Genomic DNA, 576716 nt, shown 5'->3' with positions numbered 1-576716 from the left:
ACACCCAACACACACATGCACACATGCATAGAAAGTTAAATGTCATCAGTGGACTGCTGTACATATCCATCCACTGGTGTGACAAGGAAAACATGTCATTGTAGCCTGACTGCTCCAGGTTACATCTGCAGTGCGAGCAAGTAAAATAACACTTTTTGACATGTAAAAACTTCCCTTTTAATGTTAACTAATCACTCTGTTGAAAGCCTCATAGCCCACAGGGTAGGATGCATGCTATTTAAACGTGGTACATGTAGAAAATCAATGTTATCATGTTGTTTCAGTGCAAAGCCCTCAAAGCTATTTTCACTGTGGCAGCCCTAGCTGTCCTACTTAGAAAACCAGAGCACATAATAAAATAATAATACTATCTCAGGATTGGGCCAGCTAGACAAATAATTAAACCACTACTTTTTAATAGTCATTAAAAATCCAATTCAATGGTGAAGTTGTATTTTTGATAAAGATTATAAAAAATTAACTTTTAGAAAGTTACCCTTTACCTGCCTGAATTGTCAGTGGGCTAATTAGCAATAGCCTTTGTTAACATCCATCCTGTGCGCAGTCCAGTAGGAGGTGTGAGCAAGTGGTAACATTTGTCCCTGGAGCACACAAGAGGCTTACCTGAATGGGAACAGGCGGCTCCTCTAAGCTTAATAAAATAGGCATGGTAGAAGCTGTGACCCTCCTCTTGACGTAACAGTATCAAATCGTGCATGGCAGGTTTGTCTGAAACATATATAAAAGTTCTGTGCCCTTCAAAGGAAGCAAACAGGATCTCAGGACTGTTATTGTGTATCCCTTCAGTTTTGTAACACAGTCACCCAGAGCCCCCGTGGTGCAGGGGCCCTCCGGGCTCCAAGGGGCCCCCCTCAGCACAGTACTCTGGCCAGGGAGCTCCCAATTGAGTCCAGAGGGGCCCCTCCAAGTACCTAGCAGGGGGGCCCCCTCATGTTTTGTTACTCCAGTGTATCCTCTGTCTGATTGCTGAGGGACGCTGCTTTAGCCCTATCAGACATCTGTCTCTGGACTTGGTATGGGTACAATGCCCGCATCAAACTGTGCAAGAACAGTTAGATGTGGAAATACATTGGGATTACCATAGGACACTCTCTAGTCACTCCCCCAGCCTCAGAGCCCAAGTTTAGTGTAACCAAAGACCTTTGATCATTTTGCATGTGCCCTGACAGATTGCATTGAGGGCCTGTTTGCAGTAAAGCAAACAGAAACTACTGCAAAAGTAGGTAAGGACATGGGAAGCTTTATTCCATTGGTCCGAGAGGAACTGGAAGTGCCTTAAGGTGTGTCCCCCACCAACAGGCTGGTGAACCCTTCAAATCTGGATCCACACCCAGCCTTCCTCAGAACACTGATGGACTTGCAAAAGGTTAACAAGTAAACAGAACCTGCTGCACTTGAAATCTGGGGCCTGTGAGATATGCATTGGAATGTTGGACCCCCATTTCACTTGTAATCCAAGGACAGAGGGATCTCCAAGAATCATAAGACTGATCCCGTGGTGGCTGCATGAACATATAAAAGCTAAAGAGTACTTTCCTTTGAAGAATTCCAGCTGACCAGTGGCAACTGAACCTGGATTGGACTTTGCTGCTGCCCTCTGTCTGACACCATGAAAGACTCCCCCTGAGATTCTGGGAGCCTTCTGTGTTCTGTTCGGCACCAATCGATGTTTGGAACTTTTTCAAAACGTTTTTGCCGCAGAGCTTCAATGGAATTGTCCGTGAAAAGAATCTGATTAGCAGTTCTGCAGTATCAGATTGAATTTCAGGTTTCTTCTGCATAGAGTAGAGGTTTCTTCACTAAAACAACATAGACGCTTTTCAAATTGGGACTTAGAAACGTTTCTGAACTTCCCTGCTTCCAGGCCTTAGCTAGGCCAATCTACTTGGCGTATCCAACCAGCCTCAAATTGCACCTAGATCGCAGCCTAATACAAAAAAAATTCTAGAAATGTAAGAACTTGGATTTGCTTTGTACTGTGTCTATTCCTTAAAGCATGCATACAATTCAAGTTATTGGATCAGAAAGAAGAAGAACAAAATTACTGCTGTCGTTCAAAGTTATCCAGGTAAGAGCCTCGGTAACCTCCTGGCTTGGTCTTTTCATTACCATTGTTTAAATTGGTTTCGACATCTTTCTCAAGAAAAAGTATCTTCTTGGGAGTGCCCCGTGACTCAATCAGAAAATAGTAAGTGCCACTTTCGGCCTATAACAGAAGTCACATTCTTCAAACAACACGCTAGAACCTCTCTCAGCCATTGTTTTTTCTCTTAACCGAAAGCAGGGGAATCAAAGCATACCAGCTCATTTACAGATTCCCTACTGGACTCCTTCAAATCGCGAAGTCTATAATTCCCATAAAACAAGACCCAGAGATGTGCCAAATCACCTGGTCTGCTGACCAGAATCCCGAATAGTAGTTGCAGTACAAAGGGTGAGCTATTTTTATACCTTACTGCAACAAAGTGGCTGCCAATACTTGGTGCAACCCATATCTCATGAGCTTGCACAGCTAGGGTTCCAGACCTGTTATCGTTACAAGCCATATGGACAGTCTCTCTCTTCAGACAGCGCCACCTTCCTTCGTTTTCAATGCCCCAAAGCCAGTAGGCGCAATGCTTATATAGCAACATTATAAAATGAGCCTTCACGAAAAACTGCCCTATGCTGCATTTGCTCATCGAAACATCGCCATTACAACTCTGTGTGGACAACAGAAGGTCCAATCGTGTGCGTTTGTAGAATTCAGTCACCATCCATACCAATAGCTAGAATATCAAACGCAATTGAAATAATTGATAGGAATGTGAACCGTCCTTTCAAGTCCTGGTTTCTCTGTGTACAGTTGTTTGCACCATACAAATATCCCATTACCTAATCGCTCGATTCACATGTTTTTCAGTGTAATATAGGGTACACATGTTGCTTCTCTGCACCCAGAGAGCACCAAGAAGTGTGAAATCGAGGTGGCTCTAATATGCCAGCCCATCCCTATTTACACAAACGGCAGATGCAGAGAAATGTGGCCTCAGGTGTTTGTTTTTTTATTGTGGGAAGCTGGGCTCAGGTGTGTTAGAAAGTGAAAACCATACTGAATGTCCTTCTTGTGGACATGTGACACAGGCACACAACTCAGTCTACGCCCTACATCTTTGCCTGTTTCCGGGTGTTTGCACCACTCTATTCCCTACCCTCTGACCTCCATTACAAATTAAAACTTACAGCAATGACTTCTTTCCTTTTGTTAGGGGATAATTTGGGTAAGTCTCCATCACATTGGTACAGCTGTTGCTCCGTAGGGTCCGAGTGCATAGTACTATCAGTGGTTGAATTGGGGAGAAAAAAGTAGGGGAACTGTGGGCAGAGAATCAGAGGGCGGGAGTAACCCGAGGACTGGGGTCAGTGGGCAGAGTCAGAGCTGTGGCCAGAAAGAGCCAAACATTCCACATTTTAGTATTTGTTTAGCATTTAACTCAACCAATGGATACAAATGTTTATTTAAGGGTCAATCTGAGTTATTGACATTCAAATACATGGGATATGTTTCCAACCACAGAATGTCCCAACTACGGTTAAATGTGGAATCACAAGCCATCTTTCTCTGAACCAAGCAGTTTCTGTCATTAGCACTTCTCCGTTTTTCCACAAGAGTAGTTCAAACATAAATAGCAAAAATATTCTAGTTTGCAAATGTTTCCCACATAAATAGGACTTTGCCATATTTGCCACATAATACATCATCTGCTGCATATTATGACACTTTTAACAAAACAATTGTTTATAACTTAAATAGATCAAAATTTACTAAAAAATTTGACTTGTGTTGCTGCGAAGTGGAAGGCCTTTTGCAAAGGTAGACTGGTCACCTTTCCCACTGCTGCATTTGTATGTTACACTGGTACTAATGAGGCAAAATCTTTTCAGAGACTGTTAGTATGTCAGAAAATGTATTGCATTGCTCGCAGTCTTTATTTTGCTACAAAATATAGTCAACAACTCCGTTTCTGCATAATTCCAAAGGCCCCAAAGCAGGGAGCACATGTTAAAAGTGATTGTGCATGAAGCAGAGATACTCTGAAGTTTGCAAGCTTAGTTTGGTGTACCTGCAAATTCTGCATTGCCGATCCCTGATGAGTTCCACTACCACTGCTGAAACAAGGCCAATGGAGGTACCAATGGGTAAGGCGGACTGGCCTCAAGGGTCCTGTGACCTCAGTGACAGAGTCACTGTTGCTCTAGATTATGCTGCTGATCCAGCGGGTTACCAGCTAGAGATGCGCACAAACCACATACTCACCTGGGCCCATTAAACACACATTCACATGAGCTAGTAAAGTACCGCTGAGGTCAATTTGTTGTACTAATATCTATAATATGAATTTATCTTATCATTTCTTACTAAATCTTTCCAAGCGAATGCTCTTTCTTCTGGTCAATGGACCTTTTAGTTAACTGTTGTAGGCAAAAATTGACATAGAATAAAATCTTTTAAATAACCACAGACTCAGGAGTGTTTTAAATGTTTATCTAGTTAAATTCGTGTGAGCCAAGAACCCAAATACAATTCCTACACCGTTTCTTCAAGGAAGGAAATCATTAAACAATGTTATTACAATCACAGTACTTGAATAGGCCGAAACAGAGCGAGCAGTACAATGACACACTACACAGAATTATAGTTAACCTAGGACGGTGTGGAAACCAACCCCTTGGCCAAGGAGCTGGAAAGGGTCCCCTAGGACAGATCAGGTGACAAAGGTTCAGGACAGGATTCAGGGACAGGCTAAATGACCTCTTCTAGATACGATGCCAGCGTCGCACCCCTCTCTGACACTATCTTCCTCCTCGATACTTCCGCGATCTTCTTCTATTATGTGCCTCCTTGATTCTTCCGTTATCTTCTTCTAATTAATTGGCTCAAATTCTAAGTCTAGAAATCGATTTTTCTTCAGCATTTATTCAGTTCTCGGACAGCATCCCGGTCTCTCAGCATTTCGGCAATATGAGCATAACTAACTAACTAAACTACCTCAATTATACTTTTCTAGTGGTATGTACCACCCCTAAATGTTTCAAATGTATGAAACTGCTACTTCTAATTGGTCAGGAAAGGGGAGATGATCATCACACCATGCTAAGTTTTAATAATTTTCTTTAGTCTATTGTTCAGCGTTCCCGCCCTTTAATTTATTTTCCCAAACTTTATTTCCCACCCGCATTTCACATCTTTATCAATAAAAAGAATACAATTTAAAATCTAACGTCTAACCTATGACGGCTACGATGCAACATTGATAACATCGGGTCAGTAAGTACGACAGCTAAAAGATTTTTTACTCAAATAGTCAATCCCTCATGTAAAGCGTCGGAAAACTGGCAAAGCTTCAATATAAAAATTAGCGAGAAATTGATAAAAAACCCGCCACACCTGTTACGTCAGGGGAAGGGAGTCCCAAATAAAAATCTAGTAACCCTGGAAATGAAGACTCAAAAACGGCTAATAAATCAAACATTAAGGCTGCTGCGAAAGGATCAAACAAATTGCAGCTTGCGTACAGCCCTACAGACAGCAAAAAAACACCTAAAACGGATGAAATGGGAAAAAAGGAAGGAACAGAATGAAGAACTATGGGCAAAGCTCCATTACGAAGGACACTCCCACATACCAGAGGAGGTTTGGACAAAATATCTGTCAAGGCATTTTAGCAATGAGGACATCATAGAGGGCGCTGTAACACATAAACCTCGTGCAGGAATTATATGGCCTAAAACTCAAGGCAAAGAAACTAGTCGTACACCCATAAGGACCCAGGAAGAGCGTGAGAATGGGTCTACGATCTCACCTAAACATGATAAACTAGTACCAGCGGCAGAAGTTCCGACATGTGTCGAGCAATGGCAAAACTTAATTATCCAAGCCAACGTCAAATAACAAGAGGGCGACCTGCGGGAGCACCGGGCCCAAATGGCATTCCTCCCATGTTGTACAAGGAAGACGTGGAATTTTGGAGCAAATCATTGGCATCCTTATTCAATAGTCTAATTTTCACCCGGACACTTCCTGAGTCCTGGCACGGGTCAGTAATTAGCCCGATTTACAAGCACGGTAGCAAGAAGCATCCTAATAATTACCGGCGCATTGCATTGCTAGATGTAGAGGCTAAATATTTTGCAGGCATCATTTTGGAAGAGTTAACAACATGGGCAGCTGAAAAATCTATTACCCCGATTACTCAAACAGGATTCTGCAGAGGCCAAGGGACTACAACCAACATCATGGCATTGTCCCTGCTGATGGGACAAGCCAAAGAGACCAAGTCACCCTTATATCTCACGTTCATTGATTATACTGCCGCATTCGATCACATAGATCGCAACAAACTTTGGTAGAAATTAAGCCACTGGGAAATACCGAAACATCTCTTAGACGTTCTAATACTACTTCATTCCAACACTTGGATCAAAATCAAACTTGGAACAGGAACACACCTTTCGGAACCTATCAAGACAACGAAAGGACTGAAACAAGGGTGTGTACTAGCTCCCTTCTTATTCAATCTCTTTCTAGCTGACCTACCGGGGAACTTGACAAATGTTCCAACCACGCGCCCAAACAGGGTTCAATCACCATTTCCAACTTATTATATGCAGACGACTTAGTGTTAATAAGTCGAACCCTAATGGGCCTTCAACATCTTCTGAACGTTGTATACACCTTTTCCGAAAGAATCGCCCTTCAAATAAACTTTAAGAAGACCAAGGCTATGGCTGTGAACTATAGAAAAAAAAAGGAAATTCGTTGGTATCTGAACGGAGAGAAAATGGATTTGGTAACCACTTATAAATATCTGGGAGTAATCCTGGACGCAAAAAACATGTCGAAGCCACAACTCGAATCCCTACAAGGGAAGGCGATTATGATCCATCTGGCCAATAAATCACTAAAGGCAAAACTTCCCGACCCTACACTTAAACCTCTCCTTCAAATTCTACGTGCAAAATTACAGCCGACCCTCACATATGGGAGCTAATCCCTACATGGGAAGGACGCCGTCCTACTGGACATAGTTATGGCCAAATCATACAGGGCCGTTTTTAATCTCTCCAAATATGTCTCTCCTGCTCAGATTCGGCTGGAATTTGGCATAATTAAACAGACAATAGGAAGGCGGTGTGCGTATGTAGGGACCTGGCACAAGATTCGCTCTGCAGAGACTGGTACCTTAAGCTCCAACATATGGGGGGAGCTATTTCGACATCAAAAATCTTTGGCCAGAGACTACTTACTCGAATCACTTCAAGATTTGGGCCTGATCGATTTTTGGGAAACTCCAACAGACCACCTGTCCTTCAAAAAAATAGCAAAAAAATCAGCGCGCATCATCTCAGCAATTGAAAACAAGAATGATTTATCGAAAAGAGCGCATGGCTGGATAATGCTGGGTGATTACGGTCCAGTTCAACCACAAGCATACCTTAGTACTGGCATGAAAATAAAAATCAAAGAAAGGTTTCTGAAACTACGCTTTGGAGTAATCCCTATACTCCCACATTTGCCACCTTGGGAGAGGAATAACTTCTCAGAGCGGTGCCGACTGTGCAACACTGGCAAGGAGGACATTGTTCATGTGATCTGCATTTGCCCTAAACTAAATGACGTAAGGCATAACTTACTATATCCATCCTTTAAGCAGTATGGCACGCGGACTTGTAGACAAGCTGTAAAACTGTGTTTGAACCAGAAATATACCAAACTGAACTGCCAGGTTGTAAAGTTTTTTGATTTAACGCGAAAAAGACTTAAGAGTACTTGATGATAATGAAAAAACTTTTTTAATTGATCTTAAATAAATGTCCTTTTTTTTTTTTTAGGTATGTATTAATGAATTTTCAAATACTTTTTTTTTTCTTTCTTCTTTTTTTCGATGTTTTATGATATTTTGTAAAGATTTTAATTAATCATGTACAAATAAACAATTACAATTACAATTACATTTAGGCAAACCTGCACATTTCACTGCTGTTTTTGTAACCAATATAACCTGATGTGGTTTTTCCCACCTGGGTGCTAACCACGACTTTCGAGTATGATTCTTCACCAACACCCAGTCACCGGGATTCAGATCATGTGCTTGATCCGGCTGCCTGGCAACTGCGTCCTCTCCAACCTCGTGAGAGATAGAACGCACTAGGTCAGCCAGTTCTTTGCAATAGTCCAATACCAAATCATCAGATATATTCAACAGTTTATGTCCTGGTATACATGCTTGCATCATTGCTCTTCCCATGAGTATTTCATGGGGACTCAATCCTGTATTCTTGTCAGGAATGCTTCTGAATCCCATCAGAACAAGAGGTAAAGCATCAGGCCACTCCAGTGGGGTGGATGCACACACCTTTGCCAGTCTTGTTTTTATGGTGCCATTCATTTGTTCTACCACTCCAGATGCCTCTGGGCGATATGTACAGTGCAGTTTTTGTTCTCTCAACATTAGTTTGGCAACAGTTATACTGTCATTTCTTCTCATAGGGTATGCCTCCACCCACAGTGAGAATAAACAAACTATTACAAGTTTGTACTTTAAACCTCTGCAAGGTGATTACTGTATGAAATCTATTTGTAGCCTTATAAATGGACCTTCTGCTTTTCCAATTCTTCCCATACAGACCACTGTTTTTCTGCCTGGATTCATTTGTTGACAGATTAAGCATCTCTGGTATAGACTCTCTGCTACATTCCTGAATTTTGGATTAAACCAATTCTGCTTAAAGAGTCTGATCATAGCATCCCTACATATATGGGTGTCTCTGTGATACATCCTAGCCAATTGTGAAAGCATACAGTCTAGCATTACTGGTCTGCCATTTAGGTAAACCCACACATCATCTTCTGACCTCTTTTGGCACCCTACTTTTACCCATTCTTTTCTTTATTTCACTTCTACCCCATCTTGTAGTTGTCTTACTTCTTCCCATGTTTCCAACCCTGAGAGTAGAAACAGTTGCAAGCAGATTACACTTGTTTCAATTTTCTTGTTTACCACCAATTTATTTCTGGCATAGTATTGGGCAACCTGGTCAGCATACCTGTTACCATCTGTCACATAGTCATTTCCTGACTGATGTGCGGCACACTTGACAACTGCCACTTCTTTTAGCAATTGTATTGCTTCAAACTGTTCCATTATGAATTTTCCATTTTTGATTGGGGATCCTGAAGAAGTCACAAAATCCCTCTGCATCCAAAGCGGGCCAAAATCATGCACAACACCGTAACCATACTGGCTATCAGTAAAAATGGTTACTTTCCAATTTTTCCCAATTTTGCAAGCTTTAATCAAAGCAATAATTTTGGCTACTTGTGCAGATTTGACTCCTGGTATATAGGATGCTTCAATTATTCCAGCCAATGTACACACAGCGTAAGCAGAACTTAGTCCTTCCTCCTCATGGCGCATATACGAGCCGTCTACAAATAGCTCATGTTCAGCATTCTTCAAAAGTTCTTCATGTACGTCAGGATGGGTTTGGTGCATAGTTCAGTCACATCCAAACAGTTGTGCTCTACTTCATCTCTCACCTCTTCTCCATATACATCAGATAATAAGGTGGCAGAATTAAGTACAGTACACCTGACTATTGTCACGTTTTCAGCACCCAATATGATTCTTTCATACTTAGTCATCCAACAAGGAGTAAGATACTGGGTTCGAGGTCTTGTTAAAAGAATCTCAATTGAATGTGGAACATGCACCTTTACAGGATGTCCCATCACAATTGATTTGCTTTGTTCCAGACTCATACAGGTTGCAGCTACTGCTTTTAAACAAAACAACCAGGTAATGCTGAGGCTACAGGGTCCATAGTAGCAGAGAGGTATGCCACTGGAAGTCACATCAAACCATGTCTCTGTGTCAAAACTGAGAGTGCACAACTATTTCTTTCATAACAAAACAGTGCAAATTCTTTCGAGTAATCTGGCATACCTAAGGCAGGGGCTTCACACAAACACTTGTGTAATTTCACAAATGCTTCCACACTTTCATCATTCCATTCTATAGGATCCTTTGCTCGTTTCTTGGTCATTTGTATTAGGGGTTTGTGTAGTAGAGAAAACCGCACAATCCACTGCCTACAGTATCCCACAACCCCAAGGAACATTCTTATTTCTCTCTGGGTTTGCGGCAATTTCATTTGCCTTATTATTTCTATTCTTTCAGGGATCACTTTCCTTACTCCGTGTTCTATTTGGTGTCCTAGATATTTGACTCCAGGTTTGCAAAACTGCTATTTTTCTGGAGACACTTTATGTCCACCATCGGCCAAATGATTCAACAAGACAATTGAATCAGTAACATAGTCATCTCTTGTCTTAGACGCGACTAACAAGTCATCAATATACTGTACCAGTACTGATCTCCTGGGTAGCACTAAGGTTTCTAAGCACTTTTTCAATATTTCATTAAAAATGTAAGGACTTTCAGTATACCCTTGAGGATCGCGATTCCAGACTAAAATACGGTCCTCAAACTTAAATGAAAAGAGATGCTGGTTATCTGGGTGTAATGGAATGGAGAAAAAGGCATGGCATAGAGCAATTACAATAAACCGTCCTGCATTCCATGGTATCTGGTACAGAATCACTGCTGGGTTGGGTACTACAGGGCAACAAGGTATAATAATCTAGTTAATCTTTCTTAAATCTTGAACTATTCTATATTTACCAACTGGGTTTCTTAATACCAATTATAGGTGAATTACAGGGACTGCTCATTATTTCTTTTAGAATGCCTTGTTCAATTATTCGATCAATTTCTGTTGCAACACCAGCTTTAACTTTGGGGCTCATCTTGTATTGTTGAGTGTTTGGATAGACTGCACCTTCCTTCACAGTTACTTTCCCTGGGTCTACATTTGCCATTGACCCACCTGCCTTTCCTGTAAAATCCCACACATCGGGATTTACTGTTGTTTTGACCTCATCTGGTAAATGGTCTTTTGTCATCAAGGAATACATTTCATCTACCTCTGTGCCTTGTTTAGCTAACATGATGTTGTACACTCCGTCTTCATCTGGGGTTTGAGTTGCAACACCGTCCTGCGTGCAAAATATTGTGCAGTTCATTTTGCACAGTAGGTCTCTTCCTAATAAATTTACGGGACTGGAGTTACACACCACAAATTTGTGCATTTCCCTGAAGTTGCCAATGCATACCTCCATTGGCTCTGTAATAGGGGTTTTAATCTGTTTATTTGAAACACCCACTACTTGGATCGCTTCACCCGAGAGGGCTATGTTTGGGATGTCTGCTAATCTCACAGTAGAAAGGGTAGCACCAGTGTCCAACAAAAAGGTAATATCCCTTCTTTCTAATTTACCATCAATATATGGACCTGACGATCTACCGGTAAGGATGCGCCAAGTACGCACTCCTCTTACTTCCTCCTCGGGCACCGTCATTGGCCGCTGTCATCAAAATAATTATCCTGCAAAAGAAACTGTGATGTTACAGAATTTTTCTAACCACTTCTTCTTTGAAATCTGGTGTCGGCACTGTACTTGGCCTGGTTCACAAAATTGGCATAGGGGCAGGTGGCAACTGACTCTGTAGATTTACAACCTGATGCGGTTGACTCATTATCACCTCATTCTGAGTCTGTGGATTTAAATATTGATTTGGGGCATTATTATTCTGGAGATTTTTACAATCGTTTTTCCAATGCCCCAATTTTACACACCCATGACAGGGAAACTTTTTCTTTGCCTCCTCTCTACTCATTTGTCCTTTTTGTTTTCCCCCGTTATTTTCACTTTGGCGTTGCCCCTTCCCTTGATTTCCTTTCTGACTGTTTAATTTGAGTTCCTGCTGTTCTGCTAATTTTACTTGGGCCCACATCACCTTTTCTTCTAACTTCTTTCGTCTATTGTCAATTTTATCTGCACAATACTCTGCGTATTTAAGAATGTCATCTATTGGTCTTGCTTGCCAGCATAACATGTGTTGACGAATCATATCATCAATTTCTGGTTTTAATCCTGTCACAAATCGATACACAAAATGTTCTATATCTTTATCTTCAACGTTCTCAAATCCACTATACTGTTAAAATACCTGTAGCAGGCGTTCATAATAAGTATGTACAGACTCAATTCTATCCTGGGTCGTTCTATCTATCTTTACCCAATCTGTTTCTTTTGGAGGAATTTTCCCTTTCAGGAAAGTGATCACCTGGTGATATTTCTTCATTACCTCTTCTGAAGGGGCTCCTGTTTCTCATCTCTCGGGTATTCATCACTAGGCCAATTGACAGTAATTTTACATTCTGTCCATAAATCAGCAGGTACAACTATGTCAAATAAACCATCCCAATCTTTTAACAATACTTTGAAACCTTCACAAATCTTTCAACTTGCCGATACCATTCAACTGGCTTTTCTCTTAACTTTGGGAAATCATTTGTAAATGACAAAATATCCTGTCTGGTCCATGGAACATGCACATATCCTCCTCCCGGTACCTCTCTCATTGGACATAACCTTTCTACCTTTCCTGTTTCTTTCAACAACAATTCAGAGGTTGTTCGATTGGCATGTGCTTCTTCCTTTTTTCTCATCCATCTAAGCTTTCCATTTGTCTAGATCCCTCCATTTTTGTAAAATGGTCATTAATTCTTTAACCTGTAATTTTCTTCCGACACATTCATATTTTCCAAGTCATTATCACTGTATTCTGCTCTGTCTGGTTTCTGTAGTATCTTGGATTTCCCTATTTCAACTCCCATTGCAGAGGCTAGGTCTGTCAATTTCTCATGGAATATCTTTGTATTTCAAGTGATACTTCTACAACTGAACAGCAATTCTTCTTCATTGTATGTATTTAATCTATCTAACCCTACATTTTCAGCTATAATTTCTTCTGATTCGACTCTCAATTTATAAATATCTAAAAAATTTCAGTGGCTGTTTTGGCTTGTCTATTCCCTGTGCCCATCTTTCTATTTCTTCTGCTGGTACTATTGTGGCACTCTTGAATCCTGTTAAAGTCTCTATTTGTACTTCTTTTGAACAACTGGATGTAACTCTTTTCGGGTTTTCATTTATCTGTCCTCTTATCGTTAAATCCATTAATTATTTCAACAAATCGCATTCACTGCCTTAATCATCAATTATTATATTCTCTTTTCTGGGTTCAGTTGTAGGTGTGGACATTACTGGTGGTTTGTGACCGATTGTTTTATCTCCATATAATGGAACCACTGGACCTATAGTCACTGGTATAGTCAGTGCTTCAGGGCTAGTACACAATTGGGTTATTTTCTGTATTAATTCTTCTCTATTCTTATTTATTGCTTCTCTTTCCTTTTCCTGAAGTACCCTTTCATTCATTGGGTCATGTATAACTTGTAGAGAATCACTGCTGGGTTGGGTACTACAGGGCAACAAGGTATAATAATCTAGTTAATCTTTCTTAAATCTTGAACTATTCTATATTTACCAACTGGGTTTCTTAATACCAATTATAGGTGAATTACAGGGACTGCTCATTATTTCTTTTAGAATGCCTTGTTCAATTATTCGATCAATTTCTGTTGCAACACCAGATTTAACTTTGGGGCTCATCTTGTATTGTTGAGTGTTTGGATAGACTGCACCTTCCTTCACAGTTACTTTCCCTGGGTCTACATTTGCCATTGACCCACCTGCCTTTCCTGTAAAATCCCACACATCGGGATTTACTGTTGTTTTGACCTCATCTGGTAAATGGTCTTTTGTCATCGAGGAATACATTTCATCTACCTCTGTGCCTTGTTTAGCTAACATGATGTTGTACACTCCGTCTTCATCTGGGGTTTGAGTTGCAACACCGTCCTGCGTGCAAAATATTGTGCAGTTCATTTTGCACAGTAGGTCTCTTCCTAATAAATTTACGGGACTGGAGTTACACACCACAAATTTGTGCATTAGAACCAATGGTGTTCCCAAAACCGGGGCACTAGGAGTAGTTCTATTGGGTCCTTCTTGGTATGGCTGAGGGTTTTACATTAAAATGTCCTCCATAAAATCATCTTCTGATTCACCACTACCTGTCATTGTTAAATGTTTGGTTTTCTCTGTGCAGTTGCCTCCTGACTGTTCCTCAGCCATTAGTACAGGATATAATCCTTCAGCTACCATTGCTTGTCTCCATTGTTTCATCTGATTATCTTGTGAGCCGTGCGGTAGTCTAGGATAAAATCCTCTAAAAGTTTCCGCTACTTCTGGATCTATCGTGCTGAAATGTTTCAGTCTCCCATTCTTCTAAAACCTCTTATTGTGTTAATCTTGGTCCGGGCTCTAATTCATTCATCTTTAATCTCAGATTATGTAGAATTCTCCAATTAAACGTACCATGTTCTGGGAAAGCTAGCACTTCATCACTTTTTGTATATTCTATCCAATTTTCCAACCATACCAAATTATGATAGCTTCTTTCCATCATCTTGTATGATGCAGGCGTTTTCGGGGGCGGGATAAGAATTCCCTCTCTAGTCTTAATGGGTTTATCCTTTTTAAAATAATTTTTAATTTTCTGCATGAATTTCATCTTTCTTTTTTCTCCGTACATTTTGGTTGTCGAAACTTTTATATATTGTTCTCTTGCAAATCCGAAATACCTTCTGTCTGGGCGATTCCCTATTAATGTTGAATCGTATCTCCCCATGCGAAGCCCACTGTCAATTATTATTGCAACTTCTATTTTCTAACCAATCAAATTCTGTTTTACGCTATACGTTTAGCCAATACTAGTGCGGCTTTTCTGTGACGTCAGTTTCACTCCTTACTACTGACGCCTCCTTTACAATTTCGCATCAGTCACACGCCCGCTGTTCCAACCAATCCTAGCGCGGCCCTATGTGATGTCATTGCAGCACCCGCAACAGACCCCTCTTTTACAAAGTAACACGAATAACTTCTTTATCTTACAATTTACATACAAAATTCATTAAATGACATCATAGAAACATTCGCTACTCTGTTTGCTCCGCTAAATCAGAAAGTCGTTTACATTTACTACGAGTAAAACTATTCCGCTTGCTCTTCACACAATATGAGTAAAACCTGCTACTCTTTCGGTATTACCCTTTCTAGGTGATATAAGACCAAAGTTTCACGAGTGAACTCTTTGCTATCAATCACTCTCACTTTTACACAAATGAATCCCTAAATCAGCACTGCTAGCCTTGCATAGCCTTTCAGTGCTATCTTTACCAAACGTGTAACCTCACTGCAGTGTGGTTTCCATTTACCACCCGCTATTCAATATTCCCGGGAATTTCCAGACAACATAGAACAAGATACGGGTTTGTTAACCCTTTCGCTGAGGCGGGAATTCCGCCGCAGCGCTGGGGGGTGCAGGGGGGGGGGGCAGCGCGGTGGCGCTGTGCTCATGACGGAGCCGCTCCGTCATGAGCCACGGTTGAGCTGTGCTCATGACGGAACGGTTCCGTCATGACTCCGCCCATTTGCGTTGTCCCCCCGCACAGGCGGGGAAACAGCGCCGCGTAGGCGGAGCGGCCGCCAACGGCCGTGACATGACGGAACCGTTCCGTCCTGAGCACACGGCAACCGTGGCTCATGACGGAGCGGCTCCGCCATGAGCGGGGAAGGGGTTAATATATAATCAATAATTCAAAATTCAATATTTTCACCTCACTAGTTAATAAAAAAACATAGCTCTACTACCAGAAAAACCTATCCAGCTGGTTACCAGCTAGAGGTACTCACAAGCCACATACTCACCGGGGCCCATTAAACACACATTCAAATGAGCTAGTAAAGTACCGCTGGGGTCAATTTGTTGTACTAATATCTGTAGGATGAATTTATCTTATCATTTCCTACTAAATCTTTCCAACCGAATGCACTTTCTTCTGGTCAATGGACCTTTTAGTTAACTGTTGTAGGCAAAAATTGACATAGTATAAAATCTTTTCAATAGCCAAAGACTCTGGAGTGTTTTAAATGTTTATCTAGTTAAATTCATGTGAGCCAAGAACCCAAATACAATTCATACACCATTTCTCCAAGGAAGGAAATCAATTTTAAGTCAGAAAAATCATTAAACAATGTTATTACGATGACAGTACCTGAATAGGGAGAAACAGAGAGAGCAGTACAATGACATACTACACAGAATTATAGTTACCTAGGATGGTGTGGAAACCAACCCTTTGGCCAAGGAGGTGGAAAGGGTCCCCTTCATTAATCATCTATATTGATACTTCTGAATGTCTAGTTGCTGATGTGATGGCAAACAAATATATGTTCATGACAATGAAATGGTAAATTTGCACAGATTGCAATTTTTCAGAAACCTAGGACCAGGTTTAAGGGGCATTTTGCCCCGCCTTGCTTGGCTTTGTGAAAAAAAATGTAAAGCCATGCAGTAGCTTGCGCTGCTTTGCGTTACATTTCATTCTGGGAGGCTTTCCTTGGGTGGAACGTGGACATTCCCATGCATCCATCAATTGATTTCATGCAATCTGCAGCACACATAGAAGTAGGAAAATGCCTTGAGAGATTGTTTTTGTGCATGAAGGAATACCTCCCTGCACAAAAACAATTCTCCTTGTAACGTAGGCACATTTGCACCATGGTGCAAAGGTGCTGCTTTGGCGCTAGGCTACCTGATGTGCGGCATCGCTATGGGAGAGCAGAAGTGCGCCATATATTAGTATGTATAGTGCATTTCTACTCTCCCTCTTTCACGCAACAAAGCGCAGCACAGCAAGTTGCCTTGCTACACTGCATTGCGTGAAAGGTTAGTAAATCTGGCCCTTACTCAGGTTTTGTGTTGAGGATGCATCAATTGGCGTGGCCCTGATGAAAAATCTATTTGGGTATTTACAAAGCCATGCGGAGCCCCAATAGCAGTAGCGGCTGGCAGGGAATGAGAGAGGAGGGCGGGGGAGTGGGGTCACAGGGGGCTACAAAATTTGAAAAACACTTAGCATCTCGCCGAGTCTCGAGTCGTCCCTCCTCCGTGTCCCTCGTCGTGATGGTGGCTCTCTGCCCAAAGCACACAGGCTCCCTCCCCTAAGCCAATCACAATGCTGAAGTGCAGCATAATGAGTGGCCTGAGCACCGTGGCTCAGCACTCAGATGGGGACTGGGAGGCTGGGCATGTTCCCCACCAGGCTGTGTAACACAGCCTGGTGGGGAACATGCAAAGTGTGCAGGACAGCGTGGCTGGCCTTTTGGGGCCAGAAAAGCAGTCCTGCTCACTCTGGAGTGTAGCAACCACTCCTCCTCCTGGACATCACAGGAGTCCCACCCCCTCCCAACCTGGCCCAAAAAAAATGATAATAACGGAATTAACTTGTGTTATTATCATTTCTTTTTTACATTGCTCCGCAAGTAGTGGGGCGACACACCTCCACCTTAGCAGAGGAGCTGCCACTGCCCATTTGCATGACTTTGTGTGACTTTGCAAGAAAACGTCATGCAAGGTAGTGCATAACCTGCTTCAGTGAGGCTTAGCAGGAGTGGAGCACTGGCGCTCGGCAACAGCAACCTAAGTATTATGACTCAAACCCAGATGTACTAAAGCCTGTAAACCTGGGTTTGCAAAAAAATGGTGCATCTACCCGAGGCTGGGTTAACAAAGAGAAATATCTTTATTTTTCCTTGTTACTTCCTCTTTGCAGGTGTGCTTCATTCTGTACACTCATACAAAGAGGAATGCACTTCTAAGGATAGCATTTGTGCAGAAAGGTACTCCTTCTTGCACAAAACTATCCTTCCTACAATGCAGACACCCTTGCAACATGGCGCAAGGGCGCTTGCGTTAGCACTAGGCAGCCACAAGTGTGCCAGCACAGAGGCAGAGCTGAACAGAGACATATCTGTGTAAATATGGCACAGTTCAGCTCCCTCCCATTCATGCATCGCAGCGCAACAAGATACCTTGTTGCTATGCATCAACTTTTAGCAAATCTAGGCCCCGCTTTTTTCACCATGAATCCTAAATGACGGAATCTGCTTACTTACTGTCCCTATGAAAACTAGCGTCCATGTATGGTGTACTTGTTAGGTGTGGGTGGTCTCTTGACATTCATTGTTTCATGCCAGTGACATGCAAGGGAGCATTGATCTGTGCATACTTCCGCCACCCCCACCCACCATTAAACAAGCTCATCTCTTCTTCCACTACATCACTGTTAAGATGAGGAATGGCCCCGTTCTGTGCAGAAAATGGAAATATTTAACTCACTCAGAAAACGCTCTTCAAACTAACAAAGACCGTGAACGACACGTCTCCAGTCCTCCAGGTTGATCTGGCACAAGAAGAGAAAGCAAGAAACAATATTACATTGTATAATGGTTACTATTGTATAGCGCTCAAAGGCCGGGTAAGGCACTAAAATGGCTTTAGGAACAGCTGGCACACTTAATCGTGGACGTGCACGGATGGATAAGCGGGGCTGGAGGGGTCTATAGTGCAACCGCCTATGCAAAAAACGTTTAATGAGCCACACGTGAAGATTGAGTCACCACAGTTGTTACGTCGAGCCTAGCGGCAGCACGCGTGCGCAGCTCGCTCTGCGAGGCATGATGCATTAAGGTATGCATAAATGCTGGCTTCCAATTCATTACGAGGCTTGTTAGTCTGTCCTTAGCACCCCATTGTCTCCATTTGTTACCTCCCATAATGACTGGACCTTTTACATGGTACGTTTTCATTAGTCTGTAAAGCACTATTTTCTTTAATCAGTTTCGCCCAGTGAAAGCACGACATGCTTTCCTGACACACTTGAAGAAATAAACGGCGTAAGAATGCTTTCCATCACTACCGCAGGCTCTTCCCTCACAACCCTTACATAAGAGTGAACATTTCAGCTCTGCCTGTTTTGGAGTTTACAGAACAGCCGCAGCGCCAGGCCCAGCCCTGGGAAGGACCACTTTTGTTTTCTGAAACAGAATCTTTTAACCCCTTGTGTGCCCATGACGTGCTGGACACGTCATAGAGCACAGTCGCACTGTGCCCATGACGTGTCCAGCACGTCATGAGGCATTCCCTTTAATTAAAAATAGCCTCGGGAGCTGGGGAAGAGCTTCCCCAGCTCCCGAGGCCCCCCTCCCCTTTCAGTGTAATGACGATCGTCGCGCACGTCGCGGTGACGTCATTACCCTGAAAGTGAAACTGAAATGAGCCAAGAGGCTCATTTCAGTTTCACTTTGTACGTGCTCAGGGGGCTATCTCAGCCCCCTGAGCACGTAGACAGACGGGAGAGGTATCGTTGGAAAGGGGAAAACAGCCCACTAGACACCAGGGAATTTTCAAAAAAATAAAAATAGGGGTGGGGGCTGCCCAAAACGGGCAGGCCCATGCCCCCACCCCACCCCCCAATAATCACAGTCTTTCCAGATGGGGCATTGGCCCCTAATCTGCCCCTTCGGGGGGGCAGAAAGCCCACTATACACCAGGGATTTCATTTCAGTTTTTTTTAGGGTGCCAATGCCCCCACCCACCCACCACCATTACAGCCTTTCTGGGGGGCAGATGGGGCATTGGCAAAAGACCACTAGACACCAGGGAATTGTAAAAAAAAATGGAAAAAAAAATGGTGTGGGCTGCCCAAAACGGGCAAACACATGCCCCCACCCCACCCCCCCAATTATCACAGGGTAAGGAAACGTTGGGGGATCCACGCAAGCCATACCTCCCTGGAATCCCCCGGGTGTCTAGTTTTCAGAAATGTGTGGGTTTGGTAGGTTCCCCTAGGTGGCCGCCGAGCACCGGGCCAAAAACCCAGGTGACCCCCCTTGCAAAACCAGGTCGTTTTGAAGTAGGCAATTTTCATTTCGCCTCAATACGTTTTGGGCCCTTGCCTGTCGCGGGTACTTGGGCCTCCCACACAAGTGAGGCACCGTTTTTATCGGGAGACCCGGGGGAACGCTGGGTGGTAGGAAATTTGTGACAGCCCGGTGATGCCACAACTTTCCCACACAAAAATGTGTGAAAAAGGTGATTTTTTTTCAGCTAAATTTGAGGTTTGCAGGGCATTCTGGGTAAGGAAACGTTGGGGGATCCACGCAAGCCATACCCCCCTGTAATACCCCGGGTGTCTAGTTTTCAGAAATGTGTGGGTTTGGTAGGTTTCCCTAGGTGCCGGCAGAGCTAGGGTTCAAAAACTACAGCTAGGCACTTTGCCTAAAAAGGGTCATTTTTCGCTACAAAATTGAGGTGTGTCCACGTTACGTTTTGCACCGTTTCCTGTCGTGGGCACTAGGCTGACCCACACAAGTGAGGTACCATTTTTCTCGGAAGACTTTGGGGGACGCGGGGTGGGTGGAAATTTGTGGATCCACGCAGATTCCAGAACTTTCCACCAGAGAAATTTGGGGGAAATGCATTTATTTGGCAATTTTTTAGGTTTGCAAGGGATTCTAGGTAACAGAACCTGGTGGGAGGCAGTCAATTCACCCCATCCTGGATTCCCCTGTGTGTCTAGTTTTATAAAATGTATAGATTTGCTAGATTTCCCTAGGTGCCGGCAGAGCTAGGGTTAAAAAACTACAGCTAGGCACTTTGCTAAAAAAGGGTAATTTTTCATTGTGAAAATGTGGTGTGTTCACATTGGGTTTTGAGCCATTTCCTGTCGTGGGCACTATGCCTACCCCTACAAGTGAGGTACCATTTTTATCGGGAAACTTAGGGTAATTCAGATTTGTAAAGGACCTGTTACTACCTATTGACTTTCGATGCATTTCTGCCTTCCAAATGAAAGACATTGTGTAAAAAAGAAGTCATTCTAAAACATGACTGATAATTCTCATGCTAGTATGAGTATTCCCAAATTCGGAAATGTGCAAATATCTACTGTTTCTAAACTCTATATTTTGTTCCCATTTCAGAAATACATACGTTTCTTTCATACCGATTTTTCCATGTACACATTTTTACAGAATAATTACTATATACCTGGTACATAAGTTGCTTCTCAGTTTTTGGCTCTGGGTTCGTCGGGTTCTTTGTGAACCTACAAGTCCTATATATCCCCACAACCAGTAATGTACAGCGGATGTAACGGTACATTGCTTTCAAAGAGCTGTCATAATTAGAAGAAGTTACAGGTGAAAACGTTGACACAAATTTTATCCTATATTTAACTGTTAGTTTCTATAAAGAAACCTTGATGGATCTCCACATATGACCCCTTGCTGAATTCAGAATTTTGTCTAAAATGTATAGCTTTCCAGGATCCATTATTGCTTTTGTACCCATTTCTACCATTAACTGGAAGGAGGTCGAAAGCACAAAAAATAGCAAAAATAGGCTGTGTCCCAGAAAAATGCCAAAACTGTGTAAAAAATGTTGGGTTTCTGACAAAAGTCTGGTATCCCCTAAAAGCTGGGGAAATGGTGATTTCAGCCCCACAAACCCTTTGTTGATAACACTTGCAGGGAAAAACCCAGATACTTTCATTTGCAGCCCGTTTTTCCCATTTCCCCCCAAAAAAACTAAATTTTGCTGTATTTTGGCTCATTTCTGTGACCCCTCCAGGGGAATCCACAAACCCTGAGTACCTTCAGAATCCCCGTGATGTTGGAAGAAGAGGACGCAAATTTGGCGTGGATACCTTATGTGGTCAAAAAGTTACAGGGGCCTCAGCGCGCACTACCCCAAATAGCCAAAAAAGGGCGTGGCACAGGAGGGGGAAAAGGCCTGGCAGCGAAGGGGTTAAATTTGGGGTTAGTGGGTCTTGCGCGCTGTTTTTTCCCGCGTAGCACTGCAGTTAACTATCCGTAATATTACACCTTTTGTGACAGAAGGCATCTCTCTGTCCTCTACTTGGGATTTCCATGCGACGGAAAGACCGTGGAGAGGACAGTAGAAGAAGGAGGTTTTGGCCAGAAACCACTTGTCGTAATATGTGCGTTCTTAAATTGATTTATGCTGAGGTGAGCATCAATGCTTAATTTCTGCCGGTGGTTGCACTCCTTTTTGCAACTAAGAATTAATTTTACCATCGTATTTTGACCAAGAGAAAGACAAAAAAGAGCAAAGAAGGACAAAGAGAAACATTGGCAACATGGTACGGACGCTTAAAAAAAGCACGTGTGAGACTGAGATAAAAAATAAGAAGACATGAACAATATGTATGAAGAGCACATGAGCTTCTTTGTATTTTGGAACCCTGAATTTGGCAACACTGGCGAAAGGCTCCTACGAAAATCTTTGGGGCCATACCGTTTTACAAATTAAGCACACGATCTGTTCCAATGCAGAGCTATTATGTAACGTGAATGCTTCAGTAAAATAACCAATTCGTTTAAATGGAAAATTGAGTGTTTCATTTATATCCAGATACAGTATATCAATGTCTTTTAAAAAATAACTTTCCTTTTGAAATATTGCCTGCGTGGGGGGCAGTGATGCAAGCTTCTCTCACAGGCAAAGAAGCACATCCTGGGCAGTAGCATCACACATAAAAACACCTGGCACAGAACTACATATGCCATTTCAAGTGTCCCCTCAGCACGGCAGGTTCATACAATTGCTGAATTGTTACAAACATGCAAGCTCCCTTTACCCCCACGACATACAGAACTCAGAAATCAGTAGTGCAAGATTTCCGCATAGTTATTTAGCAAAGGGAGAATATGTAATTAGAAAGTAGCATCGAGTGAAGCATCTCTATCCACACTCATAAAACAGGCCATTCAGCAACTCTGGAAGCTAAACACAAACTAGCAATTAATGCATCAAAGTGTCTTTTTCACATATATTCAGAGGACCAATGTTGCCAGACCCCTTTCTGGGGGATAATGAAGGGGCACTCGGAAAATGGGAGCTAAGGGTGCCCAGTTGTTGAGACTGAGGTCCTTTTTAGTTCAAGCCTGGGCAGCGCATGCACTGCTCTGCAAGGCTCTCTGCACATATTTTTCATTGTCCTATGTCATTGTTATTTGGAAATGCTGCCTTCTGTTTTGTTAAAAGGCTTGTTAGTCCCTCCTAAGTACAGCCTTGTCTGCATTTGTTACCTCCTATGAAGACTGGCCCTTTTGCTTCTGTTGTTACATGGTACATCTTTAAGCACTATTTTCTTTAATGCGCTTCTCCTACTGCAGGCATGACCTGCTTTCCTGCAACATTCAGCGAGTCATGCACACTTTCACTTTCCATGCAGTGGAGACAATGGCGGCTGCTTCTTTGAAATGCAATAGGTCTTGCATGTACAAGAGTTGGAGCTATTGGCATCGTAAATGACAATACCTTTTATTTTTGTGTTAATTATCAAAACAGATAAATGAAAAGCATTGTCATTTTCAGAGTAAATAACTTAAACTCTCGCAAATGCGAGACCTATTGCATTGCAAATGCTTGTTTTGTTATTGTTGCTTTGTATCTCTCCCGTGGCGAGCACGAAGCAGAAGGAGTGAAAAGTAGATTGCATGCTGTGTGGCGAAAGGTGAGTCAAAGGAGGGTGGTCTGTGTGGAAAGTGTTTTAGTGCCGTGTGCATGGCAGCGGCTGCTCGTATTGTACTGCTGCTACTGCGTTTATACATTGAGTAGGGCGGCGGAGGGTGAAAGCTGCGTCTGAGCTTGTGCCTACCACCCTTGGGTGATTTGTTCTGCTGCGTCTGAGCTTGTGCCTACCACCCTTGGGTGATTTGTTCTGGTTTCTGTTGGATAGGAGACAGCGCGTTCTTTGCTGTCCATCCCTCCTAGTGATCAGGAGCTGTGGGATCAATGGTAGCCATTCGCAGCAGCCTGTGCCATAATATGTTTACACTCGTAATGAGCCCCTCTCTGGTCCTTTTTAGGTCGAGCCCAGCGCAGCACGCATTTGCTGCCCTAGGAGATGACCTCTTGTAATCACTCTGGACTTCGAGCAAGCTTGTGCGTGTTGTAGTGACATTTCATTGGCCTTTGCGTTTCCTTTGCGTGTGGCTTTCAAAAATGAAACCACGCAATTATCCAAAGGTGGCTTTTTGACCCACCTTTTCTTAAAATGTTGACGCCTACGGCATCCACCTTGCAGTTACGAGCAGCGGCGCGCAGTGTGCCATCTGTTGAATGTTATATTTCAAAGGTTGTTTTTGGTCTGCGGCCGCGCTTGCGAAAGCCTCCTCCCCTACCCCTTCCTTCTTTCCCCCGGCTCCTTTGTGCCTCTTCCAGGAGCCGGCTGAGACAGGAGGAGACGCGCTTGTTTTCTGCAGGATCTTCACACTTTCACTCGCTCTCCCCGCGCTAGTTTGATGCAGGTTCCGGTTATTGTGAGATATTTAGTTTTAAAACCTTAGAAGCCATTCAGAAAGGATACATTTCTGCGTGTGTTTCTAACAAACATTGTGATATTGTGCAAACTGCTTCTCCCTGTTGCATCTTCCCTTTCAACGCCTTCTCCTCTCGGAGCCTGCTCCTTCTCTCGGCCCCATGCCCCTTCACACTCTAACCTCCCATCTCTCCCTTTCTTGCAGCCTAAGCTGCCTCTTACTGCCCAGTTCTCGCCTTTCCGACCCGCTTTCTCCTTTAATTTTAACCAACGCCCCCAGGGTGGATGATGTCGAAGGAAGGAAAGCTGCGCACCAAACATAAACGCATTATGTAAAACGGTACCATTTAAAGGTCTGCTAAAAATGTAGCAAACAAAAGGCTTGTGATAGCAAAAACATTGTGGCAAAGCTGAATGTCATACACGTACGTACTTAGAATCCATTCAGAATGGACACATTTCTGCAAGTGTGTTACTCCTTTCTAACAAACATCGTGATATTGTGCAAACTGCTTTTCCCTGTTGCATCTTCCCTTCCAACGCTTTCTCCTCTTGGTGCCCGCTCCTTCTCTTAGCCCCATGCCCCCTTCACACTCTGTCGTCCCATCTCTCTCTTTCTTTCAGTCTACGCTGACTCCTACTGCCCCGTTCTCACCTTACCGACCGGCTTTCTCCTTTAATTTTGACCAACGCCCCCAGGGTGGATGGTGTTGAAGGAAGGAATGCTGCGCACCAAAAATAAAGACATTGTGTACAATGGTACCGTTTGAAGGTCTGCTAAAAATGTAGCAAACAAAAAGCGTGTGATAGCAAAAAAAATTGTGGCAAAGCTGAATGTCATACACGTATGTACTTAGAAACCATTCAGGATGGACACATTTCTGCAAGTCTGTTACTCCTTTCTACACCCATGGTGCTACCAGGATACACTTTCCAGGCCGGCATACACTTAACTTTCACCAGCTTAACACAGGGGCATAATGTAGGCCCCTCAAGTGGGCTTAATTTAAGCCGGTATCGGCCGGTACGCACATGGGCAAATTTAAAAAAACAAACTGATACTTTGTGGAAAATATATAAAAGCGCATTCTTAAAAAAACACAGTTCTCTTTACCTAGTACTGGCACTACATATCCAGCAATCTCCAACAATGTTTGATTATGTCTGTCATGGGTCTGAGACCTATTTTGACAACATTCACAGGATGGCCACATAAGGTAACAAAAATACTTATTACTTTATTATAAATTTTCAACATGCTGCACAGCAGGTACACTCCTCTACAACATAGCCTAAACACATTGGCAAAGCCAATAGGTCTGGCGAAATACTTATAAGGTCCCAAAGGCGAGACCTACTGACAATGCCAGTGCTTGTTTAGCTGTGGTCTCAAAGCACAGCTCTCTATTCTTTACCTCTCATTAGTTCTCTGCACCTCACGCTCTCTCTCAGTTTTGCTGTTCCAAGCTCTAACTAACGCTGCTGCCCTGTCCAAATTTAAGGGGGCTGTGTGCGTGGGTGCCCTCTTCTCGTTTCTAGATTCTGAAGGATTTTAGACTGCAAGGTTGCAGGTGTGCTGTGTGTATTTGGGAGACTTAAGTAGCCACCTGTTGAAACTATGCAGGACCCTGTGAGGCGCTCTCAACTGCACAATCCACATTGGGATGTTAAAATCCTCACTTTAACCCATGAATCCCCATAAAGCACCTGCAGGGGTGTGGGTTCCTAAGCAAGATGGGACGCACACCACACCGTCCGCCTAGTCTTTAATCCTTCTTGCCCATCTAGTTTGCAGGTTTCACAGATCTCTGCACCGTGCACACTAGGGGGCAGATTTATGACGACTGGCGCATCCCTGCATATCAGCAGGGATGCGCCAGTTATTATGCGCCACAGCTGCGCCACCATGGATGCGCCGCATTTATAATGCGGCGCACCATGGGGCAAAAACGGCACAGATGCGTGACGCATCTGTGCCGAAAAGTGGCGCATTGCTGGAGTTGCGTCGCAAGCGCGACGCAGCTCCAGCAATGATCTGGGGGGCCCTATCTGTACAATGCTGCGTCAATCCTTACGCCTGCTTCAAGCAGGCGCAGGGTTTTGACGCAGCATGGGCCTAAAAGTGACTGAGTGAAATCTTGTAGATTTCACTCAGCCACTTTTAGGAGGCGTTCCTGCGCCGGAACGCCCCCACCTGCCCTGGAACGCCTACATGTGGCGCAGGGCTTTACAACGTGACGCATCTGGGAGATGCGTCACGTTTGTAAATGCCCCGCACCATGGCGCAGGATTTGCACCGCTGCTGCGTCACAAAAGTGACGCAACGGCGGCGCAAAAGTGCCGCAAGTGCAACATAAATCTGCCCCTTAGTTTACAGTCGAACCTCTGGCCTGAAGGTTACACAGATCTGTGCACTTGACTTGGCACACTAGGGGGCAGATTTATGAGGCCCTTGCGCCACTTTTGCGTCACTTTTCCCATGTTAAAAGTGACGCAAAGTGGCGCAAGGGGCTCATAAATCTGCCCCCTAGGGGGCAGATTTATGACGACTGGCGCATCCCTGCATATCAGCAGGGATGCGCCAGTTATTATGCGCCACAGCTGCGCCACCATGGATGCGCCGCATTTATAATGCGGCGCACCATGGGGCAAAAACGGCACAGATGCGTGACGCATCTGTGCCGAAAAGTGGCGCATTGCTGGAGTTGCGTCGCAAGCGCGACGCAGCTCCAGCAATGATCTGGGGGGCCCTATCTGTACAATGCTGCGTCAATCCTTACGCCTGCTTCAAGCAGGCGCAGGGTTTTGACGCAGCATGGGCCTAAAAGTGACTGAGTGAAATCTTGTAGATTTCACTCAGCCACTTTTAGGAGGCGTTCCTGCGCCGGAACGCCCCCACCTGCCCTGGAACGCCTACATGTGGCGCAGGGCTTTACAACGTGACGTATCTGGGAGATGCGTCACGTTTGTAAATGCCCCGCACCATGGCGCAGGATTTGCACCGCTGCTGCGTCACAAAAGTGACGCAACGGCGGCGCAAAAGTGCCGCAAGTGCAACATAAATCTGCCCCTAGGTTTATAGTCGAAACTCTGGCCTGCAGGTTATACAGGTCTGTGCAACATGCACACTAGCCCCTCAATCTCTTCCCTGGCCTGCAGTTTATATAGATCTGTGAAAAATGTGTTCTAGGCCCAAATTCGAACCTCTGGTCTGAAAGTTACACAGATCACTAAAGCACGCACTTCAAGTCTATGATTAGGGCTAAATGTGCAGCAAACTTCCAACCATTATGAAGACTACCAAGTTTAATTTACAAGAACACATTTTGTTAGAATTTGTTTTAAGCGGAAAATATTTCACCTAAAACTTCCGTCCGGCTCAGCAGCACCGTTGCAAGCAAGCATTGGCAAACCTAGCATGTGTGCATTCACCCTTTAAAGGCGAGCCCTAATGCCTTTGCATATTTCATTTTACAGAGTTTTATATAGCGCGAACTTGACCCGAATCGGGTATCAGAGCGATTATATGAGAACACATTCATTTTTTTTTTGTTAGGCACGGGGAGATTAAGTGATTTGCCCAGAATCACAGGATGTTCAGCGTCATTGCCGAGACTCAAACCCATAGTATTGCCATTGGCACCCCTCAGTCCCCCCTCCAACCAAAATACATTACCCAATATTAGCACACACTCAGACTGTTTGATTGGTACAAAATGCTGCAGGTTTATTACATACACCGTTATGTAATAGGTGGGTTATCTTACGGGCGATCCAAGGGCAGGCAACCAACTGGGCCGCCTGCCCGCCTGATGAGCAGGGCAGCACTGGGGCGAACCCCGCCTGTGCTGCCGTCCAGGTGATTCTCTTCCAGGATCACGTGACCGTTGGTAACTTCTACTCACACCCCTTCCCGGGGCAGAGCGTAGCATAGCAAACCCCCGGTTGTTCAGGCCCACAACCGCCCAAAGGACTAGCGGGGCGCCGACACAGCTTCCGGGACCCTCCCATGAGGCTCCTCGGATTTGGCTGTGGCACCCCCTATGGTGCCGCACAGAAGTACCCTTGGTACCGGCCTGCTTCCAGATCGCCCTGTAACTCCGCCTGCAACAAAAAAAGGAAATATTACAAATTCTCACCCCCACCTACCAACCACGCCGGGTAAGCTGTAGGGAGGGATGAGGCATGCGGGGCGACAAGAGGTCGCCGGCATGGTGGGGGAGGGCTATATAGCCTCCCCCCACGCCCAGAGGAGCCCCGGAAGTGACGCCCATCGCGTCACTTCCGGACAGGAAAGAGGAGGGGGACACTGGCTGGAGTCCCTGCCCCCCCCAGGAGGGGGAGGCGGGGAGGGGTGACCGGTGCCCAGGCGACACTAGGGCGCCGACCGCTTTAGTGGCCCCCTGAGGGGGCCGCAGTCAGCGGCATAGTATCGCCATTGGCACCCCTCAGTCCCCCCTCCAACCAAAATACATAACCCAATAATAACACACACTCAGACTGTTTGATTGAGTACAAAATGCTGCAGGTTTATTACATACACCGTTATGTAATAGGTGGGTTATCTTATGGGCGATCCAAGGGCAGGCAACCAACTGGGCCGCCTGCCCGCCTGATGAGCCATGCAGCACTGGGGCGAACCCCGCCTGTGCTGCCGTCCAGGTGATTCTCTTCGAGGATCACGTGACCGTTGGTAACTTCTACTCACGCCCCTTTCCGGGGCGGAGCGTAGCATAGCAAACCCCCAGTTGTTCAGGCCCACAATCGCCCGAAGGACTAGCGGGGCGCCGACACGGCTTCCGGGACCCTCCCATGAGGTGCCTCAGATTTGGCTCTGGCACCCCCTATGGTGCCGCGCAGAAGTACCCTTGGTACCGGCCTGCTTCCAGATCGCCCTGTAACTCCGCCACAGCTCTGGAGGCGGCCACAGTCGCCGCCAGAGCCCCCCACCAAAGCAGTTATAGTCTTACCTGCCATCTCTCTTGTCTGGAGCTTCCTACAATCCAGATGGAAGAGAACTATCCCTGCTGTTTATAGGTGGCCCCATCTATATCCCAAGCCCTTGCCGCTATCCTGGGTCAGATACTCTGATGAAACAAAAGACCCATTAGGCCTGGGAAGTTGTGCCGAGAACTAATCACCCCCATGAGGGAAAGTTCCACTGCCTCAGTTGCTTCAGCTCCGAGCCCAGTCTGGGCGGGGGCGAAGCCGGCACCCAGGCTCACAAAGCCCCATCTATTTGCTGATCTCACCTGGCTGCCGTCCTACTAGCGCCGAGTGTGTCTGAACACCAGCGTGCCAATCTATGGGGCAGCAGCCCACTTGCTAGATGACTACTCCCCGCCTGCCTGCCTACTAAGGCTATTCTGGCAAGGGGGGGGGGAATAAATTCCTTTGAACCGCCCCTGTGCTTGCCAAATGAAGGCGCACAGAAATGTCCATGACTAAGCATACTGTGACAATGAGCAAGGCTGCCCTCCAGCACTTGCCCTGCAACCCTTATCCCTGCAGGGAATTTCGCCCGCTCGGCTCCCTCTGGGGAGTCCCCCCAGGCATACCCGCATGGAGAATCTGCCTGATTCAATGCAGGGCGCACTGTCTGTACTATGGTCCTAACATTTGACATCCCTATGATTGGACATCATAGGGAGCCCCGCATTTCCCCCCCAGCGTGCCTCTAACTGGGCCTGGCTCCCTCCAGCTGAAGTGCTCCTACCGTGCTGTGTAAATGCGGCCCAGGATGACCTCAATCATCATCTTGGTGTGCTACCACAAACTGTATTGGTCATGAGAACCATGAGAAGCACACCGTTTACACCTGTGCATACCCTGCGATGGGACCGCCTCCACCCCGCTGCAAGGCCCGAGAGACATATATATTCCCCCTATCTACCTGATTTTTGCCCCCTGGTGCCCGGCTGGTTGCTGCTCTGTGGCTGACACCGACCATCCGGTGTCCGTTACCCGCCTTGCTGTTACTTATCTATCGCCAACTGCCCTTGCTTGGATTGGAAGACTGCAAGGTGCTTTCTAAGGACTGTGGATTAAAAGCTCCAACCTAGTTTGACCCCCAAAACTTAGGGAAAACCAAAGTAGTAATCATGCACTTCCTGGTATATCTACCCCGGCGTTGACTATCCCCGTGTCAATGATACCGGTTACCGAAGGTGCCCCTTCCAATCTTCAGCCCCTAGCAGGAGGAACCAAGGGGGCAGGCAAGCCTGTAGGAGCCAGGCGGGGAACCTTCTGCGGGGCGTGCGGGGCGACAAGAGGTCGCCGGCATGGTGGGGGAGGGCTATATAGCCTGCCCCACGCCCAGAGGAGCCCCGGAAGTGATGCCCGTCGCGTCACTTCCGGACAGGAAAGAGGAGGGGGACACCGGCCGGAGTCCCTGCCCCCCCCCCAGGAGGGGGAGGCGGGGAGGGGTGACCGGTGCCCAGGTGACACTAGGGCGCCGACCGCTTTAGTGGTCCCCTGCAGGGGCCGCGGTCAGCGGCAAATCCCCAAATTCGAGGTCGATCGCCCTAGCTGTTAGGCCAACTCCTCTCCCCAAATGCTTGTTACTGGATAGTGTCACATATTTATTTGTTGCAGGTGATTGGTCACTTCTTCACAACTTGTGTATTGCTCACCAGGCTGCTCCATTCCACTTTACTACATCTTGCTTAGTGCCAGTCCTTCCTGGGGGTAGCTAATGCTTGGTGTCTTCCAGTCCTCCTTCTAACGTCTTATTTTCACTTAGTTCTCAATGAGATGTAACATTTACAATGCTGTGTTTACCACGATGGACGTTACAACGCAAGCCTTTACAGAGCTTGAGTTGTAATATTGGGGACCGTTTAAGTGTTTTATAGCGCAGGCCTTTTTTAACGCAGATAAGTATTTTATCTTTTAAACGACCATTTTTATGTCATGTAAAAAAGCAGGGTGTAAGAGTAAAGGGTTAAGGCATGGGGTGACTAGGGTATTAAGGGATCGGGGTGGGTAGAGGTAAAGGGGGTAAGGGTTTTATAGAGCTGAGGGCAGTTGTAGGTAATGGGTTTTTAGGGTTCAGTTGTGGGTAGATGTAAAGTAATGTAAGGGTTTTTCAGGCTTCTGGGAGGGTTAGAGGTGAAGGGAGGTAAGGGTTCTGAGGGTTGAGAGGTAGGCAGCGGTAAAGGGAGGTAAGGAGTTTTTAGGGTTTAGGTAAATATATAGGTAAAGGGAGGTAATAATGAAAAAAAGTCCCTGAAAAACCCAAAGGTGATATTCGTGTTATAGTTAGGTGTTTCAATGTGTTAAAAACTAATATTTATAACCAGTGAACCAACTTTAACCAGAACCCTTGCCATGCACTAGTTATGATCGAACATATTCCATCACTCATAACATGCTTAATCACAAAATGATGACATCACGGATGACATAACTAATGACATCATTCAAGCTACTGCTCTTCAAATTACTCTATAAACCTCAAGATCATTTGATAAAGCCAAGTAGGTAGTAAAGGGCCCACAAACATATACAGCACATATTGACTATATGTACATGTGTGCATATACAAAGTGGAGATAGTGTAGTACTTGAATAAGTATGATTCACTGTGGCAAAAGTTATATTGTGGGAAATGTAACTACCAGTACATTTTTAAGTGCAAACAGCACTCTATTTGAATAAGATAGTGACTAAGCGCAATTGGTGTTGAGTTGCAGTAAGAAATTGGAGTATTAGTTGAGGGGCGTGAGAATTCACCTTAAATATAAATCGCAATCCTACTAAGGATGAACCACTACATTCTCCAAATAAACCTGTGCTTAATCAGCTAGAAGTTTGGCACAAAGCAGTTACCTTGAGACAATATGTAAAGTATTCATACAGTGCTCATATGTTCACTAATAAAGTAAAAACATAACACAAGAAAAATCCCAAACCAATTTAGAAAAATTGAGAATATTCTAATAAATAAATTGACACAAATATTACAAACCTCCAAAAAGTAGAACTGAAGATATGAATCTGTAAAGTTTAAATTAAAAATACCTAATAAAAACAAAAAGCACCAACCACAGTTATCTGGTTTGCTCAAGACCGAGTGAAAGTAAAAATTTAAGGCTGACTGCGATGGAGCGCGGGTGCAGTACAAGGACCTTGTTTATCTCAGTGGAAAGTTTACATTCTGACTTAGAAACATTTTTTGAGAAAAAGTGGCCGCTGAGTTGTCAGCAAGCAAGCTGCACACGAGATTTGAAGCAGACCTCAACAACAGCAGACGGCTGAAGAGTAGGGTCTAGGTTTGGTCATCAACGAAGGCGGGGAAACTCAGAGTGGGAAAAGTCTGAAGTCCATGCCTGGGAAGTCCTCAATGTTGATCGGATGCTGGTCATTATTGGTACCGATGAAGCCCTCTACGTTCAGATTTAGGATCTTTCTGGGAGCCAGATCTCCTAGAGCGGAGACAACCTGCAAACAAACTGAGGCCAACCAGAAGTTTGACATTGGCGATTGTGCCTTCAGCAGTGATCCCTGTCTCCGCTGTACCAAAGTCTTTCCCATGGTGGTGCCTGGAAAACAGGCACTGCAATGAGAATGGCAAAAAAAGTTCCAGCACGGCATGGATGGTGACGTCCATGCCGTGCTGGAACGTTTGGGGAATATAGACAGGGAGCACATGTTGTGCCCCCTGAAAATACCCCTGTGGCAAGGGGCAATGGGGGCCCTGTAGAGCCCTCTTTGTTCTTGCACCACCAGCCATTTCATGGTGGAGTCCGCCATGAAAAGGCTGGCGATGCAAGAACTTGAAATATGCTGAGCGGGACTAGGCCAGTCCCTGCTCAGAATATTGCATAGTGGTGCAGCTGCGCCACCACCAAGGAATGACTTTTCCCTGGTGCAGCCAGCGGTCCACTGCTGGCATGACTTTGGAAGTTGTAATTGGCATGACGGTGGACCACCACTGCTGCGCCACTGATAGTCTGGTGGTCAAAATTCCGACAGACGCATAATCAGTCCCCATGAAAGTGCAGTTGCACATTAACGAGGACATTCGTCCTGTTGCCCAGAGACACAGCAGAACTGATTTCCTTTTACAAGAAGCTGTAGAGAAAGAGCTAAAAACATTGCTAAAACAAGGTATAATTGAATGCTCCACTGGCCCTACACTTTGGGTTTCGCCCATAGTCATTGTACCAAAAAAGGTCAATAACGGAGAGCTGCATATTTGTGTTGATATTTGGCAGGCAAACAAGACCATTGAGTGGGAGAGACACCCTGGCCCTCACATAGCACATATCATAAATTTGAAGAGGGCCAAGGTTTTTTACTATCGTGATTTGAATTAAGGATAGCATCAACTTGAGCTAGAAGAGAACTACAGGTACATTACTACTTTTCCAACTCATGTTAGTTTGTTCCAACACAGGAGAGTGAGTTTTGGCCTGTCTTTGGCTGCTTTTTCAGGATGTTATTCGCTGAGTGATTTCACCTGTCATGCATGCTTTCAATTACAGTTATGAGATACTGTTTTTTGGGAAAAACAGACATAAAATGATAAGGCCCTTACCCAAGTGTGCCAGCTACTTGCTGATGCAGGTATCAGTCTGAATGCAGCAAAGTGTAAATTTCACAAAAACCAAACCAAAGTTCTTTGGGCACATATTCTTTGATGGGGAATGACTATAGACCCGGACAAGGTGCAAACTGTGACATCCACCTGCCCTCCAAAGATGTTACGATGCTGCAATTATTTTTAGGCATCTTCAGTTATTGTTCAAGATACAGTTGCAATTTTGCATCTGTGAGTGCTCCTTTAAGAGACTTGACAAAGTTAAGTATCCCATTCCAGTGGTCCCATGAAGGCAACCAAAGTTTCAAAGACATAAAGCATACATTGAGAATGCAACTGTAATGGCCTATTTTGACCCCATGTTACATACTGAGATCATAGTAGATGCAAGCTTGGTGGGGCCGAGGGCTAGCCTTCCTCAACACAATGGTCCTCCAGATGCTCAGAGATACATTGTGGCTTATGCCAGTTGAACCCTGTCTGAAACAGAATGTGCCTATTCTCAGCCGGAGAAGGAAAGTCTGGCTGTAGTGTCATGTATTCCTCTATGGAAAATAATTTACTGTCATTACAGATCACCAAGCATTGCTTACTATTTTTGGAAATCCGAAAGCCAAGATGCCTCTGTCACATCGAGAGGTGGGGGTTAAGATTGCAAGAGTATGACTATGATATCATACACAAGCCGGGGAAAGATCAAAACCTTACTGACTACTTTTCATCGTCACAGCTCATCATCCTGGGTGCTGAAGAGTATCTCAATTTCTTTGTGAGGCCCAGTACTCAAGCAGCTGCCACTAATACAGACAAAGACATGCTGCCACCAATACAGACAAAAGGTTGCTACTGCCAATATAGACAAAGACATGCTTATCATCAAAGATCTCATTGCTGCTACCAATACAGACAAAGACATACTTTTCATCAAATACCTCATTACAACACAATCCTGGAGAATGAATCCTCAACCCCTCGAAAATGATGTTGAATTTCAAAAGTTCAAGAATGTGCAAGATGAGCTAGCAGCCACTCAAGAAGGCATAATATTGAGAGGCTTGAGAAGTGTCATGCCAGACAGCCTACAACAGCAAGTAATCACATTGGCCCATGAAGGACACTGTGGTTTTGTAGCCATCAAGAGAGCTCTAAGAGATCGAATGTGGTTCCCTGGGCTCAATGAATGAGTCGGGAAGGAGCTGAAAATGTGGCACATTTGTAACTGCTTGTCTCCCCAAGTGATACAGCACCCAGCTACAATGTCTGGCCTTCCTACTCATGCCTGGGAGAGAGTTGCAATCATTTTCTTTGGTCCTTTAGGTAAAGGACATCATCTCATGGTAGTCATTACTGAATATTTGTGTTTTCCTCTGGTGGAAGACCTATCTTCGACAACCCAGAATAAAGACACTTAACGGCTTGAGGATATCTTTGCAGCGGGGGGCATTCCCGAAGACCTCAAATCGGACAATGGCCTGCTGTTTGATAGCAAAAAGTACAAATAATTTCTTGGTCAACTCAATGTAAAACACCTAAGGAGTACACCCCTTTCGCCCCAAGCCAACTGTGTCATTGAGCGATTCATGGGCACCCTCAAGAGGTTGATTCAGCGAGCCTCGATGGAAGGAATCAGTCTGAACCAAGCCGTGTGTTAGGCACTACTGGCCAATTTATCAACTCTTCACCCCACGACTGGTGAGAGTCCAGCCACCTTGCAATTTGGGAGAGCCATCAGAAATCTACCTCAATGAACATCATATTGATCAAAGAATGCAGATAAGGTTCAGATCACCAACTTAATTCAGAAATGCAAAATGAATTCATATGCTCGCAAGTGCCAGCTCACACAGGAAACAGTCCTTGACAAAGGAGACTGGGTTCTGGTTAAACAGAGACAGAAATGGAAAACAAACACTCCATTTGATGCTGACCCATTGCGGGTTATAGCTTGCAGAGGACACATCGTGACAGTTCATCATCCCGGAAAGTACATCACACAGGACACATCACAGTTGAAACATCTACCTCAACAGTTGTCAACTCATGGAACTATGTGTGAGACGTCCCCGCTACAAGTCTCACTCAATCGTCTGAGCCTGTGCCACCATTACCCAATCAGAGTGGGCATTGTTCATCACAAGTCACTTGAGCTGACAGACAAGTGTGAGCGCCTTGCTCACTAATTGGCGAGATGTAATTTCTTAATGATGTCTGCTACTTTTAACAAAGGGAGAAATGTAGTGTATTGATAATGTACGTCTGGTAACAATTACCAGATTCAAGAAATCCAGGATGGGAGGCAGGGCCTTCGGCATAGCGGCCGCACACCTCTGGAACGACCTACCTCTGAGTATTAGACAAGCTGCTTCCTTGTTATGCTTCAGAAAGAGCCTGAAAACCTGGCTATTCACCAGGAATGAGAGTAAGGCTTACCACAGATAATCAGGCCTGTTGCCTGTTGATGTCATCTGCTAAGCTACAGCGCCAGGATACCCGCAGGGTGACAGTTTGCGTTATATAAGCATCACATACAATACAATACAATACAATACAATACAATTGATTATGTATGTGCTAGGTACCTTGAGGGTCTGGGCAGACTATGAACAGCAGCTACGTAATATGCTAGATGGTTTTAAAGTGTGGTTGGTGGAAGTATGACATTATCGTGCAAAGTGTGATTGTACGTGTGGCGTAGTTCATTTACATGCTCCGGTGTTGGGGAAAATGCTACTTATGCATGGTATCATTATTTTCTGTATACCATCTCCAGAAAAATCCTCCTAGTATAAAAGAGAAACAAAAAGAAAAATTATCCTTAGAACCTGGGAGAAAACTTCTGATCATAGGGTAATTATTATTTTTTTTGCTATTTTTCAATAACAAACTACTGTTTCAGGCATTTGCTTTTTTTAAAACAAAAACGTTTGTGCAGCCACCAGAAAGACTGCAGCTGTGCACCTAACTTGCAGAGCCTGAAGAGGAACTGCCATGACAGTGGTTCCTCTGAGTCCATAAAGATCACCACTGGCCTGGGGCGATCTCTAAATATGGCAGGCATCAGTCAGCGAGCGTGATTGAGGTCATGACTTCTGCCAACCTGTGAACGGGTGGCTGCACTCCTAACTCTTATTCTGCATCCAGTCTTTAAAAACCTTCGAAACTAGATGAAAAAGGTAATTCCAATTTTTGATAGCAGCTGTCAAAAAGCGCTTGTTGCAGAACGTAGCATTTTTGTTTATTTAACTATGTGAATTGCAAGATAACTTAGATCCCAACACATGAGGTGAGGTTTCATAAATGGCCTTGTGGACAAAAGCCTTGGATTTAATAGGTAATGTTTTGAGGTAAAGTTATAACTGCTGATTAAGCCAGGCAACAGTCTAGCAGCAACATCTTGCATTAGCTGCAAATGAGTTAGCAATTCTTCTGACGTGTCTAAGTAAAAATAGTTCCCCATAACCTAGGAGTGATATACGAGGGTCTTAACATCAAGATGTCTTGGAGGAGTTGTTTTACATAACGTAAAAAAATATTTTTAGAATACTACGCTGAAAAAACAAGTATTTGTCACTTTGGTAACATGGCTGGTTGGTTGGAGCCTTGTATCTAGATAGATACCCAGACCCCAAACCAATTTAGATAGACGCAAGAATGGTCAAAGATGGTTGGCCAAATACTGTTGTAGCCTATAGATGAAGGACAACATGTAGATGTTTTTGAATAAAAAAGGGAAGGGAACAACCATCTCTTAGTAATCTGGGGACATGGTGATCTCAATAAATCAATCAGAGGATCTTGTAGAGTACGGCTTGTCATCCCGAGGGATCTCCAGGCACTGAGGTTCCGTGAGCCTCAGTTGGAGGGCAGTGGTGTTCGAAGAGCCAGGTCTTGTGCTGTTTCCTGAAGTCCTTCAAAGATGGGGAAGTGTGTAGGTGTAGGTCGTTCCATCACTTTGCAGCAAGGTAGGAGAAGGGGCGGCCTCCACAGCGGCTGCAAAGCATATGAGGGATGTGGGCCAATGCAAGGGTGGAGGGTCAGAGCTCTCTGATCAGTTTGTGGAATGTCAGGAGGTCATTGATGTAGGCGGGTACGAAGGATTAACTCTCTTTGAAGCATGCATATTCCTTGACCATGGAGGAGTCCTCTGATTCCTGAAGGAATACCAAGCGTGTGTGGTAAGGTTCAGCAGGATTGCCAGGGTCTACCCATGGCTAGAATCTGTACACAAAGACAATCATGTGATTATATTTGTCAGCAGGGCAACTCCTTGAGAGTGTTGGGACAAAGCCAGGGTCAAGTCTTTCAAGCAACTCCTTGGAAAGTTAGCAAATAAGAAACATGCTGAATATAAAGAAACAAACTGTTATATGAACTGTAGTTTTCACTAAGGACTAGTTTTTACCATAATGCCATTATGGCCCCGATTGCGAGTCTGGTGGTCCAATGGCAGTCAGACCACCACAGCTGGTCAGTACCATCAACCAGATGCTCTGCTTCAGGATAATTGTTGGAAGTATGTCACCCTTAGGCACAACCATCTCTATGTTGCCTTTATAGATCTAAAGGCAGCCTTTGCCTGGTTTCGATGGAAAACATATGGAGGGTACTGAACTTATATGGTGTCTCAGGTGATCTCCTAAAGATCCTGAAAACCCTACACTCTGAAACTTACACTCAGTCTAGGTGGAACACAGGAGGGAATCTGACATCCAAGATAACAATAAATTGTGGAGTCAAGCAAGACTGGGGGCTTGCCCTCACACTCTTAAGCCTGTACATTAATGGAGTGGTAGAGTGGCTGAGAAATTGTAATCAAGATGCCCTCAAATCTCCAGGCATTCAAACCCCTCTTCTCATGTTTGTCAATGACACACTCCTAATATCCTAACCCCAAGTGGTCTCCAGTCACAGGTGGATTACTTTGCTTTGTTTTGTCTCGTCAGGGGTCTTGAGATAAATCCTGCTAGGTCGAAATTCATGGCACTGAATTCCCACCATTCCTTTAGAGGCAGGATGTGTATAGAGGGTCGCCTCTTGCACAAGTAAAATGTTTTGATTATCTAGTCATAAGGTTGGCTGATAACATGTCCTGGGCACTACAAGTGGGGAATAATAGAACTACCATGATTCAAAGGGTGTCGGCTATAGAAGGCCACCTCTAGTGGAGCAGTTAGGCCAGCCCTCAAAATATATAGAGACACAGCCATGCCAGGTGCTACATACGACGCTGAACTATGGAGATGTGCTGAGGTATCCACGGTTACCCTCACTAAATATCAATTTATCAGGACAATTCTTGAATTTGTCCGCAAGTACTTCCCTGTACCCCTACATCTTGATTTAACATTAAAGAGACTTAATCATGTGATGCTATTAAAACTTCTGATCTTATGGGTGCGACTATGGACGACACTTGAGCTGGAGCCTTATAGAAAATCTCTGGTGGAGTTAATCACTATGGACAAAGGAGTTTACACTCAATGTCTTAGGAAATTAAAAGTACTTTTTGAGCTTGTTACAGTGGAGGAAATATGGTATTCTCCTGCCTGAATGATGGCAGGCATCGTTAAAAAACAAAAGCAAGCCTAATGGGATTGTATGATGACAGGAACTTGGAAAGTTCAAATTTGGGGAGTATTACAGAGAAATTCCTTATTCCCAAATGTTTATTTAGCTTTAAACCCTAGCCGGATAGGATTCGAACCCCTCAGACAAAACATTTATATATACAGTTTAGGATCAGTATCCTGCTGCTAAAATCTTTCACATGTAAATGGAAATAAAGTTAATCTGTGTCTTCCCACTGTCCTTTCTGCCTGCAGTTGGAAGAGTCAGTGGATCACTTCCTTTTCGTCTGCCAAAACTATGCTCTGCCTCGTAAAAATGGATCATTCAAAAACGAGGATTACTGTAAGCCAGCATGATAGTTATTGCCATGTAGCTCCTACTAATCCATAGGATCTGCGCATTGTTTTGGACAACATAAACTAAGGCTTTGGTGCTTAGACTGATTCCAAACACCCCCGCAGAACATGTCAGCCTAGAGACCAGCTAGCTCACAGTGCCACTGCAAGGCCCCCCTAACTTACCAAGGAGCAAACAGTTTCTGGCAACCACTGAACATGACAACCCTGATTCCTCATGAATCATGGAAACAGTACAGAACCTTTCACTCAGTCACTCATGCTCACTTTTTCTCAGAATAATATGCACAGAATGCACAGTGGGACGTTTTTCAATAATATTTATTAAACCAAAGTTATTCTTGCATATAATACATGTGCTGCAATGTTTAGGAGACAGAAGCAAATGAAGGAGGTTACAAGCACCAAAAGAGTAAACAGTAGATACATTTCTACCATGGATCTGAGGCAATGGATATATGCAAGCATATATACAAACTGGAAATCTAACATACTCCTACGATGCAACCCTACTCTAAGTGTACCTAGAGTGTGTGTAGGTGTAGAACCAACCAAGATTCCCCCCTAGGGACGATCCAACCACATTACCTGATGGGAGAGAGTGAAGGACCCCATCTTTGTCTCGAGCTGGACACCCCCCACAGAATGTCAGACCGGTGCGTGTTGATTTCTCAGCAGGCAGGTCCTTCAGTGTCAGCAGAAGTGCTTCTTCTACCTATCTATCGAGATGACTATTATCTATAATAAAAAAGCAGCCTTCACGATGTATGTGCTGAATTAGTGGTGGTATGGATGTGTGGATAGCGCTGTCACCTCGTGGATGAAGATAGGACGACATTTGTACCTAGTACATGCTTTTCAGGGCACTGTGACAATGTTGTGCAAAGCTGGATGTGTAAACAAAGTAGTTTCAGAGAAACTAATCCAACATTGTCATGCATGCAAATGTGTGCAAAAGGTCACAGCTAAAACGTTATTTCTAGGACAATGTAAGGAATTAGCTGACTTGCTACATGGGCCTAACTCGGTAATATAACACTATAAGTGCAATTAAAATGGCACTGTTTAATGGAAGCATGTAGAGACTTTTTGTACGCAAATTCTGTGACCCAGAGAAATAACACTACTCAAATGTCAGGTGTGCAAGAAGTAGTACACTGTAAATATTGCTCAGGTGTCCAATTTAGGTGTTCGATAATAATTAGATGATACATTTTTTTTAAAATACTAAGGTCTGGATTTAGCAAGGGATTATGTTGACCTTGTGTCATCCAGGGTTTCTCAAGGCCAATGCAATCCTTAAGAAAAATTTAAAAAGCAACGTAAGGCCACCTTGCCTGGCCCGGCACTGCTTAGTAAATCTGGAGTAACCCAAGGTCACACAAGTAACTGCCTTGTGTTACTCTGCCATGGGAAGGAGCTTCATTGGTGGAGCGTGGGGGTTGTCAGCACAACAATGGTAATTCTGGGAATGCATCAAAATGCCATGCCTTCCCAGGGGAGGTGCAACAAGGAGAAATATTTTCATTTCACCTTGTTGTTTCCTCTTTCTAAGTTAGCTACATTCTTTAGCACATTTAGAAAGAAGAAACCCATCTGAGGATTGTTTTTAAGAAAGACGGTGTCCCTTCCTACATAAAAACAATCCTGCCTGTAATGCGGGCACCTTTGCACCATGCACAAGGGGGCATGCATTGAAGCAAGTCTGCACATTGTGCTCCAGTGCAAGAGAGAACAGGAATGTGGCGTATAATCTTTAATATTGTACAATTCTGCCCTCTCCCTTTCACACAGTGCAGCAAGGTTGCTTGTTGCATTGCTTGAAAGTTTGACAAATCTGGTCCCAAGTGTTTACCGTCCTGGGACCACATTTTGAAAACTAATTGTGACCCCGTTCAATAGAATACGTTTGGGAATTCAATGTAGTTTAACAATTGTTGCAAAAGTGTTTTCCTACAATTCACCCTTTTCGGTATCTTTTTCAATGTTATGAAGCATCTTAATTTGGTCAAAGGATTGACAACTAATAGAATAGGTTTGTGTCCTTTCTCATTAAGCAACTCAACAATGAAATCCATTCTAATAATATGGCATGTATAAAAATGAGTTTTTAATAAAAGACGTAACCATTGAGAGACAGAGCTATTTTTGTGTGTATGACAAGTTTTTAAAGGGGCACACAAGTTTGGACTTGTTTTTGTAATCCAGGCCACTAAAAATATCTTTTTAAAAGATCAATTGTCTTATTTTGCCGTTTTGTAGGACTTTGACACCAATGTAACACCTGCATTTCAGTCCAAGCATTTGCTAAGTATGATATATCACCTATGTAAGGCAAACCATCCTTGTATTTCCTATCTGATTCTTCATTGGCATACTTTTCCAGGGATTCAGAAGTAAAAAATCTTGTATCTCTTTTCTGTACTGAGGAATGGTTGTAACTCCTGTCAATCAGTTAAGTGGAACAATGTTTTGTGATGTGCCAATTTATGAAAGATTTCCAAAATGACACAATAATGCTCCTACTTCTATATTCTGAGTTCCAGGAATTTTTGTACTGATAAAATCATATTCTGAAAAATAGAACATTATCCCATTAGTCAAGAATACAAGACGTATACTCCCTTAACATACAGCAAATTCATTTGATCAGTGAGGACATTTATTACGTCTTGTCCTTCTGATAGAACACCAAACCTTGAAATCATGTTTAATGAAAGGTACTTGTTCTTAATGTTGGTACTGTGAAATGCTTAACACATATTCCTCTGAGTACGCCTGACTGCTCAAGCTACACTACCAGGACCAAGCTAAGGCTGCTAAGGCTGAACCTGAGGTTCACTTTTGTGTATTGTGTTAAAATTACATGTTAAGGTCTTCCTGGGATATTACATAATACTTCCACCTTGCAACCATGGCCATTTAGGAAATGCAATTGCCATCAATTCGAATCTGGTGGTAACTAGGTGCAAACTGAAAATAATCACCCAAAATGCATCTGGGTTATTCAGAATGGCGGCTCTGTATGTTTTGGGGAGAAGTATGAGGATTTTGGCTGATAGGCAGAGAAGGAGGTGGAGACAGTAGAGGATATTTAGGGTGAGCACCATTCTTTTTCAACAGACTTAGGATGAGATGTATGAGAAGTACAGACTTAGTAGTGAGGTGATTTTGGAATTAATTGCTAGGTTACAACCTCAGCTACAGACCCCAACAGTCAGAACAATGCAATCCCACCACATGTGCAGGTATAGTGCTGTCTACACTTTTTGGCCCCAGACAGTCACCAGCGAGTCAGTGGCAGGAGGAGTGTCACAAAATAAATTTTCTAGCTTTTGTCACAGGTTTCTGGACAGCATGATATAACGACTGTCTCAAGGTGACTTTGGCAATAGCATATTAACTGGTAAGAGAATCGCTGACTCAATCAATGCACATAGTGGCCAAACATGTTTGTGTAATGTGACCTAATGGTTTACCCTTCTTGTGCTCTTTAAGGAGACAGTGGATATGCCATGTGTCCTTGGAAACTGACACCATACTTGACTCCAAAAGCCAGAAGTGAAAGGCAGTCCAATACGTCACATAAAACAACACAGCCCATCATCGAACTTACCCATGGCATACTGAAGTAATTGTTCTGCTGCCACCACAAAACTGGAGGAGCACTTCTTTACAGGTCTGAGACCACCTAATTTGAATGGGCAGAGTAAGAGGTCAGTTTTCACTTCCCCTCACCACCAGCAAAACCCTGCTGGTAAGGGGCAGTGAAAACTGCTGAATTCTCCCCTAGCCATAGGAGAAGCTTGGCAGTCACTTCCAAATTTGGTGGGAGGAATAGTCTTGAGATTACTCCGTTCACCAGCAGTTAAATCGGCCCATTGGACTAGTTACTGGGATTAACCAATGAGAGGACATGGAGTAGGTGGTAGTTTCACATAAGCACCTTACGCAAACAGAAATCTACAACATATCCCTCTGTATAAAAGCATTTATTTGTACTATAGCTATGTAGCCATGTATGTGCATTTCTTTGTCTAAACATGTAGAATCCTTATGTTTTAAAAAAAAATATATACATTTTTAAGTCCAACACTAGAAAACCAGAGTTTATCTAATACATCTTTAATCTACATATACTTATTTACTTTATGCATCTATATACTTTCCATGTACTTGGATCTATATATTTATTAATTTATTCTAATTCAGCATATCCAATGCACTACCCTATTTCTCACCCTATACCTCTCTCAATATAACCTCTCCATCCACTCTCTCATTCATCCCAAACCCCATACCACTACTATGATCCCCAAAATAGCCCGTTCTAGACACTCCCCTACTCTACTCTTCCCTGCACCATCTGACACCTCTTTTACTATACTGATCCCCCAAAAAAGCCTGTCTAAACTTTTCCCTCTGACTCTTCCCCTCCACATCCCTGTTTACTCATCCCAAGTCTCCTATTGCAATGACCTCCGCCAAAATAATCCAAATCCTTCACTCTTCTATCCCTCCACTATCGTTTTCAATCAAAATAACAGAATAATATGTCCACTAATCCTTTATGGGTTCCTTAGTAGCATGCTACTCACCGAAAATAGCGCTTCAACACCTCATCAGGGGTAGAAAGCACTATATAAATGCAAATCTTTTTTCCCACTTCTATCCCTCCGCTACCCTTCTCTATCCCAATAACTGCATAACATATCCACCACTCAAATTACTATCATATTTCACTATACTAATTCACCACTAATCCTATATGGGTTCCGGAGTAGCGTGCTGCTCGCCCAAAAAGTGCTTCAACACCCCATCAGGGGTAACAAGTATTATATATATGCAAACCTTTTTCCCTCTTCTATCCCTCCACTACCCTTCTCAATCCAAATTTTTATTCGATGTTATGGATAAAATCACAAAAGACAGGTGATTTAAAAACAACACACAGAATACCAATGTCATAATCATCCCCATTTTAAAACTCCCACCCAAAAATGTAAAAGGGAGAAGCAGGTAAAAGGTGAATTCAACAACTGTAAAAAGAGTAAAGCTGGCCTGACTTGGTTAAAATTGAGTGGTGATAAAATTGGGCATATAAAAGTTTGTCGCAGGTAGCTATATTATGGGCAGAGCATAACCACATGTAATGTATCGTGGATCAAGGTTTTATAGCAGTTACAGGGGGGCAAATCTGAGTATCTAAAACAGCCACGGGTAAAAGGGACCAGTCTTGGGATGACTGAATTCAATACCTTGCAGGAGGACTTCCAAATGGGGGGGTAGACGGAGTATCTTAAATATCGGCAGTTAAGACATGCGCGCCACTGTCATCTGAAGGAAGGAGACTTGATACCGGAATACGAATACACACCACTCAACTCCTCCTAGATCCCATGATCGACAAAGCTATATCCCTCACATATAGAAAACTTGTGAATAACCCCCCAGATTGCAGACTGTGGTTCTGCCCCAAAATTCAAATGTACTGGGAGGGCGTGGCTTGAGTAATGGCAACAGTTGTGGGGGCGACAGTCCCGTCAGAGCTGAGGTGGCACATCCTGGGAGTAACGGTAGAGACCCTATGGCCACAATGGGCCAGGACATGGCTGGCCCTACCAGGGGAGATGGCCAAGAGAAACATTGCCCAGGCATGGGGGGCGGGGGAGTCCCCATCAGTGGAATCCTGGAAGGGAGACATGGATTGGTGCCATAGAGCGGAGCAATCGATTTACCAGAGTAGGGGAGGCCCACGCAAATGAGAGAAGAGATGGGGAGCAGGGGCAAAGTATAGAGGCCATTGGTCAGTCTCAGAAAGAGCGCCAAAAGACTCCTGAAGAAACTATGATGTTGATGGCTCCCTAGATCATACTGGTCACAGCAGTGGACCGCTGGGATCATTATACTATGCAATATATGGTACTTGTTATACATGTCAATCCACCAAATGTATGCTTTTGTATGATGTTGAACTGAAGCATTTTTTGCATGTTTAATAAAAAGATTTTCACCCAAAAAAAAGGAACCAGTCGGTGAAATAAATGTAATCTAAAATAAGTCAACAAACGGCGATGATGTCGAGGTATCTCCCAAGTCAGATAAGGTTCAATATTAGTAACTGTTTTCACCAGCAGCGCGTCCTGACCTGAGCTTGTCCATAAGTGCAGATTCAAACCAATTACCATCCGCGCAAGTTATACTTATGGTGTTACCAAACATATCCGGCCTCCTTATACCCCACAAGCTAAGTGCCACATATGCTAGCCATGGAATCTGTAAGAGCTTATCTAACTGTAAGCTGTCTTGGAGGATCAGTCTGCTAAAGCCCATCTTCTCCATATTCCAGATTGAGTTCCAGAGTTTTAATGGATTAAGGCAAAGACGATCAGTTAAATAATCCAAACCTAGTTCTTCATGAACAATTTTGTAAGGTGTACTTTGACAATCGCCCAAGAGACTCCTTAAAAACTTTTTTTCTGCAACTTGGAGTAGGGCCACCTGGCCATGTCCCCAGAATCTGCTGCCATAACACACAAAAAGAATACATTTAGCCCTATAAATCTCCAGAACCGATTGGATATGAGTGCCCCCCCAATCGCCAGGAAAAATCCCGGACCCCAAATATTGCCCTGCTAAAAAAGGAAACATTTTGATTAATCAGCGAGTGCCAATTAAACTCAGAATCCAGTTGTATCCCCAGGTACTTGAACTTATCCGCCTTTCTAATGTTCTGGCCATCTATTACATATTTCATTGTTCTCGTTGTTGCTCGGCCAAAACTCATAACATGTGATTTAGAAAAGTTGGTGGATAGGTCAAGGCTATTCATAAAATTAATAAAATAGCTTATTCAGGCTTTTAGCAGTACGGGCCATTAAAACTGTATCGTCCGCATACAGTAGAGCAAGAATTCGGCGGCCACCTACTCTGGGGAAAGCAACACCCGCAACAGTCAGGACCTGCTATAAACTGTTGATGTAAAATATAAATAAAAAAGGAGCTAAAATGCAACCCTGCCATACCCCACGCTGGAGTTTAAAGTGCTCAGTACATTCCCCATTGGGGCCAAACCTAATGCTGGCTGACAGGCCATTGTTCAAATCCCACAGGAAGTTAATTAAAACTATATCACATTCACCATTGCTCAGATCTAAGAGCGATTGACTCTATCAAAGGCCGAACTAAGGTACATGAAGGCCAGATGGATGGCCTCCTTCTTGACATTTAGAATGTATCACCTGGACTTTACAGTTATATTCTAATTTAATTAGAGTCGTAAGGCCACCACTAGCACGCCCACTAGAAGAGCAGCTAGCTAAACCTGAGTGGGAGGAATAACCTTCAAGAAACAAGCAACCCTTAGTGTCCCATCTTTCCTGTAGACAGATCAGACCAAAGTTCTTCAGCATGCCCAGCCAGTCACGATCAAACAGTTTGGTCTGGACAGCGGCTATATTCCAACAGATTACCTTAATAAAGTCTTAGGTCGCAATCACAGAATCCTTGGTTAGGGTGGCATGAGTCTAAAGGTCTGTGTTGGGAGAAGAGTCCGGTCAATCGGGGTCATCTAATTCACTCAATGGGAGGAAACTATTGCTCAGGTACAGGGGAGTGGTGTTAAATGTGGCCTGTGCATTTGCCGGGCGACCCAACAGCTTTCCCATTGGTAAAATCAAATGTCTCAAGCTCCTAACGTTGGGGTTCTTGGGGGGGAAACACAGTGGGAGAGCTGTAATACAGTCTAAAGTTGTGCCCATCGAGCCTAAGGCACGGAAAATTAAACCCACCTCCAGGGGGTTATTAAAATTCACTATGACGCAATCTCCCCTCTCCGTTTTCCGGGTTTGGCCTATCCAACCTACCCCATGGACCATTATAATTTTCTCTGCCAGCATCTGCGTGGGGTGTAGTTGCCAGCCAATGAACATTTTTAAAGTTGATTGGAGTTTTCCTCTGCCGCCCTCTACAAAAGTGGCTCTTCCTCCAGTACAATGAAGTAGGGAGTTGTCGCCGAGGGCAGCTGGATGGTGGTATTGGAGGGGCAGGATGTCGGTTGTGAGTTTTGAGATGTGGAAGGGGCAGACAAATCTGAGCTGCTCAGGCTTTCCTGCTGGGTCACCATGCCAAGTGCCTGCCACCCAGAGTTAGCCTTGGTGACCCTCGGAACATTGGGTAGGTTGGGAGTGAAAGATCGCAAAGGTGGTTGTGATAAACCTGTTGATGAGACCTGCGCCTGTGCTTGAGCCTGAGATATTGCTCCCCCCCTTCTGCTGGCAATAGTGTTGTGGTGGAGAGTACTCGGACCTGCATTTGGAATGGTATGTTGGAGATCGGAGCGCCGGCTACTTATACTCAAATATAGGGTATCCACTGATCCCTTAAAAAAAACAGTTTGCTCAAGTGCAGAGATCTGAGTGTCAAATGCATTTAGGGCTGAAATAATCTTACTTTCAAAGTCTTTGAAAAAAGCCAAAAGCCTGTCAACTGTGGTGTACTTCCTCGTAACTTCAGCATAGACTGCTGTAGGTGTAGATGGGGAATGCACACGCTCTGGGATAATCTTCCTGCTCGATTTGTTGACAACAGGCAACCCCGGGGTGGAATTTTTGCATCTGGTTCCCACCACATCCCTTTTTACTCATCCGAAGTCTCCTCCTACTGCTATGACCTCCATAAGAAAAAAAAAACATTTCTAAATCCTTCACTCTTCTATCCCTCCACTATCGTTTACAATCAAAATAACAGACTACCAAGTCCACTTCTCAAATGTCATATCTCACTATACTAATGCACCACTAATCCTTTATGGGTTCCAGAGTAGCGTGCTACTTGCCGAAAAAATCGCTTCAACACCTCATCAGGGGTAGCAAGCACTATATAAATGCAAACCTTTTTTCCCTCTTCTATCCCTCTGCTACCCTTCTCTATACAAATACTGAATAACATATCCACCACTCAAATTACTTTCATATTTCACTATACTAATTCACCACTAATCCTTTATGGGTTCCGGAGTAGCGTGCTACTTAGCAAAAAAGCACTTTGACGCCTCGTCAGGGGTAGTAAGCGCTATATAAATGCAATTACAATACAATACAATACAGTAGGTAATTTCTAACAACTACAGCTTTGAATGGGGGCGACTGGCAACGGATCCAATGTGAATCCTACCATAATGCATGATAAGACAAAGCATGCCTCATGTTTTGCCCTGGTTCTCCACATTATAGTGACACACTTTGTCAGCCACTGCATGTCTGTCCGTCAATATATCTCTTGCATGATACCCATAAAACATATTACAGGGGCACAGTGATGTTCCACACCAAAAAATAAAGCTGCCAAATATGATCACCTCTTTTGAACATTACACATGCTTAGCGACCTATACCTGTAATGCAGTAGTAAAATGTGGGGTATGGAGAAGACCTACATCACACTACCTAATGTAGCTGATGAGCAATATATACAGTGCTCTTTCCAATTGAGTACAAATATGGCTGTGTATGACAAAATACTGTGCCACTTACGCCCTAGGTATGAGGTTGGTGGATATATGTGCAGGGATACCATGTCACCGGCAATAACAATTCCCAACCAGTAGCCTTGTATATAAATCCGTCTATTATGATTATTCCCTCCAGAATGGAAAATAGCATGTGGGCCCAGAATTACCAGGTCCAAATACCAATGCAGTGTCCCTAGTTTGAGGAAAAATCAGCTTTGATTTACCACATAGTTTTAAATTGGAGTGGGGTTAAGGCAGTGAGGGTTCGAAGAAAAGCAGAGGCTATGTGCTGACAAAAGGGAGCATTCTGTGCTTGTCTCTTCCGTGGGAGGGTGTCATTTGGGTGACAGTGGTGAAAGCTTAGCTAGATTTACAACCCAAAAACGGATTTTCCAAATTTATGGCTTCTGATTAGGAAATCACAATTTTTGATTTCCTAAATTGCAATTTCCAATTTATGATTGCAAATCTGAAGAAATCACTGTTAGAGGAATACACTGTTTCATACATATCATTTTGTAATTCCATATTAGCGATTTCGACCGATTTGCTATTTGGAAATCGTAAAACCAAACATTTGTACATATGACCCAATATTTATACCCGGGGAACAGACGGATGCAATGTCCTCCAGACATCAACTAGGCTGTGTACCCTTGCTAGCTCCTTAATAGACTTCTGAGATTTAGTCATATGAGGAATACCAGATCTAGCATATCTAACAACTCCAGATAATCTTTATTGGGGACATAGGCAGCACTGATAGTATAGACTCGACTAGCTATCCCAATCTGGGAAATTGCCCACCAAACATATGGATAAGACGCAGTCCATAGAACCTTACACTCAAAAGAACTAAAGTTAAAAATGGCTACCCCACATATTGAGACCTGCTGAGTAGCACAAGCAATACTATTATGCCCTAATTGACAATGTTAGCAGCAACCAATAAAAAGCCCAGCAATATCCCACCACCAGCGTGGCCCTCACCCATATAGCACCTGGAGAAAAACCATCCCATACCTTGGCTGTCAGTAAGAAATACAGCCCCAGTGCACCCCTGCCAATTACCCTGCACAACCAATCAACACATAAAAGACAACATTGTCTAGATCATTATAACAAAGATAGTGTCATTTTGGCAAAAATTCACAATGCAGAATTAACACTAAAATAATCCCTCTATCCCAACTAGTTTTTATTTAACCACTCATGTTGCTTTGTTCTGCCCTACACACAGCAGATAAGCATATAGCACACATATATCCCTCTTACATAGCACTAAAACCCAATTCTTAATAAAGTAATCTGCTCATGTCAATCGCCACACTTTTTTTCTATCTTATATAGTCCGGAGTACAAATGCTTTTATTGCTACAGCTTCAGCAGACGTAGATGCATCCATGGGCAGATGTACGACCCTTTTTTGCGGCCACAAACCGGAGAACCTCCCGTTTGCGGGAGCAAAAATGGGTAATAGCATGTACAAATTCTATTTTGCGAGTCCCTGACTTGCAAAATAACATTTGCGACTCTCGGTTTTAGGAAGGGACGTCCCTTCCTAATAGCGAGTCAACATGCTATGTACTAGTGTTTTGCGACAGCATTTGCGGCCGCAAAACACTCGCAGTTTACCACCTACTTCAAGTAGGTGGTAAACCACTCGCAAAGGGGGAGGGGTCCCCTGGGGCCCCCTTCCCCTTTGTGAGTATGTTGGAATATAGTTTTTTAAGTGCAGGCATTGGTCCCAGAGACCACTGCCTGCCCTTAAAAAAATTCAACTGAAAAGTTTCATTTTTCTTTTTTAAATGCATCCTGTTTTCCTTTGAGAAAAATGGGCTGCATTTAAAAAAAAAAAAAAGCTGCTTTATTAAAAAGCAGTCCCAGACATGGTGGTCTGCTGAGCCCAGCAGGCCACCATCCCTGGGAGGGCTGCCATTCCCAATATCATATATAAATTGCAAAAGAGTTGCAATTTGCGATGCACTATTTTCTTGGTTGTACATCTGGCCCTATGTCCTTACAACACACACGGTTATGTTACCATGCTATATGTTGGTAGAAAACTATGTTTTATTTTTCTGCTTTTTTTACTTGTAAAATAGCATTTCAGATAATCTCTTGGATGTTATTATGCACTGTCAAATTGTTAAACTGTAACTTTAATTACCTGTAGCGGAACTAATACATATTTTTCCAATGGTTTACTCTCTCTATTTTCACGGAAATGTGGTTATCCTGCCACCAACCACATTCAATCACATCTACTTCAAATCTAAGAACTGTACCAGCGGATGGACTGTCTCAAACAACAGGCAGATGGTGGAGAATGGTAATGCTCTTGGCTAGAGATCTGTGTTTGGTTTAACCACATACCTCTATACATATTTGTTAGAATAGATATTACTCATGTTCATGCAACACAATAAGGACAACAATGTCTTTATTTGTTAGTAACAGGCAAAAGTGGTGGGGTGGGGGTGGTAGGGAATAATAATGAAAACAAAATGTACCTGACGAAGCTGGCCACCTCGGTGCTCCTCTGCTCCTGGGTGTCCATGGGCTACACAGCACACGCTCCCAGAGTCCCCACTCAATCAAGATGCTGCTCTCATACAATTACCAAGCATTAAATAAGTATTGGAATTGGCCTGAGTGGGCTGGTTTGACACTCGCTCAGGGACAGGGAACATGCCCTTTTTCTCCACCCGGGTGTGCAACACAGATGGGTTGGAGAATTATAAGTGTGCATGTCAGTTTAGCCAGCCTAACACAGATGGCCAAACTGACATGCACACTTACAAATGCCCACCACTCCTTCTTCCTGCAGCTGTCCAAGAGGTTAGCCTGACCTCACCCCTCCCTAGACTCATGGTGGCTGTAAGAGAAAAATAAATTGATAATAAAATTGTAGGAAAGTAAGATCTGTTTCTATGGTTACCCCCACTTTTTGCTTGATGTAATGCTTTTTCTGACTAGTCTGACTGGGATACTGCTAATCAAGACCCCAGTCTCTCTGCTTTCTCCCCTAAATTGTTATGATGGGATACTGGGGTACCCTTATAAGTCCCTAGTATATGATACGAAGCTACCCAGGGCACAGTTACCCTAGAGGTCCCCCATAGGCTGAAGCATGTAATTATGTCACCTATTGGAGACCATTCAACCTATCACTAGAGGCCTGCCATTGCAGCCTGCGTAAGCTGGTGGTAGCTCCACTTACAAAAGATAGAGGAGTCCCTGTATCTGGGGTCACTGCACTTAAAACCTATAAGTCACCCCTACAGCAGGCCTTTTCAATCCTGAAGGCAGGGTGCTTGGTTCTAAGTGTGAGTGTGCCTCTGCATGAGCAAGACATCCCTATAACCTTCAGGGTATTTTCTCCCAGGTTGTAAGTGAGAAAGCCATATAACATATAGAGAGGGCACCGCGTCATTACACAATGATCATCTCAAAACTGGCTATAATGAACCCTGTCATTTTTGCTATTAAACATGTTGGAATTACCATAAACGGTGTGGGAGGTATAATTCCAAGCACTGTAAAGGCCCTCTATTAGGCCCCCAATGCTCCCGGTACCAGTCTTCTAGACCCGGACAGCACAACATGGCTGCTGCTGACCAGAGACACAATTCTGCCATCCTGCCGAACCAACCTTGAGCAGGGGAAAGCAGAATAATAGGCATCCTGTCACAGGGAGGTGTGACCACCTCCCAGACAGGGTTTAGTGTATTTGGGCAGGGTAGGAGCGCTTGCATGCACCACATAGTCTGCATTCAGGGCACATTTGGTGCCCTCCATGCATAGTCCAGTTCAAACCAGTTCAGGGAGGCGTTGGCTCCCGCTTTGGCACAAAACTGGACATAGGACAGGCAAGTATCCTCCCACTTGTCTAGCCCCTCCTTAGGGAGGGACCACTGAATCGTCCCAACACTTTCCTTAGGGTACTTAAGGACTTACCTGAGGGTGGTTCCCTGGATTCGTCATGGGACACGATTCAATTCAGACACCATTTCAACTTCGACAATCTGGGCACTCTGGTCTTCTCTGGACTTCGCTCTGGGCATTAAGGCTACAGCCGGGAAGACTCCTTCTGCTCCTGATCTCTTCTCCCTGCTTGTCTGCCGCAGTGTACATGCCTGTGCTCAATACAGGAAACCTTCCAAGGCCTGTGGGCATCCAAGACACCTGAAAGAATCTCCCTTGAACTGAAGGAGTCACTTCCCTGCATTTGCAGGCACCGCAACTAAGCTGATCAGTCTGTTGAACCTGGGCTCCCACAGACTCCGAAAGGCTTAGCAACACAGGTGGTAATTCTTCACATCCCTCGATGCCTGCCCTGTCCTCTTACCAAGTTTGAGGCCAGTATCCCATGTCAGAACCGCAGGAACTGAACCCCTGTGCACCACATCGACTTGCAGTTGCAAAGGCTTGTTGGCTTCCTTTCACCAAGATCTTCAGGCTCCAAGTAGCCCCAGCCTCCAGCTTCTCCAGCTACCAAGATTTGCATCCTCACCACATCACTTGCACCATGGGACGGCATCTTTGGTGGGCTGCTCGAGGTCCTCTGCGAATCCAGCACCTCTGGCCTGTGGGTCCTCTTGAGGGTCACCTTTGAATTATTTTGGGATCCCCTGATTGCTCGGGGACTGCCCTGACTCTCCTGCTTGTGGTGAGTCTCCTGGACCTTGCTGGTCCCAACATTGCACCTTCTTCAACTTCCTCGTTGGTTGCAGTTACCAAGACTTGTTGGTGCTCCCGACAGACATCGACCCCTCAACTCTCGACATCCAACGTGGGACTGCTCGTGTATGAATGTATGATGATACAGTGCATACCATCACAACGTGGTATGTTACATCGCGGTCTTGACAACGCAAGTCATTACATCGACTTGCGTTGGAGGGCGCTGGATTTAGGAATAGTGTGAATTACTATTCCAACTCCAGTCTACGTACAGTAGGGAAAGTGTTGAAATAGTAATCCACACTATTCCTTAGTCTAGAGCGCCCTCCAGTGCAAGTCGACGTAATGACTTGCGTTGTGAAAACCATGATGTAACCATACCGCGTTGTAATGGTTGCGTGGTAAAGAATGTTTCCCCTCGTGTACAGCTCCTGGTCTTCCACAGCTGCAGTTTCAATGTCACCATCAGCACTCTTGCAGCTCCACATCAATGGGCATTCGTCTTCTGTGCCTCCTGGTCACTCCAGAGTGGCATAGACTCTGTCCCCTCTGCTTGCAGGTTCTTCACATCTTGGATCCCCCTTTGGGTTCCATCGGACACTTTCACATGCCCCAGCAGCGGTATCTTCCTGCAGTCCTCCATTGGGTTCGGCTGCAGTTTCTGACGCCACTTCACACCTATACACCCAGCTTCCCTGGTGCAGGTAACCTGGTTTATAAGGTATCCCCTTGTCTTCTACGGGGTTTCTTCAGGGTCCACTGGGGAGGGTCCTCTTACACTTCGATTTGTACTTCTATGTCCTCTGACTATTGTCTTTACTCGAGTCATGGTTTGCATACCACTATTTTAGTATATGGTTTGGTCCCCCTCTGGTTACCACTGTGTATTCTGTGCTACTTACCTGTTTCTATTGCAAAGTATTGTGTGCACTGTGTATATATCTGGCTAGGAGAAATCTGTATGTGTTAGTGAGTGTCTTATAATAACCCTGGGCAGACAACTAGGCTACCCTCGCGAAGTTTGCGTAGTTTGTGCTACTTCGCGCTATGCGAAATGCACGTAGCACAGTGCAAAATCGTGTAGCGTAGCGTAGTTGGCAATTTTTGCTCACTCGCCGTCCTCAACATCAAGTTGGCGACCGCCAGCGAGCAAAATTACATCCCGGCGAGACTTTTTCCTCATTCGCAATCAGCAACATCAAGTTGCCCATCGCGAGCGTGGAAAATAAACCTCCCGGCTAGATTATCAACGCGGGGAGGTCAGGTTTCTCATTGCGAGTGGTCGCATATGCTCGTGACCGCTCGCGATGATAAACTACCAGTCCGCGTTGAGAAAACTGTCGCTCGAGTAAAATCTACTCGAGCGGCAGAAAACTACAGTTCGCACTGTGCAAGATGCCGTTTTCAATGATTGCACAGTGCGGACAAGCATCCGGCACTGTGCAATCATCACGAACAGCGCACTACGCAGTTCGCGTAGTGCTATGCGTATCTCACAAAGTGCACTTCACGTAGCTACGTGTAGCGCTACTACGCAAACTACGCCCAGGGTTAATAATAAATACATATTTTTATAAATACACTGTGTGGTTCGTTTTCACTTAATCTATACCTATACGATTATGTTCTGGTAAAACAAGCTGCTTTACACTCCATCTGGACTAAGCCTGAAGGCTGCTCTCCACAGCTACCACTTAGAGAAATTTTTAAAGGTTGTCTAACACCACTAAAATAACCATTAGGCTTGCCTAGATCAGTGCAACATGTCCACTTACATAAGTATACATCATATACTCAGCCAGCCTCTCCCAAATATTGTTTTATTATCATGTTATTGATCATCTGCTGTCGTTGAGCAGGGTGGCGATGCTCCTCCGCCACTACGGAGGAGCCACCGCTGGTAACAGGTCTACTGGACAAACTAAAAGCCCACTTGTCTGTGTATTCATGTCAATCTATGCATTCATACTTCATGCATTCATACTTTTTCTAAATGTATGTGCAAAGATAAATGTATGTCTTCTGCCACACATCTGTATATACCCCGTCTTCGTTGTACTCAAACAATGAATGTGATATCCTGTCTCACTGTACTAACCCTGTGGCATGTCATTACAGTGAAAGCGCAATAATGTCATCTTAATTCCAATTAACATACCAGAAAAGAGATGTTGTTGTTGATGGTCTGTTTGCCTAACTTATGGACCTAGCCGTTCCTACAGGGTCACCCCCAAACGTGTTGCCTTCCGCCTCCTCCTCTTTATGCTGAATTGGTTTTAGTTGGCTTTAGGACCACTGTTCCCTCCAAGGTGCGCACTAGTGATCCTGTTCAAGCTGTAATTATTCTCTGTGCAAGGGGCGTTCAGGAGCTCGCATAACAAAGGGGTCCTTCTGCTGACCAGTACAAGAGTTTTTGGCGCAAAGCTGATGGCAGGCATTAAATACAAACAAAAGAACTGGCCAGCATAAACACAGAAAGCTAGCTTTTGTGTTTTTTTAACACGCTAGCCTCATATTGCTAGTATCTGGTTGCACACTCAAATGTTTTTCACTGTGGATCGCTTTACATTAGTAATCTGTTGCTGCACAGGGCAAGTGCTGTACTGCTGAAGTATGTTAATGGATATAAAAAATAATGCATACATTAAAATCTGCTCATCCACTTGGCATGAAAATAAAGCGTGCGGATACTCACAAGGAGTGTCCCGGCGCTGATCTCGAGACAGAAACTTCATGTAGACTCACCCCACCAGTAATTGTGGTTGGAACAGCCATGTTTTAAGTTGTTTCCTGAAAGACAGCAGGTCCTGAGCTTGCCTCAGATATAGAGGTAATTTATTCCACAAACGCGCCGCTTGAACCTAGAATGACCTTCCTCCAATCCGAGATTTTGTGATCTTAGGAATCACCATGAGTGATTGCTTAGAGGATCTAAGGACCCGTTGAGGCTGGTAACTATGGATCCTGTTCCTCAGGTATACTGCACCCGTATCATGGAAGGCCCGATAAGCAAGCACTAAGGCCTTAAACTGAACCCTCTTTCTCACCGGGAGCCAATGTAGAGCCTTCTGGTGTTTACCATAAGAATAGCTCTGGCCGCAGCGTTCTGCACAACCTGCAGCCGATTGAGCAAATACTCAAGCAGCCCCAGATACAAGATGTTCACGTAGTCCAGCCTAAATGTGATCAAGGCTTGCACAACTATCTTACAGGATTCCATCGGGAGGAGAGGAAGAAAATTCTTTACCATTCTTATCAAGCCAAAGCAGGTACCGGCGACATCTTGAATTTGGGCCTTCATCGCAAGACTCGAGTCCAGCTTGACTCCTAGATTTATAACCATAGTGACTGGGGCCGAAGGAGGGGACATATCGCTGGGCCACCATACATTCCACTCCACATTAGGGGAGCAGACGAAAAACATGATTTCGGATTTTTCTGAATTACATTTGAGCTGGTTCCGTCGCAGCCAAGCGAAGACCTCAGTTAGACATTCTTTCATCTCCCACCCACGAAAGCTCGGTCCTTTATCGCAAGTGATCAGGAGTTGCGTATCTTCGGCATAGGAAATAATCTTTGCTCCATGCCGCTCTGCCAAATGAGCAAGAGGGGCCATATATATATATATTGAAAAGGGTGGGGCTCAGAATGACCAGATTTCCTGTTGCCGCTCCGAAAGGAAGGAAGCAAACCAATTGTACACCGTGCCCCCAACACCACACTCTGCCAACCTATGCAGAAGCCGTTCATGGGCACGGTGTCAAAGGCCGTGGAAAGATCCAGCAATGTTAAGACAGCGCTACCCCCTTTGTCCATTTAAGCTTTTATAGTTTCAGAGACCTCCAATAGGACTGTTTCTGTACTAAGAGTGTCTCTGAAGCCCGACTGGCTGTCATGAAGCACATGGTTACCTTCTATAAAGTTTGTTAGCACAGAGTTGACGTACTTCTCCAAGACCTTCAAATAGAAAGGCAACAAGGAAATGGGCCTGTAGTTGGATGCGATCGCAGGATCTGCTAAGGGTTTGTTCAACAGAGGAATCATTTTGGCCCTTTTCCAACAACTGGGAACTGTTCCATGTCCAAAAGATGAATTAAGAACTGAATTGACTGCCGGGTTTAGAGGTTCCGCAATCTTCTTCATAATACATGCTGGGCAAGGGTCGGACGGAGAGCCCGACTTCAGGATGGTCATAATATCCAAAGATTTTTCTAGGGAGATGGGAGGAAATAGGGAGAGTGCATAGCTCGACCCCGGTGGCCGAACACCCAATGACGTATCCACTTCAGATGTACCCGTAGGGGCAAACGATTATTGGATCAGATAGATCTTGTCATGAAAAAAACATGCCATCTGATGGACCGAACTAAGGGTAGGAGTAAAAACCTTGCTTACAGCACTGGGAGATGTAAAATCTTCAACAATTTTAAATATTTATTTACTTTTATTCTCCGCCCCTTTTATTTTTATGGTAGATAATTTTTTTCTTTTCAACCCGTACATCGTTATAATAGGCTTTCAAAGCTTGCTTATAAATAGCTCTGTCCGTGGAATTATACTTGATACGCCAGACTCTCTCTAGGCATTTGCAGGCACTTCTGCTTTCCCTAAGTGTCACTGTAAACCACGGTGAGGAAGCACGGTTGCTTGTGGCTTTCCGTGTTTTATGAGGAGCCAATACCCTAACCTGATCTTCAAGCCATTGCTCTAGACCAGGAGCGTCAATTTCTGGATTTCCATTAACGCGAATCGGGTGCTTCCCCAGGGCACTCTCTAGACTGTCAGGCATAACCTGATTAAAAGGTCTAAAGATAGCAGGATGGAGCATCTCCCTGTGTTGAGCTTGAGCTGCAAGCTTCGGAAATTTAAAACTCAGGAGAAAGTGATTCAACCATACCAATGGTTGGGGAGCCTCTGTTTCCATACTCACGCTGGAGAATACTTGGTCTAATGTATGACCCTTTACATGAGTAGGACGGTGAATATATGGGGCCAGGACTAGGATCGCTAGAGATTCCCACAGCCGAATAGCCTCAGTGTCAGAGGGAACATCCATATGGACATTAAAGTCTCCTAACAGGAGACAGTGCCTGTATTTAACTGAGATGGTTGATGTGACTTGGGTGAGCGACTCAGTAAACGCGCCCACCAGACCAGGTGGCCTATACACCAAAATGCCCGCAATGGTTTGGTAATCCGAAATAGTAATCACAAAACTGAGGCTTTCCGCCTCGGCGATATCCTGAGCCGGAAGAATAGAGCAGGACATTGCCGATTTAAAAATGATACCAACTCCACCCCCTTTTCCTACAGGTCGATCCTTCCTCAAAAACTGGTAGCCTGATGGAATAGCCCCTGTTATTGTTGGATTAGAGCCGTCACTCAGCCATGTTTCGGTAACAAACATGACATCAGGGCTGAATTCAACTAATAGATCATGCAATTGAGCTTCGTGTTTTTTTAAAGAGCGGGTGTTAAGTAGAAGAAACTTTAGTGAGTTGCAGACACCGCCATCCATATTACTATGCCTGCGGTGGGATGCCTTTCCTTGGCGTAGACTCTGCCATGGAAAGGCATGCAGTGAACACTTTGGGGGCCCGTTGCGGGCCCCCGGGAGAGTGGGAGGGGTGGGGGCTGCACTTGAGGGGTACCTATGGTACCCCGCTACATTTGCATACACAAGGTGGCAGGCACCGCACGGTGCCTGTCACGTTGTGCATGCCAATGCACAACATGCATCTTTTGCATTGCTGCGGCTGCTGCTTACAGCACCGCAAGCCACAATGTAAAATATGCGGGATGCGACCGCCAGGGTGACAGTCACATCCTAATGGGCCTAGCGGGACCACCGCACCTCTGGCGGTTGGTCCCGTTTACCGGTATGGTGGCGGGCGGACGTTCGTAATAGGCCCCTTAGATGGATAGCATCATCCTCGGGTCTTGTCACTTGAGTGTCCCATTCTACAAGTGACATTAAAACCTCCACCAGGAGGGAGACTGCCTGGATGTTGACCTATCCTTTGGGTAATTCTTTATACGGGGAAAAGAGTAGGATAGGGGTAAGTCTAAAAACAAAAGCAGTGTTTAGTGGATAAGTCACTGGTCCACAAAACCTAGTGGTTGGGTCGACATGTTTTGGCCTGGAAGAGCCCCTATGGGTCTAAGTCTTCATCTGGTCCAAAAAATATATATGGAGGCCTTATACTTAAGGGATATCTGGATAGTGTGTTATTAGTGAGTGGAAGCACTCACCCATCTTCGTCAGTGAGCACACTCAAGTGACAAGACACAATGATGATTCTATCTACAGAACCACACTAAACGGAGATTGCATACACCGTAGTCTGTGAACGTTTGGTTTGAGGGTCTCGAGACAAAAAGTTCTGATACTCCGGTATTGAGACTGTTGTGCTTCATTCCCCCCCTCTCTGATAGATAACCACAGCTGTGGTGCCTGCTGTCATTTTGAAAGTCAGTCCTGCCTTGCAGGCTGCTTTTAAGCTTAAATTATATGCAAATTCGACTTTGGAATTGAAGGTACTTCCAAAGTATCCAACTACCTTATTTTCCATGTAAGTCACCCCTAAGATCTCCCCTAGGTGCCCCAGTGGTAGGGTGACTTGCACCTATAAGCAGGGACATTATAAAATAGGTTCTATACGCCCTGGTGAGGAAAAAACTGCCAATTAATTTTTCGCCATTGTAGCACAATGGCTCCATTGTCTAACATGGGAATTCTTTGTTAAAGTGTAACTATTGAAAGAAAGAAGCTGAAAATATACTTCAAAGTATCAAAATGATAAAATAAATCCAAAAACTTTCTACTGTTAGATTTATCATAACTATCACACAAAAGAAGAAATTACTTTCTTTTCTGTAGGCCAAATTTCAGCTGTCCAGCAGCCATGCTCTGAATGATCAGCCTCTGCCAGGCTGAACCAAGCTCTCTTTTTTTATTTATTTTTTATTGGAGTAGATGAAAGCATAATTACAATTCATAAGAATGCAGAAATGAAAGGAGCCAGCCTCTCTTTGGACAGAAGTGTCCTTAATAACAATCAATACATATATATATAAGAAAAATGCAATGGAGTGCTATGATTTCAACAGGGGTTCAAAATTATTTCATCAGGAAGAGCATAAAATAATCGTAATTTTCATAGATAGCAGTGTCTTATACGTACAGCACCATCTCCAACATCGAGTCAATTAACTTTTGCAATGTATAATAATTCTATAAATACCTTCCCATCCAAGAAGAGAACAAAGTGCATTGTGTAAAACAGTATAAACATTATCGCTGAAAGTGCAGCAAAAAAACATAATAAGCAAATCTATACATTATTATCAGAGAGTTTTTCCTCTTTCTCCGCCTTCCTTCCCTTTTTTCTCTTCTACATCGTGACATTTGACTTTGAAATAGAGAAATAAATTGGAATAGTTTACTTAACATTAGGCGTCAATACAATATTACTAAAAACTCTGACCAGAGTATAGCATATGCCTCTTCCCAAGTGTAGGTCCTAGCCTTTTTCTCATACCAATGGTGATTCGAAGGTATCTTATTGGATTTCCAAATCTGAAGAATTAGTTACCTACTATGGCAATTGAGAGAAAATATTGCTGGCATTTTGACAGATGGTAGACCTCCAATGAAGACCCAAATAAGACCTAACTTAGGAAAGGTATATTTTGTATGGATAGTGATTGATTGATAGCTTCAAAGACTTTGACCCAAAATCGTTGTAAATGATGGCAATAAAAGAAAACATGGTTCCAAGTCCTTATCTCTAGATCCTGACACCTAAAGCGGTGTTCTGGTGAAAGTGGAAACATCTTATGTAGCCTTTTCGGCATATGATAAGTCAGCCATCTTAAGAGAAAAGCCATCTTTTGCAACTGGCAGTCTGCCACTTTTTGCTACTGAGGCTACATCAAGTTTCTTTTTCTAGTTTAAGAAAAAATGTATTGATCTCTTTCTGCTCCTTCAACTGACGTAGCAAGGAATACCAGTTGCCGACTCCAATTAAACCATGGTCATTTAAGTGGAATAGAATCCTTAATGTCGAATTATTCCCCATCCCATAATTTGATTATAAAAAGCTGGTTATTTGATTAAAACTGAAAGATAGGGCTGAAATCCTGGAGCCTAACTGTTGAGCCAACGTATCCCAAGTAATCAAGTTTGATAAATTGTAGACATCCCCCAATCATTCAAACTGCCCCCCTCCTCCCATAAATCTAGGCTCCCCAGCGAAAACTGAAGACCGAATACCTGACAATCTGATAGTTTTATATATAGATGATAAATAGGAATTTTATCTGTTGTAAAAAATGATTGCATACATAACCTAAATCTAATATTGTCTTGAATCTTGATTTTGTTCTGCAATTTCGGAAAGCGAAGAAAAACAGGTAGTTTTGTTGCACTCTTGGCCAACATTGTATTTAACATAAACTTTTCAAATTTGTCTAATTGTAATATTGCTAATAAAGTTCTGGGCTGTTTATTTGCCCAAATGAATTTTCGCATCATTTCATCTAAATCCTGAAAATAAGATTTTGGTATTGTAATAGGGAGATTGATAAACAAAAATAGAAATAACTGTAAAATTGACATTTTAATCATTGATACACGACCAATTATTGTTAGAGAAAGGAGCGACCAGCTTTCCAAAAGCCTCTTTGCTTTATTAAGTGTACTTCCATAACTAAGCATAAATAATTGTTCATACTGATTGGTTACTAATATACTCAAATATCTAATAGGTCTGGATACTATCTGTTGGAGGGAAAATGGAAGACATACTGCCCGGGAATTAAACAACAAAGCCTCAGGCTTGGCCCATATCCTCATATCCGTGTAAAAGCTAATATTTCTTCAAATACATTTTGAATATTTAGCAAATCTGCTAATAAATAAAAAATAATATCATCCACAAATAGTTTGATTTTAGGCGTTTCATTTAAGGGTGATATTATCCACGGATTATTACGGATTTATATTGCCAGAGGTTCTATAAACAATGAAAATAGAAGAGGGAACAGCAGGTATCCCTGCCTAGTCCCGCATCTGATCTTTACGAGCCCTACCTCTTCTTAATTAATCACGCCTTTCACCTCTGATCCTATGCAAAGCTCTCTTAACATTTTAACCAACTGGGCAGGGGGACCTATTTTTTGTAGCAAAAAACACACAAAGCCTGCCAGTCAACAAGGTTGCATGCTTTTTCTGCATCAAGCATTAAAACCGCTGCCTCGGCCTTGTTGACCGACAGGTAATCAATTGCTTGTGTTAAAAATAAGTATTTGAGGCCATAGGTCTATGAGGTACAAAACCTGTTTGATCCGGGTGGACCACCTGTTGTTCAAATTGATCCAATGTTGCTGCCCATATTTTCAAAAATATTTTATAGTCTACATTTAATAGACGAATAGGGCGATATGCACCAGGGTCCTTAGCTTTCTTAAGAAAGCATACCACCATGGCTTCCTTGACGTTTTTTGATATGTGTTCACCATTTTTTTATCAGATTGAAAAATTTAGTAAGCAAGGGTAGGAGTAGAGGCTGCAGGTAATCCATCTTAGCCTGCAGCTTTCGTGTTGGCCATAGTTTTTAATATATTGCTAACTTCCACTTGTGAAATAGGCTTAACAGGAGAACCCCTCAACCTATTTGATTTAGAAGGTAAATATAGAGATTCAAAATATTGTATGAGTGATTCAAAATCTATATCTTACGCTCCCACATATATGTTTTGCTGCAGGAAAACCTTGGCAATTTTATCCTTTGAATCTTCTATTATACCCGTTTCGGGATCCCTGATCTGACCAATTCAATTTTTACTTCTTTGTACTTTAGTAGCCCAAGCCAGTTAGCGCCTTATATGTTGGCTTCCCTCATTAATTTTTCTGTTTATAAGCCTTGTTACCCTTGATTTCCTCCAAGTAAACAATTCCATCAATTTGTCTTTGACTGTCTCTAAATCTTGCAGACAAGCAGTTTTTTAGGATTCGACCTGGCCTTATTTACCTTATCCCTCGCTTTTTCAACAGCTGTCTGCAATGATAAAACTGCTTGTGCTCATTGCTTACTTGCCGCGGCCTCATAGCCTATTACCTGGCCTCCAAAAGCTGCTTTAAAAGCCTTCCAAACAAAAAATACAGAGCCAGAATTCTTATGAATTTCGAAGACTTTTTTTTATAAAAAGCTGCATTTCTTTAATCCAGTCCAAATCTTCAAGAAGAGATTTGTCAAAGTGCCAACGATTACTGCTTCTCAACCCAGACCTATCTAATTTAACTATTGTGGTGAGTGATCAGAAAAGGAGTTTGAGATAATCTCTGACTCCCCACTAGACAACCATTTGTTGATTAGGAAACAATCTTTTCGAGAGGCTGTCTTAAACCTGGAAGAGTAGCAAATATAGTGTGAATCACCTGGAGAACCTTGATGCCATGGATCGAGAAGGGCGAGTTCATGTTTCATCCAATTGATCAGCCTAGTTGTTTTAGGCTTTAATTGCTTCTTGCCCAATGAATCACTGACATAATATCGCAAGACACATTATCGACCTACATTTTTATTGGCACAAAATATCGTTAACAATAAGATCGATATTATATACTTACTCTAGAAAATACACTAGTATCAAAACCAGAATATCGTCATTCAAAATTATCGACATCAAAAATATCGTACACATTTTTATCAATATCTAAAATATCAAACATTGTTTAATTAAATACATGTCCAAAATATTGATAACAGAGATATCGACAGCAAACATATCATTATTTTATAATTATCGACAATACAAAAATAGAGAAAATACACAAAATAAAACACAATAAATATAAATAACTACATGAACATACATTGCATATAAAATAAAATAAAACACATTTATTTTCAAAGTATTAAAATATAAGTAAAAAACAAATTAATAAACACACCATAAACAACAAATATAACTATAAACTTACATCATATAAAGTCACTTTTTAACATTTCAAATATATTATAACACACAATACAATAAATCTAAACGTAAAGAGAATGGAAACAAAATAACAGACTCTTAATTAGCGTTTTCCATATAAGGAAACCAACTTCCAAAACAATTCAAACATTAAAAAGTTAACCAATAAAAACACAGAATATTAAAACCAACCAATAAAATTAAACAAACAATTAAATAAACCCTATATAAACCAACAAAGCTTACTCTTATTTTACACTTCAAACCAAAAAGAATAAAGAAGGCAAAACTCTGCTGGATTGCTAACAGAAGCATGAACTTTATCAAACCAAAACCTGTATCTATTTGCTGAAAGTAAGTAAATAAAAAATTGTAAAATGACTGATATTGGTAAAAGTATTAACTTTCGTACACAACTGACTAATTTATATATTTTTCTTATTTATATTTCCACTACAGATAAATGGAAATACAACAATAAAATAACAGAGAACATCCTAAAACCATTGACCTAATAAAGTATGTATTGTTCAAAATGCATTTAAGAAACCTGTAAACCAGCCATCCAAACCCAAAAACCATCCCAAACACCCAAGCCACCCCATGTACAAATTTTTTAAAATTCTTATTAATGTCTGTTTTAATTTTTTTTTAAAGGAAAACCAACAACTTCAAAAGCTTCAACAAAGAAGGAATTCAAGCCACCATTTATAAACATCTCAAGGCAAACTTTGTAAGTATTTTGTGAAAAAATGAATTTATGTAACCATTAACAAATATAATAATATTTTTAATAACTTTTATATGCGTTTGTTATAGATTTTACCACATCACAATGACAGAAGGCACACAATTCATAACATCTCAAAAAGGGAAAATGTTACTATGTTATATGGGGAATGTCTACTACACCCAGGAGAAAAAACTGGCCTAAAAGTCAATTGGAAATGTTCTAAGTATTACTCTAATAAAGTTTATGGTCGTGCAACTACCAAAGAAACAACTGTAATGTATACAAGGGAACATAATCATCCTCCTAATTTTACAGAAATCTAAGTTAGGGATGCACTTTATAACATTAAAGAGGCTAGCACAAGCTCACAATTACCTACCAGTGCAATTCTTAAAGGCCTGCTGCCTAGGGTACCCAAAGAAGCAACTGGACAAATGCCATCCATTGCTTCATTAAAAAGAACAATAGCTCACACTAAAAAGGCTACAACCCCTACCACACCTACTCCTAAAATGTTTGAAGAAGTGATAATTCCCCCAGAACTAGCTATTACTTACAATGAGGAACCCTTTATTCTCTATGATAATAAAAGCAAAGAAAAGAGAATAATTATGTTTGCAACTTCAAACAATTTAATAAAACTTCTACAAGCTCAAATATGGATGATGGATGGGACCTTCAAACTTTGTCCCAAACCATTCTTCCAACTATATACTATCCATGGCCTATATCACAATACTAACATTCCCTTTATTTACGCCTTGCTGCCCAATAAACAGAATTAAACATATATAGAAATAGTAAATAAAATAAAACAAGAGACAAATAATTATTTTCCTGAGAAAATAATTATTAATTTTGAACAAGCTATGATAAACGCTATACTCAAAACATACCCACATACATCAATCCAAGGATGTTACTACCATTTCAACCAGTGCCTATGGAGACATTTACAAAAATCTACACTAAGGGCCCCATTAGGATGGTGGGTGGACTTCAGCCCACCCGCCACCCTAGCGGTGCTCGGACCGGCTGGCAGGTGTGCGGCGGTCCTGCACCGCCAATTAGGATGCAACCGTCACCCTAGCAGTCGCATCCCGCATCTTTATCATTGCGGCGGGTGCTGCTGTAAGGATATCTTGAGGATATATAGGTCTCGTGTATGAAAGGAAATGGAAAACAGAAGGGAAAGGAAAGATAAACGGTCCCTCGGCAGAGCTGCCGTGCTAATACTTCATCAAAAAAGAGGGGAAGAAGGGGGGGGGGACCAAGGAGCCAGTTAATGGTCCAGTGTCCATGCTCCCAAAGGTTATATTACCACAAAAAAGGTTGGACACTGCTCCAAAGATCGGGTCCAGAGATTGACCCATATGTGTTATAAAAAAGGAAAAGGGGGAGTCCTAGGTTGGACGGACCCACCACAAGGGGGAAAGCACATGACTTGCCTCTTGTTGCCCTCACACACCCCGAGGGGTGTCATGCTTCACCATCGGGCTATGCTCCTCGTTGGGCCGGTGCTGCAATTCCCAACGGGCCCCCCGAAGGGTCACTTTCTCAGAGATCTTTTTAAGGCATGCCGGATGGTGTATGGGGGTGTGTGGGGTGTGGGTTCTTAATGAGAGTAGCAAGAATGTGTGCAAAGTGAACTGAAAATGACTGGGGGTTATATTGATTTAGTAACCCTCCTGCCACAATAAAAACTCTAATTTAGAGTATGGTCCCCAAGGACACATTGTGCCTCGGTGTCATAAAAACGGTCAACATGTTTCACGCCTCTGTCGCCGCTAGGATCGTTGGCGCTTCATCAGAACCAAAGATGTGCAAAAAGTAGCGAAATGTATGTGAGTGTGTACGTGAATATCAGATTAAAAAAATATAAATACCCACAATGTATGTCAGGGCGGGCCAATTGTACTGCTCCTGACCTTGACCTAGGACAAAGAAACAAAAGAAGATACAGTTAAAAAGGACGTGCATTAGACTAGCTTAATGCAACGTAGTGTGCCACAATCGTGTGCACAACATACCAATGTCATAAAAAGAAAAAGAAAAATGACGAGACCAAGTGAGGATACATAACTCTCTCATCTGTTTTTACTCAAGACATGGAGGATACCAAGGCAGATGTATTGTGGCGTATAAATTTTGCAAGGAAATCCTCTTGCATGACAAGCGGAGTATCTCCCTATTCATAGCAATATACGCTCCATTGTAAACGGGGCTTCTCCACTCATTGAGACCCCAAACAAGTTTAACTAGACATCCAAAACATCCTCCCTTGAGGTATTCTTACCTCTCAATGAGCAAAAATCACTTCAATGGCTGTTGGCCATTAGACACCTGCACCGTATCAGGTTGCTAAAACAAAGGCATGATAAAAGATAGGCACAAATGAACAAGGGGTGCAATCATCACATCCAAAGGCATAGTTTACGTGAACTAATCCCCAATCGTCATCGGGTACTCACTATAAGTAGCAGGTGCCTGCACTCTTACACCTACGCGTCCAACCGCCAAACCAGTAATGCATTAGAGGCAGCGGGACGGAAGTTTTAAACTCGTAGGTTCCTCGGTGAATCCTCCTACCGGGGCGTTCCATGCTATAAGTTGCAAACGCGCATGCGTGCAAATGAGCCCTTACTGTGCATGCGCAGACCGGGACTAGTGATCCCCTAAGCATGGGCGTCCTGAATAGAGGCTTATTATGACTGGCACTCTATAATTAAAATCAAACCACAGCCCATAAAACGTGTACCGGTCAACGCCGGGGTGAAGCGATTTTTTCATGATCGTGGTAGGTAAAATCCTACTAATGACAGCGTCTTCTAAACTCTAAATGTTGATCACAAAAGGCATACCCATAATGGCTAGTGGTGAAAAAACAAGGAGTATAGCCTATACCATGCATTTATCTGCGATAATAAAGTTACTACATCTCGTGTATTATTGCAAAAGAAATGGGTGGGTAGTAAACAGAGGCAAAAGGAAAGTACGGGGATGAAGGAAAACGGGGGGCCTCCACCACCGAAACCACATCACAAGGAGAAAGTATCTCTCGTGTGCATGCCTTGGAACCTCCCATCTTGAGGATATATAGGTCTCGTGTATGAAAGGAAATGGAAAGCAGAAGGGAAAGGAAAGATAAACGGTCCCTCTGCAGAGCTGCCATGCTAATAATACTCCATCAAAAAAGGGAGGGAAGAAGGGGAGCCAGTTAATGGTCCAGTGTCCATGCTCCCAAAGGTTATATTACCACAAAAAAGGTTGGACACTGTTCCAAAGATCGGGTCCAGAGATTGACCCATATGTCTTATAAAAAAGACAAAAGGAAAAGGGGGAGTCCTAGGTTGGACGGACCCACCACAAGAGGGAAAGCACATGTCTTGCCGCTTGTTGCCCTCACACACCCCGAGGGGTGTCATGCTTCATCATCGGGCTATGTTCCTCGTTGGGCCGGCGCTGCAATTCCCAACGGGCCCCCCGTGCAAAGTGAACTTAAAACGACTGGGGGTTATATTGATTTAGTAACCCTCCTGCCACAATAAAAACTCTAATTTAGAGTATGGTCCCCAAGGACACATTGTGCCTCGGTGTCATAAAAATGGTCAATATGTTTCACGCCTCTGTCGCCGCTAAAATCGTTGGCGCTTCATCAGGACCAAAGAGGTGCAAAAAGTAGTGAAATGCACTTGAGTGTGTATGTGAATATCAGATTAAAAAATATAAATACCCACAAGGTATGTCAGGGCGGGCCAATTTTACTGCACTTAACCTTAGCATTTATAACTACTTGCCAAGCCTTAAACTCCCTTTTTATTACACATAGGTCACCCCTAAGGTAGGTCCTAGATAGCCCTATGGGTAGGGTGCTGTGTAAGTAAAAGGTATGTGAAATCGTATAAATATTAAGTCCTTCTGTGATACCCTGACATCTAACATGCCTTCCTCAATGGAGAATCTGAATGAATTTGAGGAAGTTATATCAGACTGGCAAACGATGGCCAGCAATATACATGCCCCAATTCAAAGCACTAGGGGCCAGATGTACGACATGCAAAATAGCACCTCGCAAATTACGACTCAATTGCGAATTGAATTTGTGGAGGCTATTTGGCATGTACAACAGTGTTTTTAACACTGTTTGTGATTCCCAATGGGGTCGCAAATTGTGAGGCTCATGAATATTAATGAGTTTCTCGCAATTTGCGAGCCCATTAGGAATGACAGGCCCTCCCAGGGATGGTGGCCTGCTGGGCTCAGCAGACCACCTTGTCTGGGACTGCTTTTCAATAAAGCAGTTTTTTTTAAAAATGCAGCCCATTTTCCTTAAAGGAAAATGGGATGCATTTTTTTTTTTTTTAAATGAAACATTTTTGGTTAATTTTTTAAGGGCAGGCAGTGGCCCCTATGCGCTCATCCTCTTCCCACCCAGGCCCAACGAGGGTCTTTTCAGGGTAAAGTAATGGGCTTAGGCCCTTGATTGATTCTATTTCCCCTTCGAGAATATTTAGTTCTCAATGGTTTCTCACCTTTTTCCCATGTTTCAACCCTTCCCCCTCCCACCACCACTGTCCTGAGGAAGACCCCAGCGTAAGGGACTAACTAACCTACTATCCTCTAGGGGTCGAAACGTTGACATCTGATACATTAGCCAGTTGTAACAACAGCGATGAATCACTGTGTTTCTGAACTAGAATTGTGGATATTGTGTAAATAACTTGGCTTAATTGTGAACCTTCTTGCTGTGTAAATAATATATTGTGTGAATCGTACTTTCGTTCATTCACTCCCTCAACCTCACCTCAATCACAATACCCCCACCTTTCCTCTCCCCTCCTGGGGCACTGTTCTAACACTGTGTTAACAAATGTTATGAATCATCTTGAGTCCAGTGTGATTAAATAACACTGCACACTAAGTATAATACGTTTTATTCATCCTTTGTTGCAAATGTTGTCTCTCTTTATGTATATGCAATTTTTCACTGGGACCACTGTTCCTATGTACTTCTTTAAGCACAGTATCCTTAACTACTTCCATCACTAAGTCTTCCTCTGCGAAGGACAGGCAGTCTTGGCTGATGCGTGCTACAAAACATTCCTCTACCTCAGTCTCCCAGTCTTGCTCCTCTGAGTCAGAAATGGGGAGCCTAGATAAATAGTCTGCTCTGCTATTTTTTCTTCCTGGAATGTATTCTACACTGAATGTGTATTCTAAGAGTTTGGTAGACAACCTGGCTAAGCGAGCAGTAGTGCATTCTATGTTTTTTCCAGACAAGATTTCCACTAAGGGACAATGGTCGATCTTGAGAACAAAAGATCTACCCCACAAGTATGACTTGAACTTCTCGACACTCCAGACACAAGCCAGGAGCTCTTTTTCAATGATGGAGTACTTCCATTCAACAGGACGAAGAGTCCTGGAGGCAAAACCTACCGTGTGCTCTCTGCCCTCACCATACTGTGATAGAACAGCTCCCAGACCATATTCGCAAGCATCCACTGTAACAACAGTTTGCCTTCCCTCCACAAAAGCCTGCAAAGCGGGAGCTTTAACAATGTGTCCGTAATGAACTGAAAACCTTTCTCACAGTCATCTGACCATGTATAAGTTGCCCCTTTCTTCAGAAGGACTTTGAAACACTCTGTAGTTTTGGCAAAGTCCTTCATGAACTTGGCATAAAACTCATAAAGACCAAGGAAGGACATAAGCTGTTCCTTGTTTTGTGGAGCAGGCGCTTCCACAATGCTTTTGACCAAGCCCGGCCTGGGTTTTATGCCATTTTCCGAGATGATGTGACCTAAGTATTAAATTTATTTTTCTTTGAAGGTGCATTTACTTTTCTGTAAGGTAACTCCTCTGCTCTCTAGCTAAAAACTTGGTCAATGGCTAAATCATGTTTGGCCTCAGTTTTAGTGAAGATAATAATGTCGTCTTGAAACACCACAACATGGGGATTGTGATGAAACATTTCAGTCATGAGTCTTTGAAAGACGGCGGCCGCCATGGCCAGGCCAAAGGGTAGGCGGCAAAACTGGAAAACGCCATCAGGAGTGGCGAAGGCTGTGAGGTGTCGGGACTGAGGATGTAGCTCAACTTTATGGTAGGCAGCCTTGAGGTCCAGTTTGGTGTACCATGAGGAGTATCCTACTTTTGCGATAAGGTGTTCTATACACGGAAGGGGAAAACCATAGATCCAGATGGCTTCATTGAGGCTCCTCAAGTCGACACACATCCTCAAGTCCCCAGACCTCTTCTTAGCCAAAATGATACGTGAAAGCCAGAGGGTGGATTTGACCTTTTCAATCATGCCTTGGTCACAAAGAGCTTGTAGGTGTTTGGATAGATCACCCCTAATGTTAAAGGAACATTGCATAACCTGTGTGTTGATAGGGCTAACATTTTCTTTGACCTTAATAAAATGTTGGAAATTAGTGATTTTTCCAAGGCATTCCTTGAATACTTTGCTAAATGTGTTCCCATCCGTTCATCATCTGGGTAATAGACAGAGAGTTGATGTCTTTCATGAAAGTGATTTGATCTTGACCAGGTTGCTCATCAATGAAAACGGGGTTGGCCAGACCAGGTTTAATTGTCAAGCCAAATTCAGCCTGATACAGTAGACCGAGGACAGTAATCCCCTTTCTTGTTACGTACACCTTTCCTTTAATAACTTCCCATAGGACACTGATGGTAGCCCAGATATAGCCCAATAATTCAATTCAACCACCTTCAAAAGCCACAGCGAGTATGTCGGTTGGTAATAAGCTCTTTTTAACCCAAAACAAAAGATACTTTTCTTGAGATACGATTTTAATGCGTGCTCCAGTATCTACAAGAAGTTGAATGTGAATGGTTTCAAAGGTGACATCAACTTTGGGGTCAGGAATATGGAGCGTGTTCTCATTGCAGTCTTTCACCGCCATGACATATTCCTGACTCGTGACGTCGGCATCACAGCAATTGTCCGTTTCATTGAGAACACACCTTACATTTTTTCTTCTACCACCCATGCAAACCTTGACAAAATGACCCATTTTGCCACATTGACCACACTGTTGGTTGATAGCCGGATAATACTTAAAAGATGAGACGTGCAAAGATGAACCACACCTATAACAACTGATTTTCGAATTGGACGGTCTACTCTGAGTGAAATTTCTTCCACCTCTAAGCACAGCTGGCTTTCTGAAATTCTCGCTTGTGATAACAGGAGGTTTGGCGGAGACAGCAACTGAAATGGATGTGTTAGACAAGGCAGTTTCAAGTTGCTTGGCATCTTCCATAGAACTTTCAATACTTTTGGCAATGTCAACTGCTTTGTCTAAGGTGGGATCTTTGCAGATAAGTAGTTTCTCTTGTATTTTTTTTACAATAGCATCTGGCGACAAGTTGATATCTCACGAGTTGAGAGGTGAATTGGTCAAATTCACATTTTGAGGCTAAAACTTGTAATGCTGTGATGAAAGTATTTATGTATTCAGTAGATTTCTGCATCCTTGTGAAGAACTTGTATCTGTGCACTACAATGTTCTTAGCTTTGGTAAAGTACTTGTCCAATTGAGCTACCGCTACATCAAACTCGTACGGATCCTCATCTTCAGGTGGGTCATAAGAAGGTAAATGGTCAAATACATTTTGACCCACAACCCCTAAATGATAATAGGAAGGGGTGGGAGCACACTGCTGACCTCCCAGCACAGTTCGCCCCTTAGCATTATGGTAAATGCAGTTTGTAGTGCATGATTGCTTAGTATTTTGCTGGAGTGTTCCACCAAAGTTGGTGCAGGTTAGTGCTGTACATCTCTAGATACATGTGTTTCTGGATTTAATCCATCATCAGTAGAGATCAAAAAACGATTTTCATCTGGGGTGGCTGAGCAGGCTGCCATAATTCTTACAGGTCTAAGTACCTCTCACAGGCGCACAGGTGCATCTCCACAAGCTCGTCAGCTCAATGGCTCAAGGGAGCCTTTTCAAACAGGAAGGGGTGGGAGCACACTGCTGACCTCCCAGCACAGTTCGCCCCTTAGCATTATGGTAAATGTAGTTTGTAGTGCTTGCTTACTTGGTTTTTTGCTGGAGTGTTCCACCAAAGTTGGTGCAGGTTAGTGCTGTACATCTCTAGACACATGTGTTTCTGGATTTAATCCATCATCAGTAGAGATCAAAAAACGATTTTCATCTGGGCTGGCTGAGCCGGCTGCCACAATTCTTACAGGTCTAAGTACCTCTCACAGGCACACAGGTGCATCTCCACAAGCTCGTCAGCTCAATGGCTCAAGGGCACCTTTTCAGACAGGAAGGGGCGGGAGCACACTGCTGACCTCCCAGCTCAGTTTGCCCCTTAGCATTATGGTAAATCTAGTTTGAAGTGCATGCTTACTTGTTTTTTTGCTGGAGTGTCCCACCAAAGTTGGTGCAGGTTAATGCTGTACATCTCTAGACACATGTGTTTCTGGATTTTATCCGTCATCAGTAGAGATCAAAAAACGATTTTCATCTGGGGTGGCTGAGCAGGCTACCACAATTCTTACAGGTCTCAGTACCTCTCACAGGTCCACAGATGCATCTCCACAAGCTTGCCAGCTCAATGGGTCAAGGGAGCCTTTTCAAACAGGAAGGGGTGGGAGCACACTGCTGACCTCCCAGCACAATTCGCCCCTTAGCATTATGGTAAATGCAGATTGTAGTGCACGCTTACTTGGTATTTGGCTGGAGTGTTCCACCAAAGTTGGTGCAAGTTGATACTGTACATCTCTAGACACATGTGTTGCTGTATTTTATCCATCATCAGTAGAGATCGAAAAAGGATTTTCATCTGGGGTGGCTGAGCAGGCTGCCACAATTCTTACAGGTCTCAGTACCTCTAACAGGCGCACAGTTAAAAAGTAGAGAGAAAAGAAGAAAGAGAGAGAAAAAAGAAGAGAAATAAAATAGGACAACGAAAAAGAAGAAAAAATAAACCAACCAAAAAAACTAGTTGCTTGCAGTTCACGACTTTTACATATGAGTGACGAATGTGTGTACAAGATTTTGTCTTGCGTAGGGTAGGAAAACACTTCTTTCTCCTGTAGTAGTAAGTAGGAACAGAAAGAAAGTGTGTGTGTGTATCACAGGTGTGACACACAGGAGAATTTCCACGTTGAATGTGAAGCTTGTCCACTAGATAACAAAATGAAGCATAAAGTGAGGTTGAAGATTCCGCCCAGACAATCAGAAAGCAGCAGGAAGTAGAGGGCGGGACTTCCATGTGAAATGCTCGCTGTTGGACCTGGCCCTTTTGGCCGGATGGGCCCTAGACTTTTCGCCTTCCACCTGTACATTTTCTGACCTGTTGTTGGCTATTCTATGACTCTGGGCACTTTACCACTGCTGTTCAGTGCTAAAGTGCATATCCTCTCCCTATTTAAAATGTATATGTTGGTTGGATTCCATGATTGGCTTATTTGGTTTACTGTCAGACCCCAGTAAAGTGCACCAGGAGTGCCCAGGGCTTGTAAATACAAATGCTGCTGGTGGGCTTGCAGCACTGGTTGTGCCACCCACAGAAGCGGCCTGGTAAAATGTATCTAAGGTCTGCCATTGCAGAACCTGCGTGCAGTCTGGTACTGTCATGCTGACTGGGCAAGTGCACCCACTTTAAAATCCCTAAACCTTCCCTTAACTTCATATCAGTCACCCCTATGGTAGGCCCAAGGGCAGGGTGCATTATAAGCATACGGTAGGGCAAGCCCTGATGTGTGTGGCATGTCCTAATAGTGAATTACAGCCATTTTCATTTTTCACTATTGTAAGGCTACCTGTTCTCCATAGGCCAGAATGGGCTGCTAGAATTGTTACATTCTATGATCCTAACAGACCCAGGGAACATGGTAGAAATTCGAGTTTAGTATGCCTGAACTCAGAATAATAAAATACATCTTTTAGTAAAGTTTATTTTAATATTCTGTGTTTGCAAATACCACTTTTAGAAAGTTGGTATTTGCTTGCCTGACCATTTCCGCCCGCCTCTGCTATGATGTGTATCTGCCTGTCTGGTTGTGTGAGTGACAGGGCTGGGGAAACCCAGAGGGGCAGGGCTAGGTAGCCTGGTGATGAATAGGAAGATTGGCAGTCAGATGGGTGGGAGGAGTACACCTGGGCTCTGAATAGGGTTGTGCTCTGCTACCACAATGCTGGCTTCTCCTCCTGCGGAGCGGCTGATGCCTCTGCCCCTGCACCCTGAATAGAAAGGCAGAGTCATGTCAACAGAGTGCTCAAGAACTGGTTTGGACTGGGCAAAGGCCCCTCTACCCCAGAAGAACAAAGGAATTAGGGGTATAAGTATTGGGACCCTGCTCCCAAGAAATTAGATTCTGCTGAAACAAGAAGAACATCTGCCAGAGGAGAAGGAACTGGGAAAGCTGTAGGAGGAGTACTGTCCCTGACCTGGGGGATTGGCCTGCAGTGGTTGCCTTGCTGCTGAAGGAGAGGAGAAAGACTACTAAAGACTTTGCTTCAACTTGTGCTTTGAAAAGATCTCCAAGGGCTTGAGCTGAGCTTGCCCCCTGAACGAAGTCCCAGCACCAGTGGACTTCACCCCCAGCTCCCCAGAGTCTTTTGGAATTGCCTGCTGCTGTTGTTGGGCCTTCTGAGGGACTGCGTGTCGCAAGGAGCTGGAAGCGCGACGCAAGGAAGAGAAGCGTGCCGCCGTCGGAGCCGCTGTTGTCGCATCTCCGCAAAGGGTGTCGTCGCTGCAGCATCGCATCGAGCGGAAGCGTCTCACAACATTCCAGAAGTGTCTCGCAACGCCGAAGAAGCGTGTCGCCATCGCAGCCATCGTAGCTGTCGCATTGCACCGCATCGAGAGAAGAGTCTCACATCGAGGAGGAAGCGTGTCGCCATCACAGCCATTGTAATTGTCGCATTGCACCGCAACCAGAGAAGCGCCTCGCATCCACGGAGAAGTGTGCCGCCGTCGGAGCCGCTGTCGTCGCATCTCGCAGAAGGGGTGTCGCCGCTGCAGCATCGCATCGAGCGGAAGCGTCTCGCAACGTCGGAGAAGAGTGCCGCTGCCAAGGCCGCTGTCGTCGCATCTCGCCAAAGGTGACGCCGCTGTAGCTGACGCATCGAGTCGAGCCTTCTCGCAACATCGGAGAAGCGTATGTATCTGGAAGATCCCGTCTTTATTTCTTTTGAACCAAAAACTTCAACGCATCTGCATCGCTGCAACACTTTTGTTTCCCTGCGTGTCGCATCTAAGGTACATTGACTTAAAGTGTCGCATTTAAGAACTTAAGAGAAACTAAGCAATCTTCTACCAACTAAGCAACCATATTGTGTATTTTTAATCGTTTAATGGTCTTGTGATAATCCTATATAAAGAATCCTTATTTTTAATATAAATACCTGTTTGGTGTCCATTTGTAGTGTTGTCACTTGGTTACTGTATGTGTTCACAAATGCTTAACCTATAACGCTCTGAGATAGGCCTTGTCTGCTCGTGCCAAGCTACCTAGAGGGTGAGCAGGGGTTGTTTTAGTAGTGTAACCCCTTACCCTGACTAGAGGAAAGGTTCCCTGCTTGTCACAAGTACCTACCTGTGCCAACCAGAGAACCCGGATTCTAACATTGGTGGTCAGCGGTGAGGATTCTGGACTTGCATTTGTGACTCATGTACAGTGATTGGTGAACACTAATTAGTGAGTGCAGACCTTAAACGCAACCAATACTTGTTGGTAGATTTCTTTTTGGGACTTTCTATTTTTGAGTACTGCCAAACTTAACCATGGTGAAGAAGGCAGCATCCATAGTCTCTGTCAATACAGAATTGGAATGGGAAGAAGAGAACATAGACAGTTACACTGCCAAGCAGCTAAAGTCCTTCTGCAGGAAATTCAAGGTTTCTACTGCTGGATGTAAAAACAAGCCAGAATTCTACAAGGCACTGAGGGCCTCGGTAGAAGCAAGGAATGCCATTGATGATGATAACGCAGAGGAGCAGCTGGATGGGCCAGTGGGTCCAAGAGGAAGGAGGACCCCTTCCCCTGCTGGGAGCAGTGTTTCTGGTAAAAGTCTATCTCCAGAGGAGCTGGAAGATAGAAGAGAGTGTAGGATGCACGAAATAGAACTGACCAAGCTAAAGTTAAAAGGGCAGTTAGAATTGGAATGGCAAATTAGAAAGATAGCCCTAGAGGAAAAGAAAATAGAAATGGAGCATGAGTTGATTATGAGGAAGCTTGACTTAGAGCTCGAGAGGCTTGAGACCATGAGTGTCTCATCCCAGCAACAAGAAATGTGTGTAGCTCAGAGATTGAACTTTGCTGAGTGGGAGGAGGAATCCAGCTCAGATGGTGGCAGCAATATTGAATTTTCTAGTGCTGAGAGAGTAGTACACCCACCCAGAGATGTGGCACCTGACTTGAAGGAGGGGGTTGACATACACCAGGAGGTTCAAGGACATGAGGTAGCTCCAGTAGTGCGCAGTGTCCCTGAGAGGAATAGGGAAACTGGCGCAGGGGTTCATGGTCCTAGTGGTGGGAGGGACACACTACTGACTCTAGATGAGAGGTGCAGGGAGAGGGGTTCCTCCAAAATTGAAGTCCTGGTATGTGAGTGTGAAGACCGCCCAGATGAGTGTGGGTTGTGTGACAGAGACAGTCAGATACTGTCTTGCCATTCTCTGGAGAGTGGTGTGGAGTATGTGTGTGAGGCACTGGATGGTAAGGTGAAGGATAGTTTGGTTACCCCTGCTAGGGGGCTGTGTGATCCAATTGTGGGAGAGCATATTGTAAGTCCCTGTTTTCCAGAGCTATGCCAACACCTGTTGGAGAGTGAGTTCTCTGACCCCAGGGAACTCACATTGGAGGCAGACCTTTGGGTGGATTCCAGAGGATCTGAAGAGGCATTGGGGAGTGATCCCAAGATGAGTGGTTCAGGTATCTTCAAACCCAGTGTGGTGGAAGTGGCTCAGAGTAGCCCAACTAGGTCCTGTAGTAGTGAGAGGGGTTTAGGGCCTCACGTCCTGTCTTTAAGGGGAAGGAGTGAGAATGGGTTATGTCCGGAGAGTGACCAACCTCCGTCTCAGAGCCTGGATGGTTCTTTAAGGGAACACCAGGTGGGGAGCCTAGTCTGTCCTGAGGGGCTGCCCATTGTGCGGGATCCCCTAGTGTCTGGTGAACGGGGAGTGTCTGTAAGCAGGCCTCCATCAGTTCTGGTGTCTGGCAGTACCGCTCCAGTTGGGAGGGTGCAGAAGTCCAGAGTGAGGGGTGAGAGGGGGAAAGAGTCCCCACTGGAAGAACCAGTGGGTCAGGGGCCAGCCAGAAGGGCTGCGTCCCCCGTGAATGACCATGGTGACACCACTTCTGTCATGGGGGATCTTCGCGCACTGTCAGATGGACAGGGGTTGGGAGATCTGCTCCAGGCAGACTGTCACATGGCACAGGAGTTATGTGTCACCCTCAGGGGAGGCATGCGTGCTCCCCAGGAAGTCCTGGTGCGCCAGGCGAGCGTTCAACCGCATGGGTTGGTCCCAGGGTTGGGAAGCCAGGTTCAGGTGTTGTCTGACCTGGAGGGTGGGACAACTGTAATCAGTGTCCTGACCCGTGTTGCTTCTAGGGGTACCACTCCAGTTGGGAGTGTGCAGTACTCTGGAAGGGGGTGCAGAGGCAGGGAGTCCTCGCCTCTGACCCCGGTGCAGCCTGAGGGTTTAGACCCTAGGTTGGAGAGCCAGGTTCAGGTGTTGTCTGACCTGGAGGGAGGGACATCTGTAATCAGTGTCCCTACCAGTCTGTCTTCTTGGTGTACCACTCCAAGTGGGAGGGTACAGCCATCTGGAAGGGGGTGCAGAGGGAGGGAGTCCTCGCCTCTGACCCCCGCTCAACTGAAGGGTTTAGACCCTAGGTTGAAGTGCCAGGTTCAGGGTGTCCCCCCTGACCAGGACGCCCAGTTGCAGGATAGAACCCCTGAACTGGTGGGAGAATTGCGCAGGACACCTGCCACAGGTGCCCTGGCAATTCTGGAAGGGGGTACCACTCCAAGTGGGAGGGTACAGAGCCCCAAGGAGGAGGACTGGGTGTGGGAGAGGCCACCCCAGTCTTTGGTCCAGCCACCGGGTACAGGCCTGGGGCTGGTGGGTCAGTGCCAGGATGTCATACCCGACCTGACAGGAGGGAGCATGGAGAAAGGGTGCCAAGCACCTGGGGCTACTGCCCCCTGCTCCCTGGCGCCACAGAGGTTTGAGACCCCTGAGAGGCATATGGCCTGGGTCTCATCCCTGACTACCGTCAGTGGCCAAAGTAGCATTTTGCTGTCGGTCTGTTGGGACACACCTGTGAGCCAGTTACGGTTAGGTGCTGCACAGGTGGTGTCCCCGGGTGAGGAGAAGGGTTCCCCAGGGATTGGCTTGGTGGGCCCTGAGAGTATGGACAGAGGGATTCCAATAGCTTCAGATTGGCGTAGGACTGGAGTCTGCCCCTGCAGTTGCGGGCCAGGTCCTTGTTCTGCCGCCTGCAGCAGGGAAGCCCATCAAGGTAGTGATTGGTCTACCCTGCGTTTTGGCTGGAAGGGGGTTGTGTTGGACCTGGCCCTTTTGGCCGGATGGTCCCTAGACTTTTCGCCTTCCACCTGTACTTTTTCTGACCTGTTGTTGGCTATTCTATGACTCTGGGCACTTTACCACTGCTGTTCAGTGCTAAAGTGCACATGCTCTCCCTATTTAAAATGTATATGTTGGATGGATTCCATGATTGGCTTATTTGGTTTACTGTCAGACCCCAGTAAAGTGCACCAGGAGTGCCCAGGGCTTGTAAATTCAAATGCCGCTGGTGGGCTTGCAGCACTGGTTGTGCCACCCACAGAAGCGGCCTGGTAAAATGTATCTAAGGTCTGCCATTGCAGAACCTGCGTGCAGTCTGGTACTGTCATGCTGACTGGGCAAGTGCACCCACTTGCCAGTCCCTAAACCTTCCCTTAACTTCATATCAGTCACCCCTATGGTAGGCCCAAGGGCAGGGTGCATTGTAAGCCTAAGGTAGGACAAGCCCTGATGTGTGTGGCATGTCCTAATAGTGAATTACAGCCATTTTCGTTTTTCACTATTGTAAAGCTACCTGTTCTCCATAGGCCAGAATGGGCTGCTAGAATTGTTACATTCTATGATCCTAACAGACCCAGGGAACATGGTAGAAATTCGAGTTTAGTATGCCTGAACTCAGAATAATAAAATACATCTTTTAGTGAAGTTTATTTTAATATTCTGTGTTTGCAAATACCACTTTTAGAAAGTTGGTATTTGCTTGCCTGACCAGTTCAGCCCGCCTCTGCAATGATGTGTATCTGCCTGTCTGGTTGTGTGAGTGACAGGGCTGGGGAAACCCAGAGGGGCAGGGCTAGGTAGCCTGGTGGTGAATAGGAAGATTGGCAGTCAGATGGGTGGGAGGAGTAATCCTGGGCTCGGAATAGGGTTGTGCTCTGCTACCACAATGCTGGCTCCACCTCCTGCGGAGCGGCTGATGTCTCTGCCCTGCACCCTGAATAGAAAGACAGAGTCATGTCAACAGAGTGCTCAAGAACTGGTTTTGCTGGGCAAAGGCCCCTCTACCCCAGAGGAACAAAGGAATTAGGGGTATAAGTATTGGGACCCTGCTCCCAAGAAATTAGATCCTGATGAAACAAGAAGAACCTCTGCCAGAGGAGAAGGAACTGGGAAAGCTGTAGGAGGAGTACTGTCCCTGACCTGGGGGATTGGCCTGCAGTGGTTGCCTTGCTGCTGAAGGAGAGGAGAAAGACTACTAAAGACTTTGCTTCAACTTGTGCTTTGAAAAGATCTCCAAGGGCTTGAGCTGAGCTTGCCCCCTGAACGAATTCCCAGGACCAGTGAACTTCACCCCCAGCTCCCCAGAGTCTTTTATAAGTGCCTGCTGCTGTTGTTGGGCCCTCTGAGGGACTGCGTGTCGCAAGGAGCTGGAAGCGCGACGCAAGGAAGAGAAGCGTGCCGCTGTTGGAGCCGCTGTCGTCGCATCTCGCAAAGGGTGTCGTTGCTGCAGCATCGCATCGAGCGGAAGCGTCTCGCATCATTCTGGAAGTGTCTCGCAACGCCGAAGAAGCGTGTCGCCATCGCAGCCATCGTAGCTGTCGCATTGCACCGCATCGAGAGAAGAGTCTCGCATCGAGGAGAAAACGTGTCGCCATCGCAGCCATTGTAGTTGTCGCATTGCACCGCAACCAGAAAAGCGCCTCGCATCCACGGAGAAGTGTGCCGCCGTCGGAGCCGCTGTCGGAGCCGCTGTCGTCGCATCTCGCAGAAGGGGTGTCGCCGCTGCAGCATCGCATCGAGCGGAAGCGTCTCGCAACGTCAGAGAAGAGTGCCGCTGCCAAGGCCGCTGTCGTCGCATCTCGCCAAAGGTGACGCCGCTGTAGCTGACGCATCGAGTCGAGCCTTCTCGCAACATCGGAGAAGCATAACGCATCTGGAAGATCCCGTCTTTATTTCTTTTGCACCAAGAACTTCAACGCATCTGCATCGCTGCAACACTTTCGTTGCCCTGCGTGTCGCATCTAAGGTACATTGACTTAAAGTGTCGCATTTAAGAACTTAAGAGAAAATAAGCAATCTTCTACCAGCTAAGCAACCGTATTGTGTATTTTAATCGTTTAATGGTCTTGTGATAATCCTATATAAAGAATCCTTATTTTTAATATAAATACCTGTGTGGTGTCCATTTGTAGTGTTGTCACTTGGTTACTGTATGTGTTCACAAATGCTTAACCTATAATGCTCTGAGATAAGCCTTGTCTGCTTGCGCCAAGCTACCTAGAGGGTGAGCAGGGGTTGTTTTAGTAGTGTAACCCCTTACCCTGACTAGAGGAAAGGTTCCCTGCTTGTCACAAGTACCTACCTGTGCCAACCAGAGAACACGGATTCTAACACTCGCTGAGATCAAGAAGTTACCCTTTCTGTCTGCTCGATATGGATTCAATGACTACTGTAGGAGTAGGCACTGGACTAAGCAGTTGAAGAGTACGGAACTGTGCTGATACGCAAAAGTAAGTGCTGAGCGTATCAGCATGACACGGGGAGGCAGAACTGAAGGAAATCGCTGTGCGCATCAGTGTGTGTAAACAGAGCCTGGGGAGACGGGGCTCCGTGAGAGGAGTTGGAATGCTCATGGTGCGCGCTGGGGACTCGGAGGCACACGAGTCGGTGCACGAGTTGTTCATGCGCGAGAAGAGACAAAGACTATAACAGGAAGGCAGCACATGAGGGTGCACGTGCAAAAATCTTGTTGCCATTAGACCTGCGCAAGAATCTTTTAAACTCAGCTAAGTTCTCGGTGAGGCCAAATTGTCTATACTGCTTCTTGCACAAAGTACACAGAGTTCAAAGGCAGCGCAGGCAGGGCAGAGCAGTAAAGTAGCAGGGAGCCATCGCAGGTCTGAAGTAAAGCAAGCAAGAAGCAGAAAGCTGGAGCTGAGTGCAGGGCGAGTGCTTTGGAGAAAAAAAAAGGGCATGGCTCTCTGTACCTGTTCACGCAGGTGTGCCTTGGATGGGGTACTGGTAAAAAAAATACTCACAGTTAGGCTGCTGGATTATAGGCAAGGGGTACTTGAGACACAGCGCTCGCAGAACAGGAAGCGAAGGTGCCCGTGGGTAGACAGAGTGGCATCCCGTCTTCTGTCGTCACTGATAAGAAGTTGACTGGACGCAGTGGTAGGTTTTTCAGAAGTAGTATTTATTGTAGGGGTACAGAGAGCCATCCCAGCTGGCACAGCCAAGGCACAAGCAGTAACTGCCACTGAGAGAACACTCAGAGCAGGGTGCTTGCCAACACTCCAGGTGACATCACTAGGTTCTGGCTGAGCTCTGCCAGCATCACATCACCACACAAACACAGAAAGTGTAAATGCAGATTAAGAGAAAAGCATCAAACCGGACTTACCTATTAAAGAACAAGCAGCAAGTTCCAAGCTCTAGCACTCTGCAGCCACATAAGTCCCAAATAAAGGCCTACACCCAGTACTTAATTTGTAAAACATGAAGCGCCGGGGCTAAAAGCAAACTTTTAAAAATTCCCAAAAGCACTTAATCACCTTTATAGCGACACAAACACAATAAGTGTAAATTCAGCTGAAGAGTAAACTTCCCAAACCGGACCTGCTTATGCAAAATCAAACAAGCTGCAAGTTCCACACGTCAATACTCTGCAGCTATATAAGTCCCAAATAAAAGCCTACAATGCTTAATTTGCCAAATATAAAGTGCCAGGGCTGAAAGGAAAATACAGGTCAGAGACATATATTACTTCAGTTCTATCTAAACTTAATAAGAGACTAGTTTCAGCAATTCTCAAGTATCTCGCCAAGCTAGAACCCGAATAATTCAGGAAAAAATGTGTACGACTTTTGACACAAAGACCTACTACACCTACATATTAAACAATACACAATACCCTGAACTTAAGCAAATTATATAGTATTTTAGAATATAAGTAATAAAAGAAATACAGTGTTAAAATTACAAACTAAACTACATCATCTGTACCAGACGAAGCTATATTAAACAGAAAAGTATTCCGAATGTATGATGGAGGTTGACTTAATTAAACGGAGATGGCTGTAATATAAACCAGGTATGGGATCACATGGATAGAAATATTGCCTTTCAGCGGGAAAGTGTGTAGTCCAAAGCTTTGTTTTTAATATAAAATCAGGGCCCTCGGTGGTCATATCATGGGGTGCGCGTGGAAGACAATTTCAATGGATTGGAATCCAGAGAATACTAAATTTTTTCTAGTATTTAATTGACCTCGGCTGGTCGTTTTATATCAAGAAAGTTAGATAGAGGCAGTTGCCAGAAATTTTTTATAAAGAAAGTCCCTATGTAGAAAGCAATTCTGGTATTTTACTGACCTCTACTGGTCGTTTTCTATCAAGAGAGTTAAATAGAGGCAGTTGAACAAGCAGAAAGCAATTCTGGTATTTTACTGACCTCTACTAGTCGTTGTCTATCAAGACAGTTAAATAGAGGTAGTTGACCAGAAAAAAAGTCCCTAAAGCGGAAGCAGACAGGTCCTAGGGCTGATCTCCAGAGACCACAAAGTACATACACATATACATATATTCTAAAGTATATAAAAGTGGTCTTGTATGCTCGACCTAAAAAGTCCAACCACTGGATTCCATCATTTTGCCCAATAGAGATGGGATCTCCCTCTATATTTAAGAAAGCTGTAAAATGTTTGGCTATCCAAATTGATGAGAATCTAAACATGAAATCACAGATAGGAGTGGTACCATCCTCATGCTTCCTCCAACTCAGGAAAATTTGGAATTTCTTCTCTATGGAAGCAATTATCCAAATCATCATTGCAAAAGCCCTATCACGAATTGACCATGCAAACACTCTTTACCTGGGACTCCCAATAGGCCTCAGCAAAAGACTTCAAATGGTGCAAAATCAAGCAGCTAGACTGGTCTTTCAACAACCTAGGCACTGTCATATCAAACCACTGATGAATAAGCTACATTGGCTTCTGATGGCTCAACAGACTATTTTTAAAACAGGCTGCACCATTTTTAAATCACTCTATAATAAAAGCCCGAAGTTTGTCTTCAAGAATCCAGAGCTATACCACGAGGCGCAATCTCAGATCAGCCCAACCTTCTTGCGATTCTGAGATTTAAGCGGAAAAGGCCAGAAGAGCAAGATTTTCAGTGATAGACCCTATATCTGGAATTCACTCCCAACTGAAATTAGACTAGCAGCAAACTATATGAGCTTCAGGAAGTAATTCCTGATCTGCCTGCCATGTTTGGCATGTTTAGAGTGGTAGTGATAAATCCGGCTTACTGGTGTAGTTGAACTTCACATTACTATTTTTGAAATGGCACTTTTAGAAACTGAACATTTCTCTGTGCTCATGACTTTTTGTATTTTGCAATCTACATCTGGCCTGGGTGACAGCTACATTTGGTGCATACATTCCAGACAGCCACAATACAGGAAGGGCTGGATGTGACAGCGATTATATCTGCATTAATCTGCATACTGATAGTCTTCTTGGCCTGGAAAAAGGAGAGGGTGTTCACCCTTTCCATTTGAATAGGTTGTGTCCTGCCCTTATACAAAGGGTTGATTTACCCTCTGCTGATGTCTGGAGCAAGAGCAGGTTTGAAAAGGATTGGTGTGCACGTCTAAGGTTTCTTGTGAAGTCACCCCCTACACCAAAAACATTTAGGAGTATAAGTACAGGGGTCCTGACCAATTGATTTTAGACACTGCATGGACTTGTTACCAGACGCTGCTGGCTCTACATGCTAGACCAGAGGACTGCTGTGCTGCCACGAGGAACCACCATTAGGACTCTTTAGTACTTTGTTGTGCTGACCTGCTACCTGCTTTGCTGGGATGCTGGAGGGACTGCCACTCTGCTATGGACCATGATGTGCTGGACTGCCTGCCTGCCACTCCCTGTGTCCCCCAAGTGTTCTCCTGGGAGCTCAGCGCCTGGGGAGCACTGTGTACTGCTCCTGACTCTGCCTTGTGACTTGCGCTTCATTTGGCTCATGAATAGCGCTTCATTTGGCTTGTGAATTGCATTTCACTTTAGCTCAAAACCTGAAGTGTGGCACTCGTCCATAGGAAGAGCGAGGTGAGCACTTCTCAGTGCCTGATTCTGGAAATACATTTGGTGATTTTTCCCACCACGAATACACATGAGTTCTATCGTTCTCACAGTCTGGGTTATACAGTTCAACCGGTTCAATGTTAGCAGAACTAGCATGAGCAAGGTTTGTCCTTGACACAGTACATTCAGGAGACTTTCTCTTAGAACATTTTGGTGCTGACTTTATGCGAAACTAGCAATGTTTATTTAGGCAGCTGAGTCAACATTAATATCACCTGACATAGGATGATGTTTAAACAAAATGAATGACAATGTTAACCCAGCTCAATGTGAGCAATGTGTCAAATAAAACGCGTATTTTTATTATAGAAAATGTGCATTCACATGTGCACTATTGTCATAAAAAGGCTATTTTGCTATGCATCTTCATAAAGACACAGGAAATAAAATACATACCCAAACCCACACAAGAGAGGCTCTGCGGTAATAATTACACCATACAGTGGCATTATCATCTAGTAATATAGAATGTTTCAATTAAATTAGGTTATCGCTGATCTAATCATAACGGTTATCCCTCAGAACCATTGTTTCCTTTAATGTTGTGGAAAGTGGGCATTTATCCTAAATCTAATAGCCATTGTTAAGAAGCTGTAGCAGCTGCTCATGCATCTGGGTAACTGCCAGGGCAGTGTTGCTGAAAATTTGAAAAGATGTTCAAGGAAAAGTGGCAAAGAAATGCACTCTGCCAAATATTTAGACAGAGGAGAGGCATCAGCTGGACTGTGCTAAAAAATCAGTTTCTGCATTTGTAGCAGAAAGCAGGACAGTGAGCAGAAGCTGGCATTTCTGAAGGGCGCCAGAAGAAATTATGCCAGGAGAAACCGTGCCAGTAAAATACTGTCCCACTTGCACTCCACTGGTTCAGGTAAGTTTAGCAACATTTAAAAAAATATATCTTTTAAGCTATATTCAGAACCACCAAGGGTATACGGACAGTAAACAATAATTGGATGAAACTAAGATATCAGAATCGAGGATGCTGCCGGTTCAACCTATGAGGCTGCGTATATTAACTCATGTGACACTTGTGATTGAACTCAATGAAATGTCGTTGGATAACTTTCTGATTAATAATGAAATATTTTACTTCATATCGTGAGTCCTTTGAACTCCTTTCATCAGGAAGACACCAATTTTTTTGTGTGCAATTTCTTTATTTACTCCAACATGCCTGATATTTACTTTTAACTTTAAAAGTACAGTCATTCTACACAAGTATATCCCACACTTTTAAGGACTAGCTAGAGCAAAATGGCTGTTTTTAGAACATCAGTGCTAATTCAACTTTCCTGATACATTCACTCGTCTTGATATTGAGCTATCCCTTCGGATACGTTGAGAGACAGTACGCCAAACTGAAAGCAGACCGATGGGTTCACATTGCCCCATTCATGTACCCCTTTCAGCATGCTCACACTCTGCTTCGTCAAATTTTGCAAATTAATGTGATGTACTGCATACGGTATATTGATAATGTGTTTAGAATCTGACAAGGGCACATACTGATTTGAGAAGTTTCCAAAAGGAATTGAATAATGTAAATCCAGGAATATAGTTCACCTAAAACATAGGCTGACTTGATATGGTTGTTTGCACATGCGCAGTGGATATAGATGAATGCACAGTGCATGTTTCAAAAACATAGGAAAATCTATTACAAGCTGGCCACAATACTTATGCAGTGGCCAGTTTAGAATGCGTTGGCGTTCCCATTGCTCCTTATGCAATCCAACCGGCGCTGGCCAAGTCAGAACCATAAGCAGTGCTTATACTGGGCACTCCGTGGGCAGCAGCGGAGGGGGGCACGTCCTGCACTAGGGGGATGAGAGTGAGGGAGGGGGGCACAGATTAGTCATGGCGGGGGCAATAATGTGGGGGAGTTACCAGAGGAGCATTCCTAAAGCCCAATGTCACCTTCCAGGAAATGCCAGGGCTTTAAGTAGAGCCCTTCCATGCCAACAGTGTGGCTCAAATGAGATGATTAAAAATCCCACTCTTGATTCTCCATTTACGTATGTACATATCACGTTTGTATACTTGACTGTTAGCATATACATAGACCAGTAGCGGGACCTAGCCAGCCATTATCCAATATATAATTCATCACTAACAAACGCACTGGTCTATTCTAACTTAACCAGGCTCTATCCAGAATGACGCACCTCGTACAATACACAACGCCACCTAGTATAGTGTCAACAGACTACTTTAACTTCTGTCAACCAGTCCCCTATTACCGCGACATTCACCCAAATGATAAAAGTCCTTCAAGGAGTATACACATGTTAACAAGTGCTATAAAATAAAAGCAACATAAGAAAACATCACAAAACATGACTTTAATATAAAATAACATCTCATATTGTTTTCTGCTTCGCCCATGCTATGCTCTTTAAAATTTGCTGGGCGAGGGTGTTTATACAAATTATTAAAGACATAAATATGTAAATAAATATTTTCTTCGCAATTTCACTCCAAAAGGGGACCAGGACCGTACTGTACTGCACTTTATTATAATGTAATGGCAAAATCTGCAGTCCGTGTTCAAAGCAAACTCGAGGAGTTTCTTTTAAAAAATATGTATCCAAATGCTTTCCTTTTGTTGACTGCTGTTGAAAGCCACAAGATATCTCTGTGCCGGATCTCTTGTAATGGCATTCATCCTGTGATACTAAGTGACCTGCTGGGTATGTTTGTTGCATTGGAACGAGCAAGTCAATTTATTTCTGTCTCCCGAGTTTACAACTTGATTTCTTTTGAACTATGATTGATTACTTCCGTGTGATTGTGTTCCTGTTCATTTTATCTACAATAATCAGCCTACTTTATCTCCATCAGCACAAATGGCCGCTGTGCCTTCTAAAAATGCTATCATTTTAATCTGCTTCTTTTCAGTTACTTTACAGTTCTCCTTGATGTACTAATGTTGTACAGTAGATTTGCATTACCCAAAAAGGTTTAAAAAGTATAGCTTTTTCGTGAAATGTTCAGCGTGCTGGCAATGTTTACCCTAACTGCAAATTGCAGCAGTCTGAAATCTGAGAAGAGCCAGACGTGATGTATTGTTGCATCAAACTATAATTTTTAAATGTGACCTATTCTGTTCATTATTCTGTCAACTTAAATGTAGACAGTTTATAATGTTAATTACGTATACTGGTTAAAATGATTGTGCAATGATGTGCTCTTAAAAGTTATGTGAGATGCAAAGAAGACAATTTGTGCTGGAGCTGTGGGCTTCTACCAGGCGATTTTCAACATATGTTCCTTGATTGTTCCCTTCTCCAACCCTTCTGGGATTTAGTTCACAAACACCTCATGCTCATCTTTAACATCAAATTCCATCTGTCTTTTCCATTAATTCTTTTGGGTCCGTTGGCGGCCCCAGTCCCTTTGCCCTTAGATCCCATGGAGTTACAGTTGTTGGACCTCTTATTAACTATTGCAGTCAAAGTAATTCTCATGGAGTGGAAATCTTTTTCGTCCGTCTCTTACCATACTTGGTGGGCTTGGGTTTCCTTTCTACGAAGTGCTCATACGTCAGTGGACCATGCTCATCTTTCTCCTTCTATTTCCTCTGGTGTTTGGAAAGCCTTAGACTCGTACATGGAGTTGGCCTCTGAAGGGTTGGTGGAGCAATATCCCTTTGATTTGTCTGGTTAGTGTTGTCTTGTGTGTTGGGTGATTCCTCTGGAAATCCTCTCCTCTTCCTTTTCTTCTCTCTGTCTCTCTTTTTCTTTCCTCCTCTCTTTCCTACTCTTTCCGTCTTTTCTTTTTTCCTTTCTTCTCTTTCCTCTTCTCCCTAATTTGCCATCTGTGGGTGATACTTTTGATATATATCTTTGCCAGATATCATTTTGGGTCTTCCCTTCTTAAGTAATTTATTTATCTGATGTCTGCAGATTAATGAATGACAATGATTTGTTCTCCTATTAATTAATTCTACATTAATGTATCTATTACCTTATTGTCCGATATCAATTGTATCACTTTGGCTTGTATCTTATGTTTCATATTTGCGCTTTTAAAATAATAAAATTCTTTTGAAATAAAAAAAAAAGTTATGTGAGATGCTTTTATGTTACAGTGCACCTTTGTCAATATATTCTCGTTTTTGCCATTTGCCTGTTTTCTGGGACACGTTTAAGGGGTTAACCCTTGTATTCAAATAAGCTTGTTCGGCCTCCAGACTCTAGAAGCATGATCACTTCGGTTTAAACATTTAGGGCCTGATTACGAGTATGGTGGTCCTCGGACCACCAAACTAATGTTGGCATGGCAGTGGCGGTCTCCCGACGGCCTGATTATGACTCAGGCCATGTGACCACCATGAGACCACCGCCGCCACCAGGTGAATACTGCTCCCAGGAGGTGGTGCAGCGGTCTAGAGTTCCCAATATGCTTGGCGGGACCACTGCAGCATATTACGAGTTCCCTCTCCAACAGGGATTACATGGCGGTTCCTGCTCCATGAAAACCCTGGCAGAAAGTAAACAACAGGGGCCCTGCAGGACCTACTTGTGCCTCAGGCCGTGTGAATGCACACCCCTGTGTGCATGACACCAGTTCCTGCATGGCATACACTTCGAGTCCATGCCGTGCAGAACATGTTTTTGGCAGTCCCATTGCGGTGCCTATTTTTAAAGGCACTGCCATGGAAACGGCAAGAAAGCCCGCAGGACATGAGTTTAACTCATAATCTAGCAAGTGGCCCGACCACAGCTTTGTAAATATATTCCTAAGGGTCCAATTACGAGTTTACTGGTGCGACGGTGGGTCCGCCTCCTTGCTGCACCGGAAAACTCATAATTGGACCCTTCGGGGTATATTTACAAGGAAATGGTGGAGCGCAGCAGCTAATTTTGCAGCGCTGCATCACTTACAAAAATGCAGGGCTGTGCCATATTTACAAGAATATGGTGCACCCTTGTGTTTCTCTTTTATTAAAAATAGTTGCCTAACTCCAACACAGACACCCTTGTGGCACAGTGCAAGAGTGTCTGCATTGCAGGGATGAATTCCTGCAACACACAGACCCTTGCACCAAAGTGCAAGGGTGTCTGCATTGCAGGGATGATTTCCTGCAACACAGGCACCCTTGCCCCACATAGAGCAAGGGTGCCTGCACCGCAGGTAATGATTGTTAATGTGCTGGAAGGAACACCTTCCTGCACATAAACAATCTTTGAAGGCGATTTGCTCTTGCTATGTGTGTGCCGAAGGCAGCACACATAGAAAGAGCAAAAACGAGGAGAAATACATGAATTTCTCCTTGTTACACCAATCTAACACCTGCTTTTGCATGGAGTTAGTTTTTGCTGCTGCCTCAGATTTACAGATTCTTGTAAATCGGGGGCAGCATGAAAAAGAAATTGGTGTTATGGAAAAATGCCAACCGCAACACCCATTGCACGCCCCTTTCATGCAGATCTCTGTGTGAAAGAGTACCATATTTACAAAGTGATGTTAAGCCACGCAAAGTGGCTTAATGCCACTTTGTAAATATAGAGCAGGGCATTGTGCCACTGGAGCATTGGATAAAGTGACATTCCAGTTTCACAATCCCCTTGTAAATATTTACGAGTGGGTCCGTATAATTCCTTTATGTGTGATAACTCTGGTTACCTCACATAACGGAATTAAAAGTTGTGTGGATTTTATCACACCTGGTACATGCCAAGTGCAATAAAATCTGCATCCCCATGTAAGAAATCCAAGTTGGAGGTTCCAGGCCAAAGAGGGAATACAGGGTCCCCACTGTAAGAACTGGGTTGTTTACCAACAGTGAACAAAGTAGCCCTTTTTAACACTCCCCTCTCAGCATGGTGAGGCAGGGCAGCCCAATGCTTAATCAGGGAAGGTGTTTTGGGTTAGAGAATCAGGCCCTGATTCACAAAGAGCCTCTGCACATGGGACGGTGGCTTCTCAGTCATACCGGAATCTCAGTAGTTGTGGTGGGATCCCCGCACTACATTTTTTTCCATTGTGGAGATCCCGCCATAAGTGCCATGAGTGCAGAGCCTCCACCCCAAGTGCAGAAGTTGTTTGTTAATCAGGGCCTCAGAATACATTGATGCAGCAAAAAATGCTTAATAATTCATGGTTTAGTCATTGTTGTTTCTTATAAAAATAAAAACACAGTAGCACATTATTGCACACCATACACAAAAATTAAGAATTATAAACTGAAATGGAAATGCCTATGGTGATACCCTCTAAAAGCCTTCACTACAGACAGTGGGAGTACACTAAAGCAAGTTCCTACAGACCATGTAAACCCCTAAATTCACTTTGGGTCCCGTGCACTGGAAGCACCTCCAACATTCTGCATATCACAAAGCCCTGAACCCTAACACCGTCATCCCCCATTTGCATACTACAACATGGGAAGTGCATTATGAAACAAATCAGGACTACTGGCTATGCAAGAATGCTACGCCGATAATTAAAGTGAAAATATAGCATCAAACACAATGCAAATCAATATTCAAAACATTCCTGGGTGGTTCTACCTGTTTTGGACTTAAAACAGCATGTGCAGTTATTCAATATCAACATACACTTGTCAGTAAAGTGTTTAATATTCAACATCAATACAGTGTGAGAGCCTTTCTTCTACTTTTGACCTAACTACAAAGAAACAACAAAACCTAGTACCCAAAATCTATTATACCAAGAACATCTGAGCGAAAGTCTTAGCTCCAAGAGTACTTGAAAACATGGAAATTTGCTCTCTGGTCATGAATTCCATTCTAGGGGGTCAGGTTTGAAAGAAAAATAAATATGCGAACATCAAGGCAGACTCAGTGCCTTCTTGGGCACACTGTGCAGTCTGTGGCATTTCCTTTGCTATGCCATGGGGTTTTCTCCTTTCTGTATCGTGCCCTTAAATTGTACACACACACATGCTTTTTCCCTTTTTCCTATAAAGCTGAAGCTGGTTCCCCAAGTGTTGGACACCTGAGATTGTGAAGACCAAGAGTCATGCAGGAGCTCAAACCAGCATGGCCTAATTGTCTCATAGCCTGCTCTAGACACATGCGACCGATTTCTCTTTTCTTTTCTACCATCGAGTGGCAGTGCAAGTAAGAGGAACTGGCCAGTCCCATTCTTCTGCTCTCCAAAAACAAGTGCATGGGGAGCGAGGAGCCAACCATTGGTGTATTTGCTTCTCCACCTGAGAACTTGTCCACCCTGAGAGAAGCTTGGAATTCTAGTGGGCATGGTGTGATATGTTGGGTGTGCCTTGGCACCCTGGCCCTCCCCAGAGAAAATAAGCATGATGCAGTCTATTGTAGTCGGACATTCAGGGAACTGGGTCTCCCAAGGGATAAAACTAAAGCACAGGGAAACCCTACCTGCTACTTTGCAGATCACTCCCAAAGCACAGACTTTCCACATGGATAACTTTTCATGAATCTGCTAAAGTAGTATAGTTGTGCTCAGCTCAGTGGACTTACCACCAGTTAGCTTCCCCACGAGGGGGAGGGACAGAGACAATAGCTGATTTATCTGTCTCTATAGGACCTTTATAGATGAGGTTAATAGAGTTCTGCTCCTTATAGTGTACTCTAGACTCCTGAAATGTTGTCTTAGAGCATCATGGCCGATAAACGTTTCAGGATTTTTTTAAGGAACTGATTTGTAACCACTCTCCTTCTGATAAAGAAGAGCTGAGGAACACATTCATGCCCCTGTAGCTCCTGAGCATCTGCTTTTATGGTACAAGGCTAATTTTACAGCTCCAGATACCAGCTGCCCCCTTCCAAAGGAGGGGTGCTGTGAGGAGCCCAGAACCTGCTCTCCTTTCTTTGCTCTTGGTCATCTCTTTAGTGTGAGGTCTTCCCTCGCAGCAGTTAATGCCCTAAAGGTAGATTACTTTGCCTGCTTGAACTCTCCTGGCCACACAGGGTGCTGGTGTCACTTTCAGGATGTCTGTGTGACCAACAGGAACCTCGGATATTACCCTTCAGGAACACCTACCACAGGACCACTCCACAGATGTTCCAAGGGAACCCTCTGATCCAAAGTCTTTCTCAAGTCTACCCTCTACTGTTCTCCAGAAGAGAAGGGGAGGCATGTGCCATTGGTCATAGAAAAAAAGTCCAACACACTCTTTAGAAGCACAAGCCTGAAGTCATTTCCAGAAAGGGATTCATCAGCAGCATGGTCTGCATTTCTCTGCAGGTCCCAGTTTTCACAGAGCTCTCCCATTATTTAGGAGTTTAAAAGTAGAGATAGATAGTTCAAGGAAATGGTAGTTTGAGCCCAGTCTACTGATGCCACATTATCCCTTCAACCCTTGATTCAGTCCCCATACAGCATACTTTGATTTTTCACAGATCACAAATTCAATCTTTGGTTTGTCACAGCCCTCTCAGTAACCTGTAACTGTGCCCCCAAATACCATAGAAACCTGGTTCCCTTCTTCCTAAACATCAAAAGGGAGTCTCTCCCATGAGTGATGCCAGAGATCTGCTTGCTCCCTTTATCGCTGTCAGAAAGGGTATGCCCAGGTTTTTCAGTAAGTGTGAATTAATTAGCCAATCCAGTTTCCTCGTCCACCCTCTTCCTCTCCCTGAAGAAGGCTAGTACCGACAAATGGGCATATTGTCTGGGGAGACTGTGATCTGCCTGCAAGCCTGCAGATTAATTACCTTGGCCCAGAAGAGAAGTTCAAAGACTAAATTTCATCAAGGGCTGACACCGGCATATACTTCAAATACCAACGTATTTGAAGGAGTACAAGAAGGGCCCAGTTAATATTATATTTGCACTCTGGACCTTTTTGTACTTAGGAATAGATACTTTAATCTTTTCTCTAGTTTGAGCTAATACAAGGTTCATATTTTGGAATAGATTTAATCTACAGTGTGACTAGAGTAAAGCACTACAGACTTACAGTGAAGCACTATAGACTCACTGTAATGCAATATAGGTGGACATTATAGTAAAAAAGAAATGTAGATATTTCTTTTTGAATGGCCAATTAAATTATAAGGCCTGTACTCAGATTCAGTTGACCTACCTGATCTGAAGCCGTATTGTACCTCAGAAATTATGCTACCTTTGTCAGCCCACATCCTCATCCTATTTAAGATTACCCTCCCCAAGACCTTCATGGAAGAATCAATCAGGAAAATCAAGTCGAATTGGGGATTGTACTTGTCCTTCTTCTTGAACACTGGAACAATTACCACAGAGGACCACAAGGACAGGGTGCCTTCCCGGACTGCAAAATTAAGAACCATCGTCTGGGCCCTAGATTTCAATGTTATCCAGAAGCAAATCAGGCGGTATCATATCAGGTAATGTGTCCTTGTTAGGTGCTAGCCCCAAAATGTCCTTGGTGACTTCATCTAGAATAGAAATCACATTAGATCTGACCCCCATAATTCCCACTGGGGTATCAGAACGCCCTCTTGACCCATAGTAAAATTGTTCCACTGATGCTTATTTATATAGTGACATAGAGCAGGGCTGGTTACACTAGTAAAGCATTGCTGATTTATAACCAGACAAAACAATGTACTATCTTTGGTGGAACAAGCATGAGCTAGATCGTCCCAGGGTCTCTTTCTTAAAATGGATTTGCAATGTGCACGTGACAATTTATATCCCCTGCGACAGGCAGCAACCCACTTTTTATTTCTAGGTGCTGCTTAAGGGCAGCTTTCAACAATTGAAGGGCCTTAGAACAATTGCGTTCAAATTATTTTGGCTCCAGCAACCTGTTCTTTGTTACAAGGGCCTTGAGTAGTGTTGACACCTTGTGTGAGATGCCCACATATGCCCACAAGATGGCCTCACTTGAAGAGCATAAGTCCAAACTAGTGGAAATCTCTTGCCTGCACCCTGAGAAGATAGACTCTTTAGACTGCATGGGCTCCACCTAAGCCCATTTAAGTCTCCTGTCCTAGTCTATGAGGGAGATTGCACCCTGGGAGTCTGGCAAGATTATGCATCATCATTTAGCCCAAAGAAAATACAAGTTTATATGTACTTAAAATTGTGTTCAGCTTGAGTCCTTCCATCGTGTGAACCATGTGCAGCCCCTCTACCAATGCACATTCAGACCTGCTGTAAGATACATCCAGCAGGCAGTCACATAGGTGACACTTAAATCACCCACTATTAAAACCTTCTCCATCCCAGCCAGAATTTCAATAGCAGAGCTTGACATAATGAGGTTGGAGGACTCGGTGGGCCAGGCTTTTGTATTAAACAAATTGATTAATCCAAAAGATAGAAAAACTCTAACAGTTAACTTCAGAATTTGCATGAGATGAGAAACCCAGGCCAGTTCATTGACTCTTCCACACAATTCCAAAGAAACAAACGGAATCAATCCACCCTTAGCCCTTCCTGTGGCTGAAGCCATGGCCAGTGTTAATAATGTCTTATACCCATTGTTGGACCTTGCATCTTTTGGAATGCATCACCCTGTCTTTTTGCTTTCTGCCCTTCTAGTTTTGACTCTGTTTTTGCTGGTATAGTGTCTCTGTGCACTTTATCACTGCTGTTCAGTGTTAAAGTGCAAGTGCTCCTACTGTAAATTATGTTATGGATGGGTGCTTCCATGATTGACCTGTTTGATTTACTGGTAAGTCCCTTGGAGAGTGCACTGAGAGTGCCAGGACCTGCAAATCAAATATTGCTAGTGGGCCTCCAGCACTGATTGTGCCACCCACAGAAGTAGCCCTTTAGAGGTATCTCAAATCTGCCACTGCAGTGTCTGCGTGCAGTTTTTACTGCTATGTCGCTTTGGCAAGTGCCCCCACTTGCCAAACCCTTACCTCCCCTTTTAATACTTGTAAGCCATCCCTAAGGTAGGCCCAAGGTACCACTATGGGCAAGGGGCATTGTATGAGAAAAGTAGCACATGTACTGGTGTGTGTGACATGTCTTGATAATGAAATACACTACTTAATTTTTCACTATTGAAAGGCTATCAGTCCCATAGGACAGAATGGGAGATACTTTGTAACATTTTACAAGTATAACATCCCATCGGGACAAGATAGAGAAATGGAGTTTACTATGCCTGAACATAGAATGTAAGAATGCATCTTTTAGTAAAGACGCTTTTATGTTGTTTTTGAAAATACCACATTTAGAAAGTGGGTATTTTCTTTCTTAGCCATCCTATGTGCCTCTGCTAGATTGTGAATTGACTGTCTGGCTTTGAAGTTAAAGGGGCTGGGGATGTGCATTTTGTCTTCAGATAGTCACGGGGGATTAAAGTGTGTCCTGCCTCTCCTGAGCGAGTCAGGGCTGGGCTGAATAGACCTGGGCTGCATTTAGAGTAGTGGGAGGAGATTTCCTTGCACTTGAAAAGGCCTGCCTTGCCTTACACAATGCTTTCTAAAGGTTAGCACTTAGCACTTAGCACCTCAACCCTGGTCTCACTGACAACTGCCGCCGCCACCGAGACACTGCTTGCACCGAGAGCTTTGTGAACCGTATTACGCAACGCCTCGCTTCACTCCGCCACCCTGGTCCCACAGACAACGCCGTTGCCAGCTGACATAGCTGCCGTGGCCTGCACCGTGGTCCGGGGGTACCAATTATAGGCTACTTGAAGCACCGCCCAGTCCACACCACAGCCGCAGCCTACCGATGTCAGTCCCATCACCTGCCAATCTTTTACAGACGACGCTGCTTGCACCATGACAATCGGCAGCGTGTCAAGTACCACTCCACTTCGCACCGAAGCCTTGGTCTCACTGACACCACTGGATTACTGCCACTGAGCCGATGCCTGCAACGCTACTTGAGGGCACTGCACGCTGCAACGCTCTGCTTCATACCGCAGCCTTAATGACTGCCACTGCAGGTCCCCATGCCACAGTCTGCCAGAACAAAAGGTATTGTTTATAAGTCTTCTGACACCAACGCCGGTACACACCAGCACGGTCAACCAAAACTGTTGGATTTGGTTGTTTTCAGCACTGCAGTAGCACTGGATGGAGCTACCGAATGCAAGGAACTGCATTTCTAAGGTTGTTCTTGCAAAGTGCATATTCTTATTATTGTATGTTCAATTTGTATCGTTTGGTCTTGTTTTACACAGATAAATATTGGTTATTTTTCTAAAACTGATGTGGTGTCTTTCTGTAGTGTTTTAACTGTATTACTGTTGGTTATGCTTCACACACTGCCTCTGAGATAAGCCTGACTGCTCGTACCAAGATACCAAGGGGGTGAGCAGTGGTTATTTAAGTAGTGTGTGCCCCTTATCCTGACTAGTAAGAAGGGTTCCTACTTGGACAGGGTAACAACATGCCAACTAGAGACTCCAATTTCTAACACTCATCTAAAAAAAGAGATTTTGTTCTTCCTATGCTTCTTGTAGACAAATCACTGGGTATTTCCTGAGAAACTGTACCCAGTTACAATCATTAAACTTTGTTACCAAGCCTGCTGTATTCCATGACAACAGATACTGGCTGTGGTAACAACAGGAGAAGTTAAACAAGAGGGAACAGGTGGGGACAAGAATAGGGCAGGAGGGGTGAGTCAGTCGCATATCCCAAGATCGTACAAAGGATCAATTTTATTCATTTTCCATAAGACAGGGATTACTATGGGAACAGTAAGGGTCCACCCCTAGAAACCTGCTCCTGTGTGGCCTGTTTCGATTAGGCTGAACAAACCTTATATGTCTTATAGAAGATTAGATTCAAGGGGAAGTGCCTAAATACTTGGCGGTCTGTTTGATTTAAATAAGCCCAACGCAGTCAGGACATGAGCAGCAATAGTGGGTCCATTAAAATGTACTACAACACAATCCCCACCCCACCATGTTACATCAAATCCCACACCCAGCTCACCCTTTGTACCAGGTTAATAGAGGTATAGGTCTGCGTGCCCAAGTTGGAGTGCAAATCAACCCAATGCACCACCTTATCTTTCAACATGAAAGAAAGAACTCATAGATGTATTTGTCTTGTGTTGTCTCCCTGGTCAATGAGGTAAAAATGGGGTTTCTTAGGATTTTTAAAAGAACTCTCACATACTAGTTATACTAGTGGCATGCTTTATCATTGGGTTTCCACCCAGTATAACTAATGTATCTGGGTGTGCTTCAACACTTGAATTTTAGAGGAGCTAGATTGTAACCAAGGAATCAAATATTCTAAAAAACCAGTAGGTATCACTTATTTATTTGAATGTATTAGGTGGAAACTTTAGTAAGGTTAAAAACAGAAACTTGATGTGCCTGGAGTTATTATGAGCTCCCACATCAAAACGTGCGACTATATGTTTCAGCCATATCAAAATGCAACTTCAAGTCACATGGCTTTCTTCAGGACCAACGTTCTCTGAAGTTCCCTATCATATAGGTATGCATAGAAAGAACACAAATCGTGCGCCCGTGACACACATTAAACCGCATTATTTCACACTACTTTTATGCCTCACAGTTCTTTTTCTTTTTTCACAAGATCAATTCTTGTTAGAGAATATCTTTGTTTTGTCTCCCCTTAGAGTCCCAGAGTTGGGCAAACCCCAGTATCACACAATTTTCAAAGTGTCACACCCACGGAGGACCTTAAAAGTGTCCTACAAGCTCTGATTATTCTAAGCAACAAGCTATTCAGCATTGGCCAGTACACCACCACTGATACCTTATTAGGGTTTAATGATGATCCTTCAGCAATTGACATATAGCCCAAATACTAAGCAACAGATATAATGTATCCAGTAACAATTTCTCATTGTAAGTGAACAACCCACTAGGTTTAACAAAGCCTGCTACAGAGATCTAGAGAATCAGTGGGTTGTGATCTGATGATACACTGGGGATTTCACCTATCCTAGCCCCTGAGGCCATGTCTTTTGAAATGGAAAACAAAAATCCAAACATACTAATTTGTTGTGTGAGATAGAGTTATATGTGAAGGCAGGATCGAGGGCCATCTTTTTATTCCATGGATCTATTAGTCCATGATCTATCACCAACTGCTCGAGAGCTTTCAAAACTTTTGGTTTCCTTCCCCCGTAATCCTGTTCCCAAATTTGACTGCCCCCCCAAATTGATATTTAAATCACCACATAAAACTAAGGAAAGAGGCCATAGGGCTAATTCTGTATTTAGTACATCAAAAATGTTAGTTTAATCAATACAAGATCCATAATTTGTGCATTGAGTAAATCGGGCTGATCCAATTTTATATTCACTAATTATCCATCGGCCTAGCTTGTCTGCTAATCTGCGCTCGACAGAGCAATAGCTTTTTGCTAATACCACAACACCCCGTGACACGATCCATTGTTGTGTACAGGCCAAAAGATTTAAGCCTAGGTCATTTAGCATCTCCCGCTTCCCTCAGGGGATATGGGTTTCCTGCACACAGACAATGTCTGTCCAAAGTGCTCTTAAACTTAGGGCCATTCTATTTCTTTTCCTCTTGTCATAAAGGCCACAGATATTAATTGTACACAGACACACCTTATGCTCCATTCATATGTGTACCCTGGCATTTCCTAGCTGGACACATCATGATAACTTTATTTCTCTTATCTCTCTGTGTGTTCCTTCTAATCGATCATTAGATATTGTACAATGCGTTTCCAGTTTTCTTTCCTAAGTGCTTTATATATACATTACTGTAGATATTTCTGCCATCCGGCTTACAATCTCTGTTATTATCCACCACTCACTTCCTGTGCCCCCATTTGCATTACCCCTATTCCCTCACAGACCCCCCTTCCCCTCCCTCCTGTACATCCCACCCGCACCCTTCCTACTACAGAGGTTGAAGGACCTTTGGGGTCCATTTATGATTGTCTGCACTCCTCTCATGTTGGACCCTCGCCTTTTCTCCTGTTTATGTTCATGCATTCTCCCTCTCTCTCTTCTCCCCTGGCATTTCCATTTAAAAACTTCCTTTATAATATACTTTTTCGAAAAATTCCCTTGCCTTGATTTCTGACACAAAAAAATAAGTCTTATCCTTCACAATCAATTTCAAATTAGCCAGATTTAGTAAATAAACCTGTGCACCTTTAGACTGGAAAAGCAGACTAATCTGACATAACCGCCATCTCCTCTCAACTGTGATATGACAATAGTCTGGTCTGACAAAGAACTCCTGTCCTTTAGCACCCTGTTTCCGATGCAGGAGAGCACAGTCATAAAAGGCTTGGTGAAGCAAGACGTTCCCCAAGTAGATCAATACTGCTTTCGGTTTTGAGACTCCTTGCTCACCAGGGTTGCTTGAATGGAAATCGATACGCCCTCTGAAAATTAGAGTCCCAGTCCCAAGTGGAGAGTTCAGGAAAGGTTTCCTTCATAAGTTTGATAATAAACATGCGGACATCTCCCATTTCCACACCCTCCAATGTGTCTAATACTATTAAGAGTGACCCTTAACCCTGTTCTTCAGGCAGGTCGCCCCCCACGCCGCACAGCACCACCTGTGTGTCCGTGCCCCGGAGCCCGCTGCTGCCGCTTGCCAGAAAGTCGAAGGCTACCCCCTGTGCCTCGTCCCTGGTGACCAGTGGTATGCTGTAGGTTCTGTGCACTCGCTCTGCCCCCTTTTTACCTGTCTGCCTTGGTGTGACTTTGCTTTTGTCATTGTGTTGTTGTGAGAAGTTGGCCTGGCATATGCTGGTCACTAGTTATAGTGGCCACTTTGTACCAGTCCAATTCGACTCTTATGGTAGATAGGTTTAAGACAACCTTTTAAAGAAAGCTATCCTAGTGGTAGCTGTGGAGAGCAGCCTTCAGGCTAAGACTCAGAGGAATGTAAAGCAGCTTGTTTTACCTTATAATCTCTTGAATTACCAAATGAAAGGACACCACACAGGTATATATATCAAATATATATGTATTTATTTCTAGACACACTCTACTAATCTCTTTATGAGATTAGAAGCCAGGTACACATTCAAATATCAACGTTTCACAATAAGTTAAGCACAAATATGGCTGGGGCCCTAGGGGCGTTACAGACCATATACTAAAAAAGAGGTTTAGGAAAGTCGACTTGCAGAATGACAATGCCTGGGGCCTGTAGAATCGCTGGGGCTTCACTAATGCAGTAGAAGCAGGTAAGTAAAAGACCCATGGGAGACGCATGCAGTGTGAGAACACAGCCGCGGGTTCCCTATTGATTACAATGGAGCAAGTCGCTGTTTGATTTTTAAAGTTTTTGGGTACTTCGAGGAAGTCTACAAGCAAGCCACTTACAAAGTAAGTAATTCGAGGGCCAACACACATAGGGCACCAGAGTGCACGAGTTACCTCACCCAAGAAAGCCGGGTGCATAGGTGTCTTTTGGTGTCGGGTCGCGTCGCTGTTTTCTATGGAGACCAAAGAAGATTTGCTGCTTGCGAAGACTGAAGAAGTGTCCGGTGGAATCCAAAGCTGAATTCAAGATGCAGATGACCTGAAAATTGAAGGGACAGTGTTCACAGTCACTTGCCAGTGACCCGGGGCCAGGAAGATGGATGCCCACGGAAGTTGGGTGATTTCAGGTGATCAAGGGTAATTTGACTCTTCGCTCATGAAGTCCAGGAGAGATCAATGATGACCAGCAGCTGGATTCGGAGTGTACGACAACGTCTGCAGCTGACTGCGGTGTCAACAACCAGATTGGAGCTAACAAGCCTTGGCAACAGCAAGTCTCATGGAAAGTGAATTTAGTCAATGGTTCAGACCAGCAAGGTCTGAGGAACTCACCCAGCAAAGGTGAGTGAGGGCAGGGCTGGAGCAACTAGGGGAGCCCTTTGAGTTGATAAGAAAGTCTTCAGGGGACCCACAAGCTAACAGGCAAGGGATTGCAAAGATGCCTCTTGAGGAAATACTTCACCGGAGCCCACGGTCATTTGGGATGGGGTAGGCCTCTGATTTTCGCAGCAAAACTTGCTGGAGGCTTGGGCCACAAATGGTCCAATGCACAAGTCATGAAGGGGGTGCACTTGACAATAGTGCACGGTACCCGGGTATTGCTGTTCCTCGTCACTCGTGGGGTCCATTCACCTCTGCTGGGAACTCACAATGGCCATCGAGAAGTCAGGAAATCTACTTCTGGGGCTGCAGGGACTTCGGACTCCAGCGGGAGCGGGAAAGTTTGCGACCGTTGATTAGAGTTTTTGGTGCCTGCCAAGCAGGGGAGTCACTCCTTGACTCCAAGGGAGATTCTTCTGTCTTCCATAGGTAGTGGAATGTCAAAGGGCCAGGATTCTTCTTTGTACAGCATCGTCCAGGGTTATCTAATTTGCAATGGCAAGGTTTCCTATCTTATACTGAAGATAGGGGAGGGACTAGCTCTAGGACCACTCCTCTGGGAGGGTCAGGGTAGGGGGTGGTTACACCCACTTCCCTTTGTCCAGTTTCGTGCCAGAGCAGGGACAGGTAGCCCCCGAACCGGTTTGAGCTGGCATATGCACAGAGGAGCCTACTGCTCCCCCAGTACTTCAAAGCACTCTAGAAGTGCACCCACCCAGCCCCAATACACTAAATCCTGTCTGGAAGGTGGTGACACCTCCCCGTGACAGGATGCCTATTGTTGGGCCTCCTGCACTGCGAGTTTTAGTCAGCAGCAGGAGGGCAGCCCAGTGTCTGTGCTGGTGGCATCCATTGTGTGATGCCAGGGCTCTTTCAGATTTCTACCGTGTTACCACAGTAGGTACATGTCGTCCCCTCTAAAAGGGTGGGATCATGCTCCCACATCATGGACTGATGTGGGGGTATGATTCCAAGTTGTTTGACACCAAACACAACATGTTTTGATGCTGTCATTCCAAAGTTAGCATATATAATGCACTTAAGAGTATATGGTTTAACCACATCCACAAACAGCTACAGGGAATAGACCCTGCCAGCTGCAGAAGGGTCCTGCTCTTGCAGAGGCACCCCCTCACATTGTAAACCAAGCACCCTGCCCTCAGGATTGATTGGACCTGCCATAGAGGTGGCTGATAGGTTTATATGTGTGTGTATGGTGAGATATAGGAACCTATACCTCTGTGAGGAGTGCTAACACTACCTCACCCAGGCTGCAGTAGCAGGTCTGTGGTGTCAGATTGATTCTGATTCCCAGGGGTGGCATCATACATGCTTCGGCCCCTGGTAGGCCTGTGAAGTGCCTATGCCCTAGGTACCTAAGGTACCATATACTAGGGGCTCAAAAGGTACCACAGTATCCAATCACTAGTGCATCTAATATGCACACCAAGTCATTTAGAGAGAACAGAGAGACTGGGTCCCTGATTAGCAGGGACCGAGCCAGACTATAGCCAGAAACCAGTGTATACATCAGAAAAAAAGTGGGAGCAACAAAAGTGCAGATCCTACTCTCCTACACCCCTCCCCCCCAACGCAGGGACACTAAACTAACCTTGTCCAGTTGAGTCTTTGTGTTCTAAGTGGAAATACCTTGAGAGTCAATCTGCATTGGAATGTTGGGTCCCAGGTCTATGTTCCACTGTATAGCCCATCTCCTGTAGGGAAATGGACCACCTAAGCAGTTTAGGATTTGCACCTTTCATCTGTTTGAGCCATAGGAGGGGCTTGTGGTCAGTCTGAACTATGAAGTGAGTGCCAAACAAGTATGGCCTCAGCTTCTTCAGGGCCCACACCACAGCAAAGGCCTCCCTCTCTATAGCTGACTAAAGTTTCTCTCTAGGGGTCAGCCTTCTGCTTATGAAAGCTACTGGCTGGTCTTGACCTTCATCATTCAGTTGAGACAGTACAGCTCCCACACCCAGCTCAGAAGCATCTGTTTGGACAATGAACTCTTTGGTGTAGTCTGGACTCTGCAAGATGGGGGCAGTGCACATTGCCTGCTTTAGGTCATCAAATGCCTTTTGACAGCTAGCTGTCCACTGAACCTTTTTTGGCTTTTTCTTAGAGTTTATATCATTTAAGGGGGTCACTATAGATCCATATACCTTAACAAACCTCCTATAGTACCCAGTCAGGCATAAAAAGGCTCTAACCTGTGTCTGGGTTGTTAGAGCTACCCATTCTATTATGGTCTGGATTTTGCTCTGCAATGGTTGAACCTGACCTCCACCTACAAAGTGGCCCAAATACACAACCTGACTCTGCCCTATCTGGCACTTAGTGGCCTTGATACTGAGGCCTGCTTTTTGCAGGGCCTCCAAAATATTTCTGAGGTGGACCAGGTGATCCTGCCAGGTGGAACTAAAGACAGCAACATCATCTAGATAAGCTGAGCAATAAGTTTCCATACCAGTCATAACTTTATTCACCAACCTCTGAAAAGTGGCCGATGCATTCTTCAAACCAAAGGGCATCGCCACAAAGTGATAGTGCCCACCAGGGGTTAAAAATGCTGTTTTGGCCTTTGCATCATCAGCTAACTTGATTTGCCAGTAGCCAGCTGTTAGGTCAAATGTACTATGATACTTGTCTGAGGCCAAACTATCTATCAGTTCCTCTGCCCTGGGGATTGGATAGGCATCAATCCTGGTGACTGCATTGAGGCCTCTGTAGTCAACACAAAACCTCTTTTCTTTCTTACCACCCTGGGTATGAGGTTTAGGCAAAAGGACTACTGGACTAGCCCAAGGGCTATCTGAAGGCTCAATAACACCTAGTTCCAACATTTTCTGGACTTCAGTCCTGATATAGTCCCTGACATGGTGAGGTTGCCTGTAGATTTTACTCTTTACAGGCAGACTGTCTCCAGTGTCCACCTCATGGGTGCACCAGGAAGTCTGACTTGGGGTCAGGCTAAACATATGTCTGAACTGTTGCAGAACTTGTCTGCATCCAGTTTGCTGATGATCAGTGAGGCTGCTTGCCAAAGCAACACCATCAACTGACCCATCATCAGGGTTCTGTGAGAGCAGGTCAGGGAGAGGGTCACTCTCCTCCTCCTGGTCCTCATCAGTTGCCATGAGCAAGCCCATGTTAACCCTGTCCACATATGGCTTTAATCTGTTGACATGGAGCACCCTAAGGGGGCTCCTGGGAGTTCCAAGTTCCACCAAGTAGGTGACTTTTCCCTTTTTCTCAACAATTGTATGGGGCCGCTCCATTTGTCCTGGAGAGCTGTTGGGGCCACAGGCTCCAACACCCACACTTTTTGTCCTGGCTGATAAACAGTCAGGACAGCATTTTGGTCATGTCAAGCTTTTTGTAATTCTTGGCTAGCCTCAAGGTTTTTAGATGCCTTCTTCATGTACTCTGCCATCCGGGAGCGGAGACCAAGTACATAGTCCATCACATCCTGTTTGGGAGGTTTGAGAGGTAACTCCCAGCCCTCCTTCACCAAACATAATTTGCCTCTGACAGGGTGCCCAAACAGAAGTTCAAAAGGGCTGTTGCCAACCCCCTTCTGTGGAACCTCCCTGTATACAAACAGAAGGCAGGGAAGTAAAAGGTCCCATTTTCGCCTAAGCTTTTCCTGGGAGGCCTTTAATCATTCCCTTTAGGGTTTTGTTGAACCTTTCAACTAACCCATTGCATTGTGGGTGAAAGGGAGTAGTGAATTTGTAGTTGACATCACACTCCTTCCACATTGCTTTTAGATGCCCTGACATGAAGTGTGTACCTCTGTCGGATATAACCTCCTTAGGGAAACCCACTGTGGAGAAAACTCCAATGAGGGCTCTTGCCACCACAGGGGCTGTGGTGGTCCTGAGGGGAATTGCTTCTGGGTACCTGTTGGCATTATCCACTACCACCACGATAAACATGTGCCCAGATGCTGATGGAGGGTCAAGGGGACCAACAATGTCAATTCCTACCCTTTCAAAGGGAACCCCCACCACAGGTAGTGGTATCAGGGGGGCTTTTTTTGTGCCACCTGACTTGTCACTGGCTTGGCAAGTGTCACAGGAGCGACAAAACTCCTTGGTGTCCTCTGACATGTGTGGCCAATGAAAATGAGGGACAAGTCTGTCCCAGGTCTTGTTTTGGCCCAAGTGTCCTGCCAATGGGATATCATGTGCTAGGGTTAAGAGGAACCTCCTAAACTTCTGAGGTATTACCAACCTCCTGGTGGCTCCAGGGTAGGATCTCTAGCCTCAGAATATAGGAGTCCCTCATCCCAATAAACTTTATCGGACCCACTAGCACTCCCAGCAGCCTCAGCAGCAGCTTGCTGTTTCCGGGGGGGGGATTCAAGAGAGGGGCAGCACTGTTGCTCCTTACTCAGATCTTCCCTGGAAGGTCCCCCTGCCCCCAAGAACTCAACCTGACCAGGCTCAAGTTCCTCTGGGGCAGTTCCTTCTTCAGGCTCTGCTTCTCCTTCCTCAGGAAGGGAATCTGCGATCTGAGACAGAGGAGAAGGCACAGCCTTAACCCTACTGCTCCTCTTCTTGGGTAGCATCTGGTCCATAGTTTGAGGATCCAGAGCTGGTTCAGCTTTATGCATTTTTGCCTGTGACCTGGTCACAGCATATACCTCTGCAGGTATGCCCAACATCTCAGCATTAGTCCATAACTCCACTTCAGACCAGGCTGAAGTCTCCAGAGCATTGCCCAATAGACATTCAACAAGGAGGTCTGCACTGACTACTACCTTTTTGAGGCCAGTTACCCCTCCCCAGGAGAAGTTCACAACTGCCAGACTATGGTTGGTCCTGACATTGCTTGCATTGGTGACCTGGTACATTTCACCCAGGATGATCTGTGCAGGGTCCACTAGATCCTCTGCCACCATGGTGACACTAGCACCTATGTCCCTGAATGCCAAAGCCTGTTTGCCATTTATTATAGGCTGCTGTTTGTACTTGCCCAGATTACTGGGGCTCACTAGGAAGGACATATCAAGGTCTCCCTCACAGACTAGCAATGCCTCGGTTGGTACTCTGACTAAGCCAGAGTCCACATCAAAACCCAGGGTCAACCCTACTACACCGATGACTGCACTAGGGGGAACAGTTGCCTTAGGGGCAGGAGTGGTGGTGGTTTGGTCTTTGGACTTGGTACAATCAGAATTCCAGTGCCCTTTCTGTTTACAGAATTTGCACCAGGGCTTCTTTTGGCCTTTTCCCTTTGTAGACTGTGAATCCCCACCAGATGCAGATGTTTGGGGCCCTTGTGAAGACTTTTGGTCTTTTGCCTTATCCCCACCTTTATCTGAGCCTTTAGGATCCTGCTTCTTAGTGTCACCCCCTTGGTTCTGGGTTTTCTGCCTCAACCTGGTTCTGACTCATTTGCTTGCCTTCTTTCCCAATTCTTGGGGAGAGGTCAGATCCGAGTCCACCAAGAACTGATGCAACAACTGGTTTTGGCAATTATTAAGGATCTGTTCTCTTATGTTAAGATTATACAATCCCTTAAAATCAGTAACTCGACTACCAACCAGCCAACCTTCCAGAGCCTTGTTTGCACAATCAACAAAGTCAGTCCAATCCTGAGTCTGTGCTTTCTGGGTATCTCTGAACTTCAACCTGTACTGTTCAGTGGTTAAGCCAAACCCATCTATTAATGCACTCTTCAGGGCGTCATAGTCATTAGCATTCTCTTCTCTAACAGTGAGGAGATTGTCTCTACCTTTATCAGAAAAGGAGAGCCACAAGATTGCTGCCCACTGTTTCTGGGGACCTGTTGAACTTTACAGGCCCTCTCCATAGCAGTTATCCATTTGTGGATATCTTCCCCTCTGGTAGGGAGGAACAACCTTGGACAGGTTCCTATGGTCTGGAATGTAATCTCTGCCTCTAGGGACACTGTTGCTGCCACCAGGGGTTTCTAACCCCTCTTTTCTAGAAGCTCTCTGGAGCTCAAAGGCTTCTCTATCTAAGGCCAATTGCTTGGTTCTGAGGGCAAGCCTAGCTTCCTCATACTGGAGCATCTTGTACCTTCTTTCAGAGGAGTTCTCTCTATGAAAGTATGAGTTCCTCAGATGGACAGAATCTTTGTCAGAGTGATATGAGTGGTTGATTCCCTTGAAGGGGACCTAGGCCTCTCTTCCACTCTGTCAACTCTCTTAGGGAGAATTCCTCTGTCCTGTTCAGACCTTTCTGGGTCTGGCCCTTCAATCACAGACTCCAGGTCATCTTGATTTTCATCATCTGACCCAGAGACTATGGCTGACCCACCCCCTGATCCAGATCCACCAGCTCCTAGAGCCAGCCTAAAATCATCTGCTATAAGTAGATTGATCAGGTGTTGTGTGGAGGGACTCTGTCCTAATCCCAGGTGTCTTGCAACACACATTGCCTACAAGTTAAAGAAGGTCATGTCCTTATACTGGGGTTGGGTGGACCCACTGGCTCCATCCCTTGAGGACATTCTAGTGTTATGCAGTGTTGCACTACCTACACTAGTTTGTGGCCTACTGATCCTAGCTTGAGCTGTAGCAAGGTTGTGCTATCCCTTCACAAACAACTCTAAGTTCAGAAGAACTTATTGATACTAAGCTTGACTTTTATATGTACCTTGAGTACCTTTAGTGGTTTTCAGTTAGTAATTCAAATAGAGATTTTCTGGCAAGCTGGAATCCCACACGTTGCCCACCAATGTGGGAAGTTGTTCTGGCATATGCTGGTCACTAGTTATAGTGGCCACCTTGCACCAGTCCAATTCGACTCTTATGGTAGATAAGTTTAAGACAACCTTTTAAAGAAAGCTATCCTAGTGGTAGTTGTGGAGAGCAGCCTTCAGGCTAAGTCTCAGAGGAATGTAAAGCAGCTTGTTTTACCTTATAATCTCTTGAATTACCAAATGAAAGGACACCACACAGGTATATATATCAAATATATATGTATTTATTTCTAGACACACTCTACTAATCTCTTTATGCGATTAGAAGCCAGGAACACATTCAAATATCAACGTTTCACAATAAGTTAAGCACAAATATGGCTGGGGCCCTAGGGGCGTACCAGACAATATACTAAAAAAGAGGTTTAGGAAAGTCGACTTGCAGAATGACAATGCCTGGGGCTTGTAGAATCCCTGGGGCTTCACTAATGCAGTAAAAGCAGGTAAGTAACAGACCCACGGGAGATGCATGCAGTGTGAGAACACAGCCGCGGGTTCCCTATTGATGACAATGGAGCAAGTCGCGGTTTGAATTTTAAAGTTTTAGGGTACTTCGAGGAAGTCTACAAGCAAGCCCCTTACAAGGTAAGTAATTCGAGGGCCAACACACACTTGGGCACCGGAGTGCACGAGTTACCTCACCCAGGAAAGCCGGGTGCATAGGTGTCTTTTGGTGTCGGGTCGCGTCGCTGTTTTCTATGGAGACCAAAGAAGATTTGCTGCTTGCAAAGACTGAAGAAGTGTCCAGTGGAATACAAGGATGGATTCAAGATGCAGATGACCTGCAAATTGAAGGGACAGTGTTCACAGTCACTTGCCAGTGACCCAGGGCCAGGAAGATGGATGCCCTCGGAAGTCGGGTGATTTCAGGTGATCAAGGGTGTTTTGACTCTTCGCTTACGAGGTCCAGGATAGATCGACGATGACTATCAGCTGGATTCAGAGTGACTCACAACGTCTGCAGCTGACTGCCATGTCGGCAACCAGATTGGAGCCAACAAACCTTGGCAATAGCAAGTCTCATGGAAAGTGAATTTAGTCAATGGGTCAGACCTGCAAGGTCTGAGAGACTCACCCAGCAAGGGTGAGTGAGGGTAGGTCTGGAGCAACCAGGGGAGTCCTTTGAGTTGATAAGAAAGTCTTCGGGGAACCCACAAGCCAACGGGCAAGGGATCACAAATACGCCTCTTGCGGAAATGCTTCACAGGAGCCCACGGTCACTCGGGACGGGGTAGGCCTCTGATTTTCACTGCAAAACCTGCTGGAGGCTTGGGCCATAAATGGACCAATGCACAAGTTCGTAGAATGTCGTGAAGGGGTTGCACTTGACGATAGTGCAAGGAACCCAGATATTGCTGTTCCTTCTCACTCGTGGGGTCCACTCACCTCAGCTCTGTTGGGGACTCACAATGGATGTTGAGAAGTCAGGAAATCCACTTCCAGGGCTGCACGGACTTCGGACTCTGGCGGGAGCGGGAAAGTTTGCGAATGTTGATTAGTTTTTGGTGCCTGCCAAACAGGGGAGTCACTCCTTGACTCCAAGGGAGATTCTTCTGTCTTCCAAAGGTAGTGGAACGTCGAAGGGCCAGGATTCTTCTTTGTAGAGCGTCATTCAGGGTTATCTACTTTGCAATGGCAAGGTTTCCTATCTTATACTGAAGATATGGGAGGGACTAGCTCTAGGACCACTCCTCTAGGAGGGTCAGGGTAGGGGGTGCTTACACCCACTTCCCTTTGTCCAGTTTTGCGCCAGAGCAGGGACAGGTAGCCCCTGAACCGGTTTGAGCTGGCATATGCACAGAGGAGCCTACTGCTCCCTCAGTGCAGAACTTCAAAGTACTCTAGAAGTGCACCCACCCAGCCCCAATACACTAAATCCTGTCTGGAAGGTGGTGACACCTCCCTGTGACAGGATGCCTATTGTTGGGCCTCCTTCACTGCAAGTTTCAGTCAGCAGCAGGAGGGCAGCCCAGTGTCTGTGCTGGTGGCATCCATTTTGTGATGCCAGGGCTCTTTCAGATTTCTACCATGTTACCACAGTAGGTACATGTCGTCCCCTCTAGAAGGGTGGGATCATGCTCCCACATCATGGACTGATGTGGGAGTATGATTCCAAGTTGTTTGACACCAAACACGACATGTTTTGATGCAGTCATTCCAAAGTTAGGAATTATAATGCACTTAAGAGTATATGGTTTAACCGCATTCACAAACAGCCACAGGGAATAGATCCTGCCAGCTGCAGAGGGGTCCTGCTCATGCAGAGGCACCCCCTCACATTGTAAACCAAGCACCCTGCCCTCAGGATTGATAGGGCCTGCCATAGGGGTGGCTGCTAACACTACCTCACCCAGGCTGCAGTAGCAGGCCTGTGGTGTCAGATTGAGTCTGCTTCCCAGGGGTGGCATAATACATGCTTCAGCCCCTGGTAGGCCTGTGAAGTGCCTATGCCCTAGGTACCTAAGGTACCATATACTAGGGGCTCACAAGGTACCACAGTATCCATTCACTAGTGCATCTAATGTGCACACCAATTCGTTTAGAGAGAACAGAGAGACTGGGGCCCTGATTAGCAGGGACCCAGCCAGACTATAGCCAGAAACCAGTGTATACATCAGAAAAAAAGTGGGGGCAACATAAGTGCAGATCCTACTCTCCTACAGTTGTATTCTGTTTTGATTCTGTTATTGTGTTGTATTCTATTTTATTATGTTTTTTTCTCCCCCTTTATTCCTCTTGTATTGTACTGTGCCCTTCTGTTATTTCCGCCCGCTCTAACCTCCCATTTTTCCCGCTGCTGCGTCTCCTGCAGCCCCACCCCCTGCTCTCCCATTTACCGCCTTACTCCCGCCTCCCAGCTGCTCCTCCCTCCCACCTCCCCTTATATGGCGGCCGCTGTTGAGCCTAAGGCAAGCCCGTCTGTGCCTGTCCATGCCGGGACCGAGCCCAGCGCCAGACCCCTTGGCCCCCATGAACGCCACAACACCTGATGCCATTATGACGCCAACACCCTCCATGCACTCATCACCGTACGACCGCACACCTGCTTCCTGGCCTCCTCGAAGCACACCAAAGGACCCTTCTCCTGCTGGAGCTGCAGCTTCACCAGCCTCCGAGCCGCCAAACCGCCCACCGTGACAGGACGCAAAAACCTCAGATGCATACTACTGAACACCCGCTCCGCACGCAAACACACTGTCGAACTCTGTGACCTGCTCGACACATCATCCCCAGACGTCACCTTCTTACAGAGACCTGGATGAATGCCTCCTCGGCACCCGACATTGCCATGGCCATCCTGGACGGTTACAAGATCACCCGCAGGGACCGCCCCAATGGAGTCGGAGGTGGAATCACCATCATCCACAAGAACACCCTCAGGGTCTCGACCAGCACCGACAACACCCTCAGCACTGCCGAACACCTGCACTTCCATATCCACACTGATCCCAACACCACCCCCAGAGGAACTCTCGTCTACAGACCCCCTCGACCCTGGCCTCAGTTCAGCGACTCCATCGCCGACTTCATCAGCATGCTTGCCCTCGCCTCCACGGACTGCATCCTCCTCGGAGACCTGGGGCCCGATTCACGGAATTAACTTAAGACTAAATCCTAAACTTACTACTTTGTGGTATTCACAGAATGCACTTACTACTTTTGGTATTCACAGACTGCACTTACTACTTTTGGTATTCACAGAATGGATTTACGACTACTAACTTTACGTCCGCACTCGGGCCGGAAATTCCGGTCCGGAGGCGGAGCTTACGTCCGGGAGGCGGGGCTTCCGGGCCGGAGGCAGAGCTTCCGGGCCAGAGGCGGATCTTCCGGCCCGAAGGTGGAGATTTCGGCCATGGCTAAATCTCCGCCACCGGCCGGAATCCCCGCCTCCGGGCCGGAAGCTCCGCCTCCGGGCTGGAATTTCCGTCCCAAGTGCGGACGTAAAGTTAGTAGTCGTAAATCCATTCTGTGAATACCAAAAGTAGTAAGTGCAGTCTGTGAATACCAAAAGTAGTAAGTGCATTCTGTGAATACCACAAAGTAGTAAGTTTAGGATTTAGTCTTAAGTTAATTCTGTGAATCGGGCCTCTGAACTTCCACCTCGAGAACAACAACAACACCAACTCCACCACCCTGATTGACAACTTCACCAATCTCGGACTCAGAGAGCTCATCACAACGCCCACCCACTCTGCCGGCCACACGCTTGATCCCATATTCTCCGCAAGCGCCCACATCACCTTCAGCCACACCGCTGAACTCCACTGGACCGACCATTGCTGCATCCACTTCACCTTCCGGAAACCCACCATGCACCACCGCACACAATAGATCCCCCGCCGCAGCTGGAGCAAAATCACCGAAGACCAGCTAAACACCACCCTCGCCCGAAGCCCACCCGTCGACTCCACCGACGTCAATACCGCCACCCGCAACCTCAGACGTTGGATCGACAACTGCGCCAACACTCTCGCCCCGATCAATAAACCCTCCAACAGACACACTAACAAGAAAGCCAGCTGGTTCACCACAGACCTCCAGGCCTCCAAGTAAACCTGCCGTACAATAGAGAAGAAATGGCACCGCGAACAGACACCAGACAGCTACGCAGCCCACAAGAACGCCATCCGCAGACACCATCACCTCATCAGATCCACCAAAAGGGCCTCCTTCAAGGACCGACTCAACAACAACGCACACAACAGCAAAGAGCTCTTCAACATCGTGAAGGAACTCTCTAACCCCAGCTCCATCACCAACGACATTCCACCATCACAAGACCTGCGCGACTTCTTCGCCACCTTCTTCCATCACAAGATCGCAGACATTCACGACAGCTTCAACAACCTGACACCTCAGACTCCACGGCCACCACCCACATCGATCCCCTGCTCACCTGGACCAACATAAACGACAACGACACCATCAGAATCATGAACACCATCCACTCCGGCTCTCCGTCAGATCCATGCCCACACCACATCTTCAACAAGGCTAGCGCCACCATCGCACCCCATTCATCTCCACAAGGCCATCAACATCTCCTTCGACACCGCGACCTTACCGGAGAGCTGGAAGCATGCCGAGATCAATGCGTTAGTGAAGAAACCCAAGGCGGATCCTAAGGGACCTCGAGAACTTCCAGCCCATCTCCCTGCTCCCGTTCCTGGCAAAGGTCATCAAGAAGACCGTCAACAGACAGCTGACCCGCTACCTCGATGAGAACACCATCCTGGACCCGTCCCAGTCCAGGTTCTGCAGCAACCAGAGTACCGAGACTGCCATCATCGCCGCCACCGATGACATCAGGGCCCTGCTGGACAATGGGGAAACAGCGGCACTCATCCTCCTGCACCTATCAGCCGCCTTCGACACTGTCTGCCACCGCACCCTACACACACGCCTCCACAATGCAGGGATCCAAGACAAGGCTCTGGAATGGAGCAACTCCTTCCTCTCCGGCAGAACCTAGATCGTCCGCCTCCCTCCTTTCCGTTCCGAAGCTTCCAAGATCATCTGCGGCGTACCCCAAGGATCATCCCTCAGCCTGACACTGTTCAACGTCTACATGGCTCCGCTCGCCCACGTCGCCCGACTGCACAACCTCAACATCATCTCCTATGCCGACAACACCCAGCTGATGCTCTCCCTCACCAAGGACCCCCTCACCACCAAAACCAACTTCCAGGAAGGAATGAATGCTGCCGCCGAGTGGATGAAGAACAGCTGTCTGAAGCTGAACTCGGACAAGACAGAGGTCCTCATCCTCGGCTCCACCCCCTCAGCCTGGGACGACTCCTGGTGGCCGTCCGCACTGGGAGCAGCACCAACACCCACCGACCTCACACGCAACCTGGGGTTTATCCTCGACTCAACACTCTTCATGACCAAGCAAGTCAACCCCATCTCGTCCTCCTCCTTCAACACCCTCCGCATGCTCTGCAAGATCTACAGGTGGATCCCCACCTAAACAAGAAGAACAGTCACCCAGGCCCTCGTCAGCAGCAGGCTGGACTACGGAAACGCCCTCTACGCAGGATCCTCGGCCAAACTCCTGAAACGACTACAGCGCATACAGAACGCCTCTGCTCGCCTGATCCTTGACATCCCATGCCACAGCCACATCACACCACACCTGAGAGACCTGCACTGGCTTCCTGTCAACAAGAGGATCACCTTCAAGCTCCTCACCCACGCACACAAGGTGCTCCACAACACTGGACCGGCATAGCTCAATAGACGACTCACCTTCTACACCCCGAACAGACAGCTCCGCTCCGCTGACCTTGCCCTCGCCACCATCCCCCGCATCCGAAGAGTGACCACCGGTGGCAGATCGTTCTCCCACCTCGCCGCCAAGACCTGGAACACCATCCCCATCCTTCTACGGCAGACCCAGGACCTACTAACCTTCAGAAGGCTTCTCAAGACCTGGCTATTCGAGCAGTAGCACCACCCCTCCCCCCAGCACCTTGAGACCCTCACGGGTGAGTAGTGCGCTTTACAAATGGATTGATTGATTGATTGATTGATTGAAGTTATTCTTGCAAAGTCTATTTTCAAATTCATTAAGTTTCCGTTGCATATCAGCTGATTGAGTTTCCAGCATTGTGGTTGTTTCCTTCTGAACCAAGCGCTCACTTTCCATTTTGCCAATTCTGTTTTCCACTTCTACAAGTCTCTCAACAATTTCTGTGCATGACTTTGCAACTCTGCCAATAGCGTTCTGAATTTTCAGGCATGCAGATTGTGTTTTCCAGCTCTCTGCCCATGTCTCATCCCGATGTAGTATGAGATTCTGATAAATTAAGTTCAATTGTATTTTCTCAGAGTTCACATTCATGATAGCCCCCCCCCTTCTGAAATAGACTCATCCAAGCTAGGCGTGTCAGAGTAATCCAACAGCAGTTCCTTTTATTTTATTTCATCTTGCTGTGCTCTGGTCTTTTTTGCTTTATTGACCAAGCCCTCTATTACCATGCCTGTTCCATCTGGTTGAGGTGCTTGGTTTTCATCCAAGCTGCTCATACCACTTAATATGCTATCCATCGAGTTCTCCCATGTGTGGTGCCCGGTTGAGTCTGATTCTTCTTCCCCAGAGAGACTCGAGTGATCAGACAGTATAAAGAATTTGCCACCAGTCTCCTTCTGCCTGCTCGATCATTACTGAGCATTGTTCTTCCCTTTGTACTGTCCTAATAGAGCCGTCATTTTTGTTAATCTGCTGTATAACCTTAGAGGCGCTAGGCCCTGCTAATCCCTGTTTTTGGCCAGCTGTGCCTACTTCACACCCCTCTTTAATCTTGGCAATGTGGGGGGTCTCTATTGTTATATTTATGTCAATATCAATGTCTACCAATTTATCAGAAATATCCTCTGCACAACCCATGTCAGCTCCCCCAGTCATTATCATAGATTTGGTACTCACGTCTTGTGCGTCATTTCCAGAGAGTTCTTCAGAGGTTCTAGGTAGGGGGTTGACTGTGGCATCCATGCTTGGGAGGGATTTAAATGTTTTTTGCCATTGCTCCCTCTGGCTTCGATGTCACAGCTATTTGCCTGTCCCGGGTTTCCAGGTCCAGTTGACTCTGCCCCATTATCCCCTTATTTTTTTGATACATTTTGACTCTGTAAGCCGGTCTCTTATCGAGGTGCTCGTCCAGTACCTCAGCATCCAAGAATTTCACAGACTTTGGTGGCATCTCCACTGTCCTGCGTCTCAGAGGGGGGCATCCTGTCTTCAAGGAAGCCCAGCACGCTGCACTGAGAACCAGCAGACAGGCAGCATGTTCGAGTGGCATTGAGCACATCGACCGAGAAAGCAATGGTTTAGAGAACAACAGCCAGCCTCCCGGTATGCTCTGGCTCCGTTTCAGGTCAGGAGCAGTCAACCAAGAGGGGCCCAGATCCAGAGGAGCGCTGATCGACCGTGAACACGAGCCCGCCATCACCTCTCCACATAAACGGGGCCTGTTTATTTCCTATCTGCATAAGTTATTTTTCTTATTTCTAGGCTTAACACATTGTGATATCCTAGGCATTGAGTTTTTGGGCAGAAAAGAACTTGAAAATGGACCTTCAACCTTCGTTTTCTTTCGTCTTTCAGTCAGACGATACTCTAAATGTAAGGCTTCTCAATGGATCCATTCAAGATCAATGGATGAGATATGTGAACAAATTCACCCTTTATGTCATCTAGTAATCCTCAGTGATTAAAGTTTGTTGTGCCCGCTTTGTCTCAGCTGCTAGCTGTCTAACCTTGGTGACATATGTTATTACATCTTGGGTTCACTGTTAAATATCACAAAAGCCTCCTTAGAGAATTTACTAAATTAGGTCTTCCAAACATACCACAAAATATTTTTGAGGAAGAAGTTTAATTATCCTGGCAGGCATCTGAGGCGATCACTGGAGAAGTGGTCCAGTATAAGGTTGCCCTACAAAGGCAACTTATTAGGTAACCAAGATCAGACCTATGCAATAAAAACTGAGGGGCATATTATCAAGCCAGGCGATAAAATTATCGCCGCTTTAGCGGCAGAAAACTGCCGCTAAAATGGCGATAATGGGCTTAATAATATGCTCTATGGAATTCCAATTGAAACCCATGTTAGATGTGAAGGACATCTAACATGGGCTTCAATTGGAATTCCTTAGAGCATATTATCAAGCCCATTATCGCCGTTTTAGCGGCTGTTTTCTGCTGCTAAAGCGGCGATAATTTTATCGCCTGGCTTGTTAATATGCCCCCTAGTTGGGTAAAAGGCAAAAATAGATTGTTAGGTCTTTTAGTAACTCCTTTATTTTATCAGTATCAACGTAATAAAAAACAGTTCCTGAAGGTATAGCAGGCAAATCCTTATTGTTCTGAGACACTAAGGCTTATTTAAGAGCTCTGATCTCATTTCTTAATGGTATAAGTTCAGTATCTTCTTGCTGAATAGTATGATGCAGAGCCAGAATAGGGTCCTTGATAGCTGGGTTGGACAAAGGGTGTAGGTATTGCAATCTGTCAAATTAGCGAAATGTGAAGGCTCAGGTCAGTTCCTTATACTGGAAAATTTTGACTGAAAGAAAGGAATAATCTGTTTCAGTAGCAACAAATCTTGGTGATCATTGGAAACACCACCTAAAGAAAGTGCCCCCAAAACCATCGTCAGGAGAAAAAAATCACTTGACATAAAAATAAAGTAATGGCTGGAATACAGCAAGGAGATGCTGACTGGATATGTTAGAACCTTCTCATGGATGATGAAGACTAGACCACATAGCAGTAAGAAAGGTCATTAGATAGCTAAGACTGAACCAACAAACTTGGAGCACGTCTAGGGAAGAGGAAAGCACCAAGAATACATTTCTGGAAAAAAGTCAGAGGGAAGAAAGATATAGGAACCAATAACCCACCAGACCCTCAACATCTTTTCAACATATCTTACCCAGGCCTTAAATGGCCTTTTTCAAGGTGCCGAGGAAGAAAGTAGGCAGTGACCAGGAAAGGTAATCAGACATCAATAAATGGGTAAATGAATGCCCATCCAGGTATTAGTTTCCAACTAGAGATGAGAAGGCTGGCCCAGACTGTTCCCCAGGCACAATACGAATCCTAGCCACTTGCTGAACCTGATGTGCTAAATGTGCTTGGCCTTGCATGCATGACACCACCTAACTAGGCTCTCTTAGGCAGTGATAGAACTCAGGCCTACACAGAAGCTCAAATGCCAGTCCTCCTGACCTCACCCAGCCGTAAAATCACAAATGTAGCACCCAACTTGCAGGTGAGAAGCCCGCAGCCCGATCCATTGCTGCACACCAGTAGGGAATGTGGTCTTTATAACAGGGCTATGATGGAATATGATTTAAAACACTGCTGCTTAGATTAGATAAACATGAAGGGCATACATTTTGTACATTGAACTGTGATCCAAGTAGAATACATAGATTTTTGGGTTACATTCATCTTTTCTATGCAATGATAAGTGGATTTTATTAGCAGTTATCTGTCCTGCTTATACCTGTGTTGTCAACTAATGTTTGGGCATCCGAACTAAAAGATTTCAAGGCACTAGACTTTGTTTTGCTCTGCTAGTCTAAAAGACTGCTGTGTCTGAAATATGTGTGATGACCTCGCACTGTGTGGGGAGACCTGAAGAGATTGTTAAATAAGATTATCAATGTATTCATCATGTAGTGCAGGCTAGCGAGTCACCTTGCCTTCTTCGAAGATGCCTCTCTTGCAAAATCATTTCCCAAACCAAGTTTTGGCAATATAAGAGGGCATCCTAGCAAGATAGAGCTCATAAACAATAGCAAGGTGTAGCGTCTTTGGACATAATGCCTTTTTAAAATGTATTGACAATATGAGGCTTCTCTGACTATGTCAGCTAGCATGCATTTGTTAATGAAAACATGCATTTAAAATATCAAACTAAAACACTTGACTTCTCAATGCAAACATGGCTTCTGGTTCTTTGTTAATGTTAAAAACACTACTGCAGTACTGTGAGACTCTTGGTAGTGCGGAATACCGGCAGTGGAGTAACACCCGCCCACACTGCCAAAAGTCATAATAGGGCCCTTAGTGTGGGATGAACAGGAGGAGTGATCCCTGTCAGAGAGAACCACAAAAAGTCATTAAATTAACCTGTGCTTAACCCTCTGGTAACTTGGTACAAATGCAGTCAGGCATAATTTAGAGGCAATGTCTATTTATGCAGTACTTAACAGTAATAATGTGGAAACACAACACAAGAAAAGTCCCACACCAATTTAGAAAAACAGAACACAATCTAATACATTATTTGATATCAAAAGGATAAAAATTAGATCAGTAGAACCAGAGTTATGAATTTATGCAGTTTTTGTAAAAACAAATGGCTAAGTGATCAAAGTGCCAATTGTTGACAAGACAGGGGCAAAGTCAGAAATTATGGCCAACCGCGATGGAGTGCAGTTTGAATATACGAGGTTGATTAGGCTCAGTCGCCACTTGCCTTTGGATTTAGCAGAACTTTACAGAAAAATGTATAAGAAGGTAAAGTTCAGTGGTTCAAGGCAGCCTGCCTTGTCGGAGGAGGAAGCGTCATTGTCAGGGAGTCACTGGATGAAGTCATGGTGACGTTTCTGCATTCAGACTTAATCTCTTTTTGGAAGTTGGAAATCACCAGTGGGATGAAGTTGCGGGCTGCAGAAGATGAGGACTCCATGAGGCCAGATACCCTCCTGCGAGGAGCCGATGAAAAGGATTTGCTGCTGTGGAGAAGAACATAGCTGGAGCTGCTGCGAAGCCAGGCCTTCCAGAAATGCACCTTGGGCTGATCAGTGAGCAGGTAGGCCCTGGTTTCCCCTTGAGTCACAGGGCACATTTTGAGTAAAATTTCTCCCAGTCTCAAGTTTTGGTTTTAGGCTGATTGGACACCTTTAGCGACACTCCCAAGGATTCAGAACTAGGTGGAAACCACTTGGAGGGTAGGACTTACTTCAGGCAAGGTCCAGGTGCAGGGTTTGTGTTGAAGCGTTTTGTGTCCCTGTCGCTCAGAACAGGAGGCATGACAACCAGCACTTGGAGTCACTCTGGGAGTCCTGGGATCAGGCAGCAAGGCAATCCTCCAGCAGCAAATCAGTCCTCCAAGGGTAAAAGGCATGCTTCAAGCAAATGGCAGTCCTCTGGTAGCAACAGGGAAGTTCTCTGAGGTATGAAGCAGGCCACAAGCAGCAGGGCATTCCTCTAAAGTAAAAGGCAGTCCTTTTAGGGGCCCATCCTGCCAACACCCAGCCCCTTTTTATGTCACTGTCTTGGTGAATATCCAAAGGCCAATAGCCTTGAAATTCATAGTAATATGGCCCAGAATACAGGCTGAGGGATACAGGTACCGATATGGTTAGAACAAGAAAATGCCAACTTTCTAAAAGTGGCAATTTCAGAATTGTGACTTAAAATCCAACTTTACCATTAAGGAGGATTTTTAATAACAATTCTTTAGAGACCAAATATAATATTTCTACCTGTTCCCAAACAAAATTTATCACTTGTTAGATGTAATAAGGTAACCTAATGTAATCCTATTTATGAGGTAAACCTCACGGTAGTGAAAAATAAATGTAGGAGTTTTACACTACCAGGACATGTAAAACCTAAAAGTACACGTCCAACTCTTCAAAAAACAATACCCATTGGCCGGTGTAATGTTTAGAGCCTACCTCAGGAATGATTTATATGCATTAAAAAGTTATTTTGTCAGGTCGAACTGTCAGGACGAGTCCTGCAGTCCTACTAGTGGCATTCATTTCACAGGCCCTGGGTACATGTTGTACCACTTTACTACGGACTTATAAGCAAATCAAATTTGGAAATCAGGTGTAGGCCAATTTTACCATGTTTGAAGGACTGGCCACAAGCACCTTAGCACTAGTTAGCAGTAGTAAAATGCACCTAAATCCAAAGTAAACACATTTCTGCAAATAGTAGGGGCGTAGGCAAAAGGTTCGGGGAAATTCGGACAGGTCTAAGAGTATCTTTGTTCTGCAAAAACATGCCTTGCTTCACATCTTTTTTCTGTCTAATTGAAATCTGAAAATTAATTTGGTGCCATGATTGGTACCCAGACCCTGTCCGATCACACCCCTTTGTTAGATGCCATCGTCCTTCCTCAGCAATTGCCTTCCCTATTGTAGGTCACTAAAAGTGCATTTTACGATCCGGCATTGAGAGACTCAAAATGAGAATCTCTTGAGCACTATTTTAAATAAAACAATACCGGAAACGTAACATATACAACCCTGTGAGATGTAGCCAAGGCGGTTTTATGAGGGGGTTAAATAAAGCACCCGTTAACTTTATCAAATTGGACAAGGCCAAGTGGGCAGATCAGGAGGACCGCCTTGTTGGGCTCAAGGCCCAACACAAAACTACATATTTTGATAGGGTTTACAGGGAGCTACAACATGCATGTCTAGAATTGGAACTGCTATACATGTCTGACACAGCTCAGAAGCTGCTCTATATCAAGCAGAGAAACTGTGAAAAAGGTGATGAGGTTAAAAGGTTACTGGCCTAGAATCTGCAATTAAAACAGATGAGGAATCATATTTCTTTAATTATAGATGATGAAGGAAATATCCGCAAAGACATGCTCGAAATCACATCTTAATAATCCACACTATACCAGGCCCAACCACATCTGTTGACATTTGTAATGACTATCTGTTGGATTTTGAGTTCCACCACTTGGACCCCGCAGTCCCTCAAGAGCTAGAAGGCCTGACCACACCAGATGCAGTGAGGGATGATCTACTGCAACTGATGACCAATAAGGCCCTGGGCCCTGATGGGTTCTCAATGTCATTATTCAAGCTCACTGTGAAATTACTGTCCAGAGTCTATAACTCTTTCTTGCAGAATAAAAAAATGACACCAACCATGCTTGAATCAATGAATGCTCTACTGTTGAAACAGGGTTAGGGCTGCACACTCCACTGGTCCTATCGGATGATTTCAGTGCTCAGCTTGAAAATAGTCACCTCTATTGTGGTATCACGATTCAGCCTGGTTAGAGTTTGTGGAGTTCTCCCAGCAGCGGAGTCTGTTATGTCCCACATTGTACACTCAGTGCGAATGGCACTACACATCGGGCTAGAGGGCGTTGCTGCTTTCTGCCACTCAAGTAGACATTCTACTCGAGTGGCAGCTTCCTAAAAGCGAGCAGAAGATTTCTCAACACAAACAGTCGCAACCTGCTGCGATCAGCTGCGTTGTTAAATCTCGCCAGCAGGAGGTCTAGTGTGCGATTTTAATGCATGCAAGACTTATCTGGTTGCGCATGATTTAGCTCCGAGGGCAAGCCACAGGGTCAAAGTGTGCCTCTAGTCAACGCTTATTTCTGTGCTCACCATGGAGGCCAAATAGTCTGCTTAGAATCTAACCCAGAAATCAAGGGAATGGAGGCAGATGGTGAACAATACAAGTTAACGTTCTTTTCTGATGGCAATTTGTGCTTCCTCCCAAGCCCTGCCAGATCCATTCCACTCATCTTGAGCGAGCTGCAATGATTTGAAGCAGCCGCAGGCTTTCGTATTAACTACACAAAGTCCATAGGCCTAGGAGTGGCGGACCATACCGGTAAATCTCAGTACTTTATGAGTGTATCGGGCCTCTCATGGGATACCACCTCCCTGCTTTAGCTAGAGATAAGGCTCACAAATTCTACCCACACTTTTTATGCTAGTAATATCCCACCAGTATTAAAGGCGCTTGGCAAAGATTTATACCGATAACGGGGGGGCTTGAGATCTCCTGGTTTGGCCTCATAACTAGCATTAAATTGAATTACCTCCCTCAATTACGTTATGTTACTCACACTCTGCCACTTTGGATAACCACTGAGACCATGCTTCAAACCCAGAAACAGCTGCTCCACTCGTGTGGTATAACTACACTTTGAGAGTGTCAAGGTGGAATCTCTTCAGGTGCAGGGCAGGCAGGGGTTTGAGTTTTCCCAAAATAGAACATTATATGTATGCCACCCAACTCCAATCGGCCTTAAAATTGGCATGGTCTCCCCTACACCAAAAACGGGGTGTAATTCTAGTTAATTCTTTATTGCTTGATTAACAAAAATCATTGCAATTAAAAAATTAAAATCTTCAATAAAAATACACTATTCTCAGTTTCCTTAAACAATGTGCACCTGTACAAGAAGAATGTTTCTATGGTTACATGCAGTACTAGAACATTGATACCACATATAAACATATTTTATCATGAACACACTGTAATCATAAAACTGATAAGATATTATGGTTACATTCCCAGGAATATACAATAAAAGGATAAACATTATATTACATTGTGCAAATATGCTAGAAGGTGACTATGTGCACAAACTGTGACATTAAGCAGCAGTGTGTAAATGAGCATTAAGGTGTCATATTCTTTGAAGTCTGTTATATGAAATTACCTGAGGGCTCGAACTTTGAACAACGTATGCCATTGTGCAAACGAGCAATGAAAGCGATTCAGTGTTTTCATATATTCTTTGGAGCCTAATTACCATAGTAGCTTAGACATAAGATCATTCAAGGTGTCAGCAACCTAAAAACAACCACTATAATTTCTAATTCATTAAAACAACCCTTAGGTTGCCGACACTAGCAATTTTTCAGCATTAGCTAAAAATGTAATTATTTGACACACCAATGGATTCGACTCACCCGATAGACATAAAATGAGGGCCTGATTGGCTGATCTTACCCCAGCCTTAAGAAATAGAGGTTTTTAAAGTGTGCAGCATATCTTAAGCAGTTTAGGGCACGCACATACAATGTGCAATAAAGTTTCACGTGGCCACCCACACAGTCTCCATTTAGTACTTGGCCATTTTTGGATCCAAGTTGGCGTACCCTCCTTGGTTGAGTTTATGTCCACTCTTATTTTTAAGAATGTTGCTTTCATTTGAACCAAGAAATGGGCATTCAGATAAGTCTGGATTTGCAGAGACTGGTGTGAATTAATCCCAAACCATGCATGGGATTTTGCCGCTAAGGCTATATTTTCCGCATTAAATGAGTTAGGTTCAAAAACTTTTTTTAGGAATTGTTTAAGACTGGAACTTGTCAATCCTGAGAGCCCTATCTGCAGAACAAAATTCTGGAGGCATGTTGAAATACGGGATCGCCAGGTATCTGTACAGACAGAACTAGTTATTTCATGTCAACAGGTGTTAGCTAAAGAATCATGGACAGATGAAAACAAAGAGTACATACAGTTAAGAAATGACCCTTGCTACACCATAGACTGTCTTTGGAGGCCAAACTCCAAACTAATTTCTGCTTGGCCCAAAGATTGATTTATAGGCCTTAATTACTAATAGGTCCAATAATTTCGTATCTCCCGGTCATAGGCGAGCCATATGTAATAGTTGGCTGTAACTTTGCTCTCATAACTTTGAGTAGATGTTCGTATGATTGGCATCTCGATGATTTATGTAAGCATTTAAAGAAGTAAATTAGAGTTGTAGTTTTTGCCCTTAAATCTTTAAAAAGACTTTTGAACAAGGCTCTATTATCAAATACAATACCCAGATATGTATATGTCCTTCTCCTCTAGCCCTCCATGTATTAGTCTTTAATTTTGCCATGCCTATTTTCATAATTTTAGTTTGTTTAACATTCAATTCTAGGCCATTCACGGGGATATAATCATCAAATGCATTCATCTTTGTAGGCCTATTGGGTTTGGCTCAGCAAAATGGTATCGTCTGCGTATTGTAAATAACGAGGATGCAACGCAGCAATTTTTGGAGGATGGGCGTTAACACGCTCAAGGTGCTGCAGTAGGTCTGACAAAAAGAGATTAAAAATCCAGGGTGCAGGGAAACAGCCTTGTTTAAGACCATTATAGGTTTAAAATTGTTGTGATAAAGTACAGCCGTCACCTAACTTGACCTGGACCCAAGTGTTGGTATAGCATCCAGCAATTTTCGTATAATGGCCCAACCTACCAGTTTTTTCCAAAGTAAAGCTCAAGGAACTGAATCGAAAGCAGCTTTTAAGTTTATAAAAGAGATGAATAGATTTTCCTTTTTTGAAACTGCCCATTCCTCTAGTAAAGTAAGGGCCAGCAAATTACTAATGGTAGATTTGCCCTTACGAAAACCTGTTTGGTTAATTTGGATTATACCTTGCTGTGCTGCCCAGTTTACCAAACCGATCAATTGACGGAAGGCAAAGACCTTAGCATCTACATCCGTTAGCGTAATTAGCTTATAATTGACATGGTAGTCAACTGGGCTGCATTTAAAAATGAGTTGCACAATGCTACCTTGCCAGAATACAGGGGCAATATTCAGTGCCAATACCTCCTTAAACACTGGAGCCAACACTTAGGCCTAAATGTCAATATTTGCACAGAATATGCATTGGGAGCCAGTTTGGGCCAGGAGCCCCATTTGATTGAATGTGGCGTAGGAGAATGGCTATTTCAGTAGTGCTTCTAAAATCCAAGTCATTCTCCGAATTAGAGAAGCTCACTTGCTCTATGTATAAATCTCTAGATTTCAAAGTGCTGTTTACAGAATCCAGGTCATTCACCAGAATGGAGCCGCTCACTTTCTCTATATTTGGCTTGCTGATTTTATCACAATTGCAGCACAAGTCTTGCCTATTTGCATCTAAATCACACACACCATACAAGTTGGTAATCAACTTTACCCATTCATCCTCCATAATATTAATACTGTAAGCCCTATTGCCTTCCCTTTCGAGGTCGTAAATAATCTCCCAAAATGTTTTTATACTATTTAGTTTAGAGGCATGTGATAATCTATGCCATAGCCTTGTCTGATTTAGACAAACAAATTTCTCATCTTTATAATCTTTTTAGGACCGTAATTTTAACCTGAAGTGCATAATAAGATTGCTGGTATCTATGGGAAAAAGCTTACCGTACAGCTTTATTAAGGAATCATTTTCATTTAAGTAATTGAAATGAATACTATTTATTAGGGAAGGTTAATGATGGATTTGTTTTTCTTCGATTTCGTGCTGGAAATTTTCCCACCAAGTATGAGGTAATATAATTCCATTTACCAAGCATTGAACCTACCCCCACCTGGCACTGGTCACTATTCTTTATTATGGCTTTGGCAAACTTCATTATTTCTACTTGAATGCCATACCAGTCTTTTCAAGTTATATAAAAAATGAACCATATTGAGAAGCTGAATAGATTTGGGGTTACAACCTATTGGGAGTTGTAATGTTAATATCTGAGGGTTATGGTCACTTTCGAGCCAAGGAGTCACCTTATATTCAACAATTTTTGAGCCCGGTTTATCTTAGACAAAGGTGTAATCGATTATTAAGCCTTGATTTGCACAAGATTTTTCTTTTAACAAGATAAGCCCACGCTGGTGCAGATTGTTACAGCACACATTTGGGATACTATTACTGTTTCTATCTAAGGAGCTAAAAGCAACAAGACGTAAGTTAAAGTCATGAGAATTTATCAAACCAGCATCTGGATGGAGAATTGATAATGAGCTTATGATATCCCGTAAGATATACTGCTGAGTCACCTTATTTTTCCTCCCACTTAAATAAACACTAAATATTATCATCCCATAGCAGTTGTACTGTAATAGAATGCATTGTAACCATTCCAACTGCAAGTCAACTACTTCTACTGTTATGTTTAATTCAATGGCAATATAAAAAGAAAGAGCACCCTTTGCACTGCCTAATTTATTAGTGTATATAGCAGTGAGATTAAGCTCATTGAAATCAAGCAATGGAGTTACTTTGTCTCTCCATGTTTCTTGGAATATTACAATTTCAAAGATATTTAAAAATGAGAAAGTATCCGGATTTGCCAGTGATAGAGATCAGGGTATCTAAAATATGCCCACTACCACGGATAGAGTAATCACACAGTTACACGCACATACATTCATCATACGCTAGGGCCCATTTCACTAACATACGCTCAAATACTCTACCAGCAATAAACCTGTGGAAAGAAAACACCCAAACACCCTGCATCTATATCTAGGACGATAGGACCTGATTATAGTGGTTGTCCTTAAACATACTCTATACAAATTATTCAATAATGATCAAAATGTACACAATAATTGACAAGAAAGGAAATTCAACACCATGTTTAAAAGTTATATTGCTTTATCTAAAATTAGTCAAAGTAAATCAATCAGTATAAATCATTTCTCATAGTTACCTATTCTAACTAAGTGTCAGAACGGGTCAGGACAAGTCTCTCGGTAAAGTCTCTCAGGACGAAGTCCCTCAGCATCGATCCTCAGCAACGCAAGTTCACGCAGCAAAGGTAAAATGGCAAGTGGCAAAAGGGTGGCAAAAGAGTGGGGCAAAAGAGTGGGGAGTTCCCTCCCTAAACTAACAGTTTTTATAGTGAAAAATACAATGGAAACTCACATTAAGTTTGCAGAATACACTGAATCACTGAGCAGAGCGAGAAGGAAAGGATGCAACATTGCAACATTTATGAACCTCCGCTCAGGAAAAATACACATAGCGAAGACTACGGAACAGGAACCAAGAAAATAAAACATGTATCACATTTTATCCGGCTTCTCCTCGGCCATCGAGCCACAGTTCAGAGTCTCCCTCTAAGGCTCCTTTGTCTTTCGAGATTGCCAAGGACACTTTCACTTTTCTTGGAGAACTCCCAAAAACTGCTGCTGTCCTCATGGAAAGTTTCATAGAAGGACCATGGTCAGTCAACTTCAAGACCATTTCCAGCAGGGGTCTCCCTCGACACGTCTTTCACATATTCACTCGAGGCCAGGCTTCAAAATTAGCCATCATGGATTAGGCCTCCATAGGCCACAATAGACCATCTCAATTAAAAGAAATAAAAACAACGTTACTACAGCATAATGATTAAACAGTGTTAACCCCACTAACACCCTTATGTGTATGCATTTATCTAGCTTTTGCGACATAAAAAAGCATTAATTCAGACAGCGTTTTGTGCTTAAAATAAACAGCACACAGCAACGTTTAAACATGAAAACTTGCACGTTATTTTTTAGAAAACAAAAACAGCACACCCATGCTTACCCTTGTGTAGCTTTCTCCTATGTTAAGACAAACGAATTGATTAATAAAAACACACTTACACAAGACAAATAATGAATTTGTTATTTATTAATAATTAATAAAACGCATAGACATACTAGAGCTTCAAAAGCCCCTGAATTTTCTAAATGAAAACTCTGCTCCAGCACCAGCAAACGGGCCAGCACGTGCACATTTCAAGAACATATTCTCAGTTGTTTATTTTTCCACTTGCAGCAGGCAAGATTCAGTTCTCATCGCCTAAAGGCACATTTGCAAGGGTTGCTGGAAGCCATGTCCAATCCTCAAATTGCGTTTTGTTTTTGGGTAACAATTCACAGGTAACACTCCTTTAAATGTATTGGTAATTAGCAGACCTGTATTGCAAAGTGATTTATTCAATGGGCCAGTCTCGCCTCTGTGTAATAGGATTGACTTTTTACTTTCAACCGTATTTCTTTCTTTCTCTACTTTTGGGGCTTATACCTCTAAAATAGAAGTATATTTTGAAGAGGTACAATTCTTAACCTTGATGCCCCATTCCATTAAATAAAATCCTGAGTCTAGGATTTTTATTTGCTCTTTTATTGGTAGTCCAAGTTGTTATGGTGGACTCACAAGATGAATTAAAGTGTGTTTGTTTAAACTGTAGGGAAAAGAGATCAATAGATTTGATAAATGATAAATCAGGAATGATTGAGATACGTTTCAAAATAGAGCTTCGATTCAGACTATCATGACTGCCCCTAGGTTTGTTTAAGAGGTGAAAAACGAATTTCGCGATATTAGAAGTTTGGTTTTCCAGCATGAACCTTGACGGTATTAGTAGGCCTAGTTTGCTATCATTGACTAAATAGTTGGTTTGAGGTCCTCCAGAAGATGGGTATTTCTGGGTGACACTGAACCTATTCCCATCAGCTAGACAGGCCCCCATTCATGATCTGAATTGGGCGACCTTGAGACAAGAAAATAGTCTCATTATTTACTACTGATTCAGTCATTGTTTGTGAATGACAGACTATTTCTCTATTAATGTTTCAGTGACTCTGCTTGATCTCTTGATGATTCTGTTGTCATTTTGCTTAGAGACTGTCCCATTATTGGTACCCACAATATCAGTAACGGTCGCAATCTCTTTTTTACTACCCCATAAAAGGTTCTGTACCTCTCTATTTGATTGGAAATGCAAATAATTTGGCTGAGTCGAATCAAAGGGAGTTTCTGCACCCTTGTGGGAATAATACTGCCTTTGTAATTTCTGACTGGCTGATTTGAAGGTAAGATAGCAGTCCCTGGGTTTGGCCAGTGAGTCTGTGGTTTGCTAAGCTTTCTTCCGGGCCTTCCACAGCCTTTTCGTGGCCCTTTTTGTTAGCGGAGAATCCCCACTAATACTATCCTCTGAAACTGGAATTTGTAACTTGACTTCTCTCCATATTAGCATTTGCTAGTAAAATATGGCTTTCATCTTTTACAGTATCGAGGCCCAAACTTTCTTCGGGATTCCTAACTTCCCCAGCTAAAACCCTGGTTATATGAACGTTGACATCTCACTGAGCATGTTGAAGCTTTGTACTCATACTAGTTACTCCTAACCCTATACCAATATCAGGAGTTAAAGGAAATTCTGAATTTGATTGCACAGCTAATTTCTTAACTTCTTCAATAAGAGACCCTTCTATAGTCGGGAGTTCAGACACATTATCTAAAATATGTGAACAAGTACATTTGATTAGCTGAATATTAACATCAGACAAGGCTCTTACCACCAAGTTGGGTGGTTGTGTAGCTTTGCATCTATCCCACCACATATACTGCTAGAGTATTTAATAGTTTCACCTGTATATCGAGCTTGTTAGAATGAAAACGTAACGCTGATTTTATTGCATCCATTGTACCCAACACATTTCTCCACACTCCATTATTTTCCAAATGTTGGTGTTTGGGGGGACACGTTTCTGCTAAAATGGGTATATCATATTTATTATCGCTAAATGAAAGATCTGCAGAATTCAAAGAGTTATCTACTTGATCAGTCTTCTTAAACCCCCGATCAGATCTTCTAAGTTTGAACTTTTGAGGGATTAAAGTTGGATGTAAATCAGAAAATTGTTCACAATTGCATTTAACGGGACTGAATGAATTCTATCAGTTTTTTCGGTTGGTGACTGATTTACAGACTCTTAAAGACTCTCAAAGACTCTCCTGTTCTTAGATATAGATATAGGAGATTTGAAACAGCTTTGGTTAAATTGCATTTCACCCAGAAAAATAACAGAGACATCACATTCACTTGGATCCCTGTGACGGTCGGTTACAATGAGAGCTTTACCTTCTGCCTGTAAAGGACCGATCTTTTGCGCCTGCAGCGTAATTTGAACTGCTGACTTGTTTAATTGACAAACTTTAGGAACCGGTTCAAGATGGACTTGAGCTTTAGCCACTATTGCATGAGAATACCCTCTTTCAGATGGAATATGTTTTACAGCAGTTGCTTTAAAACATGAAGTAGTAATATCAGCAGACTGTTGCAAGAAATCTCTTGTTTCATCACCGAGAAATAATGCATCATCGCATACAGCTTGAACTATCGGTGAGCTTATGTTTACTAGTACTTTTAAAGAGGCGGGATCAGGGGCGCTTTAAGGTCCAGCATACAAGACCCAAAATACACATGTATAAGAGAAGGAGTATGCAGTTCCTATGGGGGAGGAGGAGGAGGCTGGGTTGGTGAACACCTCCACCCTAAAGTGGAGGCGGGGTGTCTCCCAATTTGGGAAGGGGGGCCTCACACACCCGATTGGGTGTCATGCTTCATCATAGGGCTTGCTCCTCGTCAGGCCAGCGCTGCAATACCTGACCGGCACCTTATAAGGGGCTCTTTGGCAGAGATCTTTTTTCCAAGCTGTTAGGCGAAGTGCGCGTGTGGGGCATCGTGATGTAGATGTGGACAAACTGTATAGTGGGGTGGTGTGAGGAAGGATAAAATGAGGCAAAGTGGTGCTCCAAAATAAGTTTAATCTGCGAGCCCATTCATCTCAATTAAAAACATAGAGAGTGTCACCGCTGATGTAATGGTCAGAGATGGCTAAATGTGAATGGTCAACATGTTTCTCGCCTAAAGTGCAGGAAATCACGTGGCGATTTGTCAGTAGCAGAAATATTACACTATCTACACAGTGGTTGGTTACTCAGAGGTGAACTGTGCATTCAACAGCCTAGCAATGAGGTACCTTTCCAATACATTTTAAAAATGGACCAACCTATAGAAGTAAAGGTAAGAAAACAAAAGAACAGGAATCATAAGTAAAACATACACAATGGACAAAGCAGCCTCAAAAGTTAAAGCATGCCACACTCACATGCATGGGTGGTTAGTGCAACATAAACTGTGCTTGGCCAGACTCATAAGAAGCAAAAGTGTGACAAACATGACATACATATGCCACTTAGGTGCAGGTGGTGGTAACCAACAATCGTCAAGTAATAGCATCCATTAGGGTTATGGTCAAGATCCATTGACCAGCAGGCAAAGGAAAAAGTTAATGTCCTGCTAGTTAAGAATGAAAAGAAGAGATATTGCTGAGTTTTAGGAAAAGAAGTAGTTGAAGCCAAAGTAGGGCGTATGCCATGCAAGCGTAGAGTCAAGCCCCCAAGGGGGGCAATCGTACTCACAGTTCATCGGGAAACTGGTGCCGGGAATCTACCCCTTGCTCCATCTGATCAGAAGAGTGAGGGTGTATGAACGGGCCCAGATTAAGTAACCCAATTCAGGCTCAGCCCAATGCGAATGCCGGCAGCAGTCTGGGCGCATGTGCTGAGAGGCATGTACGTGCTTGAGTGTTGCCGGCTAGCGAAAGGGCAGGGTGCCGGTCATCTTGAGTGAGGAGGATATGGAGATCTATGGTCCATATCACTAGAGTTAGTGAAGATTGAGTCAGTCGGTGGTGTGAGAGACGCCAATGATGCTTGTCATCATGGCAGCAGCTTGTTTGCCAAACTTTCACCTAGTGGGGAGGTGGATAGATACTCAGGAACAGCACAGATATTAGTTCCTTTGGCTATTTAGTAATGAGGTCAAGTACTGGTAGACATAGCGTTTCTGTCGAGGAACATATTTCCAGTGGGCATAACAAGGTGGTCCCTAGCCCTATGTCAATAAAGATTGTTTAAATGGACACTGTTTAAGGGCCCTGCCTAATGGGTGTGTGTGGCAATACACACTACAGCAGACAATTAAAATCAATGAGAACAGGTGGCATTCCTGAATAGGAGTACCGAAAGTACCAACATGGGTAGGTCACCCCCAAAGGAGCAGGTTTAGGGGCTTAAGAATAATTAGCTGCCCTAATAGCAGGCAGGGAGCCACGTAGAGTATATGTCGTGCTCTAACAAAATGAGAGCTCACTCATTGTAGTAACGGTCCAGGTGACCAGCTATAGGGGAGATGCCCACAGTGAGGGCATGGAAAGAAATTGACGCAAGCATGCTATCACAGACATTGTGCACCAAGATCAATCGATTGACATATCAGAGTGAAGGGCAGATGGGAGGTCCAGTGTTTGGCCTGGGCGACTGCATGTCATAGTGATCTCTCTGTAGTAGGTAGCGTGTCCTAAAGATGTCAAAGTAACTGTGGGAGAGGTGAACCTATCTGTTGACTTCACTCCAGAGAATATCCTTGTTGAGTCCGTTCCTGTCACAGGACAGGCGGAAGATCCAATGCTGTTCCCTCCTAAGAGAGTGCTTGCTTGTTCAGGTTAAGGTGTGTGTTGGACTTGGCCCTTTTTGCAGGTTCATCCCTAAACTTTTTGCCTTTCTCCTAGCCTTTCTTCTGACACGGTTTTGGTGGTTTTAGAACTCTGGGCACTTTAGCACTGCTGTCCAGTGTAAAGTGTGTGTGCTCCCTGTGTTAAATATGGTAAGATTTGCCTACACCTGTTTGGCCTATTTAATTTACCTGTCAGTCCCTTGTAAAGTGGTATCTCATATACCCAGGACTGGTAACTTAAATGCTTGCAGTGCTGATTGCGCCACCCACCAAAGTAGCCTTTCAAACCTATCTCAGGCCTCTGCCATTGTATAGACTGTGCACACAGTGTTCCTGTCGCTGTGACGTGGCACCTAAAGTGTGTGCCAAGTCTGTGACCCCCTTTTACTGCATGTCAGTCACCCCTAATGTAGGCCCTAGCTAGCCCTCTGGGCAGGGTGTATTGTAGGTAAAAGATAGGACATGTACCTTAAGTGTGTGACATGTCTTGGTAGTGACAAACAGCCATTTTGGTTTCTCACTACTGTGGGGCTGCCCTCCCAAAGGAATGCATTGGAGATTCCCTGATAAGTGTTTCAGTGGTTATTCCTGATATGAGAGGAGCATTGTGGTCAAGTTTAGTATATTTGGATTGGTAATAATAAATGCTGCGCAATGGTGTGCGCAAATTTATTATAACTATTTTTAGAAATGCCACTATTAGAAGTTGGCATTTCTGTGTGCTATGTGTCTGCCTGTCTGATGTGAATTGCATGTCTGGCTTTTGAGTGACAGGGGCTGGTTAGGTGTGTGTGTCTCCAGGAGGGGCAGGGTGAGTCAGCACTAAGCTGCATGGGACATCTACATTTGGAGTAGTGGGGGGAGAAGTCCCTGGTCCCTGAATAGGTCTGTGCCTAGCCTGTACAATGCTGGCTCCGCCCACTTGTGGTGTGTCTGATGACGAGCCCCCACCTGACAAAGGAGAAGAGGAGCCTGGTAAACAAAGTGCTCCAATTCCCCCCGAACCAGTTTTGGCTTGTTCCCCCAAGCCGTGTGCTAGGGCAGACAAAGTCAAGATGTCATATAAATATAGGGGCTGTGACCCCATGAGAGGTGGTGTTGTTCCTGTGCTTGGGGGGCTTGCTGCTGGTGAGCCTAAGGAGGAACCGCCACGAGGGACTGCCTCCCTGCCTGGGCCCAGCTTTGCCCCCTTAACCTCTAGCGCCTTATGAGCACTTTGCTTTCTGTTCTGGAGAGAGCTTTGCTTTCTCTCCCAGGCCGGGAGAGTGCTGGGGCCCTGCAGCGCTGAGCTGCGACATCTGGAGAGGTAATCCCAATGTGGGGATTCCCCACATTTTGGACCAACAGAGCTGGAGCCTACCCCGGTTTATGCGTGTCTTGCCAGCGGGTGCCAAACCTGTGTTTTTACTGACCAAAGCGGGTGCCCACTCCGCGTTTGCAATTTACAGCAGGTGCCCACCCCGCTTTTGGTCCTAATTGAAGCGGGAGCCCACTCCGCATTGCTGCCGAGAAAATCTGCCGACCCGGAAGCCAGGCAGAGTTTGTCTGACTGTGGGCGGGGCTCAGGAGAGTCCGGAGCCGCAGGGAGAGGAAGTCCCTCCCGCCACAGGAGCTGTCTGGAGCCTCACGGGCTCCCCTCGGAAGTCTTGTGTCCTGGGAGTGGGACCGGGTGAAGGCAAGTGAAGGGGAAGCTTTGCGGGCTCCTCAAGCTGCCGTGATGGGCGCAGAGAGGAGCAGAGTCCCCACAGAGAGTCCGGTGAATGTGGGGCCGCAGGGCCGAGAGGAGGGCCCCCTTTCAAGGCACATTGCTGGTGCCTGTTTGTTCTGAGTGCGATCCGCAGGAGAGCGAGCCGCTCCAACGTTGGGGGCAATTTTGTTAAGAGAGCCCCAGAGCGGGGCTCCAGAGCACCACGCCATTTTTCCTGCACAACTGCACCGCCATAGCGGGCAGCTGCACCAAGGGGGCACTTTTTGTTGTTAAAGAGTCCCAGAGTGGGGCTCAGGTGGCACAGTGGTGCCAGTGCTGATTTATTTTCCCCAGCCACACCACACCAGCGTGGGGAGCTGCAACACTGGCCACATTTATTTTGCAAAGTCCCAGTGGGGATCCAGAGGGCACAGTGAGTGCCAGTGCCTACAGCTATTTTCACAGCTGCACTGCAATTAGCGGCAGCTGCAATGTTTAGGCCAGATCCTTTTAAAGAGTCCCAGTAGGGACCCAGGAGGCACAGTGGTGCCAGCGCAATTGCGCACTTTGATTTTGCTGCATTGGCAGCCCAGCCCTGACATTTTGGACATAGGGAAATTGAGCTCTCTGAGAGGTCCTGTTGGCAATAAGGTCACTGTTAGGTGGGTAGGGCGCCAGGCCCTAATGTGATTTATGTGGTGCCTATGATAAATGTGATTTATGCACCCTGATTTATGCCTCTAATGTGTTTTTGCTTATGGGGTTATTGCATACCGTGTTTATGCTGGTGATGCGTATTTGCCTAATGTGGTTTATACTGAGGTTGGTGTATAATGTGTTTTACGCCTAATGTGATGCTTATTGCATAGTGTGATTTATGTTGCAGGATATAATGATGAGTGCAGTATTTTGCCAGTAATTACTGGTTGTGTTCTACATTTACTATTTGTTCTTTGTGATGGTTCTGACAGTGGCCCAATTGGCCCTGTCATGTGGAAATAATCCCCTGTAAATATTGCCTAGTGTCAGTTGGCACAATGTATATTGTGTGATTACTATTCTAATGTGTTTTGGATAATACAAAGGCTATTTTTTATATAGCCTTGTGTGGAGTTTCTTTTGTGGTGTGCCTAGTGGCCGCTTCCGCTCAGCTTACCGACCTCCGTGGCACTAAGCCTTACCTCCTGCTGCCTTCTGCTTCACAATGCCTCGTCTGCTTCCGCACCTCTCTCCCCGCCCTCTGCACTCTGCCGAGACGGTTCGGGCGGTGGTGGAAGCGACAATGATGGCAAAAGGTCTGGTCCGGCCGGCCGACAATGAAATGCGACCCGCTCGAAGCAGGGAAAAAACTATCGGGAGCGGACCTGGCAGACTTGGTGGCATCCTTCAGCTAACAGCAGACAGAAAGAGTGAAACTTCATCTCTCTCACTTCCTGATTGCAATTACCCTGCATTCTCTTTGAACAAGGCTGCTCCCTATACCCTTCGATAACATCATGTGGATGACACCCCAGGATCAGTTTCCGGCCCCACATACGCCCCCCTATGCTACATCCACACTCCATTTAAGCCATTGGGAGTAAACCAATCAGCATCAGGCTACTATGATATACCCTTTCCCACTTTCCCCAATCACGCACAACACGGAGTCCCCACCGGGCATGATGGATAAAATCTTTGAGACTGGAGAACGGGGATGTCCCTGCTACTGAGTGTCCTATAACATGATGGGGCTATACTAGACAGGCATGCATGTAGACACCTCTTCCAACTATCTGATGCAGATGAGTTCCACCTTACCCAACTCCTTCATCGCGTGATCACAGAACTGGTCAAAGAAAAGGGAAGCAGGGCTAAGACACCTCTTGAGCAACTGTTTACCCACGGTTAGCCAGAGAAGGGTATTTTCCGCCTATACACAGCCCTTTGCAGCCTTTCACAGCTACTTACCCAAGCATATCAATCATGGTAGGAGCATGACCTTAGAGTAACAATATCAGATGAGACCTGGCACCACCTGTGGACACTGGTGGCAGGGATATCGGTTTTCCTTCAACACAAAACTAACACTTACAAAGTACTTCCATGGTGGTACTTTATTCCAGTGGACATCCACACCATGACAGGGGCTTCCAACATTTTCCGGAGGGGCTGCAGGGAGCAGGGCACATATTTCCATATGTGTTGGCAGTGTGAGCAAGTGAAGCAGTTCTGGCATGATGTGCTCCAACACTTTTGCTTAATTTTCTTGGTGATTCTGCCACTGGACCCAGTAGTGCTACTGTTGGGCCAAGCAGGAGAACATTTGGTCAACCCTTACACGACACTCAGGGGCCAGCCACTTACCTTCTTACTTTTGGCAGTACGGCTCTCAATAGCTCAGGTTTGGAAAGACCCCCTCCCTCCAGGCCTTACATTGTGGTGGACTAAGGTGTAGCATATTAGTGCTATGGAACGCCTGACTGCGTTACTTAAAAATAAGATGTTTAAGTTTGAAAGGATGTGTCTACTATTCAAAACTTTTGCCAAAAGAGACAGGGCCTGTGTGACTCCTGTAACTCCCATGTCCGTCATCCTGCAATGTGCTCTTTTGGGAGAACTTTCGTCTCCAGATGATACATCCAATGAAGGGTAAAAAGAACTTTGATGAATTCCCCTTGATACTGTGCTAATGTACTATGTGGTCAGTATTGTGCCTTCCTTTTGATCTGTCATGCACTGCATTTAATAATGGTACCCCAAACTGGTTACAGTTCATTGTTGTGATCACCCTGGATCTCTTTTTCAGAATAAAGTGTTAAAAATATATATATATATATAAATGTATATGTGAATCAAGCAAGATGTCCTTTGGGAGGAGCACTCGTTAGCTGGTGCCGGCGGCGGGGTAAGGACGAACCTCGCAATTGTATTAAAACCAAATTTGAGAAAACAAGATGCCGCACTCTTCCTGGATATTTGAAGATAAGATTTATTTTCGCTCTTCACCTACGCGTTTCGATCTTCAACAGTTCTTGTTCACGGTAGTATACATAAGTCCCTTTTTACTTTCCATTATTTATACCAAATCTCCACATAGCCGACAATGAGGCATACATTACTTTTTATAATTTTAGGCTAAAATCCTTTGTTTTGATTTTATTTATATGTAGTGCAAATAGTTTTTATTATTTCATTAGTATTGTTGGTCTTTAAAAATATAATTTAAAAAATAGTTGTACATTTGTAAGCAAGAATATTGTTTTTATAGAATAAAGATGCAACATATTTTTCTCACTTTATTTATGTTTTCAAGGATTCTTTAGTGTATAGTTTTACATTCTGTTTATTAAAAATACCCTAAGGCAATTTTCATACACAGCTGTCTGCCTACAACCCACGTGCTGCCAGTGTCATGCAAATATAAACAAAGATCAAAACCCAATTTTACTCATCCAAACTGCATGCTACCTGTCACTACTGCAAAGAGATAATGCCAAGTTAGGAGCTTGTTATCTAGCAATCCAACTGGGGCTACTGGTAGAGTCTGTTCTGGGCTTCACGCCCTATTCCTTGGTGCCAGGGTCATCTCAGAGGATGGTATTGATAGTGGGATTCAGTGTAGCAGCTTAAAGTAGGTCAGGACGGTCAACTCATTAAATTCAGTAGAGAGAAAAGAATGTTAATAAAGGGCCCCGATAGTTCTTGGTATGTGTCTTGCTTAGACTCTACTGCGAGGGAGAGGTTTTTTTTTTTTTTAAATGTATCACAATTTACACAACCAAGCTGTATAATTGGGGAGTCTGTTAGAGCCCCATAATGAAGTATAACCTAATGAGCTGCGGCTATTGCTAGGGCAATCTGCCGTCTCCTCATCGATTTCAAAGGGTATGTTAAGGGATTAGAAAGGTTGAGTATTGTGTATGCAGGGAACCTCTCGAGTCGTGTGTTAAGGGACCTATCAACATCGTCAAGTATTCACCCCCAGAAATGGACCAGGTTTGTACAATGCCAGTGTAAGTGCAATAGGTGCACATCTTTCAACTGCCCCTCAAGCACTCCCCTGTTCTCTCCGGACACCATTTCTGGACGCGGGCAGGATTTAGGTACCAATACGAGGCTATTTTGTATGCCACTTCCATCCTGGCCATGTTGTGCACTGTATGCTTCTTTCAGTAATAGATATCTACATATTGTTTGGGTGTAAGTGCCTGGCCCAGCTCCACCTCCCATCTTTTCAGCCTGGTCATTTTTTCATGCAAGGGCACTTGGCACAACAGTGCAGAAATCTCCTTATTGAGACGCCTATCATCTCTTTTTAGGAATACACATCTCTGATCACCATGCTGTCACCTCCTCATGCGTCAGGCCTTTGCCGGTCCGATCAGGCCAGCTTGTCACTGAAGAGGCATAGTAATGCTGGACCGACGTTACAGCCTCTCCACAGCAGTGTTGCCAGAGCTCATTTTACTCCTTTCGCGTCCACTGCTCTGACTTCCTGTAATACACTTTGGGAGTCGGCACCTCCGTCTCCGCCCCAGGACCAGTCATTACAGGCCTCTATTTTCCACAAGCAATGCCCCGCCCAGTAGCAGGTCCTGCCTCACCATTTCGGCAGGGTCTGCTCTGCCACTCTTCCACAGCAGATCTGGCACAGTCTCAGCACAGGACTGCCTCCGCTCTTGCCTTTGCTCCCCTTGGTGCAGATGTCAGATGTGGCATACCTCAAGTGAGGAGCAGCTCCCCTCACTTCCGATGAGGCCTCAGCTTCTACGTTTCCCTTTTCTCCCCCTTCGCAATGTTTTCAGTCAAGTCACAGTTGTAGCCATTTGTCGGGGCCCTCTTCGGACAGAGTAGGCACCACCAAATGTTACATGAGTAGCAGCTTTCCTCAAGCCGTATTTTGGTCAGGTCAGCCCGGATTATTTGTGGATGATGTGGGAATCAATTTTGGCAGCTTTGGATCTGTCTTAAAACGTGGCATTCTTGGTCGGTGGCTAGCTATGCCCCCCGAAATAAAATACTTTTAAGCATTTTCTATTATTAAATAAAAAAATTCAATTATATTTAAATTCTCTTGTTGTACATGTTACACTTTTATTTTCCAATGTGTAACACTTTTTTAGCATTGTTTTATATAAATATTATCAACCTCAGTTTAACATAGGTTTTCTCAGTAAATATTAAATAATTGTATATATTTTATACTATTATTTAACTTATAATTAAAAATTTCGTAACATTTTGTACAAGGTTTTTTGACGTGTTTGATATGTTTAATATATTTTTTTATTTTTTTATGCATTTGTTCAATATTATTTCCCATACATTTATATGGGGGAGCTAGTCTTTTTTTTAGTTTCATGTAGCTGTAATTATTTTAGCACTATCTTCTATTTTGTAATCTATTTGTGTTATTTTTAGTCTATCTTCCCAGAACGAAGTAGCGTTAAGTTGCTGCTCTTCGTTGGAACAGGTAAGTCCTTTCTTAAGGTTTTTTTTAAGGGTTTAGAAGGTGGTGGTGTTTTAGGGGGAAGGTCTAGAAGTTATAGTGTTGCTTGTGGGCTTTTTGTATATTTAATTGTATTAATGGCACTTTTTTCACTAGTTTGTAGTTTTGTGTTTTCATATATTATTTAGTAATGTATTGTTAAGTTATGTTAAATTGGGTTACTTTACTTATTTTTATGATGATTAAGTGTGATGTATATGGACTTTTGGAATGTAATGTGTTTTGCAGGTAGGGTTTCTTATTTACTTTACAGTTTTTTGTCTAGGAACATGTACTATTGGCATTGAGACTTTCTGTTTTTTTATATAAAGGAAATCAATTTTGATTTGTAATAAACCAATGCTTTTACTTTGACTTTCTTTTTTTCATGGTTCCTAGCTACTTTGTATTGCTTCAAAGGATCTATGTTGGATTCGTTTTTATTTTTGCACATCTGGGAGCTTTTTAGACAAAACTGTTTTATTTTTGGTGGATTACTATTTTTGACTGATTGGATACAAAGGAAGATCTTCAACTACTGACCAGTAAGTCTTATTTATTTCATTTCTTTTGGGTGAGAAATGTTATATTTTATCGTTTGTGTAAATATTATGTGATTGTTATCTGGAATTGTGTGGTCTATGTGTTGTCATTAATTTATGTGATGGATTGCGTTTGTTTTTTAGTTTCTTAGTTGGTAACAGTTACATTGTTTAAATAATTTATATATCATGTTGCAGGGATTCTGCTTATACACAGAACTATGCGTAGAACCCCAGGACCTCAGTGAATTGTGGTGTACCAGAAACTCACCTCAGAACCCAGAACCCAGTATCCGGCTAGCATAAGTGTCCCATTCGTTATCCGAGATTTAGCTCGGCGGTCCCAATGAAAAGACAACCCAGAACAAGCGACTCAGTATACTCTCAGGAATGGTGGGAATCGGAAATACCTGTTCGTATATTATTCTCACATCAGTCCACAACAAGAATCTACAGAGACAGGGTGAAAATAAAAAGAGTTTATTTTTATAGACCACGTGTCCTAAGATGCAGTACTTTGGCTAATACAAGCAGACAAATGATTAAAATCAAAACCATCAGCATCGTTACAATACCATAGAATATAAAAGGGGTGATCATGTGAGTGGATACTACCACCTTCCCTTTACTAAGAAGCTAATATTACTATTATGCTAATAGAAGGACTCTTAGGCTTGAATAGGGGACCCCATACCTCAAAGATCAGCTTAGTGAAATCACATCACAGGAGCATCAGGAGTCTTCTCGCAGGAAGGCTCGTCTTCGGTCTGAATATTAAACATGATGTCTGCAATAATAAAAGCACCAACTTTCAGGTATTTGCAGCTGCCTGTGTGTTATGGCTAAATAGTGGGTCGATCAACCTAGAGTGGAAAACATGCATTGTCTAACAACCCAGACTGTTTGTCACATCATGTACAGACCAAGGTCGCTGCGCAGAGCTCGGGATGGTAACAACAGATTGCTTTCGTGTGAGGCAAAGCTCGAGTCAGCAGTTTGTTTAAGCAATAACATGTAAACGCAGTGTCGTGCGCAAAAGCAGCAAGATGGCATTCTAACATCTAACGTGGTTATGCTAACTTAACAATGTATGTACGTATTAAGGGAGTCCTTACTACAATCATTTTATTATCTCAGTCTTCATTAACATTGTAATTGCACTTATTTTTAGTCTGATGTAATAAAACATTATATTCGTTATTTATAAAAATATGATTTGCCATGTTGATTTAGAGTTTATGATTTTTGGGACTTTGGTAGGTTACTATTTATTGTATAGGCTATCATTTTTAAGTAATGCACTCCTTTGTTATTTATGAAGAGTTTGACTTTAAATTGTAGCATTTGGCACATTCTTTTATTTTGTTTGCTTAGTTTTGGGGTAACTTGGGTAACAGATTGATCCATTCATAGTTGCTGGTAGCTTTTCTCTTTTTGTAATACTGCTATAAATTTATAGAGTGTAGTTTGGGTTCTGCCTAGTGTGGATTAGAAGGCGACATGCCATCCTTCCACTCCATTGTTTGTTTTGGCTTCCTGTGTCAAGGTGCTGTCATAGACATTCTACCATGGTAATTGAAATCTGGGTTGGCGTCTGTGTCCGGAGTGATGCTGTCTGCGAACCCAAGTGTATTTGAAGCAAGACAATTGGAGGGCTTAGTTTGTCTCATTTTATTGGGAGAAAGGGCTCTCTATTAGTAAATTGTAGGTGCTAGCTACCTCTGTGACAGCAACGTAGGCAATTCAAAGGCTAATTGGCTGTTTGTAGAATATTCTACACTTAGTGCAGATGTTGAAGGTGTTTCCATATGCTTTAATTGAAATGATATTAACAGCCTTGTGGTGTGGGGTGCAAGAGGTCGTAGTAAGTGCTGATTTGTTTATTTGATAGTAGGGTAAACATATAAAAGGGATGTTTGTGTTTTGATATTCACCATGTATGGTGTATATCTGAGTCAATGGTTTAGGACACACTTTGAAAGTTGCATCCTTCATGCAGGTTTGACAATGGGTTCGTTTTAGTAAGTTATTTGCTGTAGAGTATATTAGGATTTGTTTCTCATTGTTTAGGTTGTCATATAATAGGAAAAGTTCCCCCTTACGTGTCATTGTTAAATGTTCAGGTATTTCTATGTCTTGCCATCATCTAAGGACAGGAGGAGTACTCTGGTGGCTATTTAGTTCATGCAAGTAAACATTTTAACGTAGGTATAGGTGGCAGTTGGCTTGAGATACATTCAGGAACTTTAGGCAGTATATCTTTGAGCATCTTGGTTGTGGGCTCATGGGAGCTATTGCTTGCCTCTTTTATATCCTCCAATACCTCCCTTCTATTAATGTCACATTTGGGGGGGGGGGGTCTCCTGTATGAATTACATCTTCTTTTTTAGTTGCCCTGCCTTAGCATGCATTAGAATAATACTTGGTACATTTCCAATTTATATTTCCTGTTGATCCAGTTTCTTGGCTGTAGGTGTAGCCTATGTGATTTAGTAACTGCTTTTCTTTCTACAATGTTATACATTTTGCTGCCTCTGCGATTGTATCTGAAGTTGGTGTAGTAGTACACAAAAATACAATATTTTAAAGTATGCATGTTTGTTATTCACATATAAAATTATTCAACTAGCATGCATACTTCTATGCTCTTTTTAGATGTTTCACACTGTTTAGCAGCTTTTCAGTGAGGGTGTTCTAATGTGAAGCGGGTGATTTCTTCCCTGTTGGATGAAAAAACACATCAGTTTCATTTTAAATGTTATCTTTTCGTAGTTTGTAGGTTTATTTTTACCTGCATTTGGGTGAGTTTATAGTTTAGTTAATTTATGGATACTTACTTTCTTATATCTTGTTGAGGTTTCTGATAGTCTTTTAGGAAGTCTATATAAAGAGATAAAAGTTGAGGAGTGTTTATTCAATATTAGCTATTGTACATGTTTAAGTATATTAACAACTATGTTTTGGTTTAAATATAGGTTTTACTTACTTGGGTAGGTAGTTTTTGAGAGGTATATATTTCTTCTTTAATCGTCTAGTCAGAGAGTTTGGCCCAGTTTCCTCGTCTTGCAGCGTTTGTCATTTTTGAAGTATTTAGGGGCATATCAGCAACAACCGGCGATAATTATCGCTAAGCACACTTAGGGCTAGGATAATTATCGCCCGCTAACTCGGATTTTCATCGCTGAGATAGCGTGCTATTAGCAACGCTTATCTCAAAAGCGATAAATATCCTAGCGCTAACTGTCAAACGTGAGATTATCGCTGGAAACCCAGCAATAATCTCACAAAGTTTGGCGTTAGCTTGATGAAAGGGCCTCACATACTTAGCCATGATATCCACCTTCCATAGGATATCATGGCTAAGTCAGTCCTGAAGCAGGCGTAAGGAAAGTAGCGATAACAGGAGTTATCGCTACTTTTCTTGCCGCCATGCTTCTTAGCGTGGGGCTTGATAATAGGAGAAATGTCGCTTAGGGACCTTTCTCCAGTCATGTCAGGTCAGGAACGCCCACTTTGCATCTCATTAGAGATGCAAAGCTGGGTGTTAAGAATCCGGGTGCTAATGCAAGGTTTCACGCAATAGCGTGACCTTGCTAATTGGGCGATAAAATTATCGCCGCTTTTCGTCCGAAAACGGATGCAAAAATGGCGATAATTTTATATCGCCTCGTTGCGGATATGCCCCTTAGTTATTTAAGTTAGTGTGTCTTTTATATTGTTGATTTTAGTTGTTTGTCTGATTTTAATTTTTAAAGCTGTTTTTGCTTTGATTTTATTGGTTGGCTTAGTTAGATTTTTTTATCAGTTATATCCCTCTATGCTGAACACTAAGGGGCACATTACGATGGCAGGCAGAGTTGAGTCCGCCCACCATTGTAGCGGCAACGGGACGACCCGCCTGTAGTGCGGCGGTCCCGCACCCCAAATCAGGATGCGACCGCCACGGTGGTGTTCGCATTCAGTGATTTAACATTGCGGACGGTGCTGCTGGCTGCAGTACCGCCGCAGTGTTAATAATCGTATGTTGTGCATTTCCCCCCAGACATAGTGGTAGGCACCTAGGGGTGCCTGCCACCTTGTGCATGGAAATGTAGGGGGTACCATGTGTGCCCCCAGTGCACATACACCCTCCCCCCAGAGGAGTCCCTTAACGGGCCCCCGAACCCAGCCTCCGCCAGCCTTTCCATGGCGGTTCCAGCCTCATGGAAAAGCTGGCTGAGGCCAGCCTTGTAATCTGGAGGGCGGTGCCTCCTAGGCACCGCCACCATTTTACCCATGCTGACTGCTCCACCAGGAAATTGTGACAATTGCCTATGGTGGAAGCGTGGAGGGCGCCCTTTGTGACCTCGCAGTCGCAAAGCGATTCCCCCTGCCATCCTAATGTGGCAGGGAAAATGGGAGTCAGATGGCGGAGTGACCGCCATCGCACGGCTGACGGTGGCGGTCCCTCCGCCATCGTAATCGGACCCTAATTTAGGATTTATTTATAATGTATGCTCAATAGTTTGATAGTTTTGAATATATATTTATTCAAGTTTATATTTATTATTATTTAGGTTGCTGTCTAAATGTTTGTAATTCATGGTAATATGTTTGAGGGGTTATATGATTTTAAGTATATAAGTTTTTGGGATCAATGGTAAATATTTTGGTGATTTAATGTACTCATAATTAACATGTGTATACAATGCTTTAGGGTTATTTCAAATAATTGTTTTACATAAAATGTATTTTTAGGTCTCACCTAGGCAGCGCTTGCGCTGTCTCGTTGAGACATGCAGTATACACTATAGTGTATACAAGCTCCGCCCATTCTCCACAAATCATTTTCATTGGTTGGTGTCTTAAATGGTGCCTTCCAATTGGTTGTAGGTTTGTTAGTCCCTCCTTTGTGTCCTTCCATGGCTATTGGCCCCTTTACTGCACAGACTACTTTCTTACAATGCCTTCTTACCCCCATACAATTGCATTGCCAATGCTTGTTTTATTTGTTTCTCCCCACAATGCTTGTTTTATTTGTCTCTCCCAACTCTCATCTGAGATCAATGTTTAATTATTTATGATTAATACAGCCCACGCCGCGGACCTTTTTATTTTTAATTAATACAGCCCAAGCCGAGGATCGAACTCTGCTCTTCAGCTCCAACGTCGGCAGCTTTATGTGATACTCCACCTCACCTGGCTTCAAGACAAGCCCCTTAAAGGGGTTTATCTTTGATTCCATTGCGTGCACTTTACAGTACCGCTGGAGCACAAGCAGGGACCTACTACAGTCCTTCTCTATCAGAATGCACAAGCAGGCATCCACTTCAGCATGCCTAAGCAAGCGTGTGATGAGTGGAAACATGTTTGTGTGCGTGTGTGTGTGTGCGTGTGCACGCGAGGCTGCAGGAGTGGACGGATGTCGAATTTCACGATCACAAGGCAACCCAGGATGTTTTACTTTTCTGCTGCCCGGGGGTCAGACACCAGAGCCGGGAGCCCTGACGTCAGCCAGGAATGAGGAAGATAGGCAGGGAGGGGGCAGTAAGTAGGGAACCCAGTTCGAGTCTCGCATCGGCTCAGCATCTTGAAATCCTGGGCAATTTATTTAATATCACAATGCCTAAAAATACACAAAAATGATTTTGTCCTTGTGTGATGCTAGCAAGTAGTGCTCATATAAAGTTCGCAAACCTCCTGGTCGAGTTTGCGCTACATAGCCTAGCCCTTCCTTTATTTCTTTTACCAATGAAATTTCTTTTCCCAGAACGAGGCTTGGAACGCACTTCTCCTCCCGTGTAACGTGTCTACCAGCTAGCTACAAGAGCATGCACTGCGGGTCTTTTCGCTTATGCGCAATTATAGGGCCATTTGGAGCGTTACTATTGGACAACATCTAACATTATCTTCAAAACAAGAAAGTGCCGCTGGTGTACTTTGAACGAGACTGTCCGAACATAATGCAAGCAACTTATTGCAAACCCAGAGACTATAAGTAATGTTTTTTTCCCAGAGCTGCTGTAGGCTACAACAGATGTGGATTCAGTGTGCCTAAAGGTGTTATTTTTCAGTCACGTTTTAATGTATTCATCCAAAAATATGGGACTGTTGTTCAGAAACAGAGCAGGGCAGGTACTCCCCAGATCTACGCGTCAAAAGTTTTATTGCTTGTAATTTGCTCTGCCAATCCATGCCTGCGTCTGATGTCGCAGTGTGGCTTTTATCATTTCCATTTTCTGTCTTTTTGTGCGAGTACACGGTGTGCCTTTTTCTGGCGTTTGAGGAGATTCGCACTCATGGGGCCCGTGCCAAGGAGTCGAACGGACCTAAGTACTTCAGAGATGGCATTGCTACAAATGGCCATGCTGGGATACTGAGCTGGACAGCTGGGGGCTATTTTTGTGAGCGTGGGCTTACCGGGGTGGGTGGTGCTTCATGTCAGTGGTATGAGGCACCTAAGAAAAGGAAGGGGATTAAACCGAGTTAAAACTTCACAGGAGCTCCTGTTCGGTTGTTATCACATGTTATATGTATGCAAAGAATGCGTCGCGTAAGGGAAAAAGGCAGACACTTTCCCAGAGGAATACACACTTGGGCTGGTGTGTGTCATTTGCTGCAGCCCTCTGACACCGGTGTCATTGCTGTTCGTGGTTTTATTATGTCTTGCTATACACTTAAACATGACGCCGGTGTGAGTCCAGATTGGCGAAATTCTGAACCCATTGTAAAAACCTTTGAAGGAAGAATCCGAAAATTACTCGATAGCGTCTCAAAAGGGACTGCGTGAGATTCTGCGCTCCTGAGAATTGTCCCTGGTGCCCTTTGGAAGTTCCAGTTAAAAGTGCATGTATTTTAAATACACTTAGGTAACCACAGTGTAATATGCTAATAATTAACTAAAACCAGGATGCAAGCCCTTACATGTGCAGCTTGGTACAATCATAGCGAAGAGAACTCAGTAGTTTCCTTATATAAAATAATTGTTACATGCAGTTTTTGAGGCAGTAAAGTGTTTTTCTAGCAAATTTCAGGGGTTTGAGCCAGACCACAGCTCCGTTTTAAAAAATAATTTCCAGTGAGAGCGAGAGAGAGGTTGGAAGCCGTTGGTTTAAATCCACTGAGCCATCTCAACCTCTCACCCCTTTGTGGCAGATGGAAAGTGTTCCACTGAGTTTGTGGCGCTGTAATTAAATGTTTAGGGGGGCATTCATTTTGTGGTGTCGAGTAGCAACAGCAGGTTTTATGGTTGCACTTATTTACAGGTTTGTAGAGAGATGATTTGCACAGACCATAGAAACACGTAAAAGAGAAACCTGGGTTGGATACTTTGCCCACCTGTCGGGGCAGAGGTAGGGTGTTATGCAGGGCTTTAAGTAGGATAAAAAAACTGGGGGGGGGGTCTCTCAAAGGGGCATGGTCGATGTAATTAAGGACGTGGCTTAAAAACCGGTATGCTGAAAATCTATATTTAGCTTAGTGTGCCACCTGACTGGTATTTTTCTGCTTCTGTCATTGTATCCAGATATATGATACAACAAGCGACATTACACCTCCAACAAGCCAGGGCTTTTGGCTTTGCCAATGGTTGTTAGTTGCATAAGATAAATAAGCAACAACTATGGCTTCATTGTATAGCATATTGAAAACGCTTCAGTTTTGAAATGGTGAGACTGTGAAAGAACTGTAACAAGTCTCTCTGGGTCTAAGTGTTCTCGTTTATTTGGAAACTTTTCATCTGTGCGAGCTAAAATTAGTTTTTGTTGACATTTTCAAGTTAGCAAATGGAGGGTTATGTGTCAATGTGGTAAATCCATTATCCATAATCATGCTGAAAATGCTGCATTTACAAAATTACATCATTCCACTGGCGATGGTTGTAACCTACTTGTTTTTGGCTTTTCTTGCCGCATAATTTAGTCAACCCTGATGCATGCTTTGTTGCTCATAATAAAGGCAAAAGTAGGATGTCCCGCCTGGAGCAGCATTCGCCCTATGCAGCTCATTAACACTACATGCCAACCCAGCTACACAGTGGCACACCAACATCCCAACTGAGTTGTTTACAGTGGCTTTGCATGGGTGTTCTCATGGCGCAAAGCGACAAAAAGCATTTAGTCTATTTACTGACCATTAAAAGGGCCTAAAAATGCAGCGTTAGTTGTGTATCAGCGCACAACTGCTTGCGCAATCCTAGTAAATCTAGGCGCATGACCTAAGAAGCTTGACCGAGCAGAACAAGAAAGGCATGGGAGAGACAGGTGATTATACTGCACCTACTCACCTGTGAACGGACAGCTTTGCAATATGGTAGTAAGACATCACAGCTTTAGTCTTCTAACGTTACTAATGACGGACTGTGTTCTTTCATAGCACCGTTTTGTTTGTTTAAGGCTTTCAATGGTCTTAAGCACATAGCTACGTGTGAGGTTATGTCAGCACTGTGAACGCCAGTCTAATAACCTAATGTTGAATTTTCAGCAGTGGCATAGCAAGGGTCAATGGGCCCTCCTTCAAACAGTGAAAATACTCCTTCCAACCACGCGCTCTGCATAGTTTGTAGTAACACAGCCCGAGCTGGGCTCGATAGCCAACATTCCGGGTCTCCGGTGCCACTGCACCTGCTGCACTGTTCATAGATGCGCCCCAGATTCTTAGCTAAATCAAGGTAAGAATGGTGGAAGGGAAGCTAAGCAGTACATTTCAAGCACAAAAATTGGATCAAATTAGTGAGTGAGTATTAAAACCCAGCCCTGTCACTATGCTGCATAGTTAAATACATATAAGATTCTAATTGCGAGACCGATTGGCATTGCCACTGCTTGTTTATATTTATTAATGAAAACATATTTATTTTTGGTGATATTATTCCAGTTGATATTGTGTGAATTTATATTTTTGATAAATGATATGTTTATTTGAAGGTAACTATATTTTTGTTTATGATATTTGTGTTTTCGATATAAGTAAAAATCAACATTTTTAACAACGATATTTGTGTTTTTGATATTTGTGATTTTACTAGTTAAACATAGGAAGTCAATATTTTTGTTAATGCTATTTAATTTCTGATATTTCTGTGTTTTAATATTGTATGAATTCATATTATGTCAATGATCGTTATGGGTCAAGTGTTGTTGAGCAATACTAGAAACCTGTCTCCCTAGGGAAAGGAAAGGCTGGCAGTAGTCAAGAAGAAAAAAAACATATAACCACACTTGTGGATATTGACACTTCTATACTGGTACATTTTCATATTTGCCCTTGAGTCCTCTTGTAACGTACTACATGCCCCATGTTATCATATTTCACATTTTGGAGACATGTTTCCAAAGGTTTTTCAGCATCCTTTTTCATGTTTCTCTTTTGTTATGCTGCAATTCCAAACAAAAAGAGACATCTGAGGTATTTATTGATTATGTATCTCTTTTGCATTCACAACTTTCTTTGTCCATGCTAACTCACAAGGTTATTGGCGAATAGAGACTTTGGGAACTATATGTCCCATGAACTCCTTGCCTACACTTCCGGGTGAATGCGAGGGAGGTAAAAGTGACTGTAAACCTCACAGTCTTTCTACAGCCAGACCTTTCAATTTGGACGCGAGTAGAAGCTTGTGAGTTACATCGACAGCACCCAGAGTGCTTTTATGCCAAATCTAACTTGCATACTTGCAGTTACCCTGCGTCTGTCTCACTAATCGAGCTACATTAACCGGTGTTGCATTTAGGGGAGTTTTTTTGCATTTGTGCTCAAGATTTGTTTTCGAGCTCGTTTGTGAGCACCACAATCATCTGGGGCCGCTAGCGAGCTTGACGATACTTTGCGCTCGCTTGAATGGCCTCCGACCACATCAGTGCCAATGTAGTGCCCATCGAGAATGCACCGCTCAAGCAGCTTTTTGTGCTCAAGAAGCAACTGAGAGGCTTTTCTAGTGGATTTACTTCTCCAACGGACTGTTTTGGTTGTTTTTTTTGGGTGAAGCAGCCTTTTTAAATACTCTTTTTTCCAACAGGAAGGAAGTGCCCCAAAGACTCCAACTTCATGTTCCTGTTCAGCAAGCTCCTCCCAGTGCTGTGTCCATCTACAGGTCACTTTTCATTTGGATTTGGAGCTGAAGGATAACTCTCCATGTCTGCTGCAGATATACCATTGGATTTCAGGACTTTGTATTTGAGATTTCACATGTAAGTTCAAATATTTTGTTGTTTTTTTGATTGAGGGCATGCACCAGGAGTTATTTGTACTTTTATTAAATTTTTAAAATGTATTGTGGTGGGTGGCCTACAGTTTCATTAGGGGCCTAGTTATTTGTTTGCACTGTATTTTTTCTTGTTCTGTTGTGGTAAATAATTTAATTACCGGGACTTAATTTGATGCGGAAAATCTATAATAATAGCTCAGTAAAATAAGAGGCAGAATCCGTGGTATTAGAGGTTCAGAACGGGCTTTATTCCTATACAAAGGAACATAATTCGAATTATGGGCCTTCTATTCCATCACCGCGAGAGTTCAGGAAGGAAGGAACATATATTATAGACAGATAAGCAGTTTTATAGAAAATACATTACAATGAAACAGATGTAAGAGGCGTAACAGTTGAAAACAGAGATAAAAGCATACATGCGTAACTAAAATGGGTGTAACTAGGCGTAACTAAAGAACGTCATTAGATGTGATGTCATAAATGGGTGGTTCCATGAAAGAATTTCGCAATGTCAGCAAAAATACTTGGCAGAGATGCGCGCGCAGCCGCATGACGTGTGATTGACGTGCAACTAGAGGGTGAAAGGGACTTGACATTTAGCTCTACATGTGGAGACAAAAGTCTGGGGTTATGTCAACCTAATCCCAAATCATATCTAATATCCTATGTTTAAAGAACAGTGTTATCCAAAAAGAGAGGTCTCTTAGGATAGAATCTTATTCTATACTGACTATACTGACTGTTAGTGCGTGTACAAGCGTCTAAGTGTCTACACTAGATGCGAGGGGGTAGGAATATTCCATGGTAACAGGGCTATGAATTACTTGCATGAGGGCAGCGAGGCCTGGTCCTTTGTACGGTAGCTGGAGGAATGTTTACCCAAACTGCTAGACAGGAATGCATCGGATGAGGAGCGGAGCAGAGCAGATAATCTTGAAGGTGAAATACAGTTTTTGGCAGGCAGATAGGCCGACAGGCCGAGTCAGGCACCGTTAGCCGCGCAGGGAGTAGGACAAAGTTCATGGATACAGATGCGAGCTCAGACTGGAGCTTTCAGAGGCAGAAGGCAGAAAAGGCTTGGTGGCAGAATTCGGGCCTACTCGCCTGGACTGTAAAATGGGATAAATGACCCATATAAAACCGGTGGCCTTTCATACTTAGGAATAGAATATCCGGCCCATTTATGGCGGATCTGAAAGAGGACATGTTGACGGTGGACGCACATGTGTTTGCGTCTTCATAACTGGAACTGGAGGGAACATACATGTACTTGTGATTTATACATGAAACCGTTGGGGTCCAAGATAGGGGACATAACCGACCATAAAAATCCATATTTCCACATTCCCTCCTTGTCCCCTACTTGCCCTTAGGAGATATCAATCTTCATCAATCCATCGATCTGTTCATATAACATCATTTGTTCTTCTTTCTTCTTCCGGGATCTTGAACGAAAACTTGGATGTGCGATACACGAGGTGGCACATAGACCACAAATCGCTGGCCCACATTGTAGACATAAGCAGCAACTGAATAGTATGAGAAAGCCAATACCTAGGAAGGATAGTATTCTCCATCCCCAGGCTGACAACACGCCCCAGAACCAGCCGGACCAAGTCCAGGTGCCTGGATTCTGGTGTATCTGGCTTACAATCTTATGAAGGCGGGTTATGGCTTTATATACTGACGGCGAATTTTCTGGTATGAAAATGCAACAACTTGATCCGATGACCCTACAAGCTCCGCCCCTATCGGCCAGGATGACGTCAAGGACAAGACGATTTTGAAGCACAACAATCCGCATAGCAGACTGCTCTTCTGTTAAATTGCCTAAGGCGGAAATAGTTTCGTTCACTACTGCTTCAAGGGTTCTGGTTAATCTACGTATCAATTTACTATTAGTGACTGTACCTATATAGGGAAAGAAGCCTTTATTGAAATCTGTGTATTTCTCCCATGCTGTTTCAGTGTAATCGACTATTGGGAGATCTCTCTGCTGTCTATTGTGTACTAAATGAGTATTTCTATGATAATCAGGAGGAGCTAGGAAAACAGGTGGTAGAAGGAATGCTATGTAACAGGTACCATCCCAATCTAAAGGTAGGCGTATATATGCGGTCTGGCCACATATGAAGTAGGAATGACGAGAAGCTCTAAATGTAGACTTGCCTTGATCACTGAATTTTATCACAGTGGTGCATTTACTATGGCCCATGTGTATGGAGCCATTCTTTCTTATGCATAGTTCCCCTTTAACTGGGAATACGGACATGGCGGGCAAGATTGGTGTAGCTTCAGATTCAACGTTCAGGATCATGAGGTTAAGTGTAAAATTACCTAATCCATATACTTCATTTTCTAGATCAGTTCCTGTTCTTTTGGGAAGTCCCTCCTTGTTAGGGTAGCAGACCTTAAGCAAAACTAAGTTCAGGTTTCCCCATACCCAGTTGTCTTGATAAACTGCTGAGTTTGAATCTAAGGAATTAATTAAACTAAACCATGCTCCACAGGAGCCATTGTGTGTGAACGGATATGGAAAGAGGGGCAAAACTCCCTTATAGTTCTGATAGGGAGGGAGTCGGCCACATATCCAACAATTTGTAGCATTGCTAGTCTGATGGGAATGATGTAACATACTAATAAAAGTGTTGTTGCGCAGCGCAAATCTATAGGACAACTCATGCGGTGGTAATTCACTAAAAGAATGTTCAGCAGTAACATTGTAAACATGTTTAGAAATAGGATAATATATGTGCAACAATATACTTGCAGCGATTATTAAAAGACATAAGAAAAACAAGATTAATAACGTCACTGTGCAATGACTACGCAGTGATTTACAGTACGCATGTTTTTTCAACTGTATTTGATTATTTCTTTCTCTATTCCGGTCCAGAGGATACATGTCAGAGACAAATTCAACCGATTCACCTTGGAGAGGACTTAAACAATCAAACTGTCTGACTGACTGGACCTCAATTTTAGTCTGTATAGTTCTGAGTTCGTTTGCTCAACCAAAGGGAGCTTTGAGTCTGTCTTTGAAGAAACACAGGGTTTAGTCTCTATATCGGATGGTAGTCCATGAAATTTCTTGATATGACTCGAATGTATCCAGCCTTTGCGACCTTCGATCTTCACGGCTGTCCTCGTGGTGAGCAGAACAAGTTGAGGCGATTTCCACCTCGGATCCAGCTGAGTCTTCCGGTCAAAATTACGCACTAACACCAAGTCCCCGGGAACTACGTCATGGGGTTTCACCTCGGTGTTGTCGGGAAAGGCTGCAGCTACCTTTGAACGACAAGATTGTAGTGCAGACATCAAGGAAGCCAGGTAATCTGTCAGCATATTACAGTCAACGTCAGTTATTTTACGAGGTATAGGCGTCCCCCACATATTTGGTGGTCTACCGAAGATCACCTCATACGGGGATAGCCCTGTTCGAGAATGTGCTACCATTCTCATGTAAAAGAGTGCAACTGGTAAGGCTACTACCCAATCGACACCTTTCTGTCTACATATTTGGGACAATCTAATTTTCAGAGTTTGATTATGTCGTTCCACGAGACCTGCTGCCTCGGGGTGTCGGACACAGTGAAATCTCCATTGATAACCTAACAAAAGTGAAACGTGTTTCATTAGTTCGGATGAGAACGGCTGGCCGTTATCTGAGTAGACAGCACGTGGTAAACCGTACCGTGGGAAGAATTCTCGAACTAACTGTTTGGCAGTAGTCGGGGCAGTGTAATCTGAAACCGGGTATGCTTCTGTCTAACGGGAAAGAGCACAAACAACTACAAGAACGTATTTGAATCCTCGACATCGTTCCATCTGGATATAATCCATCTGGAGGACTTCAAAAGGGTGATCAGGAGGCTGAAATCCACCCTGTTCTACGGGAATGCTTTTACCTGGGTTAAACTGACAACAGATCATACAGGTACGAACTTTTTGTTTAGCTGCTGCTCGTAAATGTTTGTTGAACCAAATGTGTTGAATGCTGTCTAGCATAGCCTTTTCTCCTAGGTGCGCTGGACTATGTATTGTATTAATGATAACTTGGACCATTGAGTCGGGAAGAAACCATATAGATTTTTCCTTCGTCATCCATCCCTGATCAGTTTGGATCCCTCCTAATTCAGTCCATTTCTTTATTTCTTCTGGTGTAGCATGTGTCTGTATGTCAATTACGTCAAGAGCGGGATCCTTAACCGTCATGCAATGTGTTGGTGTCAGAACTATTGTCTTTGTCATGTCAGATGTGTGAGTTTGATTCTGAGCAGTCTGTTTAGCTGTTCTGTCAGCTAGGTCATTGCCTTGGGAAATGATATCAGTAACTTTCGTATGAGCTTTACATTTCATAATTGATATTGCAGTGGGTAGATGTATTGCATCTAATAAGGCATGAATGAGGGGTCCGTGCTGAATGTGGGTACCGTGAGAAGTTAAATAACCTCTCTGTCGCCACAGTACGCCGAAGTCATGTACAACTCCGAATGCATAACGCGAATCTGTGTATATGTTGACTTTCTTTTTTGTGGCTTGAATACAGGCTTGTGTCAGAGCGATGAGCTCTGCTGCTTGAGCTGACAAGGTATTAATACGATTTGTTTCAATGACTTCAGTGTCTGTTGTGACTGCGTACGCGGCCACTAGCTCTCCTGTACTTGTTCTCATACATGAACCATCTACATACAACGTCAGGTCTGGATCTGTCAATGGGACGTCTGTCAAGTCTTGTCTGGGTTTCGTCGTGATAGTAATAACTTCAATACAATCATGTGCTAGTGGGTCTGTTCCGTTTACTGGCAAAAGTGTGGCAGGATTCAATGTACTACAACGTCTGATTTCTATGTGTGGCTGAAACAATGTTAGTTCGTAACCGGTGAGTCTTGCTATAGTCAAGTGTTGTGTTTGCGTGCGGTTCAAGAGAACCTCTACTGCGTGTGGTACTTGTACTGTCAATGGATGTCCTAACACTATGGCATCGCTTTGTCTGATTGCTAAAGCTGTCGCTGCCACTGATTTCAGGCACGCAGGCAGAGCCTGAGCTACGGGATCTAATGTACTAGAAAAATAAGCACATGGTTTGTGTGATCCTGCTTGTTCCTGTGTGAGTACTGACAAGGCAGTACCTTCGCGTTCTGTAACAAAGAGTGTAAACTGTTTACTGTAACATGGTGTTGCTAGGACAGGTGCTTGACATAAAGCTTTCTTTAAACTTTCAAAGGCGTGTGTATGTTCTTGAGTCCAAGGGAGGACAGTCGATGTGGCCGCCTCCTGTGTTGTCAACTGAATAAGTGGTTTTGCTAGAAATGCATACTGAGGGATCCACTGCCTACAATATGAAGTGAGGCCTATAAAAGCCCGCACCTCCTTTTGTGTCTTGGGTACTGACATGTTATCAATTAACTGTATGCGGTCGGGTGTAAGCTGCCTTCCCTCCTTGGACAGCGAGTGACCAAGGTAAACAACTCGCTGGACACAGAATTGCAGCTTAGAAGGGGACACCTTGTGCCCCTTTTCGGCCAAAAAATGTAAAACCGTCAGTGAGGCTTTTTCACATTCAGGTTCGCTTCTAGCGGTGATCAGCAGATCATCGACATATTGAAGCAGGGCAGTGTTGACTGGCATGTGGATACTGTCAAGTTCTCGTTTCAGTGCTTGGCTATAGATGCTGGGGCTTTCTGTGAATCCTTGAGGAGCGCGTGTGAATTTAAAGCTTCGTCCATTTAAACTAAATCCGAACAAGTATTGGCTTTCCGGATCTATTGGGACGCTAAAAAAGGCGTTCTTGAGATCAATTACAGTAAAGAATGTTGCTTCAGAATCAATGGCTGTCAGTAATGAAGAAATGTCTGGAACTACGGGGTATTGTGGTACAATACATTTATTTAATTCGCGTAGATCAATAACCAACCGATATACTGGCGGGGCTTTTGGATCAGTTCGTTTAAGAATCGGAATTATCGGGGAATTACATACATTTGAGTCGGTTACCACAACCACTCCTTGGGTAATGAGCTCGTCAATGATTTGCAGTAAAGCCACTACAGCATCTGGGGGTAACTTGTATTGTCGCATTCGTGGTAGTACCACTCCTGTCTTTAGTGTGACTCGATATGGTGTAATGTTCATGCAACCAACATCTGTAGGGCCTTGTGCCCATAAATGTGTGGGTAAAGTCTGCAGTCGGTGATCCATGTCTCGGGACACATAGTGCCCTTTGAAATCACGTAAAAACAATCTTACTCCTTCCGGAGAACAACATATTATAGCTCCTAGAGCTTTCAATGTTTTTATACCTAACAGGTTTTCTGGACATGATTTAGTAAGCAATAAATCTGTAGTTCGTGTCAAAGGACCAATCGTAAGGGGAAGAGGCTGTGATACTTCGTTAATGATAGGTTTTCCTGAAAAACCAAGGGAAATATTCTGTGAGCCTGAGAGGGGTGCCCCTGGAACTTCACTACGTTTTATTGTTGTTCGGCTTGCCCCTGTATCAAGTAAAAATTTTCTATCTTGGCCTAATAGTTCACTGTGTACATAAGGTCCTTCTTGATCTACAGGGACCTCAATAAGGGGTAAGCCAACTTCCCTCTCTAGGCTGTTTCATGAGTATCGTTGATAATCAGGATAGTCATACTGTGCAGTCTGGTACATTTGTCGTGTCGTTGTTGGTGTGGCAGCAATAGGCTGCGGTGGTGGAGCTGGCATAGACTGTTGCGGAGCTGGCATGGCCTGTGCATGCTGCGGAGCTCCTAGTTGGTTCTGATCCTGTCTAAGTGGCCGCGGTCTTTCTTTTGTATTACCTATGGCGATATTATGTTTTAAAACTGGACAATCGTGTACATAATGACCTGGCTGTTTACAATAGTTGCATGTCCCTTTTACAGAAACTGCTGAAACACTGGACTGTGTCATACCCTTTTTATGACCATCAGCTGGAACTGTCTGGGAAACTAGCATTTTCATTTTTGTGTCTTTCATGCGTCTTTGTTCATGTTCTTGTTCCTCTCTAATTCTATTGTGATGGTACTGTAGCATTTGTAACATTTGTGACGGAGTGTTACCTTGCCAGGTACTCTCGAATTTCAATACTCTATTCTTAACTTGGGGCAGGGCATTTTCAACTAATTTTGTCACAAACAGATGTGGATAAGATTCGCTACTTGCTTTTATTCCACTATTTATACCAAAACATTTTTCGAATCGGGCATAAAAGTCACTAGTGTCTTCATCTTGCTTTTGTTTACAGGCTGATATTGCACCCCAGTCTTCCTTTTTCATCGTTAATAAACGTGGCAGTACCTGTACTAGCAAACCTGGTAGTATTTTGGTCTTCTCCCCAAGCCCTAGACCTGGACCTCGAGCTGTTTCTTCGTTTTCTAATGCTGTCCAATCTATCTTTTGGTCTCCCACCTCCCAATCCTTTTCTTTGAGTTTTTCATAAATGCCCGCAGGCATTAATACCTTTAATATTTTCATAATGTCGGGATAGGTATACTCTCCCATGAGCAACATGTCTTTAATCTCACGGTGGAAACCCGCTGGGTCTTTGTCATGACTGGGTACCACTTTCTTCATTTCTAATAGTTCCATTTTAGATATGGGTGTGTATACAAACACACGTTTAAACTGGTTGTCATCACCTTTTATCGGGTGCACTTCGCGTAAGGGATTCTGTCTATCCATATAATACGTCGTTCTTTCCTTGATGGGCAGTGAGACATGTTCGGGGCATACAAAAAGAATGTACTGCTTTCTGGATTCTAGTATTTCTCTAATTAACTCAGTACCTGAACCTCTCCATTTATTCGTGAGTAATTCAGTTAACATATCAGGTAAGGGACCAGGATCGGAGTGTTGGCTTTTATATAATACGAGGAGTTGTTGAATCATGTAGATACCAGCTAAACGCTGTTCATCTGGGTTGAGGTTCAAAAACGTGTGTGCTAGTGTATCATCACTATATTTTCCGGGACTGTCAACCCAGTGAACGGCTGACCTGGCTAATTCTTGTTCGTCCATAGAATCGAGTATATGATAACCCCTTCGTTCTCGGAGTAATTTGTCAGCGGCTTGGAACGAATGTTCGGGGGACCTTATTTTTATTATAGGGGTTTGGAAATTTCTGTTATTTTCTGGACGTATTGGACGTATCGGATCAGTAAAGCATCTAGTATTATTACAAGATCTTCCTCTACCTACATAGGCCATAGTTTCTAACTGTCCTGGGGGCAGTTCTATTTCTTCCTCCTCTTTGGTTTGTTCAGGCTGGTCTACTGCTAATCTTTCTTCGTGTATTCGTTCTACTTCTTTGCGGATCTTTCGGCACATAGCTATTATACTTAATCGTTTATCATGTCTCCCTTCTGATATATTCCGACTCCATGTGGTAAGAATTTGCATTTCTTCCGGATTTACTCCTGGTCGGTCTTGATTTCTGACCACACAATTTATGAGGAAACGTAACAGTTCTCCCTGTATCTCCACTTTCTGGTACTCCATGGCTCTATTAATACTTTCAGAATCTCGCCCTGACTGTTCGGGCGCCATTTATGTGGTAAATAATTTAATTACCGGGACTTAATTTGATGCGGAAAATCTATAATAATAGCTCAGTAAAATAAGAGGCAGAATCCGTGGTATTAGAGGTTCAGAACGGGCTTTATTCCTATACAAAGGAACATAATTCGAATTATGGGCCTTCTATTCCATCACCGCGAGAGTTCAGGAAGGAAGGAACATATATTATAGACAGATAAGCAGTTTTATAGAAAATACATTACAATGAAACAGATGTAAGAGGTGTAGCAGTTGAAAACAGAGATAAAAGCATACATGCGTAACTAAAATGGGTGTAACTAGGCGTAACTAAAGAACGTCATTAGATGTGATGTCATAAATGGGTGGTTCCATGAAAGAATTTCGCAATGTCAGCAAAAATACTTGGCAGAGATGCGCGCGCAGCCGCATGACGTGTGATTGACGTGCAACTAGAGGGTGAAAGGGACTTGACATTTAGCTCTACATGTGGAGACAAAAGTCTGGGGTTATGTCAACCTAATCCCAAATCATATCTAATATCCTATGTTTAAAGAACAGTGTCATCCAAAAAGAGAGGTCTCTTAGGATAGAATCTTATTCTATACTGACTATACTGACTGTTAGTGCGTGTACAAGCGTCTAAGTGTCTACACTAGATGCGAGGGGGTAGGAATATTCCATGGTAACAGGGCTATGAATTACTTGCATGAGGGCAGCGAGGCCTGGTCCTTTGTACGGTAGCTGGAGGAATGTTTACCCAAACTGCTAGACAGGAATGCATCGGATGAGGAGCGGAGCAGAGCAGATAATCTTGAAGGTGAAATACAGCTTTTGGCAGGCAGATAGGCCGACAGGCCGAGTCAGGCACCGTTAGCCGCGCAGGGAGTAGGACAAAGTTCATGGATACAGATGCGAGCTCAGACTGGAGCTTTCAGAGGCAGAAGGCAGAAAAGGCTTGGTGGCAGAATTCGGGCCTACTCGCCTGGACTGTAAAATGGGATAAATGACCCATATAAAACCGGTGGCCTTTCATACTTAGGAATAGAATATCCGGCCCATTTATGGCGGATCTGAAAGAGGACATGTTGACGGTGGACGCACATGTGTTTGCGTCTTCATAACTGGAACTGGAGGGAACATACATGTACTTGTGATTTATACATGAAACCGTTGGGGTCCAAGATAGGGGACATAACCGACCATAAAAATCCATATTTCCACACTGTAAAGGAAGATTGTTGCACAGTTTTATACATTTTCTCCATGTTTTAAATACATTTTCAATATTCATTTAATTTAGTATGTGGCCTAGTCTGCCAATGGGCCTTCTAGCCAGTACTAGTCATGGGCGCATGATGCAACTTATTCTGGGATGTCTGTTGAATTGAAAGATCTTTGAGGCTAAATTTAAAAGTAGGATCGTGGGCGGAGGAAAAAGAGGTAATCCATTGTGCTTTGCTCGAGTGGGTTTGTATCCCGTCCTCGTCACCACATGAAAGGAAGACAGCAGGTAAGGGTGTCTGAGCAACTTTATTTCTCACCAGCCTACAGGCAGCAAATACCATACTGGAACCCAGCACCAAGATCCCAATACCCCAAAATTCTACCCTGAGCCGACAACAATCCTAAAAAACAAAATTAAGGAAATGATCATTATAAATATTAGGATTTACCGAGGTTAGCAGAGCCCTCGGCAGCAGCGCTGGGGGTTCGGCAAGTCCTGCTGACTAGCTACTTCCAGACAGATCTCTGCAACATCCCTCTTCTTGCCCTTGGGTGCTGATATAAGAAATGAAGAAGGTAAAAGAAAGATAATTATTCAGTTAATCTCCACAAAATTATTATGACAGGCAAACACTGTGTGTACTTCTGTTAAACAGACCTCCTATAGTACTATTTTCAAGTCTATCGACTATCAGTGAGTCCCCCATACTAATCCTAAAACCCCTATTCTATGATCTTTAATTCTATTCTTTCTTCTCAACCCCCTTGATGGACCAACTCAGTCTCCCTTTTTTATGCTCAGACGTGAGTCTCCTGCTCTCCATGCCACTGGAATTAAGCTATCTTGGCTGAAGAGGGGGAAACCCCGAAACCGGTCCTAGGATGCTTGTTTCCAGTCCAGGGAGGACCTGGCCTGGCATGACATGGTGAGCAAAAAATGATGGATTTAGGCCCAGATCTCTGTACTGGGGTAAATGTAGGACATTGTTTTGCATTCTGTCCATCAATAGTTCTTTTTCTCTTTTTTTGCAAAGCATAGATTCATACTACACATAGCTGTGGAAATAGCTTGGACATGTATGAGCTACATAAACAATGTCACAGAGAACACTAACTCACCGATATCACTGATTCACTATGGTGACATGAGGAGAGAAGATGTTTTTAATGGCTTCTTAATATATCAGCCAAAGCGTGCACCATTGATGAGTACAATTATGTAGTGCTGAGAAACTGGATCACATATTAATAATATTCTTAACGTAAACTAAACGTAACTTACCTCTAAGTGTGAGCTGCCATCTGGAAAAAAAACTGTTAGCATTATAGAAATACAACAAATAATTAACACTCACGCGCACCAGAATCTCGACGCCGAGCAGGTTCTGACACCGGTCATGGATATCGGCCCAGTGGTGCATCTGCTGCAGGATGGTGCACTGAGCTTGGCTCCCCCTGCACAGCCGACGCTCCAGCAGGGGATATCCATTGCTAGGCCTGCCACCTTCTCCTTGCTGAAGATCACCTGAGCTGCACAATTGAGTGACGGCACTGCCCTCAAGGTAGGTGACCCTGCTCTTCGATGGTGCAGGGTGGGGTAAAGATTAGAAAAGAGACAGGAAAAGAAAGAAAATAAGAAATAAATGAGGTGAAAAGTCATCAAAAATACAAAAAGTCACGTATTTGTTTTTTAAACATAAAATACACAGATACAAAAACACACAATCATACAATAAATAAAAATGAGGGGTAGATTAATTCGATTATTGAGAAGGGTGGAGGATTACAAAGATGGCCGTGCCCAAGTGAGCCACGTGGTGCTGTTCGCACGTGATTTGGAACACAAAGACGTATTCCGGATTGCATTTTAGAAAGCGAACGGGCACACCGGCAAACTCCGCAAATAGCATGGCGGAGTTTTTTAGCCACTCCATGGAGTTCCACATAGCATGACTCGGCGCGAACTTTGCCCGGGCCGAAGAATTACCCAAATTTAACAATATGAAAACTATTGAGAAAGCCCAAGTATAAGATCGACAAATACCTAAAGGCAAAAAGGGTGCTACTATAACCCATCCTCCTCCAAAACTTGTACGGCTACTCCACATGTAAATATATACAGATGAATTGAAACAAACCTCCAACACTTGACCCACAAAGAGCATAAGTCATACAGTTTAACATGTAAAGTTAATCTGGTCTGCTTACACAAAAGACGTATAATGTAAGTAATTTTCAGGGGTATATTTACTCTTTCAAAAATGTTTGCTACTATTGGCTAATTACCAAGTCTGAGAGAAAAGTTAATAAAAAGTGCAGATTTGTACTTCTCCACTCCTTGAAATAGGATGTGTTGCAAAATTTACTAATGTAAGTTACTACTGCCATAAAGAAACAGTAAAAAGTCCTGCATCAAACTTCAGCAAACTACATTTGATGTAATTTAATATATCACTTAAATAACAGTTGTACTCAAAATTGGCTGGAAAAGGGGCATATTTATACAACAAAAAAGGGAGGGGTTTAAGGTCAAGCAAAGATAGGTTAAGAAATGGTTACGGAGGGGTTTAGTGAGGAACACAAATCCACTCACAAAAAAATAAGCCCATTACTATTCGTAAACTTCCCTAAACAGTAGTATTAATCCTGCTCAGAGATTAAATAAATCCATCACCACACATTGTCAACCACTGGTACTGCAAAAAATGTATTCCTACCTTAAGTAAACAAATATCTGTTGTGCATGAATAATTATTAAAAGTAGTGTATAGGATTAAATAAGAATAATTAAAAATTATTTTATTAAACTTACATAGGCCTCGCTGCAGGCCGTCCTCAGTGACAGCCCAGGCCGAGGGTCCCCTCGGAAACGGTTGCCGCCCCCTCAGCTACACACCAGGACACTCAAACGGGAAGCAGAGGACCAGGTGCTGGGGTCTCCCTTCAGGCACTCACCTCCAGTCTACAAGAGCCAGGGTTAGGAGGTGTCACAGTTCCCCAGCGACATGGAGCAGCAAGCCGCAGCCACATGAGGCAGTCCACTCTGCCCAGTCCGAGGCCGTGGGTGACCTCCCCACGCAGCTGGGGGAGAAGTATTCACCAAATCTGGCATGCAATGCATTTCTGCACCCCCAGGTGCAAAGATTTTGTGGACAGGAATGGAGTTTGAGACGGATGTCGGGGATTAGCGGTGTTGGACACTCAGAGCTCTCCTAGTGTGCACCCACCACGGCTGGCATCAAGCCACCCCCGGGTGAAAATTTGCAAATATTATTTAGGGCACAGTATTTGTGGCTTATGATATTCTGAAAAGTATATTTTGGTGTTGTGCCACAAAACTCATATCATTATTATTATTATAGTTAAATTTATAAGGCGCGACAGCTACCCAAAAAGGGTTTCCCAGCGCCAGGACGGCAGTGAAACAAGCTGGTGAAGTACAAGGAGAGAAATTACTGGCTAAACAGCCAGGTCTTTATGGATCTACAAAAGCAGATATAGTTGGTTTCCTTTCGAATGGCAAGTGGCAAGGTGTTCCAGAGGGAGGGGCCAAGGTAGGAAAAGGACTTGCCACCCATCCTGGCAAGTCTGAAACGAGGGATCGTGAATTTCTCAAGCGTAGAAGAACGGAGGTGACGCGTGGGAATGTAAGGGCTAACAAGAGTATGCAGGTAGGGTGGTGCTAGACCCTGCCTTATCTTGAACATAAAACTCAAGGCTTTGAATTTGATGCGATTTTCCACTCTAAGCCAATGAAGATCGCGGAGGTAGCCAGAGATGTGCGAGCTTCTGGGAATGTTGCAAAGAAGTCTGACTGCAGCATTTTGAACCAGCTGCAGTTTACGGGTTACAGACTTGTTGGCACCTAGCAGTAGGACATTTCCGTAGTCCAACCTTGAGGTTATGAGGACATGGACCACTGTTTTTTGAGTGGTAGTGGGCAGCATCCAAATGATTTTTCGCAGCCATCTCAAGATGGTAAAGCATGTGGCTGCAACCCTGACAGCTTGTTGGTGCCAAGACAGAGAGTCATCAATGTAGACGCCCAAGTTCCGTACATGATTAGAGGGTAGAGGGGGGTACCCATCTCGGTGGGCCAGTGAGATGGACCCCAGAGGTCTTTATCCTTACCCAGGATTAAGACCTCGGTTTTATCACCATTGAGTTTAAGATGGTGTTGGGCCATCCATGAGGCGATGTTCTACAGGCCAAGTTGTAAATCAGATGTTGAATTGGGATCGGTGGAAGAGAGAGAAAAGATAATTTGAGAGTCATCTGCGTAAGAAAAGAGAGTAAGGCCGGCTTGATCAGCGATGTCCGCTAGAGGCCTTACATAGAGATTAACAAGTAGAGGGCTAAGTATGGAGCCCTGGGGTACCCCATGGGGGGAGGAATGAGTGTCAGAGTTGTTAGTGGCTGAAAAAATCTGGAAGGTGCGACCATTCAAGAAGGAAATGATCCAGTCCAGAGCAGAGCCACCTATGCCCACGGATTTTAGAGTTTTAATAAGTGTAAGATGTGAAATGGTGTCGAACGCTGCGCTAAGGTCAAGCAGGACAAGCGCCACGGTTTCTCCACAGCCAAGATGGTGGCGAAGCTTCTCTGTGACGCCTAGTAGAGTGGTTTCAGTGGAGAAATTGGACCTGAAACCGGATTGGGAAGGATGAAGAATTCTATTCTGTTCGACAAATTGGGCAAAATGAGAGTGAATATGACTCTCTAGAATCTTGGAAAAAATTGGCAGAAGGGAAATAGGACGGTAATTAGAAAGAATGAGAGGGTCAGCAGATGGCTTTTTCAACAAGGGAGTCACCATAGCATGTTTCCAATGAGTTGGAACCACCTATTCACGGAGAGAGACATTAAGGACATTCAAAATGATATGCATGTGGGGAAGATCCAACTGTTTAAGTATAGAGGGGGGTAGGGGGTCGCTAGGGGAACCGGACTTTACTTTATTTAAAATTAGAGTGAGAGAATACATATTGAGGAGTGGCCAAGTGTCAAGGAGAGGAGTCGTGGTGGTGGGCACAACCGGAAACTCTGCCGCAGAATGTTCATTGATACCTAAGTAAGGAACATTCTGAGCGGTAGTAGAGAGTGGTGTCGTCAAGGGGCTGCTATCGAGATGAGAGTTGGCAATATCAAGGTGGATCTTCTCAATTTTTTGTTTAAAAAAGTGAGCAAGATACTCACACTGGCCGCTTCCCAGAGGGGGAGGAGCAGCCAGGGTCTCAGCCGGCAAGCTTTTTGACCAGGCTAAAGAGTGTCTTGGAACAATTAGTAGCGGAGGTGATAGAGTTCGAGACGAAGAGAGCCTTTGTGGATAGAGTTTTTTTGATTTTATATATGCCGTTTTAAGTTCTGGCATATAATCTCTCCTCCATTTACGTTCCAAGGATTTGCATTTCGCTTTTTCGATTTTTAGAGCATCGTTGAACCAAGGAGCCGGGGGACGGTGATTGGTGAATTTTTTCTGAGTACGAGGAAGGCAGGAATCAATAGCAGTTGAAAGCCAGCTATGTACATTATTGGAGAAAGACTCAACATTAGAGTCATATTGAGGACCATTCAGGCGTAGGTCATCGTTAAAGGCATTCTGGTCGAATTTTTTCCAGTCTCTTTTGGAAGTCTTTAGAAAATGAGATAGAGATGTGGAGGCGAGAGGAGCCGAGATAGTAAATGAAGATAGGAAGTGGTCAGACCAATGAATGGGCAATGCCGGGTCACAATGAAGACTAGGAAGGTTAGAAACAATGGGGTCGAGGAGGTGGCCTGCTTTATGAGTGGGTCCCGAGTTATGCAAAAAGATGTTCATAGCGGCAAGATCTGAGATAAAATTGCTACAAGTGGAGTTAGCAAGATTGTCTAAATGTAAATTAAAGTCGCCGAGCATCGAGAAATTATTTGAGTTCATAATCAAAGGGGTAAGGTAATCCGGAAAAGATGTGGCCCAGGAATTGGGCGGGCCGGGTGGACGATAAATAAGGAGGCCAGAGAAAGTGAAGTGGGGGTTAAGAATTAACTTAAATGAAGCAGCTTCACAATGAGGAATATCATGGTATGTCATGTTCGGTTTCCTTTATAGACTGCTTCAAATCAGTCCTAGCGGTTGTGGCACTAGAAATTAATATAAGGCAGCTAACAAACTCATGCATACCAAGGGGCTGTAGTGAGGAGACATACTTCAATAGGCTCTGAAAGTATAGCGGATTGAAAGTTTTCATGACGTCAAAAGTGAACATGTGCCACACAGTAGATTCTATTTTCATGGTCCTGAAAAGGCCTAGGAGAGCTGTAGGCTCTACAGATCTGCAAATATTCCTGGCTGTATGTGTCTTTGTATAAAAAAACAAGTAATACAGTGCAGCACAGAGCCCTACAATGTGCTACTTTGCGTCGGGTAGGCATTGCGTGGGTGTTCCCGTGCATTTACCCATATATTTTGGCACAAACACATATTTATAAAGACTTGTAAACATGAATTTGCGCCAAAACAGGCAGTGACCTGAGGATGGTGTAACAGGGAGAAATATTTTTATTTGTTCTTGTTTTTTCTCTTTGTATTTGTGCTACATTGCTGCAACCTGCAATACACATACAAAAAGAAAATAGACTAAAAGGATAGTTTCTGTGCAGGAAGGTATAAATTCCTGTGCAAAACTATCCTGACCCTGATGCAGGCACCCCTGAGACAAGGTGCGAGGGTGCCTGCATTGAAACTATATTATACAAAATGGCAACCCAATATTCCCTTGTGGACTTGGGCAACTGTAATAAGGTAGCTAAAGGTGCCAACAAAGGATTCACTTGGAAGCAATGGTACTAAGAAAATGTTAATTACTCAGTGATGCCTGTGAGTGACATCTCAAAACAAAAAGGATAAGTACTTGATACACAGAACATAATTTCGAGACAAAGAAACCAATCATGTAAGCAGGTGCATATGTTTTCCAGATTTGTATTAGAATCAAGCAAATATCAAAAAAATACAGGGGTTCTAAAAAAATATCTTATGCTACCCTGACAATGTCTATTATATTGTATTTGGAGTTTCAAATCTTCTAATATATGACAACGTACACTGTCCCCACATTCTGCATACAACTAAAGAATGTTTGTCCTTAAACAAAAACAAGACTCTTAGGGGTAATATGAATTGTCCAGACGAAAGAGGGGTCATCCATCAAAGTTTCTATCTCATTTAGTAAACATCCACTAAACCATCTTCAGGACTGTGATGTTTATTTGAAGATGAAGAACCCCCTATATGGCTGTCAAGATGATACCTGGCTCAGATATATGGAGTCTGGAGTTAGTGATAGATCCGGTTCAAGAAAATAAAGTGTGGACCCATACGGGTAATTCATTTGTATGTTGTGATGTGGTCGTGGGTGGGGAACCAAGTTTTGTTAAGCGTAGTTCAGGCAACAGAGGAACAGCCACTGACAACACTCCATAGAACCACCAGGACCACATTATCAAATGTTTACCAAATGAGATTGATTCTAATACAAATCTGGAAAACATATACACCTGCTTACATGATTGATTTCTTTGCTTTGACGCTAGGCAGTCACAAGGGTAGCAGTGCTAGAAGAGAGTAGATCTGTGACATAGCTTTGTAAATAGGCACCATGAAATGAGACACATCTGCATTAAAACAGTCTTGAAGTTTATTGTAGGAAACAGAGCCATCTGTACTGGCAGCTTCCCAGTCACATACAGCAACTGCCAAAGATAGAACACTAAAGGCAGAAGGCACCTGATGACATTCCAGGTGACATCACATACAGAACTCTGCCAACATCACCACACCTCCCCCTTTTTAATAAAATAACTCTAATAATACAAACCTCTCTACAGTACATACAGAAATTGCAATATATACATTAAACAAATACAAGTAACAAGTATAAGGGTGTAAAGCGATCAAACATAATCTTGTAATCTACTGGGCTTGACAAAAACCCTTGTACTTTTCCTGTTAGACCTTTCACACCCATCCAAACTGGAAAAGGAAGGTCTCGAAACTGATGGAGCAGAAGGAAGACCATCCTCCCGGGAAGCACCCTTCTTTGCATTAAACAACCTAGAAGGATCCTTAGCAACACAAGAGGTGCTCCACCAGTCTCCATTGGCTAATTTAAATGCATTCCTGCGAACTTCCACAATTGTCTGAGATAGCAAAAACTTGGACAGCCCTTTTTTGACTGAAATAGGGTTTTTTATTCAGACCCATTCCCCAACATAAAGTCTATGGTTTTCTCTTTTACTAGTGGAACCACAGTTCTTAGACCCACCATCAACATACTTTTTGTTAGCAGTCTCCCATGCACACTGCATATTGCAACTTTGATGAAAAGTCATAACCATCCAAAACGGGTAAGCCAGAGTGGGAGCTTTCCTCCCTCTCATAAGTTCAAAAGGAGTCAAATTGGTGGCAACATGGGGCGAGGTATGATAGGACCAAATCAAATCCTTCAAGGCTTGCGAAACACAAGATTTAGACCTGACAACTGCTTGAACACATTCCACCACAACCCTATTAAATCGTTCAGTTTTGCCATTGCTTTGAGGGTGATAAAGTGAAGTTCTAATATGCTGAAAACCACAATTGTGTAAATACAAATTCAATTCTTGCTAAACAAATTGGAGGCCATTATCGGAGAGAATCTCTTCAGGGTAACCTTCTCTTAGTAATATTTTATCCAAACAATTAACTACACGTTTAGAATTAGGAACACTGATAAGTTCAACTTCAACCCACCTGGAAAGATGATCCACAAGCACCAAATAATATCTCATATGAGAGGGTAAAATGTAAAAAGGACCGAGAAAATCCATCCCTAATCTCTGCCATGCTCTTCCAGGAGGAGATACAGGAGATTCAACTACACCCTCTAGAACCAAAACTTTGTCACTAGTGTTGTGCCTCACACACTGTCTGACCAACTCATCAATTTGAAATCCATTTTTGGCCACCATAAATCAGCTCTAACTTTTCTTTTGGTGATGGTCATTCCTAAATGACTGAAATGGGCAGCTGAAATGATCTTTTCCCGGAAACGCTCAGGAGGAACCAATTTGTCACCTCTAACTACCTTGCCACCCTCAACCGATAACTCTTCACAAACTTTCCAATACATTTGTAATTCTGCTGAAAGACCTTTCTCCTTAGGCCAACCCTTCCTGATTAAAGATACAACCTCAGTAAGAACAACGTCCTTGTCCACCTCAGCCACCCAATCACTTTCTGTGAAGGACAAACTATTTTGACTGATGCAGGCCACAAAGCATTCTTCAATTTCTACTTCCCAATCTTGTTCCTCAGCATCAGTAGCAGGAAGTCTAGAAAGACAATCTGCCCCGCAGTTTTGTCCACCTGTAATGTACTCAACTTGGAAAGAGTATTCTAAACGTTTGGTCGATAACCTAGCCAAACAGGCAGTGGTGAGCTTTATTTTCTTACCAGACAGATATCAACAAGAGGGCGATGATCAGTTTTAAGAACAAAAGATCTACCCCACAAGTAGTGTTTAAATTGTTTGATACTCCAAACACAGGCCAGCAGTTCTTTTTTAATAACGGAATACTTTGGCTCAACTGGACACAAAGTCCTTGAAGCAAAACCCACAGTATGATCTTCATTCTTCTCATGTTGTGAAAGTACAGCCCCCAAACAATACTCACAAGCATCAACTGTGACCACTGTTTGTCTCCCTTCCACAAAAGCTTGTAAAGCAGGAGCCTTAGTGATGTGATCCTTGATAGTTTGAAAACCTTTTTCACATTCTTGCGACCAAATGAAAGTGGCACCTTTTTTGAGAAGTACTCTGAAACACTCAGTTGTCTTTGCAAAGTCTTTCATGAATTTAGCATAAAATTCACACCGACCAAGAAAAGACATGAGTTGTTCTCTGTTTTGTGAAGCTGGGGCTTCCACAATACATTTGACTAAACCTGGTCTGGGCTGTATGCCATACTCTGAAATGATATGACCTAAATACTCTATTTCACAAACTTTGAAGGTACATTTGTTTCTTTGCACAGTTACACCTCTGTTCTCTAAAATACAAAAAACTTTATCAGTAGCTAAATCATGTTCCGCCTCCGTCTTCGAAAATATGAGAATATTGTCTTGAAACACTACAGCATTGGGATTGCCTAAAACATTTCAGTCATTAGCTTTTGAAAAATTGCGGCCGCCTTAGCCAAACCAAAAGGTAGGCAGCAAAATTGAAAAACATCATAAGGAGTAACAAAAACCGTGTGATGGCGAGATTGAGGATACAGTTTCACCTGATGATAGGCGGCTTTGAGGTCCAATTTTGTAAACCAACAGGAAGAACCCATTTTTTCAATTAGATCTTCAATACATGGCAGAAGAAAACTGTCGACCCAGATAGCATTGTTCAGACTTCTTAAGTCGACACACATCCTCAAGTCCCCAGACCTCTTCTTAGCAAGAACTATGAGCAAAAGCCAAAGATTAGCATCAACTTTTTCAATGATGCCCTGATCACAAAGACTTTTCAAATGTTGAGATAAGTCTGCTCTTATACTAAGGGGAACATTATGTAATTTATGTTTGACAAATGTAACATTTTCCTTCACTTTGATAAAATGTTGACAACCAGAAACTTTGCCTAGAAGCTCTTGAAATACTTTTTCAAATGTATGCTCATATTTATTTGTGAGATCAGTACTAGACAAGAAATTTATATAATTTCTTGAATTGGCTTCTTATAAATGAAAACAGGTTTGTCTAGACAAGGCTTAATAGTTAAACCAAACTCAGCTTGATGTAGTAAACCAAAAACCTTGATGCCTTTCCTAGCAACATAAACTTTCCCTTTGATGGTCTCTCCCAAAACACTGATAGTAGCCCAGAAGTAACCTATCAGTTCGATTTTGCTGCTTCAAAAGCCACCGTTAAAACGTCAGGTGGTAACAAACTTTTGTTTTCCCACAATTTTAAATATTTTTCCTGTGACAATGGTAATATATGCTCCAGTGTCAACAAGAAGTTGAATTTGAACTGTTTCAATAGTGACGTCAACTTCTGGATCACCAATAAGTGAAGTCTTATGTTTTCAATTATATTTAACAACTACAATGTATTCTTGGTTGGTGACATCATCACCATCATTACTCTCAGACTTATTCAGGACACATCTGACCTTCCTTCTTCCAGCTCCTCTATAGACTCTTGCATAATACCCCATTTTACCACATTGACCGAATTGCTGATTGAAAGCAGGACAATTCTTGAAAGATGATACATGTAAAGTTGAACCATATCTGAAACAACACATTTTTTGACCATAAGACCTATTCTGTGTGAAGCCTCTTCCACCTCTAAATACACTAGGTCTCCTGGTATCATCACTCTTGGTACTAGAGGATTTGCTGGAAACAGTGGCAGAAACAGAAACATTAGAAAGAGCAGGTTTTAATTTTTTGGCATCCTCCATAGAACATTTAATGCTTTTCTCAATGTCAACTGCCTTATCTAAAGAAGGATCCTTACAGGTTAATAACCTTTCTTGAATGTTATTGCAATGACATCTGGCTACAAGCTGATCTCTTATCAACTGAGAAGTGAAGTTTTCAAATTCACACTTTGAAGCAAGTACCTTCAGTGCAGTAATATACGTATCAATACTCTCCGAAGGTGTCTGCACTCTAGTAAAAAAATTGTATGTGTGTACTACAATATTTTCTGTTTTAGAAAAGTACTTGTCCAGTTGAGCCATGGCTATCTCGAATTCCTCAGGATCTTCACCCTCATGAGGGTCTTATGGTGGCAGATGGTCAAAGAAATGTCGTCCCTCAACCCCTAAATGATAATGGATTCGTTTTTTTTTAATTTCAGGTCTGAATCTCTGACCATCGATGGCACCTAAATATGCTTTAAAAGACCTAAACCACAGTTTCCATTCCAATGGTGGTTCTCCTGGTTCTTGCAAAAAGGGAGCTGGAGCCATAACACTCTGCATGACTATGAGATACCTGTAAAAGTAAAGGGGTTAATACCGAAACAGAGAAAGACAGAAGAGAGAACCACAGATCAGAAGAATAAGAAATAGAAGAAAAATGAAAAATGAAAAGGAAGAAAGAGGATTAAAAATAAAATTGTGAAGCTATGTAAATTCTGTGCCCAAAAAAAAAAATGAGTCTTCTTTCATGTTCATCTTTCTAATATTTTTTCTTTGATGTCCTTTTCCTTTCTTTAAGAGATCACAAAAAAATGCTTTAACACATGTAAGTTCTGTTTAGAAGCACTGGGGAAAGGAGTCCTTTCTTTATTGCCACCACCTCTCCAGCAGTGTAGTCCTCTCTCTATTACAGTTGACACATGACTGGAGAGAGAGAGTTGAGATCATGAAAATGCTCTCCACCGGAACCGGAATTCACAGAAAACATAACGTGAGTAACACACTTAAGAATAGCTGCTGTTGCTGCTCGTGCGTCATCAGCATATGGATTGTAATGAATGCACAGAGCATTGAGTCACAAGCCAGCGCTTAAAGGTATTAAGTGCGTGGATGAGAAATCGCCGCAGGACAGGCTGTGTGGTGCGCAGTAAGATGAGTCACAACTCAGTGTGACATTGAGAGCGAAGATATTAGGCGCGTGTGTGGGAAATCGCAGAAAGGCCATGTGGAACATTGAAGCAGACCAAACAGCACTGGTTTGAACAGTACACAGAGTGGCAGTTTAATAACACATAGGCTTGTGTAAAAAAAAACGGGTAAGTGAGGAATCAATAAAAGATTTTTAAAGGAGCTGTCGACCAGCGCAGGAGGAGCGAACTCAATAAATCAAGTACACACTGTCACAGCGTGAAAAACAGTCAGCTGTGACGGTTTTCCAAATAAAAACGAAGACACGGAGGCTCTCTGTACCGGCCAAAGACAATAAGTGTGCCCGGGGAAAAGTCAAAGGAAACATGTACTCACGGTGAACGTAGGAACACACACTAGGTTCAAACCGGAAAATTGGAGAGCAGTACGTCTTCTGATGCCAGCGTAGCTCGTTTCCGTGTAACGAGAAATATTCCATCTTCTGTCGCCACTGAAGAGATGAAGTGAAACGCATCTGCAGTAAAACAGTCTTGAAGTTTATTGTAAGAAACAGAGAGCCATCCGTGCTTGCAGCATCCCAGGCACATACAGCAACTGCCAAAGGCAGAAGGCACGTGATGACATTCCAGGTGACATCACATACATAACTCTGCCAACATCACCACAGTCTGCTCTCTCCCTTTCATGCAAAACTGCAACTTGTGTGAAATCTTAGTAAATCCGGGCCCGTCTACTAATGCAGAGTAACTTACAGTCTCAACTAGTGTACAGTGGAGCTTATGCAAAGTAAGCAATTTCTCAGGAAATGAGCAGTGATTTCCTATCAGTCATATTGAAAAGCAGTAACTTAGTTGGGACATGCTCTTCTCATGAAAATAGCCACTGTCACTTTAATTTATAACTTAGAAGGGCTTGATCATTAGCAAACCTCCTGCTCCATCTTCTTTTGCCTGACAGCCTACTGCTTTCTGGATTTAGTGTGCCTAATTGATTACATGCACATTTTTCTTTAAATTATAATATAGGGTAATTTGTAATTTATAATTTGTAATAGAATTTGTAGGGCGCTCAGCTACCCACAAGGGGTCTCTCGGCACCAATAGATTCAGTGATCACCCATCGCAGTTGTTAAAGAGAGAAGAGCCAGGTTTTAAGATCTTTGCGGAATTTCAGAAGAGATGGTTCAAGTTTCAATGTGACCGGAAGAGAGTTCCACAGTCTGGGGGCGAGGTAGGAAAAAGAGCAACCGCCCATTCTCGAAAGTTTGAAACGGGGAATCACAAAGTTGCCCTGAGCTGAAGATCTAAGGGTGCGGGATGGAAGGTATGGTAGAACCAGGGCCTTAAGATAGCCTGGGGCTCGTCCTTGCTTGATTTTGTGCAGAAAACAGAGGGCCTTGAATTTAATCCGGCTTGTAATGCGGAGCAAGTGAAGGTCTCTAAGAAAAGGAGAGATTGAAGATCTCCACGGGACCTTACAAAGGAGGCGAGCCGCTGAATTCTGTACCAGCTGAAGTCTCCGCTGGAGCTCCTGGGTGATGCCAAGGTAGAGCACATTACCGTAGTCCAGGCGAGAGGTGACTAAAGCCTGGACCACCTGGCGTCTTGATCCTACTGGGAGCATCCACAAGATTTTGCGCAGCCATCCCAGAATGGAGAAGCAGGTGGCCGCTACCTTAGCCACCCGGTGTCGCATGGAGAGTGATTCGTCCATAACAAATCCAAGATTGCGAACCTGAGTCGCTGGAAGAGGCAATGGGCCCATTTCTGCCGGCCAATGTGAAGGGCCCCAGAGGTGCTTTTGCTTGCCCAGGATGAGCACCTCTGTTTTATCTCCATTCAATTTCAGGAGATTCGCCTGCATCCACTCTGCAACTCGACTAAGTCCTAGTTTAAGAGCAGAAGGGGAGTTAGCGGCGGCCGATGAAAGGGAAAAAAGAATCTGAGTATCATCGGCGTATGAGTAGAGGGAAAGACCAGAGTCTTCCACGATGGTGGCTAGGGGTCTCACGTAGATATTAAAAAGCAGAGGGCTAAGTGAGGACCCCTGCGGAACACCATACGCGGATGAACGAACAGAGGAGGAGGAACCGGACGAGACAACCTGGAAGGTGCGATGTTCTAGAAAAGAGGCCAGCCAGTCGAGAGCAGAGCCGGACACCCCCGCAGTTCTCAGGGCTCTCAGAAGGATAGGATGTGAGACCGTGTCAAATGCGGCGCTTAAACCTAAAAGAATAAGCGCCGCGGTCTCGCCATGATCAAGATGGAAACGAAGGTTCTCCGTAACCCCCAAAAGGGTTGTTTCAGTGGAAAACTGGGAGCGGAAACCTGATTGGGATGGATGTAGAAAACCAGTGGTCTCCACGTGAGATGTAAGATGTAAATTGATATGCCGCTCCAGGATCTTTGAGAACATGGGCAGCAAAGAGATAGGCCAGAAGTTGGCAAGCATTTTGGAATCGGCACCGGGTTTTTTTAAAAGTGGCACTACCAGAGCCCTTTTCCATTCATCCGGGACTGTGGATTCCCGCAATGAAGAGTTAAGGAGCTCTTGAATAATTAGTAGAGCATCAGGGGAAAGTAGTCGAAGGATGCTCATAGGAATAGGGTCCAAAGGGGAGCCTGAGTTGACTATAGTTAGACAGGCATGCAGCGAATTGGAGTCCAGCAGAGGCCACTCGGAGATCGATATGTCCTGGAGTGGTGGGCTCGATAAGGTCCAGGTGGAGGAGTCAGACAGGGGTATAGGGGAAGCTCGAGACAGGGCATTGTAGATAGTTTCGACTTTAGATATAAAAAAGTCAGCAATTTCATTGCATTCCGCTTCCCCTAACGCGGGTGGAGTGGGGACAGTATTAGAGCCAGCTAACTTCTTGACCGTAGAGAAGAGGGCTTTCGGTCGATTTATGGCCTTTTCAATCGACTGTGAGACAAACAGGGTAAACACTTTTGATCACTATTTCTACTCTTCTCCATGGGTGAGGGCACATCTTCTGTTGTTAAATTGTACATGCCAACAGGTTTACCTTTACCTTTGAAATACTGAACTGAATTTGCTGGAATATGAAAATATTACTATGATTATCGCACTTGAAAACATTGACTGAGTCTGTGTACTTATGAATCTCTTTGCAAAGTTACGCAAGGTAGGTATGATTAATTATGTATACAGTGTCGAACCCTACCTAGAATTATAATGATCCCATCCTATTTTGCTGAAACAAGTTCTTCCAGAGCACTTCTTTTTAATACATGGTAGGGGTGGGACAGCAGGGGTGGGACAGCAGTTTCCGTTGCTCAAGTTAGCTAAGTCTCAAGAGTGGATGTTGTAATGTAAATAGGTTGGATTCAATGATGATCAGAGGTAGCCAGTAAGTATAACAGAAGTAGAAGGTTTATTGGTTGGTTTAGTAGAAGTATATTACAGGACCCACCAGGAGCAGCATCTCTGCCGCTCAGCCCACTCTCTCCAACTGCCAGTCTCACCACACAAGCAGGCACACCAACATTCCAGTCTCTCTGTCATCAAGCATTCCAACATTCCACGCAGACATCACATTAACTAGGCTGAGCAGCTAAGGAGAAGATGCACCTGAGGAATTGAGATACAACACATCCCCTTTCTTTGGACAAGAATAAACAACAATAATTTGCAACCTTGCAGCATGGAAGTATGAACAATGGTACTTGCATCGTTGCGCACAATAAACATTAGAGGAAGAATGAAAGTCTAGTGACAGGTCAGAAAAATGAGAATAAGAAGTAGAAAGTGACTAGAATGAAAGGAGGGTGAAACAGTGTGAAAAGCTTCAAGAAATAGCACATGAAAAACTTCAAGATATAGCACATCCCCTTCCCTTGGGAAAACACTTAATAGAAATAATTCAACTATTGCATGTAAAACGTTGCATGTAAAACCTGCGTGTTAAACACTCGATTATAGCATCATAAAAGTAAAGTAAAGAAAGAAGAGAAATAGACAATAAAGGAATTAAAAGTGTGATATAGAAGTAAGAGTAAGCAAAAAAATTGATATAAGAAAAACAATGCAAGGCGATAGAAAAAACGTCACAAAATATTGAACATATAGGTTTCACTGCGTATGGTGCAGTGCCCTTGTGCGTAAAAACTAAAGATGGGTACACTGCCCCTTATGGATCTCAAAACAAAGTATGGATACACTGTCCATTGCGCATTGTAACTAAAGATGGGAACACTGCCCATTGCGCATTGAAACTCAAGATGGATACACTGCCCATTACACATTTTAAATCAAGTATGGGTACACTGCCCATTACACATTTTAAATCAAGTATGGGTACACTGCCCATAGCACATTAAAACAAAAGATGGGTACACTGCCCATTTCGCCTTAAACTTAAGATGGGTACACTGCCCATTGCGGATTAAAACAAAAGATGGGTACACTGCCCATTACACATTTTAAATCAAGTATGGGTACACTGCCCATAGCGCATTAAAACAACAGATGGGTACACTGCCCATTGCCTTAAACTTAAGATGGGTACACTGCCCATTGCGCATTAACATAAAAGATGGGTACACTGCCCATTGCGCCTTAAACTTAAGATGGGTACACTGCCCATTTCGCATTAAAATAAAAGATGGGTACACTGCCCATTGCGCCTTAAACTTAAGATGGGTACACCGCCCATTGCGCATTAAAATAAAAGATGGGTACACAGCCCATCGCACATTAAAACTAAAGGTGGGTACACTGCCCGTTACTAGTTTCTAAAGAAAAATGTGGGTACACTGCCCACTGCGCCTTTTAACAAAAGATGGGTACACCCCACTGCGCAAGTAATCACTGAAAGATAACAATGTAGAGGGTAATGCAAGCGTAACACTGTGTAGGGTGAAATCAGTGTGAAGGGTGTGCGCACTACCCCCACTGAAGAATGTAACTAGAGTAAGGAGACCAGCTCCCAACATCAAATACCCTGAAGATAATGCCTAATACCCTGAAAGTATCTAAGTCAGTAAAAACAAATAAGGAAAGTCGTAAATATCAACAGTAATAATCATGTAAAAATTATGAAGGTTGAGCAACACACAACTGTAAGATGTCACTAACATTGTAATATAGCATACGATGACCATTATAACACAATAAACTAAAATAAATAACGTTGTCACCGTAGATCCCTTTTTAAAGTATTCTTCTCTTCATTCGTTGCAAGATAGTTTTTTTTTTAAATGCGTCAGTTCATCAAGCTACACTACTCGATTATCACCGGGCATCTGAACAGGCAGGCATTTGAAGAAAAAGCAAAAACCGATGTCCTGGTGTATTCCGGAAACCAAAACTTTACTGGCAGAAAAAAAAATAACGCTGAATGAACACCGGGAAACAGCATGGCTTAGGTGGCTCTTGTGGAAACTCAATATGGCGGCACGCTTGATGACGCCAAGCCGGATGGCTCACAGTACGTCTGTGCACACAGGCGTCAAGGAACAGCTCTGACAGGCATGGAAGCAGACTCGCCTCCCGGAGAACACAGGTGAGTTCGAGCGCGCTGAGGAAACCACGCGCCACATTTTCAAATCATGACATCAACGCGCACTGCTAAACAGTCCACCCTTGACCAGGCTTAAAGTTTGAAAGTCAACACGGACAAAAACTCACCCAAGACATAGGTAGAGCACCATACTTGGTCACGTAACATTTGTCCAGCAGCCCAGCGCGTCAGTCAGTCAACGAGCGCCTGTCTCCAACACCTTAAAATAATTATCCAATGCCACACTAATGTCCATGGTGATATCCGCAGCCTTGCTAGAGCAAAAATAAACGGTGTCTTCTGACATCAGATAAATAACATCAAGTTTCTCAAAATGTTTGTCACGTAGTTTCTCAAAATGTTTGACACGTAGCTAGGCACTGCTGAAGGCAGTAGTTTAAAAATCGTGGAACATTTTCTTTCTTTTTTTTTTAAAGTTCACGGTTCGGTAAGCAGGATTCTGAAAGTAAGCCAGTCTTAAACTTATATTAATTGACGCAGTTTCTAATTTCTTTTGAAGTAAAAATCCATAAGTATGAGGAATGTGAAGCGCCCTGGGTAGGCTGTCCAGATGGTGAAGGACACTGGTGGGACCTTGGGGGCGTTCTTTTCCTTTCTTTTTCAAGTTGCTTAGCTTTGAGTAGTTTCTTGTAGAATAAAGTTCTGTAAATATGTTAGTTTCCTCACTTGCTGTAGTCTTGCTGTAGTCTTGTGGCCAAAGCACGCAGGGTTTCTTCCAGATCGTCGCCATTGTTGTAATGTAAATAGGTTGGATTCAATGATGATCAGAGGTAGCCAGTAAGTATAACAGAAGTAGAAGGTTTATTGGTTGGTTTAGTAGAAGTATATTACAGGACCCACCAGGAGCAGCATCTCTGCCGCTCAGCCCACTCTCTCCAACTGCCAGTCTCACCACACAAGCAGGCACACCAACATTCCAGTCTCTCTGTCATCAAGCATTCCAACATTCCACGCAGACATCACATTAACTAGGCTGAGCAGCTAAGGAGAAGATGCACCTGAGGAATTGAGATACAACAGTGGACTTGCACTTTAGTCTGTCCTTGATATCTGCTTCAGCAAGGCCGAAGACAGCCAGTTGCAGAGATCACATACTTTCTTATGACCTTTCTGTGGATACACCAGTTTGGAGCCAGCATATTTTCCACCTACTATGAGAGCCATCACATTGCACACAATTGTGCTTAAGAGACACAACCAGAAAATTAGATTTGAAAGAGAACCAACTGAAACCGGTTCCTACGCCTTGGAGAGTGGCTCATCATACCCTGTCTCAGAAATGAGTAAACAAGTGGGACCTAATCAGCTGAAACCAGTGCAAAAGCTATGGAAAATTGATACAGATTACCTGCCCTTGGAAATGAGTAAACAAGTGAGACCCAATCCACTCCACTTTGTTCTAGTTCAAAATTATTCTTGACCTAAGAAAAGAATGCTCCATAGAGTACTTAAAGGGTTGATGTGTGATCAGGATTTGTGTTTACATGACAGACAGTCTGAGAGGTGAAGAGGCATCATCTGAAGTTTGCATATCATGCTGGAGAAGCAGAGGGTCTGCCTAGCACACAGAAGCCTGCCTCTTGAGACCGAACGGAGAGTGTGAGTAGGAAAAAGAAAATATTCAGGAGGTGAATCCCAGAATGGCACCAACATGAGGAACACTCAGAAGAATCTGACTGCTAGTGGGAGTGAAGCCAAAAGCCACACGTGTTGTGTGAGATGACCCAGTCTCCGTAAGCAGTTGTGGCTGCGAACTGTAACAAGCCTTTCAAGTAAGAAGCAGCATCATGTCATTAAGCATCATCCTGCATTCCCACAAAAATACTGCTGCCCTGCTTGATATCCAAGGTGCACCCAGAAAGAATGCTGTCATCAATGTGGAAGACCTGATCTCATCCAGAGGCTTTCACTCCCACCCTCTGGAGCTACACCCAAGGCTGCAACTGCACTCACTGATCACTTAAGTGGGCACTTATGTGGGTGGCACAATAAGTGCTGCAGACACACCAGAAGCATCTAATTTCCAGGCCCTGAGAACATGTAGTACTAATTTTATTAGGAAATTATGAGTAAATTAAGTAAGCCAATTTTACCATGTTTAGAGGATTGATCACACGCATTTAAGCACTCGTTGGCAGTGGTAAAGTGCACGGAGTCCTAAGGCCAACAAAAACAAATTTAGCTGCTTGCACCCAGGCCTTCCCAATTGGATCTTGAAACACTAAAGGAAAATCAGGATTATCCCCCAGCGGCGTTTCTCTATTTAAAAAAGCAATTGAATATTTATTACACATTTCCTGCCAAATATGGACAGTATCCTTCACGACCTTAAGTCAAACCCTATTGTAATAGTTTGGATTCCCCAGCCAGTATAGAAAAAGACTACATTCTACCCCCAGAGGTAGCTGATAGCAGAAAGCTTCTTGTATTCAGGATTAATAAACTGCGCAAGCGCCCCACAAACGCAGCTCAGAAATATAACTTAAAATCAGGTAGTTGAAGGCCCGCTTATTTGGAGGCTTCATAAGTTGGATTGCTCGTCTCGCCCACCTGTAACCGCAGAGAAAATTGCAATGGCACCTTCCAGGCACCTGAAAAAAGAATGTGGGACTAGTTGCCCTAAAAAGATAAAGACATTTTGGAAGAATGTTCATTTTATCTATATTGCATTGTCCAATAATACTAATAGGGAGTTTATTCTGTAACTTCATTTTTAGGTCTCGCCTAGGCAGCGCTTGCGCTGTCTCGTTGAGACATGCAGTATACACTATAGTGTATATAAGCTCCGCCCACTCTCCACTAATCTCCACCCATCATTGTCATTGGCTGGTGTCTTAAATAGTAGCTTCTGATTGGTTGTAGGCTTGTTAGTCCCTCCTTATGATGGACATGTCTTCATTTGTGTCCTTCCACGGCTATTGGCCCCTTTACTGCACAGACTACTTTCTTCTGATGCCTTCTCACAACCCCATTGCCAATGCTTGTTTAATTTGTCTCTCCCTACAATGCTTGTTTTATTTGTTTCTCCACACTCTGAGATCTCTGTTTAATTATTTAGGATTAACACAGCTCAAGTCTCGCTTTAATTATTTATTATTTGTATTTTATGATTAATACAGCCCACACCGAGGACCTTCTTTTAATTATTTATAATTAATACACCCCAAGCCAGGATTGAACTCTGCTCTCCAGCTTCAAAGTCGGCAGCCTTATATGGTGCGCCAGCGCTCCTCGCTTCAAGACAAGCCCTTAAAGGGATTTATCTTTGTTTTCATTGTGTGCATTTCACAGTGCCCCGGGGGCACAAGCAGGAACCTAATAGAGTGCTTCTCTATCACAATGCACTTTTTGGTCCCCCCGGGGCACAAGCAGGCCTCCACTTCAGCATGCCTAAGCAAGCGTGTGAGGAGTGGATGCGTGCGTGTGTGTGCGTGCGCACGCGAGGCTGTAGGAGTGGAGGGATGGCGAATTTCGTGACCTCAGCTCTGGCTGCGTCACTGAGTGCTGCAGCGCTAAATTGTTACAATTGCGGTCTCACTCAGTCGCCTGCCAGCATTAATTAATTATTTACCAGGCCACCCGTTGCGCCGTGCGCCAGGCTGTCTGAGTCAGTCACTGACTGACACAGCCCACACTCTGCCGATAAAACATAGGAGGTGCAGGGGCCTGCCCATTGTCCCCCCCCCCCCCGCTGCCCCCTCCCGCAGTTTCTCACTTTTCGTCCCCCAATAACCCCCTCCAGTCCTGTTCTTGTTTTTTTAAATGCCGTCACTCTCATTTGTAATGCAATACGTCTCGCGTAAATACGAGCCGTATTGCATTGCAAATGCTTGTTTTTAAAGTAGTTCGTTCTGACACAGGATCGTACAGTGTCCGTGCAGAAGCATGCGCAGTCATTTAAATTTAACATGCGCGCAATGCCCGGTCGCTAATTACAGCATACGCATGTGCGCCATAGTGTCACATTCCTGAGTCTGCTTTAGATGCGATGCAAGGAAAATACTTTTATTATTACAGCCAAGACGAGAGTTCTGACCCGCTATGGCAGCCTTCCGGAGGCTTGAGTCACTAGAAATGTATGCTGGTCCCCTTTCGATTTCCTTTCTGAACAGGAAGTTGTGCCCATGTATCGGAACCTGCGCCTGCAAACGGGACTGCAGCGAAACATGGGACAGCGAGAAAAAGTTACTGTGCTTGGTGGAGTGCGGATTCGGTGTTGGGCTCATAGACGAAAGGAAGGAGGCAGGCGCATCTCGTGCGTGTTTATTTATTTATTTTGTTTATCTTTGTTTTATCTTATCGGGTGTTATTTTTTCCTTTTCTTGCCTTCTTAGAGGCTCGGCACAAAGCGCCTAGATCAATCTTAAGAAGCGGGAGCCCACCTGTCTAAATATGTGTGACTTGAATGCTGTTTTTTTTTTTTGCCCTTACAGGATTGTTTTAATAGTGGACGAGCACACCCTTCAATACAGCAGACCGCTGTGAATGTAGTGCTTTGCAAAAGCGAGTGGTAGCTGTGGAAATCCACCAGGGCACAGAAGCATATAAGCTAAATGAAATGGGCTCAATACAGTAGTGATCGTCAGGTTTAATTTGTTTGATTAGCACATGAATGTGTGAGAATAGATGTCACACGAATATGCTGACGCTATGTTGTTAAGAGTAGATATGTTATAAAGCAGTTTACTGCTTGCACAAAGTGTTCGGATAAATATGGCCACTCACTTCCATGGCTCCCCGAGGCTCGTTTCTAAACCGCTGTGTGCACCCCTCAGTCAGCATGGGCAGTAATTTAATGACTAATAGCAGGGAGGAGTGTTAGAACATCTCCCCATTACATGATAACAAGCAGTGGACAGGGTACCGACATGGCGTTTGATGACTGTGTCCACTGTTAAAAGGTGATAGTTGGACAAGAGAGGTAAACACTATGGTGTATGTACGATGCTCATGTGCAAACAGTGGTCAGTGTGGCAGGAAAGGATAGGCATGAGGTGCGAAATTTGAATTTACTTATTTAAGATTTTGTAGAAGTTGAATCAGATCCTCAGGAAGATGGGGGCAAAACAGTTCTCAACACAATGATATTCAAACAAAAGTCATGTTTTTAAAACTCGAATTTAGTACATATGCGATCACTCTTGTAGAGGGCCGCTCACAGTTGAAGGTGTATGAATGAGACTGTGGCAAATAATTTAAATGCAAGGAAGCCTTGGCATTGCGATGCACGAGTAGAAATGAGAGAGAAGTACAAGAGAAACTGCAACATCGGGATGCTGTGAGGCGTGACCGCCGTGTAGGTTGCATTTGGAAGGCTGGTAAACAAGAGATAAGCAGTGAAAGTTGAGCAAGAAGTTAGAAATCAGGAGAGAAGAGAACAAGTTTGTTTGAGAATAACAGGACATTTTAGTGCGCTTGAGGTTTTGTGGCAGTGGCATTGCAGCATCACACTTTTTGTTTTAAACAGTGCCAACTTCAAAAGCCAAGTTTAAAAAACTCGGAGACTAAGGAGCCTGGACTGCATCTTAAGTTCCTGCTGTTGTGCAATTTTTTTAGAAATAAGCAAATTAGTGCTACAGAAGTTTACGTACTTATAAATCCCTTTCTGACTTCCCTGACGTCTGTCGCTGGTTAGCAGTGCAGCCTGGGCTGCACCTGCTCATGCAGGGCACTTCACAGTGGTGGTGTAAGCAGTCAACGAAATCCATATTTCTGAGTGTCAAGTTTGGACACTTCTAACTGTTAATGCTCTTATTGTTCTGGAAAGAACTCCAAGCGCAGATTTTCTAAGGAGTGTTAATGTTAATGATTACATCTGAAAGGCCTCTCTGCCCTCTCCCCCTCTGGGCTGTATAACCCTTCATTGCCTATGAGAAAGAAACGTAAGAAGGCCAGGAACTAACATTTATGTAGCATTTCACAACACCATTCTTTGGTTGGAGGACAGAGGAAACCATCTTTTATTTTAGATTTCTTCAACCATGTGCTCGCTGCATTATGGGCTTTGCAGTTTGGCCTTTTAACAGTTTCATCATGGGCCCAAAAAGAAATTTGTCTTTCTTACATTTCTTAGCACCTAGGATAATATGCTGCATAGCTAAAAACCTATAAGGTCCCAAAGGCGAGACCGATTGCATTGCATCCTTTTATTACTTGCAATTTATAACTTAAAGTCCGAATATAGAATAGTGAGCTATTAACTTTCATCCCAGAACTGCATACACACTGCAAAGTATATATTTTTAGAACATTGATTAATGTTGCAAAAAGGGTTAATTTGGCTAGAAATCGATTCTTATTATTAAAGAAAACTCCCAACTCTGCTGTTTCTTTTGCGACTCTGAGTTTGTGCTTCTCCACACCAAGCACTCTTAAACTATACTGCCTACCAGTATGGATGACATGTGACTCCTACACTTTCAGTCCTTTGGCTTATGTAACATTTCCTATACACTGATTTACACACGTATGATTGATTGTCTCTGTGTAATGTGTGTGTGATGCAAAGTGCTCGGACACCCTACACTGGTATGAGTGGCGCTATATAACTAATTCAATGCAGCTTGAGAGAGTGTGGTTATGGTGACTTGGTCACTGTTAAAGGGTGCTAGTGAGAGAATCCGTGGTGCAGGTGGTCATTGGGGGGGCGCCAACAAACATTGTCGCACAGGGCGCCACCAGCACTAAAGCCGGCCCTGATAACGGCAGTAACATAACAGAAGAATAGGCAGCCGGCACGAATGCGCATCCGTGCATAACTTCCTGAGACAGATCACGCATGTACAACCCCCACACTGTATAACTAATCCTGCCGTGAAATTTAACACATGCGCACCACCCATAAACAACAATTCTCCCTCTAGTGTCTTAATCTTGTTTTTAATGCACTTCCACCGCTCGCTGCATCCAACCATTTATCTGTTGCTCTGCTCCGTTTTCAGAAGCAGAGCCATGAACAGGGGACAAACTCCTCGATAAAACACACTTTACTATGTAAAAATTGAAAGCCTGCCCTGTGCGCTTGAATTTTCGGATATATCCCCAACACATTTGTGCCCGCCTCCGGCCAGACATGCTATGGCCATCACGAGTAGGTTATTGTGCACTTCCATGCGCCTTCTGCTTAATCCTCCGTCTGCTCTTCCACTGGGGTTGCAGCTAGGAGCCTGCAGTGTCCGTGATGTTAGCGTGTACCCCAGCAAACGCAGGTAAGTGCCGATGGGAACAGAAATTAGGATGTAGCACATACTCAGTTAAAGCCGGCAAACAATAGCACTGCTTTGTGAGCCCGTAAAATCTACCCATCTCTGCTGCCTGAGATAGTGAGATTTGTGGTGCCGTTTTGTAATGTGGTAAAGAGCACCTGCCCCTGGCACTCCTGGTCTGGATCCGAACCTGTAATGTGCAGGATGCACACACAGCTCCTGACAGCAAGTGTTTAACACACTGAGCTACCTTATCCACTTGCATCATGGCGGCTTCATTTCATGACGTATTGCTCCGTCTTAGCATTTGCCTCTGCACTCCTACCAAGGTTGTGCACTCTTATTCACAATAGGGCCCCTCCTATGCCCCCCTCACAGATTGGTTTCCATCTCCTCACGTTCTCCTGCCTCTTTTAGAGCATTGGACCCCGCCAGCACGGTGGTATCGCTGCTGACCTTTAGCTGCAAACAATGTGCTGTATGGTAAATGCTTATAAGGCCTCAAAGGCGAGACCGATTGCATTGCAAATGCTTGTTCTATTTGCAGCTCTCAGGAGATGTTTTTCCTACAGATAGTAATGAAATTACATTTAGAGCCTCAAATTTAATATCACTAAACATTGTGCATTTATTTTCCTCCTTATTCTCAGCTCTTCCTAGATTTTCTTAAGCCATTTTTTGAATAATTGAAAGAGAAACATAAATGTGCATCACTCTGTGTACGCTACACATAAAATGTTTGAATACATGACCACAAATACAAAATATAGTTTGTACCTTTGAAAAAATCATAATATTCGAAGTATTTATCTAGGAGGAAATGATTGATGTGATATACTAAATAGAATGCCCTTTTCAAGATATATTTACTTGGAATAAGCACTAATCATGAATTCAATAGATTTAATTTTAGTCTCTAAATAGGTGCATGTCTCTTGAATTTAATTAGGTTTGGTTCCTCTCTGCAGCGAAGTATTTGTCTGTTCTCCCGTTAATCTCAGTTGAGCGCCTTTTATTAGCGAATTTGCAAACATGTAATTGCCATGCCTCCGACTTTCATGATTGACGTTATAATGTTTCCTTCATGAGAAATTGGTTGTTACCTTACTCGAGACTCATTATCAATCAAAGTACTTTTGTGGCAATGTCTAAGAAAAAAAACAACCCGTATCCTGTTGTTGGAAATCATGGCACTTTACTGTATTTTAAATATGCTTGTAAATTATAAATGTTCAAATTAATTTGGTATTACAGATAAAGGTCTCATCATAAACCAAAATGGAAGTTCACTCAACCTTTACTTGGATGAGAGAGGAGTGTTACTTAGATAGTAGAGCATTTGAGGGAAGGGGAACAAAAGAGACAAATGATTCACGCAGGGGTTGGCAAATAACTCTGTATGCCCTTCGTCCCTGACTGCAGTGGACTGATGTACCATTTCAGAAGAGATTGGAATACTCTATGCAATGTTGGATACAGACTTCTTCTCACATAGCAACACAATAAATTGAAGTAGAAGGCATGCCTTTAGTCCACACAGGTGGCTCGTGCCTAAATAGGCTTTGTTGTCCACCATGTATTATATGGGACACAGAACCCTACGAGTCCTCTGCTTGCTACTTTATTCCACAACCCTTTCCTGTAACCAGCTTGCCTCACTGAAAAACCGGCCGCAGATGGATGACTTCAGGTTTACCAGAAGCTAATCTGCAGGCACAAAAGAGCCTGTGCCTTACCACTTAGCAACCAATCAAAGGATCCATCCTGTCTCTCTGAATATTCTGTGTAAGAGGATTCCTCGCATAGCTCCTCTCTGCGAGGAAAGAGGGTATTTGCAGGTACACCCCCACTTTTCCTAACATTTTGACTACTTGGCACAAGTGAAATTGCTCTGAAACGATCAAGAGCCCTGTTAATCTGGACTCAGTGTATGTGCTCCGACCTTCAAAAGTGTACAATTGTTTGGCTTATCGCCAACTAGCATAACTTAACTTACTTGTAAGTTCCTAATATAGGGAGCCAGGGGTACCTAGAACCTGTAAGTTAAAGTGACTCTTGTGGAGTGCAGCACTAGTTGTGGTATGATGGGTGCAACAAAGCAAAAGCATGGCTCCCAACATGCCATCGCTTGCTGGAAGAGTATCTTTAAACTGCTTGCTTGATTTACCATTTTAAGCCTTGGAAAAGTCCAAGCCTTCCTTTCTTATGCATGTAAGTCACCCCTTAAGCAGGCCTCCTGAGCCCTAAAGGCAGGCTGCATTATATTAAAAGTCTGGGCCTGTCGTTTACCGTTTTAAAGGTCCTCACAATGAAAACCCCACGTTGTTGTTTTTACTGTTGTAAGGCTAGTAGCCCCATTGGCGAGTGCAGAGTTACATGCTGAAACTTCAGCTCTGCTAACTTCGGAATGGGACTACTAAGATTAGTACTTCAAGGTATCAAAATAATCAGTGTATTAAATCTGATTTAGTGGTTAAATCGGATTTATTGCCACTTGCAGGCGAAGTGCAACTTCAGTAAGTTGCCACTTTGTGGCCCAAGGTTTTCCAGTGCCCGTTTACAGTTGCACAAAAAGACTATGTATCAAGACAGCCTCATGGCCTCCAGAGGAGAGCTATGAATGATCCTCATGAAGCAGCAGAAAGGGACTACAGAGGGAGGAGGAGTTACCTTCTCTTGGTAAGAAAAGGCAGATGCGGTGTGGGCCCAAAAGGCGAGTTTCAAAGGGGAATCAGCCTTTAGACATGTTTTCCTGTGGCATGTAGCGCTCAGGTAGCCACGCCACTAGGATTGGCTAACAAGCTCTACAAGACAAGAGTGGGATATTTCCATCTTGAGAGTGAGCAGAACACAGGAATCAGGGCACATTCGGGGAATAAAGGAAGCACTCCTGGCACCCAGACCCCAAATCTATCCTGCACTGGAGAAGAGGACCGAAGAAGGACTGCCCTGCTGATCTTGAACCTGGCAAATAGATGCCCCACCAAAGTTGGACTGCACCTGCTGCTCCTTGTGCTAGCAAAGAGAGGACTGTGCCTAAGTCTTAGACAGAAGAAGAGACTCCAAGAGTCATTCAGCTGACTTCCTGTTCTAGCGCCAGGCCACAAAAGTAAAGAAGCCTGCCTTGGAGAGTTGGTATCCAAGACCACTGCTGAAGTGCAGCCTGGGAGACCAAGTCCCAATGCTCAAAAGTTGCACCGAGTTGGTTGGGCCCGGCAGTTTGGTCACCCAGAAGGAAAGTTTTTGGCAACAGAAGAAAAACACTGGTTCTGTCACCACAGGAGACCAGCAGACTAGTGGCAACTGGTTTTGGCTGACCTCGATCCAGACTTTGAGGGACATGTACCTCTTTCGCTGAATTCACCCCACCATGTTCATGGACTGACGGGTGGTCCAAGGGGGTACCACAACACTGGAACGACAACCACAGCATCCTTGAGCATGTTCATCCTCCTGCATACCTTCCAGAAGAACAACTCCATTGAAGTCAACTGGACTGGAGACTACTTTCTCTGGAAGATAGCTATTCCTTGGGACTTTGTTAGTCCCTCTAACCTGCTCTGTGTTGGAGTTGATATCCTAAAGTAATGGGAAGCAACTGCAAAATTTTACCAAAGTTTAGTAATTGTTCCAAAAAAGGTTCTAAGTCCCATTTTGGTGACACTTACCAATGCTTGTTTGTGGTTGAGGAAAACGTTGTGATTTATTGTTTCTTCAAGTATTTATATCTCTGGGACCCACCAGGAGATCTTGTTTGTTTTGGTGCCTTTTAATTCATTAAAAATACAATCTATTGTTATAAATGGGTGTCTGATTTCTTGAGAGTTGTCTTTCTTACCTATTCAGTTGTTTGGTGCTCTTTATTGCTTTACACCTGTGCCTTTGTTTAGGCCTGACTACTCTAAGCCACAGCTACCCAGGCCTGAGCTAAAGTTTGACCAATGAGAAGTTTGACAAATAAGCCTGACTGCCCCACAGACAGGTTTGTGACTTTATTACACGGTGCTAATAATAAACCACCTTTCCTCATCCTCACCCGCTTTCATGGGCTCTTGTGCCAATGTAACCAATGAACTAGATCATTCACTATGTTGTAGGTCTAACAAAAAGTACCAAAAAAGGAAAAAGCACACCAGCCTGCGGTTTTACCAGGTTTGTGACTTTATTTTTTTCACAAACTTGCTTTATGTTCCCAAGAGAGTAGCAAACTCTGTACTACACTAGCCCGCCTGCCAGAGTTACTAAAGCACTATCTTGAGTAGAGACAGATGGCCTTCTCTCCAGTAGATAAACAAGGTCAGGAGATTATTTTCTCTGTACCTTTAGATTTTTTTTTTCAAAATTGGTGTTCTTGTTGCAGGGATGGAGTGCTTTAATATTGAGAGTCTAAACGTATTTATTAGAATTGTAGAGCGTTTGTAGCAAGCACCGTTCTTAATGCTTATTCCGATAACATCATAGGTAATAGCAAAAGGAATGAAAATATCCATCACTGCAAAGGTCCCATTAAGTTTACTTTACCAAGTAATGGTTATGTTAAGTTTTCTTCGGCTGTATTCCATACATGCCAATAAACCCTATTCAGGCGGGAGACTCACGATTTTTGAAGCAAAAAAGGTGTTATTTTGACTGTCTCACCTGAAATTGCCTCTGCTTCAATAGAAGTCAATTAGAGACATACATTCTCCTGATAATTGTTTTTGTTTGTGCTCAGACAGGCATTACCTAATACCTAATACCATGCATGGCCTAATCTGAGCAATTGAGTGTTGCGACCCAAAATCATTATCATACAAACAACACCATGAGGCTCTTTGAATTCCCATTAACCAAAGCCTGGAATAAACACCTCTCACAACACGTTTTTAAGCCCACACAGTGCAAAAACTGTCAAAACTGGAAGACATGACAACTTTGTGCAAACAGTCTCACACGTGGTCAGTCATAAATTCATACTCTTTACTTAAACAGCAGTGCCACACCCTCTGCCCCTATCCCATATGGATCAAACTGCAGCTTGTGGCATTAAGAATGGGTGAGTGGAACTTTCGTGCTCACTTTCCTCCCTGGCACCACCACTAGATGCTGCCTATGCAGACAAGGTAAAGAAACTCTAAGTCACATCCTATGCACTTCTCCTCAAGTGATGCAGCACAGGAGAACTCTTCTCTGATGTGACTTTATCCGGCTAGGGGTGCGCACATGCTGGCAAGAAGTCATCGCCAGCCTGAACCCAGCAAATTTACCTCTCAACATTAAAACTGTAAAATTCCTTTGAACTGCAGCAAGCAAACTGCACCCAGTCAATTGTACTAATACTGAAGCATCCGCCGCTCAAATGCCCAAAACTCTGCCCCTGCACCAGCTGCCATTACTATCTGCATATAAGGGGCTTGCTGGACTTGCCGCATTCCAGTCTTTGTATGTCTCTAAAACCTCAATGCAATATAACCTTGATGATGACTGTTTTTATATATAATTTGCTGCTACATTTTCTGTACTAGCACCTGTGGGACATCACTTACAAGTATATCAGTGAGGTTTATCTCTTCCAAATGTTTTAGGGGGCCTTGATGCTAGCCCAACTGGACAGATTGCACTTTTTTACTGAATGTATTGATGACGTTACTGCCTTATTTGGTCCTTCCTTGTACTGGCACTTTGATCTTCAGAGCTAAAGTGATATGCTAAATGATTTTAGTGTGATGTAATTCTGATGACGATCATTTTAAGGAACAAATTGCTGCTATATCTTATGGACTAGCGCTTGTGAAACATCTCTTCTTAGTAGATCAGTGATGTGTACTTCTCCAAAAACATTTCATGGCCTCTGAGCTAGGCAAATTTGACCGATTGCATTTTAATTTCATGTATTGATGTTTCTATCATTTTTATTAGGCTCTGCTTTTACTAGTACTTTGCTCCTCTAAGAGAAGTGACACGGCATCAAAATAATCGTCCTAGCTGTACTGTACTATTTTAATCAGTGTGCTCTTCCTTTATGAAAGAGTTTCTTTTGTCTTGCATGTTTAACACTTTTGCAAATTGTAATGCTTTTGATTAACCATACACAATAAAGATACACACATACACAGTGTGTAAATATTTGAGTGATACATTTATTTGCATACTTTTTCTGGTAGTGCATAGCTAAAGGGTATTTGATGAGATAAAGGAGACCTTTTTTAAAAGGTCATCCAGTTTCTTCAGAAGATACAATATCAATAATTGCAAATTAACAGGGAGTTAAGGAAGAGACATCTAAATGTCTACAAAAGTACTCACACCATCAGAATCATATAGAGAAGATTTGATTGAGGAATACTGATTGCCAGAATTTGCAGAGCACTAAAACCATACAAGATGGGATTAGTCAGCACAATACCCTTGTAAAGGTGACGTGTGTGCTCCAAAAATCCCTTAACATAAAATAACATCTCCTCTAAACATATGATCCCATTGGTTGATGAAAATGGAAAACATACTTCCGTGTTTATTTTATTCACAACATAGCACATAATAGATATTTATAATCACGTTTACAATTAGTGTCAGATGAATTTATAAAGATTCAAATATAATTTAGCACATGTTAACACAATGGTTCTTCATTAATATAGAAGACAAATTACCCATAATCCTTTCTACAAACGAAGCATAGACATGGGAGCTATGCTTCTGTGTATCTGCTGTCGTTTGTCGTTGCAAGATTTACTCTATATAAAAATTGATTTCTGTATTGTGCAATAACACCTAAAGAAGTAGCAAACCAATATTCAGAAGATGAATTCACATTTTAAAACATTTGAGCCTATCATTAAATGACTTTCAATGGATTTCTATTTAAATAGGAAATTCAACTCTGTGTCTGGTATTCATTACCATGTTCAACATTTCTGTGGCATAAGGTATTGAGCCTGTAATGTAATTCCTAAAGGCAATCCTAATTATCATATGGACCCAGGCAGCCACATACCTAATCTATTTGATCCCTATAGTCAAATGAAATAATTCATCCATCCAATATTTAGTCCACGTGAGCATTTCTCGGTATGTATTTGTATAGTGTAATGCTAGACTAAAATCATACTGTAAAGGGATGTCCATTGTTCTAGATTTATTATCAATAGCCACAAGGTCTTGATATGAAGACTAGTTCCTTATAAGTGAAATTCAAAAATCCTAGTTAATCAATGTGTACAGATGATTCTTCAGCTACATATACTCCTGCAGGGACAATGCTATTCCATTCAATAACGATTTAGATTCAATTTTTTGCAAGAACTTTCCGCTATCAACACCTTTCTACATATACTCCCACCCCATCAAAAGCAAACATTTCAACATTTCAAATTCTCAAGTATGCAGATTGCTAAAATACCTTGCTACAGGGTAATTCATGAAGGCAGTGTGCAGCTTGGGGTTGACTGTTTGCGAGGGTTTGGAAGCATGGCCCGGCTGCATGCAGGGGGTTAGGTTTAAGTATGGCAGCAAAATATTACATAATGGAAAAATATCCTTGAAATTTACGGAAATACCAAAGGTTAAAGTAACATTATAATTATGTGAAATGTTCAGTAACAACATAAAGTTTTAAAAAAAAAACACACAAATTCACCAGTTCTTGTTTCTAAAGTAACTATAACTTGCGCCCTAAAGTAACTAGAACTCACAGCCTCACCACGCTTTGCTAATTTTGTCAGGATTCCTGCTACAGCTCACCTTTTTTGACTATCACAATATACCAGCATGACTCATATAATTTCTCCCAACACTTACATTACAAACATCTTGTACCCTGACTTTTGACCATACTACATGCTGTTGGTAATAGCTAGCTGCAGTTGGTGTGCCGGGTTTGTTTGGAAAGGCTTAATAGCTTATACAAATGTTTTACCATGTATATGCAAGATCAGGTTTCAGGCACCATGGAAACATCCAGAAAATCCACCAGAATAACAAGCAACCGGCATAGATGAACCTTCTAGAAGACAGCCCTCATCAAAAATAATCCCCGTCACCTGTTCCGTGCTAAAAGCAATTAGATCGGAACCTTTGAGAACATTCTAAAACACCTTTTAGAAGGCAACTTCACCAAATTATTCATCTACACCTGTTCCTTGCTTTAAGCATTTTTGTGAGCCTTCTAAAACACCTTCTAGAGAGGCAGCCTCATCAAGTTAATTATCTGCACCAGATCTTTATTGCAAACAATTAGAATGTGACCTTTATGAATGTTCTAAAGCAATCTTATTTATAAACTATCCACACTCTTTCCCTTTGCTAAGCCTCTTCGCCTGCCACTTACCTGTTTCTTGGCTTCCAGGACTCTGTCGTGCCAGCTCCCCGGATCCTCCTGCTCCTACCTAATGTCCTGCATTAGTCTCACTCCTGGATGGAAAAAAGAACAAGAAGAAAAGGACGGACGCATTAACAGACTTGATTTTACAACGCATTGAGCTCAGTTGCAACATGGTGCTGCAAACAAAGGTAACCAGTGTTTTTGTTCAACTTATACATACTTTTGGCATGGCTCTGTCAGAGAGGTGAAGCGAATCTGGGCCAAATTTGCTTGTGGGTTTGATGCTGAAATCATACTCACTACAGTTTTAAAAGAAAGTGATAAAGGAGCCTCTGCATACAATCTAAATGAAAACAAAAGAACAACAAAACTAAAGGTTGGTTGAAATTTGAAAAGCTTTCATGAGGTGATACCTTGCTGTTGAGTAGACGAGCCACAGCATCTTTGACTCTATAAGCTCTCTCCATCCCAATGCCCTTCCCCCTGGGATTTGCCACCAGAGTAGTGTCTCCTCCTGTATACCGAGGGCAAGTCTCGGGAGGAATAGGTACTGGCATAAACTTTCCATTGGCATCATCTGGAATCCAGGTAGGTGGCTTATGACAAATTACCTCACATAATATATCACTCATGACATATTCTATGACATTATTGATACACATCAACATTTCCAATGAAATCATGGATGAGTAAACGTACATGGTGGGGTGCAAGATTATTTTAACCATAAGAAAGACTTATGTATGCTACCCGGTAAATCATAGTAAAGTATAGTAATATCATAGTCCATTCAAATATTAACAAAAATGTTTCATTATTTTTTGTATTATTTTTTATTTTCATGTTTTTTAGGGATTACTCGTTTTAGTATGATCATTTAGATAATAAAAAAAATATTTTATAAAATGACAAAGAAAACAATTTTTTTTTAACATGGACCAACATATCAAAAGGTAAAATATCGTAACCATTTATATGTGGGATATTATACAATAACATAGGCACACCCTTATTCTGACACAGCCATGGAAGGTAGGTATGTATATGCATACAAATTAATTGTTTTCTATTTTAAAATACCAATCAATTTCAAAAATATATTTATCAATAAGTAAAACAATAAGTTACCTTACCAAGCAACAGACCACCTCCAAACATCCCACTCTCAAACTGGTGATTGATGGTGGAGTGGCGGAAAATGTAGCAGTCATGCACCTGCCCAGGGTGCTTAGCTACAATGTTAGCGAAGAAGCACCTGGAATTGCACATAGCCTCCACATTAATTAGCATGCTTCCTATTGATGTAGAAGTGAGCAATGGCTACCACTGGAACCAAATTCACATGTATACATTCAAATGCGGCTAATACCTTTTCAAATTGTGCTGCTTGGTAGAATCCCTGCTTTATTTATCTGTTTAGGTCCAGGTTTTAGGAAATGGTGTTGCTGAGGTGTGATTTTGAGACTGGTGTCCAGGACAGATGGTAGAACTGAAGGGAGTGTCCTCTGTGATGTACCTGCCACATTAGCATGTGTTCTGAGACGCCCACAGTTAAGTAGTTTTAGTACTGCCAAGAGCTTCACATGAGTGGCATAGTATGTTACTTGAAAGCCTTGGTCTCCAAAGTGGGTTCAATTTTGTTGAAAAGAGGCGATGATAATGTATTTGTTTAGTGTGTAAAATTTGCTGATATTTCTATCTCTCTGATCAAGGAAGTTGACTCTCTGCCTGAAGATCCTCTCCTTTCTCTTTCTTCTTCAAGGGGAAAGTTGATATAGTCACAGATTACTTCGCAGAAAGGCTATATCTATGGTTGTTGTCCAATGTGTTGAGTGTTGTCTCATGCTCCTTTATATACTGGTGTTGTTAGCTCTGATTTTTGCACCCAATCTGAGCTTGCTTTATTTTTTCAAGTCAAAAAACATTAGTGTTACTTTGTATGAGTTTGCTTCACTGAGATAATTTTGTGTGAGTTGTATAAAGAATTTGCAGTACTTCTACCCTAAAATGCCCAATATACATTTATTAGAAAGACTTGAGATATATTTTTGTCACCATGCCGTGGACAAAAATCAATGCAAAAAGCTGTTGTGCCTATTAGTAGCATGAAATTGGATGACTGCAAGAGATTTAGCAATGCAAGAGCAGCACATATATTTAGTAAATCTGGCCATCATTTTCACACAGATGACACACAACCAGTGATTAATTTGAGCGGGTGGTTTCCAGTGCTCTCACCTGCACTTAATTTCCAACACAGGAACTTACAACAGTCTGCCAAATGGTGGCGGTGTTTATCTAAGAGATGAGCACAGCAACAGTTGTTTATTAATTTAATATACATTAAAACGACTAATACAGGTTGCCCAAGCCATTCTTATAGCTTTGGGGGCCCGGAAAAGTCTGAGTTGTCACACTTGTAGCTGTCATTGGCAGCGCTGGCAGGAGCAATGGTTGTGCAAGCTGTAGTAGCCTCCTGTAGAGTGCCCTGGCGCTTATATAGTTACAATTGAAGCACTGCACACAAATTATTCTGCAGTTAACGGGACATTTTAGGAGAATAGGTAGGATTTTAACCTTTCTGTAGTACAATCTGTAGCGTGGTCTAATTATGGATATGTAGGATTTTAACCTTTCTGTAGTACAATCTGTAGTGTCGTCTAATTATGGATGAAACATTAGGTTTTGCTCTGTTCTATACCACATATATTGTCCAAAGTAATGGAGCAGTACAAAATATTAGAGATTCGTCAACATATTATTAAAGCCAGAATCATCAGGAGCAAAACTGGATCACTGCAATTCTCAATACAATGGCATTATACACTTTTTGGAAAAGGTGTAAGTACTACAAAACATGGTTGTTCATGTTACTGAGAATGTATACATTTTGACTGGAGGTCTAACACCTATTTCAGGTTCAGCTACATTTTGCATATGATAGTTTTACCAAACAAAATGTAATATAGTCGTTCAAAGTTATTTTTCACTTAGTTTTCAAACTTTCATTTAATTGTTAGATCACATTGTTGATGACTTGAGTGGAAAAGTAACTATACAGATGTACTTTGTGCTGCAAGGTGAAAACTGGCTCACAACCAGTTCTTTATATTATAAGTGACAAAGGCCCCTTATCACCTGATCGCACTGCTTGTGAATATATCAAAATAAATCTTTATACAGATAATGCTGTGTTGCTTACAATTTATTTATACATTAACAGCAATTTCCACTTTTAATGTGAAAATTATTCTATGAATTGTGTCACTTTGTATCTAACATACATGTCAGAAAATACAATAATTTGTCTGAATTATCAACATGATCATGACACTTTGTAGAAATATTAATAGATTGGCCTATTTAACACATAAGGTTACATTTCCAGGTGCGTATGTGTTGCCAAAGGCATTTCAGGATCTCTATCCCTTCTTCAGGGGCCACTGTAAAGGAATCTATAAGAACAATAAAGAGGGAGTAAGTGTCACTCCAAATAAGATTCCTTATAACCAAAAGCTTGAAAAATATATACATGCATTCTAGGTCTCATGCTAGCTAGAAACGTCCTGATGCCAAAACAACGATACATGACCCTCTAAACAAGAAAACTTTCAGTGGTACTCAGATGACACAGCTAGAAAGGAAAAATTCAGAATGGAAAACCATACAGAGAGTAACCGGTCACACTAATCCAGAAAAATAATTCAGTAGTTCTCAAATGACACTGCTGAATAGAATGAATCTTAGAATAATAGAAACAAATTGAGAATTACCAAACCAGCATTGCGCACGTGTCTTCTATTTTTAAGGAGTACCACCAAAGAGAGGCATGCAAGATGTTCAGATAAATTCCAAGAATGTACGCACTATGTGTACGAAGAAAATGTAGAATATCTCTAGTAGAGCAATCAATGTTGCCTATAATCTGAGATTTAAAAATAACAACCGCCTGTCAAATTCATGTTACAAACACTGAAGCCTCTATGTAACATTCATCATTGCATTAAATATACCTTGGGTGGAAGCGTATAAAACACAGTGTGCTGCACCTCTTAAGGTCGGGTCGTTTACGGGGCAGTTATGAAGGGTGCTGGGAAAGCAGATAAAGGGCTGTTAAAATTGCCCGAGATGTATGTAGTCATAAAATCCTGAAATTTGAAATTGAACTGTTCTAGTGGAAACGGCATCTTCTGTATGGTGAACTAAACAAAGGACTCACTACTAAACAGTTAGTCGCTAAAAATCAATGGCTGCCATATTAGAACTGGGACTGTAACACGCAAGTAAAGCTGTGTTTAACTAGCTGCATCTAAATTCATGGTCATTGTCTCATAATGTACCAGTAGTGAAATGGTAAATCGCAATATCACTTAGTGTAATTCTTGGGTTAACACTTACATATTAAAAGGTGTGCACAATACATACATTATAATTTTACAACCAATTCTGCCACTCATCACTCTTCAACAGCTGGAATTCACATCAACGGCTGCTAGAGTTAACGACCTTGGCTCAGAAGATAATAGCCTGTATCTGAACCCAGGAAGTACAGGGTAGTGTTAACTGTTGACCACTTAGCAAGGATTAGCCATTTGACAATGGACAAGAACTGCTGTGCTTAATTGAGACGGTGGTTTCCGGTGCTCGACACCAGCACTTAATTGTCAACACCAGGGCTTGTAGCAGTCTGCCACTTGGTGGCACTGTCTTTCTAATTTAAAGATGAGCACAACAGTTGTTTATCAATTCAATGTACATTAAAAATTACTACTGACTGTCACCCAATCAATTCTTATAGCTCTGGATGCCTAGAACAGACAAAATTGTCACACTTGTAGGAGTGTGATTATTAATAATTGTGTTGGAACTGCCATTGGCAGCGCTGGGAGAGGGAATGTTTTGTGCAAGATTCAGTAGCCTCCTGATGAGGACAACGGCATCTATTTATTTTTTTTACAAATTAAGCACTGCACCAGATGTAATTTTTGTACACATTTAGAGGTGGGTTCTTTCAGAATGAGTTACTGACAGTTTCCTCAGACAACCTATATGGAAGTTAAGCAATGGCATACTTTCATCTCGATCCTCACAACTATTCATTTTTAAAGGGAAGGGTTTACATTTCAACAGTGGTGAATTAACTGATTATAAACATCCTTTTTATTGCTCTTAAAGGACAACTGTAGATTATTTCGGTAAATTACACTAACTACCTATAGGAACTTGAGGTCACTGAAAGCACTAGATTCAGTAATAGCAGAGAAGCCAGCTCCTCTCTGGCAGACAAAAGTGTATTTTGTTTATGTTGGCGGCACTTGAGGTAAAGAGGAAAGGCTCCTAGCTGGCCAGTAATGTTAAAGAGGAAGACACTTTAGTTCTTATTTGAGGAAATACAATAAACTGCAGCTTCAAGTCAACGTATTTTGGTGTTGAATATTAAGCTAGCAAAACTACACAAGGCAATTATCCGAGGACAAAAAAGTTTCTTTGGGCAACATGGGTCAAGATGAACAACCTTAAATAATAACAAGCGTGCATGCCTAATCTCTTGGTGACATAATAATAACAGATATACAGTGTAAAAGTAACTAGCGCACATGCGCGCCAAAGGACCGTAACAGCCTTTTTTACATAAAACCAAACAAAATATGCAATAAATACTTTTAGACAATAAAAAAAAGACACAGACAAGGACAGCAAACAAAAAAAATACAACTACATTACAAAATAAAACCCCTCTATTCTCACATCGGGTGAACGTGTTTTGTAGCCAAAGCGCATTCAGGCAAAAGCTAACAAACAAAAAGAACTTAAAAGCACTCAAGCAGGGTAGGCGTCCCTGCTCATTCCTGTCGCAATACTCCATGAGGTTTATCTTGCATGGAAAGGTGGGACATGCACCAAGCATCAGCCATTAGCACACTTTCATTTCTAAATGACACACACGAAAGCCAATCCTAAGCAACAAAGGAGTCAGACTCCACAAGGTAAATACAACAGATCTCCTAACAGTGCAAGCACTGTTTAGGCTCGAACTACAAATAGGGGTGTGTAATAGTGACATAAAGGCACCAAAACACATGCAGAATTAGTAGCTGTGATTAAAAACGAAATGTCGGTATGCTCCTGAAACATTAAATAATTGTATTATTTAGTTCATCTCTCATTTCATATATTTCTGTTATAACTTAGGAGGCATGTGTGTGCTTTTTTTCAAATAACCATTCAACACCCAATGCAGGAATAGTGGCTGTAAGAAGAATGAATCAACAAATGTATGTATTATCAAAAAAGAGGTTGAAAGCATGTTCAGGTAGGGTACAGCCAGGTAAGTTGTAGGGAGCTTCTGGAAGTGGAGCAGATCCAGCTGAGTCCTGAGTGAGTGATGGTGGAATAGAGCTCTAGAGTTTGGTTGCAGTGCCATTAAAGGGCACATTTCTAGCCAGTGAATTGTTCAAGACAGATGTTTGTAAGAAGAGTGAGTTCTGACTCTAGGCTTTTCATTTTTTAGTTTTAAGAAAGGATTTTATTAATAATAGAAAAACACACAATATATTACATACAAGATAAAATCTATAATTGAAACCATCAAGTTAATATATAGCGCATAAAAAAAAGAATAACAATCGTATACGTTAACTCTTATTTAACTACTGTATAAGTAAATAACAGAGTGTAAAAATAAATTGAGAATTAATTGATAACTATCATACAAACCTGCTAAACACAATTCATGGGGATTTGGGCACTTTTTCAATCTGGGGAACATGAAGACATGTCTTGTTTGCAGATATATCTAAAAAATTAGAAATGGGTAGCCATAAAAGTTTGATAGCTAGGGACATTGGAGTTACAAACGCTCTGTCAAGTACGCGATTGTAACAGACACCATACCACCAGGCCTGGCAAGATATTGTAGTACCGTCCTTCCATGCCTTAGTAATTTGCTAAAAAGCAACTGCCAGGAATAAAACAATTTTGTGGAAATTATGGGATTGTATAGCCCAATCTTCAGAAACACTACCAAGGAACAGATTAATAAAGTGAAAAGGAGTATGTGTGTGAAAAATATTATTGATTTGCTGTCAAACCTGCAACCAAAAGTTTTAGGTATGAGAACATTCAAACAACACATGTTTCAAGTCTGCTGAAACATCATTGCATGTCCAACAGGATGGGGGGAGATTGGAGTTCATCTTACACAGGAAAACAGGAGTAAACATAAGCCTATTGTTAATGAAAAACAAAGACTGAATAGTGTTAGGTGCCCTAAATGTTTTCCTTATTTTAGTCCAGATTTTATTCCAAACAGAAACAGATTAGGAGGTCTGGAGATCGACTTCCCAAGGAAGTTCTATGTCCGTTTTGGCTCGAGTATCCGGAGGAGAGGTTATCAGTTTCTTTAATTGAGATGCCGAAGGAGAGTCATTCAAAAGTGAATATATATTGTGATAAGAAGATGTAGCTGTAGGGACTGACAACAATTGGTCATAGGTTGATTGAATTAAAGAAATTAAGGAATAATATTGAGATTCATAAGAATTGGGTAAAGAGAAATGTGCTTGAGCAGAAGAAAAAGAAATACATTTGTTCTCATGAAAAAGTTGATAAACCCAACAAAGTCCTCTAGTATGCAAAGCTTTCCAAAAATAAATTAATTATTAATCCTGAGGGATTTATTATACCAAGTAGAAGATTGTAAAAACATTTTTTTAAGGTCTTGGTAAGAAGTAGTAATAGGTTGTAAAGTGTTACAAGTATTATGAAGGCTAGGAAGAGATAAAGAAGGGTGTCTATGTGTAAGAGTCATAAATTCTTTAAAAGAGAATTGCTAAATAAAGAATTTTTCAATATTAGTCCATAAGGGTAAGTTGGGAGTCTGGTCACTAGGTAATAACAAAGAAGATTGTTTGATGGAAAAAGCTATATAGTATGAGTGGAAGCCTGGAAAATGTACTTCTCCTAAATGTTTGGGATTTTTAAGTTTATGGATAAACATACGAGGTTTCAAATTATTCCACACGTATTTAGACAAGATTGAATAAATTATTGTATATTGGAATTTAGGTATTTTTACAGGAATGTTAGAGACATAAAAGAGTATTATAGGTGCTAGTATTATCTTTATAGTGTTTAAGCGACCCCACCAAGACAAAGAAAGGGGATTCCAACGTGAAATAAGCCAATTCAATGTTGTATGCAGTTCTTTAAGATTAAGAGAAACTGTTTCTTTAATAGACAATGTAAACTATAAACCAAGATATTTAATTTTAGTTGGTTTCCAAAGGAATTGAGAATAGGTAAAATCAACATGAAAACATAACTTGTTTAAGCATAGTTCCCATAGAAGGAGAAGTAGTATTACCGTAAAAATCCTCCATGCCTCTTGAAAGGATACTAAAAGGATTAAACTCTTCTAAGGGTATTGATGGTGGAGTATCGATGGGTTTGCGACGCAAGGACTTTGTTCTCCCCATATAAAGTTACATTTATTTCAAACAGATACATTCAAAGATAGAACTATAATTTCCGTAGGCAATGTTAAGATATTAGGTTGGAAAAAAAATATGATTAAAAACTACATAATGCAGGAGAGAAAAAATTCATTCTTTTAAATACCATGTGAAATAAAGCATGGAATTAGGCCGGGAAGCAAATTCTGTCACCCAAATTATTTCAATTATGGTGACTGCTAGGTTAACTAGTATAGAGGAGACGCACGGTAAAATAAACCGAATGGCTCTCCGTGTGTTCGAAAAAACAGAGCGGCAGTAAATTAAAATGGCGGGTGCGAGTTAAAGGAAGAAGTGCGCCCGCCGTAACAGCAATTACCCACATTCTCTTTCTTTAAAAATGTTACTGCCAAAGTCTCAAGAGTTCATGATGCTGCAGGGCTCCATCTTCAAGTGAAATATGGAGCGGAAGCCGCCGGTGGAGCCACAACTCTCCTGAGCCGACACAGAGCCTCACTAGCAGGCGCCCATCTTCTTCGGCATCAAAGCCTCGCCCCCCTACTCTAGGCTTTTCTGTCCTTACAGAAGTATTGCCAGGTAGGATGGGTATCTAGTTGAAGGAACTTATAAGACATGCAACGGAATTTGCTATATATGAATGAATGAATGAATACAAGCTTTATAAAGCACAAACTTAGCCCAGGGGCATCAAGGGGCTGCGGACAGGGATCAGAGATGCCCCTGGATAAAGAGCTTACAGATTCAGGCTGGTGAAGAGCCAGGTCTTCAAGGCCTTACGAAACAAAAAATGCATTTCCAGAGCCAAGATTGAAGGAGGGAGGGAATTCCACAAGATAGCTGCAGCGAGCGAAAAAGCCCTCCCCACCCATCTGACTTTCCTGAACCTGGGAACTGTCACCAGATTCTTACAGGCAGATCTTAGCTGCTTGCCGGGGACATATCTCCGAAACAATCTTTTAATGCCTTCTGACCCCATATTGTAAAAGGGCCTTTGTACCAGGCACAGGGCTTTAAACACAATTCTCCAACCCAGAGGAAGCCAGTGCAGACTTCTGATGGTGGCCGACACAGAGTAGTATTTAGGAAGGCCCATTACCAGCCTGGCAGCGGCATTCTGCACTAGTTGAAGTCGATGCAGGAGCAACTTATTTATCCCCACATAAAGGGCATTGCAGTAATCTAATCTAGAAAGCACAAGGGCCACAACTGCCTGTTTCCGGGAGGGGAGGGAGAGAAATTGAAAGATCTTTTTCAGAGTCCTTATCATCCCGAAGCAGGTGGAAACTGTTCTATTTATTTGAGGGCCCAGAGAGAGGGAGGTGTTCACTATGATGCCTACATTTTTGGCACTGAGGTCAGGGGAAGGACAATAGCCACGCGTATCAGGCCACCAGGCCTCAGACCAAATCTCCTGTTAGTCTCTGAAAATTAAAATCTCAGTTTTATCCCGATTGAGCCTTAGATAGTTCTCTACCATCCATGAAGCCACAGCCTGCATAGAGTTTTTTAAAGTTTGCAGCTGATGCTTCGACACTCTCAGTGATGGTAATCATGATTTTAGTGTCATCAGCGTAGGATAACACTTCTAAGCCGAAAGATCTTACCACTCTGGCAAGCGGGCTACATAAATATTAAAAAGGGTAGGAGTCAATGAGGATCCCTGGGGAACTCCACAGAACAACTGTTTGGGAGCTGAAAAGAATTGGCCCATCTTAACTCTTTGTGACCGTTCCATCAGAAATGATGTGAACAGATTAAGAGTGAGGCCTTCAATCCCTTTTTCCCGGAGTCTGCCAGCCAGTCTTAGAGGAGAGAGGGTATCGAAGGCTGCCGTCAGGTCCAGAAGGATCAGTAAGGTGGTATGTCCAGCATTAACCTGTTGTCGAATATTGTTGAAAACAGCGGTAAACGCCATCTCGGTACTATGCTCACCTCTGAACCCATGCTGTGAGCGATCGAGTAGCTGATGATCCTCCAGATAAGTACTAAGATAGAGGTTCAAGTGTTTCTCCAAGATTTTTGCTGGGACAGGCAACAGGGAAATAGGCCGGTAGTTCTTTAGTTCTGCAGGGTCTAAAGAAGGCTTTTTAAGAGAGGTTTAACCACAGCAGTTTTCCACGCGGTAGGATACTGGCCGGCGGTGATGACAGCATTAAGGATTGAGGTCAAGGGTGGCGCAATAGCCTCCATTCCCAGTTTCATGATTTTCAGGGGACAGGGCTCCAAGGGAGAGCCAGACCTAGTTCCACTTAAAAGCCGCTCAGTGTCCTCTTGAGATATAGGAGGAAAGGAGCGCAAGTGGCAATCCTTCAGAGGAGCTACCAGAGGACCCAATGAAGGATCTAACTTTGTTCCTCCAGCATTAACAGTCTCCAGTGAGGAATATATGTCCTTGGTTATGTCTTGGAAAAAACAGGCCATCTTATCACACAAATCCTGGGAGATATCGGTGTTAGCAAAGGCCGTGGGGGCTAGGAGGGTATTGATCACAGTGAAGAGTTCCCTTGGGGATTTTATGGATTCCGTCATCTTAGAATAATAAGCGACCTTTTCCTCATTAGTAGCTAGCTTGTATTCTCTCAATCTAAGTTTGTGCAAATCCCTCTCAACTGAAGTAAGATCCCGGTGCCATTTCCTTTCCTGATGTCGACATACCTGTCTAAGCTTTCTCAGCCTTTCAGAGAGCCAGGGGGCCGAGGGGCGTTTTCTGGCCACATAGTGCTTCTTAAGGGGGGCAAGAAAATCCAAGGCAGCCGAAAGCCAGTTGGAAAACTCATCATAGATTGAGTTAACATCCAGGTAAGGGAGACAGTCAAAATTACTAAGTCTATTAAGAAGGTCCTCTTTATTAATAAGGCTGAAGTTTCTCTTCATCTCCACCCTGGTCTTAAAATTAGGATCTAGGTGAGATACATCAATTTCTTGATGGAATGATGATCAGTCCAGGAGAGTGGGATAGGATCCTTCACCTCAATCCTAGAATCATTAGAGAAGATTCCATCCAGAATGTGTCCTGCTGCATGGGTGGAGCTCCTCACCAACTGAGGAAAACCACAAGAGTCCATAGATTTCCAAGAAAACCTATGTTTCATAACACAGAGTTTTCTCCAGATGAAAATTGAAATCAGCCAGGAGAGTGGTATTAGATCTTACCAGAAGGGGCTCTATTCGATTACTGAAATCCTGATTGAACATTGCTCTGGGTCCAGGAGGTCAGTATGTGATTACTCCGACAAAACGTTCGGTAGGTAGGACCTTTAGAGAGAAATATAGGGCCTGATAGGGATCTGGGGGAGTGGTGAGGGCCTCTGTAAAGCACGAATAGATGTCTTTATAGAGTACTCCTAAACCTCCCCCTATCCTCCCTTCCCTATCGAATCTGGAAAAGGCATACCCTGAGAGGATAGCCTCCACCAGATCTGGCCCTGAGCAATCTCTGGCCCAGGTTTCTGTAATGAAAACCCAGTTGAGCTTACGAGGGGACACAAAGTCTCTAAATTCTGTTCTGTGCTTAATCAAGGATCTGGCGTTCACAAGGTATCCCATGAAAGAATGCTTCCTGGGCAGGAGATGGGACTGACGTGTAAAAACAGAGGAATTCCTAGCAACACCCAGTGGAATAAATGCCTTGCAGTTTGCGCACTCGTACACTTGACAACCAGCCAGAGGCTTCAGGTTCATAGACCTGCAGTGGGACCCCTTCTGTACTTGAAGCTCCAAGAGCTGTCCTCAGGAATAGACAAGGGGCTTACCCGGGTCTAAAATGAATAGGCCAGGGTCCCTGGCACAAGCCGCAAACTTGGCGTGGACGGGCACAGACGGGCTTGCCTTTGGCACGCCTTCAGCACGCCGGTGGCACACACGCTGTGTGCGTAAGCTGCGTGTCTGGCCCAGGATGCTGTTAAATATGCTGGGCCGGGAACAACTAGAGAGCCGCCTGTTCAGCTGCGGCAGGAAGTGGGAGGGAGGAGTAAGAGGTAAAATACTCACTTCCCTCCACACAATCGGCAAGCCGTGGTGGACTGGGGAAGAAGCAAGAAACCCTTACGAGCCCCCCAAAGCCAGAAAATAAATGTCCCAAGCGGAAGAGTGACAGACGAAGGAGTGCAAGGGGGGCTTACACTGTTTCCAGGGGCACTCCGGTTGGAGAAAAAACTCCTAAATTCTAATTACATCAGTACATTTCGTATAGTTCAAACACGTGTAATCGAGGTAATCATGCTTGAAAGGTCGTTTATTTAGTGGGTCACATATTAAATCATCATAGTAACTCCTTTGTGAAACGAAGCATTAAGGAAAACGATTTAAACAACATCCATGGATCTATGCATTATCCCTCTGCATTTCGGGCGGAGCCCTTCGTCAGGGGATAGCGAAGAATCTGCAAGTAAATAAATCGATATCAGGAAGGGGATCTCGCAACCACAGATAAATACAACGTTCTATGTGGGTGAAATGAAAACATGCATGTCTAAATTGACGACTGAAAAAAAGGAAAAGAAGCGAAAAATGAGCCAGTGTCGACCATATAGTGTTGTCAGGAGTTAAAGAGAAACCCGAAGTGGGTAGAAAAGAATCACCGTGTCATAGATGAAAAAAACCGGAAAGCACCCGATAGATCCGAGAACCATTGCGTGCGCGTAAAGTTGGTGACAATCGGAAACTGGAACTTCAAATGGTGGAATTTTAGTGAAGTGCCAGTGAAAGAAATAGCCATACGAGTAAGGGTGAGGAGGAAAAACGCTTACCGATGGGTCAGAGTCGCAACGCGCCAAGCGCCGTGTTGCCAAAGGTTGGTGAACAAACGAGGGTGATGCGGAAGGAAATAAACTACCGTGAAAGTAAAAGACGGACTAACGAAATTGTGGGTGGGTGGAAATGTCGTATCTGTAAATACTCAATCAAGTTAGAAACATCATAAAGTACACAGGAAAGTGTTGTGAAACATTAATCCAATGTTTCGGGTGAGGATGAAAGCCGAAAATTTGCGTGAGCTTACACGACACTAATACTCGAAAGTGGCGGCCATCTTAAAATGGGCTCTGGGTGGTATACATACACAGTAGTAGCCTTGCTGATATAACGGTAAATGGATGAAGTTCCAGTTTCCGATTGTCACCAACTTTACGCGCACGCAATGGTTCTCGGATCTATCGGGTGCTTTCCGGTTTTTTTCATCTATGACACGGTGATTCTTTTCTACCCACTTCGGGTTTCTCTTTAACTCCTGACAACACTATATGGTCGACACTGGCTCATTTTTCGCTTCTTTTCCTTTTTTTCAGTCGTCAATTTAGACATGCATGTTTTCATTTCACCCACATAGAACGTTGTATTTATCTGTGGTTGCGAGATCCCCTTCCTGATATCGATTTATTTACTTGCAGATTCTTCGCTATCCCCTGACGAAGGGCTCCGCCCGAAATGCATAGGGATAATGCATAGATCCATGGATGTTGTTTAAATCGTTTTCCTTAATGCTTCGTTTCACAAAGGAGTTACTATGATGATTTAATATGTGACCCACTAAATAAACGACCTTTCAAGCATGATTACCTCGATTACACGTGTTTGAACTATACGAAATGTACTGATGTAATTAGAATTTAGGAGTTTTTTCTCCAACCGGAGTGCCCCTGGAAACAGTGTAAGCCCCCCTTGCACTCCTTCGTCTGTTGTTCAAATTCTAGTCCCTACCGGCCGGAAGGGACCATTTCCTGGCACCCTAAAATACTTACCATTGGTTTACTTTATTCACTTGATGAACGTTGCACACCCCGAGTGCCGCCATCTTCTATTCATTTTACTTACCAAGCGGAAGAGTGCCCAGATAAAGTGCGGCGATGACTAAAAGTAAGCAATTCTAAAAAGTTCACCCCGTACGAAAATCACACACGGTAATTCTCTTAAAAGTTGTACGTAAAATCAAAACATGTGCAGCGCAGCAGCGCAACAGCGTGGCATCCCTGACCAAGGTAATCCACTATCCTGGCTTGGATGTGTAGTCAATGAAGTCCTTTTACCACCAGCAAAATATTTTGATCGAATTTTGCCTTCCAAATGATCAGCAGAGCCCTGACAAGGAAGAGTGATGTTATTTAAAAAAAATCTGAGGTGACAAGAAAGCCAATTAATACAATAGAGGAATTGTTCTGAGTTTAACAATTGGACGCAAAGTTATTATTTTCATTAGGAAGAGCAATTTTCTTGGAACATTTATTAAGACCATCCAATTGAATCATAGAATAAATGCACAATATTCACATGGCAGTTGCGACATAAAATTATGGCAGGACAACATTTATCTGTTGCAAAATTACAATCTATAAAACTAAATGTATTGTAAATGACAATGCAATGCGTTGAATGAAATAGGTCGATAAATACTTACAGTTTAAGGCAAACGCGATGCTGAATGTATTTACTGCATATAAATCTGGAAAGGCTTTGAACTTAAGCAGTTAAATGCAGCTATTTATTTAGCAAAGCCATCTGGGATTTTCACTGGGATTTTCAATGCACCATTGTCAAGACGAACCTCGATTAGACCTTGTTCCTATAATGGCAATGATGGGCTTATTTTTACTGCTGAAATGTCTTTCTACTATTAAATGTTAGTGACACTTGACTTCCCTTAAGGGCAAATCAATGAATACATGCATTTCAAACTGCAAACAGCATGGTATGTTTCAGTTATCGCCCACAAGTTACCAATAAAGTACAAAATGCATGCATACATACTTACATATATAAATACAGACAGAAAGTGTGCTTTTGGTCAGTCACCCCTTCAGCCTTTGGCTCGTGGATTTTTATTATGAGTTGCCATTGGCTAAGTGGGCAGTCATTAAAACCATGGCGGTTTGTGGAAATGTATATGTTTCTTTAAATAGTCATCTGTGTAACCTCTCACTACCTTCATCACAGTTTTCATGCACTTCAGCCTTCCTGCACACCCCAGTTCAGGACCTGCCACCATCCTGACAGCTACTATCACTTGCCACCTCCTAGTACCTTATGACCGCACCACTGTCTTAGCCAGTGTTTGTTCAATTGTATCACAAGCATTGGCAAAGCCTAGCCATTCCAGAATGGGTACCTTACATGCATATGCATGGATGGTGGCCATCTTGCAATGGAGTTTTTTTATGTTTATTTGAACATTGTTTCTTTTCTTTTGCGGAGATGTAACTAGTCACAAGAGCTGATACTTTGGGAAACATATTTGTGTCAGTAAAGGAACTTTGCTGGCAGACTGGACCAATGGAAGGATGAATATGTAGACTTCAAGGTTCACACCCCAATTCTCCAGAAACGTGACTCTATCCACCAATCAGTTGCATGCAGTACAGTTGCTGAGAAAGCTGAAAAATGTAGCGTCCTCGCCAGCCCGGAAGCATCCAAATTAAATATACCACACATTGATCTCTCTAACAGACATCTTTTTTCTTCAACATAAGATCACACGCTGCATGATTTGCATCATGACTTTAAAACCAAACGTTAACACCTCCCAGCAGCGGGTGTAATTCCTGTTTAAAGTCCTCCCAGAACCGCGAGGGTCCTAACGCTCTTAATCCTAAAAACACTTCATCTCCCCCTTTGTTAAATCAAAAGTATAAAAACCATTAACATCATATTTCCTTAATAAGTCATCAAGGTGCACACAATGGTCTGCCAGATTGGGTGGTATGAGGTAGTTGAGGGGTACATTGATCAGTCACCAATGACATAGGCTCAAATTCTTCTTCTGGACGCTCAGGCTGGGCTGCCTCACTCACGATCTCAGGACCAGATGCACACCAAGACAAATGTTGAAACTGGGATGAGTCCCATGTGATAGACTTTCCATGACGTTGTGAGGTCATCATGTGTCCTTTGATCTTTACAAATCTCATTGGGTCACCAGCAAACAGAATGCAAGATTTCTGTTTCTTTTTGACCAATACCCAGTCCCCCTAATTGAAGACCGTTTCCTAGGCGCGAGGCACTGATAAGCATAGGTTTTCATCTAGCACTTTTGAGAAGTGTCTGTGACATGAACCTTATAGATGTTTATTGATCATTCCGATATCCATTGTGGCAGCTTATTTCCAATGGCTCTACCAAATAGCAAGGTGGCAAGACTCTCATCAGTGGTGGAGTGTGGAGTTGATTGATAGGCCCGAAAGGCTTGACACATGGCTTGTTTTATATTGATTCCCTCCGTTGAGGCTCACTGAAACTCTCTCTTGAGGGTGCCCATAAATCGTTCAACAACACTGTTATCATGAGGCTAGAGGTGCACTCCTTTGATGCTTGATATTGAGTCAAACAAGAAACTCCTTGAACTCTTTGCTATTGAAAGGCGGGCTGTTGTCAGATTTGAGAACAGCGGGTTTGCCCCATGCTGCAATGATGTCATCAAGCCACTGGCTGGTTTTGTCATGGGTTGTTGAAGATGTCTTCCACCAAACGAAAACGTGAGTATTCATCAGTGACTACCATGAGATGATGTCTAATTTCTGGGTGCCCAAAGAAATCAAAAGCCACTGTCTCCCAGGCATGTGGAAGGTCAGACATGGTCATTGGATGCTGCAAAACGTTGAGAGATTAGCAGTTACACAAATAGAACATTTTCAGTTTTTTCTCAGCCCGTTCATCTAACTTAGGGAACCACACTCGATCTTTTAGTGCTCTTTTAGTATGTTACAATGCCACAATGTTCTTCACGGGACAGTTCAATGACTTGCTTTCTCAGGCTCTCAGAATGACAATTCTTGAGCCTCTCAATACAATACCCTCTCAGGTGATGGATGGTTCATCCTGTACGTTTTTGAATTTTTTTAATCATCATCAGCAAAGGGGATGTGGCCAAGATGGCAGCCAAAGCGGCCGCCCTTTAAAGAGCTCAGTGCTGGCCCACAATCCTACCCCTCCCGTCTGATAATTCACCCTCTGGCTGAGGGGGATGACGGAGAAACTGCAACGCTGCGAACTAGAGGTCTGGACTCGAATTGCAGCAAGGGAACAGGGTTGGATCGGCAGTGGCCTACAGTGACGGCCAGCATAGTCATCTTGGATGCCGTAGAGGCACAGGGGCTGGAGACTGCCTGCGCTGCCGGGGTAGAAGCCCGCCCTGGTGTCTACAATACTGCAACGAGCATCAGGCTGTCCTCCGGGAGGGCATAGTCGCAGCCCCTGTTATACTAACCCCCCTGATGTGTGAGGCCCATCCTCAGCTGTGGGCACTGCTTGAGCTGGGCGGCTTCAGTCCTGGATTCGACTTTGGTGTGCCCTGGCCAATGGGACCCCACCCGCCCCTGTGCCGAGGGCCTCATGGTATATTGTGGGACTGTACACTGAGAGGGCCCAGCAGCAGCCCCAAAGGCTCACACATCCCTGTTGCAGGGCTGCACCTGGTGCTGAGGTGATGGGGAACACCTGGTGTCGGAATTTACTCCACAGGAGTCAGGGAGAGGCCAGAAGCCCCACTGATATATTAATATAATTTTCACTAGCCTGGTTTCTGATGGGCTGCATGCCCTGATGATAGCTGCAGCTGAGACTAGAGGCCCCCACAGGCCCCCACACTCGATACGCTGGTGGGGTTCTTACGGCCAAAGGAGATGAACTACAAATCGATGCTGTGCCATCCAACCTGCCCGGGTATGCCTATTCCTCCTCTGTGGTGCACTCCTCATACACTATTGACTGCCGCAGGGTGGATTCTAATGACAGGCGGATACGGTGCTTAGAGTAGGGTGTGCGACTTCTGTTTCACGATGTGAGATCCAGTATGCCTGCCTAGGTGAGTGTTTGACCTCTTAGCTGCACTGGCTGGTGCACCACGTTCCGGGGGTGCAGCGAGGCTCAACGAGCGAACCCATGGGCAAGGATAGGCCGCAGATAGGGGCGCAACAGACAAAGATAGAGCAATACACGGCTCATGGCACCGCTGCCATAGAAATTGCAGCGCGACCCCCCTCCAAATATAGAATACAGAACGTCCGAACCACACCGGAGCACAAATCTTTGTGGCTTTGGCATCCTCAAGTGCAGCAGTACAAGCAAAGATCTAGGCCGTGTCCCTGGATGTAGGCCTGTTAAGAGTGGACCTCCGGGCAGTGGCAAAGAGGTCCTTGGCCATGGAACAAAGCATTACAGAGCTGCAGTCAGAGGTCTTGACACTGAAAAACGTACTTTCGGACATTTCTGCAAAGACCGCAGCCTTGGAGCGGAGGGCCGAAGATTCGGAAGGTCGCTCCCACAGATGCAATTTATGGTTTGTCTGCTTCCCAGAGGGAACTGGGGTAAAGACCCCCACATTTTTCCTTAAACCACGGGTTAAAGGTACGCTCCCAGCAGCCTCCCTGTCCTTCTTGTTCATGATTGAGCGTGAGCACAGGGTGCTGACTCTGTACCCCCCCAGTTGTCGCTGCATCCCTCTACTCTGATTGCCAAAATTCTAAATTATAGGGACCGCAACTGTATTGTTCAGGAGGTCCGGTGGATTGGAGACCCTTCAATAGATAATCACACAATCCATATATTCTCCGATTATACACAGCTGGTTCAACAACAGATGATATCCTTCTCTGGTGTGAAACAGAAGCTGAGGGCAATGCAGCTACAATATATGTTGCTCTAGCCAGCTGAGCTGAAAGTAATACATGATGGTCGCTCTCACTTTTTTCCCACCCGTGAGTTGGTATGGGACTGGCTGGAGATACAGGGTGAGACACAACTTCTGGTTTCGAGATGGACAGCAGCACGGACTCTAGGTTTGCAGCGCTCATTTAGATCGAGCAGACGAGGAAAGCATCATACTACATCTTTCAGTTCCTATCAGAGGGTAGTAGATTAACAAGATGGCTCTTTGGATTTGGAGTGACAGTCCTCTGAAAACAAAGACGGTCGTCTGCCTCACATTGATCCAGCACTATTGCAGATAGAGCATGCGGATGCCAGGGCTCTAGAGGAAGTGGTGACTGCCTCAAATTCAGACAGTAGCACTGGAGACATCATGGAGGGCACCCCACAGGATGCTATCCACTATGGATCACTGCAGTCATCTACACCATTTTAGTTGGTTCTTCAGGGGGAGTATGGCTTGGCCGTAGAGAGAGCGATGGTGGGCTCCTTGAGGGACTTTGTGGAACATGTATTTTGGGAGTGCTCAGTGACCCGCACATAGAGGTGGGAGGGGCACAAAATGGCTGAATGGGCAGGCCCCCTCCTCCTCCGATTCCTTCTTCCTCTTCTTCTCCTTTCCTTATACTGTGAGCTTGTGTGAGAGAGACTTTGACTGAGTGTTGTGTGCGTGTATGGCTGCGGGGAAGATTGGGCTTGGGTGACACGCCACTAGTGCTGCCCTGTAGCTCTTCTTCTACATGGCACAGTTATAGTCTTATGGCTGACTGCTGTGTGGTTGATGGGTATATAGTCTGCTGGAGATTCTGTTGTGGCCCGGTTTTTGTATCTGAAGTTTGCTTACAAACGGTTTTACTTTCGATTTTAGATTAAAGTTGGGGGTTGGAAGTATGATTAGGGAGGCGCGATTTGATATTGTGGTGTTTACTCAGAAAGTGGGAGGGATGCGTTATCTGCAGGGATGATTATGTTGGTAGCATTGGCGGGCATTTGTGATAAGGTGGTGCAAGACTAGAGGTTGCCAGATGACACAGTTTAAACTTTGTCAAGAGATACAGGGTGTACACCTTTCTTTGCAGACATGGCATTCATATAGCTATGCTGCAGGAAACGCACTTAACAGAAACAGAGGTTACTATGCTCTATAGGAAATGGAAAGGTCAGATGTATTGGGGGGTTTCTTGGATGACCTAACTATTCCCAGCTTCACTGAAGGCCAACTTGAAGGCTTCGGAGGAGAAATCTGTCTGGAGGACCTGAAAGAAGCTGTGACCAACACGGCTCACTGCAAAACCCCTGGTCCCAATGCCTGCCAAGTGAGGTACCATTTTTCTCGGAAGACTTTGGGGAACGCGGGGTGGGTGGAATTTTGTGGGTCCATGCAGATTCCCGAACATTTCACCACAGAAATGTGAGGAAAATATTTTTTTTGCACAAATGTCTAGGTTTGCAAGGGATTCTGGGTAACAGAACCCAGTGAGAGTCAGTCATGTCACCCCATCCCGGATTCCACTGGGTGTCTAGTTTTCAAAAATATATAGGTTTTAGGTTTCCTTGGATGCCGGCAGAGCTAGAGTTCAAAATCTACAGCTAAGCACTGTGCAAAAAAAAGGTCAGTTTTTCACTGTGAAAATGTGGTGTGTCTTTGTTGCGTTTTGGGCCATTTCCTGTCGTGGGCACTAGGCCTACCCACACAAGTGAGGTACTATTTTTCTCCGAAGACTTTGTGGAACACGAGGTAAAGAGAATTTTGTGGATCCATGCAGTTTCCAGAACTTTCCACCACAGAAATGTGAGGCAAATGTGTGTGTGGTTTTTTTTTTTTACAAATGTTTAGGTTTGCAAGGGATTCTGGGTAATAAAACCTGGTTAGAGCCAGTCAAGTCACCCCATTCTGGATTCCTCTGGATGTCTAGTTTTAAAAAATGTATAGGTTTGCTAGGTTTCTCTAAGTGTTGGCAGAGCTAGGGTTCAAAATCTACAGCTAGGCACTTTGCAAAAAAGGTGTCCATTTTCACTGTGAAAATGTAGTGTGTCCATGTTGCATTTTGGGCCGCTTCCTGTCACGGGCACTAGGCCTACCCACACAAGTGAGGTACCATTTTTATCAGGAGACGTAGGGTAACACAGAATTGTAGAGCAACTCTGATTGCCTATCGACTTTTGATGCATTTCTGCCTTTCAAATGAAAGACAATGTAGAAAAAAGAAGTCAATTTGAAAAACGACTTATAATTCTCATGCTAGTATGGGTACACACAATTTTGGAAATGTGCAAATATCTACTGTTTCTAAAATCTATATTTTGTTCCAATTTCAGAAATACATAGGTGTCTTTCATACCGATTTTTCCATGAATATATTTTCCCAAATTTATTGCTATATACCCGGAACATAATAAAAAACAATTGCAAGACGCTGCTCAGTTTTTGGCTCTGAGTTTGTCAGGTTCTTGGTGAATTTACAAGTCCTAAATATCCCCACAACCAGAAAGGGACAGTGGATGTAACGGTATAATGCTTTCAAATAGCTGTCATATTTAGAAGAAGTTGCAGGTGAAAACGTTGAAGCAAATGGCTGTTTTTTCAACTAATTTAAAAATGTTCCTATATGAAAACTTGAAGGATCTACACACCCCTTTCTGAATTCAGAATTTTGTCTACTTTTTTTAAATGTATAGCATTCCAGGATCCATTATTGCTTTCATACCCATTTCTACCATTAACTGGAAAGAGGTTGAAAGCACAAAAAAATAGCAAAAAGAGGCTATGTCCCAGAAAAATGTCAAAACTGTGTAAACATTTTTGGTTTTCTGGCAAAAGTCTGCTTGTCCCGGAAAGCTGGGAAGATGGTGATTTTAGCACCACAACCCTTTTTTTGATACCATTTGCAGGGAAAGAAACAGATGCTTTCCTCTGCAGCCCTTTTTTCCCATTTCCACCCAAAAACTAAATGTACATGTATTTTGGCAAATTTCTGGGTTCCCTAAAGGGGAATCCACAAACCCTGGGTACATTTAGAATCCCCCGTGATGTTGGAGAAAAAGGACACAAATTTGGTGGTGATACCTTAGGTGGTCAAAAAGTTACAGGGGCCTAAGCGTGAACTACCCCAAATAGCCAAAAAAAGGCTTAGCACAGGGGGGGGAAAGGCCTAGCAGCAAAGGGGTTAAGGTGGAATAAGAACAGTTGTCGGTGACCACCATAAACATACAGATAATTAAACTAAATTTTGACAGTGATCGTTGGATAACTTCAATAATCTTCTTCAACATTTATGCTCATCCAAATGCCCAAGTTAAATCAGAGACATTAAAAAAATTAACATATTAAATTGCCCATGTAAGATACAACACCCCGAATTGGGAAATATTGATTACAGGTGACTTTAATACCCATCTTATTCACACACCAGATGACGATGACCAGTTAGCAGCAGAAAATGAAATCTGGTCGGTGAATCATCAATCCATCCTTGGAGGAAAGCTAACAAAGAGGGTTGAGAACTGGTCACCACTATAAAATATTTCGTTTTGAGAGTAATCAATGGGAGAACACAGGACGATAATCCTCCAAATTTACCATATTATGGACCGACGTCTGGGTCTATAATTGACTATACTATTCTTTCTTTCCTTACCATTAATACAGCGACTAAGCGACTAAGCATGTTCAAAATCAAATGTACTACAGACAGTGACCATTCAATTCAGCAAATAGCTATAAATATAAATCCAGTCAGATATCAATTTGCACCAACAATTGATAAGGGAAGTGAAGAAATCACCCAGAAACAATTGAATTGGTCATCTCATCTCCTTCCAAAACTCGCAGATAAAGCTAAAACTATAACGGAGGCTAGTATAGCATTTTCCCCAATGTAATTAAACGCCTGAACTACATTTGTGATAGAATTGACAAACCAAAAACCAAATTCAACATTGTGAAGGTCTAAAAACTATGGGGCTTATTTATGAGCCCCTTTTTCCAGTTTTGCGCCGGCATTGCGTCACTTTTAGTGACTCATCGGTGGTGTAAATAATGCGCCATGTTGCGCCATATTTACGAAGGGACGCATCTTTGCAGATGCGTCACTTCGTAAGCTCCTGCTCTACATTATACCTGCGTCAGGTATAATGTATGCAGAGTGGGTGTTCCGCCGCAAGAAAGAGTCGTAGGAGATTTCGCTGCCCCATGTGAAAGGAACATTGCTGGGGTTGCGTCGGGCTTCTGACACAACTCCAGCAATGCGCCACTTTTTGCGCTGACTGATCCGACAGTTATACTGACGTATCTGTCCTTCCTTACGACATGATGCATCATATTGTAAATATGACGCATCATTGGTGTCGCAAGGAGGGAGCACTGAGAAGTGGTGCATCGCTGCTTTCACCCAGCGATGCGCCACTTCTCGTAAATGAGGCCCTATGTTCATACATTATCTCAGAAAACTAGCTAATTAAAAAAAGAATTGAGAAGAGAAATGAGGAAGGTAAAAAAACTGGGTACTCAAGCAGCCACATGGGTAAAACTAAAACAATTGAAGAAGGAATATAAGAAACATGTTTGGCAGGAAAAAAATGTACAGAAGAGTTCTGGATAAAGCTAAACCACAATTGCAAACAATCAAATATTAAAGCTTTCTGGAAAACAATAAATGGCTTGGACATGGAAATTAACGTAACAGCTTCATCAAATGTTATGGAACAAAATTAGACAGTTTTTCTGAGAAAAGTCTTCTCCAACGAAGAGCATCTACAATTAAATAAAACCAACAAAGCCACTGAGACACATATAACAAACAGTATCAAAACATTGCCTCGTTTTGAGCATGTAATTGCCTCAGATAATACATCTTGTACTCTTTCAAGAGTTGAAAACGTGATTAAAGCTGGTAGAAGCGACAGTGCCCCAGATCCAAACGGTATTCCGCAGGCAATATCCAAATGAAATACAAAATATTGGGCTAACCCGATAATGGCATTGTTTAAACAAGGTGGAAAACACAGGCATGGTCCCAGATAGTTGAAGGGGATCAATCATAAACCCAATTTTTAAGGGGGGGTGATACAACAAAGACAGCAGATTATAGACCAATAGCTCTTATTGATTCAGAAGCAAAATATTATACATCAATATTATTGGAAGATTTAATTTATAGTCAAATTCCAAGAATTTGATTCCACCCCAACAAACAGTGTTTCGGAAAGGGTACGGTACCTCAATTAACATGACAACTGTTGCAATATTTGCGGAAAAAAGTAAACTTCTAAAGAAACCATATGCAACTCTGCTTTATTGATCTGAAAGCAGCTTTCGATCTCGTGGACTGACTGCTCCTATGGGCAAAACGAAGACGATGGGGCATTCAAGAAATAATATTAAGAGCAATTGAAATGCTATATACAGACGCATGGATTCAAGTCAAGGTGGGAGATGGTACGAGAATATCCAGGAAAATACCAACTATAAAGTGCCTTAGGCAAGGGTGCGTGTTAGCACTACATCTGTTTAACCTCTTTATTGCTGATTTATCTATCCACCTGGACCAAGTAAAGATGCACGCTCCAAGACTAGGCCCATTAATGATATCCCATCTGTCACACGCTGATGATATTGTGCTGCTGATTATCGCGGAAGTGGGACTACAAAGATTAATTAAAGAAACTGCGGTATATACTAAACTTAACAAATTGGAAATTAATATCGCAAACACTAAAATCATGTCTATAGGAAACAATCCCAATGCCTCATTAAAAATCAAGCTGGGTAATGCAACCATAGAAGAAGTCAGTACTTCAAAATACTTTGTTGCATTTGGTCTGCATATGTCCCATATTAAATACTAAATAATGCACTCCTTATACTCCTAAAGGACCTATTTAACGAGAGGGGGATTTGCACATGCAGAACAGCTATCATGAGAAGCCTTGACTCCACAGACCCCCAGCTAAATTGCAAACTTTTGAAGTTTTTACAATTACATGATAAAGCAATCAAACAGAATTCCAAGAAGCTTACATCAGTATAAGGAACTTGGCCTAGACTGTGAGCAAAAGACATTAACATGATATCAACACAAGTATGGGACTCTGACACTTGGATCCGCTGATACTCTTATAAGTAAAACTAGTATTTAATTTTAGACCGATGCACAATAAACGAGAAGATTATGAATGGTTAAGAATCAAAGGGAATGATACAATAATATGCTGCAAAGAAGCACAATATATTATCCTGTATTCTTGCAATATCAACAGGTGCATTTTAGAAAAATGATCATTTAAAAAAGATTTTAATTTTAAACATCAATCAATCAATCAGGGTTTTATATAGCGTGCTACTCACCCGTGAGGGTCTCAAGGCGCTGGGTCGGGGGCAGCTACGGATCAGTTGAAGAGCCAGGTCTTGAGGTCCTTCCTGAACGTGCGCTGGGTCACGGAGCATCTGATGTTCACAGGGAGCTCGTTCCAGGTCTTGGCTGCGATGTGGGAGAAGACTCTCCCACCTGTTCTGTTTCTGCGGATGCGGGGGACCTCTGCCTGGGTGAGGTTGGCAGATTGGATGTTCTTATTAATCTATATTAATCATAGAAAATGTGCTGGGTTCATTTACAAAGGCAAAATATCTTAAGGCAAACACATATATATTGTAATAATAGTTACATATTGTGACGGTTTTTATTAACTTATAACAATAAATAAATAAATAGAACAAAGGTTAAAGTAAAGTTATAGTAATGTGACAACATTAAAGTTTGAACTAAAAACACACAGAGATTAACCAGTTATAGTTAGCAGAGCTACCTAAAAATTGTGCTCCTAGCATGCACTGCTTATGAACTCACATATTAAATCACTCATGACATGTTCTATGACATCATTTATGACAACACTGATGACATCATTGATTATTAAGATGTGTTATTGACACAATTTGTATTACGGAGTTGGCTGGAAAAGTATATTTGTTTTGCTTTTTTGATTTATGTCTTGTATGTTCCATTATGTCTGTGTAGGCATACCTTGTCTTCAGGGCTATTTTGAACCAGTTGAATTGAAGCTTAGCAATTTATTTGTTGATCTATATAATTTTGCATTTATTCAAGGTGTGTGTTTTCTTTTGTTATGTGTAGATGTTTTCATAGGTATATGGTGAGCAAAAGCTTCCTAGAACCATCCATAGAGTGTGAAGGGTATGTAGGAGTGTGTTGTATGGGCGGATGTGCTTGGTGAGTATGTGGAGGGTAGGTTGACCTTGTTTGTTGGTAAAGAGAGGTGTGTGTGGTTTTGTGAACTTGTGTGCATGGCTGTGTTAGTGGTTGTCTCCTGGAGTGTGGTTGTTAATTGTGAAATGAGCTGCATCTCTGGCCCTCTGCCCTTCCTGCCCCAAAAAGGCCCAAACAGGCAGTTGTCCTTGCCCTCACCAGAATTAGCCTTGGCATCCAGGCTGGTGGTGAGGTCATAATACCATTTCTCAGACTCTAAGGCTCAGCTGCAGGTCCAACTAAGTGGTTGCCCAGCCACCAGCAAATGTGCATACCTGGAAGAAGGGTGCAATCAGCTTTATATTCCGAGCAGATAGGAAGAGGGAAATGTATGAAATAGGAGAAAAACTGAGTCTTGTGGAAGTAAACTGTGGATAATGGAGGCTGGAATTGCACAAAAATCAGAATCGTTTACAATTAACATGAGCACAGTTTTTCACTAAAAACAATCAATATTCATGTTTGGACTCTTTGAAATATTTTTTCACAAGCTCAATTCATTGGCTAAGACGGATTTGAAATAAATATTTTTAAATTTTTTGGAAAATTTACCTCTAGAAAGTTGCCTTTTCTTTGGCTAAAACCTCTAGAGTAGGCCCATTTGCATGGACTCCAATTGTCACCTGAATAGACCCCTAGATGAGGTGTGAAAACTGCTTCCAGAGCAGGAGAAAGGCTTGGGTGTCGGGATGTGTTTCTGTTCCTCTGGCAGGATGACCATCTGGGCTGTGCCCATTAATTTGATTAACTTCAAAGAGGCCTACCGTGTGACAGGCAAATGTCAGCTGAAACCTGGGCAGGGCCCAACTTTGTCCCCCAGTCTGGCAGGTACCAATCCCAGAAGAAGATGAGCTAACCTCGGAACTGGTTTAAAGTGACCATAGAGGAGGTGTTGTTCATTGTAATAGCCACACCTCTGTGGTGGGAACAGGAACTCTGCACAGGAGAAAAAGGTTTCTGCCATCTTGGTGTAGGTGGAGAGGCACTCTGTGGGATTGTTTGCAGTAGGGCACAGAACAAAGGGCATAAGTGGGTAGTTTTGCCCCTGGAAACATTTAACCCATTGGTTAAGGACTGCCTAGGAGTTTCCCTCAATTTAAGACTGGTGGCAGACATAAAGGTGGCATCCTCAGTACCCTCCTTAGAACACTTTCTGGGCCTGTGGAAGAACATGAAAGGACTGGCCCTGATGGCTGTATCCCTAGGACAGCAAATATAGGAAACAGGACCTGCTCTCCCTCTTGTACCCATGACTCCAATGGTCATATGTCTAACCTCCAGTTCAAACTACAAGAACACAAAAAGGCCTCTTCTGCAACTGTCCATCTGACCAGTTCTGACTGGACCTGACCAGGACCCTGCTGCTTGCCTCTGCTGGATTGGGACTCAACCCCAGAGAGCTTTTCCCAAGGTCCTGGACCCTTGGCTGGTTTCAGAGTGTCCTCCTGTTTCCTGAAACCTGGGAAATAATAACGTTGTGTCTTCAAGAACCTCTGTAGTATCAGGAACAAACTGCTACATTTATCTGACAACAATGAGTTGCCATGGGACCATAGATAACGTATCCAGACATATGGAGCCCTCTTTGGTTACAGCCTGCAATCTTGCCCTGCTGGAAGAATCCAACTTCTAAAAAAGTGACTAAATCTGAAGGTAGAAATATTCACTAAGCGAAGCACCAAAAAGTATTCAGCCCGCAAGGTATATTCCTCTGAAGCACAATTCAAATTTCTCCCACTCTGAGCATTCTCTCCTAAAGTTAATTGCTTTACAGGGACCTCGTCCAGCGGCTCTCTAACACCATGGAGCCTCTTTGGCCACAGGCTGCTGACTCGCCTAGCTGAGGATTTTTTACTTCTATTTGAGAGACTAAGTCGAAAGGAATCCGGTTTCTGTATCTGCCGAGACTCCATTGTGGTCAGCCATACTTGCACCTAGGTACCGGTCAATTGTAACGAGATGATTGTGGTTGGTGCTTAACGCTTTGCAACACTATTTTACACCTTAAAGTTTAAAAATTCACAACTTTAGTTTACCCTATTGAGTTTTTGTCATTTTTATGTCATTTTATTTAACAACATTTACTTTATTTTTCTAAATTAGTTTGGGATCTTTCTTGTGTTGTATTTTGACCTTATTACTTTTTTAGTACTGTATAAATACTTTACACATTTCCTCTGAGTTAAGTGTTCAGCTATGTGCCATAGCTACCAAGGGGATGATCTAAGGTTAATTTACTAAACTTAGTAGTTCACCCTGACAGGAGCTGTGGTTATTCCTTGAGGTGGGTCCTCACCCCTCTTAACTAATACCCCAATTACTTACATGTATGTTATGCCTTCTCGTCTTTCAAAGCATACACCATTCCAATGTTCACACAATACAGGCAGCGCTCTCAGACCTCTCAAAGACTATCAGTCACACGCTACCAACAGTATTATCACTCCTGTCACAGACTAGAGATCACATGATATTGTTTGTACTCATACGCCACCCAGAGTGGCAGTCTCACACTCCAGACAATGCTGTGACATACAAGCAAACACACACTAGCAGTCTTGCTCTTACACCACTTACAAAGTAACAGTTTCACATGACCATACTATTAGATCCTAAGCAGTCTAGCAGCCTTGCACAACCAATGGCAGTTAATTAATCACTTGAAAAGCAGTAACACACTACTAACAGCAATCTCACATCCCTCATGTATTAGCAGCAAAGCCAATATGCCTTGCTTATGACTAATAATAGCTACGTAAAGGAGGATGGAGAATAGAAATATTGTCGGTCAACAGCACTTTTCTGCTCTCCTTGTCTGCCATGTCACAGATGTTTTTGTCTATGGTGCTACATGTACAACTCTGTGCTGCTCTGACTGTCATAGTTCTGTGTTTTGCTCTACCTGTGCTTTGTCTGTGACAGATGGGTGCTGCTCTGGGAAAATTCTACTCTGCTCTGGCTGCAATGCCCTGTCACAGAGGTGTACTTCTGCACAGGTGTCTGTCACAACTCGGTACTGTCTTGCTCGACATAGTTCTGTATTGTTCTATCAATCAAAGCCAGTTCCCTATTGTCTCTCACAGCTCGGTGCTGCCTGTCCATCACAGCTCTGAGATGCCCTGTACGTCACAGCTCAATACTGTACTTAGCATCACAGATCTGTTCTGCCATACCTCTGATGACCTGTCTGGCCAATGTCTTATGTTTCTCCAGCTTTCTGGGCAGCTGCCTTTGTATCATAGGAACTTGGTTTCTGCTGGAGAAAATAGGGGAGAGATGAATGTTCTCTGTCTACATATGACTTCACAATCAACCACCAGCACTCAGGGAAAGCTATGAAAGCTTGTGTCCGACTTAAAAGACCTCTAGAAAAGTTCTAGCACAAAGTGCCAATTTCAGGCTTTGAAAGGCATGCAAATGCAAATACCATTGCTTCTTCAAAAATAGCTAGACATATTTCCCCCCAAAACAATTTCTATTATTAATGCTGAGTTGGATCTATGTGAGTTTATATGTGGCCTTAATATAGCCTGAAAATTGGCCAGGAAAGGTTATCTATAGCCAGAAGTAATGCTTAGTTCAAGTGACACCTGTTTCTCTTTTGCTTGCAGCTGTTCTGGTTTGAGACTGGCTCCCCCACACATTCATGAACCTCACCAGTGAGTTACCTATAATCTCTATGAGCATGCGAGTATATTATAAATGTTCACTATCTCTGGATCATAAACTTCTAAAATGTACTAGATCAATAAAAGGTTGGAATAAGAACATGGATTTGGAAGCAAATCTTAGATGTTAAGTTGGATGTAAATATAATGAAATGATTCAACATTCATTTACATATAAGATGTGAAATATAAGGCAGAAATTGCTGGTTGATTTGTACTACAACAATTACCTACAGGGTTCCCAGGCTGAAAGAATACAGTCTGACATTACTCTGCCTGGAATTATTTTTGATGAAAATTGTGTCAATATTAGGAGAGTAAAGTTTATAGGGTTCCCTATATTTTTTTATCAAAGTGTTCTGATATTTGCCAATCAAGACAGTCCATTCACACTCAGGGCCCAATTCATAAAAGTAAACCTAGACTTAGGTCTATGTTTACTACTTTTTGGTATTCACAAAGATAAGTTACTACTAGTAAGTTTGCTACTATTAATTTTATTAGTAGTAACTTTACTAGTAGTAACTTAATTAGTAGTACGTTTTTTAGCGGCAGAGGTACTAGTAGTAACTTACCTTTGTGAATATCGAAAAGTAGTAAACTTAGACTTAAGTAGTAAACTTAGACTTAGTTCTAAATGTACCACTTTTGGTATTCACAAAGGTAAGTTACTACTAGTAACTTTACTACTAGTAAACTTACTTGTAGTAACTTTACTCCTAGTAACTTTAGTACTAGCAAACTTACTAGTACTAACTTCACTAGTAGTAACTTACCTTTGTGAATACCAAAAAGCAGTAAACTTAGGCTTAAGTCTAAGTTTACTTTTGCGAATCAGGCGCACAATATGTAAATGGATTCGTGAAATCTCTGAATTATGGGTTTTCTGCATACTCATAAATTCACCTTCATCAGCTATTTTAAATAATTTTGAGGTGGTCTTGGAATGTAGTCATCCAGTAAGAGGCCTGGTTGTGGTGCATGATCTCAATTATTTTGCTTTAAAAAACCATGACTCACATAGAGAACTTTGATAACATCATTGACATGTTGCTAGATGAGCATTTAGAGTTTTGTGTAGCAAATGCTTCAAGAAAAAACCTACACATTCAAATTATTGATGTGTGCAGGGGGTTCACGGTGTGCCTGTATGGCAGAATCAAGGATAGAAGTCACTGTGGGTTTTAACAATCAAGCAGGGTGGATGAATCAATTCAAAATGTCAGTTTGAGATGCTACTGCAAAACATCCCTTCAGGCCTGATTCAGCACTGTTTGTTACGATAGACTTTAATCTTCCAGATGTCAATCTGGCCAGTCTTTTCATAGATGAATTGAGGACAGTTTGTCTTCTATCGAAGTTGATATGGCCCTTGCTTTCTAAAGTTATTGGGATTTAAGTGGGTTTTTTTTAACCCCTTGGGTGATAAGGATGTGCTGGACATGTTCTTAGCACCACTGCTCGGATTTGCAGAACGAGGTAACATTGGCTTACAGTTATAGTTATAGTACCCTAGTAAAATGGTATAACATATACCTAGGGCCAGTAAATTAAATGCTTCTGGTGGGCCAGCAGCACTTAGTGTGCTACTCACTTGAGTGGCCCTTTAACCCTTTTGCTGCTAGGCCTTTCCCCCCGACCCCTCTGTGCTAAGCCTTTTTTTGGCTATTTGGGGTAGTTCACGCTTAGGCCACTGTAACTTTTTGTCCACAAAAGGTATCCACACCAAATTTGCGTCCTTTTCTTTCAACAACATGGGAATTTTAGAGATACCCAGGGTTTGTGGATGTCCCTGGAAGGGACCCAGAAATTTGCCAAAATACAGCTACATTTTGTTTTTGGGGGAAAAATGGGGACAAAGTGCTGCAGAAGAAAGCGCCTGTTTTTTACCCGCAAATGGTATCAACAAAGGATTTGTGGTGCTGAAATCACCATCTTCTCAGCTTTCAGTGACAGGCAGACTTTTTTCAGGAAACCACATTTTCTTACACAGTTGTGTGATTTTACTGGAATATAGCCTATTTTTGCAACTTGTTGTGCTTTCAACCTCCTTCCAGTTAGTGGCAGAAATGGGCGTGAAAGCAATAATGGATCCTGGAAAGCTATACATTTCTGAAATGTAGACCCATTTTTGAATTCAGCAAGGGGTCATTTATGTAGATACTTCAAGGTTGTTTTATAGAAACTAACAGTTGAAAATGAGAAATATTGAAAAGAGTTGAAAAAATAGCCATTTGTGCCAATGTTTTAACCTGTAGCTTCTTCTAAGTATGAAAGATTTTTTAAAGCAATATACCGTTACATCCACTAGACCCTTCTTGTCGTGGAGATATAGAACCCAAGGAAACCAGAGCCAATAACTGAGCAGCATCTTTCAATGGTTTTTCATTGTGTACCGGGTATATAGCAATTCATTTGGTAAAATATAAAGAGTGAAAAATAGATATCAAGGACACCTATGTAAAACAAAATATAGAGTTTCGAAGTAGTAGTTAATCGCACATCTCCGAAATTGTGGGTACCCATACTAGCATGTGAACTATAGAACATTTTTCAAAGTGACCTCTTTTTTACACATTGTCTTACATTTGGAAGGGGGAAATGCATAGAAAGTTAATAGGTAATAACAGTTGCTCTACATTTCTGTGTTCCCCTAAGCCTCCCAATAAAAATGGTACCTCACTTGTGTGAGGAGGCCTAGTGTCCATCACAGGCAACAGGCCAAAACACACGTGAACACACAACATTTTTACAGTGGAAACTGACCCTTTATTTCAAAGTGCCTAGCTGTGGATTTGGAACTTTAGCTCAGCCGGCACTAAGTGAAACCTAGCAACCCTATACATTTTTTAACACTAGACAGTCAGGGGAATCCAGGATGAGGTGACTTGTGTGGCTCTCACTAAGTTCTGTTACCCAGAATCCCTTGCAAATCTCAAACTTTGTAAAAAATAAAAAAACACATTTTCTTCACCTCTCTGTGATGGAAAGTTCTGGAATCTGTGTGAATCCACAAACTTCCACCAACCCTGCATTCTCCAAAGTCTCCTGATAAAATTGGTACCTCGCTTGTGTGGGTGGGCCAAGTACCCACGACAGGCACGGGACCAAAACATATTGTGGAAACATCAAAATTACCTGTCACAAAACTACCTGACTGTTGCAAGAGGGGTACCTGGGTTTTTTGGCCTGGGCTCGGTAGCCATCTAGGGAAACCTACAATACCCACATGTTTCTGAGAACTAGATACTATGGGGGGGCAGGGAGGTATTGGTTTTCCTACCCAGAATCCCCTCCAAACCTCAAATTTAGCTGAAAGAAATCATTTTTTTCTAAACTTTCTGTGTGGGAAAGTTGTGGGATCACGGGGCTGACACAAATTTCCTACCACTCAGTGTTCCCCCAGGTCTCCTGATAAAAATTGTACCTTACTCTTGTGGGCGGTGTGGTAAATATTTCATTACCGGTACTATTTTTTATGCGGCAAAGTCTAGTAAGAATAACTCAGTAAATATAAGAGGCAGAATCCGTGGTATTAGAGGTTCTAAAAGGCTTTATTCCTATACAAAGGAATACAATTCGAATTGCAGGCTTCTATTCCATCACCACGAAAGTTCAGGAAGGAAGGGCATACATTATTGACAGATAATTAGTTTTATAGGAAATGCATTACAGTGAAACAGATGCAAGAGGCGTAACAGCTGATAATACAGATAAAATGTGCATACGTAACTAATAGGGGCGGACATATAGGCGTAACTTAGTAAACGTCATTATACATGATGTCACAAGTGGGTGGATCCATAAAAGAATCCTGCAATGTCAGCAGAAATATTTGGCAGAGATGCGCGCGCAGCCGCATGACGTGTAATTGACGTGCAACTAGAGGGTGAAGGGGATTTTGACATTTAGCTCTACATGTGGAGACAGAAGTCTGGGGGTCATGTCAACCTAATCCCAAATCATATCTAATATCCTATGTTTAAAGAACTGTGTTATCCAAAAGGAGAGGTCTCTAGGATAGAATCTATTCTATACTGACTGTTAGTGCGTGTACAAGCGTCTAAGTGTCTACATGAGATGCGAGGGGGTAGGAATATTCCATGGTAACGAGGGCTATGAATTACTTGCATGAGGACAGCGAGGCCTGGCCCTTTGCACGGTAGCTGGAGGAATGTTTACCTAAACTACTAGACAGGAATGCATCGGATGAGGAGCGGAGCAGATAATCTTGAAGGTGAAATACAGTTTTTGGCAGGCAACAGGCTGGATCAGGCACCGTTAGCCGCGCAGGGAGTAGGACAAAGTTCATGGATACAGATGCAGGCTCAGACTGGAGCTTTCAGAGACAGAAGGCAGGAAAAGACTTGATGACAGAATTCTGGGCCTACTCGCCTGAATCTGTAAAATGTGGAAAGTGAACCACATAAAGTCGGTGGCCTTTCATACTTAGGAATGGAATATCTGATCCATTCATGGCGGATCTGAAAGAGGACATGTTGACGGTGGACGCACATGTATTTGCGTCTTCAAAACTGGAACTGGAGGGAACATACATGTTCTTATAGCATGCACATGGAGCCGTTGGGGTCTACGATAGGGGACATAACTGATCACAAAATTCATATTTCCTCATTCCCTCCTTGTCCCCTACGGACCCTCAGGAGATATCGATCTTCATCAATCCATCGATCTGTTCATATAGCATCATTTGTTCTTCTTTCTTCTTCCGGGATCTTGAACGAAAACTTGGATGTGGGATACACGATGTGGCACACAGACCACAAATCGCTGGCCCACATTGTAGACATAAGCAGCAACTGAATAGTATGAGAAAGCCATTACCTAGGAAGGATAGGATTCTCCATCCCCAGGCTGACAACACGCTCCAAAACCAACCGGACCAAGTCCAGGTGCCTGGACTCTGGTGTATCTGGCTCATAATCTTATGAAGGCTAGTTATGGCTTTATATACTGACGGCGAATTTTCTGGTATGAAAACGCAGCAACTTGATCCGATGACCCTACAAGCTCCGCCCCTATCGGCCAGGATGACGTCAAGGACAAGACGATTTTGAAGCACAACAATCCGCATAGCAGACTGCTCTTCTGTTAAATTGCCTAAGGCGGAAGTAGTCTCGTTCACTACTGCTTCAAGGGTTCTGGTTAATCTACGTATCAGCTTACTATTAGTGACTGTACCTATATAGGGAAAGAAACCTTTATTGAAATCTGTGTATTGTTCCCATGCCGTTTCAGTGTAATCGACAATCGGGAGATCTCTCTGCTGTCTATTGTGTACTAAATGGGTATTTCTATGATAATCAGGAGGAGCTAGGAAAACAGGTGGTAGAAGGAATGCTATGTAACAGGTACCATCCCAATCTAAAGGTAGACATATATATGCGGTCTGGCCACATATGAAGTAGGAATGATGGGAAGCTCTAAATGTAGACTTGCCTTGATCACTGAATTTTATTACAGTGGTGCATTTACTGTGGCCCATGTGTATGGAACCATTCTTTCTTACACATAATTCCCCTTTTACTGGGAATACTGACATGGCGGGCAAGATTGGTGTAGCTTCAGATTCAACGTTCAGGATCATGAGGTTAAGTGTAAAATTACCTAATCCATATACTTCATTTTCTAGATCAGTTCCTGTTCTTTTGGGAAGTCCCTCCTTGTTAGGGTAGCAGACTTTAAGCAAAACTAGGTTCAGGTTTCCCCATACCCAGTTGTCTTGATAAACTGCGGAATTTGAATCTAGGGAATTAATCAAACTAAACCATGCTCCACAGGAGCCATTGTGTGTGAACGGATAGGGAAAGAGGGGCAAAACTCCCTTATAGTTCTGATAGGGAGGGAGTCGGCCACATATCCAACAATTTGTGGCATTGCTGGTCTGATGGGAATGATGTAACATACTAATGAATGTGTTGTTGCGCAGCGCAAATCTATAGGACAACTCATGCAGAGGTAATTCGCTAAAAGAATGTTCTGCAGTTACATTGTAAGCACGCTTAAGAATAGGGTAATACATATGCAATAGTATGCTGGAAATGATGATCAGAAGACTTAGAAAAAACAAAATTAATAATGTTACTGTGCAGTGACTACGAAGTGATTTACAATACGCATGCTTTTTAAGCTGCATCTGTTGATTTCTTTCTCTTTTCCGGTCTAGAGGATACATGTCAGAGACAAATTCAACCGATTCACCTTGGAGAGGACTTAAACAATCAAATTGTCTGACTTACTAGACCTTAACTTCAGTTTATAAAGTTCAATGTTTGTTGGGTCAACCAAGGGGAGCTTTGAGTCTGTCTGTGAGGGAATGCAGGGCTGAGCGTTCACACTAGATGGTAGTCCATAAAATTTCTTGATATGACTCGAGTGCAACCACCCTTTACGTCCCTCGATCTTCACGGCTGTCCTTGTAGTTAGTAGAACAAGCTTCGGCGACTTCCACCTAGGCTCCAGTTGGGTCTTCCGGTCGAAATTCCGGACCAGAACCAGGTCACCAGGAACCACGTCATGGGGCTTCACCTCAGTATTATCGGGAAAAGCTGCGGCTACCTGTGAACGACAAGATTGTAGTGCAGACATCAAGGAAGCCAGGTAATCTGTCAGCATATTACAGTCAACATCAGTGATTTTGCGAGGTATAGGCGTCCCCCACATATTTGGTGGTCTACCGAAGATCACCTCGTACGGGGATAGCCCTGTTCGAGAATGTGCTACCATTCTCATGTAAAAGAGCGCAACTGGTAAGGCTACTATCCAATCGACACCTTTTTCTCTACATATTTTGGACAATCTAATTTTCAGAGTTTGATTATGGCGTTCCACGAGACCTGCTGCCTCGGGATGTCGGACACAGTGAAATTTCCATTGGTAGCCTAACAAAAGGGAAACGTGTTTCATCAGTTCGGAGGAGAACGGCTGGCCGTTATCTGAGTAGACAACACGTGGTAAACCGTACCGTGGGAAGAATTCTCGAACTAACTGTTTGGCAGTAGTCGGGGCAGTGTAATCTGAAACCGGGTAGGCTTCTGTCCAACGGGAAAGAGCACAGACAACTACGAGAACATATTTGAATCCTCGACATCGTTCCATCTGGATATAATCCATCTGGAGGACTTCAAAAGCATGATCGCGAGGTTGAAATCCACCCTGTTCTACGGGGATGCTTTTACCTGGATTAAACTGACAACATATCATACAGGTACGAACTTTTTGTTTAGCTGCTGCTCGCAAGTGTTTGTTGAACCAAATGTGTTGAATGCTGTCTAGCATAGCTTTTTCTCCTAGGTGCGCTGGACTATGTATTGTGTTAATGATGACTTGAACCATGGAGTCGGGAAGAAACCATATAGATTTTTCCTTCGTCATCCATCCTTGATCCGTTTGGATCCCTCCTAATTCAGTCCATTTCTTTATTTCTTCTGGTGTAGCATGTGTCTGTATGTCAATTACATCAAGGGCGGGATCCTTAACTGTCATGCAATGTGTTGGTGTCAGAACTATTGTCTTTGTCATGTCAGTTGTGTGAGTCTGATTCTGAGCAGTCTGTTTAGCTGTTCTGTCAGCTAGGTCATTACCCTGAGAAATGATATCGGTAACTTTTGTATGGGCTTTGCATTTCATAATCGATATTGCAGTAGGTAGATGAATCGCGTCTAATAGGGCTTGAATGAGGGGTCCGTGTTGGATGTGGGCACCGTGAGAAGTTAAATAACCTCTCTCTCGCCACAGTACGCCGAAGTCATGGACGACTCCGAATGCATAACGTGAATCTGTGTATATGTTGACTTTCTTATTTTTGGCTTGAATACAGGCTTGTGTCAGAGCGATGAGCTCTGCTGCTTGAGCTGACAAAGTGTTAATACAATTTGTTTCAATGACTTCAGTGTCTGTTGTGACTGCGTAAGCGGCCACTAACTCTCCTGTACTTGTTCTCATACATGACCCGTCTACATACAATGTCAAGTCTGGATCTGACAAAGGGATATCTGTCAAGTCTTGTCTGGGTTTCGTCGTGATAGTAATGACTTCGACACAATCATGTGCCAATGGATCTGTTCCGCCTACTGGTAACAGTGTGGCAGGATTTAACGTATTACAACGTCTGATTTCTATGTGTGGCTGAAACAATGTCAATTCGTAACCGGTGAGTCTCGCTATAGTCAAGTGTTGTGTTTGTGTGCGGTTCAAGAGAACCTCTACTGCGTGTGGTACATGTACTGTCATTTGGTGTCCTAACACTATGGCATCGCTTTGTCTGATTGCTAAAGCTGTTGCTGCCACCGATTTCAGGCACGCAGGAAGAGCCTGAGCTACTGGATCTAATGTACTAGAGAAATAAACACATGGTTTGTGTGATCCTGCTTGTTCCTGAGTGAGTACTGACAAGGCAGTACCTTCGCGTTCTGTAACAAAGAGTGTAAACTGTTTATTGTAACATGGTGTTGCTAAAACAGGTGCTTGGCATAAAGCTTTCTTTAAGCTTTCAAAGGCGTGTGTATGTTCTTGAGTCCAAGGGAGGACAGTCGATGTGGCTGCCTCCTGTGTTGTCAACTGGAGGAGTGGTTTTGCTAGAAATGCATATTGAGGGATCCACTGCCTACAGTATGAAGTGAGGCCTATAAAAGCCCGCACCTCCTTTTGTGTCTTGGGTGGTGGCATGTTAGCGATTAACTGGATGCGGTCGGGTGTAAGCTGCCTTCCCTCCTTGGACAGCGAGTGCCCAAGGTAAACAACTCGCTGGACACAGAATTGCAGCTTAGAAGGGGACACCTTGTGCCCCTTGTCGGCCAGAAATTTTAAAACCGTCAGTGACGCTTTTTCACATTCATGTTCGCTTCGGGCGGTGATCAGCAGATCATCGACATATTGAAGCAAGGCAGTGTTAACGGGCATGTGGATACTGTCAAGTTCTCGTTTCAGTGCTTGGCTATAGATGCTGGGGCTTTCTGTAAATCCTTGAGGTGCGCGTGTGAATTTAAAACTTCGTCCATTTAAACTGAATCCGAACAGATATTGACTTTCCGGATCTATTGGGACGCTAAAGAAAGCATTCTTGAGATCAATTACAGTGAAAAACGTTGCTTCTGAGTCAATAGCGGTGAGTAATGAGGAGATATCTGGGACCACAGGGTATTGTGGTACAATGCATTTATTCAATTCGCGCAGATCAATAACTAATCGATATACTGGTGGTGCTTTTGGATCCGTTCTTTTAAGAATCGGAATTATCGGGGAATTACATACATTGGAGTCGGTTTCGACAACCACTCCTTGTGCAATGAGCTCGTCAATGATTTGCAGCAAAGCCACAACAGCATCTGGTGGTAACTTGTATTGTCGCATTCGTGGTAGTACTACTCCTGTTTTCAGTGTGACTCGATATGGTGTAATGTTCATGCAACCAACATCAGTGGGGCCTTGTGCCCATAAATGTGTAGGTAAATTCTGTAGCCGGTGATCCATGTCTCTAGACACGTAGTGACCTTTGAAGTCACGTAGAAATAGTCGTACTCCTTCCGGAGAACAACATATAATAGCTCCTAGAGCTTTCAATGTTTTTATACCTAACAAGTTTTCTGGACATGATTTAGTAAGCAATAAATCTGTAGTACGTGTCAATGGACCAACCGTCAGTGGAAGAGGTTGTGTTACGTCATTAATTATGGGTTTTCCTGAGAATCCAAGGGAAATATTCTGTGAGCCTGAGAGGGGTGCCCCTGGAACTTCACTGCGTCGTATAGTTGTTCTGCTTGCCCCTGTATCAAGTAAAAACTTTCTGTCTTCCCCTAATAGTTCACTATGTACATAAGGTCCCTCTTGGTCGACAGGAACCTCAATAAGGGGTAAGCCAACTTCCCTCTCTAGGCTATTTCATGTATATCGCTGATAATCGGGATAATCTGCTTGTGCATACTGATACATCTGTTGTGTTGTTGCTTGTGTTGCAGCAATAGGCTGCGCCTGTGGCGGTGCTACGGTCTGTTGTGGAGCTCCCTGTTGCGGAGCTAGTTGTTGCGGAGCTAACCTAGGTTGTGCATGCAGAGGGATTTGTTGTTGATTCTGATCCTGTCTAGGTGGACGTGGTCTCTCCTGGGTTCTACCTGTAGCAATATTATGTTTCAGGACTGGACAATCGTGTATATAATGACCTTGTTGTTTACAATAGTTGCATGTCCCTTTCGTAGGACCTGCGGAATCACCCTTTTGATGACCATCGGCTGGAACTGACTGGGCACCAAGCATTTTCATTTTTGTATCTTTCATACGTCTTTGTTCATGTTCTTGTTCTTCTCTAATTCTATTGTGGTGATATTGTAACATCTGTAACATCTGTGATGGGGTATTACCTTGCCAGGTACTTTCGAATTTCAATACTCTATTCTTGACTTGTAGCAGAGAATTTTCAACTAATTTTGTCACAAACAGATGTGGATATGACTCACTACTGGCTTTTATGCCACTATTTATACCAAAACATTTTTCAAATCGGGAATAGAAATCACTAGTGTCTTCATCTGGCTTTTGTTTACAGGCTGATATCGCACCCCAGTCTTCCTTTTTCGTAGTTAATAAACGTGGCAGTACCTGCACTAGTAGCCCTGGTAGTGCTGTAGTCTTTTCCCCAAGCCCTGCTCCTGCAGCTCGGGCCCTTTCTTCGTTTTCTAATGCTGTCCAATCTATCTTTTGGTCTCCCACCTCCCATTCCTTTTCTTTGAGTTTCTCATAAACACCGGCGGGTAATAGGACTTTTAATATTTTCATAATGTCGGGGTAGGTATACTCTCCCATGAGTAACATGTCTTTTATTTCACGGTGGAAACCTGCTGGATCCTTGTCATGGCTGGGTACTACTTTCTTCATTTCTAATAGTTCCATTTTAGTTATAGGCGTGTACACAAACACGCGTGTAAAGTTATTACCGTCACCTCTAATTGGGTGTACTTCGCGTAACGGGTTCTGTCTATCTATGTGATACATTTTTCTTCCCGTGATGGGAACTGGAACGTGTTCTGGGCATACGAAAGTTATATACTGGTTTCGAAATTCTAGAATTTCATTAATTAAATCAGTACCTGACCCTCTCCATTTATTCGTGAGTAGTTCTGTCAATATGTCAGGTAAGGGTCCTGGATCGGAATGTTGGCTTTTATATAATACAAGGAGGTGTTGAATCATGTATATACTAGCTAAACGCTGTTCGTATGGGTCAAGATTCAGAAACGTGTGTGCTAGTGCATCATCATTGTATTCGCTGGGACTATCAGCCCATTGTACTGCTGACCTGGCTAATTCTTGTTCGTCCATGGAATCGAGCATATGATACCCCCTTCGATCTCGGAGTAATTTATCAACGGTTTGGAATAGGTGTTCAGGGGATCTTGTATTTAACATAGGGTTTGGAAAATGTCTATTATATTCTGGACGTATTGGACGTATCGGGTCATTTAAGCCTCTAGTATTATTATGGGGTCTTCCTCTACCTACGTAAGCTATCGTTTCTAATTGTTCTGAGTCTTGCTCCTCCTCTTCTTCTGATTCTACTCTGTCTGCTTCTCGTCTTTCTTTATGTATTCGTTCTACTTCCTTGCGGATCTTTCGATACATGGCGATTATACACGCCTGTCTATCATGTTTCTCTTCTGATATGTTCTGACCCCATTTGGCAAGTTTTTGCATGGTATCATGATCTGCCCCAGGCCTGTCTTGGTTCCTAATCACGCAATTTATAAAAAAACGTAGTAGTTGTCTTTGTACATCCACTTTCTGGTATTCCATAGCTTCGTTAATACTTTCTGGACCTCGCCCTGTTTGGACAAAGCGATATATATTGTCTAGGTGTTCGACCATTCCTGGTATCGTTATTAAATATAATGTAGCTCGTCGTATACGTAGTGATGATATGAGCAATTTGTCCTGTCTACCTGGTACTGGGTCGTATCTACAATCCACAAGCTGTTCTTTAAACATGTCAGATGTCGCTAGTTGGGGTGTACGTTGGAGTGCTAAATCTCTAAGGGTCTGTTTATTTCGCGGCGGGGTGGCAAACATGTCTGTCGTACCTCCTGTAGCACCATCTGAGGTGCTGGGCAAGAAAGGATTCGTTGGGCGTAGGATAGAGATTGTAGATGCGGGAAAAACTGTAGAAACGGACGGACCTGTGGGAACTTGTGTAGGAGTTTGTAGTTGCGGGGATACAGACGGATGCTCTTGGTGTTGAACACCATCGGCAAGCGGTGTGTGTGGTATGGTATTAGCATACTCGGGAGCTACGTCATCTAAATAGGAGGAAAGAAAAACGTCCTTTGCTGTTTTGGGATGTGTTTTGGGATGTGCTTTTATCGGGAGCAATGGAGGAGTTAAGTCTTTTGGTATTTCCGGGGTAGCCTTAGGTAACCCTTCGGCCAGAAGAGGATACATACCATTCATAAGAGTATTTCTTTGTCTATCTACTTGTTCTGATTTTACTCGGGTACCTTCCTCAATTAATAGATTTTCTCGGGTTTTATTTGAATTCTCTCTACCTTTCTCTTCCTGTCTGAGCGCTTTTTCTGTACGTCTATATGATTCCTTACGCCATAATTCAATGGCATCTTTCTGTGACTGTCTGGCTTTCTTTTTCCATAATTCTTCTTCTACTCTCATGATGCTATCTGCATCCCAGGTCCCTGCTGCGGGCCATCTCTGATTTTCTGGCAAATCCTTGGTGTAGTCCACCCATAAATCAAGAAATAATACGGCATCTAGGCCATGCTTATGATACATAAAGTACCCTGGAGTGTCCCTTGGTGGGATGGGAACAGCTTCTTCGAGTACCCCTTTTCTAGTTTTGATCTGTCTTAATTTCGAAAAGAGCGGCATTTTTAGACCTTATTACTAGAACACACTTTATACAATAAACACAATAATGAACAGTCATTCACACCACGATATATAGAACGTATTAAAACATTTAACACTTAACAGTTTAACGAATGATGATAACTAATAGAAAACTAGTTACTGACATAATATTGACACTAGATAATACTTATTTATATGCAAGACATACTAGATATACTGCTAAACAGTACAGATACACTGCTGAAACAGTGCAGACCGGATTTGTGTACCCAAACCCGTCTTGACCGGCACAGACTATGTGCACGTTAAATGCCTCCCCGGTAATGGTACTCACCGGGTAGCTCGGAACGGAAGGCCTCGGAGCGGAACTGAAACTGGACCGGACTGGACTCGACTCGACTGGACTCGGAACTTCGGAACCTGGTGGGCCTCTGTATACCTCGGATCTTGCTCTCTCAGCTAGGCTCTGGTCGGGATACTTCGCACTTCTCACCGCCTCGTCTGGGTGTTGATCGCAGCCTCAGTCGCCCCCGCTTGGCCGGAGGGAGATACAGGAAATCCTGCAGGTACGCGTTTTTGTCCGTTCAGCTGTGGCAGGAGACCGGGCCTGCAACGCACCTCCGGCGCGTGAGATGAGAAAGTGTCCCTGTTCGGGCGCCAATTTATGTGGTAAATATTTCATTACCGGTACTATTTTTTATGCGGTAAAGTCTAGTAAGAATAACTCAGTAAATATAAGAGGCAGAATCCGTGGTATTAGAGGTTCTAAAAGGCTTTATTCCTATACAAAGGAATACAATTCGAATTGCAGGCTTCTATTCCATCACCACGAAAGTTCAGGAAGGAAGGGCATACATTATTGACAGATAATTAGTTTTATAGGAAATGCATTACAGTGAAACAGATGCAAGAGGCGTAACAGCTGATAATACAGATAAAATGTGCATACGTAACTAATAGGGGCGGACATATAGGCGTAACTTAGTAAACGTCATTATACATGATGTCACAAGTGGGTGGATCCATAAAAGAATCCTGCAATGTCAGCAGAAATATTTGGCAGAGATGCGCGCGCAGCCGCATGACGTGTAATTGACGTGCAACTAGAGGGTGAAGGGGATTTTGACATTTAGCTCTACATGTGGAGACAGAAGTCTGGAGGTCATGTCAACCTAATCCCAAATCATATCTAATATCCTATGTTTAAAGAACTGTGTTATCCAAAAGGAGAGGTCTCTAGGATAGAATCTATTCTATACTGACTGTTAGTGCGTGTACAAGAGTCTAAGTGTCTACATGAGATGCGAGGGGGTAGGAATATTCCATGGTAACGAGGGCTATGAATTACTTGCATGAGGACAGCGAGGCCTGGCCCTTTGCACGGTAGCTGGAGGAATGTTTACCTAAACTACTAGACAGGAATGCATCGGATGAGGAGCGGAGCAGATAATCTTGAAGGTGAAATACAGTTTTTGGCAGGCAACAGGCTGGATCAGGCACCGTTAGCCACGCAGGGAGTAGGACAAAGTTCATGGATACAGATGCAGGCTCAGACTGGAGCTTTCAGAGACAGAAGGCAGGAAAAGACTTGATGACAGAATTCTGGGCCTACTCGCCTGAATCTGTAAAATGTGGAAAGTGAACCACATAAAGTCGGTGGCCTTTCATACTTAGGAATGGAATATCTGATCCATTCATGGCGGATCTGAAAGAGGACATGTTGACGGTGGACGCACATGTATTTGCGTCTTCAAAACTGGAACTGGAGGGAACATACATGTTCTTATAGCATGCACATGGAGCCGTTGGGGTCTACGATAGGGGACATAACTGATCACAAAATTCATATTTCCTCAGCGGGCCAAGTACCCGTAACAGGCAAAAGTCTAAAATGTATTGTTGAGACATCAAAATTACCTATCACAAAACAACCTGGTTTTGCCAGGGAGGGCACCTGCTTTTTTGGCCCCGGGCTCGACTGTCATTTCCGGAACCATACCAAACCCACACATTTCTGAAAACTATGCACCCTGGGGTTTACAGAAAGGTTTGGCTTGCATGGAACCCCAAACGGTTCCTACCTAGAATCTCCTGCAAACTTCAAATTTTGCTGAAAAAAATCTAAATTTTCTCAAATTTCTGTGTGGGAAAGAGGTGGGATCACCGGGCTGACACAGATTTCCTACCACCCAGCATTCCCCCAAGTCTCCAGATAAAAATGGTACCTCTCTCGTGTGGGTAGACCAAGTACCCGTGACAGGCAAGGGCCCAAAACATATAGTAGAGACTTCAAAATTACCTATCACAAAACAATCTGGTTTTGCAATGGGGGCCACCTGAGTTTTTGGCCACGGGCTCGGCGGCCATCAAGGGAAACCTACCAAACCCACACATTTCTGAAAGCTAGACACCCTGGGGAGTCAAGGGGGTATGGCTTGCATGGATCCCCCAACGTTTCCCTACCCAAAATCTCCTGCAAATCTCAAATTTAGCTGAAACAAATCACTTTTTCTAAACATTTTTGTGCGGGATCACCATGACAGCATAAATATCCCACCACCCAGCTTTCCCCTTGGTCTCCTGAGTAAAATTATACCTCACTTGTGTGGCTGTCCAATGCAGAATCGGCTAAAGACTTATTTTTAAAAAAATGTAGCGCTTAGAATTCGCTGTGCTATACCCTTAATTTCTATGTCTTTGGCCCTTCCCAGTCACAGGCCCTTGGCCCACCCATACAAGTGAGTTGACTCCCTCGTAAAACAAGGTCTTTTTATGATAGATAATTTTGAAGTCTCCACAGTACATTTTGGGCCGTTTCCTGCCACAGGCACTAGACCTACCCGCACAAGTGAGGTACCATTTTTATCAGGAGAATTTGGGGAATGCTGGGTTGGTGGAAATGTGTTGCTCCCCTTAGATTCCAGAACTAAAATATGAGGAAAATGTGTTTTTATTCCCAAAGTTTGAGGTTTGCAAGTGATTCTGGGTAACAGAACCTGGTGAGAGCCACACAAGTTGCCCCCATCCTGGATTCTCTGGATGTCTAGCTTTAAAAAATGTATAGATTTGCTAGGTTTCCTTAGGTGCCGGCAGAGCTAGGGTCCAAAATCCACAGCTGGGCAAATTAGGAAAAAAGGGTTTTTACTGGAAAATGTGATGTGTCCACTATGCGTTTTGGGCCATATCCTGTTGCAGGTACTTGGCCTACTCACTCAAGTGAGGTACCATTTTATTGGGAGACTTTGGGGAATGATGAGTGTGTGGAAGTTTGTGGATCCACGCAGATTCCAGATCTTTTCATTACAGATATGTGAGAAAAAATTGTTTTTTTTACAATGTTTGAGGTTTGCAAGGGATTCTGGTTAACAGAACCTGGTGAGAGCTACACAAGTCACCACATCCTGGATTACCCTGGGTGTCCAGTCTCAAAAATATATAGGTTTGCTAGATGTCTTTAGGTGCCTGCTGAGCTAGGGCCCAAAATCCACAGCTAGGCACATTGCCAAGAAAGGGTCAGTTTTCACTGGAAAAATGTGATGTGTTCACGTTGCGTTTTGGGCCGTTTCCTCTCGCTGGCACTAGGCCTACCCACACAAGTGAGGTACCATTTTTTCTCAGGAGACTCAGGGTAATGCTGGGTTGGTGGACGTTTGTTGCTCCCCTTAGATTCTAGAATTATCTATTACAGAACCCGAGGAAAATTATTTTTTTACTAAGTTTCAAGTTTGCAAGATATTCTGGGTTACAGAACCTGGTGAGTGTCACACAAGTCACCCCATCATGGATTCTCCTTGGTGTCTAGTTTCCAAAAATATAACAGTTTGCTAGGTTTCCCTAGGTACTGACTGCACTAGGGCCCAAAAATCCACAGCTAGGCACATTGCAAAAAAAAGGTCAGTGCCTTGAGGGCTTTTTGCTACCCTGGGGGGGCAGATTTGGGGCTATTCCTCCAATATGCCCCCACGGGGGTGTAGAAAGACTGTGGCTATATTTTGGGGGTTGGGGCATTGGTATGCCTATTCTGGGCAACCCCCACTCCTATGTTTAAAAAAGCCAGCATAATCCCTGGCGCCTAGTGGGCTCTCTGCCAGGGGCTATTGTCCACAAATGCCTCCTGGGGGGGAAGAAAGGCTGTGGCAATTTTTTGGGGGGGTTGCAGGAGTTGTCATGCCCATTCTAGGCAGCCCCCTACCCTGAACTTTATAAAAAACAAATCCCTGGTGCCTAGTGGGCTTTCTACCGCCCGGGGGTGCAGATAAGTGGCTATTGTCCCCATCTGCCTCTCGGGGTGATAGAAAGGCTGTGCCAATTTTTTTGGGGGTGGGGGCATTGGCATGCCAATTCTGAGCAGACCCCTACCCTATGTATAAAAAAATAAGAATACTCCCTGGTGCCTAGTGGCCTTGTGCCCCCATCTGCCTCCTGGGGGGCAGAAAGACTGTAGCATATATTTTTTGGGTGGGGGCATTGGCGTGTCCATTCTGGGCAGCCCCCAACCATACATATAAAAGAAATCCCTGGTGTCTAGTGAGCTTTCTGCCCCCTGGGGGGAAGAGCAGGAGCTATTGCCCCCATCTGCCTCCTGGGGGGTCAGAAAATATTTTGCCTTTTTTGGAGGGCAGGGTGGGGGCATTGGCATGCGCATTCTGAGCAGCCCCCACCTTTGAACTACAAAAAAAATCCCTTGCATATCGGGTACTTTCTGCCCCCTGGGGGGCATACTGGGGCCACTGCCCCCATCTGCTGACCAGAGGGGCAGAAACACTGGCTGTGGCAAAATTAAATGGGGGGAGCAAAAGCCCTTGCCCAAGCAGCTGCTCCCCCCTCCCTGGTGGCTAATGGGTGGATCCCTGCTTGGGGATTGGCCTCCTGGGGGACGTCATGGTTCTGTCATGAGCACAGGAGCCCTGGTGCTCATGCTGGAACCATTCTGTCAAGAGCACCGAAGGGGTTAAAACATGTCTCTGGCCTGCAATTTCAGCCTAAGAGCAGTTTTAAACTGCCAATTCGACTTGGCAAAATAAAACTGCTGCCTAAAGATCCCTAATTAATACTTATAAGTCACCTCTACAGTAGGCCCCAAACAATTCATAGGGCAAGGTGCATTGTATTTATACAGTTGGAAATGTACTTTTAAGTTTTTCATGTCCTAGAGGTGAAAAACTCACACATTTGTTTATCACTACTGTGAGGCCCACCTCTCCCATAAGATAACAATGGGATACATTATTACATTTAATAAATGATAACTCTTGTTTGGGAACAGGTAGAAATGTCATGTTTGGTGTTTAAGGAATTGTAAATCCTCTTTAATGGTAAAGTCAGATTTTACGTCACAATTCTGAAACTACCACTTTTATAAAGCTGACATGTGATTATCCAAACCATTTGGTGCCTGCAGCCTGTATTCTGTGTCACATGATTAGTTGTATTTGGTAGTTAACCTATGTGTATCCCTCCCAGACAGTAGCACAAAGAGGGATTTAGGGGTTGGCAGAATCGCCATCCTGGCAGGATGGGATGGGCGGAGCTGTCCACAGCCTGACTTACATTTCAAAGGAGTTGCCTCAGCACACACACAAAGAACTTCACACTAGCCTTTTGTGACTCCAGACCCTGTGGAACCTCGGCAGATAGATAGGAAATTCCAAAACCATCTGCAGGGGGGAACTCCAGATGTTTCTTCCATATTGAAGCTCGCTCTAGGTATAAAAATAGTACCCTCATTGCCACTCTTCTGTATACTCCTGGACCTGTGGATATTACACAAGAAGGGCTACCCTGTTGCCAGAGAACTTCCCTGTGGCTTCAAGCCTGCCCTACTTTGTGAGACAGAAGACTGGACCTGCTTCCTTCACTCTTGGTTGGCATCCAAGTGCACTTCTATAGGGACAAAGGAGAAATCCTTAAATTTTGGGTTCTTGACAGCTGGGAATGAGCCTGTTTGTACCGAGATCTTGTCACCTGCGATAACCCTCATTCATCATGCTACAGCGATTGCCAGCGATGACTGACAACGTGATATATGAAGTTCGCACGGCAGCGATGACAGCCTGCGGTGACCAGCAACACGAAGCTTCAGCAACGACAGTCCAAGATGATCAACCAGATCTTCGCACAACTGCCATCTGACATGGCTGGCCTGCTCTTCATGCTATAGCGACAATCATCCATGACGCTCTCCTCACTCCTCATGGCCTCCTCCACCGAGAACTGGATTCTTTGGACCAGACTTTGACAAGGTAACTTTTTCAGTGGAACTAACGTGTCCCTGTACCCTGCCTGTGCTCAATCGTTGTTGGACTGAACTAGTGACTTTCTCCCAGTCTAGCACGGCCAGGTAACCACCAGTGGCGCTTTGTTCTTTTAGGCACTATGTTCACCTAAATATTTGAAATTGCATTTCTCCGGTTCTACTAAATTGTACTCTATTTTTCTAAATTGGAGTGGGATTTTTCTTGCATTGCATTTTTTACTTTATTACTGTTTAAGTGCTGCATAAATACTTTACACATTGCCTCTAACTTAACCCTGACTGGTTTGTGCCAAGCTATCAGAATGTTGAGCGCAGTTTAGTTTTTTTTTTTAAAACAAATTTTATTGTGTCAATTTAGCCATCGCCATGCAGAGTCCTGTAACCCAGAGACGTCTGCCACATCCTTCATACATGTACATACAGGCAATAGACAATTGTATATTAAAAAAAAAAACCCTCCACCCCCCTTCCCAAGAGCGCAGTTTAGTTTAGTGACTTTTTGTAGTTTACAGTGGCGGAGTTGGTGGTTGTTACTGGAGTAGGATTAACAAAAGGGGTGGGTGGTGAATTCCTCTCTGCTCGCGAAGCTTGCAAAGTTTTCCCACTCCGTGCTCTGCTTGGATCAGAGAGTTCAGCAAGAAACTCCACCTCCTGCATAGCGTAGCAGAGTTTACCAGAGAAGGCCCACCTCTGGTATTTTGGTGGCTTAGAATGTGGGTGGGGATACATGTATACAGTTTCAGTTTTGTTTCTGATGTTCTGGGAGAGGCGCAGCAGAAAAACATAAAGGCAATTCTGCACTGAGCCCGGTTCTTAGCTTTTTGTCCTCTCTCTGTTGGTAAATCTATTCCATGCATTGTAAACTTGGTGCCAGCCCTTGACATAACAGCAGATGAAAAGTCTGCAAACCTGCAGAACAAAACATTCAGAAGAGGAGCCCCTGCAGACTGCGTGAGACCGAGTAGACCCCCGATTGCACATTTACATGTAAGTATTCAGCAAGATGTCTGATGTGCACACGGACATTGTTCCAGGGGGAACTCGCACGTTTGTCATTCCCTGGGCTTGCCATTTAATACATCTGACAATGACACTCCTATTTACTTCCACTGGCAAGTTGTTGTGTCCCTTGTCTAGCACAGACGACAAGGACACGTAGCAGTATTGGTATCTCTCTTTACTTTTTAACAAGCTCTTTCTTCCTTCATCCTCAGTCCCCTGTCTGCCCTTCCCCTTCCGTTTCTTCTCCTTTGGCTCTTCCTTCCCAGGCTCCCCATACCGGGTCCTAGCGCCCGTGTCTTCACATATACCATGACACTACACCTCCCCTCTCCATACACAATTTACAAAATCTAAATTTTCTCAAATTTCTGTGTGGGAAAGATGTGGGATCACCGGGCTGACACAGATTTCCTACCACCCAGCATTCCCCCAAGTCTCCAGATAAAAATGGTACCTCTCTCGTGTGGGTAGACCAAGTACCCGTGACAGGCAAGGGCCCAAAACATATAGTAGAGACTTCAAAATTACCTATCACAAAACAATCTGGTTTTGCAATGGGGGCCACCTGAGTTTTTGGCCACGGGCTCGGCGGCCATCAAGGGAAACCTACCAAACCCACACATTTCTGAAAGCTAGACACCCTGGGGAGTCAAGGGGGTATGGCTTGCATGGATCCCCCAACGTTTCCCTACCCAAAATCTCCTGCAAATCTCAAATTTAGCTGAAACAAATCACTTTTTCTAAACATTTTTGTGCGGGATCACCATGACAGCATAAATATCCCACCACCCAGCTTTCCCCTTGGTCTCCTGAGTAAAATTATACCTCACTTGTGTGGCTGTCCAATGCAGAATCGGCTAAAGACTTATTTTTAAAAAAATGTAGCGCTTAGAATTCGCTGTGCTATACCCTTAATCTCTATGTCTTTGGCCCTTCCCAGTCACAGGCCCTTGGCCCACCCATACAAGTGAGTTGACTCCCTCGTAAAACAAGGTCTTTTTATGATAGATAATTTTGAAGTCTCCACAGTACATTTTGGGCCGTTTCCTGCCACAGGCACTAGACCTACCCGCACAAGTGAGGTACCATTTTTATCAGGAGAATTTGGGGAATGCTGGGTTGGTGGAAATTTGTTGCTCCCCTTAGATTACAGAACTAAAATATGAGGAAAATGTGTTTTTATTCCCAAAGTTTGAGGTTTGCAAGTGATTCTGGGTAACAGAACCTGGTGAGAGCCACACAAGTTGCCCCCATCCTGGATTCTCTGGATGTCTAGCTTTAAAAAATGTATAGATTTGCTAGGTTTCCTTAGGTGCCGGCAGAGCTAGGGTCCAAAATCCACAGCTGGGCAAATTAGGAAAAAAGGGTTTTTACTGGAAAATGTGATGTGTCCACTATGCGTTTTGGGCCATTTCCTGTTGCAGGTACTTGGCCTACTCACTCAAGTGAGGTACCATTTTATTGGGAGACTTTGGGGAATGATGAGTGTGTGGAAGTTTGTGGATCCACGCAGATTCCAGATCTTTTCATTACAGATATGTGAGAAAAAATTGTTTTTTTTACAATGTTTGAGGTTTGCAAGGGATTCTGGTTAACAGAACCTGGTGAGAGCTACACAAGTCACCACATCCTGGATTACCCTGGGTGTCCAGTCTCAAAAATATATAGGTTTGCTAGATGTCTTTAGGTGCCTGCTGAGCTAGGGCCCAAAATCCACAGCTAGGCACATTGCCAAGAAAGGGTCAGTTTTCACTGGAAAAATGTGATGTGTTCACGTTGCGTTTTGGGCCGTTTCCTCTCGCTGGCACTAGGCCTACCCACACAAGTGAGGTACCATTTTTTCTCAGGAGACTCAGGGTAATGCTGGGTTGGTGGACGTTTGTTGCTCCCCTTAGATTCTAGAATTATCTATTACAGAACCCGAGGAAAATTATTTTTTTACTAAGTTTCAAGTTTGCAAGATATTCTGGGTTACAGAACCTGGTGAGTGTCACACAAGTCACCCCATCATGGATTCTCCTTGGTGTCTAGTTTCCAAAAATATAACAGTTTGCTAGGTTTCCCTAGGTACTGGCTGCACTAGGGCCCAAAAATCCACAGCTAGGCACATTGCAAAAAAAAGTCAGTGCCTTGAGGGCTTTTTGCTACCCTGGGGGGGCAGATTTGGGGCTATTCCTCCAATATGCCCCCACGGGGTGTAGAAAGACTGTGGCTATTTTTTGGGGGTTGGGGCATTGGTATGCCTATTCTGGGCAACCCCCACTCCTATGTATAAAAAAGCCAGCATAATCCCTGGCGCCTAGTGGGCTCTCTGCCAGGGGCTATTGTCCACAAATGCCTCCTGGGGGGGGAAGAAAGGTTGTGGCAATTTTTTGGGGGGGTTGCAGGAGTTGGCATGCCCATTCTAGGCAGCCCCCTACCCTGAACTTTATAAAAAACAAATCCCTGGTGCCTAGTGGGCTTTCTACCGCCCGGGGGTGCAGATAAGTGGCTATTGTCCCCATCTGCCTCTCGGGGTGATAGAAAGGCTGTGCCAATTTTTTTGGGGGTGGGGGCATTGGCATGCCAATTCTGAGCAGACCCCTACCCTACGTATAAAAAAATAAGAATAATCCCTGGTGCCTAGTGGCCTTGTGCCCCCATCTGCCTCCTGGGGGGCAGAAAGACTGTAGCATATATTTTTTGGGTGGGGGCATTGGCGTGCCCATTCTGGGCAGCCCCCAACCATACATATAAAAAAAATCCCTGGTGTCTAGTGAGCTTTCTGCCCCCTGGGGGGAAGAGCAGGAGCTATTGCCCCCATCTGCCTCCTGGGGGGGTCAGAAAATATTTTGCCTTTTTTGGAGGGCAGGGTGGGGGCATTGGCATGCGCATTCTGAGCAGCCTCCACCCTTGAACTACAAAAAAAATCCCTTGCATATCGGGTACTTTCTGCCCCCTGGGGGGCATACTGGGGCCACTGCCCCCATCTGCTGACCAGAGGGGCAGAAACACTGGCTGTGGCAAAATTAAATGGGGGGAGCAAAAGCCCTTGCCCAAGCAGCTGCTCCCCCCTCCCTGGTGGCTAATGGGTGGATCCCTGCTTGGGGATTGGCCTCCTGGGGGACGGCATGGTTCTGTCATGAGCACAGGAGCCCTGGTGCTCATGCTGGAACCATTCTGTCAAGAGCACCGAAGGGGTTAAAACATGTCTCTGGCCTGCAATTTCAGCCTAAGAGCAGTTTTAAACTGCCAATTCGACTTGGCAAAATAAAACTGTTGCCTAAAGATCCCTAATTAATACTTATAAGTCACCTCTACAGTAGGCCCCAAACAGTTCATAGGGCAAGGTGCATTGTATTTATACAGTTGGAAATGTACTTTTAAGTTTTTCATGTCCTAGAGGTGAAAAACTCACACATTTGCTTATCACTACTGTGAGGCCCACCTCTCCCATAAGATAACAATGGGATACATTATTACATTTAATATATGATAACTCTTGTTTGGGAACAGGTAGAAATGTCATGTTTGGTGTTTAAGGAATTGTAAATCCTCTTTAATGGTAAAGTCAGATTTTACGTCACAATTCTGAAACTACCACTTTTATAAAGCTGACATGTGATTATCCAAACCATTTGGTGCCTGCAGCCTGTATTCTGTGACACATGATTAGTTGTATTTGGTAGTTAACCTATGTGTATCCCTCCCAGACAGTAGCACAAAGAGGGATTTAGGGGTTGGCAGAATCGCCATTCTGGCAGGATGGGATGGGCGGAGCTGTCCACAGCCTGACTTACATTTCAAAGGAGTTGCCTCAGCACACACACAAAGAACTTCACACTAGCCTTTTGTGACTCCAGACCCTGTGGAACCTCGGCAGATAGATAGGAAATTCCAAAACCATCTGCAGGGGGGAACTCCAGATGTTTCTTCCATATTGAAGCTCGCTCTAGGTATAAAAATAGTACCCTCAGTGCCACTCTTTTGTATACTCCTGGACCTGTGGATATTACACAAGAAGGGCTACCCTGTTGCCAGAGAACTTCCCTGTGGCTTCAAGCCTGCCCTACTTTGTGAGACAGAAGACTGGACCTGCTTCCTTCACCCTTGGTTGGCATCCAAGTGCACTTCTATAAGGACAAAGGAGAAATCCTTAACTTTTGGGTTCTTGACAGCTGGGAATGAGCCTGTTTGTACCGAGATCTTGTCACCTGCAATAACCCTCATTCATCATGCTACAGCGATTGCCAGCGATGACTGACAACGTGATATATGAAGTTCGCACGGCAGCGATGACAGCCTGCGGTGACCAGCAACACGAAGCTTCAGCAACGACAGTCCAAGATGATCAACCAGATCTTCGCACAACTGCCATCTGACATGGCTGGCCTGCTCTTCATGCTATAGCGACAATCATCCATGACGCTCTCCTCACTCCTCATGGCCTCCTCCACCGAGAACTGGATTCTTTGGACCAGACTTTGACAAGGTAACTTTTTCAGTGGAACTAACGTGTCCCTGTACCCTGCCTGCGCTCAATCGTTGTTGGACTGAACTAGTGACTTTCTCCCAGTCTAGCACGGCCAGGTAACCACCAGTGGCGCTTTGTTCTTTTAGGCACTATGTTTACCTAAATATTTGAAATTGCATTTCTCCGGTTCTACTAAATTGTACTCTATTTTTCTAAATTGGAGTGGGATTTTTCTTGCATTGCATTTTTTAAATTTATTACTGTTTAAGTGCTGCATAAATACTTTACACATTGCCTCTAACTTAACCCTGACTGGTTTGTGCCAAGCTATCAGAATGTTGAGCGCAGTTTAGTTTTTTTTTTTTTAAACAAATTTTATTGTGTCAATTTAGCCATCGCCATGCAGAGTCCTGTAACCCAGAGACGTCTGCCACATCATTCATACATGTACATACAGGCAATAGACAATTGTATATTAAAAAAAAAAAAAAACCTCCACCCCCCTTCCCAAGAGCGCAGTTTAGTTTAGTGACTTTTTGTAGTTTACAGTGGCGGAGTTGGTGGTTGTTACTGGAGTAGGATTAACAAAAGGGGTGGGTGGTGAATTCCTCTCTGCTCGCGAAGCTTGCAAAGTTTTCCCACTCCGTGGTCTGCTTGGATCAGAGAGTTCAGCAAGAAACTCCACCTCCTGCATAGCGTAGCAGAGTTTACCAGAGAAGGCCCACCTCTGGTATTTTGGTGGCTTAGAAGGTGGGTGGGGATACATGTATACAGTTTCAGTTTTGTTTCTGATGTTCTGGGAGAGGCGCAGCAGAAAAACATAAAGGCAATTCTGCACTGAGCCCGGTTCTTAGCTTTTTGTCCTCTCTCTGTTGGTAAATCTCTTCCATGCATTGCAAACTTGGTGCCAGCCCTTGACATAACAGCAGATGAAAAGTCTGCAAACCTGCAGAACAAAACATTCAGAAGAGGAGCCCCTGCAGACTGCGTGAGACCGAGTAGACCCCCGATTGCACATTTACATGTAAGTATTCAGCAAGATGTCTGATGTGCACACGGACATTGTTCCAGGGGGAACTCGCACGTTTGTCATTCCCTGGGCTTGCCATTTAATACATCTGACAATGACACTCCTATTTACTTCCACTGGCAAGTTGTTGTGTCCCTTGTCTAGCACAGACGACAAGGACACGTAGCAGTATTGGTATCTCTCTTTATTTTTTAACAAGCTCTTTCTTCCTTCATCCTCAGTTCCCTGTCTGCCCTTCCCCTTCCGTTTCTTCTCCTTTGGCTCTTCCTTCCCAGGCTCCCCATACCGGGTCCTAGGGCCCATGTCTTCACATATACCATGACACTACACCTCCCCTCTCCTTACACAATTTGAACTGATATCAACAAACAATAGAACAAGGCAATCAAAGAAAAAGAAAGGAACATAGTTACAGTTCTTCAATTAGACGTGTAGGCCTCCAATGAATACGCTGTGGCCGGCAGGTCTTTCACTTGCATCCAGGAGGAAAGGAGACACGTGCTCACTTCCTGTCACCTGATTGTCCTCTTTTGCTGCACTTTCGGGAACTTCTAATGTCTCTCTTGTGACTGGCTTGCATCTCTGACAATGGGCAATGTTTCTTGTTATCCTCTTGTCATCTGAAGCAGCCGTGATCATGGTCCCTTTTCATTTCATTACCAGTGGAGGATGAGCGTGATATCGACTGTCAGATTTTCTTTGTTGTTCTTTGCAGACAAGTACCCAGTCTCCTTCGTTGATGGATTACGGTTTGGTTCTCCTACGACTTTCCACATATTCTTTCATCTTGGCTTTTCTAGCACCATCTATTGCTGCTAAATCATCATGTTCTTGAATTTCGACCCCTACAAAAAGTGGACTCTTCCCAATTCGATATCTCGTGTGCACTGTGCGACCCAGCATCAAAGTTGCTGGACGTCTGTCTGTAGTGCTGCGAGGTGTGGTTCGAAATGCTCTTAACACCTCGTTGAATGCTGTTTGAATATCTAGCTTTGAGAGTTCTGCCTGCTGCATGGCCTTCTTCAGAGTGGCCATAAATCTTTCGACCATAACATTGGCCTGTGGCCACAGGGGGTTGATCTTCCGATGTCCCAAACTGAGATGATTTGCAAATGCGGCAAATTCCTGTCCGTTAAATGGAGGACCATTGTCTGTCTTGACTACTTTGGGAATTCCCCAAGCTGCAAAAGACTTCATCTAGCACTGGTATGGCGGTGGCCGCTCTGATAGATGATACGAGGTGAGCAATGGGGAAGCGGGAGCATTCATCCATTATGACCACATGATATATTTGCCAGATTGTATGTTGAAGATGAAATTGTATTTTCCTGTGGTGTTGAGCTATAGGTGTCACCTGTTCATTAATATGTAAACGAACTTGAAAGTTAGTCATTTTTCCAAGTCCTGTAAACAGTTCTGGAAATTTGTGAACTATGTCAGGTTCATCATCCACTAAGTATAGTATCTCCATCAGTTGAAGTTGTTCCTCTGTGGACAAACTAAGGAAGCAGTCAGCTTCGGGCCCCTCGATGACATGATTGTGAGCTGGAACAGATCTGTCTTTGTATGTGAGGGAGGTCTGAAATTGTCCTAAGCATGGAAGTGACTCCTTTGACATCCATGTGTACACTCGCACCACAGCTTTATGCAGGAGCGGTCGTGGATCCATTTTGTTGTATTCTGCAACTGAGATATAATTGAGAGATGCCCCACTGTCCAGCACAAACTTGGCTGAGTTTTAACCCATTTGGAGGTGCAGTCTGGGATATTTCCTGAGCCTGTCCGGGTCTGCGACCATGCAGACGTATTCCTCACTATCTTGTGATACCAGTGTGAGGGACCTTGATTCTCGAGATTCTGAATGTCGCGATCTTAGAGAGATGTGAGAATAGAGACTCGAACATGATGAGCTGGAAGACGTATCTCTGTAATCAAGTACAGCTTTGGCGTGATGTCGAGACCTGTAGTATTTGGATTGCCTGTGAGTGTCCCTGCGAGTTCCCTGCATACCTTTTCAAAGTGGTTTTCTTTTCCACATCGCTGACACTTCTGACCTAATGTAGGACACAGGTCAGTGTGAGGAAAGTCTTGACTGCAGCGATAACATTTGAGCTGTCGCTCCCGCTCCTTGTCAGCCCTGTCCGGACTGCGACGACGACTTGGTCTTTGAGAATACTCCTTGGACTTGGACCGTCTGCGACCTGCAGAGGTGCGGTGCTCCATGTGATGAGACTGGATTCGGAAGGCTTGTTCCCATTTGTCACCTTTACCAGCTTCCATTCGTTTTGCATGTTCCTCTGCTTTATCGTTGACTCTCGTCATTTCCTCAGTTTCATCTAAGGAGTTGCTCTTCTTTAGAAAGCGTCTACGTAGGGATTCAGATTGACACCCTTCAATTATGCTTAGGCAAAGAGCATCTTCAGTCGTAAAGGAGTCAAACGCACAGTAGTGCGCCTGCCTTTAAAGGCGCAATATAAATTCTCCCATCGATTCATCCTTTTCTTGGGAAGCGAGATTGAAAGTAAAACGTTCATAGTCAATGTTACGTTTGTTAAGAAATTTTCTGTTGAGCACTTCATGCACATCTGGGTAAGAAGATGCAACATCAGCTGGAAGCTCCTTGATTATTTGGTCAACTTCTTTCCCAACAAGATGGTGCAAGGTGATGAGTTGTTGATCAGGATCTGACACTTGTGAGCCTGTCATGAAGTCCTTAAAGTCTTCCAGCCATTCCTGCCAGCGAAGACCCACACCTCCCCCGGGTACGAGAGGCAACGGTTCCGGGGGATGCAGAAAAGTAACTCCCAGCATAGCAAGGGTATGTCCTACCACTTGTCGCGAAGAGGTGGGAGACTGGTTCGCAACTCACCTGTCCCGTGAGTCAGAGTGTCGGCCGGTAGTTGGTGAGAGAGACATGGTTGGGGGCCAACCAGGCAAGGATGGGCTTGAGGTGAAGACGTCCTCAGAAGAGAAAAAGAAACTGACCCAGCGTAAACGCTGTATTGTTCCTGGCAGAACTCAGGGTGCGTGAATGAAGAAAAATGACTCAGCAGAGCAGCAGAGTGCCAGGTAAGGTGGCAGTGCAAGTCTTGGCAATGTTCTCACCTGAACGTATTCCTGATATGCACAGTCCCAAAAGTAGTAGAAAACAACTGCTGACTCCAAAATGGCCGCTTGCAGTGCCTGGCAGCTGTTTGAGAAGGCCTGCCTGACTTCAAAATGGCTGCTGGGCGGGGCTAACCATGCCAGAGGCCAGGGTCACAGCAGGACATGCAGCTGGTGAAACAAAGATGTAACCTGCACAGTAGGTGGGAGAAACAGCACTGCGGAGCAGGGCCAGTCCAGGGATCTGGCGAACAGGATCAGGAGTAAGGTGCAGACAGGCTGGCACACATGCGCTCAGGGTGGACTCCTCATAGCGCATCACGGTGCAGACACACGCATTGTATCAGCCAACAGTGTGTGACCGGGGTAGGCTCCCGACGTCACAAACACAATGAAGGAGCTGTGCTTGCAGCAGGAGGATGCGCCCGGGGTGGGCTCCCGAGGCTGCATCATACAGACAAATTAAAGCTGAAAAATACATGGGTGGATAACCGACCGCACTCTGCCGAGGAGCAGTGGCGTGAGCTGCAGGCGGGGTCCAACCTCATCACCAGTTGTCGTGTTCCTTGTCTAGCACAGATGACTAGGACACGTAGCAGTATTCATATCTCTCTTTATTTTTTTACAAGCTTCTTCATCCTTCGTCCTCAGTCCCCAATCTGCCCCTCACTTTCCATTTCCTCTCCTTTCGTGCTTCCGTCCCAGACTCCATGTCCCGGGTCCTAGTGCCCATGTCTTTACATATACCACGACATTACATGCACATTACAATGATTATTGTTTACCTTGTTTAAGGGAACATAGGTGAAAGAAAAAAACAGACCACGGAGAGTGACGATAGGGGAAGAAAGCATATAGGTCACGCACACCAACATCCTTCACATCTAGAAGTGTGTGTAGTGTCCACGCAACTCCGCCCTTTCCTTGCGCACTTTAGAACCAAACTTAGTTACCTCATGGACTTCCTGAGACTGGGCTCTGGTCATGTGGGAAGTTGCTGCCAAGCTGGGTGGAGAACGAGGACCAGGGTTGGCAGGTTCTGGAGGAGTTATTCCAGGTGTCTGGATGCTTTCTGTTCTGCTGCTGCCTGTGATTTTCTGGTCTCCTAGGAGGCAGGTACTACAGTATATCTACTGCATGGGGCTAATGAACAAGGTTATTGTGCTTTGCCAACACACTGTGGTAGCAATGTGCACCATAAATGCAAAGACAATAAAGAGGGGCTGTGGGTGAAGAGTTCGAAAAGAGGTAGGGAACGACAGAGCAAGAGAGGGAAATGACATGGATAGGTTAAATATAGGTAGCATACAGCGATAGGAAGAGAGAGTAAATTAGAAAATGAACAGCGGAAGGCAAAGAGGAAAATTAGAAAAAAACAGATCAACAGATCAGAAGGGCGGAGCGGAGCTCCACAGATTTTCCACAGAGTTTTTATGCAAGGATTCCGCATAGTGCAACTTTGCGAGCTATGCCCACTCCTAGTTAACACCTCCCTCAACTAATACCCCAATTTCTCACAGTTCTGTTTGTATCAGTTCAGTGGGCCTAGTTGGTTTTGGTGCAATTATAATTTTAATTTCCCCCGACATGACCTGGTCACTCACGTTTATGTGTATGGTGCAGATGTTATGGTCAAACTAGTTAACTGCATAGTAGGACTGCACTGCATTAAAATAGCTCCCTAAATTCGCACCTTTCTAATGGCAAAGTGAAAGGTCCTTGTTCAATATAGGTTTTTTTTAGCACCCCATATGAATCTAATCAGCTGCACACGCAGGATAGCAAATAACATTTTGTTGAGAGGAGAAGGGATATGGTTAATTAAACGAATTTGGGAAGAGAAATCACTTTTAGTAAAGCGGTTCTTCCTGCATTAAAAAGAGGCAGTGTGATCCATATATCAACCTGTTTTATGAGTTCAATATTGTGGGGCGATATTTACCCTGAATCAGACCCCGCCTGTTGCCAGAGATGTGTACCCTCAAGTAGCTGACCAACCCTTCGCTCCCTCTAAGTATGAATTCTGTCTGCAGTTTTGTGGTGGCAGAGGCTGTGTGTGGCACCATTTCAGACTTCCCCCAGATGGCAGGTATCCCTGACAAACCACCATACCATATTATTTGCCTAAGTAGGGCTGCAAGGTTATCTTCTAGGCCCTCAACGAAGAGCACAGTGTTGTCTCCGTACATTGAAAACAGGAAATGGCTTAGCAGGAAGGGTTCCCCATCTTTTAACATGAATTGTATGCATCCATGTTGCAAAGGCCTCGATAACAGAGGAGAGGCGAGAGGGGGCATATCGGGATAGGAAAGAGTTCAGAGGCATAGCCATCTATGCGGACAAGAGCAGTTGGTTCTGTATAAGGAGTTTTAAAACGTCATGGTTTATACCCAGTCTGTGCAGTATCACAAAAAGATAGGGTCACTCCAGCTAGTCAAGCGCATGCTCTACATATTGAAACACCGATATAGCATTGACCTAAAGTCGTATTTGATGAATCAGGTCAGAAAAAGTTATTGCATTATTGTATGTCGCTCTGACCAGTATAAAGCCAGATTAAGGGATGGTATTGGTAGGATTTACAGACCTGTTCACACTTTCCACGGTTTAAGATGGCGGTTCATACACTTTACGGTATAGGTCTGCTAATCTTGGGGCCAAGACCGTTTTATATTTTTTATAGATCTGAGGTGAGACCACCAGAGCCTGGAGCCTTCCCGCAAGGCATCCTGTCAATTGCAATCAAAGTCTCTTGCAGGTTAATGGGCTCCTGTAGGTGTGCAAAACTTCCCCAAGCCAAGCCATCTCTATTCCATCAAGAAAAAGAGTCTGTATAGTATAATTTTAAGGATGTTAATGTTCACACTGATGGTTTCGCCAGATGCAGTTTTCAGAGTATGTACCACTGCATGTTTCTGGTCATGTTTTAGAAGCCATGACAATGTCTTACTGGGTTACTCGCCTACCCCCTAATTTGGGGTAATTATTTATTTACGTTTTGAGGGCTTGGGAAGGTAAACAGACATAATATCGAATTAAAAATATCGACAGGACAGAATATCGAGTTTTTAATATAGAATTGACAGAATATCGAATTGCCAAAATATAGTGGTGAAGAATATCGAAAATCAGGTAACAAATAAAATATCGATTTAAATAATATAGAAGTAAGTAATATCGACAGTCATAATAAAGTTGTTAAGAATATCGAATTTTTTTATAGTGTTTTAAGTGTTAGTATATGTGTTAAAAGTATGTATACATTTTGGAATGTATGTTTGAATATTTTTAAAGTAATGAATTTTATGTTATTTAATTTTTGTGTAATTTAATTCCGTAGCAGGTTGTGGGTTTATAGGGGATTAGGGTGGGAAGTAATTTAATTATAGTACATAGAGGTGCCGATTCCGATCCTGTAAAACTCGGGTACAAATGGTCGTACGGAGCGTTTTCTCCGTACGACTCGTATCCGGGAATTCCACCGTACAAACCAGCAAGTACGATTCGTACAGAAATACCATTTCCGTACGAATCGTAAAAAACACCGTGCGGCAAAAAAATACATACAATTCCGATCCTGGACAGCGCGTACGTGACGTCCGCACGGAGTCAGGCAGCGTTTTACGGACCAGCAAGTACGATTCGTACCCACAGCACTCCGCACGGCGATATTTTTACGGGAGCCAAAAAGTGCCGGAAAAGCTAAGTACGCCGTGATGCACGAGGAAAAGGGGGCCCAGTACGCACCCTACGCTATCCAACGCTTTCCCTACTGTTGCACTCTTTGGAGTGGGAATAGTCATTTTTACCCCTACGCTATCCAACGCTTTCTCTACTGTTGCACTCTCTGGAGTGGGAATAGTAATTTTTACCCCTACGCTATCCAACGCTTTCCCTACTGTTGCACTCTTTGGAGTGGGAATAGTAATTTTTACCCCTACGCCATCTGACGTTTTCCCTACTGTTGCACTCACTGGAGTGGGAATAGTAAATTTTGCCCTCCCGCTATCCAACGCTTTCCCTACTGTTGCACTCTCTGGAGTGGGAATAGAAATTTTTACACCTACGCTATCCAACACTTTTCCTACTGTAGCACTCTCTGGAGTGGGAATAGTAATTTTTAGCCCTACTCTATCCAACGCTTTCCCTACTGTTGCACTCTTGGGAGTGGGAATAGTAATTTTTATCCCTACGATATCCAACGCTTTCCCTACTCTTGAACTCACTGGAGTGGGAATAGTAAATTTTACCCTCCCGCTATCCAACGCTTTCCCTACTGTTGCACTCTCTGGAGTGTGAATATTAATTTTTACTCCTACGCTATCCAATGCTTTCCCTATTATTGCACTGTCTGGAGTGGGAATACTAATTTTTACCCTCCTGCTATCCAACGCTTTCCCTACTGTTGCACTCTCTGGAGTGGGAATAGTAATTTTTACTCTCCCGCTATCCAACGCTTTCCCTACTATTGCACTTACTGGAGTGGTAATAATAAATTTTACCCGCCCGCTATCCTACGCAAAAAATATTGCATTTTTTAAAATTAATATTACGTTAATATATATGTATTATTATTTTTTTTTACTTACATTAATTATTTATTAATTTTAAAGTAATTGAAGTGTTTTTAAGTATGTTTCAGTTAATTATATGTTTTATTTCATTAATTTTACATTTATTTTAAGACATTTAAAATAATTTGATATTGTGACTAACTATATTTTTTACAACGATATATTGGATTCTATATTTTTGTACTTACCTGTTTGGAGATAGGGCTTCGATATTTTGGCATTCTATATTTTTCCTTCGATATTTTGGCCATTCGATATTCTCCTTCTCGATCCCTTGGGAAATATGAGACTTGTCTCAGCATATCTCTTCTACGTGTCTGAAAGTGTAGCTTACCACGGGACTGAACCCACATTTAGGTAAAAAAATTATACAATACAGTCTCTTAGCCCTGTGCAACATACTGTATCTTTGAGGGCACCTGATGGGAAGTGCAACAAATCAGAGAGTCGTGGGGGGGGCTTCAAGCATCAGCCAGGACAGAGCAATGATTAGACAACGTGTGGTACCTCTGCGCAGTGTTGCCACGTCTTTAAAAAAAACTCCAGAGAGTCTGTTTTGGGCAGTATAAGCTCTTTATCCAGCTACTAATTTGGGCTGTTGAGTGGTCGCCAAATAGTATCGAGTACTTAATTATAGCTGTCCAAAGTGGGTCACAGAGGGCTGAAACCAAGTCTGATGTTCTGGCTCTCCCCACAAAACAATGACATACAAGGAATCCAGATAGAACTTATTTATTATTCACTGCCTACCCTGAAAATCTCGTGAGAATCTGACCCACTTGATGTCTGTTAGATACAGTGACAAAAAATGTTACTTCACTGATGTGCATATCCATTAAAGTCTTACTTTTAAAATAGATTAGACATTGACGGGTAAGTCAGGAGCCCAGTTAGAAGATGGGGAAATTCACAGCAGAATCATTTGAAAGTTATTATGCCTTTCAACCTTACACGATCCCTATCCTTTACAATACAGTTATCAGACCACCTATCTGAAGGGCTAGTCTACAAAAATGCCCGGTAAGGAGATTTGAATGAAATGTTACATGTTTGGCTATGTATTATTCCCTTCTGGGCTGCAATGCCATCCATTATTAGCTCTATTATGAAATGTAACAGAAGCAATATGGTAGATTGTGGGAACGGTGTTAAGTTACCTTTTACTTAAGTGGAAGAACTCTTGCAATATGTTCTATTCTAAAGTGTGGTTCTCTGTTTGTTGTGTACATTGAAGGCAAATGCATCACAAACATTCAGGGGCTCATTTTGATGTCGGGCGGAAAGCCTCCGTCCAACAGTATCTCCCTGACCGCGTCGGAGCCTGTCTGACCAACTCGGTTGATTTACAGTCTGACTGTCGATTATGTTCGGGGTCGGAGCGTACACCGGCTGGTTATTCCGACTCAGTTCCAACTGACTCACTGAGTATTCCTGTCAGTCGGAACTGCACCATGACCCCCTATGGTCGGCGTTTCTGCCGTCGGGTTTACGATATTGGTTTCCTACAGCCTTTCCGGGTCGGCCTGTCCGACTAAAAGCCTGTCAAAATGTGACTTTGGGTGGCCCTAGTAGAGCCCGTTACCCCAGCAGCCTATAGTTGGTGGCCGGGGGGGATAAAACCCTGCAATGTGTGGTATGCACCATGGGGTGCCTGACACAGGGTGCATGGTTTTCCACACACAGCCCATTAACCCGTAGGAGCCTGTGTTACAGCCAGTTCTCGGGCATGACACGAGTTCCTATTGGAAACAATGGGAATCCGACCGAACAGTGTTGGGTCGCATCATAATCTGGCAATCGGAACCGTCAACTGCAAGTCGGTCGGTCCCAAGTCCGAGACAGTGTCAAGCGGAGGCTTTTCACCCAACATCATAATGAGTTTCTGAGTGTACGATATTAATCCAGTATACCAAAAATCTCTCAGAAGAGTAGTTAGGTAAATTGCTGCACTAAGTAAAAATCTGGAAACCATAAAGGCTCACAAGCACTGTTCTAACAAATCTATGTAAATACAATATTACCCCATTTTATCACTAATAATGCCAATTATATATGATAACTGATAGAAAGGAAATTTAATCATTGTAATTTTTTGCCCATACATTTTCATTTGCAGGGCTTGCACAAAACCTGCTACATATTTTGCAGCTTTCAACCCAAAACATTTTGCTTTGATCAAACTGAGCAAGAGTTATAAAACATGGTGAGAATGTAGTGCCATGCTGCATCTGACTCTGCAGTTTTTATGTAGCCACCGTTCAGCTGTTAAGTTCTGTATTCTGCTGTTTAAGAAAGTGCCAATTATTCACAGATATTTTAAGCATCCCCAATTGATGGACTGGACAAAGGGCTTTTGTCTTCATCAAGAAACAAGAACCTAAGTATTTAAATGTAATTCAAAGAGGATCTAAATAACGATTTAGTCTTTATCATATGTTGGCAGAAAGAGACCAAAATGTGCGGGATTGGAATTGACATTATGGAATTGGGTCGTGGCATGCAACGTTCTAGGTTTAGTCTGCAATCCCACACAAAAGTGCAAATGGCTAAAGATCCACCACCAAGAACCACAATGCAAGGATTGAATGATTGGCATTTCAACAGATGATTAGTTATGCCGTCTGTGTCGATTCAGACACAAGTCTTGCTCTAGGCATGGAAGATTGTGTACCCTGCTTGCCAGATAATAGGTGTGCATTATCATTGTTCATGCAGAAGGATTACAAGTTAGCAGGAAGATTAACTAACCATGCTGTTGAATAAAACGTATTCATAGACAAAATCCCAGAATAGGAGCTAGAGCATTTGATAGTAATTGAAAAGTTGTGACCGAAATTGAAGGGGCGTGATTCAACGCTGAATTTCTGATTAAGTAGTGACACTTTAACTCGCCCAACACTCGTCTTCCAATGTGGAATAGTGTAGCATGTATTAGACAAGCTTCCCCAAAATCCTAAGGAGAAATGGAAGAGGCGAAGGAGGAATCTTAAAAGAGATGCTGCCCAGTCCTTATGGGATTGGTCATGGAGGAAGACAAACATATAGCTTCGTGAGAGGGGTTGGTCATGAAAGTAGACAAACTAGTTCTAACAGTCCTCCTTTCGTTTCCACAGCAAAGACTGTATCAGATTGTAAGGTGCTGCCAAAGTTGTTTTTGATTTAATAGTAATAATGCTTTATTGTTTATGGTTATTTAAAAAAACTTACACAATATAAAACAGCAAGTACAAATAGACAATGCCGAATTCTTGCAAGTAACACAGAGTAAAACTAAATCATTTAAAACAATGGCACATTTTAGATGCTAAACTTTTTATGACTTAATAATGTTAAAAAGGAAGAGCCAAGGTGACTCCATATCTGTGGCAATTGTTTATTTCACTAATTACAAACATCCATGTATAAATATGTAGTTAATTCATGATGGAATTCAAAAACACAGCATCGCTTTTAAGGTCCACTGTCTTGAATTCTAAAGCGGGTGCCAATTAAAAAGTTATTCTATAAATATGCAATGTACTAGTCCCTTTGCCTGGTTGGTTCTTCATATAAATAGATTCTCCCAGAGGAGGCCCTTTAGTTTGAACAGATGTTAAATGCAAACTACAACACAGGTTTTAGAAAAAAACTGTAATATCCTGAATGAGCGAGGCTCTGTTTTCATTGAAAGATTTGTGCACATGAATATTTTTATCCTACAGAGAGCAACATTGTTTTATTACACGCACATTTACTGCAGTAGAAAGAACATTGTTAACACAAAAAAACAATTCTTCGATGCAAGACAAAATATTTTATTGTTGGTGGTTAACATGTCGAAAGGGATTTATCAGCCAAGGTATATAGCTTTCTTTCTTAAAAATATTTATTTTATATCGCATACTTTTGTATTAATAAATGTCCCCAAAGCCAAAATAGCGAGGAAGCGCTGCATATTTTACCTTTCCTTGATGCATAGCTTGCAGCATACTTAGTCAATGCTACCACACATTTTGGGCATTCATTTATGTTTATTTCCTGTAACCCTAACTGTATGTTGGTGCCACTGACTGTAATACCAGATAAATTAGATAATGTATAGCATTCTTTGCTCCCTACCATGCCTCTCACTATCCTCTTAATTTCAGTTTTTAAGCAGTTTATATTGAATCAATGATTATATCTTGTAGAAATATAACTTATGAGATTTATTCGATGTCGTATCATCCATTAGGTGCAAAACTTCAATCACTTGTTAGGGATTGTTACCCTTAGTAGACTTATGTGGGGCCCTTGTCTAGCAAATGCAAAACATAATAGCATATTTTAGAGCACAAAATAAATGTTATGACACAAATTATTTTCAAAGGCACCCCTGTAGCTTTGGAGGTAGGTGACCAGGCAGAGGAGAAAAGCATTTTTTTTTTGTCGATTATTTGTTTATTTAGACCTTAGTCCTTTAAACAGATCCAACAGGTATACAAAGTATAATATAAAAATATATAACAAATAAAATACAATATTCAGTTTTCTAATGTCCTCCCTAACAGATATGTATATCCCCGGTGTGGCCGTTATAACAAGGTATGATAAAACCATCAAAGGAGTCAGTTAAAATAACAGGGTCTCCCTTCACTCAGGAATCTAGTTCAATAACATTCATCATTTTTCCCTATAAAGCCTCATTCAAGTTAATGCGTCCTTTTTTTTCCCAAAACTGCTTAAGGTATGCAGCTTGTTTAACTAGTATAGAATTAATACGTTCAACCTTTCCTCCCTATGCAGCAGTATCTAGTAGGAATAGTCCTCAATGACTCACCAGAAAATAGTACGACTATGTATGTTGGCCTCTGCTGCAAAGTCATTCCTAGACCTTCATGGCCTGTAAAGGTGTTAATCAGTGACACACATTCTTCCAATACAATGTCTACCATATGTCTCTGGTGAGTTCTGGGAAATTCAGTGGTAATTTTGCCAGATAGTTTCATATGACAACACAGTGGGCACCTATATTTGCAAATTGGCTGCTGTTCTTTTTATTTACTAGGTTGCTAGGTAATGAAAAAAGTGAAGAATGGAAGCTTTTGAATCATTCTTAATCAATGCGAAATTCTCTGGCTTAAATTCCACCTCGCTTGTTTTGTTACAGACGGGACCAGCCAAGTGCAGATATTTCTGACCTCATCCCAGAAAAGCAGTATAGTCTGAGTTGTTTGGCGAGGTAGTTTTTACAAGGAAAACAAGCAACTCCAGATGAGCCTCTGCTTTACTGGTATTTATTGCTGCGGTGCATCCTGTGCCCTCATTTTTTTTTGCAAATCTGTTTTTATTGCTTTTGTAGGTATAGTAAAGAAAAATACATGGTTCGATAGGATACATTACACACAGAAGTACATAAACATATGCAGGTTGCTGATCCGTGCCCGGCCTAGCCAGCTGAATATCCCCCGCAATCAAGTAATGTGCCAACAGCCCCCCGCCCGGGAGCCGGCTACATTTACCTCATCAGTTCTGGTGTTGTCTCTTAAAGAGGGGCAGCAGCCACCATGTATCAGCCACTTAGCCGTACATGCAAATGTATGTCGCCCAAACAACTTAGACATTGAGAACTGATAAGTCACAAACAAGTCAAAAGAACAGAGGAGAAAAGCATTTATTAGTTGATTGACGAATTATGCGGTATATATAACTATATAGATAATCATATGAATGGCTCAACCTTGAAATGTGTGCAGAAGGTTAAAGAACTAGTTTCAACAAAAACACTTTTTGAGGCGCTTTGAGCATACTTTAGTAGTTTTATTTTCAATGTAACTAGCGGAAAAGAAATGGAATGTATTAGCAATATCTGAAACTAAATTTAATACAGTGATGTAAACAAATATTGAGGTTGGTATGATGAAATCCACTTGCATTGCATGAATCTAAAATATACCTGAGAACCCTAGGAGGTCTTAAAGTTCAACATTTTAAATAATGTGAACATAAATTGACATTATTTGTTAATGTTTTATTTATGTATTTTTATTTAAAAAAATAATTGTATGTTTAATTAATATCGATATTTTTTTATTTATTAAAAATGTAATACATTTTTAAAATTGGATGTGGGGTACATTTTGGAAATAAGAGGGTATTTATTTTAAATCATGTCGATTTATTAGTAGTTACAATATAAAAAATAAAAATAAATAACAGACATAATAGCGTTTTAATAATTTTAATTTTAATTAAAAATGATGTTCCATTTGTATTTATTTAAAATATTTAATGTCCTTACTTATGTTAGGATATTTTAATCATATCTTATTTTTTTATTTTTTTATTTATTTATTTTTGATTGGTATTTATATTATTGGGATGTAGTGATTCAATACTGACACTTTAGTTTATGCACTTTCACCAATGTTTGCTAGTCTGAAGTCAGAATATGAAATCCAAACTCCCCCAGCCAAGGTATGCCCTTCCCCAATTTGTGTTGGACAGGGGTTAGAATAATAAATCTAATCCCCTCCTCAATGTATAACATTTCCACATTGTTTGTTTGTCTGGAGTTAGGATAGTAAATTTGATACTCTACAGCCAATTATATGCACTTTCCTCCATTATTGTTAGATTGGAATATTATGGTGCCGATTCCAATCCTGGAAAAACCGGGTACGAATGGTTGGACGGAGTGTTTTTCCCGTCCGAATGGTACCCGGGAAAAACACCTTACAAACTCGCAAGTACCATTCGCACAGAAACACCATCACCGGCCGGGTCGGAAAAAACACCGACCGGCAACAATTTTACAAACGAATCACTGTCGGGACGGCGCACATGCGACGTCCGGACAGAGTCAGGCAGCTTTTCACGGACCAGCAAGTACGATTCGTCCCGACGTCACTCCGCATGCTGCAGTTTTTACGGGAGCCAAAAACTGCCGGGAAAGTGAGGACACCGCGAACAAGGAGCCCCGGCACGCCAGAAACAGCGATGGACCCCAACCTACGCGTCGTCCCGGCCCTCATAGCCTACCACCTCATATACAGAAACTGACGTAGACGCCGCAGAAGGTCAGTACAACCCCCAGGGGCAAAGGGGGTGTGTGTGTGTGTGCAAGGGCCAGGAATCATAACCCACACCCCACAAATAACTACAACAGCATGCACAGCAATTGCCACCATGGACTGGTCACTTCGGGGGGCGTGTCCACCAATCCCACGTCCCGCAACAACGGAAGTGGACGTGGACGCGTACCCGTCACCACCACAATGGTGGCACGGCACATACCACGCCCACCCCTACGTCACACGAACCACGCCGGTACGGCCGCACCCACGTCCCAAAGGCATGTGTACGGGCCGCACCCCCAAAGTTGGGGCGCCCTAGGGGCACGGGCCCCACCCAGGCCATCGGCGCGTGGACATGGCACATATCACACCCACCCCTACGTCACACGAACCACGCCAGTACGGCCGCACCCATGACCCAAAGGCATGTATACGGGCCGCACCCCCAAAGTTGGGGTGCCCTAGGGGCACGGGCCCCACCCAGGCCATCGGCGCGTGGACACGGCACATACCACGCCCACCCCTACGTCACACGAACCACGCCGGTACGGCCGCACCCACGTCCCAAAGGCATGTGTATGGGCCGCACCCCCAAATTTGGGGTGCCCTGGGGGCACGGGCCCCACCCAAGCCATCAGCACGTGGACATGGCACATACCACGCCCACCCCTACGTCACACAAACCACGCCGGTACGGCCGCACCCACGTCCCAAAGGCATGTGTACGGGCCGCACCCCCAAAGTTGGGGCGCCCTAGGGGCACGGGCCCCACCCAGGCCATCAGCGCGTGGACACGGCACATACCACGACAGTGGACAGATACATAGGGGTGTGTGCCTATCCCTCCCAGCAGTGCCCAGACATATGAGGGGTGGGTGCCGAGGAGCCCCAGCAATGGACAGAGACATGGGGGGGCCAACATAATTATCAGATGACCACAGCTCCATGGGTGAATGTACGTATCCCCAACTCAGGACAATGACGACAGTGCCATAACAACACATCACTGACAGCAGTGTCCCACTCCCAGGAGGATGGTCAGCCTACCCCCACTGCATGACACGCCACATGTAGGTGTAAGGACAAATTACACATGCATACCCACCCCTGGCAGAGGCAGCACAATACATACACAGAGATTTGGCCACAAGACTGCACCCTCATGTCAAACACCACTAAACAATGCGAGCCAAAGGGAACACACACTGTCACGCACAGTCCACAGATGAGAGGAATGCACAGGTACCGGGGCAGCCAACAAGCAGTTGGCCCCCATGGAAGTGAAAGGGTGGAGTACACACAGATACAATGCCCACAAATATCAGGCAGGTGCCCAAATACACTGCAGAACACGCAACACATGTGTGTGAGGCAGGGAGTACACACATGCAAAGTGCGGAAAACGGAAAATGTACACATGAAGCCATGTCAACATATGCCATACACAAGTACAGTGACCAGCAAGGATGGCACAAACTATGCAGGTGGAGACATTGCAGAGCATGCATGGCCAAAGTCGAAGGGATGTGTCACACACCGAGGCAATGTTGACAGAGCTCAGCACAACAATTGGGAAACACCATGCAGGGAAGATTACAGGGGCCACAGAGGAAGGAACACACCTTGGGACAATGTCACCATGCAGTAAGAGCCAACGTGACCCACGAATACATGCAGACACCATGTGACGGCATGCAGATACCAGGGTCCACCCCGTGAGCAGGACACAACAACATTTACCAGACACCCAACACATCATCACTACCCCAACCCAGGGAGCAGCAGCACCAGCAGCAACAGCAGAATAGAAATAGTGTGCAAACGAGAAAATAACAACCACATGCAGCATCTCGAAGGAAAGTAGCCACAGTACACCATTCCACAAGCCCATAGGCCACACCAGATGCGAAGCACCGGGGGGGGACACGTAGGGACACGTCTCCCCATGCTCACATGCACAGTACACTGTACCATATTATCCACAGAAGTGGGGGCATCATGTGGGGGGAAGAACCAGACACCGCAGGGACAGAAGGGGCACGGGTAGGTGTCGTGGCTGCAGGGACGGACGACCCCACCACAGGGGGTGCGGTGCCTGGCACGAAGGAGACATGTTTGGCGTACCACAAACTCCCCTCAGAACCCAGAACCCCACATCCGACAAGCTAACTGTCCCATTCGATATCCGAGGTTGGGCCCGGCAGTCCCAATGTATAGACAAGCCCGAACAAGCGACTTACAACATCCCCATGAATGGTGTGAATCAGACATAGCTGTGCGTCATGCTTCACAGATCAGTCCACAACAGAATAGACACAGACAAGGTAAAGTTTAATGAGTACACGCAATGAACCTCGCGTCCTAAGATGCAGGACTGTGGCCAACATAAGCAGACAAATGGTCAAGGCCAGTAACATCAGCAGTGTTGCAAGATCAGAGACATTGAAAGGAGCAATCTTAAGAAACTGACAGTGGAAACAGCAATCTTCCTGTCGACAGTAAACTAATAGTAGTATCATTGGACTAATAGCAGGTCCCTAAGCTAGAAGGGGGGACCCCCCACCGCACAGATCAGCTCAGTGGTATCACATCACAGGATCATCTAGTCCCATCTCCTGCAAAAGTCATCCATCCATTAGGAGCGCAAATTAGAGAACGCAGAGATCAAGTGTGATAGAACGGAACCAAGGGCATGAACTGGAAGTCCATAGAAGGGAAGCGAAAAAGTCAGAAAAGTAATGTCAATAATGAACGATGTTCAAGGGCAAGTAACCATGTAAAAGGGGAGGAAAATATCACATCAACGGATGCACCATGAAATGAGCAGGGCTAAAGTCAATCCATCAAGGCATAGGCACTATAAGTTGCAACAGCTTCCAAGAGGAAATCATCTGCACATTCCGAAAAATTGCCTGCCATCCAGTTAAGCAGGGGGAAAGAACACACGTGTTCTTCAACAATCGGGCCATCCAGCACAACTTGTGGACAACAGGTGGGGACATCAAGATAACTCCTGGTTAAGAACTCATTTGCTGCTGTTCGGAAGTCCCAATTCCCCAGGACTCCATGTGCAGCAGCACAGGCCATGACACTGACGCCAGAACAGTCCAACTCATGAGCCACTAAGGGGCACATCAGTCGATCAAAATCCGGCTCAGGAGCCGCCGAGTTAGACAGGCACAAATCCAGAGCCCATTCGAATGGACAATCTAGGCAATGGAAGACAGGTTGCACGCAGGTAAAGAAGGGGAACCGGAAGGACAATCCATAGGCACTGCTTAAGGTCGCCAGCGGCAGAGTGCCGTAGAATTGAAGCATCATGTTCCGAAGATGGAGCAGCCGGTGCATGCTGTCTTGCAACGCAAGTTGTGAAGCCACAGCGTAGTACGCAGATCTATTATGGCACCCCAGCTACGAGGGCGAGAAGCAAAGGGACACCTCCGAAGACAGTAGCCAAAAGTGAATGATGAAATGAGGGGATCACACCAAACAGAGTTTGGAAGGAGGTCACGAGGCCGGAGCCCACAATGTTGAAAAAAACAGCCAGCCCACTTGTTGACGAGGCATGAAAGATAGTCTGAATCCGAGTCCCAAATATGTAGTGGGAGATCAGTGTTAAAAAGCGCAAGCACCTCTGTGCGCGTGTGATCTACATGAAGGCTAAATGTTTCTCGGGATGAAGTCAACACGACTTGTTTTTGAGACAATGGAGCCCTTACACTGCTCATCTTGTTGTACTCCGCTTTCAAGGTCGTAATGGAGGCCAGATGGATACATCCAGCCGGCCATGCGGGGGTGGGAAAAGGTCGTAATGACAGAAAAGCACTCGTAGTGAAACAGTCACGATGTCAGGAATTGCCGGAAGCATCCCACAGCAAGCAACTGCATTGAATAGCACATAATTACCGTTAGCAAGCAGCGCACAAGAAGGGGTCATGACTGGCACACGAATCCCTTACATAATGCAAGCTACATTATGAGCGTGCATGTAACATGCACCATGCACTTGAATGTGCCTACACACCACAGAATGATCCGGAGTGGAAGTGCACCCTTCAACCCTTGAATACACCTCCTTGCCATCACTCACGCACCTGTTGTCGCATAGCACGGACACAAGGGACCCGAGCAACTGGGGGGGCGGTGATGAGAATGGAGGATGCGCTGAGGGTTGGAGTGCTGCCTTCAGCACTGGTGGCAGCCCCCGCCCCCTCTGGGGGTTCAGCTCTGGCGCGGTCAGCGTCATAGCCGGTGTTGGGACTGGACGGGTCTTCTGCCTGACTCCCCTCTGACGCCATGCCACATGCTGCGCCAGACTCCCCAGCACTGGTGGCCCCGGTGCTGGCTACCTCCCCCACGTCCATGCCAGTGTCTCCCTCTGTTACCACCGACGATGCTGTGGCCAGGGTGAAGAGACAGGAAATGACCAGACACCTGTATACACATGACACATGAGTCCAATCTACATAGGACACAGCGCATTGCATTAACGCCAACATGGATGACATCTACAAAACTACCAACATAAGTAGGCCCTGCACCACACAGTCGGTTTACCCACCATGCCACAGGGAAACAATGGGGAGCATGACACAACAGAAATTTACTTGTCCGCAATCGATACAGAGGTGCTACTCACTGGGGACAGTCGAGCACTGCATCACTGGCATGCCACGGCCACCTACACCCGCAACTGTCCACCGATGCCAGGGACACGGTTAATTACACCTCAAATGTTACTACCGGCGTTGCACGTTGTGACCATGTCATGTGAGTGTCATGTGATCACATGAGCCAGCTGTATGAGTTCCGTGACATGCATCTGCATGTCCTGCATCCAACAGGTGTGTGTGTGTCGATGGGCATGGCACACTATTACGCACACCAGGCCACATGTGGAATCAGCCCTAACGTGTGCATGTGTGCATCGCACATGCACTTGCGAGATTGGGACTATTCTGCGTAGTCTCAATGTATGTGTCATCATACCTGACATGTCCCCCTTCCTGCCAAGGTGTGTGGACTGTCCTGTTTCAACGACATGCGACCTGTGCCTCTGGTGTCCCTCAACCGGTCTGTGTGATAATACATCCTTCTAATGCACATATGTGGATGCCTGTCACTCCTGTCTTGCGTCAGCCTCTTCACTTACACTGGCCCACAGCTAGTTCCATGTCATGTAATGTTGACCCTGCGCACCCACATGTATAGATGACTGTTGTTAGGGGTGTTACCTTGCTGGCATACGTGTCCTGGATGCATTGCACAGTACAGACTCTGTATGTAGCATTTGTGTGTTAGCTGTTGAACATGTGTTCAGTTCATTGACAGTGGTGTAGTGCTGTACTCAATCTTCGTTATTCCTTCTAAATTTCTGCAGGGCACCGCCTCTCCCCCGACCAATGCCAGACCTGGCTGCCATGAGGGAACGTGACTGTATATGCCGCTAATGCTTCCCCCAACGTTTGATTGAGGACTTGACGACACGGCTGGCAGCACACCTCCAACCGCTACACAGGTATCCTGGTGCACTGACACCCAAGATGAAGGTGATGGCAGCCCTACATTTCTTTGCCACCGGTACGTTTCAATTGACCATAGCTGACGTCGGTGGCATGTCCCAGACCATGTTCAGCCGTGTCCTGCATGATGTGTTAGAGGCCATGTTGGTACACCTTGATGAATTCATTGCATTTCCAACTCGTGAGCAGTTGACAGGTGTCAAGGGTGAGTTTTATGCCCTGGGAGGGATGCCCCATGTCATTGGGGCCATTGATGGGACACATGTGGCTTTGGTGCCACCACATTCACAGGAGGTAGCCTTTCGTAACCGCAAGCATTACCACTCCATCAATGCCCTTGTGGTATGTCTTGCCAACATGATGATATCCCATGTCTGTTCACGTTTTCCAGGTTCAGCACACGATGCCTACATCATGAGGCGTAGCAGGGTGCCCGAAATGATGCTGCAGCTGCGCAACGAACGTGCATGTCTTTTTGGTGGGTATGATCTGTTAGTCCTGTATTTAGCCATTTCTTCATGTCTTACAGCTTCTCCTGACCCTCTTCTGTCCATGATGTGTCCATGTAGGGGACGCTGGCTATCCCAACATGCCATGGCTGATGACGCCTCTCCGCAACCCCAGAACAGCCTCAGACAACCGGTACAACGACACCCATGGGCGGACGAGGCGCGTGATTAAGAGGACGTTTGGACTCCTGAAGAGCAGATTCCGGTGCCTCCACAAGACCGGTGGCGCCCTCCCATATGCCCCGGTGAAGGTCTGCAAAATCTCCCTTGTGTGCTGCATGCTGCACAACATGGCAGTGGAGAAGGCCGTGCCACTCATCCTGGATCATGATGAGCAATATCATCCACCCGTGGAGGATCAAGAGCTTGGGCACGGGGCAAGTGAAGATGAGGATGAGGATGAGGATGAGGACATCCGGAGTCAGCTGATCCGCAACTTCTTCTCATGATGGTGAGTCCCTGTGTCTGAGTGTGCACGCCTAGTGCCTTGGGTGGCATGTGTTGCGATGTGTGTGTCGAGCTGACTGTGTGCCAAGTAACTTGGAGGTGTGTTCTGATGTGTCATACAAGTGCAAATGTCATTCCCCATATTTGTGCAGGTGCACATAAATCATTATTCCCATGGTGACAACATCAATCCTGTAGGGTGCATGTACATGTGTGCGGATTACTGGCTCCTCGCTGACTTGTTGTGTGTCTGTCCTCCCCAGGTTCCTGCGGCTGTCGTCTGCTCATGTCATCATTGCACTCCTGCTATTCCTCATGATGTTTCTAACGTGTGCTGGATCAGAGTTACATGCAAAGAGATGGAGAGAAGTCTGTTTTTGGTAAGGAGTGCAGCAAGGCCTTTTGTGGGAGGTACGAGTTTGTGATATGTGGGTACTGCTCCTGTGCATGTTGTGTAGCCATGCATACATGTCGACTCACCATGGGCCACGTGACGTGTTGCATGGCCCCCATTTATTGATAGTCAACCTTCCTGACAGTCATCTGTCATGGATTGTGGATTCTGAGGAAGGCATCAATGTGTGTCTAACGTCCCTCAGGAACATATGGGATGGTCATGCTGGACATGGTGTGGGACATCCCCATATGGGGCTCAATGTGGGATTGTAGACTCGCCGTGTGCAGCAAGGGGTGTGAGTTCAACCCCTTCACTTGTGTGCCAGCTCAGTAGGATTTACCGCATCTGTGTGTTGCAGGGGGTGTCCAGTGTGGGTCACACATGTGCAGCCGAATGACATGTGATTCTGTTCCAATGGATGCAAGTGTGAGGCTGGTTAATAAAGGTGTTCGTCATGCTCCAAGGTGCCTGGTCTCTGACAATGCTGGTCTCCTGCCACTTGGCATGCGGCATCTCTGGCATACTTGCTGGAGATAATGCATGGGAGTCCTTGTGTAGTTTAGCGACATGCATGCAGTTGCTCATGGATTGGGCTCCCTATTGGGCATGTAGTACATGGTATTTCTTTCACATCTTTTGTATTTTGGCGAGGTCACACACACAATGGGCCATCACCAGTTGCCGAGGGTGTGTCTCCAGTGCGCAGGTCGACCTTAAGTTTCCTGATCATGTGTAATGGTTCTTTGGGGATTGGGCATGCATTGTCTCTGGGTGTGCCATGTGACACTGGACACTCCTCACTTAACACACGCGCCTGTTGCAGTTGCCCTTCTAACATCATGGTGTTTGTGTGCAAGATGGGCCATTTGGCAGGGGGATGGCGCCTGCTGCTGCAGGCCCTGCACAGGCACACAGTGGCCACACTCACAGGATGTAGTGCATCATGTTTTGCAAGCTCACATTTGCCATGCTAGTCCACAGCATCTGTACCCCATGCTGCAACGCACTCTGCATCATGCACATGATCCACAGATGGATCCACTGCAAGTTACGACAGGCCATCCCCCAGGTCCATGACGACATCCATCTCATATACTGCCCTGCCCTCTACGGAGCAAGTACATCCACACTCCAAGGACACTGGTCCACTTCCAGGGTGCATCTGCACACCTCAGCTTCTACGCCCTGCGCCCCAGCCACCTCACCGTCCACCATAGCTGGCTGCAATGGATCACTGTCTGCTGCAGGATGTCCTCCGCACACCCCACCCACACTCAGGAGCCAGTCCACAAACCCGACCCCACACCAACCTTGTACGTCTGACATCCTACATCCCGTTGGTCCATCTCCATGCATCCGACCTTTCCCTGTCCCCCGTTCTTAAATATCAATGTTTCTTTATTTCGATTGAATTTACAATCATAAAAAGTACATTTAAAACAGTACAACATTATAAAAATCGGTTTGCTCATTGACTGCTATGAAAGGCAGGCATTTTACATATAAGCACTAACACTCTAAGTACAAAAATAATAGCACAGTAGTCAGTAAAAATGTAGAAATTCGGTTTGCTCAGTGGCTGTTAAGAAAAGCAGGCGTTTAGAGGTAGACGCTAACACTCTATATACAAGAATAATAACCGAATAGTCAATAAAATCTTAGGAAACAGTTGCCAATAGTTGGGAATGAGTTTTCAAGCAGGCTTTGAGAAAGCAGGCTACGGTTTTGGCAACGTACGGGGTATCTAGATATTGAAGTGCCAAAAGAGCCGGTCTGCATCTTCTCAGTCCTAAGTGTCGGAGCAATGGAACCATCCATCGTTTCCGCGGGGACTTATAGAAACCGCAGAAAAAGGTTACATGCAGAGTTGACTGGCGAGTAAGACCGTCGCAGGGACAGTTTGTTGGTTCCCGTGACCAGTCTAAGGGTACAGGCAATAAGACAAGGCGATAAAATACATCAAACCGAAATCTGGTTAAAACATACCTCTCATAATTTGACAGAAAAAATGACAAATAAAGTTGAATGCCATGCGGAAATTGGACCATCGTTAAATGAGCATTTGACTTTTTGACGAGTTCAGAACCCAAACGAAGATTGCTTAAGTGGTCAGCACATAGCTTTTTCAAGGATTTTCTAGATATATCCGATAAGGATTCAGGGTCAGTAAAATAAGCAGGGTGATTCAAATCTGTCAAAAATCTTGAAACATATAGCAGCCAAGGAATCTTTTTCCAATGGGACAAAGTGAGACAGTCAGATATTAATGACCTAGTTAGATGACATTGCTCCTGAGTCCATATACGGTGCCATAGTAGAATCGGCTGGTAGCTAATGATATCAGTCAGATACTCCCGACCGAGTTCCACATGTGTGCCGAATGTAGGAGCACTACGGGGGAGGGCTAATATGTATTTCAGAAAATAGTTTTCTATAATTTGTAACTCATCTGTAGACACATAGCCCCAGACTCCGGCACCCGTTCTTCTCATCCACCGTACTCCAGCATACCGGACATATTTCTCCCACCTGGCCACAACTCCCTGGGACTCCCTCCCCGGGTACCTCCACATGGGCCATGACCTCTACGCCTTGATGATGATCTCCCAAATAGGTCTGTCCGCACAGTTTAGCAAGCCCCCCCTCATCAGCCAGAGGCCATCACAGGTGATTGTTGTGCTCCATGCCTACAGTGACTGATACTTGTGACCCATGTGTGTCCTGTACCAGACTCTGTTCCCAGGGGATGGATGGCTGGAGTTGGGTCAACACTCACGCATAGTTAGACATTTCCACACACATATGTCGTAGAATAATGCAAAATGACAGCAAAATCTCATGTGCAGAACAATGTGACTTTATTTCAGGTGGGGTGCGTCATTTGGAAGATGTGCTAAGGTGCACAGCCGGGGGAATAGAGTCCAAAGTTCACTGGGGGAGATGGCATCCTTGGCATTGGAAGTCATCAGAGTCCAGACCACAGTGTTGGTCGTCATTGGTCAGACTGGGACCAGCAAGTCCATGTGGCAGAGAATGTCATTGGGTGAGGTGCTGCTGTTGCGCCCGAGGGCCAGGTGCCAGGCCAGGTGACCTGGGAGATGGGGATGGTCCGCTGACTCTCACGGTCTCTTACATGGACGACCCACTTGATGAATACAGGCCCCAGCTAGGCCCGCAGGACACAAGGGTTCGCTCTCCTGTAATGGAATCTATAAGGAAGTTGGCACGGAAACTGCAAAGTACAAAGACAGCATTTATTAACCCTTAAGGGTGGTCCTACAATCCACACAACACTCTTCAGTATTGCATAGAGTAGCACAAAGAACTTACGTACATGGTCCCCTTTTATACACAGTAGAGGGGCTCATAAGTGGGTGGATACAACATGAGGTCGAGGAACATTACCATTTATGGTCATTTTCGATACTGAATCAATATGTGGGCGGAGCTAACACACTCCTTGAGCCCACGAAAACATGGTCAAGCAAGGCTAACTGATAACAGATGTGGTCAAGTCTGGGCATGTGCCAGATGGACAAAGGAGCTATTTATAGACTGTTACTAGGCAGATTGCAAGAGCAACTAACACAGAGGTTGGACTCTTCTCGTGGGGAACACGTGGAAGCATGACAATACAAAATGGAGTCCAAGCTTCAGTCAACATAACAGAGAAAACACGATCTATAAAAGGGGAATTAATGTCTTTAGTAAATGCTTAATCACATCGTTGTTTCAATTTACAACAGACGACCCTTTCAGCATTTACTGAAGACATCCGGTTTGTTAGGATAATCATCATGTATGTCAATTGTCATCATTTCTTCAACTTCTTTAGCTAAACGTTTTTGGTGGGCAACATCGGCAATAGCTTTCTTATCAGGGATACAGAATGATACACATAATGAGCAGAGCAAGGGACCACATTGAACGCAGATACAGCACGAAAACAGAACCGCCACAATAATGCAGAGACCAGTTAGAACCTTCCATCCCCAGGCGGTAATTAACGCCCAAAACCATCCAGAAAAGGACCAAGTGCCGTTTTCTGTATGGATCTCAGCTGCAATTTTATGCAGTTTATTGATGGCATTATAAACTGATGGCGTATGATCAGGGATAAACACACAACAGCTACTTCCAATAATTTTACATGCTCCTCCTCTGTCAGCTAGCATAACGTCTAATACCATACGATTCTGCAATGCAACAATTCTAGTAATTTGCAATTCCTCCGTAAGATTCCCAAGAGCAGCAGCAGTCTGATTTGTCACAGCTTCTACCACTCTTGTTAATCTTCGGATCTTCCTACTGTTCAGGGCAGCTCCAACAAAGAAAAACAGGCCTAGGTTAAAATCAATATACTGTTGCAGACTGGTATCAGTCTGATCCACATCATCAATTGATAAAGTACGTTTATACCTATTTACAGTCACATTATTCAATAATTTCAGATCCTTATGATAAGATGCGGGTGCTAGGAATACAGGAGGTAATAGAAATGATACATAGCATACCCCAGACCACCCAGCCGGCAGACGGTAATAACCTTTATTTCCACACACAAAGTACGTATTATGGGAGGCTAAGAAGGTACTATTGTTCAACCCATCAATATTCAGAACAGTAATGCAATCACTAACACCAACAGGGATGAAACCCACACTCTGGACACACAGGTCCGCTTGAGCTTGTGCTACTTGAATCACAAATTTGTCCTTTCCCACAGTGTCTCTTGTGTTCGTGAAGATGTAGGGAATGGATTCATTGTCTGGTCGGTACTCTTCCCACTCCCAAATTGTCCCATTCGCTTGTGGATACCCATTTTTGTCTTGATGGCATTCTTTATTAAGTCTGAAAAGCAATCGTCCCAGTGTCGGTTTCCGAGTGGCAAAAAGCAAAGTATACCATGCTCTTCAAGAGCCATTATGAGAGAAAGGAAGTGGTATAAATGGTGTTCCTCCTTTCTTCTGATGAGCTGGCATCATCCCACATATCCAACAGTTCGTAGCATTCGTAGCAACGTGGGTATGATGCAGCATCTGGATGAAAGTGTTATTCAAGTAAGATTGTCGATGCTTCAACTCTTGATACGGTAATGTATAAAAGTAGTGCTCCTCAGGCACCGGAGTTGTCAACACAAGAATCTTCCGAGCGGGAGTTACATCCTCCACGAACCATGTGGTTATCCCAACAATGGCTACTGTCAACATGAACCCTAATGCACAAAGGATTTTCTTTTTCTCCATATCAAAGCAAAAATAAAACCCAATATCTTCCTGAAACTAAAAGTCTGTCAGAACTCTTCCCCTTGGGCAGCGGTTGATTTCTTCACCAGCGGGCCAAGACGGGTGTCGCTACACTAATGCAGGGCTGATCCCCCCCCCTTGCCTCATCGGCTCTCCGTTTCACTAACCCAAGGGCCGTTCTGACAGTATGTCCCGGTACTGGAAAACTCACTTCCTTGGTCGAAGATGATATCGCCTTCCTCCAGAAGTCGCGTGGTCCGGAAAGAGCTCCTCAGTGGCGTTTGGCTCCGCAGCACGGCCTGTCTCTGCAGCCAAAATTTCTCGTTGATCGGTCAGCACGGCAGGTTCCACCAATCCGGGCGGCACCTTCCTACAGTGCAGAGAGTGGATCCAATTCTTTCGGTTGGAGACTCGCACAGCCGTCCTCGTTGCGAGGAGGACCTGCTCAGGGCCCACCCATCTCGGTTCCAAACTGTTCGTTCTGTCGAAGACTTTCACCATGACATGGTCACCAGGCCGGAGACCATGTCCTTCGCCGGTAGACCGATCAGGGAGCGCCTCTCGGACCTGTTGATGGATAGAAACCAAGTTATCCGTTAACTGTGCCAGATAATCGCTCATCATTACACAAGGTACATCATACACAGCCTTAGGTCTTGGTGGACCCCAAATATTCATTGGGCGTCCGAAAACAATCTCATATGGCGTAAGGCCAGTTCGAGAGTGCGGTACTGATCTAATTGACAATAACGCCAGTGGCAGAGCGTCTGGCCAAGTCAAAGACGTCGAAGCTTGAATTTTGGCGATCTTAAGCTTCAGTGTACCATTATACTTCTCAACTAGGCCTGCAGACTGAGGGTGAAACACGGCGTGGAACTTCTGAGTGATGCCTAGGCCCTTCAAGACATACTTTATAACATCCGCTACAAAGTGAGGGCCGTTATCACTCCACAGAAGTCTACAAACGCCATATCGGGGGAAAAACTCCTTCAGCAGCAGCTTCGCAGTAGTCATTGCAGTATTGTCTTTCGTAGGGTACGCTTCAACCCATTTGCTGAAAGCGCAGACCACTACTAGAACATACTTCAGATTATTACAGCGCTCCAGCTGGATATAATCCATCTGCAGAACCTCAAAGGGTGCAGTGGGTGTCACAAATCCTCCTGCTGGAGTTCGAGTACCTTTTCCTGGGTTATACCTCAGGCAGATCATACAGGTCTGCACCACCCTCTTTGCTGTGCTAGCAATCTCTGGATGCTCCCAGACTTGGGTAAGCAATTTTACAATTGCGGAAGCTCCAACATGTGCTAGCCCATGTGCCATCTGAACCATAGGTTGTACAAAGGCCGTGGGTAATTTCCATCTATCCATCTGTTTATTTCTCCAGCAACCCTCGTCATCCAGTTCTCCCTCGCTAGCCCATTGTTCCCGCTCTTTGTCAGAAGCGGTCCTTTGCATTTCTCGCACTTCCTCCTTCGCATCATGCCATCTCTCCACCTGTGACTTCACTACATACATGGCAGTAGTACCGGGCTGCATCGCAGTCTCCCGTGCTACTCGATCCGCTAACGCATTCCCTTCTCCAACTTTATCAACCACTTTCCTATGGGCGCTACACTTAACGATGGCAATTTTCTTTGGGTATGTCAATGCAGTTAAAAGATTATGAACTAACTCTCCATGCATTATCTGTACTCCATGTGACGTTAAAAACCCTCTCTCCTTCCAGAGTAGGCCGAAGTCATGCGCTACTCCGAAGGCATAGCGGCTATCTGTATAAACATTCACACATAGTCCTGTACTGAGCTCACATGCTCGTGTTAATGCTATCAGTTCCGCTGCTTGAGCTGATTTCTGTGGTATGCGTGCTGTCTCCACTATCGTTTGTAATGTGGTAATTGCATATGCTGCTGAAGTCGTACCATCTGGTAGCTTCAGACAGGATCCATCCACCCACAGTTCTCCATCTACATCTGGAAAGGGCGTATCCTGGAGATCAATACGACCCTTTGTTTGTTCCTCAGTCACGAGAATACAATCATGCGCTTTCCGCGCCTCAGGCTGGGTTTCGGGGTATGGCAACAATGTTGCCGGGTTTAACGTTACGCACCTTTTCAACGTAATATGAGGAGCCAAAAGTGTCAGCTCATATCCCGTTAAACGGGCACTGGTCAAATGCTGCGTCTTTGTTTGATTAAGCAGGGCATCGACAGCATGGGGGACTAATACCAACAGCTTATGAGATAACACAATTCCCTCGCTTTGGCGTATTGACACAGCTGTCGCCGCAACCGAGCGAAAACACCCTGGTAATGCTCGGGCGACAGGATCAAGTACAGCCGAAAAATATGCACAAGGGCGCTGCTTATCGCCGTGCATCTGCACTAAAACTGACAATGCACATCCATCTTTCTCATGCACATACAACGAAAAGGGTTTTGCATAATCAGGGGTCCCTAACACTGGTGCTGAACAAAGGGCCTGTCGGAGTTGCTGAAAAGCAGTATCACACTCATCTGACCAAGGGATTGGGATAGGCGTGTCCTTTGTCAAGAGGGCTAACAATGGCTTAGCTATGTGCGAAAACCCCAATATCCACTGTCTACAAAAAGAAACAAGGCCCAAAAATGCACGCACATCCTTCTGTGTGGACGGTCTCGGTGTATCCAAAATTACTTGGATACGATCCGGTGTGAGTGCACGTCCCTCCTTAGACAAAAGGTGACCCAAATAAGTCACCTTTGGTCTACAGAATTGCAATTTCTTCCTAGATACCTTATGATTGTGGGACGCTAAAAAGGAAAGTAAGGATAACGTACTTTTTTCACACAACTCCAGGGTGTCAGCCGCCAGCAAGATGTCATCAACATATTGAATGAGGGCGACCCCCTCGAGCAGAACAAAGGAATCCAATTGTCGTTTCAAAGCCTGACTGTAAATGCTAGGGCTTTCTGTATAGCCCTGGGGAATCCTACAGAAACGATAAGATCTATTATTTAATGTAAACCCAAAAAGATATCGGCTATCAGGGTGAATGGGAATGGAAAAGAAGGCATTCTTCAAATCAATCACTGAGAACATGGTCGCCGTAGGCGGGACCAAGGTAAGCAACGTCGTGATATCGGAAACCACTGGGTATTGAGGTATCACGATCTTGTTCACTTCTCTCAAATCAATTATAAACCGATAAACTCTGGCATCCGTATCCTTTTTCAGTATGGGAAGAATCGGACTGTTACAAATGTTGTAGGGGACTTCCTCCACTACCCCTACCGCTATCAAATCCTGCACTATCTGTATAAGAGGCTCCTCCCCCTCCTGGGAAATACGGTACTGTGGGAGGCGTGGTAACACCGCCCCCTCCTGGACGCTAATGTGGACCGGTGGAATCACCATTTGTCCTACATCAGTATCCGAAGTTGCCCACAAAGCACGAGGGAGGGTAGATAACAGCGCATCCTCTGACATCGTACACATCCGTTCAGATCGGGGGTAATTGTCATTCAATATTACCCGCACACCAGCAGGGGAGCAGCGGATCGTAGCCCTAAAATGCTTTAACATATCAAGACCCATAATGTTGTCCGGTGTGTACGGGGCAAGCAGAAACGGACAGGGTGCAGAAAAGGAATCAACCTTAAACATGAGGGGCTGTGAAAGGGGGCTTCGGGAGAGTGTACCGTCAAACCCTACCGATGTGACCATTAAGCCGGATGGGGGAGCCCCCGGAACCAATTGCTTAGATAGCGCACTACGTGTCGCTCCTGTATCCACTAGGAACTGATCAGTAGAGCCCAAAACCTCAGCCGATACATAAGGGCCCTTCTGATCGACCGGCACCTCAACTGATTCTAACCCCCACCCAACGCATTCCTATGCATGCTGAGAGTCATGGTACCCCGACCGGTCAATCCCTGACGCTTGATACTGATGCTGGCGATCAAAAACATTTGATCTATCTCGGTGCTGCCCAGCAGAGTCAAAACGAGCCTGTTCGTTAGAGTTCCCTCGAAAGTTCGAGAAACCCCCTCTACCTCGCGGGCCACCGTGGGTATGCCCCTGACGCGATGCATGCAACACCGGGCAGTCCCTAGCCCAATGACCCGATTGCTTACAATACGCACATTGATTCCTATTCAAATCAGACCGGCCCGAGGGAGGACCATAAGATCCTCCCCTACCTCTACTACTACCCCGTCGAGGCGGGCCATAGACTTGCGCCAACATCACCTTCGTTTTCAAATCTTTCGACTTCTTTTCCTCCTGGCCCTTTGCTTCTTGCTCCTGACGCTCATAATACTGGGCGATAGTCAAGAGGGCCGTCGGTGTAGCGGAGGACCAAGAACTTTCACTCGCTTTTAGACGGGCCGCAACTGCCGGCAGCAGATTAGCCACATATTTATCCGCAAAAAGGTGGCGTCCCGTATCGTCGGTAAGCGACTGTCCACTAAAATCATGAAACGTCTCCTCAAAGCGCGTAAAGAAGTCCGCAACTGACTCGTCAACTTTCTGTTTACATGCAGCTAACATATTCCAGTCAATCTTTTTAGGGGGGATAATTGTCTTCAACTTAGCCACAATAGCAGCAGGGAGATCTAAAATATTCTGGGGCGGTTTCTGAGCAGGCTTCCTCTCCCTATCCTCATCCTCCAGTTCAGACCATCGAGCCTTAAAAGTGGCAGCATCATCTACCTTTCGCACAGATCGCCACATATCTGGTGGTAGAATAAGCCCAAAGAACAGATCTATATCTGCTAAAGTCATAACGCAAGAATTCAAGGCCCCCTCAACTTCTTCATAGAAGGCCGCTGGATTCTTGCGGGGGTCGGGCAGCGCATTCTTCAATGCCATAACATCAGCCCTATGCCATGGAGTGTAAACCCAATTATACACAAAATATCCCTTAGCATCGGCGGAGGTAATGTCCGAGCTAGTCCCCGCTCCTTTAGGAGGAACATACAAAGGCGCCGCCTCTCGCATTGGTTTAACATGCACTATGTCATCCTTATCTGACTGGGAGGTGGATGAGTGGCCCTCTGTTGTGCACGAATCCGACTGCTTCTCCTCCCCTGCTCGCTGGCGCGCTTTTTCTTTAAAGACCAGCACCTCGTCCCGCAAGGCGAACAGCCGCCGAGCCGTATCTGGAGCCTTAGAAAAAGAGAAAACACCATTACGCAATGCTTTAGCATCCGATGACACTTCGTCGGGCTCAAAAACACCAGAACGTTTCCGGAAAGCATCAATCACTTCCTCCGCGAAATGACCCAGAAAATACAATTTATCTCTCTCCTGCCACGGCCCCCAAGTATGGAATAATTCCTCTATGGATATCTTGCCTTTAAGGGCACGGAAGGAAATTTGCCGAAGCTCAGCCATTTGTTCGGCTGATAACATGGACCGCGTATCTACCTTACCCGTACCCGGGACAGAATCTTGCGGCCTCGGAGCAGATGCGCCGACATAAGGGGGCGGAGAGCGATCTAGTAAATAAAAATCATCATCAAGATTATTAAGGACGGGATAAAGTGGCTGCCGAACAGCGTATTGACCCGAAACTTGTAGCCTACGCTCCTTCTCTTGCCTGTCCGTCTGCTCTCTGTCCTCCCGACGCTTCGCTTCCTGTGCTCGCACATGATCATTCTTCCGTTGTTCCTTATCAAACAGCGCTTTCTCGCGCTTCTCTCGCTCACGCACCTCCTTCACCCACAACCGTACACACTCAAACATATCCTGACGAGCACGCCGCTTACACATACACTGTTCCACATACTCAATCTTACGTATATCAAACGATCCATACAAAGGCCATCGCAACTCAGGATCTTTTTTTGTATATTTCCTCCATACTGTGCTGTACATTATGGAAGAAAGACCATGCTTCACATACATATCCCTATTAGGAGTCCCCTCTGGGGGAGCTGGAGCAGATTCCTCGAGGTTCAACCGGTTCCCAAAACAGCAACACCACTTACGGAGTGCGCTGAAAGCAGGCATGCTCAGAAATAATGCAAAATATGCAATATTATAGAAAAATGGCACTTAATCGTTGCGCCGTTCAAAGTTACACAGCTCTGGAGAAATCTCTCCACATTACCTGCCTATATGTGTTGCAACGCATATATATTCACAAAGACAAATACAAAATATGACTAGTCATCACAAATCAAACTCAAATAGCCAGATCAGGCTTCAAAAACTCGGAGCAAGTACCGTACACCGGTTCTTACCAATCAAGAGTCCAGATTCCAACTGCCAAGCTCCACAATCGCCCAAACGGCTTTCACGGCAAGACCGACAGAAGAGGTCTCAGTCGAGGACCGGCGCCACCCAGACGGTCAGCTCGGAAGGGAAGGAAGAGAAACCTCGGGATGCCAGGGCTAAGACGCCGCTGGCAGTGATCACGTCCCCGGCCCAATTCCTCACCTTCGTCGCGACCAGTCCTTCGAGCATCCGAGTCGCCGATGAGCCCCACGTGACGGGCGCCAACTGATGAATACAGGCCCCAGCTAGGCCCGCAGGACACAAGGGTTCGCTCTCCTGTAATGGAATCTATAAGGAAGTTGGCACGGAAACTGCAAAGTACAAAGACAGCATTTATTAACCCTTAAGGGTGGTCCTACAATCCACACAACACTCTTCAGTATTGCATAGAGTAGCACAAAGAACTTACGTACATGGTCCCCTTTTATACACAGTAGAGGGGCTCATAAGTGGGTGGATACAACATGAGGTCGAGGAACATTACCATTTATGGTCATTTTCGATACTGAATCAATATGTGGGCGGAGCTAACACACTCCTTGAGCCCGCGAAAACATGGTCAAGCAAGGCTAACTGATAACAGATGTGGTCAAGTCTGGGCATGTGCCAGATGGACAAAGGAGCTATTTATAGACTGTTACTAGGCAGATTGCAAGAGCAACTAACACAGAGGTTGGACTCTTCTCGTGGGGAACACGTGGAAGCATGACAATACAAAATGGAGTCCAAGCTTCAGTCAACATAACAGAGAAAACACGATCTATAAAAGGGGAATTAATGTCTTTAGTAAATGCTTAATCACATCGTTGTTTCAATTTACAACACACTTTCCTCCGGGGACCCTCAGATGCAGGCCTTGACGATGCTGGGGACGCTCCGTCAGATGAATCCTCCTCCTCCTCCCTCCCTGTGTCTGGTGCTGGTCTACGCCTGGTGGCACAGGGAGGGTTTGCCAGACTTTGTGCGATCTGACGGAGTGATTGGCTCAGCCTGTCTTGCCTCCATCCGTCCTAGTAGTTGTTGGTGACCGGCATGATGCTCGACCTGCAAGTTCTTGATCTCTTTGAGGGTCCCCTGCATCCCGGAAAGTATGACCACGGCCCGGTCGATGCCTCTGGTGTCACGCCGGTATGAGTCCAGGATGTTGTGTAGGTGGGCCATACCGGGATCCTGAGCTGGCTGGTCAGGTTCGCGCCTCCGCCTGCCTCCACTCCCACCACCCCTGCCCACACGTGCCTGGCCTGCCGTTGTGGGAACATCCGGTCTACGGGACCCCTGAGGGATGGCATCGGCAGGGTTGTCTGCCTCCTCCTGGGTGCCCGCGGAACGTTGTCCCTCCCGGTCAGACTGGCTGTGTTGTTGAGAGCGAGCAGGGATCCTGGGTGTGTCCTGGGATGTGGCGGGAATGGGGGAGGTGGTTGGCACAGTTGTACCTGACGCAGGTGCTGCAGGAGCTTGTACACCAGAGGGGCCAGGTTGGTCGGGGTCATCCACGGAGTGGTGAGAGTCGTCGCTGCCAGTGGGATCGTCTTCACGCGGTGCCTGGGACTGTGATTCTTCCCCCCCAGTGTTGGGGGGAGATCGTCGACGCTGCCCTGTGTGTGAGAGACAATGTTAATGCTGTTTCATGCCACGTCCATGTTTCATGCATATTCAAGTTGACACAGTTCCCCCAGGTATTTGGATGTCCCTGGCATTCCTCTCAGTGTCCACTTGGGGATGGGTATGTTGCGGGGGACAGATTGGGATGTTCTCCTGAGTGTGTGGCCTGTAGTTAGTTGGCTCTGATCAGGCGCGCAACACCCATTGGGCTAACCGGGCTTGTGCCCCACCCCCCGTCATGTGTGTCAGCCCGGCTGAGACGGCCTCGTGGGCTGGCGTCCGTCTAATTGCATCCGGACCCGAAAACTTCACAAGTGTATGGTAGACCATTTACTCGAACATTCGGCTTCTGTTGTGTTTCCACCCATTCTGACAGCCACTCTGCCTAGGGCTGGTTGATTTGCCCCCCCCAATCTTTTACTGCCCCCCCCCCCGGAAGTTGGCTGTAGTTGCCCGCCTGGCTCTGATGCTTACTTGGCTCCGGATTGGTCTTGTTGTGTCACATGTCCATTGTGGGAGTGGGTGTATCCGTTGCCTGCCCCAGGGGGTGTGCTTGGGGGGGGGTGACCTGGCATGCTGTGGTGTGTTGTGTGAGTCGTCATTGGTTCTCCCAGGTGTTGTGTATGTCCCCTCATGGTGTGTGCTGGCATGACAGTGTGTGTGGGTTCCTGTGCTGGTTGCCTGTGCTTGTAGATTTAGTGTTTGAGTGTACAGTGGTCCCAGGAGGGCCTTGCGCTGCATACAGCAGGGCCCAGTGTCAGCGACCTTGTTAGTAGTTTGCCAGTCCCTGTGCATTGTGCATGGGTATGTCCCTATGCCATATGGGCTTGGACATTGGTGTCTGCGTCTCATTGTCACCATGTGTTGTGTGGGGCCCACCCTCCCAGCCTCTCGGACATCCTGTCTTGTGGTTGTGGTTGTTGTGGCCTTGGACATGGCCTTGCCTTGATTTGTGAAGGGTGAATGATGACGTTCGTGGCATGGCCATGGTTATTGAGTGTGGTTGTGTGCGGTGAGTGCTTGGGGGTGGGTGCGTGCATTTGTTGTGGTTGGCAGGCGCGCAACAGCCATTGGACTCACAGGGCTTCAGCCCCACCCCCGTCGTGTGTGGCAGCTCGGGATGAGACAGCTTCCCGGTGCACTCACAGCCGCACCCGAACACTTCACAGGTCTTTCAGAGGCCATTTGCGTGTTGATGAGGCCTCGCGGTTGTTTCACCCCTTTGACAGCCCCTGCAGCTCCACTCTGCCTATGGCTTACTAGATTCATCCCACCACGGCAATTTTTCTTAGCCTCCCCCGAAATTTTGCTATAGTTGCGTCTCTGGTGGTTGGGGTGTGGATGCCATTCCCCCAAGTTACATGAGTTGTTTGTGTACTCACCAGGCTCTGCGACTCCGCCCACTCCGTGTACTCCCACCGTTGGTAGCATGGCCATCACCCTCTCCTCCCAGGGATGGTACTGTATGCGTCTGCGGGGCGGCCCACCTCCAGTGATGTTGGCCTGGGCATGTTCTTCGTTCATCTTCCTCTTGACCGCCCTGCGCAGATCGTACCACCTGGCTTGGCATTCATGCCTGGTCCTTCGAGCGGGCGCAACAGCATTCACCTTGTCGACGATCCTCTGCCACATGGCAGATTTAACCGATATGCTGGTCTGTCTGACCATTGTTCCAAAGAGCTGTGGCTCGACTCTGATGACTTCGTCGACGAGGATCTCCAGCTCCGCCGTAGGGAACTTTGGATTCTTGTCTGTGGGCATGGTGTGGGGTGTGGGCGGTTGTGGGTGTGTGGGTGTGAATGTGTGTGTGTGTGACTGTGCAGAGCCCCTGTTTGTGGGGGAGGTTGTGTGAAGGTGTGTGAGTGGCGGGGTAGCAAAGGTATGAGTTCTGTGGGCTGGTTTCTGTGTGAGCTCTGTCCGCAGTAGGTCTGTTGCAAGGGCTCATGGTTTGTGTGTGTGGGCCCATTTTATTGGTCCATTGTTGGGTGTGGCTGTGTTTGAATTTTGGTGGGTGTGTTATAAGAGGTGGTTGTGTTTGGGGCCTCTGTTGGGCAGTTTGGATGTGGCAGGTGGGGTTGGTGTACGGCAAGTTAATGAGGTGGGGGGGCTGGGGGTACAGTGCGGACAGGGTGGTGTAAGGTGCAGACATATTGGGGGGGGGCTGTGCGGCTCGGCCACGGGCATGGATGTACCCGTGTACTTGTGTGCTTCAGCGTTGGCTCCGTATAGGCCTTTTTCCGTGCGAATGGGTTTTCGGACGGGCGGTCGGGATCGTACTTGCGCGCTCGGACTCGTGTTTTACGATTTGTACGTGAAACTGTCCGGATCACTTTCGTACACTTTTCCAGTGGAAACTTTTCCCAACACTATTCGTAGTTATTTTTCACGTCCCATTCGTACTTGCCAGTTTGTATGGTACTTGTGCGACTCGTACGTAAAAAAGTACGGATGCAAGTCGTACGGTATTTGTTTTTACCGATCGGAATCGGCACCTTTGTGTGTTCTCTGTCCCCAATATTTACACTTCCCCCAATGTTTGTCAGATCGGAGTTAGAATAATAAAGCTCCCCCTTTCACTTTCGAATTAGAATGGTATATCTGACCCTTCTCCCATGTATACATTTTCCACCAACACTTGTCTGTTTGGAAAAGTAAAATGGACCTTGCCAACAATATATTTTCAAGAATATTTGTTGGATTGCAATTAAAGCAGAGGACCTGCTTTTTCTTTAATAATTTTTAAATGGGAGTTAGACTACTATTTTGTAGTACTTTCTGGATATTGGGGATATTTTATTCAACAATATGTATTTTTAAAACTAGTGTATTTATTTTAATTAATTTTTTACCGATGTTTTTATGTGACTATTTTCTTATTTGTTGGGTCTGATTTGAGGTTTGGCATATGAGGTACTATGAGGTACTACGTCAGAAACATGATGGATTTCCTATTCGTCTCATTTCAAGTGTATTCTGGTGTAATGCACTTGACATAGGGTGGATAGGATATGAGTAACCTTAGTACTTAAAAAGACTTCATGCAAGTTTTTTATGTGTTTGCTTTTTTTGCCCTAAGTTGGCAGGGTATGCCCAGACGTGGGTCCCTTGCACACTTTGCCACTGGATTCAAGTTAGCCTGGCTGATCAAGGGTGTACCCAGAAACCGGTCCCAGGATGCTTGTTTCCGGGTCAGGGAAGACCTGGCTTGGCAGTTTGGGCTGGACTGTTCCCATGAGGCACAGGGTAAAGACTGATTTGCATATAGCCGGGTCTGAACTGAGGTGGCAAAGTGAGCTAAAGAATGATGATGGATTCAACCTAGGTCTGTGATTGGGGTGAGTGTCTAAAAAGTTGCAGTGCTCCGTCCATCATCTCCTTGTGTTTGCTGTGTTCGCCCTTAGTTGGCAGGATATGCCCAGACGTGGGTCTCTTGCTCACTTTGCCACTGGATTCAAGATAGCCTGGCTGATGAAGGGTGTTACCCAGAAACCGGTCCCAGGATGTTTGTTTCCAGTTCAGGGAAGAGCTGGCTTGGCAGTTCGGGCTGGACTGTTCCCATGAGGCACAGACTGATTTGCATATAGCCGGGTCTTAACTGAGGTGGCAAAGTGAGCTATAGAATGAGGATGGATTCAACCCAGATCTGTGACTGGGGGTGAGTGTCTGAAAAGTTTCAGCGCTCCGTCCATCATCTCCTTGAGTTTTTTATGTATAACATTTATATTTAATGGTTTAATAAATATAAAAAGTTGTCTCATTTTTTTGTTAAAGAGATTAGTAATTATATAAATGTATACTGTTTTGTACTGTTGAAATATAAATTAATAATATACCTATGTAAATATTGAATTTATATGTGTACAATAAATTTATTTAAAAATTTGATTTATAAATTAGCAATAGAATTTTGTTAGATTATATGCTGCAAGTATTTTTGAGACCCACAATTTAAAAAGGTTAATTGCTTATTCGTATAATTTTTATTATATACATTTTAAACTTTTTGCAATATTCTTTTTTTACTTCAGTAATGTTTAAGTATACACACAGTACCACTGTAATGTTGATATTTTAGTCCACAATGTGTTTATCGTTGATATGCTTGTGCTTTAAATTATATGTATGTAAAAATTATATATTCATTGTTAATATTTTTGCAAAAAAAATTTTTGGTGCCACAACATTTTTGGGGTGAATTCTCTGTCATGCACTCTTTAATGAACATTGACATTTCTTATCTGTTCCATATACCAGGTGCAACGACAACATGCATAGATATGTGTATTGATATTACAAAAGATTTGATGTAAAACATTTAATTGTGTTTTGTAATTTATGTTCTATTATATTTAGCAGAAAAATATTGGTTTTGTCTATACTGAATATCTGAAGTTAATATTTCAACTTTAATTGTATTTCCTGTTAAGAATGCATCATTCAGTTGTTCTAGAAAATTTGATGGTGTACTGGAGACTTCCACAGTTGGGAGGAGGTCTCCACACATGAAAGATAGGAGATGTGGAGGCCTTCTGCATACAGGTGACTGAAGAGCATTTTGTAGTACATTAGTGTTAGAAATTTGGTTTCTGGTTGGCAGAGGCATGCACCCTTTCCAAGCAGGTACCACTATTCTAGACAGGGTAAGTCATGACACTCCCTAAATGATCCTGGTCTCACACTTTCATAGCTTGGCACAGAGCAGTCAGGCTTGATTTATGAGGCAATTTGTAAAGTATTTGTGCAACACTTCAAACAGTAACACAGTGGAAACACCACAAAAAGACTCCACATCAGTTTAGAAGCATAGATATTAGTGTTATAAATTCAACAGGACCAAAATGACAACAAATCCAACAAGCAGAAGTTGCGATATGAATTTTTCAAGAAATATAAGTAAAATAGTGATTAGAAGCAATAAGAGCTTAAATGGACTATCTGGTAGCACTGGACCGGTGCAGATCAAAGGTTCTGGCAGACCGCAATGGGTTACGGGCAAGATAAAGGGACCCAATTGGGCCCACAGAACCAAAGTACCTTGATCTGGAATGTGAAGTCAGCACTAACATTTGAAGTGCAGCTGAAGCGATGCGTTGGTTTCGAGCCACTCAGTGGACGAGATACGTTGATTTTTTCTACCCAAGTGCGGCGATGTATTGGATCTGATTGTGAAGTGCTGGTTCCAGATGTGATGGACTGCTGCTGCTCCCCTAGTAGGTGATGCTTCGATTCCGAAGGCGATGCGCTGGTCCCGAAGGCGATGCGCGCCGTCCACTCCACGCAACCATGAGGATGCACTGGTTCCGACTCATGCAAAAGCAAAGATGTGCCAGTTCCAATGAGGATGCATGGATTCTGGTTTAAGCAGCATTTTATACCCACTTCCAAGGTCCCAGAACAGGGTTGGCACCACTTGGCAGGGCAAAACTTGCAGCATGCAAAGTCAAGGTCCTGTAGCAGGATGAGTTAAAGTATTTGATGTCCCTGAGACTTAGAAAGGAGGCAATCCAGCAAGCCCCTTGGAGTCACTCTGGGTTCTAGTGAAGCAGGTCAAGTCCTTTTCACCCAGGCAGGAGAACAGCAGGCAGCAGGGCAGCTCAGTAAACAAGAGCACAGCAAGGCAGGAGTCCAGCAAAAAAGCAGTCCGGAAAAGTGACAGTCCTATCAGCAGTACAGCAGTTCTTCCTGGCAGAGTCTTCACAGGTCCAGAGGTTATGGTGTCAGGTCCAGTACTTATACCCAGTTGGGCCTTTGAAGTTGGGGGACACATAAAAGAAAGCTTTGAAGTCAACAGAGGTCCTCCCTTCCTGCCCTGACTATAGACTCACTACAGGAGGATCTGCAGCCCTTTGTGCATGGACAGACACAACCTATTCAGGTGTAAGTGTGAGGCTGTGCCCAGCTCCTCTCTCCCATCTTCCAGGATGGCCCATTAAAACACACCTAAGCTCCCTTTATGTGTGGCTGTCTAGGTGGACTACACAAAGCCCAGCTTTCACCCAACCTGGACTGCACAGAGGCAGGCAACAGGCACCACATTTTAAATTGTGAGTCCAGAGACACAAAACTTGAAAAGTCCATCTCTTCACAATTAGAAATTACACTTAAAAGCTGTAATAAGGTAATCCCAATGTTATCCTATGGGAGAGATATACTGTGGTGAAAAACGAATGGGGGGGGGGTCACTACCAAGACATGTAAAACTTAAAAGCACATGACCTGCCTTTTGGATACATGGAACCCTGCCCTGTGGGTTAGACAGGGCCTCCCTTAAGGGTGATTTATATATCTAAAAAGGGAAGGTTTAGGCCTAGCAGGAGGTTGATCTTGCTAGGTCAAAGTGACAGTGTAGAAATGCGCATACAGGCTCTGCAATGCAGGCCTGAGCCATGGTTAGAGGGCTACTTAAGTGAATGGCTAAATGATGCTGCATGCCTACTAGTAGCATTTAATTTACATGCCCTGGTCACATGTGGTGCACTTTAGTACGGGCTTTTAACTAAATTAAATATGCCAATTGGGTTTAAGCTAATATTACCATGTTTAGGGGAGACGGCACAAGAACTTTAGCACTGGTCAGCAGTGGTCAAGTGCTCAGAGTCCTAAGGTCAACAAAAAGAAATGAGCAAAAACACAAGACCTAAAGCCAGCAAAAACAAGGTCAGAAAACGTTGTTTGGCAGACCACCCCAGGCTGTCTGGTCTAACAATCAGCAGTACTATTGCGGTACTACTAAATGTACTACAAAATGCAGTTTCTGAATGGGTCCTTCTGCCTCTACATGTTAGGTTTTTAGGACTTTGTTGTCTTGGGCAGGATTTACGCTAGTTTTGTCACTCCTTTCATTATGTCATTTATTATGAACAGTTTTGTTTTCATTGTAAAATCTCTGAAGCCCACTTCAATTTTCACAGGCATTTAACATATTGGATAGGTCAATGCACTACCAGCTCAAACCTTCAGAAATGCATCACTTCTACAACTGAAAAACATTTTTTGTCAGTAAAGAATTCTTAATAAAATGTAACAAAGCAGTAACTCTGGAGCCTCTATGTATGGAAATATGGTGATGCTATTACATTCCTTCAGAAGAAAATGGGAACGGTTCAAAGGCTATCCTTTAGAAGCTGTACCCACTTTGGTTGGTCCTCCATACTAAATGATTGTCAATATTTGCTTTACCATTATGATACATGGAACATGCATGTTGTCACTGGGCAAAGCATCTGGGCATTTCATGTGAGTATTTTAAAAACACAGATTGCTTTCTATTGGTTGGTAAGAATCATATATATATGATTCTGTTGCTTGTGAAAAAAAGCACTGAAGTGTTTTGTGATACAATATTGCTACACTGAGTATCATTTGTATGTAATAAATGGATCAGCATGCTATCAAATGTGGTGCTAGTACACCGATTGGCAGATTGGTGTTAATCTGCATTCATGAACGCATATCTGACCTGAAGCATTTAGCCAGGAGTGGCAAGAAGCATAGGTCTCTTTTGACCCTAATCTAGTTGTGGATTGGTAGAAAGCTAAAATGTGGTTAAACTGGAGAAAGTCAGGGCCTGCTTCTATTGTCTACTGCAAATATTACTCTGTAAAGAATAACGGCCTAGGGTAAACTTACACTTCTGTGTAAGCGTATGATTGTTTGCTGTTCACAAAGTAATTTATGAGTAGTATCATTATGAGTGCAGAGTCTCTGAACATAGAAGAGCTACCTTTTTATGTGTGTAGACTCCGCACTCGTAAAGCTACTACTTGTAAATAACTTTGTGGATAGCAAACAACAGCAGACTTACACAAAACTGTACGTTTACATTCGTGAATCAGGCCCTAATTGTATACTTACCTTTATCTCTGCCTTTGCACGTTTTTATTATTTACATTTTCAGCTTTGTTATTTGGTTGAGAAGACAGAGAAACGAGGATTATGTAACATAGGGGAATAAAGATGTGACAGAGAATTAGAGAGACCTAGAGAGTGATTGAGAGTGACTGAAACAGCAATACTGAAAGAGTTATAGAGAGGCGCAGGTAGAGCAAATGAGAGATTGAGGAAGAGTTTGATAGGAATGGTGAGCGATGGAATAGACACTAGAGAAAAAAGAGAGTGAGATAGAAAGGGATAGAATGATATGGAGAGAGGGAGAGAGAGAGAGAGAGAGGTAAGGAGTCTGTGGAAGAATATGAGCAGAGAGATAGATGGAGAAACATGGTGGGAGGGAGAGTAACTGATAGGTAACGGAGACACAGAGAAGGTGATACATAGTGAAGGAGAGATGGGGAGAGAATGAGAGAAACAGAAGCAGAGAGAAGGAGGCAAAAGACAAGGAGGTAGGAATAGTGTGAAAGACCAAAAGAGGCAGTGTGTGAGACATACTGAAAGGGAGCGAGGGAGTATGTAAAACATATGCAGAGTGTGCTTTAGGAATTGTGTGGTATTGAAATTCCTAAAACGTTATCAACCAAAAGAGTCACATATTTATGCATGTGCTGTGAAAAAGGAAAGTGGAAGTAATGGAAAGATGCACAAACATGGAAGCACGAATGGAGGGTGTGTTAGTCTGTGTGTAGATTGTGCTATTTGAGCAATACCGTGGATTCCTGTCCTTTCTGCATGTGCTTGTTCTGTTTTGGCAGCATAGCACCAACATAGGCACTCTAGCACCATCGTGCAAGGGTGCCTCCATTGCAGGCAGGATTATTTTTGTGCAGAAAGGGGCACCTTCCTGCATAAAAATAAATTCAACAAGGTGTTTTCCTCTCTGTATGAGTACTGCAGAACGCATCCCACATGGAAAGAGGAAGAAACAAGGAAAATAAATATATTCCTCCTCGTTATGCCTCACCTTGGGAGACGTACAGATTTGATGCTTTCCCAGGTTTACATAACTTTGTAAATCTGGAGCAGCATCAAATTCTATGGGTGTTGCATTTGGAAAACCCACTGCAACACCCATGGAATGCCTGCCAGATGCAGAGTAAGTTAGCGCAGCAATTTGCGAAGGCCGCCTTACTCATGATTTATGAGGCCACTCAAAGTCACGCAAGGTGACTTTACATGGTGCAAAAGTGACGCAGGGCTCTCATAAAAAATCCCCTGTGTCAGTGAATTAAATTGAAAAGTAAGCAGAGAATGACATGACTAATGTGTGACAGCAATTTGTATTTAGGGCAGTTCTGTATCCTCCCTTTTTTCCCCTCTGAAATCACATTTTACTATACTTGACCATCTAATCAAGCTTAAACTCACTTATAGGGACACTTTTCAGGATATTTTTTATTTGCCTGACTTGTATTCGATATTTGGACAACTCATGCCTTCAATTATTACTATAGCCTTATAGCTTGCTTCTAACGTATATACTTATTGTTAAAGCACTTTCTCACCCCTCACAGAGTAGTATTTACACACTACCTTCAACAGTCAAATCCCTCACAGGCTAGAAGTCTCACATTACCAGTCTCACATTATAAACAGCAATCTCACACACTAGTATAGGCATTATTATAGACCTCACTACTGGCTTCGCTCTCACTCTCGTCACAGGGTACCTGAAGCATTTTCTAACACAGCATATATTGCCAGTGACACTAAAACACTCTTACATCCCTCACAGGCCAACAATCATACACTACAGATAGCACTGTCACACCACTCATAATGTAACAGTCTCACAATACTGACAGTACCATCACCACTAACAAATTAGCCATCAATCTATACTAGAAGCACCCTATTACCTCCTCACAGAGAAGGAGGCTTGTACTACCAATAGCACTCACATCCCTCACATGCAAACATTCATACTACAGACAGCACTCTCACACCTCTTGACCCGTTGCACTTATGCTACTGACAGCTTCTAACAGCACTCTCACCCCTCAAACACTAACTGCCAGACTCTCAAAGGTTAGCAGGTTCAAACTACTGACATCCCTCGTAGAATATCAATCTCGCACGAACAAAACACTCACACCAATCAGAGTAGCAATCACATCCCACTGATAGGAATCTTAAACACATCAAAGACTAGCTGTAAACTCAATAGTTTTGGCCTATAAATGAAAGTTAACTGTTCATTGATTGGGGAATGTGCATGAGGCATCGTGGATGAACAAGTAGGATGTATAGATGCATGAGTGCAAGGATGATCCACCGAATGCATGGATGATGAGTGATTAAATGAATGGACATAGAAGAGGGACTCTATAAGTGAAAGCATCCAGGCTCTTTCAGTTATAAGACAGAATGTTTGGTTTTGTCAGTGCTTTTTTATTTGTCCCTTCAACATTTCAGACACTGCTCTGGCCTTAAAACAGTGCTCCGATTGATAATCAAGATCTGTAACCTAAGAAAATGGATCATTTTTGTTTTCTCACGGTCTGTAATCTTTGTTTCTTTCTTCAGTACTTAGTGGTATTGATTACTTCACTTTAGTTTGTCATGTGTGTATTTTCCTAGTAGCCCAGTAGCATTATCTGACCTTGCTTTCTCCCTTATCTTTTCTACCAATTTTTTACGCAAAACGCCCTTTTCAAAAGGAGCAAACCAACAAGTTCCTACATGATTTGGATCTGTTGCAACCTTATTTTGAGACATCACCCTCTACTGTTTGTAACCACAATATTAAAATATGTTTATTGTTTTTATATGGCACAGTGTTTTCCACTTACGTTGCCTCTTGGCACTGTTGTGGTGTCAGGTGAAGTTGTTTTTCAGTAATTGCTAGCCTTAGGGTAATAATGTAGTGTTAGTCATGTAGAGAACTATTTAACAGCACTTATTTGTATTTGTGTGTGTTTTGCAGCTACGTAACCATGATGGCAGCATATCTTCAGGGTCCAAGAGGTGAGAGTCCACAAAACACAAGACCTGGTGCCCAGTTATGTGGTGGGAGATGACCTAGACAAATGGTTTTCTGCATATGATGGTAGCCAATAGAATGCACAAGGTCCTAGAGGTGAACTGGGGAGAAAGCCTATGGTAGCCTATCCCAGATTGGGGAGGGACACCATTCTAACACTTGAGGTGTGGAAACAGATGAAGCCCCGTTTTGAGGTCCTCATCAGCCAACCTGCTCAAACCTCCCAGTTTTAGATGCAAAATAAAGGGAGGTAAAACAATGGCTGTATTAGGTAACAGAGCCTGGAACCTACCGCCTTTACAACTGAGAATGTTAAAATCTGAAACACAATACAGGAAGACGCTAAAGACTTGGATCTTTGGATCTTCATATGAACTCTGCCTCTCTCTCATTTAAGAACTTCAGAGCTTCCTCTTACCTCCGTACAATCGCCAGAATGCTCCTTTCGGAGTGGCAGTCAGAGCTTTATAAATACCGCTTTTCATTTAATTTCATTGCCAAATTTGGGTTGACTCCTGAAAGGTATCATCTAGGGTTCAGGGACAGATGCAAACTCCCACATTACTCTTGGGTAGATTTCTTAGATTATCCCTGGGTGACAAGGAGATGGTGCCCAAAACCGACATGTATTCCAATACATCAAAGTATAGGTAGTGGGTCACCATCAATGGACAGAGGATGGAGGCTCTGATGGACACTGGAGCAATTGTGATTGTGGTAAGCTGTTGTCTGGTGTACTCAGAACAGGCGATACCCAATATATTTCACCTGGTAGTAGTAGCAGACAGACGTGAGCATCACAATGCAGTGGCTGTGGTTCCCTACCAGTGATGGGGGTGGGGGGGTCAGCTTCTCTTAAGGTAGCTGTGGGTCCTGCCATGCCTGTGAATTGTTGTTAAACACTGACTTAGAGCACACTGCCTGGAAGGAAGTGGTGACCATGTCACACCTGGATATATTGGGGATACCTGAGTGGTTCTGCATGACCACACAGTACACTGCTGCCTAGAAAAAGAGCCAAGAAAGCCTGGAGCATGAAATAAATTGCCCGGGCTACTACAATTAAAGGAAGGGAAGGGGACATTGGAAGTCAGCCTTTAACACTCCCATTGAACAGGTTGATGGGGCACTGGAGACAGCCGCCCCAGAGTCTACTTGGGAGGACATTGCTACCCTGGTAGACCTGCCTGAGCTTGCTGGATGGCAAGTTGAGGGTAAGCCCACCAGGGAAGGATTATGGGAGGCACAGAAACTGTACCCTCCCCTCGAGGGCATTTAGGTAGCAAGGCGTAGCCCAGGCAGCCAGCGACACCTCTGGAGATCACCTTAGATATTGGGAGAATTACCTCCTGTAAAATTAGCCTAAGGCATCTGAGCTTGAGGAAACACATTTGTTGGTGGTCCCCCAATGTTACAGGATCTTCCTACTGGTACTGGCTCAAGACATACCCCTGGTAGGACTTCTGGGGCCGTACAAGAACTTTGTCTGGCTTGTCCTCCACATTTATTGGCCTCAGATGAAGATATCCTCCAAAACATTCTGCGGGACATGTTGCACCTGCCAGGCAAGTGGATAATCAGGGAAAAAGCTTACGTCTCCCCTGAATCTCCTATCTGTTGTTGGTACCCCTTTTGAAATGGTGGGCATCAATATTGTTGAACCGTTGGACCTCAAAACAGCCATAGGCAACAGGTTTCTCCTGGTTTTAGTTGATGATGCTACCAGATAATCAGAGGCCATACCTCTGAGATCTGTGACTGCACCTGCAGTGCCTAGGGCCCTGATGGGGATATGATTATGGGCCTGCCTGAGCCCTTGAGGAAGATGTAGGACGTCCTCTTACCATGTCTGATTTTGCCTACAGGGAGGTACCAGAGAAAGGAGTTGGGTTTAGCCCATTTTAACTTTTCTATGAACACCCTATAAGAGAGCCTCTCAGTCTGGTAAAGGAGGGGTAGCAGCAAGCTCCAAAGAAGCCCCACCCACCCAAGATATGGTTAGCTACATGATAGCCTTCCGAAACCAGATGCAGAAATTCTGTATAAAGACTTCTAAGAACTTAGAGGCCAGCCAGAAGGTCATGAAACTCTGGTACAGCGAGAAGGCCACTCTAGAAGATTTTCAGCTTGGCCAGAACGTGTGGGTGATGGAGCCATTAGAGCCCAGTACCCTCCAAGACCATTGGACAGGGCATTATAAGGTGAAGGAAAAGAAGGGAAGGCCACCTAGTTGGTAGACCTCAAGACCCCCAGGAGCACTTTTAGAGTATTCTAGATCAATTGCCTCAAACCACACTACAAGAGGCCTGAGGTCCCCATGCTGTTTGTGAAAGATGATGGAGTGGTGGAGGACAGTGAGCTTCCTATCCTTTTAAGAGAAAAATGGATCAGTGGAAGGTGTCAACCTCTTTCTTACTCTGACCCCACAAGAGCAGAGGGACTGCCACTAGTTGCTGGGATAGTATGCCTCCCTGTTCTCTCTCACTCCTGGGCTTACACAACTGAGTACCCATGATAATGATACTGGAGACAGTCTGCCTGCCAAAAACAAAATCTACAGGCTGTCAGATGAAGTGAGAGCCAGCATTAAGGAAGAAGTCTTCAAGATGCTGAAGTAGGGAATGATAGACCACTTCAGTAGCCCCTGTTCCTGCCCAATGGTGCTGGTTCCCAAAGCCATCCTTCAAGGAGCCCCCCCAGTACTCAGGTTTTGCATGGACCACAGGGGGCTCAACTCAGTCACCAAGACTGATGGGCACCTCATCCCTCGAGCTAATGAGTTCATAGACAGGTTGGAGGCTGCCAAGTTTCTGAGCACTTTCAATCTCACTTCAGGATACTGACAGACTGCCTTAATTGAGGGGACAAAAGAGGGGTCATAATTTTCTATGCCAGATGGCCACTTCTAGTTCAGGGAGTTTCCCTTTGGGCTCAAGAATGCACCCACCACCTTCCTGAGGTTGGTGACACAAGTCCTGGCTGGTGATGGAGGCCCTCAGTTTTGCTTACTCGGATGACATAGCTGTTTACAGTAGCAGCTGGGAGGACCACCAGTTTCAGGTTCAGGAAGTGTTTCAGGTTCTGAAACAGGAAGGCCTGTCTATCAAAGCCAGCAAGTGCCAGATAGGGCAGGGTTCTGTGGTGTACTTTGGACACCTAGTAATCGAGGGGAAGGTGAAGCTCCTCCAGGCTAAAACATAGACTATCTTGGCTAGGGAGACCACCAAATCCCATACAGAAGTGAAGGCCTTCCCAGGCCTCACTACATATTACAGGAGGTTTGTTAAGGGATATGGCGCAATTGTTGCCTCTTGAATGAGCTGACATGTAAGCAAAAGCCCAAGCTAGTGATCTGGACAGAGGCCAGTCAGAATATCTTTGACACCCTAAAACAGGCAATGTGTATAGCCCCTATACTCAAGGCCCTTGTCTTCTCCCAAGAATTTATTGTACAACAGATGCATCAAAGCATGATATAGTGGCTGTGCCATCACAGCTGAATGAGGAAGTCCTAGACCAACTTATAGCCTTCATCCATAGGAGGTTACTCTTGGGAACAGAAGTGGAATGTTATTGAAAGGGAAGCCTTTGGTGTATTCTGGACATTGAAGAAACTGAGACCCTACTTATTTGAAACTCCGTCCGAGTTCAGACAGACCACAGGCCCCTAAGATGGCAAATGTAAATGAAGGGTAAGAATGCCAAATTGTTGAGGTGGTCACTCTCCCTACAAAGAATAAACTTTCCGATGGAACACTGTACAAAGGTCAACCCACTCCAATGTTGAAAGTCTCTCCAGGTTCTTCCACCTTAGTGATGAGAACTTTCAAGGGATTGCATAGTGTTCCCCACTTTCAGCTGGTAGGGACATGTGTTAGACCCGCCAGTCTTAGGGTGGTCTTCTCCCAAACATTTTTCCTTCACCCGTCTATTTTTCTAAATTAGTTTTTGCTGGCCTTACGACTCTGTGCACTTTACCACTGCTATCCAGTGCTGAGGTGCTTGTGCTCACTCCCTAAAACATAGGAAGATTGGCGTACACCTGATTGGCATACATAAACTGTCAATTGGACTTGTGAAAATAACCCCTTTGCCAAAAGACTGGATGCATGGCTATTAAGAAGTTGTAGATGTACTTTCAAGTTTTGCATGTCCTTGTAGTCAAAAAGCCACAAATGTGTTTTTCACAACTGTGAGGCCTACCTTTCTTATAGGATAAGATTGGGTTACCTTATTACATTTAATAATTATTTTCAAAAAGACAGTCAGCAGTGAAGTCTTTGGACGGCACCGGTCAAATTTCCCATTCTTATAGTTCTCTTATGCCCACTCCTGGAGTTATGACTGCCCACAAAACTTAATCCTTGGTAAATGCTTTCACAATATTAGGAGGGCAACCTAATTTCCTTGTTCACATTGAACTTTCCAATTCGAATTGCATGTATCTGTAATCACTCTTTTGTTTTCATACTTTACATATCTCGTTTTTCAATTAATTTCCAGGCATTAGTGCCTTTATCCATGAAGTTCTTTTTATTAAATATCCAATTCCATCACACTTAAAACAAACCCAGTCAACACATTTCATCCTTTATAGGGACTTCATCAGGTCATTTTGATTCATACTACTTCTCAACAGTCTTCTTTTCCATTCATTCCTCGTTTAAATGTCTTGGCTCCTTTCGAGCAGCCTTTCGGCGTGTGTGTCCTAGTCCTATCTGACCGATCTAATGCAGCACACATAGAAGTTACAACTGGTTATTTTTATTAAAGGATGGTTTATGTGCAGGAAGGGAGACCTTCCTGCACATAAACAATCAATGGTGTTTTTCAGTTTCTATGTGTGCTGCAAAATGTGGCACACATAGAAACAGCAAAAACAAGGAGAAATAAGGCATTTCTCCTCGTTTTAGCATGTTAAGACCAGGTTTTCCCTGATTTTAATTTTGGCGCTGCCTATTTTTACACCACCCTTGTAAATATGGGACAGGGTCAAAATCAATGGTTGTTGCAATGGAACGCCCACTACAATACCCATCGCACACCCCTTTCCCGCTACGTTTAGTGTGACAGGGGGCCTTATTTACAAGGTGGTATTAAGCCACATTAGTTGGCTTAACCCCACATTGTGAATAAAGCAAAATCCCTATTGCCACAGGAATGTTGGAAAAAGTGATGTTCCTGTGGCAATAGCAGCTTGTAAATATGCCCCTTCATGTATCTGAACAACACACCATCACGGTTGGTCATACCATTCAACTTTATACCGGTCTTTTGAGACTAGATACCTGCGGTAGTTGCTTTCTTCTTTTGGATGCTATTTTCTACTTTAATCTTTAAAAAGCCATAACTTCTGTTCTACTTATTGTTTTTTTGTCATTTTGGTGTCAAATAATTTATTAAATTTTACTTTGTTATTCTAAATTGGTGTAGGGTTTTTCTTGTGTTGTGTTTGTACTTTGTCACTGTTTGTGTGCTGCGTAAATACTTTACACATTGCCTCTAAGTTAAGCGTGACAAGCTACCAATGTTTTAAGCGCAGGTTAATTTAGTGACTTTTTGTTCACCCTGATGAATATTTTGGCTGCTGCTTCAGTAGGGTTTTACCCCCTTCAACCAACGACCCAATTTCTCACATTCCCTCTCTCAGCTTCTTGATAGGACTGGAAGCCCAACCCTAGAAGAAGCTGGGATAGTGCTGGTGATCTTGCCCTGTTGCTCTGTGTGCCATTTCAGTGACTTCAGGGATGCACTGATGCGTGTCCTGAATGCCATAGTTTAGCAGATATACTGTGCTCCCTGATGCCTGCTCAGTATATCTGCTAAATAAAGGCAGAGGGAATGGAGTACTGTAATCCCTATGGCAGTGCCCCTGCAGGCACAGGCACCGTCCACATTGTAGGCATTACGGTCCCACCGATGCCTCGGCGGCTCCTTAAGCCGGTTTGGTGCATCGGTCATTCCCTCTAACTGCTGCGCTGTGACCAACCACATCATATGTGGCAGTCGGAACGCTATCCTGGCTATCGGGCGGTCCACCACTGAGGGATCAGGCATTTGCAAACCATCACCTCCAGATATGCTTTATCTATTTTCAGTGCTGGGATGCCCCTTGTGGTAGCTGATTGCTTCATATATCTTTATTCATTCATCACTGACTAAGTGAATGCCATTTCTACAACACTCAGAACCATTAGGCCTCTTCCTTTCTCTTTGTGCTTACTGTGTTTGTGCCCAACCACAGGACGTTCATCTCTGGAAGTCCCAGGAAGTCTCTGCTGGTCGTTGTGGCTGCTATGTGGTCAGGCACAACCTAAGAAATGAGAATATCAGACCTTTGTTTGTAGCTCAACTCAGCTTTCAAAATTATTGTTTCTTCATTTCCCCCAGACTCTCTGCTGGTCTTTCTTTGCTGTTTTGCGCACATTTCAGGCTTCCTTCCACACCTGCCAGCATTAACTGAAAGCTCGTCTGTATCAGGTGCTGCTGTACTCCTGCTGAACTCCTTGCTTGGGGAACCAAGAACAGGCACAAAGCACAGCATTGGGGCAGATTGTGGCTTATAATTGGTGTTTGTGGACCCATGGCAGGATAGCGAAAGCTGGTCAGAGTTAATAAGCAAAAATAGAGGAGCATTTATTAGCCACCAACAGAAGCCCCGCCCACCTCAGGACCTACTTAAATCAGGCTGCAGCACGACTGCGCAGTGAATGCGTGAAGTGGGTGTGCCACTGGCATGCCAAAAGTGTGCCAGAGACAGGCCGTCTGTGCCCGTCCGTGCCTGGACCGCACCCAGTGCCATTACCCCTAGCTCTCTTAAACCCCGAATGTACACCATTGCCGAGCTCTACTACCTCGAGCCCAGACTCCCCAACAAACACTGCCACCCTGCCAACCCATGCTCCACAGTAGGACCTTTCACCTGCACCTACTGCCACTTCACCTGCCACTGCACACACACCAGCCCACTGACCAGTCCCACCCACGAAAACACCACAGACACCACCTGAACCAAAACACCAACTCACATGTGCCCTTCTCAACACATGCTCACTATGCAAGCATTCCACTGAATTATGGGACCTCATCGCCACCCACATGCTTAACATAGTCTTCCTCACTGAGACCTGGCTTAACCCCACATTCACCCCAGACGTTGCCATAGTGATTCCCAACGGATATAAAATCACTCACCAGGACCGCACCAACAAGCCGGACGGAGCAGCAGCCATTATCTACAAAGAGACCATACAATGAGCCACCACCACCAACAACACCACCACCCCATGGAACATATGAACTGAAAGCTCCACATGGATGACAAGACAACGATCAGAGGCACCCTCACATACCAACCCCCACGCCTATGCTCCAGTTTCTGCAATACCATTGCAGCCTTCATTGAGCCCATAGCCTTAGACTCCAAGGACTACTTCTTCCTCGGTGACCTAAATTTCCACATCGACGAGCCCAATGACAAAAACACTGCATGCCTCGGTGACAGTATGAGCAGCCTTGGATTGATCCAGATCATCCACAACCCTACACACACACTACAAGACACACACTGGACCCGATTTCCACCTTCAGCAATTCCATGCAGCAGAACTCACATGGACCGATCACTCCATCATCTACTTCAGCATCTCCAGGCGTCGCACTGCCACCTCCAAGATGACCAACACCCCCCACCAGAGATGGAATAAAATCTCAGAGACCAGCTGGTCGAATGCTCGTAACTCCTCCAACCCTGCTACCGCCACCAACCTAGAACAGGGAGTGAAAAACATCAACACCGGGATCACCATTCGAGCAGACAGCATTGTTCCCATCAAGAGCAACATCCAGAGAAAATCCTCTAAAAAGGGCAGCTTTGTACACCCAAGAACTCAGAACAGTGAAACGGGACCGCAAACAGTTGGAGAGGGCATGGCCCACCAGCAAGGACACCTCCGACAGGGCAGCAGTCAAAACCTCCATCAACCTCTACCACTGGCTGCTGAGGGCAACAAAGAGGACAGCCATTGCAGCATACATTAAAACCAGCACCAACAACACCAAGGAACATTGTTAAGGAATTCTCCAACCCGGCTGCCAGTGAAAACAACATCACACCTTCACAGGAGCTGTGAGACAACCTCACCTACTTCTTCCGTTACAAGATCGCAATCATATACAGAAACGTCTAACCCCAACCCACACCTACAGGCTTCCTCAACAGATACACCACCACTGTAACAGACATGAACCACACACTGACCACCTGAAACATCTTCCCCACCCAGGACACCGCCTCCACCATGAAATGTATCCACTTGGAAGCTCACCCAGACTCATTCCTGCACCACATCTTTCACCTCAGAAACCAAAGGATTTGCCAGGAACTCACCACCCTACTCAACATCTCTAACACCAAGTAACATTTCCAAACCCCTACAAACAAGTTGCAGTCAGACAACTCCTCAAAAAACCCTCTGGCGACCCCAGTAAACACATAAACTATGGTCAATATCCCTGCTCCTATTCCCTGTGATGGTAAGGGAAAAGATTATCAACAATCAACTCATGGCACACCTGGAACAGAACCACCTGCCCAATGCCTCCCAACCGACTTCTGGTTCAAGCACAACACGGAAACCGCCCTGATCGCAGCCACCGACAACATCCAAACCCTCCTCGACCAAGGAGAAACAGCAGCTTTGATCCTCCGCTTCCTCTCAGCAGCCTTTGACATCGTATCTGACCACACACTGATCGAAAGACTCCACCACATCAGCAACCAAGGAGACGCACTTAGATGGATCACCTCCTTCCTCACCGGAAGAACCTAGAGGATCCACCTCACTCCTTTCACCTCTGAACCCAAGGAGATCACCTGCCATGTTTCTCAGGGCTCATCCCTAAGCTCCACCCTCTTCTACGAATACATGACCCCACTAGCCAACATCGTCAGATACCACGGTCTCAACATAATTTTCTATGCAGATGATGTAGGAAGGTGGATATCTGACTATGGTTACCCCCAACTTTTTGCCTAGTGTCTAGCTGGGTTTTCGACTTAGTTGGCCTGAGATCCTGCCATTCAGGGTCTCAGGCTGTCTGCTCTCTCCTTAAAATGGACTCCATGTACCCTAGGTGCATACACAATTGGTAAGGATCACCTTATTGGACCCTGTACAGTGTACCCTAGGTACCCAGGGCATAGGTGTACCCTAGGCCTCCCAGGGGCTGCAGCATGTATTATGCCACCCCTGGTCTGGCCTTCCAATCAGACACAACTGGCTGATCACTCAGCTGGGGCAAGGTCGTGTAATCACCCCTTGCTTAGATATAGTATATCTATATCTACCTTATATATAGACACATGTGTACCTATCAGCCACTCCTATGGCAGGCCTTAACAATCCTGGAGGCAGAGTGCTTGGTAACATGTGAGATGGTGCTCTAGCATGAGCTGAGCCTGTCTGCAGCTTTCGGAACCATGTCCTTATAGCTGTTCTATGATATAGCCTACCATATACTCTTAAAGTGCCTTATAATCTTAAACGGTTATGGTAACTATGGTTTGGCTTTATCAAAACATGTCGTGTAAGGTGTCTAACACTTTGGAATAATACCCCCATACCATTTCTGGTGATGAGGATATTATTCCCCCTTTCTAGAGGGAGAGACATGTTAAAATCCTACTTTGCTGTTTAACTCTAACCAAAGCCTCAGCATCACAAAATGGATGCTGCTGCCACAGACACAAGTCTGACCTCCTGCTGTTGGGAGTGATCCTGGCAAGGGAGGCTTGGACAATAGGTTTCCTGCTTGGGGAGGTGCTAGCACCTCCCCAGACGGACTTTAGTGTATTGGGGCAGGGAGGGCTGAAAGGAATGAGACATGCCTGGGTCACACAAGGTGTCCCGTGCATAGTCCAGTTCAAACCGGTGCTGGGGCACTCCAGCCCCAGTCCTGGCGCGAAACTGGACAAAGGGAAGGGGGTGTAACCACCCCCCTCCCAGGTCCCACCCATAAGGCGTGACCTAGCAGGTATCCCAGCCCCCCAGATTAGTATAAGAGTGGGAGTTGGGCCTCAAGACTTTAGATTATCCTGAACCTGCAACTTGAACAGATACTCTGGACCTTCGACATTCGACGTAAGAAGAAGACTGAAGAATCTCCCTTGTGGCCAAGGAGTGGCTACCCTGTGCAAACAGGCACCATCAAGAGACTACCCTTTGCTTTGCTAAAGTTCTACGAGGGACCGACTGCAGAGCCCGACCAGAGCCTTGACTTCCAGACTTCTCCGACCCTGATCCACATCCACAGCCGTGCTGAGATTCGTGGAGGCGACGAGAGACGTGGGACCGGCTACCTGGGAAAAGTGGCTAGTATCTTCAAGCGCAGCTTCTGAGGCACCCTCGAAGTTGTGCACCGGGGATTGAGAAGCCCCAACCCCAAGCACCATCCGCACCGAAGACCAGCCCCCCACACTCCACGAGTCCTTCGTGGGGCCCTTCTGCATTTTCCTGCTTGCCGCGTCTGTCCGGTTGCTTGCCCGCTGGCTAGTGGCCTTTGAGACGACGCACCCTGAAATCTTCAGCGCTGGTTTGGCTCCTCCAGACTGGCTCCCGTTTCTCTGCAAAGAAGAAGCACCCCAGACCTTCCTGGTCTGCACCAGAAGCAAGTCCTCCGTTTTTCGTGGGTTCCACTTGCCAAGGCTTGGTGAGTCCTAGTCCAACTTCGACGCCGCCGACAGCAAGAGCCTTCGTGGGACAGCTCGCCTCCTGGTCCTGGTTGTCCTCGACGTTCCCTGGTCCTCATGGCTGCAGCGACAAGCTTCACCTTCACCTGCAATCTTCACGACATCGCCTGGTTCCTTCCTGGTTCCACGTGGTCACTGGCTAGTGACCTTGACTCTGTCCCCTCTGCTTGCAGGTATCCTTTCTTCCTGATCCCAGCCTTGGGATCCACCGGACACTCATCACTGACTGCCTGTCAGCATCTTTCTTCAGGCATCCATAGGAGTCGACGACGAAACCCGACGCAACTTCACCCCTATGCACCCGCAGCCTGTGGGCTAGGTAACTTGGGTACTCCGGTGCTCATCAGGGTAGTGACTATCCTAGAGTCTAGTTTTCCCGTCTCGACTTCCTAGCTACTCCGGAAGTGTCCTAAATTTATTTAATTAAAAACTGTACTATTTCTATCGATTATACGCATTACGCGTGAGTGTTTCCACTCTGCACCTGAATCCCGTGGGCCTCCCACTTCCTAACCTTTGGCAGTATAGTGTAGCCCCAGCGATTCCCTAGGCCTAGGCCTATCCTATTTCCGTGACAGTGGTCCTTATACCACTTACTTAGTATATGGTTTGCGTGGCCCCTAGGGCCTAACTGTATTACTTACCTGTGTGGCTTAATGTATGCATAAATAAGACTGTGTTGTACTTACCTCTAATCTCATAAAGAGTGGTGAGGGTTTGACTAGAATAAATACACTTTATTTTATACATATATCTGTTGTGGTGTCCTTTCATTTGGTATTCAAGGGATTATATATGGTATCACAGCTGGCTTCACATGCCATTCAGAGTTTAGCCTAAGACTGCTCTTGTCCATGCTACCACTAGGATAGCTGGTCTATAAGGTTGACTTTACAACCAATCACCATAAGGGTATTTGGACTGATATAAGGTGTACACTAGAACTAGTGACATCATACATCAGGCCAACTTCTCACAGATGATAGCCAACTCCCCCTCTCACTTACCGATGACCCCACCACCACCAGAATCAACTTCCACAGATGCATGACAAACATTGCTGACTGGATGAAGAACAACTGACTGCAGCTGAACACAGACAAGATGGAAGCACTGATCTTTGGCAGCAGCAACAAGACATGGAATGACTCCTGGTGGCCATCAGACCTAGAGCCAGCACCCACTCTCTCCAACCACTCCAGAAATCTCTGAATCATTATTGACAACAAGCTCACCATGTAATCACAGATCAACATTGGCACTCCTGTCTGCTTCTTCACTCTGTGCATGCTACGCAAGATCTTCAAGTTACTACCCCTACTCACGAGACGCACCGTGACACAAGCCCCCATCATCAGCCGACTGGCCTACGGCAATGCCCACTACCTAGAAATTGCCACACACCTTCTAGAGACTTCAGACCTAACAAGACGCACCAACCAGACTCATCCTTGGTCTTCCCCGACTAACCCACATCAAACCCTATCTCAGGAAACTCCACTGGCTTCCCTTACAGATGAGATGTCAATTTCAAACTGCTGACCCATGCACACAAGGCTGTACACAATCAAGGACCTACCTACATTAACCACTGCCTGAGCTTCCACCAACCATCGAGAAAATGATGCTCCCTTTAACTTACACATACTCCCTGCATCTACCAAAGCAGAAGTGCAGGATGCTCCTTCTCTCACATCGCAGCAAAGACCTGGACCCGCCTACCCACCCACCTAAGAACCATAATCTCACTTCCGAAATTCCGAATGGCCTTCAAGACCTGGCTGTTCAGATAAGCCTCTGGGTACTGCAAGCACCTCGATACACTATAACACCACACGTAGCCTTCGGTCCTCCTTGACTAATCTGGTGAATATACCCAAGATTAAGAAAGTTAAATCAGGCGGAAGAGCTTTCAGCTATGTGGCAGCACCCCTCTGGAAGAGTCTGCCAGTTGAGCTAAGGCAGATGCAGGATTTGCTGAAGTTCAGGGGAAAAATTAAAACTTGGCTTTTCCCTAGAGTACAAGCTTAGCCTAGCAACCTGCTAGGCCGGAAGCATGGTGATAGAGTATATGTACCGCAGCGCCCAGATGCCCATAGGGTTACAGTGCGCTATACAAGTCTGAAATACAATACAAATACAATACTATCACTTGATAAGCTGTGCTTTATAAATCTGGATTGGCTGATTAAGAAGATTGTCAAAGGCCAGAAAAGACTGACGGACCCTATGTTCAACTTTGTATACATGAACCTTGACAGTAGAGGTGGACCTGCCCCAGAATTTGAAGTTGGAGCCCTCGGAGGAGAGGGTCAGGGCTAAAATTCACATGCGCAGGAGGGAAAACTGACATAGATCAACACCACAGACCCCGTTCTTATCATTTTCACACTGTCATCATGAATGCCTATGTGACCCAAATGCAGCAGGTCTATGGGACCTTATGCCGACACAGCACATAAAATATGTGCTTCCTAGCTGTTCAGTTGTAAAACCTGCAGAAATGTGTGCTTGGACAATGAACTAGAATGTGCAAAGTGAATGTAGAAATTAGTGCAGAAACACACATTCCAGCTGCAACTACCCATTGCATGGGTCCCGAAACATGGATCAATGTGATTTTCCCCTAGGAAAATCATCAATGTCTGTGCAATCATCATTTTTGGGCTGCTACATTCCTTGCTGGTGTTCCCAATATACTCCTAGTGAGCCCATCTTTCAAGATGGCCACCAGGTAGGAGCTCAGCCTTAGAGCAACCCGGTTGGGGATCACCAAAACTGCATATATCCCCCTGTTAACCCAGCCCTCCACCTCGCATCACCCTACTTCAAGGAGGTACAGCTTGCCACAACTTCGATTTTTCTATTTGTAAGACACTCACCGGCAGTGGGGAACTACAGAAAGACTCACCTCGATGCCCTCGCCTCGTCTGCCGTCGGAGACCACTGATTGGTGCTGTTGCTCCGAGACCTTCGGGAGGACTCTCCTCTCCCGCATCGACACCTACGACCAGGCTGACTCGGCGCCCACGCAGATACTGGTGCTTGCACTCCGAGACATAGGGGAGGGCTCACCTCCTCAACCGCGATGCCTGCGCCCATCCGACTCGGCGACCTCGACTTCGTAGCTGTTCCGAGTCTGCATGGCACACCGGCAGTGGATCGATATTATCCCCCTTGGAATACGCGGGGGCGGCTGTTGCTCCGAGACCTTCAGGAGGACTCGCCTCTCATGGCCTGCGACACCTTCGCCCGTCCGATGCGGCGACCTCAGTTTGTGTTGCTGTGCCAAGTCTGAATGGCACACCGACAGTGGGACGAGATCATCCCCCTTTAAGTTCGCGAAGAGTCATCAAGTCAGGTCCTGCTGACACACGAGGTCTACGGGTGCAGTTGGTTGGGGCTCTGCACCCTGCTTCCCTGGGCTTGGTGTCGGACTTCTGCTTCCTGGGATAGGGCATCGATTGCCCCAGTCGGCCATCTGTTACGCTGCCTTTGGAGGTAGGATGTCCTCTGCCCCTACAGCTAGCCTCCTAGATTCCCTTGAGGGGATGCACCTGTGCCGCAGCCGTAATTAAGGATGTGTGTGGCATTTGGCATGGACCTTCGTGCACTTGGCCTGCGGAGTCTGCATGGTGCAGGCTTGCTTGTCGTTCTCCGCCTTGTGCCTCACGCTGCCTGTGTCTGGGTGCAGAGGAGAGATGCTTCTGCTCGATGTTCGGCCCAGGACCGGGTGAGTGTTTATGCCTAACCCCTTCCAACAGCAAGGTGCACCACGATCAGTGGGGACATTGACTTTCATTGGCAGCTGAGGCAGTCACTCTGGGTCTAAAAAAAGAGAACCTCGCTTGCTACTTTTCAACATTTCTGATCTTTCGTTAATCATTCTCGGCCACCTAATATGGCCGCCATGGTCCATGCCTGATCTCCTTCCTTTTAGGCTTCTTCTCAAAAGGGCCATAATTTTAAATGGACAATAGGATCCCTTGATCCTTTGACTCTCCGTAATAACCACAAGGATGCCTTCCAGTCCTGGTTTTAGGTACTTCCAGGTCCTACTTATGATGGCCTCGATGAGCACATGAGCCTGATTTAACAGATTTAGCTTTAAACAGGGACATAGTACCTCGCTCATGTTTCTAAATTGGCCACTACCCAAAATGGCCACGAGGATCCCTTGATCCTTTGAACATTGGACTTAACTTAATGGCCTTGATGATGCTATCCGGCCATGGATGTATGTACATTTGGGTTCTACTTAAGAGGGCTATGATGAGCTCTAGAGCCTGACTTAACTTGAAACAGTGAATTAATACATTGCTCGTCTTTCCTCTTCGTTCAACCTGCGTGCTCCTTAGAACTCCCTTTCTGATTGCCAAATAAATGACAGGAAGTCCTCAGTCAGCTCTAAGGTCCCCCTCCTTTTGCCCTCAGTCCAGCCTTATTTCTGCTAAATTACTGCCTATGGTGTGAGGGCACTCTTTTGTTGCCTCACTGAATCACTAGTTATAGGATTTCTCCTCCTCCGCTACTCCCTAAGCCCTATTTTGAAGACTATCTCCTTAAGCTCTCCTCCTCCGCTACTCCCTATGCCCTCTTTTAAGAACTATCTCCCTAAGCTCTACTCCCCCATTGTTTAATATGCTCCAGTTACCCAGACTACCTCTCCTCCACGTATTGTTTCATACCTGCTGTTGCAAGTTAAATGCAAGCTGACTATCTCTTCTCTTCCCTTCTTCCCATAGGGCCCCGGCTTTATGGGTCTACCCTTCCACCACAACTCTCCGTTAGTTCCATCCATAACCTGTCCTTTCCCTTAACCTCTTCCTTCTGCACGCTACATATATCATGGCACAGAATACTTATTACTCCTCTAACTCATTAGCTCAAACAAGCTCAAACTCTTCACATAGACTACTTTTATATTTCCTGAATTACTAGGATCTAATGTACTCTTTATTACCACTTAGCGCCTAGCTGCTCAGGCTTCTTGCCCCTTAGCAGCCGAGTAGACGCTGTTGGGGGTGTGACTCGCCTCTGCATCCGCCATCTTGGGGGTTAATTTCGAGAGCGGTCCAGTCTTTCGGCCCCTCCCTCGCCCACAAGCATAAATTGTTACTTTCCCTGCCGCACCGCTGATTAAGAGCGCTGCGTGCTGAGAGTCCTGAGGCGGAAAGCCGGGACTGGTGAGCTGATGTAAAAATTTCATGCGTTGCTTTTTAAATATCACTGTAAATAAATCGTTTTTCGGCACATAGACTACTTTTATATTTCCTGAATTACTAGGATCTACTGTACTCTTTATTGCCACTTAGCGCCTACCTGCTCAGGCTTCTTGCCCCTTAGCAGCCGAGTAGACGCTATTGGGGGTGTGACTCGCCTCTGCATCCGCCATCTTGGGGGTTAATTTCGAGAGCGGTCCAGTCTTTCGGCCCCTCCCTCGCCCACAAGCATAAATTGTTACTTTCCCTGCCGCACCGCTGATTAAGAGCGTTGCGTGCAGAGAGTCCTGAGGCGGAAAGCCGGGACTGGTGAGCTGATGTAAAAATTTAATGCGTTGCTTTTTAAATATCACTGTAAATAAATCGTTTTTTGGCACATAGACTACTTTTATATTTCCTGAATTACTAGGATCTACTGTACTCTTTATTGCCACTTAGCGCCTACCTGCTCAGGCTTCTTGCCCCTTAGCAGCCGAGTAGACGCTGTTGGGGGTGTGACTCGCCTCTGCATCCGCCATCTTGGGGGTTAATTTCGAGAGCGGTCCAGTCTTTCGGCCCCTCCCTCGCCCACAAGCATAAATTGTTACTTTCCCTGCCGCACCGCTGATTAAGAGCGCTGCGTGCTGAGAGTCCTGAGGCGGAAAGCCGGGACTGGTGAGCTGATGTAAAAATCTAATGCGTTGCTTTTTAAATATCACTGTAAATAAATCGTTTTTTGGCACATAGACTACTTTTATATTTCCTGAATTACTAGGATCTACTGTACTCTTTATTGCCACTTAGCACCTACCTGCTCAGGCTTCTTGCCCCTTAGCAACAGAGTAGACGCTGTTGGGGGTGTGACTCGCCTCTGCATCCGCCATCTTGGGGGTTAATTTCGAGAGCGGTCCAGTCTTTCGGCCTCTCCCTCGCCCAGAAGCATAAATGGCCCCCCCTTACAGGGAGCGCAGCGGACGAGCGCAGCGGGCGCGCCAGCGGCGCGCCAAAGGCAAGCCTGTCTGCGCCCGTCCGCGCCAGTTTCGCGCCTAGCGTCGGAAACTATGCCCATTTTCAAAATACCCAGCCTCTCCAATACTCACGTACTCAACTGCTAGAGTTGAATCAATTCCCCTACAAACCTATGCAAATAGTAAAACTAGTAGACCTCTCCCCCTCATTTAGCTGTGCCTCCTGTGACCGGTTAAGGCTCAACAATCCCCCTTCCCAACTTCACAAACCATGCGTTCCACCTGATTGTCTCGCTACCCACACTTGTCTACGGGCCAATAATAATCATAACTGTGAATCTAGCCGCCCGATGAGTGGAAAAAGTTCCCTCAAGTGCATCTTGCTGAACACTAGATCCATGGTCAAACATAAACATGAAATATCTGCTCTCATTGTAGACCATGCTATTGATCTAATGTTTTTAACAGAAACATGGGCATCTGAGACCTCAGGACCAGACTGGAATGACGCAGTCCCTGAAGGGTACCTGGTAGAATTTGTCAATCGGTCAGGAGTAGTGGGGGGTGGCATTGGGATCATTTATAAATCCCATCTACAAGTACTCTCACTACCTGAACTGGGTCTACAAGCAGAAGCCATGAGCCTTAAAATTAAAAACAATAATTGTCTAATATTTACAGGCATCCTTGTGCATCGCCCCCCGGCTTAAGAACGCCATTCATTAGAGCACTACTCACTTTTCTAGAATCCACATCTGACTCTGCTTCCTACACTATCCTGGGTGACTTCAACTTTCACTTAGAAGCAAACAATGATCCTGATTCAGCCACTCTAACGGACAATTTTCTTAGCTTTGGCATGACTCAGCTAATATCTAGCCCTACCCATACTGCGGGTCATACACTTGATGGCATCTTCACCAACAATAGCCACATTAATGTTACCTCGATCCAAGCAGTCCCCTGGTCTGATCATAGTGCCATCTTTTTTAATCTGCCTCAGAATAACCTGGCTAATCACCGTAGAGGCCTCTTACTTCCTGAAAAAACACGTCCTTGGAACAAACTTGAACCTATCAGTTTGGCTGACTCACTTACAAATAACCCTCCTGCCCTTGGAACTGGCAACACTAACAGGGGAGCGATTAAATTTCAAAATTGGATCAGTCAGGCAGTCAATCAACTGGCGCCTGTCGAAATAAAAAAAGCTAGAAGGCGATCTGTAACTGCGCTGTGGTATTCCGCAGAGGTGAAGCACATAAAAATGAAATGTCGACGACTTGAGCGGTTGTGGCGTTCGGATTATAGTGCTCTAAATAAATCAGTATATACCAAAGCCCTACAGGAGTATAAGACAGCAATAGTTCAGGCCAAATCAGCATATTTCACACATAAAATTCAGGCTGCCTCTAATACTACCAGAGAGCTATTCAAAACTGTCACTCATTTGACTAAGAGCCCCCGCGAAACTGTTTTCAGCCCTGATCAGAACCTCGTGACTAATATTGCAACCTTTCTTCAGCAAAAGGTTCAGAAGGTGTACGATGATCTTAGTTCATCTGCACTTACTTTGCCCAATGATCACAATGACACAGCCCCCCTGACGGGGTCTAGCTATCCCTGCTTCCCGTTGTTAGAGGAGATACAGGTGGCAGACCTAATTGTACAGATGAAGTCAGGGTCCCCATTAGATCCATGTCCGTCACGCATTTTACACATGATTCCACAGACGGTGGCAGTTGTCCTGACCCCTCTGCTAAATAATATTATCACGTCCGGTGACTTCCCTAGCTGCTGGAAAAAAGCCTGCATTCGACTGATCCTCAAGAAGGATTTGTTAGATCCAACGGTACTCAAGCACTACCGACCAATATCCTGACTACCCTTGCCAGCTAAAATTCTCGAAAAAGCCATAAACCAAGAAATGATGAGGTATGTTGACCACAACAAGCTCCTAGACCCCTCTCAGCATGGCTTTCGCCCCTTTCATTCAACAGAGTCCGCCCTGATCATGGCAACTGAAAACATGCGAATGAAAATGGATGAGGGTGGTAGAACGGCTCTGATCTTATTAGATCTTACGGCGGCGTTCGATACCGGGAACCATTCGATCCTATTAAACAGACTAAAAACTCTAGGCTTCACTGGTACTGCACTAACTTTGCTAACATCCTTCTTGGATTCTCGAATCCAACAAGTACACTGGGAAGGTTTTCAATCTGATGAATTCTCCCTCCCAGGCGGGGTCCCTCAGGGCTCGGCGTTGTCGCCCACCCTGTTTAACTTAAATGTTACTCCCTTAGCTGCCTTAATTCAATCTCATGGCCTACAATTAGTGTCTTATGCCGATGACACTCAAATTATAGTGTCAGTATCCCAGACCATTGAAGCCACGGCAGAGCGTTTTAAAAACTGCCTTCTTGATGTAAAAAATTGGATGAGCTGTAACTTTTTTAAATTAAATACGGACAAAACCAAGATAATCGAATTCGGTCAGAAATTGTCTGTCTGGAACAACCTTTGGTGGCCTCAGGAGGCAGGCATCTGTCCTAGTCCTGTAGACAAGGTCAGAAATCTTGGCTTCTTGGTGGATAAAGATCTTTCCTGTAAAGCGCAGATTAACCAGGTTACTTCCACCTGTTTTTATACCATCAAGGTTCTTAGGAAAATCCTACCCTCTATCCCTCCAACGCTAAAAAAAACTGTAACGGGTGCCCTGATAATGACTATTGCAACTCACTCTACTTGGGCACAGGTGAAAAACAAATTAACAAACTTCAGGCAATTCAAAATGCCGCAGCTAGGGTTCTGTTAAATCTACCCTACCGTCACCCAACGTCCAAAGCCATCAAGGAACTTCACTGGCTCCCAGTTAGAGCCAGAATACAGTTTAAGGCCCTCTGTCTGGTCCATAAAGCCTTGTACGGCACGGGACCAGACGACTTGTCCAAACTTCTCCCTCGCTATGTGCCATCGCGTACATTAAGATCAGCCAATCATGATCTGATATGCCAGCCAAGAATAAGAAGAATGCGATGGGGCGGCAGGTCCTTCTCGTACCAAGCCTCTAGACTATGGAACTCTCTGCCCTCTGACTTGCGCTCACAAAAATCCAAACAATGTTTTAGAAAGGCACTAAAAACCTGTCTTTTCTCCTCACACTAAGATCTGCTTTCCACCGCTCTCCTCTGTCACTATAGCGCCAAGACGCCTCGGCATTCGAGCGCTTTACAAATACTTCAGTATTCAGTATTCCACCCCCAACCTGTCGAAAAATGTGAAGAAGACCTTCAAACACAATCTCCTCAAAAGGTGGCCTGGACCGCTTATATCGGACACTTATATCTCCAGTAGGGGCAGTATAGTGACAGACCTCATCTTCTACACTAACAGAAGAGTGCAATGGAGAAAGGCCCTCACTTCTATGCTTCGCTCCAAACAGCTGACCAAAACTGCACACAGTTTCGACTTAACCACCCTACCATCCCCGGCCCTTAAGGCTGAACTGACTGTCTCCCTGTACAATAATGGGAACGTCCTTATTCAAGCCTCAGACCTGAACCTCAAGCGATTTGACTATGCCTTTTTGACGATTAAGAACACTTTAATTAACTCAAACCCGTCCACCTGCCATCTGATCTGTCCACCCACAATTTCTACGCCAGTTGTGACAGATGCCCCCTCCTCCCAATATCCTTTGTTTCAATCCGTGTACACGCACCCCACAGATATATCCAACATCACGGAGGATATGTTTATTACCCACACCCTTAAAACAGAAAACTCCATTCTGCCTATCGGGGGTGATGGCTTATCTGACCTACCTAGAGGCTCCACCCAGCACTGCTCCTCCTTTACCTCGCCCTCCCGCGTATCCTCCGTCACAAGTGTCAGCCATGACTCGCTCCAACAACTGTTATGATGGGCACCACACGAACTCTAACTGCCAGGTCTGCGCTGGTACTCCTCCCGTAGGCTCAGGAATTTCCAATTCCAGTGCCCGGAATCCAGTTGCTATCTCCAATAACTGGCACTCCTCACACACCTTACCTGCTTCACCTACTGCCTCTCCTAATTCCATTCTAACTACCCCTATTCCCACTTCAGACTCTGATGCCTTTCTCAAACATGACTCTAGCTCCCCCTATAACAGTGTTACTGATCCTACTCATTCATCTTGTACCCTTTCCGTGGCTGAATCAGCTCTAGCTTCTCTTTCAAGCTTGGCGAATAATGGCATGAACAGTCCCTGTCTGGAGGAGAAGATTACTGACCTCAAGCAGGAGCTCTCGATTGTCAAAGAAATGGTGCAAAATATACTACTGTTCTCCTTGAAGATGGAGACATTTTGGATTACACCCACCGCTCAGTGGAACGATAAATACAACACACAGAATTTGTTTCGCTCTGCTAGTGACCATCCCTCCTGCCAATCCCCACCTAGTTCTGGCTGGAGATCTAGGCCTTTACCTAATCATCAATCTAGGCCCCACAGACCCCTTCCTCAGCTATCTGAAGAAGACATTCTTGCCCTTCTTCTCTCATACACTGACTCGAGAACGGTCTCCTCCTTCCACCCTACTCTCAGCACCACCTCCATCACTGCGGACCCTAACAGGGAATCGAGTCTGAAGCACAGATCGGTGAACAATGATAACCTACTTCAGATAACCACCACTCATCAAAAAGTGGTCACCTCCAATCGGCACGTCAAATCGATGCTACTCAACTGTAGATCAGCGGTGAAACATGCAGCTGATATTTCTGATCTCATCATTGCGCAAAACCTGGACCTACTGGTTATCACGTAAACCTGGCTCAATGATACCTCCTTCCCAGTTCTCGACATATTAATCCCCCCTGACTATGCCATTCTCAGAAGCGATCCACTTGTGAAAACCAAGGGGGTCATTGCTTGCGTTCATCGCTCTAACCTCACAGTAAAAAAATCTCTTTGTGCTTTGTTATCTTCCTGCGAACAGTTGGTCACCGAAATCTGGAATAATGGAAAGAAGGTCTGTGTGCTGCTCTCGATCTATCATCCCCCAGGTGACAATTTGGTCTTATAGAGCAAATTATGGAGGTCATTAGCTCGAGCTCGGATCAACTCCTCCACATCTTCCTAGGTGATTTTAACCTTCATTGGAAGAACGCAATGATCCCATTGTCTGTTTCTTCAAGTCTTTCCTCTCTGACCTCAACCTCTCACAGCTCTGCAAAAGACCTACACACAATAAGGGTGCCTCTCTCGACCTTATCATTGCCAAAGACAACATCATACAAATAGGTGACATCTCACCCTGTGACTGGTCTGATCACTATCAAATTCCCTTCCTCACCTTGGAAAAGGGCTTGAGTAGACAGGTGCAACCCCTTAAAGAGAAACAACAGACGCGCAATATGAGAGACCTCAACATTAATATTCTATCTTCACTCACCAAAATTAGACTACAGTCCCCCCCCCCTCCCAACATGACCAATCTGGATGATCTCTCTTCTCACTACATTAACACGGTGTCTAATATTATTGATTCTATTGCACCGAAGCAACTCAAAAGGATTCCCGTCAAACAATCTAAACCTTGGTTTAATGGTTCCCTAAATGACGAACGACGCAGACTCTCTGAGAGACTCTGGAGAAACACGCCCTCCACCACAAATCTCACTCAACTTAGTAAAGTGAGAAATACTTACCACAAACACATCCGCCAGGCTACAATAGACCACTTCAGAACTCAGCTGGATGTAGCCAAAAATAGACCGAAGAAACTCTTTGAAATCATCAAGGAACAAACTAACCATTCTTCCAACCCAATCTCCACTCAGGTAGCCCGACTCCTAGTGGTGATGACTTCACAGCTCACTTCTCAGAGAAAACAAGGAAAATCGAATTGGAGCTATTACCCGTCTCCCCAACTCTGAGACCTTCGAAACCCTATGCCGGACCAGTGAGTTGGCGGATTCCTTGACAATATCCTTGTACTCTCAAAAACAACACCTCTTGGAACGCCTTTTTCCTCCCTGATGTTACGGAGCTCCTACACAATATGGTATCCCTTAAACCTTCCAACCATTCTGTGATCCTTTACCTGCTAAGCATTTTAAAGCACTCAATTCATCCATTCTCCCTCTTTGGTCCAGGATCATTGAAGAATCCCTCCTACATGGAAAGATTCTGGATTGCCTAAAGGTTGGGCAAATTACCCCCATCTATAAAAAGCCCAATGCGGATCTATCTGATCCGAACAACTTCCGACCTATAACCAGCATTATGACACTAGTTAAATTGCTTGAAAGTGTGTCCACTCACAGCTCTGCAACCACATTTGAGAAATACCAACTCCTTTACCCCCATCAGTCAGGTTTCAGATCTGGGTACAGTACTGAAATGGCACTAACACATATTGTTGATGACGCCTTGAGAGCCCTTGACCAAATGTCCCTTGTCTCCTGATCCTTCTGGATCTGTCTTCAGCCTTTGATACCATCAAACATGCAAATTTAATTGATCTTCTTCAACACAGGATGGGTCTCTCGGGCCCGGTCCTAAATTGGTTTGCTTACCTCCTGCATATTTGCATGCAAAAGATCAAAGTTAATCACTCCCTTGCAACCAGTACACCTGTCATGATTGGAGAGCCTCAAGGATCCGCGCTTTCTCCCACTCTCTTCAACCTTTTTATGGAACCACTCTGCGTCATTCTTAAGCTTGCGAATATTCAGTATCACATGTATGCGGATGACACGCAATTATGCCTGAATATCTCATCTCAAGAGGACATAAAATCATTAAATGATGCACTGGCACAAACCCAACAATGGTTAGCTCTGAACCATCTGCTGTTAAATACTCTTAAAACGGAATTTCTGTTGATCTCCCCACCTAATCACTCGGCTCCGACCCTAGACTAGCTTAACCAACTCACTGCTCTGAACTGCACCCCTCATGTTGTAGACTCGGCCAAATCCTTAGGTATCATCTTAGATAAACATTTAAGCATGCAAGCGTACATCAGTATTACTAATAGGGGAGCCAACTTCCAACTCAATACCCTTAAGAAAATCTAACTTTTTCTCACCCCTGAAGACATCAAGCCGGAGGTTCAATCCTTGGTTATCTCTAGACTGGAATATGGTCTGGTGATCCTTGCGGAACTTCCCAAATCAAGATTGGCCCCTCTCAAATCTACCCTGAACGCATCGGCTAGACTCATCACAGGCTCTAGAAAGCATGACCACATCTCCCCCGACCTTTTGCAACTAAACTGGCTAGCCATCGATGCCAGGATCCGATTCAAAATAGCTCGCCTGACTCATAAAGCTATCCACTACAACACCCCAATCTACCTGGCAAATAAGCTTGAGCTTTCGGGCTCTAGCCGGAACCTTAGAAGTACGTCCACCATATTCTTGAAACCTCCAACATTTAAAAAGAAAAAATCTTACAATCCTGCTTTCATTGGTCTGGCTCCGAGAACCTGGAACTCCGAGATTAGATCCAATCCTTCCATGGCATCCTTCAAGTAACTTGTTAAACGGCTACTCTTAATTTAACTTTAACAGCATCAACCTGACATCATGCTCTTGTTTTTGCTAATACTCTGATAATTGTTGTACTACTCTGGTGCCTTTTATTGTATGCTTTTATGTTATTTTGCTTGTGTGGTCTTGGGCACTTTAACAGCATCAACTTGTGATTTTGCTCATGTGTTGTTAATTTTCGGACTCCTGTTGCACTACTCTGGTGTGTTTTACTGTATGCTTTGATGTTATTTTGCTACTCGTGCTCTAGGGCTTTGCTGATACCCCCACGCTTAACTTGATCTTCTTACCCTGTTTTGTTGTAACCCTCTCCTACTGGCCCACTGTGTTTGTACCCTTGATTTTGCCAATTATGTACAGTGCTCTGATACCCGTATGGGTCTTGTTCACGCTCTATAAAACTATTCAAATAAATAAAAAATAAAGTCAATAATACATCCAAGTTTAGCAGCATTTACAGTGTGTAATTAACATGATAAACAGCTAGCAGAGGTACATATATTGGATTATCGATGGATCGGAGGGATTCCAATAAATGTATCCTGAATCCATACATTCAGATAAACTTGCAGGGATAATCTGAAATGGAGATTATGAATACCACATTATTCCCAATCTGGCTGGTGACAAGAGTTACCGGCCACATCTGGGTTACAGGTAAAACTGGAACACCAGGCAATATGGATGATTCAACCATACACTTCTCCTCCTTCAAGTAGGCAAAACGTTCTGTTGAAAATCTGTATGAAAACGTGGAAACTGGCACAGAAACACCGATTTCTGCATATTATTTCCCTTAAACCTTATTCATAGTTCCATGGGACATGGGAATCTGGGGTGAATCCTCACACCTTAGTTGCCCATGACTGCGGCATTACACTAAAAGTGACCCTTCTTAGTGCAAACCACACTACACAGGAAGGTGGCAATGATGAACAGACGTCCACCAGCCATGCTCCACCATCCACCGCAGACTCTAGGAGAATGTCGTGTGATTTTGAAACCAACTTCAGCACCTATGCTGCTGGAGCCTCTTGCTTACATATCCTGTCAATGTTTCTGAAGTCTTCGCCTCAGGTACCCCTGCTACTTCTGCTAGCAGTACCCAGTTCATAAGGAAACTTTCTGTTGTGCCATCCGTTTCCAGCACCGCTGCTCCAGCTTTGACACCCACCTTAAGCACTCTTGATTCTAGTTTTGTGACCTCTGTCTCCACCATAAGTGCCATCTGCCACAACCACTCTTACTTCCAACTCCGCTGCCATAACGCCTCCTCTGCCTCAGGAGCCCCTGGATGTCTACAGACCTTGCTGATGGTACAGCTCTGACGACCATGTCGGATGTCTACAGACCGTGCTGATGATACAGCTCTGACGACCATGTCGGAAGTCTACAGACTGTGCTGATGATACAGCTCTGTCGACCATGTCGAAACTCTACAGACCGTGCTGATGATACAGCTCTGTCGACCATGTCCGAAGTCTACAGACCGTGCTGATGATACAGCTCTGACGACCATGTCGGAAGTCTACAGACCATGCTGATGATGCAGCTCGGATGACCATGTCGGAAGTCTACAGACCATGCTGATGATGCAGCTCGGATGACCATGTCGGAAAAAAGCGAGGTAAGGAGGAACCCGAACGCGGAGCCCTAAAATTTACGAAAAATGTATCCTCAACCATTCACATAAGATTATATGAAAGCAAGTCATCTGCAGATGGAGGCCAAGAGTAGCCAACGGTGAGAGCAGGCACAGACACTCTTGGATGCCTCACCACTAACTCCCGAAGAGTAGTGACAGATAACTGTTGGTTGGTCAAACCCTGTAATGTAATTGATTACAATAAACACTGATTTATAAGACTGTGCATTTTGTAAAGTAAAATTTCTACTGCACTGCATCATTCAATTTGCGAACATAAAATGGAACGCTAAACTTGTATGATGAAGGACTCATTAGGGAACACTTGATTTATGCAAAGACAGATGGGGAGCAAAATGCATGAAGTGCAGAAATTAAACAACATCAGTTCGCCACTCAATTGCTAAATTAATTATGCCAGCAGACAGGCAGAGATGAAAAAAAAATGTGCAATGTTGATCAGAGGTAGATACATCATTCCCGAAAATGTGACTCACCTTATAAGTAAATAAAATTGCAGAATACTGTGTCGACTTCTGTTTTTTTCCAACTGAAAATGTTACATTCCTTAGGAATTTTCAAAACAAACATTCAGTGGGAAAGTTAAGTTAATAAAATATATTTCCGTGCACTCAAATGACAACTTTTCAATACAAAGGCCAGAGTATGTTGATTTGCTTGGATAACATGTATGAAGAACACCCACCGTCTTGTCACAAGCTATTAAGCTCCGCAATTTCTGGTGGTCGACTTGATAAAATTCTACCTTTTTAGGAGTGATCAACATCAGTAAAAGTAGCAACAATTGATAGCGAATAATGTCAACCCGGTGTTCCCTTTTCCTGGCTGGGCTCCGCCGGCGCTAGTGAAGAAGGACTGTAACATCGCCCTAGTATTTTTGATAGTGACCTTCCCTTCCCAGTCTATGCCACCACAAAGAATGCTTCTTCCATGTGTGCTATCTATGCGAGTTACTACATCGATTGCAGCTTCATCGTTGCCTTCATGCTTACGCTTGTGAGTTTCTGTACTGAGTTTTAATATACATGGAAACACTGGAAAGAGGGGACACTGGAGAGGTGTTCCCGCACAACCTCCGAATGCCTTTTGAACAATCAACTAACTGGGCTCGATTGCTCTTTTCTGATATAACTCTTTACCTCATCCTCGTCTAGTTTTTACCTTCTATCAGAAGGAGATTCACATTCAGGAACTCTAAAATGTTTGCTCTTCTCTTAATATAGTTTTGACCTCACGCGCCCCACCCCACATCCAGAAAACGTGCTCAAACCAGCTGGCTCGGTTAGTTTTCAATCCGCACCACTGGGATCACATCATGTTCCCTTTAAAAACCCTTCACTCATTTTGGATCAATGGAGGAATTCAGTTCAAGGCACAATGCCTCCCGGACGAGACTCTTCGGGGCTGTGCTCCAGAATGCCCGTGTGAGGTATGTCTGCGCTGTCACTCTTCCAGCCGCTCTCTGTGGGTTTTCTCTGCATGACGGCTCTCTGTGGGGGTTCAACTCTTGAGGTTCAATGCTTAACCCATGCCAGCTGCTGTATGAAGGATGCTGGTTGGGTCACGATAGACATATTGCAGATGACATGGTTTTTGGCCTCATATAATGAATGATCATATGTGGATACAGTGCTACACATTGTAGGAGTGCAGCTCGCAATAAAGAGGACACCTTCAGTATAATTTGTGGTCACTTTATTTAACACTGTACCGAGCGCCGGGACACGTCCGCCCACTCGCTCTGTTCCGCCTCACTGGCACGAACTCGCGCCTCTACCAAGCATGCCCCGCGGCGCTCGGGAAAGACTAGAGCGCAACACTACATATCTCCCGCTTTTAACCTTACCAAACACAACTTTAGGAGGGAACAACATTACACAGTTTTACTTGCTCTGCGTGTCAAAGTCTTCAAACCTTCTAGGCATCTTGATCACTCTGCCTGACCTCGTGTGGTATTGTCCTTGCTCTGGAGCCTCTCTTGTCCCTCCCGCAGGGGACTCTCTTCTGGCTCCCACCTCTCCTGTCCAATCTTCGTCCTTGCCTTGGGCAGTTGATTTAGTCTGTCTGTTAATTTCCTCTTCAGCGTTCCCCCTCGGAACCTTCTGACTCTCTCCCATCCTTCTAGGCGAGACTGGCCCTTGTACCCTGACCTCGGGGCCTTCCCTTCCTTCCATCTCACCTCCGTCGTCCCCGCCAGGCGTTCCTCCATCCTCAGGATCTTCCCATTTCATGATTCTGTTGCATTTCGGCATTCTGACCTGCGACCACACCTTACCATCGCTCAGCAGGGCCGACCTGGCATATGACTCTACCACTTGAAGGGGGGGGCTGAATTTGCTCTCTACTTTCTTCTTTAGGGGAGCATGTTTCACTCTTACCCATTCCCCTTTCTCTAGATTTACCTCCTTGGTATTGTGTCGTTTGTTGTGATATTCTGTATACACGGCTTGTGCCTTGTCCAAGTTGCGCCTCACCACTGCGGGCGACCATTTACTTTGCACCAGTAGATGTTTCCATACCACATTGTCCTTTGTGAACGGTTCTCTCCCTCGTAGGATGTGCTGGTCGGGGTGATGCGGTACGCCCACAGCATGCGTTGGAGTTCCTTCTCCCAGTTTAACCCCGCGCTTATTGCGGCTTGTATGGATCCCATTATCACCCGGTTGAACCTTTCTACTTGTCCGTTCCCCGCTGGGTGATAGATTGGGGTGTGTTTCACTTCAATCCCGTTCCTAGCCATAAAGGCATTCCACTTCTCTGACACAAATTGTGGGCCATTGTCACACGTCATCATTTTAGGTATTCCTTCCCTTACGAACGTGGCTGTGAGAAACGCTAACACCGTCTCCGTGTCGGCTGTGTCCTTTGCCACCACTTCCGGCCATTTGGAGTATCTGTCCACCACCGCTATTACGTACTTGGGTGTACCTTCCCCGTTCAGAACTGGGCCTAATATGTCCACTGACAGCATTTCCCACGGGTTGGACGGGCTTGGAAATTTTCCCAGTGGTGGTTGTAGCACTGATTGTGACTTGTCCGCCCTGTTGCACTGCTCGCACATCCTGACGTGCCGTTCCACTTGCCCATCCAGTGCTGGCCACCAATATGTCTGCTTCACTCTTGCCTTAGTTTTCGTGATACCCAGATGACCCTCGTGCAGGAGAGTGAGTAGTCGCTCCACTAAGGTCGATGGCGGGATCACCTTGTCTCCTCTCAACAGGAACACTGGGTTGTCTCCAACAGACAGTTCTTCTCGTACTTCCCAGTACTTCCTTAGCTCGCTGTCTAGGTGCCTTTTCTCCGGCCATCCTCGCGTTACGTAGGTTTTCACTGTGCTCAATGTCTCATCTGCTATGTATGCCTGCTCCCACTCATGGGCGCTGACCGCTCCTTCGTGATCCAGCGTGACTGCTACCATGTACTCCTCCCATTCCGAGGCTTTACTGTTGTCTGCGGGTTCCATAGCTGCTGCTCTGCTCAGGAAGTCCGCTACTCTATTCTTGGATCCCGGGATGTACTCTATGTCGTATACATAGTTTAAAAGCCTTAAGCTCATCCTCGCGATCCGAGGAGTCGCATGCGCGTGTCCACTTGAAGTCAAAACCTTTACCAATGGTTTGTGGTCGGTACGGAGTAGGAATTTCGAGCACCATATGAACTGCCTGAACCGTTCCATCGCCCAGACTGTCGCCAGCATTTCTTTTTCTATAACACAGAATTTTTCTTCGCTTGCCGCCAAGGATCGCGAGGCGAAGCTGACTGTGGTGACCTCTCCTCCTCCGGCTCTTTGCATCAAGACTGCCCCTAGGCCTTTGTCACTTGCGTCCGTGGTTAAGATGGTTAAGGCCTCCTGATCAAACCCTTCCAGAGGGATCGCTGTGCAGATGTCGTGCTTGATGCTTTCGAATTCGGTTTGTTCCTCTCGTGTCCACCTGAACACTGTCTTCTCCTTCAGGAGTTGCCTCAAGTGGTGCGTTTTCATCGCGAAGTGCGGGACTAAATTGCTGTAAAACTCCGCCATCCCGAGGAAGGATCGGACATCTTCTTTCCTTGACGGCGTGGGCGCGTCTTTGATGGCCGCCAAGTTTGCTCTCTTTGGTTCGATTCCTCTCCCGCTGATTTTGTGGCCCAGGTAGGTCACCGAGTCCACTTTGAATCGGCACTTCTGCCATTCCGCCGTGAGCCCGTTCTGGCCCAGAATCGTCAACACCGTGTGCAGCTTCTTGTCGTGGTCTTCCTTTGACTTCCCCATGATGAGGATGTCGTCCTGGAAGTATTGCACTCCTTCCACCTTCTGGAATAACCTGTGCATTAGCTTTTGGAACACAGCTTCTGCTGACGCCAGGCCGAACGGCATCCTGAGGAACTTGTAGCACCCGAAGGGGGTGATGAAGGATGTTAGGTGGTTACAGGAAGCGTGTAGCGAGACTTGGTGGTACGCCGAGGTGAGGTCTACGGTTGAGAACCACGCTACCCCCTTCGTTTTCGCCAACATTTCGTTGATCCGGGGCAAGGGGAACTGATCGACCAGGATGTTCTTGTTGAGCTCCCTCAAATCCACGCAGAGCCGTACCTTCCCACTCGGTTTCTGCGCTACCACCAGCGGAGCGAGCCATTCCGCGCTCTCGATCGCCTCTATGACTCCGTCTTTCTCCAGCCGCTGCAACTCTTCCTGGACAGCCTCCCTGCTTCTGAACGGGATGGTGCGGGCCTTGTGGCTGACTGGCTTTGCTCCCTCTTTGAGGCAAATTTTGTGGGTGAATTTTGTCAGTCTCCCGATGGTTCCTTTAAACACTTCTGGGTATGCTGTCTTCCACCTGCACCCTCTATGTGCTTGGCTGGCGTCGATCGACATCACCTGCGTGGATGCTCCCGGGTTGAGTTGTATGCCCAAGTTCCCTTGGTCCATCCATCCTAAAACCGACGGCCCCTTCTCCGCTATGTACAGCTTTTCTTCTGCTCTGCGCCCCTTGAATTCGAACATCAACCTCCGGTACCCTACCATGGGTGTGGGTTTGCCTGTGAACGTGACTGGGTCGATGTCGGTCGGCAAGAGGTCGACCCCTACTTTGGGCGTGAAGTTCGTCTCCCACACCGTCCATTGGATGATCGTGTACGGGGAGCCTGAGTCTGCCACGATGTCCACCTCTACCCCGCCGATCTCCATTTGTAGCGCCGGCTTCTTGGAGCGCGTGCAGTTCACCCCTAACACCTGGTCGTCGATGCACAGGACTTCCTCGTCTTCCTCTTCCTCGTCCTGGTGTTCTCCGGGTCTTGCGCCACATACTTCACTTCCTTCCTGTTGGTTTTGCGTCGGCACACCTTCTTGTGGTGTCCCACTATGCCGCAGTATGCGCACCTGGCTCGAAACGCGGGGCAGGCGCTGTCGTTGCTTTGGTGCGCCTGGCTGCCGCACCTGTAGCACGAGGTCTTGCTGTCCCCTGGAGGTCTAGGGTTCCTCGTGGGTCTTTGCTGGTATCTTCTCTGGAACCTTGCATTGGCCGTCGTGCTCTGAGTTGCGTTTTCGGGTTTGTTCCTGTCTGTCACCTTGCAGACCGGTGTTTTGTCGCCGCTCTCCCGCTTGGCTGCCTCCACGCAGGGTTTGGATAGTTCCGCTTTCTTGACCAGTGCCACCACCTCCTTCAGCTGTGCATCCCCGTTGACCCATAGCTTCTCTTGTATGGCTGTGTGGGTGGTGTGCATGATGATCTGGTCCCTGATTAGTTCATCGTGTAGTGTGCTGATATTTGAAGGTCAGCGCCAGCTTCTGCAGTGCTGATACGTACTCATCAACCGATTCCTCCTTGCGCTGTTTCCGCTGGAAGAAATTGCACCAATCTATGGCTGTGCACACCACCGGCCGGTAGTGGGCATCTAGGTCGTCCAGCGCGTGTTGGAACACTTCTGCGTCGCCCACTGGTCTGGTTGGTTTCACTAAGCTGTCGTAAACTCTGATGCCCTCCGGGCCAAGGTTGTGTAAAAGTATTTTCTTCTTCCTTGCGCTCGAGAACTCCCCTTCACCTTCTTCTTCCAAGGCATCCAGGTAGTTCAGGAAGTATCACTTCCAGTCCTCCCACGGCATCGCTGGGTCTCCCCTTTTGGGCAAGAAGGGCACCAGGTTGGTGAGGGACGTTGCTTGTGCACACATCCTGTCTCCTCTGCGCTGCGCTGGCCTTCGCCCGTCACCTGTGTCCGGTGGGCTCCCTGGGGCTCGCCTTCCCCCCTCTCCGTCTGAGTGTGTGGGTGAGGGACTGCCTTGCCGTCCCCTCGCTGCCCCTTGGGTCGCCAGTTCGGTCGTTACCTCGGTTGATGGGCTGCGCGTCGCCCTCCTTGGCGCGGTCTGCCACGTGGCCCCACTTGTCGCGCTTTCCTGCTTACTCGTGTTCTCCAGGGCGCTGTGGTGAGTCTTCCCGCTTCTGCCCGGTCAGGCCTGGTCATTGCTGGGTCGGTATCCCCTCGCCTGTGCCCCTTTCCGTGGGGTCGCTGGGCTGTGCTCACCCCGGGCTGGCTGGTCTCGCCTGGTGGCTCTTCCGTGGTCCTTTGCTCTGCCCGTGCGTTTGGTGCCTTTCTTGTCGCTCCAGCCTCTTTGGACTTCCTGCCCTGGGCCCCTGCAGTGTGGACGCACCTCTGCCACACTCGGTAGTGTCCTGGTCCGGCTGCTTGTGCTCCTCGCTGCTTCTATCCCATCCTCGTCGCCATTTTGTAGGAGTGCAGCTCGCAATAAAGAGGACACCTTCAGTATAATTTGTGGTCACTTTATTCAACACTGTACCGAGCGCCGGGACGCGTCTGCCCGCTCGCTCTGTTCCGGCTCACAGGCGCAAACTCGTGCCTCTACCCAGCATGCCCCGCGGCGCTCGGGAAAGACTAGAGCGCAACACTACACACATTCTCAGGCTCTAGCAAGTTGTTCTTTTCTGGGATGTTGAGATCCTGATGCTTAAACTCGTCTCTAGTAAAGTCAGCTTGTATGTGGTTCTAGCTTCTGATTAATAGCGGTTTGAAAGCAGGTGTAGAGAAATGTGTAATCCCCAGAAGGTACTGCCATAATATGGGTGCACCTTGCACCATTAACCTTTGTCCCTCTGTTTCTCTCTCCCTTTCTCTGGATTACTGGCAAAAAATGTAGGCCTCATGTAATAGCGATATCCTTAAAAAAACCTTTAGCTAATTCTGCATCGGAGGTTCAAAGATGCACCACATCAGGAGTTCTTGAGTTGAGTTACTCTCCACTACGACAGAATGGAGTGGGGTGAAGATGCTTCAAGCATTTGTCTAGGATTACAGATGCTACATGTTCCTTTCAAATACCCTAAAGCCATTTCTATCCTTGCTGCCAAGGAGAGATCTTCAGTAGGAAATAATTTTATTCATCAAATAATCACCATACTCATGTGCATCCAAAGTCCCAGGGTTTCTGGGCTGGAGTTCATAATGGCATTTTTTGAATGAAGAGGTTTGCAGCTGAAATAGTTGTTGGCTTAATCACCACTTCCCCGAGTACAGTCTGCTACTGCTCCTAGATGTGTCTTTACGAAAATGAAATAAATAAATTGAAGTAATATCACAGCTTCAGTATTTGTGGTAAAAGCATGAATATTGTTCTAAAGTCATTGGGTACCACCGACACATGAAGAGAGAATAAAAGCAGTGCTTTTATATTTACAGAACTTCTGTGGTGTTCTGATGCCAATATCTTACACCAGCGGTTCTTACTCTGGGGTCTAATGACCCCTTGGGGTCCGTGGCGCCTAGTCGTGGGGTCTGTCACTGATAAGAAAATTAAATAATATTAACAGGTTAATAAAGTGCATATGAATAATGAAGCAAAATGTAAAACAGAACATTTTCAAACTGTCTGTAAATGTGAAGGAATTTGGAATTGGAGGCTAAAAACTAAGGGACATATTTATGAGCCCCTTGGAGTCACTCTTGCACCACACAATATGGTGCAAGAGCGACACAAATGACAATCAGATTTATGAAGCCACACAAGGCCACCTGGAATCTCGAATAATTTAAAGCAGCACAAATCGCTGTGTTCCATTACTCTGCGCCAGGGAGATATTTCCATGGATGTTACGTGGGTGTTCCCAGGCTACACTCATCAGTTTTGATGCATTGCCAGATTGACAAGTACTTGTAAACTTGGTGAATCCGCCAAAAAGATACTCTTCGCCAGGAGAAGTGTAACGAGGAGAACTATCTTTATTTTTCCTCGTTCTTTCCTCTTTCTATGGGTGGTGCATTCTGCAGCACTCACAGAAAGAGGATAAGCCTCTCAGGATTCACACAGGCCCCCTTGCACCATGGTGCAATGGTGCCTGCATTGATGCTAGATAGCCCATTGTGCGCCAGCGCAGGGGAAAGGACAGGAAGGACAGGAACCTTATTGCCTTAAATACAGTGCATTCTTGGCCTTTCACAGTGACTCAGCACAACAAAATGTCTTGCTATGCTGACTTGCTGCGCTGTGCCACTTTTCCATAAATATGGCCCCTAGTTGGTATCCTCAGATTGATTAGTGAGACTAGTGCTAGTGCATCAAACAGAATATAGTATGGACAATTGGCTTCAATTGATTTCAGAAAAGCTTCAACCTTCCCATCGAACTTTAGATTTTTTTATATTTGTATGAGAATTAAATAAAAGATTTCATCCTTTGCATATTTCTTTGATGGTTGCTTGTGTCTGTATTTTTGTGTATTGTTTTGCAGTTCATATAATCCATGGGTACTCATAGTATAGCCCGCGGGCCGCCAGCGGCATAGCAAGCCTTACTTGGCGACCCGCGGACCTTGGAGACATCGTACCTGTTTAAAAAAAATTTTTTTTAAAGAGTGTCAGCAAACACCACCGGTTGCAGCAGTGTGGACTCCGAGAGACTCTGCTCTATGGGGGCCGGGCGATTCCAGTGATAGTCAGAGTGGAGATGCAGGGGCGCTAAGAAGAGGTGACATACAACAAAGCCTCATTAACAAGTAAATGGTCTTTTAAAGACCTGTGAAGTACTCGGGTGCAGCTGTGTGTGTGCCCGGGAAGTTGTCTCAGCACGGCTGACACACACAACGGGGGGGGGGCGAAGCCCTTTGAACTCAATGGATGTTGCGGGCCTGTATGTGGCACATATATTTCCTGCAGGGCTTTGGCCTGGCAAGCAGGTTTCTGGTGGGCACATACATAAGCTTGCTTGCCCCTGGCTGATGGCAAGGCAGTCCTTCACAACCTACTCTTAACAACAGTGTCCAAAGCTTCCTTTACACCCAGCTCATGGCTGGAGCCGGGCCTTGGGAAGCATCTGACCAGTAGCCCCTTTGGCTCTGTGACTCAGGGGCCACCCCTGCAGTTGCGGGTAGCTGTCCTCCCACTTTGCTTCTTTCTCTGCTCTCTTGTAATCTGGGAATTGTTGCACAATTACAGTGACCAGGACTCAAACCCCATGACTGATTGAACCTAGCGTGAACTCGGAGATCACTCTGCGCAGCTCGTGCCCCCCCGAGTGGCATTTGTTTTATCGACACTGATGGGATGAAAGTCTGAGTCGGCCCAGCCTTACTTGGAATCTCTGCCCTCCGGATTACACAAGATCTCTGCTGCAGCGTTCCAGCCAGCTCTTGTGCACCCTCTACATTAGGATGTCATTAATAACGTGCTGCAGATTTTGGGAAGGCTGGGGAAGGTGGTTCGATGTGTGCAGCAAAGAGCTCTTGCTTTTCGAGATATTTCTAATAGAATTATGACACCTCGCCTATCATTGATTTTTGCAATATTTTAATAACCAACGCCTGTTTTTTTTAAGCAAAAAAAAATCGATGACAATGTTGTAAGAGATATACGAAGTGTCCATTTAAATGTGATGTAGATATACAGATGCCTCTCAAGGTTCTTCAAGAATAATAGATCAAAACAATGAGAAATACCCCTCAAACCAAGGGGACAACGGGGTACAAACCAAAAACCACAAACTGTCCCTCCCCGGATAAAAAACTAAGTTTCAGAGTAATCACTCACTCATCAATCACACGGGGTGAGGTGACAGAGGGTGACAGAGGGTGCCAGAGGACAGCATGGTGTGAGAGCCTGGTGAGGTGATAGAGGCCAGCAGGGAGTGAGAGCCGGGTGAGGTGACAGACGGCAGCAGGGAGTGAGAGCCGGGTGAGGTGGCAGAGGGCAGCAGGGAGTGAGAGCCGAATGAGGTGACAGAGGGTAGCAGGGACTGAGAGCCGGGTGAGGTGACAGAGGGCAGCAGAGAATGAGAGCCGGGTGAGGTGGCAGAGGGCAGCAGGGAGTGAGAGCCGGGTGAGAGCCGGGTGAGGTGACAGACGACAGCAGGTACTGAGAGCCGGGTGAGGTGACAGAGGGCAGCAGGGGCTGAGAGCCAGGTGAGGTGACAGAGAGCAGCAGGGAGTGAGAGCCGGGTGAGGTGACAGATGGTTGCAGGGAGTGAGAGACGGGTGAGGTGACAGAGGCTGACAGAGGTTAGTAGGGAGTGAGAGCCGGGTGAGGTGTGCGTTAAGAGCCTGTGATGTGATGTTTCCCACCAGCCTGTAGTCAGAGGGTTGAGCCAAGGCCAGGGAGCTCAGGCCTGGTCTCCGCTCTCGCAGCACAGCGCACAAATGCTCCCCGCTAGGTTGGCGCTATATATAATTGATGCATGCATACCTACACGGACGGGTGACTGGCGCCAAAGGGGGGCTTTGATCTGACAGCTCAGGGGTGAGAGTCAGAATTAAAGCCAGCGACAGATGTGACCCCAGGCCCAGTGGTGGGACACAAATCCCACAAAGCAGCAAATTCAGAGAGAAAACGAGCTGGCTTTTACATTACAGAGGGAGAGGGTGGAGGGGAGGGCTGTCTTTGAGCTGGTGATGGGGATGTGTAGATACAGTTCGTGTGCACTGCCCGAGGCACAGAGACAGATAGAGACAGAAACAGACAGGGACAGGGACAGATAGAGACAGAGCTAGACAGAGACAGACAGGGACAGACTGACAAATAGAGACAGAAACAGATATAGGCAGTGACCGATAGAGGCAGAGACAGATAGAGACATATAGAGCCAGAGCCAGATAGAGGCAGAGACAGATAGAGGCAGAGACAGATAGAGACAGAGACAGATAGAGGCATAGTCAGATAGAGGCAGAGATAGATAGAGGCAGAGACAGATAGAGACAGGGGCAGACAGAGCTAGATAGAGGCAGAGACAGGGACAGACTAACAGAGGCAGAGACAGATAGAGGCAGAGAGAGATAGAGGTAGGGACAGACAGAGCCAGACAGCGATAGAGACAGAGAGAGAAAGAGAGAGAGACAGAGATAGAAACAGATATAGAGGCAGATATAGAGGCAGGGACAGATAGAGGCAGAGACAGATAGAGACAGACAGAGACAGATAGAGGCAGAGACAGATAGAGACAGAGACAGACAGAGATTGAGCCAGAGACAGACAGAGACAGGGACAGAGAGACAGAGAGGAAGCCAGAGGGAGGGAGACAGGGACAGACATAGACTGATAGAGGCAGAGAGACAGAGAGAGGGAGACAGAGAGGGAGTCAGAGGGAGAGAGAGGGAGAGAGAGGGAGTGAGAAGGAGGGAGAAGGAGGGTGAGGGAGGGAGACAGAGTGTGACAGAGGGAGGTAGATAAAGAGAGAGGGAGACAGAGGGAGATAGAGAGAGAGGGAGACAGAGGGAGGGAGTCAGGGGGAGACAGAGGGAGGGTGAGGGAGACAGACAGGGAGACAGAGGGAGACAGACAGAGGGAGATAGAGGGATGGAGACAGTAGGAGGGAGACAGAGGGAGGGATACAGAGACAGACAGAGGGAGACAGACAGAGGGAGGGAGACAGAGAGGGAGACAGAGGGAGACAGAGAGGGAGACAGAGGGAGACAGACAGAGGGAGACAGAGGGAGAGAGAGAGGGAGACAGACGGAGGGTGACAGAGGGACAGAGACAGAGAGAGGGAGACAGAGAGAGGGAGACAGACAGAGTGAGACAGACAGAGGGAGACAGAGGGCGACAGGAAGAGGGAGACAAAGGGAGGGAGACAGATAGAGGGAGACAAAGGAAGGGAGACAGCCAGAGGGAGACAGACGGAGACAGACAGAGGGAGGGAGACAGACAGAGGGAGACAAAGAGAGAGAGGGAGGGAGACAGAGAGAGAGAGGCAGGGAGACAGAAAGAGAGAGGGAGACAGAGTGAGTGAGGCAGAGGGAGACATACAGAGAGAGAGGGAGGGAGGGAGAGAGAGAGATAGAGAGAGGGAGGGAGACAGTGAGAGAGAGAGTAGAGAGAGAGAGAGAAAGAGAGGGGGAGGGAGGGAGACAGAAAGAGAGAGGGAGGGAGGGAGAGATAGAGAGAGGATGGGAGAGAGAGAGAGAGAGAGAGAGAGAGAGAGAGAGAGAGAGAGAGAGAGAGAGAGAGAGAGAGAGAGATGTGTGTATGCCGGGTGTGGTGGCTCAGTGGACGAAGGCGTCTGCTGAGGGGCCTGTGTTCAACCTCAGGGAGGGAGACAGGGACAGACAGAAACAGATAGAGGCAGAGAGACAGAGAGAGGGAGATGGAGAGGGAGACAGAGGGAGAGAGAGGGAGTGAGAAGGAGGGAGAAGGAGGGTGAGGGAGGGAGACAGAGTGTGACAGCGGGAGGTAGATAAAGAAAGACGGAGAGAGAGGGAGACAGAGAGAGGGAGACAGACAGAGTGAGACAGACAGAGGGAGACAGAGGGCGACAGGAAGAGGGAGACAGAGGGAGGGAGACAGATAGAGGGAAACAAAGGAAGGGAGACAGCCAGAGGGAGACAGACGGAGACAGACAGAGGGAGGGAGACAGACAGAGGGAGACAAAGAGAGAGAGGGAGGGAGACAGAGAGAGAGAGGCAGGGAGACAGAAAGAGAGAGGGAGACAGAGTGAGTGAGGCAGAGGGAGACATACAGAGAGAGAGGGAGGGAGGGAGAGAGAGAGATAGAGAGAGGGAGGGAGACAGTGAGAGAGAGAGTAGAGAGAGAGAGAGAAAGAGAGGGGGAGGGAGGGAGACAGAAAGAGAGAGGGAGGGAGGGAGAGATAGAGAGAGGATGGGAGAGAGAGAGAGAGAGAGAGAGAGAGAGAGAGAGAGAGAGAGAGAGAGAGAGAGAGAGAGAGAGAGAGAGAGAGAGAGAGATGTGTGTATGCCGGGTGTGGTGGCTCAGTGGACGAAGGCGTCTGCTGAGGGGCCTGTGTTCAACCTCAGGGAGGGAGACAGGGACAGACAGAAACAGATAGAGGCAGAGAGACAGAGAGAGGGAGATGGAGAGGGAGACAGAGGGAGAGAGAGGGAGTGAGAAGGAGGGAGAAGGAGGGTGAGGGAGGGAGACAGAGTGTGACAGCGGGAGGTAGATAAAGAAAGACGGAGAGAGAGGGAGACAGAGAGAGAGGGAGACAGAGGGAGACAGAGGGAGACAGAGAGAGAGGAGACAGAGGGAGACAGACAGAGGAAGACAGAGGGATGGAGACAGTTGGAGGGAGACAGAGGGGGGATACAGAGACAGACAGAGGGAGACAGACAGAGGGAGGGAGACAGAGAGGGGGACAGAGAGAGAGGGAGACAGAGGGAGACAGAGAGGGAGACAGAGGGAGACAGACAGAGGGAGACAGAGGGAGAGAGGGGGAGACAGACGGAGGGAGACAGACGGAGGGAGACAGAGGGACGGAGACAGAGAGAGGGAGACAGAGGGCGACAGACAGAGGGCAACAGACAGAGGGAGACAGAGGGAGGGAGACAGACAGAGGGAGACAGACAGAGAGAGACAGACAGAGGGAGACAGAGGGCGACAGGCAGAGGGAGGGAGACCGATAGAGGGAGACAGAGGAAGGGAGACAGACAGAGGGAGACAGATGGAGACAGACAGAGGGAGACAGAGGGAGGGAGACAGAGGGAGGGAAACAGAGAGAGGGAGACAAAGAGAGAGAGAGGGAGGGAGACAGAGAGAGAGAGGCAGGGAGATAGAAAGAGAGAGGGAGACAGAGTGAGTGAGACAAAGGAAGACAGATAGAGAGAGAGAGGGAGGGAGGGAGAGAGAGAGATAGAGAGAGGGAGGGAGACAGTGAGAGAGAGAGTAGAGAGAGAGAGAGAGAGAGGGGGGGGGAGGGAGACAGAGAGAGGGAGGGAGAGAGTGATAGAGAGAGGATGGGAGACAGAGAGAGAGAGAGATAGAGAGGGAGAGAGAGAGAGAGAGAGAGAGAGAGAGAGAGAGAGAGAGAGAGAGGATGGGAGACAGAGAGAGAGAGAGATAGAGAGGGAGAGAGAGAGAGAGAGAGAGAGAGAGAGGGAGAGAGAGAGATGTGTGTATGCCGGGTCTGGTGGCTCAATGGATGAAGGCGTCCGCTGCAGGGGCCTGTGTTCAACCTCATGGTCACAGGTTTTTTCCCTCTAGCCCCTTCCCCCCCCCACTGACTCCGCCCCTACCGGTGAGGCCCTCTGCCACAAACCACACTGTAAATTTGGCCCCTGAGAGAAAGTTTGTGGGTACCCATGATATAATCGAAATAGCACAGTCTTGACCGGTCCTAGGATGTTTGTTTTCAGTCCAGGGAGGAGCTGGCCAGGCATTTCGGGCTGGACTGTTCCCATTGGGTGCACGGTCAACGCTGATTTGCACATGGCTGGGTCCAAACTGGAATGTCATGGTGAGCAAAAAACGATGGATTTAGGTCCAGATCTCTGTACTGAGGTTAATGTATGACTTTGTTCTGCATTCTGTCCATCAATTGTTCTTTTTGCATTTGTCACCCCGAGTGGGACGGGTTTGCCCAGACGTGGGTCCCGTGCTCTTCATGCCACTGGAGTCAAGCTATCCTAGCTGATGAGGGCTGAGAGCCCGAAACCAGTCCTAGGATGTTTCTTTCCAGTCCAGGGAGGACCTGGCCGGGCGGTTCGGGCTGGACTGTTCCCATTGGGTGCAGGGTCAAGACTGATTTGCATATGGCTGGGTCCAAACTGGAATGGCATGGTGAGCAACAAAACGATGAAGTTAGGCTCAGATCACTGTACTGGGGTGAATGTATGACATTGTTCTGCATTATGTCCATCAATTGTTCTTTTTGCATTAATGCTGTGGAAGCAGCTCCAAGATTGATGGGAGCAGGCACCCATGACTCATTTTGAGGCTGGGGGCCTATGCCAGCAATCTAAGGCTGTTTCACAGTCTTTGGATTGCTGAGTCTACAGTGTGCATGTCGGCTGGTGGTTACAAGACAGCTGGCCAATCCGACATGCACACTGTAGACAAGTGCTGTAAGCCTGCATTTGCAGGATTCAGCCCCACTCATGCGCTATAGATAGCGTGAGCTGGTATTGTGGCAAATAAATTAAATGGCTTGGAAATGCCATATTATTTATTTGTGTTTGCGTACTGCACTTGCAGCAGGTAGGGTGACGCTCCCCCACTCCTGAGGATGAGCCGCCCCTGACTTTGAGTCACACACACATGCCTACACATACTAACACATTCCCACATTCTCACTCACTGGAACACATTCTCACTTTCAAGGATGCATACAACATACATTTAGCCCATTTATTACTTACCTTATCTTCCAGATAGGGTCATATTCCAGCTAATGTACTCAATTTTTTATTTACACTAATAGTAAATAATATTATTCAGTGATTTTATAATAAAATAATTGATAGAAACCTAGGCACGTGGGGCTGCAACTAGGGTCCATTAAGAAGGGCTGCCCCTGTGTTCCAGGCACTTATTTTGCCACCTCTGAGGCCAGGGGTCGCAAATCAGGACCAGTGGTAGCAAGGTGCAACCCAGGGGGCGCACCTGCAACCCCTAAATGATATTCATGATCTATTATCTGAGAGGAAGAAAGAACACCAAAATGCATTAGTGGAGAACAAAAAGTTTTCCTGTAAAACTATATGCATCTGTACTGAACCTAAGTCAATAAAACCAGAAAGCATAAGAACGATCAAAATTTTGACTGTCAACTAATCTCACCCCTCTGCAATGTGGAACAGAGAAAACCCTCCATGCAGATTTCAGCAACAAGAGGCGTGCAATATGGCGCATGTGCTCTGACTCTTATTTACCTTCACTTCAATGAAAAGGGTTCTGCCATCAATGAAAAGAAGCGCCTAGAGACCCTTTAGGGTAACTTATCGAGCTTAATAAGAAACAATAACATATCATAACAATGAGTGACCTAATGTTCACAGACATACCTTTTATTAAATAAATATAGATATGAAGCAGTCTCTGTCAGCCACAAGGCTGTGGCCATTAGGTAATTGCTAGCCTACAAGGTGCTTTATGAGGCACTCAGCCACTGGAGTTAATTACTACACTGGTCCTCGCCAGGGATCACTAAGCCATAAACCCCTTTAGCCCAATAGGTGAGAGGTACAAGCAATCTAGAATGCTTCCACAGCTCAATGCGATGAATGTAGGGGAGGAGTTAAATTAACGTCAACTTCAGTGAACTTCAGTGAGTTTTGGAAGGCCATTGCACTCAACAGTATCCAGTGAACTGCAAAAGAGAAAAAACAGTTTCTGCCCATTAATGAATGTTAGGCTACAAATCTGTAGAAGAGTCTGATACAGAAATATAGTTGAAAGCACGGCTGTTTAACATGTACCTCAATTGACCTGTCATCCTGCCAACATGATGACTACAGCCCCACCCTGAATATTCTGCTGGGTTCAGAGGAGTCATCCCTGTTCATTGAGGTCAAACTGTCAATCAAACTGACCAATTGTGTAGCTCCTGGGAGGACGTTCCTACATCAGTCCAAGAACAGGCTGACCAGCTGCCAGAGGCTACTGCTAATTAGCCTCCTGAAGGCTCAAGCAGTGGAAAAGTTAACTTTCCAAAAGTAGTATTCCTTTAATATTAATTAACTATCTGACTTCACCATTGAATTGGATTTTTAATAACTATTACAAAGAGTGCTTTAATTATTTTTCTAGATGCCCCCTTCCCAAAACAGCAGTATTACTATTTTAATTTGCACTCTGGAACTTTTTCTACATAGAACAGCTTGGGCTGCTACAGTAAAAACAGCTTTTGAGATCTTGTCACAGTAGGGACATGGTAACATTAATTGCCTCCATGTCTTTTAAATACTCTGCGTCCTACCTTATGAGCTAAAAGGCCTACATGGGGTGACATACAAATGTTTAAACTGGAGGTCTTTACCTGTTGAAAATGGTTATTTTGACAGGTTGCACTACAGATTTTACACTGAAGCAATCAGGCTACACATGGTAGGCCCGGACCCATGTTTCCAGTGCCACTGTAGTGGACGGCTCATTAGGTGCTGCAGTCCACATGTGGCATTTAACTTTCCATGCCAGGTGTACTTTTGCACCATATACCATGGCTTTATAGGAAATTTAAATGTGCTGAATAGGTTTCAAGCCAATGTCAACGTGCTTAGCGATCAGAGCACCGGGTACTGGATAGCAGTGTTACAGTGTTAGAGTTTAACATTATCAGAAAATTAGTCCCAAAAAAGTGAAAAACTGGGGGTGAGCACTCTAATAGGATTAATCTGGCAAAGTTTGTGTTTGTAAATATGAACGCAAAGCAAGGCTACATCAGTGCTACAACTGTGATAAAAACAAACTCTGAGGAAGGGCTTCTTTGGGGTGGTGTATAATAAATATATCTAAGAAACCTCTCTAAGAGTTATGGCATACATTAATGCAACAGCCTACTACAAGTGCTTATACATTGCTTGATAAATCTAATAATATAGTCTTACTGAACAAAAGAAAACAACACCAGCAGGTAATGGAACATTAAGCAGTTTATATAGCTCTATTTTTCTGGGACATAATGAATGAAGCACTTGACAAAGTAGGCAGCACCTTGACTACTTACTACTGCCATCTGTGGTCGGTCTCGAATAGTCAAACATGTAAAAGGGATAACTTGATTATTCAGTTAGAAAAAAAATAGTCTCTTAGACCCTGGGAAACCAAGTACTTTGTTGCTATTTAACAAAAATTACTTCTGGTGACTCTGAGTTGCAGCTTTAGCATGTGATGTAACAGACAGGTGCAGCATGTGATGTAACATACAGGTGCATTTATATTTTGGTCTGCACTCCTATATTGTTTCTTGCAGGGTAACATGTTGGAGTGGCAATACCTTGGTAATATTTTGGTGGCAGTGAGACTACAGTGCTATGAGAACACGTCATTTGTGGTAGGGGAACCAGGATTGATAACATGGTGCTGGAGGATGATAGTGCAATGGTGTATAGACTAGTATTGTGATGGTAGTTTGGTGCTAGCTGTTATATTATGATGTAGAATGGTTGCAGTACTAACCTCTTTAGTGGTGTTGCAGTTAATGGATGTAGGAGGCAAGTGATTGGAGTTGGTATTGAGTGGGTCAGAGATTGCAGTGCAGTGCTTGGTCTTGTCTTGTTGTGGATGGTAGTGTCATGATGCTGAGATGTGGCCATGTAGTGATAATATTGAGGTGAATCAGGTTAATAAAGTAATAGTGGTAGGTACTGTGAGGTGGTAATGTAGTGATGTGGAGGTAGTGCATTCATGATGGATGACAGTTTGAGGGTAGACAGTTGATGCTGTGAGATAGTGATGTATTCATGACAAAAATATTGCAGTTTGAAGGATGCCACCAACAGAACTGCTATTTACAAATCCAACGGATTTGACAATTTAACCCCTTCCCTGCTCATGACGGAGCCGCTCCGTCATGAGCCACGGTTGCCGTGTGCTCATGACGGAACGGTTCCGTCATGTTACGGCCGTTGGCGGCCGCTCCGCCTACGCGGCGCTGTTTCCCCGCCTGTGCGGGGGGACAACGCAAATGGGCCGTTCCGTCATGAGCACAGCTCAACCGTGCCTCATGACGGAGCTGCTCCGTCATGAGCACAGCGCCACCGCGCTGCCCCCCCCGCACCCCCCAGCAATTCCGCCGCGGTGAAAGGGTTAAATCACATTTGTGTGTTTTGCATTAAGATGTGTTTTATTTATACTTGTGTGGGTGTGAATTTAGTATTCTGACATATGTGACATTAGGACATATTGTGCTGGGGACGGTCTTTATTTATTTTATTATTCAGTTTGTGGCAATGAGGACTTTGTGGTGTTCGATGTGCAGTAGGACAGAAAACAAGAGGATGAGATACTAGTACAATGTGGATAGTATGGAGATGCCTGTATGAATATGATAAAGTAGTGTGGGTTGGCAGAGCATTTGCAGAACATGGTAGAGGTGATTGTTAGCACACTGACAAAGATTATAATTGCTATGTGATGAAAGTTTGATAGAATGGGGTAGTAGTGTAGTGCTGGTTGTGGATTTGTGGTTGCAGTGTGGTCCTGGGTGGCGGCACTGCAGTGGTTAAAAAATAATAGAAAAGTGGAGGGATATGGTTTTGCATAGATTTGAGGTGGTAGAGCAGGGATTGGGGTTACAATGTGGTGGATAGTGGTAGTACTATGACATGACGTGGCCATGCAGTATGAAAATAATTTAGTGTTTAGAGTAGTACGGTACTCAGAAGTGGTTGTGCAGTGATGGAGAGGTAGTATTGTAATGGGATGGTTCTTCAGGGAAAGGAGTGTTGTGTGGAGCTGTGGGATGTTAACGCTGTGCTGATCTGAAAATGTGTTGCTAGGGGATGGTAGTGCATCAGTGTAATGGTGATACTGCATGGTGGTTCTATTTGGCAGGGGCTTGCACCCTGTCCAAGTAGGGACTCTCACTCTAGTCAGGGTAAGGGAGTTACACAGTTAAGATGACCTCTGCTCACCCCTTTGGCAGCTTGGCACGAGCAGTCACGCTGATCTCAGAGGTAATGTGTAAATCATTTTTACATACACACACACTAACACAGTGAAAATGCTACGAAAGGAGTCCACAGCAGTTTAGAAAAATAGCCAATATTTATCTGAAGAAAACAAGATCAAAACGACAAAAATCCAACAGACACAAGTAAAGATATCACTTTTCAAAGGTTAATCAAATGTAGTCAATGGAAATCTATGGATGTGTCTCTTTTAGCACAAAGTACCATGGATGCGTCAAAATACAAAGACAAAACAGGCACAGAGGAGGTGAGGCACCGGAAAAGCAAAGCAATACGTTGGAGCCTTACTCCCAGAGGAGGTGATGCGTCGGTTCTTTACTGCCAAGAAAGGTGAGGCGTCAGTTCCTTACTGCTACGCAGGAGAGGTATTCCGTGGGTTCCTTACTTTCAGGGGAGGTGATGCGTTGGTTCCTTACTGGGTGGGGAGGTGATGTGTCAATCTCCAGACAAACGGCCTCAGTTTCTTACTGCTGGGCAACGTTGATGAAGAAATTGGTGCCCAAGGATGATACAACGAAAATCTAGACCTACAGGCCTATCTCAGAGGCAATGTGTAAAGTATTTGTAGATAATACAACCAGTATACAGTGAAAACACTACAAATGGACACCACACCAGTTTACAAAAAGAATGTATCTTTATCTAAACCAAACAAGAACAAAACAACAATGATCCAAGAACCAGAACTCAAAATATGACTTTTTAAAAGTTTCAAGCAATTCTCTCCATAAAACACTATGAATGAGGTGATTTTACACAAGGTACCTTAGGTGCATCAATATTCCACAAGGAAAAACAGCTTCTGGGGAGAGAAGTATTGGAAAACACAGTGGTGTTTCAATTCCTAAGTCCCTGTGGAGGCGATGCCTCAGTTCTGCTACATGCAGAAGTGTTACATAGAAATCGGACTGTAAGGGGAAGTGATACATCGAAATCCAAGACAGCTCTGGTCTGCGGGTGATGTGGTGGAATACCTGGTGGACAGGTGCAATGCTTGGAAATCCTGATGCGCTGGAGGTTGATGCAGCAACAGCAAACAAGCACTGCGACAATTGCTTCAGCCACGGTCCCATTATGCATTGATTCTTTCAGCCGCACAACAGGGCCTAGTTCAGAGTCAGTGCAGGAGTCTCAGACTCAGGAGACATGTTGCACTGAACTCAGGCTGCATCAATTTTGTCTGGCCGCATAGTGGCAGTATGTGGAAAGTTCTCCCGCACAGTGGAGCCGCATTGGGAAAACAGGCGCTGGAAGGGCAAAGCATTGATTTTGAAGACTTTAGCAGCAGGAACCACCTCCAAGGAACTGGAACATAGACCTGGAATTGGCACCATTCGGCAGGTCAGAACTCCCAACAGGGAGGGCAAGGTAAGTGGTTTTATTTATTTATTTTACATTCCCTATCCCGTTGTTTGTCACTTTCAAACCGCGCTTACCTGCAGAGGCCGCCTCTTCCACTATTAGCATTTGATGTACAGGCCCTGGGCAACCCAAGTGCACTTAACCAGAGACTTACCAGTAAATCAAATATGCCAATCATGGAGAACTAAACAGAATTACAATTTACACAGGGAGCACTTGAACTGTAGCACTGATCAGCAGAGGTAAAGTGCCCAGAGTACATAAACCATCAAAAACAAAGTCTAGCATAACATAAAAAATACAGGAGGTAGAGGCAAAAAGATAGGGGAAACCACACCAAAGATTCCAGGTCTAAAATGTGTCCCCTCTAGCTGAAAGTAGGGAGAAATACCAACCTCCTGGGAGTTCTCATCACTAAGACAGAGGAATTTAGACAGACCATCAGCATTCGCATGTTCTGTACCAGGGAGGTATTCCACCGTAAAGTCTATCCCCTATAGGGAAATGGACCACCTCAACAGTTTTGGGTTATCCCCCTCATCTGCATTAACTATATGAGGGGTCTGTGGTCTGTCTGAATGCAGAAGTGAGTCCCAAACAAGTAGCTTCTTCAGTGCCCAGACCATAGCAAAAGCTTATCTCGCAATTGCTCCCCACCTTTGTTCCCGGGGAAGTAACCTCCTGCTAATGAAAGCTACAGGTTGGTCTAGGCCCTCTTCATTTAGCTGTGTTAGAACTGTCTCCACGCCATGCTCTGAAGCATCTGTCTGTACAATGAATTCCTTGGAGAAGTGAGGCACCTTAACCCCTTCAGCGCTGGGCGAATTCCGCCGCGGTGCTGAAGGGTTCGAGCGCGGGCGGGACCATGACGGAACGGTTCCGTCATGAGCACAGCTCAACCGTGGCTCATGACGGAACCGTTCCGTCATGAGCATGGAAGGGGTTAAGCATGTGTGCTGTGCACATGGCAGCCTTCAGGGCATCAAAAATGGTCTGATAAGCCTCAGTCCAGATCACTATCCTGGGCTGCTTCCTAGTAGTCAGCTCAGTCAAGGGGGCAACAATGGTACCATACCCCTTGACAAATCTTCTGTAGTAACCCGTGAGACCTAAAAGGCTCTCACCTCAGTCTGGGTATTGGGTGGTCCCAAGCCTGAATCTTGTCAATCTTGGGTTGTGGGGGAGCTACCTGGTCTCTTCTTTCCTGGTGTCCCAAGTACACCACAGACCCCTGCCCTATCTGGCACTTACTGGCCTTGATAGTAAGGCTTGCCTTCTGCAGGGCCTTCAACAGTTTCCAGAGGTGGTGCAAGTGATCCTCCTAGCTGGAGCTGAACACTGCAATGCCACACAGTTAGGCAGCACTGAAATCCTCCAGCCCAGCCAACACCTGGTTGACCAACCTCAGAAAGGTGTCAGGGGCGTCATTCAACCCAAAGGGAATTACACAGAAATGGAAGTGCCCCTCTGGCATTGAGAATTCTGTGCTCTCTTTGGCCCCATCGGTCAAGGAAATCTGCCAGTACCCAGACGTTAAGTCAAACTTACTGAGGAAGTTGGCAGCTCCCAGCCAGTATCTATGAGCTCATTAGCTCTAGGTATGGGGTGTGTGTCAGTCTCAATAATGGCGTTGAGCTCACGGTAATCCACACAGAACCGCAGTTCAGGTGTGGCACCGGGTGCAGCAGCCTTTGGGACCAAGACAACTGGGCTTGCCCAATGACTGTTGGAGGGCTCTATCACCACTCTCACTAGCATCTTGGAAATATCTTTCTTGATGCTGGCTTTGACCTTGTCAGTCAACCTGTAAATTTTGTGTTTTACAGGTGGACTATCCCCAGCATCCACATCGTGGGTACACCAGTGTGTGACTTCTGGGGTCAAGGAAAGCAGAGAGGGAAACTGCCCCCTCAACTGGTGACAGTGCCTCTGCTGTTCCAGGGCCAGTGTTGGGGAGAGGTTCACACTCTCCACAGACCCATCCTGCTCCTTTGCAAACAGTATGTCAGGAAGAGGCTTACTTTCCTGCTCCAGTCCATCATCTGTCACCAGGAGCATCATCACTTCAGACCTTTCAAAGTGAGGTTTGAGGCGGTTAGGAAACTCAAAGACTTCCTTGGAGTCTGCAAGTTCAACAGACAGGTGTTGTCACTCTTCCGCTCAGCCACCTCAAAACGCCCAGTCTACTTGTCCTGGAAAGAACGTGGCTCTACTGGGGTTATTAGAAGCACTTTCTAGCCAGGCTGAAACTCATCAAGAGTGGCATTCTGATCATACCATATCTTCCTGGCTGGCTTCTCGGTTCACCTACTTGAGTTTCCTGAAGCTCACAGGCTGGTTTCTGAAGGTCAAAATGTAGCTAAATAGATCCTGGGGGGCGGCTTACTGGAGGCTTTTTCCCAACCTTCTTTCACCAGAATAAAAGGTACTCTTACAGGGTGCACACACAGCAGATCAAAGGAGCTGCGTCCCAGTGCCTTCTGCGGTATCTCGCTGTATGTAAAGAGAATGCATGGCAAGAAGACATCCCACTTATGCCTCATAGAGTCTGACAGACCAATAATAATGCCCTTCAGGGTCCGGTTGAATCTCTCAACCAACCCATTACCTCAGGGGTGGTAAGGAATGGTGAACCTGTAGGTTACATCACACTCTTGCCAAAGAGACTTCATATATGTTGATTTGAAGTTGGGATCTGGGTTGAATACCAGCTCTTTGGGGAAACCCATGTGGCAAAATATACCCATCAATCCCAGCCCACCACAGATGAAGTCATTGTCCTCAGAGGGATACTCTCCTGGTACTGGGTGGCATGGTCCACCAAGACCAGGATAAGCCTGTTGCCCATTGTCCAGAGGCCCCACAATGTTGATGTCCACCTGCTCAAAAGGAGAAGTCATTATAGGGTAAGGCTGGGAGGGAGCCTTACATCTCTCTCCACCACTCTTGCCACTTGCTGGGCAAGTTTGGCAAGACCTGCAATGAGTATCATAACTCTTGCACATTTGGGGTCAAAAGAAGTGGGTGACAAGCCTTTCAAAGGTCTTGTCCTGCCACAACTGCTCTGCCAAAGGCAAATCATGAGCCAGCTGCAGTAGGAAGGCTCGTAAGCACTGGGGTGCCACCAGCACACGGGCTGCCCCAAGCTCAGCATCCTTAGGCTCACTTTACAGAAGTCCATTCTCCCAGTAAATACAGTGTGATCCAGATTACTTGCCAGCTGCTTGGTCTGTAGCCATCCACCACAGGCACTCAAGGGAAGGGCATCCCTGCAGAATTCTTCCCTGGCAGGACCCCTTCTTGCTCCCAATGAGTCAGCTTAGGCAAATCTCCCAGTTTGGCCACTTGCTCCCCTGCAGGTTCAGTCCCCCTCAGGGTCAGCCTCCTCCCAGACTGTGGGAACTTCTGGGTCTGGTTTCCCGTACCCCTACCCTTGCTCTTCCTGGCAGGCACCTGGGCCACTCTTTCAGGCTCCAGGTACTTCTGAACACCCTTACCAGCTGCCCTAGACGGAGTGGTCACGCATGCCCACTCAGGCAACCCCTCCATCTCTAAGTGTGATTGGAATTCCACCTCACCCCAAGGAGAATTCTCCAGGTCATTTCCCAGCAGACAATCAACAGGCATGGATGGGCTCAGAGCTACTCTCAAGAAACCTGATATCCCCACCATTCAAAGGTAACCTGCATCGCCTTGAACTGTGCTCAGAGTTGTCAACTGCAACTACTTGGTGGCGCACATTAGGAACTACCTGCTCCTCAGACACTAGGTGACACCTTATCATAGTCACACTGGCCCCTATGTGTCTCAGAGCCTCTGCCCTCTGTCCATTGATGGTCACCCACTGCCTGTACTTTTTAGTGTTCTCAGGCACAAGGGTCCTCTGGATCATCTCACTGTCCCCTAGAGGGACAAGGGTCATCTCAGCTGGCTCCCACCCTTCTCCTGGAACCAACTCCTTCCCAAGCGCTAAACTGGCCAACCCCCCCATGACTGTGAACCAGTGGGTGTCGGCGTCGACTTGGGACCCTTGGGTTCTCCTCTCATGTGACCCTCCTGACCGCATGCATAACAATTGCAGGGACCCCTCTCTGAAGGCTTCTCAGTAGAGATCCAAGGCTTTTTCTCACCTGGGGGATTGGAATCCCAACCCTGGAAACTAGATTGGGGCACTTTAGAGAAACTCCCTCTGTTTACCACTTACCACCCCCCACACTTCTGCTGGGGACCCTGCCCACCTTTGGCAGACTCTCCCACATACCCCTTGTGGACCCTGCTACTCATCCTGCCTCCTGAGAAAGCTTTCTGGGGTCAATCAGCTTGCTGTCAATCAGATGCTAGCACAGCTCTGGAAAACAAAGACTATACAACTGTTCCAAAGCAATACAATTATACATACCCTGATGGTCAGTTACCTGGATTCCCTTTATCCAACCATCCAGTGCTCTGCAAAAATGATCAACACCTTCCAATCAAGTATGAGAATCAGTTTTCATAAAATATCTAAACTTTTCTTCATACTGCTCTGAGGTGAGACTATACCGGTTGATCAAGGCATCTTTCATGATAGCGTAGGTGAGACCCTAGGGATGTCAAAGTGTCCCTCCACTCTATCTCAAAGTGCTTCAACAGACCTGCGGCCCAGTGGGTGTCTGGGACCAGATTCATGTGGAGTGCTGCCTCAGGTGCCAATAATCAAGCATGTATGATATCCCCACTTTTGCAATTTACCAGATTCTTTGGAATGTGCACCTTTCACCCAGATTGCACTGGCTGCACGCTGCCACCATTTCAACTAGACTCTGCTTGCTTGGGCTTGAGGTACAGCTCCTTCAAACTTTACTCATGGGCTAAGGGTGATTTCTTTTCCTCCAGAGCAAGGGGCTTCTTCTTCTCCTGGTGCTTATGCTCCAATTCAAACTTTTTGCTTTCCATCTTGAGGTTCTCAAGCCCACGCTCATGCACTCTGGCCTGTTTCCTGTCCTCCTGCTCCTCTGGGGACAGACTACTGGACGACCCACAACTGCCTTCCCTGGAAGACGCTCCCAAAGGCAGATCTTGAGCTCCAAAATCCCCTTGCTGACTCTGTACCTCCAGGTCCACATTCTCATCCTCAGCCTTCCCCCCTTACTTTGCTGCCCACCATGCCATCAGTGCATTTTGCAGCTCCTCCTCCCTAGCGGAGCTTCTAATTGGGCATTCGAAATCCTTGTAGAACTGTTTAAACTGAGTCACAGTGTAGGATTTCAACTTCTCAATCTCAAACACCAAATCTGCAACATCACTTGATGGCTCACCAGACAGAGACATGATTCGTGGATACTTCAAGGGTTTGCATAAAAACAGGAAAAATCAAAAAGCACGTAAAGGTCTTCACTCAGTAGTAGTGTACATCAATCACTGTAGGAGATGGTATAAACACAAGTCCTATCCTCAACATTGACCACCAATGTTAGAAATGAGGCTCTCTAGTTTTCAGTGGTGTGCACCCTCTCCAAGTAGGGTCCTTTCCTTCTAGTCAGGGTAAGGGAGTTACACACCCAAGATAACCCGTGCTCACCCCCTTGGTAGCTTGGCCCAAGTAGTCAGGCCTATCTCAGAGTGTAAAGTATTTGTACATAACACATGATGTAACACAGTGAAAACACTACAAATGGACACCACACCAGTTTATAAGTATCTTTATCCAAACCAAACAAGATAAAAATTACAAATATCCAACATAAAGAACTCAAAATATGACTTTTTAAAGGTTTCAAGGAATTCTGTCCATAGAACTCTGTGGATTTTGACATTTTACACAAAGTACCTTATACATGTCAAAATCCACAAGGAACAACAGCCACAGAGGAGGGAAGTGTCTGAAAACACTGCAGTGCATTGTTTTCTGAGTCCCTGGGGAGGTGATGCAGACTGTAGGGGGGAGAGATGCATCAAAATTCAAGATGGTTTTGGTTGGTGGGTGATGTGGTGGAATACTTGCAGCACAGGTACGATGCAGGGAGATTCAGACACAATAGAAGTCGATGTGGCGGTGGCAATCAGGTGCTGCATCGATTTCTTCAGCCGCAGCCCCACGAAGCATTGATTCTTTCAGCTGCACAGAAGGGTCTGCATCGGAGTCAGTGAAGTGGTCTCAGACTTCAGAGACATGGTGAGCTGAACTCGGGCTGTGGTGGTTTCATCAGCCACGGGCAGGCCATCTGTCGATTTCTTCAGCTGCACAGAGGCAGTGCATGGAAAGTTCTCCTGCACGCTGGTACTGCATCAGAAAAACTGGTGCTAGAAGGGCACAGTGCCGATTTTTAAGTCTTTAGCAGAAGCAACCAACTCCAAAGTCCCAGACATGGCATTTCAGAACCCCCAGCAATGGAGTTCAGGGATGCTGCAGGTGAAGTCTTTGATTACCCTGAGACTTCTTACCAGGAGGAAAGCACACACAAGCCCTTGGAGAAACATCACAAGCTGGATACCCAGCAAAGTCCAGGCCTTTTCCTCTCCAAAGCAGAAGCAGCAATTACAGGCAAACCCAGCAAAGCAACACACAGCAAGTGGGCAGTATTCCTCCTTAAAGCTCTTCTCCTTGGCAGAGTCTCCTCTTGATCGAGAAGTGTTCTAAAAGTCTGGGGTTTTAGGTCCAATGCGTATACCCTTTAGGTCAGAGAGCCCAAACTCCAAATCTCTCGCTGCTCCCAATTGAAAGTTACACTTGTAAAATGTTACAAGGCAACCCCAATGATAGCCTATGGGAGAGCTAGCCCTTGCAATAGTGAAAAGTGAAATTAGCGGTATTTCACTATCAGGACAAGTAAAACACACCAGTACATGTCCTACCTTTCACATACACTGTAGCCTGCCCGTGGGGTTATCTTGGGCCTACCTAAGGGTTGCTTACATGTAGTAAAAAAGGAAACTTAGTACCTGGCAAGTGAGGTCAGGTCGACATGGCAGTTTAATACCACACTCAAAGGCACTGTAATGGCAGGCCTGAGACAAGTTTACAGAGCGATTTATGTGGGTGGCGCTACCAGTGCTACAGGCCCACTAATAGTATTTGATGTTCAGGCCCTGGGCACACCAAGTGCACTTTACTAGGGACTTACCAGTAAATCAAATATGGCAATCAGAATTACAATTTACACAGGGAGCACTTGCAATTTAGCACTAATCAGCAGTGGCAAAGTGCCCAGAGTACATAAACAAGCAAAAAGAAAGTCTAGCATAACAACAAAAATACAGTAGGTAGAGGGAAAAAACAGGCCAAACCACGCCAAGGATGCCAGGTCTAACATCGGTGTGTGGAGTTTCTCCTTTAGCGCACCAGACTCAACTTCCAAAAGGGCCCAGGAACTGCATGTGTTTTTAAATCCAGAGCTCAGAGAGCCCAAACTCCAAATCTCTAGCTGTTCCCAATTGAAAGTTAAACTTGCAAAATTTTACAAGGCACCACTTTCCAAGTCAGGACTTGCAGCAGAAGAGTCAAGGCACTGGCAAGTGAAGGGATTGATGGCCCTGAGACATCTTAATAGGAGGCAAGCACACACAAGCTCTTGGAGAACCTTGGAAGCAGGATACAGAAAGCAATGCAAAGTCCTTTTACTCCCAGGACAGAACAAAAAGTAACAGGCAGAATAGCAGTCCCTCCTACAGCATCCATATCTTCTTCCTGTCAGAATGTCCTCAGTCCAGAAGTGTTCTAATTTGAGTGTCAGAGGTCTAATACTTATACACCTTTCTACCTTTGAAGTTGGCAAACTTCAAAGGAAAGTCTTTGTAGGTCACAAGACCCTGCCTTTCCCTGACCTGGCTCCAGACACATTGTCATTCACCCCCAAGCACAACAATTCTTGGTTTAATCCATCGTTCTTTTGCTCATCAAGCCGCCCCAGTTTGGACCCAGCCATATGCAAATCAGCCTTTATCCTGTTCCTCGTGGGAACAGTCCAGCCCAAATTGCCAAGCCTTGGGCCTACCTTGGGGGTGATGTAGTAAAAGGGAAGTTTGGGGCCTAGCAAATGGATGCACAGGTTGATATGGCAGTTTAGAACTGCACACAGAGACACTGCAGTAGCAGGTTTTGACATGTTTGCAGGGCTACTCAAGCGGATGGCACAATCAGTGCTACTGGCCCACTAGTACCATTTGATTTACCGGCCCTAGGCACCTTGTACACGTTACTAGGGAAATACTAGTAAATCAAATATGGCAATCATGGATAGACCAATCACCTATATAATATAGATGGAGGGCATATACACTTTAGCACTGTTTAACAGTGGTAAAGTGTCCATAGTCCTAAAACCAACAAAAACAGGTCAGAAAAAAATAGGAGGAAGAAGGCAAAAAGTTTAGGGATAACCCTGAAAAAAGGGCCAGGTTCAACAGGGAGTGTCAGTCTTAATGCAATGCTGGTAGTGGTAGGGTGGTACCGAGGGCCAGGTCCAATAGGGAGTGTCAGTCTTATTGCAATGCTGGTAGTGGTATGGTGGTTACCGACAGTGGTAGTTCAGTGCTTGAGGGTGATACTGCTGATGCTTAACAGTATTAAGTTATAATGTGACACAGTATTGCAATACTGTTATGGCAGTAGAATGTTGAGGTGTGATGCACAGTTTGTGGTGCTGGAGGCTGGTAGTGTACTCATGTGATTGGGGCACTGCTGTGGTGAAAGTATGATAGCATGCTACTTCAGTGGTAGAAAGTTGAAACCGATTTTAAATGTGTGTGTGCCAATTCAAAGAGGACCTGGGCAGACAGTTTACGCTGAACTGTTCCCATTGGAGCAGAGTCAAGATGAGTTTGCTTATGGCTGAGTCCAATCCGAGGTGGCATTGTGAGCAAAAATAACAATGGACTGGAATGTGGCTGAAATTCATTCAAGAATTCCATCCATCACTTTTTTTTTATATATGTCAGTGTGACGCCATGAGTGGGCGGGTATGCCCAGATGTAAGTCCCCTGCACACTGTGCCACTGAAACCAAGTTATAGCCAAGTGATGAGCCTTAATAAGGGCGAAACTTGGGTTATCTGATTCAGGGAGGACTTGGCCTGGCAGTTCAGGCTAGACCGTTCCTACTAGAGCAGGGTCATGACTGATTTACATATGACTGGGACAAAACTGAGGTGGCATGGTATGCAAAATAATGATAGACTGGTATGCCGCCTCAGCAATTACCAGCTGATAGACCTGACTGCCTTCTGGTGGTCTTACCCAGAGGATTTTTGCGGGTTTGGCTCACCTTTTTGCTAAATTCCTTGGTTGACCTTAGAACTCTGAGCACTTGACCATTGCCAACAAGTGGTAAAGTGCATGGCTAAAACGTGGCTTGATTGATTTATCCACAATTAGCTCATTTAATCTATCTATAAGTCCCCAGTAGAGTGCACTACCTGTGCCCAGGGCCTGTAAATTAATGCTACCAGTGGGCCTGCAGCACTGATTGTGCCACTGCAGAGCCTTTGTGTTCAGGTTTACTGTCATGTTGGCTTGTCATTTCAAACCCCTTGCCAAACCTTATTTAAAACCCTTTTTATTACATATAAGTCACCCCTAAGGTAGGCTAAGGTTGCTGTATAAATAAAAGGTAGGACATGTACTTTTAAGTATTGCATATCCTGCTAGTGCTAAATACACAAATTCCTATTTCACTACCCTGAGGCCTACCACTCTCATAGTGTCATGGTCCTGGGCAGCGGCTCTAGGGATGCAACCCTGGCAAACCCTGATTTACCAACATGTTCTTGTAAATTATGCGGCAAGATGCATGGGCCTTACAGCACACCCAAGTACTAGTATCCTCTGTGGCTACGTTCTGAGTGAACCTCATGCTGCCTTACAGTAATGTCTGATGTTGTTATGGCATTCGTTTGTGCTTTTCTTTTTAGTATATTTATTTTGTTTATATTGTTTCTTGGTGTTAGTATGCAACAAGTAAGGTTGGTATTAGCATTCAACATGTAAGGAGAGCATCTGGTATGTTTGTGCAGTGCTTATGGAGTGCACCCAGGGAACTAACTATGCACTGTGATGTTCTTTATTGTGGTCCCAACATATGTAGTTCTCTGTTCTGCAGTCTTCCTTCCTTACAAGCAAGATACAACACAGCCTGGTTCCCTAGGAATGTATTTTCCAGCTTTACAACGCTACAACCACCTTGGGTGGGGCTCAAGTTTAAATCGAGCCAAGTGCTTGAGTGCATGTTCGCTATTCTTCTGCCTTGCTTGAGAGAAGACGTATGCTTGAATCTGTCTTCCGTATCTGATAACTAGCTGGTTTCCAACACCTGCAGATCTCCCACGGGCAGCGCTACATTCAGCAATGCAGGCAGAAACCCGGAAACAGGTCTAATTACCCCTGGCAAAGCAGATCCAGTTTTTCCTACGAGTTTGTTTCGAAGATCGGGGGTAAGCGTGTGTCTTACTTCCTATGTAAACATACACGCTCCAGAAAGGCGTAATTTTTGGAACTGGTCCCACATTTTGTACTTGTTGTTATGCTGACTCTAGGGGGGGAAACACCTGCTACGTCCCGAATAAGACGCAGTGAAGTAATACAGATCGCCTAACAGTTTACAGAAAGCAAACACAGAGTAAGACAGCCACAGAGTGGAGTCTGGTAGGTGTCTATAGTCTTCGGAGAAAAGCGTGTTCCTTATCTTTTGTATTTTTGTTCATTGTTTTGGCAGTGCTTAACCCAAGGCCTTACAGGTTGTTTATGTTACTGACTTATAGCACTGTATTCTTCATCAGCTCTTCAGGAAACTATGTAATTGCACTCAGGTGATTATCTTAACCACAGAACTGTAAGGAAGGATTAGGAAGGATTGGTTACAACTCTCTGTTCTTTTCCTTTCCAGGTCTCCTTCCCCACTGTTCCTTCACTAAACACCCTTCCCCTGCCTGCCCACTCCAATAGTCTGTACCATAACGACCTTCAGGCTTAGTGGTGCCTAGAGGTGGACTTTCTAGTGTCAGGCAAGCTCCAAGGAATCACAGAGTCCCACAGAATAGCGAGCCCACTATATACATTCCTTCTGGTTTGCTCAAGTTTAGAATGGCTACCTTAGATGATATTATGATCATCCAGGTTCATCATGACCTGGTAGAGTCCAAAGCCCATGCATCGACCCTAAAGAATAAGGTTTGCCTACTACAACACAAAGTAGATGCCTGACAGGAATCCCTTGAACATCCCATTCGGAAAGTATCCACATGCACATTTGGTTGGTCAAGGGGCAATATCGGGGGAAGGAACAACACCCACCACCACAGTAGTCACAGTTCCAATACAAATACCTTTAGCAGCCCCGGAGCAGTTTCCAGGCAGCCCAGGAATAGTGCAAATATTCCTTACCCGATTAGTATTACATTTTCCATGCAGGCCTGCGTCCTTCCCTGAAGCCCAGTCCCGCGAAGCCTTTTTGATCTCTTATTTAGCAGGAGATGCAGCTTCATGGGAGTTTCCTTAATTTTCACTGGCAGTCATATCTTATATAACTGGAAGGCCTTTGATAGGGAATTTAAGAAAGTATTTGATAGGAGAGCAGCTACTCTATCCGCGGATAGAGAACTCCTTGAAGTAAAACAAGGTAAAACAAGGTGAAACTCCTGGATATAGTACCCCCTGCTACACAGATACTGTAATAGTAGGTGCTATCCCTGCATCTGCTTCTTTTCACAATGGATACTGGTTAACCACAGGTAAACGTGCTCCTGTCTTTATGGTAATTTTTACTGGTGTTGCTGTCTGTATCAAACCTACATCATATGGTCCTGTTGTCCAAAACTGTGTTGGCACTTTTGCTAAATCAAGGTCTTTCATAGAGTTGAGAGTTGGCTTCAGTATAGATGTTCTTATCTCTAACTCTACCTGAATCGCTACTGTATTTTCAAACACCACAGTGGAAGTTGCTGGCTTATTGTCTTCAACCAATTGTTCATCAGGTAGGTCTAGTAGTCTTAGTCCGGGGTTCATGAATATTACACATGCCCATCTTGTTTGTTGCTTGTCAGTGGCCAATAGTATACCATGTGTGGGAGTTATTTCAATTCCATCTATCGTTATCAAGAGTGGTCTGTCCTGCAACTGCTGTGATTGGGGTGTACCTTGACATCTAAACAGGAAGACATTTGGTATTTCTACTAATCTTCCCTTCAGTTAGGGTGCATTTGCTATTATAGCATATACTGCCCTTAGAAAACCTCTTTCATCAGTGGGCCTGTATCAATATTGTGTATTGATATCTCATCTCATAAGTAATATCAATACTCTTTTTTATGAAACCCCTGGAGTTGTGCAGTCCATTGTGCCATCAGAGTCAAAATGTATTTTCATATTTAGTTTGGGCATCAAATCCCTTTCTAAGAAATTAGCTGGAAATGACGGTCAGCATAACAGTTTTCCATCTACTAAAGCTTCTCCTATTTCCATCTTAACTTTTTCTGTAAATGAAACCCTATTTACTGCTCCCAGAGAATCCCTGTGTGTCTACAGTTGTATTTGATAATGGTTGTTTTCCTTCTTTGATTTTGTTGCCCCTGTATCTACTTGGGTATATGGAATTTTGTTCATGGCAACTGTCACAGTGGGTTCTTCTTTCAATATGTATATTACTGATAAAACTGAACACATTGGAATGCTCTGTGGGCCCCTTAATTGTATGTACTGTTATTGTTGGCCATCATCTCCTATATTTCCATAGAATGGATTTGTTCTTGCCACCACTACCATTCCTCCTTGTCCCTGTTTTAAGGGGTTGCTCTGTTGCGTCTGGATTTGTGGACCCTGATATTGATAACGTTGGAATTTATTTTGCTGGGGTGGGATCAGAATGTATGTTACTGATAAAACTGAACACATTGGAATGCTCTGTGGGCCCCTTAATTGTATGTACTGTTGTTGTTGGCCATTATCTCCTATATTTCCATAGAATGGATTTGTTCGTGCCACCACTACCATTCCTCCTTGTCCCTGTTTTAAGGAGTTGCTCTATTACTTCTGGATTTGTGGATCCTGATATTGATAACGTTGGAATTTATTTTGCTGGGGTGGGATCAGAATTTGTTATCTTTGTATCAAGCTATTTTTGCTGGGGTGTGTTCTGTATCTGTTTTCCCTGCCCTTCTATCTGCATTGTTTGTGTCTGCTTGTCTGCTTTCTTTTATCTGCACTATCTTGCCATGTGGCCCATTTTATGACAGTTGAAGCATTTTATCGACTTTGAGTTGTCCATATATCCTCTGAGACTTCCTCTTCTCCTTACACCAATTGACTGATTCCCTCTGTAATATTGGTGCTGTGGTTGCAACGTTACATTTTGTGGTACCCTGGCAGCCAATACTGCCCCTTCTATAGCTGTCTTTTTTAATTTATGTTGTACTAGTCTGGCAGCTGCTTTTTCATTTTCTTTCTGTTTTTCTTTCTCCTTTTCTACCTTCTTTTTGTAAAAGTGTACAATATGAGCTAGGATTTCAATTCAGGGCTTTGTTTCCGACCCAACAATATTCTCTAAATTGGCTTTTGCCTCCGCTGGTAGACCTCTTCTTATTATGTTATAAAAGAATATAGTGTTACTTCCTTTATTATCCCATGCTTTCCCTGTCTCTTGACTCCACCTTTCTGTCATTCTATTTACATAATCAGTTACATTTTCATCTGGTCTCATTGTCTCTGCCATCATGCCTCATATATCAGGTTTATTGGGATAGTTTTTCCTCAGTGCTGCCCATATTTCTGTTCTGTAATTGTTAAATTGTGATCTATCAAACTTATTTTCTGTGAGTGTTACTCCTGGATTTCTAGCGGTTTTAAAAATGTTGTCAGTTTGGCTCACAACCAACCCACTCAATAGACTTTTTATATCTCCTATAGCTAAGGTCATCCCTGCAGTGTGTCTCTCAAAGCTACTGATCCACTTATCTGTCTCATCTGACAGGGGTGGTAACTTGTTTTTTAGTCATTCTTTGTCCAACTGTGGCCATGGAATATAGTTTAGTTGACCTGCTCCTTTCTGAATTAATGGTAACTGCATTGTTTTAATATTTACTGCATAAGTGTCCGTATCATTATATCCTTCCCTGCCATGAATACCTTGTTGAGTATAGTTTCTAGATTGTTGTATTGAAACTTTCCCCAAACCATTAGAAATGTTTGTATATAGTCATAATCCCGGTCTGGGTCCCCCTCCCCACCTCTGATGCATCGTTCAGCTATTGCCATGTCGTTTGGATAAAATGATTCTTCCCTGGGTCATAGTCTCCTCTTTGGGGCCTGTCCTTCTGTCCATCCAGCTAAATAATCACAGAAGGGGTTTATGTATATATCCCCTTCCTTTTTCAGGTATTATCTATTTAGGTGTGAGATTTCTACTTCCGATACTATCTTTATCTCTCACAATCAATGCAGCAGCATTTGCAGCAGAGCTTATATTTCTAGTAGTCGTTCCTGGTCTTCTTACTTTTTCTCCTAAATGTGCCCATAACCTGTCTGCAATTCTGTTGAAGTTTGTGGTTCTCATACTTGGTGCTGTGTTTACTCTGTTTTCTCCTACTATGGTATCTACATATGACATTTTTATTGACAGTGTCATATTATTATTATGTACATTCCCTACATCAAAGAAGAGAGGGGGGGACCTAGGCGCTAATAAAGGTCCTGTGTCCATGCTCCTAATGCCTAAATAAACAACAAGAGGACACAGTTCCTATAGCAAGGTGCAAAAAGTCACCCATGCAATGGGGTGCAAAAGTCACCCATGTAAAAAAAGGAAAAAAGAAAAAAGAAAAGAGGAGAAAGAATCCTAGGAACGAGAGCCCATAAAGAAGGAGAAAGAAAGATCTATCTTTGTCCTTTAGTGCCCTCACACATCCCAAGGGATGTCATGCTTCGTCATCGGGCATTGCTCCTCGTAGGGCCGGCGCTGCAATTCCCTACGGGTCCCCCGAAGGGTCACTTTGTCGGAGATCTTTTTAGGGCTGCTGGATGGTGCATGAGGGTGTGTGAAGGGAGGGTCTACTGAGGGTAAGAGAGGTACGTGCAAAGTGATATAGAAAAATAATAATCAAGGGTAAATCTGCAGCGTAGTTGTAAACATTTTACCCTTTGCAGTAAAAGCATCGCCCCAAAGGCACACTATGCCTAGGTGTCAAAGGTCATAGGTCAGGTCAACATGTTTCGCGCCTAAATCGCCAAAAAGGTCGGTGGCGCTTCTTCAGGACCAAAATCATCAAACAAGTGAGGTGCACAATAAACCAAAATACGTAGCATTAAAATACCCTCTTTTCTTCAGTCAGGGCAGAGCAAAAGTCTGTGTACCCTCATTGTGGCTACAGCTGTGTGGTAGAGACAGCTCCTGACCATTCCTAGGAAAAAGAAAACGAAATCAACCAAAGATGTAGGCATCAATAGAACTTGATGCTTCATAATGTGCTAACACTATGTGCACATCGATTAGAGAAAAGTATTAAGAAACAGAACAGACACACGAGACAAATTTAGTTGTTAACGCACCATTGAGCCCCAGTCATGTATGGTATCGTAGGCAAATTAACGAGAGCTTACTCCGTGCATAAGCTGTATTAGCCAAAAGATACTATGCTCGTGTAGTGGTCTCACCAGTATAATGTTGCTAAGCCCATAAAACACAAAGCTATCTATTGTGAAGGGTGTGCTTACCTAGCACTGTAAAAATGTAACTCCCCTTTGAGGTTCTGTAGCGATCCGAACCCGTGAAATCGGTATCGTAGTACTGACACGATTTTGGTACCAATGAACCGCAAATGATCCATTACATACATGACAGTGTTTTCGCTACGCAACTAGCATGAATTCACTGAGAAATAGGGCATTCTGTTGTAAAGTCATGGCATCCATTTTAGTTACGGCATCCATTTTGTTTCTTGCCCTCACATAGTCAATGAACGGGCAATGACCCCGACAGAGTCACCTTGTTAAGGACACGTAAGCTCGAGCCCCGAGAAAGGCTGACGCTGCATGACTAGGCAGAATCAAGCTGCCTCCTTTGCCTGAGGCCAGTCCTGCTATACTGGTTCTCGTGTCCATTGTCCTGACTGAAAGGCCGAAGACGGTAGCCATGCCCGTTTATGATCCATAAACACCTCTTATCCTACTTTTCAATCCTTTGCACCTGGCTCTGCTCCTCTCCTTCTGGACTTTTACAATGGGGAGGTTACGATTTTTATGATGGGGAGGATCGGGTAAAGAATGGAAAACTGACAAGGGGACCTGATCGAATACCGAAAACCTACGACTAATTATTGTTTGATGTCTATTTACTGTTTATTTGGGATACCGGGTTGGGCATGAGAAATATTCGTGTAATGTTGCCTAAAGACATTTTCCGTGTATTTAAGGAACAACCCACTTAATGCAATTCGAACAGTCTCGTAGATTCTGCCTCTGTGTGGTTCCTATGACTTCTGTGTCCCTGCAGTAAATAAACCTTGGTCTTTGACGCCACCATCGAGAAGCCCGTGTTTCTGTTTATTTGTGCACCTAGACAGGAGGAACTCAGGGGTCTTTGGGTGTTGTTTCCCTGACACCTCTGGACTTTTAAAAGTCCAGAACCTCAAATTGGCGCCCAACGTGGGGCGACGTCATCCGGTACCGGTCCAAAGCCTGAAAAGTTCGAGAAGTTTCGTGTGAAGATTCCGGAGGGAGGTACCCCGCTTCATCGATCCCTGCATGTCGTAAAAGTGGCCCAACGATCTCTTCCATGAGGGTTCCCGTTCCCAGACGGCTACAGAGGACCGCTGCCCTGACTGTCGCCCTGTCTTGGACCCGAGGTGCAGACCTTAGTACGGCGAGACGTAGACGGGTTCTCCTTGGTGACGTCTTCCACATTTCAGTTAAGTATTAAGTGGGTTACGCTCAGTTTGGTTGTTCTTTGTTGCTCTGGTTTAATTCGTAGATTATCATTGGTTGCTCTTGTTCAGATAATCTTTGTTTTGGTAATAGTTCATTTTGGTAGGCCTAAGTTCTTTGCGCATTGTGGTTGGAATTTGTCTTTGTTTGTCATGACTACCAGTAGTAATTGTTTCCTGTCCTGGTTACGTTGCAACGGGGATTCCCGGTTGGAGGATTCGTGTTCGGTTCCTCCGATTGGAACTCCTACATATGAGCTCTATTGTAAACATGGTGTGGGTCCTATTACGTATAATGAAGTATGGGTCCGTTACACCAGAAAAGATGGTGTCCTTAGTTGGCCACCGCATGGTAGCTTCGAAACCGAAATACTAGACAATCTAGAAATGAAGTTGTTTAAGAGAAAAGCCCGGCCGGCAATGTTTGATTCTTTTCGGGTATGGCGCAAAGAAGCCAAACAGAGAGAAATTAGGAAGACGAAGAAAGAACAGAAAGAGAAAGGGTTGACTTTAATGGAGTCTGCTAGGCAGCTGCATGTCAACGAGACTGAGAAAGCAATGGAGATGGCGAATAGAAAATATAATTTGGCAATTGATAAATGTTACCCTGTATTGCCATCTTGTCCTACTAAGCCGATGGAGGATCATGAAAAGGATCCTCTGTTGTCTTACCTGTTGAATTCACCTCCACCGTATGCACAGGGTATTACAGTACCACAGTTACTACCTGTTGTACAACCAGCTGCTGGTCAGCCTGGAATAGTTGCTCCACTTCCTTTGATTCCAGCTCCTGTCCTTCCCGTAGTTAATGTTCCTGTGGCACCCCCTCTTCCTGGGTCGCCTGCTCCACCTTTGCCTGTCGTTACGCAAACTGCTTTACCTGCTACTCCCACCCTTACTATTTCATCTGCTCCAGCTGCCCTATCCCCGAACCCTATGAACATTCTGACTCCGCTTTCCGTTCGTCGGAAAATAACCGACTCTGTAACTAATATCTTAACTCCTCTCTACAGGTCTTTAATTGGGACCCCCGTTTCTGACTCTATACAGAGACGTAGCCAGCTTCCTGGTCCTCAGGAACGAGACATGTTAGATTCGACAGCTCTTAGGTGGATGTCGAAAGCTGTGAAGTATGATGCACAAAGAGTGTTAGATACCTTTATGCAATGGAATGAACCAACTCAACATTATGTTTTTGACGTGATGTGTTCTCTTGTGCGTGAAGAATGGGAAGATGATGACTTAGATTCCGTCCCCTCTGATCTGATAAATATTCAACAGAAGTTCGCCGCAGGAATGGTGATAGGTTCAGAAGTAAGGGGAGCGATAGAACTGATTTTAGCTTATAGGGATGATTCCCCTCTTCGAGCAACAAGGGACCCTGATGGTTCACCGATTACTACTAGGAAAAAACGAGGTCAATATCCGATGAGGGAAGTTCCACCGATATGGCGTGATGCAGTTCAAGCTGATGCGGCTAATGGTATTGCAGCTGCCCCGGCACAATTCCAGAGAGTGTGGATACACATCCCTTGGAAACGGGCTGAAGTATTAGCAGTAAAACAAGCGTTGCCAGACCCACGTAAAAATCCTGCTGGTTATTACAAAGAGTTAACGCAGACAGTTCAGGCGTGCGTCATGAATTTGGCAGACATTGAAATGTTATTTGGTAATGTAGTGCCACAGCCTATATGGGCCAAGATTCGGCAAGAGAACCACCCAGTCGCCTTAGGAGGTGATTGGCCAGCTATTGTAGCAGCAGATGCGCAACAAGTTGGCGGTGCTAAACCTGAACCTCTGATTGCTGCCCTACCTGGCAGAATAATTAATCTGATGAAAACGCTGATGCCAGCGTTACGAGTTAATTGGGATAAACTATCGGCATGCAAGCAAAAGAAGGACGAAAGCGTCTCTGACTTTTTCACTAGATTTGAAGAGACCTTCGTAGACCACAGTGGACAAGATATGAGTACTGAGGGAGGCCAGAGATTGTTTGTCGACAAGTTCGTGTTTAATTTATTACCTGAACTTAGTAACAAGTTAAAGGATTCTGAAAGTGCATGGGCAGTGTCGACGACAGCACAGATACTTGCAACTGCTCAGTATTACGAGAATAGAGAAAAGGAAGAGAAGGAAAAGTCAGAAAAGAAAACAAAAGATTTAAAGACTAAAGTTCTTTTGCAACAGGCGTATCCGCCTCGCTCGAATCAGTCAGATTCACAGCAGCGACCCCAGGTTCAGCAGCAGCCACAATTCCAGCAAGGGACGTCCCAAAGATTTAATTATGGTTTTTCCCGACAACAGTTAGCATGGAATCAGTGTGCCTATTGTAAAAAGGAGGGTCATTATAAGAATGAGTGTCCGGTACTGCACGCACAGACTAGTGGTGTCCCAGCTCAGAGAGGTAATGTTGGGTTTATGCAAACTCCTAGGGGTAGAGGACGTGGTACAATGACACCACAGGCTGATCGCCAATCGAATTATTTCGATCAGCGAAATGCACAATCTGCGCAACCAGGTAGATCTCCACAGTATCATGTTGAAGATTATTATGATCATAATGAAGAGATTCAGAGAAGCGAGTACTAGGACAGCCACAGGCAAAGAGAGGGAGTAGTATCAGTTCCAGTTGATCAGAGTGGACCTTATGTCGCAGTAGTTACATCAGGCGTGGTCGAACCGTTTCTGTTGGATACTGGTGCGGCAAAAAGTTCAATTATGCATGCGAAACTCCCTGGCGCACCTTTGTCTGGCTTAACGAACACTTCAGTAGGTTTTTCAGGCGCCCCTGTTCACAATCCTGTTTCTAGTCCTTTATCAATATCTGTTGGGCCATGTGAACTAGAAGCACCCCTTATTCTAACAACCGGTTGTAATGAGAATTTGCTTGGTCTAGATCTGTTGAAACGCCTACATGCGACACTGTACTGTTCTCCTTCGGGAGTACAGCTCACATTAGGCAAAAGAGTAATCTCTCCAATGTATATGTCGATGGATAAGCTCCCACCGGAGCTGCGTTCTCTCCCTGATACTCTTTGGGCAACTGGTCCTAACGATGTAGGCCTCTTGGAAATTCCCCCTTATGTGGTAAGTCTGAAAGCGAATGTTAAATTCCCACGAATCCCACAGTATCGGATTTCGAATGAAGGGGAACGTGCACTCTTGCTGATTGTGAAAGACTTGATACAGAAAGATGTGATTGAGGAAACTAGAGGAAATGTCTGCAATAGTCCTGTTCTACCGATTTTGAAACGTACTGACCCTTCCAAACCTCCAATCTACCGGTTTGTGATTGACCTCAGAGAAATTAACAAAATAGTGATTCCACAGTTTCCTGTGGTACCAGATATCACTGCATTATTAACGTTGATTCCTGCCTCAGCCTCATGGTTTACAGTGATCGATTTGAAAAATGCATTTTTCAGCATTCCGATAGCCGAGGAAAGTAGAGACATTTTTGGTTTCTCCTTAGGAGGTCGCAATTTCAGATTCAAACGCGCTCCACAAGGTTATTGTGAGAGCCCTTCAATTTACAGCCAAGCATTGAAGAGTCAATTAGATGCTCTTGTACTTCCTCCTGATGTTGCTCTGATCCAGTACGTAGACGATCTTTTACTGGCTGCTGATGACAAGGAAACTTGCAAAGCAGCTACAATTTCTCTATTACGTCATTTGTCAGACTTACATCACAAGGTGTCACCTTCTAAACTGCAATATTGTTGCCAAGAAGTGACCTACTTAGGTCATCTTTTGTCAAAGGAGGGAAGAAGGTTGACCCCAGAGAGAATCAAAGCAATTTCGCAGATGACTGTACCAAGCACACAGAGAGAAGTGCGTGCGTTTTGGGGTATTACGTCATACTGTAGGCAATGGATCCCAAATTTTTCTCTCATGGCAAAACCATTGGTAGCCCTGACTGGAAAAGGTGTTCCGAGCCCTTTGCCATGGTCCGACGAATGTCAACAGAGCTTCTCTAACTTACGTGATGCGCTGTGTTCAGCTCCTGTGTTGGGTACTCCTGACTACAGTAAGCCGTTTACACTATATGTCCATGAAAGAGAAGGTTGTGCTTTGAGTGTTTTAACGCAACAATTTGGTGACAAACAGCGGCCTTGTGCATATTTCTCATCTACATTAGATCCGGTAGCCAGAGCATTGCCAAGTTGTTTGAGAGCTACAGCAGCAGCTGCAGTGTCTATTCGACAGTCTGCTGGACTAGTCATGAACAACATGTTAGTAGTCATGGTTCCACATGCTGTGGATACACTCATGAATCGAACGAAAACTCAGCACCTCACCAGTGCTAGACTATCAGGCTATGAGCTGACGCTTTTGGCAAACCACATTCAGATTAAGCGATGCAACATATTGAATCCAGCAACGCTGTGGCCGACTACTCTAGAGTCGAGTGATTCAGAGCCCCATGATTGCTGTTTTAGAACTGAGGAAGAGACAAAAGGTCGGATTGATTTGAAAGATACTCCGTTACTAGATCCAGACGGCACTTTATATGTCGATGGGTCGTGTTTTAAACTACAGAATGGTGATGTGACGGCCGCATATGCAGTTACGACTTTGAGTACGATTGTTGAGACTGCAAGAGTAAGTCAGAATTCTGCCCAAGCTGCAGAATTAATTGCATTAACAAGAGCGTGTGTTTTAGCTGAGGGAAAGAGAGTGAATGTGTTTACTGATAGCCAATACGCCTTCGGCGTAGCACATAGCTTTGGACGTCTCTGGAGAGAAAGAGGTTTTCTCACGTCTCATGGAACTAAGATCCAACATGGACAGTTAGTCAGCGATCTATTGGAATCCCTGACCCTACCGAATGAAGTTGCGATTGTGAAGTGCAGTGCACATCGAAAGATTACGGATGATGTTGGCCGTGGGAATGCGTTTGCTGATGAGGTCGCTAGAGAAACGGCCAAGAACATGACGAGCCGAATGTACGTTGCAACGTCTGCAAGATGGATTGCTGAGTCAGGGATGTGTGAGAATACGATTGAAAGTGTGAAGGCAATCCAGAATGAAGCAACTGAAAATGAGAAGAATGAATGGAAGGAGAAAACGGGTAAAATGGATTCAAGTGGATGTTGGGTTGATTTGTCTGAACAGCAGCGTTGGATGTTACCTGATGCGTATGTGCTCGCAGTAGTCACGATGGCGCATGGAGCGGCGCACATCAGTTCGAAAGGGATCTGTAAAATGTTAGCTCCAGTATGGAAGAACGATGGAATTACTAAGTGTGCAGAAAGAGTGGTGAAAAACTGCATGATATGCCTGATGCATAATCCTGGCAAGGGAACCCCAACCCCAACTGGTCATTTTGCTCCCCCTTCTTGTCCCTTTGAAGTGATTCAATTGGATTTTATCCACATGGACAGGTGTAATAATCTTAAATATGTCCTAGTGGTGGTCTGTGCCTTTTCAAGATGGATTGAGGCATATCCGTTAAAGGATAACACTGCTATGTCCACTGCCAAAATCCTCCTTAAAGAGTACTTCCCCAGGTATGGTATGCCACGGATTGTTTGGTCGGACAATGGAAGTGAGTTTGTAGGGAAAGTTATGAAGAGTGTGTGTACGGGTTTGGGTATTACCCAAAAATTTCACAGTGCGAATCACCCACAGTCAGCGGGCTTGGTTGAAGAGTACAATGGCACCCTGAAACTGAAACTTGCTAAAATTTAAGCTTCCACTGGTCTATCTTGGCCAGATGCACTGCCTTTAGCTCTATTGTCCACCAGAGCGACTGTACACTCTCGAGTAGGGCTTAGCCCATATGAGATTGTGTTCGGTCGTCCTGCTAATGTTTGGGGAGTCCCTAGGCCAAAGGAATTCAAACAGATTGAATACCCAATGTTGATTGATTATCTCTATGATCTGACTGCTAAATTAAGCCTTATTCATCAACAGGTATTCGAATCCTTGCCTAAACTGCCAGAGAGTCCAGGCCACACATTGAAACCAGGCGACCAAGTTGTAGTACGGAACTTTGAATGAACTCGGAACCTCCAGCCAAGATTCGTGGGTCCGTTCCAGGTACTCCTCACAACAAGAACTGCTGTACGCCTAGCTGGAAGGAAGAATTGGGTGCACGCTAGCCATACAAAACGTGTCCCTCTCCCACTCCCCTATGACAACTGGGTTAGACAGGGATTTGGCGTATCCGAGACAGAACCTGTTCCTAGGCACATCCCTTTCAGTGATGCAGAGTATATAACGGACCACCCACAAACTGAAACACAGAACTCTGACACCTCAGCAGGAACCGCTCCTTTGAATCTTGGACCGAGTATTGTACAAAGTGAACATTTGTCACCTGTGGAGTCGAACATTTCCGCACCTGTAGACCAGCTATTTCAAGATCAGACAAGACCCGGAAAGTACAGATATAATCTACGTTCTCATGTTATGAACTAATGACATTGCATAATTACCTTTCTGTTTGAAAACTGTTTTGATCTTACTGCATTCCATTCAGTCAGGAAGTTTGCTCTAAATTTTTATCTTTTTGTTTTTATTGTTTCTCTCACCTTGCCATCTGGGTTACCGTAGGGTCGTAACGTGTGCCTTGTTTTAATTTGCAGGGAATCAGACATAAGGTCGGTTTCTTCTGTCTATCTTGGGAACTCCCAGGGTAAACAGAGGCAAGTTTTTAACAGGTACAAACCATCCGTTGCGAACGGTTGTAGAAGATGGAGCTTCCTGAACTGCGACGGGTTAATGTCATAAATGTGCACAAGACAAAGCTATATGACATATTATATAGCAAATGTTTTCTAATGCAATGTACTTTGACACTTCTAATTGTTTTAATAACTTTGGTAGGCGGAATTATTTTTAGTATTCAGTTGATCTTTACACCTGTTACATCTACAGTATCTCCCCATGTTCCTGTTTCTCCGACTGTTGTTTCTCTTCATTCTTTCCATCCTTTTCCTGCCCACGAGCAAGCTCGACGCTCTGAGTTTATAAATAACACTTTCATTCAGCTCTTGCACCAACATCAACTAGTAGTTAACACAACAAACTGCTGGGTGTGTGGCTTGATACCACATACCATGGACAAGGGCATCCCTTATCTGGTTCTGCCCTTTAGTTATAATGGATCATTCTGGGCATTTCAGACCATGTTCGCTTATGCCCTAGAGACCTATCCTCCACGACCTCCGCGTTCCACTCGGTATAACTCTGCTAATAGAGCCTTGGTAAAAGGAATCACTGACATGGTTAGAGATGTCAATAACACTCCGTTCATTCCCAAGGATGAATTGCGAGTTTACATGGGTTGGAATGTTACGGAATATGGCATTACTCTGGGTGAGAACAAACGTAAAAGCTCGACTCCGATCTGGGTCGTACCCCACCAAGGTCAGGTCTGTTTGCAAGGAAATGGGAGGAATCCGAAAGCTCGACTAGGAAAGAGTGACTGTATCGAAACATATGTTTTCCCGTCACAGTCTTCCCCTGCATTCTTAGCTGCTAAGGGTACCTATTTTGTTTGCCAAGACAGAGCATACACATGGCTGCCTGCTGACTTCTCAGGCTCATGTTATATCGCTCAACTGCTACCTCCGACATACACTGCTGCACTGGACTATTACAAAACTAGAGTTGTGAGAGGTGTTTTCAGTAAAGAAGAGACTGCTGGCCAAGATGCAGGAGACTTCTTCAAAGGTTTCCTTCCGTTCTGGGGGCCTATGGTTAACAGTAGAAACTTACGTCAACTAACACGGGTAGTTGAATCCACTATCACCGAAACTGCGGGTGCCCTTAGTAACCTGACAGCTGAGCTTCAAGCGGATCGCCTCATGACGTTACAGAACCGTATGGTTCTTGATGTGTTACTTGCAGATCGAGGTGGAGTATGTAAAATGATCCAATCGAGTTGTTGTGTTTTTATCCCAGATAATGCGCCAACGGTATACAAGGCCATCTCTAAGTTACACAAAATCTCTGACTCTATTCATGTAGAGGAAGGTGACTGGTCATTAATGGGATGGTTCTGGAGCCTGTTGTCTGCGTGGGGATGGAAGGTTCTGATAGTCACTGGTGTTGCGTTGGTATTTTTATTTTCGTGCTGTCTCATTGTTCAGTGTGGTCCTGCCTTATGTAATCTCTGCATTTCAACATGCGTAAGAAGACCACCTGTTTTTAGAGATACGCCACGGGATAGAGTAATGCTTCAACAACATATCAGTGACCTGATGAACATAGAAATGGACTCCGACATAGAGTAAGTTATTGCCTATGTAAGGGCAAAAGGACGGTCTGAGGTTCTGTAGCGATCCGAACCTGTGAAATCGGTATCGTAGTACTGACACGATTTTGGTACCAATGAACCGCAAATGATCCATTACATACATGACAGTGTTTTCGCTACGCAACTAGCATGAATTCACTGAGAAATAGGGCATTCTGTTGTAAAGTCATGGCATCCATTTTAGTTACGACATCCATTTTGTTTCTTGCCCTCACATAGTCAATGAACGGGCAATGACCCCGACAGAGTCACCTTGTTAAGGACACGTAAGCTCGAGCCCCGAGAAAGGCTGATGCTGCATGACTAGGCAGAATCAAGCTGCCTCCCTTGCCTGAGGCCAGTCCTGCTATACTGGTTCTCGTGTCCATTGTCCTGACTGAAAGGCCGAAGACGGTAGCCATGCCCGTTTATGATCCATAAACACCTCTTATCCTACTTTTCAATCCTTTGCACCTGGCTCTGCTCCTCTCCTTCTGGACTTTTACAATGGGGAGGTTACGATTTTTATGATGGGGAGGATCGGGTAAAGAATGGAAAACTGACAAGGGGACCTGATCGAATACCGAAAACCTACAACTAATTATTGTTTGATGTCTATTTACTGTTTATTTGGGATACCGGGTTGGGCATGAGAAATATTCGTGTAATGTTGCCTAAAGACATTTTCCGTGTATTTAAGGAACAACCCACTTAATGCAATTCGAACAGTCTCGTAGATTCTGCCTCTGTGTGGTTCCTATGACTTCTGTGTCCCTGCAGTAAATAAACCTTGGTCTTTGACGCCACCATCGAGAAGCCCGTGTCTCTGTTTATTTGTGCACCGAGACAGGAGGAACTCAGGGGTCTTTGGGTGTTGTTTCCCTGACACCTCTGGACTTTTAAAAGTCCAGAACCTCACCTTGGCAAGAGCAATAAATGCCCACAAGTAACCGGGCTGTAAAGACAAACAAGGATATTTTGTCATCAGACCAAAGTGCTCAATGCACTGAGCAACATTTAAAGGTTATAATGAATACTCCATTTACTTTTAGGAGCCACTGGGTTCTTCTGGCATGAGTTAGCTCAACAACGTATTACCGTCCAAGATTGTGGGAATTTCTGTCGGCAGTTGTGTCGCTTAAATATTGCCCCATTAACTAATTGTTATTTCGAGAGTCGGTATTCAGATACTGGGGAGTAGTTCTCCTCACATATGCACATGCGCATTCCACCCGCGCAGTCGCGCATGCGCTCCGCTGTTTTGGAGGTCTAGAGCATACCCCGGTAAGGGAATCCGCCCAGACACCTGATCCCGCCATTTCATTAGTATCGCGTCTTGCCATGATGAGCTCATTTTCGGCATACGCATGGACGGGGTAGGTTCAGAGGAGGGAACACGCGTATGAAATTGTAAGTGGAGTATTCATTATAACCTTTAAATGTGTTGTAAGATTCTGAGCAGTTTGCTCAGTGCATTGAGCACTTTGGTCTGATGACAAAATATCCTTGTTTGTCTTTACAGCCCGGTTACTTGCGGGCATCCATTGCTCTTGCCAAGGGGAGTTACATTTTAACAGTGCTAGGTAAGCACACCCTTCACAATAGATAGCTTTGTGTTTTATCGGCTTAGCAACATTATACTGGTGAGACCGCTACACGAGCATAGTATCTTTTGGCTAATACAGCTTATGCACAGAGTAAGCTCTCGTTAATTTGCCTACAATACCATACATGACTGGGGCTCAATGGTGCGTTAACAACTAAATTTGTCTTGTGTGTCTGTTCTGTTTCTTAATACTTTTATCTAATCGATGTGCACATAGTGTTAGCACATTATAAAGCATCAAGTTCTATTAATGCCTATATCTGTGGTTGATTTCGTTTTCTTTTTCCTAGGCATGGTCAGGAGCAGTCTCTACCACACAGCTGTAGCCACAATGAGGGTACACAGACTTTTGCTCGGCCCTGACTGAAGAAAAGAGGGTATTTTAATGCTACGTATTTTGGTTTATTGTGCACCTCACTTGTTTGATGATTTTGGTCCTGAAGAAGCGCCACCGACCTTTTTGGCGATTTAGGCGCGAAACATGTTGACCTGACCTATGACCTTTGACACCTAGGCATAGTGTGCCTTTGGGGCGATGCTTTTACTGCAAAGGGTAAAATGTTTACAACTACGCTGCAGATTTACCCTTGATTATTATTTTTCTATATCACTTTGCACGTACCTCTCTTACACTCAGTAGACCCTCCCTTCACACACCCTCATGCACCATCCGGCAGTCCTGAAAAGATCTCCGACAAAGTGACCCTTCGGGGGACCCGTAGGGAATTTCAGCGCCGGCCCTACGAGGAGCAATGCTCGATGATGAAGCATGACATCCCTTGGGATGTGTGAGGGCACTAAAGGACAAAGATAGATCTTTCTTTCTCCTTCTTTATGGGCTCTCGTTCCTAGGATTCTTTCTCCTCTTTTCTTTTTTCTTGTTTCCTTTTTTTACATGGGTGACTTTTGCACCCCGTTGCATAGGTGACTTTTTGCACCTTGCTATAGGAACTGTGTCCTCTTGTTGTTTATGTACATTCCCTGACATGAGTGGATGTGGGGGTGCGTGCATCCAGGAATAGTGTGATGGAGCTTGTGTTGGTGTTTGTATCAGATCTCCTAGTTCTTCCTCTTCTTACTTTGAGTCCCATTCTTCTTCTGTGGTGGCATCTGTTTGTTCCTCATACTGTACCAAATTATATGCTGCATCTTTTCGGCTGCTATGTCCTCCTTCATTTATTCTAAATCAAATGTGCCCTGTTTTCCACCTTCCAATTCTAGTTCCATACCCACATTTATTTGAGCTAATCCTGTTCCTTGTGCATGTACCCCTTTTGGGCTTTGTTTAATAGTGATAGAAATTTGTACTTCTGGTTTTCATATGCTGCTTCTCAGGGCAGGAGATGTGGGTATATTCCTACATCTGCAGGGGGTAGGAGGCTGTTATGGGCCCTGCCTCTGTGTCTTTATTCTTATATTCAAGGAGGGTTTTAATTGGCAGCTCCTCTTGATTTTCAGAGCTGTTTTTTAATATAAACCATAAGCTAAGAATGAACTCTCTTTTATTTAATTTCTTTCCTTTATATCTAGCCCTGAGAAGTGTTAATAGATTCACACCCCGCTACAAAGGAAAGAGAGAGGTATGAGGTGGCACGAAGCCTCTAAATGGTTTACCACAGAGTTAAAATCAGTAAAACTTAAAACCCGCCAGGCGGAACAGAAATGGCAGAGAAGCTATTCTCCTGCAGAAAGGAAAATTTACGAAATAGCTCTAACTGATAACAAAGTTGCCATCGTGGAGGCAACAAGAGCCTTCTAATTGAACAGGGTTCTTAGTTCTGAAAATAAATCCAAAGACATCTTCAAGATAGTCAGAGAACTTTCCAATCCCGACCGCGTCACACTGGCCATCACTCCTTCCCAAGCCTTATGCAATGATCTGAATGCTTTCTTCGTTGACAAAATTGAGGCTATCCAGAACTCGAGCTCTCCTAGCTCTCATGATTGGAAATCATATCAGCAATTTACTAACTCAACAACACTGTCTAGCTTTCAAAACATTACCTCAGATTGGCTTGCAGAATTAAGAAGCAAGGTACAATCTGGCTCCCCCAAAGACCCCTGTCCCCCTAAGATACAAAAAGACATACTTGCACAATTCCCAGATACCTTTTTCTCCCTGCTCAACCTCTCCCTGTAGCCAGGGGTGGTCCCACGTGCATTCAAAGAGGCAGTGCTTGTCCCGCTTCAAAAGAAAGCCGGAGTAGATCCTAATCTACTGAGTGATGACAGACCCATTTTGCTCTTCCCATATCCTGCAAAAGTGCTTGAAGCCCACGTAGCAAAACTCCTTTGCACATTCATCGAAGAGACCAATTTCTTAGACTCCCACCAGGTAGGCTTCAGACCGTCACACTCAACTGAATCAGTCTTCTTAGACGTAGTGGATGACCTGAAGGAGGAAGCAGACGGGGTGCACACAGGCATTGGTACTGCTCGACCTGTCCGCTGTGTTCGATACCGTGGATCACACCACATTAGTATATAAAACGGCACAGTCAGGCCTGAGAGGCACGGCCCAGGATTGGATGATTCCATTCCTAGGGGACCGCACCCAGTCTGTTAGGCTGGCACCCTTTAACTCAGCCAGGGTCAAACCCCCTGTAGTGTACCTCAGGGTTCATCCCTCTCCCCCACCTGTTCAACATTTACACCTGCCCCCTGATTCATTCCCTCCAAAGCAGGGGAGTGTAGGTATATAGCTATGCAGATGATATGCAGTTGATATTCCCGATTGACGAGACAGAGGAATCTAAGGCCTTCTTCCAAAATACCATGCTTTTTATTGAAGATTGGATCAGTCACAACAATCTTAAATTAAACTCTGACAAAACAGAGATAGTCATTTCTAATAACAGACGCCTTCATTGAACGCCAGGACACTGGCCAGCTGCATTGGGCACCCTACCTATCCATAAGAACTCGGTCAAAATTCTGGGGGTCAAAATCAATGCCAACTTATCCATGCATGAACAGATCAGTCTGGTCACTTCCTCCTAGGTCTATCATCTAAGGACTTTCAAGAAAATCAGGAGATTTTTTACTAGGGAGGCAAGCATGGTAATCATGCTGGCCTTCATTATGTCCAGGCTGGATTACGCTAATGCTATCTATTTGGGTCTCCCTGCCAATAAAACCCATAGATTGCAGCTGATCCAGAATCAGGCTGCTAGGTTAGTTTTTCAGCAACCGAGACACTGTCATACGAAGCCACTAGTAAAGCAGCTTCACTGGCTTCCTGTGACCCAGCGGTCCATGTTTAAGACAGGCTGCATGATTTTCAACACACTCCATGAGACGGGCCCCAAGTTCATCTTCCCAAACGGAATCGTAGATCAGCCTCTATGAATATGCTGACTTTCCCTAGATTTAAGCGTAAGAGAATGGGTGGTTCTCGTTTCTCTGTACTTGTCCCAAAACTCTGGAATTCCCTACCAATTGACATCAGACTAAAATCTGAGTACATCAGTTTCAGAAAAAAACTGAAAACTTGGCTGTTCACCCAAGCCTACTGTTAGAGTATACTTCAGGACGGTTCTCCTATCTCTGATAGCGCCAAGAGACCTTTCGGTGAACGAGCGCTTAATAAATCCCGCAAACATAAACATAATGCATGTGCTATGAGGTCTTTGTCAAATGAACCATCTTTTGGCCATGAATGTGAACTGTTTGTGGTTCCCATGTGCCATTCTTGACTATATTTGTTTATTATTTTCTTGTCACTTGTAAATGTCTTTAGCATGTGTTCTAGGGGAGACCCCATTTTAGCCTCTGAATGTATATCTTTTTCAGTAGAATTGTAGGAATCATTCATTTTTCTATTCATCTTCCATGCTTTCAATGAGTTGCATTCTACCTGCAGTGTGTCTAAGCTTGTTATCTAGTATTTGGTAGCTGACTATCCTTCTATCTTTTTGCACTATTTTAGTTTTTTTGTTAGTTTTTTAGAGCCTTTATATATCTATTGCAATATATTTGCTTATTCTAAACTACATCTGATATGAACCACATGTGCAGAGTGGTATCATCAGTTTTCTGGTCCTTAATCAACTTACTCTTTTAGATTTCTGTTTCCTTCAGGTCATTCACAACTAAACTGGGGTTGACTCTCTAACCTTAGAATGAAGTTTTGGTCTACACTTTTAGACCTATTTCTTCTCTCAGATCTGCTTTCCTCACCGGCCTGCAGAGTGGAGCTCGCATATGCCTACGTCTAGATGCCTTGTGCACATTTACCATAGACATTTCTTTTTAAACTTTAGCACAACCTTACTTCAATTGTTAGAATTCAAGGAGTCCGCATTGGTCTCACCTTATGACAGTCACCACCTCAGGGGGAGAACTACCCATGAGAATAGACAGACCTTTGATCAAACAGGTGTCTGTTTACCTTCTTTAGAGAAATACGCAGTCTGATCCCAATGGGTAGTCTCCTGTCCGTCGGTTGCCATCGGCGATGACCTCTGTGACCCCTCTTGATTGGTTCACCAGAATGTTGGTTAGACCTTAATTGAAGTAGAAAAAAAAGCACTGGTAAGTGATAAAGTATGAATGTTCTATTTTGCAGTGGCTGGGAAAGTGATGTACCCAGGTAGAATTGCCACCCAATTCTCAAATTGGCTACAGCAGGTAACCCTTTATATAGTGTATTTTTGCTGAATCATGCATACTAATCATATGACCGACAATGGACATATATGGCATATTTGAGCAACATTACACAACTAAGGCCAAACCTCCCACTCTCCTTCCTACTTTCATTGGCACAATTATCTGATTAGGTGTTATCTGTGCCATCTGAGTACGTGTTATTTGATTTGTGCAATCTGACTATGAGTCTATTTCTTAAACCTAGGCGCAAGCAGAATGCATGATCTGACTACGTGTTATTTAATTTGTGCAATCTGACTATGTGTCCTATTTCTAAAACCTCAGCACAAGCAGAATGCGTGATCAAGTTGCAATTAATTTTGATCATCCCTTTGTCTTGTCTTTCCCTACTAATTTGACCTCAAAGCTGATTGGTTGTGTCCACCCCACGTCTCTGTTCCACTCCTCAAACAATCATTCTCCATAATAACTGTCAATACTGGGCTGTTTGTTGTACTAGAGACTTCTTGATTCGTTTGTTTTATTGATTACTGGCTACCGTCATTATGTATTAAAGGTTGCATCTGTTCTCTATTTGAGCTTTTCTACGTAATTCATTAACCCGAAGCAGTGGGCAAATACTGCTGTCTAAACATGTACGTTTTAGTGTGCGTGCAGGGGAGGATTTTAAGTGGCACTTTCTTGGAGTCCCCCTCCTCTCTGTCCATATTGACACTTTCTATACTAACAACTCTTAGCCAACATTGTCCATTTACATGGTATACCTAAGAAAATGATCTCAGATAGGGAACAACATTTCATGGCTCACTTTTGGACTCATTTGTGTAAGGCTTTGCAGATTGCACCAGCCGTCTCTACCAGTCACTTCCCAAAATTGGATGGACAGACCAAGAGACATAAAAAACTCTGAAACAATACCGCCACTGTTATGTTTTCTCTGGTTGGATATGCTTTGGTTAGCAGAGATAGTATATCATTCTTGTTATCATTTATATTTTTTATAACTTCACCTTTTCATTGCACATATGGCTTCTATCCCAACTATTTCGCCTGTCCAGAGTCCCACAGAGCAAACACAGTACTAACCGTAACAGCAGGATTCAAAAACATTTAAAAACGTACTCCCAGGTAAACAAGCATTTGGAGAAAGCAAAAGAACTGTATAAAACTGCAGCTTAAAAAAGCGGCCTATGCTGGGACAAACATGCGTAGTAAGTGACAAAGTGTGGCTTTCCACTAAGCACATTACATTCCTTGAAAAAAAGGCCTTCCACTCAAAGTATATTGGTCCTTATACAGTTTATTTATTTATTTATACAATTTATAAAGCGCGCAAATACCCATGGGTATCTTGGCGCTACGGACAGCGAGCATGAACCAAGATCTATAGACTATTGGCTAAAAAGCCATGTTTTTATCATTTTCCTGAAGGCAAGCAAGGTCGGGCTAGTCTTGATGTGGATAGGGAGGGTATTCCACAATTTGGCGGTGGCGATGGTGAATCATCTGTCACCCCATGAGGCTTTCTTAGTGCGGGGGACCCTTAACAGGTTCACTGTTGATGACCGTAGGGATCTATTGGGGGTGTAAGCACCAAGAGCTTCCTTCAGGAACATAGGCCCAGTATTGCGTGTTGCTTTATAAGCGATGCAGAGGGCCTTCAATTTGATTCGACTTCTTATCGGAAGCCAGTGGAACTGCCACATCACTTTTGAGATCGATTTGTACTTAGGTGTGCCTGGCAGCTGAATTCTGGACCAGCTGTACTTTATTGAGGACCTTACTTTGTGCATTCACGAAGAGACCGTTGCAATAGTCAATTTTTGGCATAACTAAAAGTACTGACAAGGGTTTTTCCAGCACTGAGTGGGAGGAATGGTAAGAGTTTTTTTTATCATCTTCACTGTGTAAAAAGATGATGAGACAACAGTGTTGACATGAGGTGCAAAGGACAACTTGTCGTCAAATGTGACACCCACATTTCTGACCTTTGTTACAGGGAGTGCAGGTGGTCCCAGTTTAGTAGGCCACCAGATGGAGGACCAACCCGGGGACAGTTTGCCAAAAATCATCACCTCTGTTTTTTCAGAGTTTAGCTTTAGGCAATTGTTAGTCATCCACGTACTGATGGCCACCATTCCGTACTGAAAATTGGCCGCGACTGCTCCTCCATCATTATGCACTGCAAGCACCGCACAGCGCAAAAGGCTACCAACAATCCAACATCTCGTGGAGAACGCGACCAGACCGGGAAAAATTGTCGGCAAACGCGGGGATTCAGGTAAGGCGATCGCGCGCATGCGAGACTGTATTATTTTACAGCGCGAGCAAGCAAAAAATTTCCGGTAAAATGCGGATTGCGGAAAGTTTGACATTTTCGCCATCTCCGCGGAACGCGAAAATGTCAAATTATCGCAATTTCCGCGAGCGGAACGGAATTTTTGCCCAGGCCTAGTCTATAGTCTGCAGAGAAAAGTGTGTTCCTTATCTTTTGTGTTTTTGTTCATTGTTTTGACAGTGTTTAACCCAAGGCCTTATAGGCTATTTATGTGATTGCCTTATATCATTGTATTTTGTTTTTGTTCATTGTTTTGGCAGTGCTTAACCCAAGGCTTTATAGGCTATTTATGTGATTGCCTTATTACACTGTATTTGTTATCCGCTCTTTAGGAATCCACAGAATTGCACTCAGGTGATTATCTTAACAACACAGGTATAAGGAGAGCAGAGGTTGGTTTAGGAAGGATTGGTTATGACTTTCCAGGTCTCCTTTTCAAGAGTACCTTCCCCAAACACCATTCCCCCACCTGGCCTCTCCAATAATCTGTGCCATAACGGCCTTCAGACTTGGTGGTGCCTGGAGGTGGACTTTCTAGCGTCAAGCAAGCTCAGAGGAATCACAGAGTCTGACACATAGGTTAACATTAGGAATTCCTTATTACACTTATATACTGTAATTCCTGACTGAGAAGGAGTAGCTCTGTAATGTTTCATATAATTGGAATGGTAATGATAAATCCTCTTTGCTGGTAAAGTTGAATTTATTATTAACATTTTAGAAATGCAACTTTCAGCAAGATTGCATTTCTCTGCTCTTCTCTCTGTGTGCCTGTAGCCTGTCTCTATTACATGTCTAGTGTGGGTTACAGGTGTACTCCCTCTAGACATCCAAACACCAAGGAGTTTAGGTGTGACTGAGTAGCCATCCAAATCCTGATGAGTCATCCTGGGCAGGATAGGAGGGTGGATCTGACACTTACACCTGAATAGGCTTTGTCCTGTCCTCACACAGACAGCTGCATACTCGCCTGTAGTGAGTCTAGAGCCAGAGCTGGGAGGGAGGACCTTTGTGCACTTCAAAGCCCTTCTTTCAAGTCACCTTCACTTCAAAGGAACAACTGGGTTTAAGTACTGGATCCCACCAAATCAAACACTACTGGACCAGTGAATAACTCTGTTGTGAGTAAGGAATGCTGTGCTGTTACAAGGACTGCCACTTTGCTGGACTGCTGCTTTAGTAGATATGCTTTTCCGCTGTGCTGTCCTGCTGTCCTGCTGCCTGCTACTCTCTGCCCTTCTGTGGAAGAACTGGACTATCTTGCTTGAACCCAGAGTGTAGTCTAAGAGCATGCTGGCTTGCCTCCATTTTAAGACTCAGGGATACCAAAGACTTACCTCTGCTCCTGTGTCTAGTCCATTGGAGGTGGATCCAGGTGTTTCCTCCAGTGGAACTGATTAATCCTCTGCTGCATGAGCGGAATCGCCGCATCGCCGCTATTGCGGGAACAGAACTGGTGCATCACATTTGAAACCAGTGCATTGCCATCGAAACTAACACATCAGAACCACCCCATTGCCGCCACTGCAGGGAAAGGTGATCGAAGCATCCCCTGACTACGTGGAGAAACCTGATGCATATCACTCAGAACCAACGCATTTCGGAACCCGTGCTTCGCCTTCTAAATCTGCGCATTGCCATCATTGCGAGGAGAAAATTGACGCATCTCCTCAACTGTGGGATCGGCACAGACGTAAAGCTCAGCTACACCTCGCATCTCTCTCTTGCAACCAGGATCAAGGTACCTTTGCTCAGCGGACATTGCGTTTGTTCTTGGTTTGAATTTTGAGATTAGAATCCTGTATCAGGTCTGCACTGCACTGTGGTCAGCCTGAACTCTTGACTTTTCCCCTGTCCAGCGAAAACAGATAATCCCATAGGTGCTTATTGTTTCTAAGCACTATTTTTACTTTTAATCTTTACAAATTCATATCTTGACTTCTACTTATTGGATTTTGATTTGACCTTGTTTATATTATAAAACTTATACTCTATTTCTCTAGACGGGTGTGGAGTCTCTATGTGATGTTTTCAATGTATTACTGTTCGAAGTGTTGCACAAATACTTTACACATTGCCTCTTAAGATAAGTCTGTCTGCTCTGTGCCAAGCTACCTGAGGATGAGCACAGGTTAATTTATGTTGCGTATCTGACATCCCCTGAATAGGATTGTGGTTCCTGCTTCGACAGGGTGCATACCTCTGTCAACTAGCAACTCAATTTCTAACATTAGTGATCAGCGGTGAGGATAGGACTTGTGTTTATGCAGTGCCATATAGTGACTAAGTGCACACTACTACTCTATATCTAGATCATTTTGAGGCAATTCTGCCTAATTTATATACTTAGGTTTTTTCAAAATTTGCCATAACCATTTTGTTTTTCAGCTGTATCTGCGACCTCACCTGACTGGATGGAGTTTAAGCTTGGCAACCTGGAGAGCTACACTGTGGCCTAGCTCAATGTATTCTTCCAAGAGAAGAGGTTGTTTACAAAAGAGAGAGCTAAGAAAGCAGAGCTAAAAACAGCTTTGATATGTATGGTTAGAAGCCCAGCAGAGTCACACAAACAATGAGGAAGAAGGATCTGAGGAAGAGGAACTAGACCAGGAGGGTCTTGACATGCAACCTTTTGGGGAGGGAGTGAATAACCTCCCAGGATTTGAAGTCCATTCACATGTAGGGAGCATTGGGTCTTCCAGGATCCTATCACCTGAGGAGCTGTAGGACAGGAGGGAGGAGAGGAAACTAAAACTAGAACTTGCAAAAGTTGAGAAAAAGGAAAAGTTTGCCACATTGAAGAAGGAGCAAGCTCTAGAGGAGAAAAGGCTGGACATGGAGGAAAGGAGAATAGCCCATGAGCTGAGCCTTAGAGAGCTGGACATTAGAGCCATGCAAGTGGAGTCTAGCAGTAGTTGTGGCAGTGTGCCTGCATTGTCTGCTGGAGAAGGGATATTTCGCAGCCCAAAGGATTTGGTACCCAGTTTTGTTGTGGGGGAAGACATTAACAAAGGGTTCTCCACCTGTGATGTGGCTCTAAGGGTAGGCAAGGTTCCTAAAGAGTTCTGGGGGTAGCTTGAGGAGCTGTATGGCCACGGCGGGCAAGGACACACTCCTGACACTAAAGGTAGAAGATCAAACACAGAACACCCCCATAAGGCCATACTTGTTAGTACATTGAAGCTGACCCCTGAGAGGTTAGGGCCAGCCACAAAATCTCTTCACAAACATTGGTGGATTTCTTTAATTATGCTAGCAAAGCACTGAAGATCTGGGAAAGGAGCAGCTGGGTTGATAGTTATTCTTAGAAGTACAACTTGATTTTGAAGTAGCATGTGCTAGAAATGTGTTTTCCAGAGTTGCACCAACACCTGGTTGATAGCAGCCTGACAGACCCCAGGAAGCTTGCTGAGGAAGGGGAAATCTGGGTCAGCACCCGAGTGTCCAAGACGGCATCTGGGAGGGGACTCCCAAAAGGGTGATTTGGGTTCCTTCCAGAAGAAGGAGGGGGAAAAAAACTAAAGAGTTCTCTCAAGCCCCCCCTTCCAAAAAAAGAAAATACACAGGGCACAGGCTCTCATTCTCAATCTGGCCACCAGAAAAAGGCCTTCCCTGACTAGAGTGAGCCAGCTAAACTCAAATGCTTTGAGTGCTTCCTGCATGGGCATACAAGGGGGATCCCAGATGCCCAGAGAGAGCCCAGCCTCCCACTGAAGGTAAGACAGCAGGAGTGGCAAGTATTGTGTTTGGGTTTAAGCTTGTCTCAGTGAGTGGGAGGAGGTCAATGAATTTACCCTAGTGTCTCTGGGTGACAGTGTGATGGTTAATAAAATCCAAATGCCTTCCAATACTGCAAAGTATAGGCAGTGGGTTACCATCAATGGGCAAGGTATTGAATCTCTGAGGAACAAAGGAGCCAGCATGAAAATTGCTAAGAAGTCAGCTGTTAGCCCCAGAGCAAGTAATGCCCAAAGCATTCCACCAGGTTGTGGTGGCTGACAACCGTGAGGGTCACTATCAAGTGGGCCTTGTTCCATTTTAGTGGAGGGGGTCTCAATTGTCTGCCCTGCCATGCCTGTGGACTGTTTGTTAGGGAATGATCTTGAGCCCACTACCTGGAAAGAAGTGGAGATTAAGTCACACCTGGGAATATTAGGGTTGCCTGAGTGGATATGTGCTACCACCGGTCCATGGATGCCCAAGAAGGGAGTCAAGGGTGCCTGGAAGAATGGCCCAAACAGCTGACAAAAGAGGAAAGGGCAGGGGGTGTAGGAAACTAACCCCTGAATGTCATCTAGTTAAGGTGGGTGGGGCACCAGAGAAGGACAGCCCGTAGACCACTGAGGAGGACATTGCCTTCCTTGGTGATCTGACCGATCTTGCTGGAAACAAGTAGAGGGGGACCCACCAGGGAGGACTTATGTGAGGCTCTGAGCGAGTGCCCAATCCTGGAGAGCATAAGGCAACAGTCTGAAGCACAAGAAGCAGGTGATGCCTCTGGGAATCACCAAATTTACTGGAAGGGAAACCTCCTGTATATTCAGGCTAAGGCACCTGTGCATAAGGCAACAAGGCCACTGGTCATTCTCCAATGCTGCAGGACCTTCTTACTTGAGCTGGCTAATGAAAATACCACTGGCAGGACATTGTGCAAGACAAGACCTTTGCCAGGCTTGTTCTCCACTTTTATTGACCCCAGATGAATATTTCCTCAGATACATTCTGTAGGACTTGCTTGATCTGCCAGATCAGCAGGAAGACAGAGCAGAGGCTGAAGGCTCCCATCTCTCCCTTGACTGTTGCTGGTACCCTCTTTGAAAGGATCAACATTGTACGGCCTATGGATCGTCCAGACTGCCTCTGACAACAAGTTTATTCTCGTACTGGTAGACCATGCCATAAGTTAACAAGAGACCATACCTCTGAGGAATGCAACTACACCTGCAGTGGCTAAGGTGCTAATGGGTATTTTTACTAAAGTGGGCTTTCCCAAGAAAGTGGTTCTTTCAGAGGCACGATCTTCATGTCTGCTTATATCCAGTCAATGTGGAAGAAGTGTAGGTCTGCTTACAAGTTCTCTACCTCCTTCCAGCCACAAACCAATGGGCTTGTTGAGAGATTCAACAAGACCCTCAAAGGCATGCTCAAGGGCCTGCCTGAGGCACTGAGTGGTAAGTGGCTGTCCTCTTGCTATTGTGTGTGTATTGCAAGTGTAAGCATGCACTTGCCCCTGCCCGTACAGCTGTGGTAGCAAAACCTTTGCTAAATTAAAGCATCTTTCTTTGTCACCAATATACGGATTATGAAAATATCATACACTCAATTTTATCTAAAAACTTTAGATTTTAATTGCGGATAACTCTCCGCAATCACGCTGTATTTGAACATGCTGTACAATAATAATGTATTGCTTTTTGATACATCATGTACACATCGTCATTTCTATCTACAAGCAGCGAAGATTTTCCATAGTTGTTTCCCTTCCCAATGCATTTTGGAATAACCTTATCCCTTTGTCAGGGGAACTGCAATGAAACATAAACATCATGGTTTAACACACAGGGTGAGATTCATGATGATTTAATTACAGAATGTGACCACACTCCTACTGTGGAGCACTTGTAGCACTTATAGCATGCCAATGTTGAGTGTCGTATATCAAATAGAGAAGAGTGGTGTCCCAAGGTGCCCTGTGTCAACAATGATCAGCCAACCTTCACCGAGTGTTCAGCCTGTTCAATTCACATGGTGCCCAGTGTACCAACATGTTGCCTTGTGCTTGAAGAAACCAAAACAACCACTAATAGACAGTACACCCAAAGAACAAGACTCTCTTGTGTCTTACCATATCATGAATGGCTAGACGAGACCGTAAAAAGCCAAATAATGCCACATCTGTGATTGATCAAAATGGCGCGTATCACGCAGACGCTGCGCATCAATGCGTGTCTAATGGCAACATAATGAATGACCTAATCTTCTTCACGAACAGAAGAGCCCAATGAAGAAAAACCCTCATATAATTTTTCCAGGTCAAACAGATAAGGAAAACACCTCATGGATTTAGTCTTTCTGTTACTTCCTCTCCTATCCTCAAAGTAGATCTCACCATTACTATCTACAACAACGGGATCATTCTCATTCAAGCATCCAATCGAAACCTAGAGCGGTTCGACAAACTCTTTGTGATGATCAAAAACTCTGTGGCTAACAATTCAACAAGACCTAGCACTAGTCACCTCAAGGACACCCTAAAGCGATACTCCCATTTCCTCCTCATATTTACCTCCCTCCTCACCCACCACCCTTCCCTTGCCCCTGCCGGGTTCTGAACTGATTGATCGACATATTTTGCGGCCATTAACCCTATCACCTTTACCAACCTCCTTGTCAACATATCCTGGAACACCGCTAATCCTCAGTGACCAGCCCCCCACCTCGAACCTCCCATTACCGCCTCTGACCCCTCTAGCTCACATCGATCCCCTCCCTTCTCTCCAGATCTCCACACTCAACTTCCTCCCCTTTCCCAACACCCAGACTTGGTGGCACGGCTGGACGATATTTCCCTCCAGCTGCACATTCTCTCCCTCGAACTCCACGATTTGAAAGCCCTCTCACTTGAATATCTCTCCTTGATAAGCTCCTCCTCTCTCATCCAAAACTGCCCAGAGCCCCTGCCAGCGCCAGTGCTAGAGCTCACCTTGACCAACTCTCTTCCCCCACTATCTTTAAAACCGTACCCCTACCTAACGCATCCTCTCGCCCAAGAGGCTCGTTGACCTGTCTTGCGCCCAACGAAATTGACAGCCTTCTCAAGTCTTACTCATCCAGCACAGACATCAACTTGATTCCAAAGGGAATAATTCAAGCCATTCACGCTAACCCGAACAGAGAACCCCATCACAACCTCAGAGTCATAAACAACGACAACCTCATGAGAGTGAACATCATTCAGACTCCTCCCCCCATACATCGGCACTACTCAAATGCATACTACTCAATTGCAGGTCAGCCAACAAACATGCCTCCGATATCTTCGACCTCATACAACACAATGAGATAGACATCATTATCCTCACAGAAACTTGGCTCAATCCCTTGTCCACTCCTATCCTAGACCTCCTGGTGCCCCCTATCCATGACATAATTCGTCTAGACAGAGTTAAGAAGCTGGGAGGTGGCCTAGCTTATATACATCGGAGCACGCTCGCGGTCTCCCTCTCAGAGTCCTCTTCGCCAATAACATGTGAATACCTTTGTCTCAACATCTCTAGTAACAATCAGCTGGTTTGCACACTACACACATTCTATTACCCCCCTGGGGACAACCTCCCCTTCATCGAACAATTAATGGAAATCATCTCCAGCAATGTGGATTCCGTGCAGTCCCACATCTACCTTGGGGACTTCAACCTTCACTGGTCGACCCTAATGACCAAGCAGTATCATGCCTCAATTCTTTCTTGAATGATCACAAGTTGATTCAACATTGTGACCAGCCTACCCATATTAAAGGGGAAACACTAGACCTCATCATCACCAAAGGACACACCATCGCAATGAATTCCATCATACCCTGCGATTGGTCTGACCATCACATCATTACCTTCCATATCAACTTTGAAGTGTTTCTGAGTAAGGCTCAAACAACAAAACCAAAGATTTGGAAAAGAGACCTCAGGGATATCAACACAGCCAATCTAGCAACCCGCTGTAAATGTGCTCTCTCTTCCCAAGTGGACATGTACGATGTCCATGCACTCGCAGACTTCTACAACTCTTCTATCTCTAGCATCATGGATTCCATGGCTCTACTCCAACAAACAAATGCACCTGCAAAAATATTCAAACCATGGTTCAACGGCAACCTAAGCTCGGGATGTCGCAATCTAAGGGCTATCAAACGTTCCTGGAGATCCACTCCATCCGTGGACCAGCTAAAAATCCTTTTATCAGCAAGAAGCTCTTATAACAAACAAATCAAGACAGCTAAAGTGGAATATTTCCGATCCCAACTTAACCAAGCTGCAAATCGCCCCAAGAAACATTTTGAACTGGTTAAACAACAATCGGTGGAAACCTCTAAACGATCTGATTCTGAAGTCAGCCCTCCCTCATGTGATTATCTGGCTGCTTTCTTTACAGAGAAATCTAGACTCATTAACATGGATCTGGAAACCAGGCGAGCTCTATTGCTACCCAATGGGTCTGCACCCCCCTCCGGCCTTACTAGACAAGTTTGAACAGAGTATCTGGGGTATCAAGAACAATGCATCCTGGGACACCTTTACCCCCCTTAATGAAAGTGACATCAAAAAGGTTCTTCGGAGTATCAACCCATCTAATCACTTCAGTGACCTGTTACCACCCTCCATCTTCAAAGAAATTAAGGATGCCATCTCTCCCATCTGGACAGAGATCGTCAATGCATCTTTGTCGCGAGGCACGATACCACAATGCCTAAAAGCTGTACAGGTAACACCTATATTAAAACTACCGCAGACATCGCTGATATTAACAACTTCCGCCCTATCTCCAGCATTCCCACACTAGCCAAACTCCTTTAAAAATGTGTCCAGTCACAACTCTGCGCACATTGAAAATGTTCATCTCCTGGACCAACACCAATCTGGCTTTCGTATTAGGCACAGCACTGAATCGGCTCTCGCTCACGTGATGGATGACATTTTAATAATGCTTGACCAAAATGAATCTTGCCTCCTTATCCTCCTTGACCTTTCCTCTGCATTTGACACTGTCAATCACTACAACTTCCTTGTCATTCCTGGTGCATAAGATGGGCCACTCTGGTCAGGTGCTGCAATGGTTCTCGTCCTTCCTCCAGCACAGATCCCAAAGAGTTAAGGCAAACCATTCTCTCTCTGAGCCATCACCAGTCACCATGGGGGTTCTCCAAGGGTCCACTTTATCTCCCATTATCTTCAACCTGTTCCTGGAACCATTAGTTAATGAACTAAAATCCATGGACATTCTCTTCCATATGTATGCAGATGACACCCAACTCTATCTGAAAATCTCCTCCCCGGATAACATCACTTCACTCAACTCCACCCTACTGACTAATCAAGACTGGTTAACTGAGAACCACCTCCTGCAAAACACCTCCAAAACAGAATTCCTCGTCATTTCTCCCCCAAAACACACTCCTTAAATCGACCTCTGGATAAACCAACTCACCGCCTTCAACTGTTCCCCTTGCATTATTGACTCAACTAAATCTCTAGGAATCACCCTGTACATGAACTTGAATATCAAGACTCATATCAGCAATGTGTGCAAGGGAGCTAACCACCTTCTGAGGACACTCAGGAATCTCAAACCTTTCCTACCTTAAGCGGACTTCAAGCAAGTGGTCCAAGCGCTTGTTTTGCCGAGGCTTGACTATGGCAGTGCTACGCTTTGTGGCCTCCACAAATATAACTTGGCCCCACTAAGGGCATCATTGAGCGCGGAGGCCAGATTGGTTATGGCACCAAGTGAAATGCCCACATCTCCCCTGTCTTAAAATCTCTAAACTGGCTGCCCTATGAAGCTAGAATTCAGCTAAGGATTGCCTGCCTATCTCACAAAGCCCTCCACTTCAAAACCCCCAACTATCTAGCACAAAAGGTAGAACTATCCGGAGGGGGTAGACTGTCTAGGAGTGCTAACACTCTCCTCCTGAAACCTCAGATCTTTCGCAAAAAGAGAACATGCCAACAAGCCTTCTCCGGCTCTGCACCAAAAATCTGGAACTCTCTTCCACCTGAAATTCGTAGAATCTCCTCCAAGGTTGCTTTCAAATTGGAAGTATAAAGATTCCTCATGAATAAGTTCTTACCTTAATAAGATGTGCGTCTGTCTGCTCTAATTGCATTGGTCATACTACAGAATTTGTTTTTAATCTTATTATTGTTTTTTTTTTCTCCTCTCCTTCCTCTCTTGTTGTCTCATTTGTGCCCCTTCTATGTCGATATGTCTCAGCGACTAGCCCATTCTTTGCTGACCCCAGGAATTTGTTAACAGCCTGTTGTGTGAGCCCTATTTGATTCATTATCTGTGTATTTTCCCCATTTGACTCATGTACTGAACTGCTACCTTCCCTTCCTTCAAATTGTAAAGCGCTCTGATATCCCTCGGGATCAAGTTCATGCGATATAAAACGTAATAAATAAATAAAAAAATCATGAGACTAAAAAACGTGAATTACCTTAATGACTTAGATATGCTGCGGGCGTTGAAGCAGGTATTGTTCAATAAAATCCATGAAGTATGCGCAAAGCTGGAAACAACAAGTGCAATCGTGAATAACCGGTCTTAAACAAAAGCAGTGTACCTATGAATCACAACGCTGTTTCTCTCACCATGCCGTTCATAACCCTGCGCGACCGCGTACTCTCTTGCCGTAATGCCGATAATGCCATGACTGGCTCAATCACCTCTTCACATAAAGCCCTGTGACATAGTAAACAGCGGCAGCAAAGGACTAGCACCAGTTCTCAATCGACAAATGCCGCTGCCAAAGTGGCCATCTTAGAACTGAAATATGCCTTGACTTTAAACATACTTCTGTGCCAGCTTGTACATCTAAAAAGGACTACCTCCCGTTGTGACTGATACTAAAGGATCGTATCCCTTACGTTACACAATATCTGTATTTCAACAATGTAATACACAAATTTTTCTCAGTTTAGGAGTAGTAAAGTTAGGAGTCCTAACTTTACTACTAAAAAAACTGAGAAGAATCCTAACTTTAAGACTTTCGTTATTCACAGAAGGCATTTAGGAGTCCTAAAGTTAAGAGTCCTAACTTTACTACTCCTAAACTGAGAAAAATCCTAACTTTAAGACTTTCAGTATTCACCGAAGGCATTTAGGAGTCCTAAAGTTAGGACTCCTAACTTCTGTGAATACCGAAATGAGTAAGTGCCTTCTGTGAATACCAAAATGAGTAACTGCCTTCTGTGAATACTAAAATGGTAGTAAGTTTAGGGTTTTGTCTTAAGTTAATTCTGTGAATCGGGCCCGCAGTCGCTGTCATAACAACCAGTATGCTGTACCGTCTGAACTCAGTGTATGACTCCCCTTGTCATGCATATACAGACAGATTCCCAAACCTGATGTGTGTATAGCTGATGTTGGTGCTGTGCAGAATCATGTTAATGACAAACCAGTAACATGTAGCATTGAAGGCAGTAATTACATCATATTCAGAGAAGGGTACTCATGCGGGACATGGTACCAAGAGACATGTTCTGTTACTTCATTAATGCATATGACCACATATGCTCTACGTCATAATTATGAACAGTCTATTAACAACAAGTGCTGTGTAATCACAAGAAGGTGTCAAGAAGGTGTCAACACCCAAACAAACTACAAAATGCACTGTAATCAATACAATATAGTAAATAACTCAGAGGTAATGTGAATGAAAAGGTGAAAAAAAAATCGAAATGTAAAAAAGGGTCTATAAGTGCCTGTGTAGTTCGTACTGTGCACTGTAATGAATGGTTGGATAAGTAATTAAAGGGAACAGCTCATATCCAGTTTGTCGTTCAAACCGACGGGCATCATGGTATTCAAATATTTGATCCTACATATCTCTCTTTGAGATAACCATTTGGCATTGTCCCAATCAGGCATTAGAACAATTTTCTCCAAAATCACAAATCTCAATTGTGGTGTGGTGTGACGCAATTCTGACCAATGAGTGGACAAGCTGGAATTCAGATTTATATTGCGTATAAGACTCTTGTGTTCTGTGATGCGAATTTTGATTTTTATCTCCGTCTTGCGAACGTACATTTTACCACAGGGGCATTTGATGCAATAAATGACAAACATTGAGTTGCAATCTGTAAAAGCAGTTAAAAAAAATCCGGAGAGGTCAGAGGAAACATCAGCCAGTATCTCAGGAGCAAAACAAAAACCTTCTAATCAATATTTCATCCAAGACATTCAATACCCAGCAACTCAAGTTTTAAACAAAGGGACCTCCTTTGAACCCACTTACCATACCAACCAAACAGAAGTAGAAGTGTGTTTGTACAGATGTTTGAGGAATTTAAGACAACGGCACTTCTTCACCAATATCGTTCCCACTTTGCCAGAGAGCAACCTTCCAGTTAAGAATGTGGATACACAAGAATACAAGGAATTCAAACCCCGTAGCACATTCGTGGCTCCCATGTCCCATAAAATACAGGATGCTTTTGAGGTTCTTGTCAAGAAATATCTAGAAACATTGAATTTTAGCCAACAAATTCAAACCAATCTGAACAAGCGTGAACAACACATCATACAAGAACTAGCATCTGATCAGTCATTGATTTTTCAATTAGCGGACAAGGGTGGAGCACTTGTGGCCATGGATACCGTCTTTTACACAAGAAAAGTGCAAGAACATGAGGATGATCAGCCAACGTATTTGAAATTACCACAGGATCCGATAGCTGCCATTAAAAAGACACTCAGCAACATCCTTGACAAAGCCCTAAAAATGGGATGGATCAACAACAACACCTACAGATATTTATCAACCAAGCATACCAGATGTCCCAAGCTTTATATGTTGCCCAAAGTGCACAAATATTTGACAAATCCTCCATTAAAACCCAAAGTCAGCGGATGTGGGTCCGTTTTTGAACCATTGGGGAAATACATTGATCAATTCCTGCAACCCTTTGTTCAACAATGGACAACATACCTTCAAGACACCACACATTTTTTAAAGTTGCTGAATAGCATTGAGGGTCTAGACACGTCATCATGGATTCTGTGCACAACAGACATTACAGCACTTTATACATCTATAACGTTGGACAAGGGAATAGATGCTTGAGAATGGGCTCTCTTACAGCAAACAAACATAGCCGCGAATAAGGTTTTAATTCTCGAGTTACTCCAGTACTGCCTACAGCACACATACTTTAAATGGAACGATGAATTCTATTTACCGAAACATCAATAGGTTTTTCTGGTGCCCCAGCATACGCCAACATATACTTGTCCAAGTTTGAAAAAGAACATATTCTCACAGATCCAGGATGGTCGGACCATCTTGTTTTTTTCAAACGATTTATTGACGATGTCTTCTTTAGCTGGACCAGTACCGAACAAGATTTAACATCTAAAATTACAGAGCTAATTCAGAAAAATCCTTGTATTCAATTTATTCATCAAATTGACAAAGAACAAATTTCATTTTTGGACGTTCGGATTACCAAAACTCAAGGTAAATTAGAGGCATCTGTGTTTCACAAGGCCACTGATCGCAACAACTATCTACTGTATACTAGTTTTCATCCACCGGCTCTTCTCCAAACTTGGCATTTTTCTCAACTGTTAAGAACCTAGAGAATCTCATCATCACCATCAGCATTAGCCAACGAGACAGCCCAACAACGAGCCAAATTTCAAGCACGTGGATATCATCCAAATTCATTGCAGCAGCAGAATTGAGAGTAACAAATACATCCAAATGCGCACTGCCACAAACCAAGAATAAGCAAGATCAGGATAGGATGGTATTCGTATCTAAATTTTCAACTTAATCTGATCATATCAAGAAAATGTTGAACAACCAAATGGAATTGCTTCAATGCGAGACAGTGTTCAAAGCTCTATTTAACAAAAAAACGATATTTGCATACAACATGAGTTGCAAAATCAAGGAACTGCTGTCAAGAAGAACACCATCTAGTAGCGTCGCAGAAGCTGGCATGAAACTTTATTACAATTGTGTACATTGCAACAACATAATTTCTGGGAAAACCATTACACATCATCAAACTGCCAAGATCATGAAATTATGAGGTTCTACAGATTGCAACTCAATGTTTGTCATTTATTGCATCAAATGACCCTGTGGTAAAATGTACGTCGGCAAGTCGGAGTGAAAAATCAAAATTTGCATCACAGAACACAAGAGTCTTATACGCAAAAAAATCTGAATTCCAGCTTGGCCACTCATTTCAATTGTCAGAATTCCACCACACCATACCACAATTGAGATTTTTGATTTTGGAGAAAATAGTTCTGATGCCTGAAAGGGACAATGCCAAATGGTTATCTCAAAGAGAGATATGGTGGATCAAATATTTGAATACCATGATGCCCGTCAGTTTGAACGACAAACTGGATATGAGCTGATACCTTTAATTACTTACCCAACCATTCATTACAGTGCACAGTACGAACAACACAGGCACTAATAGACCCTTTTTTTACATTAGGGATTTTTTTCCCCTTTTTCATTCACATTACCTCTGAGTTATTTACTATATTGTATTGATTACAGTACATTTTGTATTTTGCTTGGGTGTTGACAGCTTCTTGTGATTACACAGCACTTGTTGTTAATAGACTGTTCATAATTATGACGTAGAGCATCGGTGGTCATATGCATTAATGAAGTCACAGAACATGTCTCTTGGTACCATGACCCACATGAGTACCCTTTTCTGAATATGATGTGATTACTGCCTTCAATGCTATATGTTACTGGTTTGTCATTAACATGATTCTGCACAGCAACAACATCAGGTATACACACATCAGGTTTGAATTGAGAATCTGTCGGTATATGCATGACAAGGGGAGTCATACACTGAGTTCAGGTGGTACAGCATACTGGTTATTATGACAGCGACTGCATGTTCACAACTTTTCGCTTCATTGTGATGTCTATTACGGCGGTTGACTCTGTATAGTGGTCACAACGAGACGTGGCACATTAGGAATGGCCACCAGTAGTGCGGTTCAGTTTTTAGCAATTTTGCGGATTTTTCATGTATTACATTGTTGAAATACAGATATGGTGTAGCGTGATGGATACGATCCTTTAGTATCAGTCGCAACGGGGGGCAATCCTTTCAGATGTACAAGCTGGCACCGAAATATGTTTAAAGTCAAGGCTTATTGCAGTACTAAGATGGCCACTTTGGCAGTTGCATTTGTCGATTGAGAACTGGTGCTAGTCTTTTGCCGCTGATTACTATATCACAGGGCTTTATGTGAAGAGGCGATTGAGCTACTCGTGGCATTACTGGCATTATGGCAAGAGAGTACGTGGTCGCGTCGGTTTATGAATGGCAAGGTGAGAGAAACAGAGGTGTCATTCATAGATGCACTGCTTTTGTTAAAGACCAGCTATTCACGATTGTACTTGTTGTATCCAGCTTTGCACATACTTCATGGATTTCATTGAACACTACCTGCTTCAACTCCCACAGTATAGCTAAGTCATTGAGGTAATCTACGTTTTTTAGTGTCATGATGCACAGCGTCTGCGTGATACGCATGGTTTTGATCAGTAACAGATGTGGCATTATTTGTTTTTTTGACAGTCTCGTCTGGCCATTCATGATATGGTATGACACAAGAGAGAGTCTTGTTCTTTGTGTGTACTGTCTACTAGTGGTTGTTTTGGTTTCTTCAAGCACAAAGCAGCACGTTGGTACACTGGGCACCGTGTGAATAGAGCAGGCTGAACACTCGGTGAAGGTTGGCTAATCATTGTTGACACAGGGCACCATGGGATACCATTCTTCACTATTTGATATATGACACTCAACATTGGCATGCTCCAAGTGCTCCACAGTAGGAGTGTGGTCACATTCTGTAGTTAAATCATCATGAATCTCTCCCTGTGTGTTAAACCATGATGTTTATGTTTCATTGCAGTACCCCTGACGAAGGGATAAGGTTATCCCGAAATGCATTGGGAATGGAAACAACTATGGAAAATCTTTGCTGCTTGTAGATAGAAATGACGATGTGTACTGTGGGAGGGCGGGTCGAATAAACAGACGAGGAGGCTGTATATAGGATACCCTTCGGTGACTTTTATTCAAGGCTTTACTTAAAGGGCTCAAGGGAGGTGGCAAGTCTTTAGTGTCCTCGGAGTTCTTTTTTTTTTCCAGGGCGACGTCTCGTCTAATTGGGCCCTCTCCTGGCTGGTCTTCTTCTTCTGGCGAGGTTCTACCACGGAGGCTCATGAGCAAGAAAAAGAAAGAGGAGCCGTCAGTTTTATATGATATCTGACCGTTTTGTCAGGATAGTCCCTTCACCATACCCAGGGGTGAGTTAACGCGTCTCTTGTGAGGGGAAGGATGGCTTGTGAGGGTAGGAAACTTAGAAAAATCTGTGACCATGAGGAGGGGGAAGGACACAGTGAATATTCATGGTATTGGCTTCTCCGGCTGGTTTGCTAGCGTAGACGGTCCGTTTACAGGGAGGGGTTGGTGCATGCGGAGTAGGTGCTTTTTATGGCCATTAAGCGTGCCCTCTTTCTCACTCCCGCCCCGATTCCCCTCCTTCCCCTTTTGTGTCTGCCCCACCCTCTCCTGCCCTTCCCAGTTCCGACCCACTCACCGGCTCCGCCGCAACTCTCCCGAGCTGCAGCCGCTCTCCAGCCTCCTCCTGTGGCGACCACCAGTCTTCACACCACCTCTCGTCTTCGGTTTCGTCTTCTTCCTTGGCTTCGGCCGCTTCCATGTCTTCTTCGGACTCTCCCTCGCCTTCCCTCGCCATCTCGTCCTCTCCTAGCTTCCTCCTTCCGGCTTCTTCACACCGGTCTTCCAGGGATTGGTCAGTTTTCTTTGCGCTTCCATCATCACTTCCGGGGTTCTGCCCGCCTCCTCTCGCGATGTTCTGTGCGAGTGGTTCCTGTAGGGGCGGAACACGAAAGGAGTTGTTTATGTTTCTGAAGGCCGCCTGCCGTATCTCGAGACTCTGGGTCTTAATGCCGGTAGGTGGGAGTTCTTGAGTAGGCAATATGGGCCAGGAATGTGACACGCTCGGCACTTCCCCACATCCCTTTTCCCTTGCTATCCTTCTAGTGGGGAGGTTCTCATGAGGATAACGGGAGAGGAAGTCCACGTTTCCCTGTTCAGTTCCTTTCCGATGTTGAGTGTGAAATCTATAGGGTTGTAATGCTAGGAACCATCGTAACACCCTTTCGTTATTCCCTTTGTTGCGGGCCATCCATTCCAAGGACGCGTGATCTGTAAAGAGGGTGAATTCGCGTCCCTCTAAATAGTACTTCAAAGAGTCAATTGGCCATTTGATTGCCAGGGCTTCTTTTTCAATAACAGCGTAATTGCGCTCCCGGGGAAACAGTTTCCTGCTAATGTATAGTAGGGGCCTTTCCTCACCCTGTCTATTTCTCTGCGATAGGACGGCTCCCAACCCTTGATCCGATGCATCAGTTTGGAGAATGAAGGGTAACGTATAATCAGGATTAGCCAGTACTGTATCGGAAGTGAGTGATGTCTTTAATCTTTCAAAGGCTTGGACTACCTCTGGGGAGGGGTTCTTTAACCTGACGTCTGTTTTCACTGCCTTATGCAATAGATCTGTAAGAGGGGCTGCTATCTGTGAAAACTGAGGAATAAACCTACAATAGTAGCCAAGTAGCCCTAAAAAGGCACGGTGGTCTTTGGCAGTTTGTGGGAAGGATATCTGGGATATCGCAGCCAATTTCTTGCTTTGGGGTCGTATGACGCCTTCCCCCAATAGGTATCCCAAATACCTCACCGTTTGGGCAGCCAAATGACTCTTGGTGGGGTTGATTTTCAGACCGTGTGTTCCTAGGGCTTGAATCACTTGATACAAGTGTACAAGGTGTTGTTCCCATGTTTCACTAAAAATAATGATATCATCAATGTAGGCACCGGCATATTGTTCATGAGGCCGTAGGATTATATTCATGGCTTTTGGAAATGTAGCGGGTGCCCCATGTAGCCCAAAAGGTAATACCCTGAATTGGAATAGGCCATCAGGGGTGGAGAATGCCGTCTTTTCCCTATCTTCAGTTCTCAGGGGTATCTGCCAGTACCCTTTGCATAAGTCAAGGGTGCTGATGTATTTAGCTTTTCCTATCCGTTCAATCATTTCATCTATTCTTGGAAGAGGGTAGGTATCGAACTCTGAGATTTTGTTCACTTCCCTGAAATCAATACAAAAACATACAGAGCTGTCCGGTTTCGGCACCAGAACGATAGGGGAATTCCACTCACTAGTAGAGGGTTCTATTATATTCATTCAGAGCATCTGTTGTACCTCTTCCCGGATGGTGTTTCTACGGGCCTCAGGAATTCGATATGGCCGGAGACGTACTTTCTTGCCTGGAAGGGTTCGTATGGAATGTTCTAGAGCGTGGTTCTCCCCGGGGTCAGAGAAAAAAGCTCCTGCAAGGGTGATAAGACCCTGACAAGGTCAGCTTTGAAGGGTTTTTGTAGTTCAGGATCGATACATTGATCATACAGAGGTGAAAAAACACCCGAGTTCCCCACCAGGGTCGGGAGGGGACCCTCCCATTTCTTCAGGAGGTTAACATGGTATACTTGTGACGTCCCTCTGTTTTTGTCGAGTTCCAGTCTATAGGTAACGGGAGTTATCTGTTCTATCACGGTATAGGGTCCCTGCCATTGTCCTAGAAGTTTGTGATCTGATGATGCCATCATCAATAAGACTGAGTCCCCTACTGTGAAGACCCTGGTCTTTGCCTTTTTGTCGTAGTGGGCTTTTTGGGCTTCTTGTGCTCTCTCCATATTGTTCCTGACTATAGTACGAATTTGGTGTAGATGTGTTTTCAGGTTACTCGCATATTCTATGAGGGGTGTAGTGTTATTCGGCTCGGTTTCCCATTTTTCGCGTGTCATATCTAGCAAAGAGCGGGGTTGGTGTCCATAAAGCAGCTCAAACGGGAGTACCCCGTACTCTTTTGAGTTTTACAACGGACAGCATATAGAGCCAAGGGCAGTAAATCTTCCCACCGTCTTGATTCAAGGGCCAGGAGTTTTTTTAAAGTGAGCTTAAGGGTAGCGTTAAAACGCTCTACTAGACCGTCCGTTTGGGGGTGATAAGCCGCCGTTCGTATCTGTTTGGGTACACACCTGTTTCATTAATTTAGACACGAACGGAGTCCCTTGATCGGTTAAGATCTCTGTTGGGAATCCGACTCGAGAAAAGACAGTAATCATGGCCTTGCCTATATTTGATGCGTCCGGGCGTCTGAGGGCGATGGCCTCTGGAAACCGCGTGGCATAGTCCACCAGGACTAAAACGTAGCGACATCCACTACGAGAGGGCAGAAGTGGACCGATGATGTCCATCCCTACTCTATGGAAGGGTTCGTCAATGATAGGCAGGGGCTGGAGCGGAGCTTTATGAGGCCTATAACGGCTGTTCTTTTGGCAAATGGGACATTCCCTACAATACTGTTTTACCTGTCTGTATATCCCTGGCCAATAAAATCGTTCTGTTATGGAGCGCTCTGTTTTCTCATTACTAAAGTGACCCCCAATAGATGACTATGGGCCATGTATAGAACTTTTCCTCTAAAAGAGCCAATAACTGGGGAACCGAGGTGGCGTCAGCTTTTCTGTACAACAGTCCCCTGTTAACAAAAAAATAGGGACATACATGTAAAGGGTCCTCATTGGGTAGAGCCTGATTCCAGGCTTCTTGCAAGACGGGGTCTTCTCTTTGTGCTGCATGGAAATTCCTATCGTCATCCCAGGGGCTGTCTTCTGCTTGGACTGGCAAAACTGTGGCGGGCTTTTTTTTTCTTTTCGCCTTTGGTTTCTTGGTTTCCTAGGCTTAGAGGGGGGCCATTCAAGGTTGTCATCCTGGGAGAAAGGGGCGTCGGCCCACCAGTCTTTCTCGTCCAGTGTCGCCTTTTTGAGCAATTGAGGTAATTGCGGATAGTCATTCCCCAATATGATTTGTTCGGGTAGTCTTGGAATAAGACCAACTTTGAGTGGCGATCCCGGATCGGTGGCATGTTGTATATATACATACGCAGTAGGATACGGCTTAGTGTCCCCGTGGACACATCGGTCCTCCTGCTATGCCTTCTTATAGAGAGGTACCTAAGACAGAGTATGGATTTTGCTCCGTTTAACTTCTGCATGCTCATCTTGTAAGGGGACCTCTCAGTCTGGTGAAAATGCATGGGAGCAAGCTACCAGCAAACCTCCCCAGGATGTAGTTAGCTACATGCTGGCCTGCAGGAGCCAGATGGCCAAGTTTTGGAAGCAAGCTACTGACACCTTAGAGGCCAGCCAGGAGGTAATGAAACAGTAGTGTGACGAAACAGCTACCCCTGTGGAATTAAAGCATGGGCAGAAAGTGTAGGTGATGGAACCAGTGGAGCCCAGGCCCTCCAAGACTGTTGAATTGGGCCTTATGAGATATGTGAGAGGAAAGGGGAGGTCATCTACCTGGTGGATTTCAAGACCCCCAGGCACCCCCACAGGGTGGTCCATATCAACTTTCTTCAACCATATTTTGAGAGGTCTGAGGCCACCATGTTGCTGGTGACAGATGGAGGGGAGGAAGAGGAGAGTAAACCTCTCCCTGATCTCTTAGCCTCCAAGTAGAAGGATGAGTCAGTAAAAGGTATGAACCTCACCTCTATTGTGATTTCAGAACAGCAGAGGGGAAGTTGCTGAGACAATTCTACTCTCTGTTTTCTCTCACTCCTGGGACTGCCCATATGTGTACCCATGATGTGGACAGAGGAGGCATCCCCCTGTCAAGAATAAAATGAAAGACTGTCTGACAAAGTGAGGGCAGCATCATAGATGAGGTTTGTAGCATGCTGGACTTGGGGGTGATTGAACCCACCAGTAGCCCCTGCTCCAGGCCTGTGGGATTGGTCCAAAAGCAGCCCTACCGGGCACTACACAATAACTCAGGTTCTGTTTAGATTACATTGGGCTCAATTCAGTCACCAAGACTGATGCTCATTCCATCCCTCAGGCAGATGAGCAGATTGACAGGTTAGGGGATACCTTTGACCTTACTTTGATCTTACTTGAGGGTACTGGCAAGTTGCCCTAACTGAATGAGCCAAGGGGAGGTCAGCCTTATTCACTCTAGAGATCTACTATCAATTCAGAGTATGGCTCTTTAGATTAAAGAATGACCCTGCCACCTTCCAGAGACTAGTGAACCAGTTTTGTTTTGGCTGGTATGGAGGCCTTTAGTGCTGCTTACTTGGATGACATAGCTGTCTTCAGTAGCTGCTAGAACAGCCACCTTTTTCACCTGCAGGAAGTGACTCAAGCCCTACAACAGGCAGGGCTGACTATCAAGGCCAGTAAGTGCCAGATAGGGCAGGGGTCTGTGGTGTACGTAGGACACCTGGTGGGCAGAGGTAAGGTGCAGACCCTCCAGGTCAAGATAGAGGATATAATGGCCTTGGAGCCCCCCAAAACCCACACTGAGGTGAGAGCCTTCTTAGGCCTTACAGGGTACTGCAGAAGGTTTGTCATGGGATATGGCACCTTTGTTGCCCGCTTGACAGAGCTGACCAATGAAACAGCCCAGAAAAATGGCTTGGACAGAGGCCTGCTAAAAAGGATTTGATTCCCTAAAGCAGACCATGTGTACAGCCCCTGTACTAAACGCCTCGGACTTTTCCAGAGAATTCATTGTACAGACAGATGCCTCAGAACATGGCATAGGGGCAGTTTTATCACTACTAAATGATGAGGGCCTGGAGCTTTGATCTCCTGGAGGATACTTCCCAGGGAACAGAGGTGGACTGCTTTTGGAATGGAAGCCTTTGCTGAGGTCTGGGCAATGAAGAAGTTGAGGCTGTACCTGTTTGGGACTCACTTCCTGATTCAGACAGACCACAGGCCCCTCAGTTGTCTAATGCAAATGAGGGGTAATAGAATCCAAAATTGTTGAGGTGGTCCATCTCCGTACAGGGAATGGAATTTACTGTGGAACACAGACCTGGGGTAGACCACACCAATGCTGATGGTCTTCCCACTACCTGTGTTCAGGGCCTGTAAATTAAAGGCTACTAGTGGACCTGCAGCATTGATTGTGCAACTCACACAAGTAGCAATTTAAACATGTCTCAGGCCGCCGTCCACTGCAGAGCCTGTGTGTTCAGTTTCACTGCCATGTCAACTTGGCATTTAAAACCCCTTGCCAAACCTTAAACTCCTCTTTTATTGGATATAAGCCACCCCTAAGGTAGGCACTTATTAGCCTATAGGGCATGGTGCTGTGCAATTAAAAGGAAAGACATATACTTTTAGATTTTGCATAGCCTTGTAATAAAAGACACCAAATGTATTATTCACTACTTTGAGGCCTACCACTCTCATAGGTTAACATTGGGAAGTCCTAATTACAGTTATAAGCTGAGACAGAGTAGCTCTGTCATGTTTCATATCATTGGAATGGTAATAATAAATCCTCTTTGTTGGCAAAGTTGAATTTATCGTTACTATTTTAGAAATGCAATTTTTAGAAAAAATCTTAGAACAACGAGTTCCTTTGCTGATAATTATTCTGTCCACACCATTTTTGAAAAATGATCAAGTTTTCAATTTTCTGTACCTTATATTTAATTCTATAAACCTTTAGTTATTTTAAACCATAAACTTTTACACTTTCCATATTCTTTGGCCAACAACATCATACTTTTGTTACTGTTTTAGGCCCACATATATAAAATATTGTACATAAATCACACATCAAATTAATATAAAAAAAACAGTACAACAATTGTAATTTCTTTATGCCAGTCAAAAATTCAAGAAATAGGTGGAGCTGTCCTAGTCAAAACTATTTTATTTAAGGTTTTTATAGAGTGCGTAGTCACCCATGAGTATCCCAGCGCTATACCTCGTAATCCTGATGGGAGGGGGTGCGGAAAATAAGAATGGTTTATGGAAAGAGGAGGGTTTTGAGCGATTTCCTAAAACGGAGGAGATTCGGTTCTGTTCTTAGTTTCAGAGGGAGCGCGTTCCATTGCTTCGCTGTGTGAACCGAAAAACGGCGACCTCCTGAACGGGCTTTTTTCACCCTGGGTACCACAATGAGGTTTCCATGGTCCGATCGGAGCGCTCTAGTAGGTCTATAGGGGGTGATACAGTTTTTGAGAATTGGTGGGCCTTCGTTGTGGAGCACTTTGTGAGCCAGGCAGAGGGCCTTGAATACCACTCTTTCCCTGATCGGTAGCCAGTGCAGTTTTTTCAATGCGGGTTTTGCAGATGTTCTGGCCGGGGTGTTCGTGAGCATCCGGGCAGCGGCATTCTGGATTTTCTGTAGTGTCTGGAGGGTGGTTTCAGGGGCTCCCAAATAAATGGCGTTACTGTAGTCCAGCCTGGACACAATCAGGCCTTGGATCAACTGTTTCCGGGAATTGAAAGGGAGTAGGGGAAGCACCTTCCTACATGATCTTAACAGGCCGAAACAAACGCCGGCCGTCTTCCTTGCCTGCGTTCTAAAGGTAAGATCTTTCTCTAACCATATTCCCAAACTCTTGACCTCCGTCTTGGGGGCAGGAGGTTCACCAAGACAGGCGGGCCAGATGTTCGGGGGTAGATCTAGCGTTTTTTGACCTAGGAGCAGAATCTCTGTTTTTGACCCATTTAATTTCAGGGCTGAGTCGTTCATCCATTGCTGTATATTGGAGAGACAGTCATGAAGGTTGGAGGGCTCTTGCTTGGGGTGAGATAGAGTTACCACCAGCTGTGTATCGTCAGCATAACTGATGATAGTGACTCCGAATGGGGAGACCCTCTCCTCCAGTGGGGCCATGTACACGTTAAATAACGTGGGGCTCAGTGACGAGCCCTGTGGCACACCACACCGGAGGGGGATGGCAGGGGAGCGGCTGTCACCTTCCCAGACTTGGAAGGAGCGCTGGCAGAGAAAGGATGAAAGCCATTTCAGAGCCTTGTCTTTCACTCCGATGTTTTCAAGGCGTTGGGTTAAGACCTGGTGGCTGACAGTATCGAAGGCCGCACTCAGGTCCAGGAGGACCACTGCCACTGATCCTCCTGTATCGAGAATGTCTCTGGCCTTCTCCACTGCTGCAAGGAGAGCGGTGTCAGTGCCTTGACCTGGTCGGAAGCCCGTCTGGGAGTTCTTGAGGAGATGGTTGGTTTCCAGGAACTGTGACAGTTTTTTATTTACAAGTTTCTCAGTGACCTTACCAATCCAAGGAAGGAGAGAGATGGGTCTATAGTTTGATAGATCCTCAGGGTCTAATGACGGTTTCTTAAGAAGTCCTTTAACGACCGCTTCCTTCCAGCTAGGGGGGACTTCACCTTGGGCTAATGAGGTGTTGATCAGAGCGGTCAGCGGGGGCACTATGGTATGGGTGATTTTTTTGAGGAATCGTATGGGCACTGGGTCACTGGGAGCGCCACTCTTTATTGAGTCAAATGATGCTGCTACCTCCTCCATGGTAACCGGGCCGAAGGAAACCAATTGAGGGGCGGCGGGCTTCAAGGGGGAATTCCTCTGCAGGGGATGATGGTCCTCATATCCTTCAATGGAGTCGGTTTTAGCAGCGGGAAGAGAAGCGAGGATCTTTTTAATTTTTTCATCAAAGAAGGTGGCTAGTTTGACACATTTTCCTTCCGCTGCTTTGGGGTCCATAGGTTTTTGTGGGGGGTCGGGGACATGGAGGAGCTCTTTAAGGATAAGAAAGGTTTCCTTGGCTGAGCAGGAGGAATTCTTTAGTTTTTCCTCATAAAAGGCACTTTTGGCTTTGCGGAGTGCTAGTTTGTATGCTCTCATGGATGACTGAAATACGTCTTTTTCCTTCACAGACTTGTCTTTCCTCCAAATGCGTTCTGACCTTTTGCATTCCTTCCTTAAAGCGTTCAGTGCGGGGGTGTACCATGGAGCTGTATTGATCCTCTTAGTATGTTTAAGAGTACAAGTGAGTGGGATAAGACTGTCTAGGGAGTGGGTGAGCCAATCATTCAATTCTCTATCTGCCATTTTGGGATCCGATGAGGGAGGCGGGATGGATTCTCCTAACTTAGCTTCCCATTCCTCCGGTACCAGCTTGTGCCACCGTCTACCAAGTGTCCTGGTTTTGTGTGGTTGAGTCGGAGCGATTTTAAGATGCCAGTACATGGGGACCAGTAAGTGGTCTGTCCATGGGAAAGGAGTGGGTTCCTGGGTTGTAAAATTCCTAATATTCGTAAAAATCGGATCCAGAAGCTGGCCTTTTTCATGGGTAGCTTTTGAGTTCATGAGATGCAGGTCGACTGACGCAAGGTCTGTTAATAGATTAGCTGCGGAGTTATCCGTAGGGTCAAGGAAATGGAGATTAAAATCCCCTAGGAGAAGAAAATTAGAAGCAGTAGTTGCTTTTAGTGTGGCGTGATCCATCAAGGTACTGGAGAATTCCCCAAGTGGGCCTGGCGGTCGGTAGACTAATAGTCCGGACAGAGAGATTGCAGGCGAGATCTGAAAAATAAAGTTGCAACTTTCGCAGTCTTTGACATTGCCATTGTGGATCCTGCAGGTGATATGGTCTTTATAAAGGATGGCTAGCCCACCGCCTCTACCGACCGGTCTGTTTAAAAGGCATATTTGATAGCCTGCGGGGACGGCATTGACCATGTCAAAGTCGCTGTTCGGCGTCATCCATGTTTCTGTGAGAAACATTATGTCCAGCATAGAATTTTGGACGAGGATATTTATCTCATGAGCGTGTCTAACAAGAGATCTGCAATTGAGAAGGCCAAGTCGTAGAGCTTGAGCACGTTCCTTCTCCTCCGTCGGATTGCAGCGGGCACAGCCCGTGAAACGGTTGGCTTCCTTGAGAATGTACTTACACTTGGGATGTTTATTCGAGTTCAATGCTCGAAGCATGTCTTGGGTGTAAGTAATGCTCCTTTGAGAATTGGGCATAGTGTCTGGGCCTAAGGCCGTCTGGGCCCGGACGGGCCCAGACGGGCTTGCCTTAGGCGCGCATTCGGCGCGCAAACGGCGCGCCCGCTGCGCCCGTCCGATGCGCGTCCGGTGGTTACACAATATTTAAAGGGTGAGAAAGGGCGTGTGGGCTTGGCCTAAGGGTAGGCGTGGCCTCGTCCCTCGCCGTCAATGGCAACTGGAATTGTTTGTTAGGGGCGTTCCGCTACATCGATAGCTCCGCTGTTGAGGGCGGTTCGAGGACAGGATCTGGTGGTGCCGGAAGGGTGAGTGCAAAGTTAAAATCTAGCAAACAAGTTATTCGTGACACAGGAAATAACAATTTTTAAAAGCAATTCAGCTCCCGGCTTCCACCTCAGAAGTATACGAAGTTCTGTTAAAAGCGCTCGCATTCAGCGCTTATAAGCAGATGGGCGTGGGGGCGTGGCCTAAGGGTAGGCGTGGCCTCGTCCCTCGCCGTCAATGGCGACTGGAATTGTTTGTTAGGGGCATTCCGCTACAGCGATAGCTCCGCTGTTGAGGGCGGTTCGAGGACAGGATCTGGTGGTGCCGGAAGGGTGAGTGCAAAGTTAAAATCTAGCAAAAAAGTTATTCGTGACACAGGAAATAACAATTTTTAAAAGCAGTTCAGCTCCCGGCTTCCGCCTCAGGAGTATACGAAGTTCCAAAGTGTGAACTCGTTATTTATGCACGTTTAGAGGGGTTCAACCATGTTTTTACTTCTTGTAACATGGTCAACGCAATTCAAATCCCCCTTATTATGGGCTAACCTAGAATGGTTTCTGGACTGATGCCAGTGTAAAACTCTCCTTTTTCCTTCCACAGGAGCTTCGGGGCACTTCAAGCCTTTCGCGGTCTTTCTTATTCTCCTTCAAGATTTGACCACTGTCTATTTTCGGATTCAACCACACTGAGACACTGTGTGAATTTGTTTTATGCTTGAACTTGGTTTCCTCTTGTGTACAGTCTCTCCTGAATTCAATCTGTGACTTTTGTGATAAATTACCATTCAATAAAAGCTGTTCTGTTGACTCTCCGGCTAGGCTCCTTGGCTGTAACAATACAGAGGAAACCAAGTGCCAATTTTTTGCCTTTGCTTTGTGCAACCATTGGGGGTAGATCAGCATGTCGTTTTCTATTTTTGCTCCTCAGTGCCGACTTTTTTATATATTTCATTTTTTTTACAAAATGATCAACATATAAATGTAGTTAAATATATGTATTCAGGCATAAGATGGAATAACAAAGTAATTCACAGCTAGATAAGAAAAAAACATTGAATTAACTTAACTAAGGGAAAAAAAGAAGAGAAAGGGGGGGGGGGGAACTAAATAACCGGAAATAAACCCTCCCAAGAGGGCCTAAATAGGTGGACCAGTCACATTGAAATAACCATCCCCAGGTATTAAGCATTCTTAATTATCCCCTTTCGTTTTCAGTGCAGCAAACTCTAGCTCATTATGACTAGCCAGGAGTCAAAAGTAGGCAAAAGATTATTTCACCATTCACATGACAGACAAATCCTGGCAAAAATAATAGAAAAGAGAAGAGCCAGCATATTTCTCAAAGATACCTTCAACTGTATAGAAAGCATAAATATTGAAAGTTTCATCTTCCACCTGAATCTCGAATTTAGAAGTAAGCCATCTGCGAATTTCCTCTCAATAGCCTTGGATTCTAGGGCAAACTGCAAACATATAAACAATAATTGTGGATGGCTCCACAGAGCAGACTTCATTGTGCTTTATAAAGTTAACTGTTTTATTTCTTATCATGTGCACATGTGGCCTTATTTTTTCCTTTTTCTTGTAGTGTAAAGCTTTTGATTTTCTTGGTTGGGTCTAGCTTGCGGTTTCAGCATTGGTAGATCTGCAGTTTGTCTAGTCGCATGCGTTTGGCAAGGAAAAATGTATTTGTAATGTTTACTTCAATCATGCATCATTGCCCTGCTTTAATGTTTTTAACTAATATAATGAGTTTAGCATCTTTAGCTAAGATGTTTTATTGTATTTCAAATTCATGTTTGGATCTGTGTGTAATTTGTTTTGCAATTCCTTTTCTAGTGACATATCTTTGGTGCTCTGTCTGTGCAGAGTAGTTGCATTTGATCCTCAGTAAAACAATTCATGCAAGTAAGAGGTATCTAGGTATCATTTTGTAGTAGAAAGTTAATTGTGTGGTTTGTATTGCTCAATCCAGGTTGGTATATTTCAATAGTTGTATAGTTTAATACAGCCACAGTTTGTTGAGTTCTAATTTGATGCAGTGTTATTGTACGAACATTTATTATTTGTCGAAGGGGGTGAGAACCCACTTCAGAGAATAACCACAATACTTGTCAGAATGAACCATAAAAGTCAGTAAATAAGTCTGTGTTTAACTGTCCGGCAGCTTAACACATGAGCAATCGGGCTTAACTTACAGGCACTGTGTAAAGTATTTATGCAGTATTAAAACAGCAATAACATGAAAACACAGCACAAGGGAAACCTCAAATCGTTTAGCAATATAGGGAATATATTAATAAATAAAATGACACCAGAATGACAAAACCACAATCAGTAGAACCAGAGATATGAGTTTTTTTAAATTTTAAGTAAAACTATAGCTAAAAGGCACGAGACATTAACTGCGGGTATCTGGGCATATTGGACCAGGACAAATTCACAATTTCAAGCCAACCATGAAAGAGTGTGGGCCGGATGTTGGGCCATGTCCATGCTGCTGGAAATTTTACCTTCTGACTTTGATGAGAAGATGGTGTGGTGTGATCCTGCAAAGCTCTGCATCATCCTGCATCGAGTCCAGTGCAGCAGTCTATCAGTGGCTGTAGGACAGTAGGATCTGCACATATGTTGCCCCCACTTTTTTTCTGATGTTTACACTGGTTTCTGGCTATAGTCTGGCTGGGAACCTGCTAATCAGGGCCCCAGGCTTTATGTTCTCTCTAAACAACTTGGAGTGCATATTAGATGCACTAGTGATTGAATACTGTGGTACCTTATGAGCCCCTAGTATATGGTACCGTAGGTACCAAGGGCATAGGTATTTCACAGGCCTACCAGGGGCTGAAGCATGTATTATGCCACCCCAAGGAAGCAGACTAAATCTTTCACTACAGGCCTGATACTGCAGCCTGGGTGAGGTAGTGTTAGCACTCCTCACTGATATCTCTACCTGCACAAACATATAAACCTATCAGTCACCCCTAAGGCAGGCCCTATCAATCCTGAGGGCAGGGTGTTTGGTTTCCATGTGAGGGGGTGCCTCTGCCTGAGCAGGGCCCCCCTGCAGCTGTCAGAGTCTATTCTCTGTGGCTGTTTGTGGATGCGGGTAAACCACATACTCTTAAGTGCATTATAACCTCGTGTTTAATGCCAACTCTGGGATGGCTGCATCAAAACATGTTGTGTTTGGTGTCAAATGCTTTCAAATCATAACCCCACACCAGTAACTGGTGTGGGAGTATGATCCCACCCTTCTAGAGGGATAGACATGTACCTACTGTGGAAACACGGTAGAATCCTGAAGAGCCCTGGCATCAAAAAATGGATGCCACCAGCACAGACATTGGCCTACCCTCCTGCTGCTGACCAAAACACGCAGTGGAGGAGGCCCAACAATAGGCATCCTGTCACAGGGAGGTGTAACCACCTCCCAGACAGGATTTAGTGTATTGGGGCTAGGTGGGTGCACTCCTAGAGTGCTTTGAAGTCGTGCACTGGGGGAGCAGTAGGCTCCTCTGTGCATATGCCAGCTCAAACTGGTTCAGGGACTACCTGCCCCTGCTCTGGCGCGAAACTGGACAAAGGGAAGTGGATGTAACCACCCACTCCCCTGACCCTCCCATAGTAGGGGTCATAGAGCTAGTCCCTCCTTTCCTTGTAGTATAAGTTAGGGAACCCTTGCCATTGCAAACTAGATATCCCTGGATGATGCTCTGAAGAAGAATCCTGGCCCTTTGATGTTCCACTACCTTTGGAAGACTGAAGAATCTCCCTTGGAGTCAAGGAGTGACTCCCCTGCTTGGCAGGCACCAAAACTTTGCATTAACAGTAGCAAACTTTTCCCGCTCCCGCCGGAGTCCGAAGTCCCTGCAGCCCCGGAAGTAGATTTCCTGACTTCTCCAAGGCCATCGTGAGTCCCCAGTGAAGCTGAGGCAAGTGGACCCCACGAGTGTTGAGGAACCGCAATACCTGGGTAACGTGCACTATTTTCAAATGCAACCCCTTCACGACGGTCTACAAACTTGTGCATTGGGCCACGTATGGTCCAAGCCACCAGTAGGATTTCCACTGAAGATCAGAGGCCTACCTTGTCCTGACTGACAGTGGGCTCCTGTTGAGTGAATCTTTCTGAGGTGTCTTTGCGATCCCTTGCCGGTTGGCTTGTGGGTCCCCTGAAGACTTTTCTACAAAACCAAAGGGCTCCCCTGGTTGCTCCAGGCATGCCCTGACTTACCATTGCTGGGTGAGTCCCTCAGACCTTGCTGGTCTGCACCGCGGACTTTTTACACTTCCCATGAGACTTGCTGTTGCCAAGGCTTGTTGGCTCCAATCTGGTCGCTGACACTGCAGTAAGCTGCAGACTTTGTGGGACATGCCTAATCCAGCTCCTGGTCATCGTCGACACCTCCTGGACCTCGTGGCTGAAGAGTCAAGACACCTGTGATCACCTGAAATCATCCGACGACTGTGGGCATCCAGCTTCTTGGCCCCGGATCACTGGCAAGTGACTTTGAACACTGTCCCCTCTGCTTTCAGGTCTTCTTTCTTCTTAATCCAACCTTGGATTCCACCGGGCACTTCTTCTGTCTTCCAGAGCAGCAAGTCTCCTTTGGCTCCCATTGAAAACGACGCCGCGACCCGACACCAAAAGAAACCTATGCACCCGGCTTCCCTGGGTGAGGTAACTCCTGCACTACGGTGCTCCTGCGTGTGTTGGCTCTAGAACTACTTACCCTGTAAGTGACTTGCTTGTAGACTCTCCCGAAGTATCCTACAACTTTAAAATTCCAACCGCGACTTGCTCCATTGAAGTCTATTGGGATCCGCGGCTGTGCTTTCACTGCAGGCATCTCCCGTGGGTCCTTTACTTACCTGCCTTGGGTGGATTAGTGAGGCCCCAGCGCTTCTGAAGGCCCTAGGCCTTGTCCCCTCGCAAGTCGATAGTCCTAAACCTCTTTTTTAGTATATGGTCTGGTACGCCCCTAGGGCCCCAGCCATATTTGTGCTTAACTTGTTGTGAAACGTTGATTTGTGCATATGTTCCTGACTTTTAATCTCATAAAGAGATTAGTAGAGTGTGTCTAGTAATAAATACATATATATTTTATATATATACCTGTGTGGTGTCCTTTCATTTAGTAATTCAAGAGATTAAAAGGTAAAACAAGCTGCTTTACATTCCTCTAAAGACTTAGCCTGAAGGCTGCTCTCCACAGCTACCACTAGGATAGCTTTCTTTAAAAGGTTATCTTAAACCTATCTACCATAAAAGTCGAATTGTACTGGTGCAAGGTGGCCACTTTAACTAGTGACCAGCATATACCAGGCCAACTTCTCGCATTGGTGGGCAGCGTGTGGGATTCCAGCTTGCCATTGTATTACCAGAAAATCTCTATTTGAATTACTAACTGAAAACCACTAAAGGTACTCAAGGTACATATAAAGTCAAGCTTAGTATCAATATGTTCTACTGAACTTAGAGCTGTGTGTGAAGGGATAGCACACCCTTGCTACAGCTCAAGCTAGGATCAGTAGGCCACAAACTAGTGTAGGTAGTACAACACTGCACAACACTAGAATGTCCTCAAAGGGTGGAGCCAGTGGGTCCACTCAGCTTCAGTATAAGGACATGACTTTCTGTGACTTGAAAGCCATGTGTGCTGCAAGGCACCTAAAACTAGGACAGAGTCCCTCCACACTACACCTGATAGATCTGCTGACAGAAGATGATCTTAGATTAGCTCTAGGAGCTAATAGGTCTGAATCAGGGGGTGGGTCAATTACAGTGTCTGGGTCAGATGATGAAAATCAAGATGACCTGGACTCTGTGGTTGAAGGGCCAGATCCACAAGGATCTGAAAAGGACAGAGGAATTCTCCCTAAGAGAGCTGACAGAGTGGAAGAGAGGCCTAGGTCCCCTTCAAGGGACTCTGACCGCTCCTATCACTCTGGCAGAGAATCTGTCCAGCAGAGGAACTCATACTTTAATAGAAGAGAGACCTCCTCTGAAAGAATGTACAAACTGCTGCAGTATGAGGAAGCAAGATATGCCCTTAAGGCCAAGCAGTTGGCATTAGACAGAGAAGCCTTTGAGCTCCAGAGAGCTTCTAGAAAAGAGGGGTTAGAACCCCCTGGTGGCAGCAACAGTGTCCCTATAGTCAGAGATTACATTCCAGACCATAGGAACCTGTACAAGGTTGTTCCTCCCTACCAGAGTGGTGATGATATCCACAAATGGATGACTGCTGTGGAAAGGGCTTGTAGAGAACAACAGGCCCCCCAAAAGCAGTGGGCAGCAATCTTGTGGCTCTCCTTTTCTGATAAAGGTAGAGACAAGCTCCTCACTGTTAGAGAAGAGGATGCTGATGATTATGAAGTCCTGAAGAGTGCATTGATAGATGGGTTTGGCTTAACCACTGAACAGTACTGGTTGAAGTTCAGAAACACCCAGAAAGCCCAGAATCAGGACTGGACTGACTTTGTTGATTGTGCAACCAAGACTCTGGCGGGTTGGCTGGTTGGTAGTAGAATTACTGATTTTAAGGGACTGTATAATCTTATGATGAGAGAACAGTTCCTTAATAATTGCCAGAACCAGTTGTTGCATCAGTACCTGGTGGACTCTGATCTGACCTCTCCCCAAGAATTGGGAAAGAAGGCAGACAAATGGGTCAGAAGAACCAGGGTGAGGCAGAAAACCCAGAACCAAGGGGGTGACACTAAGAAGCAGGATTCTAAAGGCTCTGAGAAAGGTGGGGATAAGTCAAAAGACCAGAAGTCTTCACAAGGGCCCCAAAAATCTGCATCTGGTGGGGATTCACAGTCTAACAAGGGAAAATGCCAAAAGAAGACCTGGTGCAAATTCTGTAAACAGAAAGGACACTGGATTTCTGATTGTAACAAAGACCACACCACCACCACTCCTGGCCCTAAGGCAACTGTTTCCCCTAGTTCAGCAACTGGTGGAGGTGGTACTCAGAATAAGGGTATAGTAGGGTTGACCCTGGGTTCTGAATTGGAGTCTGGCCCAGTCAGAGTACCCACTCAGGCATTGCTGATTTGTGATGGAGACATTGATATGTCCTTCCTAGTGAGCCCCGGTAATCTGGGCAAATACAAACAGCAGCCTGTAATAAATGGCAAACAGGCTTTGGCATTCAGGGACACAGGTGCTAGTGTCACCATGGTGGCAGAGGATCTTGTGGACCCTGGGCAGATCATCCTGGGTGAAATGTACCAGGTTACCAATGCAAGCAATGTCAGGACCAACCATAGTCTGACCGTTGTGAATTTCTCCAGGGGAGGGGTAACTGGCCTCAAGAAGGTAGTAGTCAGTGCAGACCTCCCTGTCGAATGTCTATTGGGCAATGATCTAGAGACTTCAGCCTGGTCTGAAGTAGAGTTATGGACTCATGCTGAGATGTTGGGCATACCTGCAGAGGTATTTGCTGTGACCAGGTCACAGGCCAAAATGCATAAAGCTGAACCAGCTCTGGATCCTGAAACTATGGACCAGATGATACCCAAGAAGAGGAGCAGTAGGGTTAAGGCAGTGCCTTCCCCTCTGTCTCCGATCAAAGAGTTCCCTCTTGAGGGAGGAGAAGCAGATCCTGAAGAAGAAACTGCCCCAGAGGGACTTGAACCTGATCAGGCTGAGTTCTTGGGGGAAGGGGGACCTTCAAGGGAAGATCTGAGCAAGTGGGTCCCATAACGTTTATTGGGATGAGGGACTCCTATATTCTGAGGCTAGAGATCCAACCCCTGGAGCCACCAGGAGGTTGGTAATACCTCAGAAGTTTAGGGGGCTCCTCTTGACCCTAGCACATGACATCCCTTTAGCAGGACACTTGGGCCAAAACAAGACCTGGGATAGGCTTGTTCCACATTTTCATTGGCCACATATGTCAGAGGACACCAAGGAGTTTTGTCGCTCCAGTGTCACCTGCCAAGCCAGTGGCAAGTCAGGTGGCACAGCAAAGGCCCCCCTGATACCACTAACTGTGGTGGGGGTACCCTTTGAAAGGGTAGGGATTGACTTTGTTGGTCCCCTTGACCCTCCAACAGCATCTGGGCACAGGATTATCCTGGTGGTAGTGGATCATGCCACCAGGTACCCAGAAGCAATTCCCCTGAGGACCACCACAGCCCCTGTGGTGGCAAGAGCCCTCATTGGAGTTTTCTCCAGAGTGGGTTTCCCAAATGAGGTTATATCTGACAGAGGTACCAACCTCATGTTAGGGTATCTAAAAGCAATGTGGAAGGAATGTGGTGTAACTTATAAATTCACTACTCCCCATCACCCACAATGCAATGGGTTAGTTGAACATTTCAATAAATCCCCAAAGGGAATGATTAAAGGCCTCCCAGAAAAGCTTAGGCGAAAATGAAAATTTTTACTTCCCTGCCTTCTGTTTGCATACAGAGAGGTTTCACAGAAGGGGGTTGGCTACAGCCTATTTGATCTTCTGTTTGGGCATCCTGTAAGAGGTTCATTATGTTTGGTGAAGGAGGGCTGGGAGTTACCTCTCAAATCTCCCAAACAGGATGTGATGGACTATGTACTTGGTCTCCGCTCCAGGATGGCCGAATACATGAAGAAGGCAACTAAAAACCTGGAGTCCAGCCAAGAACTACAAAAAACTTGGCATGACCAAAAGGCTGTGCTGACTGTGTACCAGCCAGGACAGGAAGTGTGGGTGTTGGAGCCTGTGGCCCCAGCTGCCCTCCAAGACAAATGGAGTGGCCCCCATACAATTGTTGAGCAAAAGGGAGAAGTCACCTAACTGGCGAATCTTGGAACTCCCAGGAGCCCCCTTAGGGTGCTCCATGTCAACAGATTGAAACCACATGTTGACAGGGCTGACATGGGCTTGCTCATGGCAACTGATGAGGAACAGGAGGAGGAGAGTGACCCTCTACCTGACCTGCTCTCACAGAACCCTGATGATGGGTCAGTTGATGGTGTTGCTTTGGCAAACAGCCTCACTGATCATCAGCAAACTTAGTGCAGACAAGTTCTGCAGCAGTTTAGACATATGTTTAGCCTGACCCCTGGTCAGACTTCCTGGTGCACCCATGGGGTGGACACTGGAGACAGCCTGCCTATCAAGAGTAAAATCTACGGGCAACCTGACCATGTCAGGGACTGTATCAGGACTGAAGTCCAGAAAATACTGGAGTTAGGTGTAATTGAGCCGTCAGATAGCCCTTGGGCTAGTCCAGTAGTCCTAGTACCCAAACCTCATACCCAGGGTGGTAAGAAAGAAATGAGGTTTTGTGTAGACTACAGAGGCCTCAATGCAGTCGCCAGGACTGATGCCTATCCCATACCAAGGGCAGATGAGCTGATTGATACTTTGGCCTCAGCCAAGTATCTTAGTACATTTGACCTAACAGCTGGCTACTGGCTAATCAGGTTAGCTGAGGATGCCAAAGCCAAAACAGAATTTTCAACCCCTGGTGGGCACTACCACTTTGTGGTGATGCCCTTTGGATTGAAAAATGCACCTGCCACTTTTCAGAGGTTGGTGAACAAAGTTCTGGCAGGGATGGAAACTTATTGATCAGCTTATCTAGATGATATTGCTGTCTTTAGTTCCTCGTGGTCCACCTCATAAATGTTTTGGAGGCCCTGCAGAAAGCAGGCCTCACTATCAAGGCCACTAAGTGCCAGATAGGGCAGAGTCAGGTTGTGTACCTGGGCCACCTTGTAGGTGGAGGCCAGCTTCAACCTTTACAGAGCAAAATCCAAACCATCATGGAATGGGTTGCTCCAACCAACCAGACACAGGTGAGAGCCTTTTTAGGCCTGACTGGGTACTATGGGAGGTTTGTTAAGGGATATGGATCTATAGTGACCCCCTTAAATTATCTTACCTCAAAGAAAATGCCAAAAAAGGTTCAGTGGACAGCTAGCTGTCAGAAGGCATTTGAAGACCTAAAGCGGGCCATGTGCACTGCCCCCATCTTACAGAGTCCAGATCACACCAAAATGTTCATTGTCCAAACAGATGCTTCTGAGCTGGGTGTGGGAGCTGTACTGTCTCAACTGAATGATGAAGGTCAAGACCAGCCAGTAGCTTTTATAAGCAGAAGGCTGACCCCTAGAGAGAAACGTTGGTCAGCTATAGAGAGGGAGGCCTTTGCTGTGGTGTGGGCCCTGAAGAAGCTGAGGCCATACTTGTTTGGCACTCACTTCATAGTTCTGACTCACCACAAGCCCCTCCTATGGCTCAAACAGATGAAAGGTGAAAACCCAAAACTTTTAAGGTGGTCCATTTCCCTACAGGGGATGGACTATATAGTGGAACATAGACCTGGGACCCAACATGCCAATGCAGATGGACTCTCAAGGTATTTCCACTTAGAACACGAAGACTCAACTGGTCAAGGTTAGTTTAGTGTCCCTGCATTGGTAGGGGGGGTGTAGGAGAGTAGGATGTGCACATATGTTGCCCCCACTTTTTTTCTGATGTTTACACTGGTTTCTGGCTATAGTGTGGCTGGGACCCTGGTATTCAGGGCCTCAGCCTCTCTGTTCTCTCTAAACAACTTGGAGTGCATATTAGATGCACTAGTGATTGGATACGGTGGTACCTTATGAGCCCCTAGTATATGGTACCTTAGGTACCAAGGGTATAGGTACTTCACAGGCCTACCAGGGGCTGATGCATGTATTATGCCACCCCTGGGAAGCAGACTAAATCTGACACCACAGGCCTGCTACTGCAGCCCGGCTGAGGTAGTGTTAGCACCCCTCACTGAGATATAGGTTCTCTATATCTCTACCTGCATACACATATAAACCTATCAGTCAACCCTAAGGCAAGCCCTATCAACCCTGAGGGCAGGGTGCTTGGTTTCCATGTGAGGAGGTGCCTCTGCCTGAGCAGGGCCCCTCTGCAGCTGTCAGAGTCTATTCTCTGTGGCTGTTTGTGGATGTGGTTAAACCATATGCTCTTAAGTGCATTATAACCTCGCGGTTAATGCTAACTCTGGGATGGCTGCATCAAAACATGTCATGATTGGTGTCAAACACTTTGGAACCATACCCCCACACCAGTAACTGGTGTGGGAGTATGATCCCACCCTTCTAGAGGGATAGACATGTACCTACTGTGGAAACACGGTAGAATCCTGAAGAGCCCTGGCATCACAAAATGGATGCCACCAGCACAGACACTGGGCTGCCCTCCTGCTGCTGACCGAAACTCGCAGTGGAGGAGGCCCAACAATAGGCATCCTGTCACAGGGAGGTGTAACCACCTCCCAGACAGGATTTAGTGTATTGGGGCTGGGTGGGTGCACTCCTAGAGTGCTTTGAAGTCCTACACTGGGGGAGCAGTAGGCTCCTCTGTGCATATGCCAGCTCAACCCGGTTCAGGGGCTACCTGCCCCTAGTCTGGCGTGAAACTGGACAAAGGGAAGTGGGTGTAACCACCCACTTCCCTGACCCTCCCATAGGAGGGGTCATAGAGCTAGTCTCTCCCTTCCTTGTAGAATAAGTTAGGGAACCCTTGCCATTGCAAACTAGATATCCCTGGACGACGCTCTGAAGAAGAATCCTGGCCCTTCAACGTTCCACTACCTTGGGAAGACTGAAGAATCTCCCTTGGAGTCAAGAAGTGACTCCCCTGCTTGGCAGGCACCAAAACTTTGCATCAACGGTAGCAAACTGTTCCCGCTCCCGCCAGAGTCCGAAGTCCCTGCTGCCCCAGAAGTGGATTTCCTGACTTCTTCAAGGCCATCGTGAGTCCCCAGTGAAGCTGAGGCAAGTGGACCCCACGAGTGACGAGGAACCACAATACCTGGGTATCGTGAACTATTTTTGAGTTCAACCCCTTCACGATGTTCTATGAACTTGTGCATTAGACCACGTGTGGTCCAAGCCTCCAGCAGGATTTCCACTGAAGATCAGAGGCCTACCTTGTCCTGAGTGACCGTGGGCTCCTGTTGAGTGAATCCTCCTGAGGTGTCTTTGCGATCCCTTTCTGGTTGGCTTGTGGGTCCTCTGAAGACTTTTCTACAAACCCAAAGGACTCCCTCGGTTGCTCCAGGCCTGTCCTGACTTACTCTTGCTGGGTGAGTCCCTCAGACCCTGCTGGTCTGCACCGCTGACTTTTTACACTTCCTACGAGGCTTGATGTTGCCAAGGCTTGTTGGCTTCAATCTGGTCACCGACACCGCAGTAAGCTGCAGACTTTGTGGCACACGCCGAATCCAGCTACTGGTTGTCATCGACACCTCCTGGACCTCGTGGCTGAAGAGTCAAGACAACCGTCATCACCTGAAATCACCCGACGACTGTGGGCATCCAGCTTCCTGGCCCCGGGTCACTGGCAAGTGACTTTGAACACTGTCCCCTCTGCTTTCAGGTCTTCTTTCTTCTGAATCCAGCCTTGGATTCCACCGGACACTTCTTCTGTCTTCTTTGGCTCCCATTGAAAACGACGCCGTGACCCGACACCAAAAGACTCCTATGCAGCCGGCTTCCCTGGGTGAGGTAACTCCTGCACTACAGTGCTCCTGTGTGTGTTGTCTCTGGAACTACTTACCCTGTAAGTAACTTGCTTGTAGACTCTCCCGAAGTATCCTAAAACTTTAAAATTCCAACCGCGACTTGCCTCATTGAAGTCTATTGGAATCCACGGCTGTGTTCTCACACTGCAGGCATCTCCTGTGGGTCCTTTACTTACCTGCCTTGGATGGATTGGTGAGGTCCCAGCGCTTCTGAAGGCCCTAGGCCTTGTCCCCTCGCAAGTCGATAGTCCTAAACCTCTTTTTTAGTATATGGTCTGGTACGCCCCAGGGCCCCAGCCATATTTGTGCTTAACTTGTTGTGAAACGTTGATTTGTGCAGATGTTCCTGACTTCTAATCTCATAAAGATATTATAAGAGTGTGTCTAGTAATAAATACATATATATTTTATACATGTATACCTGTGTGGTGTCTTTTCATTTAGTAATTCAAGAGATTATAAGGTAAAACAAGGCTGCTCTCCACAGCTACCACTAGGAAAGCTTTCTTTAAAAGATTGTCTTAAACCTATCTACCATAAGAGTCGAATTGTACTGGTGCAAGGTGGCCACTTTAAGTAGTGACCAGCATATACCTGGCCAACTTCTCACAGTGGCTGTACAGTGCTGCGAGGCTCTACACTGCTCTGTGTCAAACCCAGTGAACCAGCTGAGCAGGAGCTGCACAGTGCTGCAATGTGAGGCTCTGTATCCCTCTGCATCGGATGCAGTAAAACCTTTAGTTAGCAGAGAGAAGTACACTCTGACTCGAGCCAAGGGTCGAGAACCTTTAGGACTACACTTGGGAGTCAGGAATCACTTCCACAGAGGCCAGCTGAGGGAACCAGGTGAGGTTCAATTGGGTATGGTCAGTAGGAAAACAGGAAAGGCCATTGGAAGCTTGTTCTGTCCCTATAGCTGAAATAAGAGGTCATCCAACTGACCCCTAGATTCTCTTCAGGGGGACTGGGGCAAAAGCAAGCAGGTCCAGTCTTCCTTCTTTAGACAGCAAGGCAATCTTCTCAGGTTTGGCGTGGTCTCATTTCACATTCTGTGAATACCGCATTTATGCCCTGTGCCAGCCTGTGGGTGGGGAACCATAAACTGGTTCTGGTCAGTTTCTCTGTACCACCTAAAGCATTGTGGGATCCACGCTAGGCATACCTCCCTGGACTCCCCAGGTGCCAAGTTCTCAGAAATGTTAGGTTTGGCAGGTTTCCTCAAGTGGCTGAAGAGCCTGGACAAAACACCATAGCTACCACAATGCTAAATCAGGTAATTTTTTAATAGGAAATGTTTATAAATCCCCCTTGAGGATTGAGCCCTTTCCTGTTACAGGTGCTATGACCACCCACAAAAGTGAGGTCATATTTTTATCGGAAGACATGGGGAATGCTGATGTACAAAATTTGTGGCTCCCCGCAGATTTCAATTATTTTTCTCATAGAAATATGAGGAAAGTGTGTCTTTTTCGCCAGAGTTTGAGGTTTACAAGGGCATTTGGGTTAAGACAATCTGGTGAGAACCATGTAAGTCACACCACCTTTAACTCCTCTGAATGTCTACTTTTCAGAAATGTGTGGATTTGGTTGATTTCCCTGGATGCTGGTTGAGTAGGATCCAAAATCCACGGCTACCCAAACTGCAAAAAAGGGTTAGTTTTCAGTGTCTATTGTGCATTTTGGTCCCTTTTTGTCTCAGGCACTAGGTCCACCCACACAAGTGAGGTACCAATTTTATTAGAAGACGTGGAAAATACTGGGTGGTAGGATATTTGTGGGCTTCTGGGTGGGGAAACCTGGTGAGAGCCACACAAGTGATGCCATCCTGTACTCCTTGAGGCAGCTAGTTAAAAAGAAAAAATGCAGATTTGGTAGCTTTTCCTAGTTGCAAGCTGTATAGGGTCAGAATTCCACAGCCACCAACTTTGCTAAAAAGGGTCAATTTTGAGTGGAAATATTTGATAGCTCCATGCTGCGTGCTGAGACCTTTGCTGTCGCAGGTGCAAGGTCCACTCACACAGGTGAGGTACCATTTTTATCAGGTGATGTGAGGGAGTACTGGGTAGTAGGAAATGTGTGGTTATCTGCAGATTCCAGAGCATTCCATTGGAGAAATGTAAGAAAGTATCTGCTTTTGTTATTCGGCCATCTTACTTTAAAAAAAAAATATATTTTTATGTAGGGATAGTTCATCAATACTTAATACAATAATACATTATTATAGCGTCATACGTTTCCACACAAATAAAAATATAAAAACCATATACAAGAAAAGCAGCAAAATTTGTATAGTACACCATTTCAGAGCACAAATCATGCAGCATAGTTCTACAATCATGATTATTGTATATCTAACCCAGCAGTGTTAACAACCACCTACTGTGTCTTGACTCGTATTTTGCCATAAAGTCCTAAACTTCCTATAAGAGCCTGATTTTAGAGTATTTTCTTCCACATTCCTTAATCCTCTCTAGTTTACAGAGTTGCTGTTGAAAAGTCAGGGTATCTTTTGACATCCACCTTTGAAGAATCAGCGACCGGGCTACCAGAACCAAAATATTTATCCGCTTTTTTTGCAGTAAAGTAGCTATTAAGTCGGGAGAGTATCCTAGAACCCCTGGTTGGGCATCTAGCACCTGTGGTACTTTCAATATATTAAAGCAGTACTGGGGACGTGGCTACGCTGGTGATGATGGCGGACGTGCTCTGTTAGAGCTCCGCCACTCATCTCCCAAGATCCAGCAATTTATCCATGCTGTCCTGGGGCTGCCAGATAGCTGCGGGGGTCCAGGAAAGCTTGTGGCTGACCCTTGTGGCCTGAGATTACTGGTGCACTGTTGTTTATTGGCATTGATGACCTTAGGAGATGCGGTCTTGTGCTGTGAAGCATGGGGAGCGGCCTGCTGCTGTTGTGGGGATCAGAGCCCTGCTGCAATCTAGTGAGCTCTTTGCAGCAGACCCACAAGGGGAAAGGAGACGGAGCCCTCTCACCTTCCCAGGGCACCGAGCAACGTGATCGTCTGGCCGCTCGTCCGTATCAGGCCCGACTTCGGAAGCTGCGTTCTAGTGGTGGTGCCTGGAGCTTGCAGCCCTTTCCGTAGTCAGGGGAGAACTGGATGTTTCCAGGCCGCGCCGTCCGGCGCTACCGTTGGGGGACCACACAAAGGTAAGCGTTGCTGTGAGGAGAGTGCTGCTGCCCCTGCGCTCCGCCGCTGACAGAGGGAGTCTGGTGCCCATCATTGAAGCTGCCTGATGAGACACGCTATGACCAGCTAAGGGGGATAACATAGAAAAAGTGGCAACAGAGTGACTCAGCAGCGAGGCCCTGAAGGACTGGGGGCTCACCAAACAAAGCCTCAAATTACACCCCCCTTGCAGTACATAAGGATCTGGGGTCGACGTGGCCCCCACACATGAATGACCCCTCAGAGTGCACGGGGAAGCAGCAAACACAGAGGTGTTCCGGAGAGGGGCAGTGAGCAGGACTCCTTGTTCATACGATTGCCTTCCATTCCCTGGGCCTTTTGGCATGTTCATGGCCTGGGCATATGAGAAGAAACCCACTGCCACATACGAGGTGGATCTACTATTGATAAGGAGAGTAGGCACATCAGTTGTAGCAGCCAACAAAACGTTATAACAGCGGGCCGCCTAATATCGTTCAGTTGCAGAGACATCATTTTCTACAGCTGCATAGCATCAAGGTGGACTGTCAACACAGCAATCAACGCCAATTTAGCAGATACTGACTCTGTGGATTCACAAGAGGGCTCTGTCCCAACATGCTAGGGGTATTGCTTGCAGCCATCACATACTGTCCTACACAAGGAGCACCCAGGCAGCCGATTCTTGGCTAGAGCGATCACGCACTAAAATAACAAGGGATAGAAATGCATTAAATTGCTGGGATTATCAAGCCATCCACCCACAGCGTATGTCTCACATGGGACATCTCAGTTTGGGTGCTGGAGGTCTGCCGGGCCCCCCACCTCCGTCCTGCCGCCAATCAGAGAAGATGCCTAGTGAGTCACCTGCAGACACTATGGGCCCGATTCACAGAACTAACTAAAGACAAAATCCTAAACTTACTACCATTTTGGTATTCACAGAAGGCACTTACTCATTTTGGTATTCACAGAAGGCACTTACTCATTGATGAGTAAGTGCCTTCTGTGAATAGCAAAATGAGTAAGTGCACTTACCTACACCATGTCTAACATTAAGATATTACAATATATACAAAGGGTAGTGGTGATATAAACAGTCGCACATCAATCCTTGGGAAAGCATGTGTTAGGCATCCTTAGTTAGAAAACAAACGTCTTGGTGCCTCTCAAGGTAACAGAAACACCCCACTACCTTAAATGTCACTGCACAAGAGTTCAAACCAGAACCCTGTGCCAAACTTAGTACAAAACCTGTACCTCAGCATTCCGAATATTCATGTTTTTATTCATAAGCAATATGCAAAGCAAAGGTCCCATATATATCTAATGTAACAACTCACAGGAAACACTAGTCTAGAGAGTAACTGTGAAGTTTTCATTCCATTTAACATTTCATGACAATGTTTCACTCTGTACAAAGTGGTCTATCTGATTTTCAGTACAGACATACATTTATTAATCTCATTTGAACTGCATTGACACAATTAACATACAAAGGTCCAATTCTTATAACCTCCTTAGTGGCAAAAGATGATGGCAGCCGACACGTATTTCTTTACAAACGTAACTTCTTGCATATTGCTTATGAATAAAAACATGAATCTTGGGAGTGCTGAGGTACATGTTTTGTACTAACATTAGATATGTACATGGAACATTAGGGGGATACAAACTCCCTCCCGGAGGTATCTGATCTACTCCTACCTTAAGCGCCACCTGGTCCAAATCGCCCTCTTACAAGAAACTCACCTAACTATATCTGAGGGGTCAAACCTACAAAGGAGGTGGAGGGGGCAGTTGCACGCCACGGGTTATTCTGCCTACGCAAGAGGGACACTGGTTTGAGTGAAATCCGACACCCCATTTAAAGCAGAAGACTTGCTTATATCGATACTGAAGGCGTTACATCTTAGTAAAGTGTTGATTAAATGGCAATCCAGTCGTAATTACATCATTAATTGCACTCAATACTGAGCAAACATTATTTCTAGATTCCCTATCAAGGAAACTATCGACATGGCATGGCATTCTGTTGATACTTGGAGGGGATTATAACTGCGTACTTGACACGTCCCTAGATCGTTCCTTTCACCCATTACCCGGGTCACCCACTGTTGCGGCCATTAAAGTATTAAACATCTGGATCGCTCAATGGCACTTAGCAGATGCCTGGGGGCACAGAAACCCCACAGATCAGGTTTACTCTTTTTATTTAGGAGCCCATAATTTATATGTCCGAACAGACAGAATATTAATCTCGGAGGGTTTACTACCAGTAATAGCAGAACCACAATATCTTGGAAGGACTCACTCTGACCACAATCCACACATGTTGGTACTAATGTGGGGTAATGACACACCACCAATCCCTAGATGACGCTTGCAAATGGACACATTAGAGGACAGACCATTCCGGGACTCCTTGGTGGATGCCTTGACAAACTATTTTGCTGAGAATATGAACTCTGCATCGACTGCTTTAATAGAATGGGACCCTTTAAAATGGTAATAAGAGGACATTGTTTAGGTACACAGGCCGGCATGCGCAGGATACTTGAGGCCGGGCTCATCAAGCTGAAAACGGTTTAGCACACCTCAAAAAACGCGCTACCACTGGCTCGTGACACAGCGCAACTACATAATATCAGGGCAGAACATGCCCTCCTCTTGAAAAGATTTAATTGCCTTAATTACACAGCACATTCAGCACGCACGGACAACACTTGAGATAAGGCTGGCAAGCTTCTCGCATGGATCATCAGACAAGATGATGCCATGTCCCCCATCACATCTATTTGCTCCCCCCACGGCACATTACATTACTCGCAAAAGGACATCAACCGGGAATTCACATCAAACTACGCCACATCACACAAATCCAAAGTCAATATAACAGCAGACAAGATTCGCCAATACCTGGCTGCCATGGCCCTTCCCAAAATCATTGATGCTAGATTAGCTCCACTGGTAAAATCCTTAGTACATCCAGACAAAAATGGTTTTGTCCCCACCCGGAACACCTCCGTCAATATACGTGGATTCTGCAGAATTCAGGAATATGCCACAGTCGCCTGGCCCAATTCGGGCTGCATGGTGGCCCTATTTTTTGGGGGTTCTACGCAAATACGGGTTTGGAGATAACTTTCTCCAAACTAATCAGACTGTTTTACACACAACCCACCATCAGGGTCCCCACAAGTAGCATAACGTCGGAGAGCATAACCATTTACAGAGGTACCAGGCAGGGCTGCCCCTTGTCCCCACTGCTCTTCTTGCTGACGATGGAGTCGTTCGCAACACAATTGCATGGTGGGGGAAAGTCTGGGGTATCCAACTGGGAGACAGTTTACATGTGGTTTTGCTATATGCTGATGATGTTCTACTATATCTTAGGGACGTCCATAGTATATCAAGTTTTATAGCAGACACATTAGGGCAGTTTGAAGTGTCGTCGGGCCTGAAGGTGAATTGGTCTAAGTCTTGTCTCTACCCTTTCGGAATTGAGACCCGAAACCCAGAGTTTTTCATAAATAACTCACTTCTTAACTGGCAAACTTCCACCTTCAGGTACCTAGATATTTTCATCTACCGTAGTCCTGCCGACATTTTGGAGGGCAATCTGGATTAGAGCTGTGTCCTCCATTAGGAAGTAATGACATTTTGAAAAACCTTGCCACTAAATCTGATGGGCAGAATAGCCTTGACCAAAATGGTGATATTGCCTAGGCTCTTGTATTACTTCTCCAACCTCCTCGTCTATGTCCCACCAAAATGTTTCCTGAACTGGAGCAGCTGATTCGGGGCTTTATCTGGAATACAAGCTGTCCCAGAATAGCACTCTGGAAATTATATGCACTCCCAAACAAGGGTGGAATGCTGATCCTTACATGGAGTTGTATTATTTAGCAGAACAGCTCCAATGGGTGATGAAATTGCTTGCAGGACTTAATTTAACAGACACAGCCTCTACACTACCATCATGGTCTCACTCTCAGATTTACCATCTGTTTCACACAACTGCCCGACTCCCAACTCCATCTCTGGCCTACATAGCCTTAGCACTTCGTTGTTACAAATGCAGTCTATACCTCACCAGGAGCAAAGCTCCATATGCTCCAGCGCTACCCCTCTTGGGGACCCCAAGAAACAAAACTGGCACCCCCAGTAATACGCTCTTACACTGGGATACCACCGGGATACACATGCTTGGCGATCTGTATGATGACAGTACTCTGATACTATTTGACGAACTGTCTTATGAGTATGAATTGCCAGCAGGTCAATTCCTACTACATAATTGGATTATCAGATCACCTACGACGTCATGGGGGGACATGAACACCGAACCTGAAATACACCTTCTGATTCAGTACTTGCACGTTATGGGCAACAGGAGTCAAATTATACATTGGCTGATGGAGGCTTTGCTAGCAGGAGTACTCCATGGATGGGTGGAGAGTGGGATATGATTCTGGCCAGCCCCATGCAGATATCATGAAATGCCAAATTGCGTGTTATTCAGACCAACATCATACACAGAGCGTATTTATCTCCAGACAAACTAAACAGCTATTTACAACTAACCAATTCGGCTTGTAGGCCATGCATGCAGGTGGGCGCCAATTTACTAAACATGTTGTGGTTCTGTCCTACATTACAGCAATGTTGGCAAGAAGTGACGGCGGCATTGGCGCCTTACACTGATAGGCCCCAATTGCGCACATGGGAGGGATGCATATTGGGCTTATTTCCAAGACCCAAGAAACACGAAGTCACTTCCAGATTTGAAGATTTAGGTCTTATTGTAGCTGAATGGCTAATCCCGAAGCAATGGAAAAGTAAACCTCCCCCTGCCGTCAACAATTGGAAAAACTCGCTAGTGGAATGGGCACAAGCCGAAAGCATGGCACTGCGCAGGGAAGAGATAGCTGGTCGGCATAAATACCTGGAGGTATAATAATTGGGGGAGAGTAGTTGGCCTAACGGCTTGTGCAGTCGACCTCGAATCTGTGGAACCGGGTTCGAGTCTCGGCAATGACGCTGAACATTCTGTGATTCTGGGCAAATCACTTAATTTCCCAATGCCTAACAACAATGAATGTGTCCTCATGTAACATTACTGGTGCTCTGTAAAGAAAAACATATATATATAAAAATACCCTTTGCGCAATACTGGGACACAATATTGTCAGAGTTAAAACAATCAGACCAAGATTCCGATGGCAATAATTCGCCAAACGGCGACAGGACTGGGTCAACTCTAAACACCTGAATGATCCATGACTCAGATGCCGCACAAAACAAATCAATGCTGACATCACATGAATGTGTACTGTTGTTGTACTTGGGAACTGGGACAATAGCCTGAAATGATCCTAGTGTGTTGGTTTGTTGTAACTTGGTTCCTTTCTTTTTTAAATTTTTTAAATATGCATTGCACTATTACCTGTAACAAAGATCACGCAGGTCCAGCCGGGTTGCAATGGGCAGATCGGTTCATGATTCTGTCGAGACATGACACATAATATAAACAGGTGGAACTTACTACCATCATCGCTGGGTAATTTGGCCATATATTGTTACTAATGCACTGTGAATCTAAGCACATGCCTATCATGGCTGTTGTGCTCAAGCTGTCATGTCTTGACCCTTTGTTTAATATGTACAGATGCCATGAATCTGATCTCATCTATTACCTACTGGCGGTCGCCAGTAGTAAGTTATAGTGAGGACCTTTTACATTTATATATATGCGTAAGGCAGAGCACCTTTTTTTGCTGTGGATTTTTTCAACGGGTCCCGGCCCCCATACCTTACGAGTGCTTGATGCTCCGTCCGGCTGCCAGAGTGCTTCCCAACGATGGGCAACCTACGGAGCAGTAAGATATTGGCGGCAGCCTCGCCGCCGGGTCAAGCACCACCCTGTGAATCAAGGGGGCTCCACAGTTTGGTATATACCAAGCTCGTATGGAGGGAAAGCGGGACAGGATTGAAGACAAAGGTGCTCGTTGAGGCCCATACAGGGGCTTGTAATTGTCTCACAGAAATTTTATGCATAAATCAATGGATGTTAATTATCGACACTGCGATATCCATAATGCGTTGCCCATTCAGAGCAGCCAATAGTGGCGGGCAATCTAATATATAAGGGCAAGTGTGTCCGAACAACGCACAAAACAATCTGGGGTGTGCCTCTGATGAAGAAAGAGACTTTTCGAAACAAGTAAGGCAGAGCACCTTATTTTGCTGTGGATTTTTTCAACGAGTTCCGGCGCCCATACCTTACGAGAGCTTGATGCTCCGTCCGGCTGTCAGAGTGCTTCCCAACGATGGGCAACCTACTGAGCAGTGATATTACCTACTGGCGATTGCCAGTAGGTAGTTATAGTTAGCACCTATTTTCCATAGAAAATCCGCAACATTCTATTCCCAATAACTTTGGCGCCGGTTGACGTATTGCACACCTGAAGCCATCTTGATTGGAATAAAGTGGTAATACTTAAAACATTTCACTTAAAAAGGAACAAAATGAGGGGGTTCATTTTGCCATAGAAAGTATGATTAGTGCTGCAGAAAGAAAAATGAGGGCACATTTTGAGTGACTTCTCAAATCCTCTTCTATCTCATTAAAAAATTCTGACATGCAGACTGAAACATGCACTTTCAATACCAGCAGCAGACTTCCCTGGTAAACAGTAGCTTTACTACAGTGATCTAATGAGCAACTAGAGTGCTAACATTCTGAATTTATGGCAAATGTGTGACACATCTGAATGCCTTCTTTATGGAACAAAGTAAAAAACTGAAAGTATTTCCTACTGAGGAGACTGTAGTAAATGAGGAAATTAGGAAACTTCATAACAAATAAGTCTCCCAAGATGGCCACCAGAGACAAAAGAGCCCAAATATAGCACACATATTCCCCAGATGTAGCCCGCATGTAGCCCAATGACAGAAGTGTGCAAAACACTTTTTATTTTTTGTGTTTTTGCAGTTTTATATAGTGCAGACTTGTGGTATTGGAGTGCTTTACATGAGCATTGGTTACATCACACAAGAACAAATTCATTTTGGTTGTAGACATGGGGAGATTAAGTGATTTGACCAGGATCACAGAATGTCGAGCTGAAGCAGAAACTCCAACCTGGTTCCCCAGTTGCAAAGTCTGCAGCTCTAGAAGTAACACCACATCCTCTCCCGTAAGTGAAACATTTAATCAAGTGGTCAACTGGATAAAAAACATAAAGATAACAAATAATTTAAAAGTGCTTTGTCGCTATTTGAAAACTCATAAAATATGTCCTCATTTTAGTTTTTTAGAGCACTAACCATAATTTTGATGCAAATAAGACCCTCTCATATATGTAATTTCTAAAGGAAATGCTCTAGGTATTACAGTTTTGATTACATCAAGATGACGTCAGGGGTTCCACACTTTTGTAATAAATATAGAATGTTAGCAATCTAGTTGTTCATTAGGATACTGCTGAGAGGCAGAGGCCAGGGGCACGGACTCTGAAAATTGAAGGCAGGTAGGAAGGTGCAGAGGCAACAATTTGACCACACTGGGCAGGCAGGAAGGGCAGTGGCAGCACAACAGACTATGGAGGGCAGTGGAAAGGGGGGCAGGGGCAACAAACCAACAATAAAGGACTGGCAAGAGAGGCTGTGTCAGTATAATAGACCATTTTGGGCAGAAGGAAGAGGCAGTGGTAGTACAACCATACATGCCAACAGACCCGATTCAGCCAGGAAACGTCAAATGTTTTTAAGCTCAAATGGGTTTTATTTGATCTGTCTCCTCTCTACAATCTCATCTTTTTCAATGTAACTCAAAGGGGAAAATTAATACCCCAGTTTGTTTTCAAAATCTCCCTCTTACCAAGTTCAAAATGTTAGCAAGATTGGTACATTGGATCATGGAAGGCAGGAGGAATTGGGGTAGGGACATGGACTCGGATAACAGAGGACAGGAGGGACATGGAGAGGTGCACCAAACTGACCCTACAGGGCCGGCATCAGGGTTTGCAGCAGCACAATACACCACACAGGGCATGCGGGACGGGAGTGCAGCACAACAATCCATAGAAAGCAATAGGGAGGGGACAGGACCATGCACATGGACAACAGATAACAGAGGGGAAAGAGGCTATGGTAGCTAGCTGACCATAATGGACAGACAGGAGAGAAAGCTGCAGCATAACAGGCCATAAAGGGCAGGAGGGACGGATCAGGGGCATTACAATGGAACAGACAAGCCAGGAGGGAGGGAATAGGGGTCTGCACATGGAAAGAGAGGGCTGGGGGCAAGGGGGCAGGGCAGGAGCAGCAAGATGACCATGGAGGTCAGTCAGGATGGGCACTAGAAGCAAGACACACCATGGAGAGCAACAGTGAGACTATGATGGCATACACACAGACCATGGAGGGGAGGTGGGAGGGGGTCAGGGGTAGCTAGCTGACCACACAGGGAAGGTGGGAGGGGCCGTGGCAGCACCGAAGACCATGCATGGCAAGCAGGAGGGTTAGTGGCAGCACAATGGCTATGATAGGCAAGAAGGTGGGTGCAGGGGCATGCACAAAGGACCATGGAGGATAGAAGGGTGGGTCAGGACCTGGACACAGACAAGAGAGTTCAGGGGAAGGGGCCTCACAACAGACCACGCGGGAAAGGCAGGAGGAGCAGTTGTAGCACAACAGACCAGGGAGGGCAGAAGGGTGTGGCAGTAAAATGGACCATAGAGGACAGGAGGAAGGGGATAGGGGCATGGAATGTGGACAGGCAGAGTGGAGGTGGCAGGGACAGGTTACAGTCATCTGACAATGCTAGGCAGGTGGGGAGTGGCAGCTCAACAGAACACTCAGAGTAGGTAGGAGTGGCAGGTCCATGAGACATGGTAGGCAAAAAGGATGGAGCAGGGGCATGCACAAAGACATCGGAGGGCAGGGGGAAGGAGAATAGGGGCAGCAAGCTATGCACTGAGGCTAAGCAGGAGGTCAATGATGGGGCATAGAATTGGGCAATGGAGGGCAGGAGGAGTGGACTGATACATCATGCTAAATGGAGGGCAGTGGCAGCACATCAGACCATGCATGGCAGGAGGGAGGAGGCTAGTCCATGGATTCAGACAACAGAGGATACGGAGGAGGTGGATGGGGCAGCAAGCTAACTGTTTAGAGAAGCTGGGAAGGCCACTGGCAGAACAACAGCCACACAGGGCTGTAATAAGGGAGCAGGGACATGGACTTGGACAATGGGTGGCTAGGAGGAGGGAAGGCAGGAGCAGCAAGCTTGGGTAGGGGCAGCACAATGCCAGGCCCGGCTTCCAACCCCCCACCATCCATTGTGATATGCATCTTACTTAACGTTAAAAAAAAAACTAGAAATTTGCTGAAAAAAACAAAGATTACAGGGACGGTATAGTTAGACTCAGATTTCACTCATACACAACGAGTGAAATTCAGCAGTTATAGTTACCTGAGCTAACTATAACTTACGCCCCCGCAATGTACTGCTAATGACCTCAGACATTACATCATTGATGACATGGTCAGTTACATCACTCATTACATCACTCATGACATCTCAAATGAGCTGTGAATGGAATGGAACGATAATCACTAGAACTTTATTTAGGGATAGTGTGCATGTTAACACCCCTTTTTTTCCTTTTCTTTTGTGTAAGAACCATTATAATACGCAACGTGCCCAGATTTATATGCCCGATAGCCTTTCACTTTAAGGTAATGTGTAGTTCATTGTTTATGTTGATGTTTGCAATTCTAAGTATGTTTATTATGAATAAGTCACGTTGACGAACATACAGGTATGGCAGTCACGGGGTAAGATATGCTGAAATGACATTGTGTGCATATTAACACTTGTTTTCTTTATTGTATCAATTCCTGAATTTTCACATCGTGACTAGGCCAATAGGGCCACCAGCTTTTTGGATGAAAGTAATGCACTGCTGATGACATCACATATTACATCACTCATACATGGTCAGTGACATCACTGATGACATTTCAAATGACATCACTGATGACATAATCTACATGATCATCCAATGCACCTCCTCACACCCTAAAATACAGACTACCATTCTTGAAACCATAGACACACCAATACTAGTACAGCTACAATATTCTGTGCACTATGCATGCAGACCTCTAATCAGCTACATAGCTTTGATACAGTCTTTTAAATACTCAGTTAGTACCTATGCAGTCTAAGAATCCTTCTGTCAGCCCCATGCACTTCTCCATTCAACCATCCAGCTCTATCTACGTATCCTATCACTCTGCCAATATCTAAGCACTAATAAATTTAGCATGCACTCTCTTTGCAGCACTGAAATTACTCCAGTTATTAGTCATATACTGAAGGAATGGCCTAGCCACTAACACAATTGCAGGTACAATATTTTGTACACTATGCATGCAGACCTCTAACCAGCTACATCCTATTGATACACTCTTCTAAATCCCCAGTTAGTACCTATGCAGTCTAAGAATCCTTCTGTCTGTCCCATGCACTTCTCCATTCAACCATCCAGCACTATCTACCTATCCTATCACTCTGACAATACCTAAGCACTAATACATTTAGCATGCACTCTCTTTGCAGCACTGAAATTACTCCAGTTATTAGTCATATACCTAAGGAATGGCCTAGCCACTAACACAAGTGCAGGTACAATATTTTGTATACTATGCATGCAGACCTGTAACCAGCTACATACTATTGATACGCTCTTCTAAATACCCAGTTAGTACCTATGCAGTCTAGGAATCCATCTGTCTGTCCCATGCACTTCTCCATTCACCCATCCAGCACTATCTACGTATCCTATCACTCCACCAATACCTAGGCACTTATAAATTCAGTACGCACTTTCTGCACAACACTGAAATTATTCCAGTTATTAGTTGTATACTTAAGGAATGGTGTAGTCAAAAACAAAAGTGCAGGTACAATATTTTGTACACTATGCATGTACACCTCTAACGAGCTGCAAACTATTGATACGCTCTTCTAAATACCCAGTTGGTACCTATGAGGTGTAGGAATCCTCTTGTCTGTCCCATGAATTTCTCCAATCACCCATCCAGCACTATCTACTTATCCTATTACTCCACCAATACATAAGCACTTATAAATTCACTATACACTCTGTTTGTAATACTGTAATTATTCTAGTTACTAGTCATGAACTTATGGAATGGCCTAGCCACTAACACAAGTACATCTATAATATTTTGTGCACTATCCAAGCAGACCTCTAACTAGCTGCATACTATTGATACACTCTTCTAAATACCCAGTTAGTACTCATGTAGTGTAGGAATCGTCCAGTCTGTCCCATGCACTTCATTAATCACTTATCTACCACTAACTACTTATCCTATCACTCCACCAACACGTAAGCACTTATAAGTTAAGTGTTCACTCTGTTTGCAGCACTGTCATCATTCCAGTTACTAGTGGTATTCTTATAAAATTACCTAGGTACCAACACAAGTACACATAAAATATTCTGTGCATAATCCCTACAAATCTCTAAGCAGATACATACTAATGGTCCACTCTATTAAAAACTGAAGTAGTACTCATGCAGCATAGGATACCTCCTGTCAGTCTCATGCAATTCTTCAATAACCCATCCAGCAATATGTTCTTATTGTATCAGTCTGCCAATACCTAAGCACTTATGGGGCAGATTTACAAGCAACCTGCGCCACCAGTACGTCACTTTTTGTTACGTAGTGATGGCGCCAGGCACTCCTTCATATTTACAAGGAGAGGAAAAGCCACCCTGCGCGGTTTTTCCTCTCCTTGTAAATACGACCCCTTCATACACAGAACTTTGCATTGAAGGGGCGTCCCATAGGTGTTGCTGTGGGTGTTCCCACGCAACATCCATAGAACAAGACACATCTCCAGATTTATGAGAAATTGTAAATCTGGAGATGTGTGTGAATGCTGCGCCATCCTAGAGTTGGTACAACGAGGAGAATTGTTTTCATTTCTCCTCATTTTTTCCTCTTTCAATGCATGCTGCATTCCACAGCATACATTGAAAGAGGAAAATGCCTTTACTGATTGTTTTTGTGCAGGAAGGTGTTCATTCCTGCACAAAAACAATCTCCACACGACACAGACATCGTTGCGCCATGGTGCAAGGGGGCCTGCGTAACCGCATAGCTGCAGTTTGTGCAGCAGTGCAGAGGAAAGCACAGAGTTGCAACATAATCATGAACATATGTCACATCCCTGTGCTTCGGAAGTGCCACAGTGCAGTGCAGCTAAAGCGCTTGCAGTGTCACGCTGCAGTACTTCCTCATAAATCTTCACCTATAAATTCACCATACACTACTAATGCATTCTTTCAGTCAATCATGCTGTACACATATATTCAACCAAACTTTCACACATTACCTTGCAATTATAGTTCTTTCCTTAACCAGATAAGGTAGTTCAGATAAGATCTTTATTTTCTTCTTTTTTCATTTGTATATTTTTTTATTTTATTTTTTCAAAAAAGGAACAGCACAAGAACGAATAAAACAGGAAACATTTGGAATAACTTATCATTCCAAAAACAAAAAAATTAACAACGATGGTTGCGTTGCGCAGCACAAACTGCATCCACTGACTGCTCACCGAAGCATATACATTTCTTACATGCAGTGTTGCTCGAGAAAGGCGAATTCTGGCCTAATGTACATTGCAGGTGTTCCTGAGGACGCTCCAGATGTACTTGCCGCAACAAGTGAGGGGTTCAAAGCAGCTCACCTCATTTCCTCCCGAGCAAGATTGCGAGGATGTGTGGTCCGGAGATGCTTGTACATTGAAGCAGTGCCACAAGAGTATTTTTTTTCACTGCCTCTTGACAGGACGCGGTCACAAATTTTGCACGGCACCTTTCTCGCATTTACATTCTTTTCTCCAGGTGGAAAAGTGAAGAATTTCCACACGACAGATTCCAGCCTCTGTGGACGTGGTGCCTCCTGCAAGGATTCTTCTTCAGAAGATCCTTCCTCCTGCTGCTGCTGCTGTCCAGATGCCATTTTGTTTGATATTTTTTGAAAAACACCAAAAAAAACAAGCAAAAAGGGTTCTTGTAGGAAAAGAGATGTCTCTCTAAAGATGCTCCAACACGAATGATTAAAATGGGTGGGATCCTTCAAAAGTTACAGTGAGAAATGTTGTGAACCAATTAAATCTTTTTTTTTGAGGTCACATTGGATCCGCGCACCCTGCGCTCACGAAGCATGCACCCGACGCGATTATAAGTACAAATATATTATTTTTATGAATATCTTAGATAGTCTCTTGCCCTAATATGTATATTAAACACACATACATATCATTTTAGAACATAAACAAATTTGCGGGAGTCGCGCACCCGGTGCGCCCCAGGACGTATATGTTGAATGGGTAGTTGTGTGTGTAGTAAACAACAAGTGGGGCAATGAGGGCTTGATAAAGGTCCACCGTACTTGCTCTGGGTAGAACTAGAAGACAAAAGAGGTACGGTGTTCCTGGGTGGCAAGTTGGCCACCTGGTGAGTACTCAGAGTGGTGGGGAGGTGGGAAATACCTTGTTTCTGAACTAGGACCCTCACACACCCACCAAGCTAGGTGTCATGCTTCATCATATGGGTCTGCTCCTCGTCGAGCTGGCGCTGCAATGCTCGACGGGCACCCATAAAGGGGTTCTTTATCGGAGATCTTTTGTTCCTTGCCGTATAGGTGCCGTGGGTGTGAGGGGCCTGGTAAGATGTAGATGTGGTGTGTGGGTTAAAACAAGTAAGGGAATCCTCCATAATTATTTTTATTCTGGAGAGGTCACAACCTGATTAAAAAGTAAAAAGAAGGTACTTTCAGCTCAGGCTGTGCCATTACTCTTAGCGCTCCCCTCTTGCCTGCTCTCGCTATTTTAGCGTTTTTAAAAAGTTTACCTTTGTGAAACTGATGTTGCAATTTTGGTTGTTTCTCCCTGTTTTTATTTGAACTACTCTCCGCATACTCGCACAATAAAATCAAAAGCACCACTCACCGCGATTTTCGCGGGTCACTCGGACCAGTCACCGGACTTCCTGGACTTTCCTGGGGGGTAGATTGTGCCGGGATACCGCCGCCATATTGTGCTGCGCTTTAGTTGTTAGGAGGGCGTGTTTGATTTGTATTTAAGGCGTCACTTCTGCTGGAAGAGCCCCTACACGGTACTTTCAGCTCAGGCTGTGCCATTACTCTTGGCGCTCCCTTCTTGCCTGCTCTCGCTATTTTAGCATTTTTAAAAAGTTTACCTTTGTGAAACTGATGTTGCAATTTTGGTTGTTTCTCCCTGTTTTTATTTGAACTACTCTCCGCATACACGCACAATAAAATCAAAAGCACCACTCACCGCGATTTTCGCGGGTCACTCGGACCACTCACCGGACTTCCTGGACTTTCCTGGGGGGTAGATTGTGCCGGCATACCGCCGCCATATTTTGCTGCGCTCTAGTTGTTAGGAGGGCGTGTTTCATCTCTATTTAAGGACATGTCATCTGCGCGCAGCGTTTACGCGCAGCCAGAGCGCTCCGGAGTCGCGCCAGAGTCCAGCCCGTCTGCGCTCGTCCGCGCGGAGGACGGGCTGGAGGATGGCCAGGCTATTGTTATTCCTCCAGCACCCTGTGTTAGGCATTTCCATCATTCCTATACACACAATGAGTTAACCGCACTCAGACCTCTGCACTCTTGTTGCCACCATTCTTTTGCTCCGGAAGCGATTTCGCACGTTCCGGATTGTGTCTGTTTTTTGCAACCTCGCCTGCTGCCCGTGAAGGTTGGCCCTACACCTACGGCGTGCATCACCTCTAACACATCTCCCATTGCCATTATTCAGCGTGGTTTCCTCATCAATGCTAGATCCTTAGTCAAAAATAATATAGCTTTTAAGGAGTTTGTTATCACCGTGAAGCCCTCTTGGGTTTTTGTCACGGAAACCTGGGCCTCGGATACTTCTGGTCCCCATCTCATAGATGCCATCCCTGAAGGCTATGCCTTCAGTAGACTTGACCGGGAGGGTCGCAGAGGGGGTGGACTAGGGATTGTATATCAGGCTTCTTATTCCTGCCGCACTACCCCCTTTCTACCCCCTCAGACTCTTTTCAGGCCTTACATTTTGTGATCACCTCTGCCTCCTCTCCCCCTTTTACTGGTATTCTCATCTACAGACCTCCCGGACCTAGAACTGCTTTCAGTCAGAAATTGTTCAACATCTTAGAGCCCTATTTCGGGTGTGATTCTATGACGATTCTTGGGGATTTTAACTTTCATTTGGAAAAATTAGATTCCATTGACTCCCTCGCATTACTGGACTCTTTGTCTGCGTGTGGACTAAAACAACTGGTCAGATTTCCTACCCATCAGGCCGGTCACACTTTGGATGGGGTCTTCTCCAACGACTCCAGAATTTCGACTGGCCCACCCATCCCGCTGGTCTGGTCCGACCATCTGGCCGTGCCTCTGGAGTTTCAGTGTCCCCCTGCCATCTCCGAACCCTTCAGTCATGGAAGAAGAGAGCCCAGGCGGAATCTCAGAGCTATCTCTGAGAAGACTTTGGGGCCGCTGATTCCTACAAACAACCATTCTAATGTCAGTGACGTCAATTTGGCAGTCTCCAATTTTGACTCTTCTCTGAGCAGGGCAATTGATACTCTGGCCCCTATTACCTTGTGTTATTCAGCCAGAAAGAGTCCTTCGGCTCCATGGTTTTCTGAATCCCTGAGAAGTCTCAGACAGGACTGTAGGAAACAGGAGAGAGCGTGGCGGGCGACCTGGGACAAAACAGAAAGGGAAAAACACAAGCTTGTGCTCAAAAGATATAAGGCAGAGGTAATTAAACATAAGCAGGAATACTTCTCCAAATTAACCGCTTCTCTTACATCCCCCAGAGACCTTTTTCGTACTGTTGATTCTCTGTGCACCCTGCAGATTCCCAACCCAACTGTGAGTTCCCAAGATCTCTGTGACAGGATTGCTCAGTTCTTTCATTCCAAGATTGCGGATATTTATTCCACCTTAGAATCTCAACGGGCCTCTTTGCCCCCCTTGTGTACTCTGGCCATCCCAGAGGCTGAAATAGACGAGCATTCTATTAAAGTCCATCTATCTCGCTTTCCTCCCCTGAACTTGGCTAACCTGGATAGGCTGCTTACCAAAATAAAATCGGGCTCTCCCTTAGATCCTTGCCCGCTCAGAGTTCTCAAGGACTGTAAGGACGCGCTACTACCCCCTCTTCTTGAGATTATGAACAGGGCCATATGTGAAGGTGTGTACCCGGACGCGTGGAAGAGGGCAGTAGTTAAGCCCCTCTTGAAAAAACCATCCCTTGATCCTGAAACCCTGAAAAATATCCGCCCCATCTCACTGCTCCCAGCACCGGCCAAAATGCTGGAAACACATCTTAATGAACATCTGATGGCCTTTGTAGACGACCACGGACTTCTTGATCCAGCCCAACATGGTTTCCGGAGGGCCCACAGTACAGAGTCCGCTCTTACTGTGGTGTTAAATAACATCCGTTGGGAGGTGGATCAGGGCCATACCTCTTTTTTGGTCCTTTTAGACCTCACAGCAGCTTTTGATACGCTATCCCCGGTGACTCTGATTGCTCGCCTGAGGGAGGTCGGGGTTGAGGGATCGGCCCTGAACCTCCTGGCTTCTTTTCTGGATCAGAGAGAACAAAGGGTCAAACTAGATGAATTCCTATCTCCATCCCTGCCTGTGCAATGTGGGGTCCCTCAGGGGTCGGCTCTCAGCCCCACCCTTTTCAATATCTATGTGGCCCCACTTGCCAAACTAATAAGATCTTTTGGGATGGAGGTGGTCTCCTATGCAGACGACACCCAGATAATGGTGTCTCTCTCCCACCCAGATGACTCTTCTGCACTCGGTTTTAGAAACTGCATGGAGGCAGTTTCTAGATGGATGATCTGTAACTCTCTGAAACTGAATGGAGAGAAAACTGAGGTTCTTGTCTTCGGTGGTGGGAGCGACCTTTGGTCTGATAAGTGGTGGCCCCCATCCTTGGGATTGTGCCCCTCTCCCACTTTATCAGCTCGCAACCTGGGTGTCCTTATTGATCCCTCACTCTCTTTGAACCTACAAGTAAACAGAACGGTGTCGACCTGCTGGGGCATTATCAAAATCCTACGAAGAATAAAATATTATCTTGCCCCCGAGGCTCGCAAACAAGTAGTTCTAGCCCTGGTGTCCTCACGCCTCGACTATTGCAATGCCCTATACTCTGGTATAGACAAGGGCCTGGTGCAGAGACTGCAAACTGTGCAGAATGCGGCTGCCAAATTTGTCACGGACGCCCCCAGGCTCTCCTCTGCTACTGCTGTCAGGAAGAGCCTACACTGGCTTCCTATCTCGGCCAGGGTCACCTTTAAGATCCTTAGTCTGACCTATGGGACTATGCAAGGCTTTGGAGCGAGAGGAATTAGGGAACTTTTGGTTCCCTATGCCCCCGCCAGAACCCTAAGGTCCTCAGATAAAAATCTACTATCGGTACCTCATTTCAGGAGAACTAGGTGGGGAGGAAGGGCCTTCTCCTACCTGGCGCCCAAGCTCTGGAATGCTCTCCCCATCGAAATCAGAGCTCAACCATCAGTCCCCCTGTTCAGAAGGGCTCTAAAGACCTGGCTTTTTGTTATGGCATACCCGTGAGCTGGCTTACGTGTTCTGATCTCTTTTGGTAGGCGCCTTGATGCCTTCGGGCTTAGTTTGCGCGATATAAATTGCCTTTCATTCATTCATTCATTCAAGAAGGAGGGCGACTATTTTGTTTTGATCTGACAAAAATTACGCTCTACCCCTTAGTGGTCAACATGATTCTCGCCTATAAAATGTCTCTAATAGATCAGTTGGCGATTCCTCAGGACCTAGTGACTAAATGAAAACTATCTACAGTGTGTGGTGTGGTTCTACATACCACTTCTTCTCTCGGTAGGATGTTCCCCCGGAGAAAAGCAGCCAACCTAGAGTACAAACATAAAGAATCAAAAAACCAAATGGAGATATTGGTACATGGTCCTATTAATTCCAGTGGGTGTATTTCATCGTACAAAACCTCTTTGAATCTATACAAGTGATAAAAACAACGTGATTTCATGCATATCACATTCTAAGTGTGCCTTAATTTGTATTTAGAATATAATAACCTCTTTGTAACCAATTAGAGTAATTGAACATCATGGTGAGTATGTATCAGCTCACCTCTTAAGGATTCAAGTGCGGCTTCATCAGACCACAGCGGAGTAAATGGACACTCAACGTAGTGTCGCTGTTTAGTAAAAGGAAAAAACAAACAACAAGTATGTTGGGTGTGGGCTTGCAGGCACAACGTTTAGTTGCTAAGGCCAAATTGGTATCATTGATAAGGTTATCCAGCAGCTACGCAGGCCGGTCTGGGGCCCTTTTGAGTCTGTTGAATAACCTTGTCAATGATACCAATTTCAAGACTATAGGCTTACTTTAACCTGAACCATGCCCACTTTCACTTTTAATGCTCTAGAGTCATGGCCTTAGCAACTAAAGGAGGTATTTCCCACCTCCCCACCACTCTGAGTACTCACCAGGAGGCCAACTTGCCACCCAGGAACACCGTATCTCTTTTGTCTTCTAGTTGTGTGTGTAAACTTCATTGAGTGGGTACGTAGTAACTGGTATTGGTGTGTCAATGGTTTGAAATATGGTACTCTGTATTTTACAGTGAGTGATGAAAGGTTATACTAGTGTATGATGAGGTGTATCAGATTGTCACGTGGATGATGTCATCAGTGATGTCATTTGAGATGTCATCAGTGATGTCACTGACCATGTCATGAATGATGTAATATGTGACATCATCAGCAGTGCATTGCAGGCGCGCGAGTTATAGTTAGCAGAACTAACTATAATGGAGGAATTTCTATGGTTTTGTACGAGTGAAATGTCCAGCTAACTATACCACCCCTGAAACCTATGGTTTTTTCTGTGAATACATATATATATATATATATATATATATATATATATATATATATACATATATATATATATATATATATATTATCTACTGGCGGTCACCAGTAGATAGTTATAGTTAGGACCTATTTTCCATAAGAAATCCGCAACATTCTATTCCCAATAAGTCTGGCGCCGAATGATGAATCTTCGCGAAATTTTCCAAACTTTTGGCCAGCTCTGCTCCGCTCCTACCCTGAAAGTTTTGCGGTGATTCATAAAGCGTTTTCCCCATGCAATTTCCCATAGGACCTGTTGTCGCAGCTACAGCCCGAACTGCTGAACGGAATTACACCAAATTTTGCAAAGAGGTAGTCCTCAGTTTAGACTCGTGCCTTTTGCTTAAATGGTGTAAATCTGTTCAGTAGTTCCTGAGAAAATTAGGGTAAAAAAGTTAGTGATATCTATGGCTGAGGAGGATCCGCGCACCCTCCCGCACCCAGCGCGCACCCTGCCGTGCACGAGCTGAATGCTAATTGGCTGTCAACACTCCAGATCAGGAAGAGTTGGCAGCCATCTCGTGCCTCGGTAGAACCGAGGCACAAGAAGCCCCCAAAAAAACATCGCAAAACGCGAAAAGGAGGCAGGGTAGAAACACCCTGACCCCCTAGGCCTCCTCAGGGGGTCCCACAAGGACCAGCATCCCGCTGAGGAAAAAAAAAACGAAGAGCGGCCTCCCGCACTTCATTTACAATTAGCCACCGGGGGGGCCAAGTCCCGGGAGCAATTTTCCATAGTCATGGGGGGCCCAGAGGGGCCCCCCAGCCCCGGGGACCGCCACCCCCGGGGCTTTTTAATTTTTTTTTTAAACCCTGTGTGGGGGGCTCGAGCCCCCCCACACGCCCTGGGGACCGCCACCTCCCCGGGGCACTACATATTTAAAGTAGGGGGTCCGTTACGGACCCCCAAGCCCCGGTGACCACCACCCCCCGGGGCTTTAACTTAAGTGGGAGGGGGGCCGCACGGCCCCCCTCCTGGAGCCTTGTCATGGCCCTGGGGACTGCCACCCTCCAGGGCCGGCTCCTGCAGTGTCCCGGGGTGCCCACCCCCAGGACACTGCTGTTTGCAATGGCAGGGCGGGAGCCTTGCGGCTCCCACCCTGCCATTGCAAACTGCTTTGCTATTTGGAAGAGAGAGCAGGGAAACCTGCTCTCTCTTCCAAATAGCAAAGCAGATTGCTTTTCCACATGGGGAGCAGTATGTTAGCTGCTCCCCATGTGGAAAAGCAATGCCGGCTCCCGCAGGAGGCGGGGAGCCGGCGGGGCCTTGGGGGGATTGGGGACCACCCCATGGTCCCCAACGGAGGCCAGGCCCCGGGGGATGAAGTCCCCGGGGCCAGTAGTGGCCCGGGAGGGGGGCCACATGGCCCCCCTCCCCAAAATAAAAATTAAAAAACGGCCCCGGGTGATGGGGTCCCCGGGGCCAAAAGAGGCCACAGGAGGGGCAAGGCAGCCCCCCTCCAAAAAAAAAAAAGCAAAACAAAAAAGGGCTATGCCCCGGGGGATGGGGTCCCCGGGGAAAATGAAGGGCTCGGGAGGGGGGCCACACGGCCCCCTCCACAATTAAAAATAAATAAATAAATAAATAAATAGGGGGCAGGCCCTGGGGGATGGGGTCCCCATGGCCAAAAAATAAGAAAAAGAAGGGAAGCTAAAAATAAAAAATAAAAAATACGGGATCAGGAGGAGGCCACGCCCCCTCCTTTCATCACTCTGCAGAGTTTGCAGAGGGGGAACAAATTCCCCTTCAATACTGGGGGTCCCTGGGGGCCAACTAGCCCACCAGGAACCTCCAGTAAGCGCCAGGGGGCTGCCTTGCAGAGAGGTGTAATGAGGCCACGCTCCTTTTTACACCTCTCTGCAACGCAGCTCCGTGGCACTTACTGGAGGTGCCTGGTGGGCTAGTTGGCTGCCAGGGGACCTCAGGATTCAAGGGGACTTAATCTCCCAACTTAAAACGCGCCACGGGGTGCGTTTGCACAGTGGTGAAGGTAGGGGGCGGGGCCTGAGGTGATACTGTGCAAACACGCCCTGTGGCATGTTTTAAGTTGGGGAATTCATTCCTCTTCAATCCAGAGGTCCCCTAGGGGACAACTAGCCCACCAGGTACCTCCACTAAGCGCCACGGAGCTGCGTTGCAGAGTGTTGTAAAAAGGGGGTGGCCTCTGAACACCTCTCTGCAATGCAGCTCCCTGGCGCATACTGGAGGTACCTGGTGGGGTAGTTGGACGCCAGGGGACCTCAGGATTCAAGGGGACTTAATCCCCCATCTTGAAATACCCCACGGGGTGCGTTTGCACAGTGGTGAAGGTAGGGGGCGGGGCCTGAGGTGATATGTGTGCAAACACACCCTGTGGCGCGTTTTAAGTTGGGGAATTAATTCCTGTTCAATCCTGAGGGTCCCTGGGGACCAACTAGCTCACCAGATACTTCCAGTAAGTGCCACGGAGCTGCGTTGCAGAGTGTTGTAAAAAGGGGCGTGGCCTCTGAACACCTCTCTGCAATGCAGCCCCCTGGCGCATACTGGAGGAACCTGGTGGGCTAGTTGGCCCCCAGGGGACCTCAGGATTGAAGAGGAATGAATTCCCCAACTTAAAACGCACCACAGGGCGTGTTTGCACACGTCACCTCAGGCCCTGCCCCCTTCCTTCACCATTGTACAAATATTCCTCTAAAATCAGCCAAACTACGAATTCCGATTTACTCACCTGTAATCAGGAGAGAACCCTGGACTGCATCTTTTAGCCCAGCACTGACCCTGAAAAGTAATTCTAAGCGTACTTACCAGTAACTTGTATTTCCTTACATAGGAATCCATTGTGTGGTTTTCACCAGAAAAGTTTCCAAGTGTCCATTTTTGAAACGTACAAATATTCCTCTAAAATCAGCCGAACTACGAATTCTGATTTACTCACCTGTTATCAGAAGAGAACCCAGTGCTGCATCTTTTAGCCCAGCACTGACTCTGAAAAGTAAATCTAAGCGTATTTACCAGTAACTTGTATTTCCAGCCATAGGAATCCATTGTGTGGTTTTCAGCAGAAAAGTTGCTGTGTCTATTTTCACAAACTAAAAAATATTCCTCTAAAATCAGCCGAACTACGAATTCCGATTTACTCACCTGTTATCAGGAGAGAACCCAGGGCTGCATCTTTTAGCCCATCACTGACTCTGAAAAGTAATTCTAAGCGTACTTACCAGTAACTTGTATTTCCAGCCATAGGAATCCATTGTGTGGTTTTCAGCAGAAAAGTTTCTGTGTCTATTTTCACAAACTAAAAAATATTCCTCTAAAATCAGCCGGACTACGAATTCCGATTTACTCACCTGTTATCAGGAGAGAACCCAGGGCTGCATCTTTTAGCCCATCACTGACTCTGAAAAGTAATTATAAGCGTACTTACCAGTAACTTGTATTTCCTTCCATAGGAATCCATTGTGTGGTTTTCACCAGAAAATTTTCTGTGTCCATTTTTGAAATGTATAAATATTCCTCTAAAATCAGCCGAACTACGAATTCCGATTTACTCACCTGTAATCAGGAGAGAACCCTGGGCTGCATCTTTTAGCCCAGCACTGACGCTGAAAAGTAATTCTAAGCGTACTTACCAGTAACTTGTATTTCCTTACATAGGAATCCATTGTGTGGTTTTCACCAGAAAAGTTTCCAAGTGTCCATTTTTGAAACGTACAAATATTCCTCTAAAATCAGCCGAACTACGAATTCCGATTTACTCACCTGTTATCAGGAGATAACCCAGGGCTGCATCTTTTAGCCCAGCACTGACTCTGAAAAGTAATTCTAAAAATGTAGTAAATCAGTATCAAAAAAATCAGTATAACAATTAATACATAAAAAATTGTCATTTACAAAACCTTTGAAATTCACTGAAAAAACCATAGGTTTCAGGCCTGATATTGTTAGGAATTAGCATTTAAAATACCTTTAAAATTCACTGAAAAAACCATAGGTTTCAGGCCTGATATAGTTAGGAATTAGCATTTAAAAAACCTTTGAAATTCACTGAAAAAACAAAGGTTTCAGGGGCGTTATAGTTAGGAATTGGCATTTAAAAAACGCTAGAAATTCACTGAAAAAAACATAGGTTTCAGGGGCATTATAGTTAGCTGGACATTTCCCTCGTACAAAACCCTAGAAATTCCCCCGTTATAGTTAGTTCAGCTAACTATAACTCACGCCCCCGCAATGCACTGCTGATGACATCACATATTACATCACTCATGACATAGTCAGTGACATCACTGATGACATCACTGATGATTTATGAAATGACATCACTGATGACATCACTGATGACGTCATCCAGTGAGTGTGTGTTTCTGTAAATTTTAAATATGTTTAATATATATATAGGGAAAACCTATGGAAGAATGAGTGGGTGTATAAGTGTGTGAATGGATGATTTAGTAGGTGCGTGACTGACTCTATAAGTGAGTCATTAAATGTATCTTACTGCAGACTAGTGACTAAACTGTGTGAATGTCTGTCTGTATCTGTCTGTCTGTTGGTGTATAAGCGGCTGCATGATTTTGTGAATAGCTATATGAGTGTCTCTATGGGTTATTGATTGGTTGTCTGAGTATCTGTATGGGTGCCTGAGTGTTTGTGTGGGGGGGTGTGTGTGACTCTGTGCATACATGTGTAAGTGGATGACTCTATGGGTGCATGGTTTTAAGAGTGCATCTGTGATGGACTGTACGGTTGGATGTATATCTCAGTGGTACATGTGTGAGTAACTACATATGTGAAAGGCAGTATAAATGTGTGTAAGAGTATATAAGTGGGTATATGTGAGAGTGTGTGATTGTGAGAGTGGCTGTATGGATGAGTGTGTGCTTGTATCAGTGATTGTATAAGAGCGTAAGAATGTGGTACTATTTTTATGAGTAAGTGAACTTACGTGTGTATAACTGCATAGGTGAGTAAATGGGAGTGTGATTAAGTATTTGCATGACTGACTAGGTGTGAGAGTACCTCTATGGATGATTGGTGGTGTGTGAGTGTCTATGTAGGTGTATAAATGCATATGATAGTCCTGTACTGAGTGACTGTAAGTATGAGTGACTGTGCACGTGAGTGAGTGGATGTGTGTATAGATCTAGGAGTCAATGAGTGGGTATGTAGTTATTGGTATTGGAATATCTATGGTTTTGAGAATGGACGTCTAAAATTTTGATTGAGTATATCAAAGGGTGTGAGAAGATGCACTAATTTATCACATGGATGACGTCATCAGTGATGTCATCAGTGATGTCATTTCAGATGTCATCAGTGATGTCATCAGTGATGTCACTGACCATGTCATGAGTGATGTAATATGTGACTTCATCAGCAGTGCATTGCGGGGGCGTGAGTTATAGTTAGCTGAACTAACTATAACGGGGGAATTTCTAGGGTTTTGTACAAGGGAAATGTCCAGCTAACTATAATGCCCTGAAACCTATGGTTTTTTCAGTGAATATATATGTATATATATATATATATATATATATTTTACCTACTGGCGGGTAGTTATAGTTAGGACCCAGTTTCCATAGGTAAAGCGTTTTTTGTTTTCCCAATAACTTTGGCGCCGGTTGACGAATCTTCCCGAAATTTTCAAAAGTAGTGGCTCGCTCCAGTCAACTCCTATCTTGAAAGTCTGGGGGTGATTTGACAAGCGGGGGCTGAGAAAAAAGGGGGGCCCCACAACATGTTTCACCCATGTAATTTTCCATAGGAAACTTTAGACACAGCTGTAGACCGAACTGCTGAACGGAATTACACCATATTTGGCAAAAAGGTAGAGCTTGGTTCAGAAAGAGACCTTTTTTTAAATGGTGTAAATCCATTCAATAGTTCCTGAGAAATTTGAAAAATAAAGAGTTTTGATTTCTAGGGACGCGGTGGAGTTGCGACCCCTCCCGTGCACAAGCTGTGCTGTGATTGGCTGCCAACACTCCAAACCAGGAAGTGTTGGCAGCCATCTTTTGACTCGGTAGAACCGAGTCACAAGACAACAGTACAACAAAGTTGGAAAACAAGAAAAGGTTGTAGGGTAGAAGCACCCTGACCCCCTAGGCCTGTTCAGGGGGTCCCACAAGGAACCCCAGATCCAAAAAAGCATATTTTTCTTAAGCAATTTCGTCGAAATGAGCGCTGGGGTCGTGAATCCCGCCGAATTTAAAAAAATAAATAAAGTGTGGGCTCCCGCGCTTGATTAAATTGAGGCCACCGGGTGGGAAAGGTCCCGGGGGCATTGCCCAAAAATATTAGCGTGTCCATGTTTTTTTGTTTATGTCTAAAATATTTCACGTATTTTTTCCGAATAAGATTTCACTTATTATTTCCTAATAATATAGGTTGTATGTCCTAAAGTGATATGTGATGGTTACCTCACTTTTTTGTTTAATGAAAAATAACGAATGATTCCATGAATAAATGGTAGCCCAAGGTTGATTGAGAAAACCATTATGGCAAAATAGTGAATTGATTGATGGTGTCAGAGTTATTATTGTGTATATTGATGATTATTTTTATTCCAACCTCTGTATTACCTGAACAGAATCACTCCCCTTTCTTAGACTTGTCCAGTTAGTATGAAAGCACTACCCATACATTCATGCAATGACTCATGCACTATCCATGCTGTCCCCTAACCACCTACACAGTACTGATTCACTCCTCCAATTACCCAGGTAGTACCCAGGAAGTCCAGCAATCACACTGTCACTCTCTGTGCACTCCTCTAATCATCCAGCCAGTACCATGTCCTTATCTAATCACTGTGCCAAAACCCAAGCACTTATAAAGTCACCATGCTGTCAACTTGCAGCACTCTAAGTATCCAGTCACTATCCATGTACTTGTACAATGACTCAGGCATTAAGACATGCAGTGCTACAATCAAATGTGCACTATCCATGCTGTCCCCTAACCACCTACACAGTACTGATTCCTCTCCTCCAATTACCCAGGTAGTACCCATGCAGTCCAGCAATCAGACTGTCACTCTATGTGCACTCCTCTAATCATCCAGCTAGAACCATGTCCTTATCTAATCACTGTGCCAAAACCCAAGCACTTATAAAGTCACCATGCTGACAACTTGCAGCACTCTAAGTATCCAGTCACTATTCATGTATTTGTACAATGACTCATCCATTAAGACATGCAGTGTTACAATCAAACGTGCACTATGCATGCAGTCCCCTAACCATCTACACAGTACTGATTCACTCCTGCAATTACCCAGGTAGTACCCAGGAAGTCCAGCAATCACACTGTCACTCTCTGTGCACTCCTCTAATCATCCAGCCAGTACCATGTCCTTATCTAATCACTGCGCCAAAACCCAAGCACTTATAAAGTCACCATGCTGTCAACTTGCAGCACTCTAAGTATCCAGTCACTATCCATGTACTTGTACAATGACTCAGGCATTAAGACATGCAGTGCTATAATCAAATGTGCACTATCCATGCTGTCCCCTAACCACCTACACAGTACTGATTCTCTCCTCCAATTACCCAGGTAGTACCCATGCAGTCCAGCAATCAGACTGTCACTCTATGTGCACTCCTCTAATCATCCAGCTAGAAACATGTCCTTATCTAATCACTGCGCCAAAACCCAAGCACTTATAAAGTCACCATGCTGTCATTTTGCAGCACTCTAAGTATCCAGTCACTATTCATGTATTTGTAAAATGACTCATCCATTAAGACATGCAGTGTTACAATCAAACGTGCACTATGCATGCAGTCCCCTAACCATCTACACAGTACTGATTCACTCCTGCAATTACCCAGTTAGTACCCATGAAGTCCAGCAATCACACTGTCACTCTCTGTGCACTCCTCTAATCATCCAGCCAGTACCATGTCCTTATCTAATCACTGTGCCAAAACTCAAGCACTTACAAATTCACCATGCTGTCAACTTGCAGCACTCTAAGTATCCAGTCACTATCCATGTACTTGTACAATGACTCAGGCATTAAGACATGCAGTGCTACAATCAAATGTGCACTATCCATGCTGTCCCCTAACCACCTTCACAGTACTGATTTACTCCTCCAATTACCCAGGTAGTACCCATGAAGTCCAGCAATCACACTGTCACTCTCTGTGCACTCCTCTAATCATCCAGCCAGTACCATGTCCTTATCTAATCACTGCGCCAAAACCCAAGCACTTAAAATTTCACCATGCTGATAACTTGCAGCACTTTAAGTATCCAGTCAATATCCATGTACTTGTACAATGACTGAGGCATTAAGACATACATTGTGTGAGAAGTTGGCCTGGTGTATGCTGTCCACTAGTTATAGTTGGCACCTTGTACCAGTCCAAACAACCCTTATTGATGAATAGGTTTAAAGGCAACCTTTATTGAAAGCTATCCTAGTGGTAGCTATGGAGAGCAGTCTTCAGGCTAAGGCTTGAAGGAGTGTAAAGCAGCTTGGTTTACCAGATTATAACCTCTTGAATCACTAAATGAAAGGAGAACCACACAAGCTATATATAAAATATATGTATTTATTTCTAAACACTCACTCTAATCTCTTAGAGTCTTAGAGTCCAAGATACACAATAATACAGTTCTAAAAAAACAGCAAATAATACAATATACAATGGGCCCTAGCAGCAGACCAAACCATATATTAATAAAGTGATATAAGAACCACGATTTGACTAGACACAGTCCCTAGAGCACGTAGAATTGCTGGGACCCCAAGGAACCACCCAAGGTAGTGACACAGGAGACCCACGGCGGACACATGCAGTGTGAGAACACAGGCGCGAGCCCTGTAGTATTCTGTGGGAAAGTCGCGGTTGGAATTTTAGAAGTTAAGAACACTTAGGAGAGGACTTTGAGCAAACCCCCTTTAGACATAGGGGGTTCTAGGGCCAGCACCCACAGGAGCACCGGAATACTCGAGTTACCTCCAGGGAAGACGGGTGCATAGGTGTCAAATGGTGTCGGGAATCGTCGTTGATTTCAATGGCGATCGGCAGCAATGTGCTTCGGCCTGAAAGAAAAAAAGTGTCCGGTGTGATCCAAGCCTGGATCGAAGATCAGAAGAACCTGAAAGCAGAGGGGACAGAGTCTGGGTCACTTGCCAGTGACCAAGGGCACGATAGACGAATGCCCACCGATGTCGCGTGTTTCAGGTGCAAAGAGGTGAAGCTTGACTCTGCAGCCACGAGGACCAGGAGGCGTCGACAATGACCAGGAGGTGGATTCAAGCTGTCCCACAAAGGATTTCAAGTGCTGCAGTTTCAGTGTTCGGATTCAACCCAACAAGCCTTTGCAACAGCAACCCAAGCAGGAAGAGTAAAGATGCTTCGGTGAGGACCAGCGAGGTCCTGGGGACTCCCCAAGCGGTGGAGTGTAGACAGGCAATCTTTGGTGGAATTGCTGCTCGGGCTGAGGGTTACAAGTAACCCAAAGCTCAGCTGCAGGAGTCGCTGGAAAGCTTATGCTTCTGCAAAGTGACATGGTGTCCAGGGGTTCGGGTTGCACGGTCGCCACGAGGGATACAGGCCTCAGACTTGCTGTGGGCACTGATCAACCTCTAAGACCACGGAAACCCACCTCCTGTGTTGCAAAGTTTTCGGAGTCCTCAGGAGCTTCGGAGATGCAAACCAGTCTTATGCGTCTTTGGTGCCTGCCTTGCAGGGGAGTAACTCCTTTACTCCAAGGGAGATTCTTCAGTCATCTAGTTCAATGTAGATCATCGAAGTTCCAGGATTCTGTATCAGAGTTTCGTCCAGGTGTAATCTAAAGTCCAGTAGCCATGGGTTCCTATCTTATACCCAAGGAAGGGGTGGGACAAACTCTAGGGACCCACCTATGGGAGGGTCAGGAAAGAGGGGTGGCTACACCCATTTCCTTTGTCTAGTTTCGTGCCAGAGCAGGAGCTGGTAGCCTCTGCAACCAGTTTGAGATGGATTATGCACAGGCACACCAAATGTGCCCCCAGTGCAGACTTCAAAGCACTCTTGGAGTGCACCCACCCAGCCCCAATACGCTAAAGCCTGTCTGGGAGGTGGTGATACCTCCCTGTGACTCGAAACCTATTGTCCAGGCCTCCCCAGCCGGAGTTTCGTTCAGCAGCAGGAGGGCAGACTCATGTCTGTGGCTGGCAGCATCCATTTTGTGATGCCAGGGTTCTGTTAGTTGGTGCCGGGTATACTGGTGCTGTCATGTCTCTCCCTCTAGAAGGGTTGGATCATACTCCCACACCGATTACTGGTGTGGGGGTATGTTTCCAAGGTGTTTGACACCAAACACGACATGTTTCCATGCAGCCATTCCAAAGTTAGCATTTACCATTTAGTTCTAATGCACTTAAGAGTATATGGTCTGTCTGCATCACAAACTAACCCAGAATAAAGGTTCCGAAATCTGCAGAGGCGCTCTGCTCATGCATGGGCACCCTCTCACATGAAACCCAGCACCCTGCCTTCAGGATTCTTAAAGCCTGCCATAGGGGTGACTGATAGGTTTACATGTGCAGTGATATGGAGAGATATAGTTAGTGAACCTATATCTCAGTAAGGGGTGCATGCACCACCTTACCCAGGCTGCAGTATCAGACCTGTGGTGTCATTTTGGAAGGCTTCCCAGGGGTGGCATAATACATGCTGCAGCCCCTGGTAGGCCTCTGGGGTACCTATGCCCTGGGTACATAGTATACTATGTATTAGGGACTTATAAGGGTACCCCAGAATCCAATCTGGAGTGTACCTAAAGTACTGGTAATCAATTTAGAGAGGAAGCAGCTAGGCTGGGGTCCTGGTTAGCAGGGCCTCAGCCAGACTAAAGTAGAAAAACAGTGAAACATCAGCAAAAAGTGGGGGTAACTAGAAGAAGCAGATCCTACTCTCCTACACAACCCTCCCCCCAACGTAAGGACATTAAACTAACCTTGACCAGTTGAGTCTTCATGTTCTAAGGGGAAGTATCTGGAGAGTCCATCTGCATTGGCATGGTTACTCTCAGGTCTATGTTCCACTGTATAGTCCATCCCCTGAAGGGAAATTGGACCACCTCAAACGTTTGGGGTTTTAACCCTTCATCTGTTTTAGCCATAAGAGGGGCTTATGGTCTGTCTGAACAATGAAGTGAGTGCCATACAAGTATGGCCTCAACTTCTTCAGAGCCCAAACCACAGAAAAGGCCTCCCTCTCAATAGCTGACCAATGTTTCTCTCTGGGGGTCAGCCTTCTGCTAATAGACGCTACTGGCTGATCCTGACCTTCATCATTCAATTGTGATAACACAGCCCCAACCCCCAATGCAACTGTTTGAACAATTAATTCTTTGGAGTAGTTAGGATTTTGCAGACTGGGAGCATTGCACATGGCCTGCTTTAGGTCATCAAATGCCTTTTGACAGCTGACTGTCACTGAACTTTCTTGGGCATTTTCTAAGAAGTTAAGTCATTCGAAGGGGTGAATATGGATCCATAACCTTTGAAACATCTTCTATACTACCCAGTCAGGCCCTAGAAAGCTCTGACCTGAGTCTGGGTGGTTTGAGCAACCCAGTCCATTATGGTCTGGATTTTGCTCTGCAATGGTTGAACCTGGCCACCACCCACAAGGTGGCCCAGGTACACAACCTGACTCTGCGCTATCTGGCACTTAATGGCCTTGATAGTTAGGCCTGCTTTTTGCAGGGCCTCCAAAACATTTCTCAGGTGGACCAGGTGATCCTCCCAGGTGGAGCTAAAGACAGCAATATCTTCTAGATATGCTGAACGATAGTCTTCCAGACCTGTAAGGACTTGATTCACCAACCTTTAAAAAGTAGCAGGTGCATTTTTCAAACCAAAGGGCATCACCACAAATTGGTAGTGACCACTAGGGGTAGAAAATGTTGTCTTTGGCTTTGCATCATCAGCTAGTCTGATCTGCCAGTAGCCAGTTGTCAGGTCAAATCATGTGCTCAGAAACTTGGTTGTGGCCAAAGTGTCTATAAGCTCATCTGCAATAGGGATTGGATGGGCATCAGTCCTAGTGACTGTATTGAGACCCCTGTAGTCTACACAACACCCCATCTCTCTCTTGCCATCTTTGGTGTGAGGTTTGGGCACTAAGACTACTGGACTAGCCAAAGGGCTATCTGAGGGTTCAATGATTCCCAAATACAACATCTTCTGGACTTCAGTCCTGATACAGTCCCTGACATGGTCAGGTTGCCTATTAATCTTATTTTTAACAGTCAGGTTGTCCCCAGTGTCCACTTCATGAGTGCACCAGGTGGTCTGACTTAGAGTCAGAGAAAACATATGTCTGAGCTGGCTGAGAACTTTTCTGCTGTCAGTTTGTTGCTGGACAGTAAGGCTGCCTGCCAAGGCTACACCATCTACTGATCCATCATCAGGGTTCTGAGGGAGCAGGTCAGGGAGTGGATCACTCTCTTCCCTCATCAGTTGCCATGATCAAGCCCATGTCAGCCCTGTCGACATATGGCTTGAGCCTGTTGACATGGAGCACGCTATGGGGGCTCCTGGGAGTTCCTAGGTCCACCAGGTAGGTAGCCTCTCCCTTCTGCTCAAGTATTGTATGGGGATCACTCCACTTGTCTTGGAGGGCTGCTGGGTCCACAGGCATGAACACCCATACTTTCTGCCCTGGCTGGTAAACAGTTAGCACAGCCTTTTGGTCATGCTAGGCCTTTTTTAATTCCTGGCTAGCCTCAAGATTTTTAGTTGCCTTCTTCATGTACTCAGCCATCCTGGAGCAGAGACCAAATACATAGTCCACAATATCCTGTTTAGGGGGTTTGAGAGGTAACTCCCATCCCTTCTTCACCACACATAATGGACCCCTAACTGGATGTCCAAACAGAAGCTCAAATGGGCTGTAACAAACCCCTTCTGTGGAACCTCTCTGTAGGCAGAGAAGGCAGGGCAAAAGTATGTCCCATCTGCGCCTAAGCTTTTCTGGGAGACCTTTAATCATGCCCTTTAGGGTTTAGTTGAGCCTTTCAACTAACCCATTGCATTGTGGGTGATAAGGGGTGGTAAATTTGTAATTTACTCCACACTCCTTCCACATAGCAGTTAAGTAACTAGACATAACGTGTGCAACTCTGTCTGATACTACCTCCTTAGGGAAACCCACTCTGGAAAAGATTCCAAGTAGGGCCCTTGCCACCAGTGGAGCTATAGTGGTCCTAAGGGGAATGGCTTCTGGGTACCTAGTGGCATGTCCACCACCACCAGTATAAATCTGTGCCCAGATGCTGTCTGAGGATCCATGGGACCAACTATGTCAATCTCAACCCTCTCAAAGGGAACCCCCACCACAGGTAGTAGTATCAGGGGGGCCTCCATGGTACCACCTGCCTTACCACTGGCTTGACAGGTGACACAGGAGCGACAAAACTCCTTGGTGTCTTCAGACATGTGGGGTCAATGAAAGTGAGGGACAATCCAGTCCCAAGTCTTGTTTTGGCCCAGGTGACCTGCTAAGGGAATATCACGGGCTAGTGTCAATAGGACACTGAACTTCAGAGGTATAACCAACCTCTGGAGGCACCAGGCTTGGGGTCTCTACTTCCCGAGTACAGGAGTCCATCATCCTAATATATCTTATGGGTTCCACTAGGATTCCCAGCAGCCTAATCAGCAGCTTGCTTTCTGAGGGGTTCAAGAGAAGTGCAGCTGAGCTGCTCCTGGCTCAGATCTGCCCCGGAAAGGCCCCCTGTCCCCAAGAACTCAACCTGGTCAGGTTCAAGCTCATCTGGGACAGTTCCTTCTTCAGGCCTGAGATCATCTCCCTCAAGAGACTGATCTGCTTCCTGAGTCAGGGGGGAGACACTACCTTACCCCTGCTGCTCCTTTTCTTGGGAGGCACCTGGTCCATTCTTCCAGGATCCAGGGCCTGTTCAGTTTTTGACATTTTTGACTGTGACCTGGTCACAGCAAACACATGTGCAGGGATTCCCAACATTTCTGCATGAGTCCTGAGCTCCACTTCAGCCCAAGCTGAAGTTTCCAAATCATTGCCAAGCAAACATTCAACAGGGAGGTCAGCACTTAGCACAACTTTCTTAAGGCCAGTTACCCCTCCCCAGGAGAAATTAACAACTGCCAAGGAATGGTCTGTCCTGACATTGCTAGCATTGGTCACTTGGTATTTTTCACCAAGTATGATCTGCTCAGGAGCCACAAGATCTTTTGTCACCATTGTGACACTTGCTCATATGTCCCTAAATGCCAAAGCCTCTTTTCCATTGATTACAGGCTGCTGTCTGTATTTGCCCAGATTACTGGGACTCACAAAGGAGGCCATACCCATGCCTCCATCACAGATCAGGACAGCCTGAGTTGGAACTCTGACTAGGCCAGAGTCCACCTCAGAACCCAGGGTTAACCCTACTACACCCTTATTCTGAGCACCGCCACTTGGAGCTGAACTAGGGGGATCAGTTGCCTTAGGGGCAATGGTGGCTGGAGTTGAGTCTTTGGACTTGGTACAATCACTTGTCCAATGGTTTCTCTGTTTACAGATTTTACACCATGGTTTCATTTTGCCTTTTCCTTTGTTAGATTGGGAGTCCCCACCAGATGCTGATTTTTGAGGCCCTTGAAAAGACTACTGGTCTTTACCCTTGTTCTCACCCTTATCAGAGTTTTTGGAATCCTGCTTCTTGGAGTCACCACCTTGGTTCTGAACCTTCTGCCTCACCCTGATTCTGACCCATTTGTCTGCCTTCTGACCCAATTATTGGGGAGAGGTCAGATCAGAGTCCACCAGGTACTGATGCAACAGCTGATTTTGACAATTATTAAGGATCTGCTACCTCATAATCAAGTTATACAATCCTTTAAAATCACACACTTTACTGCCAAGTAACCAGCCCTCGAGAGCCTTAGCAGCACAATCTACAAAGTCAACCCAGTCTTGAGTCTGTGCCTTTTGGGTATCTCTGAACTTCAACCTGTACTGTTCAGTGGTTAGGCCAAACCCATCTATCTGTGCACTCTTCAAGACTTTGTAATTGTCAGCATCCTCTTCTCTAACAGTGAGGAGCTTGTCTCTACCTTTGTCTGCAAAGGAGAGCCACAAGATTGCTGCCCACTGCTCCTGAGGGACCCTCTGTACTTTACAGCCCCTTTCCAGTGCAGTTATCCATTTGTGGATGTCATCCCCAGTCTAGTAGGGAGGGACAATCTCGTTCAGGTTCCTATGGTCATGAGTATGTTCTCTACCTCTAGGGACACTGTTGATACCACCATGGGTCTCTAGCCCCCATCTTTGCGAAGCTCTCTGGAGCTCCAGGGATTCCCTAACTAGGGCCAACTGCTCTCTCTTGATCTTAAGCTTAGCTTTCTTAAACTCAAGCAGTCTGTACTTTCTCTCATAAGAGGACTCCCTCTGGTGAGGAAAAATGGTCCTATGAGAGGCAGAGGTCCCTACAGATGTACCAGCATGATTAAACTCCTGGGAAGGAGATCTTGATCTTCTTGGCCCACCACCAATCCTTCCAGGTAGAGTATGGTGAGGGCCACTGAGGCCTTCTCCCTGACCTTCAGGATGGATTGGATTTTGCAGGTTAAAATCATATTGATCCTCCTGGTCAGCTTCAGAGTCCTGGTCATAGGTGTTGTCACATCTTGGCCTTTCCTCTTCTGCTGCCCCACCCAACCTGCCTGCCTCATCAGACCCTGGGGTCTTTCTGAGATCATCTAACAGCAGAGCCTCCATGAGGCGTTGAGTGTTTGCACTCCTCCCTGTCTTCAACTTCCTAACTGTACACATGTTTCTCAATTCCACGAATGTGAGATGGTCAAATTTGGATGGCAAGGAGCCACTGGCTTCAGGTCTTGAAGACATACTAGTGTAGTGAGGTGTTGCACCTACCTAAGCTAGTGGGAACTACTAGACTCTCTTAAGTTGGGGAAAAGGGGTGTGCTGGTACCTTTGCTAACCCAAATCCAAATTTAGTAGAACTTACTTTATTCTGGACTTGATGTATATGTACCTATGTATCTATAGTGGTTTTCAGCTACTCACTCAAAGAGATTACCTGGTAAAGCAATAGCAAGCTTGAATCCCACCGCTGCCATCAATGTGAGAAGTTGGCCTGGTATATGCTGTCCACTAGTTATAGTAGGCACCTTGTGAGGTTCTGTAGCGATCCGAACCCGTGAATTCGGTATCGTAGTACTGACACGATTTTGGTACCAATGAACCGCAAATGATCCATTATATACATGACAGTGTTTTCGCTGCGCAACTAGCATGAATTCACTGGAAAAGAGGGCATTCTGTCACTAAAGTCATGGCATCCATTTTAGTTACGGCATCCATTTTGTTTCTTGCCCTCACATAGTCAATGAACGGACGATGACCTCGGCAGAGTCACCTTGTTAAGGACACGTAAGCTTGAGCCCCGAGAAAGGTTGACGCTGCATGACTAGGCAGAATCAAGCTGCCTCCCTTGCCTAAGGCCAGTCCTGCTATACTGGTTCTCGTGTCCGTTGTACTGACTGAAAGGCCGAAGACGGTAGTCATGCCCGTTTATGATCCATAAACACCTCTTATCCTACATTTCAATCCTTTGCACCTGGCTCTGCTCCTTACCTTCTGGGCTTTTACAATGGGGAGGTTACGATTTTTATGATGGGGAGGATCGGGCAAAGAATGGAAAACTGTCGAGAGGGCCTGATCGAATACCGAAAACCAACGACTAATTATTGTTTGATGTCAAATTTACTGTTTGTTTGGGATACCGGGTTAGGCATGAGAAATATTCGTGTAATGTAGCCCAAAGACATTTTGCATGTATTTAAAGAGTAACCCACTTAATACAATTTGAACAGTCTCGTAGATTCTGCCTCTGTGTGGTTCCTATGATTTCTGTGTCCCTGCAGTAAATAAACCTTGGTCTTTGACGCCGCCATCGAGAAGCCCGTGTCTCTGTTTATTTGTGCACCGGGACAGGAGGAACTCAGGGGTCTTCGGGTGTTGTTTCCCTGACACCTGTGGACTCTTAAAAGTCCAGAACCTCAAATTGGCGCCCAACGTGGGGCGACGTCATCCGGTACCGGTCCAAAGCCTGAAAAAGTTCGAGAAGTTTCGTGTGAAGATTCCGGAGGGAGGTACCCCGCTTCATCGATCCCTGCATGTCGTAAAAGTGGCCCAACGATCTCTTCCACGAGGGTTCCCGTTCCCAGACGGCTACAGAGGACCGCTGCCTTGACTGTCGCCCTGTCTTGGACCCGAGGTGCAGACCTTAGTACGGCGAGACGTAGACGGGTTCTCCTTGGTGACGTCTTCCACATTTCAGTTAAGTATTAAGTGGGCTACGCTCAGTTAGGTTGTTCCTTGTTGCTTTGGTTTAATTCGTAGATTATCATTGGTTGCTCTTGTTTAGATAATCTTTGTTTTGGTATTGGTTCATTTTGGTAGGCCTAAGTTCTCTGCGCATTTTGGTTGGAATTTGTCTTTGTTGTCATGACTACCAGTAGTAACTGTTTTTTGTCCTGGTTACGTTGCAACGGGGATTCCCGGTTGGAGGATTCGTGTTTGGTTCCTCCGATTGGAACTCCTACATATGAGCTCTATTGTAAACATGGTGTTGGTCCTATTACGTATAATGAAGTATGGGTCCGTTATACCAAAAAAGATGGTGTCCTTAGTTGGCCACCGCATGGTAGTTTCGAAACGGAAATACTAGACAATCTAGAAATGAAGTTGTTCAAGAAAGAAGCCCGGCCGGCAATGTTTGATTCCTTTCGCGTATGGCGCAAAGAAGCCAAACAGAGAGAAATTAGGAAAACGAAGAAAGAACAGAAAGAGAAAGGGTTGACTTTAATGGAGTCTGCTAGGCAGCTGCATGTCGACGAGACTGAGAAAGCAATGGAGATGGAGAATAGAAAATATAATTTGGCAATTGATAAATGTTACCCTGTATTGCCATCTTGTCCTGCCAAGCCGATAGAGGATCATGAAAAGGATCCTCTGTTGTCTTACCTGTTGAATTCACCCCCACCGTATGCACAGGGTATTACAGTACCACAGTTACCACCTGTTGTACAGCCAGCTGCTGGTCAGCCTGGAATAGTTGCTCCACTTCCTTTGATTCCAGCTCCTATCCTTCCCGTGGTTAATGTTCCTTCGGCACCCCCTCTTCCTGGGGCGCCCGTTCCGCCTTTGCCTGTCGTTTCGCAAACTGCTTTACCTGCTACTCCTACCCTTACTATTTCATCTGCTTCAGCTGTTCTGTCCCCGAACCCTGTGAACATTCTGACTCCGCTTTCCGTTCGTCGGAAAATAACCGACACTGTAACTAATATCTTAACTCCTCTCTACAGGTCTTTAATTGGGACCCCCGTTTCTGACTCTATACAGAGACGTAGCCAGTTTCCTGGTCCCCAGGAACGAGACACGTTAGATTCGACAGCTCTTAGGTGGATGTCGAAAACTGCGAAGTATGATGCACGAAGAGTGTTAGATACCTTTATGCAATGGAATGAACCAACCCAACGTTATGTTTTTGACGTGATGTGTTCTCTTGTACGTGAAGAATGGGAAGATGATGATTTAGACTCCGTCCCTTCTGACCTGATAAATATTCAACAGAAATTTGCCGCAGGAATGGTGATAGGTCCAGAAGTAAGGGGAGCGATAGAACTGATTTTAGCTTATAGGGATGAGTCCCCTCTTCGAGCGACAAGAGACCCTGATGGTTCACCGATTACTACTAGGAAAAAACGAGGTCAATATCCGATGAGGGAAGTTCCACCGATATGGCGTGATGCAGTTGCAGCTGATGGGAACTTGGGTATTGCTGCTGCTCCGGCACATTTCCAGAGAGTGTGGATACACATCCCTTGGAAACGGGCCGAAGTATTAGCCGTAAAACAAGCATTACCAGACCCACGTAAAAATCCTGCTGGTTATTACAAAGAGTTAACGCAAACAGTTCAAGCGTGTGTCATGAATTTAGCAGACATTGAAATGCTATTTGGTAATGTGGTGCCACAGCCTATATGGGCCAAAATTCGGCAAGAGAACCACCCAGTCGCCTTAGGAGGTGATTGGGCAGCTATTATAGCGGCAGATGCGCAACAAATTGGCGGTGCTAAACCTGAACCTCTGATTGCTGCTTTACCTGGCAGAATAATTACGCTAATGAAAACGCTGATGCCAGCGTTAGGAGTCAATTGGGATAAATTATCGGCATGCAAGCAAAAGAAGGACGAAAGCGTCTCTGACTTCTTTACTAGATTTGAAGAGACTTTCGTAGACCACAGTGGGCAAGATATGAGTACTGAGGGAGGCCAGAGATTGTTTGTCGACAAGTTCGTATTTAATTTACTACCTGAGCTTAGTAACAAGTTAAAGGATTCTAAAAGTGCATGGGCAGTGTCGACAACAGCACAGATACTTGCAACTGCTCAGTATTACAAGAACAGAGAGAAGGAAGAGAAGGAAAAGTCAGAAAAGAAAACAAAAGATTTAAAGACTAAAGTTCTTCTGCAACAGGCGTATCCGCCTCGTTCGAATCAGTCAGATTTACGGCAGCGACCCCAGTTTCAGCCACAACCACAATTCCAGCAAGGGACGGCCCAAGGATTTAATTATAGTTTTCCGCGACAACAGTTAGCATGGAATCAGTGTGCTTATTGTAAAAAGGAGGGTCATTATAAGAATGAGTGTCCAGTACTGCACCCACAAACTAGTGGTGTCCCAGCCCAGAGAGGTAATGTCGGGTTTATGCAAGCTCCTAGAGGTAGAGGAAGTGGGACGATGACACCACAGGCCGATCGCCAATCGAAATATTTCGATCAGCGAGATGCACAATCTGCGCAAACAGGTAGATCTCCACAGTACCACGTTGAAGATTACTATGACCATAATGAGGAGATTCAAAGAAGCGAGCACTAGGACAGCCGCAGGCAAAGAGAGGGAGTAGTTTCAGTTCCAGTTGATCGGAGTGGACCTTATGTCGCAGTAGTTACCTCAGGCGTGGTCGAACCGTTTCTGTTGGATACTGGTGCGGCAAAAAGTTCAATTATGCATGCGAAACTCCCTGGCGCACCTTTGTCTGGCTTAACGAACACTTCAGTAGGTTTCTCAGGCGCCCCTGTTCACAATCCTGTTTCTAGTCCTTTGTCAATATCTGTTGGGCCATGCGAACTAGAAGCACCCCTTATCTTAACAACCGGTTGTAATGAGAATCTGCTTGGTTTAGATCTGTTGAAACGCCTGCACGCGACACTGTACTGTTCCCCTTCAGGAGTACAGCTCACATTAGGCAAAAGAGTCATCTCTCCAATGTATATGTCGATGGATAAGCTCCCACCGGAGCTGCGTTCTCTCCCTGATACTCTTTGGGCGACTGGTCCTAACGATGTAGGCCTCTTGGAAATTCCCCCTTATGTGGTAAGTCTGAAAGCTAATGTTAAATTCCCACGAATCCCACAGTATCGGATTTCGAATGAAGGGGAACGAGCACTCTTATTGATTGTGAAAGACCTAATACAGAAAGATGTGATTGAGGAAACTAGAGGGAACGTCTGCAATAGTCCTGTTCTGCCGATTTTGAAACGTACTGACCCTTCCAAACCTCCAATTTACAGATTTGTGATTGACCTCAGAGAAGTTAACAAAATAGTGATTCCACAGTTTCCTGTAGTCCCAGATATCACTGCATTACTGACGTTGATTCCTGCCTCAGCTTCATGGTTTACAGTGATCGACTTGAAAAATGCCTTTTTCAGCATTCCCATAGCCGAGGAAAGTAGAGACATTTTTGGTTTCTCCTTAGGAGGTCGCAGCTTCAGGTTCAAACGCGCTCCACAAGGTTATTGTGAGAGCCCTTCAATTTACAGCCAAGCATTAAAGAGTCAATTAGATGCCCTTGTACTTCCTCCTGGTGTTGCTCTGATCCAATACGTAGACGATCTTTTACTGGCTGCTGATGATAAGGAAACTTGCAAAGCAGCTACAATTTCTTTATTACGTCATTTGTCAGACTTACATCACAAGGTGTCACCTTCTAAACTGCAATATTGTTGCCAAGAAGTGACCTACTTAGGTCATCTTTTGTCAAAGGAGGGAAGAAGGTTGACCCCAGAGAGAATCAAAGCAATTTCACAGATGACTGTACCAAGCACACAAAGAGAAGTGCGTGCGTTTTTGGGTATTACGTCATACTGTAGGCAATGGATCCCAAATTTTTCTCTCATGGCGAAACCATTGGTAGCCCTGACTGGAAAAGGTGTTCCGAGCCCTTTGCCATGGTCTGATGAATGTCAGCAGAGCTTCTCTGACTTACGTGATGCGTTATGCTCAGCTCCTGTGTTAGGAACTCCTGACTACAGTAAGCCGTTTACTCTATATGTCCATGAAAGAGAAGGTTGTGCTTTGAGTGTATTAACGCAACAATTTGGTGACAAACAGCGGCCTTGTGCATATTTCTCATCCACATTAGATCCGGTAGCCAGAGCATTGCCCAGTTGTTTGAGAGCTACAGCAGCAGCTGCAGTGTCTATTCGACAGTCTGTCGGACTAGTCATGAACAACATGTTAGTAGTCATGGTTCCACATGCTGTGGATACACTCATGAATCGAACGAAAACTCAGCACCTCACCAGTGCTACACTATCAGGCTATGAGCTGACGCTTTTGGCAAGTCATATTCAGATCAAGCGATGCAACATATTGAATCCAGCAACATTGTTGCCGATTACTCAAGAGTCGAGTGATTCAGAGCCCCATGATTGTTGTTTCAGAACTGAGGAAGAAACAAAAGGTAGGATTGATTTAAAAGACACTCCATTACTAGATCCAGATGGCACTTTATATGTCGATGGTTCTTGTTTCAAATTACAGAATGGTGATGTGACGGCCGCGTATGCAGTTACGACCTTGAGTACGATTGTTGAGACTGTAAGAGTAAGTCAGAATTCTGCCCAGGCTGCAGAATTAATTGCATTAACAAGAGCGTGTGTTTTAGCTGAGGGAAAGAGAGTGAATGTGTTTACTGATAGCCAGTACGCCTTCGGCGTCGCACACAATTTTAGGCATCTCTGGAGAGAAAGAGGTTTTCTCACGTCCCATGGGACTAAGATCCAACATGGACAGCTAGTCAGCGATCTATTGGAATCCCTGACTCTACCGAATGAAGTTGCGATTGTGAAGTGCAGTGCACATCGGAAGATTACGGATGATGTTGGCCGTGGAAATGCGTTTGCTGATGAGGTCGCCAAAGAGACGGCCAAGAACATGACGAGCCGAATGTATGTTGCAACGTCTCCAAGATGGATTGCTGAATCAGGAATGTGTGAGAATACGATTGAAAGTGTGAAAACAATCCAGAATGAAGCAACTGAAAATGAGAAGAATGAATGGAAGGAGAAAACGGGTAAAATGGATTCAAGTGGATGTTGGGTCGATTTGTCTGAGCAGCAGCGTTGGATGTTACCCGATGCGTATGTACTTGCAGTAGTCACGATGGCGCATGGACCGGCGCACATCAGCTCGAAAGGGATCTGTAAAATGTTAGCTCCAGTATGGAAGAACGATGGAATTACTAAGTGTGCAGAAAGAGTGGTGAAAAATTGTATGGTATGCCTGATGCATAATCCTGGCAACGGAACCCCAACCCCAACTGGCCATTTTGCTCCCCCTTCTTGCCCCTTTGAAGTGATTCAGTTGGATTATATCCACATGGATAGATGTAACAATCTCAAATACGTCCTAGTGGTAGTCTGTGCCTTCTCGAGATGGATTGAGGCATATCCGTTAAAGGACAACACTGCTATGTCCACTGCCAAAATCCTCCTCAAAGAGTACTTCCCCAGGTATGGTATGCCATGGATTGTTTGGTCGGACAATGGAAGTGAGTTCGTAGGGAAAGTTATGAAGAGTGTGTGTGCGGGTCTGGGTATTTCCCAAAAATACCATAGTGCGAATCACCCACAATCAGCGGGTTTGGTTGAAGGGTACAATGGCACCCTGAAGCTGAAACTTGCGAAAATTCAAGCTTCCACTGGTCTCTCTTGGCCAGACGCACTGCCTTTAGCTCTACTGTCCACCAGAGCGACTGTACACTCTCGAGTGGGGCTTAGTCCATATGAGATTGTGTTCGGCCGCCCTGCTAATGTTTGGGGAGTCCCTAGGCCAAAGGAATTCAAACAGATTGAATACCCAATGTTGATTGATTACCTTCATGATCTGACTGCTAAATTGAGCCTTATTCATCAACAGGTATTCGAATCCTTGCCTAAACTGCCGGAGAGTCCAGGCCACACGTTGAAACCAGGCGACCAAGTGGTGGTTCGGAACTTTGAACGTACCCGAAACCTCCAGCCAAGATTCGTTGGTCCGTTCCAGGTCCTCCTCACAACAAGAACTGCAGTACGCCTAGCTGGAAGGAAAAACTGGGTGCACGCCAGCCATACGAAGCGTGTCCCTCTTCCACTCCCCTATGATAACTGGGTTAGACAGGGAATTGGTATATCTGAGACAGAACCTGTTCCTAGGCACATCCCTTTCAGTGATGCAGAGTACATAACGGACCACCCACGAACGGAAACACAGAACTTTGACACCCCAGCAGCAACTACTCCTTTGAATCCCGAACCAAGTACTGTACAAAGTGAACATTTGTCGCCTGTGAAGTCGAACATTTCCGCACCTGTAGACCAGCTATTTCAAGACCAGACAAGACCCGGAAAGTACAGATATAATCTACGTTCTCATGTTATGAACTAATGACATTGCATAATTACCATTCTGTTTGAAAACTGTTTTGATCTTACTGCATTCCATTCAGTCAGGAAGTTTGCTCAAAATTTTTATCTTTTTTATTATTTCTCTCACCTTGCCATCTGGGTTACCGTAGGGTCGTAACGTGTGCCTTGTTTTAATTTGCAGGGAATCAGACACTAGGTCGGTTTCTTCTGTTTGTCTTGGGAACTCCCAGGATAAACAGAGGCAAGTTTTTAACAGGTACAAACCATCCGTTGCGAACGGTTGTAGAAGATGGAGCTTCCTGAATTACGAAGGGTTAATGTCATAAATGTGCACAAGACAAAGCTATATGACATATTGTATAGCAAATGTTTTCTAATGCAATGTACTCTGACACTTCTAATTGTTTTAATAACTTTGGCAGGCGGAATTATTTTTGGTATTCAGTTGATCTTTACACCTGTTGCATCTACAGTATCTCCCCATGCTCCTGTTTCTCCGACTGTTGTTTCTCTTCATTCTTCATTCTTTCCATCCTTTTCCTGCCCACGAACAAGCCCGACGTTCTGAGTTTATGAATAACACTTTCATTCAACTCTTGCACCAACATCAACTAGTGGTTAATACAACAAACTGCTGGGTGTGTGGTTTGATACCACATACCATGGACAAGGGCATCCCCTATTTGGTTCTGCCTTTTAGTTATAATGGATCATTCTGGGCATTTCAGACCATGTTCGCTTATGCCCTAGAGACCTATCCTCCACGACCTCCGCGTTCCACTCGGTATAACTCTGCTAATAGAGCCTTGGTAAAAGGAATCACTGACATGGTGAGAGATGTCAATAATACTCCGTTCATTCCCAAGGATGAATTGCGAGTTTACATGGGTTGGAATGTTACGGAATATGGCATTACTCTGGGTGAGAAAAAACATAAGAGCTCAACTCCGATCTGGGTCGTACCCCACCAAGGTCAAGTCTGTTTGCAAGGAAATGGGAGGAATCCGAAAGCTCGACTAGGGAAGAGTGACTGTATCGAAACATATGTTTTTCCGGCACAGTCTTCCCCGGCATTCTTAGCTGCTAAGGGTACCTATTTTGTCAAGACAGAGCATACACATGGCTGCCTGCTGACTTCTCAGGCTCATGTTACATCGCTCAACTGTTACCTCCGACATATACTGCTGCACTGGACTATCACAAAACTAGAGTTGTGAGAGGTGTTATCAGTAAAGAAGATACTGCTGGCCAAGAAGCAGGAGACTTTTTCAAGGGTTTCCTCCCATTCTGGGGGCCTATGGCCAACAGTAGAAACTTACGTCAACTAACACGGGTGGTTGAATCCACTATCACTGAAACGGCGGGTGCTCTTAGTAACCTAACAGCAGAGCTTCAAGCGGATCGCCTCATGACGTTACAGAACCGTATGGTCCTTGACGTGTTACTTGCAGATCGAGGTGGAGTATGTAAGATGATCCAATCAAGTTGCTGCGTTTTTATTCCAGATAATGCGCCAACGGTGTACAAGGCCATCTCTAAGTTACATAAGATTTCTGACTCTATTCATGTAGAGGAAGGTGACTGGTCATTAATGGGATGGTTCTGGAGCCTGCTGTCTGCGTGGGGATGGAAGGTTCTGATAGTCACTGGTGTTGCGTTAGTATTTTTATTTTCGTGCTGTCTCATTGTTCAGTGTGGGCCTGCCTTATGTAATCTCTGCATTTCTAAATGCGTAAGAAGACCACCTGTTTTTAGAGATACGCCACGGGATAGAGTAATGCTCCAACAACATATCAGTGACCTGATGAACATAGAGATGGACTCTGACATAGAGTGATTTATTGCCTATGTAAGGGCAAAAGGACGGTCTGAGGTTCTGTAGCGATCCGAACCCGTGAATTCGGTATCGTAGTACTCACACGATTTTGGTACCAATGAACCGCAAATGATCCATTATATACATGACAGTGTTTTCGCTGCGCAACTAGCATGAATTCACTGGAAAATAGGGCATTCTGTCACTAAAGTCATGGCATCTATTTTAGTTACGGCATCCATTTTGTTTCTTGCCCTCACATAGTCAATGAATGGACGATGACCTCGGCAGAGTCACCTTGTTAAGGACACGTAAGCTTGAGCCCCGAGAAAGGTTGACGCTGCATGACTAGGCAGAATCAAGCTGCCTCCCTTGCCTAAGGCCAGTCCTGCTATACTGGTTCTCGTGTCCGTTGTCTTGACTGAAAGGCCGAAGACGGTAGCCATGCCCGTTTATGATCCATAAACACCTCTTATCCTACATTTCAATCCTTTGCACCTGGCTCTGCTCCTTACCTTCTGGGCTTTTACAATGGGGAGGTTACGATTTTTATGATGGGGAGGATCGGGCAAAGAATGGAAAACTGTCGAGAGGGCCTGATCGAATACCGAAAACCAACGACTAATTATTGTTTGATGTCAAATTTACTGTTTGTTTGGGATACCGGGTTAGGCATGAGAAATATTCGTGTTATGTAGCCCAAAGACATTTTGCATGTATTTAAAGAGTAACCCACTTAATACAATTTGAACAGTCTCGTAGATTCTGCCTCTGTGTGGTTCCTATGATTTCTGTGTCCCTGCAGTAAATAAACCTTGGTCTTTGACGCCGCCATCGAGAAGCCCGTGTCTCTGTTTATTTGTGCACCGGGACAGGAGGAACTCAGGGGTCTTCGGGTGTTGTTTCCCTGACACCTCTGGACTCTTAAAAGTCCAGAACCTCACTTGTACCAGTCCAAACTACCCTTATTGATGAATAGGTTTAAAGACAACCTTTATTGAAAGCTATCCTAGTGGTAGCTATGGAGAGCAGCATTCAGGCTAAGTCTTGAAGGAGTGTAAAGCAGCTTGGTTTACCAGATTATAACCTCTTGAATCACTAAGTGAAAGGAGAACCACACAAGGTATATATAAAATATATGTATTTATTTCTAAACACTCACTGCTAATCTCTTTATGAGATTAGAGTCTAAGATACACAATAATACCGTTCTAAAATGACAGTAAATAGCACAATATACAAGGGGCCCTCGGGGTGGACCAAACCATGTATTAAGAAAGTGGTATAAGAACCACGACTTGACTAGACACAGTGCCTAGAGCATGTAGAATCGCTGGGACCCCAAGGAACCACCAAGGTAGTGACACAGGAGACCCACGGGGGACGCATACAGTGTGAGAACAGAGGCGCGAGCCCCATACTATTCTATGGGAAAGTCGCAGTTGGAATTTTAGAAGTTAAGTACACTTAGGAGAGGACTTTGAGCAAACCCATTTAGACTTAGGGGGTTCTAGGGCCAGCACTCTCGGGTGCACCGAAGTACTTGAGTTATCTCACCCAGGTTAGCTGGGTACATAGGTGTCAAAAGGTGTCGGGAATCGTCGCTGATTTCAATGGCGATCTGCTGCAAAGTGCTGCTGCCAGGAAGAAGAAAAGTGTCCGGTGTGATCCAAGCCTGGATCGAAGATCAGAAGAACCTGAAAGCAGAGGGGACAGAGTCCAGGTCACTTGCCAGTGACCAGGGGCACAATAGACGAATGCTCACCGATGTCAGGTGTTTCACGCGCGAAGAGGTGAAGCTTGACTCTGCAGCTACGAGGACCAGGAGGCGTCGACAACAACCAGGAGATGGATTAGAGCTGTCCCACAAAGGATGTCGAGTGCTGCGGTGTTGGTGCTCGGATTGAACCCAACAAGCCTTGACAACAGTAACCCATGCAGGAGGAGAAAAGATGCTTTGGTGCGGACCAGCAAGGTCCTGGGGACTCCCCAAGCAATGGAGAGTCAGGGCACATCTGGAGCAACCAAGTAAGCCCAATTAAAGTTAGAGTTGCCTTCACAGGGACCAGGGTTTGCAAAGGGACCTCGAGAAAAAACACAAAGGGCCAGCTCACGGAACATTCGTGGAGTGTAGGCGGGCAATCTTTGGTGGAATTGCTGCTCAGGGTCAGGGCTACAAGTAACCCAAAGCTCAGCTGCAGGAGTCACTGGAAAGCTGATGCTTCTGCAAAGTGACACGGTGTCCAGGGGTTCGGGTTGTATGGTTGCCAGGAGGGATACAGGCCTCAGACTTTCTGTGGGCAATGATCGACCACTAAGACCACGGAAACCCAACTCCTGTGTTGCAAAGTTCTTCAGAGTCCTTAGGAGCTTCGGAGATGCAAACCGGTCAGATGCGTCTTTGGTGCCTGCCTTGCAGGGGAGTAACTCCTTTACTCCAAGGGAGATTCTTCAGTCATCTAGTTCAATGTAGATCGTCGAAGTTCCAGGATTCTGCATCAGAGTTTTGTCCAGGTCCTGTAGCAAGGGGTTCCTATCTTATACCCCAGGAAGGCGTGGGACAAGCTCTAGGGACCCACCTATGGGAGGGTCAGGAAAGAGGGGTGGCTACACCCATTTCCTTTGTCCAGTTTTGTGCCATAGCAGGGGCTGCTAGCCCCTGTAACCAGTTGGGGCTGGACTATGCACAGGGACACCAAATGTGCCCCCAGTGCAGATTTCAAAACACACTTGGAGTGCACCCCCCCAGCCCCAACACACTAAAGCCTGTCTGGGAGGTAGTGACACCTCCATGTGGCAGGAAACCTATTGTCCAGGTCTCCCCTGCCAGAGTTTCGTTCAGCAGCAGGAGGGGCAGACTCGTGTCTGTGGCTGGAAGCATCCCTTTTGTGATGCCAGGGCTCTGTTAGTTGGTACCGGGTATACCGGTGCTGTCATGTCTCTTCCTCTAGAAGGGTGGGATCATACTCCCACACTAGTTACTGGTGTGGGGGTATGATTCCAAGGTGTTTGACACCAAACACGAAATTTTTCCATGCAGCCATTCCAAAGTTAGCATTTACCATTTGGTTCTAATGCACGTAAGAGTATATGGTCTGGCTGCATCACAACCAACCCCGGAAAAAAGGTTCCGAAAGCTGCAGAGGGGCTCTGCTCATGCATGGGTACCTTCTCACATGAAACCCAGCACCCTGCCTTCAGGATTCTTAAGACCTGCCATAGGGGTGACTTATCGGTTTACATGTGCAGTGATATGGAGAGATATAGTGAACCTATATCTCAGTAAGGGGTGCATGCACCACCTTACCCAGGCTGCAGTAGCAGACCTGTGGTGTCATTTTGGAAGGATTCCCAGGGGTGGCATAATACATGCTGCGGACCCTGGTAGGCGTCTGGGGTACCTATGCCCTAGGTACATAGAATACCATATACTAGGGACTCATAAGGGTACCCCAGAATCCAATCTGGAGTGTACCTAAAGTAATGGTAATCAATTTAGAGGGGAAGCAGCTAGGCTGGTGTCCTGATTAGCAGGGCCCCAGCCAGACTAAAGTCGAAAAAAAATGAAACATCAGCAAAAAGTGGGTATAACTATAAAAAGCAGATCCTACTCTCCTACACAGTGCTACAATTAAATGTGCACTATCCATGCTGTCCCCTAAGCACCTTCACAGTACTGATTCACTCCTCCAATTACACAGGTAGTACCCATACAGTCCAGCAATCACACTGTTACTCTCTGTGCACTGTCCTTATCTAATCTTTGCACCAAAACCCAAGCACTTATACATTCACCATGCTGTCTACTTGCAGCACTCTACGTATCCAGTCACTATCCATGTACCAAGTACTTGTACAATGACTCAGGCATTAAGACATGCTGTGCTACAATCAAATGTGCATTATCCATGCAGTCCCCTAACCACCTACTCAGTACTGATTCACTCCTCCAATTAACTAGGTAGTACTCATGCAGTCCAGCAATCACACTGTCACTCTCTGTGCACTCCTCTAATCATCCAGCCAGTACCATGTCCTTATCTAATCACTGCGCCAAAACCCAAGCACTTATGAATTCGCCATGCTGTCAACTTGCAGCACTCTAAGTATCCAGTTACTATCCATGTACTTGTACAATGACTCAGGCATTAAGACATGCAGTGCTACAATCAAATCTGCACTATCCATGCAGTCCCCTAACCACCTACACAGTACTGATTCACTCCTCCAATTACCCAGGTAGTACCCATGCAGTCTTGCAATCACATTGTCACTCTCTTTGCACTCCTCTAATCATCCAGCCAGTACCATGCCATTATCTAATCACTGTGCCAAAACCCAAGCACTTATGAATTCACCATGCTGTCAACTTGCAGCACACTAAGTATCCAGTTACTATTTAATTTAATTTAATTGTGGGTTTATATAGCGCTAGAATCGACTCCCGGAGGAGTATCTCCGCGCTTCGACCGCTGGGGAACCCGTCCTGGCTCACCCTGAGAGATGGTCCCTAATGGGTATCTCTAAGGTGCGACCAAGCATCCCCGGCGGTCTGGGGGGGCCGTTGTGAAGATGAGGCAAGCTAATGCCCAGAGTTGCCGAGTGTGGTCCCTGACTGAAGTAGGCACCGAGGCGAGAATTATCGAGCCCGCTGACCCTGGTCCACGACCCTGCCGCGTCGGGAATCGAACCCTGGTCCCGGGCCGTCCTCTGCTTATGGGTCTGCCACCTCTAACCAGTGAGACACACCTCTCCACACTATCCATGTACTTGTACAATGACTCAGGCATTAAGACATGCAGTGCTACAATCACATCTGCACTATCCATGCAGTCCCCTAACCACCTACACAGTACTGATTCACTCCTCCAATTACCCAGGAAGTACCCATGCAGTCTTGCAATCACATTGTCACTCTCTTTGCACTCCTCTAATCATCCAGCCAGTACCATGCCATTATCTAATCACTGTGCCAAAACCCAAGCACTTATGAATTCACCATGCTGTCAACTTGCAGCACACTAAGTATCCAGTTACTATCCATGTACTTGTACAATGACTCAGGCATTAAGACATGCAGTGCTACAGTCAAATGTGCACTATCCATGCAGTCCCCTAACCACCTACTTGAGGAAATATGAATTTTTATGATCAATTATGTCCCCTATCTTAGACCCCAACGGCTCCATGTACATGCTACAAATACATGTATGTTCCCTCCACTTCAAGCTATGAAGACGCAAATACAATTGTGTCCAACGTCCACATGTCCTCTTTCGGATCCACCATGAATGGGTCGAATATTCCGTTCCTAAGTATGCCTTGACACCGTCTTTATATGGTATACTTTTCACGTTTTCCAGCTCTGGCAAGGTAGGCCCTGAATTCTGCCATCGAGCTTTTCCTGCCTTCTGCCTCTGAATGCTCCAGCCTGGACCTGTATCTGTATCCATGACCTTTGTCTTACTTCCTGCGCGGCTAACGGTGCCTGGCCCGGCCTGTTGCCTGCCAAAAACTGTATTCAGCCTTCAAGTTATCTGCTCCGCTCCTCGAGAGATGCATTCCTGTCTAGTAGTTTAGGTAAACATCCTTCCAGCTACAGAGCAAAGGGCCCGGCCTTACTATCTCCGTGCAAGTAATTCATGGCTTCTGTTGCCATGGTAGGCCCATGCCCTCTCGCATCTCATGTAGACACATAGACGCTTATACACGCACTAGTAGTTAGTATAGGATAGCCTCTGCCTGAGAGACCTTTCCTTCCAGATAATACAGTTCCTTAAACACAAGATATTAGATACGATTTGGGATTAGGTTGTTCTGACATCCCAGACTTCTGTCTCCTCATGTAGGGCTAAATGTCAAGTCCCCTTCACCCTCCAGTTACACGTCAATCACACGTCATGTTCCTGTGCGCGCATCTCTGCCAAGTATTTCTGCTGATTTTGCAGGATTCTCTTATGGATCCACCCACTTGTGTCATCATCATAATGACGTTTCTAGTACATGCCCTCATGCACGCCTATTGTAACGCCTTTTTCATTACGTATGTGTATTCTTATCTCTCTTCTCAGCTGTCACGCCTTCTGCATATGTCTTACTGTAATGCATTAACTATATATATGACAACCTGTCAATAAAATTGCGCTCTATCCCTTCCCGAACCTTCGTGGTGACGGAACCCGATTGCCTGGTTCGAACCAATTCCTTTGTAAGGAATAAACCCATTTTAAAACCTCAAATACCACGGATTCTGCCTCTTATTTTTACTGAGTTATTCTTATTGAATTTTATCGCATAAATTAAGTCCAGGTAATTAAATTTACCACATAATTGGCGCCCGAACAGGGACACCTCTCACACCTCACGCGCCGGAGGTGCGTTGCAGACCCGGTCTCCTGCCACAGCCGGACGGACAACTACGCGTACCCGCAGGATTTCCTGTATCTCCCTCAGGCCAACGGGGGTGACTGAGGCTGCGATCAACACCCAGACGAGGCGGTGAGGAGTGCGGAGGATCCCGACCAAAGCCTAGCTGAGAGAGCAAGATCCGAGGTATACAGAGGCCCACCAGATTCCGAAGTTCCGAAGTATCTAAGTCACGAGTCGAGTCCAGTCCAGTTTGGTCTAGTCCAGTCCAGACTTCCGAGGCCTTCTGTTCCGTTCCGTGCTTCCCGGTGAGTACCGTTGCTGGGGACGCATCTAGACGTGCACATTGGTTTGTGCCGGTCAAGACGGGTTTGGGTACACAGACCTGGTCTGCACTGTTTCAGCAGTGTATCTGTGCTGTTTAGCAGTACATCTAGTATTATGCAGTTAACTAGTTTTATTCTAATTATCATTGTTCGTTCTAAAATGTTTTAATATGTTTTAAATGTCGTGGTATGAGTGATTGTTCGATCTTCATTACTGTGTTTATTGTATTAAGTGTGTTCAAGTCCGAGTAAGAATCAAGTAGCAAGGTTCAAGATGCCGTTATTTTCAAAATTAAGACAGATAAAAACTAGAAAAGGGATACTCGAAAAAGCCGTTCCCATTCCACCTAGGGACACTCCAGGGTACTTTATGTACCATAAGCATGGCCTAGATGCCGTATTATATCTCGAATTGTGGGTAGACTACACCAAGGATTTAGCAGAGAATCAGAGATGGCCCGTTGCTGGGACATGGGATGCAGATTGCATCATGAGAGTAGAAGAAGCATTATGGAAAAAGAAAGCCAGACAGTCACAGAAAGATGCCATTGAATTATGGCGTAAAGAATCGCATAGACGCACAGAGAAAGCGCTCAGAAAAGAAGAGAAAAGTAGGGAGGATTCAGACAAAGCCCGAGAAAATGTATTAATTAAGGAAGGTATCCGAGCAAAAGCCGAACAAGTAGACAGACAACGAAACACTCTTATGAATGGTATGTATCCTCTTCTGGCCGAGGGTTTACCTAAGGCCACCCTGGAAGTACCGAAAGATCTGCCACCTCCATTGCTTCCGACTAAATTGCACCCCAAGACCGCAAAGGACATTTTCCTTTCTTCCTATTTAGATGATGTAGCCCCCGAATATGTTAATACTCCGCCGCCACGCACACTACCTGCTAATGGTGCTCGACCCCGAGATAATCCGCCCCCGCTTCTGCAACAACATACTCCTGCATCTGTTCCAAATCTTCCACCCGTTCCTTCACTTCTCCCTGCATCTATTCTTCCTACCTTACACCCAACGAATCCTTTTGGACCTAGCACCTCAGGAGGTGCGACAGGAAGTTTTCATACGCCGCCATCAGTGCGTCGATTGACTTATAGGGATCTAGCACACCAACGTACACCTCAAACAGCGAATTATGACATACTTAAAGAGCCTCTTACAGATTGTAGATATGATCCAGTACCAGGTAAAGACGACAGAATGATGCTATCATCAGTACGTCTACGACGAGTTGCGAACTATTTAATGATACTACCAGGAATGATTGAACATCTAGACAAAATATATCACTTTGTCCAAACAGGGCAAGGTCCTGAAAGTATTGGCGAGGCCATGGCATACCAGAAAGTGGACACGCAGAAACTGTTGTTACGCTTCTTTATAAACTGCCTGATAAGACACAGAGATAGGCCAGGCGTAGACGCGGAAGAAATGAGAGCCCTTAACAAATGGGGCCAGAATATAGCAGACGGAAAACATGATAAACAGAATAGTATAGAAAGTATGTACCGAAGGATCAGGAAAAAAGTAGAACAAATATGTGAAAAAGAACAGCCTGAAAGAGAAACAGATGCAGATAAAACTGAGTCCTCAGGGGATGAGGAACAACTAGAAATGACAACAGAACAATTACAATTACCAGCTAGAGAAACGATAGCTTATGTAGGAAAAGGAAGATCCTTCAATAATCCAATACGTCCGATACGTCCAGAAAGTAAGACAATTTTTCAAGCAGCTATGTCAAACCCAAAGACCCCTGAACATTTGTTTCAGGCTACTGATAAAATACTTCAAGAACGAATGGGGTACCATGTACTCGATTCTATGGATGAACAAGAATTAGCCAGGTCAGCAGTACAATGGGCTGACAGTTCTGATAAATATAGTGATGACGCCCTAGTACATACGTTTTTGAATCTTTCACCAGACGAACAGCGTTTAGCTGGTATATACATGATACAACATCTCCTTATATTATATAAAGGCCAACACTCCGATCCTGGTCCCCTACCTGATATACTGATAGAACTACTCATGAATAAATGGAGAGGTCTAGGTACCGATCTAATTAAAGTAATTCTAGAATATCGACACAGATATAGTGCCTTTTTGTGTCCAGAACATGATCCAGCTCCCTCCATGGAAAGAAAAACGTATTACATAGACAGACAGAATCCCTTACGCGAAGTGCACCCAATTAGAAATGATGATAATACTTTTAGACGCGTGTTTGTGTACACGCCTATAACTAAAATAGAACTATTGGAAATGAAAAAAATTAGTGCCCAGCCATGACAGAGATCCAGCAGGTTTCCACCGTGAAATAAAAGACATGTTACTCATGGGTGATTATACCTATCCTGACATTATGAAAATATTGAAAGTATTATTGCCTGCCGGTATTTACGAGAAACTCAAAGAAAAAGAGTGGGAGGTGGGAGAACAAAAGATTGATTGGACAGCATTAGAAAACGAAGAAAATACCCGAACTGCAGGCGTAGGGCTTGGAGACAAAACTAAAGCATTACCAGGATTATTAGTACAAGTATTGCCACGTTTATTAACTACGAAAAAGGAAGACTGGGGAGCAATCTCAGCTTGCAAACAGAAACCTGATGAAGACACTAGTGATTTTTATTCCCGATTTGAAAAATGTTTTGGTATTAATAGCGGCCTGAAAGCAAGTAGTGATTCATATCCACATCTTTTTGTAACGAAACTAGTCGAGAATTCCCTGCCGCAGGTTAAGAACAGAGTATTGAAAGTAGAGAGCTCTTGGCAAGCTAATACCCCGTCACAAATGTTACAAATGTTACAGTACCACCAGAATAGAATTAGAGAAGAACAAGAACACGAACAAAGACGTATGAAAGACACGAAAATGAAAATGCTCGTTGCCCAGTCAGTTCCAGCTGACAGTCATAAAAAGGGTGCGACACAGTCCAATAATTCAGCGGTTCCTGTTAAAGGGACATGCAACTATTGTAAACAGCCAGGTCATTATATAAACGATTGTGCAGTTCTGAAACATAATATCTCTACGGGTAAAACCAAGGAGAGACCACGTCCGCCCAGACAGGATCAGATCCAACAACAAGTACCTCAGAATGTACAGCCTATGCAAGCTGCACAACAGACCGTAGCGGTACCACAGTCACAGCCTATTGCCGCAACACAGAACACGACACAACAGATGTACCAGTATGCACAAAATGACTATCCAGATTATCAGCGATACACATGAAATAGCCTAGGGAGGGAAGTTGGCTTACCCCTTATAGAGGTTCCCGTAGATCAAGAGGGTCCTTATGTACATAGTCAAGTATTAGGGAAAGACAGAAAGTTTTTAATTGATACAGGGGCAAGCAGAACAACTATAAGTCACGACGAGGTTCCAGGGGCACCCCTCTCAGGCTCACAGAATATTTCCCTTGGATTTTCAGGAAAACCTATTGTTAATGAAGTATCGCAACCTCTTCCTCTTGCAGTTGGTCCATTGACACGGACTACAGATCTATTGCTTACAAAATCATGCCCAGAAAACTTGTTAGGTATAAAGACACTGAAAGCTCTAGGAGCTGTAATATGTTGTTCCCCGGAGGGGGTACGACTATTTTTGCGTGACTTCAAAGGTCACTATGTATTTAGAGACATGGATCACCGGTTACAGAATGTCCCTGCACATTTATGGGCACAAGGCCCCACTGATGTAGGTTGTATGCATATTACACCATATCGAGTCACACTCAAAGCAGGAGTGGTATTACCACGAATTCGACAATACAAGTTACCTCCAGATGCTGTAGTGGCTTTGCTGCAAATCATTGACGAGCTCATTGCACAAGGAGTGGTTGTGGAAACCGACTCCAATGTGTGTAATTCTCCTATAATTCCGGTTCTTAAACGAACTGATCCAAAAGCACCCCCAGTTTATCGATTGATTATTGATCTGCGCGAATTGAATAAATGCATTATACCACAATATCCCGTGGTTCCAGATATCTCTTCATTATTGACAGCTATTGATTCAGAAGCAACGTTCTTTACTGTAATTGACCTCAAGAACGCCTTCTTTAGCGTCCCAATCGATCCGGAAAGCCAATATTTGTTTGGATTTAGTTTAAATGGACGAAGCTTTAAATTTGCACGTGCACCTCAAGGATTTACAGAAAGCCCCAGCATCTATAGCCAAGCACTGAAAAGACAACTTGACAGTATCCACATGCCTGTTAACACAGCCCTGCTTCAGTATGTCGATGATCTGCTGATCACCGCCCGAAGCGAACCCGAATGTGAAAAAGCATCACTGACGGTTTTACATTTTCTGGCCGACAAGGGGCACAAGGTGTCCCCTTCGAAGCTGCAATTCTGTGTTCAGCAAGTTGTGTACCTTGGGCACTTGCTGTCCAAGGGGGGAAGACAGCTCACACCTGACCGCATCCAGTTAATTGTAAACATGCCACCACCCAAGACACAAAAGGAGGTGCGGGCCTTCATAGGTCTCACTTCGTACTGTAGACAATGGATTCCCCAATATGCATTTTTAGTAAAACCACTCATTCAGTTGACAACCCAGGAGGCAGCGACTTCGACTGTCCTCCCTTGGACTCAGGCACATACCCAAGCTTTTGAAGACTTAAAGAAAGCCTTATGTCAAGCACCTGTTTTAGCGACACCATGTTACAGTAAGCCTTTTACACTCTTCGTTACAGAACGTGAAGGTACTGCCTTTTCAGTACTCACTCAGGAACAACCAGGTTCACACAAGCTGTGTGCTTACTTTTCTAGCACATTAGATCCAGTAGCTCAGGCTCTGCCTACGTGCCTGAAATCAGTCGCAGCGACAGCTTTAGCGATCAGACAAAGCGATTCCATAGTATTAGGACATCAATTGACAGTGCAAGTTCCACACTCCGTGGAAGTTCTTTTAAACAGAACTCAGACTCAGCACTTGACTATAGCACGACTGACAGGTTACGAATTAACATTGTTTCAGCCACACATAGAAATCAGACGCTGCAGTACATTAAATCCTGCCACACTTTTGCCATTAAGTGGAACAGACCCATTGGCACATGATTGTATTGAAGTCATTACTATTACGACGAAACCCAGACAAGACTTGACAGATGTTCCATTACCAGATCCAGACCTGACACTTTATGTGGATGGTTCATGCATGAGAACAAGTACAGGAGAGTTAGTGGCCGCTTACGCAGTCACGACAGACACTGAAGTTATTGAAACGAATTGTATTGACACATTGTCAGCTCAAGCGGCAGAGCTCATCGCTCTGACACAAGCCTGTATTCAACCAAAAATAAGAGAGTTAACATATACACAGATTCACGTTATGCATTCGGAGTTGTACACGACTTCGGAGTCCTTTGGCGAGAGAGAGGTTATTTGACTTCTCACGGTGCCAACATTCAACACGGTCCCCTCATTCAAGCTCTGTTAGATGCAATACATCTGCCTACTTCGATATCTATCATGAAGTGCAAGGCTCATACAAAAGTCACCGATATCATTTCCCAGGGTAACGACCTAGCAGACCGAACAGCTAAGCAAACAGCACAGAATAGGACTCATGTAACTGACTTGACAAAGACAATAGTTCCGACACCGACACACTGCATGACAGTTAGGGATCCCGCCCTTGATGTAATTGACATACAGACACATGCTACGCCAGAGGAAATCAAGAAATGGACTGAACTAGGAGGGATCCAAACAGATCAGGGATGGATGACGAAGGGAAAATCTACATGGTTTCTCCCTGACTCAATGGTTCAAGTTATCATTAACACAATACATAGTCCAGCACATCTAGGAGAAAAAGCTATGTTAGACAGTATTCAAAACATTTGGTTTAATAAACACTTACGAGCTGCAGCCAAACAGAAAGTCCGTACTTGCATGATTTGTTGTCAGTTCAACCCAGGTAAAGGTGTACCTGTAGAGCAAGGTGGATTTCAACCTCCTGATCACCCTTTTGAAGTCCTCCAGATGGATTATATCCAGATGGAACGATGTCGAGGATTCAAATATGTCCTCGTAGTTGTATGCGCTCTTTCCCGTTGGACAGAAGCATATCCAGTCTCAGATTACACTGCCCCGACCACTGCCAAGCAGCTGGTTCGTGAATTCTTCCCACGGTATGGTTTGCCCCGTATCGTGTACTCAGATAATGGCCAACCGTTCTCATCCGAGCTAATGAAACACATTTCACTCCTGTTAGGCTATCAATGGAAATTCCACTGTGTCCGGCATCCCGAGGCAGCAGGTCTCGTGGAACGTCATAACCAGACTCTGAAAATTCGACTTTCTAAAATATGTAGAGAGAAAGGCGTCGACTGGATAGTAGCCTTACCAGTTGCACTCTTTTACATGAGAATGATAGCACATTCTCGAACAGGGCTATCCCCATACGAGGTGGTCTTCGGTAGGCCACCAAATATGTGGGGGACGCCTATACCTCGTAAAATCACTGATGTTGATTGTAATATGCTGACAGATTACCTTGCTTCCTTGATGTCTGCACTACAATCTTGCCGTTCACAGGTAGCTGCAGCCTTTCCTGACAACACCGAGGTGAAGCCCCATGAAGTGGTCCCCGGAGATTTTGTTTTCATAAGAAATTTCGACAGGAGGAGCCCGCTGGAGCCTCGCTGGCAAACGCCGAAATTAGTACTCCTGACCACGAGGACAGCAGTGAAGGTCGAGGGTCGCAAGGGTTGGCTACACTCGAGCCACATCAAGAAATTTCATGGATTGCCTTCTGATTTGAACTCTCAGCCCTGCCCCCCTCCACAGACTGATTCAAAACTCCCCCTGGTCGAGAACACTGCTGCCCAAAACTATAAACTGAAACTAAGGTCTAGCAAGTCAGACAATTTGATTGTTTAAGTCCTCTCCTAGGTGAATCGGTTAAATTAGTCTCTGACATGTATCCTCTAGACCGAAATCGAGAGAGAGATAGACAGAAACAGCTCAAGAAACGTGCATATTGTAAATCACTTCATAGTCACTGTATAGTGACATTGTTGATTATGTTTTTTCTAAATCTTCTGATTATTGCTGCAAGTATACTGTTGCACATATACTATCCTATTTTCAAGCGTGCTCATTCTGCTTACAATGTTACTGCCGAACATTCTTTTAGCGAATTACCTTCACATGAGTTGCCCTACAGACTTGCGCTGCGCAACAACACATTCATTAGTATGTTACATCACTCCCATCAGGCCAGCAACGCTACTAATTGTTGGATATGTGGCCGACTCCCTCCCTATCAGAAATACAAGGGAGTTCTGCCTCTCTTTCCGTATCCATTCACGCCCAATGGTTCCTGTGGCGCATGGTTTAGTTTGATTAATTCTTTAGATTCAAATACCATAGTTTACCAGAGCAACTGGGTATGGGGAAACCTGAACTTAGTTTTGCTTAAAGCCTGTTACCCTAACAAGGAGGGACTTCCCAAAAGGACAGGAACTGACCTAGAAAATGAAGTATATGGATTAGGTAACTTTACACTTAACCTCATGATTCTGAATGTTGAATCTGAAACTGCACTAGTCTTGCCTGCTATGTCCGTATTACCAGTCAAAGGTGAATTATGTGTAAGAAAGAATGGTTCAGTACACCTGGGTCATAGTAAATGTACTACTGTGATCGAATTCAGTGAAAAAGGCAAGTCTACATTTAGAGCTTCCCGTCATTCCTACTTCATTTGTGGTCATACCGCATATATACGCTTACCTCTAGATTGGGATGGTACCTGTTACATTGCATTCCTTCTGCCACCTGTTTTCCTAGCCCCTCCTGACTACCATAGAAATACCCATCTAGTACACAATAGACCCCAGAGAGATCTCCCGATTGTCGACTACACTGAAACAGCATGGGAACAATATACAGACTTTAATAAAGGTCTCTTTCCCTACATAGGTGTTGTCTCTAATAGTAAACTGATACGTAGATTAACCAGAACCCTTGAAGCAGTAGTGAATGAAACTACCTCTGCCCTAGGCAACTTAACAGAGGAGCAGTCTGCGATGAGGATTGTTGTTCTCCAAAATCGTCTTGTCCTTGACGTCATCCTGGCCGATAGGGGCGGAGCCTGTAGAGTCATCGGATCAAGTTGTTGTGTTTTCATTCCAGAAAACGCGCCATCCGTATATAAAGCCATAACCCGTCTTCACGAGATTGCAAGCCAGATACATCAGAATCCAGGCACCTGGACATGGTCCGGTTGGTTCTGGAGCGTGTTGTCAGCCTGGGGATGGAAAGTCCTATCCTTCCTAGGTATTGGCCTTCTCATAGTATTCAGTTGCTGCCTGTGTCTACAATGTGGACCAGCGATTTGCGGCCTGTGTGCCACATCATGTATTCCACGTTCAAATTCTCATTCAAAATCCCGGAAGAAGAAAGAAGAGCAAATGATGTTACATGAACAGATTGATGGATTCCTGAGGATCGATATCTCATGAAGGGTCTGTAGGGGACAAGGAGGGAATGAGGAAATATGAATTTTTATGATCAATTATGTCCCCTATCTTAGACCCCAACGGCTCCATGTACATGCTACAAATACATGTATGTTCCCTCCACTTCAAGCTATGAAGACGCAAATACAATTGTGTCCAACGTCCACATGTCCTCTTTCGGATCCACCATGAATGGGTCGAATATTCCGTTCCTAAGTATGCCTTGCCACCGTCTTTATATGGTATACTTTTCACGTTTTCCAGCTCTGGCAAGGTAGGCCCTGAATTCTGCCATCGAGCTTTTCCTGCCTTCTGCCTCTGAATGCTCCAGCCTGGACCTGTATCTGTATCCATGACCTTTGTCTTACTTCCTGCGCGGCTAACGGTGCCTGGCCCGGCCTGTTGCCTGCCAAAAACTGTATTCAGCCTTCAAGTTATCTGCTCCGCTCCTCGAGAGATGCATTCCTGTCTAGTAGTTTAGGTAAACATCCTTCCAGCTACAGAGCAAAGGGCCCGGCCTTACTATCTCCGTGCAAGTAATTCATGGCTTCTGTTGCCATGGTAGGCCCATGCCCCCTCGCATCTCATGTAGACACATAGACGCTTATATACGCACTAGTAGTTAGTATAGGATAGCCTCTGCCTGAGAGACCTTTCCTTCCAGATAATACAGTTCCTTAAACACAAGATATTAGATACGATTTGGGATTAGGTTGTTCTGACATCCCAGACTTCTGTCTCCTCATGTAGGGCTAAATGTCAAGTCCCCTTCACCCTCCAGTTACACGTCAATCACACGTCATGTTCCTGTGCGCGCATCTCTGCCAAGTATTTCTGCTGATTTTGCAGGATTCTCTTATGGATCCACCCACTTGTGTCATCATCATAATGACGTTTCTAGTACATGCCCTCATGCACGCCTATTGTAACGCCTTTTTTCATTACGTATGTGTATTCTTATCTCTCTTCTCAGCTGTCACGCCTTCTGCATATGTCTTACTGTAATGCATTAACTATATATATGACAACCTGTCAATAAAATTGCGCTCTATCCCTTCCCGAACCTTCGTGGTGACGGAACCCGATTGCCTGGTTCGAACCAATTCCTTTGTAAGGAATAAACCCATTTTAAAACCTCAAATACCACGGATTCTGCCTCTTATTTTTACTGAGTTATTCTTATTGAATTTTATCGCATAAATTAAGTCCAGGTAATTAAATTTACCACATACTCAGTACTGATTCACTCCTCCAATTAACCAGGTAGTACTCATGCAGTCCAGCAATCACACTGTCACTCTCTGTGTACTCCTCTAATGATCCAGCCAGTAGCATGTCCTTATCAAATCAATGCGCCAAGACCCAAGCACTTATAAATTCACCATCCTCTTTCATTGCAGTACTCTAATCATCCAGTCACTACCCATGTACTCATTCAATGACCCAGGTACTAATACATCCAGTAGTGCAATCCAATATCCACTATTGATGCAGTCCTCTAAACATGTAAACACTACTCATTCACACCTACAATTATCCAGTTAGTACTGGTGTTCTGCAGTAAATGGATTGTGATTTCAAACCAAAGCGTTTAAATGGTTTTTATGTAGAAAGTGTTTGTTTAGTAATACAATAGTATATTTTATAGATCTATTTTAATAATATTAAATATATTTTTTTAACAGATATTCTTCATTATCATTAAAAAAAATACCATGACTAGAATAACACAAGAGAAGAAACAACAAAAAAAGGACTATTATTTGAAGAAAACACAACAGCAAGAATTAGATGAACTACAACATGTGGGAAAAAAGAAAAAGTCCTGTGGTAAGAGAACAAAATAATTTATTAAAAGACTTTCAAAGAGTAGAAGCAATCTGCACAATGTAGAAAGTAGAAAGAATATCTCAACAACAAAGAAGAATGAGAAGAAAAAAGGAGAAATTAATGGGAAATCAAGTTTTCAAAAAACAATGTATGGTAAAAGGAGAAAGAATCAATATGAAGAAATTAGGAAAATAGTGTTTTACAATAGAGTTGTCTTTAATTTGTTGAAAGATGTGAAGAAATATAAAAAAAGAACAGCATTTTATAAAAAGAAGAAACAGATTGAAACTATTTTTGAGAAGGCTTTTGAATTAGAAATGGAATTATTCATATTAGTTTTAAACAGAATTCGATCATTAGATAAGCCAATACATTTTATGAAGGACAAAAGTAAAAAGAAGAGACTAATTAACAGAACTAACTTTTGTGATTTTTTTGGGGTGAATTGAAGCACAATTCAAGTTCAGAGCCTTTTTTTAATGAAGAGAGTTATTTTCAAACCAATACATTATTGCATGCAGTTGATACCAGTGGTCGTGCTTATGAAGTCGTTTTAAAGTCCAAGTGTATACTTGGGATTGCAGTAGTATTTGTAGTATTTGTAGTATACAACAGTAGTCTATTGATATTTTACGGAATTTCTCATTAGCGTATAGTAATAAAAATGTTAAACAAAAGATTAAGATGCTGCAAGGACTAGATCCTTGCAAAGTGAGAAATATTAGTGGTTTGCAAGGTCATTAATTGGCTTGTCTTTCTAGAAAAGTATGTCAAAGTGTTTTTCATCATTTCAGAATGTTATCAGTACATGATTCTCAAATGCGGAAGTTAGTAAGAAGATTGTATTACGCAAAAAGTCCAGCAATAATTTTGAGTGACTTAAACAGTGCTCTTTTGCATGGATCAGTATCAGATGTAAAAAAAAGTTTGTAATGAAATAGAGTTTCGTTACTTTGGTCCTGAACGAGAGTGTAGTCAAAGTGAGATATTGATAGAAGTAGGTATTGAAGACGTGGAACATAGTAGTACTGAGAAGTTTGAAGAAGAAATTATGAATTTTAAGGTAATTTGTTGTGAAAGACCAAATTATGTTTGTATTTGTTGTCGACGAACTCACTATAAAAATCAGACAAGGAATGTTGAACTGTATTTAAAAAGTGAAAAAGAAAAAAATGATAAGTGGAAGGAATTTGCAACTTATTTGTTGGTAGAAGATTGCTTTGATTTGGGTAGTGATCAACGTATTTGTAAATATTGTTATAACAAATTAGAGGACAACAAAATGCCAGCTAGAGCTGTACATAATACCCTAGAGTTGGTAGCTATTCCTCCAGAACTGATAGATTTAAACATGTATGAGTCTATTCTGATTCAATCTGTGCACCCATTTCAGGCTATTGTTCGTATGGAGCCTAAAACAGGTAAGTTGCCTCCCACAGATTTACAGAGAGAATAAAAAGGAAGAGTTGTCTATTTACCTTCAGATTTAAAGAAAAATATTGAAACTATTGGTGTAGAGAAAAAGGAAACTGAACCGGTAGTTATTCTAGTTAATGGTGTTTGTACAAAGAGTAGGAAAATATGGCAAGAATTAGTAGATGTCAGCAAAGTGCAAAAGGCAACATGATATCTCATAAAAAAACAATGATTACTACAAAAAATTTGTATGTGGAAGAAGAAGAAATAGTTTTAGGAGATGATAGCGAAATGTCAAATGACCAAATTGAAAAAGTGGACATGTCCGAAAGAGAAGAAATTTATGAACATTATAGTGTCCATCCTTTACATTCCAAAGAAGTGATAGGAAATGCTATTGAATTATTCCAAATGAAGAACGCAAAGGGGAATCCCATGAGTGTTTGGGAAAAAAGTTTGGAAGCTCATTGTTTTACACAGCTCTTTCCCACTGGAAAAGGTGGACGATATGATGAACGACCAGTACAGAGTCCCACATCAGAATATCGGACAACCAGATTGTACTCAGAAGATCCAAGATTTCGACAATGTATCCCATATGTATTTCATCTTTTGATTGAAAGTGACTTGTCTAGACTTTCATATGCAGTCAACAACATATTAAAAACAGGAGTTCATCTTCAAAATGTTTCTGCAAAGGAACTCATGGGCAAATTACATGAGAGATATAATCATTTAGAATCTCAATTGATTAATTTGATGGCGTGTCAGCGTGGTACTAATGAGTATTGGTATCGTTGTCATGGAGAACTTAAATACATGTTCAGGAACTTAGGAACTCCTACGTGGTTTGTTACACTAAGCTGTGCTGAATACGCATGGGATGATTTACTTGAATTTCTTCGAGATGCAAATCCAAATATTAAAAACATTGAATTCAAGACACCTGGAGAATTGTGTTCCTTGGATCCTGTAAATGTATGCAGATATTTTAATCATAGGTTTCAAGCTATGATGTCTTTTATCTGCAATAAAAACAATCCTCCTCCTGGAGAAGTTATTGATTTCTTTTGGAAAAAGGAGTATCAAGCTAGATGTGCTCCTCACATACATATGCTTTTATGGATCAAGGATGCACCCAAATGTGGAACTGATTCGGATGAGACTGTTTTATCTTTTATTGAAGATTATGTTACATGTGCTATACCAAAAACAAGAGAAGAAAACACCTTAAGGCAACAAGTGTTACGGTTTCAAACTCATCGATGTGGCAAATACTATTGAAGGAAATACAAGTCGAAGGAAAAGTTTTAGACCAAATGTCGTTTTAGTTTTCCACGTCCACTAATATCCAAAGGAAGAGTAAACCGTTTCATGTCAGCAGTGAGACATACCATCACTAGAAAATCTCCCAAAAAAACGTACAATTTAAAAATAAGTGAACAATCAAAGTATATTAATGATTCTAATCCAGTGTTTTTGTCGATGTGGAATGCTAATATGGATATCCAGTATATTGCAGATAATTCCATTGCTGTTGCTCGGTATGTAACCTCATGCATAACAAAATCAGTTAAAAGAAATGTGGGAAGAAATTTCCCACAAGAAGAGTCTTAGTAAGAAATTGTACAGCTTTAGTTTGAAGATACTGTCCCATCGAGAGATTGGAGCCAATGTATGCTCGGACCAGTTGTCCTCTGAAAGTTTATATTCAAAGTCAAGACAAATCATTTGGGTTAGTCTTGGTCTTGCTGCAACGCACAATTGAGTACTTAAATCTATGCAAGAAATTGAATATTCAGCATTAAATGAACCGGAAAGCACAGATATTGTTAAATCAAACATGTTGGTTACGTACTATCCAAATAGAAGTCCTCATCTTGAAGACATATGTCTCTATGAAGTGCTGCAACATTACAGTTTTAAGAGAAATATTACAGAGAACATAAATGAAGAAAAATATGCAGTGCTTGGTTCGGAAGGATTTTTGGTGAAACTTAATAAAGGAAATCTGATTATTCTTAGGAAACTAAGTTGTGATACTCCTGATAAAAGAGAATTTTACTATTTAGCCTTTCTGCAACTCTTCAAGCCTTGGCGTACGGAACTGGAATTACTTGGAGTATTTTAGTGCTATGAAGCTTCTTTTAATGCATGTAGAGACAGCATTGAATGCACAGTTTTTGCAAATTATCTCAAAATGTTGAATGAAGAAATTGATCAGGATGCTACTATTGCAGCTGAGATTGCTAGAGACAGTTCTCAAGATAGTCAAAGTTCTGCCCCACTGAGTCAAGATCGACTAGGACAACCAATTCTTGAAAACGAAGCAGCAATCACCATGAGTGAAGTGGAAACACCAATGCATCAAGCTCAAGAAGAATTTCTGGACTTAGGAAACTTGTAAGAACAACTAAATATTGAACAGAAAGAAATATATCAGCAAGTGAGAGAACAGATCGACCATGGTTTTCTTCATGAAAGAAGGAATGCAGATGCCCATCATTTGAACCTATCCGAATGTGTGTCAGTGGTCAAGCTGGTACAGGAAAACGTTTTTTAATTAAAGTTTTCACCAGTTATCTACAGAAAACCACTGATTCACATTTATCTTGTGTAGTAACTGCTTCAACTGGGTTTGTAGCACACAACATTAAAGGAATTACATTACTTTGCTTACTAATGCTACCTGTAGAGCATGAAAACAAATTGAAATATCACAAGCTATCTAGAGAAGCTGGTTATGAGGTTTCAAGAGTGCTAAAGAAAATGACACTTCTGAATATTGATGAGATGAGCATGGTCTCAAACTTAATGCTTGCCTTTGTGCATTTAAGAATGCAGTAAATTTTAAAAACAGAATACGATGACTTATTTAGAGGAAAACATGTGATAGTTTTTGGCGATCTACTGCAACTTACTCCTGCAAAAGGGGGAACCAGTATTTAAAACACTTGTACATGAAGACACCAGAAAGTCTTTGGGAAGTATTGGAAATGTCAACATTTGGTCATATTTTGAGTACAAAGAACATATTAAAAATATGTGACAGGCAAGTGATGAAGACTATGGAAGTATTTTTCAAGATATAGGAATTGGTGTATTGACAGAGCATGGTAAAGAAGCTTTGCAAAGTCTTCTGCTTACATACTTGTTTCCTGTAACGCCCTGAACGTCTCAGGATCGTTTAACAGACACGACAATGAGGACGCAACCACTTGTGAAGGGTTAGTTCTTTTAATGAAGGCAAATAAAATACAAAGAACAAACAAAAGTTATAGTCACTGGAATCCTCCAGGCTAAGTACGTTACCAGCCCACAGCACGGATGGTCCTAACCGTCCTCTGCATATACGCCGATCCCGGCGTATGCCAACAGAGGGCAGAAATGAAATGGCCGACAATGCCAATCGGTAGGCTGTGAGGGGCACGAAGAGTGTTGGGGAGAATCGAGGAGTCAGGGAAACACCCAGCCGGGGTCTCTACCTGAAGGGAGCAGCCGCTCAACCTCTTCCTCAGACTGCACCGGGACGCGGAGTCACCTCCTGGTGATGCGTCACCGATACCCCAATCACAAGCAAGAAGACTGAACCGAGAGCAGCCGCTCGATCGATCCTGTGGACTTCCGAGTCTGTAACGCGGCAACCACCTCCTGGTGTGCGTTACAGCTGGCAGTCCCTGTGTCTCTGGTCAGGCTGGGAGTTACGACTCCAACCAGCAAAAGCGCCACTGCGCTTGGACTCAGCCGAGTCAAAAAGCGAAGCTCAATGGTTGACCGGTAGAGCTTCCGGGTCCTTCACAGGTGACGATGGGGCGCCGCAAGACACGGCCCAGGGAGTAACGACTCGACCTACCTCCGTTCTTGCCTTACTGGAGCACCACTCCGGAACACTGCTCTTCACGAAGCAGGTACGTCGGTGTAAACACAATATCCGACAGCCTTGTACCTCCCGGTTCCTCCCTTTATAGGGCGTGTTTTCCTTGAGTTATGTAACAGCTCTCCTGTTTACATAAGGGCGTGTTTCCCTTGAGTTATGTAACAGCTCTCCTGTTTACATAAGGGCGTGTTTCCCTTGAGTTATGTAACAGCTCTCCTGTTTACATAAGGGCGTGTTTCCCTTGAGTTATGTAACAGCTCTCCTGTTTACATAAGGGTGTGTTTCCCTTGTATGACAGGAATTCTTGACAGTACATCCTCCCTCTCAGCGGCTCCCCACGGGTCCAGCGCTGGCAGGAAAACGCCGATGGAACAAGGAGACCAAGCGCGGAGCATGAACCCCTTCAGCCGGTTCCCATGAATGCTCCTCCGGGCCATAGCCTTTCCACGCAACCAGGTACCACAGCTTCCCCCTGCGCCATTTGGACGCCCGTATGCCTGACACTTCATACTCCACCTCCGACTCCACGCATACCGGCCTAGGTGTCCCAGACGGCTTGGAGGGTGCTGGTTTGAGCAATGATACATGAAAGACAGGGTGTATCCGCAATGACTGGGGCAAGCACACCTTCACGTTCACGGGACCCATACACTTGGTAATTCGATAGGGGCCCATGTACTTGGGATGGAACACACTGTTCTTTCGAAACCTCATGTTTCTTGTGGATATCCAGACGTAGTCTCCAGTGCGGTACAGTGGCCCGGGCCTTCTCTTCCTATCTGCCGCAGCCTTGTATCTTCTCTTGGCCTCTATTAGGACAGCCCTTGAGCGCATCAACGTGTCTTTTATGTGTGCCACCCTGTCCGCTGTGGCGGGAATCCTGTCCTCTCTGAACAGATGTAGAAATGGCAAGAACCTGGGATGTTGGCCATAGTTGCTATAGAACGGAGATGACTGTGTGGAGCTGTGAGTGGCGTTGTTATAGGCTATCTCTGCAACCCATAGCAAGTCGACCCATTCTTCCCTGCCCTGGTCCACAAAACATCGCAGATACTGTTTGAGCGTTTGGTTCAGGCGCTCGGTTTGGCCGTCCGTTTGAGGGTGGTAGCTGGTGGACAGGGCGGTCTTAACATGCAGCGCAGTGCACCAAGTCTTCCAGAATTGCGCAGTAAACTGCGACCCCCGGTCCGACACGATCACCCCAGGTAATCCATGCAGTCGTACCACATTCTTTAGGAGTAGTGACGCCAATTCCCCGGCCGTAGGGACTCTCTTGCAGGGGATGAAGTGCCCCATTTTCGTCAAGTAATCCACCACCACCAGTATTGCCGTCATCCCCTGGTCTACCGGTAGGCCCACCACGAAGTCCAGTGATATGCTATCCCATGGTCTATCCGGGGTCGGAAGTGGATGTAAGAGCCCTTGGGTTCGGCCATGGTCGGCCTTCATGGTAGCACACGTAGGACACTCCTGTCCCCACCTCCTGACATCCACTCTCATGGTTGGCCACCAGAAATGCCGTCCCATGCTAGCCACCGTTTTTTCAAAGCCCAAATGACCTGCGCATGGAGAGTCATGGCACCAGATGAATGCTTGTTTCCTTAGCCTAGGCGTGGGTATCAATAGGCACCTGCCCTTCAGGGGTATCCCGTCCTTCAGCTGCCATTCTCTGTGACTGAGGAGCCACCTCCGCCATGCGAATGACCTGATCCCTATCTTTATTCCCCTCAGGAAAGTATCCGGTTGGATAACCCCCAATACCATCCTCGGGGAAATGATGGAACGCTCGGTTGCAGGCAATGGTTCCTTAACTGCAGATTGACGGGACAGGGCGTCCGCCTTCCGGTTTTCCGTCCCCGGCCGATATGTGATGCGGAAGTTGAACCCCGCAAAGAAGATCATCCACCGCAGCTGCCTGGGAGAAAGGTGTCTAGTGGCCGTCATGAACTGTAGGTTCCGATGGTCCGTGTACACCGATACCACATGTCTTGCCCCCATCAACCAATGCCTCCATTCGGTGAAGGCGTCCTTGATTGCGAGAAGCTCCTTCTCCGCAATATGGTAGTTGCGTTCGGCGTCGTTGAGTTTGCGGGACATGTACGCAACGGGATGAAGCACCCCTGTGTCGTGGTTGCGTTGGGACAAGATAGCCCCCAGCGCCACATCCGACGCGTCCGCTTCCACCACGTAGGGGAGATCCGGATCGGGGTGAGCCAACACCGGCGCCTTACCAAAGGCGCTTTTCAGGGCCTCAAAGGCTTTGTTCGCTTCAGGGGACCAGACAAACTCCTTGGACTTCCTCAGTAGCTGTGTGATTGGGGCCACCACTCCTGAAAATCCATCTATAAACCGCCTGTAAAAGTTGGCGAAGCCAATGAAACTTTGGACGTCCTTCACGCTTTGGGGCACCGGCCATTCTTTCACCGCCTTGATCTTTCGTTCTGCCATCTCCTGTCCCTCTGGACTCAGCATCACTCCGAGGAATTCCACGGATGTGACGTGGAAGTCACACTTGCTGAGTTTACAAAACAGCATGTTTTCCCTCAGCTTTTGGAGCACAGCTTTGACGTGGTGTACGTGCTCCTCCACACTGGACGAATAGATGAGGATGTCGTCGATATATACGACCACGTAGATATCCAACTCCTCTCTGAATACCTCATTCAAAAAGTACTGAAAGGCTGCCGGGGCGTTGCACAGACCGAACGGCATGACGAGGTACTCAAAAAGGCCGAACCTGGTCTTAAAGGCGGTCTTCCACTCGTCTCCGTCCCTCATGCGCACCAGATGGTATGCCCCTTTCAAATCCAACTTGGTGTAGATACGAGCTTTCTTGACCTGTTCCAGAAGTACACTGATGAGAGGCAAGGGGTACCGATTTTTTATGGTTATCGCATTCAATGCCCTAAAGTCCACACAGGCTCTCAGCTCCCCATTAGCCTTCGGGATGAAGAAGAGTGGCGAGGCGGCCGGAGACTTGGACGGGCGGATGAATCCTAGCTTGAGGAGTTTATCCAGGTACCCCCGGAGATGCACGTTTTCAGGCTCCGTCAGGGCATACAGCCTGCCGCTGGGAACGCTGGCCCCTGGCACCAGGTCGATCTGGCAGTCAAACTGTCTATGTGGTGGTAGCACTTCCGCCTTCACCTCATCAAATACATCCTCAAAACTGTGATAAGCCTGGGGGAGAGCCACATCTTTTTCTGCCGCTGTAGCCACCATCTGACTCCCGCTCTCATCTGCGTCAAGGGATTCCGTTCTTATTCCACAATGCAGGATGCAATACGGTGACGTCATTTCGATGCGATGTGTTGGCCAATCCACAAAGGGGTTGTGTTTCTGTAGCCACGGCAATCCCAATATGACGCCATATTGGGGCGCTCGGATGATGTTAAAATCGATTTGTTCCAAATGGTTCCTCCCATATCTCATCGGAAGGACCCCCGTGTGCTGTCCGATGGGCCCCGTCACCAATCGCCTTCCGTCTACCGCATAGACGTCTTCGGGTACTGCTTTGGGAAGAAGCACTAGCCCTAGTCTGCATGCCTCGTTGTGGTCCATAAACATGCCAGTGGCCCCTGAATCCACCATGGCCACAACGGGTATCCACTGGTCATGCACTCCCACGTGCACCGTGATAAACAGGTGTCGTTGTCCCTTAGTGACCGAGTTGGAAAGTGAAGGGATGGATGAGTGACTCCGAGATGCCCCTTCTCTGGTCTTGGAGTCCTCTAGTTTTCCGCCGGTATGTCCACCACGGCTGTTACCGACCGGTTGGCCCGATAACGTGACGTCTTCGGTTTGGCAGGGCATTCACGTACGTAGTGGCCTTTTTTGCCACAATATAGGCACAATCCTTGTTTACGGCGTGACTCTTTCTCCGTGGCTGTGAGGCTCGCTCGTATTGCGCTGATGTCCATGGGTTCTCCCTTGGATGCGGTGGAAGTTTCAGGACTTCCCACCGTCACATAGGATGGAAGGGATTTTCCTTTTCTCCCATGATCCCCCTTTCTTTCACTTAGCCTATGTTCCAGCCGTAATACCAGGTTGATAAGGCCCTCACATGTCTTGGGTTGAGGGTCAATATGAGCCACGGCGTCCTTGAGCTCATCGCACAGCCCCTGATGGAAGAGCGCCGTCTGTTTAGCAACAGGCCACTTGGTTTCCGCAACCAGCCTTCGGAACGCGTTGAGATACTGCACCAGGTCGTTGGATCCCTGTCTCAACTCAAGCATTTCACGGTCCGCCGTGTACGAGTCAGCCCTTCTGTCGAATACCTTCAGGAATTCCTCGCGAAAAGCACCCCAATCACATAAGAGGGGGTCGTCCCTGCTCACCAGAGGTACGGCCCATTGTGCCGCGTTTCCAGCCAAATAGGATATAAGGAAAGCCACACGAGCCTGACTCGTGGGGAACGCCTTTGGTTTGCACGATAAATGTAGCGCCACTTGTGTGAGGAATACCTGCACTGTGTTAGGATCCCCACTGTACCTCTCTGGTGTTGCCAAGGGGATGGCTACCGGCATTTCCACTACTACCGCAGGGGTCTGGTTCGTGAGGGAGGTGCTGGGCGTGAGCGGGTCCAATTGGATAGCATCCAGTCTGGCTTTTACATCGGCTGTTTCTTGCCTAGAGGCAGCCACTTCAACTTGCATGGCCGCTAAAGCAGCCAGCACATCATCAAGTGTTGCCATGTCTGTTATCGACCGGGAGACAGTTAGTGTTATTAAGGTCGGATATTTTGTAACGCCCTGAACGTCTCAGGATCGTTTAACAGACACGACAATGAGGACGCAACCACTTGTGAAGGGTTAGTTCTTTTAATGAAGGCAAATAAAATACAAAGAACAAACAAAAGTTATAGTCACTGGAATCCTCCAGGCTAAGTACGTTACCAGCCCACAGCACGGATGGTCCTAACCGTCCTCTGCATATACGCCGATCCCGGCGTATGCCAACAGAGGGCAGAAATGAAATGGCCGACAATGCCAATCGGTAGGCTGTGAGGGGCACGAAGAGTGTTGGGGAGAATCGAGGAGTCAGGGAAACACCCAGCCGGGGTCTCTACCTGAAGGGAGCAGCCGCTCAACCTCTTCCTCAGACTGCACCGGGACGCGGAGTCACCTCCTGGTGATGCGTCACCGATACCCCAATCACAAGCAAGAAGACTGAACCGAGAGCAGCCGCTCGATCGATCCTGTGGACTTCCGAGTCTGTAACGCGGCAACCACCTCCTGGTGTGCGTTACAGCTGGCAGTCCCTGTGTCTCTGGTCGGGCTGGGAGTTACGACTCCAACCAGCAAAAGCGCCACTGCGCTTGGACTCAGCCGAGTCAAAAAGCGAAGCTCAATGGTTGACCGGTAGAGCTTCCGGGTCCTTCACAGGTGACGATGGGGCAAGACACGGCCCAGGGAGTAACGACTCGACCTACCTCCGTTCTTGCCTTACTGGAGCACCACTCCGGAACACTGCTCTTCACGAAGCAGGTACGTCGGTGTAAACACAATATCCGACAGCCTTGTACCTCCCGGTTCCTCCCTTTATAGGGCGTGTTTTCCTTGAGTTATGTAACAGCTCTCCTGTTTACATAAGGGCGTGTTTCCCTTGCGTTATGTAACAGCTCTCCTGTTTACATAAGGGCTTGTTTCTCTTGAGTTATGTAACAGCTCTCCTGTTTACATAAGGGCGTGTTTCCCTTGAGTTATGTAACAGCTCTCCTGTTTACATAAGGGCGTGTTTCCCTTGTATGACAGGAATTCTTGACATTTCCAAATGAAGATGTTGCTCCGGAAATAAAATACCAAAAAATCAGAGGAAATAAATCTGTAATCTGCCTAATGCCAACATTGCGAGAGTGTTCTACATTCAATTAAGAACTTTTAAAGCTGGAAAAACAACAAATAATAAAAATGGAAGCCATTGATAAAATGGAGCACAAAGGTATTATTATTATTTCTACAGAAAAATTAAAAACAAAATTGGATTCATTCGAAAAATCTACATCTAAAACTGCTGGTTTAGAAAAGAATTTATATGTATGTGAAAACTGTCGGGTAATTTTACACATCATTTGGATGTGGAAAAAGGTTTAGTAAATGGAGCAATGGGAAAAGTTGTTGAGTTTGTTAATTATCAAAATAGAGATGGAATTGAATTTTTGAAGATCAGATTTGATCAGATTGAAGAAGTAAAACAGATTGCTCATTGTTCTGTTTGTTTTTTGCTTGTTAAAGATTTGTATGTTCTTAGAAAACAGTTTCCTCTTTCTTTAGCATATGCGGTGACCATTCATAAATCTCAAGGTTTAAGTGTAGACAGCGCTTTGGTAAACATTTGAAACACCGTTTTTAAAGAGGGAATGGCATATGTTAGATTGTCCCTAGTCAGAACTTTATCTGGATTGTAGTTGATTGATTTTGATGAGAGAAAGATTAGTAAAGATGCAAATTGTGTAAGAGAATATAATCGGTTAAGAAGACTGTATGCTCCCAATTTTGGTGAATATCCTATTTATGAAAAGCTTGTAGTAGATCAAAAACGAAGATATGAGAATCTCTGTAGTGAAGTTGGAAAGAAGAAAAAAAATAAAGACAATGTTGAGATTCCAAACAAAAAGAAAAGGGACAGTGTTGAAGAGATTGTTGGATATCAGTTAGAAAATAGTTCAGGTATCAAGTGCTATGCTAATGTAGTGGTGAATGTCGTATTTTTTCTATTAAATCTCCAACAGCAAATTATGGAGAATCAAGAAAAAACATTTCGTTCCTTGTTGCATTCTATTTTTGAAAAATTGAGAACTGATAAAACTAAAATCCAAAGTGTTTCCGGTATTTAGAATCTTCTGGATATATGTTCTGGTTCTTCACAATTTACACAGAAAGTGCAACAAGATGCTCAGGAATCTCTTATGTATATGCTTGCAGTATTGGAAGATGAAGGAGTACAGATTGAAAATCTGTTTGGACTTTGTTATACATGGAAACATGAATGCGAAAATTGTACATTTACTTCTACCACTAAGATAGACACTGAAAGATTCATATATTTGACAATACGAGATTGTAAAACAGTGCCTTTTAACAAATTAGTCAAATCAGCTAATCAAAATATGGAGTGTAGCCAATGCAAATCAGAAATGTTATCAACATTATTTATACAAAGATTTGGACAATATATAATTTTAATGATACAACGTTGTAGAGCAGATGGAAGAAAATTGGAAACTTAAATTAAAACTGTTGTAGCAAGTCAACTATCAATATCAGGAAGAACTTTCACAGCAGTAGCAATTTCTTTCCACGATGGACCTTCTTCAACATTTGGACCCTACGCTGTCTATTTAAAGTGCAATGAAGGATGGACATATTGTAATGATGTCCATTTGGTTTTTAAATATCGTTTGCCTAACGAATTACCAAATTCATACCTAATATTTTTAATGCCAAAGTTCTGAGAACATAATTCGGCCTATTGGGAATATGTTAATATGCGTTAATGAGATTATTTTGGATAATTTCAATATAAAGGATTTCAGGAATATCATTCGGCCTAGAGGGAAGATATTGATATGAATTAAGAAGTTTATTTTGGATATTCTCACTGCAAATGTTTTAAAGAACATCATTTAGACTATAAGGAAGTTATGAAGAATTGCTGATTCAATCATTGTTTCTGCTCTTTCATATTGCAGTTACAAAATTCTCTTAGAAAGGAGCATATTATATTTTTGATATTTGTATTATATGCAATGTTATTGAGGATGTTTATTTTAGGAAATGTGAAGAGATAGTTGACTTTGTTGTAAATATTTTGGACACAGATTTGTTTTTTTTTTAACAATCTTATTGATTGTATTTTTTTACCCACTGTTATATGATGAGTAACATTGAAATCACTGTGTATGGTGAAATTCAATAGATTCTGAGAACAGCAAAAAAGGGAAACTAAATATGTTATATAATGGTAAACTTATGTTGAGTTCTTAAAATTATAATATTATATGTTATAAGTGTATTTTTTCTTCTCTTTTAAAGAGCCTAGGTCTAAAGTTTGAAAGTTTTTAAAATTTAAATTATAAAAAACAACTGCAGACATTCTTTCAAATACTTTGATATCTGGTATTGTAAAGGTAAGATTAAGTAACCCAAACACTATCCATGAACTACTATATTCAGCTGTGCACTATCCATATAGTCCTCTAAGAACCTAGTCACTACTCATTTACATCTTAAAATCCCTAGGTACTATCCATGTAGTTCTGCAATCACCCTGTCAGTCTCTGTGCACTCCTCCAATCAGCCAGCCAGTACTATGTATTAATCCAATCCCTCTGTCAATACCAAAGCACTTAAAAATTCACTCATGCACTCTCCTTGCAGTACTCTAATCATACAGTCACTACCCATGTAGTCATGCAATGACCCAGTCACAAACACATGCACTGCTGCAGTTCATTGAGTGCTACCTATACAGTTTATTAATCTCCCTGTTACTATGTATGCACTCTTCCAATCACTAAGCCAGTCCCATGTCCTTATCCAAACACAAGCACTTATAAATTCACCATGCACTCTCCTTGCAACACTCTAAGTATCCAGTCAGTATGGATATACTCATGCAATGACCCTGCCACTAACACATGTAGTGCTACAATCAGATGTGCACCATTCATGCAGTTCTCTAACCACCTCCACAGTACTGATTCACTCCTTCAATTAACCAGGTAGTACCCATGCAGTCCAGTAATCACACTGTCACTCCCTGTGCACTCCCCCAATCATGCAGCCAGTACTATTTCCTTATCTAATCACTGCACCAATACCCAAAGACTTATAAATTCACCATGCACTCACATTGCAGTACTCTAATTATCCAGTCACTACCCATGTACTCATGCAATTATCCAGGCACTTATTCATGCACTTCTACATTCCTTTGACTGCTACCTATATAGTTTACTAATCTCCCTGTTACTACGTATGCACTCCTTCAATTACCCACACAGTATCATGTACTTATTCAATCACTCTGCCAAAACCCAAGCACTTATAAATTCACCATGCACTCACATTGCAGTACTCTAATCATCCAGTCAGTACCCATGTACTCCTATAATAACACAGGCACTAACATATGAAGACGTACAATTACCTGTACATTACTCATGCAGCCCAGCCATCTCCCTCTCACTACCCATGCACTCTTAGAATCAATCATGCTCTACACATGTACTCTAGCAATCACCCAGATCTTAGTATGCAGTTATTTCTCTTTTTTAACCAAATAAGGTAGTTTGGAACAGAATTGTTTTTTTTTTGTTAATAATTTTTTGTGTGTTTTTTTAACAATTTTGAGATTTTTTTGAAGCTTTTTCAAAAACAAACAGACAAAACTTTAAACTTTTGGAATCAATGTGTCATTCCAACTGAAAAATCTTTTTTAGCAGCAATGATTTCTGGCTGCTGAGCATACAGCGTCAACTGATTGCTCCCCACAGCATAAAATGGCATTGCATTTTATCCAATGTTGTTTCAGGATCGCAAACTCTGTGCGAATATCTGGACAACGAGATGAAGAGATTGAGCCTCCAGAAGTGCTGGGACCAGCTCCCTGGTCAGTTTGTGGTGTGGCCTCTTTAGCACGTCGCAATTGGTCTTGTGCAAGTTGTCTTGGATGTATAGTCTGTAGATGCTTATACATACTGGACGTTACACAGGAGTACTTCTTCTCACTGCCTCTGGATAGAACTCTGGGACTGAGAATGCAGCTGACCTTCCTTGCATTTACTTTTCTTTCTCCCTCCGTAATCGTAAAGAATTTCCATACAATAGACTCTGGTCTTTTTTTTTTTAAGTGATCCCAAATCTTCATCATCAGATTGAAGTTCTATTGGTAGAGTAGAAGAAGCCATTTGAGAAGTGTTTGAAGTAAACACCAAAAAAATTCTCAGTATTGCTCCTAAAAACATAGCAGGTATCTCTCCTCTGATGCATCTGAGTGAATGACTAAAGAGGGTGGGGTCCTCCAAGTACTAGAATGGAAAACCTTGTCAACCAATGAAAGTTTCTTTCAAAGTCACGTGGGAGTCGCGCACCCAGGGTGCAACCAGCAAGCAGCCAGCGCGACGCCACAAAAATCTATTTAACAATAATATAAGTTTATTACATGTACAAATATATAATTTTTATAAAAAGTTTAGGTAATCTCTTGTTCTGGTATGTACATTAAAGTTATATACATATAGTTTTAAAACATAATTTTTTTTTATGGGAGTCGCACACCTGGTGCGACCCGGCACGTGTATGACATCACGTGGGTCCCGGCACTGTGCACACGTCACATATGAAACGCGCACATGACACGATCCCATACGTATATGACGTTACGCTGGGCCATGAACCGCGCACCCGTCGCATACCAATTGTGCACCTAACATGATTCTGTGTGCATCTTCGCTTTTAAACTATTTTTGTATGAATTCACTCCGGCCTGTCCAAAGTCGGGAGGATAGCACCGCCACCATCATGAGCATGGACTGTGAATACAGATACACTGCGTTCGTATACAGAGAAGCAGGTTGGGCACTAATTTACAGACGTAAATATGTAAATGTATGTGACGTAAATGTGTGTGACATGATTCTGTGTGCATCTTCGCTTTTAAACTGTTTTTGTATGAATTCACTCCGGCCTGTCCAAGGTCCAAGGTGTGTGACGCAAATGTGTGTGACATGATTCTGTGTGCATCTTCGCTTTTAAACTGTTTTTGTATGAATTCACTCCGGCCTGTCCAAGGTCGGGAGGATAGCACCGCCACTATCATGAGCATGGACTGTGAATGCAGATACACTGCGTTCATATACAGAGAAGCAGGTTGGGCACTAATTTACAGACGGCATCACAGGGGGGCCATTGAGGCTTGAAAATATGGACAAATTTGGGAGGCAGTAAACCATCGGAGGAGAATATGTTAATGTGAACCACAAGTCCCAGGAGGCCATTGGGATGAGCCATCGGAGGACGATAAAAGCAGCCAATGAGGTGACTTGTGGTTTTGTTACTGCCGATCTTCCAAGCAGCCTGTGAACAAGGGGAAGGATCCCCGAAACGCGTTGGGCTAGGGAAATGCCCGGCAATGCGTGTCTGTGCTAACCGAATAAAGGCTCCTTTGGAAACAGTGGGGCCTGCTTGTTTCTGTGTGCATCTTCGCTTTTGGACTGTTTTTTTTATGAATTCACTCCGGCCTGTCCAAGGTCAGGAGGATAGCACCGCCACCATCATGAGCGTGGACTGTGAATACAGATACACTGCGTTCGTATACAGAGAAGCAGGCTGGGCACTAATGTACAGACAGCATAACTGGTGGCCCATTGGGGCTTGAAAATATGGACAAATTTGGAAGGGAGTAAACCATCGGAGGAGAATATGTTAATGTGAACCACAAGTCCCAGGAGGCCATTGGGATGAGTCATCGGAGGACGATAAAAGCGGCCAATGAGGTGACTTTTGGTTTCACTACTGCCAATCTTCCAAGCAGCCCGTGAACAAGGGGAAGGATCCCCGAAATGTGTTGGGCTAGGGATATGCCCGGCAATGCGTGTCTCTGCTAACCGAATAAAGGCTCCTTTGGAAACAGTGGGGCCTGCTTGTTTCTATGTGCATCTTCGCTTTTGGTCTGTTTTTGTATGCATATATATATTTTATATATATATATATATATATATATATATATATATATATATATATATATATATATATATTATCTACTGGCGGTCGCCAGTAGATAGTTATAGTTAGGACCCTCTTACCATAGGAAATCCGCAACATTCTATTTTGAATAACTTTGGCGCCGGTCAACGAATCCTCGCAAAATTTTCAAAATAGGTGGGGCGTTGAGCTCCGCTCCTACCCTGAAAGTCTCGGGGGGATTCGTCAAGCGGGGGCTGAGATAAAAGGGGGGTCCCAAAACGCATTTTTCCCATGCATTTTTCCATAGGACCTTTAGACAGAGCTACAGCCCGAACGGCTGAACAGAATTAAATGAAATTTGGCAGAGAGGTAGTCCTCAGGTCAAGGAAGTGCCTTTTGTAGGTTTGGTGTAAATCTGTTCAGTAGATTCTGAGAAAATAGCCTTTAAATCAATATATATATCTGAGCCAGCTTACGGTGCGCTTACGGTGCGCTTACCGTACGCGTACGGTGACGTGCGCGAGCGCGATTCTGATTGGCTCTTAGATCTTAGTAAACATTCGAATCGGCCGAAACCAGGAAGCGGCGGCCGCCATTTTCTCTCTCGCACTCTGAGTGGGGCAGCAAAAATGAAGCCAAAAAATGTCTAAAGGGGCAGTATATTGAGATCATAACCACCCAGCATTGATATACGGGTCCCCAAACAACCCCCAAGGCTTTTTTTAGAAAAATCGCCGATTACGCGTACGGTAAAAAATTATTTAAAAAAAAAAATTATCCACACTCTCCCCACCCCGTGTGCAAGGCATATCAAACATATGAAAATAATAAAGAATACATTTCACAACGATGCGCATAATATGTCCCCCATGTGCGCACGGTGCGCGAAGCGCATCGTGCGTACATGGCCCATCCCGCATAACGTGGGCACGCGGTGCGCGCAGCGCACCGCGTGACCACTGTGCGTGCACGGCACTAACTGCGTAAAGTGGGCGCGCGGTGCGCGAAGCGCACCGCGTGCTCACTGTGCGCGCACGGAACGAACTGCGTTAACTGGGCGCGCACGCCACGAATGGCGTAAAGTAACTTAGCATTTAAAAAAACGTACAAATTCACTGAAAAAACCATAGGTTTCACACACGTTATAGTTAGGAATTAGCATTTAAAAAACCTTGCAAATTCACTGAAAAAAACCATAGGTTTCACACATGTTATAGTTAGCTGTACATTTCACTCGTAAAAAACCAATGAAATTCCCCCGTTATAGTTAGTGCAGGCAACTATAACTCACGCGACCGCAATCTTCTGCTGATGACATATGTGTCTTTATGAAAAAAAAATATTTGTAATATATGTATAGCTAAAATTTAATGGAAGAAGACATGGGCAAATAAGTGTCTAAATACAGTATTAGCATCAGCAGAGGATTGCGGTCGCGTGAGTTATAGTTGCCTGCACTAACTATAACGGGGGAATTTCATTGGTTTTTTACGAGTGAAATGTACAGCTAACTATAACATGTGTGAAACCTATGGTTTTTTCAGTGAATATATATATATATATATATATATATATATATTACCTACTGGCGGTCGCCAGTAGGTAGTTATAGTTAGGACCACGTTTCCATAGGAAAACCTCAACATTCTATTTTGAATAACTTTGGCGCCGGTCGACGAATCCTCGCGAATTTCTCAAAATAGGTGGGGCGCTACGCTCCGCTCCTACCCTGAAAGTCTCGGGGGGATTCGTCAAGCGGGGGCTGAGATAAAAGGGGGGTCCCAAAACGCGTTTTTCCCATGCATTTTTCCATAGGACCTTTAGAACGAGCTACAGCCCGAACGGCTGAACAGAATTACTAGAAATTTGGCAGAGAGGTAGTCCCTAGGTCAAGGAAGTGCCTTTTGTAGGTTTGGTGTAAATCTGTTCAGTAGATTCTGAGAAAATAGCCTTTAAATCAATATATATATCTGAGCCCGCTTACGGTACGCTTACCGTACGCTTACGGTAAGCGTACGGTGGCGTGCGCGAGCGCGATTCTGATTGGCTCTTAGATCTTAGTAAACATTCGAATCGGCAGAAACCAGGAAGCGGCGTCCGCCATTTTGTCTACCGCACTGAGTGTTATGTATCAAACATGATGGCCAAAAACATGTTACGGGGATGTTTTGACAACTCCCTCTCACATAGTCATGTTGAGGGAGTCCCCAAACATCCCCCAAGAGCAAAAACTGCATTATTTTTTTTTCGGCAATTTCGCGGGGTACGCTTACCGTACGCTTACCGTAAGCGTACGGTAAAAAAATAAAAATAAAAAAAACACTATCCACACTTTCTCCACCCCTTGTGCAAACGGTGGCCGAAGGCCACCATTTGTGCATGGGTTATCAGAGCACAGAAATTTCCCAAAAAATTTCAACAGATTACCTATCACAAGGAAGCGCATAATATGTCCTCCATGTGCGCACGGTGCGCGAAGCGCATCGTGCGTACATGGCCCATCTAGCGTAACGTGGGCACGGCACTAACTGCGTAAAGTGGGTGCGCGGTGCGCGAAGCGCACCGCGTGCTCACTGTGCGCGCACGGTGCGTGAAGCGCACCGTGCGCGCACTGAACGAACTGCGTTAAGTGGGCGCGCACGCCACGAATGGCGTAAAGTCACTTAGCATTTAAAAAACCGTACAAATTCACTGAAAAAACCATAGGTTTCACACACGTTATAGTTAGGAATTAGCATTTAAAAAACCTTGCAAATTCACTGAAAAAACCATAGGTTTCACACATGTTATAGTTAGCGGAAATTTTACTGATAAAAAACCAATGAAATTGCCCCGTTATAGTTAGTGCTGGCAACTATAACTCACGCGACCGCAATCTTCTGCTGATGACATATGTGTCTTTATGAAAAAAAAATATTTGTAATATATGTATAGCTAAAAATGTATGGAAGAAGACATGGGCAAATAAGTGTCTAAATACAGTATTAGCATCAGCAGAGGATTGCGGTCGCGTGAGTTATAGTTGCCAGCACTAACTATAACGGGGCAATTTCATTGGTTTTTTATCAGTAAAATTTCCGCTAACTATAACATGTGTGAAACCTATGGTTTTTTCAGTGAATATATATATATATATATATATGGTACTTACTACCATCATCGCTGGGTAATTTAGCCATATAGTTATTGTTACTAATGCACTGTAAATCTAAGCGCATGCCTATCATGGCTGATGTGCTCAAGCTGTCATGTCTTGACACTTTGTTTAATATGTACAGATGCCATGAATCTGATCTCATCATACATTTTCTCCCATGTAACATGTGAATTCGGCAATACTAATGTTAAAAAATGCAAATAAAGACATTTAAACACCATATCTATATATATTAAAGTAGTACTGATAAAGCATTCTTCAAAATCCATTTCGCTTCGGACACTCACAGATGATAGGTGTCCACTTCCCTCCTTCCTTCATATTGCAGCGAAAGCGTTTTGCATTTGCAGAGGTCTGAGGGTTTATTTTATGCAGAAAATCTGGCGTTCGATAAAGCAGCCACTTAAGGTAATATTGCATTTGTTTTAGATGGCCGCTTTCCACAAAGAGCTGTTGAACCTATTTATCTGACTCCATGCTATTGTAGAGACCTGCAGCCCTTCCTGGGTTTCCCATTTTCTCTGTGCTTTCTGATATAATTTACCTGCCGCTCGAGCTCGAAGGAGGGTGGCCCAGCCGCTAATCGATATACGGTGTTTAGGATCTAATAGTTGCCCTGCTAGCTCACTAGCCTCATTGATATGTATAAGGTTAAGTTCCTGCAAAAAGTGTCTCACCCTGACATAGGACCATTGTAAAATTATTTTACTATGTTTAATGCACGGCTCTATTTCAGTCCACGTTTTCCAGTCCTCAATTAGAAAGTCCCCTAATTTGCAAAAGCCCTGACTTCTCCAATTAGCTATAACAGCAGGATCTAGCAATGGGTCCTGACCAGTTTGTATGTGAGAGAGGAGAGTTCATCCATTCATATTGGGGTTCATATAATGACCAAAAAAGTGTTTTTTTCGCTTAATACTCCGTTGTAGAGTCTTGTATCTGACTTTTTGGGGAGTTTTTATTAAACACATAAAATCTTTGATTAGATATTTTTGTGGATTAGATCTAAAGAAAAATTATAAGATCTATTAATATTTAAGACCTTCATTGTGCTGTATATGGTATGTGCAAAATTCGCAAAGTAGTATTCTTTCAGGTCAGGGAGAGCTAGTCCCCCTTCTGCCACCGGTCTAAAAAGTGCATCCATTGCAAGCCTGGAAACCTAATTTGCCCAAATAAAAGTGGAGAACAGGCCCTGCACTTCTTTAATTCAATTCAAATAGCTTTATTGCGGTTGAATTTACCATAAAAGCACATAACAGAAAATAAACAAAACGACAAAACAGACAGTCCATTTCATGGATGCAGTTACACAACATTACATGATTTTTAAAACATTTGATCCTTTAAAAATATAAATAATTCCATAGATTTAAAAGTTGTCATAGCAATACTATCCTAAAAAGAATAAAATATTTCTTGCTCTCTTAAATTCACTTTGGCTAGTCTTAAATTAAAATAGCATTATTGATCAGATTCCTTCGAGCAATCCACATTGAGTATAAGAATTTGGCTACTGTGCAGACAATTAATGGATTGGTGTCTGTTTTTAATATCCTAAAAAAGGCCAAATAATGTTTTATGCCCAGGTTCTTGCACAACTGTATTATCCATGGCTTCCTAATATAGGCATAAGCTGGACAAAATAGGATGACGTGAACCGGGGTTTCATCCTCAGTAGTGCAGCCAGGGCAGGGCGTACAGCTCCCCCCTTCCACCTATCAGAAATGTAAAAGAATGGCAATGTGCCGTATCTAAACTGTAGATAAAGTTTCTTAGCTAGTGTTGGTTGGATTAAATCAATCGCAGACTCAAAGCTATAGAAGGATTTTACATCCAGAAAAATGTTGGTTAAGCTTGAGGATTTTACTGAGCGAAAAAGATTACTTCGGTTGTTTTCCCTGACCGCACTAGTCACAATCTTCTTTGGAATAGCTGTGCAGGAAACTTCAGGATTAGACCAGAGTTCCTCAAAGCCATTCGATATAAGTGACTGTTTTACAAAGGCTAGCCAGGGAATCCTTCCAGAACCAATAGAAGCCATGACAATTTTAAGTTCTTCCTTGTAGCTCACCAACTCCGGTGTACTCCAGAGACGCTTCCAATAAAGTAACGGTCGGATGGCAATAGCGTCTGCAATTGGACAGACATTAAGATCAAGTCTTAATGGGAGTAGAGGAGTGCTTTTTGGGAGGTCCAATAGTTGTCTAAGAAAGTTATTTTCAGTTATAGATAGGTTACTTGTTGATGTATGGCCCCAAAGTTCTGCCCCATAGAGAGAGGAGGCCCTGGCTTTCACTTTAAAAATTTCAAGCGGGGCACTAACTATTTTAAGGGTACAACTCTTCTGTACTTTAAGAATACCCCCTGCTGCTTGCGTTAGTCTTGGATTGGACTTGGCCACTTGAGGACCCCAACCCATTTTGTCATTTAAAGTCACACCCAGATATTCAAATGTTGAAACCCTTTCAAGAGGTCTGCCACCCATCGTTGGATGGGGGCAGTTAACAGTTTTTGCATTAAAAGCCATGTACTTAGTCTTATTTATGTTGATCACCAGGTTTCGTTTTGAACAAAAATTGGAGAATTGGTCTAACACGCGCTGCATCCCCATTGGAGATTTTGAAAGCAGAAGCGTGTCATCCGCAAACATTAAGGCGGGGAATTTACGGGCGCCTATTTTGGGGGAGTCTATATCTTTTTTGGCCATGAGGTCTTCGATAAGCCCGTTGATAAAGAGGGAAAATAGAGTTGGAGCAAGGACGCAGCCCTGCCTAACACCTTTCTCAATCGGGAAGGCTCCAGTTAACTGGCCTTGTTTACCGAAGCATACTCTTGCAAAGGTGCCAGCATGTAAAATTTTAAACTGGTGGCATAAATAGGGTGGAACCCCCATTGATAATAAAATGGACCATAATTGTTTTCTATCCACCATGTCGAAAGCAGATTTTAAATCGACAAAAGTAAGATAAAGACTACCCCCTTCCAAGGTCACATGCTTCCAATATATCACTTGTAACTGGAATAATTGATCAATTGTTGAGATTTTCGCCCTAAATCCCGCCTGAAGTGGCGTCAAGATATTGTTATCACTAGACCAGCTCTCCATGCGTTGTAACAATACCCTGGCATAGATTTTTTGTGTAACATCAATAAGGCTAATCGGACTATAATTTGAGGGTTGGAGCGGGGAACCCTTCTTATATATTGGGATAATCTCCGCCCCAAGCCAGGTACTAGGCAAAGGTAGCCCCTCCAGAATTGCATTGAATAAAACCAAAAGATAAGGGGCCCAGACTGATGGTTCTTCCCTAAATAAATCACCTGGGATACGATCAAGCCCCAGAGCTTTATTGGGCTGGATCCTGAGTATTGCCATCTTTACTTCGGCCAATGAAATTTTTTGCGCAGGCAGAATGGGGTTCACAGCCAAAGGACTCTGCGGAGCCTCCTGAATACAGGGGGGAGAGAGAGAGTAGAGATCTTTAAAATAAGAGGACCAAGCTTCCTCTGAAATATTAGGGATAATTGCAGATCCTCCTTCTGGATTCCCAGTATGGACAAGGTTCCAAAAAGACCTCGCGTCCTTAGCCGCGAGGGCGGATGAAATAGCGGCCCAGCGATCAGCCTCCCATTCTGATTTAGCATTTTTTAACAATTTCTTGTAGACTTGTCTAGCCTGGATAATGTGTTGGCTATTTCCTTGGTTTAAAGCCAGTAGTAATGCTGATTTGGCGTCCCTACATCCTCTATTAAACCAGGGGTTGCCACCAAGACATGGTTTAGTTTTGATAGCACCTACTTTATATAAGGTATACTTTAATAAAGAAACCATCTCACTATGGATAACAGTGATTACAGTCATATCCATAGTGTTAGGATCACTAAAGGCGTGGTTGGTTTTTTCGAGAAGGGGGACTACGTTTCTATATAAATTTGGCATTAATTCCGCAGAAGATTTCGCAGCTGCCCATCGAATTCTTCTCCCACCTTGTTCTAGCCTTAGATCACGTCTGGGGGAACTGGTTTTGGCACTCTCCCCACAAGTTAGTTGGAAATCCAACTCAGTTATCAAAGGATTGTGATCACTTTCTGAGCGCCGACAGACGGTAAAATCCAGGATGTTTGACCAGGATGTCAAGTTCACCAGAAAGTAGTCTATAACTGATGTATGCCACAGGCCATTGTAAGTAAAGTAAGCAGGGATGTCGCTATTAAAACGACCATTACAAGCTCTGAGGGAAAATGTAAGGGAGAGGGAGGTCAGTTGTAGAACTAAGGCTGACCAGTTTTTAGCAGGGTAGGCAATAGGGGGACGAACTGACCAAATCTCATCCTCAGCCTTGGTCATTGTAGGAACCCCATGTAATGGTTCAAAGTGACAATTGAAGTCGCCTCCAATCAGCAGCACTACATCGCCCCCCAATTTATGCAGTAACGCAGTTAACATATCCAAGGTGTCAGAGGTGCCACCAAGTTTTACTGGCTGCGAATAAATATTAATCAAGGCCAGCTTGGGTGTTCTCTTATGAGACATCAGGATACACGTGAGATCAGGGCTGTTTGTCACTATTCTTTTCAACGTGAATCCAAGGTGGATGCCTATTCAGGTACACAACCCCCCTGACGGTCTACCTCTTGCACCTTTAACTGCAGGTTCTGCAAAAGTTACATACCCTGCTCTATGGGTGGGACCTGTCGCCCATGTTTCCTGAAATAAACAGATCCCATGGGAATCCACAAAAGTGTACCAATCTGGGATATCTAGATTAGACACAAGGCCTGCTATGTTCCATGATAAAATTTTTAGGGAGCCTTTAGAATTTGGCAGCTTGGTTCCCACATTGCCCTCATGACGGGGGCCAGCAAAGTCATGTGTCCCAACACCAGGTAAATTAAAATCTGCCTGTGCACTGGTATACTGAGATTGAGGCACCAACGAGCAATTAGGAATCATAGGGGATGGTCGATCATCCCTAAACTCCCCGACTATTGTAAGCAAATTCTCATTGGGCATCACACCAACCTCTATAAACGACCTGGGGTTGGATAAAACATTTACCACCTCTGGATGCTTGTTTCTAATAGTTACAAAAACTTCATCATTTTTGTAAGCATCAATTTGGTAGGGGAGGGGACGACGGGACGACACAGGGAGTCAGTCAACTTGGTCGAGCAGGCTGTATCGATTATATAACGAAATACCCATCAATTCCCCCCTAGGCTGTCTACCCCTACTTTTGGGTGCAAGCTGCCAGGAATCCTCTTGCTGTGGCCTCGAATCAAACCTCCCGTAATCGGGAGGAGAATAAATATGAGCTGTTGGATAAAAATAGTCTAACCTCCATGATTTAATCATTGTATTAGAGCTTGACTGTTGCCAACTGCATATATGATCAACTGCCCTAGAGTCCTCGAAATTAATAATTATACAATCTCCTCGTACATTTTTAAATCTGGAACCTACCCACCTCACTCTTCTAACATGCAAAATTTTACTATAAATAGAACTAGGCAAAGATCTATGAGAATTCAGCCAGTGCATAGTCTTGTTCCTAAGTTCCTCATAAGATTCCGATTTGTTACTCGGTAATTCCGGGACCTCCGTTAAAACAACAACATATGGAGCACAATCGGGAGGTAAGTTGATGCATGGTAGAGCTTGAGAGTTAGTGTTTCCAGCAACATGCACCTTCCCTGGAATAGCAGAGTTTGGTAGGGATGCCGGTAACAGCGGTTGGATGGGATGTACCTTATCCACAGAATTAGGGCTATTGCTAGAGTCAATAATAAAAGAGCCCAAGGTTGACCCCTGTGTGTTGGACCTTGGAGGTTGATCTTTTGCAATAATATCAGTTTGTGGTTTTATAGCATTAGGTGGAGGGGCTAAGGATTTGACTTGGGTTTGTATGGCAAGTAGGTCTTTTGTAATGGCCATATTTTCCACAAGTAAAGCCTCCATTTTTCCAAGTCTGGCATCTAAATATTGCAGCTTTTGCTCCACAGGCTGGATAATAGAGGATAAGACAAGACTCAGTTTTCCCACTAATGAGTCTAAATCCAGGGAGCATGAATTTACAAATAGTGAGCCATTCTCAGCAGGGGTATCTATTAGGGTCCCGGGGGAGCAGGACTCCAAAGGTACCGTAGTCCGGGGAGGAGATTTGGTCGTGATTTTAGGATATTTCGATTTTCTTCCCCGTGACGAGGTGACAGCCTTCCTCTTCTTTGGGATAGCACCCTCCTTAGGTCTTGACTCCTTATCATTATTTCGGTTCAACTCAATTGGGGCCGTGGTTATATTGATGAACTGCCCACGTGATGGTTGCGTGGGGTCATCGACCCGGGCGTCTGTACCGGTCCCAGTGTTCAGTGTAGTTGTTGGATGGTCCTCAATAGCTACGTTTGATTGAGTGGGAGCAGGTGAACTAACATGAGCAATGATACCCAAAGAGGATCTTCTTAGGAAGACCGGATCTTGTGATAAACGGCGCTGCGTCAATTCAATTTCATGCTCCAATACCGATGCTGCCCTCGTTATGAATTGGTCGAGTGTCCCCGCTACCATCCTAACAGGTGTGGCTTTCGCAGCCCTTCTAGCAGCCAGTCAGTCAAAAAGTCTTTATTCGGTTTAAGTGCAAACCATAAAAGCATACTACAATAAATACCCTTAAAAATACAAAATTCATTATAAAAGATTACTACACCTAAAAAACACATTGACACAAATAAATTTAACAGGGCAACGTGTCCAGTTAAAAGCATTAAAAAGGGTACAGTTCATTTCTTCAAGGAACGAATTACCACAGTTAAGCCATTTGTAAGGGGTACTGACAGTTATTATATAAATTACAGCTACTCACTTGAAAGTGTGGTTGAAGGAGGGGTGGCCCAGCCCAGCCTCTTCCGGCCTCGGACGGCCGTAGACGGCCCGCCCTCTGCCCGGGCTCAGCCCGGCGCTGCCCGCACGCGGACCCGCGACGCGGAGGGTGAGCTTGATTTTGTAGCGCCTCCGGGCGTGGCAAATGGGCGTCGACTTCCGCTCCCCTCCAGCAAGTGTTGCTGGGAAATGTAGTCCCCCTCCTGGCCGCAACCGCGAGTGTGTCAGAACGCGGCGGTGGGAGGGAGACACAAGCGCAGACAGGAGCCGACAGAAGACCACAGGGCACAGGGTTCAAAGCAGCACACACGGGAACCTCCTGGTACACCACAAGAAGGTAGGACACACCTTCTTTAAAAAATGTCATTTGAACTGCATTTGGTATAGCTAAAAAGAGAGAAGTGCATAATGGTAAAGTCATGCATACGAATTATATCGACTCGGCCTATTATTGATATTGGAAGATCTTTCCATTTTATCAGTTTATCTTTTATCTTATTATAAAGATGGATATAATTTAAGGCATAGCGATCATTGACATTCTCCATAACATACACGCCTAAGTTCTTCTCACTTGAGTATTGACCAGTGGAGTCAATTTCTGCTAATAAGGAATCAGGGGTACAGTTACAGACCAGTATCTCTGTCTTATTTATTGATTCTGGGAAAATCACTTAATCTCCCTGTGAAAAACAAAAATGAATGTGTCCTTATGTAATGCAACTGGTGCTATGTAAGCGCTCTGATACCCGATACCTGGTCAAGTTCGCGCTATGTAAAACTCCGCAAAAAAAACCTCCCCCTCCGGACGTGGACCCACGGTCATTCTGTTTCACATACTTAACTACAGAGACAGGAATGCTATATTACAAGAAAGCAGGAAACTACAGAATATACAAGTGGCGAACAACATGGTAATGTTCTTTCCAGTCTGAACCGCAGCAGTCCAGAAAAAAAGGTACTTCTTTCTGAAGGTGAAACGCAGACTTCCCTAGTTAGTTCTCAAGTACTCTCTGCGATTCCCTGCCCGTCTGCGCATAATCTCAAAAGGCAAATCCCATTTCTTTGATACTTCCATTGCTGCATGGGAGTGGCTAGACACTTTGAAACACACAGAAGATGTCTCACCCATCTCGAGGACAATGTAACCAAATCTGTATTGGTGGATCCAGGCAGCCCAGAGGGGAAAAAAGGTGCAGAAAAAAAACATTGTCACAGACTCTTGGACGGAATCTGGAACAAAAGAGGATGGACCAACACAATGCGCTACAAGCAGAAGCAGATATAGGAAATATGCAGGCTGACTCGCTGTCGGACATCAGCATACCAGACAGACCAAGCAATGATGATTCCATGGATAAAACCTTGAACTTGCAGAACTCGGAGACTCTTCCAGAGGTCACACCTCAGATGGCAGATGACAAAATCTAGGGCGCCGAATGCTGTTTGATGGACTTGGATCAAGAGACATCTTCGACGACTGTGCAAGTATAATGGGACTCATACATGGTTGTTGTTACATACACTTGCCTCACAGTCATGGTATCCACTACATCTTGCCTAAGTCATAACTAATGTAACTGTAACCAGACCAATCAAAGACTGTTATCACACATGCATATGACCTATTTGGCCCCACAGGCAGCTTCCCACACGTTAAAGAAGGGGATCACAACCTCCCTTACATCCACTAACATACAAGGTCTGGTGACCTCGCCCCCTGTTCACTGACGATATGCCTATCTGTTGTATGATTTGGACGACTGCTTGCTGCATTCTTACCCTACTGGTATTATATGTTTCATGTTTTATTGGATTAGTTACCCAAGGTGCACTATCCGGGTTGACATAGTAGATATGCACCAGCTGGAGTCAATCCTGAGTTTCACCTTAGTTTCATAGTTATCCCAATACTCCTCACGTGTTTCAAATTTATGCTCCCAACTACACCATGTCTAACATTAAGATATTACAATATATACAAAGGGTAGTGGTGGTATAAACAGTTGCACATCAATCCTTGGGAAAGCATGTGTTAGGCATCATTAGTTAGAAACCAAACATCTTGGTGCCTCTCAAGGTACCAAAAACACCCCACTACCTTGGATGTCACTGCGCAAGAGTTCAAACCAGAACCCCGTGCCAAACTTAGTACAAAATCTGTACCTCAGCACTCCCAATATTCATGTTTTTATTCATAAGCAATATGCAACGCAAAGGTCCCATATATATCTAACAACTCACAGGAAACACTAGTCTAGAGAGTAACTGTGAAGTTTTCATTCCATTTAACATTTCATGACAATGTTTCACTCTGTACAAAGTGGTCTATCTGATTTTCAGTACAGACATGCATCTATTAATCACATTTGAACTGCATTGACACAATTAACATACGAAGGTCCAATTCTTATAACTTCCTTGGTGGCAAAAGATGATGGCAGCCGACACGTGTTTCATTAGAAACGTAACTTCTTGCATATTGCTTATGAATAAAAACATGAATATTGGGAGTGCTGAGGTACAGGTTTTGTACTAACATTAAGATATGTAAATGGAACATAAGGGGGATACAAACTCCCTACCAGAGGTATCTGATCTACTCCTACCTTAAGCGCCACCGGGTCCAAATCGCCCTCTTACAAGAAACTCACCTAACTAGATCTGAAGGGTCAAACCTACAGAGGAGGTGGAGGGGGCAGTTGCACGCCATGGGTTATTAAGCCTACGCAATAGGGACACTGGTTTGGGTGAAACCGGGCACCCCATTTGAAGCAGAAGACTTGCTTATCGATACTGAAGGCCGTTACATCATAGTAAAGTGTTGATTAAATGGTAATCCAGTCGTAATTACATCATTATATGCGATAAACATCCTTTACCACGCAACCATTACAACGCGGTATGGTTACATCGTGGTTTTAACAACGCAAGTCGTTACACCGACTTGCACTGGAGGGCGCTGTAGGATAAGGAATAGTGTGAATTACTTTCCAACACCTTCCCTACTGTACGTAGACTGGAGTTGGAATAGTAATTCACACTATTCCTATGTCCAGCGCCCTCCAACGCAAGTCGATGTAACGACTTGCGTTGTTAAAACCGCGATGTAACATACCGCGTTGTAATGGTACGCGTTGTTACATCATACATCCTTATATGCACTCAATACTGAGCAAGCATTATTTCTAGATTCCCTATCAAGCAGATTATCGACATGGCATGGCATTCTGTTGATTCTTGGAGGGGATCATAACTGCGTACTTGACACATTCCTAGATCGTTCCTTTACCCCATTACCCGGGGCACCCACTTTTGCGGCCATTAAAGCATTAAACATCTGGATCGCTCAATGGCACTTATCAGATGCCTGGTGTCACAGAAACCCCACAGATCAGGTTTACTCTTTTTATTCAGAAGTCCATGATTTATATGTCCGAATAGACTGAATAAAAATCTCGGAGGGTTTACTACCAGTAATAGCACAACCACAATATCTTGGAAGGTCTCACTCCAACCACAATCCACACATGTTGGTACTAATGTGGGGTAATGACATACCACCAATCCCTAGATGGCGCTTGCAAATGGACGCATTAGAGGACAGACCATTCCGGGATTCCTTGGTGGAAGCCGTGACAAACTATTTTGCTGAAAATATGGACTCTGCGTCGATTGCTTTAATAGAATGGGACCCCTTTAAAATGGTAATAAGAGGACACTGTTTAGGTACACAGGCCGGCATGCGCAGGACACTTGAGGCTGGGCTCACCAAGCTGAAAACGGTTTAGCACACCTCAATAAACGCGCTACCACTGACCCGTGACTCGGCGCAAGACTACATGATAGTAGGGCAGAACATGCCCTCCTATTGGAAATACTTAATTGCCTTAATTACACAGCACATTCAGCACGCACGGACAACACTGGAGATAAGGCTGGCATGCTTCTCGCATGGATCATCAGACAAGATGATGCCATGTGCCCATCACATCTTTTTGCTCCCCCCACGGAAACATCACATTACTCACAAAAGGACATCCACCGGGAATTCGCATGAAACTATGCCACCTCATACAAATCCAAAGTCAATATAACAGCAGACGAGATTCACCACTACCTGGCTGCCATGGCCCTTCCCCAAATCACCGCAGAGCAAAGGCTAGAGCTTGATGCCACAATAAACATGGAGGAGATACTGGCAAGTATGCGCACCTTAGCCACAGGGAAAACCCCAGGTCCGGATGGATTTCCATCTGATTTCTACAAAGCCTACGTCGATATACTAGTGCCACAGCTCAAAGGAGTATATGGTGCTGCACTTGCAGATTTCACACTCACAACCACACAGAGAGAAGCTTTGCTGGTTTCCCTCCTCAAACCAGGCAGCGATCCGGCCTTATTAGGCCCTATTTTTTGGGGGTTCTATGCAAATACGGGTTTGGAGATAACTTTCTCCAAACTGATCAGACTGCTTTACACACAACCCACCATCAGTGTCCCCACAAGTAGCATAACGTCGGAAAGCACAACCATTTACAGAGGTACCAGACAGGGCATCCCCTTGTCCCCACTGCTCTTCTCGCTGACGATGGAGTCGTTCGCAACACAATTGCGTGGCGGGGGAAGGTCTGGGGTATCCAACTGGGAGACGGTTTGCATGTGGTTTTGCTATATGCGGATCTCCTACTATATCTTAGGGACGTACATAGTATATCAAGTTTTATAGCAGACACATTAGCGCCTGAATGTGAATTGGGCTAAGTCTTGTCTCTACCCTTTTGGAATTGAGACCCGAAACCCAGAGTCTTTCATAAACAACTCACTTCTTAACTGGCAACCTTCCACCTTCAGGTACTTATATATTTTCATCTACTGTGGTCCTGGCGACATTTTGGAGGGCAATCTGGATTAGAGCTGTATTGTCCATTAGGACGCAATGACATTTTGAAAAACTTTGCCACTAAATCTGATGGGCAGAAGTGCCTTGACCAAAATGGTGATATTGACTAGGCTCTTGTATTACTTCTCCAACCTCTTCGTCTATGTCCCACCAAAATGTTTTGTGAACTGGAGCAGCTGATTCGGGGCTTTATCTGGAATACAAGCTGTCCCAGATAGGCACTCTGGAAATTATATGCACTCCCAAACAAGGGTGGAATGGCTGTTCCTAACATGGAGCTCTATTATTTAGCAGAGCACCTCCAATGGGTGACGAAATGGCTCGCAGGATTTAATTTAGCGGACACAGTCTCGACACTACCATCATGGTCTCACTCTCAGATTTACCATCGGTTTCACCCAATGGCCCGACTCCCCACTCCATCTCTGACCTACCTAGCCTTAGCACTTTGTTGTTACAAACGCAGTCTATACCTCACCAGGAGCAAACCTCCATATGCTCCAGCGCTACCCCTCTTGGGGACCCCGAGAAACAAAACTGGCACCCCCAGTAGTACGCTCTTACACTGGCATACCGCCGGGATACACATGCTTGGCGATCTGTATGACGACAGTACTCTGATACCGTTTGACAGACTGTCTTGTGAGTATGTATTGCCAGCAGGTCAATTTCTATCACATAATTCTATTATCAGATCTCTTACGAAGTCATGGGGGGACATGAACACCGAACCTGAAATGCACTTTCTGATTCAGTACTTGTATGTTATGAGCAACGGAAGTCACATTATACATTGGCTGATGGAGGCTTTGCTAGCAGGAGTACTCCATGGATGGGTGGAGAGTGTGATACGATTCTGGCCAGTCCCACGCAGATACCATGAAATGCCAAATTTCGTGTTATTCAGACCTAAATCATACACAGAGCGTATTTATCTCCAGACAAACTAAATAGCTATTTCCAACTAACCAATTCCGCTTGTAGGCCATGCATGCAGGTGGGCACCAATTTACTACACATGCTGTGGCCCTGTCCTACATTACAGCTATATTGGCAAGAAGTGACTGCGGCATTGGCGGCTTACACTGATACGCCCCAATTGTGCACATGGGAGGAATGCATATTGGGCTTATTTCCAAGACCCAAGAAACACAAAGTCACTTCCAGATTTGCAGATTTAGGTCTTATTCTAGCTGAATGGCTAATCACTAAGCAATGGTAAACACCCCCCTGCCGTCAACAATTGGACAAACTCGCTAGTGGAATGGGCACAAGCCTAAAGCACGGCACTGCGCAGGGAGGAGATAGCTGGTCGGCATAAATACCTGGAGGTATAATAATTGGGGGAGAGGAGTTGGCCTAACGGCTAGGGCGGTCGACCTCCAATCTGTGGAACCGGGTTCGAGTCTCAGCAATGACACTGAACATCCTGTCATTCTGGGCAAAATCACTTAATCTCTCAATGCCTAACAAAAATAAATGTGTCCTCATGTAACGCAACTGGTGCTCTATAAAGCGCTCTGCTACCCTATACCTTTGGGTGAAGTTCACGCTATATAAAACTCGGGGAAAAAAATATATATATAACAATACGCCCTTTGCGCAATACTGGGACACAATATTGTCGGAGTTAAAACAATCAGACCAAGATTCCGATGGTAATAATTCGCCAAACCACGACAGGAGTGGGTCAACTGTAAACACCTGAATGATCCATGACTTAGATGCCGCAAATAACAAATCAATGCTGACATCACATGAATGTGTACTGTTGTTGTACTTGGGAACTGGGACAATAGCATGAAATGATCCTAGTGTGTTGGTTTGTTGTAACTTGGTTCCTTTCTTTTTAGGTCTCGCCTGATTCAGCGCTTGCGCTGATCTGGCCGAGACATTTTGTAAAGAGGCTTTTTCAAAGTGCTGCCGTGGCCTAAAGCTACAGTGCACGTGAACGTGCACACGCGCCCTCCGTTGCACGCGATCGTAATCGCGATTGCGATCACTTTCACTTTCGTCGCGGCCGCGTTGCCAAAGCTTGTTTAAAATTGAAATTGACACAGTGGCGGCCGCCGGCCACAGCCTCCTCCTGCTGAGCTTTAATTCACGTGCATTTCTTTTGTTGTGTACTCGGCACCCAAACAGTGTTTTCTTTTTTTTAAATTGAAATTGACAACACAGGCGCCGTTGTTGTCAATTTCAATTAAAAATAATGTTTGCGTGCCGAGTACACATCAAAAGAAATGCGCGAGTGCGCCACATTAAGGCTAAAGTATCCATCAGCTGCTTGTTTTTTTTTTTATGCTCTCCGCGTCTCTATTCGGGATCCTCTAATCCTTCCATAATTTCCATACATCCGTGGCTGTGCCCTCCACCATAAACTTCTCTGGTGGGCACAGCTCCATTGTGCCTCTGTGCCCTTGTATTCACTGTGTAAGTCGACGCTTCAGACATGTTTTAACAAAATTCAGATGTTCTCCCCCGCATTACAAGTTGACGATTGTCTTCCATTTAATCTTTTTTGAGTAAACCTTCCACTGTTGCTTTCGATGTTGTACTACGTACATGTGTACGAGAAAGAAAAAAAGTTGGCACTGTTCCGTTATGCTGGGTGGCGGGTGTACTTTACGCTTGTGTGAGGGAAGTTTGTACAGATGCAGTCTATGATGATGCTGAGGAGAGCAGGCGCTTATTCTGTTCTGAGACTTGCTGAGGATTGACAAGAACGTTTCCGATCTACCAAAGCCAGTTTGTTTGAGGAAAATATGCATTTTTTTATTATTCAATACTGTCCTGGTGTAAAAAAATCCTAATGCTGTCCAGCTACTACTGTGAAGCTGAAGTCTCGATGTAAATGTCATTATTACAATTGGATTAGTCATTCTACCAGTGTGACTGTCTCGAGCTGCCTAGAGTTGATGTATACTTTATTTTTATTCTCTTTTCCGAGTTTTAGTTTGCCCCGATACCTCGGCTAACAAAATGCAGTGCCTCCGGATAGTCGTTTTTTCCGCCTTTGGTATGAGTGGTGAAGAGCCTGCAGACACAGTGGCGGCCGCCGGCCACAGCCTCCTCCTGCTGAGCTTTAATTCACGTGCATTTCTTTTGTTGTGTACTCGGCACCCAAACAGTGTTTTCTTTTTTATATTGAAATTGACAACACAGGCGCCGTTGTTGTCAATTTCAATTAAAAATAATGTTTGCGTGCCGAGTACACATCAAAAGAAATGCGCGAGTGCGCCACATTAAGGCTAAAGTATCCATCAGCTGCTTGTTTGTTTTTTTTTGTCTCCGCGTCTCTATTCGGGATCCTCTACTCCTTCCATAATTTCCATACATCCGTGGCTGTGCCCTCCACCATAAACTCTCACTAATAAAGCACAAACTTGAGTTTGCTGAGACACAGAATCTAGACATAGTCTTCATTACAGAGAGTTGGCCGGGTATAGCGTCCAAACCAGAGCTGGTTCAAGCGCTGCGTATCAGCTACAACCATTTTTAAAGTAAACAGGATGGGAAACAAGCATATGCAATGCAATAGGTCTCACATTTGCGAAATTTTAAGCAATTGGCATTGTAAATAACAATGCCTTTTATTTATCTGTTTTAAAAACTAACACATATATAAAAGGTTTGTCATTTACAATGCCAGTAGCTCAAAGTCTCGCAAATGCGAGACCTATTGCATTGCAAATGCTTGTTTTTCTTTTTCAAATATGCATTGCACTATTACCTGTAACAAAGATCACGCAGGTCCAGCCGGGTTGCAATGGGCAGATCGGGTCATGATTCTGTCATGATTCTGTCGAGACATGACACATAATATAAACAGGTGGTCCTTACTATCATCATCGCTGGGTAATTTGACCATATAGTTATTGTTACCAATGCACTGTGAATCTAAGCACATGCCTATCATGGCTGATGTGCTCAAGCTGTCATGTCTTGACACTTTGTTTAATATGTACAGATGCCATGAATCTGTTCTCATCATACATTTTCGGCAATACTAATGTTAAAAAATGCAAATAAAGAATTTTAAACAAAATATATACATATATATATATATATATATATATATATATATATATATATATATATATATATATATTATTTTTTTAAAGCAGTACTGATTAAGCATTCTTCAAAATCTATTTCGCTTCGGACACTCACAGATGATATGTGTTCCCTTCCCTCCTCCCTCCATATTGCAGCGAAAGCGTTTTGCATTTGCAGAGATCTGAGGGTTTATTTTATGTAGAAATTCTGGCGTTCGATAAAGCAGCCACTTAAGGTAATATTATTGCTTTTGCTTTAGATGGCCCCTTTCGACAAAGAGCTGTTGAACCTATTTATCTGACTCCATGCTATGGTAGAGATCTGCAGCCCTTCCTGGGTTTCCCATTTTCTCTGTGCTTTCGGATATAATTTACCTGCCGCTCGAGCTCGAAAGAAGGTGGCCCAGCCGCTAATCGCTCAATGGTGTTTAGGATCTAACAGTTGCCCGGCTAGCTCAATAGCCTCATTAATATTTATAAGGTTAAGTTCCTGCAAAAAGTGTCTAACCCTGAAATATGACCATTGTAAAATTATTTTACTATGTTTAATGCAAGGCTCTATTTAAGTCCAGGTTTTCCAGTCCCCAATTAGAAAGTCCCCTATTTTGCAAAGGCCCTGACTTCTCCAATTAGCTATAACAGCCTGATCTAGCATTGGGTCCTGACCAATTTGTACGTGAGAGAGGAGAGATTCTCCATTTATATTGAAGATCGTATAATGACCAAAAAGCAGTTTTTTTCGCTTAATACTCCATTGTAGAGTCTTGTATCTGACTTTGTTGGCGTTTTAAGACCTTCATTGTTCTGTATATGGTATGTGCAAAATTCACAAAGTAGTATTATTTCAGGTCAGGGAGAGCTAGTCCCCCTTCTGCCACCGTTCTAAAATGTGCATTCATTGTAAGCTTGGAAACCTAATTTGCCCAAATAAAAGTGGAGAACAGGCCCTGCACTTCTTTAAAAAATTTAATTTGGAGGCCGTGGCCAGCAGCTGAAGAGTATGGCCGCAGCCTAAGTGTGCTCCTCCATCCCCGCTTCAAATCCTGCGATATCCTATGCCACCTAAGGGAGCAAACCGGCTACAACCGTGCATAAACACGTCTCCTACCTGTAGTGCAGCTCCAAGTGACAGCGGAGCCCAGGCAAGGGATCTCTGAGCCCGGAGAATGGAGAGACGGATCCGACATGGCGGTGTCCTGAGGCCTGGAGCTGGAGACTGGAGCCCAGTGTGAGAGGCGATCTTGATACTCTGCAGTGGCCAGCAGAAGGGCAGTGGGCGAGCCTGCCGGGGCGAAGGGTCGATATATCAAGCCGGTGCATCGAAGTGCGGAAGGTGAGCAGCGCGACTGAGGTGGTCGAGGGCCGGCGAGGTGAGGGTCCCGCGGCCAAGACTTCAAACTGCGGCCCCGGCTTGGTGGACTAACTGGGCCTGGGAGAGGCTTGATTTCCCTTGAAGCAAGGCGGAGCGCGGAATAGACGGCGGGGAAGAATAGACTGACCCGGAGGCATTGAAGCCCCCCCCTTGGGCTGAGTGGGGGCGGAACAAACTGTGGCGGCTGGCCCTGTGCGGGTGAATGAGGCCTCACATTCGGCAGACGCTACGTTGAGAGAAGGCCGGGGGCGTGCAACAGCGGCTCATGAAAATCTAACCCCCGGTCCGGAGAGCCGGATAGGCCCAAAGTGGTATTGACTGCAAGCAGTCTGAAAATAAGGGCGGGGACAGATCGAATACCACTGGGAGAAGCTGGCACGAGCACAGAGGGCTCCACGGAGGATATATGGCCCTCCCCTGATTGAAAAACGGGTGGCCTGGACATGTAGGTTACCAGAGGCTTGCTTCCATAAACCACCCGGCTGTGAGAAGAGGCCGCAACACAAGGTGGGGGTATTAGCAGCGACTACCCCAGTGTGCACTCACCTCTGAAGGAGCAAATACCAAAATGGCGGTGCACTGGGGTTAATAGAGGATGGTGGTGGCTGCAGGACTCCCACCACAGGCACGAGGCGCTGACAGCCTAGGGGGCGCCAGCAGGAGCAGAGGTGAGACAGCCAGCCCATCATAAGTAACAGCACCTGTATCAACACTTGGTGGTGTTTTCACTTCGCCCCCCTGCCCTCATCGGAGGCGACATCACTCCTCAAGGGATAGGGGGTCCATCCTTATCCAAGTCGGCGGCAGCTGCAAGCAAAGTGGTGGGAGCAGTGATGAACACACGCAACTTGTCGCGCCGGAGAAGCGGTCACAATGGGCAACAGCAGAGAACCCCCTGGGCCTTCGCTTGGTGAGTGGAGGCTGCGCCCACCGAAAGCCCCCAGTTAAAACGAGGCCCTATACTGGAAACATCGAAGAGGCAGTCCTGAGGGAACCCCAACAGGCCGACGGTGAGACAACTACGCTCGCTGGGCAGGCGGCAAGAAATACCCAGGATAGTCCCGGACCTTCTCAGAGATCCCCGGAAAAGAAATAATCCACACATGGCAACAGGCAGAGGACCTAAGGCTAATGCCCAGAATAAACTGGTCAAAATCACCTGGAATAAAGCAGGAGAAGAAAGTGCAGCACGCCAAATGGAGAAGGACGAGACACAGACTAATCCCAAGCAGGGACCCGGAGCCGACGCTACACAACATGATGGCGGCTATCAATGGGGTGCGTACCTCGCTGGACTCGGTCACGGTGGAAGTGTCCCTCATTAGGGCAGACTTTCGCAAAATGGACGAGAGGGTGAAGGAACTCAAAATTGTCACTACGGCACTACAGACAGATATCTCCCAGCTCCAAACTCAGGTGGAGGGTTTGCAGAAACAGCAGGAGCGAATGGCACAGCAGCTGGATGTTTATGAAGGACGTGCACGTCGCAACAACATTCGTATTTTGGGGGTTCCGGAAAGATCCGAGGGGCCAGCTGGTGATCTATACATGGAGGAATTAATAACTACACACCCACAGCCCATGACCTTGTCCAGATACTTCTCAATCGAGAGAGCTCATAGAGTACCGGGAGGTAGGCCGAAACATGGGCCCCCCCTCGAGATCCCTCATAGCCCGGGTCTTTAATTATCGGGACAGAGACATCATACTCCAGACGGCGAGGTCCAAGCCCCGTTAAAAATTGACAATAGTGAAATTATATTCTTCCCGCACTTCACGGCTAAAGTTAAGGCACAGCGTCGCAGTTTTCAAGCAGTGAAAAAAGAGCTTCGCGATCCTGAAATAAAATATGCAATGTTATTCCCGGCAAAGCTAAGAGTGGAATCAGACGGCAAAGTATGGTTCTTTGCATCACCGGAGGAAACCTGGGACTGGATGGAGGGATGGCGAAGAGTGGGGAGCCAAAGAAGAGATCGAGGTGGCAAGCCCAGACAGCAGAGAGGTGCTTTGACGGAATCATCGAATGGTGGATCGGCAGATCGAGGGGACAAGACAACGGAGCCGGAATAGACCCTGATGAACATTAAGATAGCCAGCAGACCACTGGAGGGCAAGTAAGGAGGGACGAGACAAGGCTCCTTAGATTATAATATGCATGGGGCAGATTGGTGGAAAGGAGGAGGCCTGCTTACTAAGAGATGGGTCAAATCGAAACTGTAGCTCTTATGAACTCAGGATGGACAGCAATAGGCAAAATGTAACATGATAAGAGCGGGTATGGGGACTACATACGCTCAAGTTTTTTCAGCATTTCAAGGAGAGAGAGAGGCACTCAGCCATGTTTGGGAGTGGGCAGTTCTAAATCCACGGGCAGGGGGGCAGGGAGGGGGGGACCAGGAGGAGGGAGGGGTGTTTTTGCAATGATTTAAATTGTAGCTTGTTATGTGACAATTTTCTTTCTGGTTATGGAAGCGACAGACACTCGTATAGAAGGGTTGCTCTCGATCTATTGGTACGTCATGACATGTTTTCCTTATTACTGACCTACTGTATTGTAGATACTACCATGTTGTGGGATGGGGGTTGACAAGGAACTAGCGCTCTCTGTTCTGTCTTGGAACGTGAACGGAATGGGGGACAAGATAAAAAGGGGAATTGTCCAACAATATCTGAAAAGGCGCTCCCCGGGCCTTGTGCTGCTGCAAGAAACCCACCTGGTGGGGAACAAAAGCAAGACCCTCAATAGGTGGGGATACAAGCTTCTAGTTCACGCTGATTACACCACTGGTTCCAGGGGTACGGGTATACTAATGAAGAAAAGCACATCCCTCATTTTACACAAGACGTGGGCAGATCCCATGGGATGATTCGCTGTGGCAGAAGCCCAGTGGGAGGGAAGGGCACTCAATGTTGTCTCTCTCTACCTGCCACCGGCATTGGGTAAGGTGGCCTTGGCCGACCTTGGCAAAGTACTGACCGGACTCCCTGATGGTACCTTGATTATTGGTGGAGATTACAATATGACTATGGATGATACCATTGATAGGCACCCACAGAGGCCGGGGGCGAGACCGAATAGCCTTATGGCAGAATTTACCACAGCAATGGGGCTCTCAGATGTGGGGCGGGAACTACAAACGGCAGGCTCGCAATACACATACTTCTCTAGCGTACATGGCAGTCTTTCCCGTATTAACTATTTCCTGACATACACGGCCTCGATAGGTAGTTTCAGATACCCTCAGACATTGCCCAGGGGCATATCAGACCACTCCCCCATTGAGATTGAATTTACCCACGGGGAACGACAGGCGTGTACCACTATTGTTCTTAACCCATGGCTGTTGAGAATACCTGACATAAATGAAGAATTGTGTGTGCAAACAGGGAATTACTTTACGGAAAATGTAGGTTCGGTGGACTCGGCACAAACTATATGAGAGGCATTTAAGGTGGTTTTAAAGGGGCAAGTCCTATCACTGAAAACGAGATATATCGCAAAACGGCACCAAATATTGGTGCAGATAGAGGATGAGGTCTGGGGGCTCGAGGCAGATCACACAACCAATCCCTCCAGCTCTACGCAACGTAGATTGACTTTGAAACAAGATGAGTATAGACTCAAGGCCAGCGAGCACATGATGGCTAAATATCGTGCCACTCAGCATAGGCTATATGAACTTGGGGACAGAGCAGGAAAAACCCTAGCGTGGTTAGAAAGGAGGGAACAGGGTACGAAATGGGTGCCTCGACTGGTGCTGCCTAATAGGGAGGTACTTAATCATCCCAAAGATATCACAGAGGCATTCGCAGATCACCTCGAAAGAATATATTCTCCTTCCACCACATACACGGCGGAAGACTCACGTCAGCTCCTACTAGATAGTGACGTGCTGACCCTCTCGAAACTGGATAGAGATGCACTAGACGAGGACTTAACGAATGGAGAGATCCAGAAAGCCGTTGGTCAAATTAGGCCTGGGAAAGTGATGGGGCCGAATGGTACCCCCATTGAGTTCCTCAAAGTCGTGTCCTCTCAGGTGGTCCCGCACTTTCGGGCTATGTACGAGGAACGTTTTGAGAGAGGGCACCTGCCGGCAGACCAACGAATAGCTAGTTTTGTTGTTATTCACAAGGCTGGCAAACCAGTGGATAACTGTGACTCGTACAGGCCTATATCGTTGAATAATGTGGAGGCAAAGATTTTGGCGAAGGTTCTTGCTACACGACTTGGGACAGTGATTTCCTCCTTGGTACACCCAGACCAGTCTGGTTTTATGCCAGGAAGAAATACGGCTCTTAGTATATGCCGACTCCATCATGTCATGGCACGCAGGGAATTTCTGGCAGAAGACGCAGTTATATTGTCCCTAGATGCCTTCATGGCATTCGACTCCATAAAGTGGCCGTATTTATTTGAAGTCCTTACTAGAGTCGGACTGGGCCCCAAATTTATAAGATGGGTGAAACTGTTGTACACTGACATACAGGGACAGATGAGAGTTAATAACTATACGTCCAGGGCGTTCATGCTGAGGAGAGGCACTAGACAGGGATGTCCGCAGTCCCCACTGCTGTTGTCCCTCATGCTGGAGCCCTTAGTGGCCTGGATCCGTCGAGATGTCATGGTTCATTGCTTGCGATGGACGGAGGACCATGAGGACAGAATATCCCTATATGCCGATGACATATTACTGTATCTTGCCTTCCCATATAAATCCATACAAGCTGTGTTGAATATCTTTACAAACTTCGGAAAATACTCGGGGTATGCTATTAACTGGTGTAAATCTGTGCTGTTTGTGCTTTGGGGACAAACTCCCCGTCTCCCCAAAGATTGCAAACTGGAAGTCGCTGAAAAAGGATTTAAATATCTAGGAGTCTTTTTTACACCGGACCCAACTCTTTTTCATAGTCGTAATTTAGCAATTCCGTTGGCCAGGCTGCGAGCAGATGTGAAGCATTGGCGGTCATTGCCTCTATCTGTGGTGGGCCGTGCCGCTCTTTTCGAAATGCAGGCACTCCCGCGATTTTTGTATATTCTTCAGAACTGCCCACACCGAATCCCGGACACTTACTTTGCAGCAGTAGAGGTGGAGGTACGAACGCTGCTGTGGGATGGCAGGGCCCCCAGAGTGGCATTGAAGAAACTAATGAAAGGTTGGTATGACGGAGGGATAGCGTTGTCGGACCTCAGGCTGTACTACTGGGCCTCACAGCTGGTGATTGTAAATCATTGGATATATTTCCCACCGACTATGCCCTGGATAGGTACCAGACCGACCGCTCGGGCTACCTGGGTGCCCTGTACTCCCACACTAGAGGAAAGAGAAACATGGATCCAACGCTACACACGGTACAGATTTGGCGTCAGGCGAACGCGTGACTGGGTTGGGCTAACACCCTCACCAAGGTGACACCACTGTGGTACACTCAAAAATTGGGCATGCGGTGCTACCAACCAGGGTTTGATAGATGGGATACGATAGGAATCTCAGTGGTGAAAGATTTAGTTAATAAAGTTGCGATACTCAAATTTAAAGACCTTCAAAGGATTCATAAATTGTCCCCGGGGGAGGTATTCGGATACCTGCAAGTACGACATGCCCTACAGTCAGCTTTTCCGAGCTATGAAGACATTCCAGACTCATCGCCTCCAGAAGACCGTTTGCTAGATGGGCCACTGCAGTCTAAAGTCATATCCTTAACATACAAGAAACTTAGTAATAATCTACCAGATAGTTTTGGCAAGCGCAAGGAGCAGTGGGAGAGAGACTTGGGACTGATAGACGAGGAGGATTAGAGATCGGCCCTTATGTCACCTAGGGAGGCGGCCATCACGCTTAGATTTAGACTGCTACAACTCAGGGTTTTACATTGGTCTTATATGACAGGGAAAACCCTCGCAAAAATAGGCGCACGCCAGGATGACCTCTGTTTGAAGGGCTGCTGGCAGCAGGCTACCTTCTATCACGCACTATGGGAGTGCCCGCTGGTACATCGCTTCTGGGAGAGAGTCACGAATCATATACAGTCTGCAGTGGGTAAGACGGTAGACCTGACACCGAAATTGGGCTTGTTAAACATCTGGACAGCCACTGACCTAACTGAAATCGAACAACAGCTAGTGACGCTGGGGTACACACTGTTAAAGAGGGAACTGGCGAGGGGATGGGGCAGAGTGGCACCACCTTCCGCATTGGTATGTTTGAAAGAACTGGACAGATGCATGATTGTGGAGAAAGACGTTTTTATAACCCGAAGGTGCCCGAAAAAGTGGGATAGAAAATGGACCAAATGGAATATCTATAGAGGTGAAATATGTATATCTTCAGTGGTGGAGTTAGAAATGCGCAGGAATGTGGACAGAGATGTGACTTCTTAATGTAATTATTGTATCATACTTTGTATACTGTACTTGGACGAGAGTAACCAATCAGTATTATAAATCGGCAATTTCTGTATATCTGTCACAAAGGTTAAATAAAAATACATTTAAAAAAAAAATGTATTTGAACCGCATTTGGAATAGCTAAAAAGACAAAAAGGCATAATGGTAAAGTCATCATACGAATTATAGCTACTCGGCCTATTATTGATATTGGAAGATCTTTCCATTTTATCAGTTTATCTTTTATCTTATTATAAAGAGGGATATAATTCAAGGCATAGAGATCATTGATATTCTCCGTAAAATGCACGCCTAAATACCTCTTAGGCTGAGTATTGACCAGTGGAGTCAATTTCTGCTAATAAGGAATCAGGTGTACAATATCTTTGTCTTAGATTGATTTATTTTATATCCCCCAATGGATTGAAATTCCTGAAATATATTAAATATTTAATTTTGCACTTCAATGTTAGGTTTTAAAAAGAGGGCAATATCATCAGCATAAAGTTTGATATTTGTCATATTAGGCTTTGGAGATGTTGAACTGCTGATTGAACAAATGGCTATGGCAAGGGGCTCTATACAGCATGCAAAAAGCAGAGGAGATAGACGGCAGCCCTATCTCGTCCCTCTAACTACTTATTGGCATTTAAGATGTTTTGAGCCGTAGATCCCTCATAGAATTTAGAAATTAGATTAATCAGCTAGGAGGGGAACCGAATTCAGCCACTATAAAGAAAAGACTTTCCCAGCACACAAGGTCAAAAGCCTGTTCGGCGTCTCGTAGCATAATTTGAGTCAGGATTTTTTTTGAGTTAAATACTCAAGAGCCTCAACTAAAACAGTAGTATTAAAAGATAGTTGTCGGCCTGCGAGAAATCCGCATTGGTCTTTATGAGTAATTGACCCTACGCAGCTGCTCATTCGATTTGCTAATAATTTAGCTATGATTTTATAGTCTGTGTTCAAAAGGCTGATAGGTCTATAAGAATTCACATCCTTTTTATCTTTTTTATTTTTCAGGAAACTGACTACCACAGCAGTTCGAAAGGAGGATGGCATTTCTCCACCTTGTAAAATATGATCAGCTAACAGAACTAGTTCCTGATTTAAAATTGCATTGAATGTTTAAAAAAAAATTCTGCTGGAAGGCCCTCTTCCCCACATGCTTTACCATTAGCCATAGATTGTACAACCACTTCAATTCTTGTAATGTAACAGTAGCAGTTAGATTTGTACATTGATTTGGCTGTAATTTTGGAATCTGCAATCCATTAAAAACTGATTTTAATTTCAAACTATCAACCTCTTGTCTGACTGAATAGATAGTTTTGTAGTGTTTTAAAAACACATTTTGAATTAGCTCTTCATTTGTAATGCGGGTTTTAACAATATTATTGGTCAATTCATGGACTCTGTTCTACGCCTGTTTGTCTTTCATTTGCCAAGCTAAGAATTTACCAGTAAATTCACTCTCTTTGAAGACTCTCTGGAGATAAGTGGAATTTGATGTATATCCTTTAGTAAAGTAGTACTATTGCATGTCCTGACGAGCTGACTCTAAAGCAGATTTATTCTTACTATTTTTCTCCCTTAAATATTGTTCATTAGTATGTTTAACTTTGAGTTCAAGACGTTTTCTCACTATATTTTGAGCACGTTTAATTGCAATCTGTTTTGATGATATAACACCACGAATTGTGGCTTTAAAGGCCTCCCACACATTTTCTACTGAGGTTTTATTCCTATTTATCTGAAAAAAACGTTCAATCTCCCTCTGGAATTCCTTGCACCAATCTTCATCTTTTAGGTGTATTCTTTTAAATGTCTATTTAGGGGTGTTTTTGTCCATCCCAAGTCCGGACAGTTCAAGTTTTACTAAAGCATGGTCTGAGAAGCTGTTTTGTATATATGTACATTTAACCAGATTTAAACTCCTAGATATAAAAAAATAGTCCAGCCTGGCGTTAGATTTATATTTGGCTGAAAAGCACAATTTTTCTTTTTTTTTTAGGAAATCATGCCCGTCAGCTGTCTATCAAGTTTACATTTTCCATACATTAGGTTTAATGCCTCACCTGTACGTGGTTTATTTTGTTTTCGTACCCCGGAAGATAAATCCAGAGCAGGATTCTGTAGATAATGACCATAACCGGAAGTAGCAACAGTGTGTGAAACAAATCCAAAGGGGATGAAGGATTATCCTCTATTGGGGCATAAATCGTGAGTATAGTGAACCTGATATTATTAATTGAATCATCTACCCTCTTTATCTATCTGAGAATATGTTATCTGAAAAGGAAAAAGTTTGCTAAAAAAAATTGCTACCCCTCTTTGGGCCGTGCTTGCTGATGAAAAATGGCTACTACCTGCCCACTGCTAAAACATGTTGAATGAAAGTTTCCTCTTAGCTACATAGTGCGATTCCTGGATCAATATAATATGTGGGGAGCTGCCTTTCATCCATTCTTTAAAGGTCTGAGCTTTAATGTTGTTATTCAAACCATTAGCATTAAAAGAGAGAATTCTTACAGAGTCCTTAGCTGCCTGTTGGTGAGACATCATCGGTGGGAACAGATTATATTAAAATTACCTTGTATCTGCATATTTATCTGTGTTTTAAAACACTTTTTAAAACAAGCTAAAATGTTGATTGATACAATAAAATAGGATACACGTACCAAAATATATTGACAGTCGCTAGAGAGACCTGAATAAATAGAATATTCTTCCCGCTTATTCTCCTTAGGCAGCTTACATATGCCGATACACAGTTTAACTAAAAAAGAGTGTCTGTGCATAATAAATTACTTAAGTGGCAGTGCAGTACGAATAGCATATAAAGTGCTTAGCGGAATTGAGCATTAATATAAATTCCCTAAGAATTAAAGTCTGTTTCGACCTGTAAAGCTTTTTTGTCATTATCATTGCAATACTTGACATTTAAAGTGTCTGTGCATATAGGCCCAGTACAGAGACAAAACAGTACAATTAACCCCTATAATAGACATAACTTGTTTAAGGTGTCTGTACATATAGACCAGATAAAGTGACAGTGTGGTGCAATTAGGATATAAAGTGAATAATGATGTAGCAATAATGACTGGGGCCCTAACCTGATCTTTTTATTCATAGATCTGGTTTGTATCTGGTTTGATTTTGTATTGTATTGGTTTCCAATATGATGTGGACATATTGATGTTTAGAAGAACTATCCCCCTTTTTTTGATCAAGCTACCTCCCTCACACAATCGAAATACTCCCCTTACCCTCAAATCCCCGGGTTCCCCACCCAGGTGCCAACCCTCCCCACCCTTAATGCCTGGTCTCTGACCGGGCCCCCACTGTGACAACTGTAGGAGAATGGCCCACATCTCCTCCCAGCCCCCTGCTAGTGCACTAGATGCCATGGCGCTGTACCTCTTGATGCGTGGCACCTTTTGCCCGGGGATCATGTCCCCTGAGGCCCGGTCATGCCCCACCCCCAAATAAAAGAGTAAAGAAAGAAAAAGAAAAGGAATTACATCATGGCGTTGCAAACTAAATTCTGGCAGCTACTTAAACTCTCTAATCAGTTAGATATCTGCAGAAACAGTTCTTACGTATTTGCCACATTGTAAAAAGAAAAACGTTTGAAAAAGAAACAACACACACACAAAAAAATTAATTCAGAAGCAGCAAGGGAAACTACATTCTTAACAACTAGTTGAATACTCTTTTCAGTTCAATATCAGCTGAAGCAGTTCTTGTGCTTTTACTACATTGTCTGTTAAGTGGAATTTGCCATTTGCAAGAACCTTCAACTTTGATTGCTGGACGATGGTTGCCTGCGCCCCTTTAGATTTGAAGGAATCAAGCATCCGGATGAATTCTCTCCGCCTTTTAGCTGCTATCACTGACTTATCCGAAAATATTTTGAATTGTGAGATTTCTTGAGTAGACAGAATTCTCTTTTCGATTGCCTTTGAAAGGATTATTTCCTTAATTTGAAATTCAGAAAAATGTACCGGAATGGTACGCGGAAACTTAGCGTTAATGGGGCGGTGGAATGGTACCCGGTAGGCTCTTATGATCATTAGATAGCCTGATAGTTTTGAGATGGCTTTTTTTGGCAGGGACTCAACCCAGTCCCGAACCTGTGGCCCCTCTACTGCTTCCATAACCCCCACTAGCCAAAGATTGGAGAGCGGATTACAGTTTTCCATGTCTTGTAGCTTTGATTATAATACTTCCATATTTTGTCTGATCTGTAATATTTCCTTCTCACGAGTTACCTCTTTGTCCTCTAAGCTGGAAACACGTTGCTCGGCTTCAGCTCACCGCTCTAGGACCCTTCCCATTGCACAGAATTCCTCCTTATAGCTCCACCTGCCAAAGTCCCCATAATGCAAGAGTGGATTAAGCATCGTCCGGCACTCAAAGTTCAACCTACCATCGTGGACTCAGCGAAATCACTCGGAATTACTCTTGACAATAACCTCAATATGCAAAAACACATCAGCATTGCTACAAAGGGAGCAAACTTCCAGATAAACACACTAAGGAAACTTAAACCTTTCCTACCACCCAACGACTTCAAACAGGCAGTACAAGCTCTAGTTATACCAAGACTGGAATACGGTATTATCTCTCTTTGTGGCCTACCCACAGTATCAACTGCACCATTAAGAGCCTCTATCAATTCTGCAGCTAGACTCATCACTGGATCCAAAAGAAATTCCCACATCTCCCCGGATCTTCAAACCTTGAACTGGCTACCCCTTGAAGCCAGAATTCATCTGAAAATTGCGTGTATGACGCACAAAGCCGTGCATCACAATGCACCCACTTATTTGGCACAGAAACTCACGATCTCTGGCGGGATCAGACCTTCAAGAAGTGCGGATAACCTACTACTGAAACCACAAAGGTTCCACAAGAAGAAAACATATAACAGATCCTTCTCCGGGATGGCTCCCAGAATCTGGAATGCCTTACCTCCTGAAACCAGACTTAACCCCTCCATTGCTTCTTTCAAAATGGAGGTAAAATCGATACTCATGGCCAAATTCACTTAACTTTGGACTATAGACATCTGGGTTCCAATCACATCCGTGCCCTATCTAGATGGTGATAATAGACCATCTAAGCAACTAGACATTTTGTTTTTCTTCATGTTGATTATTGCTTTGCCTTCACAAGATGCTCTGTGTATGCGCTATGTTTTAACATATATTTGTTGTATAGTAACTTTAATGACTGTTTAGCGCTCTGATATCCGTTTAGGATCTTGTTCGCGCTCTATAAAACTTTCTAAATAAATAAATCCTTCATTTGTGACAATCTTGAATGCAGCGAGGCAATCTCTTGCGTCTGTATCATCCGCAATTCTTTGATTTACGCAAAATCACATGAAACATATCCTTAACCGAAGGATTCAAATTGTTTTTCACACCCTGCTTCCTGGGAGAGTTCCTCATTGTCTGTCCTGATGGTAACAGGTTGAGGATTAGGTTGAGAAACAAATTGAATGTTTGTTGCTATCTCTTTTGGCCTTACCACCTGCTGTGCGGAGGCTGGTGTAGCTAATTTTATCATAGAACTTGGTGCTTGAACGACAGTGTTGTTAGTGTGTGCAGCTACAGCCATATGGGATTTTGAGATCAAAGGGTACTGTTTACAGCAGGTAGGGGTGGAAAAGGGTTTGGCAGGCTCTGATATGGACATCCCATTGAAATCAGCAACCCTTGTATTACTGTTAGACTTGTTGGTTCTTCCCAAACACTTAAAAGGAGCTCGCCATCTGTAGTGTTTTGTTTACATTGTTTGGAATAACAGCACCATTTTCTGTATCTGGCAGAGATTCTGTGGCCTGTAGCCAATTGGCTTCCAGCAGCAGTTGCACCTTAAGATCCATCCTTTGCTGTGCATTACATGAGGCAAAAGACACACAATTGATTGACGGAATGCAGAACAAATCAAAACATTCTCTCCCAGTCAAGAGATCTGGGTTAAATCCATCATTCTTTTGCTCACCATGCCACTCCAGTTTAGACCTGGCTATATGCAAAGCAGTCTTGACCCTGTGCCGCATGGGAACAGTCCAGCCCGAACTGCCAAGCCAGGTCCTCCCTGGACCGGAAACAAGCACCCTAGGACCGGTTTCGGGGTTTCACCCCTCTTCAGCCAGGATAGCTTGAATCCAGTGGCACAGTGAGCCCGGGACCTATGTCTAAGCATACCCGGCGCACTTAGGGCGAGAAAGCAAAAGACACACAATTGATGGACGGAATGCAGAACAAATCAAAACATTCTCTCCCAGTCAAGAGATCTGGGATAAATCCATCATTCTTTTGCTCACCATGCCACCCCAGTTTAGACCTGGCTATAAGCAAATCAGTCTTGACCCTGTGCCGCATGGGAACAGTCCAGCCCGAACTGCCAAGCCAGGTCCTCCCTGGACCGGAAACAAGCACCCTAGGACCGGTTTCGGGGTTTCACCCCTCTTCAGCCAGGATAGCTTGATTCCAGTGGCACAGTGAGCCCAGGACTCACGTCTGAGCATACCTGGAGCACTTAGAGCGAGAAAGCAAAAGACACAAAATTGATGGACGGAATGCAGAACAAATCAAAACATTCACCCCCAGTCAAGAGATCTGGGTTAAATCCATCATTATTTTGCTCCACCATGCGACCCCAGTTTTGACCTGGCCATATGTAAATCAGTCTTGACCATGTGCCTCATGGGACCAGTCCAGCCGGAACTGCCATGCCAGGTCCTCCCTGGAACAGAAACAAGCATCCAGGACCGGTTTCGGGGTTTCACCCCTCTTCAGCCAGGATAGCTTGATTCCAGTGGCACAGTGAGCCCAGGACTCACTTCTGAGCATACCTGGGGCACTTGGGGCGAGAAAGCAAAAGACACACAATTGATGGACGGAATGCAGAACAAATCAAAACATTCACCCCCAGTCAAGAGATCTGGTTTAAATCCATAATTCTTTTGCTCACCATGCCACCCCAGTTTAGACCTGGCTATATGCAAATCAGTCTTGACCCTGTGCCGCATGGGAACAGTCTAGTCCGAACTGCCAAGCCAGGTCCTCCCTGGACCGGAAACAAGCATCCGAGGACCGGTTTCGGGGTTTCACCCCTCTTCAGCCAGGATAGATTGAATCCAGTGGCACAGTGAGCCCGGGACCTACGTCTAGGTATACCCGGCACACTTAGGGCGAGAAAGAAAAAGATACACAATTGATGGACGGAATGCAGAACAAATCAAAACATTCTCCCCCAGTCAATAGATCTGGGTTAAATCCATCATTCTTTTGCTCACCATGCCACCCCAGTTTAGACCTGGCTATATGCAAATCAGTCTTGACCCTGTGCCGCATGGGAACAGTCCAGCCTGAACTGCCAAACCAGGTCCTCCCTGGACCAGAAACAAGCATCCTAGGACCAGTTTCATGAGGTGCAGGAGGTCTCCACTGTCTTCTCTAACCCACCCTTGTTTCGTAGCTTTCGTGCAGGGGTAGATTGACTGACCAGGAGAGGATTGGCGGTTAGAGGCTTTCGCTTAAATGTGCGCATGCCTCAAATTTCTTTATCTTTGGTTTTCCTTGCCCCCTCTGTGGTTCCACTTTTATACCGCTCACTTCTTAACAGTCAGTGCCTGCTTGCAAATAGCGACTTAGGGAGACGTTTTCATTTCAAAGGTGAGCTGGTGCCGAATTCCAAAAAAAGGCACATATAGTAGTGCAAACAGAGACTCAGCTTCCCTATGTTGTGCACTCCTATCCTCTGTTTACACCTATATAACTGTCGGCAAAAACACCATAGGCTGCTGCTGAATCACTGAGACATGGGCCAGCTGCCTTATGTGTGCTCTTGCACCCCCTTCTCTCTTCAAAAAGAGCCTGTCCAGAAGTAAAAGTTCCAGTATACGAAAAGTAAGAAAGAGGGCGGGCCCCCCAGCTGCTTACCACAAGTCACCTTGAAAATTGTCAAAAACAGCCGGTAATACAGTAGTGACTCACAAGGCCATATAGCATTTGCACTTAAGCGTTCCACCGTTGCACTCTAATGGGTCCCCGAAGTACCATCAACGAGATTACCATGAGCAAGCGGGCTTTGGGGGGGGAGCTTGTTTGTCTCGATGTGGGTTCGGGAATGTAGCAGGTAGTGAAGCGGCCGCCATTGCACGCAGCCCTGTGCAACCGGCATCTGTTATCACAGCTTTGTTTATGCAGCCGCGTCTTTTAAGAGAAAAAAAATGCCTTCCCTCCCGTATGTCGTGTACAAGAAAAACCTCGGAGAAGTGCAAGGAGACCGTACTTCATAGTATCGTCATTGGTATCCTTCTGTACACCCCTTCAACCATATATACATTTCCCAATAATAAACACACAACACAGACTGTTAGATTGGGTACAATTGCTGCAGGTTTATTACATACACCATTATGTAATAGGTGGGTTATCTTACGGGTGATCCAAGGGCAGGCAACCAACTGGGCCGCCTGCCCGCCTGATGAGCCGGGCAGCACTGGGGCAAACCCCGCCTCTGCTGCCCCACAAGTGATTCTCTTACAGGATCACATGACCATTGGTAACTTCTTACTCATGCCCCTTCCAGGGCAGAGCGTCGCATAGCAAAGCCCCGGTTGTTCAGGCCCACAACCGCCCGAAGGACTAGCGGGGTGCCGACAAGGCTTCCAGGTCCCTCCCATGAGGCTCTGCGGATTTGGCTCCGGCACCCCCTATGGTGCCGCACAGAGGTACCCTTTGTACCGGCCTGCTTCCAGATCGCCCTGTAACTCTGCCTGCAACGAAAAAGGAAAACATTACAATTCTCTCTAGCCCCCACCTGCCACCACCACGCCGGGTAAGCGGTAGGGAGGGATGCGGCGAGCGTGGCAAAAAGAGGTCATCCACATGGTGGGGGAGGGCTATATAGCCTCCCCCCAGGACCAAAATGCCCCGGAAGTGATGCCCATCGTGTCACGACCGGGCAGGAAGAGGGGGTTCTCCAACCTGAGTCCCTGCCCCAAAGGGGGGCGGGGAGAAGTATCCGGTGCCCAGGCAATATTAGAGCACTGACCGCTCTAGTGGCCCGCTGTGGGTGCCGCGGTCAGCGGCATAGTATCGTCATTGGTATCCTTCTGTACACCCCTCCAACCTTATATACATTTCCAAATAATAAACACACAACACAGACTGTTAGATTGGGTACAATTGCTGCAGGTTTATTACATACACCGTTATGTAATAGGTGGGTTATCTTACGGGCGATCCAAGGGCAGGCAACCAACTGGGCTGCCTGCCCGCCTGATGAGCCGGGCAGCACTGGGGCGAACCCCGCCTCTGCTGCCCTACAAGTGATTCTCTTACAGGATCACGTGACCGTTGGTAACTTCTTACTCACGCCCCTTCCAGGGCGGAGTGTCACATAGCAAACCCCCGGTTGTTCAGGCCCACAACCACCCGAAGGACTAGCGGGGCACCGACATGGCTTCCAGGACCCTCCCATGAGGCTCCGTGGATTTGGCTCTGGCACCCCCTATGGTGCCGCGCAGAGGTACCCTTTGTACCAGCCTGCTTCCAGATCGCCCTGTAACTCCGCCACAGCTCTGGAGGTGGCCCCCGTCACCACCAGGGCCCCCCACCACAGATGTAGCCTACCTGCATCCTCTCCTCTCTAGCACCTTACTCAGGTCTAAAAGGAAAAGGTCCATGCCTACTGGCGATAAGTGAACTTCATCTTCTTCAAAGTAACCCCTCACGTTCTCTTTGATCATCTTGTGTCTGATGAAATCTAGGCCCCTCTGGTCAGTGAACTTGTGCATTGCCCCATTGAGATGCTTCCGGGAATGCTCCACTGCCTCGCCTGATTTGGCCCCTCGCCAAGTTCTGCGTGGAATCATCTCAGACCAGAGAACATCGCACTGCCCTAAGCGCTTGCAGATCTTGCCTAGGTCGCTTTTCATGGCCTGCAGGAGAAGTCTTCTACCCAGAGCAATGAGGTCATTCCCGCCCAGGTGAATCACTAAAATTTTGGGGGGAGCCCCCGCGCAACCAGTCTCTGCTCCAGTTTGTTCCTGAGCCAACTCCATCTCATGCCAGGGAAACCCATCCACTCAAACTGTGTCTGTGGGAAGTGCCGCATCCAGTTCTGGTGCGACGCCCATTGAGACACCCTGGAGATAAATGAATGCCCGATCACCCAAACCGGTAGCCCTAGTAAAACAAGAGACACGGTTTACACTCACTAATCATTTAATAACTTGTCAAAACACGCAAAATAAAACAATAACCACTACAATACACTTAACACAAGAAATGATAAGGTACATCACGGGCGAACGTATCGTTTATAGCAGTCCGACTCCCACCGCCCAACCTTCTTCACACTCCCGGGCTCCAAGCCTGCCTTGAAAGTAGCCGTGGCAGCCCCGATCCTGAATGAGTGGCTGGAGTATCTCTTCCCTGGCTGAGCCAACCCTGCCCTGGACAAACTAGACCTGATGATTCTTTCCATCTGATACCTAGTCAGGGGGCCCTGGTCTACATGCATCAGTAGATAGCCGGGGGCAGGGGGGCGGCACACCAGATATTCCCTAACCCAGTGGACCGGGCAAAACCTAGGCTCCCCGAGGGGCCTGAGGATCATGTCAACACCTTGCCCAGCCTGGTCGGTCTTTGCTCTCCGGAGGCGGATAGACAGGGAATCAGTGAGGGACACATCTAGGATGCCTACGGCATCCCCTGAACTGCCAGTCTTGGACCTGGCCACCAGCTCACTAATCCGGAAGGCACCAAAGAAAGCCAAACAGAAAGCAGCCGTGAAGAGGGTAGCCTCATACTTGGAGTAGGTAACCCCGTCAAGTACACCCAGCATGCCCATGAGGATGTTGAAATCAATGGGGTCCTATTATTAGGAGCCCTGGGCTCGTCCCTATCCCACCCCTTGAGAGCTGCACTTATGGCAAAAGATTTTGTTGGGTCTACCCCTCAGACAGCTTGGCGTCGTGGCTCACGGCCGCCAGGTGGCCGCACACCCAGGAGTGGCTCTTCCCATGTTCCCTGGCCCACACCACAAATGCCCAGACTCTACCCTCGATTGGTGCAGAAGAAATACCCAAGGAATGAGACACAGTCCTGAAGGTGGCCATGTGAGCGCCATATCGCTTCCTAGTACCTGGGGCCAGTGATCTCTCCCCCATAGTTCTCAGTCGTTGGTCCACTGCAGGATCCTCCAAAGGTGCGCCGGGAAGGGGGTCATCTGTGCTCTCGCCCGCGGCCAGGCCTCCCTGAAGCAGAGCCACTAAAAACGAGAAAGATCATCAGCTGCCACATTCTTTACCCCCTCAATATGCCTCACCCTGCATTACACATTAGCGCGCAGGCAAGCCCTAACTAGTTCCCTGAGCAGGCATAGGACCAACTGGCACTTGGCTGTCTGCCCATTGATGGCCTGGACTACCGCCATGTTGTCGGACCAGAATAGGACCTTTCTGTCTGACAGGGTCTTTGGCCAGAGGTGTAGAGCAATGACGATGGGAAAGAGCTGAAGTACAGTGATGTTCTTGGTGATGTTGTGCCTGCGCCAGGCATTGGGCCACTCCTGGGCACACCAGTCCTCGCCCAGAATTGCCCCAAAGCCCTCCCTACCTGAAGCTTCTGTGAAGAGGCATAGCTCCTGACTGTCCACCCAGGGTTCCCAACAGATCACCGTCCCATTGAACTGGGAGAGAAAGTCATCCCACATGGCGAGGTCCTGCTTCAAACCTGTCCCCAGTCTGACCCAGTGGTGCTTATTTTTAACCTTTGATGTGGCCCTTGCTAGTCTCCGAGCAAACACCCTCCCAACAGGGATGACTCTAGCTGCAAAGTTAAGTTTACCCAAGAGGCATTGGATGTCACCCAGGGTGGCCTTGTCTTTCCCCAGCAATGCCTGAATGTCCTGACGCAGCGCCTGTACCTTGTCCGCAGGGAGTCTGGACTCGCCCTTGACCGTGTCCAACTCGATGCCTAAAAAACTCAGTACTTGCGCCGGACCCTCAGTCTTGCCAGGTGCTAACGGCACACCCAGATGTTTGGACAAGTCTTGAAAGCTCTGCACTCCTGCGTGTCAGCCCCCGATGAACAGGAAGTCATCAAGGTAGTGGTTAACTCCCTCAACCCCGAACTTACTCATTAGCACCCATTCAAGGAATGAGCTGAATGCCTCGAAGTATGCACAAGACACTGAGCAGCCCATGGGCATGCACTTGTCATAGAAAACTTTGCCCTGCCACTTGAAACCCAGGAGGTGTTGGCTGTCAGGGTGGAATGGCAGCAGTCAGAAAGCCGACTCTATGTCTGACTTTGCCAACCACGCTCCCTTCCTGACCATGCCCACCGCCAGGTCCAGGGAGCAGTAGGACACAGAACACCTCCCCTCCTACAACCAAGAGTTCACTGAGTCCCCTTCTGGATTCGACAGGTAGTGGATCAGCCTAAAGGACCCAGGCTCTTTCTTGGGCACGACGCCCAGGGGGGAGATTACAAAGTGCGTAAGAGGTGGGAGGTTGAAGGGGTCCACAACCCTCCCCAAGGCCGCTTCCTTCTTTATTTTGGCCAGCACGATCTCAGGGTGGTCCCTAGCCGATTTGAGGTTCTCCGCATCCCTGCTCACTAGGGGCCTAGGTACAAAATTCTAAATCCTTCCACAAAGCCCTCCGCGAGGAGCGAGCCATCTTTGGTGTTGGGGTACCCACGGATCAGGGGAAGAATGTTGGCGATACTGATGGGGGAAGGACCCTTAGCTGGGGGGGAGGGGCCGATGCCCCTGAGGAGTGATGGGTGGCCTACCTTGCTGTTGGGAGGAGAATGGGAGCGGGATGGTGGGGTGGGGACTTGGGGAGGGCAGCGATTACTTGTCCTGTCGGGCCGGGAGCTGAGCTGAGCTGTCTCGCTTGGAGCAGGAGGAGGCAAGGTGGGAGGCCCCACACTTGCTGCAGTTGTGTGCGAACCTGCGTACTTTCCCCCAAGAACAAGAGCCCGCATTGAATAGCCTGCAGGTCCCATTAAACAGTGATCGGTTGCCCAGCTTCTGGCCCCCTCCCCAACCCGCCTCCGAAAGGATTTCTTGGACTGGCCCTTCGCTTCCTGCTGTGTGTCCTTGGTCTTGTCACTATTGGAGGTGCTGGGCTTTGCTGTCCCTTCCACTGTGCGCTTACCCATGTGCATGACCCAAAGCCTCACCTCTGGCTGGTCCCACTACAATTCCGGGCACAAGGCCATCTTCTTTCTAAAATCACAGTCATAACGGTACCAACCCATTCCCCCACTAGTCACGGCCTCCTTAGTGATAATGCTGGCAGATTGGAATAGCCCTGGCCCTTGCTCCGGGAATCTTTCCATTATCACCGCCGCCAAAATGGCGAAGGCTTGCCCCCCCATGTGCCAATGTTCTTTTCAGGCCAGGATTGAAACTGCACTTTCTTGTCGTCATCTTTACCCCCCATCTTCCTAGTGTCAACCCCCTCGGCCCCATGCATGAGGAGGGTGAAAATGACAATAAACTCTCTCCTCCAGATACCTTCTTTGGCTGCCAGAGGGACTTCCCACCCCAAGCAGCAGCGACCAGATAGCAGCGGCGCCATGGTGACCAGGGGCTTGGGCACTACAGCGAGGGGTGGTACTGCTGGTGGCATGGCCAAGGAGGCCACACTGGGTGTGGTGGGCACAGTCACCACTGTGGGCTGGACCAAGGTGGGGGTGGGGGTGGTCATCGGCAGAGAGCCCCCACCACTGGTGGTTGTCCTCCCAAGGGCAAGAGGTTTGCCAAGGCCAGTCCCTCAACCTGGGCAGGTGATGTGCAAGGGGGGCTGCCCGCCACCCTTAGACTTCCGTGAAGGCCAGGACCGCTGGTGCCCCAAGGGGGAGGGGAGGAGCAGCAGTCCCAGCCACAATGGATGGGCTTCCAGGGCTAGGCCCGCTCTGACCTGAGACATGAAGCTCCGCAAAGTGTCTGAGAGCTTACCAAGGTCTTCCAATGTAGCATAGGCCGCCGGGGGCGGGCAGCTGGCCGGTATGGGCGCTGGTCCAGGTCCCAAGGCCGGGGGCACCGGGAGGGGGGTGGTGCCTCGAGGGGGGGCCACGGCACGGCTCCTCGCTGGTAGCTGCTCCGCCGGGAAGTCTTTGACCGCGGGTCTGCCTATCCTCTTAGACCTAGAGGGGCCTGCCTCCTCATTGTGCTCATGTTCTGCGGGCAGGACCTCGCTGGCGATTCCTGAGTCCTCGGGATTATTGGCTTTCAGCAGTTCGGTGTCCCAAGCCAATCCCTTGGTCTCGACCATTTCGAGAAAGGCTGCGATCCGCGCATCTTCAGAGATGCCAGTCTGGGTCTCCTTGACTTGGGACCTCATCGAAAAAAGCGGTGGGGATCCCTGACTATCCATCGAATCTCCTGCGTGTGCCTCCCAATCTGAAGGATAAGGGAAAAGAGTTTAGCCCAAGGAGCCACACCCGCGGAGCACCACTAGCCCAGGTCTTGGCCCTGGGGACACACTCTGCCCCCCCATGGCTCAGTACTTACTTACAACCAGGGAAACAAACGGCAGAACGTCGGGCCGCTCGGGAGGGCTTCAGAGGCACTGTGAGTGGAGATGAAGGAGAGGTTAGCCGGAACCCCCAAACCTCCCTGCCCCACCCTCTGAGCCCCCACACCCCCCACGGGTGCAGCAAAGACCCAGCTCCGCCCCCCCTGGGCAGGGACGGGCAAGGGATATCCCTGCTCACAAGCTGGGAGTGCTGCTCCTCGGGCTTGCGAGGTGACCCTCCTCAGTGCCCATACCTGCAACATGCGTGTATCCCCTTTGGAATCTGGCATCCACAGAGCTGCTCTTCTCACAAAGACCTGCTAAGAAACAAAACCAACTGTGAGGCGCAGGAGGGACGGTGCTGCACCTAACCTACTAGCGTGAACCAGTGTCCACTCCCCTGTGCCACGGCCGGTGGAGAGCCTGCTGTGCCCTACGTGGCACGCCTTAACACCCCAGGGGCCGGCTGGTTTATGTCCGCCCCAATAGGTTACCTTGCCTTGACACCACACATACACTCCGGTGCTGCTCCTCAGGACCTGGAGTGCCACAGCAGCTGAAAGACAAGATGGGCGCGAAAAGCATGTTAGCTGCAGGGGTCGCCGCATGACTGTCCTTTGTGGTCCCGGCTGATCACAGGAGGGAAAAGACAGGTATTCCCTGGGGGGGCGAATGCGCCTGGGGCACGCTGAAATCATATAAACCCATAAGCCCTAACGGCACGGCTCTCGCGTGATAGGGCTGCCCCCTGGCGTGCAAGGGACCCCCTGAGTACAGATTCGCCACACACGTGGCCTTGAACGAGACAACGGGATCTGCACGCGGCCCATCAATGTCAGTCACTCCACCCGCAAACCCCTGGTCTGCCAGATGGAATGGCAGAGGGAGTGACCATTATCGTGCGCGTGCTGAATGGGACCGGTGCGATGGTGGCAGGTGCCTGCTCATGTGCCCCGGCGTCGAAGCTCCCCACAAACCTATTTGAACCTGGCGCAGCAGAAACCCCCGACCCCCTACTCCCACGGTCGCATGCCCTAAGGGACTGGAGGGGGGGCAGGACAAGGTGGTTTGACATTCATCCTACTGCCCACAAATGATATAATTCCCAACATTATTTGCAAAAGGTATCGGAGCACTCATCACGAGAATCAATAGCGTTACACAAGCAGGCATTAACTTTTGCTATCACAGGGAGATTAACTTATTTGCCCAGAATCACAGGATGTGGTGATTCGCCGAGACTCCAACCTGGTTTCTCGGTGCCACAGTGGACCTCTCTGGCCGTTACACAAATCCCCCTTAATATGTTGTCTGATGCACCTTAGATTTCAGCAGCAGTGATAATTAAACCATTGACAGTTCAGTGCATGGGGGCCTGGCATGTTATCAGCTTTCGGCAGCCGCTAATCCCACGTGTTGGGATAATCTGATGCACACTCCGCCGGGCGGGTGCGCGCCCGCCATGCCATGGTGCTGCAATCCCTTATCCGCCCCCCGTGCCGCCCGGCCTCCACGCAGGCATTGGCCGGGCAGTCCGGGGTGGGGTACAGCACCCAGCCTGTCCGGGCGTATCATCGCCCCATCCTAGGGCGCCACTGGGCAACAAGGACGGTGCAGTAGATCCGCCAGAGCCGCCGTGCATTGCGCCGTGGGACAAGCTGTGGTTTCTGTTTCACCGGTCCTCGTAGTCTGTCTGGCGTTGGTTGTCAGCTGAGTGTGCGATCGGTCACAACCCGCCCCCACCAAGAGGCTTGTTATCTTAAAGCTTGCTGCACCGAAACCACGGTTTGCCATGAGTCTGCGATGCAAGCAGCGGGGCCGCGGCAGGTCTGGTCTTGCGAGTCCCGACCTGTGGCGGGGTATTTGTAGGGCCATGGTTTGCGACTGCGGGGGGGGGGGGGTCTTGGTGTAGGCCGTGGGGGCACTGGAGCAGGATTTTGCGGGTTTTTGTCGCTGGCAACACCCGTCCTCAATCGGCGGGTGCCCCTTGATACCACACTCCCAGCCTAAAATAGAAAACCGGCCGCGGATCCCGCCTGCCGCGATCGAAGCGCGAGCAGCTCCGGTTACCCCCGCAGGAATAGGCCACCACCCCCTATTCTCAGGCCACAGGTTCATTCAACCTTTGATTGCGTGGCCCCTGCCGGCACGATGTGGGGTGCGGGAGCACACTTCCCCTGCGCCCCACCCCCACTGCATCCCGTGAGAATGTATGCCTCCTGGGCCCAGCAGCACGAGGGCCGCGCCCCCGCCATACAATCCCAGCTCTCCGCCCCTACCTCGCACGAGCGCCTTTCGTCGGGGTTCCAATCCCATTGTAGTGGGCCCGGCGTGATATACAACCACCACCCCCGCGCTGAGCAGGGGAACAGCTGACCCCCTTCCCCCGCGAGCACACCCTGTGACCCCTCTGGCCCCTGCGTAAGGGGCCGCATGGTAATGGTGGGTTATGTTACTGGGACCCTGCCGGGGCCTGCGGGACGCAAGGGGCTACAAACAGGCGAACGCCCAGAGGTTCGCATCCCCCCCCATGGCATGCCATGCCATAGGGCCCGTACAACCTGGTACTGCCCAGGGACGGGGCCGGGGCCGGGGCGGGGGGATTGCGAGCGGCACTCACCGTAGCGGCAGGACGCAAACCAACAGAACGGGCGGCGTGACCTTCAAATGCGGCGAGCGTGGCGAAAAGAGGCTGCCCACATGGTGGGGGAGGTCTATATAGCCTCCCCCTAGGACCAAGATGCCCTGGAAGTGACGCCCCTCGCGTCACGACCAGGCAGGAAGAGGGGGGACTCCAACCTGAGTCCCTGCCCCCAAAGGGGGGCGGGGAGGGGTATCCGGTGCCCAGGCGATACTAGAGCGTTGACTGCTCTAGTGGCCCCCCGTGGGTGCCGTGGTCAGCGGCATTCCAGCGAGGAGCCCGCCATCACCGCCATAGTCTCAGCGTCTTCGTCCTCTCCGGCAGTCTTCATTTGCAAAATATGCAAACAATTATGAAAATTGACTACCTCTTAGGAAAAAGCAAAGACTGAGCTCAAAAATTGTTTTTTTATACAAATGTGCCTGCTCCTGACAGCTGGGAAGATGTTGGTTTAAGCACAGCAAACCCTTCGTTGATGACCTTTTTAGAAAAAAAATGCTTTTCTATTTTTCTCCCAAAAAACTAAATGTAGTTAGATTTTGACTACTTTCTCGGTACCGTCTATGGAACTCCACAAACCCTGTGTACCTTTTGAATCTCCTGGAAGTTTGGGAAAAAGGATGCGCATTTGGCACGGATACCTTATGTGGAAAAAAAGTTGTGAAGGCATATGCGCAAAGTACACCAAATAGCACAAACACTGACTGCAATGTTATCTACCGCTTGTGATAGTCCTTACTGGATTCTGTGACAGCCATCGCCAGAAGATGAGTATATGGGGCATATTATCAAGAACGGCGTTAAAATTATCGCCGCTTTAGCGGCAGGAAGAGGCGATAATAGCAGGGCCGGACTGCCTACCGGGCGTTTTGGCATGCTGCTGAGCTGGGGGCTGATGTCACTGCGGTGAGGGCTAAGTTCATTAATGGAGACCTGCGTGTGCTTCGAAATAAACAAAGCGAAACGAATTTTGTTCATCACACGCAGGTCCCCATCAACGAAATCAGCCCCCATCTCGGCAGCATTCCAAAACGCCCGGTAGGCAGTCCGGCCCTGGATAATGGGCTTGATAATATGCCCTTGAGAATCCCAATAGAAGCTCATGTTCTGGTGTGAACATGGGCTTCTATTGGAATTCTCCAGGGCATATTATCAAGCCCATTATCGCCTCTTTAGTGGCAGTTTCCTGCCGCTAAAGCGGCGACGATTTTAACGCCGTTCTTGACAATATGCCCCTATATTTTTTACGTTTGGTCGTGAAAAAGCACGTTTAAGACTTCATAAAATCTTATCACCAGTATACTTCTGTACTAATGTAATGAATGAAAATATTAGGGATGTTTCGCAGCTCTCAAGCTATTCGCCGGATTCTCTGCTTAGCGCACGCACATTAGCCATGGGTCAGGGGAAGGCGCACAGCAAAGCCTGTCTGACAGGCCGAGCATCTGTATTTATTGCCTGTACAGATTAGTTCTGTCACGTTCTTTTTTATGATCATTTTATGGTCAGAGTTTGCTGCTCTAACTGCCAGGAGTTGATGCTCATTAAAGCCTGGGCGGTCTGGCCTAGCCCCAGACCAAATGGGGTTAATTATTTGGCGAATGTAGGACACGTTTTATAGCTGGCACCGAACAGCAGAGGCCGGCAGCGCTGGAACGTGATAATACATTTTGAGCATGCAGTTTGCAGCTTGATGCTTCACTTCAATTTTAGTGAAGCGATTAAAATAAATGTGGTCACTGGTGGGCCATGTAAGAAATTCATTTTCAGACACCACAGGGCTCTCGTTGTTCTTTCTGCGCCGGCCTCTGTACAAACCATGCTTCAAAAGGACTGCTAATGGGAAACAATATAGAGGGGCCTGATTGCTACTTGACTGGTGCTAATATGCATCGATCTGCTATTTTAACACCATATTGTAAGGGCAGGCTATTTTGCACCATGTCATTTTATGGCGGTTTGTCTATATTTGAGGCAGCGAATTCCAATGTTTGTACTATGTCAGATAACACAAATTACAAGTGTAATTTTCTTTCTCAAAATGTTCAAGATGGTGCTCGGTGGCACCCTGTTGTTATTCCCCCCATTCAGTATTGTTCTCAACTTATTGATTTATTTAATTGTAGAGCATTTTCGGGACCTGAAAGGCAGCTTCAGAATGCTTGTAGAGAAATAAAAAGATTGCTCTGCAGCAAGCCCTTACAGATTGAAGATGTCTTTTCCAGTAGACCAAAATAAAACACATGGGGGCATATTATCAACAAACGGCATTAAAATTATCGCCGCTTTAGCGGAAGAAAACTGACGCTAAAGAGGCGATAATGGGCTTGATAATATGCCCTTGGGGATTCCAATAGAAGCCCATGTTCTGCCAAAATGGGCTTCTATGGGAATTCTCACGGGCATATTATCAAGCCCATTATCGCCGCTTTAGTGGCAGTTTTCTGCCTCTAAAGCGGCGATAATTTTATCGCTGTGCTTGATAATATGCCCCTTAAAGAGATTAGTGATGGTTATGCCAGCCGACCATATTTGGTGGGGTATGCTCAATGACCTTTTCCATGGATTCCCTCACAACCACCCTCCAGTGGTGCCCCCTCATCTCTCCATAGCCCCTCTCTCACATGTATTTAATTTCTTTTAATAGTGTTACTCATCCAAGTTAGGGTGTCAGAGTGCTTTACATCACACACATATGGGCATGTTATGCCAAGACAATGAATCATTCAAGTGTGTAAATAAAAGTATAGTAAATTTGTTACATGAGACAATGGAGACTACGAGGTGTAGGGGGAAACAGCCTTTACAAGGCAGGCTGAGCCATGCGTGCCAATTCCAGGCAAGCGTAACCAAGCTTGCCTGAACCACGCATATGCGTGATTAAGGCAGATAGCAGTCTAGTGTTCAGATAGGCAATGAGAAGAAGAGGAAGCTTTGGATCAGGAAGCTCCAGACGACGACAGGTAAGTGGTGCTGGGGCCTGGATGAGGGGGTAGTTTTTAAGGGTGGGGCTGGTTTTAGGGCTCAGAGTGGGTGGTCAGTGTAGTTTTTGGAACGGGGGAATAGGGGTTGAGTAGTTTTAAGAGCTGGGGCTGGGTTTGGGGGGAGTTTTTAGAGGTGGGGTTGCTATTAGGGTCAGGACAGGGGTATTTGGGGTAGTTTAATTAGAGGGGGCAAGGTTTTAGGCCTAAATGCAGTGGAAAGGGTAGGGGTAGATTTAAGGACGGTGCATAGTAATTTATAGGGCTTAGGACGAGAGATGCTGAGGTCGAGGTAGTTTTTGGTAGGGAGCAGGGTTTTAGACCTCGGGGCAGGGGAATGAGTAGTTTTGAGGGCAGGGCGGGGTATGTTTTAGGCCTCAGGGCGGGGAGGGCGAGGTAGGGGGATAGGATTTTAGGGCTTAGGACAGGGAGGAGGGGTCGGGGTAGTGGTAATCCTTTCAACGCATATCCCTTTACCAATCATGCCTTTACCACAAAATGTTTTTTTAGGAATAAGTCTAACATATCTATGGTGCCTCTGCACCTTTAGCAGCAAGTCCCTCAGTCCCCAAATACCCAGCTCCAGTTTTACCCGACCCAGCGGTATGGCAGTGCTCAGCAGTGTAGCGATTGCCCTCTCCTCAGGCGCTCACAAGTCCAGATCCTGTACGGCGAAGTCAGGCCACTTTTGATGCACGCGGCACAGTCTGTCTCTGTTTGTCTCTGTTGAGCAGCGCTGCCAGTTCTTTGTAGTGATCAGAGCTGCTCCTGCTCAGAAAACACGAAGGTAATTTGCTCTTCCCCCTAGCTGGGGTGGGGAGGGTACTGGCGTGATCCTCCAAACAGCAGCTCCAACTAGGTCATGATGTCCTTGGCAGTGTCTTGATGAGACTCTGGGAATCCATCAGGTGCAGATCACAGTGTGTGGGCTCAATCTGCTGGTCATGCAGTATTCCTTCAGTTGAGGCGATGACTCGAGCCCTAGTCAGAAGCTCTTCCTAGCACACAGAGTTGCTGGGGTACTCACGATCCAAATGCAGACTCTCCGTATGCGATCACCCTCACTACAGCAGTCTCTCATGGTATGCAGGGTCACCAATTTTGGCAATCACAAGTCCTGCACTCCTGGCCCAAAATCAGTTAACCAGTAACACCACTGCACACGGGGACACCGTAGCAAGGCAACCTGGTGCCCGCACAGGGCTTCCGGCATGGCTCAGAACAAGGCAGCCTTCTCCTGGCACATGGGAATTACAGTTCAGATACTGCACATGGGCAACGGCATGATCGCTGCACAGCCTCACATCTAGCTCAGGGAATCCTTGTGCAGGGCTCCCTACTGGACCCCGCTTCCTCCAATGCTCTTCTCTCCATCACAGGGCACACTTGTCATGGTAACCAGGCAGGAGATGGTGCTACAGGCAGTGAAAATCCCCCAAAGTCATTTTTCGATGTAGCAAGTTCAGCTCCACCATAGACCAACACAGAGTTTCCTTATTACATTTAATTTATTCATTTATTTTATTTATTTATTTGGTGTTTTATATAGCGTGAACATGACCCTCAGTAGCGTATCAGAGCGCTTTACATTTACATCTTCAACTTAGAACAACATGAACGTCAAGTAAGTTTAGTAACAATACTCCATGTACAGCAAATTTCAAGAGAACAGTTATGTTACCAAGTCATAAGTAATTGTACATTGATATGTGGGAGAAACATTGGGGTTTTAACATTCATATATACAAGACCAAAATGAGGTTAAAGTTCGATGAGAGGTAGCAAAAGTATGAACAAGAAGGATCAGTGATAATGTCTAGACTGCTGAGATTATGTAAGAAATGTGCTCATATAGAAAGATTTGGCTTCATTTTTTAATGCAGCGATGGAAAAAATTCTTCTAATGTTCAGGGGGAGAGCGTTCCATATTCTTAGCCCTGCACCAGAGAATGCTCGGTCATAAGTTCTTTTCTTATGAAAACGGGCCGGTTTCAGTAATAGATCTCCATGACTCCGGGTAACACGGCATCCTCCAGATAGAGTGATTTTCTGGGCCAGGTACACAGGTGTTTTGTAATGTATCGCTTTGTGAGTGATACATGCCATTTTTAGTTGAATTCTTGCTTCGTAAGGCAACCAGTTAAGCGCTTTCAGACGAGGGGTGATGTGGTAGAATTTTCTGGAGCCAGTTATAAGTATTTTGGGGCAGCATTAAGACAGGCTTTCAGAGGCGCTGTTGAAATCCTGGGAAGACCAGCTAGTGTTGTGCAACCATTCTCGATCCTTGAAATGACTAATCCCTGGACTGCTGTTTTAAGGTCTGAGTTGCTCATAAAAGGTTTCAGTTTTCTGAGGTAGTTTAAGTGGAAGCGGGCTTTTTTTGCCATTGTGTTAATATGTGATAGCATGTTCAGGTTTTTGTCTAGTATAATTCCCAAGGATTTGGAAGAGTCTACAATCCTTGGAATACAGTTTACTGCCATGATCAGGTTGGCCCACTCTAGGATGTTCGTAGCGCTTTTCTGGGGGTAAATCAGAAGGAATCAGTGTTATGCGGGTTAAGTTTGAGGTGATTGCTGGTTAGCCAATGGACCGTTCTCTTTAATGCTTGGTTCATGATACCTATCTCTTCTATCAATGTCATTTTGATGTAAAGCTGTGTGTTATCAGTGTACATGTGGAAGGAGATGTTTGCTTGTTGTAGGGTTTCTGTGAGTGGCTCTACGTATAGATTGAAAAGAGCAGGGGATAGTGTTGACCCCTGAGGAACACCAATATAATTTCTGGATGAGGCTGATAATGTTTGGTTGACTATGAATTTTTGCGATCTGTTCTCTAAGAACAAGCTAAACCACTTTAAGACTGTACCCTCTAATCTCATCCTATTTTTCAAGCGATCTAGTATTTTAGCATGGTTTACTATATCGAATGCTGATGAGAGGTCGAGCAGGATTAGGAGACAAGTTTTGTTGCCGTCGAGGGCAAGTAGAGCGTTGTCCATGATGTGCAGAATTGTTGTTTCAGTACTGTGGTTTGGTCTAAAACCTGACTGGAATCATTCAACAGATTGAATTCAGTGATATGTAGGCTCAATTGTTGTTGTACACATTTTTCAAGGACTTTGGCTAGCATGAGAATGTTTGTTACTGGTCTGAAATTGTTAGGGTCTGATGGGTTCTCTGTTGTTTTTTTTAGGGTTGGAGTGACTTGCCCTGTTTTTAGGCAGTCTGGTATTGAGCCTTGTGATAGCGATGCGTTAATGATCCTTATCCATGAAGGGATGAGCAGATGGTTTATTGTAGACCAACAAATTGCAGGTAGCGGATCGTTGTAATGATTGTCTGGTTTAATGGTCGAGATAAACTTTGCTATATCTAACTCATTAAATGGCTTGGAATCTGACCAAGAAGTATTATTTTTGGGTGTTTCCTGGGCTGGTTGAAAATGACACTCATCTGTGGTGCTCTTTTTGAATGAAGGGCATTAGGCACTTTTTTTTTTTAGCTCCACCTCCATCAATTTGGCTTTGGCTGTGAAGAAGGAGGTGAAGTTTTCACTGCTTATGTTCGATTTTTTATTTGTTGGTGCAGATTTGGCTGTTTTATTGGATTGATCTTTTAGCAGTTCAAATAGTTTCCTCGGATTGTTTTTTACATTGTCCAGTTTTTTCGTAAAGAAGTCTTTTTTTAAATTTAGAATGCTTTTTGTTAGAAGGCGACCTCGGAGGGGCCCGGAGGGGGCCCTGACTGCCCTGAGACCCACCCTCGAGGTATCGTAGCCGGGCACTGGCGGGAGACTCCTCAGGGGAGGAACCTCGTATCTAGGATCGCACACTCGGCACCACACGACAGAGAGACACCACACGAAGAATTCTTACGAGCAAATCTTTATCAGATCGAAGTGGTAAGATCTTTATGATCAGCTAGGCAAATATATACAAGCAGAGCGCGGGCTCACAGAGTCTTGGAGGGGGTTTAGGAGGTAGCGGGACAGTCTTTGTGGATAAGAATCAAATGCAGGAGCGTACCCGGAGCACAGCTCTCAATCCTCGAGCTGGGGGATACGCTTGTCGTCGTGGGGTCCGGCGGGACCAAGAGAGTCTGTGGGAGCCGCGAGTCACTCAGCGGGGCTCGGTTACAAGTTCGGTGGTCTTACGATCTTCGAGGAGCCGCGAGTCACTCAGCAGGGCTCAAGCACAAGTTCGGAGGTCTTACGATCTTCAGGGAGCCGCGAGTCACTCAGCAGGGCTCAAGCACAAGTTCGGAGGTCTTACGATGTTCAGGGAGCCGCGAGTCACTCAGCAGGGCTCTAGCACAAGTTCGGAGGTCTTACGATCTTCAGGGAGCCGCGAGTCACTCAGCAGGGCTCAGGTGTTCCAAGGCGAATCTGCCGGACAGTCCCAGAGCACCCCTTGTTATAGGGCGACTCCTCTTTGATGTCCGGAGTCTGTGCAGGCAGGGGTCTTGTTACCTGGGGGTCGCTTGTTGGGGTTTCCTGCCATTGTCTTTTGATCCTTTCAGGGCTGGGTCGGGAGGAGTCCCAGACGCCCAGCAGGCGTGGAGCCAGCCCTCGGGGAGGCCGGCAGGTCGATCGAAACCCACCATCCCAGGGAAGCGCAGAGGTGTGATAGAAACTGCTCCTCCCTCTCTCATCCCAAGGGGAGCGTGGTGTCCTCCAGCCGGAGTGGCGCCTCTAGGCCCGGGTCGCGCTGGGGCCGGGCGGCCATCTTGATGCATGAAGTGGGCACGCGGGACCGGTGTGGCCGAAGGGAGGAAGGCCACGGACGGGAAGTCTGGGTTGGGTGCGTGTGAGTTCTGGTGGGAAGGATCGGCTAGGCCGTGGGTTTGGGGGCTGGTGCGAGGTGCAGGGGCCAGGTCTGGCTATGTTACGAGGGCTGGGTCTAACACACGTCCCCCCCAGCTGAAAGCCGGAGAGAACTACCCATCTTCTTGGGGGTTCTCTTCGCTGAGGCGGAAGAACCGGGAGAGGCCATCGGCGTTGGCGTGGTCAGCCCCAGGGCGATGCTCCACGGTGAAATCCATCCCCTGGAGGGAGATTGACCACCGCAGTATCTTGGGGTTTTCCCCTCGCATCTGCATTAGCCACCGCAAGGGGCGATGGTCGGTTTGGACCTTGAAATGGGTGCCGAACAGGTACGGGCGTAGTTTCTTGAGGGCCCAGACTACGGCGAATGCCTCTCGCTCGATGGTGCTCCATCTCTGTTCCCTGGGCAACAGTCTTCGGCTGAGGAAGGCTACGGGCTGGTCTAGGCCTTGGTCATTCACCTGGGAGAGGACTGCCCCAATGCCATGCTTGGAAGCATCAGTCTGTACCACAAACTCTTTGGAGTAGTCGGGGGCCTGGAGGACGGGGGCAGTACACATGGCCGCTTTCAGGGCCTCGAACGCCTCTTGGCAGGCAGGGGACCATTGCACCTTCTTGGGCTGCTTCTTGGACGTGAGTCACGTGAGGGGACCGACCAAGCTGCCGTAATTCCGGATGAATCTCCGGTAGTAGCCCGTGAGGCCCAGAAAGGCTCGGACCTCCGTTTGGGTAGTGGGGGGTTCCCAGGCTAGGATGGCGTCGATTTTGGGCTGTAGAGGGGCGACCTGCCCGCTTCCAACCTGGTGCCCCAGGTAGGTTACCGAACCTTGCCCAATCTGGCACTTACTGGCTTTCACGGTGAGGCCTGCCTGGCGCAGGGCGGTCAGCACCCTCCGAAGGTGCTGGAGGTGCTCACTCCACTCGGAGCTAAAAACTGCGATATCGTCGTGATACGCGGCACTGAATTTTTCCAGCCCGGCCAGGACTCTGTTTACCAGTCGCTGGAAGGTGGCCGGGGCATTTTTCATCCCGAAGGGCATTACGCGAAAGCGATAGTGCCCATCCGGGGTGGAGAAGGCGGACCGCTCCTTGGCTCCTACTGTGAGCGCAATTTGCCAGTAGCCGCAGGTGAGATCGAAGGTGCTGAGGAACCGAGCAGCCCCGAGCCGGTCAATGAGCTCGTCGGCTCGGGGAATGGGGTGGGCATCGGCTCGGGTGACTTCATTGAGTCCCCGGTAGTCCACGCAGAAGCGGAGTTCTGGCGCGACCCCGGGGGCAGCTGCTTTCGGGACCAGGACCACGGGGCTGGCCCAGGGGCTGTCGGAGGGTTCGATCACGCCTAGGGTCAACATTTTTGAGACTTCGGCTTGGATGCAGGACCGGACCCGATCAGGGACTCGGTAGGCCCGGTGTTTCACTGGCGGACTGTCCCCGGTATCCACGTCATGGACACACCAGTCGGTGACCCTAGGGACCAGGGAGAAAAGGTCCGAAAACTGCCCTAGGAGCTGGCGGCAATCTTCACGTTGCTGGGGAGTGAGAGACGGGGCGAGGTTCACTCCTTCTACGGAGCCGTCCTTCTCTTTGGTGCACAGGAGATCCGGGAGAGGATCTGACTCCTCCTCGGACCCATCATCCGTGGCCAGTAGGAGGCTCAGCTCCGTTCGCACAAAGTGGGGCTTGAGGCGGTTCACGTGGAGGACCCGGAGGGGGTCCCGGGGGGACTAGACGTCCACCAAGTACGTGACCTGGCTCTTCCGCTCAACCACATTGAAGGGCCCGGTCCATTTATCCTGGAGGGCGCCGGGTTTCACGGGGGCCATGACCCATACCTGCTGGCCCGGCTGAAACTCGACCAGAGTGGCGTTCTGGTCGTACCAGCGCTTCATCTCCTCCTGACTTGCCTCCAGGTTGGCCTCGGCCATCTCTCGGAACCTTCTAGTCTGGTTCCGGAGGGCCAGGACGTAACGGAACACATCTTGGGGGGGGCTTCGGGGCGCCGCCTCCCAACCTTCCTTGACCAGGCTGAGGGGCCCCCTGACGGGGTGCCCGTAGAGTAACTCAAAGGGGCTGAACCCCAAGGATTTCTGGGGAACTTCGCGGTATGCGAATAGAAGGCAGGGGAGCAGGATGTCCCACTTACGCCGGAGGGGCTCTTCCAGGCCCGCGATCATCCCCTTCAGAGTCCGGTTAAACCGCTCTACCAGGCCGTTTCCTTGGGGGTGGTACGGGGTGGTGAACTTATAGGACACCCTGCATTGTTGCCATAAGGACTTCATGTATCGGGAGATAAAGTTGGTACCGCGATCGCTCACGACCTCGCGGGGGAAACCCATGCGGGAGAAGATTCCCATCAACGCCCGGCCCACCACGGGGGCCGTGACGGTGCGCAGGGGGATGGCCTCAGGGTAACGGGTGGCATGGTCCACCAGGACGAGGATGAACCGGTGCCCTTGGGAAGTTGGGGGGTCCAGGGGCCCTACAATGTCGATCCCGACCCGCTCAAAAGGGGTACTGACGACAGGGAAGGGTTGGAGGGGAGCCTTGCTCTTCCCTCCACTCTTCCCACTGGCCTGGCACGTGGGACAGGACTTGCAGTGGGCTCCTACATCTGCTTTCATTCTGGGCCAGTAGAAGTGGGTCACGAGCGACTGTACGTTTTGTCCTGGCCCAAGTGGCCTGCGAGGGGAACATCGTGGGCCAAGCCCAGGAGGAGGTTTCGGAAGCGTAGGGGTACCACCAGCACCCGGCCGGACCCTAGCTCCACCGACTTCTGTTCGCTGTACAGAAGGTCATTCTCCCAATACACCCGGTGCGTCCCCGTCTGGTCGCCTGCGGCCTGGGCCTCTGCCTGTTGCCGGGGCCCGACCAGGGAGGGACAGGTAGCCTGTTCTCGGCAGAATTCTTCTCGGGAGGGGCCCCCCTCGTGGCGCCAATGGGCTAATTCGGGCAGGTCGCCTACCTCGGTGACTGGGGTGGAGTCGGAAGGCGGGGGTTCGTCACTGGCGATCGGCTCTTCTGGTGGGGGAGTGGGGGGACCCTCGGCTGGGACCATTCTATCTTCAGAGATCGGGGCATCGTCGACTTCCCTCAGGGGGGTCAGTCGAGCCGCCATAGATCGAGTGGTGGCGCACACCCACTCAGGGAGGCCCATCATCCCTAGGTGGGTCTTGCGCTCAACTTGTCCCCAGGGGGAACTTTCCAGGTCGTTCCCCAGGAGACAGTCGACGGGCTGGGAGGTTCTCACTGCAACTTTTAGTTTACCGACCACCCCTCCCCACTCAAAGGGCACCAGGGCTACCTTACATAGGCTTTCTGTGTTGTCGGCTGAGATGACAGGGCAAAAGACATTGGGGAGGACCTGGTCTTCGTATACTAAGTGGCTGAGGACACCGGTGATGCTGGCCCCGGTGTCACGGAGGGCTTCTACTTGGTGGCCATTGATCTTTACGAGCTGCCCGTATTTCTTGGTGTTAGAGGGCAGGAGGCTCCCAGGGACCATCTCCCTATCTCCTAGGGATACTAGGGCCATAGCTGCGGGTTCCCACTCCTCGGCCTCCTCAACCTCCTCCCCCAGGGCTACATTGGCTATCTGTCTAGCAGGGGGTGCTGCCGGAGTGGTGCGTGGGGCCATGGGGCATTCAGGGTCGTTGGCGTAATGCCCGGGCTTCTGGCAACGGAAACAAGTGATGGTTACCCGGTGCCCCCGTCTAAGGGGTGGGCCGGATACAGCTGGTGGGGGTGCCGGGAAAGGCGGAGGTTGGGACTTCGGTGGACTAGCTTGGGACTCTCTCTGCCCTCCCTGGTTCCCCCCCCTCTCTGGCGGGGTGGTCCCTGACTGGCTCAGGGGTGCTCTCCTACAAGGCCCCGGGAGACCCGGGTGTTGGTCCAGCGATCCGCCTCGACAGCTAGCTTTCTTGGGTCCGTGAGCTTGCTGTCGAGCAGATGCTGGCGTAGTTCCACAAAGCAGTTGGCCGCCAGGTGTTCCCACAACATAAGGTCGGTTAGTTCTTCCATGGTGGATACCTTGCTGCCCTTGATCCACCCATCGAAGGCGCGGCTGAAGAAATTCACATATTCCACCCAGGTGGTACCCGGGATCTTCCTGCAGTCCCGGAACCGCTGGCGGTACATCTCCGGGGTGAGGCCGTACCTTGTGAGGAGGGCCGCTTTCATGTGTTCATAGGATGTTTGCATGGAGGTGGGTAGGTCGAGCAGGGTGTCTCTTCCTTCGCTCAGGAATCGTCCCCATAACCCAGCCCCCCAATCCTTCTGCGGGACCCGATGGGAGGTCATGGCGACCTCGTAGGCCCGGAACCACTGCTGAATGTCATCATTCTTGTAATATTCTTTGACCACATCCTTGGGAATGTGGACCTTCTGCTCCGTCGGCGCGGCCGCCTCCCGGTTCCACGAGGGCCGCGTTTCTTCGCTTCTCGCTTTCAATTCTATCTCCTTCAGGCTGCGTTCATGTTCCAGTTGAAGTCTCCTTCCCTTGTGTTCTCGTTGGAGTTTCTTCTCTTCTAGTTCTCCTTGTACTCGCAACTGTTCTACTGCTAGCTTTTTCTCGGCTAATTTCAACTCGCCCTCAATTTTGAGTTTGGCTAATTCGAGCTCGTGAAGGTGACTTTTTTCTCTGTCTGCGAGTTCCTCTGGGGATAGACCCCCGTCTGGTACGAAGCCTCGCACCTGGTTGCTGCTGCGTTCTCCTTGGGAGGGTTCCGCTTCGTCGTGGGGCTCCCCCGCTCCTTCTGGGCGGGAGGGGGTCCCGGGGGGACTAGACGTCCACCAAGTACGTGACCTGGCTCTTCCGCTCAACCACATTGAAGGGCCCGGTCCATTTATCCTGGAGGGCGCCGGGTTTCACGGGGGCCATGACCCATACCTGCTGGCCCGGCTGAAACTCGACCAGAGTGGCGTTCTGGTCGTACCAGCGCTTCATCTCCTCCTGACTTGCCTCCAGGTTGGCCTCGGCCATCTCTCGGAACCTTCTAGTCTGGTTCGAGAGGGCCAGGACGTAACGGAACACATCTTGGGGGGGGCTTCGGGGCGCCGCCTCCCAACCTTCCTTGACCAGGCTGAGGGGCCCCCTGACGGGGTGCCCGTAGAGTAACTCAAAGGGGCTGAACCCCAAGGATTTCTGGGGAACTTCGCGGTATGCGAATAGAAGGCAGGGGAGCAGGATGTCCCACTTACGCCGGAGGGGCTCTTCCAGGCCCGCGATCATCCCCTTCAGAGTCCGGTTAAACCGCTCTACCAGGCCGTTTCCTTGGGGGTGGTACGGGGTGGTGAACTTATAGGACACCCCGCATTGTTGCCATAAGGACTTCATGTATCGGGAGATAAAGTTGGTACCGCGATCGCTCACGACCTCGCGGGGGAAACCCATGCGGGAGAAGATTCCCATCAACGCCCGGCCCACCACGGGGGCCGTGACGGTGCGCAGGGGGATGGCCTCAGGGTAACGGGTGGCATGGTCCACCAGGACGAGGATGAACCGGTGCCCTTGGGAAGTTGGGGGGTCCAGGGGCCCTACAATGTCGATCCCGACCCGCTCAAAAGGGGTACTGACGACAGGGAAGGGTTGGAGGGGAGCCTTGCTCTTCCCTCCACTCTTCCCACTGGCCTGGCACGTGGGACAGGACTTGCAGTGGGCTCCTACATCTGCTTTCATTCTGGGCCAGTAGAAGTGGGTCACGAGCGACTGTACGTTTTGTCCTGGCCCAAGTGGCCTGCGAGGGGAACATCGTGGGCCAAGCCCAGGAGGAGGTTTCGGAAGCGTAGGGGTACCACCAGCACCCGGCCGGACCCTAGCTCCACCGACTTCTGTTCGCTGTACAGAAGGTCATTCTCCCAATACACCCGGTGCGTCCCCGTCTGGTCGCCTGCGGCCTGGGCCTCTGCCTGTTGCCGGGGCCCGACCAGGGAGGGACAGGTAGCCTGTTCTCGGCAGAATTCTTCTTGGGAGGGGCCCCCCTCGTGGCGCCAATGGGCTAATTCGGGCAGGTCGCCTACCTCGGTGACTGGGGTGGAGTCGGAAGGCGGGGGTTCGTCACTGGCGATCGGCTCTTCTGGTGGGGGAGTGGGGGGACCCTCGGCTGGGACCATTCTATCTTCAGAGATCGGGGCATCGTCGACTTCCCTCAGGGGGGTCAGTCGAGCCGCCATAGATCGAGTGGTGGCGCACACCCACTCAGGGAGGCCCATCATCCCTAGGTGGGTCTTGCGCTCAACTTGTCCCCAGGGGGAACTTTCCAGGTCGTCCCCCAGGAGACAGTCGACGGGCTGGGAGGTTCTCACTGCAACTTTTAGTTTACCGACCACCCCTCCCCACTCAAAGGGCACCAGGGCTACCTTACATAGGCTTTCTGTGTTGTCGGCTGAGATGACAGGGCAAAAGACATTGGGGAGGACCTGGTCTTTGTATACTAAGTGGCTGAGGACACCGGTGATGCTGGCCCCGGTGTCACGGAGGGCTTCTACTTGGTGGCCATTGATCTTTACGAGCTGCCCGTATTTCTTGGTGTTAGAGGGCAGGAGGCTCCCAGGGACCATCTCCCTATCTCCTAGGGATACTAGGGCCATAGCTGCGGGTTCCCACTCCTCGGCCTCCTCAACCTCCTCCCCCAGGGCTACATTGGCTATCTGTCTAGCAGGGGGTGCTGCCGGAGTGGTGCGTGGGGCCATGGGGCATTCAGGGTCGTTGGCGTAATGCCCGGGCTTCTGGCAACGGAAACAAGTGATGGTTACCCGGTGCCCCCGTCTAAGGGGTGGGCCGGATACAGCTGGTGGGGGTGCCGGGAAAGGCGGAGGTTGGGACTTCGGTGGACTAGCTTGGGACTCTCTCTGCCCTCCCTGGTTCCCCCCCCTCTCTGGCGGGGTGGTCCCTGACTGGCTCGGGGGTACTCTCCTACAAGGCCCCGGGAGACCCGGGTGTTGGTCCAGCGATCCGCCTCGACAGCTAGCTTTCTTGGGTCCGTGAGCTTGCTGGCGTAGTTCCACAAAGCAGTTGGCCGCCAGGTGTTCCCACAACATAAGGTCGGTTAGTTCTTCCATGGTGGATACCTTGCTGCCCTTGATCCACCCATCGAAGGCGCGGCTGAAGAAATTCACATATTCCACCCAGGTGGTACCCGGGATCTTCCTGCAGTCCCGGAACCGCTGGCGGTACATCTCCGGGGTGAGGCCGTACCTTGTGAGGAGGGCCGCTTTCATGTGTCCATAGGATGTTTGCATGGAGGTGGGTAGGTCGAGCAGGGTGTCTCTTCCTTCGCTCAGGAATCGTCCCCATAACCCAGCCCCCCAATCCTTCTGCGGGACCCGATGGGAGGTCATGGCGACCTCGTAGGCCCGGAACCACTGCTGAATGTCATCATTCTTGTAATATTCTTTGACCACATCCTTGGGAATGTGGACCTTCTGCTCCGTCGGCGCAGCCGCCTCCCGGTTCCACGAGGGCCGCGTTTCTTCGCTTCTCGCTTTCAATTCTATCTCCTTCAGGCTGCGTTCATGTTCCAGTTGAAGTCTCCTTCCCTTGTGTTCTCGTTGGAGTTTCTTCTCTTCTAGTTCTCCTTGTACTCGCAACTGTTCTACTGCTAGCTTTTTCTCGGCTAATTTCAACTCGCCCTCAATTTTGAGTTTGGCTAATTCGAGCTCGTGATGGTGACTTTTTTCTCTGTCTGCGAGTTCCTCCGGGGATAGACCCCCGTCTGGTACGAAGCCTCGCACCTGGTTGCTGCTGCGTTCTCCTTGGGAGGGTTCCGCTTCGTCGTGGGGCTCCCCCGCTCCTTCTGGGCGGGAGGCTCCGGAATCCACCCAAGCTTTCAGTGCCTTTTGCATATCTTCTTTGGTGTTGAGACCAGTGGTAGCGATTCTGAGTTCCTTACAGAATTGTTTTAGTTCCTTGTGAGTGTACTCTTCCAGCTGTTCCACCTGGAACACGGTACTGGCGTCGTTTTCTATGAGAACCACGGCGTTTCCTTCTGCCATCTTTGTCGGTAGTGCGTCAGCCGTTCACGGTACGATCTCTAGATTATGGGCCCGAATCCCACCGCTGCCACCAATGTTAGAAGGCGACCTCAGAGGGGCCCGGAGGGGGCCCTGACTGCCCTGAGACCCACCCTCGAGGTATTGTAGCCGGGCACTGGCGGGAGACTCCTCAGGGGAGGAACCTCGTATCTAGGATCGCACACTCGGCACCACACGACAGAGAGACACCACACGAAGAATTCTTACGAGCAAATCTTTATCAGATCGAAGTGGTAAGATCTTTATGATCAGCTAGGCAAATATATACAAGCAGAGCGTGGGCTCACAGAGTCTTGGAGGGGGTTTAGGAGGTAGCGGGACAGTCTTTGTGGATAAGAATCAAATGCAGGAGCGTACCCGGCGCACAGCTCTCAATCCTCGAGCTGGGGGATACGCTTGTCATCGTGGGGTCCGGCGGGACCAAGAGAGTCTGTGGGAGCCGCGAGTCACTCAGCGGGGCTCGGTTACAAGTTCGGTGGTCTTACGATCTTCGAGGAGCCGCGAGTCACTCAGCAGGGCTCAAGCACAAGTTCGGAGGTCTTACGATCTTCAGGGAGCCACGAGTCACTCAGCAGGGCTCAAGCACAAGTTCGGAGGTCTTATGATGTTCAGGGAGCCGCGAGTCACTCAGCAGGGCTCTAGCACAAGTTCGGAGGTCTTACGATCTTCAGGGAGCCGTGAGTCACTCAGCAGGGCTCAGGTGTTCCAAGGCGAATCTGCCGGACAGTCCCAGAGCACCCCTTGTTATAGGGCGACTCCTCTTTGATGTCCGGAGTCTGTGCAGGCAGGGGTCTTGTTACCTGGGGGTCGCTTGTTGGGGTTTCCTGCCATTGTCTTTTGATCCTTTCAGGGCTGGGTCGGGAGGAGTCCCAGACGCCCAGCAGGCATGGAGCCAGCCCTCGGGGAGGCCGGCAGGTCGATCGAAACCCACCGTCCCAGGGAAGCGCAGAGGTGTGATAGAAACTGCTCCTCCCTCTCTCATCCCAAGGGGAGCGTGGTGTCCTCCAGCCGGTGTGGCGCCTCTAGGCCCGGGTCGCGCTGGGGCCGGGCGGCCATCTTGATGCATGAAGTGGGCACGCGGGCCCGGTGTGGCCTAAGGGAGGAAGGCCACGGACGGGAAGTCTGGGTTGGGTGCGTGTGAGTTCTGGTGGGAAGGATCGGCTAGGCCGTGGGTTTGGGGGCTGGTGCGAGGTGCAGGGGCCAGGTCTGGCTATGTTACGAGGGCCGGGTCTAACACTTTTATTGTAGGCCCTTCTGGCCTGTCTTAGTTCAATTAAATGGGGTGATGAAGGGTGGTGTCGCCATTTCCGCTCTGTGAATCTGAATGATCGTCTTTCCTCATTAAGGGAACCGTTAAACCAAGGGTTTTATCTTTGTCGGGGACCCTTTTGAATTTTAAAGGGGCAATGTCCTCAATAATACCCGGCATTGTATTGTTGTAATAGTCCTTAAGGTCACTGACGGCTACCATGTTATTAGGAGGTTGCAATTCTAGCTCACTGCGTGCTGCGAGGTTATCCAAGTGAAGCCCTATAGTGTCACAACTCCATTTTCTTGGTTTTAATGATTGTGAGTATGCTTTTGTTTTTATGTGGGGTATTTGGAAGGTAATGATGTAATGATCAGACCAGTCACAAGGGATGATCTTAACTTTATTGGTAGTTTTTTCTTTTGAGATGATCCAGTCTAAGGTAGAGCCTTTGGAATGAGTTGGTAGATGACATTTTTGCACCAGCGATTGATTGTCGAGGAAGGCTTTGAGTAGATTGATCTGATTGTCCGTATGATCCTCCCAGTGAAGATTGAAGTCTCCTAGGAAAATTTCATTAGAATGGGGAGTATAGTTTGGTGTGATAATTTCAACTAACTGGTCTATAAACCTGGTATTTTTGCGTGGGGTGATAAAAAGTGTGTAATTTGCAACTTTGATTGTCAAGTGATCTTAAAGACATACCAAGATATTCACATGACTCTAGGGGGTCGATTTGGAGTTTCGTAAAGGCAATGTCAGCTCTATGTATACAGGCGATGCCTCCTCCCTTTTTGTTTGGTCTGTCTAGTCTCATGATGCAGTAGTTTGGTAATAAGTGATAACTCCAGCTTGAGAACAGCAGCAGAAATACTTCTTCCACTCATTTGAATTTAAAATACTTTTTAATACTAGAATCGGATTTTAACTTCCTATTTTGAAAAATGCCACTTTTAGAAAAGTGGCATGTGCCTGCCTAGACCAAATGTGCAATTCTGTCAGTGACAAGGGTCAAATGACTGTTAATGGCTCTCCTGTGTTGTGACATTAGACAAAATGGGGTTTAGGAAAAGTGTGCTTCTCTCTTGAGAACGATGGTCTGGTGGTTTGTACCCAGCTCCTTCCTGAGCTTCAGAGGGTAGTCTCAGGACTGTACCCAGCCCCTTAATAACTTCAGAAGATGTCCGCCCTGTCTCTGGAAAATGCAGCTCACACCTGGGCCTGCCTGCCCTTTGTTGCACTAGCAAGGCTGGGGGAAAGGGAAGAACTTACCAAAAACAGTTTAGGGTTTAGATAAAGGGGGTTTACACCACCCACACACTGGGCATAAAAGTGGGAACTCCAGAATATCTAATTAAAACATTCCTGGGTTCAGAAGAAGGCTTGCTCTGCTGTCTGAAGAAGGAAGACTGGACCAGCTTGCCTTGAGCCCAGGGCCCCAGAAGTGACTACAGAAGGGCAGGTGGCTGGCATCCTGTTTGAGCTTTAGGGACAGAACACACTTCCAGAAGCCTCTCCTGCTTTCCAGCTGATAGAACCACATGGACCTGACCTGGTGGATGTATGATGTTACAACGCATACTTTTACAACGCATGCACTTACAACGCAATTTTTACATCGCAACATTCACTACAACGCATTCCATTACATCGCATGACACTACAACGCATTTAAAAAAACTACCTTTACAACGCATTCCATTACATCGCATACTACCTTTACAACTCATACCATTACAACGCATACTGTTACATTGCATTTTATGTAAGTTTTGGATAGTATAGGGGTAAAAATTACTATTATAACTCCAGGGGGTGCAACAGTAGGGTAAGTGTTGGATAGTGTAGGGGTTAAAAATTACTATTCTAACTCCAATGGTATGCATTGTAATGGTATGCGTTGTAATGCCTACGTTGTAGTGACATGCGATGTAGTGTCATGCGTTGTAATGGTATGCGTTGTAATGGTATGCGTTGTAGTGTCATGCGTTGTAATGGATGTTCCGTTGTAATGCCTGCGTTGTAAGTGTAGTGCGTTGTAATAGTTGCGTTGTAAAGGTTGTTTCCCGACCTGGTCCCCTCTGCAGGCCTCTCTGCGGGTGAGTCCTGTCCTCAAGGTCCTGGACCTTTGGCTGGTGTCAGAGTATACTCCTCCTTGCTCAACTAAAGGTTTGCCCGGATGCGACGCAGGCCATGCACGGCAGCACCTCACAGCTCCTGATCAGCAGCTTGACTGTATCCGATGCAGAACAGTGTAGAATATCGCAGGGCCTCGCGTTGCAACACAATGCAGCTCCAGATCAGCGTCTTCATGGTATCCGACACAGAATGAAGCAGAGCCCTGCAACATAGTGCTTCACAGCCACTGTACCAAAGACAAAAGGGACAACTCCTTGTGGGCCACACCTGGTCTCATATTCATCTCACACTTCATTGTGGTCAGCTGCACTTTGGGCTTTGTCACAGATCAGTGTGACAAGATACTCACAGTTGGTGATTTGCACATTTATGGTGCTATTTTCACCTTAAACTTTGAACACACACATCTTCGGTTCAACTGATTGGATTTACGTTGTTTTGGTGTCATTTTATATATTAAAATACTCCCTGTTTTTCTAAATTGATTTGGATTTTCCTTGTGTTGTGATTTCATTTTATTACTGTTTGATTGCTGCATAAATACTACATAGATTGTCTCTAAGTTAAGCCAGACTGCTTCCTCTCAAGCTACCACACGGTTAAACACAGGTTTATTTAGTGATTTTTATATTTCACCCTGACAAGGATTGACATTATTATTTAAGTAGGGTTCCCACTCCAGTCAACTAATATTTCAATTTCTTACAATGGCCATCAGGACCAAATCATGGCAACTCCCTGTTTTTGTGGGAATACTATGTCATGCTGTATTGTGTCAAAATACAGCACTTAGGTCTAGCAGTATAACAGCTGCCAAAGAAACATTGTTGAGACCGAGCACCAAATCTTCACAGTTTACACTTATGCTGATTCATAGGTCTCAAGCCTGACTATTTGTTTCAAATATGTTTGTCATTATGAGATAGTCTTGCAAACTGTTTTGATATAACACTTTTTGTAACTGGGACCAGGTCTGTGGCTGACAATATTATGGCAGCCACATATGTTTTTCGGGGGTTGGTGTAATACTGGCCTTTTATTACATTTAAGGAATCATGACTTGCCCAGAGGTGCTCCGAGTATGATAGCCATCTCAGATATAAGGGTTGTTGAATGAGCTTTCAGTGATTGTCCCGGAGGAAATGGCAAAAGTCATTATAGTCAAGATAGTATATTTTTTGAGTCATCAAATAAAAATTATAAACAGCTCCGGTGTGCTCTTTTTGGCATTTATAATCTGTTAGATGAATCAAAGTTTATTTTCACAAATACTTGGAATGACATCATGCTCCTCTTTGCTACAGGCCACATCTTGCAGACTTTACTCCTCCTATTGTTCCCTGCTCCCTCTTCCACTTTCCCTCAAGGTGTATTGGTTATTCATTGCTGGTTTTACTCCTCCCACCCCCCCACTTTCTCTTTTTGTGTTCAAAATACTCACAGCTGCCTCTAGCTCTATCACTGAACAGTTGTGTTTGTGTGGTGTGGTTAAATGAAGTCTCGCTACAGACACTCCATGGAAGTGCACCGAGCTCCATGTTGCTGATGACCGCTCTTCATTGTTCTTCCTTCTCTCGCTGCTCCATGCTGGCCATACCTTGTTTGCAGGTGTGCAGGCTCCACAGTCAAGCTTCAGGTTTACTTAAATGAATTGAATACTAATTCCATTTCACATTGTTGATTCATATGTTATTATTCCATTCTAATGTTCAACCTCTGACTATTTTTTCCGCTGTTAGTCACGGCAAGCAATACGTTTTTTAATTATTTTTTTAACGTTTTGCATAAACAAATTAGATTTTTTTGTGTGGCTAGTCACTGAAGCTCTCGAAACTGAGGGGTCTAAATCGCCGAAATAACCTGGAAAACTAAGGCATGGCGCAGCATCAAGTCACTACAAAACACAAAGAACTATCTTGGGTCTAAGAATGAACAATGATCACAAGTGACAGAGGTTAGTTACGGTAAACTCCCACTAGGAAAAATCCCTTTATAGGACTGGAACCCTCACTCACCCTAGGTGATATGCTTCATCATTGAGTTCTTTCTCCCAATGGAAAAACCTAGTTCCACCGAGGGCTACAACCCCCTCACTGTGAGGGAGGAGTCCAGGGATGTTATATGTAAAGATGAGGCTGTATACAAAAGAGAAAATTTTTAGTCCCTTATGCGGTGAGTGGAGTGAGAAAACAGCAGCGCAAACAATGAGCTAATTTAGGAAAAAGAGTGTGGTGAAGTTAAAACTAAGTGGTGAGAACCAAAATATTTTTATTTTGTAGATTTCACCATCAGGGTTGAAAAGCAGTGCAAATAGAGCAGTATAGAGCTTTAAACGGCTCGATGTAAAAGGTCAACATGTTTCAGCCCTATTGATCTGTAGAGAAGTATCCGGGCTTTCTTCAGGACCGTGTGTAAACAATAAGCTACTGCTATTTGGTGCTTAGACAAATGAAAAATTAATTTTGATACTACACCAGTAATCAGTTCATTTGTCTTCGGTATTACTGGGTATATCTAAAAGAATAACGTAAACAAAATCGCTGTCAGAAAAGTGTCAAAAGTTCATACAACACTATTGTAGTATATATTTACTACTATTAAACCAATTAGAAATAATTGGAAGCCCGTGCTGTGGGCAAGGCACTTACCCAAATAGTTGGATATCCACCCTCACCTCAACCTGGTAACAACTCAGGGAAGGGGGGCCCGCTCTAAGAAGAATAAAAAATCCCTCTGTCAGACCGTGGAGAAACCTACTTGCTGACAAATTGGTCTATTCCTCAAAATATTCTTAAGTGTCACAGAGAGACACATCAGCAAACAAACCAACTTTAAGACTATGTATGAATATTAGGTAGACTGGCCTTCAGGCAAAAGAGGAATAAATGATGGAACTTAAGTAAGGTTGTCTGGTGACATACAACTATTGAGCAAAAACAGGGTTTGAGAATGCCAATCAGACAGTATGTGAAAATATATCTGATGGAGCTCATTCTCACAACACACTCTCTTTGTAATGCTAGTTTCAAAATCAAAGAGAATCAGAGGGTAACAAAATAATAGAGAAAAAAAGTGTGCCTGATTGGAAAAACGGTAGTTCCACGTACTGTGCATGTTCAAAGAGGCAGCTACTAACCTAATGCAGTGTCCCATGAACCGAGCATGCCCAGTAGAGAGGCGGTGGTTCTACGTACTGAGCATGCTCAAAGGGGCAGCCGCTAACATAATGTAGTGTCCCATCAATCGAGCATGTGCAAGTGAAAGGGAACACATACAAAGAATTTATTGGAATATTCCACAGTGTTTAAATGAAACTCTGTGCATGAAATGTTAATTAAATGAATGTTTTTAACAAAAGAATGAATACAGTAGGTTATTTGTAAACTTGATGAACTGTTTAAGCATAACACCCAATATTAGAGAAGCAAAATATTATCCGTGTTTATGACACACGTGCAGGAAGTGCAACATGTAAATGGTTCATCAAATGTGTTTAACAACGTGAACACCCAAATCGTACCATCAAGAGTCCTAGTTGGTGACTAGGTCAAGAAGGATGCCAGTACCGATGGTATTTACCTAACTAAGAAAGCTTATGAGAAACTCACATTAAAGGATGCAATACATGATGAGAAGGGCCATTAATGTGAACAGAGCAATATGTCACAATCATGAACTTGTATCAGGAAAGCAGACTACTGATCTTTACTCATGGCTAGTTCTAAAGCGATAGCCATGGTATATCGTTGTTTAACCCCATGGTGTCAGTATGCAATTTGTGCACCCAACGCTGTTCTCGAATGAAGAGAAACTTCTGAATATCTGTCACGTGTGGGGGAATAAAGGGTTGCTCCAACACTACCCATTTAATATCCCGCTCCGTATGATCATAACTAATGAAATGGTTAGTCATTTTAGTGGAACTCTCTTTACACCTGACAGTGCTTTTGTGTTCAAGGATTCGTGTCTTTATTTTCCTTGTAGTCATCCCAACATATCGCATATTGCAGGGGCACGTGATCATATAGATCAGTTTCTCACTACTGCAGTTAGTGTGTTTAGAGAGACACCATGGTCTATCCGTGCCTATATCAAACTCAGTAGTGTGCGTAGTTTGTGGACAAACCGCACACGAGCTGCACGGAAAGTGTCCCTTAACGGGGGACAAACCCTAAAGGGATACTTGGTTGAGTGGTTTTTTTGGAGTGAGGGCGAGTGTGCACCAATATGTCTTTTATATTGCTGCTACGTTTAAAAGCAAACAGGGGAGATGGTAAAGATGTGGCTCCAACATTGAGAATACGCCAATGTTTCAGAATGGTATTCTTGATTTTATTAGAATAACCACAGAACGTGTTAACACAGGTAAGTCTCTGTATTGCTTCTTTGGTTGGTGCTTTTTCAATGAGGACTTCACGATGGTTATTCGAAGCCCTCTTTCTGCACCTACGAATGATGTTAACAGGATATTGCCTTTCTTTAAGCTGCGCAGAAAGGGATCTAGCATGTTCTGTGTATTTCTCCATACTGGAACAGTTCCGACGGAGACGTAGAAATTGCCCAAATGGAAGATTGTCCCGCAGGGATTTTGGGTGGAAGCTATTGTAGGATAACAACGAATTACATGCCATCGGCTTGCGATAGAGTTCAGTTGCAAGCAAAACGTTCTCCGGATAGATCCTGACATCAAGAAAAGGAAGGCTGGATTGAGAGAGTTCATATGTGAATCGTAGGTACTCATTTCTTGTGTTGAGCCAGTGGTGGAAGGCTATGACTGATGCTGGTGTCCCTTTCCAGATCACAAAGATGTCATCTATGTACCTCTTCCAGGTCAGTATGTGGTGTCTGAAGGGATTCGATTGCTGGAGAACCTCAGTCTGTTCAAAAGTATGCACGTAGAGATTTGCCAGGCTGGGGGCAAAAACACTGCCCATAGAAGTCCCCGATGTCTGTAGAAAGAGTTCTTCCTCAAACTTGAAAAAGTTTTCTTTCATCGCCAAGGTGGCACAGGCCATGATGAAACTCAAAGGAGTGATAGAGTCAAGTTCTTCTTCCTCCAAAAGAGATTGAATAGTGACGAGAGTCTCGTCCTGAGGGATACATGTGTATAGTGACTCTACATCGAACGAGACCAAGAGGTCTTCTTCTTGGTCAAAAGTTAAGTCTTGTAACAGGCGTAACAGGTCTTTAGTATCCTGTATATATGTTGGCATCTTCGCTACAATGGGTTTCAAGAAGAAATCCACAAGGGTCGACAGGGGCTCAAGCAGGGACCGTATCCCCAAAATGATGGGTCTGCCCGGAGGTGTTATCTTTCCTTTGTGGATCTTCGGTAACACGTAGAAGTATGGTGTTACAGGATGTTGGGTGGTCAAGAAATTCACCTCATTGTCAGTTATCCATCATTCACTTTTGGCCTCATCCACAAGGTCTTTGATAGTATTGGTTAACCTCTTCGTGGGGTCCATTTTCAGGGATCGGTAGTATCTCCTGTCTTCCAGTTGACGTCTACATTCAGTTCTGTAAACTTCTGTATCAAGGATGACAGTGGCACCCCCTTGTCTGCTGGCTTTATGACGATGGATTCATCCTTCGCCAAAAGTTGCAAAGCCAGTCGTTCGGCTTTCGGAAGATTCTGATATTGATTGGTATCCGTGTTGATGATGGTTTCCAGCATCAAGTCATACAAGTGATTAACAGTAGCAGATAGTGACATTTGAAAGTGGTGTGGCGTAAAAGTTGCGAATGAGAGCCTAACTATCTTAAGGGTGGTTCAGGGGGAGGTTCTCCCCTCGAGAACATTTTGAAACAAGCATTTGCAATGCAATCGGTCTCGCCTTTGGGACCATATATGTATTTAGCTATACAGCACATTAGCCTGAGTGCTGAAATATCTTCTGCTCTTTAACATAGAGGGGGAATAAGCACCTAACTGTGAGACACGCCAGGTATGGGAACACACTGAGAAAAATATTGCCTTTTAGCCCGAAATGGTATAGTTCAAAGCACTGTTTTTAATATAAAATCAGGGCCTTCGGTGGTCATATCACGGGAAAAACAAGATTTGAAAAAAATATTGTTGTCTACGGGTGCTCATGGAAGACAATTTCTATGGACTGTAATCTAGAGAATACTAAAGTGATTCTGGTATTTTACTGACCTCTGCTGGTTGTTTTCTATCAAGAAAGTTAAATAGAGGCAGTTGCCAGAAAAATTCAAAAAGGAAAGTCCCTAAGCAGAAAACAATTCTGGTATTTTACTGACCTCTGCTGGTCGTTTTCTATCAAGACAGTTAAATAGAGGCAGTTGAACAGAAAAAAAGTCCCTAAGCGGAAGAAGACAAGACCTAGGGCTGATCTCCAGAGGCCACAAGTACATACACATATAAGTATATACTTAAAGTATATACAAGAGGTCTTGAATGCTCGACCTAAAAAAGAGAGGGCACCGTGCAAGTCAGAAAAGAGCACATGCTCACAACTTTCTTTGTCAGAGGCACCTACCTCAGCCCCGTGGCACAGCTTGTGCATGAGCATTCTGGGCACAGTGGGGAGGTTGAACTTCTGAGCCCAGGGAACATGTTCTAAACGCAGGGCACCTTCAAAGCTGGAAACATGATCATGATCACTAGACTGCTCTGTACAGTACTGGAACCAAAATACAGCTTGCCAATTCATGCCATCCTATGCAAGATTATTTGGATAGAAACCAACAGCTGTACCTGTAAGAAGCCACTTCAGCATCTGATACCTGTGTATCAGTAAAATATGTGAGTTATACAGACAGTGGTCGGTGGACAGTAATTCAAGCTGTACAGCACAACTGCTAAACCCAGGGCAACAAGAGCAGAGTGTGCATCAAAGGCAAAGCTGGGATTTGCTTTCCCATAGTTTACAGACTACAACCTGAGACCATATGTCATGATTACCACCACTACTTAACTGCCCCCATCAACCTCAGCCAGCCATCTGTTCCCAGGCCCCGTGTTTCTAGCCTGACAAATGGCTTGTATTTATTGCTCGCATTCCAACGTGGCAGAAGAGTCAGCGAGCTTTTCGCAAATCACTGTTTTATTTAGACTGCAAGCCAATTATCAGAACTTAAGCACCATACAAAATCCAAGCCTTGCCTATGATGCACATGCTACTCTTGTAACCACCAAGTTCAGAGCCTTCACAAAACGTCTGTGGGAAAAAGTTTTAAACTCATAGAACACTTTAATTTTGTAATGGAATCTGATCTCCGGAACAGCTTCATTTATTCTAGTGGAAGAGGGAAGTGAACAAGTGCCTTTTGCAGTAAGAAACGGGAAGTGAACAAGTGCCTTGCAGTAAGAAACGGACAGTATGATGTTGGTAATGTAAAGTAAACATGTGCTCTGCTTGCTGTGGGCATCTACGAAATCACCTTACCTGTGCCCCGGTTGTGCTTTTCGCTGAGTTCCTGGACCCATGCTGTTGTCTGCAGTCATCGTCGTCCCCCTGCCGCTGCCGCAGTTATAATCCTCGCGGCCGCCGTGTGCAGCGGGACTACAGTCCCCAGGATCCTTTGCGGGGGAAACCCGCCAACATCAGCAGCTTTGCGCACAGAGGCGCACAAATTAACAGTCACCCCCGACAGAGCGGGTGTGCTCTGCTTGCTATGGGCATCTACGAAATCACCTTACCTGTGTCCCGGTTGTGCTTTTCGCTGAGTTCCTGGACCCATGCTGTTGTCTGCAGTCATCGTCGTCCCCCTGCCGCTGCCGCAGTTATAATCCTCGCGGCCGCCGTGTGCAGCGGGACTACAGTCCCCAGGATCCTTTGCGGGGGAAACCCGCCAACGTCAGCAGCTTTGCGCACAGAGGCGCATAAATTAACAGTCACCCCCGGCAGAGCGGGTGTGCTCTGCTTGCTGTGGGCATCTACGAAATCACCTTACCTGTGCCCCGGTTATGCTTTTCGCTGAGTTCCTGGACCCATGCTGTTGTCTGCAGTCATCGTCGTCCCCCTGCCGCTGCCGCAGTTATAATCCTCGCGGCCGCCATGTGCAGCGGGACTACAGTCCCCAGGATCCTTTGCGGGTGAAACCCGCCAACGTCAGCAGCTTTGCGCACAGAGGCGCACAAATTAACAGTCACCCCCGGCAGAGCGGTTGTGCTCTGCTTGCTGTGGGCATCTACGAAATCACCTTACCTGTGCCCCGGTTGTGCTTTTCACTGAGTTCCTGGACCCATGCTGTTGTCTGCAGTCATCGTCGTCCCCCTTCCGCTGCCGCAGTTATAATCCTCGCGGCCGCCGTGTGCAGCGGGACTACAGTCCCCAGGATCCTTTGCGGGGGAAACCCGCCAACGTCAGCAGCTTTGCGCACAGAGGCGCATAAATTAACAGTCACCCCCGGCAGAGCGGGTGTGCTCTGCTTGCATCTACGAAATCACCTTACCTGTGCCCCGGTTGTGCTTTTCGCTGAGTTCCTGGACCCATGCTGTTGTCTGCAGTCATCGTCGTCCCCCTGCCGCTGCCGCAGTTATAATCCTCACGGCCGCCGTGTGCAGCGGGACTACAGTCCCCAGGATCCTTTGCGGGGGAAACCCGCCAACGTCAGCAGCTTTGCGCACAGAGCCGCACAAATTAACAGTCACCCCTGGCAGAGCGGGTGTGCTCTGCTTGCTGTGGGCATCTACGAAATCACCTTACCTGTGCCCCGGTTGTGCTTTTCGCTGAGTTCCTTGACCCATGCTGTTGTCTGCAGTCATCGTCGTCCCCCTTCCGCTGCCGCAGTTATAATCCTCACGGCCGCCGTGTGCAGCGGGACTACAATCCCCAGGATCCTTTGCGGGGGAAACCCGCCAACGTCAGCAGCTTTGCGCACAGAGGCGCATAAATTAACAGTCACCCCCGGCAGAGCGGATGTGCTCTGCTTGCTGTGGGCATCTACGAAATCACCTTACCTGTGCCCCGGTTGTGCTTTTCGCTGAGTTCCTGGACCCATGCTGTTGTCTGCAGTCATCGTCGTCCCCCTGCCGCTGCCGCAGTTATAACCCTCGCGGCCGCCGTGTGTAGCGGGACTACAGTCCCCAGGATCCTTTGCGGGGGAAACCCGCCAACGTCAGCAGCTTTGCGCACAGAGGCGCATAAATTAACAGTCACCCCCGGCAGAGCGGGTGTGCTCTGCTTGCTGTGGGCATCTACGAAATCACCTTACCTGTGCCCCGGTTGTGCTTTTCGCTGAGTTCCTGGACCCATGCTGTTGTCTGCAGTCATCGTCGTCCCCCTGCCGCTGCCACAGTTATAATCCTCGCGGCCGCCGTGTGCAGCGGGACTACAGTCCCCAGGATCCTTTGAGGGGGAAACCCGCCAACATCAGCAGCTTTGCGCACAGAGGCGCACAAATTAACAGTCACCCCCGGCAGAGCGGGTGTGCTCTGCTTGCTGTGGGCATCTACGAAATCACCTTACCTGTGCCCCGGTTGTGCTTTTCGCTGAGTTCCTGGACCCATGCTGTTGTCTGCAGTCATCGTCGTCCCCCTTCCGCTGCCGCAGTTATAATCCTCGCGGCCGCCGTGTGCAGCGGGACTACAATCCCCAGGATCCTTTGCGGGGGAAACCCGCCAACGTCAGCAGCTTTGCGCACAGAGGCGCATAAATTAACAGTCACCCCCGGCAGAGCGGTGTGGTAAATATTTCGTTACCGGTACTATTTTTTATGCGGTAAAGTCTATAAGAATAACTCAGTAAATATAAGAGGCAGAATCCGTGGTATTAGAGGGTTTAAAAGGGCTTTATTCCAATATAAAGGAAGACAATTCGAATTGTGGGCCTTCTGTTCCATCACCACGAAAGTTCAGGAAGGAAGGGCGCATATATTATTGACAGGTAGGCAGTTTTATAGAAAATACATTACAGTAAAACAGATGCAAGAGGCGTAACAGCTGATAAAAGGTGCATACGTAGCTAATAGAGGGCGTAATTCAAGAAACGTCACTAAACATGATGTCACAAGTGGGTGGATCCATAAAAGAATCCTGCAATGTCAGCAGAAATGTTTGGCAGAGATGCGCACGCAGCCGCATGACGTGTGATTGACGTGCAACTAGAGAGTGAAGGGGACTTGACATTTAGTTCTACGTGTGGAGACAGAAGTCTGGGGTTATGTCAACCTAATCCCAAATCATATCTAATATCCTATGTTTAAAGAACTGTGTTATCCAAAAAGAGAGGTCTCTTAGGATAGAATCTTATTCTATACTGACTATACTGACTGTTAGTGCGTGTACAAGCGTCTAAGTGTCTACACTAGATGCGAGGGGGTAGGAATATTCCATGGTAACGGGGCTATGAATTACTTGCATGAGGACAGCGAGGCCTGGCCCCTTTGCACGGTAGCTGGAGGAATGTTTACCTAAACTACTAGACAGGAATGCATCGGATGAGGAGCGAAGGAGATAATCTCGAAGGTGAAATACAGTTTTTGGCAGGCAATAGGCTGGATCAGGCACCGTTAGCCGCGCAAGGAGTAAGGCAAAGTTCATGGTCACAGATGCAGGCTCAGACTGGAGCTTTCAGAGGCAGAAGGCAGGAAAAGGCTTGATGACAGAATTCGGGCCTACTCGCCTGAGTCTGTAAAATGTGGAAAGTGAACCATATAAAGTCGGTGGCCTTTCATACTTAGGAATGGAATATCTGACCCATTCATGGCGGATCTGAAAGAGGACATGTTGACGGTGGACGCACATATGTTTGCGTCTTCAGAACTGGAGCAGGAGGGAACATACATGTACTTATAGCATGCACATGGAGCCGTTGGGGTCTACGATAGGGGACATAACTGATCACAAAATTCATATTTCCTCATTCCCTCCTTGTCCCCTTCGGACCCTCAGGAGATATCGATCTTCATCAATCCATCGATCTGTTCATATAGCATCATTTGTTCTTCTTTCTTCTTCCGGGATCTCGAACGAAAATTTGGATGTGGGATACACGAGGTGGCACACAGACCACAAATCGCTGGCCCACATTGTAGACATAAGCAGCAACTGAATAGTATGAGAAAGCCAATACCTAGGAAGGATAGTATTCTCCATCCCCAGGCTGACAACACGCCCCAGAACCAACCGGACCAAGTCCAGGTGCCTGGACTCTGGTGTATCTGGCTTATAATCTTATGAAGGCGAGTTATGGCTTTATATACTGACGGCGAATTTTCTGGTATGAAAATGCAACAACTTGATCCGATGACCCTACAAGCTCCGCCCCTATCGGCCAGGATGACGTCAAGAACAAGGCGATTTTGAAGCACAACAATCCGCATAGCAGACTGCTCTTCTGTTAAATTGCCTAAGGCGGAAATAGTTTCGTTCACTACTGCTTCAAGGGTTCTGGTTAATCTACGTATCAGCTTACTATTAGTGACTGTACCTATATAGGGAAAGAATCCTTTATTGAAATCTGTGTATTTTTCCCATGCTGTTTCAGTGTAATCGACAATTGGGAGATCTCTCCGCTGTCTATTGTGTACTAAATGGGTATTTCTGTGATAATCAGGAGGAGCTAGGAAAACAGGTGGCAGAAGGAATGCTATGTAACAGGTACCATCCCAATCTAAAGGTAGACATATATATGCGGTCTGACCACATATGAAGTAGGAATGATGGGAAGCTCTAAATGTAGACTTGCCTTGATCACTGAATTTTATTACAGTGGTGCATTTACTATGACCCATGTGTATGGAACCATTCTTTCTTATACATAATTCCCCTTTCACTGGGAATACTGACATGGCGGGCAAGATTGGTATAGCTTCAGATTCAACGTTCAGGATCATGAGGTTAAGTGTAAAGTTACCTAATCCATATACTTCATTTTCAAGATCAGTTCCTGTTCTTTTGGGAAGTCCCTCCTTGTTAGGGTAGCAGACTTTAAGTAAAACTAGGTTCAGGTTTCCCCATACCCAGTTGTCTTGATAAACTGCGGAATTTGAATCTGGGGTATTAATCAAACTAAACCATGCTCCACAGGAGCCATTGTGTGTGAACGGATATGGAAAGAGGGGCAAAACTCCCTTATAGTTCTGATAGGGAGGGAGTCGGCCACATATCCAACAATTTGTGGCATTGCTGGTTTGATGGGAATGATGTAGCATACTAATGAATGTGTTGTTGCGCAGCGCAAATCTATAGGACAACTCATGCGGAGGAAATTCACTAAAAGAATGTTCTGCAGTTATATTGTAAGCACGTTTAAGAATAGGGTAATACATATGCAATAGTACGCTGAAAACAATGATCAGAAGACTTAGAAAAAACAAAATTAATAATGTTACTGTACAGTGACTACGAAGTGATTTACAATACGCATGCTTTTTCAGCTGCATTTGCTTATTTCTTTCTCTATTCCGGTCTAGAGGATACATGTCAGAGACAAATTCAACCGATTCACCTTGGAGAGGACTTAAACAATCTAATTGTCTGACTTATTAGACCTCAATTTTAGTTTATAAATTTCTGAGTTCGATTGCTCAACCAAGGGGAGCTTTGAGTCTGTCTGTGAGGGAATACAGTGTTGAGTCTCTACATTGGATGGTAGTCCATAAAATTTCTCGATATGACTCGAGTGCAACCACCCTTTTCTTCCCTCGATTTTCACGGCTGTCCTTGTGGTAAGTAGAACCAACTTCGGTGACTTCCACCTAGGATCCAGTTGGGTCTTCCGGTCAAAGTTCCTGACCAGCACCAGGTCACCAGGAACCACGTCATGGGGCTTCACCTCAGTATTATCGGGAAAAGCTGCGGATACCTGTGAACGACAAGATTGTAGTGCAGACATCAAGGAAGCCAGGTAATCTGTCAGCATATTACAGTCAACGTCAGTGATTTTACGAGGGATAGGCGTCCCCCACATATTTGGTGGTCTACCGAAGATCACCTCATACGGAGATAGCCCTGTTCGAGAATGTGCTACCATTCTCATGTAAAAGAGCGCAACTGGTAAGGCTACTATCCAATCGACTCCTTTTTCTCTACATATTTTGGACAATCTAATTTTCAAAGTTTGATTATGGCGTTCTACGAGACCTGCTGCCTCGGGATGTCGGACACAGTGAAATTTCCATTGATAGCCTAATAGAAGGGAAACGTGTTTCATTAGTTCGGATGAGAACGGCTGGCCGTTATCTGAGTAGACAACACGTGGTAAACCGTACCGTGGGAAGAATTCTCGAACTAACTGTTTGGCAGTAGTCGGGGCAGTGTAATCTGAAACCGGGTATGCTTCTGTCCAACGGGAAAGAGCACAAACAACTACGAGAACATATTTGAATCCTCGACATCGTTCCATCTGGATATAATCCATCTGGAGGACTTTAAAAGCATGATCGGGAGTTTGAAATCCACCCTGTTCTACGGGGATGCTTTTACCTGGATTAAACTGACAACATATCATACAGGTACGAACTTTTTGTTTTGCTGCGGCTCGCAAGTGCTTGTTGAACCAAATGTGTTGAATACTGTCTAGCATAGCTTTTTCTCCTAGGTGCGCTGGACTATGTATTGTATTAATGATAACTTGGACCATGGAGTCGGGAAGAAACCATATATATTTTTCCTTCGTCATCCATCCTTGATCCGTTTGGATCCCTCCTAATTCAGTCCATTTCTTTATTTCTTCTGGTGTAGCATGTGTCTGTATGTCAATTACATCAAGGGCGGGATCCTTAACTGTCATGCAATGTGTTGGTGTCGGAACTATTGTCTTTGTCATGTCGGTTGTGTGAGTCTGATTCTGAGCAGTCTGTTTAGCTGTTCTGTCAGCTAGGTCATTACCCTGAGAAATAATATCGGTAACTTTTGTATGGGCTTTGCATTTCATAATCGATATTGCAATAGGTAGATGAATCGCATCTAATAGGGTTTGAATGAGGGGTCCGTGCTGGATGTGGGCACCGTGAGAAGTTAAATAACCTCTTTCGCGCCACAGTACGCCGAAGTCATGAACGACTCCGAATGCATAACGTGAATCTGTGTATATGTTGACTTTCTTATTTTTGGCTTGAATACAGGCTTGTGTCAGAGCGATGAGCTCTGCTGCTTGAGCTGACAAAGTGTTAATACGATTTGTTTCAATGACTTCAGTGTCTGTTGTGACTGCGTAAGCAGCCATTAACTCTCCTGTACTTGTTCTCATACATGACCCATCTACATAAAATGTCAAGTCTGGATCTGACAAAGGGGTATCTGTCAAGTCTTGTCTGGGTTTCGTCGTGATAGTAATGACTTCGACACAATCATGTGCCAATGGATCTGTTCCGCCCACTGGTAACAGTGTGGCAGGATTTAATGTATTACAACGTCTGATTTCTATGTGTGGCTGAAACAATGTCAGTTCGTAACCGGTGAGTCTCGCTATAGTCAAGTGTTGTGTTTGTGTGCGATTCAAAAGAACTTCTACTGCATGTGGTACTTGTACTGTCAATTGATGTCCTAACACTATGGCATCGCTTTGTCTGATTGCTAAAGCTGTTGCTGCCACCGATTTCAGGCACGCAGGAAGAGCCTGAGCTACTGGATCTAATGTACTAGAGAAATAAGCACATGGTTTGTGTGATCCTGCTTGTTCCTGAGTGAGTACTGACAAAGCAGTACCTTCGCGTTCTGTAACAAAGAGTGTAAACTGTTTACTGTAACATGGTGTTGCTAGGACAGGTGCTTGGCATAAAGCTTTCTTTAAGCTTTCAAAGGCGTGTGTATGTTCTTGAGTCCAAGGGAGGACAGTCGATGTGGCTGCCTCCTGCGTTGTCAACTGGATGAGTGGTTTTGCTAGGAATGCATATTGAGGGATCCACTGCCTACAGTATGAAGTGAGGCCTATAAAAGCCCGTACCTCCTTTTGTGTCTTGGGTGGTGGCATGTTGGCGATTAACTGGATGCGGTCGGGTGTAAGCTGCCTTCCCTCCTTGGACAGCGAGTGCCCAAGGTAAACAACTCGCTGGACACAGAATTGCAGCTTAGAAGGGGACACCTTGTGCCCCTTGTCAGCCAAAAATTTTAAAACCGTCAGCGACGCTTTTTCACATTCATGTTCGCTTCGGGCGGTGATCAGCAGATCATCAACATATTGAAGCAAGGCAGTGTTAACTGGCATGTGGATACTGTCAAGTTCTCGTTTCTGTGCTTGGCTATAGATGCTGGGGCTTTCTGTAAATCCTTGGGGTGCGCGTGTGAATTTAAAACTTCGTCCATTTAAACTGAATCCGAACAAATATTGACTTTCCGGATCGATTGGGACACTAAAGAAAGCATTCTTGAGATCAATTACAGTGAAAAACGTTGCCTCTGAGTCAATAGCTGTGAGTAATGAAGAGATATCTGGGACCACAGGGTATTGTGGCACAATACATTTATTTAATTCGCGCAGATCAATAACTAATCGATATACTGGTGAAGCTTTTGGATCCGTTCTTTTAAGAATCGGAATTATCGGAGAATTACATACATTGGAGTCAGTTTCGACAACCACTCCTTGTACAATGAGCTCGTCAATGATTTGCAGTAAAGCCACAACAGCATCGGGTGGTAATTTGTATTGTCGTATTCGTGGTAGTATTACTCCTGTTTTTAGTGTG

General features: G+C 45.1%; 1 long non-coding RNA gene across 3 annotated transcripts; it reads left to right on the top strand.

Annotated features, from left to right (window-relative positions):
* The first annotated feature begins 183883 nt into the window (after window positions 1–183883).
* LOC146862564 (uncharacterized) lies at window positions 183884–525986 on the top strand. 3 transcript variants are annotated; one of them, XR_014978483.1, is made up of 4 exons: window positions 183884–184218; window positions 195495–195658; window positions 480809–480953; window positions 525715–525980. It is a non-coding gene; the product is annotated as an uncharacterized LOC146862564 (long non-coding RNA). The 3 variants fall into 3 exon arrangements; XR_014978481.1 differs by lacking the exon at window positions 480809–480953 and having other exon boundaries at window positions 525715–525986; XR_014978482.1 differs by lacking the exons at window positions 480809–480953; window positions 525715–525980 and adding an exon at window positions 225453–225582.
* The last annotated feature ends 50730 nt before the right edge of the window (window positions 525987–576716 follow it).

This window comes from Triturus cristatus, chromosome 2_2, assembly GCF_964204655.1.
Source record: "Triturus cristatus chromosome 2_2, aTriCri1.1, whole genome shotgun sequence".
In the NCBI taxonomy this organism is placed as follows: domain Eukaryota; kingdom Metazoa; phylum Chordata; class Amphibia; order Caudata; family Salamandridae; genus Triturus; species Triturus cristatus.
The sequence above is the reverse complement of the archived record's forward strand: the minus strand, read 5'-3'. Positions and strand labels throughout refer to the sequence as shown.